At 43.8% G+C, this 576716-nt stretch overlaps 2 protein-coding genes and 4 long non-coding RNA genes across 25 annotated transcripts in view; 4 read left to right on the top strand and 2 right to left on the bottom strand.

The window, feature by feature from the left end:
- Window positions 1-127526: 127526 nt before the first annotated feature.
- LOC307214454 lies at window positions 127527-131809 on the top strand. Its single transcript, XR_013838108.1, has 3 exons — window positions 127527-129272; window positions 129356-130237; window positions 131614-131809. It is a non-coding gene; the product is annotated as an uncharacterized lncRNA (long non-coding RNA).
- A 74637-nt stretch (window positions 131810-206446) lies between these two features.
- LOC307212444 lies at window positions 206447-210015 on the bottom strand. The gene is made up of 2 exons (XR_013836997.1): window positions 209564-210015; window positions 206447-206793 (listed from the first exon to the last, which is right to left on the bottom strand). It is a non-coding gene; the product is annotated as an uncharacterized lncRNA (long non-coding RNA).
- Window positions 210016-214692: 4677 nt separating this feature from the next.
- On the top strand, window positions 214693-243919 carry LOC307212426. The gene is made up of 2 exons (XR_013836990.1): window positions 214693-215187; window positions 243523-243919. It is a non-coding gene; the product is annotated as an uncharacterized lncRNA (long non-coding RNA).
- On the bottom strand, window positions 235466-562772 carry TNS1 (tensin 1). Of its 20 annotated transcripts, none has more exons than XM_079968266.1 (35): window positions 562632-562772; window positions 459670-459784; window positions 436959-436996; window positions 365342-365380; window positions 356517-356558; window positions 337802-337851; window positions 335234-335405; window positions 334415-334465; window positions 332924-333046; window positions 329715-329779; window positions 328413-328496; window positions 327403-327515; window positions 325080-325140; window positions 323694-323769; window positions 322169-322298; window positions 320529-320594; window positions 319534-319650; window positions 288685-290421; window positions 283813-283899; window positions 282517-282558; window positions 275100-275299; window positions 274061-274199; window positions 266492-266584; window positions 263399-263434; window positions 257887-258082; window positions 254852-255729; window positions 254395-254481; window positions 250741-250872; window positions 249687-249779; window positions 249032-249109; window positions 247819-247890; window positions 246357-246525; window positions 245876-245944; window positions 244187-244219; window positions 235466-242147 (listed from the first exon to the last, which is right to left on the bottom strand). In XM_079968266.1, exons 1-35 carry the CDS (start codon window positions 562755-562757, stop codon window positions 242003-242005), a joined length of 5754 nt encoding a protein of 1917 aa, XP_079824392.1. In that variant the 5' UTR covers window positions 562758-562772; the 3' UTR covers window positions 235466-242002. The 20 variants fall into 20 exon arrangements, with proteins under 20 accessions (XP_079824392.1, XP_079824409.1, XP_079824403.1 ...); XM_079968283.1 differs by having other exon boundaries at window positions 274124-274199; XM_079968277.1 differs by having other exon boundaries at window positions 335234-335402.
- LOC307211535 lies at window positions 544240-560630 on the top strand. Its single transcript, XR_013836513.1, has 3 exons — window positions 544240-544438; window positions 549082-549236; window positions 560402-560630. It is a non-coding gene; the product is annotated as an uncharacterized lncRNA (long non-coding RNA).
- Window positions 562773-576624: 13852 nt separating the features above from the next.
- RUFY4 (RUN and FYVE domain containing 4) overlaps window positions 576625-576716 on the top strand; it is an 18753-nt gene continuing 18661 nt past the window's right edge. Inside the window, exon 1 of the mRNA XM_079968654.1 lies at window positions 576625-576716. This exon is cut by the window's right edge and continues 85 nt beyond it. The gene's annotated coding sequence lies outside the window, so the exon portion shown is untranslated.

Below are 576716 nucleotides of genomic sequence, written 5' to 3'. Positions count from 1 at the left end.
ATTACACACCACTGAAGGTTCTTCTCCATTTGATGGATGCTGCATATATTTACCCTGCAATAGTCTGCCCTGCTTCTGTGATCAACGTCTAGCATTATTCTTTAAAAGTGAAATAAAACAAAGAGTGTTGAACAAATTGTTCCATTTCATAAATGAGCACATTTTCATTTTTTGGTCCCACTATCATCCCTGGTCAGACAAGTTTTTCACCTTTTGGAAACACTACAAAAATATATAATTAGAATGTTTGAACAGGGATAATAGTGGGTAGAGACAATAAAAACAAAAAACTTATGCATACCATAAACAATGGTGGCTCCATCACATTACTTTTATTTGGATTAAAAAGAACACACACACACACACACACACACACACTATTGCAGCACTCACATCCAGCAAGGGAAGTTGTGGATTTGCAACAGGCTGAACATTCACATCTGCATGTCATTATGGGGTTTATCTAATCCATGGTGAACTGGCTAGATACATCTTTAGATACAGATGGAGATGTGTGCATTCCCATATGGAGCTCACTAGTTGCTATGTGTGCCTACTTATGTGCAATTAGAGATGAATCCAGAGACATTTCTCCTGTCCCTGGTCTAATATTCTCATTTCGGATGTTGTATCAGCATGCTAAACATTACTTTTACAAATATTTAAATATTGTAAATTGCACAAGGCACAGAATGCTATGATAAACAGATTTATTCTGTCACAAGCTCCTGTGGACTAGAGCCCACAGACTGAGTTACACAATGTGCTATTCTCAGTAGGCAGATTATGTACAGTACATACACAGTTGGGGATAGAGAGGTGAAATTGTAAACAGCAAGGTGAACAGAGCTGCTCCCTGCAGTCATCGAATCAGAGATTATCAGAAAATGTTGGGTGATAATAACAGGGAAGGGGGAGAAGGAGGAGAAGGAGAAGACGATATCCAGGACCAAATTTAATAAGGAAGAGGATTTGAAGATGATCCATGGGTCATTTGTCTTTGGGAAAGGGAAGAGAGCAAATCAAGCAGTGAAGCAGATTTGGGAAGGGAGATGGGAAGTAGATGGGAAGGGAGATGGGAGGGAGATGGAGGGAGATGGGAAGGGAGATGGGAGTTGTAAAAGGCTGAGGAGTGGAGTTTTGCATATTGCCAAGAAAGAGGAAGCATGATCCCAGCTGCCTAACATAACTACCACTAAATAAGGACTTGCCTCAGTTATTCATGATGAAGTTGCCTACTGAGGTAACTTGTTTTGTCTTGTGTAACTTCATGTGCAGAGCAGACCATTATTTTTGACCTTTGCTCCTTTCCCTTTTTGCATAGCCAAAGAAATTTAGAGAGGCTGAAAAGGGCTCAGTAGAACTCCAAATACTTTCCTCTACTGCTACTTTCCCCATAATTTTTATTTCGCATTGTTCCAATGACGAGATGACTTCATTAGACTTGCATCCTAGCCTTCACATGATATATCCAGGTGTTGCTCATATGTTTCCACTAGAGCCCCAGAAAGATCACGTTCTTGCATTCGGAACTGAACTCTCTGTTCTTTTCCATGGCTCTTTATTGGGGTGCCTTAGAACCGGAGACGACCTGCAAAATGTCACAACTTGAGTACTTGGAGTGAGTAGCCAAAATCATATCCAGTTGAAGATTTGCAAACCCTTTTGACACTTCACAGCAGGAGGAATGAATGCAAAATATGTGTGCATCTGGCAGCAGTGGCCCACTGGGACATTAATCTTCCCTTGAACAACACAGCAGAGTTGTTGTGCTATCATTAGTCCCAGAGTAAAGGGGGAGTAGGGACCTACCAATAAATGGAAACCCCCCTAGAGTCTTTATCTCAGAGTAAGGCTGGAGGGTCCTTGCCTCTTCATCCAGAGTTCAGGACCAATCTCATCATACAGACTCTCCCGGCAATATAAAGCTTAATTCTCTCAAGATTATAGGTCTCCTGATGTTTTCCCTATGTCCCCTCTAACTACCTCAATCTCCACCTTGACTCTGACCACTATTGGCTCACCATTGGGTGCTGACAACCTAGAGCCTCCTTGTTCCATCCAATATTGCACCCTCCTTACAATTCTTGGTCTTCAGTTGGGGAGCTGTCCAGGCTGCTCCTCCTCCTGCTTATGGGCAGCCCCTCTGCCACTCCACTCAGAATTATTGCTTTCTTCTCTTTCTGCAGGCTGACTTAGTAATGGTGAAGAAGATAGACAGCCCTACACAGTTCTGCTTCTGGCCCACTCATGTTTACATCCAGTAGAGCCAGCTGTGGTGCAGCTCAGAGGTCGGTGACAGCCTCTCATCTGACCACTCACACTTACAATGTACTGGGATGGTGCTACAACAGAATCATTGTGGGAAATGTGTGGGTCGGAATGTAATTCTCATTCTGAATTCTGTAAGGCAATTCTTGGCTCAAAGAACATACCTAAATGCATTTTTAAAATGCATGTTTTAAGATAATAAATACATTTAGAAATGCACTTTATGTGAAAAAAAAATGTGCTCAAAATGCTTTTTTAAATGTACTTTTCATGTAGATTCTAATGCTTTAAAAAGATTTGGATTAACGCAAAATAGAATGGATTTACGAACTCTTGTTGTTGTTTATATCTTGCCTTTTACTGAGAACTGGGACTCAAGCAGCTTACAAAATTAAAACAACATGAACAAAACACAGTTAAAAAGTAATTAAACTATAAAATAATGAAATCAATTTAAAAACAAATCTATTAAAATGCAGAAAGTAAACAAAACCCCCACCACATTATTAAATGAATTTCTACATGCAAAGTCACAACAACTGGAAAGAGATCCATCTGCTCGTGCTTACTTGGTCTGATATTGCTAGGATTTCCGTAGCCTAATATTGACCTTAAGAAGAGGCAGCGGATAAACCCTCATTGTTTTCAACAAGATGATTGGTACCTAAAGTCTATTCAGCTAAGCTTCAGACATCAGACTCACCGCAGAACTGTACCATGGTTCCAGGAGGAAGTGGAGAGCTTCACACCCTCTCTCAATATTTACTAGCTCTTTGGGGAAATTTTTATTTTTTAAAAAAATGCATGAACCTCTCCATCTATGATTCATTGCTTACTTTGTTACGGTTGTAGGCAGGTATTCATTAAAGATGAAAGTAAACCAGAAACATCTTTAATTCCGCCCCACGATCTCCTTTACTTTCTGAATCATCTATGTAAAGTATGTAGTTCATGACCCTCCTCCAAAGCAGCCTAGTCAGTCAAGTATGCGTTTTAAATAATTCTCTAAATAGCTATGTAATAATCATACTATTTTGTGGCCACTTCCAATATTTATCCTTTTTAAACAAATGTTTATTTAAGTTATTAGATTTTCCATGACAAAGAATTATTAAAAGGTTAGAAAATCAAAACCAACAATAATAAAATGTGGGGACTTACACCACAGCAATAGACAAGAAAATATGTAAGTACTCCGGACTTATCATTTATCTTTCTGAAGTTTGCAAACCCAACGGCAGCATTTCATTCCTTCCCCTCAAAAAAGGAATTGAAAAGTTAAACCTACTAAGGCTATGCTTGTATACCCACATACCTGGAAATAAGAACCAGTCCACTTGGTGTAACTTCCTCCTCAGAAGACGCTGTAGTAAAGGGGTTCAAAATGTGAACATTTTAATCATTACATTAATTTAAATTGCGTAAATCAAATGTATTGCTAAAATGCCCAGTGCTCTGTTTACTCGGGGTGTCCAGGACGCCACTGCAGACAGGCTTTCTTGATTTATTGTTTTATAAATAATTTGAAAGCAATACAGAAATATGTGGAATTAATCAGACAGAGGTTTTCTTAGGAAAATCATCTTAATGACTATTTATTTTCTTACAAGCTATTTCCTCCTCTTTTCCCACCACTGATATGCAGATGCAAAGTATGTTCTGACAATGTGCTGGGGACATATTGCAGCTTGAATCACAAAGGGAGAGCTTTATGAAATCCACAAACTGCAAAACCTGACCCGCTCCCCCCGCCCTATTTTAGCCAAATTATGGACCTCCATAAGCCTCCAGAAATAGAGGCTAAGAGGTCATCACCAAAGCTAGGGGGGAAGCCCCTCCTAATTCAAGCACTACAACCTGTCCAACATTCCACAGATGAAAATAGGGACATTTCACACTCCCTTACAAATAGTGGTTGTTGTTTTTTTAGAAAAAGAGGTGCCATTACTCACCATGAAGTTGTTATAGTAAGTGCCACACCTTTTAACAACAACAAAAATAGGTTCCAGTACTGCACACCCTCAGGTACCCTTGAAAAAAGCACTGGCCACAACTGACCATTCTTGACACCCCTTTTTGTGTGTGCCCCCCCCCCCCGCAGATCATTTCCCTTTGGAAAGGGTGAGTGCTACTACCATTACACCCAGGCCAAATTTAGGTTTGATGAGGCCCTAAACTACTGAAGGTAATGGAGCCCTTTATCTGTCCAGCTGTCCATTGTCAACAACAAATTGCCACTGTCTTTTGTGTTGAATATATGCTATATGGTAATTTATGGACCTAATAGGTATCTAAAGCCATTTGCACATAACAAAATATGTATTTTATCAAAGTAATTGTTGAACTGAAATACAATCAAGAAGTATATTAATAGCAAAATATAATTAAGAAGAAGTATATTAATAGTGAAGTAATTATTAAGCTCTAGCTTAAAATGATTTTTTATTCATAACAAACTTAATAATGCAAACACATTGGCATTTGGCGATAACAAAAGTTCCTTTAGAAACACAATTTGCAAAGACTCATAATCTAGTCTCTAGAAACTTGCTATAACATGAAATCATAATTGTAGGTTTTAATTTATTTGTTTTTTATCTTATGTTTTGGAAAGGTACATCCAGTTTTTTCCCCCCTTAAATTTTTTGGGGGCCCCAAGAGAGTGGGGCCCTAAGCTATAGCTTGTTTAGCTGATACATAAATCTGGCACTGACTACTACACCAATTGGACACAACACATACACCACCACCCTGAGAAAACCCCTTAATCATGATTTGATTTGATTCTTTATTTAATAATAACAATTTATTATGTATTATTATGTATTATGTATTTATTATGTATTATGTATTATGTATTATGTATTATGTATTATGTATTATGTATTATGTATTTATTATTTATTATTTATTATTTATTATTTATGCCCCAGCCACTCTGGGCGGCTTCCAACCAAATATTAAAATACAATCAAAGATCCTTGTGCTCCACTTCGTCTTTCTTCCTGTCCTGGGTGGCCCTGCCCTCTGCCTGCCCCTCAGAGGCAGGGCACCATGCAGGGCTGGGCCACAGCAGTGGCAGCCTCTCTTTCTCTTCACCCACTCTCTAGCAGCCACTCTGAGCTGCCTGAAGGTGGAAGCTTGCAGCAGCAACCATGGAGAGGCCATGGAGAGGCAACAGGATGCTCCTTCACTGCTACTGTTGCTGTTCAGGACAAGCGCCGTCTCATTCTTTTCCATACGTTCAGCGGCGGCAGCACTGGAGGGGGAAACAGGGACATTCCAGGATCAAATCAGAAGCTGGGGTGCCATTCATAATTCCAGAACTGTCCCTGGAAAATTGGGACACTTGGAGGGTATGGCACTGCTGACTTCTGCTGGGGAAAGTGCTCACAAGCTGTGAGCAGTGCAAGATGAGAGTTGCACAGACTCATGAGTGAAAGCAGGTCCCGTTTCTGTGAAACCAAAAACAAATCAGCTTTGACATATCATCGGAACTGATTCTCAGAAAATCATTTGTCCTCGTCATCGTGAGAACAGGAAATGTTTGAGCCAGCCCATAGCTATCATTTTCTAAGCAACCTTGCACAATTTTCTGATGTCCTGGCCTGAACTCTAGAACAGACTACACAAACTAATTGTTACTCAAGCTTGGCCCCATTGTCCTTACTCGCTGAAAATATGGAAGTCTCTTGAACTTTCTTCTGTTTATTTTTGGACTTGTCATTGCCTTTGGAAGACTCGATCCCCTGAGTCCCTTCCATCCTCCTGAATGTTCCTTATCTGCAGTCCTCAATTTAAATTTGTATGGTGTACATGTGTGTCTGTGTCTCTGTGTTAGGGTTGCCATATTTCTAGAAGTAAAATTCAGGACACAAAAGTTTTTGAGCTTTTTTGGTGAAATCAAACTCAAAGTTGTTTTCAGGAAAAACAAAGTACTTACTTTTACTTCACCAAACCTTTATTAGGCATTACAAAATAAGGCCAACATGAAACATCCATATATAAAAGATTAAAATATATACGAAACAGCCATGTAAAATATGTAATAACAAGGATTATCATTAGACTTTCTTCCTGCTGAAGTGCCATTCACCACTCTAAGAGATACTGCTGTTGTTGAAAAACAAAGTTGTTGAGCTTCTATTAGGCAATCGACCTCAAAATCTCAGACATTTTGCCGATTTCCCAAAATTCCCCCCAGACGCTATTTTTGCTGGTTATATCCTGAATGCATGGCAACCCTAATGTGTGTGTTTTCAAATAATTTACAGATATCTCTCACACTGCACCACTGTGTCCTTGAAGAATCTCTTCTCTGCTCCTGCTCCTCCTTTTGAGCAATTATCCATTTGTGTAAGCATTGTTATTCACTTAAGACTTTGGAAACCAATTGGGGAAAAGTATGAAAAAGAAAACTTGACTGAAAACAAGAACAACAACAACAAAAACAACAGATGCAATGAAGTTATTATGCAGAGGAAACTAAAACCTTCAGAATCGTCCAACCAAAGGCAAGCATTTCTAAATACATTTAGTCCTCCCACTGAAATCAATAAGATTTAACCAGGCTTAAACTCTGTCTGGATATGGTCTTAAATAAAGAATGGGAAATAACTGCCCAGGCAGCAGAAGTGTTGAGAAAGATCAGGAGTAATTAAATCAGGGTGCAGGAATGGGGATCCTATGGTTCTCCATATATTGTTGGACTACAACCCCCATTAGCCTCAACAATCAAGGAAGACCACAGGTTCCCTACTTTGGAAGCAACTGACTCCAGATTACAGACAAATTCATTATATTGTCTCAGCTTCAGCAATGAGAAAAATATCCACTCAGTGAGTAGCAGAAGCAATTTATTTGTTCATTCAAGGTATTCAAATTACATACGTCTTGCCTCTTGCCCCAGCTGCACTGCACATTTATAACATCAGCAAACTATTTTAAACAGTCATGGTTCCTCCCTCCAAAGAATCCTGGGAACTGTAGTTTGTTAAGGGTTCTGAGAGCTGTTAGGAGACCCTTACTACCCTTCACAGAGTGACAATTCTTTGGCCGCAATAAGAGATTTAACCTTGTCTTTGCAACCATGAAGGCTAGAGACTAAATTGTGAGGTTCTCAAGATTCCAACAAGTTTTCAGTGACTTCCACGGGTTCTACAAAAGCCCTTGGGAGGCTGTATGTTATCCGCCCTTGCTATTGTCCTTTTTTTGGACTCAAGGGAAGGGGTGTGGTTCTTGAGCCCAGGAAATTTCATGGATGAGATATGAACATTTGCGGAGGAGTTCCTGGATATGGATTATCCTACAAAACCCTGGGGAGAGGTTTTCAGCATCTCCAGAATTTATGGAAAGTTGTTGTCATGACTCATTTACAAAACAGAAAGTTTGCTGGGGGCCATGCAACTCCAATTTCAATATGTAACAGTGAAAATTAAGTCAACTACAGGACAAATAGTCCTTATTTTCTTTATCTTTATTCTCATGGCAACAAGAAAGTGGATCTGAGGTGAAACATCTGTTTTGATTTGGGTGAACATTATTTATCTGTCTCTTGCCTCTTTCCCCTTGTCTGTTAACTTGTCATTTATTTGGAGTAAAGGCCTTCATCAGATTGTGTTGTGTTGTACCGCTTGCTGTTCCACCTACCTTTCTTCATAAAATGGAGACTGGTGTGAGGCTATTCACCTTGTTAAAGACTGTGTCCTCTTAATGCACCAACTTTCATTCAAGAATGAATATTTTCCTTCTATCGTTTGTGACAGACATGAAGTTAGTCTCATAAAATTTTGGAAAACCTATTTGGATTTTTTTTTTGGGGGGGAGAGGAACCCTGCTTAATCCTGCTTGCAGATATTTTCAACCTGATGCTCTAGATGTTGCTGGACTCCAACTCTCATCATCCCTGACCATTGGCCATGCTGGCTGGGGCCAATGGGACTTGGAGTCCAACACCAGGAGCAGGGCCAGTTTTAGATAAGGCAAAGGCCTGGCCATGGTAGTCATCCTCTTTTATACCTGCTGGGATTGACAAGGCATCTGACCCTCACCTGACTCTCATAACTCTCCTGGCAGATGATTTGGTCTGCAGCCACAGTGTGGAAATAAAGGATGAGATTGCTCACCAGATACCAGGCACTCTACTATTCAAATTAGGCCCCAGTGTTTTTGTTACAATCCCTTTCTCAATTAAGTAATCAATTTTAATCTAGAATTTAAATTCTCAAAACTTTCTTATTTGTTAATTTGAGCAAGTAAACTACTGCTCTCACTTCATTACAAAGAGTATTTCTACCTGCAACACACTTGAGCAAACCTGCTCCTCTTCCTTTCACACATATTTTGTTGCCATTTGCAACTGTAGCTGTCTCTGATGAGATATCATTTAACTCTTTGTGGCAATAATTAGCATCTGCACAGCAGGGGGTGTTTAGTCAACAGTGCAAAGGCTGAGCTGAAGCATTCCCTGCTGGTTACCTGCTTTCAGCAATAGGGGTCGCTGTTTGGTAGTACCCAGTTGGTTAGCTGTCAGATTCTAGAGCTCCCTATTGGTGGCTCTTAGGTAATTCAAAAAATATAGAATCCATTCATAAAACACAGTGTTCATTCATAAAGCACTAACATAAATCGCCATTGCTATATATTGGGTGTATATTTCAGTGGTTGAATGTACAGGTTTATGGTCATGCTGTAGTGTAGTGCTTATGCGACTGTAAATAAAAGGTGGCTGGGCTCATTGTCTCGGGGTTTGGGGAGGGAAGAGGTAACAAAACTGATTTCCAATAAATGCCCCCCCCCTTTATTTCCATAGCAAGTCCTTGAGTCTGTACTCTGGAATAGTGACTCCAGGGACCTAGAAGGTGCAGGGCTTGTCAGTCCAGCCCCTGCCCAGTCTCATCAAGGCTGACTTTAAGGCAATTTGGCCAAATTGGGCCTTGTATGCCACTCCTATACTTAGCCTATACATAAATCCGGCACTGACCAGGAGGGTCACAAGTTCCCCACCCCTATGTGGACTTTGCATTGGCAGAACAGACAACTAGAACTGTTGATCAGCTTCTTGGGAGCACAGAATGCTGCCTCATCCAGAGTCAGAGTGTTAGACCCACCTAGCTACTGAGAAGTTACTTTCCAGGGTTGCAGACAGGAGTCTCTCCCAGCCCTACCAGGAGGGGCCAGGAATTGAACTTGGGGCTTTCTTCATGCAAAGCAGATGCTATACCGCTGAGCCTCCTTTTATAAGGGCTGCACAGACGGTGGAGCCAACTCCTGACCCAGGGGAAGATTCAGTGCAGCATTCCAGGGGAAGATTCAGTGTAGGTTCAGTAGACCGTTCCATCAGCTCAAGCATTTCTTCTTGCCCAACATACTTGAAAGAAAACCCAGGCTGATTGTATGGCTCCCTTAGCAGAGAAAAGACAAGTAAGAGGAGACATGATGGAAGTATAAAATTATGCATAGCATGGAGAAAGTATAACACTATAACTTGTGGATATCCAATGAAGTTGAACATTGGAAGATTTAGGACAGAGAAAATAAAGTTCTTCTTAAGGAAGCTCCTACAAGAGACAGCGATGGCCACCAACCTAGATGGCTTTAAAAGAGGATTAGGGAAATTCATGGAAAGGGCTATCAGTGGCTACTTGCTGTAATTGCTCTGCCCTGTCTTCACAGCTGGAAGCAGCAATGCTTCTGAATACCAGTTGCTGGAAACCACAGGAGGGAAGAGAATTCTTGTGTTTGAATTGAATTCTGCTTGTGGCTTTCCATCAGGCATCTGGTTGACCACTGTAAGAACAGGATGCTGGACTAGTTGGGTCCTTGGCTAATTACCTGGTTTAGAATACAGAGATTGCACACTCAAAATGCATACTTGAGTTCCAGACTCTGTCCATTCCCTATCTTCCCTAGTGCTTGCCTCTCCTATGCCCATCTGCTTTCCCACTTACTTGGATGTTGCTCCAGCAATGATGGCAACAGCAGAGAGAGCAGGAGCTAGGGGGGCCCTCTCCATCCTGCTCCCTCTGCCTCGCTCACTTCTCCTGTCTTTCACTGATGCTTGGGGTGATGCAGGGTGGGGGAGGGAGAAAAAAAGGTTGAAGGAGGAAAGACAGAGAGGCCTCCCTCCCTCCCTGCTGCCTTTGCCACAACAGCTGTAGCCACCACTACTGGAGTTCAGCAGCCATAACCACCAGGGGAGAGAGTTTGGGGGTTCATAGTCTGGTAAAGGTAAAGGGACCCCTGACCATTAGGTCCAGTCGTGGCCGACTCGGGTTGCGGCACTCATCTCGCTTTCTTGGCCGAGGGAGCCGGCATACAGCTTCCGGGTCATGTGGCCAGCATGACTAAGCCGCTTCTGGCGAACCAGAGCAGCGCACGGAAACACCGTTTACCTTCCCGCCGGAACGGTACCTATTTATCTACTTGCACTTTGACGTGCTTTCAATCTGCTAGGTGGGCAGGAGCAGGGACCAAGCAACGGGAGCTCACCCTGTCGTGGGGATTCGAACCGCCAACCTTCTGATCGGCAAGCCCTAGGCTCTGTGGTTTAACCCACAGTGCCGCCCGCGTCCCTCATGGTCTGGTACCATCTGGCAATTATGAATACATTTATAAATCTCAAGAAAAGGAGGGGGGCTTTGAGTTGTCTCCACTGTCACTCATAATTGCTGGACCCAATCTGAATTGAGCTTGGGGAAAGCAGTTTCCCTCTTCTTTTATCATGTACAGAAAATGGATTGGCAGAGGGGCTTTTCAGTGAGAAAGAATGAACCGAGTAAGGAACTAAATCCCCTAGAGTCAGGCTTACTGAAGTTTTGGTGGAGCTTGAAAGCCTATGCCTAAGAACCTTTAAGTACATAAGAGCAGTGTTCTGTATGATAATCGGAAGGTTTAAAAGGGGTGACAGTTTCAAAGTAACAAAGACTAAGCACCCAGAGCACAGAAAGGCTTAACACCTGTCTCTGAACCCACACAATAGTATCTGGATCAGGACCACCATTTCACACTTCACTTTAAAAATATCTTCAGAGAAACATATTTGGTATGATGTTGACATTTAGCTTGATATGCCCCATGATGACATTTGGCTTTGAGGTGTTGGATGACAAGCTTTCTAGAGCCCTTTGGGAATGAAGGAAGTGTCTCCGAATAAGGATTTGATTAAGATTTAATATAAAAAATTATTGTACATTAACTAAGTACTACATGGTGATTGAAACCACATTTGAGGAGACTTAATGGTTACATAACAACATTGACATGAACCTCTTATGTAGCCACAGGGCCACGGAAAACGTGTTCCTAATCATTAATTGGCATTATTCTATTAAGCTCCTATTAGAGAAGTTGTCAAGTTTATTTAGGATACATATTACATCATCAATCAGAATCAGAAAGCTCAGAACCAGAGTGCACTAGCCCCCACTGCAAGCTGTTAGTGTGGCCCAGCTTTGACATTCAGAGCCAGATGGCTTTCTCAGAACCTGATCTGGGCAGATCTTGGACATACTTAAGTAATGATATTAAGGAATTTTGGGTGTGGAGGTGGGCTGAAATGACCCTCTCCCAATTCAGATATAGCAAAGCTTTTAATAATCTAATCCAAAGTTTTTCATACCACATCACAACCTAGAAACCTCATTGGGTATACCCAACTGATTTCAGTACTCATTGTCCAGCTCCCAAAGCCTGCATCCCATGTGTGATTTCTACCCCTGCTGGGATACCACAGAGCTACTCCATGTGCTGCTTTGTATTCAGCCTTATCCCATAGCATATAGGGAAGTACATCCATGTTCTTCTCACATGGGAGGTATAGAGACCCACATTTTGTTGAACTATGACTATATGACATATAAAATCCACCAACTTCTCTTGAGTAAAGTTAGTAGTCATGGGTTAAGAGGCTGGGTCTTTTTTTCAAATCCATAACTGGTAAAACCAAAGAAAGTAGGAGTAAATTGGCTGCTCTGACAGATCCCCATAAGATCTGAATTAGAACTGGTGCTATTTGACATGTTGATAAATTATCTGGAATTAAAGAGAAGTAATGAAGTGGCTGTATTTGTAGATGCCATAGTTGACACAGTAAGTTGATTAGGAAGAGTTCCCAAACCAGGTGGCTGGGCTACAATGTGGTTCAGTGTAAGGAACGGGGAGAAAATATTCTTACTCCATACACATACGCACTGATGGAGTCTGAAGTGACAATGACCAATCAGAATAGTGATATTAGGGTCCTGATGGAGAGTACAGTGAAAACAGCAACTCAGTGTGCAGCAGTTGTGGAAAAAAGTCAATTCCACATTAGGGAAATGGAGTGAAGCTAAAAGTGGGTGAATTGTTACTGCTTTTATGCAAATCAGTGGTGTAGCCACATTTGGAATAGTGTGCACAGTTCTGGTTGCCCTATCCAAGTACAGCCGAGAAAGGAACAGAAAAAGGTGCTCAAGGTTTGGAGCATCTTCCCTATGAGGAAATGCTAAAGCATCTGCAGTGTTTTCATGTAGAAAAAGAAGTGACAGAGAGGTTTATATCATTATGCATGAAGTGAAGTAAGAAGATGCTTTCTTCTCATAATGCTTGAACTCAAGCTAACCTGACGCAGTTGGCTGATAGGAGCTTCCAGACAGATAAAATAAAGTACTTCTCGCTGCCAATAGATGTAGTGATGGCTACTAGCTTAGATGCATTTAAAGAAAGATGGTGGCTATTGATGGCAGATGAGTCTATATCAGACATGTTCAACCGGTCGACCACGATCGTCAGGTAGATCCCCAGGTGATCGCGGTCGTTCGCGGGATCCTTCTCAATTGTGTGACTAAAAAAACCGTGGGATGAATGTATCTGCCCATCGCCCCCCTCGCTCATCCCCTCTATCTCATCAATTTGGCTTTCTTTGGCGTATTCTAGTAGCGATGGTGAATTCAATGATTGTTTTTAGTTCTGCATGCATTTGTTATCGGCTGATTTAGAGGTGAGCAATTTATGCTATTTCCCCTTAACCCTCTCCCCAAAAAGCACAACAACTCTGATCATTTTGGTGTGAGGTGAGGATATTTATAGCAAGAGTCATAAAAAAGAAATTGTTATTTAGGGGAATTGAATTTAATTCTAAATTATATTCCGGAAACATGGGAGATTACAAGGGGTAAAAAAATATGGATGTACCGTGCCATATTAGAAGCAAAAAAACTTGTTTTGATGAATTGGAATAGCCGCAAAAAGATTCCATTGAGCACATGGATTGATAATATGGACAGACTAGCTACATACGAATGAATTGCATGTCGACACAAATTAAGAATGGATAAATATGAAGAAACTTGGAAGGAATATTTAAGCAATAAGGCGGACAGTGGTGGGAAGTAGGGGGAGGAGAGGTGGGGAAATATCGTTAAAAAGGTGAAGTAATAGGTATATCAGTATTCAAATCTGAATTGTCGAATTGTGTTATTAGTGTTATTATGGTTTTTGTTGTATGTGTCTTTTGCGGTTGTTGTTTGCATTGAAAAAATGATTTAATTTTTTTTTTTAAAAAAAAACACAACTCTGATCAATCCTCAATGACAATGGGTAGATCACTGCCAGTTTTATATATATATATATACTGGGAGTAGATTACAGTCTCTTGGGAGTTGGACGGGCCTGGTCTATATCAGTGTCGACTCTAGGGGTCCTTCAAGTACTGTGGCAGTATGCTGAGGAGCAACAGCAGTAGGATGTGGTTGTGGGCTTCTCAAAAGCATCTGGTTGTCTACTGTAGGAAACAGGATGCTGACCAAGATGGATTTTTGAACTGATCCAACTGGGCTCTCCTTAAGTTCTTATGTATAGTGATACTGTAGGCCATTCATATTGTATTTTCTCCCACTTTAGTCATGTGGAAAATCCACAGGAGAAATTCCATCATCATCACTTCTGTTTAGCCGGTCTCTACCATGGAAAAATCCAGTGGCTGTTCTGTTTCATGTGTGCTTCCATGATGCCCTCCTTTCTCAATTGTTTGATGTATTTTCATTTTTGGATGCTTTTCCACATGTGTTTTCACTTGTGGTTTACTGTTCATCATATATATTAGGGATGCATATGACATTGTCTCTGGATTTTGCTATTTTTTATTACCTGATCTTGTTTCTGGAGCAGTGCTGCTGTATTACCAATCTGCCATTCTTCCTTTTTTCCATTTATGAACCTTGCTTAGACTGCTGTACGTGCACACTTGTCTATAGTACTCAGCTCCCTTTTTCAACAGGTTACCAATGCACAACAGAGAACACATGCACTGATTAAATAACAGAGCAAAAATGTTTTTTTTGAGATGCAATTGTGTAATCATGTCATGGGTTAAAGCCTCAGCGCCTAGGGCTTGCCGATCGAAAGGTCAGCGGTTCGAATCCCTGCGGCGGGGTGCGCTCCCGCTGCTCGGTCCCAGCGCCTGCCAACCTAGCAGTTCGAAAGCACCTCCGGGTGCAAGTAGATAAATAGGGACCGCTTACCAGCGGGAAGGTAAACGGCGTTTCCGTGTGCGGCTCTGGCTCTGGCTCTGGCTCTGGCTCTGGCCAGAGCAGCGATGTCACACTAGCCACGTGACCCGGAAGTGTCTCCGGACAGCGCTGGCCCCTGGCCTCTTAAGTGAGATGGGCGTACAACCCCAGAGTCTGTCAAGACTGGCCCGTACGGGCAGGGGTACCTTTACCTTTACCTTTACCTAATCATGTCAATATTCCCTTTTTGCTTTGATATGATTAACATGCCTATGCACTGATGTCATCAGTACCATGTATGAAAAGAGACATAGACTGAAAACTGTGATAAATGGCACATGCCCCTGTTCTGAAATTCCCCAAGTTAAGCCATAAGAGCAGGCAAAGTGGACTGCAGGCATGGCAAGCCTACAGAAAAACAGCAAAATGAAATGGAGAAATCCACTCAGATTTGCCCAGGGTAAGACTTCAATGCAATACTCTGTTGCCTTTGCTTCATAAATTGTTGTCTTCCTAGTCTATAGAGGAACTGAAAGAAATGAAGCACTTGATAAGATGGCCTGAGTGCAATGGTAGAAAACTTCTCCATATTCTGTTAGTGACCAAATATGACTATAGTGTCCATTTGAAGGCCTATCCCTTCAGCCCTAACAAGCATGACCAATGGCAACATCTGGAGGGCCAGAGTTTCCCCACACCTGCTTTATATGTACAAATTATTATTTTCAATTGTCTTTCTGGCCTGTATTGAGCAGCTTGAGAATCTCTTCAAAAAGCAACCATGTGTTTAAAGTATCATATTCTCTTTCCTTCATTTCAAAGAAGAGAGGCGCTCATAGCTGCAAGATTATTCTGCTTATTTCCAAAGCTTGTGAAAAGTTTTGTTGTACCATTTGCTTCTTCAGTTTCATGTCGGGCCCAACTCCTTCCAGGTTCATAGGAATTTGGCTTTTAAAGCAGCAAACATGGTTTTTATTTAAGCTATAGCTTTGTAGAGCAGGACTAAAGGGTAATGCTGGGGAGAACCCATTTGGGACAAGGATTCAAGGACTGGGTTGCTGCAAGAAGATGGCTTAGGAAAGGGCAAGAAGAAGAACAATGCCTGGTATATTCCAAAAATGTGTCAAAAGTTTCCCCAGTCAACAAATTGTTTTTCAAATCACGTGGATGTTTACCATGGTTTCTCTTGTTTTCCAGTTCATAAAGAAATGATGTCAGAGATATATTGCCAAATCTTTTCCCATAGGTATGAGAAATAGAATTCAATTTAAAGGGGAAAGAGCATTGCAACATTTGGAATCCATGATATAAGGGCTTAAAGAAGACTTTTGCCATTACTTGTGAGGAGCAGATTCTAGTATGTGGGTTCTGCTTTCTCCTACGCTCAACAGTTTCTCACAACAGCTGTGTTCTCATGCATGGAAAGGCTTAAAAATCTGTATGGCCTTTGTGCTCCTCTAGTCCCCTTCTTCCCCAGCAATTGGAGGAGACACAAACAAGCACTTCTCTGTCTTTCTCTACACTGTAAACCACAGATAGAGTACCTCCAGATGTTGTTCAACTTTAGTTTCCATCAGTCCCAGCCAGTATGGTCAATGGTCAATGATGGTATTGTTGGACTCCAACTTCCATCAGCCCCAGCCAGCATTCCCAATGGTCAGGGATGATGGGTGACTCCAAGAACTTCAGAGTCTAAGAACTTCTGGAAGACAACAGGTTCCCCATCCCTGCTGTATTTGAAATATTCATTTGTTTGCAGGGTAGTGCTTTCCAAGGACTGTTTAAAGATAAGAAGGGTGAGCAGCAGGAGCCTTGAAGTTGTCCCTCAATAACAGTTAGTACCTGGACAGCTGACTAAGCAGGCAAACACTTAACCTGGGGCACCATCTCCACCACTATGGTGAGATATGTTGCATTTCAGTACATTTCAGTGATTATTTCTGGACTTGCATCTATAAATCAAGATTAGCATTTGCCAATACTATGCAAGTATGTACTCACTTTCATTTGCCTTCTTTTTTCTGGTGATGCTTTCCCTTTGGGGGGGGGCAATGCATAAATGGCGACACTACATTGATCTGGCAGAGCATAAGACAACATCTTATGGCTTTTTGATTCCTCATATCTTTAAGTAATATGTGCTAACTTTCTCTTGCCCAGCACTCCTTTGAGCTAAAAAAACTTCTTCCTTACCCCACTTAACACCATATGCCACTATTTGTGTTAACCAAGGGAATAGGGTGGGAATGATCAGATTGGTAAAAGATGCATGATTGCAATCAAATGCTGTTTGACCTGTACAGCAGAGCATAATTAGTTTCCTATAAACTACCAGAGGCAGATGAAGAGGTGGAGGAGAGTGATGGTGGTCACTGTGGTTAGGAATCTCAGCCTCTTAAATGAAACAAAATATCTATCAGCTGAAGGCCAGTTCTCAGTTGGAAACAAAACTTGATTTGAACACTGCAGGAATGTACCACGTCCTAAATGGGAGACAGGAAACTTCAGGGCCATCTGCAGAAAAGAAAAAAGAATAATTTTGTAAAGAATGTGCAGTTTAGGTTTAAAGACTATTCTGGCTGGTGCCTGCTGGATTTTGGGATATCATAACAAAATAGATTAGAGACACTGCAGAATTTTCTGGCTGGAGCCAAAACCTGTGCTTTTATTTGGCCATGAGACTGCCTGAAACGTTTGAGCTAAAAAACCAGTGCAAAATGGCAGACATGCAAATGCTAATAGTCACTGAAGTACTGTGCAAAAGCAAAAAGAATTGTAAACAACAGCATTCAACAAAATTTCCTGTGGACTTGATAAAAGCAAAACATAACTGTATACCATAAATCAAACTGAGCAGTGCACAAAACCAAAACAAAAATAAAGAGTCAAGTTCTAGGAAAACTAGGGAAGACAGATATATTTTAAAGAGGCACTTAAAAGTCATTATTCTCTCCACCACATGAATTACCCAAAGAAGGATATTCCAGAAGTACTATCACTGAGAAGGCTCACTTGTCACCAAATGACAATCTGCTGGTCTTTCATATGTATATTCTATACATATGAACTTCCAACATGTTCAGGGGTTTTGGTGAGCATGACGAATCAAGACAGTGTTACATTGGCCAACCTGTTATATTTGTTTGATCCTTCCTTCTACCAACTTGCTGCATGTCCATTTTACCTGTTTTGTTCACCCATCATTTTCAGATCCGGTATGCAGCATTTTAAAAATTAGATATGCTGTTAAATCACAATGCTGCACAATGTAGACAGGCAAAGTGCTATTGAGGCTTCTCGGGGCTTCTGTTTCTTTAATTAGAAGCTTCCTGCTCTGGAAAGAATAGCTTTCTTCACCTCTAATTGCTTGCTGTTCACAAGGTCTATGGCATTGTTGATCAATTGCTGACAAATTGCCACATAATTAATCAGCTCTTATTTCCTTACTTTCACTGCTGGCTTAATTTAAACCATTTTCTCCTCATTTTTAAAGTGAAATATGGAACTATTTCCTAGTGAAAGAAAGCAAAGAAAAAATAGCCACAACAACAAAAAACCAATTAGAGTTCTCCTTCCCACCACCAGGCAATAGAAATGGACTAATTAAGGGGCAGTTTTTCAGCAATGTCAGAGACATGTTGAACAAGAAGCAATTAAGAGGCAGAAACTACAAGGAAGAGGCTTCTAATAAAAGTTTGAAGCACTTTCTTCTTAGTAACCCTTACAGAAGGACCTAGGCAGGGAAGGTAAATGCAATATAATTTCTTCTTCTTCTTCTTCTTCTTCTTCTTCTTCTTCTTCTTCTTCTTCTTCTTCTTCTTCTTCTCCTCCTCCTCCTCCTCCTCCTCCTCCTCCTCCTCCTCCTCCTCTTTTCATTTCTATACCACTTCATATTTTAAAGAAAAATCTCAAAGTGGTTTACAGCACATCAAAACATCAACAAAACATAAATAAAAAAATCTGAAGAAAGTCAAATATATATAGTCAAAGCAACATAATTAACTAAAATAATTTTTAAAAACTAAAATATTATCCCAAAGATTCCAAAATAAAACATTACAAAGGAGGTCAACTACAGAATACACGCTCCACAAACAAAGTTAACAAGCAATTTAGACATTTTTTTATTTAAAAAAAATGCTAAGTGAAGTCAAATATAAAAAGCACATTTAAAACAGCATAACTAACAAGAGAATAAAACATCATCATAAGCATGACACGCTGTTTGGCAGGCACCAAAAGATAGGGTAAAAGAATCCAATACAGTGGTACCTCGTGTTACAGACACTTCAGGTTACAGACTCCACTAACCCAGAAATAGTACCTCAGGTTAAGAACTTTGCTTCAGGATGAGAACAGAAATCGCGCAGCAGCGGCATGGCAGCAGCAGGAGGCCCCATTAGCTTCAGGTCCATTAGTGGTGCTTCAGGTTAAGAACAGTTTCAGGTTAAGAACGGACCTCTGGAACGAATTAAGTATGTAACCAGAGGTACCACTGTAGTTAGGGTTTGTTGTCATGTGATGTTCTTCTGGTCTCATCATATGTTACTATGTTACATACCATATGGAACCACTATTTTAATTCCACTTCCAACTGAACTAAGCAATTCCTGAGCAGCACTAAAAGAACCAAGAACAGAAGCAAGTGATGCCATCTTTGCCATCGACCAGTCCACAATCGGTGAGTGACTTGTGTGGAACTTCCTTTTACTTGAATTGCTGGTTGGTGAGGTGGTCCCAGGATTTTGGCCATTCAATAACCATGGCCCAATGGGAAAATTTATGGAAGATCAATTGGAAATTCACAAACTGTTACACGATTAGAGAGAACTTTCAAAAAATGCAACATCGATGGTATCTAACACCATGGAAACTTTCAAAAATGTATAAAAATGTGTCAAGTAATTGTTGGAGATGTGAAGACTCAGGTACATTCTACCATGTGTGGTGGACATGTAGGAAAATACAGGTATTCTGGGAGAGTATACATGCAGAACTGCAAAAAATGTTAAAAATCTCTTTCAATAAAAAACCAGAGGCCTGCCTCCTGGGAATAACAGATTTGGATATTCCATAAAAGAGGAAGGGTATCTTTTTATATGCGACGGCGGCAGCAAGAGTTTTGATCGCAGCAAAATGGAAGAGTAATGAAATCCCCTCTATACAAGATTGGATCCAAAAGCTGACAGAATATGCCGAATTAGATGGTTTATCAGAAAAGATAAAGAATAAATCAAAACAGGAATTTGTTTCTAAATGGGAGGTTTTCAAAGAATATCTGAAAAACAAATATAGTAGTTTAAATTCTGTTGCAGCATTCGAGGAACTTCAGTAATAGCTGCTAGGTAGATAGAAGAAATTAGATTTATTGAGAATAAGTTTAATTATGAAAAAAAAATGTGTATTGGCAGTAAGTAATATGAATTTGAAATATGGAATAGATGGGAAGTTGGGTCTTTAGTGTTAAGACCAATAGATGTTTTATTGTTTGCCAAGAAAATTATGTGGCTATGGTTATTTTTGTAATTTGTGTGTAATTTGGTATTTGTGTTTTTTTTGTGTGTGTTTTTTTTCTTGTTGTATAAATAAATAAATAAATTATTAAAAAATAAAAAAATAAAAAGAATTGCTGGTTGATCACTGCTGTAGAGGTCCTCAGAATCATGGGAGCTGTTGTGCATGTGTGTGTTTTCATTTGAGGTTATTAACCCCTGGGACAGCTCATGTTATCTCCTTTTCAGAAGTTCTGTATTATGGTTAACTTAGCACATGGCAGGCAGGGACATGAGGGTCAGTTTTAGGGGAGGGGTAGCTCACTGTTTTCATAGTCCTCTTTGACAGTTGTGGGGGACATTTGGTCCACCAGAGGTTCCTGAGCTACAACTCTCATCATCTTTGATCACTGGCCACGCTTGCTGGAGCTGATGGGAAATGTAGTACAGCAACATTTGGAGCACCAAAGGCTCCCCATATGCACTCTATGAACTGGAGAGCAATCTTCTGAAATGTGGGGCCTCCTGTACTTATGGAGATCCTTGCACATTTGAGAACCCTCAATAGAGTTCCAAAATGTGTGGAAGCCACCACAGATACCGGAGTCTCCTTACTCTAGACAACCACCCACCAATGTATGGAGGGCTACTGGAACAGCCACTGGGGGAGTGAAGTTGGTGTGTTCATCCCTGCAGTGTTAAGTGAACCCGAATACAGAATGCCTGAGGAGGGCTCCACCCTTGCAACTTTATGAGGCATCTGAAATGCCACCTCGTCCCTTCTTTGTTGGGCACCAGCAGATTAGACGTCTTTTGAATGGCAAATTTGGAAGTAGTTTTCCCATTGTCTCTCAGCATCTTTGAGCTATACCAACCCAAATGCTAGCAGAGATTATTTATATTGGAAAACGGGTCCCGGAAGCCAGACAAAAACAGAGACAAAGAAAGAGAGAGTGAAAACCTTGCTGCAAATGATAACATTGAGGGGAGTATAGGATGATGACAGGGTTGCTGTGGGAGGAGGAAGGGATAAATATACAGAGAAACAATGTATAAAGTAATGCATGGGAACTATTAGGTGGGCCTTAAGAAAAGTGGCATTGTGGTCCCCCATTCTGTTTATCTTCAGAGATAAACATCTAGGGGGGAAGCAGGAGAGACTCCGTGGATAAAACCTTGGGAAGGGTTTTCTTTTGGGTTGCTTTAATTCCCCTAGTTTCAGGTTTTTTAATAAATAAATAAAATAAAGGGAAGGTCCTAGACAATGTTTAAAGAAACTGCTAGTCTTTGAAATGTGGAAAAAGCCAAGCCTGTATATAAGATGTGTGAATTTCAGAGAAAGCCCTAGTGTTTTCCTGCACACTTGTCTCATAGTCACCTCTGCCCTCCCTGAAAATAGAGAAGAGTGTGTCCATCCAATTCTCTATGCAGGACTCCTTTAAAATTCCCCAGGGCTCCAGCAAATGGTGCTATTCACTTATTATGTTACAGAGAAGCCGTGACCCTCTTCCTAATTGTGGGGTTATTTAAACAGCAATAGCCTGATTGAGATGATGAACTGAATTATGAAACTCTATACAGTGTGGCAGATTACACCAGCACCATCTCTGCTTTTCTGTTCATGGTAATCTGTCCTTATTATCACCAACAAACTTTGTAGCTAAAAGGACATTGAAAAAAGGGCATTTAAGATGGGATACTTATATGTGTATATATGTGTGTGTATATATGTGTACACACACACACATTTGTGTGTGTGTGTGTGTGTACATACCACTCTTCCCAAGCTAGCATCCTTTAAATGTTTTGGAGTCATCCCTGATCATTGACCATACTTACTGGGGTTGATAGAAACTGGAGCAGCAATACTGGGGTGGGGGCACCACACAACTCAGCCACCTCTAAATTATTTTAAATTAAGAAAGAGAAAGATCACATTTTCCACTGCCCTCATGGGAGATTAAGTCCCCTGGACCTATTTGTTTGCAGTTTGGCAAGCTGAGTCTAGTCTGGAGATGGTCCAATGCCTGCAAATTTCATGTGCTTTGGCCAAAAGTGTGAAAAGTTGTGACAATTTTTAGGTTCCTGATTATAGTGAATGGGGATGCACAGAGATTTGTTAAACATAGTGGCTCATGAGCTGAATTACAGACAGAAGTGGGGAGCATACAGAGCAACTCGAACATAGATGTGATTTTTTTAAATAAAAAAAAACCCAAACAGATACAAGACATGCTCTTAGTAAACACATATTTGCCAGGTTACAGACTTGCAACTCTATATTGCAGGAGTATTTGATTTTCAACTTAAAAAAACACACATTTGTTTGCTTTTGGAGATTATTGTGATAATTTGTCCTTGTTTTGGTGTTTTGTGCCTTGGATTGAGTCTTGCATCAAAAAAATAAATAATGCGCAGTATACAATGAATAATGTATGGAAGTGAGAGCTGGACCATAAAGAAGGCTGATCACCGAAGAATTGATGCTTTTGTATTATGGTGCTGGAGGAGACTATTGAGAGTCCCATGGACTGCAAGAAGATCAAACATATCCATTCTTAAGGAAATCAGCCCTGAGTGCTCACTGGAAGGACAGATCATGAAGCTGAGGCTCCAGTACTTTGGCCACCTCATGAGAAGAGAAGACTCCCTGGAAAAGACCCTGATGTTGGGAAAGATTGAGGGCACAAGGAGAAGGGGACGACAGAGGACGAGATGGTTGGACAGTGTTCTCGAAGCTACAAACATGAGTCTGACCAAACTGCGGGAGGCAGTAGAAGACAGGAGTGCCTGGCGTGCTCTGGCCCATGGGGTCACGAAGAGTCAGACACGACTAAACGACTAAACAACAACAATATAATGAATAATTGAAATCATTAGCTTAGTGGACCAGGGGAATGCTGTGGGTGTAGTGTATTCTGATTTCAGTAAGGCTTTTGACAAAGTTCCCCATGTTATTCTTGTGGAGAAGCAGGTACAATGTGGCTGGTTGACTGACAGAGCCCAAATGGTGTTCACTAGTAGTTCCTCATCATCCTGGAAAAAAGTGACAAGCAGGGTGCCACAGATGTTCAGATCTGTCAGGTTTGGTTTCTCTAATTTTTTGACCTTTACTTCAGTTTGGTTATTTACAGTGGTGCCCCGCAAGACGAATGCCTCGCAAGACGGAAAACCCGCTAGACGAAAGGGTTTTCCGTTTTGGAGGTGCTTCACAAAATGAATTTCCTATGGGAAAATGTCTTGCAAGTTCCTGCGGGTTTTTTTCCCTCCCCCCCTTTTTCTAAGCCGCTAAGTCACTTATCTGCTTATCCGATAAGCCGATAAGCCGCTAAAAGCCGCTAAAAGCCGCTAATAGTGCTAATAGCGCTAATCCGCTAAGCCCTCAATGGGCTTGCTTCGCAAGACGAAAAACCCGCTAGACGAAGAGACTTGCGGAGCGGATTCTTTTCGTCTTGCGAGGCACCACTGTATTATTAATTGCCTTCCACAGATCATCTCAAGGCAATGTACAAAAATCAATAAAAACAATTAAAATCATTTAAAATAATAATGTAAAATTAAAAACCACATGAAGTGTACAAATGCCAATGGAAGAGACCTATTTATCCAGTTGGGAAAGCTTGATGGAACAGCAATGTCTTTTGTTGTTTCCAGAAAGGGCAGATAGTGGTCACTTGTCATTTCTCAATAGGAAAGCTGTTCCACAGAACAGGGGCAGCCACACTAAAAGCTCTGTTCTACGCTGCTTTGGAGCAAGCTTCTGATTGGAAGCTCTGCTCTGAAGGAAAAGCTCTGTTGCAGTTACCTACTGGATATAGAAAGGATAAAGCCGTCTCTCAAGTAACCTGGTCCTGAGATAGATAGGACCTGATATGCTAACACCAACATATTAAATTGGGCCCAGTAACAGACTGGAAGTCAGTGCAAATCCCACAAGAAATGTGTTTTATGCTGGCAGTAGTTAGCCTATGCAAGCAACTTAGTCAAGGTCTCTGCACCAACTGCAGCCTCTGGACCAGCCTCAAGGGTAGCCCCACAAAGAGTGCACTGCAGTAATCCAACCATGGTTACAAATGAATTGACACTTCCTCTCCATATCAATTTGACTTTTTTTCTTTAAGACGTTCATACAAAATTTCTTATGAATTTTCATGCATATAAGCAGGTTTAATGCAATTTTGCAGAATATACGTTCAATTTCCCAAACATAATGTAGTTTTTGTACACAATTTTAATTAATATATACATTTTTGTGCACATTCTTTTGTTAGAGACCTGCATTTCAAAAAGTGGGGAAGTTTGAATTTTGAAGGATAGCTGTGTTTCAGTTTACTTATTCATTCAGGGAGGGAGACTTAGGTCAGTTCACATTAAAATGTGAACTGAACAAATCTCTCCCTCATCACAGGATGGGGTCTCATGACCTTCCATCTAATATTGTTTTCATCTAGTTCCAGCAGCCTTTGAACACAGCACTGAAAACCAAAAGGGTGTCTTAACATCAGATAAGCATTTGAAGAAGAGTCCCAGAGGTTGTGAGGGTGGGGTGGCTAAATCCAGCTTTGGTGAATGGCAAAGCACAGAGAGATTCTAAGTTGAGTTAGAATCCTGAAACAGAGGATTCTAAGAAGAGACTTTATTCTCTTATTTTATGTGTCAGACACATTGAGTTCCTGTCAGGTAAAAGGGTGGGATATGCGTTAACAAGAAGAAGAAGAGGAAGAAGAAGAAGAAGAAGAAGAAGAAGAAGAAGAAGAAGAAGAAGAAGAAGAAAGAAGAAGAAGACATATCCAAGTGGAGGAAACCAAGTACAGTGGTACATCAGGTTAAGAACTTAATTCGTTCTGGAGGTCCATTCTTAACCTGAAATTGTTCTTAACCTGAGGTACCATTTTAGCTAATGGGGCCTCCCGCTGCCGCTACACCACTGCCGCACAATTTCTGTTCAAAGTTCTTAACCCGAGATACTATTTCTGGGTTAGCGGAGTCTGTAACCAGAAGCGTATGTAACCCGAGGTACCACTGTAATGTGATGTTCTAATGCCAGCACATGCCTTGATGGGGCACACTATAACGTTGACTTTCCTTTAGCAGAGGCCAGCTCTATGCTAAGTATGTTTTAGAAGGAGAGGTTTTTTAAAAAACAAACAACAACAAAAGTTAAAATAACTTCTGTAGAATGTTGAATTCAATGATGGCCTTGAACCGATGGTTGAATTTATTTATTTATTATTAGATGCTCTACTCCTAAAAAAAAAATAACTCAAAGCTATTTACAAACACAACAGAAATATTATTAACCAATTACAATAAATACAACGGTAAGGACTGTCTTGTATGGACTGATGGTCAGACTCCCTGCAGCTTACCTTGTAATCAGCTGACCCTCACCCCACGCTCTGAACATTCTCCAGGGGAAAAATGGTTTGGGGGAAATGATGAACCACAAGAGGGCTGGTCAATTTTTGCCCTTTCCTCCCTTATGTTCACTCCAGAAGAGCAAAATGCCATTCAGGAGATGGTCAGAATTTGCCAGTCTTTGAACCAAGTAAGAATAAATAAAACTGAAGGCGGTGCAGCCTTGCTTCTGAATGAATGATCATTTAATAAGTCCCAAATCAGGAATGTGCAATTACAAATTAAGAACTCCTAAATATAAAATTGATCTAGAGAGAGTGATGAGGGAGATAGTAAGTGCACTGAGAAAGCCTCTCTTATCCTGCATTGTAGCAACTCTTTCAATGATTCCATCATGACTGTGAAGTAAAAGGAGTCTTCCCTAGTATTTAGTCATTCTGTAGGCTGTAAACTTTGGAACACCACTCCATGTTAGATTTTGAAGGATTATACTTTGGGCTGGCCCTTATAACTTTAAGGATATGGTATGTGGTATTTGGGCATTTCTCTATTGCCACTTAGTATTCCAAAGGCTTGCTTTTAGTTGTTATAATGAAGCTATTGTGTGTGTGTGTGTGTGTGTGTGTGTGTCCCATCCCCCCATACAATTTCATGACTAACCATGTGTAAAATGGAAGGAATCTGTGTAGCCTATCTTCATCCAACTGGACATGAATGTCAACTGGCTCCCTTTGCTCACTTTCATCTGGCATGAGGCTGCTTTCTGTTTTCTTTTAAATGTCAGAAAATGTTAGAGAGACTAGTCAAATCTGCAATAGATTTCCTGGACCTCTAGGGGCAAATACTTCACAACAGAATTTTATTTTGCTCTGTTAATGAGACAGTGTTTGCATTACTTAAAATAAAATAAGTTTTAAAATACTCCTAATGATGACTAGAGTTTGGAAAGTATTTCCACGTTCTCAGCAATGAAAGAAACTCCCAAATTAAATCTTTGAAAGCTAGGGAACGGGAAGTGAGAAATACACAACTTTCAACTTAAAACTGTAAGCAGAACCATGTGCCTGCCCTCATCCTTGAGGGTGAATGACTATCCTCTGTTATTCAGTGGTGTCTCATCCAGCATCCATCCTTCAAATAGTTAGCTGTCTAAGACTGGACTTCCATCAGCTCCAATACCATCACACCTCTGTGAGGTACCAGCAGCCCCATAGGTGCCAGTTCCAGAGGACCAAGGCACTTTGGGCCTCCTCAATGTTTTTTGTGTTTTTTTAAGGGGACTGCCCCCATTGTCAAAGCCGAATGTGGAGCAACATAAAGACATTGCACAACTTTGCATCCAACATCATACCAAGGCCCCTCAGTGTTCTTCAGAAGATGGTCTCTCTGAATAGCCCCATCTTGGGGGTACAATGCTATCAAATAAATCTGGAAAAGCTTCCATGTGGTCTATAGGGGGAAAATGTTTGCCACTTTCTTGCATTGCAAGGGATTGAACTAGATGACCCTCAGAATCTCTTCCAACTTCATTATTCGATGATTTAGAATCATAGATTTAGAATGATGATTTAGAATCTATCTGCAGGGAGCTGGAAGAAGCCAGACATGCTTTCAAGCTGCCTGGCAATACCCAGTGCTATTTTTCTAGGAGAAAAAAGATGAATTTTGTTGTTGGACTTTAATTCTCATCAGCCTCAGCCAGCATGGACAGTGGTCAGGAATGATGGGAGCTGTATTTCAGCAATGTCAGAAAGGCTAAATGTTTACCATCTCTAGACCAGAGACATCATATTCTTGTGGTGGCTCCAGGAAATCATAAGAAAAAAGAGGGAAAGGTTTGTATGCTATTGATTAAGAAATTAGCCAGAAGATGGTTTCTAACTATGAGAGGAAGGAAGTGTTGGAAGGGACAAGAAATGTTGTTTTCCAAAGAACTGTGTCTTTTTGCTTTTAAATCTATGCTGAAATATGTGGAATGGTGAATTTTAATCTGGTGCTGCAGTAGCAGCTTGTGAGGGTCTGGAAGTGATTGCTGCCCCTCCTCTGAGAAATCAGAATAGACATAATTGGAGATGGCTGATCTGGGTAAAAGAACATGTGCTCAAGAGCTAAGAACATTCAGCTAACAATATTTAGCTGGAAAATGGTGGTGAAATGAGGTGAGCCAAGTGGCTATTGCTTTCACTTTGCTGATAAGAAGGAATTTTCTTCTGTGTTCATTTACTGCCAATCCTGAGTTTGTTTGTTTTTACCTTCTCTTGTAGTCTATAGCAATGACAACTGATTTGCAACATCTGGCTTTAATTTGACTCATTGTCACGTCACAGGAAATCTGTGGCCCTCCAGATGTTGTTGGACTCCCTCTTACATCATCACAGTCTATCGGCCATGCTGGTTGAGATGGATGGGAATTGGAGTCCAACTGCATCTGGAAAGCTACAGAGTCCCCAGCATTGTCTTCTAGATGTGTCTGATATGCTTTACCCTATGAACCACTTTTCTCTCCCCATGCTACCCTATAATGAGGGCAGTAAAGGCTAATCTATTAATTGTATGGGGCATATGATGTAGGTTCACTATGCATGCAGCTGGTCTACTACCTTTAGTTTCTTTACAGATCAACAATTATACATTTTCATGCCTTCTATCAAACATGGAAGCTTGGTTGTTCACTGGGGCAAGGTATCACCAATATGTTATGTCACTGTTGACAGAATTGCACTGGCTGTCAATTAGCTACTAAGCTAAGGTCAAGGTCCTGGTTTGGGTGCATAAAGCCCTATACAGCTTTGGACCAAGATAGCAACAACAAAAAAATCTCATCATATATATGATCATTGGCATCTGCAGGTGAGTGCCTACTGCAGGTACCATCTTATCAGGAGGTCTGTTCCACTTAATGTAGGAATCAGGCATTTGGCATTGCTGCACCTACCCTCTGACATTTCGTCCCCTTGAAATTCAAATAGGCACTGTCTCTGTTGTCCTTTTGGTGCTAACCAAACACCTTCCTTTTTTGACTAGCCTTTGAAACAGAGATCTTTCCCAATCTGTTTTTTTGTATTTGGAATTGTTTTAAACACTTTTTAATTGTTTTATCACTTGCTGTTTGCCACCCTGTGGTCCTTTGGGAAGAAGGGCAGGATAGAAATTTAATAAAATAAATAAATACAATTAATTTCAACTTGGAATCTTTCCTTGTGAAGCAAAAGCAGGGCTGAATTTATATAGGGATTCTTATATGTGAGATGGCTACCAAATGAGCCCATTCTACATACTGTTTTTTAATGATCACCGAGCAAGCATAATGTTTTGTGGGTTAGTTGCAACTATGCCAAAACAGCCATTGTAGTCACAATCAGCACATTGCTTATGTGCAGAGTTCATTGGGCACAGCAGAACTGCTAACCACTGCCCTTTAAAGGAAGTTCCTTTGGGACTGGGCTGTGCACGTGTTTATGCATATTAGCAGAGAATTAAACGCTGTACTTTAAGAGGATGAAATCAAGGAAGGCTGTGTGCCATGTAAAGTTAAAAGGAAAGAAACTCCTGCAAAGGAGTTGGATGACCAGATTTTGAAACATTGTTTGAGTAAGATGGATGGATTGGTCTTGCAGGTCTTGAGCAGAGGCCAGGAATAATCTGTTCAAAGCAGAGAGGCTCCTTTGATCTTGCCATCCTCCTCATCCTTGTCACTCTGAACCACCAAGGAATATAATCTTCCAGCACAACACAGGGAAAAAGAAAATGTGCTTCAGAGGGCAGGGAGGAAAAAGGTGGCGGGAGCCAGCGAAACAGAATCTGACAACAAACACCGCTGGGCAGAATGACACTGAGCCTGCTGGTGTGCCAGTGGAAGAGTTTGTGAGTACTTTTTTCTAAGACTCTGTTTGTTCTTTTGTTACTTGTGCATGGTAAGTGGATCCATGACATGTCCAAAGCAAAGTTCCTTGAGCCTTTGGGGGAAAGCTCAGGGCGTTTTCTTTTCTCCAGATCTTTCCTGTGTCTGTGTGCTTTCCATCCACTTGTATGTGTGTGCTAGGTTAGATTCAGTTCCAACATAACAGCAGAAACTTGATTTAATTTTTAGCATAAGAAAACCCCTACCATGTCACATCAATAGTCCATCTGCAGTTCTCCCATGCTCAGTGCTGGATTTACATATAAGCTAAACAAGCTATAGTTTAGGGCCCAACTCTCTTGGGGGCCCCAAAAAAAATTAAAGGAAAAAACTGGATGTACATTTCCAAAATATAAGATAAATAAAAATAAAAATAAAACCTACATCCACCAACAGTATTTTGTGTTGTGTAGGCTCCTGTGATGTAAGTAACGGGCCCCGCCTGCTATATAAAGGGCCCCATTACCTTCATTAGCTTAGGGCCTCATCAAACCTAAATCCAGCCCTGCCCATGCCCAATAGTGCCCAACCAGATATCTCTGGCAAGTATACAAAAAGAGAACATGGAGTTATACTCACAGGGCAACATGTACATTCAAATGTACACATCAACAGTTTCTTGAAGATAAAAGTAATAAGTGACACACCAACAAAGCCAACTGGAGATGTATTTGTATGATCAAAAGTTTCCCAAATTTATTCAGAATACAGAATTATAGACCTGGAAGAGGCTCCATGGGCCAGGACAGACCCTGTCAGTACCAGGAATCCTACGAAAGAACATTTGTAGTTGTTTAAAAACTGCCTGCCATCACCAGTAGTGAAAGGCTCCCATACTGTACATAGAGAACCATCCTTTAGATACCATCCAGTTAGTCCTCCAGGCATAGTATCATAGAGCTGAAAGGTCTTTTTAAACTATCTTTGCCCAGTCTCTCACTGACCAGCTTCTGCTTGAATACCTTTGACAAAGGAGTGTCTGTTGCACTAGGCAATTAGTTCCATTGTCCAACTACTTACCATCAAGATGTTTCTCCTAAACTTCATCTTGTAGCATGAACTAGTTATATCACCAGTGGCAGCAGAGAACAATATTTTGCCTTCTCTATCGGATAGAGATTCATGTAATTAAAATGTGATATTACAACTCTGTTTAGTCTTCTCTTCTCCAGGCTAAACATACCCATTTCTATCGACTTTCGTCAAAGGACTTGCTTTCCATATCAGTGGCCATCTTGGTTGCCTTCCTCTGCACGCACTATAATTTGCCTGCAATCTTCTTGCAGTGCAACACAACTTGGGACAGGAGGTCTGACTAGCACAGAATCAGGTTGGAATGATTACTTCCTGTGACTTGGAAAATATAGTGCTATGGATGCAACTATAAATAAATGTACCTTTTTTTTACTGCTACACTACATTAAGGGCTCATGTTTAGCTTGTGATCAATTACAATCCTGAGATCTTTTTAAAAGATTCTACTGCCAAGCCAGGTATCACCCATTCAATATCTATGCATTCAATATCCACCCCCAACTCCAAATAAAATGCAATTTATTTTTGTTGAGTTTCATTTTGTTTTCTGTCAAGGTCCTTTTGAATTTCATTCCTGTCTTCCGAGGTGCTAGCTAACCCTCCCACTTTTGTGCCATCTGTAGATTAGTTCCCACCACCCTTTTACCTAAATCATTGATAAAAAATATTGAATGCTACTGGGCCTGAAGTACAGTGGTACCTCAGGTTACATACGCTTCAGGTTACAAATGCTTCAGGTTATAGACTCCGCTAACCCACAAATAGTACCACGGGTTAAGAACTTTGCTTCAGGATGAGAACAGAAGTCGTGTGGTGGCGGCTAGCAGTGGGAGGCCCCATTAGCTAAAGTGGTGCTTCAGGTTAAGAACGGACCTCCAGAACGAATTAAGTACGTAACCAGAGGTATCACTGTAGAGTCGTACTCAAAATTTCTCCAGATGGTTAATTACATCTAGTCAAATGAAATTGACCGGGTGGGCCTATGAGGTTATTAATGCCTTCTTGAGAGAGGGAGCAGTCAAGTTTTTGTTAGGGGAGGGGTTACTCCTTAAGAAATCCCATAAGTTTTTATAGGATTACAGCCTTAACTGATCAATGTTTTGTCTGGGTGCTATGCTCATTAATCTCAGTGGGGCTAATCTGTGTAAAACCTAGTTCAATACCATCCTCAGTTTTAATCTGCCGCTTTTTTGTTTTATTATGTTAAATTGGTTTTATGTTGTACAATACCATGAAATCTATTATATGGAAGGTTGTTGAGATGTTCAAAGGCCTTATTGCTTCTCGGCCTTTTGGCTAAGATCAAGTGTAGTGTGGAGATGTTCAAAGGCCTTGGCCTCTGCATATAACTTAGTTACTTAGCTGGTCCTTTGAGCTTGTAGCACACAACAATAACGAACCAAATGCCATTTAGTAAAGAATGAAAAAAATAATTGGTCTAACTGTAACATAAACTAATCTAACTGAGTCTTCTCTGCAACATCTATCCTAACCATCAGCCTTTCCCTGTGTCTAATCTCACTTCTTGTCTCAGCTGTTCTGACACTGTAAAGGTAAAGGTAAAGGTACCCCTGCCCATACGGGCTAGTCTTGACAGACTCTGGGGTTGTGCGCCCATCTCACTCAAGAGGCCAGGGGCCAGCGCTGTCCGGAGACACTTCCGGGTCACGTGGCCAGCGTGACATCGCTGCTCTGGCGAGCCAGAGCCGCACACGGAAACGCCGTTTACCTTCCCGCTGGTAAGCGGTCCCTATTTATCTACTTACACCCGGAGGTGCTTTCGAACTGCTAGGTTGGCAGGCGCTGGGACTGAGCAGCGGGAGCGCACCCCGCCGCAGGGATTCGAACCGCCGACCTTTCGATCGGCAAGTCCTAGGCGCTGAGGCTTTAACCCACAGCACCACCTGCGTCCCTAAATGCCTTTCTCAGAAGATGCTCTCCACCTGTCACTCACTCTGACTCCACCCACCATTCTATCACGCTCTCCTGCTGTCAGTTATCATTCTACTCATTAATTTGTTGCTTATATTTGTTGGAAGCTGTCCAGATGGGCAACTCAGTCAGCTGGGTGGGGTATTATTATCATTATCATTATCATTATCATTATCATTATCATTATTGCTATTATCATTATTGCTATTGTTATTAAAATAACAGGTTCAGAACCCTGATCCACTTCTGGCATGTAGGTTGGCAGGGATTTAACCCATTGCTTCCCAATGTGGGCCTGAACCAGATTGCCCCCCCCATTTGCATCAAATGAAAAGATTCCATTGGCACAAATAGAAGCTTTTCTTTCTATGCAAATAGCAGGTGTGGGGGAGCCTGATGTAGATAGGACTGCAGCCCCACCCAACTCCCAATGCCGGAATTCCATTCTGTTGTGGAGGTCCCACACCTACTATTTACTTTTTTTAAAAAAAAAATACTATTGATGCAGTTCTTAATTGTATAAATGGCATCTTGTCTAATTTCTTTTCCCTGTTAGCCTTTGATGGCTCCCCCATGAAATCCTGAGAGTTGTCACTCCCTTAACTGCTATGGATTCACTGATTCACTAATCCTACGCCCAACTTCTCCTCCCTGAACTAAGATTCCCATGTTTCCCTGGGAAGAAGGAATGATTGTTAAATCAGTTTAAGTCTGTGCGTCCATAGCTAATGCCGAATCTCTACTGTTATTCAAAATAGCACTAGAGGTTATTTCCCAGAAGAAGAAACAAGTCTGATGTTGAGTGCTGATGCTGGGGAAAGGAATGGATCTGTTCTTTGCATCTGGACCTCCCATGTATCACTTTTTGGCCGATGTTACCTTCTGTATGAAAGTGAGCCTTTAAGCATTTGTTGAGGAAAATATATTTTTTCCCTAAGGTAACATTCATGATTCAGGAGATGAGACCACTAGCCTTGGGAATTCCAAACTTTTTCAAGCTGCTCTCTATAGTCACCTGTGGCTCCCTGGTAGGGATGTGGGAGAAATTAGTTTCAGTTGACATTTAAAGGCAACCTTACTTAATTTTCACTGCCTGAAACAAAATGCGAACATAGCTATCCATAATTAGCACTTCTCTGAATTTTGCAATGCAGTTCTCCAGCCAAGTACAAAAGCACATTTACTTATCTAACCCTTGGTTCAGCACTCAAGGCCAGGTTGGGTGTCTGGGGGGATATTCTTATTAAATGTTAAGTTCTGGCTCAAGCCCCCACCAGGAAACCTGGGACTCCAGTTTGAATGTCTGAGTAGCAGCCTTCCCACAATACATGTCCACTCCTAGGGTATGTGCAAGCAACAATATTTATTCAACTATAGAGATCAACAACATAGGGAGCAGTACACAAATATATTTTATTTTCTCCCTAGGTCCAGCTATGCCAGTGGAGAGGGATGCAACCAGAATTTGAGAGCAGAGCCTTAAAGAATTCCAACCAGCAGGTGGCAGCAGAGGGGCTGCAGCAGGAACTGGGGGGGGGTGTTGCAAGAGGGAACACCAGTAGGTGTCAGTGGAGAGGCTTCTGTGGCTCTGCAGCTCCAAGCCAATAGGATTTGCTGATAGCTCTGAGGTTCCCCTCCTAAATGGATTTCAGCAATAGTGATTTCAGCCCATAGTTATTCAGCCAGTGAGGCTTAGTAATCCCTGAGCTGAATCATTCTGCAGGAAACCCATTCAGCCCTTCAATCTCCTCTCCTTCACAAATGGAAAGTCTTTTTTCTTTCTCCCTGACCAGATTGGTGACTTCTGCTCCTGAGAGGCCATTTATGGATGAAGTGAACCAGCATCAGCCTCTTAACTGAGGGTAGGGGGAGCTAGCTGACAAGGAGTCACAAGTGACCCAAGCACCCATTTATTTGTTAACTTAATCCAGTGAAACATAGCATGCAGTTATATTCAACATGCAACTGATTGTGGCTTGCTGGGTTTGGACACTAGTTTTTCTCTTAGCTTTCTGTATCCACCACTTGGTGGAGTGTATTCTTTTCTCTACAGATTTACACTAGGCAAAATGTTTACCAAAATGCATATATTGATGCAAACATACAAAAACACATTATATAGGGGGGAAATTGCATGCAAAAAAAAAGGTATATTAGGAGAGATTTGCACAAAAATGCTGATGGATTCTCATAAGGACTTCTCTGAAAATGAAGACTAAAGACAAAATGTGGTGAACTGAACTGAAGACTGGAAAAACGAGAAACCGAGAGAAACCTAAATTGACACCTTTGTTTTTCCCTACTCCTTATTTTAGCAATTTGGAATGCTAATCCCAAGTAAAGGTAAAGGTAAAGGTACCCCTGCCCGTACGGGCCAGTCTTGACAGACTCTGGGGTTGTGCGCCCATCTCACTTAAGAGGCCAGGGGCCAGCGCTGTCCGGAGACACTTCCGGGTCACGTGGCCAGCGTGACATCGCTGCTCTGGCCAGAGCCAGAGCCGCACACGGAAACGCCGTTTACCTTCCCGCTGGTAAGCGGTCCCTATTTATCTACTTGCACCCGGAGGTGCTTTCGAACTGCTAGGTTGGCAGGCGCTGGGACCGAGCAGCGGGAGCGCACCCCGCCGCAGGGATTCGAACCGCCGACCTTTCGATCGGCAAGTCCTAGGCGCTGAGGCTTTAACCCACAGCGCCACCTGCGTCCCTAATCCCAAGTAAGACCTTCCTTATTCTTGAAGGATGTCATTGGGTCTGGATGAATCCCCTCTGTTCCATTCCTTTGCTGTTCCAAAAGTTCTTTTTGGGTCATGTGACATTCCTCCATTCTCATTTGACAAGTACAGGCGTTCCCAAACCCAGTGGACCACCAATGGTCTGTGAGCTTCATTCAGGTGGCCCATGGTGTGTTGATGGATTTGTGCTTGAAGATGGGAGATGGCACATCCATTGTTTAAAATATTCATATTAATTTTGAAGTGGGCTCAGTAGAATACAAGCAGCCATTGCAGTCCCTTCAGAACTGGTGTTACATGTTCAACACGTGGCAGCATTGGGGAGACTCACCTTATATTCATTCATTCATTCATTCAAATTATTTACAGTGGTACCTCAGGTTAAGTACTTAATTCGTTCCGGAGGTCCGTTCTTAACATGAAACTGTTCTTAACCTGAAGCACCACTTTAGCTAATGGGGCCTCCTGCTGCTGCTGCGCCGCCGGAGGACGATTTCTGTTCTCATCCTGAAGCAAAGTTCTTAACCTGAAGCATTATTTCTGGGTTAGTGGAGTCTGTAACCTGAAGCATATGTAACCTGAGGTACCAGTGTATAACCAGCTGTTCATCATGGTGCTTCAGCTCTGGAGTGCTCTCCCCTCAGAGATATGGCTAGTGCTTACTCTTTGGACCAGGAGTGGCCAGTGGGGAGGCAGGGACATAAGAACATAAGAGGCGCCTGCTGGATCAGGCCAATCACCCATCTAGTCCAGCATATGCCTGTGTGGGAGCCTGCAAGCAGGATTTGAGCCCAAGAGCACTCTCCCCTCCTGTGGTTCTCCAGGAACATTCAGAAACATTACTAAATCCTGACAAGATGGAAGCACGGATGGAGGGGGGTTCCTGGATGCAGGAATTGGACAGGCAACCTGTACTGAATAGGAGAACAGATTTGGTGTTTGGCAGTTCAAGGAGACTATTGTTACGCACTCTGTGTGGGGCTGCACTAGAAGAAGACACTTTGGCAACTGCAGCTAGTGCAGAATGCAGCCACCAGAATGCATCAGTGAAGCTACATCTAAAGATGTAAATAGAATCTTTTAAGGCAATGTCTGGTTCTGAGCAAAGTCTGCACTTTATTAAAATTACACACCTACATACAACATGCGGAATCTAGACCATTGTTTTATTACTAGATCTGAAGGGTCCCTTGGTGGATATGGATGTCTTTTTGTATCATTTAGTCACTAGCTGCCTGACTGGTCTGTCCTCTGAACCAAATATCAGTACCTGAGCCAAATTAGTACCGTGAGCTGATTGTTGCACTAATTGTGATGTAATTTCTGTACAGTTATATTTGGCGAAGAAAGGGAGTTCTAATCAGATTTAATCAGAAGCATCCCACTATGAAAGGAAGTTTGCTGCTAATGCCGTTGTTTTAGGTAATATTTGTAAGATCCTCTGCCAAACAATAAATGATTGCTTTGCAGAGTTTTGTCAAGAAATGGAATTATCTGTACTGTTATGTGTTCATAATCATGCTAATAGGTTTATAGCACAATTTTTACCCCTTGTAGCCTGGATTTAGAATGCCTCCCTACCCCGCCATGCACAAACTAAGCCTTCTTCCCTGTCTAAGAGCTATACTAGGAAACTCTAGTTTCTTTTACAGAGGTGTGGTACAAATGCTGAATTTCAGTTAAGTGCTACCCAATTTACATAACATTTAAACATTTAATAAACATATTGCATTGTATTTTCCCCCCTTTTCATCATTTGATAGCTCAGATGGTAGAGCATGAGATTCCCTGCATTGTAGGGGGGTTGGACTCGATGATCCTAATGGTCCCTTTCAACTCTACAATACTGTGATTCTATAATTTGGGTATTTCTTGTCCCCAACGTCCTCTTCCTTTCCCCTAAAAAATCTTTGCAATGTACAGGGACATAACATTTCAGTGTAGTATTCCAATAATATTTCAACAATGCTGCATTGCAGGCAGAAAATCATCCATTTGTTTCTAATCATCACTCCCCTGTTAATACATCTGTGGGTCATATTACCCCTTTTTGCCAATGCGCCGCAATGGGAGCTCATAACCTCTAATGTAAAAAGACCCCCTTGACCACATCTGGAATAACGGGTCAATTGCAGACCATGACACTGACTTGGAGGCATTGTATGACAAAGCAATCAGTTGTCTTCTTTTCAGATACCACGCAAATATACATGCTTTGTGCCAAGTGCTGCAACTCACAAATTTCTTGAGCTGTGCTGAATATTCACATGTGCGAACATTCAGGGTAAAATCAGAGGGGGGGAATGCCCCCCCAATCTTCTTATTCATATTTTTATGCCTTTTTATTGCCTTTCTTGACAACTATTTGACAACCACCAGGGCCATTTTAAAAACTTATTTCTTGTGTCGATGACATGAACCTTAGCCAGTTAGGGATCATGTGGTCATCATTAAGATGCCAAACCTCTGGATAATCAATCAAGTCTGGCTACATAGCAAATGAAGACAATCAGAATGAATGGGAACAGGAAGGAATGCATCCCTGTTGCTGGGACAATTGAGCATACATGTTGTGTATTGATGTACTGCACTTTCGCAGTCTCGTTGTCCAAGTGTATTGTAGCAAAACAAAGCACTGGCCTTTAAGTTAAACTCCTAAAGTTTGTTTGTATCAAATAATGAACAGTAGCAGACAGGGGGTAAGGTGGCGGGCTCACCTGACCTCCCAACAGCTGAATCACTGCTGCTTACCAGGAAGTAGAGGGACAAAGTGGCAGGAAGGTTGGCATAGAGGTTGGCACGGTGCAAATGCACAGGTAGGAGTGTCAGGTTGGTTCTAGCAGTGCATTTGCACTGCAGCAAACTACCTGCCACCTTACCATTCCCCTGTCCTTCCTAGTAAGCAGCAGTGGCTCAGCTGTTGGGAGGTCAGGTGAGTGCTGCTACCCCACCACTAAAATACTGAAAATAACATATACTCTTATTGACAGTAATCTCATTGACTTTGTGCTGCTTTAGCTAGAGGCCCATAGGAACTCCAAAAAGGCACCAGCTGCCCACCCCTTTCTCCAAAACAAGGTTTTAGTCAGGAAAACAGTCTTCAAGCATTTTAGCATTTTTAAAAAAAAATCCAAGAGTGCAGTAGCAGAGTATTGCATCATACCATATAAAAAACCAATAAGCAATAAATAATAAGAAAAGGAAATGGCAACACACCAATATAATCCATGATATCCATGTTTTCTGAGCTGGTGTGGATGGTGAATATTGATCATCTAGGTCCAAAGCTAATGGTTGACATCCATCTGTCTCAGAAAACAATGGAGAAGTGCACCTTTGGGGGAGAAGTCAAATTGTTGGAAGGTTACCATGTCTGCTATGGCTGATACGGGAGAGACATGTTTTGTAACAGCTGTGGCAAGTGAAGGTGTCTGCTTGTACTGCTGTAGATACACCATGGCATTTCTTCTCCTAGTGGCCATTCCTCCTCTGGTCACTGTTATGGATGCACAACCTGTCTGTCTCCAGGCACAGCAGTCTTCTGCTAGGGATTCCCACACAGTGGGGTTAATGTTGCCAACCTTCATGTCCTTTTTTGCCCAGTGCAAAAGTTCATTCCACTTGTCAAGGGACACTTTAAGCTCCAAGCAAGCATTGAAGCAGGCAGACAGTGGTGGGTCAGCCCTCTATTGACCCAGGGGCTGTCCAGCTTAAGGTGGGCATTACCTGACCAATGAGACACAGTGATCTCTCCCACCAACAAGGGCAACCCATAGCTAGTACCTTACGCCAATCAGGTTGAGCTTATAACTAGTAGCTGTCAATTCCTGCATTGTTTTTTGCTGCATTTGCAGCACCAAAGTGACCTCTTCAGGGCATAAGCCTGGGCAATGTGCATGGAGGTCCTGAGCTGCCCAGATGACAAGACCTCCCTCTTGGCCTTGCTGATGTGCCCCAAAGGAAAGCAGAGCAATATGTTGGGCACCAGCTTGGCTGCAGGAGTTGCCAGGAGGAGGCATACAAAGTGCCATCCAGCTGCCTTAGGGACTCCACTCTGGATTTGTCTAGGGTTTACTCCTTACTTAGCCCTTTGTTCTCCTGAAGATGTGCACACGAGGCAGTCCTAAGCATCATAAATAAAATCCCACATATATATATATATATATATATATATATATATATATATATATGTCACATAAATAAAACCACTGCAAATAGAACATGAACATGGAGTTAGAGGCAAGGCTGATCTCAGCCAAGAGGAGCATCTCAGTTTATTGCATAATGGAAAGCTATGGAAATAAATCACGCTATAGATATGGATAATGGACAGAAACCTTTCCTCCCTTGGACCTGGCAGCTTTGACCCAGCTGTTTTCAAAAGGTACCACCCACCAGTGAGCCAGCAAGCAGTGGTGGGGTTGATACTAAATTAGAAGTCATTTCCCTTCAAGCTCCCTAATTAACTGCATGATTGTCTTTTGGCAGATATCTCAGAATGTGTTGTTGGAACAAGCTAATCTTTATTTTCATGCATAAAAGAATAGAACATAAATTTTTGACATGGGAGATTAAAGGAATCCCTTTGTTGACATCTGCCTTTTCTTTCTTTCCTTTTCTCTCTTTCTTTCTTCTTCGCCTGCTCTTTTATGAATTTGCTAACGACATTATTTTACATGCATTTCCATCAACACCCCACCCATTTCATGGATACTACAGCCAAGCTTTGCAATTGAAATAAACCAAGCAGATGACTATGCAAAGTAGTAAGTGGTAGTCTGATACAATCAGGATTGAGCGGAGCAGGGGGTAGGATGAAAGGCTGTCAGAATACAGTCCTCTCTTGGAAAGGCTGTCACATCCCAGCTCAGTTTGAAGATAAAGAACCCTGTGAAGAGAGAGCAGGGCCTTGAAGTTGCCCATTAACATTTAGCACCTGGGCAGCAGACTGAGGAAGCCCATAAGTCACCTGGCGACAGTCTTCCTCAGTATGGTTAGGTGTATTGCATTTTAATTCTGGCAGATCTTTCTACACATATGAATCAACCTATGCAGAGCTATTTTTGGTGGCTATTTAATTTTTGTGATACATAAGTGTCCGTCATATTTTTAGAAGGGGGAGGAGAGTGTTGCTGTGAAGCAAGCAAGCAAAGAAACAAACAAACAAACTTGTAACCTATTCCCAGGGCCCACCCAGAATGACTTTCAGATCATTTTGAAGGCTTAAAGAAGAAGGAAAGCTATTGTTCCCATTAATTGATCCAAGCTGAGTGCATTGTGCAGAAAAAGCTGGGCAGCAGCATATGGAAAAATGCTGTTCTATATATTCCTAACCTGCAGAAGTCAAATGTCAGCTGCAAATTAACTGATCAGGAAGCAGGAATTCATGCAGGCCTGTGTCAGTGGTGAGTGTCGGCAAGATGATGAGTGGCATCCAGCTGAGATGAGCTTAACACAGGCTTTTGCCAGGCTAGTGCAATGCAGGGATTTCTTCCCAGATCACCTGCTAAAACCATCTTTTATGAAACATGTGTCCTGCTTGGCCCCAGAAACTCTGCTGTGGAAGCACAAAGGTATTTCTAACACTGAAGCATTCTGCAGGTCTTCCCAGCGCTATAGGATAGCTGAAGTCAAAATTTCTAAGCAGGTGTGGTTAATCTTCAGGACCTAATGCAGTGGTGGCCAAACTTGGCCCTCCAGCTGTTTTGGGACTACAATTCCCAACATCCCTGGCCAGTAGTCCTGTTAGCTAGGGATGATGGGAGTTGTAGTCCAAAAACAGCAGGAGGTCCAAGTTTGGCCACCACTGTCACAGGCCTGTTTCCAGCCTCTCTGGGATACAGACCATTTCCTTCCCCACTAGAAGATGCTTGATCCAGATGTTCATCATGGTGCTGGTATGCCAATGATCAGGATAGAGGTAATTCCCTCACCCTTCTCACCAGGGTGATGATGACACTGCAGTGGGCAGAGAGGTCATTCCATGGCACCATACCAGACTTTCCTGCCACACTATCTTGCCTAAGATAGGGAATGTTGCTTGGTGGTGGAAACTTGGTGGTAAAGAAGCATAGATGGAGTTTCTGGAGTCCTGTGGTGGAATCTAGGAATTCTTTCCAGGGATCAGGGAATGTAAAATTTGATATGCCCTGTTGTAGGAAACCCCATCTATTCCCCAGTAGCACCCCTCCTTAGGATATTAGGTTTTCATTTAAAAAAAACAAAAGACAGACAGTGCCACAGGACTCAAGGGATATTTGATACTGTAATCCACTAAATTCGCTAGTTTGTAACCAATGCCAGAGCATGGGCCAGCTGTCCATTAATAAATTCAGGCTCAAAAACAGAAACCTTCTTAGAGGACTGATCTTCTTGAAGAGATGCTCTAGAACAGCTATAGGAGGGAGGAGCCTCTTTGCTCTTACTACGGAATGGAAATGGAGGCTTGGGGTGGGTTTGAAGCAGTTGCTGTTTCCACTTCCACCCAATTTCAGAGATATTCTGTAAGGCAAACAAACAAAAACATTTGATTCAGCTAAAGCTCTGTGTGAATATTCCCTACTCTTGTTAAAAGAGAAGGGGTTAGACTACACACCGGGTCAGCTCCAGATTTAAGGGAGCCCTAGGCAAAGGGCCATCTGATGGGCCCCCTCCTCCACCACTTCTCCTGGGGGTGGGGAAACAGTGCTGTGAGTAGCACAGAGCTTCTGGTTCCTGATGCCACTCTAGAGCACTGAGTGGAATTAAAATGGCCACAAGACCATGCTGACCAGAGTACCAGAACAAATATTAACTAGGGGCCCAGGAGAGGCATTCATGATGAGTCCCATCAGGGAAAAAGGTGGGGTATAAATATAGAAAACAATGAAGAAGAAATGGAGGCCCTGACAGCTGTCCAATGATGTCAAGTGCTGATACTGGCCCTATCTATACACATATATAGCTAGTGTGTGTGTGTGTGTGTGTGAGAGAGAGAGAGAGAGAGAGAGAGAGAGTATTCCTTCTTTTAAAAAATAGGATAGTCCTTTAGATTCCCCCCCCCCCTTTTATGACAGTTTTAATGCAGGCGTTTGTTTATATATTGTAAATCACTTTGAGCAATAAATTTAATAAATAATAAACATTGTTCTATTGATTCTGTGCCACCGCCACTGCTACAATGGCTGCAGGCTTTAAAAGAGGCATTTTACAGTGATATGTGGAGTGTTAAATTTTAGAGACTAAGGTCTTCCTCTCACTTCTAGTTGTCCCAAGATTTCTAGGCATAGGTCTGAGAGGTTTTCCTTTAGTCCTGCTGCATTCCCCAGGAAAACCCATGGTTTACTGCTAAATTGGAACAAACATCAATAGGGTTTCCTGCAGATTGACATTTGTTCCAATTCAGTTTCCCTGGCTTTGTTTGAGTGAAGCCACTTGCTGAGGCCTGAAGTGTAGGAACAGGGTTGCCTCCTCTAAAGCAGCAGTTCAGAAACAGAAAGGAGTTTACAAGGGTTTCGTGTGCATGCTCAAAATGACTTAGTACAGATTAGATACCCTTAACTTTATTTAACTACCAACGTAGCAGTCTCCTTGCATGCTGTGGGGGTGGGGGTGAAGACTGCAATTCTAATTTTTGTGATTGTATTTGAATTAGAGTAGAGGCTCTCACATTCTACTCTAGTTGCCCCAATATCACTGGTGGTCTGCAGAACAGATGATAGTATATCTGCGCTAGGCCCTGCACTGGATTTGTATGTTTGTTTTCTTATTGGTGATGGGAATGGAGGCTGTTTTGACCCAGGCCAGATTATCAAACAGGCTAACAAGACCCTGGTCAAAGGCCCATTACTTTCATAATACGGTACTGGTGCTGTCTACTAATTTCCTCCTAAAGTGAAGCAGTTAAAGGGGCCCTTCTCAGCAGTCTAGCCTAGAGCCTGTGATTTTCCTAATACAACGCTGGTTTTGATGATGATGCCAGCCCAGAAGAAGGAAAATAGTGATTAAAGCAGGAGTTACACCTGTGCTTTGATTTGCAGAAACAAAAAAAAAGTGTTTTAAGTGGTTTGCCGCTGAGCCCCCCAGCAATTTCCAGTGTCTGTAGAAGAAGAGTTATTAGAACTGCCGAACTAGGGGATTGCATTTACTCCATATTAATTAAAGAGCATACGCTCCAAGTGTCTCTGTTTTCTAGGGACAGTCCTGGAATTACAAAAGCCCTCCCAGCTTCTGATTTGAGCCCGGAATGTCCCTATTTCCCTCACAAGTGCCATTGCTGCCAAGCTTGCGGAGGAGGGTGAGCCAGTGCTTGTTCTGAGTAGCAGTGGTGGCAGCAGCGGCAACAGCTGCAATGGGGCATCCTGTTGCCTCTCCATGGCCTCTCCATGGCTGCCACTGCCCAGCCCTGCATTATGCTCCAGCTCTGAGGGGCAGGCAGAGGATAGAGCAGCCTGGGGTAGGAAGAAAGGGGGAGAGGAGAGGAGTACAAGGAGTCTTGATTTTTTTTTAAAAAAAAAGCTTTGTTCATCCATGTCTAATCTTGCCCGTTTCTAAAATTGATTTATTGGTGTGTGTGTCTGTATTTTATAAATCTACCAAATATCAAAATATAATACAATTGGTATTAAGGGGTTTTCTCAGGACGGTGGAGAATGTGTTTACTGTGTCCTGTTGGTGTAGTGTTGGTGGAAATGGTCTGTGGGGGGGGGGGGCACAAAAAATAGGAGGTCAAGGAGGCCAGTTGTGAGGGAGTGAGAAACGTCCCCACTTGTATCTGAGGAATGTTGGAGGGTATGAAAGAGGAGCAAACAGGTATGCCACACTGGGCCTGGAAACAGATCTCAGTGCCAGAAAAACTGTACATGTAAAGTAGACTGAGAGGAGGAGGCTGCCTCAGAGCATGTGCAGAGTGAAGTGAGCAGCCACAACCAACTCTCAAAGACACCTGAGATTAGGAACCAGGGCTTACAGTTGTGGATATGAATGACAGACAAGCTTTGGTTCCAGCAGCTCTGCTTGTAGAAAATAAGTGCTGTCTGACCATGTCTTACTCCTGACCTCTGAATGAACTACAGCACCAAAAACTCAGACAAACCCCAGCAGCTGCACATTTTCTCTACTGACTCTTTCGTAGCCAATCATTTAATGATCTATCCATCCAATGCAAGTATCAGCCAGGAGTGTGCAAAATACTGTTTCTTTGTTCTGACTTTAAGAGGATTTGGACTTCATTATCATTGGACTTTATTGTTTTGGGGTTTAAAAAATAATAATGAGGGGAGGGGCAGAAGGAATGATCACAGAGTTGGAGACATTTTCTAGTGCAACAGAAAATATATTTGGTGCCCCTGATCTTTCCCTTATTTGCAGGGAAGCAAGCATCCATTCTTCTGGATCCCTTAAGTGTTTTGACTGCAAGATGGGAGGTGCCACAATTAAACTGTGATTATGTGACTCACCATAATTATATCTTGCTGAAAGATAATTTATTGAAGCATGAATCATTCTGCCCCATGAAAAACCCACTTGCTCAAGCGTCATCACTAGAAACACCAGCCCTAGTGGCTTTGTGGTGTTCCAGGAGAGGCCAGTGCATGAAGCAAAGCGCTTGATGTCCTTTTAAACACTGGAGGAATTTTGCATTCTTCTCATAACTTTATAAAGAGGTGAGATTAAATAAAATGCCATTGCTGGAAAGTCCTTTCTGGTGCCTCAAGATCTCTGCAGCTGACCCAACAGCAGTGACCAAACACCTGGCCTTTATACTCAGTAATTCCAGCACTTTTTTTCTGGGGGTACTCAGGACTACACAGTATTGACACAGTACTGAGCACTGGTTAAAAATGTGGCAATTACTGTAACAAGTTCATAGTGAGTATTCACACCTTTTTTTTCTAGAAGAAAAGCATTGGGTGTTTCCAATATTTATAAGCCACTTTTCACCATAGATTATCACAAAGCTGGTCATACAAGACTCAATAAAACAATCCGCTCAACTGAAGTAATGTATTATGTAAAACAAACAAAAGCCACAGGTAAAAAACTTAAGTTCCATAAATGTGTGGGTTCCATGTTGGAGGGGAGTGGGAATAAGCCACACTGAACATAATAGGACTTCTGAGGAGTGTGTGCAAGCCCCCATAAGTGTGGTGGCAGAGGAGGTGGCCACAGCAGTAGCCAGTTCTGCCATCAGAGGCAGCTGCCTCATTTCATCTCATGTGCCTCAGGAGCTTTAAAGGTAACATCTAAAGAATGCTATTGAGACCTTAGTGGCAGTGGAAGACAGGAGTGCCTGGCGTGCTCTGGTCCATGGGGTCACGAAGAGTCAGACACGACTAAACGACTAAACAAACAAAACATTTAGACCTCTGCCATTTGTTCCTCCTCCCATTGCAACAGAGTTGAAGCTACCACCATGTATACTGAGGGCAGCAATTCATTGGGTTTGCATTTCTTTGCTTCACTGGCATTTTAGTTGTCTCAGTCACTAATGTACAGTTTATTCCAGGGGTAGGCAACCTAAGGCCTGGGGGCCGGATCTGGCCCAATCGCCTTCTCAATCCAGCCTGTGGACGGTCTGGGAATCAGCATGTTGCCCCCCACAAGGTCTGAGGGAGGGTGGACTGGCCCACAGCTGAAAAAGGTTGCTGACCCCTGGTTTATTCTCTTCAAACAAATCTGGGCAAATTGCAAAAAGCATTTGTGCTTTTTAAAAGAAACACATGAGTTTCACCATGCTTGGAACACATACAAAATCCAATGCTTTTGTCACCTTGAGAAGGTGCGTCCATCTGGGAAAGCTGATTTAAATTGCACCATGCAAAGTTTCTTTACATGCAATGTGCACATAAGTCTCTTCTAGGTCACTGCAAACCACAAAGGAGGAGAGAAAGCACTCTGAGGAAATGTTTCAGTGGAAGGTGAAGAGTGGGGACTAGAAACTCATATCAGTTCTAAAGGAGAACCTTCTCTAACAAATCCATGCCAGGATTTCCACCATGCTGGCAAGACAGAGGTGCAACAATAAGAACTCTGATCAGCTAGAGGCAGCCAATAAACTTGTTCCCTATCTATCCCCTCACATGACATTGGAGCTTACTATATTAATTGTAAGCTCTCCACTGCCTGCGGGGACATCACATTCTCTGGTCTGTTTTATGGCTAGACTGACACTTGGCAAGTCACATGAGTTGGCAAAGTCACATGACTATTATGAGCTCATAAATAATATTCAGCAAGCTGCAGCAACAGACAGGGAATGAAGTTTTCGCAGACAGGAGAGGCAGGCTGTAAATTTCAGGCAGAGGCTAAGAAATATCTTCTCTTTGTTCCTTTCTTTTTGCCTAGGCTGGATGTAGCAGAACCAGGCAACTCCCTCAATGGGGAAAAAAATTAAGAAACCGCACACAGGCTCTTTCTACAACACACACATGCCACTTGTCCACTGTAGCTGATGCCCTGTTTCAGATATTTTCAGTATTCATGCATGTAGACAACCACGCTACCCCTTAAGTAAAATTGCTTATTTATATCATGCTGCAACAGACACAAAGTGGTAAAAATCTGTGTTAGAATGAGGAGTAGAATACCAGTCTCTACAGCAGGTGTGGAGAATCTTTGATGAAGGTCAGTATAAAATAAATAAATAAATGACATTCTTTATGTGTAGCCTTTTCAACTTACATGAGGAAGAGCAAGTATTTTCAGAAACTTGGGGGAGGGGGGACAATCCCTATATACCCTCCCCCTGAAACATTCCATACATATACAATGTCAATGATACAGTCAAATATTAAGCAGGTCTGTATGGTAGTTTTGAGCTGATTATCCCAGTTAACTGTCTTGTACTCTGCATCTTAACAAGCTGTCCTAGAATGAGCTATGGGTAGCTGGTGGCAAGGGGACAAAATGGACCTTTGCAGTGTACTGTATTGAATAAACATGTAGCATATGATTTCATAATTGCCTTCGGTCTTTGTATTCCTTAGTGCCCGAAGATGCTTCACTGGTTTCTTCATAATAGTTCCGTAGTGTGTCCCACCATGCTGCTAGAATTGAGCTAGAAGTTCTTTTCCAATAATACTGTGCTAAATAGCTGCAGTCATAAAAAACCCTCCAATATTAGTAGATCTTTGTGGTCATCTATAAACAGATGCCTCCTAGTATAGTGTTGAGACTAATATTGGTACTTATAGAGCTAATTCTAACTGGAGTAGTATTAGGGTTGAAGTAGCAGCCACTCCCCTGCTTTCCAGGGGCTTCCTGGAAATTTGTTTGCTTGAGGGGAAGGCAGAAGAGGAGAAGACCAGGTGAATGAGTAACAGATTCTGGAAAGGTTGCTAGTGACTTCAGGCAACTCAGTTGTTTTACTGTTTTGTCTTTAATGAAGCCATTAAGGCGTGTTAGTGTTTGAAACCGTAAGCTTTGTTAAATGCTAGAAACGCAGGAAGAATGTGCAGTAAGTATGGATAAAATAACGTAATAAGATAATGTAAACACTAAATGGTAGTAGTGATGGATGCCAATGGAAAATTCAGGGGCCCAAGCGATGATTATGAGATTAGGAGGCATGAGTGCTACATGTACTCATGTTCCACTGATAAGGTGAGAGGGCATTTGTGGGAAGGGGGGGAGGAAGGCAGCAGGTGGCAGGGAGGGCTGAGGGCTCCTTCATGGAAGACTTCTTGATTAATGCAGGAGCCATCTTTGAACTGGTGCCTTTACCACATTACTAGGACGCTTTGGCCAAAGCCCCTGAAAAGTGAGAACCATTCCATTGCAGACACTGTATCCCCCCTCCACCTTCTTTCAGGCAAAGCTTGGGTTGCTCTGTAGATAAACCTTTCCTCAAATGCACAGGTCCTGCCAGTCATAACTCACCAGTTGTTAATCATCTTTAACATCCTCGGCTATAATTCTGACACCTCCTGCTTGGGTTACTTCAGCTTGATTCATGCTCAGAGGAGCTGTCACTTTCAGATGAGCCATGGATTCCTCTCTTTCAGCTTCATATAACTCTTCCAAACAAGGAGCTTGAGCTGTGAGTGGCCAGCTAGACTCATGCCTGCAAGCTTGAAGGTATCAAGAGAGACAGGTCCCCAGACGAATCATTTAATACAGTGGTACCTCAGGTTAAGTACTTAATTCATTCCAGAGGTCTGTACTTAACCTGAAACTGTTCTTAACCTGAAGCACCACTTTAGCTAATCCTGCTGCTGCCGCGCCACCAGAGCATGATTTCTGTTCTCATCCTGAAGCAAAGTTCTTAACCTGAAGCACTATTTCTGGGTTAGCGGAGTCTGTAACCTGAAGCGTATGTAACCCGAGGTACCACTGTAATGGTTAAGAAGTATAAACATGGATCGGGGGGGGGGGGCTTCAGAAGGAGAGCAAGAGTAAAGGCTGTTTACTTTCTGCAAATCTGAATGCAAAGAAATTGACTCCTCAGAAAGAAGAAAGGGTTTTCATGCCATACAGTGGTACCTCGGGTTACAGACTCTTCAGGTAATAATAATAATAATAATAATAATAATAATAATAACAACAACAACAACAACAACAACAACAACAACAACATTTATTTATATCCCGCCCTCCCCAGCCGAAGCCGGGCTCAGGGCGGCTAACAACAATAAAACAGTACAAAAGTACAGCACAAACAACTCTCTAAAATCATTCATTATAAAATTAATTAAATTCAAGCCACTGGCCACCATTGGGCCAGAGCTCCACGAAGATTGCCAAGGGAGGGAGTCAGGCTGTGCCCTGGCCAAAGGCCTGGCGGAACAGCTCTGTCTTGCAGGCCCTGTGAAAAGATGTCAAGTCCCGCAGTCTCTTGTGACAGAGTGTTCCACCAGGTCAGAGCCACAGTCGAAAAAGCCCTGGCTCTAGTTGAGGCCAGCCTAACTTCTTTGTGGCCTGGGACCTTCAAGATGTTTTTATTTGAAGACCGTAAGTTTCTCTGTGGGGCATACCAGGAGAGGCGGTCCTATAGGTACGAGGGTCCTAGGCCGTATAGGGCTTTAAAGGTTAAAACCAGCACCTTAAACCTGATCCTGTACTCCACCGGGAGCCAGTGCAGCTGGTATAGCACCGGGTGAATGTGATCTCGCAGCGAAGACCCCGTAAGGAGTCTCGCTGCAGCATTCTGCACCCGCTGGAGTTTCTGGGTCAGTCTCAAGGGCAGCCCCACGTAGAGCGAGTTACAATAATCCAGTCTGGAGGTGACCGTCACATGGATCACAGTGGCTAGGTCAGGGCGAGAGAGGTAAGGAGCCAACTGCTTAGCTTGGCGGAGATGGGAAAATGCCACCTTTGTTATAGCTGCAATCTGCACCTCCATGGAAAGGGAGGTGCCGAAGATTACACCCAAACTCTTAATGGACGGTGCTGGCACTAATTGTGCCCCCGCAAGAGATGGGAGTTGCCCCCCCCCAATCCCATATCATCCCGTCCCAGCCATAGGACCTCTGTCTTCGAAGGATTTAGCTTCAACCGGCTCCCACGTAACCATCCAGACACAGCTTCCAGACATCTGGTCAGTGTGTCTGGGGCCGAGTCAGGATGGCCATCCATCAACAGATAGAGTTGGGTGTCATCGGCATACTGATGGCAACCCAGCCCAAAACTCCAGACAAGCTGGGCAAGGGGGCGCATAAAGATGTTGAAAAGCATCGGGGAGAGTATCGCACCCTGAGGTACTCCACACACCAAGGAGTGGCGCGATGACAATTCCCCCCCAAGCGCCACCCTCTGTCCCCGACCAGAGAGAAACGAGCGCAGCCATTGAAGGACTGTGCCCTGGATCCCCACGTCGGCAAGGCGGTGGTCCAGAAGTTCGTGATCGACCATGTTGAAAGCTGCTGACAGATCTAGAAGAATCAGCAGTCCCGACCCACCTCGATCCAGCTGTCTACGAAGATCATCTTGTAGGGCAACCAGAGCCGTCTCGGTCCCATGACCAGCGTGGAAGCCGGACTGGAATGGATCCAGAGCCTATGTTTCATCCAGAAACCCACCAAGCTGTTCAGCAACCGCTCTCTCAATCACCTTACCCAGGAACGGAAGATTCAAAAGTGGGCGGTAATTGGATAGATCTAAGGGATCTAATGATGTTTTCTTTAAGAGCGGGCGCACCACTGCCTCCTTCAGTTCCCCTGGGAATGTCCCCGTGCCAAGGGACAAATTAATGATATCCCCCAGGAGGGCCCGCACCTCGTCTGGACATGCTCTAATCAGAGGACAGGTGTTGGGCTTTCCAGCTCGGAGGAGTCTGTCCACATTGGCTGGGGATATCCGGTCGAAGTGGTCCAATACTGGACCCGAGGACAGTCGAGGGGCCTCCAGTTCCTTTATTGTATCCAAATTGGCAGGGAGGTCATGGCGGAGCAACAAGACCTTCTCCGCAAAAAAGCTCGCAAATGCCTCACAGCTGTGTGTCAAATTCTTATTTAATTTTGGCTGTCCCTCAAGGGACGTTAAAGACATGATTATACTAAATAATTGCGCCGGGCGAGAGCTAGCGGATGCAATGGAGGCCGAGAAGTAAGACTTCTTAGCAGCCTTCACCGCCATCTCATAGGTTTTCATAAAAGCCCTATAAGATGAAATCGCCCTTATGCGATTTCAGGTTGCGCGCCACTCCGAACCTTCTAGGTTTCAGCACACACACATGTGCAGAAACACTAAATCGCTCTTTGCACATGCACAGAAGCGCTGAGTCATGACCTGTGCGTGCACAGACGTGGCGCTGCGGGTTGCGAACACTGCAGGTTGTGAACGTGCCTCCTGCACAGATCACGTTCGCAACCCAAGGTTCCACTGTATGTTGCACTTTTATTTGGCATTCCCAGTTATGAACTTCTGCCTATACAGCTTTTTATTCCTCCTTGTTTTTTCTTGCCAGATGGTGCTAAATTTCGCAAGCAGGAGCACCCAGGGTGGTGAGGTCGTGCTGTGGCACAGTGTCTCCTTGTCTCCTTCTACTTATCAGGACAGTGCAGGTGTGGAGCAGAGTAGCGACAACATTAGGGCTATGTGGGCGCACTGAGTACCAGACTCGCTTTGCCAAAGTGCCAATGCAACCCTCTACATTAACTATAAACTCTCAGCTGCCTGCAGGGACATCACTTTCTCTGTTTGTTTTATGGCTAGATTGACATTTGGCAAGTCACACGAGTTGGCAAAGTCACATGACTATTATGAGCTCATAAATAATATTCAGCAAGCTGCAGCAACAGAATGAAGTTTTCGTAGACAGGAGAGGCAAGCTGTAAATTTCAGGCAGAAGCTAAGAAATATCTTCTGTTTGATCCCTTCTTTTTGCCTAGGCTGGATGTAGCAGAACCAGGTAGTTCCCTTGATGGGAAAGGTTATTAAACCAGACACAGGCTGTTTCAACAACACACATGCATATGCCGCTTGTCATTTGTAACTTGTGGGAGGATGTGCAGCCAAGATCACAAATGTGTGATTGCTAGACAGTTACAGAGACAATGGCACAATGGTTTCAGAACCTATATAGTTGGGACTCTATGATGTCATACCCCTAAACCTGGTCATGGGGGGAAAGACAAATGGTTAATCGCTACCTCTTACTTCCTGTCACTCACCCTCTTTTTCCTACCTGTGATGGGGGGAAACGTATCTTCACTCTCCTCCAGAGAGCAATCTCTTTATTGAAGTGGAATATGGGCATTTGTAACATTTAATTATTATCGCCTACCTGGTTTGCATTACTGTATGTGTTGAGCCCTGGCAAAACTTTGATGTGACTAAACCTTGTATTTTTCTTGTTTACTGAACAGTTTGGGAGTGATTACTTTGTTAATAGGGAAACATAAAACAGGGAGAAGATCACCAAAGTTTGCCTAAAGCATCATTGGATATCATAATTGTTCTAGAAGGTTATGCAACCTTGTCCGAATAGCTTCTAGAGATAAAACGCACATAGATGGTGATTTTAACCCTGCTGAAATAGAGATTTGCATTCTCACACAAGTGAGAAAAAGGAAGGCTAATTACTAAATAAAATATCCTCTCCTACTTATCTAAATCCATCTAACAAAGGTTATGGTGCCCAAAAGGGACAATTGCCTGTTATTTTCTTGTGGACGTTGGTGAATTTTTCTCAAGAGAGTTTCTCCCGCCAGGGACATATTTTTCTTGACTACTTCCTGGAAACATCATGGCTGACTTCTTATTCTTAGAACCACTTATGTTTTGAGTTCTTGGCCACTATATGACACTTTGGTTCAATTGTTATAGAAAAACTCCTGATTCCTTTGGCAGAACAGTGAAATAAATGGCAAGAGGCAATCTATTTTGGAATTACTTTATTTTTGAGGCAAATTTACAAATTTTGTTTTGCTTTTTGGTTATAAGTGTTGCAATATTTCAGAATTTTTTAATTTTTCCTGAATTTTAATTTTTTTGAGGAATTTCCCCCAATTTTGTGAAAATGGTTAGCTAATTACATGCAGTGGAGCAGAAGATGGAGGGCAAAGTTTGATAAGCTTGGAATTATGGACTGCATTAAGAAAGATAAACCCAGTGAAGGTGAAGCTGCACAGTTGTGCGTAGAACAAACCAAGGAAGTTGTATCTAATATTGTGAATAATCTGACAGATGCCGAGATGATTCACACCAAGGAAGGGCAAACAACTACTCAAGTGCTCAATAGTTTGGAAAAGTCGGTTAAATGCAAGAGTAAACATTCATATCTCACCATCATAAGAGATTAATTTTATTTGAAATTGAATCTAATAAAGATTGCAATGATCATGTGTCAGAATTTCTAACTATTATTGAAAAGTTAGAAGTGTCAGAGTACACAATGAATTAGGATCAGAAAGTCTGTTATTTCCTGGGGTCCCTATGATGTAAGTTTGAACTGTTTATTACATGCATGGATGACCATACAAACATACTCCTTGATTATGTGATTGGACATTTAAGACTGGAATGTGTAGAGAGACAAGAGCAATCTACAGTCAAGAGTTCAAGACATAATGATGAGGCAGGCTATGCGTCCCAATCAAAAGTGGGAGCCAAGGCTCAACATAGAAAAGTTATTTGCTTTAATTGCAACAAGGAGAAACATGCGGCAAAGTTTCGTAGAGCCCCCAAAACACAGACATCTTCTGAGAACAAACAACCAAACTAGAAAAAACAGCAAAGAGAGCATTTTTTTTTTTGGCAACAGATGAATCTTACTGCAGCCAGTAGTGCTGAGAAATCAAACACATGGTTGTTTGATTCAGATTGTTTGTTTCAAGTGAGTTTTGATAAAGATTTATTTGGTGGCATTAGTAATATTGAGCCCTCTGTAAATGACAACATTCAAATTGCATATGGCAAAACCATGAGAATATGTGGTGATGGTTCAGGAACCTTAAAGGGCAAAGTAAGCAATGAACTGAGAGAGAACCATGTAAAGGATGTTTTGTATGTTCCACAACTGATCTACAATATGCTTAGCATGTTCATTTTGGACAGAAGAGTTTTAGGCATACAGTTTAGGAATGGAAAGTGTCAAGTGATCCAAGAGGGGGAAATGTATGTAGAAGCAAATGATGTATATGAGACTAATCTTTCAGAACCCCAGAGTGCATGTGTGGCCCAATTCTGCCAGATGGATGACACAGACACAGAAGGCTTGGCCATGGAGACCTCAAAACCATTATGGATCTACAACACAAGGAACTTGCAAGAGGAGTAAATGTAACTCAAGAAGCATCAATCACAGAAATGTGTGTGAACTGAAATACCAAGAAAAGTGTTAAACTTTTTCCCTGCACAGAGCAGGGAAGCATCAGAGTACTTGATGTTGTTCACACTGATATACCATCCACTGAATATTCCCTCACTAGGGAAAAATAATTACATTCTATTTTTTTTTTACATGATTTCTCAAGATATCTTCTTTAAGAGAGAAGTGAAATCTTGCCATTGTGAGTAGTAAGTTCCAGAAGAGACCCAAAATTCTCATGAGTGGCAATGATGGTGTACTCAATGGTAAGAACCCTTACACCCCACAACAGAACTCAGTTGCAAAGAGGATGTTTAGCTCTCTAATGCAAATGACAAGATGCATGCTAAGTGATGCAAATCTTCCCAAACACATGTAGGGAGACACAGTACACACTGCACTGTACCTCCAAAACAGACTGCCTACACACACACCTTTTGAACTTTGGCATGGGAGAACACCAAATTTGTCTCACATACAAGTATTTGGCAGCATTGCCTATGCCTATGTGCCCAAAGAGAAGAGGCACAAACTGGATTCCAGAGTAGAACCAGGAGTTACGGTAGGATATGCTTCTAGAGGCAAAGGATACAGAATTTTAGACCCAAAGATGGGAGCGGTCAGACCAAGACAGGCAGTTCATTTTTATGAACAATGAGAAGTTGCTAAGAGTGGAACTGCAATAGATCTTTCTGAGCAGAGGAAAAATCACTCGGGCTCTTCCGAGAACAGATATATGCCAATCCAGATCTGTTTCCTACCGTCACAGCATGATAGTATCCAAACCTATCTTCAGTGAATACATCCTTCCATGGTTTTGGAGAGGAGGTGGGTTTGCATCCTGCTCTCCTTATCTATCTTCTAGCATTTTACTCTTCTGGTGCAAAGTTCATGGAAACTGGGTCTCTCCAGATATGCTGGCTGAAGGCTTCCAAATGACAGCTTGAAACAATGATAGCCAATGAAATATAAGCCACATTTTATCCATTTAGACAAAAGCCACTGAAGTAAAGTCCATGGGCATGATGGGAGAGTTTAACAGAAATAACTCCATTCAGCAGTGGAAAACAAACCTTTGGAAGTTTGAATGCCTTGGCATTGGCAATCTGTGGGGAGAGCTGTATCATGTATCGCTCCAAGCTCCACTGTGACATCCTTTCTCTCTCAACACCTGGGGCCTGGTGACCCACTTACAAAGTTCATGCTACCTGCTGGTGGGTCATGACCTACCACTTGGGAATTCCCTGCATGACTGCCTTATAACAATGAAACAGTCTTCGTCCCCTGTTGGCCTGTCACTTCTAATAGCTCCCAGGTGCACCAGCCAGCACTCTTCCAAAGCAGATGGGCTGTGCAGTTAAAAGCCAATTTTTGCAAGGTACCTAGCGCCATTGAGGGTAGGGTTTTAACAGAATCCAGCTGTAACCCTCCAGGGTGAAACACACCTGCACAGTGTATCATTACACATGGCCACATGGTACATTTGCAATGGCCGTCACCATGAGAAAACTAACTTGGCCCCCAGTTCATATGGTTATTGTTGTTTGTGTGCAGAAGGACTGAAACCTGGCTCAAGAGACGCAGGGAGAAATCCAGAAGCAAGGTGCATTTAATTCAGCAGTATAGATGCAAAACTTGGAGGTGGAAAGTGTGTTTGGGTTTATTACATTGCAGCATTCATTTCCTGTGAGAAATAATTAGATTTGCACTTTGCTGGCCTCTCCAATGAACTGTAAAGGGTCCTGAGTCTCTTTATTTGCCATGGGCTAATTGGGGATTTTGCAGCTTTTAGGTCTGTCACCCACTGAAATAAATCTTAGCCCATTAATCACATTGGTTATGACTGATTCATTGGTTCATCAGATTTGTATAACTTTGCATGTACCTTCTAAAGCAATTGTTTTGAAGGCCTGGGGTGGGGAGCATGTTCCCTTAATTTATTTCCACTGGTGCATGCATATGTTGCAAGTTTCAGATGGCATCTTGTTTAGGGCGGCATGTGTCTTGCTTTACAGAGGACAGCCCTCTGTTTGAAAGTGCCCTCTGTTTGAAAGGTTGTCTGGTCCAAATCTGGTTTAAAGAAACCTGAGAAGCAGGGGACAGGAGTGGCTGCTGAACTTGCCTATCAACTGTTAGCCCCTGGCCAGCAGACTGAGCAGGCAGGCAAACAGTTCACTCGCTCACAATTTCTCCCTGTCTCTGGTGAATTTCTATTCCAATTATAGTAATTATTTCTGAATTTGCATTTATGCATGCAGATTAGCACGTGCATTTTTTATGCAAATGTCCATCACCTTTTGCCATTCCTCTAGTTAAATGAAAGAGTTTCAATCCGGTAACCTGACCTACTGATCAAAGTGATTCAGCTAGGTAAATTTCCGACCTGTCTTAATTGTCTTATAAGGAACCGTGAATATTATGAAGCACACAATTAGCATTTCTCTTCTCCCTCACTCCCCTGCCGTTCCTTCTACATTCCTTCTACATTCTTGATAAGTTACAGCAGAAAAGCAAACAAAACAGTTTGCCAAATACTCTGAGCACGTGCAATTTCATATTTTAAACTCACTGAGATCACAGTGCATCAGGACTACAGGAATGAAATTTGCTTCTGTTTCCCTGATGCTTATACACATTTACTACATTTTTTGTAGAAACGTGTGGTATATTTTAAAAGTAAAAGTAAAATAAAATGACCATCAATAACCATATACATGCTCAGCTAGCTTTCCTGACTAACCCTAACCCCCCCCCCAAAAAAAAGGATTCTGCTGTGACCAGTTTAATCTCTGGTGGGCCTAGATATGTTCATGCTTGCTCAGGTTTTGATGTGAGGCCTGTTTGGTGTTGCACCTCTTGCCTGCCACTTTCTTTGGGGTGGGGGTAGGGGTAGGCTGTGGGACTCTGGACTTTGGTCCTAACTGCCATTCTGATTGATCCACCAGACTCTCTCTTGTCCCCAAGCATGTGCTTGAAGGTTTAAGTAAACAGAAGAAACTTCATAGCACAATTGCAGCTGTTTCCGCTCTATGCCCAGAAAGTACACCTTCCACCCTTGTTATAAATTATGTAGCTAAGAGCATCAGAATTCTGTTAGTAGATGAGACCAAAGCTTCATCTTGACTCATGCTCTCTCTCCATTGGTGGACATTGGCCCTGCTAGATTGTGGACTTAATCATCTTGTGGGAAGGGGTGCTCCCAGTCCCTTTCCTCCTTCCTGGGAACTGGTTAACAGCTGCCAAACAAACCAGGATAAGGTTCATAAAACAACTTTGAACCTAGACTTTATACTCTGGCTTATTTTGGAAGTCATTAACCATAGCTTTGTTCCTGCTTCATATGTAATGGGAACCTATGGTTAATGGAAGCTGCCTGGGTTTATACACACACACACACACACACACATGAAGGAAGGAAAGTGGCTGTGTGCAGGTGTGCAAAGCTAGTGCCTGTCTTGACTCATGAAAGCACTTTTTGATAATCTGAACATGGCCAATCAGCTCCACATTCCCCATCTACTATAGATCATTTGCATGTCTCCCTCATGCATGTCTCCATCATGAGCAAAATATTCTGGGTTTGAGGTTCTCAATTGTATGAGAACAAGAGTCCAGGGGGTGCAGCATTCAAGCCTTGTTCTTCTACCTAAACTGTGAATGCAACATCCTCTTTTAGCTTCTAAAAGGCAGTCATATCTTCCATTCCTAGCAAGCAAATCCTAGCAATTGATAAATCATGCACAATGCAACCTATGTTTATGTATGCTGGGTGGGGGGAGGGATCACATGGTTATTTCAGGGCATGTCTGATGCAACTCTGAACCATTACAAACCACTTCCACAGCATACCTCACAAAGGTAAAATTGCAATCAGAATAAAAACCCCTCACTTTCCATCTCCCAGTATTTGGGCTGGGAAGCAAGGTCATGTAAAGATGTGAAAAGAAGAACCACCTTATAGCATGTATGTTTGGTTTCCATGAAAAAACTGTTTGCTGCTAGAATTCCAAGCATCCTATTTGATATACACCTTGCTTGGGAGCTTGAGTGTCTTGCTTTTCCTCTTCCTCAACCAATCCCCTCTTCTTCACAGGCCCTCTAAGGAAGGCATTGGTAATGAAGAAATGAAAAATAAGGAAGCCTGCGCTGAAATACCTTCTAAGCAATCAAAGCACAGAGTGTAGGGAGGAAGCAGAGAGAGCACTGTAGAAAGCAATGACAACTGTCTGCGAACATTGCATGCTGGAACAGAGTATGGAAAAACATGCCCAGCCTAGCAGGTTGTGAGCCCCCAAGCTTAGGGAAGGTCAGGACTGCTTAATTAAAGGAGAGAAGGAGCTCTCTCTTCAGTGAGAAAGCAAAAAGCACTTAGAGGCAATTGAGGATGCATGGCAACCTCTGACACAAGTCTTAATGTTACCTCTGTTTGTAGACCTGATTAAGGCATCACCCATGGCTACTGTGTAGGTGTCAAAAGTCCATATTATGCATAACAGGGCATGCCAGGGTGATGGGGTGTGGATTAAACTTATTCTAGAGGGGTATAACTTACAAAGTCTAGGGAGGCTCATCTGAAAAGCACCCAAGGACTTTCATGTGGATCTCAAGGGAGGTAGATCTCACTCTAATGGGTTTTTCTGAGTTTCCATAGAAATTCTGTAGAAACTTCTCAACTGCTCTGCCCAGGGAGGTGCCCTCCCCCAAAAAAATACTCTTTTCAAAATTCATCAACAACTCTGCTCTCAAGGATTTAATGCAAGACAGATGGTGAATGTAATTTTTCAGATTAAGGCAAAGATTTAAATCAGGGAATGTGGGATATTTCTTTCTTTTGCTAGAGGGCTGCATTCCTTGGGGTAAGTTATATGAGGCCATGTGTCAATAGTGGGCAGGGCTCCCCATTTCATTTATTTCAGACATTTATATACAGCTTAAATATTCACATTTCTAAGTGGGGTGCATGAAAACAACACACAGAAAACAGAACTATAACACAATAAAACTTTATTATGATATCAAATACTACCTTACAATTCTCTCTTTCTAACACTCTCTTCCCTGCTCCAATCCCCCCCCCCTTGCTACTTGCATGAAATTAGCCCAAATGCTCTATGCTACCCTCTGGGTGTAGATTCCCACCTCTCATTGAAATTATGACAGAAGATCTTGGAGTGTCCCTGAATGCAAAGTTCAGAGATCTCCTTCGATGCCTCATTGGCTGGAATTGGCACTGTTCTCCAAGTGTGAATTCTTGAGAATTAAAAAAAGGGGGGAGGATTCAACTAATGAGCCCCTTCAGCAGATGTCCTGCACAAGTGCTTACACTTGTGCAACTGGACATTTTCCCCTTGCCTTCCCCGCCACACCCTCTCATGCTCCCTAAATTGGTTCTGGGTGTGTCAGGAGGGAAAAGCACATGGGGCAGGAGGGGGGGGGGTATTCTGTCCGACAAGCCAAAATGCTGCCCTGAACAGAACAATAATTTTAGAGCCCTTGGCCAAGGTGTTTGCAGGGGCTACCTATACAAACCATTTTTTCATAGTGTTTGTTTCTTTTGGGTTTGTTTCTATACCCCTGTGGGTAGATGCAACTTCATTAAAACAAAACAAAAAACTGTTGTTCCCCAGGGCTTAGAACAAGGGTGCACATTGACAGCACAATAGATTTAGTGTGCATTTGGGAAGGCTTGGCCATGTTGTTTATAACTCTGGGGTGCTCAAAGTTTGTGGCAGAGAAATATTACTAAAGCGAAATGCCCACAGAAAGTGCTTACTCAACAGGTTTTAAGCAAAATTGAAACACAGTCCCGAGAGAGGTACTGTGGCCAGGTACAGTTGCATGGGCTTTGGACAACCCACAAATCAAAAGACCTAATTCAATGGCTCGTGACAAAGAGAATGACAGGGGAGTGTTGGGGAAATTCCCTGCAATAGGTTAGGAACTCAAATCCTCAGAAATGAATCAGCACTGCCACCATTCAAAGCTGGAAAAGAGCATGCACTGCAGTCTTGTACTAACCTGCCCAAAGTAGATGTATGAGCTAGCAATCAGGGGAGGCATAAGAAGATCAAGCTTAAGAACTACAAAGACATTTGCACATGCTTTGAGCTTTGTTTCAGGGCAACTTTCTAATTTGACGGCAAGAAGAAATACATTCCTTCCCCATGCTGGTATCCTCAGGTCCAAACCAGATAAAACATCAAATGTGTCTGCATTTCACTTGCCTGCTTTTTCCTTTAAAAGCAACATCCACCAAGGTCCCAATCAGGGTTAGTACAGCAACACTGGTATTTAAAACACACACACACACACACACACACACACACACACAACTATTTCAATTTATTACTTCCACATAGTTTGTTTCTGCCTCGCCCACTTCTTCAGTATTTATTTTTTTAAAAAAAAAGCAACAAAAGAAAAGAAAACCCCAAAGATCAGGGTGAGAGATTCAAAAATGGTTCAGCAACTATACAAAGCAACACTTGTGGGGAGGAAGGGAATCACAAAGCTAATTTGGCAACAAGTTTGGCACTGGATGACTTGGCAAGAGAACACGTGCAGGTTCTTATTCCGCTTTTTGATAGGTACTGTGCAGATCACATTGCCCATTGTCAGAGCTAAAATCAACTTTCCATCCTTCACTTCTTGGACTAACGAGGTCTCCTTCCCATCCCATTTCTGCACATGAATGAGTTTCCCTCCATCTATTGTCACAAGGGACTTGACAGGTCTGTCATCTGCGGTTGTCTCATCAAATTATTCTTCTATGGTAAATTTGATCTCTGTGCTCTGCATCTTGAGGGTGACCTTGTTGATGTCAACCTCAATAATGGTGGTGGGTTTGGTCAGGTTTACCATCTGCCTTGTGGCAAAGCCCACGCTGATAGCTTTCATGTAATTGTTGAAATTTCAGCAGCCGGTCAGGTTCTGGATGCTTGCAAAAGCCTCAGCCTTGGTGAGCCTTGCCAGGAATGTTTATACAGCGAGGAGAGAGGCTTTCACACAGCGTGCATCTGTACCCACCTCTCCTACTTCCAAACACACCCTAAATCCATTTTGGGGTTTCCCCAACCCTCCAGAGCAGATTTGGGGAGGGTGTGCAGAGGGGGCGAAGAAGGGGGGAAAGTCCCATTGTGCAAGCATAAATCCTCTCACACTGATGGGATGTTTACTTATACTGCACTGGATGCAAGCCACACATTTTTTGTGAGATGCAAGAACTCCAGGGAAGCCCTTCCCCAACCTTGTATCTTTTGAACTTAACAAAAGAAGCGCAATTGGTAGATTCCCCACCATTTCATATCCAAATGGAGGTTTAATTATTGAAAGCAAACATTTATATATAATTCACAAGAATTTTTTTGGTCTTTAGAAAAGATTTCAGGAAGCAATTTCTGCGTCAATGTGGGGCACATTGTTGTTTTTTAAGGACACGTGGATGTTTTGAGAGAGGGAAGGGTACATTTCCATTTTGAAAGTAATTATATCGATAGTTTTGAAAATCCATTCCAAAACAATAAAGCTAACCCATCCTTGGCAGGAACGATATGGAACCACCACATCTGCAAAAATTATGACTTTCTCTTTCAGCCTTTACTGCAAGCCACCACAGCATGAAATGTGTTTTTTTTTTCCCTGTCTTAAAACTGTGTTTCTTTGTAGCATGGTTTCAATTCAAACTGTGATTTTATAGTTCCTATCTCAGCAGCGTTGCTGTAAAACTATCATCATGTGAGTGCAAACTGGTTGATGAAATTTTACCACAGACAAAAATATCCTAGATACAACAGTATCCATTGCAAGTTAACGGGTTAAAAATAGAATTTATGGGAATAACTGTGTAGTGGCCATGAATGGTCACATTGCAAGATGGGCTTCAAGGTCAGTGAAATGATGTTTGATGTGCCGGCTATGTTCCATTACCTGCTGTAAAGTTTGGAATATATATATCTCCAGGGCTTGGGTGTCCCAGTGTGGTTCTAATCTGCAACCAATCTAATCTGCTTTTGCATCTTTTCTATCAAATCATCACAAACACATCTAACTCGATTTTGCGCTTTGCAAATCATTGGCATATGTGGCATTGCAAGCTAAACCTTAGTGTATGTTAACTGTGGGTTTCTTCAAGCCCAGCAAAAATGCTCTCCTTGCCCTGTAGCTCAGTTGGGTTGTAATTCAGTATGGGAGGGCTCCATAAACACTGGCAGGAACAGGCTGCTTTTGCCCTCGGTTTAAATGGTCTGAGCTGAAATGAGGAACGGTTTTCATAAACAATATTGTCCATGTCAAATGGTGTGCCCCTTTGATGAATTTGGGGGAATCGCCATGGAAAGGGATCAAAGTTTGTTTACTCAGAAAGTGTAAGAATAGACTCTGTTTTCCTCTGTGATGTCATCACATTCTTCATTGGCTAGGATCACTTCAGATCAGTTTGTTCTCGGGGATATCAGCAACTAAACAAGTCTGAATTATTGCCTGGGGTCATGTAAGAGAAAGAAGCTGTAACTGACAGGGCAGCGGGGAGTAGTACTACATCAACAATAGCAGAGAATGCAATCCTTGCCAACCTGTTGCAAAAGTGAAATTCCATCCCACAAGTGAAATCCCTTATATTTATTACAAGAGTTTGATATTTGAATGTGCAAGCCAATAAAAATTTGGATGATTTTAACATTCTGTACAGAAGCTGCTGCCTAATGTCACATTTATTTCATGATGTTGGAAAGAACCACAAGGTAGACACAATGTTTGTACAGCATTTCCGACAGCATTCGACCTTACCACTTCATACACATCTTAGAAGAGTCCTACAAATATTATTTCCTTTCATCCCGTCACCCGTACATTGTGTTGCACTGAACTTCCTAAGGAAACCCGTTTTGAATTTTGCTGGTCCAGAATTAGGAAACTGATTTCCTCTGGAATTTTAAAATCCACCAGATTGTGCAAATATATTACTGCATTTTTGTGAAATAGGGATACCACACAGCAAGACACTACTCATTTCAGCTGAGCCAATGTGAATCCCAGAACAAGGAATGGAGTGTCTTGTAGAACTCCTGTGGATTAAAATTCACAGACTGCACCTATTTAGGAATCGAAAGCACACAAGAAGAATCCTGCTATGACCAAAGGACTATCCAATCCAGCATTCAGTTTCTGACAGTGGCCAATCAGATGCATCTAGGAAGCTCACAAAGAAGACATGGGTGCAATAGCCCGCTCCCACTGTTGCTCTCTAGTAAATGGTATTCAGAGGCATGTTGTTGTTTAGTCGTTTAGTCGTGTCCAACTCTTCGTGATCCCATGGACCAGAGCACGCCAGGCACTTCTGTCTTCCACTGCCTCCCGCAGTTTGGTCAAACTCATGATGGTAGCTTCGAGAACACTATCCAGCCATCTCGCCCTCTGTCGTCCCCTTCTCCTTGTGCCCTCCATCTTTCCCAACATCAGGGTCTTTTCCAGGGAGTTTTCTCTTCTCATGAGGTGGCCAAAGTATTGGAGCCTCAGCTTCACGATCTGTCCTTCTAGTGAGCACTCAGGGCTGATTTCCTTAAGAATGGAGAGGTTTGTTCTTCTTGCAGTCCATGGGACTCTCAAGAGTCTCCTCCAGCACCATAATTCAAAAGCATCAATTCTTCGGCGATCAGCCTTCTTTATGGTCCAGCTTTCACTTCCATACATCACTACTGGGAAAACCATAGCTTTTACTATACGGACCTTTGTTGGCAAGGTGATGTCTCAATTCAGAGGCATACGAACTGGGCTTACAAATCCATTTTTGGAAGCAGTTCTGCTTAGTGCTAAGAGTAGCTTGGCCATCTGAGATGTTACGGCTTGCTACTGTTAAACCAATAACTGGATAGCTCAGTTGGTAGAACATGTGAGTCTTAATATTGGGGTCGTGACTTAAAGCGAAAGATTGTTGCATTTCAGGGGGTTAAACTAGATGACCCTCATGGTCCCTTCCAACTCTACAATTCTATTAAATCAGGAGAAGGGGGAGGCAGCATACAAGGCCACAACTTGTTCCCAACTGTCTGTTTTCCCAAACCAAGGTTTGGAGTGATATCCACTGTCATCATTGCTGTTTGGAAGCAATTAAAATGTCCTGATTTCTTACAGGATGTATTGGCAGTGAAATTTTACAAAGAACTTTGGTGTGGTCAGCTTTTGGAGTGACTCTGTAGTGTAGCCAGTAATGCGTCTCCAAAAGGGATGACAGAAAGGACACAAATCTGCATAAAATGTGCATGTGGTAACATATATGAATAGATGCACATTTAAATATAATTACTGTGATTTAAATAGAAATACAATGCATCTCACCACAAAGGGGAGGATGCCTGTTCCATCTGCCAGCCAGGTGTTACTAACTCTTGATGGACAATTTCAAGGCTCCTGCTCTTTCTTTTTATGATTTATTATCGTTAGATCAGACTTGGACTGGGCATTCCTCAAACAGAGAACACCTTCTCATAGAGGACTATCCTCTGCACAGTAGAACGCATGAGCACCTTAAGCTCTATGCACATGTATCGTTCCAATGATCTTTTCCATCTCTTTATGGGGCATGTTCAAGTCAGCAAACAATGTAACAACATTTAAACTATACAGCATGCATAGTGGACAAGATGCCTCTCCCCCACCACTCCATTCCAGTTCTAAGCCCCATAAATTAGGCTCCAGGATTGTTGATGCAACTCTGGGGGGCAGTGCCTGTCTGTTTATTGTGTCCATGACTTTGGCTTTGGAAAGGCAATGTCACCGACTGATCTCTCAGTGCCAAAACCCAACTAGGAAAAATGCCCCAGATGCTTGGGCTTACAGCATTACTACTATTCTAAAGCTCTTTTGCGTGTTTCATAACTCAGTGAGGACATCATGTCCCCTTTCCTTTCTCCTTCTCACAATTATAAAGTCATTATTGGTGCACAGAGGAGCTTATTCAGCCTCACTACACTTATATATTATCTCCACAGTCAATGACACGCACACGCTCTCTCTGCCTCTCTCTCACACAACAAATGCTGGGGCTTAGCCTTATAATCATTGTGGGGTAAGGTCATTGCACTGGAGTTTATTCTGAGCTGACAGCAGGGGAACCGCCTGCAGTGAGGAGCACAACACGGTAGGAAGCCCCTTGGGTTAATATTGTTCCCTAGTTAAGCTGGCGTTAAGCCCCTGACACTTAGCTGTGAGAAGGGGAATAGCAGGGGACCGCAAATGGATGGGAGTGATGACATAGAAATGGACCCATCCAAAATTTGGAAGCAATCCGGATGTATTAGGAACGCAAGAAAGTTGATTTAAAAAATTATCATGCTGAGAATGTCCACTAATTCTCGGGTGTTATTCAGCAGATGGGACCAGAGCTGGTCAAATCATACAGAAGCTTACACAGCAGTCACGGAATGCAAGAAATGAAGAATGAGAAGCCTGCCCCCCGCCCTGCACTTCCCCGCCACCAGGTCTCTGTTGGGGCAGGATTTGCTCCTGAGATGGTAATCTCTCCTGCTTCACATATCAATTGTTGGTATTATTCCCAGCAGAAAAGAAGATAGAAGCTTCTAAAACCTGAATACAGGGCTTTTTTTAAAATAAAAAAAAAGTTTTATCATGCTGCATTATTGCAGATGTAAAAATGGTACAAACCTCACATATGAAACAGAGAAGCCTGGATTTAAGGGCCTGTAAAGTTCAGTGTTGGGTGTACACCTAGGGATCTTCCATTTGGTCTTCCCTGAGCCATCAACCCAGCAAAGCAGGTGAGGGACTAGGGATGGCATGAGATTTTATTCATATTTTATTCAGTTCACATTCAAAGAAAAACCTACCCAATTCATCCTTTCCAGAAAACCCCCACAAAACCCCCACAAACTTGAAACTTGACCATCCTTTGAAATTCACACTTCTCTGAATTTTGCAAAGGTATTCTCTAGCCAAGTAATGTGTACAAACTACGCTAGGGTAAAATGTACATTCTGTTGACTTTTCATGAGCTTATTAAAAAGAGAGAGATGCAAACTGATGTGGGCATGTGTCAGAGCTGCCCAAGGTCCCAGCTCACAAAGGACCAACGCCAGTTCTTACTATATACAAAAGTCTTTATTAAGGTTCAGTTTCCATTTCAAAGCCGCGGCGTGCAGCTCTACGTCTCAATCCTAGACCGCTGAAGCGCCATCTGAATCTCCTCCCCCTCGACACCAGTTCAAGACCCTAGCCTTGCTCCACCTCCTCCTCTGCTCCTTTCTCCTCTGGGTCCTTCTGCCCTCTGGGGTGTCGCCCTTTCTGGACTCTTCTGATGCTGATTCCCCGGATTCTTCCCCCTGCTTCCGGCGTGCTTTAGGACCTGGCTCCCAATCCGACCTCCCTGCTGTCCCGCGCTCCTGTACATTTGAACTTGGCGCACGCGCCCAGCCGGCAACCTTCCTCCTGACCGTTACACTGCTCCTGTCACTGCTTCCCCCTTCGGGGGGGTTGGCTGAGTCTGACTTCCCCTCCGTTCCCTCACTCAGCGATAGGGGCGTGGTCAGCCCTGCCTCATCTTCTCTCCCCACTGGAGGGGAAGCCGGCCCTGACACATGGGACTCTTCCCCCCCGCTACGCCCTGGTGGAGAAGCTGGTCCCGATCTCCAGCTGCTGCTTTGGGAGTCGCCGCTGGCCCCTTGCTTCTGGTGCGTCCTTCCCGGGACCCCCTTGCCCTGGCCATCGGTGCTCCCTTCTGGGAGTCTTCCGAATCGCTGGAGAAGCTCATGGAATCTCTCGGCCCACTGTCATACTCCCCTACGCTGCCCTCGGATTGTTCCCCTTCGCTCTCCGCTCTCTCTCTCCCCTGTGCCTCTGCTCCTGAACCCCTGACAGCATGTAAGTAAAAATAAAGGTAAATGACCCCTGGATGGTTAAATCCAGTCAAAGGCGACTATGGGGTGCGGTGCTCATCTCGTTTCAGGCTGAGGGAGCCGGCGTTTGTCTACAGACAGCTTTCCGGGTCATGTGGCCAGCATGACTAAACTGCTTTTGGTGCAACAGAACACCGTGATGGAAGCCACAGCACATGGAAATGCTGTTTACCTTCCTGCCACAGTAGTGCCTATTTATCCACTTGCACTGGTCTGGTATTTAACCCTCAAAATTATAATTACTTTGTGTGCTTGTGATTAAATCTGGGGTGGGAAACCTCACCACACACACACCAGGGGCCCTTAAATCTTCAAAGGTAGCCCCACGTAGAGCACATTGCAGTAGTCCAAGTGAGAAATAACCAGGGCAAGCCTCACTCTGGTGAGACAGTCTGCAGACAAGTAGGGTCTCAGCTTGCATACCAGATGGAGCCGGTAAACAGCTGCCCAATTGACCTGCACCTCCATGGACTGCTGTAAGTCCGAAATGACTCCCAGGCTGCACACCCAGTCTTTCAGGAGCATGGTTACCCCATTTAGGACCAGGGAGTCCCCCACACCCACCCACACCCTTTCCCCCAAGAACAGTAGAACAGTACTTCTGTCTTGTCAGGATTCAATCTCAATCTGTTAGCTGCCATCCATCTGCCAACCACATCCAGACACTCACACAGGACCTTCACTGCTCTCACAGGTTCTGATTTGAAGGAGTGGTAGAGCTATGATTCTGTTATACCAAAAACTTCCTGTGGGCCCCCTCAGGGCCCCCACAAGGCCTTTCATTACAGATAAAATAAAAACTGACCACTTTTACACTTTGGCCATACATACTTTGACATGTATGCCCACACTGGCAACCTGGGCATGGGTCATTGCCACCTCAGCTTGAAAAACAATAGCCACCCTGGTGTAGGCACAACTTTTAACTTCTGTCACAAGGGACAAGCTACTGATACTCTGATTTTTCTTCTTCCCTACAGCTGGTAACATGACCACTGCCTTGTAATGAGGAAGCAAACCTGTGCAAGGAGGAGAAAGGGACAACCACAATCTCCATCTCTGAAGACTTCCAGATGAGTACATCACAGCTGAGGTCTCAGGTTGGCAGAAACCCTATTGTGTTGCTTTATTTGCACAATAGTTAATCCAGCCTTAACAGTCTCTGGAGATTCTTGAGTGTACTCCAAGTTCCACCATCACCCTTCCAAGTTGAATGTTTCAAGTGTGGCCTTCCCTTCAGAAGGCATACAAGTATTGTGTGGTTGAAAACACATACCACTTTTAAAACAAAAACAAAATAAAAATCTAGCTAGGGAGGTACTGCAGTTGGAAAATATCCCTGATTTACAGCTTGGTGCTAGTGCAAATGCTATAAATGCTGTAAATCCTCAAAGGGGGCCACCTGAAACCAGGGTAATGATACTTTTAAGAATAACACAGCATTATGAAACACTCTTGACAGGTCTAGCTCCACCTGCCTTAAATCACCTTTAATGGCTTTGTTTTTTTTTTAATATTTATTAAGGTTTTTTAAATACAAAATGCAGAAATAATAAACAATATAACATGTATCATAACATATTTTCAAAGCTTCTTTGGACTCCCTCACGTCTCCCGCTCCCACTTACATCATTATAAACTTTTACCAGCAATTTATCATCTTGTTTACATTCTTAAATCCCGTTCATTTAATTTAGTCTAATAGTTCTCCCAAAGGTTTATGTTTCCCTCCATCACACTTGTCATCCAGATTACATCTATTTTAGTGGTGCTCAATTATTTATAGTCTGGCATCCTTCTTAACATTCAACCAAATTACAATATTTTTGTAAATAAATTCTAAATTTATTCCAGTCTTCTTCAACCCTTTCCTCTCCTGGGTCTCGGATTCTGCCGGTCATCTCAGCCAGTTCCATATAGTCTATCAGTTGCATCTGCCATTCTTCCAGTGTGGGTAGATCTCGAGTTTTCCAATGCTTGGCGATGAGTATCCTTGCTGCTGTTGTTGCATACAGGAAAAAAGTTCTGTCCTTCTTTATCACCCTCTGGCCGACAATACCCAGGAGAAAAGCTTCTGGTTTCTTAGGGAAAGTATACTTAAATACCTTTTTCAACTCATTATATATCATTTCCCAGAAGGCCTTCACTCTAGGGCACGTCCACCAGAGGTGAAAGAATGTTCCTTCATTCCCTTTACATTTCCAGCATTTGTTATCAGACAAATGGTATATTTTGGCAAGTTTAACTGGGGTCATGTACCATCTATATATCATTTTCATTACATTTTCCTTCAAAGCATTACATGCAGTGAAGTTCAACCCAGTGGTCCACAACCTTTCCCAGTCCTCAAACATGATATTGTACCCAATGTCCTGTGCCCACTTTATCATAGCCGATTTAACCATTTCATCTTGTGTATTCCATTTTAACAGCAAGTTATACATTCTTGAAAGTACCTTAGTCTTAGGTTCTAACAGTTCTGATTCAAATTTCGATTTCTCCACCTGGAACCCTAACTTTTTGTCATTTTTGAAAACTTCTTTAATCTGAGCGTAATGTAGCCAGTCTCGCACTTTATCCTTCATTTTCTCCAAACTCTGCAATTTCCAATTGTCTCCATCTTTTTCTAAAATTTCCCAATATTTTGGCCATTTGGCCTCCATATTGGGTCTTTTTCGGGCCTTAGCTTCCAGAGGTGATAGCCACCTTGGAGTTTTATTTTCCAATAAGTCTTTATATTTTGTCCAGACATTAAACACTGCTTTTCAGACAATATGGTTTTTAAAGGCCTTATTGATTTTAACCTTATCATACCATAAGTATGCATGCCAACCAAAAGCATTGTTAAAACCTTCCAAATCCAATACATCAGTGTCTTCGAGAAGTAGCCAGTCTTTTAGCCAGCAGAAAGCTGCGGCCTCATAGTACAACTTTAAGTCCGGCAGGGTGAAGCCCCCTCTCTCTTTCGCATCAGTTAATATCTTAAACTTAATTCTGGGCTTTTTGCCCTGCCAGACAAATTTAGAGATATCTCTCTGCCACTTCCGGAAGCACTCCGTCTTGTCCACAATCTGTAGTGTTTGAAACAAAAACAACATTTTTGGCAATACATTCATCTTGATAGCAGCAATTCGGCCTAGCAAAGAAAGTTTCAATTTTGTCCAACTATCTAAGTCTCTCTTAATTTCTGACCAACATTTTTCATAATTATCCTTAAATAGACTCAGATTTTTTGCTGTTATGTTTACCCCTAGGTACTTTACTTTTTTAACCACATTTAATTCTGTCTCTCTCTGAAACCATTCCGACTCTGTAACTGTCAAATTTTTTCCCAATACCTTGGTTTTCTGTTTGTTTAGTTTGAATCCCGCCACCCGACCAAAGTCTTGAATCAATTGTAATACTCTTTTCGTACTAGATTCTGGCTCCTGCAGGGTCAAAACTAGGTCATCTGCAAAAGCTTTAAGTTTATATTGTTTCGCTCCGACCTGAATTCCTTCCACCAACCTGTCCCCTCTAATCATATTCAGGAGCACTTCCAGAACCGAAATGAATAGCAAAGGGGAAATAGGGCAGCCTTGTCGTGTTCCTTTTTCAATTTTAAACTCTTCTGTAACCACATTGTTAACTATCAGTTTAGCCTTTTGTTCTGAATATATTGCATCAATCCCATTCTCACCTTTAATGGCTTTGAGCTGCATCTTAGCCCCGACTCAGATTAAGCCCACTGTCACGTTTCTGCTGAGACAACCTTGCTGCACCTGAATGCATCATGCAGGAGAAGCCTGGGCCTCAGAGAGTTCAGGAGAATTAGTGTTTCCATCATTAGCCAGCCAGGGACATTTGTGGCATCCATTGCTCTTCCACTGTCTCCAAGGGCAGAAAATAAAACTTTTTTGTTATTATTATGCCTCTTGAAAAGTCACATAACCATGCCATTTCCCTTCCCTAATAAACCGCAGCAGGCATGAAGTGAGGGCTGGCCAGTCCATGAGGCAGACTCAGGCAGCTGCCTCAGGCAGCAGAATCCAAGGAGTCCCTCTGCAGTCACATGCCTGCTGTGAGCCAAAGAAGCAAGAAGCGGCTGCATTGGGCTCCGGTGAAATCTCACAAGACTCCTGCGAGATTTTGCGGAGGCCTCTGCATGATTTCACAGGGCTCTTGTGAGATCTTGCTGGATTCTCACGAGCTCTCACCAGAAGCCACATTCACACATCACCAGTAAGCGAGGCCTCAGTGGGGTAGGCAAGGGAGGGCAGGCAGCATCTTCCTGTTTTGCCTCAGGTAGTGAAATGAGCTGGCCTGCCCCTGTGCGGTCATTTGCTTTTCAGAAGCTGAAGACATCTTTGGGGAGAGCAGGACGCCTAGAACAATTCTGACACCTGCTTGCATCTGTTGGTTCACATCTCAAGGTACAGACTGAAATTTTGGATATGAGGCCCATCTGACTCCATTCACCAGGGCTAACTGGGTGCACTGAGGTGAAATATTTCTGTACTGAGGGGATTGGAAGTAATTGTCCTCCAATCCCTCTCTGCTTACTTCCAGATTCTAAAGAACAGACCATAGCTTAGTGATACAGAACATGCTTTACATACCAAAGGTTTCAGATTCAATCTCAAAAACCCTGAAGAACTACTGCCAGTCAGCATAGCCAGTCAGCATTTGATATAAGTTAGTTTCTGATGTTCTTAAGGAGTCCGTGAACTCCCATCTCTTTGAGGGTTGATTTGGTGTTTCAGCGGCTGGGTTGGAGCCATGGAGCAAGAAACATAAAGCAGGAAAGCCAAGCCACCTTTTTGTTTTGCATTTTTGTTCTTTAAATGCAGGAAACGAAAACACGTTCATTCCTTGATTTAGGAAGGCTTACTGTCATCACCTCCAGACAGGCAGTATTTTGCGGGAGGGTTTCGAGAGCATACTGGAAATTTAGATTTGCACAATTGAAGTGGATGAGAGCGCTTGGTCACATCAGAACCATTTTTTTAATAAAAAACAAGCCTGGATTTTGAGAAGTTTGGAAAGTCATAGGAAAATGCACTGAAAAGTGTGGGGTGAATGAATGATCAACAGGAAGATGTATAGACTGCAAGCAAATCAGGATGGATGCTCATTGTCATATGATCTCCCTGCAAACAAATCAGAAGGAGTGCTCAATACAGGCCAAGCATTACCTCCATGTAAGCTTTGTGCAAGCAAATCAGCATGACTGGTTGATAAACAACATCTGGAGGAGATGTGTGACAAAATGGGAGCCCTGGGTTGAATAGATCTCCATCCTAAGCCGCCACCAGCTTCCCTTGCAGCAGGGTCAAATTAAATGATGCAAGAAGTAGTTGTTGCATTCATAAATTTCCTACCAGACTAGTCCCTTCTCAGTTCTTTCACACTTTGTTCCAGACAAGCTCAACTCTGACCCTTTGTCCCTGTGCTTTCTACCATGCAGCAGCCTATGCCTCGAATGTCCTGCCCTCTGCATTTATCAGGTCATTTCCCACTCTCTCTTTAAGCTCCTCCTCAAATCAAACTCTTTAATGGGGCTAATTTTACCACTAGACAGAGCGAGATGACTTGGCCATGGCACTGCGTATTTAAATACAAACACTCTTGTACAGATAAAAAAGGAACATCGCAGATAAATGCAGAAACAGAACAGGGCAGACTTATGAACGAACACAGGCAAATCTGAGATGGACCAGAAATAGATTGATTCACACATCACCATAAAATCCCCACACCACAATTCTCAAGCAAGACTGCAAAAACATACATGTGTCACTGTGCAACTTTAGAGCTCATTTAGAGCTCAGAAAAGAGAGTTTGCAGGTGCCATAAAGCTGGAAACAAGCACCCAAAGGCTAAGGAATAGAGCAGGATAGGGTGACAGACTGGAAATAGCAAGAGGCGTTAGGCGGGAAAACAGACATTATATAAGGTGCAATTCACTGGATGGAGTTTTATCACAACAGGTAGACAGAAAGATCCATGACTGGTTATCTGTGATAGGAAGTGGCTACTGTAATCCACTAAGAATATCCATATTTATTATAGCATTTGTTTGTACCTCAGAAAAAGGAAAGAGCTGTATCTGGTGAAAAACCTTGTTAGTATTTGCTTTTATTTTGTGATTCTAAAGCCACAAAACCATCCCTCTCTGCACATCTCTGCAGGTTCCAGTGCAGATCTTGCAAAGAAAAATGCATACAAGTTGTTTTGTTTCCACCAATAGTTAGTCCAGTTTTCCCAGATTTCGCTAAATCCAGATACTGGAGCCACACATATTAAGTAACACCAGGTCAGAGGTAACTTGAGCTAACAGGCAGTGTGATGGTTTAAGCGTGAGCTGCTGAGCTGTTAAAACAGAATATTTAAAACAGAGTACTGGTATGTGAAGCTGCCTGTTATCAGCAAGAAATCTCAGCAGTTGGGCAGGACTCAGTGTTCTGATGGCACAAAATCTTTTTTTTAATGTGTTCTTCATTCATCATTCCCCATGCTTCAGTCATTTTTGGAAAGAGGGTTATTTAGCAAGAACAGCAATGGAAAGCATGTGGTGGAAATAAAATGTTTTATCCATCTGACCTAGGTGGATGGAGATTGGCACGTGCTTGAGGATGACAAATAAACTTATTCTGCTATCCCCCCCCCCATTTTTTGAACAGTGGATATATTTTTGATGGGGTGCTGTAACACACACATATAGTACTTTCCTTTCTTGGGATGATACTTCTAAAACCTAGTGACATATATTGTCTATTAGCTCAGAAAGTTTTTTAAAAGAAAACCACCACAAACATCATTTCAGTATTTCTCTTTTAGCCCTATTTAACCTAGTAATGTACTGCCTCATCCTCTACTGAGAGAGCAGAAGAATCTGAATGCAATCCGTTACAGCACTGGCTTAAATGGACCTGTGTCATGCCTAGTCCTGATCTGGTAGCAGACACAGAGTTCTCTGAGGATAAACCAATGCCTATATGACCACTCCTTTGCCACGCTCTGTGACTACCTAGCAGCCCCACCCTCCATCATTGGCTGGGGCCATGCCCTCACTATTTGTCTGCCAAGGACATGGTGAAAATTGCTACAGCAATCAATGCTTGACAAATAGTTTTTTGGGGTGAGCTTCATTCAGACGTTTTCCTTCTTTAAATAATAGACATGCATTGCTCTGCCAAATGATTGGCCAACCAACCCAGCTTGTTATTCATTTTTAATGCTACTGAAAAACGTCAGAGAAAAATGCAGGGAAAGGAACTGGGCCCATGTGGCTGCTCCATGCTTTATCCATTATTCTCCTCTCCTGACAATCACAGGTTTAGGGACATCTTTAGAATCTGGCTGCACCCCTTTTGAAAAGCATTGATTAGCCAAGGAATGTGGGGAAGTATTTTTTTTCTGATCTAAGACAGGGGTCAAGCTGTCCTTCCAGCTGCCATGGGGAATCGATTTCCCAGATGTCAAGATTTATTACTTCAGAAACTTAATGGTTTGCTACTATGCAAGTCTAGCGATGACACCCTTCTTGGTTGTTTGATTCCATTTCCAGGAAATTAGTGCTATGAGCAAGTGGCCTCTCAAAATTCTTTGCCTTATTTGTGGGCAGAGAAACAGGATAGGAGAATTTTTCCAGCAGTTTCTCAGGGGTGAGACATGTCTTTAGCAGTAGCACAGCTCCTTCCCTCCTTTCTTTTTCAGCTCGCAGCAGTTGTGTTAGCAGCCTGGCTACCATTTTGCATCTTCCACTTGGCATTATTTTGGAGCACTGTGGAGGAATGATGGCCACTACAAAAAAAAAATGTTAGCGAGTACTCAGAAGATATCTGCAAATATCTTTGTTTTCTTAGGAGGTGCGAGAAGAATTATCCAATAAATTGTAATACTGGATGTTTTGATGTAATATTTCCAATATGTGTTTAGGGGAAAGGATTCACATGTAAGTCCATACTGGGTATTAAAATGGACAGGCAAGCATCCAACTAATATTTTAAAATGTATGGGGCTGCAATAGTACCCCCTCTATCCTGAACTGTGGAGGGTTTTGGATTGGGCAGTGGTGTAGCTTGGCTTGCTTCTGCTAGATCCACAACTAGTCTCATAGCTGATGCCAGCCAGCATCAGACCCATGGCAATGCTAACCTAGATCTGTCTCTAGCCCCAGCTTCTGTCACTGCTGCCATGAATGCAGCAGTGGCCCCAACTCTCTGCAAAGCACCAGTGGCAGCAGTGGTGACTTCAGATTGCTCTGCCACACTGGTCAATAAATACACAGAATAGAATGACCTTTGCTTAAAAAAAAAAATATTGAATGGTTTTATGTTTCAAAAAACAATACAGCCATACTACCACAAAATATAATTAAGAAATAAAAATTATATACATCAATATTTAGTTTGTTATTTGTTATTTACCGTCTTATTTCCTCCCAAACATTGCATACAACAACAACACATATGTGCAGACACCCACACACCCACACCCACACAGAAATAGAATGACCTTTGCTATTAATTTAGGTTTTTAAGTATTTGGTCTGATTTGGAATTTTGTTTTCAATGTTTAGACGTTGGCCGTGAATTTGATGTATGTGTTCTGTTTTGTTAGGAATTTCTAAAAGTAAAGAAAAGCCCTCCCCACAAAAAAGAATGTCTCTGACAAATTTTGGTTCAGCTTTATGGGGGCACGGGAATCATCAGTCATGTTGGCATGGGCAAGATACACTTCCCAAACACTCACAGGGCTAAGTTTGATTGTTTTGTTGAGATGCCCATGGGCAAAGGGAGCTGAATGCAGAAGAGAGCCCTAGCAGTTCCATTGGATGCTGGGGGCTTCCCTGCCTTCTGAAACACTCCCATCTCCTTGGACTGAAAACACACATACACACAACATGAACCAGCAGGGAAGACTCTTATCTCTACAAGGCCTTAGGTTGTTCTGCATTATTATCACACTATAGAGCAAGCTCTCTAATCACTTTGCAATTACACTGGGATGGGTGGGGAGCTCCGTGTCTCTCACTAGGAGCTCGCGGCTTGGAGTTTTGCTCAGATTTCATTATACGCGAGTGGGACAGTGCCAAGGCCTGAGCCCACAGTGACATCTGCCTTAGAAAATGCTACAGTTTTCACGGGATCCTTTTGTGGCAAGATAATGACCCTTTGAAGTGGAAAGAGATGTTTACAAAATCCACATCATTCCAACGGGATAAGTTGCCTCATTTGCAAGTATGAACAGAACAAGTTGGCCAGTCCAATGTAGTTTCTGATTGCTGGGGCTGGGGTTGGAGATGGGGAAAGCTTTAGAGCCCTGCCAAAAGCAATATTCTAGTTATCCACAAATCATGGCTAAGACTTTGTACAGCCCCTGCTATGGAGTGAGGAGGCAGAGCAAGAGCAGGAGTCGTTTCATTTGCCCAGACCATGCACCCACACTGTAGGTCTCTGCTGCTGTGTCTTCTTGAGAGAAATCTTTACAGAGACCTAAAGACCTTGTAGCCATTGCTCCAAAAGTCTTTGTAAGTCTGGTGCCTAGACTCCAGCTCCCATCATCCCTATTCATAAACCATGCTGTGTGGGGCTGGAGTGGAACATTTAGAGCAGGCCTAGGGAAACTCGGCCCTCCAGATGTTTTGGGACTACAACTCCCATCATCCCTAGCTGATAGGACCAGTAGTCAGGGATGATGGGAATTGTAGTCCCAAAACATCTGGAAGGCCGTGTTTGCCTATGCCTGATTTAGAGGACAGTATGTTGGGAAAGGCTGCTAATGGAAGCAGATCTCTTGGGAGCTGTTTCTATGAAGGCTCCTCCCAGAGTTGCACTTTAGTTCCTCATCTGTAAAATGGGAATAACAAGGGCCGGTTTACCATATAAGGTCGTTGTAAGGAAAAACAAGATTAAGAGTATAAAAAATGCATGAGAAATAAATAATATGTAAATTTATTCCATTGCAAATGACACCTATTTTGTTTGCAAATCTGTAAACATGAGTCTGATTTACTCATTTTTCATTATTTGACAATCTCCAGTTTTCTAAAGAATTTATCTGGTGCCTATTGGAGTGTCAAACCAATAATAACTTATGCTAAAGCTGATCATAAAGTTCTGCTTCACCCAAGGACCCCACTCCTTTGACCTGAAGCAAGGTGGACAAGATGAGCTCAGTTACAAGTCAGTGTGGAAGCTGTCCGTTGCAAGTCTGTGGGTTTGCTTTTTTTCTTTACCTGTTTCACATTCCCAAATATTGGCAACATTTTTTTCACTTTCAACAACAACAACAATCCTGTCCAGCCATATACCAGTATATGTAATCTGACCAAAACTCCATATCAAAGCCACACATTTAATTCAAACCTTGAACACTGACAATAAATTCAGATTAATCAAGATTATGAGACTAAAATCCCCAATTTACTTTTTCTTTGGATCTGAATTTAAACATGGAAGCAACTGGACTATCTGACTGCACAGTATACTTACTCACAAGTGTGTTTCATTGAAATCTTTCTAAGTAAACATACACAGGGCTTGGGCTATAACTAGGGTGAAATGTTTAAAACAGAAAGTTTAACCTAGTATAGAAAAGTTTAAGAGCCCCTGCTCTGGCCAGAGGCATTTAGCCACAAATCCATCACACCCACCCCTTCTGTACCATTTTCTTTTTCATTTACCTGCCAAGTTTGGAGTTTCTTACAAGACAGGAGGGTGTAGCACCCCATTTACCAATTAGTGGCCATAAGCATTCATTAGGAGGTTTGTCACTGGAACCAGCAGCTGTTTCAGCAAAGCCAGGTTCACTGACTGCTCCACATGAATGGTTTGTTTACAGCTCTGTATGTGACACTCTATCATGGACTTCAAAGGAATGGACCAGATAAGGAACCCAAGATTAGCTGGGGCGCCCAGACCTTTGTGGGGGGAAAGAAACTGAAAGCCAAAGTAAGCAAGTGGAGCTTTCAGATGAGGCCCACTAGAGGGATGGAGTTAGGCTGCAATGGCAGGACATGAAGCAGAGAAGTGGGCTATAGTGGGGCCATATTGTTAATATTGCTAAAGAATTGATGCTTTTGAATTATGGTGCTGGAGGAGACTCTTGAGAGTCCCATGGACTGCAAGAAGATCAAACCTCTCCATTCTTAAGGAAATCAGCCCTGAGTGCTCACTGGAAGGACAGATCATGAAGCTGAGGCTCCAATACTTTGGCCACCTCATGAGAAGAGAAGACTCCCTGGAAAAGACCCTGATGTTGGGAAAGATTGAGGGCACAAGGAGAAGGAGACGACAGCAGACAAGATGGTTGGACAGTGTTCTCGAAGCTAGTAACATGAGTTTGACCAAACTGCGGGAGACAGTGGAAGACAGAAGTGCCTGGCGTGCTCTGGTCCATGGGGTCACGAAGAGTTGGACACGACTAAACGACTAAACAACAACAACAACATTGCTAATCCATAGATAGAAAATGAGGGTTTGGAGAGTACTTGTTAGTGGATTTCCCCCTTTTTTCTGGAAAGAGATAGCCACAAACCAGAAACCATTAAGATAATTTGGTGGAGAGTGTGTGATTTAAGTGCTGTTGGGTAGTGATTAAATAACTGAGCAAAGGATGGGGAGGAGATATTGTGAGGGATGTTGTGGAGCAGCGTCCTTAGATCTGATTGCCATATGAATATATGAAAAGAGGGTAGTGTAACCAAGGGGGTAGGTGTGACCCAGGACTCAAAGGAGTTCAGTGGCCATTTGCTCTTGGGGGATTATTGTAACCTCGGCTTCATCCGCTGACATGCTGTGTCCTCCAACAAGCTAGTTGGCTTGACCTCCTCATCCCACGGTCAAACCCAGCTTGAAACCCCAGGCAGGAAGTTCAGAGCGAACAATCCAGATTCTGATCTCTCTGGATAAATAAAGGACATAAGAAGCCTTGGCAACGAAAGCTGGATTCGACAAGGAAATGATATGTGGGTGCGGCAGGAGACTGCCGATAAGGGAACAAGGCAACCTTAGAGAGAGCTAGCAGGTAAAGCCCTTGCATCCAATCTTACCCCTACTCTGACTCTCAGTAGAAGAGTTTTTACTTGAGGTTAACCTAGAAGAAAACTCCTTACTGGTGGAAATACCTGGCCTACAAAGGTGCAATTGAACCCTGGGCAGGCAGTGAAGACACATTTATTCCAGTCAGTGTTTTGCTAGCTTGACCTTTTTTGACGTTTTGTTGTTTTCTTACTCTTTAATTGCAGGGTTGTATTTATGATTGTTGTGGTTTGGAAAGTTAGGATTAAAAAGTGTGTGTGAGAGAGAGTTAGGGTGCTAACTTCTGATGAGAAGCTTCAAGCCCCTTGCTGCTCTCCCTTCTAAGAGTTCTTCAACTTTAAACAAGACTTGGACTGGACAGCCCTTTAAACAGAGCCTAGCAGAGAAAAGATTAGATAACTCTCTCTCTTTCTCTCTCTCCATTCAAAATGCCCTCCTGCTGAGGTTGCTTTTCTGGATAGCCTGGTGCTGCTATTGTGTTTACATTCAGAAAAATTGGCATAATTCATGTCTGATGCAACTATCAGGGTTCAGCCTTGCCCAGACCTCAAACTTGAGTTCTCCTCTGATATGGAGTGGACCTTCCACAGATATCCATACTGCCAATGATCCTGAGGAGCCACTGGACTTGTGCATCTGCCCCAGGGCTGGAGGTCCCCACACTGGGTTCCTGGCTGGCTCTCAGAACCACCCCTCCATCATCCAGGGCCCAAGGAACAGAAAAGATAGCAAGACAGGAGAAATGAGGCTGCTGTTTAAGTGCCTAGCTAGCTACTTGGAAGGAGGAGGGAAAGTGCATGGAAACATTCACCAAGATTGGGACCTGACATCTGAGGAGGGGTGGAGACTGCAAGTCCTATCTGAGCTGGCACTCTGGGCTATTTTGTTGCAGAAACTGCAGCTTTTAACCCAGCTCAAACCTGCCTGAGTAAGTCAAGTGAGCAAAAGCACAAAAGAGGTGGTCCCACATTAGCCTTTTTCTCTCCGATTACCATCTGGTGTTCAGACATTTTTTTACAAAGCATTATTTCCCAAATTATTTTGTTTCCAAATTGCAGGATTTTATTTCTTCCTGTTGATCCCAGCTAGAGGAATTAGTGAGGAATTTCCCCTCAGATAACTTCTCTGTGAATTGCCCCTTGTCAGTGAATGTGTGTGTGTGGGGGGGGGGGTTATTTATCATTTCTCTCTCTTTTCTTTTTTTAAAAAAGGAAAATAGCTGCTTCACTCTTTTTAAAAGAAAAAAAGGTAACTAAATGCTCACCCACTCTTACAGGAAATGAATGTGACATGGGACAATTCACAGAAAAGCTAGTCTGCTCACTAACCCCCAAAATGTGATTAATAAGAATCTATAAAACCAGCTGATCCTGCAAGCGATATTTGAATTTTCCAGGGTCTTTTGTTGAATGGAACTTAACTTTTGATGATCTTGGACATGGAGAGAAAAAACCTAGATAAAATGGTCTTATATTAAATGTTGTGTGGAATCTCTATTTCAATTCCATTCGCTCTAATTGTGGGAAAGCAACACCATAGCAGCATTAATGGACCCTATCATGGAAGCATCTGAAGATGACTCAGAAAACACTGGAATGCAACAGGCTGGCAACAACATCGTCTGGTTTCTCTATAAAAACTGAGTGCATGAATGCTTCCCATTTCAGAATAAACTTCTAGAATCTGGCTGAGACACAAGCCCAAAGCTCACCTCAGCGTACAGAGCAGAGGACTTTGACTACCATCATCTATGACCATTGGCCATTCTGGCTGGGGCTAATGGGAGTCCAATAACATCTGGAAAGTCTGACATTGGCTACCACTGGCACAGAGTGATAGGTTCTTTGCATCCTGGCTGAAAAATGCAAACAACAGTTTCCACAGCACCAGAAACATTACTGTTAAACAGTTCCTCCACATGCCTGCACATCAACAGTTCGTACGCCTAGAATGTGTACTCAAAAATGTAAAAACAGAGATTCAGGCAATATGGTAAGAATAGCTGCATTTATCTTCCTTGAGGTTTACTTTGGAATAGCAAACTGGACCAAATCTCTTTAAGTTGTTGGGGTTGTTGTTGTTTTTTACCCATGCTTCATATTCTTATACACATGGCTTTTTTACCTTGTGATTAAAAGTGAATTTCAAGAGCTGGCATGCACCACTCCAGTATTTATCAGCACTTTCTACATGCCTTGAAGATTTATGGATTTAAATAGCATCTTTGAAGACAGCTAAAGCAGGTTAATTATGGAATGACTTGGGCAATAAAGCTATTTTTAACAGCTCATTTCTTTCGAATTACCCTGCTGTGGAAAACCCCCACTGCATGATTAGCTAAACCTCTCCACCAAGGATGAATTTTGCATAGCTCAATGATTTTACAGCTCACTCATCATTTCCACCCTTCCTTATACAGGTGAACAAGTGCTGCAGTGAAAAAAAGCTTCCTTTATGGAGTGTTTGTAATCTAATAATCCTTAATCTGACACCATTTCAAGTATTCAGGACTGGCGGAAGCCTTGCTAGTCTCTGAACACTTGCTCTGCAATCAGATCTGCACTCCCTGTGTCCTGAGGTGGTTTTCAGGGCAATAGGGTGGCCACATACGTATCATAAAAAAAAGATTTGCATAAAATTTGTCTATGCTGATTTCTAAGTATAGATGCAAATGTATAAATAATTACTTAAAAATTAGGTAGAAGTACATCACACCACAGCAGGGAAGATTATGACCAGGTGGTTTCTGTGCTTGCTCAGTGAGTGCTAACTACCAGCAGGCAACTTTAAGGTCTTCACTCTCCATTCTTAGGGTTCTTTATCTTTGTACCAGACTTGATTGAAAAGGCCTTCAAGCACAGTGCTTTCCTCTGAAAAGGTTGACACTTGGCCTACCCCAAGGAGGCATTTCTCTGTGACCATGAGAACAGGAGAAGAAACTGGTACACTGCACTGGTTGCAATAGCCTCAAGAATCATGGCTTAGTGTGATAACCTTTATATGTGGATATGCCATTGTTAGTTCATATGGGTGGATGAAGGACGAAAGGAGGAGGCCTGAAAGGAGCAGGGACCCAAACCAATTGCTTCCTTTCACAATATTAAACAATATTGAAACTGGACCCAAAGATGAACCCAATTGTCTCCATCCAACTGGGGAGGTCATTTTGGTGTATATTCTCAAGGTAGGAAAGACTGAAGTTCTCCATGTTCAAGGAAGGAAGGAAAGAAGGAAATGTGGCAGAAACTTCAGTCCAACTCTCATTTGAACACATGCATGTCAGGGGGCAGTGCTTGTTGCCTCCCACCACAAGTATGTGCAGTGTATGAGCCCTCTTGTCTCATATACCTTATCACAGAAAGCATTTGATGTGTGGGGCTCCATGTAGTGACAAGCCTCCAAGTGACTGTAGTGGCTGGAAGTTCCACCAGCTTCCAAGTGTTCCTTCCAACTGCTGTTCTTAGACATCATTGCTCATCTGCTCGCTCACTTATCCTCTCCCACCTGGCTGCTTCTTGGACTCAGAGCAGCAAAGTAGTGAACAGTGAGTTCCTTGTTCTTCTCTGCTGCTGCAAAATCAAAGAAGAAGGCAGGCACTGCTAGAGGAAGAATGAATGAGTGGCTGTGTGGTGACAGTGCTCGGACAAAGTTGAAAGAGGACTTTGCACAGGTGACCATACAGCTGCTACAGTCATCCATGAATTTTTCCAGTCTCTGAAGCCTCATTCACCATCTTCGATGTGACCTGGGGCATCCTGATTTGTTTAAAGTCAATGGAAAGATTCAGTGAGGTCTGGGTTTTATGGACCAATTTGGCAAATAAATATGGTTCAGTGCCTTTGGAAAGAAGTTCAGAAAAAAATATTTAAGCTCTGTCATCACTCATTTCATTTTAGAGTAACCATTTGGATATTTCTGGCAATGTTTGGGCCCATTGTGCAATTGTTCATTTGTTTTGCTTAAGCTAAATGGAGATGGTTTTAAGTAATTTAGCTTCAATCATATACTCTGCTACCTCAGAGTATGCCCCACTAAACTCAATGGGATTTACTTCTTAGTGGGCAAGAACAGGAGTGGGGAGAATAAACAATATCAAAGTGAAAATGGCAACACAATGCAGATTATAATCACAAATGTGCGCACACATTTTTTTCTAAGCCAATTTTTCGTGAACAGGGTTAAAAGGCTACTCAAAAGTATGTCCAGATGCCCTAGTATATTTATTGTTTAGAAAAGAAGAAGTGACCAGATTTGATTATATATGCAGGCCTGGGGAAAGTTATTGTTTCCTCCATAACTTGACTGATCATAGAACAGAATTATCCAATAAACATAAGGAGAGAACTGAATTCTCATCCCTGGATGGCTTTGAGATAGACAAAGTCTGTCTAGGTAAAGGTAAAGGGACCCCTGACCATTAGGTCCAGTCATGGCTGATTCTGGGTTTGCGGCGCTCATCTCGCTTTATTGGCCGAGGGAGCCGGCGTGCAACTTCCAGGTCATGTGGCCAGCATGACTAAGCCACTTCTGGCAAACCAGAGCAGTGCACAGAAATACCATTTACCTTTCCGCCAGAGCAGTGCCTATTTATCTACTTGCACTTTGACGTGCTTTCGAACTGCTAGGTTGGCAGGAGCAGGGACTGAGCAATGGGAGCTCACCCCGTCGTGGGGATTTGAACCGCCAACCTTCTGATCGGCCAGTCCTAGGCTCTGTGGTTTAACCCACAGCGCCACACGCTTCCCAATCCACCCGCATCCCGTGCATCAAAGTGAGGGGTCTTTCGTTTTAGATAATATTGCAAGCTTTTTAAGATAATTGGACCAGAATCCACTTAACAACATTAAGACCAATTGACTTAGTGTACTTATGTCTGTTTTGTATTGTTTGCAAGAGTGAAATCTGGTCTAGAACTTAAAATGTGATACATAACCACAGATATGTTCCTTGATGCTCCAGGAATTGAATTCAGAGGCTGCATACACACCATACATTAAAAACATTATTTCCCTAAAGAATGCTGGGAAGTGTAGTTTACCCCTTCCAGAGCTACAATTCCTGCCCCCTTTTGACAAACTACGGTTCCCAGCATTCTTTGGGGGGAAGCCATGTGCTTTAAATATATGTTGTGTACGCAGCGAGAGAGCTAGGAGTTACAGCATAAATACCACCCACAAAGAGAACAATATTTGTCAATCCACATTCAGTAAAGCATGCTCACTTGCTCCTTATATGATCAGTTTCATTTCATTTAAAGCTTTAATCAAAAAAATCCAAAATGACTTGCAGAGGCATGAGAAAATGTTAAATATTCTCATTTTCTATATAAGAATGTTCTGTATTAAATACTTTAATGAGTGCTAGCTGAGATGTTAGAAATGAGCGATGCCAATCACCCATCTGGGACCAATATTTCACCATCACTGACGTTCAGTAGCGACTGTACCCTGCACTAAGCCTTTGGAACAGGACAAACTGTAAATCCAAATAAATATATAGCTAATAATTTAATTGCTCTTGTGTGGGTGGAGTGAACAATTTTCATTCAAAGCCTCTGGCTGTTTGTACCATTCACGTGTGGGAGTGTGTGTGTGTCGAATCTTATACTTGTCATCCAAATCTGATGTGGCTGTCTGTATACCTGTAAATGGAAGATATGATCTGTTACAGCTCCTTTTAAGTCATTTGCCTTCTCAAGCAACACATTCCCCATATGCTTCATTTGTTCTAAGTAAGGAAAGCACCTTTCAGACATCTACAAAATAAATTACAGAATCAAAGGATCCATTCAATTCAGCCAGCCAATCGGATGAAGTCCAGTGGCTGTGCCTCAGATGACCTCTGAGACAAGGCCTTCCTTCCTTGAGCAAATCTGCTGTCTTCCAAATTTCCACTTTTCTTTCACATCATCTGTGGGTCCCATTAAACTCCTGCATGTATGCTACATACCTTTGTATATTGAAAGTAAAATATGCACAGGGCCCAAAGATTGCAGCATTCAATCTAGTGACTGACTCCCCCCGACCCCCGGGAGTTAGATCAAAGAAAGTCTCATCTCTCCTCTATTTGAACTTTCATTCACCTTTCATGTGCTGCACTTGCTATAAATCTAAGTAATTTAATGAATAATTACAAAAATAATTAAATTGCAGGTTCCCTGTCACATGGTATCAATGATCATGGCAACACAGTCTAATTATGTTCACAATCTTTTAGAAATATTATTTTTCTAACCTGAGATGACTTCAGCGTTTAACTCATTATTATTTCATTAAAATATGTATCCCACACATTTAATTTAAAGAGCTCGTGGCCTAATAATAATATTAATAATTTGTACCCCGCCCATCTGATTGGGCTGCCCCAGACACTCTGGGCAGCTTCCAGCATATATAAAAACACAGTAAAACATTAAACCTTAAAAAGCTTCCCTATACAGGGCTGCCTTCAGATACATTACAGAAAATATAATGCAAACTTATATAAAGCATAACATTTAAGTAACTCTAAAACTAAAATAGAGCAACCAACAGCTCGACTGAGCCGGCATTTCTGAAAAGAATTTTTTCTGAGGAAGTTTCTGAGATTTTTTTATGTTGCTCAATTTCCCCATCCATCTTGCAAGTTTTTCTCTCAATCTTTCCTTACATTTGTGTGTGTGTGCAGGCCACCAGTCTCTGTCTTTGTCTCTTTCTCTCTCTCATGTGTAGGACCATTCCAGATTGGAGACACTGTAGAAGATGCAAAATGGAGCCCAGGCTGCCATTTTTCAACAAGAGCAAAGCAGAACAGAACCTTAGGTGGGGGAAAGAAGCTGTACTACAGTCATTAGAAGTGGTGGACCTCACACCCCACTCTTTGTTGAAGAGTTTCTTCTCCTCCAGGGAAAATTTGATGAAATATTTCCCCAATTCATCTGCCCATCAATAGGATTAAGAAGTTTAAGAAGCCACTTGCATGCAACTCTAGCCTCGCCTGCTCAAAGACTGAGAAATTCTGAGGTTGTTTACGCCTTATGTGAGGGTCATCTTTTGGGGAAACTTTGGTCTGCATAATGTTTCGATAACTCCCAGGGATTATCATGCTACTTTATTGTTTCCTGGGTAAAGAAAGTGCCCTGCCTAACATATGGTCCATATTCTTGACCAGCCAGCTTCACTAGGCTCACTGTGCTTTGTAACTGACTGTGCTGTGCTAGGTGGGAGTTCTAATATGGACTAACCTTGCATTATTCTCTGTTTTATGTTTCTTTTGACATGCTTTAACATCTATGCCATTTCCAAACTCAGGATCTCTGTGGGTACAGTGGTACCTTGGTTTACGAACTTAATCTGTTCCGGAAGTCCGTTCTTAAACCAAAGCGTTCTTAAACCAAGGTGTGCTTTCCCATAGCAGCGGGGGACCCAATTTACAAATGGAACACACTCAGCAGGAAGCGAAACATGTTCTGCTTCCATGGCAAAGTTCACAAACCGAAACACCTACTTCCAGGTTTGCAGTGTTCTTAATCCAAGTTGTTCATAAACTAATCTGTTCTTAAACCAAGGTACCACTGTATATCGTTTTAGGGACTTACAGTTACTTTGGAGATATGAGTGAGATGACGAAATAATGAAGCACCAAAAATTTTGAGGAGCAAAATGAAAAGGGGAATAATTGTGTCAATCTGAAGAAAAGGACATAGGAACTCAAGAGCATGTATTTTAATGATATGGACATGATCTTTGAGGTTTTTTGTAGCCACTGCTTGTCACAGCTGTGGCTTTGGTTTATTGAAATGAGCTGCCTGTAGTTATTTGCAGAACTGCTGTGCTGCAATGGAATGCTCACAAACATTCTAACAACAATGTATCATTCTATGTCTGTCTCTTAATATTTTGGAGATGCTGGCAAGTAATTTCTCTTGGTTGACAAATCTATTTGTCTCTTTTCAAGCAACTTTTCATGCCCACATTATACTAATTGTACATCATTAGATTAAACAGAAAATCTGCTTCAAAGTCACCCCGTTTTTTAAATTTAAACAACTGTATCTGAATCCAAATAGCAGCAAACCTCTAAGGTCACACCCACACCATGCATGTAAAGCACTCTTATGCCATGTTAACACCCCTGGCTGCCCTCTCCCCAAAGATGCCAGGAACTATAGTTTGTTAAGGGAGATGTGAGTTGTTAAGAGACTTGTAACAAACTACATGGCTCTTAAAGTAGAATAAGAATGCCTTAAATGTATTGTGTGGATGTGACCCTAGTATTAGTTGCTAAGCAGCAACAATGGGGAATAGTTATTGGCTTCCTCTCATGCCTGTAGGCTTCCCAGGTGCATCTGGTTGGCTTCTGTGGCAAATGGAACATTGATGTACTCTTGATCTGATTCAACAAAACTATTGTTCGGTCCTTATGTCCTTAGGAGGTTGTGATAAAGGAAGGTTCTGCAGACTTGGATGAAGGTTTATTTGACATAGCTGTGTGGAGCGAGTGTCACTGAAGCCAATAAAAGTTCAACATATAAAAATGTTTGTGTGAATTTAGTGACTCCCTCGTCTCTTTCTTAGTAGCAGAAACATGAATCATTGTACAGAGAGGTAGTTGGGCTGTTAGGATGGAAACTCACTCAGATATTATTATTCTCCTGTCCTGATTGGATTTTGACATGAGAGAGAGAGAGAGAGAGAGAGAGAGAGAGAGAGAGAGCGCTTCTCTGCTTTGCTCCATAAAGGGCAGAGCAATTACTCTTACCCATTTGTCTGGATGGCAACTCATATTATATGTCTTGTTTCATAACTTTACATTGGGTGTAGGAATGTGTCTCGAAACATACAGCTCTTTTCCTGGGGCAAACTTGGCAGCTATACCTGTTGCTATAAGGGGGAAATATGCAGCAGCCTTCAATGTGTATGTTTTTCCTTCAAACTTTCTGGCCTGGTAAATGGCTCACAGCCACAACACCTTTAGGTTCCAAAACACATGCACATACACACTTCAGTTAGATTTAGACTATGGAAGATAGGAGGAACTATTAGTCTATTTGGCTAAAGAGTGGGTAAAAATGCTATTATTGTTATAGCTTATGTAGAAATATGGCAATCATGGAACTACCTAGCTGTTGCCCCATATGTGGCAAGGCACTGGTTACATGGCTTTTCTCTTGTGGAAACTCTGCAGATTCCAAATAGCTGGGAGAAGGATGGGACTTGTTTAATTTATCCGATCAATAAGGACTGTGAAAGGGGAGACAGAGAGCCTGTCTCCTTCCTCTATTCCAACAGTTGCTCTATATCAAAGCATAATTACATATCAGGGCTAGCCTTCAAAGTACCACTACCCATTTATGTTGGGAGCAAGTCTTTCTAACCCTTCCTCTTTACTGTCATTCAAAAAGATTTCTTCCAGATCTTCAGGGCTGCTTTGTTTCTAACAAATGTTCAAGTGCTAGAACATCCCCTATTAGCACATCTGTCCTACTAAGCTGTCTTGACTCCTTCCCTTTTCTGTCCTTGTAAATTTGCACAGGCAACTCCAGCCAGAAACACACTGGTGTGATGGGTCACCCACCCAGGCATCACAAACCCAACTTCTGCTAATTAACTGCCCGCGTTTGGATTGTATATTGGACTACAGTATCAAGATTAGTCAAATCATATGAAAGGAGAAAGTAACCCTAATGAAACACAGAGGCAGCTGTTTTTCATTTGATACATTGACACTGCAAGCTTTTCAGCATGGAGAAGTTGGAAGAAATGTGGCCTGGGATAATCCATATTATTTTAAGCATTTTGGGAGGGGGAGGGCCATAGCTTTGCATGTAGAATGTCTAATCCACAGCATCTCTAGGTAGGGAGAGGAATGCCCCCACCCAAAACCCTGGAGAGCTCCTGCTGGTCTGTGTAGATGGACCAAGTTTCTGACTCAGTGTAACACAGGTTCCTATGTTCCTAACAACACAGATAATAAAAATAATAAAGTACCAGTGTTTCAAGAGTGTAAATGTGCCTGACGTAGAAATTGTTAAGAGAAGGGAAATAATCAGTGGTGGGCTCAAGGCAGCTGGAGGACCTACAACACAAAACAGAATCAAATATAGAGTGGGGGGATGCTCTCATTTTTTCGCCGCAGCCTCTTTTTAAAAAGCATCAGCACCAACTGAGTCATTTGGAACTAGCCAGAACAAAGCAGCTGAGGGAACAGCTCTAGCAAGATCCAAAAGAAGATGGGACATGATGATTGAAGATGAGCTAAGAAGCCTTTTAGCCTTTTCCATCTGGAAGTTCTTTGATTCTGCACAGGGCTTTTAATAATCGTCTTTATAGGCCTTTGCATAAAAGAGCTATGGCAGAAGATAATAGGACACTGGAGCGTCCACATCCTGGGCGGTGCGTCAGACCTTCGACAAACGGAATGTGCTGGAAAGAACAAAGAGGTCAATTGTAAGTCTTGGAGAAGATTAAATGTTTGAAGTCGCTGCTGGCAAACTGGCTGGGGACCCTGGTAGCTGGGTAACTACAGATGAATTCATGCATCCAGACTCCTAGTATATCAGTTACCCCGTAGTTACATGCAGGTCTTGCTCACTTAACACAACACATTATGTGGAAATCTTTCGTCAGGAAAGCATCTGCATAATGAGTCAATGATTTCCATTATTTCCTATGGAATTATATCCAATGCAGGATTTGTCTGTTCTCATTCCCCACCCTCTCTCCATGGTTTCTTCCTAAAATGCAGCAATCAGCAAATGAGAGAGAAAGGGGGGGACCAGATTTGTTCAATCTCTTCTGCTCCCTGATTTGTCCTGCTCTCTTATACTGCTCTCTTATACATTCAATCTCCCTCCCCCCTTACTCTCTGTGGTTTCTGCCTGAAAATGGCTTCCGCACAAACAAATAAGGAAGTAAGGAAGCTGGCTATTTGGATAAATGAGTCTGTGTAGTATACAGTGAGGTTTGACCATAATTCTTTGCATGTGGATGTGAATTTTCAGATAGCGAGTGTGCAGATAGTACAACCTGGATGTACTCAGCCTTGCAGAGATTGACTTTCTATTGTCAGTTATCAGATTATCTCCCAGGTCTAAGCTACCATGTGCAGCAGATGAATCTGGCAGAATCTGAAGTGGTGGCATATACTGTATTTCTTCAGTCTGCAAAAAAGAGGATGCCATTTTTTAATGATACCCAAACTCCCTGCAGATGATATTTTAAACCAAACAGATCAGAGGAAATGTTTGTAGCCCAGCCCACTGAAAAACTCAGTTTTCTATTTGCCTATAGTTGCATTTTCTTTGTTTGTTTTACAGAAGGGAGCATTCAAAATTGTGCAAATTGATCTTCAGTTTTTGCTATTGATTATAATTTTGTAATATATCTCTTATAACTTAAATCTTTTGAAATCACACACACTTGCTGTCTGACATGGCACTGTCCATTCTACATCTGAGCTCTGCTTCCTTGCTCATTACCACCTCATTCTACTGTTGAGAGGCAATGCCCCTTCCGATCTTCAGGAGGAGGGGGGGTTGTGGGATCACGACCCCGCCCACACTCTGCGAGGCTGGCGTCAGCCTCGCAGGAGACAGGGATTCACCCAATTAGCATACCCTGTGGCACCAGCCAATTGGCTGGCGGCAGGGGCGGGCCTTCCTAGGGCCACTTAAGGTCAGGGCAGCCCCTGGCTCGCCCTCTTTCTTCCCTGGAGACGACGCACCCATGCATACGGTTTGACAAGGAAATGCTTTATCGCTGGGATGGCGTGCATCTATCTGATGCTGGCAATGATATTTGGTTGGCAGATATTTTTCAAGGCGTTAGGGATTGGTTACAGGTCTGAGGGTATTGGCGGCGAGCCGGCTTGCGGCTCGGTGGCGGTAGGCATTGGCCGGGGTATTATCATGCAGATGAGGTTGGGGGGGAGGAACGCCATCACCTCCCCCAATGCTTGAAGGGTAGTTCGTTAAAGGACTCCGAGGGGCGACGCCTCGTCCGAAACCTACGGAGGCTAGGGCCTAAAGCGCGCCCCCGAGCGGTAACCCCTCGGGGAGCGCCTAGGGATATGCATCTCGGGTGGCTCCCCCTGTTGGTGTTTAACCCTTCCCGGTCAGACCGGATAGTCGGTTAGGGCCAATGCCTAAAGCCAATACCCTTCTTTCCTGTAATCAATAAAGTTGTGGCCATTTTCGCCCATTAACCTAAAACTCTGTGTCCGTTGTCTTCATTTATTCCACCTGTGGGGGGGAGGGAATAGCCACACAATGCCCCTTCCGATCTTCAGGAGGAGGGGGGGTTGTGGGATCACGACCCCGCCCACACTCTGCGAGGCTGGCGTCAGCCTCGCAGGAGACAGGGATTCACCCAATTAGCATACCCTGTGGCACCAGCCAATTGGCTGGCGGCAGGGCGGGCCTTCCTAGGGCCACTTAAGGTCAGGGCAGCCCCTGGCTCGCCCTCTTTCTTCCCTGGAGACGACGCAGTTTCCCACCCACCCGCCCTTTAGGTTTTGCCACTGACATTGCTATGGGCTTCGGCTGGTCGCCGCAAGGGGCCTGGTAGGAGTTTTTCCATTTGGCTAATTGGCTGGTTTTGTGAGCCACTTGGTTTTTTTCGCCTACCTCGTAGCAAATCGTCACAACTCCCTCGGTTTTGGCGGTAGGCATTGGCCGGGGTATTATCATGCAGATGAGGTTGGGGGGGAGGAACGCCATCACCTCCCCCAATGCTTGAAGGGTAGTTCGTTAAAGGACTCCGAGGGGCGACGCCTCGTCCGAAACCTACGGAGGCTAGGGCCTAAAGCGCGCCCCCGAGCGGTAACCCCTCGGGGAGCGCCTAGGGATATGCATCTCGGGTGGCTCCCCCTGTTGGTGTTTAACCCTTCCCGGTCAGACCGGATAGTCGGTTAGGGCCAATGCCTAAAGCCAATACCCTTCTTTCCTGTAATCAATAAAGTTGTGGCCATTTTCGCCCATTAACCTAAAACTCTGTGTCCGTTGTCTTCATTTATTCCACCTGTGGGGGGGAGGGAATAGCCACACAACTAAAAAATGCTTGAGGTGGTAAGAGCCAACAATCTTCCGTGACTCAACAAAAAGAATTGGATGAGATGTGCATCTTGACATATCAGATAAAAATCGAAATACCCTCCCCTGAATGTAGCAAAAAGGGAGAGAGATTCCTAGGATGAACAGGCAATAGATGAATCTCCTTCAGATCCAATCTCTGGATCTCCGTGTTTATATTTTCCGGGACAGAGGCCAAAACCCATCAGCAAGTATATAACATCCTGAATACCAAAAGGACTACAATAACAAATGACATTGCATATCATCTGCACATTAAGTCAGATGCAATGGACCAAATTCTGTGGAATTACACCAGGGGATTCAGATCTTGCTCTACCTTCTGCCAAGCATTCTTTCAGAAGTACAGTCCTTCGCTTGCAGTGCTGTGACTAAAGTCAAACAAACAACAATCCCAGTGGACTTTGATCGTGTTTCCCCAGTTCTTGGACAATTTACTTCTTCTCTCTGTTTAATCTAAGTGAGATAGTCATATTGCTCGGCCCTGACTTTTCCAAGTTAACGGGTGGGTCTTCCAGCCTCCTGACAATAAAATGCCTTCCAAATGTTTATCACATCAAATAACATCTTTCCCAACCTCTTAACACTGGAAGCACTCCAACCTTCCATTCAGATGATGAGCTGTAACATGCATCCTTTCTCTTTCTTTCCTTTTCCTGTAGTCACATTTTTCGAGATTTCACATTTGTAAAGTGCATTTTAAGGAACAGACATACAGGGGGACATGGAAGGCATGTACATAGAACATATCATGTTATTTTGACAGTGCTGCATACAGGGAACTAGCAAACTGCCCAACATTCGATTCCATGCAAGCTGCATGCCTACTTGGAGGAGCGAGTCTTTCATATTTGCACCTGGTGAATAATGAGCCACAGCCATGGTTTGTTCTTGTGTTTACAGCTTGTGGCTTGTGCAGCAGAGAGAGAAAATGAGCCTGAGTTTGGACAATACTCTATGCCAAACCATCACTTCGCTCATGATAGTGCTGCAGCCAGAGGACCAGGAAAAGGGTGCAAAGGATATGATTTCCATTCTGGGAACCCTCATGCTCACCTGTTCTTGCTAAGCCATGGCTTGGTTTAGCATTACATGTGAACTAGTCTAGCAAATGGTGCAATCCCCATCACAGCTTGCTCCTACCATAGTAATGCCTGCATTTCCCTTGCTAATTACCGTACTTAGTTTAATTTTAGATCATGCTCATATGTAAACCACTGCCTCCCATCAACAGGAGGTGGAGGAGGAGGATCACAAGGAGGAAGATCACTAGAGGCTGCATCTCTGCAAACTATGTTTCCTAACTACTTGGATGCAGATGTTAGAATTCCTGCTCCATGATTGCAGTCATGGGAGGGAGACAACATGCCAGTCGGGCATGTGTCTCTGCCAGAGTCCTACTTGAGAGTAGGACGAGCTCCTGACAGTGAAGTCAAGACCCCATTCCAATAGCGACTCTGGTGGAAAACAGCTGGAGTTAGATGCAGCTGCAAGGAATGACCTTGAAAGTGCTTCAGATTCTATAAAAGGAGCTCTGGATAAAGGGACAGGAGGAGTGCCAAAGGGACAAGCTGGAATCTCTGTCAAGCCAAAAGCAAAACTCTCAGAGGAAGAACCTGAGTGCTCCTTGTGGGAAGAAAAGCACCACCCTGGAAGCAGTAAGCAAGGGATAAGGAAGAAAGCTTCATTCAGATGACCCGTACACCTCACTATTTGCCTACCTAGAATAGTGGGAAGGTCCTGGAAGGGAACCACAAGAGGGTTTTTCCCTTCTTTGCACCTGCCCCAGGAAAATGCTGAGGCAGAGGTACCAGGAAAGGAACAGCCTTGCTTGAACAAGTAAAGTAAGGATTTTGCTTACTGTTGGCAGGAGAGCTCTTGAGTGGGATCATTGCCATGAACTGGGGTAACTGGAGTGTGCTGTAATACCAAATGCCTAATAAAAGCCATTGAGTATGTCTGTGTCCATTTGTATAAACAAAGAGGGCAGTGGGAATGGAAGCAGGTCCCTCTGGGGTGTGGAAGGATGGAAGAGGTAATGCTGGTCACTTTGGGAGCAGTCACCATGTTTCTATAAAAAGCCAAGAGAGTCCTGAGGAAACCACAAGAGGGGAGAGTGCTGTTGCATTCATGCTCTGCTCATTGGTTTCTCACAGGTTGGTCACTGTGAGAACAGGATGCTGAACTACACGGGCCACTGGCCTGATCCAGTAGGCTCTTCTTGTACCCCCCCAAAAACCCCCACTTCTTGTCATTAGGTCACTTTTCTTTGGCTGTTCCCATTGGCTTTCATCCCGTCATACTCCCCTGTCTGCTGCCAATAGGGTGGTCCATTGCCTGGCTGTGTGCCCCATCCTTTCTCCCCCAGCTCCCACGTCACTGCAGGGGCAAAGATGCCAGGTGCAGCAGCGATGAAGTGTGGCAACTGGGTGTTCCATTGACCAGCTGTGCCCTTGATAGAAATAAAAAGGAAGAGGGATAGGGCAGCGGTCTGCATGCAGAACAAGGATAAATCAGTGCCTGTTTGTGTAACCTAGAGATGCAATTGTCCTTGGAAAAGGAACTTAGTGCAGAGAGAACTTAGTATTACTCTTGATCATGCAGCCCCACCATGTGATGTTAATATAAGGTGTATCCAAGCCTTTCTTCTTGCAAAACAACAGAAAGAAGCAAGAATGCTCCCAAAGGTGGATGCAGCTCAGCAAGTCTTCCCATTACCTTTATTTAGGCAGGTTTCATATGCCGGCAACGTTCTGATGACAGCCTGTTTATGCAGCCCCCGGGGGTAAATATAAGAGAGTTGGGTTCTCTCTCTCCCTCTCTCCGGTTCATTTGTCTTCTTTTGCTTGCTTCACTGTTGATAGCTTCAGACCACACAGTGGCAGCCTGCGTGGGCTGGCTGTAAACACCACGTCCAAGAGAGTTCTGGTGAGTCGGAAGGGTCCTTGAATGGCTCCCAGAGGAGCACAGCTGTGCGCGAACAGGAAGGGGAGAGCTTCCCTGCACCTCTTTCGATTTCGACAACTTGACCACTGTATAAATCAACATCCAGCAACGACTCTGCAGCACCTTCCAAGGCAAAGCAGTGCGAGGAAATTGTTAAGGGGTCAGTCCTCATTAATATCTAAAGTTTCCTCCATTGGGGCACCGGTAATAAGGCAGGCAGTGGAAAACTTTATGAACGTTTCTCTCTGCTACAGATAGACCAGAGCAGATGCACTCCTATCAAATGTAACCTTTCTATTGTGCCAAAAGCAATAGCAATGGAGGGATATTCAAGTAGCTTTGTTTTCAGAAAGGGCAAAGGTGATGTCCACTTAGTCATTGTCAGCCTACACAGGGAAGAGAGCCACAAAGAATGTTTTAATAAAATATTATTGGCCTGTCCCTGGGAGAGTTGTGCAACGGTTGCCAAAGGAGATGCTGTGTTAATAGGGCTGACTGGATGTATCAACAGAACACTCTACTTTGCCCAAGGGATTTTCCCGTATCAGGCAAGCCGCAATATCAGGCAAGCCACAATCTCTGCACTCCTTTCCTGGGAGCCACCACTTGCTATTTAATGTATCTTCTCTGGAATAAATCACTGGAGGCTAACGCTCCAGGAGCTTAGATGGATCCCACCAGCAGAGGTTGGCTGTGGTCATTCTTCTGCAGCTCCTACATTACCACATTACACACAAGACAAACCTTTGAGGTTATCATGTTTTACAAATGGAAAGCTAAGTAAAGGTAGACTAAATTGTTGGTGTGAGACAAGTGATTACAGTACATTTATAGTGAAAGGACCTTGCCCCTCCCCAAGGATGAAAGGAGCATAATTTACTGTTTCCTTGAACTGCATTTTCTGTTCCGTTTGAACTGAAAACATTGGAAACATTTAGCTCTCTCTGGATTTTTTAAGACAAACTTTGCATTGATGCTTCAGTATTACATCAGTCATGTTTCACAAATATCCTGGAAACAGCTTACTGGATTCATTTCAAAGCTTGCTTTCATCCTTCTGATATTCCAGAAATCACAAATGAGAGGAAAAGCAAGGCACTAAATATTTGCGCTCTAGCTCCCCCCCCCCCCCCCCGAGATAGCATGTTTGGAAATGCATGTATATTCTGGAAACATACTGCCTCATTTATTTATTTTTTAAAAAAGTGAAAAATTGCATCTTACTGCCTTTGAGCTTGGAAATAAAATAGTGGCTCTAGATTTTCTCCATGAAAAGCAGGATGCAGATACATGTTTGCAGCCCGACCACCATTTTGTATTCTCCCCGCTGCCTTAGAGGTGTGGGGAGAGGTAGAAATGATGCCTGCCATACTCGGATAAAATTATGTGAAGTGGTTAGGTGGGGCTGGCTTAGGAAAATGAAAAATCTCTGGATTTTTCTCAGAAATAAATATTGCCAGGGAAATTTCAGTTTGGTTCTTGCATGAAGACATGTTGTGGCAGAACCTGATTCCAAACGTCTATCACAGTCATGAAGGGTTAAATAAAACAGGCACTTCTAGTGCATTATTTCTAGCATGTGCTCAGTCCCATGCTGCCAGGGCTATGCATGGAGCCAGCTGTGTGCATGCCAGAAGGATCCTTTGTGTATTGAGTTTTAGCAAGCAGTGTCCAATGCTCAAAAAATTCACTCAGAGAGCAGTGTGCTAAAGGCAAACTCATAGAGCTTTGTACATGCTCCTCAGCCTACATGCGGCACAGGCAGCTGTACTATGGCCTTTAAGTAGGCAGCTAAATTCCTTGGAAAGCTGAGCTAGACTAGTGAGGTGATGGTGTGGCTACTTGAAGATGTTTACCAAGTGCGGTTGAATTGCAATGCCAGCTTTCTGGCAGCTGGTTTGCTGCTGCTTACTGGGTGAGAGAGGAGGGAGGTGGCCAAGAGGTCAGTCTGGGCACATTGGTAGAACCAATCCAGTGCTCCCACTGGTACACTCCCACTGCACTGACCTCTCCAGTGCCTCATCCCTCCCTCTCTTTCTCCTGGTAAGCAGCTGCAATGCCAGAAAGCTGGTATTGTGCCTCCACCCCACCCAATGAACCACTTCTGGTGGCTGCTGTGTTGGACTAGGGAGGTGCAGCTTCTACCCTGTTGTCATTAGGCTGTTTGCTAGTCTCTCAACCAACCTATCTCACAAGGTCGTTGCATGTATTATAAAGGAGAAATGTCGTGTACAGTGCCCTGAATACATTAGAGGAAGATGGTGATGATCGTAGGGCAACAGACAAGGGAGGCCAAGGTAGGTGGAGCCATAGTCAGTGACAGGTAGAGCTGGAAAATTCATGTTTTGCCCCCATCCTCCGTTTCTCTGCTGAGTTCTACAAAGGCAACACTGAACCTCAGGAGGAGGAAGCTGACAAGGAAGTACCACCCCCTAGACTGGATGTAGGTAGGGAGGCAGGCAGTTGGAAACCAGACTGGGCTTGGTGGGGCAGTTCCCCATTTGCCTTAATGGACCAACCTCCACTGACTATGAGAAACAAATCTAAACATTGCCTAGATCAAAACCTTAAAAGAGGGATAGTGATCCTGTGGCCCTCCAGATATTGTTGGACTACAACTCCCATCAGTCCCAGACAGTATGCCCAGAAATGGTGGACCATTACGAAATATGCCAACCCTCAGGACATGGTCTGAGTCTGGTTTCTTTTCTTTCTTTTCTTTCTTTTCTTTCTTTTCTTTCTTTTCCTTCTTTTCTTTCTTTTCTTTCTTTTCTGTCTTTTCTTTCTTTTCTTTCTTTTCTTTCTTTTCTTTCTTTTCTTTCTTTTCTTTCTTTTCTTTCTTTTCTTTCGGCTGCCTATCTTGTTCCACAATCAATACTGCTGATCTGCCATTGTAACGGTGGTAGCTTAGTGCTTCATTCATTGCATCACTTAATATTCTTGGCCAAGGTGGTCAGATGCAAAAGAAGATCCAGAGGCCAACAAACTATTTTAGCAGGGGGGCAGTCCACTGTCCCTCTGACCTGGTGAGGGGCCAGACTATTTTTTTTTTGGGGGGGGGAATGAACAAATTCCTATGCCCCACAAATAACCCAGAGATGCATTTTAAATAAAAGCACACATTCTACTCATGTAAAAACACACTGATTCCTGGACCATCCACGGGCCGGATTTTGAAGGCGACTGGGCCTGATCTGGCCCCCGGGCCTTAGTTTGCCTACCCATGCATAGACCATGGATGGAGGACCTCTTTCAGAGTGAAAGCCACCATTTGGGGGGGATACCCTGCTGGGGGCCACATGCCAGTGGTCAGTAGGGACAGTGGCAGAAGTGGGCAGAGTAACCAATTTTACCTTTTTAGAGTAAGATAGCTTCCTCATCCTTTGCCACCCTGGTCTATCCTCCACCCAAAGAAACAAGGAGCATGATCAGAATTTAAGGACGTGTTCAGGCCTGGCAAAAACATTAAAAGAGGGTGCAAGTCAGAGCTGGCAAGGAGTGTGGATCATGAGGGTCCGTGGCCTGGAGAGAGTTCCAAGGGCTGGACAGAGAGGACTGGAGGGACACATTTGGCCCCCCAGGCCTGAGGTTCCCCAGCCATGTATTGAAAGATCTTTAGTGGGTACAACAAAGAGAACTTCTTTAACAGTTTCATATTGCCATGCCTATGAAGGAAGATAAACCACACCTGCCAAAATTCCTTCTTCTGCGCAATTATTAAAGGTGCAGGAGTCTTGACCTCTGCTGTATCTTGGGCACCCTATTTTTGACCTTACTGATGAGATCAGTGGTTCTAAAAATAATATACCAATAAGTACGTAAGACTTCAGTTTCATAACACACATTAGGTAACACACACACACACACCCTGGCAGAAAAGAAAGAGAATATGTCATCAGGAAAGTGGAGCATTGTTATTTTTTTATAAGAAGCAATGATTTACCACTCACACATAAATAATCCTGCCCTCTGCAAAGGCAGGTTTTGTTCTGCTGCTATTTGCAGCAGGCAAGAGTCAGGGAAAGAATGAGTTGTTCAAAGCCAAACCGCATTCCACCCTTTGTTCTACCCAGATGATCCAAAATTCATATTTGTTGGTGTTTTTCAAACTGTTTCAGAGTCTTTCTCAGCCTCAAGATATGAGGGGTGTGTGTGTGTGTGTGTGTGTGTGTGTTTGTGTGTGTGTAACATTATTTCCAGAAATAGCAAAATCCTTGAAGGTGTTTTTTTAAAAAAACTTTCTACCTTTTTAAAAACTTTCTGCAAGTGCTGTCTGCATGGGCTTGTTTGCTCAAGAGTCCCAGAGCATCTGCTATGGAACCTTTGTCTCTAGCAAATTACACAAGGGCTTGCTTGAGGGTTCACCCAGAAGTGGAAAATTTGCAGTCTTTGGCAAATGAAGGTATTAAAATTATTTCTGAGAAAGCTGGACTCCCATGGATGCTGTTTAAGTTGGGGGGGGTTGGAGGGGAGGTGGAAAATGACATTTTCCTTGGGTGTTTTTGTTGTTGTTGTTAATGGTAGCATTGTTTTATAACTTATTACAGCACTGGAAGCTTTCACCATTGTCTTTTTAAACTAGGTGTATATTGCAGGATATCAGTTTAGCTAAAGCAATTTCCAAAGTGATAAACTGTAGGCAGGAGCAAGGTGTGCCCATGCAAACAGGCTGCTGAGTACAGTGGAACCTCGGGTTGCAGACGTAATCCGTGACGGAGGCATGTCTACAACCCGCAGCGTTCGCATTCTCAAGCGCCGTGTCTGCGCTGGCAAGATTCGACGCTTCTGTGCAGGCGCAAAGAGCGATTTAGCGCTTCTCCGCATGTGTGAGTGGCGAAACCTGGAAGTAACCCGTTCCGGTACTTACAGGTTTCCCGCTGTCTGTAACCCAAAAACACACAACCTGAAGCATGAGGTACGACTGTACTACTGCCTCAGAAAGAGTCTTACATTTGGCACTGAATTCAAATTCAGGACCTAATGCAAGGTGTACTTAGGATGCTCCGATGAAACTCCACTCAGCTGATCCACCGATTTGCTCTGATAGGGATCTTGCAAGTGGAACCAACTTAAATCCAGCACCAAATCAGTTACATATCCCTGTGGACTGGAAACAACAACAAAAACTAATACAAATCATATTCACTGGATTGATTTCCATTTTGGACATGGGACAAATAAGTGAACACCAGCAATTTCCATACCCAGTGGCATTATATGACATCCCTATTCACCACAATAAAAAGGACACTAAAAGTGCACAATACATCTCATGTAAAACCTGCAGAATGGTGTTCTGTGATAATGCAGGCCTCATCCTGAAGCCAGGCAGAGTGAAAACATGCTGCCTGCAGAAAGGAAAAAAATAAATAGATAAATTGGTAGCCAGCAGCAGCCAGAGCACCAGGGAATGCAATGGCTTCAGGTCAGCTTGCTCACCTGTTGGCGCCTTGCTCTACTCCCAACCTACAAAATGGCAGACATCATGGCTGTCTCTTATACTAAGGCTGAGAAGCGACACATCTCTGAATGTGAGCTGCTGGGGAGTTACAGCAAGAGAGAGCTATTGGACCAGACAGTATGTGGCCCAATTCAGCAATGCCCTTCTTAGCTTCTTTATTTTAGCAGGAAATCCCGCAAACGGGTGTCAGGCATCATGATTCAGGGCTGGATCAGGCCTGCCTCACATTTTATATAAAGGGAAGCTTCCCACACAATCTGTTTCTGTGAACCTGAGGCACTTCACTCTTGCAGTTAATCACATTATGATATGGTTTTTTTTGTTTGTTTGTTGTTTGGTCTTTCTCCCTTTTAATTGCTCACCCAGCTGTGTATTGCTTTATAACGTATCCCTTCAGGGGAACCTCCCCAGCTGCAAGATGAACTGTCATGGCAGTTTTCAGAGTTGCCAGCTTTTATAATCTTGTCATGAGCCTCAACATGTCTGAAGGTTTGTTTGGGGTTTTTTGTCTCCCCCCCCCCTTCTTAAAACTCCTTGGAGAATGAATATTTGCCTTCTCCAACTTCTCCGAAGGGAAGATTATATGGGGGTGGGGAGTAGGTGAGTTCAGCAATAACTGATCTAAGAGCCACAGACATAGTCAATCTAAATTGTGCTATGATTATTAATCTGAGCTCATGATGTTGACATGGATCCAGCAGATTGGTTGAGATGTACATGGGATAAGTAAAAATACTGAACCCGAGGGCCTACAAAAAGGCTTCTAAGTAGCATGACTTGCAGTGTTGCCTTATAGCAGCTGTTACCCCATATCCGAGGAAGTGTGCTGTACAGTGGTGCCCCGCAAGACGAATGCCTTGCAAGATGAAAAACTCGCTAGACGAAAGAGTTTTTCGGTTTTTTAGGTGCTTCGCAAGACGAATTTCCCTATGGGCTTGAGTTCTTGCGAGTTTGTTTCCTTTTTCTTAAAGCCGCTAAGCCGTTAATAGCCGCTAAGCCGTTAATAGCCGCTAAGCCGCTAAGCCGCTAATAGCCGCTAAGCCGCTAATAGCCGTGCTTCCCAAGACGAAAAAACCGCAAGACGAAGAGACTCGCGGAACGGATTAATTTCGTCTTGCGAGGCACCACTGTATCCTGGGCCAGTTCTGCTGCCATCAGGTGATGGCAACAGGTCCAACCGAGAAGAGCTCTTTGCTTGCCAGCCTGAGAACTGGCTCTTCCAATGGGAATTTTCCAGCACCACCATCTTCAGCCCAGTGTGGTGGACAGTGTGTAGAGGCAGCGGGGTGTAGTGTTGGACTAGGACCTGGGAGGCAATTGACTCAGCTAGATTGGTACAGAAAATAGTGTTTTATATGTGTTGTACAGGCGAACTAACACTGTGACACCAGATGGCGCTGTGGAGTCCTGTCTTTCCCTACCAGTTTTTGCTGTATGAGTTTGTAACTCATACGTAACTGAATCGCTTTTTAGACGTCCCTAGATCCAGTCCAGGGTTCAAATCTCCACTCGGCCATGAAGTTCTCTGGGTGAACATGGGCCAGTCACCTGTTCGTAGCCCAGTCTACTTCACAAGGCTGTTGTGAATATAAAATGGGGAGGGGAAGAAGTGTGCGTGCAGCCTTGAGCTCCTTGAAGGAAAGGTGGGATATAAATGCAATTAGTAGTAGCAGTAAATTAGATCACAGCCTGAGTGTTTAAATTTTATTCCATAGGCCACTTCAGAATCCCTGGATGGGAAATAGTCTAGAATTGATCTAACAAAACAAATAAATGACTGCTTGTTTTATTTATATTATTATATTATATTGGTCTGTTTTATAAAGATTGGCCGCACCTTCTCGCTGCTCTCTTTTAAAGTTTGTCTTTGTCCTGGTACACTCAGTGCCCCAATGTGGAACTCAAAGACAAAGAGAGCTTCTTTTCCATATCCTGACAAGAGTCACAGACACCTTATTATTTTCTCCTCCATCCCCCAACTTTGCTTTAAATCCCAACTTGCAGTCCCTTGAGGTTTACTTAATCGTGAATGGATGTTAGAAATCTCTGATTGGTTTTGCTGGGAGCTTGGTTTTTTGCCAACGCTGTGGAATCAAGTGAAAATTACCTTATTTGGCATTTATGGCCTATTTTCCCTTCCTTCCAGGCTGTCCCCCAACCCTCTCCCCGCTTTCCCCTTGATGTGATCATTAAGCACCACCTATAAGGTAGAGATACTCTTATTAAGCCTTCAGAGCCCGTCCTCGCCCCTCGGTTTACCTTAAAAAGATTGGGAAAGAATGCTTTAAAAGAGGGAAGCTGGGGTCCATTTATTAAACTCCTCCAAGCAGTGTTATGATGCTCTTTAACCTTTCACTGCAGATGTATAACATTGCCAAGCCATCAACCTGGAAATGTTGAGCTTTGTGTGTACATTAACGCATGGACAGATAAATACCAGATCCTTAGGAGAAATGTCTGTGTCAGCATTTCTTTTCTCTTTCATTTAACATTCGCTACTAATACTAGCTCGTTTAACGCTTTCACTCCTGTACCAGTCACTCATTTCTGCTCTTCGTGTGTGCTAATCTTCTGGAACACAAATCATTGTGCTACTTTCAAGCCATGCCAAAGCCAGTGCAGCCATTAGGCAGGGTGAGGTCACCGCCTCAGGTGGCAGAAGCCCCAAGGCAGTGCCCTCACAGGATCCCTGCCTGCCCCACTGCCTGCCCCACCAGTGGAAAAGTGGCACCAGCATAGGTGCTGACTTCGAGTGAGAACTCGCTGAAATAGCATGAGATCTCCCCCCAAATCAGCAAGATCTCACTCAAAATTCACACTGATGCCAGTGCCACTTCTCTGCCTCTGGTGGAGGTGGCTATAGAGAAAGGTGGCACTTCCCGTTTTGTCTCAAGCAGCAAAACAGGACGCAATGCCCTGGGCCATGTTCAAAGAATACAGGGATCTTTTAGAGCAGTGGTTCTCAACCTGTGAGTCCCCAGATGTTGTTGGACTACAACTCCCATCATCCCTGAGCTCTGGCCTTGCTAGCTAGGGGTGATGGGAGTTGTAGTTCAACAACATCTGGGGACCCACAGGTTGAGAAAGGCAGCTTTAGAAGGAAGTGGTCCCACTTGGATGGCTTTAGGGGAATAGAAATATTTGCAGAGGTTAAGGCAGCCAGTGGCTGCCAGCCATGATGGCTTTGCTCTACCTTCCGTTTTGGAGGTTGTATGCCCCTGAATATCAGTTTCTGGGAATTGCAGGTGGGGAAAGTGCTTTAGTGCCCATGATCTGCTTGTAAAAAAGGTAAAAGGGTAAAGGGCCTCTGGATGGTTAAATCCAGTCAAAGGAGGCTATGGGGTTGCGGCGCTCATCTCAGGCTGAGGGAGCCGGTGTTTGTCCACAGACAACTTTCCAGGTCATGTGGCCAGCATGACTAAACCGCTTCTGACAGAAGAGAACACCGTGACAGAAGCTGGAGTGCACAGAAACACTGTTTACCTTTCCGCCACAGTGGTACCTATTTATCTACTTGCACTCATGTGCTTTCGAACTGCTAAGTTGGCAGAAGCTGGGACAGAGCAACAGGAGCTCACTCCATCGCAGGGATTCGAACCGCCAACCTTTTGATCGGCAAGCCCAAGAGGCTAAATGGTTTAGTCCACAGCACCACCCGTGCAAGCAAGCAAGGCTGCTTGTAGCTTTACATGGGCATCTGGTTGCCCCCTGTGACAACACAGTGCTGGACTAGATGAATCTTTGACTTAATCCAATAGTGTTCTTCTAAACCTCCTAAGTTCTTTGATTTCGTGCAAGGGCACCCTACCCACTCCTCTTCCATACCACTTTCCTATTCTGTGGTTGTGCTTGCCAGAAAAGGCACACAACCCACTATTCACTACAACTATCAAAAAAGCCATGTATTTCAGACCTATCAAGTCTGACGGGCAAGTGAGGAAGAGGGATGTGTTTGGAATGGAGCAGTGGTGGAAGAGAAGGAGGCGGTGGCAAGGCATCGTTCCTTTCCTCCAGAATTTCTTCCTCTTCTGGTTTTGGTTTCTGAGTAGCCTTGGAAACATCATATCCCCCTCACCTCACCACTGTCCTTTAACTTCTTTCAGAACAACAGCAGGGATGGGAAATCTGCCTCTTGAGATGTTGCTGGACTCTCAGTTCCCATCATGGCCAATAAATAGGGTGATGATGGAAACTGTAGGGCTGCAATATCCAGAGGACCACAAGTTCTCCATTACTGCTCTGTGGTGTCCCTTACAGTGCTGTCTAGAACAGCCAGTGTCAGGGGAAGTGGGGAAGGGGGCAGGTTTTGTCTCCCCCACAACCTTTTCTACAAGTACAACGCTCTCCTTTTCTCTTTATGAATCAGTGTCAGGTCCTCCTTTATGTGAGGAGAAGTAAAGGACCATCCCGAGTTCTGCTTTTTGTCCAGGCTAGAATGTGACATTTAACACCAAAAGAGAGGAACAAAATGTTGGAAAGCAGCATTAGTATATAGAGAGATAACGTTATTTTGTTTTCTTTTTGTCATATATATCTTTATTTCATTTTGTTCCATAAGGGGAGGAAACAGTTTCAGACCTCAAAAAAAGTCCCACAGCACAAGAAAAACAATTAAACAAAAACAATACAATACAAAAGTAAACAAAGTGGTGGAGCTAAAGATATTTAGCAGCACATTCAATATGGGAGGAAGCACCTCAAAGCTAAAATCGTAAAATGTGCAAATATTATATGAGAGATACCAAGAATCACGAATGATCACTGTCCTGAAAAAAGTATCTCCAAAAGCTGTACTGTGAGATTGGAGGTCAAATGTTCCCTTCCGATCTCAATCTTTTCCAAAAGGCAATAATATACTTAGGTCTGCTTTTTCTGTGTATGCAAGGGACATTAATTAATTAACCAGGACATCTGCTTAATTGAGACATTTCCTGTAGCAGCAAGGAGAGAGGGGGTACAAATTAACTCTAATAATATTTAATGGCTGCTTAAATGGATCACCTGGAAGTGATTATCTGTGACATGAACACAGCTGTCTGGTCTTTGTGCCTTCCATTTGTCTTTGAATTCATGTAAGTAGAAAAGAGGTCTATAAAGGATGTTAAATGATGTTTTTTTTAAAAAAAAAAAAAAGTACATATGCCTATGTAACTTAGTGGAGGACGCCTGCTCTGCATGCAAAAGGCGCCACTTTCACTCCCTGTCATTTCCACATAGGACTGGGAGAGACCCACATCTGAAATCCTGAAGAGCTTCTGCCATTCAGTGTAGACAGAGCTAATTGGACCCCTAGTCTGAAGTGCAAGGCAGTTTCTCCTATCCAAGAGGTGCCTACAAAGCAAAGAAGATTCCTCATTCAGTGGTACCATGGGTTAAGTACTTAATTCATTCCGGAGGTCCGTTCTTAACCTGAAACTGTTCTTAACCTGAAGCACCACTTTAGCTAATGGGGCCTCCTGCTGCTGCCGCGCCACCGGAGCACAATTTCTGTTCTCATCCTGAAGCAAAGTTCTTAACCTGAAGCACTATTTCTGGGTTAGTGGAGTCTGTAACCTGAAGCATATGTAAGCTGAGGTACTACTGTACTGTTCTGGGCCCTTTCTTATGTGGGTGTGTTTCTTCTGGCTTCCATAAGTTAGTGGTAGGAACTCCTCATTGCCCCATTACTTGCAACCCACTGTCAATTTCATGTGTGTGTGTGTGTGTGTGTGTGTGTGTGTGTGATTTTTAAAAAATGCCCTCATTCGCTTTATGAGGAATGTAAGAACAAAGCAATTTAAAACAATAAGGAGCTCTTGGAGGATATGGTGTAAAAGAACACTGTGCCCGAAAAAGCACTTTTGGGGGGGCTTCAATCTCATGGAGGTGGGGATTTGGGTCCATTTCAGGCAGAAAAATGTCTTGGGACAGTGCTGGGTCCACTTCTCCTTGCAATTTAAAATTAATTTTAAAAGTATTTTTTCTCTCTGGAGCAATTATCCTTCTCTGAGGAGTTGGTGTGGCTCTCATGCCCGTTCCTGAGCCACTAACGATGCCAGGTGTACAATAATTGGCCAGACATGCATGGCCTGTTGTATCTTGTTGCTTAATTATCCCGATCACCTCCTTTCAGCTGTCTTCTAGTGTACATCATCTGATGATGACACTCTTTTTTATTTCATTTATTTTTTTCCCCACAGAGACCTCAGGCAACTCCCTCTTCACCCTGCTATATGAAGCATAGGATTAGGCTGAGGACAGCTCCAAGCACTGGTGCAAAGGGAATGCATCTTCCCCTTGCTTCTGAGCTTTCCCCATGGCACAAGAAACTTTTGATGAGTCAAGGAAAGGGATGCAGAAGATGAAGGGACAGTTCTGTGGCCCACGTTGGAGTTGGCCTAACATTCCTTACTGTGTGAGGTCTTGTTTGATCAGAAGGTTTAGCAAGAGGATTCTGCCGGGGGTGGGGTAGTAGTGGGAGGAAGCTCTTTAGATCTGCCCTGTTTGTCTGCCCAAAAATGCCACAGAAGCTTTTGCAGTGTGTGCCTGATTCTGACACATCACCCCTCTAACAGTGAAGTCATTTGGTGAGTGCTGATAGGGCTGGAATCATAATGGGGCCCCTGAGAAACAAGAGGGAGGTATCAGTGTATTTGGGACAACCACAACTACAAACTTGAGTTTTGCAAAAGTTTTAAAAAAAAAAAATCCCAAAGAGCCAAAAGCAAAAAAGCCAGTCCATTGAGCATTGAGCATGCTTAGGAGACACGAAATGTAGAATGACATTTGGAAAAGGAAAATGGAACATTCAGTGGGGCAGGTGAAAACTGGTTGCCTTGCTTGGCTGGCTGGCACTTTAAACAGGAGCACATCTTTTCAGAAGACAGATACAGCCAAACCTCAGTTCCTTAACGCCTCCGTTATCATACGTTTCGGCTCCCAAACATCGAAAACCCAGAAAATCGGATGCGGCTTCTGCTTGAGTGCAAGAAGCTCTTGCAACCAATCAGAAGCCATGCCTCAGTTGTCTAATGTTTCAGAAGATGAATGGTCTTCTGGAATGTTTGAGAACCGAGGTTTGACTTGTAGACTGCAATATTTTGTCGCAAGTCCCCTTTGGTCCCAATGAAAGGAAGCCTAGGAAGTAGGAGCAACACCCTTTATAACAGGGGCGGGAAACCTTTTCACTCTTTATCTGGCCCTACCCATGGGCCAAATTTGACAGGTGGGTAGGAAAACCTCCCTGTCAATTGCATGGCATTAAAACACCGCATGATCGAGAGTAAAGTTGTCCTGCATACCTGTCAAAATCCCTTCTGCATTTTTTTCTGGGAACAGGCGTGCGCCAAAGGCAGAATTGAATCCTACTCTCAGTGTCATCTAATTGACAGATGGGAAATGGCTGTGTGGGTGAAATTGGACTCCCTGGCAGAACAAGAAGTGTGTGTGTGTGTACAGCAGAAACAATCTAACCTCAGTTTGCAAAACACTTTCATGGCATTTTAAGACTTTGCAGACGGGGCCTTCCATTATGCTGGAAAGAAAGAAAAACAATTGATTCTTTTTCTGTTCTAGAATTATTGCATGCTGCCCTTCTCTTATCCTCTTCCACACTGGATGTTGTAATTAATTTTCATTTTGCTTAACATCTGGATAGTCCTGGTTTGAGCTTTGCTGATTACTGCGAGTCACCTTGATTAGATATGGGGGAAAGCAGGATAGAGGGATACCCAGCATCAATAAAAAGTACAACAAATTATGTTGAAAAAATTGCAATTTAAAAGCCTGGGGGAAAGGACCTCATCTGGCACCCAAAAGACCACAAAGATTGTGTCAGGCAAGCTTCTCTGAGGACAGCATCCCACAACTGGCATTCGACCACCAAAAAGGCCCTTTTCTCATGGGCTGACTTCTCCTAGTGAAGGGCCTCTGAAGATTATGTTAATCAACCCTGGGAATGGAATGGACTGTAAGGCAGTGCAGTGCATTGTATAGTCAAAATAAATGGTGAGGAAGCAAGTGCCTAACCTTCCTCATGGCAGACAAACACTTGGAGCTATGTTGGCAGCCTCTGAAATAAGATGGGAGCTGGGCAGGGCTTCTATACCCACTGCTATAAAAATCTTTAGTCAGGCCTTTTGCCGAACATAAAAGTTTCTCTCAGTAATTCCCTTCACCTACCCCAGTGTCTTGTGGTCGAACTAATAGCAACCTACAGCTAGAATCAGTTGAGGAACAGCTTTTTGTGGATTTCATTTGCACTTAGTATGTCTGTGGTTTGAATATTTTTCTTATTTCAGGAGGAAAAGGTAGCAGAAATACTAGCTTTCCAAGCTGCCAAAGGTTTGTTTCTCTTTGTTGACCTTCTGTTAGGTTTGGAAGCTTATTAGAGCAAGACAGTCAAAACACAGACAGGAAACAACGTGCAATGTTGTCCAACTAGAGTATTGATTACCTCCCTGTGATTTTCATGTTAAAGAGACATTGTCAGATCAAATTCAGTCCAAACTCTGGATTTTTCTTTCCTTTTTAAATAAAATAAAATAATGACCCTTGGTTTAATGGGTATATTTCTGTTCCTCCTTCCTTCATTACAAAATTTCCAAAGCAAACATTCCAAGGTCGCTTTGGAGATTCAACCAGACTTGGGTTCTCTCATAATATTTAACATGCTTTTGTGGGATCTGAAAACAGCCTACCAAACCTGATATTCTTTGCAAAAGAAAGAAAGAAAGAAAGAAAGAAAGAAAGAAAGAAAGAAGAAACCAATGATATATCTTCTGCAATGTCAATTGCAGAAAATTGTATTTTTCATTGCTGGGGGAACACCTGTACTACTCACTGGCCCAGAATGCTCCAGGACATCACTGGGGGATTTTGCAGCAAATTCATTCATTTCTGTAACTCCCATTCATTTTTATTTCCCCTTGCTTCCACAGGGAGACCCAGGTAGTCATACTTATCGCAAAGTATTGGAAGACACAAGATTTACCCACTCTGGAAGAATGGCAGATGAAGGTGATAGACTATATGGGACTAGCAGAAATGACTGGCAGAATCCCTGGAAGACCAGGGAAAAGAGTCGGCGTAAGAAGACTGGAAGAAATTTAAAGACTATCTGCAGAAATACTACAAAATTAATGAATGTTAGAATGATGTTGGACAGAAATTAAGTGGTTACCAGCTGTAATGTAAAGGTTGAGCAATAAGTTATAATAAGTTATAAATAAGTTACAATAAGGATTTGTTGAGTTAAGAATTCGAATTTGAATACAAAAGGGGGAGGTGAGAGGAGGTCTGGAAAACAAGTTAATGGAAATAAGTAATGGAAATGATATTTGTTTTAACTGTTTTTTAATTTTGTATTTTTGTATTTTTGTTACTTTTTGTGTATTTTTGTATTTTTGTTACTTTTTGTTACTTTTTGTTTTTTGTTTTTTGTATTAATTTGGAAACTCTAATATATATATAAAAAAGGGAGACCCAGGTAGTCTTCTGTTTCTGAATGGACGATTTCCAATCAGTTACAAAACAAATGCCACTATAAAGAATGAGTAACACAATGAATGACATTTTAAACAATTAAAACAAATGGAGTCCAGAAATTCAACAAGCAATAAATAAATAAATTCTCGCACATATCTAGTATGTAATATACTCATTCTATGGAGTAATGGATGATGCATCAAACTTTGCCCATTATCTATCGTGTGCATTATAAGGAGCTAAAAAGAAATGAATATTCCATTACACTAGAGGGCCCTGAGAACATTGGGCTTTGTTTTCCCCTTTTCATCTGAACTCAGTGTATACACATGCCAGAAAAAAAGATGCAAAGGTTTTTCATATATAGCAACTTAAAGCTTTGCAGATTTTGAAATGGTGTGGGCATTCTGTTTACAAGCTAATGGCAACTGGTGAGAAAGAATTGGGTGCTGCTCCTGAATCACAACGTGCCCACAACTTCATTGATCTGTATAGACATTATCCAATCTATCATCAGTTCAGCAAAGATGAGGGGGCAGAGAGAGAAGGCCATCTTTCAAGCACTGCCTGTCCCCATATAAATCCACCCAGACTCCGTGTTCATCATCGGAGGCCCTTATTTGTGTGCCTCCTCCATGTGAGGTCCAGAAGGTGGCAACATGAGAACGGGCCTTCTCTGCAGTGGCTCTCCATTTGTGGAATGTTCTCCCCAGAGAGGTTCACCTGGTGCCTTCATTATATATATTTTAGGTACCAGGCGAAAATGTTCCTGGCTGATTAATATTCTAGAGCCTTTTAAATGTGTTTGTGAAGGAGATGGGGGTTATTGTTTGGTTGTTTCTGATTTCACCATTTATTTGTGCTTTTACCTTGTATTTTTACCTTGTGAACTGCCCTGAAGGGCAGTATATTAATCTAATAAATAAAATGGAATAAAATCTTTCTTCTCCCTATCTAGCTGAGGTAGTGGTCTGGCTTGCTGTGCTTCTTTAAGCAATTTGATTGTGCTTGCTCCTTCCATCTGTAGCAGAACCCTTCCTTTGGACATACAGTTAAATGAGGCACAGGCCCTTTCTCCAGTAGCTGCTGAATTAGTTGGTCCTTACTCTGCCCCATGATGCCAATAGCTACAGTGGAAACTTCCCGCACGAATGTGTTGAGACCAGTTGTGTGGGAATGTGAGGGGAGCCATGGCCCTGGGCCCAGAATTTTGAGGGGGTACAACCTGGCACCCCCACAACAGGCTCCCTCACCAAGGCCATGTGGCTGCTGCCTTCCAGAGTCACAACTCCACATCTCTTTTGCAATGTTTAGCTTCATTCTCGTTTTGGCTAATTTCAGCAACATCAGAATTTTGTGAGATTCCAAACCCACATTTGTTCTTGTGAGATCTTTGCACCCAAATCCCCCATCATAGCAGCTACTGTTCATATACTGATTGATTATTGCTTGATTAATTCAATCACAAAACCAATGTAAGGCCATATTTTCAATATCAGAGGAAGACTAACCTTTTTAAATCATCATCATCATCATCATCATCATCATCATCCACCCAGGGCCTGGACAAAAGGATGGTGTGAAGTTGTTTTTCTGAACTTTGTAAACTGTTGGATAAGATGGGAACAGGTGACCTAGGGGTGAATGTTTCATATCCTATTACCAGTCTCTGGAGCCGCAGAGTCCCCACTGAGGAAGTTTTCCATTTAAATTCTCCCCATCCACCCCACCAGGACTTCCTCCTCCTCCTCTCTCTAGTTCATGTTCCGTGTGACTAGAAATTGGAACCATTAAAAAGGGAAGCTCTGAATGAAAAAAGAGGAGCCAGAGTTTATTTTGTTTTCTCTGAGAGAAGATCCGGTCACTGACCATCCTTAGAAAACTGACTCCAAAGTTTCCTTTAGAGAGTTCCAAGTTGGAAGGGGCTCTCTTGTGCTGCGCTATGCTCAGATGAGAGAGGAAGGCTTGTTAATGGTTTCAAGCACCATGACACTATATCTAAGGCACTACATCGACATCTAAGAGTGGATCTATAGTTGGGCCAAGCCGAGACATTCTCTTGCTTTGGAGCAGATCACAACAGGTGACATTTCAGCAACATTGGGGGGGAAAGAGAATGCTCTCATTCAGTTCATGCTTACATTGCGATGAATGAATTTTGCAGAGAGCCACTTGAGCCCAAGCTGAATTGCACACTTAATTCTGGGAGGAAGCTAGAAATAATTATCAGTTTCTTGTCAGTTTCTGGCTGGGATCATATGTCAAAGACATAAGATGTATATCAACATCAAACGCCAAATAGATATGGGCCCAAAATTTGTGAATTTCAGGTATGCCTGAAGCCGCTAAGGGAACTATTTTCCCAACAACTCTTTCCAGAGAGGAAACGCTGGAAATAAGAATAGCTGGTTGGGGATTCTGCATCCATATTACATTATGTTTTAGTATGGGTCAAATGATACTGCAATCTTAACATCCCCCTTCAATATTGCCACAAGGTGACCTATCCCACTGTTGGCAGTCCATTGCTCCAAGGTGAGCTGCCTTCTCTGTAGGAAGGTCATTGTGAGTGTACCAGGTCAGGGACAGGAGTTTGTCTTCATCATGATCGACATTGACAATACAAGTATATTCAAAGGTAGGTTTATGGTTTTTGTTGACTGTTCTGTAAAATGCTACATGTCAGAGGATCGGCCATTTGGCCTGTCATTCTGTGAGCATGGATTTAACCCTAGAAATACATAGGGTCCAATGATCTCACTATTCTATTTGAAAGCTCCACATTAGGGATTGGGGAACTGTGGACCTCCAGGTGTTGTCCAGCTCCCATCATCCTTGACAATTAGAACATCTGGGAGGCCACAGGATCCTTAACCCCATCCTATATTCACCTTGCTTCCTGAAGTCTTTGTAGCTAAAGTTTTCTTAGCAAGAAAGGAGCGAAAGAAACCAGTTTGAACGGGCTTTGTTTTTGTGAGGCAATAGTAAGAGGTTAGCAATGTATAAGTGATATGTTATCTAATAAATCCCTGTAAAGGCATGTAGCTTCAAGAAGTTACTGCTTTCGTGCTTTAGTTATTATCTTTTCAAAAAATCTATCGTTGCTATTATTTCAGCTTTGAGAACATGCAGGCAGTGTGCCATGAGCCATAAAACCACCACCTCCAATGCGTTAATTTTTGATGGGGAACGATTTAAAAAAAAAAAAAAAAAACCAAGAGGAAGATTGTAGCATTTGACTGCTATCCAGAAGGCCCTGAATAGAGCTTGGCATTTGGCATCCATTAATTAAGCGGCAAGAGAAGCATCTTAAAAATTGCAGAGGGATAATAGAAACAAGGCTGGGGTAGGAGTGGTAACAGGGAGGAGGCAGTACGTTAACATAAAAAGAGGCCTGCTAGATCAGGCGAAAGGCTCCATCTAACGCAGCATCCTGCTCTCACAGTGGCCAAACAGATGACTATGGGAAGCCCACAAGCAGGAACTGAGGCAACAGCCAGTGGTTCTCAGCAATTGGCATTTAGAGGCACACTGCTTCTGACCATAGACTGAAGAAAGCACACCAAATATCCGGGTCGTAGCAGAGGTCTACAATGAGCTTACTAGGAGTTTTGATTTGTTATGCTCTTCCATGGTGAGCTTTTGGGATAAGTAAGTTCCAAGTCACAGTTGGCATCCCTAAGGAGCTGCAGGGGAGGTGTGATTCCATTCCTGATTTCCCCCCTGGCTTTTTGTATATATTTTGAATGCCCACTTATTTGCTATCCAACCAGTACCATGTGAGAGGCTACATGCCTTTCCACTTTGTCTTAATTGACGGTTAATTGCATCTTAAGTGCTGTAAAATCCTTATGTTTGGCACATATGAAAAAATTATTTTGCTTCATTTGGAAACTAAAGCTAATGATGGGCGGATGCCACTCAGCTCACCCTCAAACTCCATTAAAGCAATTTTTGTTTTCATTTAACTTTCCTGGAGAAAACTTGAAATGCCCTCATACTACTTTAATTCCAGTGCAGGCCCCCACCCTCTCTGCCTTATGTGTACCATTCAGCATCATAACTTCAGGATGTATCAAGATCACTTAATGTTGATTAGCTTAGCTACAAAATAGTATACCAAGGAGGTTTAGGAATCTACATTATGTGTATGTGGCATATGGCTGTCTAATATAGAGGGGTTGTAGCCAATTATTTTTTACTCAGAGTAAACCCAGGGGAATTAACAGACTTTTGTTAGTCATGGCCTTAATTTTAATGGGTCCACTCTGAATCTGATATACTTTGAAGATTTCAGGGCATTTATTTTGGTGAATTCAAGATTCTAGCCCTTATGATAGTGGGGAATAAAACCTGAAACTCAGGGCCAGTTTCTGCTAAAAACAGCCCAGAAAACAGATGTATTCAGATATTGTTCAGGAAGGCCAAACGCCTTTGCTCATCTGCCAAACTTCTTTGCTCATCAGCCATTTAGGGAAGGCTGTCAATGTTCCTTCCAGACCACATGTGATCATTTCTTAGGAACAACTAAAAGGCTTCTTACTATGAGGTATGAAAAGTAAGCAGAACTCTTGTCCTTAAAACACATTGCCACTTCCTTTACCCCAACCAGTGCTTTTTTCTGGGAGTACTCAAGGTACACAGTACCTGCACCTCTTCTTTCTTTCTTTTTATCTAGAAGAAAAGCACTGACCCCATCCCTTTCAATTTGCTCTTTAATGTTCTGATGAGCAGGTCTTTGAAGCAGGTCTCCTGCTTCCCAATATGGAACTCCTGGCTTCCTTGCATGGCCCTGTTCCATCTTCTCCAGCTGCTGCTCCCCTTACAGCATCCACATTTGTCCTTTCTCAAGACCCCTTGAATCCCAAGTTTCCTTCTCCACGCCACAGTTAGATCCAAGGCAGAACAGCGACTGCAGAACACTGAAGATTTCACCCAGTAGAGGGGAGTGTCTCACATATGGTGCATGCAAGTTAGCTAATTAAATCATCTGAGCAGCTTTAGGCACTGCCTCGCCAGGTGGAAACAGCATTTTGCCACCCCTTCCTTTAACACCATTACCTTTTCATCTCCATCAGAAGTGCTCAGGGCAAAATACCCCAGCTGTGCAGCAATTTAAATGAATGGAGGACCAACAAGGAACCTAACCGGCTTAGGCAATTCCAAGCAGCGTATCCATCTGGACCTTGGAGATTTCCTGCTCGTCTTCAAGCCATGACTGCATCAAATTCCCAGCTTCAACTGATCAAAAATCCCTTTGCAATCCTCTTTAATCATTGTTTTTCTACTTTCCAGACAAGCATGGCAATTCTTCTCTTGGCCAGGAGTAGGTTCTTCAGCACAAACCTATTGGGACTATCAGTTATCTGAGAGATCCATTGTAAGTTACCTTCCCTAAAGGGTAGAGGCAATGCCATTTGCTAGCAGCTCACCCAGCTCTTTACCATTTGGCTCTCCGAATGTTCTTGGGCCATAGTTACCACAGACCCCCAGTCAGTAAGGTCAATGTTCAGGGCTAGGAAGAGTTGTGGTCCAGCAACATCTGGAGGGCCACAGGTTTTCCATCCCCTATGCTTGCTAGCTTCTCCAGCCCATTTTCTAGATTATATTGCCTCTGAATTTATCCACTTAGGGAATTCAGGCTGGGATCTGCTGTTCTGTCAAATTGGCATATTGTTACTAATATGTTGTCAGTATTGCCAAAACGACGATGCTTTCGTCACATCTGCTGAACACTCATCCAGGAAGCTTTCAGTGTTTTTAACATTTTTTTTTCTCATCAAAGCAACAAGCATTCTGGATTTTTTGCCGCATATTTATTCCCATAATAGTTAACCTCTTCATGCCAAACCAGTCCTGCAATCTCATCTATTTGTGTGATTGTGAACATTTCTTGCCTAATGTTTGTGGGTTCCATTGCACTTCATAGACCAGGCTTCCTCAACCTTGGCCCTCCAGATGTTTTTGGCCTACAACTGCCATGATCCCTAGCTAGCAGGACCAGTGGTCAGGGATGATGGGAACTGTAGTCTCAAAATGTCTGGAGGGCCGAGGTTGAGGACGCTTGTCATAGACCAAAAAAAGTGGATGTTCAAGAACAGTTAAGCATTTACATAACTTTAACACTATCGAGTCTATGATGCATTATGACTTAAAGTAAAACACATGTGAAACATCATCTGGGGTTGAATAATTAAGAAGCCTACATGGAACCAGATGGAGGATCCACTGCTTAGTGCTAGGACAACCCCAATTTGAAAAGAATTTCTCCTCTGTTTTTTGCTCTTTGGTTCAACTCTAACTCTGATTTCTGGTCACTAACCATTTATTGTTCCTCTCTTTCTCATGCAAGAATTGGGGAAAGCACACTTAGCAGGCCCAGATCTTTCTGGCTCCTTCCCAGCTTGTGAGAAGTTGATTCTCCTGGAATCTTTGGATGAACTGTGGTGTTCTAGATAGTTGTATTATACATGTGTGACCTTATTATAACCCAGACCAATCCTATCTTAAAATCAAATCCCTTACACCTTAGTTCTTATTTTATCTGCTGTTATTTGTTTGTATCTTCCCTGAGTGTTTGTTTTAGTTTGTTAGTTTGTTAGTTATTAGATATAGTTATTAGATAGGTCACTTTGATTCACCCCACCCCACTCTGACCCTTGTTGTGTTTGATTTAAATTCAGTATTAAATATTTGTAGGTCTGTGTGTCTCTGATCAATCTTTTCTGCCTTTAGTGGTATAGTTGCGCGTGAGCATTATGTTAGTGTACACTTTCAAATTTCAGTGAAATATTGCCCACTCCAGCAAGGATGGAACAAGATCAGTTCTCCCCCATCCTGAATCATGGGATACGTCTTTCTGAGATTTGAGTCTTCATCACCTTCAGAAGGGGCTAGTATACCTGAAAATTCCATCCATTTCTGCCAAAATAAAACCTTTTTTACATACTCCTTATATTCAATGGGGGAAGTATTTGAAGTTTTTGGAAACTGCAGCACAGCTTCATCTCACATCTGAAGTGAAGCGAGTCTTGTCCAAAGTGGCCTAAAGTGAAACAGACCCATATCTGAAGCACTGAAGTAAGTGCCAAAGTGACCTTTCCTATGCACATTTTTAGTACAATTGCACTGATTTCCGTTTGTACACCAGCAACGGGCCATGAGATAATGGATCTTTTGCCCAATACACTGTTCTTTGTGTGCCTGTTTCTCCTTTTCTGAGAAATAAATACTAGGTCAATCTTAATTCTATTAGTAATTTCTCGGTTGTTTTTCATTGCAATTGCTTGTCCTAGGGGAAGGGACTGGAGACAACATTATTTTTAGCTCCTAACAAAACAATCAATTAATTTCCAGCCCTCTGAAACTCCTATTGATCTCAGACTTTGTAATTTTTTAATCCTTTCTTTTTCTCTTTGTGCTCTGGATGAATACATCATAGGGCCAAAGTCGAGGCATGTTCAAGGTATATTTCTAGAAAGGTGATTATCCTATTTAAAATTTCATTCTGTTACTGAATAGTAATTACATGTCTTCTACCAACAGTCCTTTGAAGTGTTTTCCAAAATTGTACGCAAGCCACAATACGTCAGCATCATGCAAGGAAGCAAGAAAAGAAGAATGTGGGATGGAATCCAGTCTTTTGCCATTCCTGTGTCTACCTTGACTTCTCCCACAAGGAATGAAATATTGAAGGGAAACATCCACATTGTTATTCTTTAAAAAATCACATATACCTGAGAAACGTAGGAAGTTGCCTTGTCAGACCTTTGGTTGATCTAACTCAATATTGCCTGCTCTGACTGGCAGTGACTTTCCAGGGTTTCAGACTGCAGACATTCCCAGCCCTACACAGAGATGCCTGGGATTGAACCTGGGACCTTCTGCATGCAGAGCACATGTCCTTCCACTGAGCTACCGACCTTCCCGAACATTGATAAGCCTGATAGTTGAGATTTGTTTGGACTGCAACCAATACTTGAATCCACAGAGGTTGTTTTTTACTCAGCACTGAAGACAAAACATGGTTGCTTATTGTGTCACAGTTATACCCCAAATGCTTCTTATTTCTTCCTGGACACACCCTATTGTATCACACAGAAACTCAGGACAACACTAAAGAGGGCGCAAGTGTGGACACTGCAGTTAATTTGAAAATCAATATAGCCTCTTCCCCTAATTCAAATTGTTAGAACTGAATAGTAGGAAGTTACTGCTGACAGTAGGAAGTAAATGGCCTCGGTCCAGTATACCTGAAGGAGCGTCTCCACCCCCATCGTTCCGCCCGGACACTGAGGTCCAGCGCTGAGGGCCTTCTGGTGGGTCCCTCACTGTGAGAAGTGAGGTTACAGGAAACTAGGCAGAGGGCCTTATCGGCAGTGGCATCTACCCTGTGGAACGCTCTCCACCAGATGTCAGATAAAAACAACTACCAGACTTTTAGAAGACATCTGAAGGCAGCCCTGTTTAGGGAAGCTTTTAATGTTTGATGCATTACTGTATTTTAATATTTTGTTGGAAGCTGCCCAGAGTGGCTGGGGAAACCCAGCCAGATGGGCGGGGTATAAATAATAAATTATTATCATTATCATTATCCATCATTATTATCATCATTATTATGACACGTAGTGCAGCAGCCACACACAAACATAACATAAAGCACCTGCCGTTTTAACCAACAATGCTTCCAAATTGTAAGGGAAAGTGATATTTATAGAGACAGTAGAAGCTATAACTCCCATCTGACTTCACTCCCCAGGTCGAGAGCTTCCTGGTTCTTTGATTGACAGCAATGTAGGCACTGCCCCACCAAACTAATTCTGTTCTCAGTCCCCCTCCTCACACACCTGCCTCCCTTCCTACTTGCAACCAGCCCCCCACCCCTGGGGGGCACTGCCTTTCTGCTTCTTCCAGCTTAGTCTCAGCATTCTCCTTGTAGAACTCAGCCAGAAGGAGGATGGAGAGTAAACACAGAGAGTTGGCTCTCCAAGTCATGAACTGTGGCCCCACCTACCGTTGGGCTCCCTGCCTCCTTCCCCACCAGCCCCAATGGACACCAGCCACCAATGGCTGAGAGGAGGTGAGACTGGAATGTACCACTAGGGATTTCAGGTAAAGGGATACACTGCTTTTGAATTAGCAATCAATAGTGGCTTTCCTCATTTCTGTAGTCCAAACTGGTACAAACCGTTCTGCTATCTCATTCTGCCCCATGTGAAATTGCTTCCTGCTTGTAGAAAAACAGCATATCAGAGAAAAGGTTCTAATTCAGCATTTTGCCTGCTTTACTGGTTTCACTGACTGCTCTCCTTCTCCTTTTTCTTGTCACGGATTACACCCTGAGAGAGGACACATGACCAGGCAGCAACAGCAGAAAATGAAGAGAAGCACAATGAGTGAAGCTTTGGGGCTTGGTGGTGTAGGCCCCCTTCTGGTGTAGGGGCAGGTTCCCTACAAAGCTGACTCCCAATGCCAGCCCTACCAACACATCTCCTGAACATAGTGCTCTGTGCATCTTTTGGACTCCAAGGCCCATCATCTCTGATGGAAGCAGTAGTTCAAGACATCTTTAGGCACCACACTGAAGAAGGCTAGTATATCATGCCACAAAAAGTCCACTGTGGCAAGATAGCCTCCATTTGGAAATTATATACATATGAAACAACCAAGTATTTAAAAGGAAAATGCCATTACATGTGGCTTAAGAGTTGAGCAAAGGGGAAAGAAATGTTATACAGCCGTACCTTCGAAGTCAAATGGAATCTGTTCCAGAAGTCTGTTCGACTTCTAAACATTCAGAAACGAAACCGTGGTTTCTGATTGGCTGCAGGAACCTCCTGCAGCCAATTGGAAGCTGCGGAAGCTGTGCCGGAAGTTCGGCTTCTGAAAATCGTTCAAAAACTGGAACACTCACTTCGAGTTTCGATTGTACAGAAGCCGATTTGTTCAGGAGCCAAGGCATTTGAGATCCAAGGTACAGCTAACCATATATAATCATATACCGGTATACACTTTCCTGGGAGTAACTTCCACTTAGTTCAATGGTATTTCCTTCTGAGTAGACATGTATAGGATTGTACTGCATGTTAGTGCTTTGTATCTGTCATTTATTTTCAATCTGTACTTTTGTTCAATATGGGGGTAGAATCCATTTTCAAAAAGGACACCTGAAATTGGTTTCTTCATCAACAACAGAGAGAAAGATTAAAGTGGACATTCTAAGTACATATTATTAATCACTGCCCAAATGTATATTAACCAATAACGTTCCTTTTACCTGGAACAATAATTAGGTTAGGGAGAAATAACAAATTGACTCAGGAGCTGGGACGCATCCAGGACTGCCCCTGCAGGAGATCAGGACGATGTGGGGATGTGCGAAGCTGGAATATGAAATAACATGTGGTCAGACCTGTCCCAGGCTTGTGCAATTGTTGCCAAGATGAAGTGAAATCATTATTTTTATTTATTACACTTGTATCCAGGATGGAAGGATTTAAATCAAGGCCATTTTAATCCCTGATTTAAATAACAAAGTGGGGGGAAAGTCTGGTTTAAATCCTTAATTTATGTCATCATCATTACCCCCATTTTGAAATATATTTCCTGGACAAGCTTTCAAACTAACTGGTTGCTGTGATTAATAATTAAAGCAAATTGTTTTGCAGCTCGGCGAAGCCTTTGTACAACCTAGGAACATGATCCAAAGCCTTCGCCCAGGCAGCCCTTGAGTCCTTTTGTACTGTAGAATTGCATCTGCTTGGAGAAAAGCTGTGCTCTCAGTGGGACTTACTTCCTGGTCAATGTGCGCCATAATAGGCTGTAAGTGCCCAGAGCTTTCCAGAGGGGAGTACAAGCAGCAGGGCCAAATCAAATCATAGCACCACAGAGTTGTAGAGTTGGAAGGGACCCCGCAGAGCATCTATTCCAACTCCTCACAATGTAGGAATCTCAACACACACAGTCCCATAGTATTTCTTCATGAGATAGGAAGTAAATGTCTCAACTATTTGTCGCCAGGCCAGGCCAGTTGGGCACAGGGCACCATTGGAAATATGGTGACTATCTGGCATGCTATCCAGAAGGAAGTGCTTTAGCAAGAGGACCACTTTAATGGGAATGCAAAAGGGGAGAGGTTCAGCTTGCTGTGGTGGCTCCATTTAGGACAAATGTGTCACATGGGGGCTGGGTTTGCATGGAAGAATTTGGATCAGAAAGAATTTTAACAAGGATTATCCACATACACAGGTAGGGAAACCGTGTTCTGCAAGTCTGAGCTTTGTCTGCCCCATAAATTCTTCTGGCATTCTCTCTCCCTCTCTCTTTTGGTATGTATATCTCTGTATGCAGATATGTAGGTAGGTAGATTAATAGATACACAGATACACACAGATGCATGCACATACTGTGTGTGACGCACCATGCACGTATACTGTATATAATATATTTTTTAAAATGCTATCAAGATGCAATCACAGAACATATGTATGTTGTACTTGTTTTAGGAATGTAATTCTATTATTGATTTTATGCTGCCCAGTGTCATTACCATTCATATAGGGACACGGGGGGAGCTGTGGTATAAACCACTGAGCCTCTTGGGCTTGCCGATCAGAAGGTCAGCAGTTTGAATTCCTGCAATGGAGTGAACTCCCATTGCTCTGTCCCAGCTCCTGCCAACCTTGCAGTTTGAAAGCATGCCAGTGAAAGTAGATAAATAGGTACCACTGCGGCAGGAAGGTAAATGGCGTTTCTGTGCACTCTGGTTTCCGTCACGGTGTCCCGTTGCGCCAGAAGCGGTTTAGTCATGCTGGCCACATGACCTGGAAAGCTGTTTGTGGACAAACACCAGCTCCCTCGGCCTGAAAGCGAGATGAGCGCTGTAACCCCATTGTCCCCTTTGACTGGACTTAACTGTCCAGGGGCCCTTTACCATTCATATATTGAACACCTGAGTGGTATTACCACATATCTTACCACATTGCCATTCTAAGAGATTGAGGGAGGTGTTCTTGCTGAGTTCCAGCACCTCTTTTTCTAGACAAATTACACTGAGTCATAATCTACCCATACACACTTACTATGTATACATTTGTTTTCCCACCCGTTAGGTTCACCTGTTGGAGAGGCCATTAGGATTCCCCTGTGCTCTGTGGAAGGCTTGCGAAGTGCTGAAAGTCAACAAGCTTTTTCTGTTTCAGGGTCTGGGAGGCTGCTGCCTTTGGGCTGCCTTTCCATTTTAAGTGCATTGATTCCCTTCCAAGGTCAGCTTCAGATATTCAATTATTGCATCTTGAGTAATATAAAACATGTATTACGTGCATGAGCATGAGCATGAGCACACATGCATCACACACACACTTACTTCCAGTGGCTATTAAAACAAAATCCTTTGAGTCTGTGGCAGCGGCAGGAGCAGCTACAAGCAGCACCTCCTGTTACAGGGGATCTCGTTTCATGGGCCAAAGCAAGAAGTCACGAACAGTTCAGTAATTCAGAAATAATCTCCTCCGTAAAGAAGAGACCCTGCACTGGCTCCCCTGGGGGTTTCCCCTTTCCTGGCCCAAACAGCTGTGTTGGTATTTAGACATAGGATACCAGCTCAGCTTCAAGTTCCAGCACAGCCTCGACTCACATCCTGCAGGCTTTAAAGTTCCCAGATGGTCTGCACAGGACTCAGCCAGCCAGCAAGTGCTTCTATCTGGTGTATAATGCTTTGGAATGCATGTGTGTCAGGGGGAAAGTTGGAAGAAAAAGGAGGAGGAGGAGGAGGAGGAGGAGGAGATTATTCCCAGGACATTTCCTTTCTCATCTCTTCCCTACTCTCAGACAGAAACAATCCTATCCTTGACCTGAGTAGTTAGTTGCCTTACATAGTAAAGGACCCACCAATTTGCCCCAGGATGCACCTGAGCGCAACCACATGGTCCACTAGAAGGGATCAAAGCTACAGGTTGCCCAAGCTGCCAGAAAGCCACAAGGTAGATGCTGGAAACGGTTCCTGTCTTGGCTTCTCTCCATGCCCATCCAGCTGCTTTTGGACATGTAGTCCTGGGCCTGTCCATTCAACATGCACAATATCACTCCCAATTAGGAATGGGGAGAAATTCTATTTGGTTGGCATCTGAATGTCATTCTAACCTGAAATATACTCGGAGTCGAGAGTGGATTTCATGCTCTTTATTCAGCTCATAGTGGTGAGGAGGAATGGAAGTTCCCCCTGAATGTCTGCTTTATATACATTATTTACACAATGGGCCCCACGTGATTGGCTAATTCCGGGATTCTCCTGTGGGCTGCGGATTCATTTCCACCTGGAGCTGGATTGGGTGGCTCCTGTGGACCAATCAGACTGCTGCATTCTGAATCCTATTGTTCTAGGACCAATCAGACTACTGCATTTTGGATCCTATTCAACTCAGTACATATAATAACCCATTTATAATAACCCATTTGCACCTCCCAAAACAAAATACAAACCAAAATGCACCTATCCTTCAAAAGTCACATTTCTCCAAATTTCTCAATGCAGTTCTCCACCCTCCACCCCCCAAAAAGATGGGGAAAGTAGGCATAAATAATTCATATATTAGTGAAGATATCGTACAGAAATGCACTATATGACAAAAAGTGTCTTGCAAAAATAAGGCAAGATTGCTTGCAAAAATGGGTATGTTCAGAGAAATGTGGCACTAAAATGCTGATGAATTTCCATGAGGACTTTTCAGCTGCTGTCTTGAAAATGGATCCAGCCCACATTGCCATTTCATGTTCAGTATCATGCCAGTAAATCTACCTCCAGTTCTCTTAATGTTCACTTTAATGACTGTAATAAAGATTTGGATTGGACTGGACTGGAAAGTCCACTTTTCAGATTGACAGCTTCAACCTCCAGTCAGAATACTGCCTTTCATCACTATTCTGTTCGTGTCCTACATTCGTCATTTGCTTTTTCAACTGATCATTTGGGGGGGGGGTCTTTGAAGCCCAGAAAGGTGTCAAAGTTGCAATACATGACAATCTTGTTCTACCTATCTGTTGTCCCCAAACACTCAGCATTGGGGGGATAATATCCCCTGGAGATGTTCCATCTCTTTTCCTTGGAAAATACCACGCTGACTTAAACAGTCCTGGAAAAAGCAAATGAGAGACCAAGGCAAATGCATGACATTGAAGGTTCAGAAATGCCAAGTTCAGTAGCATGCATAAAAACCATCTTAACCTTCCAGGTCATGAGATCAGCAGCTGGAAGTGGAAAATCACCACCAATAAATTGTAATGGAGTGGAGTGATGAATGCTACTTAGAACGAGTGGATTTCAGAAGAGTATCAGCAGCTGCTTAAAAGGCAAGGCAGCACTGAAGAGAAAATGCCCATGTATTTACTGTCAGGATACTCTGAATGCACAACTGTCCGTCTCTTTTTTCTATTAAACTTCAGTCTGTCTCCATTTTTCTCCTCCTAGTGATGTTGCGGGATGAGGGGGGATCATATTGGAATAATCAGCAGAATAAAGAGATGAGGAACCTGGGATTTTGATGGACACAAGTGGAGCTCAGTGAGAAAGATATCACCCCAAAACAGGCCTCCAAAACTTGCAACTGATCCATCAAGCTGAGCGTAGCCCACCAACTGCCTATGATGATCCACAGTAAGGACTTAACATACCTCCTGTTTTCTGTCTGCTTGGAACTCAGAAAACAACGGGAGTTGTCCTGTAGGACACAGGAGCTGGGCTGCATTAAGCTTCATGGGTCACAAGCTGGGCAGCTGATGGTTGCAGCTGCTTTTATATACTGCCCTTCCTCCCATTTGAGCCTGAGGCTGCTAACATCCATCCCAATATGCATAAAACAATAATTAAAATAAGCATGAACAACAGGATGCAATGTAGCAGACATTAGAGAGTATACAGGTCAACTCCAGCTATGTACCAAAAACCCAAAGATATAAGTATATTTAGAGTTGTTGCCTGGATGATAACATGGTGGAGGATGGGGATGGGCAGCCAAATCTCCACAGGGAGGGAATTATTTGTGTTACTCAGAAGTCACCTAATGCTGTTATCTGATGATGGGTCTGCAGGTAGGAACAGAACCACAGCAACATAGTGCTTCCAACTCAAAACCCACAGAGTCATTCCTGAAGGATAAAATCTTCAATAGGTTCAAAAACGATGGAGAGATCAAGGAGAATCTAGAGGGCAGCACTTGCCAGCCCTAACCATCTCCCAATGAAGGTCATCAATCAGGATGTCCAAGGATGTTCCTGTACCATACTCAGGAATGTCCTGCTGATGGATCACCTTTCCCACCACGATGTGAGGTAAGGAGGAAAACCAGAAATGCAGAAGGTGGGAGACAGCAATGGGTCCACCTTTAAGTTCTTGTGGCACTCTCAGCAAACACAGGGGAGGGGTTTTGCTCAGAAAACCATTCATCACCTTTCTGTGGGAAGGGTCATAACCCAATGGTAGAGCCTCTGCTTTGCATGTAAGTTCAGTCTCTGGCATCTCTACGTAGGACTGTCCCCCAATTTGACACCCTGTATGACCACTGTTAGACAATGTGGACAATACCAGAAATGGTATGAGGCTGCATCCTACAGTCTTGTGTTTCTTTTGTTGACCAGAGATCCTGTGATTGGTAGTTTCGGTTTCTCCTGGCTGAATAAATCCAGATGAATTAAAACCACAAGTCCCAGAATTCATGGTAGTACCAAAGGTTTCTGAGCAAACTCGGGAGATCTCCCTTTTGTGGTGGGGAAAGCCAGGATGAAATTGTTATTCAACAGGGGTGAAAGGAGCTTGGGTAAGTCCAAAAGCCGCTGCAGGGAAATAACTAATTGGGAGACTAACAAAAATGTCACAAAATAGGGAGGGCGCTTTTGATCTCCTTAAGTGATGCTGAGTAGACAGCTGTGTGAGAAAACGTCTGATATTCCATGCTGTAATCCAGTTCATCTCCAGCTTCAGTCACACGAGATTGTCAGTATAACGAAGAAACACACGGTAAAGATTGAAAACAGATTGTATGACCCCATGGGTCTTTTTGAACTATATGAAATTCTTCATGACCTGTAGTCAACTTTGGGGGTCAAATTCTTTAGCAGTGTTTGTGGGTCTTTCCGTTTTGCAGTCATTTGTTGCTGCTACTTGTGAAGAAGAAGAAGAAGAAGAAGAAGAAGAAGAAGAAGAAGAAGAGTAGTAGTAGTAGTAGTTTGGATTTGATATCCCGCCTTTCACTCCCCTTCAGGAGTCTCAAAGCAGCTAACATTCTCTTTTCCCTTCCTCCCCCACAACAAACACTCTGTGAGGTGAGTGGGGCTGAGAGACTTCAAAGAAGTGTGACTGGCCCAAGGTCACCCAGCAGCTGCATGTTAAGGAGCGGAGACGCGAACCCGGTTCCCCAGATTACGAGACTACCGCTCTTAACCACTACACCACACTGGCTCTCGCCAGTGACAGTAGTAAGAGGAGCATTCTTTATTTTCCAGTGGCAATTCTCTTTTTCCCAAACTACCTGTAGTCACAGCAGCATCATTCAAGGTTGATGGACAGGTGCTTCATTCCTTCTCGGGGGCGCCTAGTTAGTGACTGTGGCAAACAAATATGCTGCACTAGTTGACTCTTTTGTCTGACCAAGTCTGTTCTTCTTATATTCTTAGGCTCCTTAGAGCAAAGTTCCTGGTGCAGAAGCTCTTAGGATGAGCAGTTCCATGGTTGAGAACCACATGAGGGCCCATACTCCAGCAGAGGAACAATCTAAAAGAGCCACCAGGACCTGCTGCTGTGAGGATTTAGACTTGCTGGGGAAACTCAGGTCAATGGAGGCTGCCTTGATCATTGGCCCTCCAAAATAGTGGATAAGAGCATTGCACAATCTGCATATTGATAACTTTGTGAACAATCTTAAGGACAGAAAAAGAATTGTTTTAAGTCAGCAGTGGGGAAACTTTGGCCCTCTGGATGTTGCTGAACTGCAACTCCCACCAGCAAGGGCTGCTGGGAGTTGTAGTTCTGCAACATCTGGAGGGTCAAACAGTCTCCACATCTGTTTTAAGTTGATAAGAGATCAATTACTGTGTCTCACCCTTAGGGCACATCCACACCATACGTTTAAAGTCCTCTTACACCAATTTAACAGCCATGAATTCTTCTGAAGAAGCATGGGAAGGATAATTTGTTAAGGGTGCTGGGAATAGGTCTCCTAACTCCCAGCACCTATAGCAAACCACAGTTCCCATGATTATTTGAGGGAAGCAACGTCAGTTTAAAGTGGTATGATACTGCTTTAAATGTATAGTGTGGATGTGACCATCATCAAATTTCAAGCAACAGCCTGTAAGCTTAATGTCTGTGAGCACCAAGAGAAAAGGAAATGGGGAGAAAAGGGAGAAGGAACTGTTTTCTTTTTTTCTTTTTTCCTTCTTCCTTTCATCTTTGCCCACCAGTAAATAAAGGGGATAAGTGGAGGGTTGACTCAAGCACTTCACTTCCCCAAGACCCTCCCTTTCTCCTGCTTTCATCTGCAACCACCAAAACCCAAATGCAAGACACATGATCTGGGACAAAGGGAATCTATGATTCCCCAACGGCCTGCAAGTCAGCAGGGCAGGCTGCCCTTGCTTCAAAGCCATTGAGCTGTGAATGTCTTTAACATGTGACACTGCTTAAATTCTAAATGTTCCAGAATTTTGGCCTCTAGGCCATCATGAAACGTCAAAATGAACAACAGCATCTGGAGCTAGGGACTGGGAAAGTGGGGCAGGGCTCACTTTTCATGCCGCCCTAATTACTTTCGAAATGCGTCCTGTCGAAATCAAGTCGAATAAGGGAGGATAGAAAGAACTGGGTATGTTCACCTGGAAGAAAAGAGGATTAAGGGGAGACATAAGAGTGGCTATTCCAGATGTGAAGGGCTGGCCGGGTGGAAGATGGAATAAAACTTGTCCGCTGTTGGTCCAAGGGGGCAGGACTGCAGCCAAATGAGTGGAAATAGCAGGGAAGCAGATTTTGGGCATCTGAATTTATTAGGCATCTGCTGTTGTTTTTCAATGCTGCTGCTTGAATTGTTGCTGTTTTTGTCAAATGTTTGGTATTTTAGGCTGCATAAGGCAGTCCTATGCCTGCTTACATGAGAAGAAGCCCCATTGGAATCATCAGGACTTACATTTGAGAAATCAAGTATAGACTCAGGCTGGAGAAGTCTCCAACAATCATGTTAAGGCTTTTGACAAAGGAAACACTGTCGGGAAAGGTTTATCCAACATTGCTCATGAGTTGTATTGATGTTCCTTTCTCCATGAATTGATTGTATTTACTATTGTACCATATTGCATTCAGCCTCCTTATATAACAGTCATATTCACTTCCAGATGAACTATTTCTGTAACAGCTATCTCCATACCGTGAAAGTGAGTTTTCAAAAACAATGGTATGAGCTCTAGATGTTGTGGTTTGTACTGAACAAATTCTACATGAAATCATTTTTCCTATGGTTCCATATATTTCTAATATATCATCCCCACACTCTCTTTTCTGGTGGAGAATCTGAATTCTTAAACTTTCCTCTGTAGGGGAAGCATTCTGAGCCTTGATGTCCATCTCTATACCCACTTGAATAGCTGATGTCTTTATGAAGCATCTGCTCTTATTAAGCCCCAGAACAACAATTCATAAAAATCTAGCTTCAATTTTTTTATGTGGATGGATATTTCAGCTTGCATTGTACATAATTATTTCTTATGCCAAATAAAAGTGAAAAACTGCATGTTTTGACAGTTTCACCATCTTTCACACTGATTACAATATTGATTTTCCTGAGATGATTTGGGTATCCCCATCTTTGGCAACAAAAACTAATCTGCTGTAAATAATTGCAGTTTGTCGGGCCAAGCTGATGAAATATCTTAATGGGAAGAAATGTGAATGGGTGCGACATTTCTGAGTGCTGGAGATCCAGTGAATTGAAAAATGAGTTACGCCTGATGGGTTTAGTGGAGTTCCTGTTGAGCAATTATATTCCATAAGGGTCCTTCATTGTACAATGTGCTATCAATTTTCACTTTATACAGTAGAGGGGATAATGGCTTCAGGTGCAGACTATGAGTTGGTTAGGTTCTCTCTCTTTTCGGCTGGGGAATAGAACAGTGATTGTTTAACATCTGACTTTTCTCACATAGTTCTCACATTTAGATTTAGTGCTGCATTTTGCATGCATCATAGACATGATCTGGGTTTTCATTCTCAATGACAGGAACGTAGCTTATCTCTAAAAACTAACAACCCATGGATACTAAAGAGCTGTCGTCAAATGGAACATACTTTTTGAAACCCTCCACAGGCCATTTTTAGGTATTACGATTCTGCAGAACTCTAAACTATTCCGCAGATGTATGTTTGTAAGAAGACTGCCTCTTTCCAAAAAAAGCCCAAGTTGCATACTCAATGCAGCATGCAGAATGGTTTAAAAGTAATAACAATAATAATAATTTTTATTTATACCCCGCCCTCCCCAGCCAAGGCCGGGCTCAGGGTGGCTAACAAGCAATAATAAAAACAAGTTGAATGATGGTTAATTGTGTGCTTTCACATTATCCCACATTCTACAAGTTAAAACAAATCTAAAATATAAAAGTGTGGTTGAATTCTAATTACATCAGTCACGGGGAAATAAAAAGAAGAAAGCATTTTAATTTCTTTTGTTTGGCCCACTTTAATGCACACACAAAGTTGGCCTAATCTACTGACATAACACACAGTTTGCCGACATCATGTGTGGAGGCTCCACTGGAATGGACATTTTATTGCTGTATTTCATGAAAGATGACATGTTGGTGCCAAACCAATCACTTGGTATGCCTTTCAAATCTTTTCCCATCCAGAAGGGCCCTGGATGGGTGCAGCAGTGGATGCCATGGTGTTGCTGCATCACTGCCCCCCATCTGACTGAGTTGCTGCAAGCATACTGGCATGGAGAAGAGTTAGGGGTGTGGCAGCAGTAGGGGTCTACACTTCAGCAACTCAGTTGAATGGAGGTCAGGTGAGCCGTGCAGCCCTGCCCTGCCCCACCACCTCTTCCTCAATACTGGAGGGAACGATCCCATCTATTTCATGGTTGGTGTGGCCTTGCTGAAGCAGTAGATAAAATTAAGACATTATAAAGTACACCAGTACTATACAATGGTAGCCTGCTACTCAAAAGGGGAAGATTAGTCAATCTTTGGTAGAAAATCCATGAATTCCTTTAGCCATGGCCTTGTCCAGTCTACTCACAGCTTGCCACAATATAGTTTGCACTGTGGAAAGACCATCTAGTTATGGGTCCAACATAACCTGGTCCTGTATTTCTGTCTGGATCCTTTCCATTCAGCCTAGTAAGGCAGAATCCAGTATGACTCCAGCTATGAAGGCTTTCCTGCTGCCGAAGGTAATGTATTTTATATGTTAGGGAAATGTCAATATGACTGTTTTAGTTTGCTAGCAAAATGCACTCTATTTATGTAATGTTTTCAATATATTTCTTACTACATCTGTCTTTTGCCTGTATATTGACTTGACTGTTTTTATGAGCCTCTTTGAGCATATTTGGAAAACTGTCAAATAAATAACCTTGATGATAACAATGATGAAATCTCCATCAAATTTCTAATATCCTCCCTTCCTATTCCACCTGTTGCCCCACTTTCTCCTCCCACCCCACAAAATGCCGTGTCATAGCTAGAACCTGAGGATCATCTAAAGATGGGCTTGGAAATGTTGTTGCATGTCACACCCTGCAAAGGCAAGTTTGCACTCACCAGTCCATAGCAACTGCAACAATTGCCCAGCCATAATTACTGGTCATGACAATCTCTTGACAGTCTAGTGACACTCACAACAACAGCATCTCACTCCTTTGTTTTACATTTTATTACATTTCCACCCTGTGGTGAGACATGCCTTCGCATCCACATTTTTCAAACAGAGGGCTGTTGAAAAGTGTCATTGAAATCAAAGATTGTGGGGCTATTTTGATTTGCTAATGAAACTTTTGTTTCTCCTTTCAAAAAACAAATGAGGGACATTGGAACATTTGGACTCAATCTGAGCTGTTCATCCGTCAACTGTAAGATTGCCGCTGAGCCCAATATATACTTGGAACTGGCTCCTCTGAATGAAACGAAGGAATGTGTCACTTTCCCTATTAGTAAGAAATGAAGTCCTCAAAGACGACCTGCATGGATAAATGATATGTGCAGCAGATGTTAAAACAGAGGGAGTGGGTAGAAACAAGCTGGCTCGCGCAAAACAAAACAAAAACACAACACAAAAATTAAAAACCTGTTTCTCTTTGACATTTTGCTCAGCTGCCTCCCAAATCTTCTAGGAAAAACATTTTTTTCTAATTTTGTTATTCTGGACTAATCTTAACTTGCTTTTATCTAAAATTATGTTCATTTTTAACATCTGCACATATTTTGGAAACTCTCGAATGCTGTTGCTTGGGGAAACTGAAATCACATTGAAAAACTCTTTGCAAGGCAGTGAAGAAGGAGCTTCTAAGGATCCTGAGTAGGGAGGATTTAATCCTCTGAAATAGAGGCAAACTGGCATGCTAATAAGGCAAACAGAGAAGGCATGGGATGGGGGAAAGGCACCCCAGAATAAGAGGATTATATGCCTAGAGGATGTCTGCGGTGGAATGGCTGTAGGGCTGGTCACTCTTAAAACGATGAAATAACTTTCCATCTTTGATTGCTTTATTCTGCTTCGGAGCCTTCAAATACACAGCTGACTTTATCCTCCCCCCATTTCCCTTTCCAGTGATGTCCACCCCATGGCAAATATTATGGGCTATGAATGATTCAACCTGCATTAATTCAGTGCAAAAGCAAGAGCTGCGAGTCAAACATACATTTCAAGTTGCTAGCCCTGGTTGTTTGAGTAATGCATTTCAAAATGTGTACATAATTATCTGCAAAATTAATTGTTGATAAAATAAAAGTTCTCTGCCCCTGCATGGCTTTCTTGAGTTTGATTTGTGGCTCCCAGACATTTAGAGTGTTTTTCAACTAAACAATTGTGTCGATGGAACAACTGTCTTTCTCCGCTCTAACTTGTATCCCTACATTTCCTAAATATTACTGCCATTCTTCATACTGCCAAAATCATCTCTCACACCCTACCCCCCAAAAAAATCCCCACCAAATGTTCAAAAACCATGTTGAATCAGAAGAAACAAAATGAACTACTGATTTGCATCCTTCAGGTTGGAGAGCAAGTAAAAGAGGGCTTTCTTGGTCCAGGTTAACATGTGATTTAATAAGGACTGGTACCTTGGAACACAGACTTCAGTTTCTTGCTCAGCACTTCGATTCTTGCCCAGCTCTACTATCCATGGGCTTGCATCCAGAGGCATGTACTAAGCCCTCTGTCTCAGTGAGCCAAACTCCCAAGCTGAAAAGCCCACACACATGGAATTTGTGAAACCAGCACTAAGGATTTCATGTCAAACTGACTCTTTTGCTTCCTTGTTTTCATCTCTGGATTGAAGCAGGCAATGTATGGTGGCCTGGGGGAAAGTCTGTAATAAGGAACGCTGCAGTTTTCAGATAAAATGCAATATAGTTAGATCTATTTGGAGCAGATCCTTTAGGGAAGCTCATCACCAATCTAGCCTCCAAAGAAGCTTTTGCAGCCCATTCATCAAATTCAGAATTGCTTCTGGTACAGGAACGGTTGAGGAGGGGGAGGAATTGGGCTGTATTTCATCAGTGGTATGCCTCCTGCTGGTTCATATAGGCCCTGACTGGTGCTTGACTCTCTTGACCATTGATGCTGAGCCTGGAAGCACTCATAAAGGTCACTCATGCTCCCAGAATCTTATTGACTAAAAATATATATGAAAAGATAGAGTAGCCAAGGAATGAGGAGAAGGCTTCAGACACTTCCTGCCTAAGGGGCTATTTGCTGGAACGTTCTGCCAAGAAATGCATTGGGGGAAGCAGATGTTAGTGTCCAAGTGCAGATGTGAGCATCCAAGATCAAGGCCAAGATACAGACGTTTAAAAACTTGGCCAAACACCGGACAACAGATCAGCTTCTGGAACATTTGATCAAAGATTTCAGTCCTCAAAACACATGCCCTTTAGTACTCTCCTTGAAGTGCCTTTGTAGGCTGCGGGGTTTTTATCCGACTGTTCCAGAATAAATTGGTTGAGGATTGTAGCCAAAGGCATTTAAACAATGTGGCTTTGAAAGCAAACACACAGTTAATTATGTAATGGGGGCGGGGTCTGATTCTCAGATAAGAAGTAATCAGTCTAACTGCCTTTTGTTAACTTGTTTCCATAAGGAATTGTGTGCAGGGTGGTGGTAGATTGTAACTCTAGGTGCTTGTATGGATTTTAAAAAGTACTACTGTGCATATAGTTTTTTACAGTATGTAGAGAAAAGCAGTGATGAATTATTACTTGGAGCCAGGATGTGGACTATGGACTGGTCTGGACCTCTAAGAATTAAGCTTTTTCCATCCTGTATTGTGGTATAAATATCATACTTGATCCAAGACGTCTACACTCTTAATCCATCCACCCCTTGGGCAATATGAATTCTTTCATATTTCTCAGTGCATACAGTTTGGAGGCCACATAATTGTTCAGATCTATTGAGCCTCAGAACTATGCAGTGTGAGTTTAATAAAATGGCACTGGGCTGTCTGTCGTTGTGGTTTGAAGTGGAACCTCGCTATCTAACAGTGAGGAAATGAAGCATTAAGGAGGAAATCCAGGCACTGCGGTGAATGTGTGAAAGACATCACTCAGGGAAGTGGCTCGTCTAGCAGACAGGAGGGATGTGTGCAAAGACATGAAGGAAAATAATTGAAAGCAAATCTAGGCTTTTAAATATCAGAACAGAGGAAGAGCCTGCTGGATCGGGCTGGTCACCCATGAAGTCCAGCATCATGTTCACACAGTGGCCAACCAGATGCCTGTGGGAAGGAAGCAAGCAGGACTCTGCCTTCCTGATTCTCGGCAACTGCTGAAAGGAATAGTGCCTCTGACAGTGCAGGTGGGACAGGGTCATTACGGTTAGTAGCCCTGCTACCCTTGTATTCCATGAATTTATCTAATCCCCTTTTAAAGCCTTCAAGTTGGTGACCATCACTACCTCCTGTAGGTTCCATAGTTTAGCTATGCACTGTGTGAGTTCCATAGTTTAGCTATGCACTGTGTGAAGAAGTGCTTACTTTTATCTGTGCTTAATCTTCCCTCATCCAGCTTCATTGGTTGTCCATGAGTTCTACTGATAGAAGAAAGGGAGGAAAAAACTTTTCTCTATCCACTTCCTTCATGCCATGAAAAATTTTATAAGCTTCTGCCATGTTGCCTCCTAGGGATCACCCACATTTACCTTTTGCCTTGTGCTTTCTATGCGCAGATCTGCAGTTTAAAGCTTTGTGTCAGAGCACACATTTTCTGCTCCACTGCTTTCCTCAGGAAAAATCTGCTCTTTAATGCTGAATTGGAACAAAGAGTGTAACCGCAAAGTACAGTGGTACCTCGGAACTTGTATGGCTCCGTTCTCAAACGTTCTGGCTCCTGAACAGCAAAAACCCAGAAGTAAGTGCTCCGGTTTTTGAATGTTCCTCAGAACGTGAACATCTGATGCGCCTTCTGCTGTACAAAAACCTAGCTGTCGGCCAATCGGAAGCTGTGCCTTGGAACTTGAATGTTTTGGAAGTCGAACGGTCTTCTGGAATGGATTACATTTGAGTTCCTCTGGCAAAACGTTTCATGCCAGTAGGACATTATTGCAAAAAGAGAATGCAAAAGCAAATTGCTGGCAACTCTGTTGATGGAATCTGTTGTGAAGAAGAAGAAGAGTTTGGATTTGATATCCCGCCTTTCACTCCCTTTAAGGAGTCTCAAAGCGGCTAACATTCTCCTTTCCCTTCCTCCCCCACAACAAACACTCTGTGAGGTGAGTGGGGCTGAGAGACTTCAAAGAAGTGTGACTGGCCCAAGGTCACCCAGCAGCTGCATGTGGAGGAGCGGAGACGCGAACCCGGTTCCCCAGATTAGGAGACTACCACTCTTAACCACTACACCACAGCTGTTCTGCTAGTTTCCACTACCACAACTGTTGCACTGGATTCCTTCGCTGCATGGTATTAAAACTCACCCAAGAGATCTTGTACTAGCAGACAGAGAGTTCTGGATACAGATGCTGAACATTTCTTTCCTCCCCTGCCTCCAGAGGGTGCTCCAGAGATGTGCAACATCATAAATGCAATTATTAAATTGACGGAAATGTTTTGCCACAGCTACTACAACTACTATGCAGGAGCCAAATGCCTTGGTGAAGAAAAATGTCTTCAGTTCCTGTCGAAATAGCAATAATGCTGAAGCAGGCTTCCCTGGGGAGAGAGGAAAAGGCCCTTTCCCAGGTCACCACAAACTGGTCCACACCCGCTGACAACCCAATGAACAAGGCATTCCTGCATGTCTTAAAACACACGTACTGTGAACAAAGCTGGTCATCGATTTATTATTAACGTTTATTACTACTATTGTTACTATAATTTATTACCTGCTCTTCATCCTAAAGTCCTAAGATGGGTTACAACAATTAAAACACAATATTTGAAACATCTTGAAACATCTTACAATAACTGAAATAAGGCGGATCCTGAAAATTTACATCTCAGGTGTCAAAAGCCAAAGTAAATAGATGTGTCTTCAGCATTCACCAAAAACTGTAGAATGATGATTTCAGATGCACTTGTGTGGGGAGCAATTTCCACAACCAAGGGGCTGCCACAGAGAATTTCCTCTCCTGAGATATTGCACCTTTCACCCTAAGGTCACAGATTTGGTTTCAAGATCAGATAGTGCAATGAAATACAATCAGTAAACACACAATTAAATTACTGAAACATTTATGCCTAGTATCAACAATCTCCATCATATTATATTTAATCTCTGGTGCACATTATAATTATAATTAACATCTGCTTCTACTGCCTGAAGGCCCAGTGAAATAAAAATGTATTCAGCTGTTGTCAGAATGGATTCAGCATGGGAACCTGCCTGGTTTTGGGGTCGGGTGGTGGTGGGCTCATGCCGGGACTATGCATACCAGGAATTCAATCTTTGAAACTTGTGACATGAATTGATCTATACTTTGGTCACATTCACATCTTCCATGATACATCACCACTACGATACCACTTTAAAAAGCCATGGCTTCCCCCAAAGAATTATGGGAGCTCTACTTTGTTAAGAGTGCTGAGAGTTAAGAGACCCCTATTCCCCACACAGAGCTAGTTGCCAGGTTATTGGTGAAGACGGCAATATCCCAAGTGAGACAGGAATGGAAGAAATTCATTCAGCTTGGAGTTCACAGTGTTTGGGGGAACAACTTTTCAGCAGTAATTCACTATCTTATTCCTTGTAGGCATGCAACAAACACTTCACAATATTGACACTATAGGTTGCTACTTCAACACTTGGTCTGCTAAACCTTAACAAAAACTCTGGGACAGAGTTATGGGGTTTGAGCTAGGAGTAGTGGTGTGAACTGAGCCTGGATCCTAGGTGAGCCTTCCCAGTACCAATTCAGGCACACAGAACAGGAAGGTGATCAATGTCTCTGAGGTGGTGGTCCCTGCCTGTTTGAAGGAGGCAGTGGTAAAACCACTCCTTAAGAAACCTTCCATCGATTCAGAAAACCTAACTAACTACCGGCCAGTTGCTAATCTCCCTAACCTGAGCAAGGTGCTGAAGTGAGTGGTCACAGACCAGATCCAGGCGCTTTTGGAAGAAACTGATTTTCTGGATCCATTTCAATAGGGGTTTAAGCCCGGTTTGGGCACAGAAACTGCTTTGGTCACCCTGTATGATGACCTCTGTCAAGAGAGAGATAAGGGAAACATGTCCCTGTTAATTCATCAGCTTTCGATACCATCAACCATGGTATCCTTCCGGAGTGACTGTCCAAACTAGGGGTGGGTGGCACCGCTTTGCAGTGGTTCCAGTCCTACTTGGATGGTCGTTCCCAGAGGGTGTTGCTTGGGGAATGCTTTTCAGCCCTGTGGAACCTTCAATGTGGGGTTCCACAGGCTTCAATCCTATCCCCTATGCTGTTTAACATCTACATGAAAGTACTGGGTGGGGTTATCTGGAGGTTTGGAGTATGTTGTCAGCAGTATGCTGATGACACTCAGCTCTCTTTCTCCTTTACATCTGCAGGTGAGGCAGTGGATGTGCTGGACTTCCACTGCCTCAGTAATGGACTGAGTGAGAGCCAACAAACTGAAACTCCATCCAGATAAGACTGAGGCACTGTTAGTGGGTGACCAGATGGGTGGGAGATCACCTCCTCTTGATGGGGTTACCCTTCCTTTGAAGGAGCAGGTTCATAGCTTGGGGGTATTCCTGGATCCTTTGCTGTTGCTCAAGGCTCAGGTGGCCTCAGTGGTCTGGAGTGCCTTCCTTCAACTTCGGCTGGTGACCTAGCTACACCCCTATCTTGACAGGGATAGCCTAACTACTGTTGTCTAACTAACTCTGGTAACCTCAAGATTAGATTACTGCAATGTATTATATGTAGGGCTGCCTCTGAAGACAGTTCAGAAACTTCAGCTAGTGCAGAATTCAGTGGCCAGATTGCTCACAAGATTGCTCTCAAGACAGTTTGAACATACTACACCGATCCTGGTCCAACTGCACTGGCTATCAATTAGTTTCCGGGCCCAATTCAAAGTGGTGGTTTTGACCTATTAAGGCTTCAGTGTCTCAGGACCAACCTCAAGGACTGCCTCTTTCCATATGAACCTATCCAGACTCTGAGATCATCTACTGAGGCTTTTCTTCATGTGTCTCCTCCTTGAGAGGTCCAGAGGGTGGCAACACAAGAATGGGCCTTCTCTGCAGTTGCTCCCTTTAGGCACAATAAAAAAATCCTATGCCCTTTAAAATGTTTTTCTGGGGGAGTGTTAGTGAGTTGTTTTTATTTTGATTATGTATTTTGTGGTTTGCCTTGGTTGGTCTCCAACTGCCCCATTCAAGATTTAACCACGCAATGGGATGCAGTTGCTCTTAACCTAGACCTGGTTCTAAACCTGGTCCTGTCAGTAACCTTCAAAGAAAATGTGACCATGACTGACTTTCCTAACGATCAATTAGCCTGGAAGTGTGGGACCTCATGTTTCAAGCTAAATATGGTCCTCCAATGCTCTCTTTCTGCCCCTTGAGTCTTCCTCTTCAGTGTCCATGCTTCACAATTCACAATCCCCTTTGAGTAAGGGTTGTTTTTGTCCCCAAGGCCCTAAAATTATGTAACGCCAAAATGTTGGCACAGCTCCTTTATGGATCCTTTTTGGGCCCACCATCCTCTTCTTTCACTCCCCTCAAGAGAGTCCAATCTACGGTAAATTTCTCAGAGTCCTTTTACAAGTCCCCAAATGTGTTTCAAATGCATGGGTCAGATTAGAAACGGGGATGATGAGAATCGAGGCTCATATTAGCTTAACATCAATCTATAAGTGGTTGACACTGAAATTGTCCCCCAAGGTATAGCTCCATTGATTCTTTGTGATTGGTTCCAGTCTGGCTGGCAGATAGCAGTTCTGAACTCTCTGCAGAAATTGGGCCTTGCTCCTCAAGCCATCCTAAATTTGGGATTGGATCAAGCAAGATCCGTGGTCAGGCAAATAATTATGGACATAGAGAGACAACAGGACTGCTTGAGGTCCCCTGATTACATAATTGAAGAACATGATAGATATGTTGCTGTCCCGCAGCATACCTCCATTTCCTCATATCCAGAAATGCAAGAAGGGCCTTTAGTCTTGCCAGAAGTTCAGCTCTGCCCTCGCCAGTTCTGAAAGGATCTTTTGGAAAAGTCCCGTACACTCAGAGACTTTGCACCTGCCCATTAGGGGAAATAGGAAGCCCTGAACACTTATTTTTTAGATATCCTTTTTACGATGAGGCACGTAGAGATACCATCGACCCCCATCTGGTGAGGCTTGCTGACCCTCCAGACAAGACTAAACTCAATTTTCTCCTCTTAGACAGAAATCACAAGATGACCCAGATGGTCGCCAGATTCTGCGCACAGCTTTGTAGACGTAGAACACCCCCTGGAACAAATAGATCGCTAGGAAAACTGCCGTAGCCTGCCTCCTGGGTGTCCCAGGGGCAATCTGTATATTAGTTTAACCTTAGGTCTTTTTGTGTTCATGTGACTATTTTAATTTTAATCTATAAGCTGTTATTATATATTGTTTAAAATGTCTATTTCACTCTTGTGAAAGTAGTCTCAGCTGTGCTTCTTGAACTGGTCTTTGACCATAATAATAAATTATTATTATTATTAATCCTTTGTGAGTGTTTTTGGCTGCCTAGAATGTGTCCTTGAACTACATCTCTTGCTTGTCTGGATGGAGATGGAGAGTTGCTTGGAGGCATGGGCCTAACCAGGGGGTGCAGGTGGGCAGCTGTTCCCCCAATCAAGTAAGTAAATAATAAATAAATAAATAAATAAATAAATAGACAGACAGATATACTTAACTAACTGACCAATTGTGTTGCAAATAACTCAGTTCTGCCCCCCCCCCAATAATGCCTGCCCCCCTAAAAGAAATCCTGGCTATGCCCATGCTTGGAGGAGGTTAGAAGCCCCTCTGGAATGTCGCCTACTGCACAACTGCTGCTCCATCAACTTTTGCCTCTGACCCCACCTACCACTGGCATGTGGACCCCATAAATTTGCTTATGTTGGAATGTGGCCCTCTCACACAAAATGGTTCCCTATTCTTAGGCTAACCAACTCATTAACAAGTTAACCATCCCTGGTGGGACTAAGTAGGATAGCAATGTTGTATCCTATACAAATTAGCTTTAATGTCACAATTGATTTCACAAGTGAGCTGATACCTCTAGTGTAAATGGGGTCATTATTATTCCTTAGATGCTGAAGTTAGTGTACATAAATACTGAACTGTTACAATTGATTATTTTGCCAAACAATGGGAGCTGAAAAGGCAAGAATCCGCAATGAAATTAAGCTATAGCCCACATTCACATCTCTAAGACATGATGCACACTATCAATGCTGTGGAGTGGTGAGGATTACTGTATGGGATTACTATTTGATTGGGTTTGTTGTGCATCAAAAGTGCAGATCATCAAATCTGCCTTTGGGAAATTTGTGATGTGATTTTAGGAAGAGCTGCAACGTCTCTATTCAGAGCTAGTATAGTATTTGCTTACCAACATAATAGCACTTGGGACTTTTTCATTTAGAGAAAAGGGAAGAGGTGACGTGATATAAGTTTATAAAATTATGCATGGCATGAAGAAAGTGGGTAAAGGAAAGTTTCCTTCCCTCTGTTTTAACACTAAAACTAAGGGACATCTGGGGAAGCCGAATGTTGGAAGATTCAAGACAGACAAAAGAAAGTGCTTCTTCTCGCAGCATATGGCTAAATGTTGGAACTTATTCCTGCAGGAGGCTGTGGTTGCCACCAACTTGGGTGGCTTTAAAAGAGGATAAGACAATGAGATGGATGATAAGCCTATAAATAACTACTAGTCATGGTGGCCAGAGGCAGTATGCTTCCGAAGGCCAGTTGCTGGATACTGCTGGATACTGAGTGGAGAGTGCTCTTCTGCTCAGGTCATTCTTGAGGATGTCTTAGAGGTATCTAGTTGGCCACTGTAAGAGTGGGATGCTGGACTAGATGGGCTAATAATAATAATAATAATAATAATAATAATAATTTATTTGTACCCCGCCCATCTGGCTGGGTTTCCCCAGTCACTCTGGGCGGTTTCCATAGAAACCAAAAATACATGGCCTGATCCAATATGTTTTTCTTATGTTACTATGTTTTTAATAACAGTATATCAAGGGTGGGGACTCTGTGGCCTTCCAGTTGTGGTTGGATTACCACTCCCATCATCCCTGGACCCTGACCATTAAGTATGCTAGCTGGGACTGATAGATGTTGGAGTCCAGGGACATCTAGAGTAGGCATGGAGAGAGAGAGAAAATACTCAGTTCACATTTTTATGAGCTGAAACTACCTAGCTCACACTTCCAGGACCAATATGCAAGCTGAAACACAGCCAGCCTTCAAAATGTTGTGGAGCTGGTTTGCAAGGAAATAAAAATGTCTGCCCATTTACACTAACAACAACCTTCTGAGCATCACGTACTAGGGGCTAGAGGCAAAAGTAGGCAGAGCAACAAATGTGAATTTTACTTTTCACACACTTGCACACTGCTTCTATCCTCTATCCAAGACAAGTCAGATATGTTATAAGAGTTCAATGACACATGCCAGTCAGGCAAAAATGCTTGGAGTGCAATGCAGAGCTGGAGATGGGTGTGGTCTTGGAAGAGAGGGACACATTTGTCCCTAGGCCTGTGCTTCTTACACTCCTTCTTTCCACAATGGAAATCTTGCATTAAATTTCCGGAGGCTCTGTTCCTTTTTAAAATACCCCACTTGTCTGCATTATCTCTTCAAATATCCTTTCCCTCCCCCCACCTCCAGGCCTTCAGCAATCCCCCTTTCAGCTTGTAGAGCAATGGATCATGCAAAGGTCTGAGTATAAATTTTGCTCCTTGCAGACAGAGCAAGGAAATGCTTGAGTCTTCCCAGGGAGTGGTGATTTTTCCTCAGGGCATCTTTTCCCATGATGCAAAATTGAATTTGTTCAAAATTTCCAACCATGGAAGCAAGAAGATTTCCCAACTGAAAACATGAGAAGCTTTCCATGAAATGCCAGATTGTGTGATACGAACCATCAACAGCCCTCCCTCTAGCCACAGCTGCTTCCATTTAGTCATAGTGCAAGTGAAGAGACAGTCAAATAGCTCACATTCACTGGAACATCATCTCTCACAATAGCACGTGTTTACTGAAGCTGGAGCTACATCAAACCCCTGTGTATTGCATGGAAAGCAATTACCCACTGGAAAATGGTGGTGGCATGAAAGAACCTGCGGATAGCTCTTGTCCTTCACAGAGTTGATATGGGTTGCCACTGAGGACTCAAGCCACCATGCTGCTGCTGCTCTGGTTGTTATTGTTCAGAATTGGCTCAGAATATTCAAAAGCAGCAAGAGAATAAAATCCTCTGCCAAGATAGACTTTTGCATGGTATATCAACACGGTTATGACCAGGACTGAGTCAAAACAGATTCCCAACTTCACAAGCAATTAAAAGGGCACTCCATTTCCAGCACTTTTGGAGGAGAGCCAGCAAACATCTCCACCAAGGAGGTGTCAGCAGCAGTGGCAATAGTAGCCTTGCTCCCCTTCTCCCCCAATTTGTCTGGGTACCAGGTAGCTGGCCTGGCAGCAGCTGTGGTTACAATGGCAGTGACACTCCTCTTCCTTCTCTGCCTCTTTCTCCATCTTAGAGCTCTTTGAGAGTGTCAACAAGCTTATAGATAAAAGGTGATCCAGTTGACACCTCACTAAAGATTCCTCAGTAAGCTTAGTAATCATAAAATAAGGGTTGAGGTTCTCTTGTGGATCAAGAATTGATTAAGCAGCAGGAAGTAAAGAGTAGGAACAAATGGGAAGTTCTTCAGATGAAGTCATGTAGAAAGTGGAGTCCCATAAGATCAAAGTTGGGACCTGTACTTCTTAACTTGCTCATAGGGTGGACAGTGAGGTAGCCAATTTTACTACTGATACTAAACTATTTAGGGTGGCTGAAACAAAAAGGGATTGTGAAGAGCTCAAAGACAATCCCTCCAAACTGAGTGAATGGACAAGAAAATGGCAAATGCAATTCAGTGCAAATAAATATAAACGTGATGCATACTGGGGCAAAAAATATGTGAATTTCACATATATGCTCATGGGGTCTGATATCGGGCTTTAAAGAAATGTGTATTGGTAGACGTTTATAAAACCATGCATCGTATAGAGTGGATAGATAGAAGTTTGTTCCTCTCATAGAACTCATGGGCATCTGAATTCAGGATAGACAGAACAAAGTCCTTCTTCGTGCAGGAGATTATGGAACTCGCTCCTGTAGGAGGCAGTAATGACCACTAACTTGCATGTTTTTAAGTGGTATGATACTGCTTTAGATGTATAGTGCAGATGGGGCCATAGAAATCTAATTTAGGTGTCATGTGTGATTATCATGTGTTGTGAAGTTTAGAAGGCACATGTTAAGAAGCTGCAGCAGCCAATCATTGACTCTCAGATGGGGGAAATCTATGTGTGGTGGACTGCAGGACATAGCATTGTCCTGTGCAACTACCTGCACATTTTTTCCCTTTTTGCATTTTTTCATGCATTGGGTTTTTTCCCCTCTGTGTAGGCAATATGTAACATGTGAAGCATCCTTCTGAAGATAGTATAATCCATCATTGCCTTCCAGCACCAATAGCCAGATCTTCCCCTTCCTTCTTCTCTCCAAGCCTTAGTCTAATGGTCTAGCAGAAAGGTTCCATACGGAACAGTTTCCCAAGATGTTCAGAGAAGCATTAGATAGCCCAGTAAAGGAACACCCTGTGAAGCAATTACGTATGCTTATGTCAAGCCAGAAGCAGCTGGATGGTGACTTTATGAATGGCACATAAATAACTCAGTGCTGGTGACAGAAACAGACTCCAGAGGGGTCCTGCATTATCTCTCAAGCGAATCTCTCACAGTTACAGGGACATACTAATTTGGAGGACGTATGTTCAGTACAACTATGAGATGCGAAACAGATTCGGCTTGGGACCAGCTGGTAGCCAGGCAAAACATAATTGCAATGTTCTGAAGTTCTTGAGGTTTCAGTCAGAATATGACTATAGCAAATTCTACAGGCACATTGACATGCTGGAAATGTTTTTAAAAAGTGACCCACTAGAATTGTGTCAAAAAATTATCCTCTTTTATTTTTCATTCTAATCACTCCCCATCAACAAATGGGAAAAGAAATTGTATTCAAATATTATCAAAGGGGAGAGAAAAAATCAGAAAAATTATCAAGGGTGTGAGGAATTGCAGGATTTGCATTGCACTTAGCTAACTTCCAAGGTGTCTTTGTGAGTGCAAGGTTGTTGTTTCTTAGTGTGCAGCTGGACACCACATATCAATCTGGGGAGAAATGTGCAGTTAGAAAGCTAATAAATAGGGGAAATTAGATGCAGTAGATCATGCATAGGCAAACTAAGGCCCGGGGGCCAGATCCGGCTCAATCATCTTCTAAATCTGGCCTGCGGACGGTCTGGGAATCAGTGTGTTTTTACATGAGTAGAATGTGTGCTTTTATTTAAAATGCATCTCTGGGTTATTTGTGGGGCATATGAATTTGTTGATCCCCCCCCAAAAAAAAAATATAGTCTGACCTCCCACATGGTCTGAGGGACAGTGGACCGGCCCCCTGCTGAAAATGTTTGCTGACCCCTGCATTAGATGCACATGTTTATTGAGCACTTACATGGCAAGCAATGTCAGGAACAGCATGCACATGAATTACCGTATTTTTCACTCTATAAGACGCACCAGACCACAAGAGGCACCTAGTTTTTGGAGGAGGAAAACAAGAGGAAAAAAAATATTCTGAATCCCAGAAGCCAGAACAGCAAGAGGGATCGCTGCACAGTGATAGCTGTGATAGCTGCGCAGCTATCTGGGGTAGCTGTGCAGCCTGCATTCGCTCCATAAGACGCACACACATTTCCCCTTACTTTTTAGGAGGGGAAAAGTGAGTCTTATAAAGCAAAAAATGCGGTATATAAGGGACGAATGTGCTTGCTTTCCATACCCCCTCCCCACCTTAAACTGCCCAAACCATATTAAGAAACCTTCTTCTTTTGGGCTAGAACCTCCTCTTCTGTACCTTTAAGTCTTCTTCCCCCACAAAAATCTGCTTGGAAATTTGCCTTTAAATAGTATTTTTTTTTAAAAAAAAAATGCATGTTCTCTCACAATATCCATCTCTGAATGTATCTTCTCTCATTGCTAAGCTACTTTCATGCTGTTAAACTGCTGATAGTTGAAACATTCAAAATCCAGTGACTGTTACCATCTGGTTCAAGAGGTGCAAAAATGGCTGGTGCACTTTGGAATCTGCAAGTATTGTATTCTTTAAGCCACCCTCCCTCTAATATAAAACCATTAAATCCTTTATTGTGTATTCTGTTGTGTGCTGAAGAGGAGGAGGAGGAGGAGGAGGAGGAGGAGGAGGAATCTTTTCTTAGCTTACTATCTTCCTAGGTCCCATAGCATTAGGTCCTTTATAGATATCTGGGGCTCAGGTCAAAAAAGCATTTCCCCTGTTGTTGAGCTCCTAGCAGTCACTGAACCAAGCTAGTATTAATTCAGCAGAGAGAAACATGTGAGGAGAAAGGGGAGCAGAGCTTCTCTTTGGAAATTCTGATTCCGAGGAACCTCCTAGGAAATGCTCAGCAGGAAACATAATCTCACCTTGGAGGCAAAAGGGAAGGAACTGAGAGAACAAGCTGCAAAGGCCCCGAGCGCTGATGCTGGAAGATCACAGCAGCCCATGAACACGGAGGACAGCTAAGAGGCGAATGCCCAGGAGAAAGAGAGGCAAGGAACAAGGGTGTTAATGAAGAAAGCAGCAAAGAAAATATGAAATGAAATGTTAAGAGTCGGGGGGGGTGTCATTCAGCCCTTTGCTTGGCAGGACAAAAAGTATTTCACCAGAGTCTCGAGTTGCAGCTGCACAGAGCAGGTGCAAGGCAGACAAGAGCCTGCACTGAAGCCGAAGGCAGGAAGGAAATTGAATTTTCCCAAGTTCCCAAACAGAGAGAGAGAGGCAGAGCGAGAGAGAGAAGAGATTGGCTGGGAAGCAAAAGGAGAGCTAGGCAGTGTCATTTTCTGCTTCAAGTACTTGATGGGCAGATGAAAGATGGATTGCCTCCTGGGCCTGTGGGATTTGTCATCTGTCAAAGGAGAAAGAAATAAGTTAAACAAAATCACACACACCCTTTTCTAATGCCCATGGGTCACAGTGTCTTGTGGGGCATGCAGTGAGCTAGAATGTTCCTCACTGATTTCTTGAGCTACTGCTAATGCATATCTCTCTCTCTCTCTCTCTCTCTCTCTCTCTCTCTCTCTCTCATCTGGAGGAGGATCCAAACTGCTGGAAATGGAACAGCAGAGAAGAGAAATATGACTATCTGAAAATGGTAGCAACATAAGATGGAGGGGAATTTTCTCCCTGGTGCATTTTAGTAAAAAAAAATGACATGTCTGGCTAAATCAGTGGTGGGGAACCTGTGGCACTCCATGTGCTCCTGAACCACAGCTCACACCATCCCAGAGCATCAGCCATGCTGCCTGGGTCTAATGGGAAGATATGGAGTCCAGCAACATTTGGAGGGCCACAGGCTTAAGGAACATTAGACTTTTCCCCCTGTACACTCTATGTCTGGAGATTAGCCATGAAACTGAATTTCCCACCGAGGTTAATTTTATATAAAACTTTCCACAAATGGCATCTTCAAATTCATCCTATTCACCAGCAGAGAAATTGTGGAGGACCCATACACAAAAATTTGTCCATGGTAAGGAGAAATATTCCAACAGTTTATGGCAGTGCCACAGGTAGGTAATTTTAAGACATTGGACTTAATGGGTTTATCAGGGTAGGGTGGGTTTTCTTTAAACAGTTTATATGTATTGCTTCAGCTGTGAAATACACAATGAGCTTTTCACTACCACCACTATTTTCATATTTTACAACTGTCACTAACAGTTAGAGTAAACAACAAGAATAATTTTGGCAACTATGATAATGAAGGAAATTAAAACTAAGATTTATTCAGAGTAGATCCATTTAAATTTATGACTGAGTCACCTAGGTTCATTAATTTACTCAGATCTACTCTGAGTAAAATTGAAATTAAGATTCATGACTAAGGGTCTGTCTGAACTTACAATTTAAAGTGTGGCCCTTGCTGTTTGAGTCAACATTTTAAGACTACTAACCACCCAGTTTATTTTTTAAATGAAAATGTCATATAAACTGGCATCCTACCATGTTTTTAGCTATGTCTATTTTAGCTGTACTAGATGACCCATGTGATCCCTTCCAAAATGCTATGATTCTTTGAGCGGAACAGGTGGAATATAAATATAATAATTTTAAAAAACTGTGTTTCTGCAACCATAGACATAGATTTTCTAATGGAAAACCTGGCTGCTTCAAGAGTGGTGATTATGAGCAGGGCTTAAGCCAAACTTCCTTCCCCAGCTTTGGACATTATCCCTTCACCTTTTTCATTCCATTCCCATTCAATGCAATGGAAGCCATTGCATCAATGGGTCCAGAATAAATATGTTCATGGGCAAAAAAGCAAGGAGGGTTGAAAGAGTCTCACCCCATGGATTGTCCCTGTGAGGGCTTCTGCCCTTAGATGTTGTTCGCTTCCAGCCTGGAATTCTTTAAGAACCAGATAAGAATGTATGGGTCTGCATAGCTTGCCCCTCAGACTCCCCCCCCCCCAAGTTTGGATCAAGAGAACTTTATTGGAATCTGTAATGGCTGCCGTTCAAGGCTGAAGGAGAGACAGAATGAATTTGGGATTGTTGCTGGGTGAATATTGTATTATACAAATACTGTGTCTAGCTAGATTCTTCTTCTTTTCTTTTTTTCTTTTACTAATCAGCAAAATGACCTAATAAGTTCTTCTAACTAAAAAGCCTTTAAAAGTGCTTGCTTGCGTCTCAGATGTTAGAAATCGCCCATTCCTTCCTTCCTCTCCCCGCAGATAATAATTTCCTTTCTAAACCCCAAACCCTATCTGTGGGAATTAGGGTGGTCTCAGCCCTATGTTTGCCAAGATAGCAGGGGAGCAACTGCAAGGGAGGATCAGTGGGCGTGGGTGTGCTTAAGAGGACAGCTGTGCTATAGATGTGGTTCCCAATGCATTTTGATAAAACTCCTTAGCAAGGGAAATATTTCATGCTTCTTGGTGAAAAGTGCTTGGGATAACTTTTCTACTATTGCTCATCCAGCTTTCCAGGGTGGAACATTTTCAAGGGTCATACACCCTCTCCTTTCTCCCCTCCAAGAGTCTCCACCCCCCATATTAGCATGATGAGGGTTAGGAGCCCTGGATCTCTCTTCAGCTCCCTCGACCATCCAGCTTTTCAAAGACTGCTCTTTGCTATTTTCCATTGATATTCATCATTTCATTCTTGCATTTAGCAGGCCTTCTAATACAGTGGTACCTCGGGTTACAAACACCTTGGGTTACAGACTCCACTAACCCAGAAGTAGTACCTCGGGTTAAGAACTTTACCTCAGGTTGAGAACAGAAATTGCGCACGGGTGGCACGACGGCAGCAGGAGGCCCCATTAGCTAAAGTGGTACCTCAGGTTAAGAACGGTTTCAGGTTAAGAACCGACCTCCTATGAATTAAGTTTGTAACCAGGGGTACCACTGTACTGGGTTTCCTTACACTTTAGTAGGCAGAATGTAGTAAAAGAAATAATAATGAAGTCCAATTTAAAACAAAGGTTTGCAGTGCAAACCACCCATCACCCACCGGCGGGTCTTTTTGGACCACATCCACAGCCCTGGTGTTCATGACAGCCAGAGTGGAGGGTGAGAGGGCAATGAAATCACTCTGTCAGAAAGGAGCTGGTGTAATGGTCAGGTCGGGATTTGCAACACAATGAGCAAGAGTCACTTCTGCTGTAAATGAGACTGGTTCAGGATTCAGTGTGTCTCCACCTCTCTGGAACAACCCAGTTGGGGCTTTTCACTGGCTATCACAAGCAAGTGTCTCACCAACAGCACTCCCGGGAGGAATGCAATGCCAATGGGAGGCCAGTTTATTCCAATGTGGAAGGATATTGCCATCCAATCCAACCCCTGCCCTCAGCCAACCTAATACAAAGTGGGTTGGCTTGCTCTGGAAGTTGTGACTGTGTTCAATCCGTTTCAGTGGGTCTAAGTCATAACTAATGCTTGTGGGATTGTGTCCCATGAGTTTAACTATTTATTATTAAACTTATCCATTGCACATCATTTTAGTATTTCATCTTTTTATAAAGCTGCCTATGTGGAGATCTCAGAATGCCAATGTGAACAAAATAGAGACAGAATTCTTAGGCAACTCTGAGGTAATTTGCTCAGGCTTTCCCCTTCTCACAAGACTGGACCCTTTCTTATGTGTTTCAATACTCCGGTTTTCTGTTTTATCCATTTTTATATGATTCTTTGTGTTTTTGTATTGCTGTTTTATTCAGTTTGGGTTGTGTTTTTGTTCTTGTTTTGATGATACTTTGTTTAGACAGTATACCATATTCAGTATAGAGATTTCTGAAATAATAAGTGGCAAATAAATGCAAAGGAACAAACAAACAAACAAACAAACAAACAGATACCCTGTTGCCCTCTGGGATTTTGATTCCTTAGAAGTCTAAATGGCTTAAACCCAACCATTTCAATTTACTTGAGTTGCAGAATAGCCTGTCTATCACTAAGTGTGATGAGGTTGGTAAATGTCACTTGAAAGCTATTCTTATTATCTTGTCTCTTGGTTACTATGCTTCAACTGTGGGATGATTCAGAAAGATATCCTGTCTTTCCTCTCAGGAGATAAGAGCCCCAGTACTGAGGCTTCTTTATATCCATCCTGCCTTTTAATGGAACAAGTAATCTGTTATAATATTACCCAATTTCTCTGAGTGAAGTAAATCAGAGCAAAATCAAATAGGCGATGTTAAGCAAATCTCTGTTCTTCTTAGGCGTCAAATATTTATTTCTGAATTAGAATTTTCTGAAGCTGTACTATTTGCAATTAAACAAGGCAGCTTTGAAGGATCAAGCCAATACAAATGATGGTCAGTGTGAATATAAGGGCTCTGCTGCAGAAGCCTGAAGTGGATGAAGTGACCAGGTGCAGTAATCCATCATTTGATCCCATTCCCTATTGTTCTCTGGCACAATTCAAGGTGCCAGTTTTGACCTACCACATTTTTAATGCTCTAATGTTTTACATACCAAAGAGATTGCCTCTACCCTTCATATAGAAAAGAAGACATTTAAAATTGACCTCATCTGTGTGCCAAGTTTGAAAAGCAATGATACATGGACAGGTTTTTGGTAGTAGCACAACTGTGGGATACACTTCCTGAAGCAACTTGATGAAACCTCAGCATTTTCAGAAGCATTAAAAGTGCTGGAAGCATAATCCAGTCACAGTTAAGCATCTTACCACTGATTTCAGTGAGAAAGATGGAAAAAATGGTTAACTTTGGTGTAATCCCACCCTTTAAGTGGAGGCTAAGATTTAGCAGTCATGTATAAGTTAGTACAGAGTCTGGGTTTGTGCAGTTGTATTCTTAGAGACTCTGAGCTTTAACTGGGTTGATAACCATTGTGGTTTTCTGGAGTTCTTTTGTTCTCAGACTCTATGAGCGTGAGGGTGGAAATGAAGCTCCTCACTAGCTACAGGCTAATGGAGACTATAAAGAGGCAGACATCTGCTTCTAGGTCTGTTGGAATTCATATTTTGTAAGATGCTGAGCCTGTGCCTTGGACTGGCATATGTCTTGTGGAACTGTTTGGATGTATCAATGGATGTTTCTGTTCTGTTTTAAAGAAAGTTCTGCAAGTAAAGTTTTAATTAAACTCATGGGCCTCGACAATGTTTTATTTCTAAAAAAAGAGTCAGTTTTCATGCATCCAGCAGCTTCAAATCACACAATATTAATACCTGCAATAGGCTGTCTGCTTGCAAAGTATCCCATTCAGAGATGGCAAAGGAGTTTTGTTCACAGAGACTTCATGATGTAGGCTTGAGAGGTATGTTCATGTCAGTAGTTACTTAAACATACAGCACAATTGCTTTGATTTTATTTACTTATTAAAATAATAACAATATACAGTATACCAGATTTATAGTCAGTAAGTTTGCAATCTCAGCGATGGCATCCCATAAAGGCTTCTATGGTTACAAGGGTTACAAGACAATGTTCCCTTTTTTCCCTTTCTCTGCGTCCCCAAGTAATCCCCTCATGACAGTGTCTGAGGAGAAAATAGCAAATAGTAATAGGAGTTCTGGAATGGACCATAGCTCAGGCAGGCACACATAATTTGTTTCATCTACCCTCTGATAATTTCCTATAATTCAACAGGGTTAGAATTCTGGAATATTTATATATTTTAAAAGAACACGAAAAGGCTATTCTCCACCATTTATTGTCTTGAGGAACATGAAGGGGTGTAAGGGGTGTAACTGAAGTTATGGAACCTTTCTCAATTCAGGCACAACCTGCCATTAATATGGAAAAGAAAACCCCACACCCGCTCTCTAACAACAGTGGCATGGGATGAAAGGTGCAGACAATCAGCTTTAAATTCACTCTTTAAAACATCAGATAAAGAACCAACTAGACATTCTAAGTGCTGAAAGGCACTCAATTCAGCTTTGTGGGATATTTATATGTCTTCCTGTTAATCATTCTTTCATCCAACACTTTTCAGCAATTGCCCTGTCAGTTCCCTAGCTGCAAAATGTCCATTTAAAAGGGGGGGGCAACAGCGTGTTTTAATTCACCTTAATTGAACACACCTTCCCACAAAATGGTGACAGTCTAGAGGCTCCCACAGTTGGTTCAACAGCATGAAGAAACGTAGTGTAGGGGGCGGGGGGGCTGACTGCTTTTCAATCAAAGTTCAATCTACCTCAGAGAAAATCCAATCCCAACACACACACACACACACACACACACACACACACATGCAGAAACACACAGACGGAAAACCATGTGTACTCCTGGTCTGTTGAGTCACCTAGTCTAAGAGAAAAATTATACATTAGGAATGGAAACGGTCCTAACAATTCTGATCTAACTATGGTGTTACTGGATACTAAACCAGCAGCTATATTCTATGACTCCAAGCAACGCCTGCTTTCTTCAGCTGCATATGGGGGAAGCTACTTATGGGAACCCTGTGGTGTGCCTAGAATTGTTAGATGATGTACAAACAGGGATCAGCATTATTTCCATCTACATCGTCTATGCACATCTCCTAGTGTAGTGTGTAATTTATGCTTAAATCAGATTTTAAGCTTGGCCACCCCAGACATTTGGCTTTCAGCCCACATCCAGCTCAAATTCTCTCCACTGGGCAAGTGATATTCCCCACAAATTGCACGCTAGATTCTGCCCTTGAGCTGCTGTTTGCAATAGCAGGCGGTATAGCTCTTCTGAGAGGGCTCAACATTCCCATCCTAGGGCATCTAAACAGCTGGGCTTCGTCACTCTGCCTTTGCCAAGCTAAGAAGTCTCCATGCCACATTTGCCACACTAAGTAGGTCCCCGGCATTCAAAATACTTTCTGAGCTTCACAAAATTTCACAGCTGGCTCTTGTCCTTGGCTGTCTCTCTCAGCTGGCATAAGAGCTGGGAGAGAGACATCTGGATCCGTCCACTGCCTGTATAAGAATTTAGCACTCTTCTCTGTATGGTAATAAAGAGAGAATTATTGGCCCCTCCCTAGTCATTTATTTAATCACGCATTTATCTCATTGATCCTTGAAACGGTCCCAAAAGACTGCTCTGGACTGTTGCTCATTTAGAAATGGAAAGGCGAGGCTGAGAGACAGTCCTTTGCCCAAGTCCACATCCAACTCTGCACACACCAGATAACATTGTGTTGCCACGTCAACAGGAGAAACACATGTTTGGGTCTTCAACCAAGAGTCATGGTGCGTCATGGAAAATGAAATCTCTTAATGAAAAGAATTAGTGATGAGATAGGAGCCAAAGTTAGAGTAGGAGGGTGAGCAACAGCAGTGGCCAGGGAGAGGAGGCAACAGCTTACCAGGAAGCAGAGTTGAAGCAGTGGGGATCTCAGTATTGCACAGGTGTAGCAGTAGAAACATGGGATTGCCTCTGTCTGTGTACCAGCACAGCACCAACATCTCAGCCTCATTGCCCATTGCCCTCCTGGTAAGCTGTAGTGATGCTGCTGCTGGAACATCAGGTTCAGGGTGGCTGGCTGCTATTTGTGAGCAAGGAAAACTAGCCTGGCTGTAGCACTGAAGTATTACACACAGGGCTAAAGCGTGGAGCCTCCCTTAAGGGTTCAGTTTGCATGGACAGGCAGAGTCCCCCCAATCCCAGGCAACCCCCAAGCAGAATAATGACTCAAGACAACGTGCTATGGGATTAAAATTGGCCACAATTTTTAAAGTTTCAGATGTAGGGAGACCTTGGCTCAGGCATTGGGCGTTTATCCTTCCCAGTCCCCAGCCGGGGATCTGGGAGACTTCAGGGTTATCCAGAATGTGTGGGGAATGGGCTGGCTCTGGAGAACATATGTTCAAGCAGAGAGCCCACCCCCCGTTTCACCTCCGTTGAAGGGGTGAGCAATGACAACCTCTCAGCGTATGGCCCATGCCTCCCCTCAAGACTCCTTTAGCAGAGAACCCTGGGATCACTGCGACAAGGGGGGCATGGGTCACTGCTTCACCCCTCCCCCCCCATTTAGGAAGATAGACTAAAGGATTCCGCCCAAGGCCTGAAACCACCAAAGTTGTGACGTTTTGCTACGGGAAAGGCAAAATCTGCCAATGCAAGAAAAATCCTTTCTGGCCCTTCAACAGCAACCATGACGTAGTAGCGCCTGTGTACCTGTGGAGAAGAGGTTAACCTGCAAAAGAAGACTTAACTGAGGGAGGGGAGGGCAGGAGAAGCTCTGGAGCCAACTGCCACTTCGCAGGTAAGATTCACCTTCTGTTGTGTGGGCAGGACGGTCCCTCTCCTTACCTGGCCAATCCCCTGGCAACACCTCCCCAGGCGGGATTGAGCGATTGGCAGAGGTAGGCGGAGACCTCCAGGTATCTAGCCTGGGGAGGGCAAAACCAGCCTGTACTACCGGGAGATGCACTGTGATCCGGGGGGGCTGCACACAATGACGCAAAAGGTGCCCCCATTTGATGTGGGGAGCGGTCATTACTGCTCTACCAAAAGTTTATACAGCACACACACATACCTGCAACATTTACAACCATTCCCCATCAATTAAAGAGAAAAGAAACTACATTCAAAAATTATCAAAGAGAGAAGAAAATGTTGGTGATATTTTGATGGGCTTGATGCTACATTCACCTTACTTTTTGATTGTGTGAGAGGGTTTGTGAGTGTCTTTCAGTCTTCAAATCATCTATGTTGTGATCTACTCTCTACAGTCTCCTCAGGTGCTCTTGCTTCTGAAAACCACACGACATTCTCAGCTGGACTTCCTTGCATGCATGGGAAGCTGAAGATGCTGTCTGCCATGCTCCTGACAGCCATTCATTAGGCGTGTGGTGTGTTTTTTTAAGTGACTTCTTTCTTTCGTTTACAGCAATCCTTAGGGGAAGATTCTTTTTAAAGGTAACAAGAAGAATACTTCACCTTTGTCCGCCTTGCAAGGATAATGCAAGCTTGACCCCTCATTTGCTGGATTGTAAGAAAAATTCTAAAGTACACCACAAATGAGGCAGAAAATCTTTTGCCAAAAAATACTTTCAAGAAATTAGAGGACTGGTTTCAGCTCAGCTCTGGTTAGGTTGCATGAATTAGGTTGCATGAGTTAGGTTGCATGCCTAGAAATGTATCTACACAGTCAAGTTGAGCACAATTGTGTGTGAAGTATAAAAGGAGTTCTGGATGCACAATCTGAGCGGAGGTTCCTAACTTCAACGGATAGTCACGAGTGTTAATGTGTTGGCCAAGTGCTTCAATTAGGAAGAAGCAAGGAGGGAGGCATGTGCTTATGCTAGAGACTCTCACATAGCAAGCAAGAGTCACTCCCATTGTAAATGCTATGGGGTGGAATTAGCCCTGGTTCTCTAAGCCACACTTTAGTTCACTTTCTAGACAGAAGGAAGATTTCTAGAATCATGTTATTGGGGTTCACAAAACAGCAGTGAGGTCAAGGTCTTGGGCAACTTCCAGCTAGTGCAAACTGTGCCTGTATTAAAATCTGAATTCTTACCTCAGGTATTGTCCCTCTTTCTGATTTGTGCATAGTTTTCGATAGCAGAACACTATCTCACTTACGTGGGGAGTCAAGGTCCTAATATTAATGCATTTGAGAACTAATATCTATGCCTTCAAATGCCCACATTTATGCAAATGCCCACCTTGGCTTCCAGGGAAATTGCCTCCTTTATTAGCTTAATCCAAATACTGACTTTGCATGCCCCCCATGGAAAATATTTGAGGTTATACAAATATTATTTTTATTACTAGCTCCACAATTCTATGGTTCTATACTGATTTAATAATCACCTGTTAAACCAGTCTCAAGGTGAAATACACATAAGTAAAACACAAAGACAAAGGCATATCAGGCCTGTGTGATTAGTATATTAATATCCCATTGCACTGTTAACCTTTTTAGGTGAGAAATTGTCAAGTGTTTCCCCTGCAACCAGGAGACCTCCCTTGCAAGCCTTTTCCTTATTAAGAGTGCAAAACATCTGAAAGGCTGAAAGCCAGTCGCTCCTCTGCTGGGGCTTTTACAGATTTCACTGCGCCGTGTCCAACCTTTGCTTTCCCAAAGCTGGGCCGTTCTGATTAATGAGCTGTCGTCCCAGGTAAATGAGGTTCTCAGAGGTACCGGGGCTGTCCTAACTACTGCTGCTTCTCATTGAGAATAGCTTCAGGTTGCTCTGCACCATTAAGCGCAAAACTCACAGGGGTCTTAATTTATCATGTGGGAGCTGGAGATAATTACTTTTCAGGCATCGATGAGGCTGATACACTCTGAGAGCGGATGTACAGGCTGAGGGGAACGCAGAGCTCAGGTTGCATTTACGTTCCGTTGAAAACCAGGGCATAAAGCTACGTTCAGGAGAAGCAACGGAGAGTCAAGTAGGGGACGGGGAGCGCCCACTGCAGGGTGACTGACATCTTAATCTCATAGTCCAGACTCTGCTCTCCCCAGGTGGGTGACCCAACAGCTGAATCTATTGAGCTTGCTGTCAGTAAAGTCAGCAGTGATTTTAAGGAATAGAGTTGCTCTGGGTAGCCTGAGCTGTTTCACCTTGCAACAAAACATATGGCTCAAGTATCACCGACTGTAGAGAGATTCGCTCAAGGACAGATCACTCTCCTTTCTGTGGTCTGAGGAGGCTGGAATTTGTGCATTATATATATATATATATATATATAACATGCATCCACACATGTGAGAGTGAGGTATTTTCGAGGGCTGAGGTACAGTTCTCAACCAAACGTTTTCATTTTAAAGAGGGAATTCAAGGAGGGCTGAAATGCTCTCCAAAGTTTCCCAAATGCCTACTTACCTCGCTCTGGTTCAGAGCATCTTTGTATCACTTACTGCTGTAGAACTTCTTTTTTTTTTTACCCAACAAGCAAATGAACTGTCACATAAGGCAATCAGGTTTCGCTATGCGACAGTGTTACTGGTGGGAAAGAAAGCTAATTTGAGGTACGCTCTTGCTACAAATTCACCTTATTTGCCTTCAGTGAGGACATCACCCAACCAAGAAAGAGGGTGCTGCAGCACCCAGTCAAGGCTGGGAGCCTGCTCAGTATGGAACACTTTCCCCACTGTTGACTCCCAAGTGCCAGACACTGGCCAGCAAAGCCTGTTGCACCGAGCAGCGTCTTTTCAATGCAGTACAGCCATAATTCCATTGCCCCTTTCTGAGCACACACATACCATAACAGTAGGGAGGTGCTTCTGCAGATCACAAAGAAGGTTGAGAAGTTGGGGTCATTTGGGGGTCAATGCTAGTTTTTCCAGGTCGGTATATATAGTTGTTTTCGTACTCAACAGCTATTCTCCATTGCCAGTATATGGAACATCAATGCAGGGACAATTAGAAACAAAGAACCAGGAAATTCTGGGTGGTAATGAAGTCACTCACATCTGGCTTATGGGAATTTAAAATGCTCAGCTCAAATACTAGGAAAGCATTGGGGGCCACTAGGGGGCGTATCAGAAGATGGCTGACAATAACATCTCTCCGACCCACACGAGGTAATTTGGAGGCTATGATGGGAGTACTTAGCCTCCCTACCCCCCCCCCAGGATGGTGGGGGGGACTGCCCTTGCCTGCTGTGCCCTATACCACCCCCGAATTTGTGGGGATGGGGGCACTAGGCACAAAGCCGTCCTGTGGGATTCCGACACTCCTGGACGCCATCCCTGATCAGCGCCACTAGCTGCAAGAACTTCAAAAGAAACAATTTGGATGAAGGAATGCACATATCTCAAGGAAGGAGGGGGAGTAAAGACTACTAACAGAAGAAATCTCTGATAAAACAAGACAAGAATAAAACATGAGAAGATACGCCAAGATACGGTATAGCAAATGACTGATGGGGGAGGGGGAAAACTTTCCTTTCTTTCCTTATGTGATTAAACAAGAATCCCCTCCCCTCACGAGTCAGAATTGTTGTTTTAAGGACTTAAGCTGTGGATTTAAGGCTGTGTGGAGATAAACTTTCAAACCAAAGCATGTTTTAAGAAGAGCGTGGAATGTATAAGAGCTTTGGAATGACGCAGTTAAAAATGCTGTCACCATATTGGGAAGTTCTGTCGGAGGACTTAAGTCTGAGAGGAGAAATAGAGAAATAGAGCTGTTTTTATATTGTGGGTGAAACTCCTCAGTGGGACTTAAGAATGACAGTTCTGTAATTAATGCTGGAAAGAGTGCTGTTATCTATGAAGGTGATGATATATGGAAACCATCTCGATTTGAGGATTGGAAGAACGGAAAATTCACACAGGATTATTATTGGTGTTTATCGGCTTAAGGAGACTATCAGAAGAGATCATAAAGAAAAAAGAGAAAATATATGAACAAGATGTGATGTGGAAACAGCAAGATAAGACTGGATAGAATTATGAACTCTGTTTGGGCTGATTTGGATTGATTTGGGCATTAACGCAGTAGCAAGAAGATGATCAGAATCCCCCTTCGGATCTTGAAATATGGGTCCCCCCAACAAAATTTAAAATTCGGCTTTGTAATTCAGAATTTCTGTGATGTGATTTAATTTGATTTGATTGGCCGGTTAATAAAAATTATTTTTTAAAAAAACAAATGCTAGGAAAGCATTATAACCCCTGAATTCTTCTCTAGCTCAGATTTTAATTTGAGCCAGAGGGGAACTCAACTCCTTGGTGTTCCTTACAACTCTAGAGTTGTATGAGTGATTCATACTGAATTTCATAGGAACAGAGTGGGTGGGTGGGTGGCAGCTCTGTAAGCACAAGCAGCACCATGCACAAAATGTTGCTTGCCGTCCGTCACTGCTTCACCATCTCTCCCCACTCCTTTGAAATCCCTCCAAGTTGGAAAAGCAACTTGTGACTTGGCCAGGGACACCTTTGAAGGAAGAAAAGGGCTAGAAACTGATGTGTGTGCACCTTGGAGCCCAGTCCAGGTTACATTTGCCCAACAACGCTGGTGAAAATAAGCAAGAGAAGGAGTCGTTTGGCAGTCCATTCTGCTCCACAAACAGTGGAGACACTTGAGGCTTCAATTCTTCCTGTTGTGATATCAGCTGCCCCCAGCAACCAGTTTTCCAGAAAACAGAAAATACACAATACACTCTTTGTATAAATAATGTGCTCTGACATAAATGGGAAGCTTGGCTGAAATGTGTTCCAACTTAGCCATGGGAGAAAATCCCAAGAACACCCTAACAACACTGGTCAATATTTCATTGGCAAAACATTTAGAAAGGCTTCCTTTTTTCCATGTTACAGGTTGACAAATCTGTTCCTCATAAATGGTTTAATTCTGGAGGAAGCAGATTGCATTTTTATGGGATTGAAGCAAATTTATTTCTAACAATATTTAATACATAATACTTCAAAGAAAACCTGGGGGTTAAAGATCAGAGTGACTGCAACCACATTCTGAGATATAAAGTTGGAGCAAGGCAATATATAAATGGATCAAGTCTGTGCATTACTTGCCATGCATTTTATTCACATAATCCAATGTGGGCCAAAATTCTAAAGCCTGGGACTTTCATATTAAAACTGTAATGTTTATTCATGCCCCATCATTCCCACAAAGATCCCCAAGTGGCAGATATTCTTTGACAATCCCCAGTGCAGGTACCAGCCAGGGCTGATCTACTTATTTTTTGCAGATTAAGTTATAAGAGGTACCTTTAGGCTATTCCATAGCCTTTGCACATTGCTAGCTTTAAGCCTGCTGTCATAGCCTTTTCAGTGTAGTCTTTGAGCAAACGGGGACATCAGTAAGAATTCTGTCTGAAATTAATAAAACAAGAGAAAGTCAGCAGATTGATCAGTGAAATTCTTTTTGCTGCTGAGGAAATCTAGCCTTGCTTACTGCTTTTACTCTCCTTGGCTGAAATTGATTTGTTTTGTTTTATTTTTTCAAAATAGGAAGAGATTGCCCAGGATGAAAGCAACAAAATATCAAAAGATGAAAAATGTAAAGCAGGCAAATTTATTTTGGAAATTAGTCATAGAGAAGGAATTGACTTCAAAAGCCATCTATTCCAACCCCTGCCAATACAGGAACCCTGCCACCACTGACAGGTAGTTATCAAGAACCTGCTTCAAAACCTATAATGGAGAACCCATCACTTTCTGAGACAGTCTTTCCCATTGTTGAACTCCTCATACCATCAGGAAACGTATAATCTAAATCTGTTTTCTTGTCATTTGAGTCCATTGGTTCATTAACCACTCTCTGGAGCAACAGAAAATAAAGGTGCTCCGTAATCAATATGGCAGGCCTTTGACTATTTAAAGATGGCTTCTGCTTCTGCTCACCCAACTCTTTCTGCCTTTCTTCCTAGGGCTTGGTCCCCAGGCCCTTCTCTATCTTGGTCACCATCCACCAGATATGTTTCAGTTTGTCGACATCTTCCTTGAAATTGAGATGCCCAAAATTGGGCATAGTATTCTAAGTGAGATCTAAACAAGGGGGGGGGGAGTGATGCCAATTACACCAGGAGTGAAATTCTATCTCGTCCAGCAGCTTCTTGTTTATAACAGTGGCCAGTCAGATGCCTTGGGGAGCTGACAAGCAGGTCATGAAGTTGTATGTTCCCAGTACCTGGTGTGCTGTCTCTAGATGGATAGGTGAATATGGCTAACAGACATCTTCAACAGCCTATCTCTTTCACAAAATCATCAGAGCTAATGACTACCATGACAAGTTGAGCTTTGAGGCTCTCTAATTAAAGAAAAAGTGTAAACTTATCCCATTATATCTCAAAAGTACAGAGTAGGTCTCATGCCAAACTAAAATACCTCCTTATAACAGAAGGCAGTACTGTGTTTTTGTTTTGTTTTTGTTTCATTGTGTATTTTATGTTTTCATTTTGTAGTTTTAAGTTGTGAACCACGGTGATCTTCGAATGAAGGCTGATATACAAATTTCATCCATTCACTCATTCATTAAGTATTAATAATAGTAGTATTTTGAAAAACGTGAGTTGGAAATCAACTGCAGACCACATACAGATGCACACATGATACATTATTGTTTTTTATTTTTATTTTTATTACTAGCTTTATAGGTCAAAACCAGCAATTTGAATTTGGGTTGGAAACTAATTGGTAGTCAATGCAATCAGGTCAGGATTGGTGTTATATGCTCAAATAGCCTGGCCCAAGAGAGGAGCTTGGTCACTGAATTCTGCACTGGCTGAAGTCTCTGGGATCCCTAACACTAAAATCTAAGGAAAAGAAGATCTGCTTCTGAAAGACACAAAGGTTTGGACTTGGGTGAATGGCCATCCATGGGAGAAAATTCCACCTAGAGAGTAATCACCAAATATGCTACTGTGTCTTTTTATGGCGTGGTCTTTTTGCAAAGATGCTTCAAGCAGAATGGAGTTGCTCTCCATAGAACTCAGAATTTGTGACAAGGCACAGTGGAGGTGGGAATCTTTCCATTTTGCACCTCACAGAAGATGCCTAAAGAGATCCAGGACCATGTTTAAATCTTTGTTATCCTTGACAAGGCTTATAATTGGGTGCCTTAATTGGCTTAGACTTGCATGGTAGAACAGAAGAAATCACAATGCAGAAAACCCTGACTGCTCTTGAGAACTGGAAATAATTTTAAAACAGTTTTAAAACAGGAAAGCAGGAGTAAGATTGCAAGTGAGACCATATTTGCTGTGCTAGGCAAGCCACTGAATTCTAGCTCAGGATGCAACATGTTTAGCCCCTGCTTTCATTTTGCTGAATCAAGAAATAATAGAACCTCACATTCCTCGGCAACAAGTAATGGCAGAGACAACAACTGACAACAGATCTGCAAGTGATATAGTGAGATTATGAAGCCTACAAGTCCATTAGGGGCAACTTTAAGAGAGGGAGCATCACAGCAAAGCACGAAGGACAGGAAAAATAGAGCTTGTGGAGAAAGCAACAACACAACAGCCCAATGGTTTAAAAACCCAGCTCAAGGGGAAACATTACTACAAGCACTGCTCACTAGTCTGAGTTACTGGCCCTCAGCTGTCAAAGCTCAAGTTTACACCTGATGTCATGTGCATGCCCCTTCTTGTACCTGGATGGATCTACTGAATTGCTCCACTTCAGAACTAAATGGCCCCAAACAGAGGTGGATTTAGGTTCAGTCACACTGGGTGCTGAACCTTAGGGGTGCTGCCAAGGTCCACACAACTATTATTTAGAATGGAACACGAGAGGTGGTGATTGCCAAATTTTGGCGTCTCACAGGACACCACTGAAATTCAGGATCCCAAAGTCTGCCACTGCCAAAAAATAGAAGCTGAAGACACATTATGAAGCATCCCAGCTTGGGGCACAACTAGTTGGGGTCAGTCCAGCTAGTTCTAAGAAGACTTTTGCTTCTTGTGCTTTTTGGCCCCAGTTGTATATGTTCATACTTCTTACTTACATAAAACTCAGGCCAAATGTCAGCAGCCAACATGGAAGGACACATGCTGGAATCCAGCAGAGCCCACTGGTACTTGAAGCCACTGCTGCAGATGAAGCAGCTTGGTTTAATGGTGGCCACAGCAAGAGGAGCTGCAGGCCTGCTCTAAGCATGGGTGTAGTGGTAGTTCTGCCTTATTGATGATGCCAAGACACACACACAAATGTATGCACATCAGGGTAAGCTAGAGTCAGTGCAGTCAAGGCTGGGTCACCCTTCCAGTCCTCACTAGGCAGCAATTACTGGGTGCAGACTGCAGTACTGAGCAGAGTTCCCAGTCTGTGCAGAACTCCTGGCTGATTCAAATTGTGGCCAACACTCCATTGTTGTTGTCGTTTAGTCATTTAGTCGTGTCCGACTCTTCTTGACCCCATGGACCAGAGCACGCCAGGCACTCCTGTCTTCCGTTGCCTTCCGCAGTTTGGTCAAACTCATGTTACTAGCTTCGAGAACACTGTCCAACCATCTCGTCCTCTGTCGTCCCCTTCTTCTTGTCCCCTCCATCTTTCCCAACATCAGAGTCTTTTTTAGGGAGTCTTTTCTTCTCATGAGGTGGCCAAAGTATTGGAGCCTCAGCTTCAGGACCTGTCCTTCCAGTGAGCACTCTGGGCTGATTTCCTTAAGGATGGATAGGTTTGATCTTCTTGCAGTCCATGGGACTCTCAAGAGTCTCCTCCAGCACCATAATTCAAAAGCATCAATTCTTCAGTGATCAGCCTTCTTTATGGTCCAGCTCTCACTTCCATACATCACTACTGGGAAAACCATAGCTTTAACTATATGGACCTTTGTTGGCAAGGTGATGTCTCTGCTTTTTAAGATGCTGTCTGGGTTTGTCATTGCTTTTCTCCCAAGAAGCAGACCTCTTTTAATTTTGTGGCTGCTGTCACCATCTGCAGTGATCATGGAGCCCAAGCAGGTAAAATCTCTCACTGCCTCCATTTCTTCCCCTTCTATTTGCCAGGAGGTGATGGGACCCGTAGCCATGATCTTAGTTGTTTGATGTTGACTCCATTGGCCACATTCAACAGGTGGGTTGGGCTTTCTCCTCTGTCACTCAATGAATCACATGCCGCCAGGTGAATCCAGCCAAAGCAGCATAGCTTGAATCCTGTGCCAAATTTTAACAGTGCTGAACACCAAGCCATGCTTGCAAAGGCTTGGGAGCCTTGGAGTGCATCAGCTGTTCCTTTAGCAATTTGACTTGCATTCAGTGCAATTTGCATTTGGTGCCAAATCCGAGCTATGCTGCTTTCAGCAATCATCCAATTCACTCAGGAGCTCTGATCAGGAGGTCCTACAGTATGTGGATCCAACCCTGGCAGCATCATTTGTGCTTGATGCCAAAGGTTTCTGGTTGTTTCTTTGCAAACACAGCTTTACCTGTCCTTACATCTGACATCATACAACATCAGGTGAGTGAAAGATTGACATGACCTGGGAAAATGGCATGGTGGGCCAGCAAGCTTTATTCAGCCCTCAGGCCAGAAGTCCCCACCAAAGGCAAGATAAAAGGTAAAGGTAAAGGTACCCCTGCCCGTACGGGCCAGTCTTGACAGACTCTGGGGTTGTGCGCCCATCTCACTTAAGAAGCCAGGGGCCAGCGCTGTCCGGAGACACTTCCGGGTCACGTGGCCAGCGTGACATCGCTGCTCTGGCCAGAGCCAGAGCCGCACACGGAAACGCCGTTTACCTTCCCGCTGGTAAGCGGTCCCTATTTATCTACTTGCACCCGGAGGTGCTTTCGAACTGCTAGGTTGGCAGGCGCTGGGACCGAGCAGCGGGAGCGCACCCCGCTGCAGGGATTCGAACCGCCGACCTTTCGATCGGCAAGCCCTAGGCGCTGAGGCTTTAACCCACAGCGCCACCTGCGTCCCCCAAAAAGGCAAGATATGGCATGTTTAATATTACAAAACAACTTTCAATAAGTGAAAAAGGTGTTCTATTCCCCACACTCTAAATAGAAGATGTTTTAAAATCATCTCCACATACGTTACATCTGGCTTTCTAAAATAAAACAATAATAAAATCACCCAGTTTCATTTTGACATCTGTGCAAGTGAAACCTATTTTGTTCCTGGCTATGTTGATGGGAGAGTTCCAACACTGATATCCAAACACATATCAATGGGCTGCAGCTTCAAGTCTTTCTCTGGCAGTTGCAAGATGGCCCTTTCCCAAAGGGAAGTATTCTGGGCCACCTATGTAACTTTCATTCTTAACCGGTCAGCATTTTTAATCTGATCTGCTCATCACAGCATTTCATCTGTTTTAGATTGTAGTTGATTTTAACTAGTGGAGACCATGTTTCTGTGGCCTTTAAAGAGGTGACTTTAAACTCAGCTCTGCTTCTGCTGGAACCCATAAAATATGAAGCAGGATTGCAGCTATGCCCACCAATTTTGGGCATTCAGCTCCATTCACAGTTGGAAACAGTCTTTTGCAAGTGAGCCCAACAGAGATTTGAACCCAGAACCTTCTGGAAAATCATCAGATGTCCTAACAAGGGACAGGCAAATCTGTCCATTTTAGTTTCTCAATCTTAAGATCAATTATTCACATTTTTACATCAGTTTGTCATTTAAAAAAACCTCATGAAATTTCATCTGCATTTTAGTACAAATTTCTCCTAACATACATATTATAAGCAATTTTGCCTATTATACACATTTCTGCAAAGCACCCCCCCAAAAAAAAAATTAATATGTTCATAATGCAATGCATTTTATATATTATTTTAACCAATATATGCCTTTTCATGGACATCTTATCTGAGTGTGTACATTTGTGTACACTGGAGAAGTGGACTGCAAAATTTGCAGACGTGCCAGTTCCAAAGGATGACTGTGTTTCAGTCCATGTATTGCTTTGGAAAGTGCAAATTAGTTAGATTCACCTTTAAATGTGAACTTAATTGAATTTCCCCACCCCGCCCCACCCCTAGTCCTAACCAGCTGGCAGCCACCCCTCCCAACTGGCTTTGTTGCCAAGACCAGACTATATTGCAAGTTTCATCGCTTGCCGCCTGTCCTTCAACTGCTGCATAAAAGTTATAGCTGGAAAGCCTGTGCCTCTGGTAAGGGAGGGAAGAGAATTATTGTTTTCAAAAGGGTTTCAACGTGTTCCCCCTTTCTTTTTAATCCTTGCCATATGAATGGCAATCAGGCAGAAACGAGCCTATTTCAGCAGAAAGGTGAGTGAACAGCATTGCGGGTGTGTCCCAATTAGTCCCACAGCCTGTGACTAAACAGGCCTTCAGGCTATGTTTATGTCTTCTTGCCTGCTTTTTGTATCTTGATTCTCTACCTCCTCCCCTAAAAACCATTCAGCCCTGACATCTCACTCTCCCAAAGAGTATGTGATTCCCTCCTTCATCTCAAAGCTGGCCATCCCATCATCCCGTAATCAAAGCTGACAGCAAGTAGACTTTTTCTTTCTCCCTCTCCTCTCCTCTTCCTTACTCCCTCCCCCTCTCTCTTCCCTTTCTCTGCAGATTACACCACACACCCAAACACACACACCACGCTGAATCCTGCACGCTTCTTGCCGGTGGCCATAATCAACTGTTGACTGACATTCATCCACAGCATTAACATATATTGTATTTCCAGGCTGTGAGGTTGGTAGCTAAAGGAGATAAATTAAAACTGAGTAATACTCTTCCAAGAACCACAAAGTTTAAGATGAGCTGTACATTTTGGGACTAATACATAGGTGTATGCTTTTCAATATGGATATTGTCCATGGAGCATCCTTTGTGGTCAGTCAGTGTTCAAGCACCTAACGCCTATTTTTCTGTCTTCAGACACTATTGGAATCTAGAATCTAGAAAAAAATGGATGTCAGTAGTGGATTCTTGAGTCATTTCCTCCACAGGTTTTTCTTTAGACCCTGAAAAAAGTCTGGAAAGTCCTGGAAAGCCCCCTCCCAGAATGTGATTAGCCTTGATGGGGAAACTGAGGAAATAGCAGGAGCTGACAGGCTTGTACGATGTTGCAGACTGTGCATTGGCATGGACACCCAGAAGGTGAAACCAGGAAAGCCTTACTCAAAGGCGACAGGAGTGCCTGCCTGGTTGCTTTCCCAAGAAGCAATGGCTGGGCTACTCTCAGGGAAATAAGATGCAATAGGTGTCTACTCCCTAGCAAGGAAATAATGGTGGGATGGCTTCTCATAGGGAAGGAAACAGGAAGTGGGTGTGGCTTGAAAGATGCTGAAAAAAGGCAGCACAATGGAGAGTTGGGGTGGGAAACATTCTGTCTGTAAGTCAGCACTGGCCTACCACTGGTGACATCAGATGATGAGCAAGAGGATGATGTTCAGTTCTGCCTTGGCTGACCAAACAGGCAGGATCAGGATCAGGGGCATGGCGGAATGGTGTGTTTCAATTGCACACAATTTCATGCAAGCATGCAATGACCTGGAATGCAACCATATCCAAATCAGGGGTTGCCCAGAACATTTTTTTTTTTAATTGTAACTGTTTTACTGATTTCTTAATGATTCTATATGATTTATGATATATTTGTGATGTTCTATTATGGCGGCATGTCGGTGGCGCTGTAGTCTAAACCACTGAGCCTAGGGCTTGCGGATAGGTACCACTCCAGCGGGAAGGTAAACAGCGTTTCTGTGCGCTGCTCTGGTTTCACCAGAAGTGGCTTAGTCATGCTGGCCACATGACCCAGAAAAACTGTCTGAGGACAAATGCTGGCCCCCTAGGCCAGTAAAGCGAGATGAGTGCCACAACCCCAGAGTTGTTCGTGACTGACTTAACTGTCATTAGTCCTTTACCTTTTGATTATGTTCTATTACGTTATTGTAAATTATTGTTTGTAAGTCGCTCTGTGATTCATTTGAATGAAAAGCAGCATAGAAATATAATCAATGAAAAATCAAAACAAACTGGACTTTTAGTGCGGCAGCATATTCCCTTTGGAATTTGTATACAATGACCGGGCAAGCCTCTACAGTATTCACATTTAGGCACTTCCTTTAAAACTCACCTTTTAAGCTAGGGCTTCCCTAGTCTAACAATATCTGGAAGGCCACAAGTTTACCATCCTTGAATTAAAAAAATAACAAATTATTTGACCAGCCAGCCTGCCCTGTATTATCTATTCTGACTGACAGCAGCTTTCCAGGTTTTAGAGAGGGGTCTTTAATGTCACCTGTTATCAAACACTACCAGAGATTGAACAGGGGACCTTCTGCATGTAAAATGCTTGCCCTACCTGAGCAATGGTCCCTCTAGCACATAGATTTGATGTGTTGAGAAGGCTATAGAGAAAGCTACTGAGACACAGAAATTTATCTGAGTTCCATGTGGCTGTCTCTTTCTGTGGCTTACCACTTACCGCATATAAGATGGAGTAGAGGTGGCTAACAGCTCCAGTCGTACCTTGGTTCTTGAACAGAATCCGTTCCGGAAGTCTGTTCGACTTCTAAAAATGTTCTAAAACCAAGGCACAGCTTCCAATTGACTGCGGGAGCTTCCTGCACTCAACGAGAAGCCGCAGAAGCCGCGTCGGATGTTCAGCTTTCAAAAAACGTTCACAAACCGGAGCACTCACTTCCAGGTTCAAGTCACAAGGCAGAACCAAGGTATGACTGCACTTTGAAGAAGAAAACATGAGCCAGAAAAGAGATGAATGGTTGGAGTTTAGTAGCCAAATGCATAAGGAAGAAATTAGAATTTCAGGACAGGGAATATATTTCATGTATTTATAGAGTTAAACAAGTTTTTTTTTTAATCACAGAGAGGAATGTGGGGTGTTTATTAAACATTTTAGTATCTAAGAAAAGGAATGGTAAATAATTTGTCCTTTTAATAATCTACTCACAAATTATTTATCTGTGTATAGTATGAATGCACCCCAATCTCCAAGCAGCAAGAAACTGCAGACGTTCCAGTGCTATACCTCGGGCTTGGTTTCCTTGGAACCCTTTGATGTCTTTAGGATATATGATTTTATATACAACCTGAGCATAGGATGGAGAGGCTCACAGCATTAACACACCAGCAGATCTTGCCTCCCCATTTGGTTTCCAGGGAAGGCCCAAACTCAGAACAGAGTAGACATGTTTCCATCTCCCCAGCTTCCAGCATCATCAGCAAAAATCACCCACACAATGTGCTTGCTCTCTCTCTCTCTCTCTCTCTCTCTCTCTCTCTCTCTCTCTCTCACACACACACACACACACACACGGCCTGTTATTCTCTATCCTAGAATAATAGAATACAACATAGCACACAAAAATACAATCTAAGACTAATAGATTGTATTTTTGTATGCTATTTTGTATGCTATTATTATGACATCTTTGTACAGTCTATTAAATACAAACATTAACACTAAAATTAGTCTTTAGCTAGGTTTGGGGATCTTTTCCAAACCTTTGATCCTGTGTACGTAAGGGTTAGAATCTATGAGAGAAAAACCCACTGAACCAGTCAGGCTTGGTGTTTTGTTGTTGTTGTTTTTTGCTAAGGATATGGCCTTGGCTAGCCAATTAAGTATTGTCATTTACATGTCCTAAGCGGTTGCCATAGAGACAAACGGGTGAGCCTTTTCCCACTCATCTGGCTGGATGCCATGCCATTATGACATCCTTGTACAGTCTGTTAAATACAAACATTAACACATGTTGTGTATAATATTTAACAATGAAGTAATTTACAAAAAAAGAAAGAAAGAAAGAAAGAGGAGGAGAGATGAGAACCTGCTGCATTGCATTCTCTATACAGTTGGTGTTTATCTCAAAAGGAGAGAGAGAGAGAGAGAGAGAGAGAGAGAGAGAGAGATTCCCAAATATCTGCCAGGCCAATGTTTATATGTCTTATGTATCTTATAAACCTATAGGCTTGTTGCTGTCCTGCCATCTTTGTCACTGTCCTGCTATTACTGTCCTTCCTCAGCTGTTATTAGGTGGATCTGGAAATGGAAAGATGGCATGGCAAATCTGTAACCAATACAAATCAGTACCCAGCTCAGTTTAGATGGACCAATGAAGGACAGCAAAGGAAGAGGCAGTATGTGGTGAAGAAAACCAGTTCCTAAACATCCAAATGAACATGGCCAGTAGTTCACATGTACATTGTGTACTCTTCCCATGTGCTTCGTTGTACATTATGTACACACTCCATTTTTTCCTCCCTTACAGCCCCCATGCCTTCCAGCAAGCTGAGTAATCTATATTTCTGATAAGCAGAGTGTGTGATTTTTATCTTGATAGTCTTCTCTTTGAAATAAGAAATCCTGTGCAACCCTTAAGGTTTCCGTGTTTCATTTGATCTTCTCAAATCTAAGAAACCCTTTCTTTTTCTACTATGTGAAAAAAGCACCCGCAAAATGTGTACTACAGATAAAATCCTCCCTTCAGGACTGAGCAATTTAAGAAGAGCAATTGCATCACTGCTGTAATTTTAAAAATCTGATTTTCCTCTGGAGTTTGAAACAAAAGTTCTAAGTAAAGTTTGAATGAGGTGTGTCGGCGGTCTTGGAAATCAGAGACAATTTGTTTTTCAGATGTAAAGTAAAAGGTTTATATATATATAATGGTAACTGCTTCAGAATGTGACCAGTTATTGTTTATTCTCCAGTATTTTTGTAAATTCAATAACTACACTAAAACTGCAATTCTAACTCCTTACTTGGCAGTAAGCCCACTGAATTTAATAGGGCTTGCTCCTGAGTAGGCATGGTTAGGCTTGCACTACAATGCATTAACTATTCACAAATATTTGGAAAATATTGAAAGTATTGAAATATGTTCTTGTAAGTCCAAGCAGTAGATACCTAAGGTATCTAAGCCTATACACATTTACCTCAGAATAATTCCCATTCAACTCAGTCAGGTTTACTGCAGAGTAGAATTCCCTGCAAATTTGCATCAGATTTCCTTGCTATGCTGCTAGTACTACAACTACTATAATTGCTAATTTACATTTTAAATTGTTGTTCATTCATCATAAATTGGCAGTTGATCAGCTAGATATCAAGGGAAGAATATGAGCCTAAATGTTTGTAGCATATATGCCAAAGATGCCATCATAAAGTAAGATATGCAGCCCAAGCCTGTGCATATTTCTATTCAGAAGTAAGCCACGAGGCTTATACTGCACAGGATTGCAGCCTTAGTGGGGTGGCCTAATAATTAGATGCTAGTACAAGAAGTTCAGAATCACGTGGTAAATTACTGAAGTCCCTTTTCTTCTGCCAGGCCTATAGGTAATGACCGCTCCCCACATCAAATGGGGGGGTGCCTTTTCCCCCCGGATCCCAGTGTGGCTCCTGGTAGTACAGGCTGGCTTTGTCCTCCCTGGGCTGGATACCTGGAGGTCTCCGCCTACCTCAGCCATTCACCCAATCCCTCCTGGGGAGGCGTTGCTGGGGGATCAGACAGGTAGGGGAAGGGACCGCCCTGCCCACACAACAGAAGGTGAACCTTACCTGCAAAGCATCAGTTGGCTCCAGAGCTTCTCCCACCCTGCCCTCCCTCAGTTAAGCCTCCTTTTGCAGGTTAACCTTTTCTCCATAGGTACGCAGGTGCTGCTACGTCATGGTCACTGTTGAAGGTCTGGAAAGGAATTTTCCTGCATTGGCAGGTTTTGGTTTCCCCATAGCAAAACACCGCAACTTTGGCAGTTTCAGGCCTTGGGCGGAGTCCTTTAGTCTATCTTCCCTGAATTGGGGGGGGGGGGCATGAAGTGGTGACTCACGCCCCCCTTGCGGTGGTGATCCCAGGGTTCCCCGTTATTCTCAGGTGTTATTGGACTACAACTCCCAGCATAACTGACAAAGAATTTCCTATTTAGTTTTTCACCAGTTTTAGGCCATGAGTGGCTGTCCTGTAGCATGAGTGCTATATACAAGCGGCACAGAGCAAGGTTTTTTTTAAAAAAAAAATTGGCACACATAACTTCAGACTTCATGGCTCTATTCCAGCCTAATAAATTCGAGCGGGGGTTCGTCTTCTGTTGTCCCTTTAAAAACTGGAATCTCATTGATTAGCTGCTTGGCGAGAAAGGGGAAGTGTTGGGGGAGATTAATGGAAGCTCCCCCTCTCCTCCTGAACAGCTGATCATCAAAATTTCAGGTTTGAAAGACAGGTTAATCCATACATGTACACACAACTCCAGCTATTGTAGAAGGGGAGAGAGGGGAGGTTGGGGGCGGTTGGTTTGAATGATATATTTGAGACCCCTCCAAGCCTGTGGTTTCATAGCTGTAAGATGAAAGAATGCAGTAAAAGAAACTGCTGAAATGGTCAAACCAGTCTTTAAGTTAATGACCATGGCTGAGACTGGTAAGCATCCTTTTTACATGTTTAAAGAGTTGGTACAGATGTGTTGCCATAACAACAACTAGCTAGTAGTGCTTCCCAAGCCATGGCTTTGAGGACCTCCCTCTAAACCTAATGGGGAAGCAAGATCTGTTGGGATGTTAATGCTGTGAGCCCTTCCATCTTATGCAAACTTTATCAAAAAGACACCTCTGTCTCCTAGCAGCCTTCATTCCCAGGAAACCGAAACTGAGGCAAGCTGTAGCAACCTGAAGTCTCACATCACCCAGAGATTTGGGGGCGCGTAACAATATATGTGTCCCAGCTGCTCGAGACACACTTTTTTATAACAGCAAACACTAAGCTGTGCTAGGGCAGCTGCATAAGGTATGGAGTGGCTCTGCATTCAGGTTTCTTGAGGCTTTTTACAGCTGTTTTAGCATCTCTAAACAATTTCATATTAGTGTATTATCAGGATTGTTTCTCCTCATCTGAAATTTCTGTAGTAAAAATCCATCTATTTTGGCAATACTTGGGATTATTTGTCATTGGTTTTGTTGTTGTTGCAGTTTCCAAATCAAATTACTTTATTTCTGAATGCAGCTTGTTGACTCTTTCAAGTGTTGGAGCTGGTTCACACATTTTTCTCATCAGAATCTAATCTGGCAGTTCTTTCGGAAGCCTATATCTAACTGCACCAACCATGTTAATTAATGTGCTTCAAATGTTAATATTGAAATGCGCTGGCATGCTCAAATATGAAGCACACAAGCATATAGCATTTCAAATTTCAATCTTGCTCCATTTTTCTTTTGGATCAATTTGTTTCTAGGGAGATTAGAAATTAAATGGTAAAAGCAAGTATTATAATAAATAATAATAATCTAAATGTACAAGACTCCAGCATTCGTTCCTTTCAGATCAACAGAGAAAGATGCAGAGCTCCTGTTGGTTGGCATCTTTAGCATCACAATTGCAGGTTTTTCTCACCTCTCCTTCTGGAGGAAAATCATGAGAGCAGGGATAGGGAATCTATGACCTTTCTGATGTTGTTGGACTCCAACTCCCATCAGCCCCAACCTGCATAGCCAATGGTCAGGAGTTCTGGGAGCTGGAGTCCAACAACAACTGGAGGGCCATAGGATTCCTATCCCTGGCCTAGTGGAACCTGGGCGGCTTCACCACTTGCCAGAGGGCAGACCCTGCATCCCAACATAACTCTAAATTTTGTATTCTTTTGTGGATTTTTATTGTAAGCTGGAGGATAATCATAGCTGAAAACTGGGATACAAATATAAGAAATACGTAAACAGGAATGTCTCACCAGAGAAGTGCCATTTGATCAATTCACACAGCACGCAGCAGATGTGTTTGCCAAATGTTTGCATGGTGAGCACCATAGCTTCTGAAAGGAAGGCATGTATCAGTGGACATTTAATGAATATCTGCTAAATATCCCCACGTGGTTGCAGGCAAACAACTTCTCTTCACATTTTGTGGACCTTGCCAGGTGGCACAAAGTGGACGCATAGTACAATATTGCATGAAGTGTGAAGGAGGAAGGCACAGAGATCAGAGGTAATGTTCCCAGATCCTTCCCTTAAAGGACTTCAAGGCACCAGACTGAAGCCTGAGACTCTGGTGAAATGCTGTCAGTGTAGACAGAACTGGACTAGATCAACTAATGGTGGGTCTCTGAGAAAGGAATCAGCACACATCCATCAGAGTCAGATTTTCAGCTCTTGAGAGAAATATGCTTGCTTCATTTCATTTTTAAGCATTCTGGGGAAAGTTTCTTGTTCTTATTCAAAGCATTTGCAAAGCAGGATGACAGAAACTAGAACAGGTAAGCCAGAGTGGCCTCTTTCTTCTCTTTACTGTGGAGCAACAGCACACTCTGGAGGTTCCTCTTGAAAGTCCAAGGTACTTGTTATTCATCCTTAGTCTCTCAAAATTATCTTCCCCACTGGTGAGACTACCATTTCAATTTCAATGATAGTCATTCTTTCTAAGCTTTATGCAGATCTCTGTCTTCTTTTGTTCTTTTTGGGTGGCATGTGATTGAGCAGGTGACAGTGTCCAGGAAGGCAGGACAGGGCAGCCATTGCTTTCTACACTGAGTTGATCAGGGTTCAACATAGCACAAATTTATGCAGTAGGCTTTCATGGCAGAAATGTCATGGGCTGTATTTTGCTATTCTCTCAATTTCTAATGGTGCCTTTACATGCAATCTATTCTTCTGTGATCCACCCTGTCTGTCTATCCATCTGTCTATCATCTTTTCTTCCTTTTCTGCAACAATATTCCCCCCACCCCAGAGACAGGACCTTCCACATGACAGGAACAGTGACGATGTGTTAATTCGGAACATGTTTGCTGCCCTTCCAGAAATGCTCCCTGTCGCCTTCCTTCTGATGTTCCCAAGCTAGAACTTCCTGTGGTCTCCTTGTCGGATTGCGTCAATAGCACTGCATCACATTAGCCACATGGCTGACAAATGCGGCAAGCATCGCATGACCGCAGGACTGCAGGGATCTGAGCAGAAGACATTGTGCTCTGTGAAAAACTTGCTGAACTTGGGGGAACCATTCACTCCAGTAATAAAGATGCTATAACATTCCAGATGGTAGACCTTAGTTCCTTGTGGTATCAAACCATTGCAATGAAATGGCACTCCTATGCAACTGTGCAGGACAAGCCCAGTGGATGAGGAACTCTACACGTATTATTGCTTGGTCTTATGTTCAGCTCCATCAACAATTGTAGCACATCATTCATTAATCCTTTTTTCAACTGCAATTCCAAGAAAAACCAGCCATTTAAAAACACATGTGCAATGCTCCATCCCAGGCTTCCTCAAACTCAGCCCTCCAGATGTTTTGAGGCTACAATTCCCATCATCTCTGACCTCTGGTCCTGCTAGCTAGGGATCATGGGAGTTGTAGGCCAAAAACATCTGGAGGGCCGAGTTTGGGGAAGCCTGCTCCATCCAAAAGGCATTTCTTGGCTCTAGCATGGCGCAACCATCTTGACCAGAAGTAAACATGCCAGAAGTCAGAAGGGAGGGATGTAGACTTTAGCAGATGTCTATCCACATACCATCCAAGGTACAGGAGGACCATGGAAGACTGAACCAGTAGGATGATGGCAATGGGAGCAATTGCAAAAGGCAGCCAAGGCTCTGAGTGCATCCAAGGGGACCAACCACATACTACATCATGTTGACGGGAATATACCATTGGGAGAGGAGCACACATTACACCTGCACTGAGGGATCTTCACTGGCTGTCAGTATGCTACCAGGCCAGGTTTAAAGTTTAACAACTTGGGACCCGGGTACCTGAGAGATCACTTTCCCTTTATGTACCAGCACCATCACTCCAGCTGTCAGCATCTTGAGGTGCCATGTGCTGTAAGGTCTCTGCTGTGGTGACACGGAGCAGAGCTTTGAGTGCACTATCTCTAGTATTGTGGAACATCCTTTGGTGGATAATAGACAGGGCTGACCTTCTGGGGATTTTGGCACCTATTGAAGAAAATTTTTATTCCATCAAATCTCCCAGAAAGATTATTCTGGCCTGGTAATTTTGATAGGTTCCCCCCTTTGGTTAGTAACATATTGTATTGTGTTGATATATTTAATTGTGATGACTTTGAGGATCTCTTTGCATATATAGCTATAAATTAATTCTAAATAAAGAATAGTTCCAGGTATCTCGTATGCCAAGGCCACAGCTGTATCGAAAGAAAGCACTTCACATCACAGCACTATGGAATTCATTCCCACAAAAAAACAGTGATGGCCATCAACTTGGCTTTAAAGAGTGATTAGACAGGTTCACTGATGAGAATGCTCTTGATGCCTGTGTTCTACCTCGACTGTTAGAGACAGCATGTCTCTGAATACCATTTACCAGGAATCACAGAGGGGCACTCTTATGCTCACATCCTGCTTTTGGCTTCGATAGGCAACTGGTTCACCACTAGTAGCACCTTAAAGACCAACTAAGTTAGTTCTTGGTATGAGCTTTCGTGTGCATGCACACTTCTTCAGAAGTGTGCATGCACACGAAAGCTCATACCAAGAACTAACTTAGTTGGTCTTTAAGGTGCTACTGGAAGGAATTTTTTTTGTTTTGACTATGGCAGACCAACACGGCTACCTATCTGTAACTGGTTCACCACTGTGAGAACAGGATGCTGGATTAGGTGGGTCTTTGGCCTAATCCAGCAGGGCTCTTCTTATGCTCTTATATGTCCTATGAGCATCCTAGGAGTCAGACATAAGATGCTGCCTTTCTGGAGGGCTCTATCTTCTCACATCATTTCATGACATTGATGATATTTGCAGCAGGAAAAGCAAGGAGAAGAAAGCAAGAAGAAGCACCAACTGCCCATACACTGTTAGGCCAGGTTCAAAGTTCTTGCCTTAATTAATAAGGTCTCTTAGATGCTTGGGTAGAGGATACTTTAAGAACTACCTGATTCCTTATATCCTGGCCTGATCACTGAGATTCTCAGGGGAATCATTGTTAGTGGTCCCCCATGGCTCAGATGTATGGCTCAGATCTACCAGGAGCCACATTGTGGGCCCAATTTTGTGGAATTCCTTCCCAGCTGAGATCAGACAGCCACCCTGATTAATGTTCAGCACCTACTGAATACTTTTTATTATTATTATTCCAGCATGCATTTAAAGCAGGCTTCCTCAACCTCGGCCCTCCAGATGTTTTTGGCCTACAACTCCCATGATCCCTAGCTAGCAATTCCAGTGGTCAGGGATGATGGGAATTGTAGTCTCAAAACATCTGGAGGGCTGAGTTTGTGGAAGCCTGATTTAAAGGGATCTCTGAACATATATTTACATTTTAAACTGTTTTTATCTGTATTGCATGTATTGAGCTTGATGGACACCCCTTAGAAACCATTATAATCAAGCAGTATATAAATTGTTTAAAAATAAAAAAGGCATGGGCATTTACTACATGGAAATGGCCTTGTAAGCCATTGCACATGCTTTATATGCAGCACCAATAATTAAAAGCAGTATTAAAGCAATACAGAGTTGAACAGAATGGAATGTTGGCATGGAAAGTGATGTCATGTAGAACAGAACATTAAAATTATTTAAGTGCAGGCACTTGTTCTTTCTTACATGCACATCAATCTGCGCCCTTCAGTGAAAAAGAACTGAGAAGTCTTCATGATCAAAAACTCCAGATGCATATCAGAGAGCAACAAGAAGCTTTAAATAAGGGTAACAAGCTATAAAATCTATAGTCATAGGGAATACTAGGTGTGGGTGGGTGTTTGAATTAAGAAAATAGAATTCTGATGTTTTTTGCAAAGTAATTCAAGTTTGGAGAATTTTCTAGAGAATCACCCTCTCCGATTAATTAGGACTGCCATGCTATGTAATGACCAAAGGCCAATGCAAGAATGTAAATTTTCTTCTCAAGGGACTCATTTGCTGAAGGAATTATCTATTTCCTCCTGGATTTTTGCAAAAGCCGCAGAAGACGCAGACTTGCGTGCCTTCAGCCCAAGGCCTTGAGAATGGGCTGAGGGAGGTGGGACACTCTGCGCTAGTGTCCACTTGGGCAGGCAAACCCTGTAATTTAAGGTCAATGCCGGTGCCATTTGGAGAGGAGCTCACATTTCCTTAACTGCAAACAGCAAGCTCAGAGTGTAATTACAGGATTAAAGGCGTGTTTTGGAGTCAAAACGCATGATTTTGAAGCAAAGGTTACACTTTCAGTCTGCTTTCTAAGGCACATTCAGCCTGGTTTAACCCTGTTGGTGCTGTCAAAGGAGATATTTCATACGCTTTCCAGTAAGTGTATCAGGAGCAATGTTCATTTACAGTGTAATAAGTGATATCAAAGGACAGGCAAGCATTTATCTCACAGACACACACAGTGTCATTAGATGAACATGAGCAGGGAGCTGTGATGGGTTATGGCACCCTGGCATGTGTCTACTGTTAGCTTGCTGTACACTATCCTGCATTCCACTTACAAAAGCTGTGAATGTAAGGCAAACACCCTTGCCACAGAAAGTGTGAAGCAGACAACTGCCCCTTTGCTGGAAATAAGGCTTGTCATTTTAAGGCAGGTCTGTCCAACTTGTGACTTACCAAGCTGACTGCGGTGCCTATTGCCATATATAATGATCGATTTGATGACCTCCATATTTGTAGTCCCAGGCAAGCAGGAAAACCAGGTGTTTATAGAGCCACTATTGGCCCTCATGTTGTCTTCAGGGCCACCAGAAGGTCCCATGCAACCTTGATGCAGTGCCTTGGATTTAGGATCCACAGCATCTAGGTTGCATGGGGCCTTCTGGTGACCTTGAAGATGACTTGGGGGGGGGGGTAAATACTTTGGGAGATAAGTCCCCATGTGCAGAACACTACTCGGGAGCTAGCCATCTCTACCCAAAGAGCTGTCCAAGGAAACTTGAAGGCAACCACTGTTTGAAGAGCTGTCCGTTCCATCCTAAGAATGGAGAGGAGTCTTCAAGTGGCCATCAACAGTGACTACAACAGCTTACTGACCACAGTGTTCCCCACTATCATGAAATATTTATATTTAAATGACAGCAGTTCTTTCTAAAATTGAGGATATATTCGGATATGCATATTTTATGGTTATCTGTGTCTTCTTTTGTCCTTTTTTGCTTACTGATGCATTGCCTCTATCTTGCTGAAGCATAAGCAGCCCCCCTAGATATTCCTGCTGGTGGGAGGAGAGGTGATTTGCACCAATTAGCCTTCCTCCTTGCAGCCTCCCGTGCCCCTGGAAATCTGGTCTAGATTGTTGAGAACCCTCTGGAACACTGTGGGAGATGGTGCTGGCATCGTTGGGTGGAATATTCCAGAAGGTCCAGTCAGGAAGTCCACAGACTGTGTTAAGTTATGAGATGAGTACAGAGAGCATGGCTGATTAAAAGTCTAGCCTTGCCCATCGTGATCTTGCTTCACTCATTCAAGTGGAAAATGTGAAAAGGGATTTGTTGTGCATTCCTTTAAACCTCCCCTCACTCAGATCAGACAGACAAGCACACATCTGCCTAGTCAGCACTTTTAAGTAGGAGACCTAAAGAGACATGAAATATACCTGCAACAAAAGGCCAGGGGAAACAAGATTTCAGGTTCTGCCATGTCTGGGCAGAAACAGCAGTAATGGGTTTAACCTCTTGATTGATTCTCTGATAAAGTTGTGCCTCACACTGATAGCTGGAGGGGGAAAGCTGAGTTGTCCTCGTCTTCCTCGGAGCTTCTGTGATTTCAACAGCTTCAAGATAGGCAGACATTAAGTAAGCAAAGTTTTCCCCATCTAAGGAATCTGGTTTCCCTCCCACCCCCCCTCTTCTTGGGTAACTGTTCAAAGGCACAAGAGACCTGTTAGATCAGGCTTCCTCAACCTTGGCCCTCCAGATGTTTTGTGACTACAATTCCTATCATCCCTGACCACTGGTCCTGCTAGCTAGGGATCATGGAAGTTGTAGGCCAAAAACACCTGGAGGGCTGAGGTTGAGGAAGCCTGTGTTAGATGGTCATCCAGTTATTTGAGAAGATCTTCCTATCGGCTTCCAAATGCAGCCCAAATATTCCGGATAACCTCACCGGAGTGGCTGGCATCACCTCGGTGAGTTCCCTTGGCTACAACAGTATGCCTCACACTTGGGCAGGTGTTCCATACAAACTGAAGCACATGTCTTTCCTATAGCAAGTAACTGGTGCAAAAAACGGAGGAGAGGGGTAAAACACTGAGCCACCGATCTGTTATGGTTATTTTAAATATAAAACCTATCTCCTTTGCATCTTGAGGTAGCTTATACAATATTAATGAGGAAACAGAATCGGGTACGCAACAGGGGTGGGGGAGAAATTCAATTCAGTTTACATTTCAGGGCAACTATACATAATTCACATTTTCCAACATAATATGAACATGGCCACCTTTTGAAATCCGCGTTTCTCTGAATTTTGCAAGGCAAAATTGCTTCTGTCAAGCAATGTGTGCTGAAATGCATATATTGGGGTACAGTGTGCCTGGAATGACAAGTAGCAGTGAAAATAACCCATAACTGCATTATGTTAGGGGAAATTGCTTTGCAAAAATGAACAAACTTGCATATAAGAATTGGTATATTGGGAGAAATTTGCACTAATTTGCTAATGAATTTTCATGAGGACTTTCTTTACACCAGGCATGGCCAAACTTGGCCCTCCAGCTTTTTGGGGGCTACAATTCCCATCATCCCTGACCACTGGTCCTGTTAGCTAGGAATGATGGGAGTTGTAGTCCCAAAAAAGCTGGAGGGCCAAGTTTGGCCATACCTGCTACACACACACACACACACACACACACACACACACACACGGCAATGTGGAGAACTGAATTTAAGATAGGGAAAATGAGAAAGTGAGTGTAAGTGAAACTGACTGATTCCTAGTACACACTGTTTAGTAAACAAAACAAAAATTATATTCTACCCCAAGGCAGCCTTGGCACCCAGATGGATCCTGGATGTAACCCTGGTGGTGCTTCCTGACCTCAGACATCCATGCTATATGTACACAGCAGGGGTGGGGCTTGCAGAACCAGGTCTTGCCAGGGGCAAGGCCAAAGATATGGCCCTATAACCTTTTGTTCACATGATAACCTTTCACACAAGTAACCCACAAAGGAGGCTCAAGTCGCTAATGCACAGAAAGCTGCTGCTCCGGAGTTGGTATTTAGAAAATAGGAAATGCTAAGTTCTCTTCACCAGACATGGCTCAGAACTCCCTGAGATCATTCTTTGGAGATGTGCATTTCCTGCTTTTAAAAGGGATCGTTTAAAAGTGGGAGCGCAGAAGGAAAGGTGCTTGGAGCACTCCAGAGAGAAATGTGCCTTTTTGATGGGCTGTCAATATATTTATATATGTAAACAAGCAAAATAAATGCACTACATTTTTCTTACACCATGATGTGGAGTGTCTTCTGTTTAATAACATTGTGACATTGTAGACAACAAGTGTTAAGACCTTTAACGCATGAAAACCGCATGTGTTCTGCCAGTGGGCATAGCATCAGAGGACTGCATTGTCCATAATATGTCAGGAAGGATTTCTAAGCAATAGCTACATGGCAATAGCTTATATTACCATGCCAAAGAAAGCTGCAGTCTCATCAATGGAAGTTTTCAAAGTCCATTTGCATCAACGTGGATGTCGGAGAAAGGCGTTTTGCCAATAAGCCGGTTTTGAGATGTGCTAGATTGATTTCTGAACAGCTATAGTAAAGTTGCTTTTGTATCAGTGTAGAGTGGCTAATTATGCAATGCTGCCTGTCCCACATAGAGAGAGAAATGCATCAGCAGAAAAAAGATAGGATGCAACTTGGATATACTAGTTTATACTGTATATATAGGTTCAACCTTAGGAATAAAAATGCAGTATATCTCACCATCATGAGGAAGATTGTAACCAGGTGATCCATATGCCTGCTCAGTCCGCTGCAAAGGTGCTAAATGTTGATGGACAAGTTCCAAGCCCCTCCTGCTTCTTAGGGTTTATTATATTTAACCCAGACTTGGACTGGACAGCCCTTCAGATGGATGACTCCTTCAAATAGAGGGCTGTCCTCAGCAAGTAAGACATGCCACTGCTAAACCTCCTGTATACATAAAAGTCAGATCTGACCATTCAATTCCCACCCCCACCCCCCATATCCTGTTCTGCAGTAAGTGGCTACGAAACAGAACCCAAAAGGCATTTAGGCACAGTGTTGATTCTCAATGGCTTAGCTCACTAGGAGTGGCCCCACCTTAGTGGTGTCCCCAGTGATATCTCTTCATTTTCTCCAACACAAATGAATGGCTGCGATTTGATACTATAGCTCTATAATAGCACCACCAAGTGCAATTGGGTGGCTCAGATTTCACTGACAGGTTTCCTGCAGGATGGTGCATTTGGACCCTGGACCTGAGGTTTCCCACCATTTCCCATCCTGATAACAGGCCTTTTTTCGCACACTCATCATTTATAGTCCATTTTTTAGTATTCTTGGGCTGCAAACATATATACACTTACTTGAAAGTAAGCCTTGCTGAATTTTATGGGACACTTCTCAGTAGACATGCATAGACTCTGAGCACTGTGTATGGTTCTTTTGTTCCTTCATCCCCCAAGCAGCCCTGTGGAATCTATTTACACATTTAATAATTTCATTGGGAAGAATTCAATGTAGTGCTATGGCAATCGCTCCATTAGCACAAGCATTTCAGCTTGTCAGGTGGAACAATCCCCCTGTCTTTCTCCTCCCACATGCTGTTCTGGGATTTCCCCAAACTTCCCAAAGCCATTTTAGGAGGCATGGAGTGGCTGGCATGGGGGAAAGAAAGGGTGGAAGTCCCCCATTGCACTAGCAGAATCTGGCTCAATATATTCATTAGATCTTCTTCAACTGTGGATCTCAGAGCAGCTTACAGATAAAGCCAAGATAATGCACTAAAAAGATATCTCAAATGATAAATCACAGCAAGCTGCTTAAAAGCCCAGCATCAACTTGTTTTACTTTATGAATGGCATTTTTGTGCTGCCCGATAACAAAGTCCTCTGGATGGCTTACAAAGCCAATAAAATATGACAATTCAAATAAAAAACAACTACCCAAAATATAAAATGCAGCACAAATATTGAGCAGCAAAGGTTATCATTGATAGCAGCAGGCTGCTCTATAGTACAAGATTTTAAAAACAAACTTTCAAGGGGAAAACCATGAAAGGGGTGGTCAAATAAATATATGTCTAGTCTATGCAGAGCCACAATGGCCATAGTCTAAAACAGTGTAATGCAGGCTAATGACCCATTTACGTTAATGGGACTTCAAAGCACATAGGATTTCACTGGTTCTAGGCAAAATTACAGGTTATCATTGGTGTACATTGTGAAGACCTTTGGCTATATACAATAAATTGATTGGTTGATTGATTGATTGACACACTGGTTCTCTGTAAAAATGTCCCAAGTTCCCTGAGAGCTAGGTCTATGCAGAATGTGATTTTCCTTTGTCCTACAGAACCCTTCTCACATGCTTGTCACTTCAGTGGCAAAAGTAGTAAGTCATCAAGCATAATATTTAAGACATTGTGCTTTCAATTCGTCCTGTGCAAAGTAGGTGTCTGGATTGCACCCTAAGAAAATATGTGAGGCAGAAGATTTCAGACTTCCAGGCAAGTCATTAAAGCAGAAGATGTAGGAGTGGGAAGCATCACTTCCCCCAGATTTGCCAAGTTTGTGTTGCTCTGTGGCAGTGTCGGGAGGCATCGTTGCAAGTTGTTTCCACCACCGGTGAACTTCAGGCAGACCTTTCCATTCCTCAGCAAAGGAGAATTTAATTTGAATTTGGAATTGCAACACTGACAGGAAACAGCTTATAATTTGCAGAAGTGTTTATAATTTCACAGAAAAACAATGTATGTCCAAGTCTTTGTATCTTTTAAGATTCCTTTCAGCAAGCCATGCTTCCTTACCTTGGGACAATGAAGCTTCTGTGTACATTTTTTAATTCTTTTTCTCCTCACCTCCAGCACACACTTTTGAGCTTCGTCATCTCTGCCTTGGAAAAAATCATGGCCACTTTGCTGCTTCCCAGGTCCTGCTGCTGCCATGCTACCAAGAACTAAGGCTTGGTTTGCTTTAGTATTGCATGTGAACAAAACCAATGTCTCTTAATAATGTGTAAAAACCAGAGTCAGAAAATCAAGAAAAATCAGAAAGTCTGAATTGAAACGGCATAAAATTCAAAGTCACCCATCACGAAAAGGGGTCAAGATGGTCTGGGGAAAGCCCCAATAAACATTTTTGGAAGCCATTTGCATGAGCTTGCATGTGTTCCAGAACAATCCTTGAGGTCTGGAATGTGTCCAGCCAAGTGCCACCAATACCACAGAAACCTAGAGACACACCAAGCAGTCATAAACCACAGGCATCAGCTGTGGTAACAGGAATGTTTTCTGTATCTATTTTAAGTGTTCAAATTGAGGAGAAGGCAAAACTGGGAGTTAGCTGAGGGGATGGGCAACTTGGTGGAGGGGAGCAGAACCTGATTCAGACACAGCCTTGCCTCATGGCATCTTTGAGAAGTTAGTCTATTGCAACTTGTGCCAAGTGTTTTGGGACATATTGATACAAAGAAATTCAGGACTACTGGTGGGCTGGTGGGGGCAGTAGCACACACACACCATGCCATATACTGAGATTTTTCTTTTTAAAATAAAGTTTTCATTGAGTTTCCATAGCATTACAATCAGTAACAAACAAAACATAACTATCAACAAACATCACTGGTCTCCCAAGAAGAAAATAAAGGACTACATACATACAATAAATTCCACATACATCACTATGTTGAGTGAAGATATCCCCTCCATAGTGTTGAATGAGTCAATGGTTTATTGACATAACTTATGAATGGCAACTATGTAGCATGAAAGGGGTCGTGTTTAGCCCACCTTTGGATTACTCTTCCATGTTATGTAAGATGATGAGATAGCTCTATATCCTGGGATTTTACTCTGAAATGCCCGTCAAAGATAGGCAAAATGGGGCATTAAAGTCATGGAGTCAAATGGAAAATTGGTTTTTCCCTTGTGAACTCTCTGTCTGGGGAGTTGGCTACCAATTACACAAGGGATAATTGTCACAGAGAAGATTGTCACAGAGAATCAAGTCAAGCAGAAAGGTCTCTGGCTGCTAATAATAATAATAATAATAATTTATTATTTATACCCCGCCCATCTGGCTGGGCCTCCCCAGCCACTCTGGGCGGCTTCCATAGAAAGCAAAAATACAATAAAATATCACACGTTAAAAACTTCCCTGAACAGGGCTACTGAATGATCTGCTCCATCTCTAAACTGGGACGAAAAAGGTAGAAGCTAGGGACTTTGCGATGCTTGGACTTAGGAGTCCTGCACTCCTAATTTATGACTGAATACCACAAGACTGCCTCATAGTGGCAGTGGGAAGATCAGAGGTGGGTTTTTGCATCTTCCCTCCCTTCTATGAAGCTCCAGAAATGGAGCCCAGAGGTTCATGGGGGATGTAGTTCTCCCAAAGGAAATTGCAGTTACATCGATCTTTGAGACAGCTATATCCACTTGACCTACCATGTTCAATTGATAGACATGCTGCTAATCTCTTTCATCTCTCCACTGCCTCTGCATGTGGTGGTGGTAGAGGAAGAGGAGGCCCTGGCTGCGGCAGGATGAAAGGAATAGGTTAGAGCTTCATGAAAGGTGAGAAGAATAGGTTAGAGCTTCATGAAAAGTGAGAATGGACCAAAACCTTCCCAACTACTTGCTGCTTGGCAGGTGTCGGGCAAATTGATTTGGACCCCAGATCAAGGTTGGGTCAGCCCCAGAGCATCCAAGTGCTAGATTGGGGGGGGGGGCTGTGCACACCCACAATTGCTACCTCCAAAATCAGAGGCAGCATGCCACTGTATACTGAGCAAAAAAGTGTAGATAAATCGGTACAACTGTGGCGGGAAGGTAAACAGTGTTTCCATGCACTCTGGCACTCATCACATTATCCCATTGCATCAGAAGCTATTTAGTCATGCTGGCCACATGATCCAGAAGGCTGTCTACAGACAAACACCAGCTCCCTAAGCCTGAAGCGAGATGAGTGCTGCACCCCATGGTCGCAGTAGGTACAATCCAGACGAACACACATCACCTCCCTGTGTTCATTCTTTCTGATACACTGTCTGACCAGGGCTAAAGCAGCAGGGGATCCAATGCAGAAATACGGCAAGGAAGTTCAGCACTGCCAGTCACACAATTCTAATCAAAACATGCACGAGTTCACAGTAGTCCTTTTTTTTAAAAAAAAAAGGCATATCCCATCCCAGAAATTGCACGGTTCAGTTTGACCAATTGATTTCAGAGCTACTGTGGGTAAAAAATAAAATGAAAAAACACACACAAAAAGACCAGGAAGGAAGGAAACAAGACCAGAATCCAGAGATCCATGTACACTATTTCCACAATGTTCTTAAAACTGGAACTCTAAAAGATGACCTGGGAACATAAACACAGACCTTCTTCTATTACAACAGAGACATTTTCAAACCATCAGGAGCTGTGTCAGTTGAGCTTAATCCTTCATATATATCCTCCCCCCTGGGAAATGAATGCAGCATGGCCTTGTGGTTAAGAAAGAAATGAACTCTGGAAAGTCCAGCCTGGGGATCTGGGATGTTTGAGGTCATCCACTTGGCTTGTTGCTGCCTGCATCTTGGTGAGCGGCCAAGCAAAAGGAAGGGCTGTTTCCCCTAAAATGATTTTGTGGGATCAGTAAATTTATCAAAATACTCTCAAAGCCATTTTAATGACAAAATGTGGGAACCTATCCTCCACCAAACCTTGGCTTTTCCATCCTAAAGTAGCCTATTGGTCCAGCTCGTCTGTTATCCTTCCTGTGGCTGCAGCCAATTCCTCATGCCTTGGAGGAAGACAGTAAGCCTCTATAAAGCACCTGGCCAATTCTACAGCACTGCAGAACAGCGGTGGAAAGACAGAGAGGGAGGGAGGGGGGAAACAGCTCTTTCCTGGCCCCTGCAATGATCTTAGCATGCTAAAGCAAGTGTTCTGGTTACTGTGCTCGGCTGCAAGTGGTAGTGATCAAACCTCCATTAACCTACCCTTGATATTTAAATTCACTCTGCAAGTTCAAGAGGTTTGTTGTCCATTTGCAATGAACAGCTTGCCTTTCATTTTATTTATTCCTTCCCCCACCGTTTAATGTGAAAGCCAGTTTCCAACTTTGGCCACACCTCTCCAGAGGGACCTCTTGTACAGGAAAGAGGCAGCCATGGGCTCCATTCAGTCACTAAGAGCAGGTGATCTCCGATATTTGAGGAGACATGGGGCAGGAAGAGACTATGGCTTTAAACCAACTGGAGATGTGAAGTCCCATTCAGAGTTGCCTAACTGCCTGATATTCCCTGCATGGTAAAGTGGCACCATCTTACTTAGATGCCCACCAGCTCCTCTTCTTCACATTGGTTTGCACAGCTTCCAGGTGAGCAAGCCAGCAAAAGTCTCCTTTACACTAGGCTGATTCTAGGCTTCACAGAGAGGATTCCCCTGTATACACAGACTCTGTTTAATTCACCCTGTCCAAGCAACAGATCTGAACTTGTTTACATTGTGCAGTGGGACACAGTAAGTCACAGGATGCGAGTCCAGAACATTATTTGTTGGTCAAACAGACAGCGTGTCAAATGCAAATAAAAGCAGGTGGGGGCTAGGAAATTGATTGGAATCATAAAGGGACACATACAGGAAACCTCTTAAGTCTAAATCAGCCATTCCACCTTGTCACATCTGTAAGCAGTATAAATAGAAGAATTTCAGAGGATTGTGAATGCATAGGTAACTCTGTGCAATAAGTTGCTTTGTAAGTAATTTCACACGTGATTCAGCAGTTCCAGAAGAATTATTCTTTCACCTGTCCAGAAAAAAAAAATCCATTACAGTGGTACCTCGGGTTACAAACGCTTCAGGTTACAGACGCTTTAGGTTACAGACTCCGCTAACCCAGAAATAGTACCTCGAGTTAAAAACTTTGCTTCAGGATGAGAACAGAAATCGTGCGGCGGCAGCGCGGTGGCAGTGGGAGGCCCCATTAGCTAAAGTGGTGCTTCAGGTTAAGAACAGTTTCAGTTTAAGAAGAGACCTCCATAATGAATTAAGTTCTTAACCTGAGGTACCACTGTATTGTATATCAGTTCTGAAACTCCATGGAATATGCCAGGCATTGAGGACCTTTGTTGATCCACAGTTTATCTTTTCAATGGTATCCTTTTCCATTCCAGTTTTGGCGTACTAATTGGCTATAGAAGAAAGGGTGGTGACTGGATGTCATATATAATTTCTTTGACATGGAAAGGATATAAAGGGGGAGTTGGAAAGTTCTGTAGCAGTTAGGATTGGCCAGCAGTAGCAAGCCACTAGTAATTCCAAAGGGAAGTTTGGGTGCATTTTTGATTAGAATCAGCTGGAACTGAGCATGATAAAAATGTAACTTGCTCCTAATACTAATTTTCTTTGACTCATACTTGTGGAAACCAAACATACAGGGATTTGTTTGACTGGAAAAAGATGAAGGAAATGCCCAGGTATTTAAACCAGGATGCACCCATGTTGGTTGAGTTTCATGGGTACATTGGTAGAACCTTGCTCTCTTTCAGTCCACGGGCTGACTTGCCAAAGTCATCAGTACAAGCTGTGACTATTCCTAAATGCTCCATGCAACTTGCCTGCTCTCTATAAGGACATATTGTTCTAGCTATTACATATTACAGAGATTGCCTGCAGAACATGGGTAAAGTTTAAATAGAAGATTTTGTGTTTAAGGGCTGCTCCATGTGTTACGTTTTTATCGTGTACCCATATTGTACACATCAAAACCACAGAATTAATATTTAAAAAGATGCAGTTTGGAACACATGTACAGTATGATACATGCTTCAGGGAACTTCCAATTATCTGCAGCTCCTTGCACTCATAGGTAAAGTTTGTTTTCCTTTCATAATGTGTGAAGAACCCAGCACAGGTCATTTTGTGAAGTAGATTAATGGCCAAGTTTCAAATTTAGGAACCATGTCTGATCTTGCAAAGTCTTAGACTCATAAACTTGGCTTCCTTTGCTCTGTTCTGTCTGTTTTGATGTTTTTATTGTTATATATACTGTCCTTTCATGCTGTCATTTCCTCCTATATACATAAAAACCAAAAAATACAGCAGACAAGAGAGTGAGGAAGCAGCACTGGTGGCAGGCGTTTAACAAAGGAGGAGAGGTGCTTACAGAGCAGGATGCTAGCACAGTGTGAAGACTGTTGGAGTAAAGGAAATATATTTCCTTCTCTTGAGTTTGTAGTGAGTGCATGTGTTGCTTTGAACCACGTGAGTGCATTGTTTGTCCAGCAATCTAGCTAGCACTCCTTTGTAAGCCTCTTTGTCTAAGTTAACCCCACCCCTAAAAGCCAAGCCATTTTGTTTGCTCTTCTCTCCAGACTAAATGCTTTCTACTCTCCATGAATAAAGCCTTTAAACTCCAGAAACTCTAATTATTCTAATCTAATTCATCCAAGCTGCAAGATCTGCTAACCAGGTCCTGCCTTATTAAATGTGGCTGCAGGAGTAATGACACTTCACAGCACTGTGAACTGAGCTCTGTGAAGCATCTCCCGCCTCCTTTAAAAAAGGATGGAGGTTGTGGTGAGCTGTGAGGGGATAGATGAGGTGTGAGAGAGATGTAAAGGGAAGAGGCTTGGTCAACTGTAGGGGGAAGCTGATTAACAAAGGGGTAAGTGGCATTGGTGAGTGGAGCCCCTAGTATAGTAATATTTCTTTAGCTGTCATTTAAAAAGGAACCATTGCCCCTGACACCCACATTTCTTCAGAGCAGAACCCTCAAGTCAGATTTCCAGCTAAAGGCATGAGGATTGCAGACCCACCTGGCCTTCTTAATTTCTGTTCTGATCAAAGTAGATAATTCAAAGACCTCTAACCAATTCCAAATGAACTGTCCTTAAATCAAGGACAGAGAGGCAGAGTCCCCATATCAGCTATATATGATGACCTTTAGGATATTACAACAAGCGCATTATCAGATTTAAACTTCTCTTGAGAAAAGGATGTGAATATTTATATAAAGGAAAAGAACTGGAATACACTTTGGAATTCTAAACCTTACAAATTAGGATCTGTACATGTGAGAAGATGTTCCTTAAAAATTCTATACCGATGACATCGTACACCTATTCAACTATCACATATACTTCCAACAAATCATTGTATACTGCTATTATTTTAGTTTTGTTGCTTTCAAAGTGTTTTCGAGTACTGTATACTATTGATGCACGTATTATGTTGTACACTGTCCTGTGTTTGTCAAGAGGAAGGGCAGTATATAAATAAAAACAAACAAACAAACAAGCAGCATCAGCATCTCCTTGGCCTTTGTGAGAACAGAATGCTGCACTAGATGAACTTTTGGTCTGATCCTGGAGGGCTTTTCAAACATTCTTACATATAAAATTAAAGTAAAACACAGATGAAGAACAAGGTTAGATGCTTTTTTTTCAGTATTACTCAGATAGCAAGAGGATCTTAAGTAGGCATGGACACTGGGGAGAAAGTAGCACTGAATAAAATATAATCACTCACACAGTTTACAACAATTTTCATTTGCCTCATTTGTCTTTCACCTCTGGCTTCTGCTGCTGCATTGTGGCAGGATTACCAATACAGATTTTACACTGCCTGTGTTTGCAGCTGTTGTCTCACTCTTTGCAGCTGCAGGAATTATGCTTCTCTCCTGTCTTTGGTTTCCTCCACATCTTTCCAGTGGATTGAATTCTGCCAACCATTTCTTCGGCCCATGAGAACATCTGCTGGTCGGGGGTGGGGCACGGCATGGGATGGGCTCACTGTCCCTTCCTAGTGTGCCTGGTCAAAGAAACTACTCAGAAGATTCCAGCAGATGGTTTTAACTAAGAGTTGTGAGGGGTTGTTTTTTTAAGTGTTAACTAGCCAACAAGTAAGCTCAAACATCAGGTTTGTTTGCTTGTCTTTTCTTTCCTGTGACACAGCTGAGCTCGGAAACATTATGGTCAAAGGGTGTGGACTGGACTTCTCTGGAGCAGAGGAAATGAACTTATTCTGGAACCCAAAAGAACAATCCTCTGCACTGTGACAATCTCTGAAAAAAGCCTTAAATTGGGATTGCTGAAATAACTTGCTTGGAATGGAAAGTATTGCAATACCATCTAAGGTCAAAAGGCCACCAATGCTCTTGTAGTAATTCCAGCCTGTGGCGCAAGGAAGACACATAGCTGGCCCTGCCATTAGGGCAAGCATGGCAGGTGCTGTGGAGCAGTGTTTTGGCTCTTCTTTCTAAGCCCCAAGGCCATTCCCCTCTGCTAGAGGATGGTGTTGTGTATGTTGCATGACCTATTCTAGATCCCATAAGCTGCTGCCTTAATATGAAGTAAAGGAGGCTATCCTATCATCACTGCTGAAGCCAGTCCAGTTTGGCCTGGAATGAGATGTCATCTTGTCGATTGCCTTAGACAGCAAGATATCTTGGACTGGCCCTGTGAAAGCATTCTCTTTCTTCATCTTGGGCCTGCACAACTTGTGACTCACAAAGCCAAACACAGGCTTCCTCTTTGTTGAGGCAAGAGGGACCTGTGCAGCTGTGGTTTTTTAATGGATGCAGCCTTTTTATCTCTCTAGAACGACATAGCTCTATTTGACTAAAAGGGGAGAATTAAAGAAACTATACCTGCTATCCACTCTTTGCAGAGGGCCTCCTCATAAGATTTCATAGGTGCAGTGGTAAAAGCAACCCAGGGATTGTGGGAGTTTGGTAACCCTCCCTGATCCTTGTCTGCATTTGACATCCTTGGGTGGTCAAGAAAAGTCTTAGAGGGGCTTTGGAGATATAGGGCTGGCTGAGTGAAAGGGAGTAAGCTGGGAATTGTTCTCTGATTTGAATTAAAACCTAAACCAGAGCAGAATTTGGAGGATGTGCACTGCTGGGTTCTTCTTTGGTGTTAGCATTACGAGCCCCCTAAGGAATCTCCAGGCCTGATTCAACAAACTTCATTGGCATCTGTAGTGGGCACTGAACTCAGAGCTGGCTTTGTCAATAGGCAAACTGAAGCAATTGCTTGTGGCACCGGGCACAAGGGCTGGCAGACTTGGTCTTCACAGCCCCCCCCCCACACACACACATATTTGCCTTTTCAGCTCTCCCACCCACACCCAAATTTTATATTGATCTTCAGAGCCATCCCTTGCCCTCTTTCTTTTCCCTGTTAATCACTCTTCTGCCCCACTTACTCACACACACACCCTCAGATCAATTCATTTGTTACTGCTAAAATGGCAGCAGCCCAAGCCAGACCTCTGCTGTCTGCTCCTCTGTCTCACACTGAGAAGAAGAGAAGAAAAAGAGTTTGGATTTGATATCCCGCTTTATCACTACCCGAAGAAGTCTCAAAGCGGCTAACATTCTCCTTTCCCTTCCTCCCCTACAACAAGCACTCTGTGAGGTGAGTGGGGCTGAGAGACTTCAGAGAAGCGTGACTAGCCCAAGGTCACCCAGCAGCTGCATGTGGAGGAGCAGAGACGCGAACCTAGTTCCCCAGATTACGAATCTACCACTCTTAACCACTACACCCCACTGGGTCAGATGTACATACCACAGGGCCAGATGTTCTTCAGAGTAGATGTTCTTCTGGGTAAGGAGATTGCCTACACTGTCAGGGCTTTGCCTCACCATGCTTAGAAATTCTCCTTGAAATTTAATGGGGTTTTTTTAAAGGGTCTTCTAGCTCCTTTCATGCTGGCTACCTACCCTCCAACATTTCTCCGATGAAAATGGGGATGTCCCATTCCATAATGATCATTTTACGACTTCCGGTCGGCGCCAGCGTTTAATGGCGGTCCGAGCCTCGAGCTCCGAGGCAGGACTGCTTCGCTAGTTCGGGTCTTACCCGCTACGGCAAGCGGGGGACCCCTAAAATCACAGGCGCGGAGCCTGTGAACAAAGGAGATTCGGTGGGCACCTTTTGCGCCCCCCGGCACTGTGAAGGAGCCTTTTTAATGGCTTCTGAGCGGCATCGGGGTAAGCGCGGTGCTGAGAGTCGTTACCCAGCTAGCGGAGTGAAGCCGCGTCGCCATGAACGGAGAGCGCCGATTCCTTCCTGCAATTGGAATTTGACCACAGCACCCGTGAGTAAGACTGAAAAAGTAACGGGACATTAAATAAGAAATTTGGCTGAAAACGGGAAAGGCATAAATTAAGGAAGTCTGCCTTCCCGGAGCTGCATGAGAGACAAAGCAACGAAAACCAAGCTGCATTTGAAGGGAACTTTTCTATTTTTTCTAAGCTGTCAAACTGACATCGGACTTAAACTTCCCCCCCCCCCCCGATAGGCAGGAGAAGGGGGGAAGGGATCGGGACATTGTTACCTGCTGGAAAACTACTGGAAAATTAAGACCTTCCATTGCCAAACCCCCCCAGGTCGGGCTGCCCAAATAAGACACCGGGGATGTGAACTGTCAAACTTTGCAAAGTGGGGGTTTGTTTGTAACAAAGTTACTGGACCTTAGCTTTACCCTGTTGCATTTTGGCTACATAGAAGATAGAGACGTTACGGTTTGGATATTGGAAACTACTGGCTACTGTTATACTTCCTTGCTTCTTTGTTTTTCTTTCTCCTTGCCATTTGGATACAATTGAATGCTCCCTCTAGAGGGTTTTAAGTGAAATTGTTGCACTTGGAAAAGTAACAGTGGGATTTTCCACTTGGAAATCAACTCTGTGAAAACGACCTTGAGGATATGAGTGCCCCTACAGAAGAGATAATAACAAGGCAGAAAGCAAAACAATCCCACAAGAAAAGGGGCTCTATATCAGGAACTGTACCAGCTGCACAGGAAAAAACACCAGCTTCTATGGATCCTATGACTCAGGCACTACTTAAAATAAATCAATCCCTGGAAGCACTGACAAAGCTATCGACAGAGAATTCTAAAAAATTAACAGAGTTGACAACAAGACTGGATGTGAATACAGCTAGTGTAAAATCTAACACAGATTCTATAAATAGATTAATCCAGGAGAATTCAGAAACACGAAAGATTGCAGAAAGTGCAAAAACAACGGCTGAAGAGACAAGGGAAAAGTTTGGGCCTATTATTAAAAAAGTGAATGAGCATGATGCAGCCCTCTCCTTATTGGAACTTCAGCGGAAAGAGAAGAATCTAAAATTTAGATTGGTTCCTGAAGGGGAAGGGGACAACCTTGTGCAATTCCTTACAGAGAACATTGTAGCTTTTTGGCAAGAGGAATGGGATGAAGATGATGAATTTGAGATAACAACAGCCTTTCGACTGGGCAGAAGGCAGGATAAAAAACCAAGGGATTGTCTAATTACATTGAGATCAAAAGAAGAAAGAGATAAAATATTGAACTTGCACTATCAAAAGGCACTGGTGATCCAAAACTGTCAAATACAGATTTTTAAGGACATTCCCAAATACATTTTAGAGGTGAGAACATATTATAAAAGCCTAGCAGATCTGCTGAAGAAAAATACCATACCATTCAGATGGGAGTTCCCACAAGGATTGTCCTTTAACTTTAAAGGAAGAAAGATCAAAATAAAAACAATTCAGGACAAAGAACAATTTCTGGAGAGATACCTGGAGGATTTGCAGAAAGGAACTGTAGAGGAGAAAGAACCACCTGATATAGCAAATCTATCATTTGGACTTTTACCACCACCATCGGAGGAAGAACAGAAGCTTGGAGCAGTTGGAGGAACAGCTACTTAAATACAAAATGTCTCTGCAACTCCTTAGTTGGAATTGTAACGGCTTGAACCTCCCTCGGAAAAGACGACAAGTTTTTCACATTTTGAAGAGAGAACAATTAGATATAATATGTTTGCAAGAAACCCATATTGCCAGGATACATAGGAAATTACTGATAAATAAGAGACTTGGTCAAGAATTTATCTCATCAGACAAAGTAAAGAAAAGAGGTGTGGTGATCTATGCAAAGGAAAAATTGGCTCCAAAATTGATATTTAAAGATGAACAAGGAAGATACCTGGCAATTGAAATACAAATTCAAGGAGAAAAGATTTTGATTGTTGGAGTATATGCCCCAAATGAGGGGAAGGCCGAATTCTTTAGGAAGTTGCATGAGACATTAGTTGACTTTTTAGACTATAAAATCCTAATGATGGGAGATATGAATGGAGTTGTCTCAACAAACATGGATAAAGCACAGAGACAAGTGATTTCAAAAGAAGGGAGACTACCAAAGATCTTTTTCGAAATGACTGAAACAATGGACTTGATTGATATTTGGAGAACAAGGAATCCTCTAGAGAGAGAGGGAACTTTCTTCTCTGAAGCAAAAATGACATGGACAAGAATAGACCAAATTTGGATTTCTAGCAGTCTGGCGTCAAGAACAAAAAAAGTAGAAATATGTCCAAAAACGTGCTCCGACCATAATGCGGTGAAGATGGAGATGAAACTAACAACAACTGGATCCTTTAGATGGAGAATGAATGACACCCTATTTAAGGATGAAGAGATCCACAAGAAGGCCCTTAAAACATTAAAAGATTACTTTGAGATCAACAGGAAAACAGATGTGGAAAAAAGAATAATTTGGGACGCAAGCAAAGCCGTGATGCGAGGTTTCCTAATTCAACAAAATTCTATAAAGAGGAAACAACAAAATGAGAAGAAGGAAAAAATTTTAGGAAAAATAAAAGAAGGAGAGAAGAAGCTGAGGTCCAAACCAAAGTCCCATGAGATTTTGAGAGAAATAAAGTTTTATCAGATGCAGTACATGGAGCTCATGAACCAACAAATAGAATGGAAGATAAAGCAAATGAGACAAAGAACTTTTGAATCAGCGGATAAATGTGGGAAACTTCTGTCATGGCAACTGAAAAAAAGGCAGAAAATGAACACTGTAACAAGTCTAGAAATGGATGGAAAAATTATCCACAAACCCAATGAGATAAACAATTGTTTTCAAAGTTTTTTTAAGAAACTGTATGCACAAGGGCCAATCAATGAACAAGAAATAGAAGAATTCATCAGAAAATACGGTCTACCAAAAATTCCAGAACAAAGTAAAAGGATCTTAAATGAGGAAATAACAGAACAAGAAATAGAGGGTGCCATCCAAAATATGAAATTGGGAAAATCACCAGGACCAGACGGCCTGACGGCCAAATACTACAAAATGCTGAAAGAATGGCTGATACAACCATTGAAGGAAGTTTGCAATGAAATTTTGAAGGGGAAAAAGGCACCTGAATCGTGGAAAGAGGCTTTCATCTCACTTATACCGAAAACAGAGACTGAGAAGAACCAGGTCAAAAACTACCGCCCTATATCTTTACTCAATGTGGATTACAAAATTTTTGCAGACATTTTGGCAAAAAGATTGAAAAGAGTGTTGATAGAAGAGATTCACAAGGACCAAACAGGCTTTCTCCCAGGTAGACATATGTCAGACAATGTGAGGAACATTATAGACATTTTGGAGTTGCTAGATGTTGACATTAACAGGAAAGCAGTTCTGATTTTTGTGGACGCGGAGAAAGCCTTTGACAATATCTGTTGGACTTTTATGAAAAAGAATCTCCAAGGGATGGGGGTAGGCCAAGGTTTTGAAAACGGTATAGGTGCAATATATTCCCAACAAAAGGCCAAGTTAATTGTAAACAATGTGGTAACAGAAGAAATACCCATAGAAAAAGGTACACGGCAGGGATGCCCAATATCCCCTTTGCTTTTTATATCAGTCCTGGAGGTTTTGTTAAACATGATTAGAAAGGACCAGTTGGTTAAAGGAGTTCAGGTCGGAGTTAGACATTACAAATTAAGAGCATTTGCAGATGACCTAGTATTGACCTTGCAACAGCCAGACACTAGTACTAAAAGAGTATTAGAACTAATTGAAATATTTGGTCGAGTAGCAGGTTTTAAATTGAATAAACAAAAAACGAAAGTGTTGGAAAAAAATTTAACAATGGAAGAAAGAGAGAGTTTTCAGAATGAAACAGGCTTGGAAATAACAAAAAGGGTAAAATACCTGGGGTTAAACTTAACATCCAAGAATGTGAACTTATTCAAGGATAATTATGAAAAATGTTGGTCAGAAGTTAAAAAGGATCTGGAAATATGGTCAAGGTTGAAACTTTCCTTGTTAGGCCGAATTGCTACTATTAAGATGAATGTATTGCCTAGAATGCTGTTTTTATTCCAGACGTTGCAGATTGTGGACAAGATGGACTGTTTCAAGAAGTGGCAGAAAGACATATCAAAATTTGTCTGGCAGGGCAAAAAGCCCAGAATTAAATTTAAGATTTTAACTGATGCAAAGGATAGAGGGGGGTTTGCCCTGCCGGACTTAAGACTTTATTATGAATCAGCAGCTTTCTGCTGGTTGAAACACTGGCTACTTCTTGAGAACACTGACATTTTGGATCTGGAAGGGTACGACAATAGTTTTGGTTGGCATGCATACTTATGGTACGACAAGGTAAAGGTGTATAAAAGCTTTAAAAACCATATTGTAAGGAAAGCATTGTATAACGTTTGGATCAGATACAAAGATTTGTTGGAAAGTAAAACCCCTAGGTGGGTGTCACCAATGGAAGCTAGGGAAGTAAAAAAGCTTAATATGGATTCTAAATGGCCAAAATATCATGAGATTTTAGAATACGATGGCGAAAGGGTGAAACTTCAGAGTTATGAGAAATTAAAGCCTAAGGTTCGAGATTGGTTGCATTACCATCAGATAAATGAGACGTTTAAACAGGACAGGAAAATAGGATTTCAGAAAGAGAAGTCAAAACTAGAAACAGAATTGTTGGAACCCAATACTAAGAACTTATCAAAAATGTATAACTTGCTGTTAAAATGGAATACACAGGATGAAATGGTGAAATCAGCTATGATTAAATGGGCACAAGATATCGGTCATGATATTATGTTTGCTGACTGGGAACAGTTATGGACCACCGGTATTAAATTTACTGCATGTAATGCCTTAAAAGAAAATATTATGAAAATGATCTACCGGTGGTACATGACCCCAGTCAAGCTTGCAAAAATATATCATTTGCCTAATAATAAGTGTTGGAAATGTAATGAGACTGAAGGCACTTTTTACCACCTTTGGTGGACCTGCCCAAAGGTTAAAGCTTTCTGGGAAATGATCTATAATGAAATTAAGAAGGTCCTTAAGTGGACTTTTCCTAAGAAACCAGAGGCTTTCCTCTTGGGCATGGTGGGCCAAGTGGTGTCAAGGAAGGATAGGATTTTCTTTATGTATGCCACTACAGCAGCAAGAATTCTACTGGCAAAGTATTGGAAGACGCAAGAACTACCTACTCTGGAAGAATGGCAAACAAAGGTGATTGACTTTATGGGACTGGCCGAGATGACGGGCAGAATCCGGGACCAGGGGAAAGAGACAGTGGAAGAGGACTGGAAGAAATTCAAAATATATCTTAAAAATAATTGCAAAATTGAGGAATGTTAAGATGTCAGGGGGTAAGGAGTAAAGAATTGCAGCAGTAAACAAAAAAACTTAAGAAATTTTTATGAAAGGGAATTAAGACAATGGACCTAAGGGTTGCTAAAGACTTATTAAACAAGGATGCAGGGATGGGGAGGTATGGGGAAGTCAAAGAAAGAAGGGTATGAACTGATGAGCTTTAAGCTATACTGTTCTATACTGTTTTTATTATTTGTGTGGAAAATTAATAAAAATTATTATAAAAAAAAAAAAACATAATGATCATTTTACTATTTATACCCAAAACAACTTGCTGGGTTGCTGCAACCACTCTGGGAAGCTTCTAACATATATAAAAACATTAAACATAAAAAACCTTCCCTATACAGGATTGCCTTCAGACAGCTCAGGGGTTAGATAACTCCATACCCTCCAACATTTCTCCAATGAAAACAGGGACATCCTGAGGAAAAGTGGGACATTCTGGGATCAAATCAGAAACTGGGATGGCTTCTTTAAATCAGGGACATCCCTGGAAAATAGGGACACTTGGAGGGTCTGTGGCTAGGGATGATGGAGTTGTAATCCAAAACATCTGGAGGGCACCAGGTTGGTAAAGGCTGCTCTGAAACAATGAGTCTGTCTCCTGTGGAGCAGAATCTTCTGCATCACAGCCCTTTTCTTAGCAGTGTGACATTTAGTTTACAGGAAAGTCACATGAAGCCAAGCTGGGGGTGTGTGGTGGCTGGGAGCATCAGTACGTCATTCCCCAGCTAGCTATTCCCACATCCCTTGTCTCACTAACAAGTGGGAAAGTATTTTTATTCACAGCTGTTTAGAAAGTGAATGGGTATGTATAAACAACGGTTGATATTTCTCCATTGCAGCCATCATGTCCTCTACGTAGCATTCTCCAAAAATCTGTGGCGGAAATCAAGACCAGATCTCATCTGAAGTTTACCAGAATCTTTGGCAGGGGAAAAACATGAGGGGGGGGACTAAGTAAAAATAAACCCCAATGTAAAGTGCAGTGAGTCCCTAGTTGAGACTTAAGAAGAATTGTAAGAAATACTTTTAGACTTTAGCATGCTCAGGGTAGGGGACAGTTCTTAATATAATATAAATTCCATAGGATTGGCTTTCTAATACGGACTCCTATTTTGTTAGGATCCCGAGGATATGTGTCTTACTTATTACCATCATTACCATAATTATTAGAAATATTGTGTGGCTGGTAAATTTATAGTCCTTTTGACTATATAAATATACAGAAAATATAGGAATGGCTGCTCGAAAGGTTAGCTGCCAGTGAACAAAATATATTCATTTTTTATAGCTCCTTTCTCTTTGGGGCCTCTTAGCCCTATTTGACTATATTTTTCTGTTCATTTTCCTATTTATTTCCACTGCCTGTACTTTGCAGAAAGAATGGTGCTGTGTGTTTTTTTTAATGCACCAAAGAGTTTCACAATACGTTGTTTGATCTCAAAACAGCTCTGAGACCTAGATGCCCATCATTCCCATTTTAGAGACAAAGAACCAATCAGAGGGATGAGAATTCACCTGTGGCACACTCATAATAGGGATGGATAAATCAGTCCATTTCAGTTTCTCTCCATTTCTCATTTTTCCAGTTTTAAGCTGCATGTTTCCACATCACATTGTAAATTCGTTCTTTTTTTCTTTTTTTAAAAAAAAAGTCCTCATGGAAATCCACCAGCATTTTAAGGCAAATTTCAGCTAATTTTGTATGCAATTTTGCCTAAGCGTACACATTTTTGCAGGTCAGTTTTCCTAAGTGTGACATGTTTCTGTCTATTAGTTTTGCTAATATCTGCATTTTTATCCACATTTCTACTGTAGCATATTTATTTTTGCTCATATTATTTAGCTGGAAGACTGTACTGCAAAAATTTGGACAAAGTGTGAATTTTCAAAGATGGCTGCATTTCAGCTTGTGCGTTGTTTTGAAAAGTGTGGATTAGGTAGGTTTGCCTTTAAATGTGAACGGAATTAAATTTCTTCCCCATCCCGATCTTACAAGGAGGTGGTGCAAGTGTTCCCCCACCCTCTTTTACCATAAAAACAACAACAACATGCCCCTTCAAGCAACACAAGGCTCTCTTTGCTGCTTCCTGCTAGCTGTGCTTTGCGGTACTTCTGGGTTTCGGCAGTCTGCAACCCAAAAAAAACGCAACCTGAAGTGGCTGTAACCGGAGGTATGACTGTATTTCACAAACTGCAGTCAATGGGATATTTTCTCCACAGCTTCCCACCAGCTGCATGGCTTGGTGGGACTCAGTAAGGTAAGTGCCACTGCCATTTCAGAAAGTTTGGTGCATTTACCCACATCACCACCATCCAAAGAGCAGTCCCAAACCAGTCCCTGTTTTTTGTAGTGGAGGAATATTTTTAGGTGTGGTATTGACCCAGCTTTAAATGCAATGACTTTTAGGAACTTGCCTATAAAATGTTTGCAACTCTAGTAGGGTTAAACCACAGAGCCTAAGACTTGCCGATCAGAAGGTCAGCGGTTCAAATCCCCACAACGGGGTGAGCTCCCGTTGCTCAGTCCCTGCTCCTGCTAACCTAGCAGTTCCTGGCAGGAAGGTAAACGGTTTTTCCGTGCGCTGCTCTGGTTCGCCAGAAGTGGCTTAGTCATGCTGGCCACATGACCCGGAAGCTGTACGCCGGCTCCCTCGGCCAATAAAGCAAGATGAGCGCTGCAACCCCAGAGTCGGCCACAACTGGACCTAATGGTCAGGGGTCCCTTTACCTTTACCTTTAACCAAGAGGTTGGCAAAATGGTTATTGCTGCTTATATAAAAAAATTGTGTAGGAAACTAGGCTGGCTCTGGACAACATCATTCTAATGCTTACTTTAGACACACACCTTATTTCCATCCTTTGCCCACAGATTCAGGAGACAATGAACTCTATTGCTCCGCCTTGTCTGAAAGGAGATGTCCCCTTCAACACTGAAAGTGTGTTCCATGGGAAGATAAGCAAGGGACAGGATGTGAAGAATTATTGGGGGGGGGATTAAATGTTGGCGGGGTTTCAGAAAGCAAATGCACACATGGCTCAGCCCAGGCCTGTGAGAGAAAAATATACAGCTGCTGGCACTGAACAGAAAGGAAGCCAAAAGACACGTTTCTTCTCTACAGATTTCATTTGGTAAAAGGTACTAGTGGCAGTGAAACCCTGACGTCTACTCTTCTGGACATCTCATAGTGTTGTTGTTTTCCTGAAAAAGAAAACTATACAAACTCTATATTACTTAATAAATACAGCTTAGACTGGAATGCTGTTAAAGCAGCTTTTAGAATAAAATTGACCATCTGTTGCCCATTAGACAATTGTCTGTTCCTGCTGCATTCTTATAAAATCCTTTTGGCAAGTGAGCGCCACATGTGCTTTATCTTCCAGTGTGGCCGTCTAAAAAGGGAATGACCCCAATTTAGGATTTTATAGAGGTTGGAGGCTTGCTTTTTATTTTCCCAACTGGCCACTGCAGCAGCACGTGTAGCAGAGTGTCTATTGTTACTTCCAGAACAAACTAGCTCACTGCTTTCTTGCCCCAGCTGAGATTAACTCACCTATCTGTTTCCCCTGGTTGTATATTTGGAATAGATTTGGTATTTTAGGTTGGAACGACATGCTTCTGCTCTGGAAAGTTGGGTTGAAAGGGGTCAGAGCAACAGGTAGGCAGGGGGGCTGAACTTTCCCCAGGGGTTCCAAGGTTCTCTTGGGAAAGGTCATAGCTCAGTGGCAGAACATTTGTTTTGCATCAAGTTCAATCTCCAGCACCTCAAGGCAGTGGCGTAGCGTGGGTTATCAGCACCCGGGGCAAGGCAAGTAATTTGCGCCCCCTAACCCATGAATTTGCGCCCCCTAACCCGTGGATTTGCGCCCCCTAACCGTGGATTTCCCTAACCCCCAGATGTTGCGCCCGGTGCGGCCGGCCCCCCCTGCACCCCCCATGCTACGCCACTGCCTCAAGGTATCTGAAGAACTCTCTGAACAGTTGCTGTCAGTCAGTGTACACAATACTGAACTAGATGGACTGATTCAGTATAAGGCAGCATCCTATGTTCTGGATACATCTTTGAGAGGGAAAACATACCTATGGAAACCTCAACTGATGTGAATGATGTAGTGGATGCTCTGCAGTGGGGAACTGGCAGAAGGCAGGAACAAGAGATTTTGAAATGCCCATTTCTTGAGAAGCAGCTTGAAGCAAATTTGCACCTAGGAATCTGCTCTCGTGCATGTTTGCCCCACCATTAGGACAAAAAGAAATGCATATGTTTGTGAAAATAGCATACAAGAATGCATTATTTCAGGGAAAATCGCTTATATTATTTTAGGGGGAAATGTTTATATTAGGCAAAATTGCTGGCACAGATATGTATATTAGAACAGATGTACATTTAAGATGCTTATATTTTTTGTGATGACTTTTTTAAAAATAATATTTATTAAATTTTTAACAGAAAAGAGTTACAAAATAATAACACACAAAAAAAGAAAAATGCAAAAATACAAAAACCAAAAATTTAACATAAAAATAAAAAATAAAAACTAAAGATCCCTCTTTTATAATGTCTTACATTCTTTTACTTATTTTCATGACTTCCTCACACCTCCCTTTTTTGTATTCCATTTAAAAATTTATTCAGCAAATTCAGAACCTCATATTTTACCCTTAGTTATTTATCTTCACATATTCTAACTTCAAATTTTCATCTGATATCAATCCCTTCTTGCATATTCTTATTTTACCTTATTACTAGAACCGCCTCATTTTATTTCAACGTCATTAACATTCAATAATTTTACAGTGTTTCTGTAAATAGATTTTAAATTTCTTCCAATCTTCTTCCACCGACTTTTTTTTTTTAAGGTCACTAACCATTTATACAGAAATATTAAAAACTGATTTTAAGATTGGAAAAATGGGAAAGTGAGATCCATCCCCACTACAGGAACAAGAGAATGTCCTAGTCATATACTCACAAGTCAATGTGCTCTAAGCACCCCAGCTTTCTCCTTGAGTGGGTGAGTGGTTTAAATGAATGAAGAGATGCACCTCCTTCTCTTGTCCTGCTAATAATCTGTTTGACAGGGGCAAAAAGGAGATTCAGTTAGTGTTTCACTGCTTTCAAGGCCTTTGGTCCCTAATTCACTACAGATAGACTTTTTTGTTATGTTATTGTATTTCTAAATTGTGAAATAATATTTGCATTGGTGTTTGGGAACTCAACCAATCCATAGTTTTGGAAATGCTTTTTGGCCACAGATAGGAATTTTACAACTCAAGCCCATCCTTGAAGAGCTGTGTTTCCTTTTCATCAAGCCAAGAGCAAAATGAGCTGAAGTCTGAGAACCAGGAAGAGAAAGCAGTCACAAGAGCTGAAGAAGAATACAGTTGACCGACGAAAACAGGAATAAGGATGCCTATTCATTCATGCACAGATGACACCAGATCAAGAAAGGCAGGGAGGCAGCAATTATTGTGATGGAGAGAGTGTGAGGTGACATCACCGGCCAAAAGCAAAAGCCAAAAACATGGACATGGAAGGGTGGTGGAGGTCTGCACAGTGATTTTGAAGGTGTGTGCATCCAGAACACAAGAAATCAGAGCAGTCCACAGGCAGCCACAACTTCATCTCATGCTAGCTATCCAAGCCACATGGCAGCTGCCTCTGCTGGCCCAGCACAAGCAATGCAGTCATGTTTTATGTACCACAAATAACATGGCCTTTTCTTTCCTTTTCTTTTCTTCAGATTCCACCTTAACCCTGCAGTTCCCTTCACCAGCAAGTTGCTTTCTATTCTGCTCCAAAGGGTCCCTCCAACCCCCCTGGAGCAGATTTAGGGATACACAGGAGGCTGCAGAGTTATCAGCAAAAATTATCTTTCCCACCCCCCTTTCCACTCAGGGGAACCTTTGCTGAATCAAAGAGGCTTCTGTCAGTGAGCAGGGCTGTTGGGTCTTGGCTTGACCTTCAGCAGTGGGCATAGATCTGCTGTGCCCAATCTTGTGCACTCTAGATGTTTTGGACTACAGCTCCCATAGTTTCTGACTACTGGCTACACTGGCTGGGGCTGATGGGAGTTGTCGCCCAAGAACATCTAGAGGTCATATTTGCTATGCTGGATTTAAAGCTCCAATTTGTCTTTCTTGTTTCCCATACTCTGTGCATTTGTGTAGAGACAACTGAAGCCGGGAGTCATTCCCTCCAGCTATTTTCTTCTTGTAGTTTCTTGCCCTTTAGCAGGTTTTTGGAGCACCACCTCATTTTCCTGTGCATTAATGAAGCTATTATTCCCAGTATCAGGTGTTCTTCTATCATCTGTAATGTTGTCTCGCTCCCCCCTGGATCTACTTTAAAGCTCTCCTAATCAAGTTTGTGAGACTCTTAGCAAATGCATTCTTGCCAGCCAAAAGATTTTGCATGAATTACTATTGCTGTTATATTGTTTTAGGCCTGTGTAGTTTATGTACATGACTGTTCCATGTCCCTGACTCAATGTTTTGAGTTCCTCCAACCAATGGTGTAGCTCTAAGAGGGGCCCTGGTGATGGGAAAGTTTGTTGTTATTTGTGGCTAACTGTGACATGGATATAGACATTTATAATGTTGCCCCCTACATGTTCCTCTTCTACAAACAAAATACAAAAAAAATGAAGGGATGCTTCTAAAGAAGAAGATCTCTGCCCTCACCCCCTGCCCAATACTAGTCAGACAGGAGATAGCATCATATGTATATGCAGAGTTATTATTATTATTATTATTATTATTATTATTATAAAAATTGCATTAAAGAATCTTGGAAGTAGAGTGCTAAGTGACATCTGGCAGTAAGCATAGTGGAACACATCTTGACTTATCAGCACCATTTTTCAGTGTACTTTTTAAAGCTCATCTTTTAATTTTTGCTAGGACCGTTAAAAAATATACAGTGGCACCTTGGGTTCCATACGCTTCAGGTTACATACACTTCAGGTTACAGACTCTGCTGACACAGAAATATTACCTCAGGTTAAGAACTTTAGTTCAGGATGAGAACAGAAATTGTGCTCCAGCGGCGCGGCAGCAGCAGGAGGCCCCATTAGCTAAAGTGGTGCTTCAGGTTAAGAACAGTTTCAGGTTAAGAACGGACCTCCGGAATGAATTAAGTACTTAACCTGAGGTACCACTGTATACTGAAGTACCTATGCAACAGCTCTTGAATAAAAAGGCATGTGAGCACAAATCTAAATGCTGGTTTTAAAAACATCTCGTATCACTCAGTGACATCTTAGCAGCATGGTGTTTGGCTTTGTTTTTGCCGAGCTTTTAATTACTGCCAACATCATTTTTAGTATTTCATTTTAAAATGGTTCTCACAGTAATAATGTACTATAGAGTGTTTCAGTGTAACTTAAAGAACTGGTTTAAAAAATTGATTTAAAAAGAATTAGAAACAGCATGCTGAGAAGTGTCCCTTTTCAACGTACACAACTACAGGTATATCACGTCAACTAGTGTAGATAGTACATAGCTGGGTGTACACGGGTAAGATGAGCCCTGCTGGATCAACCCAGGAGCCTATCTAGTCCAGCACTTGTCATCACAGTGGACAATCCAATGTCCATGAGAAGCACACAACTGCTATATTTCCCCTCTAAAATTGGTGGAGAGTCCATTGCAATTTTGTTCCTCTGCTAACATACCTGCAATGACCAAATCCTAGCACCAACCAACCTATAAGCCCCCACAATTCTTACTGTGCCACAGGCTTCCTTTGCCTTCTATTATGACACGTTAACATGATTCTTCTTCTATAATTTATTCCTAGTATTTTATGTTTTCTAAGCCCTGCAGTGGAATAATTAACTACTACCAGTAGAGTTGCAACTCCAGCAGTAATACCCACAGGGTGAGCTTGCTTTGTGGATCAGCACCTTTGCTGCTAGGGCAGTGCCAGTGATTGGAACCATCTTGCCTTGGATCTGGCCACAAAAAAACACTCCCCCCCCTCCACCCAACCCAAGGCAGGCCTGTAAAGAACAAGGCTTTCAACATCCCCCATCCAAATATAGGTTGCTCTGATCCCCCTTCCCTACCACAGCCTTGGGGAGGATAATCATGTGGTGAGAGGACATCTGGGGACTGCAGGCGTACACAGACATCCATCCCCCTGCTTGTCACGTACAACAAACTTACAGCAACTGTACATTCTGGGGCGGCAGTGGGTTCCTCCACTATTTCTTCCTTTCCCTCTCCCTTTCTCTCAAGTTTTCAATAGTCACAGAACTTCCCAGTACTAACGCCATCACGAAACTCAGTCATAATACCACATCATGGAGAGTGAAGTCCTCCTCTGGCTCCCTTCTTTCGGAGACATGTGGAATCGTGTGGTCACCAAATCATCACTGTCGGGGCTGGTGTGAAGATTATTGTTTTTTCCAGGCAACCCTCCCTTCATCTCTTAGATTCTAATAAAGGAACAGCAGCAGCACTTAGGGTTGATTTCAGGCTCTTTCTTCCACACATTGTGCTGCGGCTAAATTCACGGCTCAGTTGGCCTACCAGAGAGAGAAACTCCAGGGCCGGGTGGTGACTGCTTCATCTTAAATTGTGCAAAAGGGCTACATTTTTCACATGCAGTGTTTTACGTGTCCTCTTCCCAACCTCTCTCCCCCCGCCCTTGTGCTTCCACTCCATCCATCCAGTCTCAATGTCTGGGCAGATGTTACTGTTTGCATTAAGAAGCAAAGAACTCAGGGCTACAGCTGGGCTGCAACCATCTGGACTTGGAATGGAGGAGGGAAATGGGGAGCATTTGGAACCAGGGTTTCCATTTCAGCATGTGCTTAAAAACAGTAGCAGCTGCTTCCCACCACAGCCTTGACAAGCGCCTCTGCTCACATACATCTAAGCATGTTTCACTGGAACCCAAAGTGGGAGAGTGGATTTTTCTCACCTGCTTCAAAGGATAGATGCTACAGAGCCACTGAAGAAACAAGCCTGTATGTCCCAAATAGTGCTTTGCCAAAAATTTCTTCTGCCTTCCCCCACTCTCCACCATCTTCCATCAATTAATGAGAAAAGTAATTGCATTTGAAAAATATCAAAGGGGAGGGGGGATTTGGTGAAATTCTTATGGGTTGGGTGCAGAGTGTTTATTGTGCTTATCTTACTCTGAAGTGGACAAGGGATTTTGTGCAAGACTCCTGGAGTTCCAGGCTTACCCAGGGTTTGATTTCCTCGGAATGAGGGACAGCGGAGACTGTGGTATCTTCTGGATATATGGTTTATTTACACATATATACAACCTGAGTCTACAATGGAGGGGTTCACGATATTAAAACCCCCAAAAGGCATTGCTTCTCCCATAGCCACAGTCTTGGATTCAAACACAAATCAAGCATGTCTCTCCCTTTCAGGGTTCTGCTTGCAGCCCTTAGTGGAGAACAGACACCTCCACTATGGTTTTTCTAACTACCAGCCAGTTGGTCAGCGTTTTTCAGCTTTCCAAAGGTGCACTGCTTCCTGAAAACTCCACAATATCCTCAGCTAGATTTCCTGTCAGTTGGTAAGAAGAGGAGCCTGCATATCATGTACCTGAGTGCTGTCAGGTTGTGCTATTTTTAAAAAAGAAGCATATTTTTTTTTTTATTTTAAAGCAAATCAGTGCAGAAAGGTAAAAGAAAGAATTTCCCTTATAAACAAAATCAGTGAGCACGCCCTTGGAGTTTTTTCAGAACAGAAAGCACCCACTGGGGAAGCAGCAGAAAGCTGGAAAGATTCATAAAGAAAAGAAAAGCGCATATAGAAACCTGGGCCATCTCATAACAATAAGGTATGTGCAACCAGTGTTAGAAACTGAGATATGAAAGCTATGAAATAAATGGAACCTTAAACCTAGGTTATGGGCACTGCAACGGAGTGTCTAGGCGTGTGTTTTTTTATAAAAGAATACAAAGCTGAAAATGAATGAACTGCAGCTAAAATCTTATGTGCATTTTGCACATGGTCTAGTCCTGTCTGAAGACTGCAAAAAGCAAAGCCATGCTTCCCCTGTCTGCCCCCCCTAATATTCTTAAGAGGGTACCTTCTCCAGTCTTCAGAGAGTGGCTGGAAGTGGGGAGGCAGAAAAAAGGTCCTCCTTTCCTTCCGGCAGTGACAGTTTTAATTTGAAATCTTAGGCACAATACTGTGCCCAGAGCTCAGAAACGGCTTGCATTAATGAAATTTCCTGTCGCAAAAAATTGCTTAGAACAATGGGAGTTTCAAATGCTATGTACAACCCAGCACTCACTAAAACTATAAATAAATTATAAAACATCCTATGAGTGAGGCAGAAAAGTGGAAGCCTCTTTTGCAAAGGAAGAACACTTTCAAGAAACCAAGGGACTAATTTCAGCACAGCACTAGTCCAAATGTAACATGAGGATGTAAGTCAAATGGATCTGTGCACAGTATAGGATGTGATGCTGTCTCAGCTGTAACTTGGACCCAAGTAGCAGAAATGCCTTGATGCTCCCACCAGGCTTGATGCTCCAAGACCGGGGGCAGGGGGTAAAATAAAATTAGCCTTTTGTGAGAAGAGCCTGGACTTCTCCTAACAACTACTTATGGCTTTCCATGGAAGACAATCTCAGATTTGGCTCCACATGGTGAGAATGGTCCAGACTGTGCCCAGAAATGTCTAGCAAACTTAACAGAATAGATGTTATGGGAGATACTTGTCTACCCCAATCCACATTTTCCCCATGCATTTTTCCTGTAACATATAAAGAAAGAAATGTGTGGCCTCCATGTCATTGTGCTCAGTGAACTCAGTGAACCAGAGTGGGAGTGGAGACATGTTGAGCAAGATGTTGTCAAAGCATGAATCACTTTCACTAGAGGTAACTGCAAGTTCCTTTTGGGAAGATGAGAATTGGCAGTAGCCATACATTCCCAGTAATGTTTAGGGTGAAATCCAGCAGAACCAGAGAAAGGAGGCCTAACCCTCAAGACTTCTAGGTCTTTTGCCCAGCTGCTCCCCACTCTTGAATTCCTAAGACTTTGAACTTAGTGTCATTGCTCACAATGGAGTCACTACCTCTGACTACATGTGGCAGCTTCCCTATAGCTCTGTGAAAAACTCTCCTGGTATCTTCTAGGGATGGGAAAATCTGCCACTTTTGGTTTCTCTCAGTCTCTTATTTTTCCAATCTTAAATTCAGTTCTCCACATTTCCGCATCAATTTGCAAAATTGTTTTTGAAGTTGTCATGAAAATTCATCAGTATTTTAGTGTAAATTTCTCCTAATAAGCACAGTTTAATGCAACATTTTTTGCATGTTGTTTCCATCAATATATGCATTATTGCACACATTCCAGTAGTATATTCAGCTTTGTACACATTGTTTGGCTGGAGAGCTACATCACAAAATTTGTAGAAGTGAGAAATTTGAAGGATGGCTGTATTTCAGTACAAATATTGATTTGGGAAGTTCATATTAGACAGATTTGCCTTTAAATGTGCACTGAATTAAACTCTCCCCTCTGTCCTTAGTGTCTTCTGGGATATTGTTTCATGGACAGATGTCCATGAAACATCCATTGCAAACTGCCACCATTTATTTGCCAACATAAATGGTGCCACTAGGATACCAGACAGTAATTGGTGTGATGTCTGAAAACAGCTGTTACATTAAATCTTTGATGCCTTCCATCATCAAGGAGCAGACTATGAGAAATGGCCTCCTTCTAGGTGGCAAGAAGACCTAATTCCTTTCTTGGTCCAACAGGAACAGGGAAGGAGAAGGAGAAGGAGAGAAAGAGAGAGACTCACTCAGCTGCTAAATTTGCCATCAGCAGCTAGCGAAAAGTTGGCTTGGCTGATTGCCCTGACAGAAATTGATGGGAGTCATGTGGCAGGCAGCACGGGAAGGAGCAATCCAATGCAAGGATTTATTATTATTATTATTGCTCAAGTTTGCAGTTGCTTGTGGTGTGCTATGCCAAGTGGGCTGTGGAAGCGCAAATGAAATAAAACCAAATTGAGGCACTGCGTTAAAGAGAGAGAGAGAGAAGATCCATATACTTATAAGCATATGGAGGTACTGGGGGCACGCCAGATGGTTCACCACTAATTGGGAAAGGCCTGGGTACCCTCTTATTGTGGCCATTAGAAGTAACCTCATGGTTATGAGGAGGGAACAAAGGATTAGAATGGAAGACACTCATCTGTGGATCAGAAAAGGCTTTGAGACCCTCAGGGTAATTTTAGCAGGCTGCAGTGGGTGACTGGATTCATGTGGCACAGAAAAGGACAGGCAGGGAATGGAAAGTGGATGGCACTCTCCCAAGTGCCGCCCACAAAAGCAGCTCTCTGTGACAAAAGGGGAACCACTACCTTACCTAGGCATGAATTCAAGTCTCTGGCTCACTCATATATTTTCCTGATCTGACTCTGGAGCTTGTCCTCAATTTCCTTTCTGTAGAATGGGAGTGTCAGTGATCTACCACGAAAATAAATGGGGAAGCAGTTATCCTTCAATACATTTACTTTAGGAATCGTCAGTATTAGTAGTTTTTAAAGTACGATATCACACAACCTTTCTTTGATTGCTTTTGGGCTTCTGCAGCTTAACTTGAGCTCCTGAGCTATGAGAAAAGGTTTTATGGGGAAACTGGCAACAATCCAGAACTATTGGATTCTGGCAGCTCCCTCACTGAGAGAAGTGAAGTTACAGGGAACCAGGCAGAGGGGCTTCTCGGTGGTGGTGCCCGCCCTGTGGAATGCCCTCCCATCAGATGTCAAGGAAATAAACAACTATCTGACTTTTAGAAGACATCTGAAGGCAGCCCTGTTTAGGAAAATTTTTAATGTTTGATGTTTTATTCTGTTTAATATCTGTTGGGAGCCTCCCAGAGGGGCTGGGGAAACCCAGCCAGATGGGCAGGGTATAAATAATAAAGTATTATTATTATTATTATTATTATTATTATTATTATTATTATTTGCACATTCCCAAGGAGGGGTCTATTAGTCATGTACTGTGATATGGAAATCTCTTTCAAACTGTCAGTACTGGGTGGCAATACATAAGGCAGCCTATTTTGGTAGGAAAGCATCAACTATAGGCATCAAAATTCTGCATAGAGTGACCATATGCCCTCCTTTGCAAGGGATAGTCCTCTATTTGAAGGAGTCCTGTTTTAATTTGTTTGTTCTCTATAGGGCGAAATTGTCTACTTGGTTTTAAAGAAGAGCACAGATATGATGGGTATACAGTATTGGAAACCTGGGGGAATGGAGAGAAATGATTGGATGAAGTCACCTGTAAATATAAACTTTATAAGAAAAACAGGCTCTTTGATCCAGCAGCAGCTTCTTTCAATAGGAAAAGTGAAAAGTTCCAGTTCTACTTTCTCTTAGGAGGTTTCTTTTTTTATAGAAAAGACAAGGAAAGGTGCACAAGACTTCAGGGTTCAGCACAGATGGGTGAGCAACAGCCATATTAACTGCTAACTAGGGACCTAGGTGCACCACGGAGCCAAGAAGGCAAGACTCCAGTGTCCTGACTCATTGTACCAGTAGCAGCTACAACTGCGCAATGGGTTACCTGTTAGTATGGCCTGAAGCTGTTTTCCCAAGAATGTTTCCAGAACTTAGTTCTTTTGATAGATACAGCTTTTGGGGGTATCCCCTCCCTGTTTAAAGGCAAATGGCTTTGAATGTCTTGGTACATGTTTCCCTAAGAAAACATATTTCTTTTTACATTATGGCATCTGCTTTTTCAGATCCTATAAGCACTCTCATTGTTCTCTCTAGGTAAGTGCACAAGCCTCCTTCCTTATTGGCATTGAGCCACTAAACAGGCTGTTTTCGACATGTTCCTTTTGATATCTCTCAATATGATTTTATACTATTGTTTTGTTAGCTGCCTGGGAGACTTTAAATCAGAAAGCGGGTGATAATTTTTTAAATTAATACATAAATGCATGTCCAAAGCTTTTATAACAGGGTTATTCCTTATAACAATCACAAAATGATTGATTTTTTAAATTATACAGCAAGGGTACAATGAAATATTAAATTCCCATTGATCATGACTTTTGCCAAAGGCGAATGACGTTTATTCAGAGTTGTGTTTTGGGTTTTTTATGAACTTGGCAGCCCAAGGCTAAACATATTTTTTTAGAAGTCAGTTTGCTCAGAACTGTAGCCCAAAACTCATGGAACATTTCAGTGTGCCGAGAACAAACATAAGAGCAAAAGGGGTGGGTGGAATATGGTGCAGTGGCTTTGGGTCTGAGCCCAAAGAGTGGGAGAGATGAGAGACTGTCCCCCTGTCCTTCTGTAGAAACTGGAAGTTGGTTATGGTTGTTTTGAAAGCTGTGGTCCTAACAAGAATCAATTGAAAGCAACTCCCACAAGAAATCAATGGAGCTTGTTACAACATCCAAGTGAGGAGCCTGAAAATCTAAAATCCTGTCTCAGTATGTGAGCAAAGGGATGAGGAAAATGCTTCCTGGCCTGGGATCCACTCTGCTGGCAACAGCCTTCATGTGACTGGAGCAGCCGGCCGGATCACTGCACAGAGTGATGAAAGAGTCCCAGTCCAACCACCACCCCCCCTCCCAAAGGGAGCTTCAGATTACACTTCTGGTTGCATGAAGCCCATGGCTTCTTGCCAATGACCAAGTAGCTTTCAGAGCCCTGATGGATGACGGCATCCGCCACCTGAGCCAATTTCCACTGGCAGCGCCACAGACCCAGCTTTCATCACCCATCAAGACATCTGTTGGTGTCCACTGGGGGCTCCAGGTCTCTGTTACAGTAGGGGATATTTTTACAGCTGAGTGGTAGGACTGGGATAGGTGAGAGAGGAAGGTTGAAGCAAAAGCTCAAGAAACTTTGCTCAGGAGGAAGGGAGGTAAGATACCCCCCACAACTTCATGGAAACTTGGGAGCCAATAATGAAAACGCTGACAGATGAGATCACTTCATTAGTATGCATTTTACCCATAATGCCTTTCTGCACCCACCCACAGGTACTAGGATGTAAAGTACAGTGGTACCTCAGGTTAATAACTTAATTCATTCTGGAGGTCCGTTCTTAACCTGAAACTGTTCTTAACCTGAGGTACCACTTTAGCTAATGAGGCCTTCTGTTGCCGCCGGGCCGCTGCCATGCGATTTCTGTTCTTATCCTGAAGCAAAGTTCTTAACCCTAGGTACTATTTCTGGGTTAGCAGAGTCTGTAACCTGAAGCGTCTGTAACCCGAGGTACCACTGTACCATGGGCCTAATCCACCCACAGTCAAGGACTTTCAAGCTCTTATTTTTTTCACGAGAGTGTTAAATACCTTTGGCACTCGATACTGAGGCTGCCTTGGTGGCTACTAGTGCTTTGCTCCAGCTAGTTCACTAGTTCTAGACCCTTTGAGCAAAGATGACTTGGCTATGGTATTGCATGCTGTGGTAACTGGATTATTGCAATGCTCTCTGTGTGCCTTGAGGATGACTCAGCAACTTCAATTGGTCAAAAATGCAATGCCCAGATTACAGGCTGGGGTTTCAATTAGGACTCCTATAACCCCTGTTTTAATACAACTGCATCATTTGTCAGCTGATTTCCTTGCTCAGCTGAAGGTGCTGATGCTAGTGGTTAAAGCTCTAAATTACTTAGACACTAAATATCTGAATGACTGTTTTCTTCTCGGATGTTAAGATTAGGAGAGTAGTTTGCGAGGTTGGCTTGGGAGAGGGCAGGCTGTGGCTGTAGATTGTTTTTAAACTGTTTTAAGGCTGTTTTTTTAATATTGCTGCAACCTACCCTGTGACCTGCTGGTGAAGGGCAGGTAATAAATCGGATGGTGATGATTATAATTTTTTAAAAAAAATATGTCATTGACAGTGCAATCCCATACATTTCTACCCTTTGAGTTCAATGAGACTTACTCCAAGGTAGGTAGATATAAGATTGCAGGCTAAGTCTCCATTAATGAGACTTCAGAGTGCTTAGCTTTATGTGGGTCATGCCATTTCTTTCTGGCTTACGTATAAGAAAGACATGATTCTCAGTTAACCTCTCACCTCCTACTAAATTGTTCAGCAGAAATAAAGAAATCTGAGGAGCTACTGATGACATCTGTTGTAACATAGATGTCTGAATCTTGTCTCCTGGCTATTTGAAACTGGGCAGCCTAATCTGCAAAATCGATCTGCTTTAAGACCTTGGGAGTGGGGCTTTGATTTAACACAGGTGCCTGCATGGCAACCACCATGTTTGCTTTGAAAAGGTCCTCTTGTTTTTAGTGAGACTCACTTCTGACTAAACGGAATTTGGTGCAACCTGAAAATCTCAGTCATGAGCTAGTAAAACAACTAAGTACATCAGCTAGTGGAGACAACTAATATGAGCAGAGCAAGGGACCAAGTAGGGGAGCAGAAAGAATCATGTTTTTTATTCAACCTGGTGCAGGCCAGGTTGCATGGGTCAGGTCCTTTAAATTTACTCTACACACCACCACTAACTCATCTGATGAGTTGTTCTTTAAAAATCCCCCCCCCCATGTAAACTGACCCAGACCCTGAAATCATCATTGGAGGCCTTTTTTCATGCACCTCCTCTGCAAGAGCTCCAGAGGGTGGCAACACAAGGCCTTTTCTGTGGTGGCTGCCTGCTTGTGAAAAGCTCTCCCCAGGGAGGCTTGCCTGGTGCCTTTATTACACTTCTTTAGGCATTGGGCAAAAACATTTATCTGGATAATTCAGTTGGTAAATCAAGAAACTCTTAATCTCAGGGTTGTGGGTTCAAGCCCTATGTTGGCCAAAAGATTCCTACATTGTAAGTGGTTGGACAAGATGACCATTGTGGTCCCTTCCAACGTTACAATCCTGTGGTTCTATCATTATAGGGCTGCCATTCATCTGGAATTTCCCGGACATAGCCAGCAATTAACCATCTGGCAACCCATGTCGGCAGTGTCATTTTTGGCGATTTCCCTTAAAAACAACTCAAAAACTTTTTTGCAAAAACCTAGAAAAAACTCAACAACTTTTCCGTCTGAATTGAAATATGGCAACCCTATAAAATTCTTCCAGGCCTGTAGCTAATTAAACGTTCTATGGCCTTTTAAACTGTGGGTGGGTGGGGTTATTGTCTGTGTTTATTATGGTATCTATTTTTGTGTTTTTAAATTGTAATCCGCCCTGTGAACTTCAAGTGAAGGGCAGTATAGAAATTAAATTTTTAAAAAATAAAGTAAAAGCTGGATATAGAAAGTTATTATATTGTTTGCTTTCAGTAACAATCTTTGGTTATTTTGCCTTTCATAACATGTGCCTAAAGCTCTATTTCTAATGCAAATCCTAATCCTGCCTACTCTACCCACTGCTCCTCAGTATCCACACCAGCCACTCTTCTCCTTCTCCCTCCCTCTACCATTTTCCTTCACGCACACCTGTTCTAACTGTCACACTTCACCCTCAGCCAATCAGCACCTGCTACATACCAACATTCTATGCCCCTGCCCACCACACTCACTTTAACTCCTATCTTTCAAATATCTCCCTCCATAACATTTTACCATATGTCTCTTAATATGCAAACCTACGCAAGTCAGTTACATTAACAAACGCCACAGTGTTCCCTACGGGGAAATGCAGCCTAGGGGTTTTTTTTGGGGGGGGGTTCTCTACAGCACTTTTATGGTGCACTCCTTCGTAGTATCAAACTGAAGAAAGTTGCTGTATAAATATTTTTAATGATAAACAAGTACTCAAATTAATCCCTGCTGAGGTGGAGCCACAATTAGTGGGGTCTGAGGAGATGATGATGATGCATCCTCAGCTGTGGGCATGAGACACCTGTGTTACCATGGCAACTGAGTGGGCCTTTCCCTCTTCCCCAACAGGACACAGCAAGCAACAGCTGTGATGTCCACCATTGCCCAGACTCATTCCTGGTGGAGAAGGTGAGCTGGCAGATGGACACAGGCAGGCGGTCCTCTGGCTGCGGAGCGATAACAAGGCAAGTTCAATTGCGGAGCGGGAGCATGGCTGGTGCCTAGCGGGGGACCTAGGCCTAGGGGAAGGTGGCAGAAATTGGTGGGGGGACGATAGTGGAGTGTGCATTCGGAAGCTAGCGGATGCCCTAAGGCAGAAGAAGCAGGTGGTTGTTTGTGGGTGTAAGCTGGTTGAAATTAATCTTCAGAAGCCGGTTGACAAACCCCAGTGGATATTGAGGGGGGGGGGTTGAGTGAAGGTGTCCATTGGGGTTCTTAATGGATGTCTCCTGGAGTATGCTTGAATGGGGAGTTTTGAATGTGAGGCTTTGAATGTGATCAAGGTGAATGGTCTGTGTATGTGCATGAATGTGATGTGTAAAAGGAAACTGGTGAATAGATGAAACACACAAAGGGCTTAAGTGCAAGCCACCTAATACTTAAAAAAAAACCCACTAGATATTCAAAAGTACATCTACCTTTTTTCTGCGAAGAAAAAGAATGGAAAGTCAAATACTTGAGTTTATGGTGCAATCTCCCCCCACCCCCATATCAGTACACATGAAGGGTGGACTGTAAATATTTTCAATAATAAATAAATAAATAAATAACTGCTGAGGTTCCCCTTATATTGTAAGGTCTAGAGAAGCTGTGCTAATGCCTTTCCAGCTGTTGACATTAACTGCTACCTACTGCCTCTGTTGTTGCAAAAGGACATGGCAACTGAGGAGAAAGAGGCAGTTATTACTGGGAAGGGAGAATCCAAGGAGAAGGAGGCTGAAGGGAAGCTGAGGAAGGGGCACCTGGTGGCACAGAAGGCAGATCAGGGTTGGTTCTTTCCTGTTTTCTTGAGTTGCCAACTTTTTCATCTCATGGGGCTTCTGTGCTTGTCTCACCTACATAGATGTAAAAAAAAACACCAAATTGATTTCGTCCCTATGAATCCCCTCCCCAAATCCAAAATAAACTTAAGATCCCTAGGGTCTAACTTTATTGCCCTATGGAAGGGCAATAACTTGCATTACTGCACAACAAAAGCGGAACACCCTACCCCCAATGTTTGTGGTATGAAAAGGTACAGGATTTCATCAGGAAATTAAGGGACATTCACTGATTGGAAACAAAGCAGTATGTCAAGCCCCAAAACATCTGCAGCTGCAAACAGTATTGAAGGCAGGATCACTTATAATGCCCCCCTGCCCAACCCCCGGATACCATTATGAGCGTAAATCATCATGAAGGCACAAGGGAAACAACATCTGAGGGGGCCTTGTACCTAGTTTTTACTCAGTACTTGTTCTGATTTGTTTATGGGACATTTATACGACAAGGAGCATTCATCTCCATTCAATTTGCTTGCAGCATGTTTTGGCATTTTCCTGTTAGCATTCAGTCACCCTACAGTTTTCAATTTGTTCCCCATCATTTTCCAAGTGGCTGAAACGTCAATTCATTTTTTTACAGTACAGGCGGTGAGCATTTTGTGAGAGTCCAATTGATGTGAAACCGCCGATGCGCCGGTCCTTTTGGACCCAGAATAGGGGTGGGGCAGGGTGGAATGGGTGGGGCAAGTTTATGTGCACTCCACCAACATGGGGGGGGGTAAGAAAGGAACCGCCATTCAAAATGGTCACTTCCTGTAGATAGTTGCCCTGTAGAAAGGACAAAAGAGCCCTTTAATCCACTTTATGTAAATCTGAAGTTTCTGTGTGTGCTTGAATCTTTCCCACAAAATAGTCAGAGCTTGGAGGAACTCTAAATGTTAAATACCAGTTCAGAGGTGGGGAGAGTGTTGTTATGAATATTTCAACATGCAAGGATTTAGGCTTTCCTTGTCAACTGAAACCTCTGTAAAAATCTCCCTCTCCAGTATAGCAATTAGTCTAAGGAGGAAAGTGCAGTTATGCTATCACTTAGTGCTATTCATGTTTATTTGGGTACATTTCAAATATCTATTTATCCCAGTCATTGCAAAGCCCTTTCTTCTCCATGACCCTTTCTTGTGACTTGTTGTTTTTTAAAAAACTTTTTAAAATCTGTGCAGAAATCTACCTATTCATCATTTCCCACTGAGACTTTTTGTTTCCACTCTTGTCTTTCCCACTAACCTTGAAAAACCTTCAGCTGTTTTGCAGTTTTACAGACCTCAACCCTATTTTCATTTTTACATTTCCTTTGGACAAACCCAGGAAAAAAAGCAACTGGGGGCAGCACACAAGTGGTCTGTGCTCAAGTATGCCATTGCATTTAGTAATGTAGTGCATTGGACTAGGAGACAGGTGGCCCAAGTTGAAATATCCACTCAGCCATGAAACTTACTTGGCCAATCTCTGCCCAACCTACCTCACAGAGTTGTTGTGAAGATAAAAGGGGAAACCACCATGCTCATTGCCTTGAGATCCTTGAGGAGTAAGGAATAATACAGCAATATTGGCTATATCAATATCGTTAAAGCAGCACAACAATTCAATAAAAGGACAAATTTCTGTATAGTACACACTCCATGCTTTCTGTGGACAAAGCAGTGGGTAATAAAATGTTAGCTAAAATGGTGAGGGGGATTTTGTAGTTACTGAACTGCTGGGCTGATCATAGTGTAGGGATCCTAAATACCTACAGCATTGCTTTATTAATCCATGAATGTTTTGTTTGATTCATAGGATGCTTCGATTGCTTGAAAATATATACTTTGGCAAAGTACGGTAACTTTACTCAAGTTTTTAGAAGGTCATGGGGTAGATGGAACATGAAAGTAGAACTTGACATTTGTAGGCAAGGGAAAGGGAAGTTCTCTTGACATGCTTGGATAACTCTTGTGGTTAGCATTAGTCCATTTTGGAGCAATGTTTGGATATGCTTGGATGTGGATGATTAGGATATTTAGAAATCTAAAACTGGAACATTTGGAAACTGGTACATTTGTGAAGTTGAACACATATATGCAAAATTCTGTATACTGTCACAGTTCACGTGAAACCAGCTAGGGAGGATGTGAAAGGTCAAGGTGAGTGAGTGATATTTAGCGATTACCTATGATGGATAGAGGGAACCCTAGGCCAATTGCATAATCAACATTTATTTGTTGCCCTATTTACCTTGGCTATGGGAGGGAAAAGTGAGATGAAAGGAGTGGAGAACAGCTGGGAGGAGGTTGTGTTCATCAAACACTAACCAGGCTGAAAGCGTCCATCTCAGGATGCAAATGTTGTTTATTCTAGTGTAAATGCATATGCCTGAATGGCTTGGAACATGCTGTGACTTTTTTGTAAAAATTCTGCAAAAAATAAAAGCTAGCTGTTTTTAGTTTCTCAATTTCTAGAGGTAACCAAACACCACTTTCTCAGGAAATCTTGAATCTGCCCTGTGAATTTTGATCGATGGATGCGTTTACAGGAAATTGGCAACAGTAAAATCCAAAATTTTGTCCTTCAATGGAACAATGATCATTTCCTGTAGGAATTTTGGGCAATGCCTGTGAGCGCAGACCGCAGAGATTTCCAACTCATGTTGTTATTTCTTTTTAAGTTGTTGATATAGCAATGATTGGCACAAGCCCTGCTCCAGAACTCCCAGTCATGCATTCATAAAGGCATGGAGGGGAGAAGCAGGGCCATGCTTGCTGGCCCAGCTCCCAGTATTGTGTCTTCACTAGCTCCACCTTCTCAAGCCCCCATACATTCAGCAGAAATGATAAAGCATGGAGACTATCCCATTAGGTTGCCCCCTGAACTCATGGAGGTCAGGAGGGCACACCTTTGTCCCTCTTATTGATGCTACGAGCACACATGTGCATTATTCATTAACCCTTTTCAACATTTCATACGCAGTTGCCATTTCTGACAGCAGCAATACTGCCACAATGAGCTACACATTTCATAGCCAAACCTCATGTTGAACTCAGTGAACTGATCCCCAGACCAGAGATCCAAGGAGGATCCAATGGAAATGTTTGTATTTATTTATTTTTGCTGGCCTTCTCCACGTTGTCAGTAGAGTTTTCCAGAAAAAAACAGAATGGGTGCCCAGAAATCCAACACAAAGTGCCTCCTCCCAGCCTCTGTTTACAAAATTATAAGCATTCCCCCCTTCCCATTACAATAATATTCTTCATCTTCTATCTGAGTCAGTGCATGGAAAAAATGATTTCACAGTGCAAACATTTCTGATGAATCAATACGGAGAAAGTAAACCCATGCAAATGAAAAATACTGGGATTTGGGGGGTAAATCACCCTTGAAGTAGAAGCATCCAGCATTTGAGCTTTAAGAACAAGCAAATCATCCCTAGCTATTTCCAGATGGAAGGGAAAGGATATATTTTCCAGACGCCGTTTTGCATGTTGCACCTATACTTAAAGCAGTTTGGGGTTTTGCCCATGCCGTAGGAGAATCGTAACTTGAAATGAGGAACACATATTGCCCAAATTGCAAACAAATGGATGGATTCAGAGAGGAAAAACTCCGCCCAAAATTGACCAGAGTTGAAATAAAAGTAGGAGGTCAGAATTAGGAGCCAGGCAGGCCACTGTGCAAATTAGTTAAGTCTTTGCAGTAGGACTGAGGTGGTTGAGATTCACTAAGGTCAGTGGCAGTGAAATGGCTCTAAATCCAAGTATTCCAGTTTAAACCATTTGTGGGTTGGGATGAGGCCAGCTGCTAGTAATTGCTCCAAATCTGGGAAATTATTTGCATTCATTGCTTCTGAGCGTCTCTGCACGAAGAAGATGGAAGACAGATCACTTTTTTTGCAGTGATGTACATTAACTGTATCACTGTGACTTTCCCATGGTAGCGGTGTCCCTCTCTTGCCTTCTGACTCCATCGCTCTGTGTGATGTTTCTGCCACCCGCTTACAATTGAACTTAAATAGAAATGCATGTGTGTTACATTTGAAATGGCAGCAGTGGGTAAATCCATGATAGCAATGGATAAGAAACTTCTGTGGAAGTGCATTACAGAACTCTGATAGTATTTTAACAGGACCTAAACCACTCTATGGTCTTTATAGGTCTCCAAAATGCCAGCTGTTGTTCCTCAACATGTCCACCTAGTAGTGCTATCTTGTGCAATGTGCAATAAGTGTTTCAGAGACTGACACAGCCTAATGGAGCTAATACTGAAGGATTTAATTCTCCAGATATGGGGAATGTTTGACACTCCAGAAGTTGCTGAACTACAATTCCCATCAGCCCCAGCATGCATGGCCAATGACCAGGGATAATTAGAATTGTAGTCCAGTAACATCTGGAAGGCAAAATGTTCCCCCACATGTAGGATGAAGGAAAAGAGGGAGTTTGATGCACCTGAGTAGTAAAAGGAGAGGCAGAGCAGTAGTGCTTACCTGACCTCCTGTTAGCCACATCACTGCTGTGTACCAGGACAGAGAATGAGGTCGCAGGAAGGTTGGCATGATGCAAACAGGCAGGAGCATTGGATTGACTCTACTCGTGTGTATGCACCATGCCAAGCTTGCTTCTCTCCTCTCTGTCCTTGTATGTAGCAGCAATGTGACCAATGGGAGGTCAAGTAAGTGGTGACACACTATTCCACCAAATGCCAATGACCTAACCAGCACAAGGCATCAAGATGGTTTGGTGTGCTTTGCATAAAACAAACACAAATTCATTTCATCCAAATTCTACACCAAGGAGCATTCAGTTCTTCAATCTGTATATATTATGCAGAACAAGCTGAAGTGCACATTTTGCTTATTTTATACAATTCATTTGGTCTTTGGTGCTGCTCTGTCTCACAGGAGACAGCTAGTCTGTTGCTATTGAAATCTCATAGGTGGCAGATTTGTGCCTGAGTTGTGCCACTTCAGGCAAAGTGGGAGCTTACAAAGCTAAAAGCTCCTACATTCCAAAAACAAAAACAAAACAAATGAACTTCATTTAGAAAACTAGCATACCAGAGAGAAGGCTAGAATCCTTCACTTTGACATCTGATTTACTGTGTTCCCAGACATTTTCTATGAGAGACCATTCAGTCATGTGAGCTTCCATCCACAGTGCTACAACCCAGACACAAATTTTCCATTCAGTTTCACCTCACTCTGTGAGGAGAACTAGGTCTATGTTTTCATGTATATGCAGGGGAACTTTGTCTCTGCCCTAATCTTACCACATGCAAAGAGAGAGGTTTAACAGCTTACCTGTACTGCACAGTCGCACCTTGGTTTTTGAACAATTTAGTTCTTGAACATTTTGGCTACTGAATGCCGCAATCCCAGAAGTGACTGTTCCGGTTTGTGAACTATTTTTGGAAGCCGAACGTCCGTCATGGCTTCCAATTGGCTGCAGGAGCTTTCTGCAGCCAATCAGAAGCCGCTCTTTGGTTTCTGAACATTTTGGAAGGTGAACTGACTTCCGGAACGGATTCCGTTCAACATCCAAGGTATGACTGTACCTTGGCAATTGTATACTGGCAATTGTGTTCACCAGCTAGGGAACAGCTAAACTATTGCATATCCAGAGGTGTGCTAAATATGGAATAGAGGCTGGGCTTTTAGTATTGCAGCGCCAGCCTTCTGGCATCTGTTACCAACTGAAATTAGAGAAGTGCCCGGTATCTTGTTATTTAAGCAGCTACTTTTGTTAAAGGAGGCTTTCCCAATCATTTTATGGATTAATAACGATTACAAGGGTATGCATGGTTTTTATTACTTTGATTTTATTGGTTTACTTTTGCATCTTGTTGTTATGTATACTGCCTCAGTAGCTTTTGGTTGTGAAGCTGTTTATAAATTAGCAAACAAATAAATAAAATATGCCTTGGCCATAGCATTGGTGTTTACTGACAATCTGTGTGAACCAGTCTCTCTCCCTCTTAGCTAGGGATGAGGAAGAAATCTGAGTCAGTTTGCATTAAAAGACAAACTTTTTGAAACAATAAGAGGACCAAAACACAGGCATCCTTCAAAATTCGCAATTTGCACATCCCCAAATTTTGCAATGCAGTTCTCCCACTAAGTAGTATGTGTGAAAAATGCACACGCTAGGATAAAGTGTACATTAAAAATGTATATATTAGTGAAAATAACCTAGAAATGTGCATTATATTAGGGACAATTGCTTTACAAATATTTGCATATTAGACAACAGTAGATTAAAAATGTGTGCATTAGGAGAAATCCATACTAAAATGATTATGAATTTTCATGACCAATTGATATGCTAATGTAGAGCTCTGAATTTAAGTTTGGAAAAATGAGGAACTGAGATGAAAACGAAATTACAGATTTGTCTATCCTTACCCCTGAGCACTTAACTTCTGTCATATCCTAGATTGAAGAATTGGCACAAAAGGATGGTTTGAAAGCCCCTGTCACACAGTTCCACAACAAGGACATCCCTGCCTTGATGGGTGACTGCTTAGAAATTAAATGTAAACAGGTTTGGGAGGGGAAAGGTTAGCAGGAGAGAATAGCACAAGTGTAGTTAATAAACTGCAGCCGCTAGCATGCCTACACTTAACCACCCACCCTGAATATTGTGGAAAAGGGAATCCTTTCCAACGGCTGGCTGTTTTTTTCCACCCAAAGAGGCAGCCTGCTCTCCTGCCCCTTTCCCCTTTGCTCTTCAAAGACCATCTATCTTGTCAAAGGAGTTGAACTATAAAAGGAATAGCACCAACCCTGGAAAGCTGGCCCAGAGCCTGGAGAGAAAAAGCTGTTTGAAAGGAAGTAGCCGACTGGCATCCACACACTGACATACCACTCAGTCCATTCTCCAGCAAAGCTATTTGCAGTTGGTCCTTTATCCCCCACCCCCCCAACTACTTCTTCATTTGCAGGGGGTGACTAACCCCTAGCGGCAAAACCCCATAAACAAGTGGAAAGGAGCCTGGAATCATGTAGCTGTTACCAATCAAAACAGCCACAAGAAAGTAATTGAGAGGAGAAAGGAACAAGGGACAGCTTCCCCAGTGATGCTGTCAGGGTAGGATTTTGGGGCAGTGGAATGAGCAGTAGGGGCCCCAAACACAGCAAGTCTGGCTTAACACATTTAGAAGTACAGTATGTGAAGTCATATGCATTATCACCTAAAGACCCAAGGCTATTCAGTTTAGTGTATGTAAGGCTACATCTGCACCATACATTTAAAGTATGGTGAGGGGAGAGACTTCATCAGGCAAGGCCTCTTTCCACCTGCCTTGCCCCACCCTCCAGTCTCTGCTTCTTATTTTGTATTTTATTATGTTGTGCACTGTGGTTTGCTATTGTTTTATTGATTGGAGTTTAGAAATTACTTATTGTAATTGTTGAGTGGATTTCTGTTTAATTTTGAAATGCTGATATTTAATATTATTCTATATGATTTTAATGAATGTTGAATGTTATTTTATTTGCATATTGTATATTGTATTATGCATATTGTCTTATTTATATGATGTTAGCCGCTCTGAGCCTGGCTTTGGCTGGGGAGAGCGGGATACAAATAAAATTTATTATTATTATTATTATATTAAAGCAGTATCATACCACTTCAACAGCCATGGCTGCCCCCCCCCCAAACCAGGCATTCTGTGAACTGTAGTTAAGGATGCTGAGAGTTGTGAGGAGACCCCTGTTCCCGTCACAGAGCTACAATTCCTAGTGTTTCCTGGAAAGAGAGAAGGGGGTCTCCTCATAACTGTCAGCACCCTTCACAAACTACACTTCCCAGGATTGTTTGAGGAACATCATGACTGTAAAAGTTTCATAACAATTCTTTAAAAGTATGGTGCAGATGTGGCACCACTAAAAGAACCCATCTAGCAAAGCTCTCCAATTCATCCTTTCTTAGAGCAAGTCAGGGAATGAGCTGGTGGAGGCAGCAGAAGCAGAGGGGAGGTTAAGACAGTGTGGTGGTGGTGGTGAGGAGGACAGTGTGATTTTCCATAGGCCTTGCATCCCCCTGGTACAGTCCTGATGAGGGATTAATTACTATCCAGCACTATGCGCTCTATGATTACTCTAATACAGTAACGGCCACGAAAGTCATTCCAGGGGCTGGGTTTATTTACTTTCTTCTCCATAGGAGGAAACCTCTGCCTGCCTGCTCCCATGCCAGTGAAAGCATGTCTAAAGACAAAACCAATTGCTGCATCTAGCTGGGGGGCTAACATATGGATTTAGCTGTCGCTGGGTGGCAGGGTGGAGTGAAACCATGCTAAAGTGGTCAGCTTGGTTTTTGTGTGTTTCTAAGAGACAAAGGCATCGCTTTGTGAAACCCTGCACTTGGGAGTGGGGAAGTCTGAGATTTAAAGACTTTTAAAAGATACTTAAAAGAAAGAACAAGCCCTATGGAGAAATTCAAGGATTCTGGGCAGAAATCATTTCCATGAAAGAGAGACTCCAGCCACCACCGCCTTCCCAGTCTTTTCAGCAGACAAGGCAAATGGAACTGTGAGATTAGTACTACAGGGCTGAAGTTAGGCAGACGTTAGGCAGGGGCCTGCTAGTAGATCTCTGGATTATTTGCAAGAGATCTGCAAGGGTTTCTCTTGTCTCCCAGTTACTTGAATAAAACCAAAACCCCTTTTACCAACTACATTGGGCTGCTGAAATGAAGAAAGCTAACCAGGAGTGGACTGTGAGCTCTAGTAACTTCTGGTACACCCTGTACTCAGTATTTTGGACCTGGCTCTGGTTGGTAAATCTTGAGGTTCTAGCAAAAAACAAAACATATCCAACAAGCCTGAGGTCTGCCCACTCTGCTCTACGAATCAAACGTAACCATGTTTATTTTCCATTTGACCAAATCTCCCTGAATTTACTTATTAATACGTACTCATCTGGGTTATGAATTCCTGTGTGGTTACTGAGTGAGTGGGAAATGGATGTGAACCAATTAATTTTCATGGAGTTCTGTCTCTGCAGAAGTAGCACTGTCCTTTTCTAATTCTCATTCAACAAAGTGATCTGTACCTTGGACTAGCCAGTCACTTCTGTTCTTCCCCAGGGATTAAACTGGATTGACCTGCTGTTTTGCAAGGAATAGAGTCAGCCTTGCAAAAACTTTAAAAAGCAGTTGGGGGCTAAGCACAGACTGGGGAGAGATCACCCAGAAGGTTGCTCAAGGCAGTTTGATGTGCTATAAGCCTAACCTGTGTCCCTTCCAAGCAACCTCTTTATTGAGCATTCATCCTGCTTGGCTTGCACAGAGTTTATGCTGAGACTAGATTATATCCTGTCTTTACTGAGCATGCATTCTGATTTATTTGAGGGGCAGTTGTATGACAATTAGCATTTGTTCTGCATTCATCCTCATTTGCTTGTGCGATGTTCATATGTCTTCCTTTTAGTCATTTGTTCATCTTTCGCTTTTCAATGTGTTGCCCCACCACCGTCCAAACTGAAAAAAATCTTTTTTCTTTTTAAAGTGGATTTGTTGCACTAGGGCAGGGGTCGGCAACCTTTTTCAGCCATGGGCCGGTCCACCGTCCCTCAGAGCATGTGGTGGGCCGGACTATATTTTTTTTTTGGGGGGGGGGAATGAATGAATTCCTATGCCCCGCAAATAACCCAGAGATGCATTTTAAATAAAAGGACACATTCTACTCATGTAAAAACATGCTGATTCCCAGACCATCTGCAGGCTGGATTGAAAAGGCAATTGGGCTGCATCTGGTCCCTGGGCCTTCCACTTTGACTGTGGAAACCTAAAGATCTGGTAAGCAGGATCATGTAAATCTGTCCTGATACCATCATGATCATAAGTTATTATGAATACATAATAAAAAAGGGTCACTGGTGTGGCCCTTGGTCCGACAGAAAGCTAACATGGTCCATAATCCACCTCAAACACTTTGATTAATGCTTATGAGAGTCATTCGAGAGACATGTGGGGTTTAGAAGTCCAACCTAAACAGGGAACACACCACAGATGAGTGAGATAAGAAGAAGAAATAAAGGGACTCAGAACAGATGTATGACTGGTAAACCAAAAAGTTTGAACTAATTGAGTATTAGCCCTGACTAAGGGCATTGCTTATCTAGAATAGGAAAAGAAAGGAAGGTAGGAAGTACCCAATATGTAAAATGGCATTTCTCTCTTTGTAGAACTATACAAGTACTGTGCTGCCATCTAACGGGCAGGACAGGAAAACCATATTTTCTGTACCACTGTGGCTTCCTATTTTAATATGCTGTAGAAAGACTTACCACTGGTGAGAGCTTTTTCTCAGCCGGAACTCACTGGAACCAGTTCTAGAACCTCTCAGGTGGGTGTCATGAATAAGGGATGTGTTCATGGTGAGCCTCTTTTTGTAGAAAAATAGCATTGCTAGTGACTTTAAAACAGCTAGCTATTTACATATGTGCCTGGTGTGAAAGGTGCCAAATTCATGAGATGGCAGTGCCCACCCACCCCACCCCTGGATAGAGAGGCCTTTGGACAGGTCATGTGTACAGTGATGGAGACACATCTTGAAAGCAGCATATCCCCATGTGCTGTATTCTCATAAGGCCCAAGTCACACTCATCCCTGCTATCTCAGCTGTACAAGGATGAATGAATCCGCCTTATATATCCTACTGAAGGGCACCTGCAGGCTCTTCATGGAACTCTTTGCTGTGCAGAATTCTGCAGCTTGCTGGAGAGGTATATTACTCCCATTGGGTGGGCTACTCTGGATTCCTATTTTATTTCTGATCAATTCATAGTGTTTTCAAACCACAAATGGGCTGCTTTGAGCCCCATATATCTTAGGGTGTGTTGTCTCCCTTGTGTGCACCCTTATAAAGAAAGGTGGGGTAGAAATATAATAATTGGTGCCCTTGCAGAATAAATCCTGCATTGGTGCCAGTGGGGGATTTCCTTTTGGTGAAAATACCAGTTTATTAGGAAGGCTTTCCCTCAGGATCAGTGCTGGGGAGTAAGGGGTTAACTCCTCTCATATCTGCTTCAGTCCTAATAAGTAATATTCTCTTTCCACTTAGTTTTAATGTATCTATATGGGGTGGGTGGGTTGGTTGGTTGTCTGTCTGTCTGTCTGTCTGTCTGTCTGTCTGTCACTTTGGGTTGTTTGGAAGTTTCTTTGGGTTGCCTGGGGCACGATAAAACAGCTATCAAATTTAATAAATAATAATTGTCAACCCACTTTGGCCATGCCCTGTTTGCATTTTCAAACAATAACAACCCTGCACATTAAATGCAAAGATGCATCAAGTCTAGTTTGGCCCTAAATCCCTCCCAGTCTAGCTGAATCTAGAGAGGTTGGGGGATGACAGGATCCTGAGAACTTCTCAGGTGGAGGGGTAACTGGGCTGGGCATGGCCTCAAAAGGGTTCATGTAATTGACTACCTTGGGCATCAAGTGCCACCATTCCACTTCTCCCCACCAAAAACATTCCATTGGGTGTGGAGACTCCCCACCACACCCTTGTTGATTATTACCGTCCCTGCCTACACGCCATGAACTTCATTTACAAAAAAACAAGGGTGTGCTTCTTCTCTAGCTTTTATTGCATTAAATGGAAAACAGCTAGCTAATCCCCAGTGCATTTTCAAAATAAACCCATCTTCCTGTTTCTTATTTTTCTTCCTTCCCCCCGTTTGCTCAATCCATTATATAGTTCTAGTCATCTCACAATTTGCCCATCCTTTCCTTTCCTGTTCTCCTTCCAGCATGTCCACCCCTTTCTAATGCCATATCATTCTTTCCGTTGTCACCTTCTTTGGCAGAATATTTTGCAGAAATTGTTGCCCACCTCCCTACTGTAGGCCAGCTCCCTACACATAGTTCCAAAGAATGAAACAATTTAGATAATTCTTAGAGCATGAAGTACTACCTGAGACTATGTCTCAACTGGCCAGGCTCAACAGCAGTTAGCTTCCCTGAAAGCAATCAAGACAAAGACCAAGATATTATGATCCAATTCATATAAAAATGCTCCCTTATCTAAGAAGAACCTCTTTGATGTAGTAGAGTACAGAAGCTTAGCCCTACAATGGATCTCAAACTGCATTTGAGGAAATAAGCTGCTTTCACCAAAGTTATTGAAATTGGCAGGATGGCAAGAGGAAAGCTCAGCTTTAGCTCACGGGGGGTTGGGGAATGAGAATAGGTGAGAATTTGTTTCAATCTACCGTATATTCAGAAACGAAGGGCACCATAGTCAGGTAAAAATAATCTACCCAGTTTTTGTAGTTAAGATGGCTACAAATGCTCTACATAATTCAGATATATACATATTTCTGTCACAATGAAGCAAGATTGCCACTAGTGTTATTCCACTGTATTTATGGTGGTTGGGTTTTGTATATGGGGCATAAGAGATACCCAGAGCATTAGTCAGTGATGTAGTAAAGCAAAAATGCTTTGAAGGAATGTTGCAAAACCCAGAAGAGAGCATTGCAGTGTCACTAAAACACATGTGCTGACCTGGGGCAGTTTGTGTTCTCAGAAAGTCCTTTGCACTAGGCTGCAAAGGCTGCACCTTCCTCAATGGAAAGTATTTCCATGTAAGATAGATTCCTGTTTCTTCATGAAACATAGAATATGCGTGATAGATGGAGCTAAAACAATGGGAGGGAGTTCAGTTAAAGAAGACTATGTTTTCATTCCAAATATTTGGTTTTGTGCCCACACTTTTTAATCCCTAACTATGGAAAGTAATACTTTCAGGAAGGCTACCATCCTCAACATTGGAGACTGAATTTCAGTTTTGGAAACAACAGAGAATTTCCTCCAGCACAACCCAGTCACGGAAAGGCATTGCAGTTCTTCCTTCAAATTGAATGAAAGAATAACAAGAGTAACTAGGCACTAATTAATTAGGCATTGTCTTCCCCCCTGTCCCCCAAAAAGTATCTGTTGCAAAGGAATTAAGGGATGCAGAAGTAAGCCTGTGGAGATGTCGGGAATCACAGGGTTTATTTGACATAGTTGGATAAATCAGCCATTGCTAGTTAATGTACTGTTACACCTTAGGATCCATGAAGAAATTGATAAGTTAACATTCTGAAGCAAACTCACCTGATTTACAGCTCCCAGATTAAGTATGCAGATTGGAACATGGAATCCACGCTTAATTCCATAAGGTGGTGTTAGGGTATATTTTCATTAACAAACAAACAAACAGAAAACTGCCACTTGGAACCTCACACACACAGTGTAAATGGGGCTGAAAGTGTCCCAGTGTTCCAGACATGGGCATTTACTGGGGAGTGGGGGTGGGCAAAGGAGGCAGTGCCTTCCCCCAATGAAGCGTAATACCCAGATTCCCAGCTTTTGTTATTTTTTTCTTTATGTTAAAGTTCAGATAAACACCTTTGTATTAGCCTATAGTTTAGGCATCCAACTTTGATAAAATTAAGATGTTAAGCAAATGTACAGTCACTATCCTTATTATTTGTGTATGAGAAACCAGATTGCTCCCCACTTTCAGTGTTCTCCTTGTTGCTACCCCCACAAAAAAATCCAGTAGACTCCCAAGCACTTTGTACAAAAGCGAGTGGGAGGACAGTATGGGTGAAACTTGTCCAAATGATTCCAACAACTTTAGAAGGTGGTGACTTTTCCTGTTTGGGGTGTGCACTGAAGAAAAGATTCAGTTCAAGCCCAGATTTGACTCTTTAGAAAATGGGCTGGCTAAGCTTGAGCAGCTTCAGAATTTACCAGCTTCAGCTTGGGTTCAAATAAGACACTTGCTTCAGAAAATCCCTTGATTTAGAACTGTTGAAGTGACCCAATCAAACATTGAGGATGATAATGGTTAATGTTTGGAATTTCACTCAAAGGACTCCTATTGAAAATAGATCTGCCAACTTTGGTTTTCTCTGTTTCTCATTTTTCCAATATTAAATTCAGTTCTCCATATTTCTGCAGCAATTTGCTTAAAAAAAAAAAACTCATGAAAAGGATTGAGCAGTTTAATGTGAATTTCTCCTAATAAACACATTTATGTTTGAAGTTTTGACGCATATACCACATCTTTGCAAGCAATTCCCCCCTAATATAATGCAATGTAAACATTGGTTGGTGACCTGCATTGCAAAATTCAGAGAAGTGTGAATTTTGAAGTAGGGCTGTGTTTCAGTTCTCCTATTGTTTTAGAAAGAGCAAATTTAATAGACCCACCTTTAAATGAAAACTGAGTTGAATTTCTTCCCTGTCTGTAGCTCCAGTCCTCCCTGCCAACATGTCCAGGTCCCAAAGGGGGAAAGTTTGGGATCTAGGACAGGGTAGCAGGTAGCAGCTTCAACAGCTGTTGTTTCATTGATAAGAGGGGAACACTTAAGGTGCTTGCAGCTTATTGGCACTATCCCAACAGGGGCTTCGTGGGTTGAAACACAATTCTCATCAGCCCCAACTGAAGCTGCAAGCATTGTTCTCCAAACCTCAGCCTTCACTTTTCTGTACATTGTTGTACAGTCATACCTTGTTTTGCGACTGGGGTCCATTCTGGAGCCCCAGTCGCTAGCCGAAAAGGATGCAGGGCAAAGTGCTGTGCGCACGCATGAGGAGCACTTTGTGCTTCTGTGCATGCGCAAGCGGCAAACCCAGAAGTAACCCATTCTGTTACTTCCAGGTTTGCCGCGGACGTTTGCTGGAATGGACGCTAGACGAGGTGGACGTTTGCAGAGGTATTACTGTATTTCATTAACATGTATTCATTTATGCCCCAAACTAATTTGAAGTAGTCCCAGTAACCAAGCTGATGTACTGTGTATGCAGTCCTGGCAGTTAAGTATGAGTATGTAGGATGGGCAGCAGAACTAGGCTGCAGTAAATTAACAGATACTTTGATGTGCAGTAGGACTCGCAACCACCTACCCACTCCCCAAAAAAAGGATGGAAAAGAAATCCTCCATCTTCAGAGAGGGTGGAGTCATATGGCATGAATGACCCAGAGCAGTCAAAATGCAAAGTACAAATGCCTGCAATTTCTATGCAAAACAAGCTGTTGGGCAGCAATATAAACCAGAAGCCCGGGAGGAATGTTGAAAAGGAAATAAGGCATTTGCTCCCTAGCAAAAACATTGCATTTTTTTACTGGTTTAGCAAAGAGACATCTCCTTAGATTTATGATATATATTCTCTCTCTCTCTCTCTCTCTCTCTCTCTCTCTCTCTCTCTCTCTTTCTGGCAGTCAAATCACACTGGACATATGGGCCCACCCATGTCCATGTTAATGCTTAATGTCAGAGATATTTGAGGGAAATCAGACTTCCTAGCTTGCTGTGGTCCACTGGCTAATTCTCTGACATGTTGAGATTGTGAAGTGGTTGTACATGAAAGCTCTGAGCCAGTAAAATCATGGCTGAAATTTTGCCTCACCTATACAGCCATGAGTTTGTGGTAAGCCAGTGATCTCTGATACAGAGGCCATGATCATATTGATCTTCATAGAATCATAGAATCATAGAGTTGGAAGAGACCACAAGGGCCATCGAGTCCAACCCCCTGCCAAGCAGGAAACACCATCAGAGCACTCCTGACCTATGGTTGTCAAGCCTCTGCTTAAAGACCTCCAAAGAAGGAGACTCCACCACACTCCTTGGCAGCAAATTCCTTAAAGGGCAATTGTGAAGATTACAGAGAAAGCAAGAAAGTTAAACCCTTGAAAAAGAATAGAGGCCTGGAGTTGAAGGTGTTTGTTTTGTTCTTTCTGTGTCACTTCATTGCACTTGTAACTCACCCAGAAAAAGAACAGACACACATTTTGTTTGGGTATTCTGAGGCTGCATACACAATACGCATTTAAAGTACATTTTAAAGGACATCCTCCCCACTCCAAAAGAAAAAAGAAAAAGAATCCTGGGAATCCATACAATCCAAAGAATCCATACAGTGTTGATAGAGGATCTCTGTTGCTTACAAACAAGATTTCCCTAAAATATATCTTTTTATTCTCAAGTTATTGTAACAAATGCATGAACTGCGAGAGGGATCATTAACAGAGCATTTAAAGGTCTGAAGAGAAGCTGTAAAACTTGATCTCGGAAGAGCTGGCACCTAGGAGTGGTGCCTAAAGTGTCTGGTTGGCATTTGATATAAAAATTAATGTTACTTGTTTTAGGACCCACTTTCTTTCCTAGGAAGAAAAGACAGCCAGGAACTTTGATTTGATTAGTCTCAGAATATGAACAAATATATGGCAGAAGTGGGGAACCTGAGGCCCTCTGGATGTCATTGGACTCCAGCTCCCATGGGTCCAAGCCATCATGGCCAATTGTTAGGGCTGATGGGAGCTGTAGTTCTGTAACATCCAGAGGGCTCAGGTTCTCCATCTGATTTATGGAAATGGTCACATTAGAAAATAACCCTTAGGCATGACATACACAACTGTCTGCAATTGGGAAACAGAATATCCTGCATTTCTCTCCACTGTGCCCCAGTGCTCCATAGCTTGTGATTCACCTTACCCTACACTCTGATATCATACCCTCCAACATCCCGCAGAGGAAAATCAGGATGCACGTCTTTCAGGGCCATGCTCTCAGAGTCAGGTGACTCATACAAGAGCATGCCCCACCCCCAATAGAGCATCTTTTTAGGCTGTGCTCTTATGGGAGTCAAAACAGGAGATCCCAGGATCCAATCAGAAGCCAGAGTGGCTTCTGTAATTCTGGCATGTCTCGCTCAAAGTGGGACAATTGACAAGTATGTGATATTATTGTGCTGTATATTTCCCATGCTTCACTTTGTTGGTTGTTGACGATGTCAGGGATTGTGTAGCAGGAGGAGGATGGCAGAATATAGGATAAGCTGAAGAACATGCTGTAGAGGGGAAGAGCCTCACAGATTGTTTGCCATTATTGGCACAGTCCCATGTTTCCTGTTGCCTGTAATTTTGCCTTTTCCCAGGCTGAACAGAAATTACAATTTGTAATCTTGCTGAATATCATGGTTTAACATGACTGAAGATCTTGGGCTTTGTGTGTTGTTCCAAAGAGTACTTGGCAAGAGTTTGTTGATGGTAAACATTTATTGCGTTATGTGCTTCACATACTAAGTAATTTATTATTAAGTCACTGATAACAGCAAACAACTGAAAAGTATGTCTGTCAGTCATCTGGTTGCAGATGTCACTCAAAAATACCTACGTTCCAAAGCACCTTGTCTGTGTTAGAAAGAAAGATGGAAAGAGAATTGATATGGTGGACATGAAAGGAGAAGTGCTTACCCAGTACATTAAGCTCCTTCAGATGAGTTTTTTATTTGCCATTCCAATTTGCTTCCACAAAGTGTGCACAATGGTGGTAATATCTGGTCTTTGCAGTGCATTCATTCTTTTTTGTTCATGGGGCAGATGCTTGCAGGGTGTTTGTATGTCTTTCCTTAGTTAGTTGTTCAGCCCACACATATCAATGCATTTCCCCATCACTTCCCAAATTGAAAAGGTCCATTTTTTATTTTTCAAAAGTCGATTTGTTGTGCTTTAATCCACTTCAATTGTGCAAAACTAAAGTCCTTGCATGTACCTGAACCCCTCTTGCAAAATACGGACACCCTGGAGGCACTCAGATATTGTTTTAAAAAGAAAGATCCCATTTTCTAAAGAACAGAGCATAAGAATCCCACCCACTCAACCCGTGGCAAAGAGTTCATTTGATGTAATATATCTAGCATGGCACAAGTGAGAGTGACTTCCCCACTTTCTGCCCCAGTGTTACTTTCCAGTGTGACAAAACAGGAAAAATAAAGCAGATTCTATGTTCCTATACAGATTTTTATCAGCTCCCCCTCTCATTCCATCTTGTCCCCAGCTCCTATTTCTTCCTCATCTCTTCACCCTTTCCTTCATCTAACTTTCCTCTTAGACCCCTTGTTCTTTTCTCTGCTACTTCCTAGGGATTTTCCTACTTGGATTTCCACTATTGCTTCTCACCAAGACCACTCCACCCCCTTTTTGTAAGGGTCTTTGTGCAGCTTTACTCTGGCAACTTTACATTCCTTTCACAGCAATGGCACTGCTTTTTCAAATATTGAGAAAGCGTCCTCTCAACAGTATTTATAATGTATGTGACTGTTCTGTGACATAACAGCAACTTAACCAGTAGCAGCAGGAAGGTGATTACAGTAAAAGACTGCCAGTTATTAGCCTATGATAACCAGATAGATGCCAGGCATGTGGGTGGTGCTGTGGTCTAAACCACTGAGCTTCTTGGGCTTGCCAATCAGAAGGTCGGCAGTTCGAATCCATGCAACGGGGTGAGCGCTCATTGCTCAGTCCTAGCAGTTTGAAAGCATGCCAAAAAAAGTGCAAGTAGATAAATAGGTACCGCTCCGGTGGGAAGGTAAACGGCGCTTCCGTACGCTGCTCTGGTTTCACCAGAAGCGGCTTAGTCATGCTGGCCACATGACCCAGAAAAACTGTCTGCGGACAAACGTTTGCTCCCTCGGCCTGTAATGCAAGATGAGCGCCACAACCCCAGAGTCGTCTGCAACTAGACTTAACTGTCAGGGGTCCTTTACCTTTATAATCATATAGATAGATAGATTCCCCCATTTCTGTATCATAAAGGTAAAGGTAAAGGTACCCCTGCCCGTACGGGCCAGTCTTGACAGACTCTGGGGTTGTGCGCCCATCTCACTTAAGAGGCCAGGGGCCAGCGCTGTCCAGAGACACTTCCGGGTCACGTGGCCAGCGTGACATCGCTGCTCTGGCCAGAGCCAGAGCCGCACACGGAAACGCCGTTTACCTTCCCGCTGGTAAGCGGTCCCTATTTATCTACTTGCACCCGGAGGTGCTTTCGAACTGCTAGGTTGGCAGGCGCTGGGACCGAGCAGCGGGAGCGCACCCCGCCGCAGGGATTCGAACCGCCGACCTTTCGATCAGCAAGCCCTAGGCGCTGAGGCTTTAACCCACAGCGCCACCTGCGTCCCGTCTGTATCATACTCAATGCCTAATGTGGTGCAACCTTCTTTATGCATTTGCATGCATTGGGAATTCTAGAAAAACCACTGCAGGGCGAAGAAAAGGATTCTGTGGACACAGTGACCCTTGTGTCTTCCCAAACAAGTACATGCAAGGTGCTCCACTAGAAAGCCCTTCCTGCTCTCTGGCCCAACTTTTTGTTGCAGAGGCTGGGCTGCTGTAGAAGAGGTCCACATTTACATAAACATATGCTTAGGTGATAATGAGTGGAAACTGCTACTGGTCGTTGTGCAGTCATTTCAGTTTTTCTTCAAAATTCTCCATGGGTTTTTTTGGCAAAAGGGACAAGCAAGAATAGCTACATTCACCTCAAATTTCTCTTTGGGTGAAATTCAGGAGCAACTCTAGGGACCCTTTTCTATTATTCTTTTGCAGCGTGCAAACTCTTCGGTGTGAGAGTGCAAGGGAGCAGGAGTGAATACAGCCACCATCATGATTTCCCTGTGCAAAAAGTAGAGAGTCTTTATTCCTTTGCTCCCTTAAAGTTTTGAGATACAATTCCAGCAATCCAGACACCAAGCTGGGCATTTTCAAGCAACAGTATATTTCATATAATTGATTTTGTTTAAAATCTTATCATTTATAAAGCCATACAAGGAACTGCAATGAGTCAAGATAGCTGTACAAAGGGAAAGGAAAGCTTAGTTGTGCATGGTCCATTCACACGTGAACCATGGGTGATGCAGAGGCGTCTCTTAGAGAACTGACAAAAGGTATGGGCACAAAGATACAAAATATAAAGGATAATTCTGTCTGTATAAATACATTAAAAGGGAGTTAATTCTGGCATGTGGCTTGTTTCCCTTCCCAATTACTCCTCTTTGTGTAGGCATTTGCATGTTTGGTGTGTACTTTAAAAATGGGAGGGGATGCAAGAAGAAACAAAAAGTTGCTTTAAAAGGTCATTAATACTGATAAAGGGTGCTGTAACAACATTAACCATGGTAGTCATAAAACAGCAAATAGTCTGAACTGCAATTTTAAAGTCTGGATCTCCCTGCTTTTAGCGGCTGCAACCCTATAACCATTGTCTATAAGCTCTATTGTCTTCAGTGGAATTGACTTCTGCATAGAACTGCCCTCTTAACTTGAGAGTAGATGTCACTGACTTGAATGGGATGTACTTCCTAGTAAACACTGTTAGATTTGGACCATTTGGCTTTAAATCTGAAACTGATTTTGGAGCTATGCCACTCATCTCCTGTAGACCTACTTAAAAAAATGGGAACTGACTACTGGAGATCAATGGGTGTGCTCCAGAGTTGAGTAATTTTATGCTGCTCTTTTGAAAAAGTACCTACTTGCAACAGAAACCAGCATCCCAATCCTAAACCCATCACTTGTAGGACCACATGATTGTAATGGGGCACTTCCAAGGAACATGGTTAGGAGTAAAATGTCTTCTTTTTGTGGGGCTCAATATTCCGGTGTTGTTTTAGGAGTCTGTTGCTTTTATTAATAACCCTATACATGCTGCTTTTCTTTAGCCCCAAATTCAGGTATATATTGGATGGCATTGGCTAATGATTTATTTGGAGAACCACAGGAGCTTTGTGGCTATGCTGCCAGGTTGCCATTAATGGGCACTGGGTGAATGAGGGGCCATGTTGAACAAGGGTTTGTTTGTTTTTAATGTGGGTGAGAATGCTGATGAAAATGCTGTACAAACACTATGATGACAAATTATGGAACAACTTCTAAAAATGGGTGGAAGCTTTATAAGGGGGCTGCAATAGGAGATGTTAGTCTTCATTGCCTTAGTATGACAGAAGCTATTATGTCCATGTATAAACCTGGGAGTTTATTCCTCACAAAGTGATGGTTTTATCCCTTTTAATTTTTAACTGAACTTCTTGGCTTAATCAGAACAGACTCAACTTGAATAACGTGTTCTGAGTTATCCACAAACAGATTAATAAATTGATGGTTGCCAGAATATAGTAATATATTGGGCCTGTGGCCTTTAAATGTTTCTCCAATACACCCAGTTCCAATTACTGAGTACAGGCCATTGGTTTCTTTGGGGTATTGGTCTAGTATGGTCCTTATGACTCTGGCCTTATGACTTTCTTATACTACAAGAAAGATTTAGCAAAACTACAATGCCCCATGTAGAGTAGCAGTGCAGCCGTTTGCCATAATGCAGAGATATATTAGGTCATTAATCCTCACAGCTATATTGAGCTGGATGTCAAATAATATTTGTTGCTGCAAAATATTAAACATCTTTGTCCATTGTATGTCAGCTACATAGAGACAAAAAGAGACAGTACTGTCTCTAATGCTGTTTACTTTAAATTTCTTTCACAGGCATTGGGAAGGGATTACTTATTTAAAAATGATTACTTATTTGAAGTTGTATTTAAAGCAAGCAACTGCAGGAGCTTTAGGGATAAATTTGGGATTTTTATAACATTTAAGGAACTGGACATGAGGGTATATGAATGGCTTTGCTCCTGTTCTCTTCTACATCTTACTTTGGCTGTTTCACTGCTCAGTAACCTTCCTCAAATCTCAAGTTATATATCAAATTAGTTATCACCACCCAGCTGGTGGAAGGGTGATTTAATTTTCACAAATTTGCTAGAGAAAAACATAATGAACAAAAGTCACTAGTAAACATGATTTTAAAACAAAGAAAGAAAAACTAAAGAGTGGAAAAGAGGCACATTCAAGAAATGTACAGCCAACAGGAAGAGGAAAGTGCATTTCAGACAGGTATCTTTGGCAAGATTATGCAGTTCTTTTTGTACGGAGGAGGGTGTTTGTGTGCATGTGTATAAAATATAACACCTTCTATTGAAAGGGTAGAGTTATTACTACATTGCATACACTGGGGGGGGGATACATTAGACATCAGTCCCAGGCATTGGAAATGAGTTGGTGAGTTTCAGATGGAATTATCTTCTCTTGTGCTCTTTAAAAGACATTCAATAAATGGCACAAGTTTTTTTCGGGGATTGCAGCAGCTCCTCCAGCACTTGGAGTTTGGCAGAAAGCAACTAAACCAGTTTAGAACAGGGACTCGCTCTCTCCAGTGCCACAAACAGCCTCCTTAAGCCTATGAAGAAACTGTGGCTGAGGCAAATTAACACCAACAACCAACCCAAGGATGACTCACCTAGTGAGCAGCTCACTTACATCCTGGGCAATTGGCTGGGTGCGGGGAGATCAATGGATAAAGAACATGGCAGACGCAAATAGCCCCACAAGGCAGAGAAGGAGACAATCTGTTGCCTCTGAAGTTGTGACAGTGTTTCGAAAATTGGTTGCCTTCTCCTCCTCACATATGCCAGGATGTTCCTTCCTGGGTTGGCACTGGCAGTCCATAAAAATGGACCAGAGGTTTCCATCGAGATTGGTCTCCTTTTGATCCCTGCTCTATGGTTCTTAGCACAAATGAAGAGGCACACTGCAAATTGAGGGAAAGGAAGGAAGGGCAGATAAAAATCATACTCCACTAACCCAATCAAGATATACACAGAAATTATTGGGTCTGGGGGAACTCTCATTTCTTCTAGCAACTTCTTGTGCCTCTTTGTGCTCTTTTTCACAAGCACTTGGTTAGCTCCGGATTGAGAGCCACCCTGGAGGAGCTGGGGACCTGATCTATGGAAAAACTGTGGTTGATAAATACAACAGTTACTCCTAAAATGCAGCTTTTGTCTTGAATGCAAGCTGGAAAAGCAACAAGTTACATAATGTGATTAGCCCTGCCTTTTAAAATAAAGCCATAGTCAACAAGTATGGCCCAAACACATAGGGATCTTTAAACTTTCCATCTTCAGCTAGTGAGTTAGTAAAGGAGCAGTGAGCAGGTCATGGCTGGAAGCAGGTATTCTGACATGCGTGTGCTCGCCATGATGATATATATGTGACCACAGAAGCCTTATATCAAGGTCACTTCCTTTGAATGGCAAAACAATAATGAACCATAAAGTTTCAATACCGCTCTCTGTGGCACGACAACAAATGATGAAGGGGAAGGGTGAGATTGCAAATTTTAATTTTTTGAAAGCAGTGAAAAAATGAAGTCTGAAAAATAGAGACTTTCAAAAAATATATATATTTATAATATTTATATATATATCTATAGACACAGTGTTTCTCTAATTGGTTAATGGCAGGGTGAGACAGTTGCAGGTGAGGGAGGGGGAATCATCTTGCTTGAATTTTGCAGAAGGAGGAAATATTTGTAACCTAGAAGAGAATAAGCTATCGCAGTCTCTGGCATCCCATCTGGATGCAGGTGGGGCAGAGCCTGGACGATGACACCAATAACTGATGCTCCCACTCCATCCAAGGAACCATCTCAACAACAGTCCTTGGATGCAAAACTCATGCTTTATACAGTATCCAGAAATAAGTCTCTCTTCACACACTTTCACACATACGCACACCTCTAACCTTTGCGTCACTCAGCAACGAAGTACAAAATTTATACATGCTCACTTGCTCATTTCTAAAAATGAGGAGGTGGGGATGAGAAAGGCTGTATTGTTGCACCGCCCTGTGGCATGATATCAAAATACATTGCTCTTATGGGGCTGGGGTGGAGAGGGATGGACATCTTTTGAAATCTTGCCCATGTCAATAATACTAACCAAATAAGCACTTTGTACTAAGTTATACATACAAGAGTCTATAACATGGACAGGGAGGAGGGGGGAATGTAGGAAGATGAAAATATCAGAGGAGGTAAAAGATAGATAAAAGCAATATGGCAAAAATAAATACTTTTTGTGTAAATTTCACTTTAAATTTTTTTGATTAGCTTACATTATTTCGTCAGTATATTTCATACATACATACATACATACATATATATATTATATCAAGGCAATGAGAGAGCCACACTCTCTAGGGGAATTTAGGTGACTGCATGACTTGGAGTTTGTATTTTGACTTTTTAGTGAATGTTGCATGGCTTCATGCTGAAGTGCTTCATCAACACACAGCCTGTCCCTAAAGATCTTCCCCTACTAATTCAGGAACCCAGATGGCATTTTAGGGGAACAGACTTTTCATCCATTGTTTTAAATGGGAGGTCTCAGCCCAGCCCAACCCACACTGTGTGTTATGAGTCCTGTTGCGTGTTATCAACAGAGGAGGGTGTGAAGGGCTTACTTCCCACATGCTCCTTATCTGTTGATTCAAGTTGTTGTCATGCATGCTAGTCTCTTCATAAGTCTTTAACCAATCCCCGTTGGACCAGCTGACACAGCAAGCCAAAAGTGACTTGCTTTCAGCAGGGCCTTGACTCTAGTCTAAGTAGAGGTTGAAGAATTCACAATAAACCCATAGGATTTGACACATGGGAACATCTCTTTGTCCATTCAGCACAAGTGTTCATGTCTGGGATTTGCCAGTGCAGATGATGTGAGAACCCTACACAACAGAAGGATACTTCCACAACAAAGCAGACGTCTCCTGACAAGTCAACCTTTCCTTGACAAAGATACCCAGAGCCATTAGTTAATAGGCAGCACTTCTGCAGGCCCCCCATTAGGAGTGGCAGAAGTCATGCTAGTAAAAAGACTAATTTGTGATGTTGGCAGAAAAATACATAGTTCCTCCATGGCTGCTGCTACATTACTACCTCATTCACTGTGAAAATCGATATGTAGCGGCTCTGCACAAAAAAGATTTGCAAGGTAGAAACTGCCTCCCTTTCCACAACAAATGTCAGTTGAGGACAACACTGCCAAGTGTCAAGTAGTGTGTCGATGCAAGATCTGATGCCTCCAGAAGCAAACACAAAGCCTGAAGAGGCAAAATAATGAATTTTGCTACATATTAATTGTTGCGCTCAAATGGATACAGATTAATCAACTATGGCTGTGCTTAAGCCAAAGCTCACACCAAGTTGGCTCTCCTTACATCATTATTCCTAGTGGCTTCAAAACAAGATCCCCCTCTTCCCATTACTGGATCATTCATCTTGCCTTCACGCAATTGAATAATTTCCATGCAAGATACAAAATGACGTGCATGCCTACCGAGAAGGGGTAAGCCTGGACAGGAAAGGAATGGCATTCCCAAACTGCTGGTATTTAATTTTTTTTAGGGGCAAGGGGATCATGGGACAGATTCCCTGTTCAAATGACCAACCATGGGTCTCATTGCATAGAAACCAGAAGATATAATTATGATGTGGCTAGCATGCTCCTTAAACTTAGCTAGGGGAATACTCCCTGCAACTCTGGTATACAAATTATGTGTGCACATGCACTGTGCACATGTATGAGGTGTGGACTTCCTGCCACTGTAGTAGATCAGGCGCTACTGCTCATGAGGCTTCTCCAGCTGGAGTAATGGAGGCCAATGTTCCTAGAGGAGGAGGAGGAGAATGCAGGGGTCAACCGTTCTGAATAACCATCACATCATTCAGCAAAGTCATGATCTTAACACTGCAGATTTCCACAGATATGTATTGTAACAGGTGCACACTACAGGCACACGCACACACACTCCATACATTCAGCAGTTGAAGAGTTGGGAGCAATTACTTTCAGAAATGGGTACCAATGATTGCTTGTTCGGCATGTCTCTCAATGTGATTCCTGCAGCTCACGTGTTCATGATTTTTTAAAAGTTTGCCTTATTTTCTAAACAAGCAACTACTATATAGTCCTACCCCACAAAGGTAAATAAGATCCGTGCTTTGGCCTGTGGGGCTGAATTCTCTGATTTCATGCTGATCCAAAAAGCCAAAATTGTCTCCACCTCTTGAACTTGGCAGGGAAAGGCGACGATGTCGGTTCCTTGGTTTCTACTATGTACGTACGTTTGCTTGGTTTGGGCTTTTCAGCAATTCAGACCTTCCCCCACTCTCCCTCTCTCCCCCCGCCCCCTAAAATTGGTTCACTTCCCTCTTTTGCAACGCACTTCCTCGCACTCCTCCTCGGAACAACTCCAAGTCCTTCTTCAAAATTCAAGGGCAAGAAGCCCCCTTCAGGGGGAAGGCATCGGTTCATCTCTTCTGAGAGGAGCCGAGCATGACCCTGGAGACAAAGTTGACAATGGCGGCAGCTGGTTGGTCGGGGTCCAGCTCAGCAAAGAGGTGGCAGACGTTGTCTGTTGTACTGCCTTGTTTCCTGGCCACAAAGCCAAAGAGTCTGCAGAGATGACAAAGAAAAGAATGGGAGGCGAGGGAGAGAGAGAAAGGTGTAAGCTAGGGCAGACATGAATAACCACAGCTATTTGTGGAGCAGAGATTGCATACTAGTGTTATCAGATAAGCTATATAAATATTCAATCTTCTACCAGTGGAACTTGAGACATGTATCACATGGAATTGGAGGTGGGGAGGTGTGGCCTTTGGAGAAAGGATGTGGATTTCAATTGGTGTAGCTCCATTATCTCAGTAAGAACAAGATGTTTTGGGTTTGTTTGTTTGTTTGTTTTCAATTTTAACTTTCAAACGGAAAGTTATAAATACTAGATGAAACAAATTGGAACAAAATGTGATCCTCCTCCTGTCATTTCTAATTAGAGAAAGAAAAATCCAGACAGCTGGAGATTCTAATAAAAACACCCCTTGCTACAGACAGTACCTAAAATTAGTGGGGCCCATAAGCCCCCGGAGCTCGCTCCAAGCTACTCAGCTAGAGGCAGTATCAGGAGGAGAACGGAAAACACGACCAGAGAGAGGAAGTAGCTCAAATTGGTCACACAGATTGGCTTTTAATAGGATTTTTCTCTCCTAGTAGAAATAAAAGGATCGTATTCAATAAATCTCTCATTATGTATGGGCTAGTATCACATCTATAGTACAAAACTCTCCATTGTTTATTGGAACAAATTATTACTCTGATTGCATTTTTCTACTGCATTTTTTAGTCCTTTTTCTTTTGCTAAACAAAATGGCAAAACTTGGGAGGTTAGAAAAAAAAAAAGTTTTTGCATTGAGTTTGGGATGGCAAGAGTCTTTTTCAGACTCTTGTTCAGTCTCCTGCCCTCCACCCCCTTTGGGATCAGGGGAAATGTGACCTCAACATGAAGTACTGAACTCTCCAGTGTGAGTTTAGATAAGCTAGACACAGGCAACAGTCCCTAAGTGAGTTGGACATTGGTAGGATAGACTGCCATCACTGCTTGTGGTTACAGACTGCCATATGCTGAGGAACATTAAACTGAGGAACTGAAGTCAGGGTTGTTTCTGTGGTACCAGTTGATGGAGCCATTCATGCAATGCTAAGCATGGTTTTGACAGCACTGATAACAGATTGAAAGCAAATCTGTCTGAATCAAGGGTCACTCCCCACTCCCTGAAACAGATGGATGCACCAACTGAGTGGGAAATGGACATGTGCAGATGTATGCAGCCTGCTGCTGCGTATAACTTTTCAACCAGGTCTGGGGTTTTTTTTGGGGGGGGGGGGGATACAACCAGACATTCTCAAATATTATTTAAACACGTTCTCTGTTTCATTTTTAAAGTAACAATTTCCCAGTGTAAATGAAGTGGAAGTTTGTATTTCATTTCCTTAGGTAAACACTTGAAAAAATCCACAGAACGTCAAGACTTCTTTCGCAACAAAGAATTCAACCAAGATGGTTTCTCTCAAGATTTCCTCAGAGACTTTAAGAACCTTGTGCTACGTTCCCTGATGGTTGTCTGGAGAAGTCAAAGATGACTTGGTATGGCAGTGGCACACCCCTCCTTTGGGAATCAAGGGCCATGTGGGCTGGTTTGTATTATCTGTGCTATTTTTGTGGCTAAGAATGGGCTTTGCTGTTTATTCAGAAATGTAGCGGGCATGTCTATAATGACATGTGGAAACTGGAGTCGTGACACTTCATGGGAACGATGGGGAAACTCAACACTTGCATAACATAAAAGCCAAGTTGGCCCCTTTGCCTAAAATAAAAACATTTTCTGGAAACAGATTTGGCCTATTACATCTCTCTTGGTCTGATGACTTTTGCTTTAAAGCCTTTTGGACCTCAATGTTAGGACCAATATGGAAGTTCAGACCAACTCTCCATCTGATCACTCCTCTCAGTTATGTGAACCACTTTGATCCAAGATAAATTAGGCCAAAGAACCATTCATACATGTCTGTAAGCTTTGGAGAATCTAGCCACTATCAGAAGGGCCTCTGTCCTTTGTAATGGTCTAACACTAAACCTGAAGTTGAAAAACAAGACTTACTTTGCAGCACCACCACTGTCTGACTTAGTCCACCTGAGGAGATAAGAACAGCCTTTGGTTAATTTTCACCAGGGCAGGAATCCACAATAATACTAAGGTCGAACCTGTACAGTGGAGTAATTAAAGTGGGGTATGGGGGTAGGGAAGACTGGTAAAGTAACACTTTGACTGAATTGGTGGCTAATCACTTGACCCCTTTCTTCCCTGTTTAAAGTAACAAATAAGTACAGCCAAGAAAGGGGCGTGGGCTCCATCTACCTCCTACTATTATGAGAAACCCCTCTTCCTTATCCCCTTCTTCTGAGAAACGGTCTGTTGCCAGAATATATTAAGATCTTCAAAAGTGTTGAAATTATGAGCTGTTGGGAAAATGTCTCTGAAATACAAGCTGCTCCAGTGCCTCCAGTGCTGCTCCAGTGCCTCCACTATTGAACAGCTTTCATAAACAACAATGGGCTATGGTGTGATTTTTGCAGGCCCTTCTAGTCAGTCTTCTGGAATCTCATGTCAAAATATTTATGCCAATCCAAGCCCCTGAAACTAGCAGGGATATGATATAGCTAAATGGTACAGCATCTGCTTCAGATGCAAAAGATCCCAAGTCCAATCCCTGGCATCCCAGGTAGGGATGGGAATGTCCCCTGTCTGAAGCCCTGGATAGCAGTTGCCAGTCAGCATAGACAATCCTGGCCTAGTTGGACCAATAGTTGGACTCGGTATAAAGCAGCTTTCTGTGTTCCCATGATGCTTCCCTACTGTCTAAAGCAAATGGTTCACCAAAGTTCAGTTTGTCACCTTTGCTCCTCCCGTAGTTCCTTATAAAGGATAATCAAGTGTGTGAGGCACCTAGAAATCTCACCTACTATTGACAATTTCCTGTGTTTTGGAAATTAAGGAAGTCCACCTTGCTGCAGTGTCACAGAAGAACAGAAGTTTAATTGCATAGATTTCTGCTCTCAGTGAGTACAGCACGAGACTCTTACTCTCAGGGTCATGGGTTTAAAAGATTCCTGCCTTGCAGGGGGTTGGACTGGATGACCCTCATGGTCCCTTCCAACTCTACAATTATAGAATTCTATGTGGAAAATGGAGTCTGCAAGAACTTTGGATTTTCTGAGAAGCAAAGGGAATGAAGGGTTCTGCCATCTCCTATATTTCGCTTTGTTCAGCTATGGTTTAGTGCTCCTTAAATAGGTTCTTTGTCTGATATAAATTAGGAGTTCCTTTATGGATATGATCCTGTTCTGTGAAACTGCCTGTTCCTTAAGATATGCAAACCAGGCACTGTTCAAGGTACAGTCACATGCAGAGGTGACAGGGCTTTTTTCTTTTTCTTTAGTGATACTCAGCTGGTGCCTATCCTGTTAGATTTTCAGAGCCAGGCTCTTGAACTTTAATGGCTGGTGTATTTTACTCTTGCCTTCTCTGGTTTATTGCTCTTTTCACTGTTTATTTTTATTTTTTTAAAATACTGCCCAAATGTTGAGTTTTAGCTGCTTCTTATTAGGCACCTTGCAAGCTTACACTGGAAAGCAACAGTAAAAGTCTTTAAATAAATAAATAACCCGGGATAGAAAACAGAAAGTCATTTTCCCCACCCCATCTTTGCTATGATATATCTGCCTATAAGTACTTTTTTGATTTGAGTCTCTTTAATCACAATAAAACGAAAACCCTGCTGCCACTTACTTTCTCTCCTGTGGGTCCACATCACAGAAGGTGACACTGATGATGGGGTAATGTCGTCTGAAGAACAGCCTGAAACAGAAATATGAACATGAGTAAGTGACATAGTTAAAAGAAATGATAGTGGATGAATGCTTCTGGGCCCATCCATACAAATGGCCAAACAACCCCAAGGTAATCAGTACCATCCTATTACATGAGCTCTGCACCAGTCATTTGCAAGGCTAATGGAACACTGGCCAGCAGGGATGTATTAAATGCAAAAATATCCTGAGCTTTACTTGATGCCTACTAGCCAATTATGACAAAACAGAAGTTTGAAATGGGGTATTATACCAGTGCCACTGCCGAGGGCCTTATTTATGAAGCAGAGAGTAACTTGGGGAACTTCTCACTAACACAACCAGATAATGGGTGTGAAAAAACAGTCTTCATTTCGAAGCCCACAGATCATTCTGAGTCCCAGACCATATTTGGCTCTTACTTCCTCTGGTTGTCTGTTAAGGTGATTCCTTGCGTTGAGACTTTGAAGTGGACAATAGTAGCAGATGGTGGGGTGTCAGCGGCCAGCGTCTCCGTGATAGCTTTGGCAATGGCCTGTGGCCCTGTTAATGATTCCATCTCCACCGAGTTGATAAAGAGCACATTGCAGGCTGGAGGGGGGAAAAACAGTGGCACACGCATTCAGTGGGATGGCACAATGCAGGATACACAAAGGCTAAAGCAGGCTCGATCCTGCTGCCGCCTGGACTATAATGAGGATAACTTGTCTTTGCAGTCTATTTGCTGCCTGCTCATAAGAGCTTTCCCCAATGACTGTGGACTATGCTAGGGAATGTGGATCTGTATATGACTGACTTTTTGCAAGAAGTCAAACAAGTTTACCATTTCAGTAATCGGAGAGCCTAGAGTCTGTTGCTCCCAATGGCAGAAATCACAATCAAAAGTTGAGAAGTGATTAAGCTACATCAATATGAAGTATAATTCCCCCAATTTACTCCAGCAATCCCCCCATTGGCCACTTTCAAATGCCATGGACCAATTGTTCAACTACAACCTTCGCTGATGACTGGCAAATTGCTGGCTGTGGCTGGTGGGAACTGAAGTTTGACAAGATCTGGAGACCCATGGTTTAGCCAAGCCTACCATGAACCCTTCCATTGCCTACAATCTTTATTCCAGTTCCTTATCTTGCTGGGACCACTGTAATCTTGGAAAGAAATAAGCTAGTCAGAGCTTTTCTCCTGATGGCTAATTTCCACGCAAGGCTTCCACTGGTCAAAATGAGCCGATAATATCAACATTGTGTGTGCTAACACAATCTTCTAATAACACTAGGGACAATTGCTTTGTTTTCATAAGATAACAACAACAAAACAAAAACAGGAAGATTATAGAAAGCTGAGTTTAGTTTTGCCCAGCCAACTGACAGCCAGTCATAGATGCTTGCTAGTATCACTGTGATAGTGTGCGAAGAACTTGACTGATAGTTAAAGCTGGTAAGAAAAACGCAGCAAAACTTTTAAACTAAAATTTCAAAAGCAAATTTTAAAATTTTAAATTAAATATTTTAAAAGTACAGTGAAATTACAATAGCACACTACAAGACCTTAAAACATTATGCAATTATGAATGCTTACAGTGTACCTGCAATGCTCAGGCAAAAACGTTATCAGTTTTGCACTGCTCCAGGTACAAGGAACCGCAGGGCTTTAAATGTATGATGAAGGAACAAAAGGGCCATGTATGTGTGTACAGAGCTTGCTCTGAGTACTACCAAGTTAAGTAGAAAGAATATTTTAAAACATTTTCATGCAGTGCTGCTCAGTAAATTCCAGAGACTATACAACGGGGCTTTATTCCCAGACAAGGTTGGGGAGGTTTCATTTCGGTAAAAGGCTTCTAAACTGGTTGAAATATTTCCCCTTTCTATCCAAGCTACTCACCTGCTCCCTGTTTGAGCAAGTCTGTTGCTGAGTTGCTTGATGTGGTTGTCTCTTTTGTTTCATCCATGGGATCTTCAAAAAACAAAAAAAAGAAGGGAAGTTTTTGGCCATCAGCAAGAGCTCTTTCTAAGTCCACATGCTCAAGTTCATTTAACACATTCATGTTACCTTGCTGTACCCACAACTGGTGTCACAAGGGGTACAGGTTGACTTCCCCTTAACAATTCTAGCAATACATTTTTATGTATGGAGAAAAGATTCTCTCTCATCTTCATATTTTTGTAAACAGAACCAGCAGGAGGTAGCCATTAAAAGTCAACTAAATTAAAGCAGGAAGGATTATCTTGAATTCATGAAAAATGAACATACAGTCAGTGCCTTTTACATAGTTTGTCCCTCTGCATGATTCCCAGAGGACAATCACACACCCACAGAGATAGAGAAATACAGTGTTGCTGCTCGCTAATCTCACTGCTACCTAAATTGCTTTCAGTGAAACATGTTGGCGACAGAATTTGTTATGTTTATGCAAGGTCCTTATGATTCCTTATCCTTTATAAAACTGAACATTCTCTTTTCTCCTGTTCCCTCAGTATAAGCCTAGGGATGGGGGAGGAATCTTGGATTTCAAAGTGGACTCACCTGATTTGATCTGTATCACATCATGAGTCCACTTTAAAATCTGCAATATGGCAGATTTCTTTATTAGATAGACCGAGGTTTCCAGTGCTGCTTCCGCCCCCTCCCAATTTTAAAAATCCTTTCCCAAAGCTCCAGAGAGTCTTCCAGCCACACACAGTACGAGAAACTACTGTGCAGTGTGTTCTTGCCATTACACACTTTTGAATAGATATGGGGAACAAGTCCCACAGGGAGCAACTGAACTTGAGGCTATTCCATTGCTCTCAGGGGAGATTTTACAGCAAAAGCATGGCTGCCCCCAAGTAAACACTTATATTTATTAAATATAAGCATTCTCCTGCACCCTTCGTGTAAGTTGTGCATTTATGACTCCTGTAATCGTCTGATTCAAGGCTCCTGTCTTCAGACATACAGTATTTCAACCCTAAAACAAAAAAGTGACTCTTCTTTTGAGAGCTTTTGAACACACACACACACACACACACTCCTGATGAATAAACGGTGGTGTTCTCTCCATGTACTCTGCTCCTGATGCCCACAAGTGCTTTCCACACTATGTACACGTCTTTACCTCGATCGGGAATGACCAGCTTGCAGGGCAAGGCCAGAGGCATGATGGAGTGCTGGTACACGAGAGCTGACAAGCAACCTGGGCAAGAGAACAGGGAAATATGACAAAAGTTAAAGATACCCGATGGTGCAATTTTGGTGGCACTCAGTTTCTGCTGCTACATTCTGCTACATGTGACACTATGTTTATCCTCAGTGATTTCTATACAATGCACCAAATGAATTGGATACTTAGCTGTCTAAATATCTGAATGTCCAGGGTCAAATTCTGAAACCTGTTGCTCAGATTACTTTTGATTCTAAGACACATGCTCTCTCTATATATATAATTTGCAAAAGCTTAATGTATATAATAAAAAATTAATCAAGACAGCACAATAAGTTATTATTAAGAAACATATATCAATAAAATTATCATTATGCATCTTGGTTTCTGTTATATCCATTTCTCCCTAGTGCCAGAAGTCCTCGAAATATATATAATATTGTTGTTTTTTCACCACAGCCTCCACAAGAGGGCAGAATTGGGCAGAACATTTATCTTCAATAAAACACAAGAGAGTGGGATGGGACCAGGCAGTTCTATTTATGAAAAGCAGAGGGCAGGAAAGGTTTATACAAAGTATTTCTAATTCATTTTTAAAGTAGGCACTTACCAAAATTTGGTTCATTGGGGCATCCTTTTAGTTTCACACCTTTAGGGCTGGTTTCTATCAGGAAGTGCCTAACCAGCTCATTGGTGAGATCTCCTGTTGGGACAAATCAGGATTTCATTGCAAGTTCTGAAAGCATCTTTTAAGCCATAACACTCTGATTTAGTTTATGGTGGGCCATAAACTCATACCATGCTGCCCTTCAATGGCAAGCAAAAGGAAATTATAACAATTTACCTTCTCAGTTATAGTGACTTCCTTTACTCCATGCTACATGCTAGAACTCCTGCCAACCTAGCAGTTCAAAAGCACGTCAAAGTGCAAGTAGATAAATAGGTACCGCTCCGGCGGGAAGGTAAACAGCGTTTCCGTGCACTGCTTTGGTTCGCCAGAAGTGGCTTAGTCATGCTGGCCACATGACCCGGAAGCTGTATGCCGGCTCCCTCAGCCAATAAAGCGAGATGAGCGCCGCAACCCCAGAGTCGGCCACGACAGGACCTAATGGTCAGGGGTCCCTTTACCTTTTTACATGCTAGAAATGGTCATATATGAATGAAGCAATGAAAGCAGGTTATCGGCATCACTATTTATGGCAGAAGAAACTCAAGGCCCTGACTTCACACCAAATTTTTGTTGTTATCGCCACAAGATGGCATAGCTGTGTGCAATCTGGAGTAAGAATGTGTTTTCTAATGAACTAATCATATCAGTCACGCCCTGATTTCCCATGCCGCAGCTCAGTTCCTATTTAGAAAAGCTCCTGATAGGATACAAAAATCTCAATCTCTGTTTCCTCACAAGACAAAACATTTGGAGCCTAGTCTGAAAACAGGGGCTTGCTATTAGCATAAGCCACAAACACTAAAAGTATGAAATATCATACCTGGCACAGAATTTGGCATCCAGGCATTCCCTTGGCAGGGGTATAACCGCCCAAATATATCCCATTTTCAGATGAACAGATACTGTCAGGGTTGAGAGTGATCTGCATTTTATGTGTTCCATTAGGGCTACGGGGGAGAGGGGAGGCATTACTAAAAGTGAAAGAAGGGGATACCTTTCTTGCTCTGTTGCAAAATACCAGGAGGCGGAGAAGCAACTTTCATGGCCAATCCATAGGCTCCTCGGAAGGAGTGGCTGTCTCGAATGATAAAAGCCCCAGGTTCCTTGTCTTTCAGCAGTGCAATGGCTGAGAAAGAAGAACATATCCCATGTATGTAAATGGATCCAAGCAGTATAGGGCACTTACATTAATGTACATCAATGTACATTAAATGTATAAGAAAAGGCTCTGAGGCCCAATTCACACAACTAGTCCTAGCATTTCCCACCAAGTATCCTCTCCATTGTAGCTACAGTACCAGGAATTTGCCCATCACAGCAGCAATAACGATTTTCTAATTTACTTGTATACTTGAAGGCAAATATCCTTCTAAGATTTGATTAAGGCAAAAGTAAAACTGCAGGAGGAACAAGAAAGTCCTTGCCCCAGAGAATCTGATCTGAAACAGGGCCAGCCTCCATTCAGTAACAGTCACTTTACCCTTGCAAGGGGAGACATGAAGGAAATGAGGGGACGTGTTCTTGGATTAAGGATGGATCTGCAGAGCTGGGCTGCCAAGTGCCTCAGCTGTTGAATGGGTGAGAGGAATTGCTGTTGACAGAAACATAAACAAAGTCTTTTAAAGGGGTCGCTCACAATTATCTGAGAGGTAGCTTATCAGCATTGGCTGGGGACAGAGGCACCTCATTCATCATTATAACATGGCTCATGGCCAAAATCACAACCAACATGCTTGCAAGATCTCTAAGCCTCAACACCTTGACTACCCCAATATAGCATATACTTATTTGCACATCTTTGCATGTAAACATAAGCCACCATAGGATGGAATTGTTCTAAAAACCACTTCTATTATTTTCTTCTTAAAAATGTAAATTCAATACTGCACAGTACTAGTGAAGTCATTAACTCTCTGTCAGTGGGTGCCTCTCTTTTTTCAGTCCCTGTGACTCAGTAGTACATGCATGTCCACATGTCAACAGAGGGATCCAAAGTGTGCACTTGTCACGTCTGTTGCAGACTCCCCTATTACACGTGTCAATAGTGGACCTGAACCATCTATTTTAGGAGGTGAGAAATTGCACAGAGGTGAGGATGAATTGTTAATCTGTGCTGGGCAAGAAACCGTACACTTCTGAAGCTGAAGGGATAGCACAAGCACCAGAAGGCTCTACATTTCAAGGCACTCTAAGTGGGGAAATGTCTTGCTCCAATTTCACATTACTGCTGGATCTTTCTACAGATCACTTTGCATTTCTCTTCCCACAGCCAGTGGCCAAGGTTAAAATCCACTTAGGCCTAAATGTTGCAATGCCAAGTACAGGTTTGCTGCCAAAAAGCCCCCGATCCTGTGCTCAGATTACTGAAATATGTGGTGTGGCTTCATTGCATTGTGTTTACCCTCATCCATGCTCTATATCATCAGCTGCTAATGGGAGAGAGCAGGGGAATGAACAGTGGGTTGTATTCAACTAAGTTTTACTCAAAGTAGACCGTTGCATTAGTAGTCCCTAGTCATGTTCATTAATTTCAGTGGGTCTACTTTGAGTAGAACTAGCAGCTGATATAACCGAGTATGATGACATCAAACTATATGTAAACATTTCGGTGAAAGAGGGGCACTGTTTTCAGTGGCAAGCATTTGTTTGATATCACATCTAGCTTCTCCCTTATAGAACCAGCAGTTAGAGACTTCTAAGCAATGTCCATCTGCACTGATCACTCTTCAGTTGTCATTCGCTGAATTTCTAGAATAAATGTGATCTGTGAAAAAATTGAAGCTGTAATGTGGCACAGCAGATGAAACACACAGAGCCCAGCCTCTGAGGACCAAACTACACCTTACATTACTCACAACTTTTTATAAAATATGCTTAAGCTGGCCACTCTTATTTTGAAGCAAAAGCAGCCATTCAGGGCCCCACTACCTTCCTATCCAGCTTGCCATTACAGTGGTACCTTGGGTTACATATGCTTCAGGTTACATATGCTTCAGGTTACAGACTCTGCTAATCCAGAAATAGTACCTCGGGTTAAGAACTTTGCTTCAGGATGAGAACAGAAATCACGCGGCTGCAGCACAACGGCAGCAGGAGGCCCCATTAGCTACAGTGGTGCTTCAGGTTAAGAACGGACCTCCGGAACGAATTAAGTACTTAACCCGAGGTACCACTGTACTACAATTGTTTAAACAAGGAGTGTGTTCTTGTTGTGGAGTGGATATTACCAAGAAAATTGTGAGAAACATTTGGGCAAGCATCTGCTGGGGATACAGGCTATCCTGCCTTAGGATAAGGGTTAAGCTAGAAAGAAAGATCCACTCCACTTTTAGGCTAAAAAGAGTCAGTTTTATTATTCAGTCTAATTTAGTTGTTTGGGTCTTATGAAAGTCTCAGAGTCAACTCCTACTTCCCTTGAGATTAGAGAAGTTTTCCACTGTTTGGATTTAATTTAGGGGAGAGAAAGGAACACAACTAAACTTTCCATTGCTGAGTATAGGAAACAGGTAACATCTAATAGCTTTGGAAATGCCCATCACCACTTAAAATAGCCATCAGACTACAACTGGCCACTGGGTGAATCAAAGCAGTGATGTACGGGTGAAAGGATATAGCCTTCAAAGGATTAAGCTACTTAATTGCACTTTATTTTTAATACTGTCAAACTGGCTAGGGTTCAGAGGAGAGAAACAAAGAAGGCTAGGTTTTTGGAATACCAGTTCTATGAGGGAATGGTTGAAGGGACCAGGACTGTTTAGACTAAAGTTGTAAAGGTTTCTGAGGGGCAGTGAGGCAAGTCAAGCTATTTTTTCCCCCAAATATACATCTTAAAAAGCATCTATAAAGAGAATGTGTGTTCTAACAGGTTGAAGGCAAGAGGAATACTTGGTTACGTTGGCACACGATAATTGTACCATCCACCAGAGTCTAGGAGCTTGATAAGGACCAAATCTGGAATCTGTATCCAAGTTCCTCCTGCCACCGATGCCAATGATTCCATATATAAACAGCCTAACTTTTCCTGTGGCAAGCTCTCTCATCTTGAGATAGTCTGGTCATCTGTATCATTTTGCCAAGTGGCAATGGGAATGTTATCATACTAGGTGCAGATGTGCTGTAAAAATAGCCAATGTTAACTACCCATGGCTAGCGCAGAATCACTGTGGTTAGCAATAGGATTCCAAGAGGACGTACTTTAAGTTCTATCATAATGGAGGCCCCTGGAGGAGGAAAAATGTTCTGGAAGTGTTTGATTTGTCCTTGCAGCTTTTGCAGTTTCTTTGAATGCCAAGGACCAAAGCAATGGCTCCTCCACACTTCAGCTTGTAGTTGGCTGCTTTTCCCTGGGGAAGACCTGCTCTTTATCACAGAATTGGAGCAAACAGCAATTGGGTTTTCCACTGATTGACATTTGTTCCAATTCAGTAGTAAAGAGTGAGTTTTCCTGGGGAAAGCAGAAGAGCAAATGGAAAACTTCTCAGACCTGTTCACAGAAAGCACAGGACAAGCAAAAAAACCTCTCAGATCTGTCCTTTCTAGGCATGGGACAAGCAGAGTGTGGACGAGCCCCAAGTCACTCAAATGTTGAGCGTATGACTGCCAAGTGTTGTCCGCCGAGCCACTCTGTTCTGCTAGGGCAGAGACCTACCTTGCTCCCTGGAGATCTCTGGTTTGTACCAGTACTTGGAGGTATCCTGAACAAACTTCACGTTAGCTCTGGTCTCAGGGCTGCTGTCTAAGAGACAAAGAAGGAATGAAAATGGGAGAACTCAAGGAAAGGAAGTTTTATGGGGTCTCATCAAGATAAGACAATTTTATTCCAAACAGATTACTTGTGTTCAACCAAATGATGCCAAATATGGAGTATCACAAGCAAAAAAATGAGGAGAGCCTTGCACTCCAGGGTAGTGGTGCCTACATGACACACTGCAAAAAAATCAGGATGCTGATCATTTCAGGACAATCCTTGATGATGATCAGATTCTCATCTATCAAGTACTGATTAGCAGGGTATAATAGGAAGACTAAAGACCCAGAAATGCCCCCTCCCCAATTCCCATGATGCCCACTACTCAAGTGAGAAGCAGCAAGAACGGAGATTTTACCTGGCATTGAGAACTTGGAGAAATCAGGCAGAGTATGATGGAAGGCCATGCCACTCCCACTGCTGGGACTGGACATGCCACTGGAGATGGGTGAAGAGGTCTTGCCATTCACTGTGGCGTAGTTAGGCAGGCTGTTTGACCGATCCCCTGATGACATCCTTCTCTTTTCAGGGAGCAGTGGTTGGGTTGGGGTGGGGCTTCCCTGCCGGTACACTGCTGAGTCAGGGGACGAGGAATGTGGGCTACTGACTCCATGGTAGTAGGCCGGGGAGACAGGAAAAGATGGGGTAGAGGGAGCCTGATAACCTGAGGCACTGCTTTGGCGGGACAGCGTTGGGCGCTTCTCCTCTGGAGCTGAGTATCCATATATGATATGCCGATCTAAGTTGGGACTTCCAGAGACCATGGATGTGCTGCCTCCCATTATGGGCTGCTGCCGAGTTAGGCTTGGACTCCCAGGCGATGCAACGAGGTTGCCGTATGGAGCCATTACATGCCTGCTCATGCTCGGGCTTCCTGGAACGGCTCCCATGTTAGCATTGACAGCTCTTCGCCCAAATCCTGGGCTAGGGGGGGTGTTGGTGGCTACCGTTCTGTGGAGGGAGTGGGGGCTTCCAGGCATGACATGGACCGCAACTGCATTGGCTTGGGGTTGAGGCCTTGGGTGGCTATCTTGTTGAGTGCTGGCTCGGCCATCAGGGAAGTCGGCACTCATATAGGCTGGAAGGCCCTGAGTTGATGTAGAGGTGTTTTGGTAGCTGCTGTTCGCCGACGGCCCCTGAGAAAGGTTGGTGGATTGGAAGCTGGACTCAGCTGATGGCTGGGATGAAATGGCTACGCTGCCATTGTTCTCTGATGGGTAGCTACCTATAGAGAACCTGGGGGAAGCAATGGGAGAGAGCAGAATCCGTTATTAACCTATTCCTGTAAGACATGATATAGAGCTGGAGATAACAGGACTCTTAAGACTCAAGCACAGGAAGAACCCACCTTGTTCAAACATCTTATCCAAAATTCTTGATTCTCCTAATTCCCCATGATCTCTTTATGAAGCTCTAAGTCACAGTGACCTTAAACAAACTAGCTGCCATATTCAGACTTTGATGTCCACTCAGATAAATGACTGCATTTATTTGCTCACAAGAATGTTCACATTCTTGAAACAAACTTTGAGTGGACTTGGGTCATTTCCGAATAGGCTGTCATTTTTGCTTCATCTTGTAAGTTCACAGTTTGCAACCCATTATGTGATTCTATGCATGCAAAACATTCCGGAGGGGAAAATATTTCACAGGAAGCTGAGAATGTGACCTTTCTGTATGGACAAATGTTAATATGTGTATGTCAGCATGCTGTCCCCTCATCCCAAAAAAGCCAGTACTTACAACCTCTGTCCACAATCCTACTAAGAAAACAACAGCACTGTATTTAATAATAGAAACAGAGAAAGCCGTTTATACCAAGACAGGCTATTGGCTCATCTAGCTCAGAACTGATTTCATTTGCTAGCTGTGGAACTCCAGGATTTCAGACAAGAGGTATTCCCAGCCCTACCTGGAAATGCTGGGGATTGAACCTGAGACCTTCTGCAGGCAAAGTAGTTGCTCTACCAATGAGTGATGACACTGTTTAGTGCAGTCCATGGCAAGCTTGTCCTTTGTAAGCTAGATCATTCAATGCATAGAATACAGTAAAGGGAAATGTGTTTTTTCTGAGGAAAAATGACTGTAAAGAGAGTAAGGTAACATACATATTCTGTGTGCATTGGTTTATTGTGGCATGAACTGTCATAAACAAGAGCACCTAGCATAGTAGAAAACATGAAAGTCTGGCCTGCAACCTGATAAAATAAATAAAACTATTTGGAGAGGCTACAGGTCAGCAATAGAGCTCATGTTTTGAATGCAGAAGGTTCCTGGTTCAATTCCCAGCACCTCCAAGTAGGATTGGAAAATACCTCTGTGCTTTGAGCCAGTCAGTCCAGACAGTGATGAGCAGCAAGAACCAATGATCTGACTCAATACAGTGGCTTTTCCAGATGTGATAAGAATTCGAAATTCGGTTGCATTTCTGAAAATTTGATTAATATACCAATGGGCACCTCTTCTGTGATCACCTTCCTAAAAGGAATGGCCCGTCCACCCCACAAGAAACACTGGTGTCATACTCTATTTATCTTAGCTTTCTTTATTCCATCCACAATAAATTCTTCCAAGTTCACTTATATACCAGGTCAACAAATGACTATTGAGATAAACATCTCACCTATGCGTACAGAAACATCTTACCATCCACACATAAGTATACAAAGCTGTATATCTACACTGGGGGTGGGAAACCTTTTTCAAGTCAAGAGCCACATTCCCTCATGGATAACCACGGGGAGGGGGCCTTTTAAAGGCACTTTCATACATTCAGGCTTCTTGTATTTTGCCAACAAAGATCATAGCCTCTTATCTCCTCCCAGCCTGGCTCTATTCTGCCTGAGGTGGCAAGAAGCAATTATCATGGTGAACAACCATGTGATAAGTCCAGTGATGTGACTTAAGGAAGTGGAAGAACCATCATAAAGTGCCTATCCCCTATGATGGAGAAAACTGAAGTGGGGGAGTTTCTTTATTACAGTATACCTCTGCCTCTGGGCCCAATATAAACTCTGGCCACTAGCATGTGGCCCTCAACAGATCACTCTTGAGGTAATCTGGCCCTCAATAGGAAAAAAGATTGCCCATCCCTGCTCAAATCCATGAGTGATACAAGAAAGGGTAGAAGAACCTATAATGAGTGAACATGAAATCTCCCTGCAGCACAAATGCTTTCCTGATCAGTTGACACCAAAAGTATGAGCTGGAATGGCCCTGTGTCTTCTATTTGGGGAAAGCAGCCTCCCAAGATCATGCATCAAAGAGTCTATATATGTAAGCAAAAGGGCTGCAGTCCTATTGCTAGCTGTCACAGTGAAGTCCTGCATAGTTCAGCAGCATCTGCCATCATCAGCCTGTTGAGAATGGTAAACTACAGCTGTCTTTCCTTACCCATCCATGCTGTGCATTGGACTGCTGGCAGCGACAGGGCTTGGTGAAACGAAGGAGTTGGGGAAAGATCCATTCCTCACTGGTGTCTCAGTGTTATAGGCCTGCGGAGCCAGGGGTGCCTGGGGCTTCCCAACAGAACTGCCGCTGCCACCACTTGCTGCTGTACGGGCCACAGATTCCACATAGCTCCGGGGCTCTGAAATGAGGTGGAAAGAGAGAAGATGATGACTGAGGTGCCTCAAGGTGTGGGGCTTTTACAACCAATATTTCCAATTAGCATAATTTATTTTGAATATGTATACATTGTTTTGTATTGTAAGATAAACTCAAAGCAGGTTACAACTAAGCTCATAAAACACATACATCATGCTAGTAGCAGTCCAAATTACTAAAATCAAAGTTACGCACCATCTTGGTCCCTAGAGCAAATCAGAGTAATTTCTCCCCCTCCTGAAAACCAGAGAATGGAAGGGCCATTGGGGCCTTCTGCTTCATGATCTTACAATGCAAGGGCTGGATTCACATGGCCAAACTCCCCTGTGCACAATGCTATTGTTGAGAGAATATAACAGATGACCTGAACCATGCTGAGATAGAACTGCAGGATCTGTGTTAGTATAGAGGCTTGATAAAAGTACAGAACCTCCAAAATCACCGACATGTAGAGTTGCTGTGGCTGACCTGTGGGCACATCTTCCATGTCATTACAATATTGCACACAATAGCTGGTTAGGATGTACTGCATACAAAAGAATGTCACTGCGTACACTTGGTCTTAAGTAAATATCAATAATCTCTGACAGACTTCAGCTTTTCTCCTTCCTCATCCACCACCACCTTCTTAGATGTAAACCATGTAGGGCAACTTCCTCTGGGAACTTACATAATGAGGGATAGGGTGGAAATCATCCTGGATTTTTAATTACAGCCTCTTACTATACAATTTAGAAGCATTTCCTCTTGTCCTACCCACAATGACCTATATATATAGCATTTGTGAATGGGCATCTACTTCAATCTGCTCTTTCTTCTTAATGCTGAACACTGGGTTCCATCAGCTTCTTTACACACAACAACTGAGTTCCATATCCTTTAGTAACAACATTCCTCTCTTCTTGTGTGAGGCTAAAACTGGTGAGAGGGCCCCCTCCAGATTGGTGTTTTATTGTAGGTGCATTCTGCAGTATGTTGGTGGTTTTATTCTGCTTTAGTTTCTTCTGCAATACTTCCCCAATGTCAACACATTATTGCTGTCTGGAGGAGCTATAGTGCAACAAAAGACGGACAAAAACCAACCAGAACATTTGTGGCATAAAATGTTAAGAGATTTCAGCAGCAAGTTGCAGGATGTGCACTGATTAGAAATGAAACTGCGATCACTCCAAAATTTTGCAGTTGCAAATAGTATTATTACCTGCCTTTCACCAGCAGATCGCATGGCAGGTTTTAACAAGTTGAAAGCATGATTGTGTGTGACTGCCCCCAATAGCATCATGAACACAGATCATTATGAATGTGTAATAAAAAGGCTCCTATTATTATTATTATTATTATTATTATTATTATTATTACCCTTCAACGGAGGATCACAGGAAGGTTTACAATATAAAAACACAAACTATATACGATAGCAGCAAACAATACCCCCGCCACCCCCGGTTTAAAAGGCTATATTATCACCTTCACTTTCAAATCCATGTAGCCTCAGGGAATAGAAATGCTGGTTCTACCCTTTCCTGTCAAAACATTCACTTTCCTTCCAACAGGTTGTCAAACACCTTAATGCATGAAATATGTCCCAAGATACACCAGAGGGGAAACTAGGAACAAAGTTGCAGCCGCTCCACAGTTGGGCAAGGTATACAAGGTAATTAATTAGGCAATCTTCTTCTGAGCCTTGTAATTGGTGGAGTAAAATGTATGTAAACAGGACTTTGAGATTACTTTTAACCCTTCTAATCTGGAAAACAGATAAACATGGGCCAGGTTTTATGAAGATGGAAGTTGGATTTCTAAACTGGCCAGACAAATCCGGTGGCGAAGCCCTATCTGTTGTGTCCAAAGGAGTGTTTGCCAGTTAACCAAGCCCACCAAGGCAGGAAAGAATGGAATGGAATGATGATAAAGAAGGCTGGTCTGCCCTCTTCATACTGAACATTCCACAAGGCAAAAGCCCAGAACAACAATCTTGACCGAACCAAGAGAGGCCATGGACATTTGGCTGTCTTGGTACTGGGCTGAACTGCAGCCTCAAAAGACTTGCAAAACATATAATAGGCTGTTTTGCTACTTAAAGTGATTTCATCTGTTATAGATAACACACTTCATGCACTCCTCCCTAACTAAAAATGGCATGGCTCTGTATCCACAAGTTAACTTGCAGAAGGCTAATGGGAAGCTCCCTGAAAAAGCCAAGAATTTCTGTTAAATTGTGGGGGATCTCTTCCCCCCAAACCAGGAATAAAGGACTGTAAAATTGTTGTATCTCATGTCTTTGTCTCCCTTTGTGAATATTTTTTCCTTCTGCTGTATAATGCATCCCTCTCTGTTGCTATAGTCTTGCTCACACTTCATAAAAGCCTGCGCATATGCTAAATTCTCAAGCCCAGCTGTGTGCAAATTATCTGAGTGATATTGAAAAATTAGCATTAACAAACCATTTGTAAATGCTAAACCTAGGAGAGAATGGAACTCTTGTATGACATGCAAGAATCACTTGGTAAAGTTCCAAGTCCTGTGCCATATCAAACAAAATCTAATAATATCCTCTCTGTATTTATGTGAAGCAAGAAAACATTTCGTTCTGCTGTAGGAAATAAACAGGGAGAGTCTCAAGAGACACTCCTATGAGGCTGGGGGACATGAAACAACCATTTTGACGTCACAAGTTACAATCTCCTATAGCCCATATTTCCAGATCCCCCCCCCCCACATCTTGCTAGCACTATGTTACAAGAGTCTAAGAACCAAAAGAAGCAGTGGTAGATTAAAGAACATGACGACTCTATGCAGACTTAACATACATTATTTAATGTATGGGAGCCATTACCAAGAAATCCCTGCTAATGATAGCTGCACCAAAGATCTCATCAACTGGTAGCACCATGAGCAGAGCGCCCACCCACCCATCACCCACCACCATTGCAGCAGTTCTCAAAGCACAGGTTGGTTTTATCGAGGGATGCATTCCTTGTTTGTATGATGCATATGGGGGGAAAACAAAATCTTCAATAAACTGTATATTAAAATAATAATTGCCTCAATATAAGTAGAGGGTATTTAAAAAAAATCTGAAACTGGTTTAATGCATAAACTGAAAAGTGTGATCTTAGGCTGTGTGCTTTTAGACTAACAGATTAGACTAACAAGAAGAGTGTACTGGGGAAGTAACAGCAGCCCTCCCAAACGCAATCTGAACTGTGCAAAACTACACATAACAAACAATTCCAAAGGTGAGGTGATACTACAGAGACTACTAGGGGTGGGGATGGGGATGAGCTTGCACTGACCAGCAGTGCAAACTGAATATTGCCTAACCAGCAAGGACTGGTAGTCCCTATAAACATCTTGCTCAAGTTTCATCTCTATTCTACCTAGAAAAAGCTGTACATCCTGTTCAGATAATGTTTTGGATTCCAATTGGGTTTGTTTGAGATATCTAAACATGTAGCAGCCCTCCAAAAGGCTATGGTTCACACCAGCTGGGTTCTGTCCCAAGCAGCATTTTAAACTTGTGAACCCTTTCCTTGGCTTTCTGCTTATTTTCACTCCCTAAAGGTCAGTAGTAGCACATATTTTGGGAAGTACTGGGAATGCAGGACCTCTGCACAGTTATGGAGCAGTGCCTAAATGCTTATTGGGGTAGCAGGAGACAAGTATCTGGGGGTAGAGATGAGGAACATCCAGATGTTGCTGGACTCCAGCTCCCATCAACCCCAGTCAGTGTGGCCAGTGGGTCAGGGATGGTGGGAGTTGGAGTCCAACAACATCTGGGGGTTACATATTCTCCAGTCCTACTTTAGGGGCAAACGGCACACAAAGTTGAGTTGTGGTACAGTGCTTACATTCCTGTTTTAATTTATTTCTACAAAATGGGGCTGCAGAAGACTCATATTAAAGAAGGGGGCCTTTCAGTTTAACCATTTCCAGTTTACTCATGACTTTTGGAAAGCAGGTGGGGAAAATTTTCAACATATAACTATCGGAGATCAAAGGGTTAAGAAAAACCACTCTCCCCCACACCTTACATGTGTTTTCTGCTGAGACTGCAGAATTTACAGCTTCATATGGTGCTTAAAATCTCAGGGATTCAGTTTCATGAATACTTTAGTTCTCACTTTGCAGCAATAGATTGTTGTTGCTAGTAGCTGCTGTTGCTACAAATAGGGATTAGGCAGAAAGGAAACGAGATCACTAATTTGCTTGTGATTCAACAAAATGCTGCCTAAAAAATGCTGCCTGCAAGGATGTGACATACACCTGAAGCTCATACCTTCTCATACCTTCAAAAAGTTATTTTGAGGTTCAAACCCAACTCTGGGATATGGTGAGGTGCAAAATTTAACAAACAGACAAATGAAGAGCACTAAATATTATTCCAGCATCAGCCCAGTCACTTCTGTATCAGAAGGAAAGAAGGAGAAAGGGAAGAAAGGAGAGTAGGAAAGGGATCCTCTGTGGCACCAAGTAATGTAGTATGTAAGTATGACTAGAAGGAGCAAAATGCCATTGCAAAATTCAGACTTTACCTTTGTGGCAAATGTATACCTCTGGTCCCATGTCAACCTGAAAATGCCTAGTACCACCTGCCAGGTGATAGTAGCATGAAGAGCAACCATGTAATTGTGTCTATGCCTCAAGGTTCCTGTTTTCATATGCCCACAGATTAGCCTGAGACTTTATTTATCTGGATTTTGTTCCCATGCTGGACAGATAACGTTTCTATCAGGCATCCAGCTGCAGTCCTATGCAGTTACTTGGAAAGATGTCCCCTTGAACTCAACAGGGATTACGTCTATGTATACTTGCATAGGAATGCACTGCTCCTCTCACATGATATTCAGAAATGATACTCAGAATCTTAATTCACCAAGATTGATGTAATCTCCAAAAATGCCACCTCTACCACCAGTAAATGACAAAATAATGACACTTATAAATAGTTTGGCAGAAGTGGCTCAGGAAATCTGCTTTTTTTTCAAGATATTCTAAAGGAGAAATGTCTTTGTATTAACACACTTGTATCAAGGAAGCTGGAGCTATTATTATTAGAAAAGTAATCAACTCCTTGCTAATGTCTTTGATCTCATTTATTTGCAATTTCCATGTACAGCAGCTCTTGGGCAATCTGTGGTGAAGCAAAATTCTGCGAGGGAAATGTTTTGGTCTTCAACTCTTCTGACTACACACAAGCCCAGCAGCTTCCTTGTGGCCACTGGGACTAACAGTGGCCTGCTGGCATATTGTTGTTTGCCAAATAGTTCATATAAAATGAAAGCAATTCCCTCCTTACCTTCATCAGATTCAACTACTGTCTCCCCATCTAGTTCTGAGGGGCAAGCATGAAAGAAATAAGTGTTTGGGAAGCAAAAGATGGACAATGGCATGGTAATGAAAATGGAGAGAAGGAGGAGACATACAAAGAGAGAGAGAGAGAGAGAGAGAGAGAGAGAGAGATTAGCAGGATTTCTTATGTTAAGCAACTGTGAATATCAGAAGAGGTTGTTTCTGGTCTAAATCATGACCAATGTGAACCACCATAAACACCACAAATCTACGTTTAAGGTTCCCGAATGCCTGAAAAACATTATTAGGAACTGGCCTTTTTAAAAAGGAACTTTGTAACACTCTTCAACCAACTCAGAGACCTAGCACTTAGCCCGGGAGTCAGAAGAAAATGAAAAGAAAGAGCCTATTTAGTCTCTAAGATGGCACATTTCTAGATTTTTACACTATACCCCCTTTCAACCAGGTGTTCATATTCTGCAGATAAAAGCAATAAATGTTTAGAGACATTTGGGAAACCAACAAGCATAACCACACAAGATTTGGCTTTGAAAGAGGATTAGTCAAATTCATGGAGAAGGCTATCAATGAGAAGGCAATCCAACCTTCCCAGCTGGAGGCAGTAACGCTTCAGAATACCAGCTCTTGGAAACCATGGGCGGGGATAGTGCTCTTGTGCTCACGTTCTGCTCCGTGGTTTCCAAGCACGTATCTGGTTGGCCACTATGAGAACAGGATGCTGGACTAGATGAGCCATTGATTTGATCCAGCAGGTTATTATTAAGATCTTGCTAGAGCAAGAGACCCTGTTGCTTAAATCACAGAGAATACATACAAGGAGAGGTGGAAGTGAGATGACACCAAGTGTTATTCCACACATTCCAGTTTCTTTATCACATACAGCCCAATCTTTTGGAGAAGTGAGTATATTGTGCAAGACCTCCTAATTAACTATAATAGCACATCCTGAATTTATGGGCATGTGAGTGAATCCTGACTGGGGGGGGAGCAACAATATCACCTCATGGGGGAGAGCACTTGTTTAAAAACGTTCCGATGCCAAGGATCTCTCTACACATGGAACATTTATGAGTCAAACGGAAGGCTTCTAGCCTAGAGTCCCCACCTCCACCCCATGCAAGCTCTGAGATGCAACATTCACGAAAACAACTGTCCAATCTGCTCCAATGAATGCCTCCTCAAACTGGACATGTGCAAAGCCTGATAGCTTCCCATTATGCAATACACTGATCGTGGTCTCTAGTATTAACTACAAGCCTCTTACTCTGCAGTTGTTGTTCTTAAAAGGACTGATATGTTCAATAGCCTTCTACGGCATGAAGTACTGTCCATAAAGTGGCTGATTATACTGATGGATGGATAATCTTGAAAAAATGCATTTCAGGCTTGCTTAGGACTCAGTTTCTACTTTTCCTAATCAGCTTCAGCTTGAGCCAGGTTAGCAAGTTCATGCTTGTGAAAAAATCTGTAGCAGGCAGCTCACATGCTTATGTAAACCTCTGCAAATATTGACTCTGCACCTGAATATTCGGTTTAGACTGTAAACTGTCATTATTGGGGCTCACTCCCTTCCCTTCTGCTGTGGGATTTTATCTCACATCTCCTAGTTTGCTTCTTGATTGCAATCACTATCATTCCTGTGACAGTTTGTCATAATATGTTTATTATTCTTACCCTTCAGGAATCCCAGTTCAGTTTACATGGCTGCCCCACCCCAGCAGGCAGCTCCTCTATCCAGCCACTGGCAAGTGTAAAACTTACTCAATTTTGAAAATGTAGAAGCATTCTGGGGCCTTAACATTTTATGTTAAAGAGTGGGATGACATATATTCCACTGGAGAAATTTAAACTCAGCAGCATATTTCAAAATAAATTTTAAAAAATGTCCAGTAGCACCTTAGAGACCAACTAAGAGACCAACGCTAAGGTGCTACTGGACATTTTTTTTAATTTTATATTTTTTAATTTTGACTGCATCAGACCAACATGACTACCTACCTGAATCCAGCATATTTCAGTTACTGCAACAAGCACTCAAAATCTGTGTAATTTAAAAGACTGTAACAACACTGAATATTATATGCAGAGTCACACTGAATAATCCTACAATTTATAATCTGCATGTAAGTGTAAATCCCAGATATGGAAATTTGAGAGATGCCATTCCTTTTAAAATTAAATATATGTGCCTCAAATCTGCAAGGAAGAGTTACATATGGAAGACTGCATTTGTCTCTTCATCTGTATCCCCAATGAAATACTTATTTGAGCTACAGTGAATGATCTGTTTGTGTCTTTTGAAGCATATAGGGATGTGGTTCCCTATCCAGACACCACTAGTTATTACATGCAATTAGTTGCAGATTATTTGAGTTGGATAAGGGCCATAGAAGATTCACACTTGATTGAATTTGTACAGAAAAACTGGAGCCAGACTTTCAGACTCAGTGCAAACTGCAGAATGTGCCTCCAAAATTTGAGCCTTATGGTTGAAATCCAACTTCTGCGACATTTGGAATCCAAGATAGACAAAAAGAAGAAGTTCAAATCAGATTTGTACTTTTTTTCAAATCTGCCTCAGCTCTGTAAATAAGATTTATCTCTCCTTGTCATCCATAATTAAAAATGATGAATGAAAATGAACAGGAGGCTCATTACACAAGCAACTTAAGGCTGCACATTAAAAATACAAAATTGGCAAGAGCAGAACTGAGGAAAGGAAGCACTTTTCTAGAGCACAGAAAATGATGCTGGCTGATGGAAATCACCACCTTAAGGCAATATCAAGGTCTGGGCTTGGTAAGATTTGGAAAGTGATTGTGAGAACAGCAATGCCATTTGCTAAAATAACTGATGCAGTGTAACTGAAGGAATAAAATATATGCTTATACTCCAGAGATAAAATCTATTTTAAAGTCTGTGTGCAGTGGGTATGTTTAAAACTACTTAATACAAACTTCATGGGCCTTCTATCTTGGCAACAGGACAGTGGGCTGTACAAAAGACTTATCATAATATCAAATGATGCTGCTATTCTCCATAGCACCAGTCTCTCCATCACTATACTACTCTTACTTACCTCCTGTTTGCTGCAACAAGATCTCTGCTGGGTTGTGAGGTTTCAGGCCCAGTGCTGAAAGCGGAGTTTTAGCCAGTCCTGGTGGAGAGCGCACTGTTGTCAAAAATACAGAGAGCGAAAGAAATGCATCAACAAAACAGAACATAAAAGGGTGGATTAAATGTAAAGGAGAAGAAATCCAGGCATTTCCAGGTTTGTTTTTAAATACCAGTTTATAGCTAAACAGGGTTGAAACTGAATCCTAGCTATATACATGTATGGTTGGAAATACTCAGGGTGATTGGTGTGCTGAAACCACAGGAATGTAGCTGCCAGTAGCAGGCCCCCCGTCTCAGACAGCTTCTCTGTTGAGAAGAGACAAAGATTGCCCTCTCTTCAGTAGTGTGTGATTTCTTAAGGCAAGTGGAGCAGTGGATCTATAAAATGGAAGGCTGAGGCACTTAGGGCTCCATTCAGGCTTGCACTTGTCCCATGCCTAGAAAAGCATGGGTCTGAGCATTTCCCCCCTTGCCTCACCACTTTCCCATAGAAAACCCATTCTTTAGTGAAAAATCAGAGGAAACGTCAGTCCAGAGAAAACCTGGTTGATGTTTGCTCTGATTCAGTGGCAAAGACTGGATTTCCTCAGGGGAAAGCTTGGCAAGCTCTTCCAACAATGTTAACTCTCAAAGGTTTGCATGTAGCTGAGAGGACTCTTCTACACTATCCCGAAACAGGACCACCTGCTAGAGCAGGCATAGGCAAACTCGGCCCTCCAGATGTTTTGGGACTACAACTCCCATCATCCCTAGCTAACAGGACCAGTGGTCAGGGATGATGGGAGTTGTAGTCCCAAAACATCTGGAGGACCGAGTTTGCCTGTGCCTGTGCTGTAGCTACAGCAACTCTACAGCCAACTCTAACACCTTGCTTTGTGTTTGCACCAAACTACTAAACTCAGCACAACTAGTCAAAGACATTCGTTATCTCTCAAGTTATTAATGTTCCCAGCATTGACTACAGCTAATAGGTGTGTGGCAAGCAAGGTTGGCTGAAGTTGTTTTAAGTAGCTTTTGTGGACAACTTACTTCACACTGATAATGTTTTCAGCAGGTCAGATCCATATTTCAAGAAAATCATGCCCCCAGCTTCTCCAGCTTAAATCTTGGCCTGACATTTAGCCTATTAAGTTCGCACCAGTAGCAAGGATATAACTACAGATGTGTATTCAGATGCTGTACTGAGCCTGTGATGAAGCAGCAACCAGTCATAGTCCCACTGGCAAGGAATTAGGTGCTTATGTTACATAGCAGGACTGGAGGACTGGTAACTGTCTCTGGAATGCATCTGATAATTTCACAGGACCGTGATCTTTCTGCCTCTTTTCTTCTTTGTGGAACATCCCTTAGAAAATATCTACAGGGATGTCATATCCACATTTCCATCTCCCTCTTTTCTTCAATAAATCATCACCATCCTTCCCATTTATGGCTTTTTGTGAGAGTATAGGATTAGTGCAGAAACTGAAACATAGCAACTTCCCATTTTCTCTTTACAAGCCCAAGAGAACAACCCAATAGAGAGAACCTTGGTAGCAAATGACCACAGCATCCCCATCCCATTACCAGGATGTTTGAAGAACAGCAATAAATGAATAGATAATGTATGTCATCTTATGTCAGAGTTTTTGCCACAAGGTAGAGATGGCATCTGCAAAGATCATGATCATGAGACAAGAAGGATTCAAAACATTGCATACGAATGGCATTGTATATCACAAATAACATACACCATATATGTAGATGCCTATATGTATAACTTGTATATCAACAAAGCATTTAAATGAAGGCATCCACATATATCTCATTTTATATCTACCCAATCAAAAAGGAGAACAACATTTAGGACAGCCATGCATATATACACTTAATATATATATATGTATACAGCAAGCAGCAATGGATGTAAATGTATACGTGAGATGTGTTCCAAACAGCAAGTCTCACAAAAACTCCAATGTGGGTTTTTCTCCTCTTTCAGTGTACTGCTATCATAGGGAGTGATATCATATTTCGCCAGCTCCAAACAATTCAGGCTTTCTAACTTGAAACTCAAGTTCTCTTGCACAGTGGGCGTACACAGACAAATGAAGTACTATATTGTCCATTAAGGAAAAATTCAACACATTCTCCATTACTTGCATTGCAATCCTCTGATTTACAGCTTCAGATGGGCACCCTTGCCAGGGACACAGCAGGAGGAGGGAGGGAGGGAGGCAGGAGCATTAAAGGAAAGCCAGTTACCAAGAGTATATATTTCATCATGGATTAGCTAGGCTGGCTAGGATTAATGGCTCAGTACCAATGAGTGACTGGGAAACAAGCAACTCCAAAAGCAGCTAGTCCATATCTGGAATATCATATAGCTCAGTGCTCAACCTGCATCCTCAAGAGCCTGTACAGCAGGCTCTTGTGGGCTTTGCTGATAGCACCTCAAGTGCCTTGTTCAGCTTGCTAGCAAAGATGACAGGCATTGTTACCAAATCTGTTCACATAGTGGATCTGTAACTGTTCTGTAGGAGAAAGCTATAGAGTCACATGCTTGACTACAGTATAGAGATACCTTCAGCCCTCTTAGAATATGTAGAAGATAGAGTCTGTGGAAGGCTTTTGAAATGTTATTCTGGCTCAACAGAACCAGAATTAATGTGCAACTCACAGCATGTCTGTACATGTGAAACAAGAGTCAGTCACGATGAAGGCTATAATCCCATGCACATTTATTTGGGAGTAAATCCTACTGAAATCACTATGAATTACTTCTGAGTGAATATGTATGGGATTGAGCTGTGTGCTCCCATGAAATCAATGGGATGGCATTTAGTCATGGTTAAATTGTGTTAATTGCTCTTGTATTATGCAACTAAAAGTACAAAAATGTCCCTGGCAGTGGTCTCCCAAGACACTTCCTGCACTGACAGTGAGGTGCTTCCCAAGCAGATTATATTTAGCCAAGACAGCATTGTGAAGATTGGAAGTACTCTTCATCTAACCCTTGAAACAAGCACATTGAGGATGTGGCCTTTAAATATTAACATCAATGAATGAGGCTCAGCTGAAACTTGGAGGATTCCATTTTACCTATTCTTTGGGGACCTATATTAAGCTACTTCTTGCTGTTATTGCTCAGAATCTGATTGATTCACCTTAGTTTTCCATAAACATATCTGTCACAATTCACTCTGCATTGGAAAGAAGGCTGGTGTGGATGTAGCTTTAAAGGTCCTGCTAAAAAATCTATGCATGATAACTGATAGTAGATATTAATAACTGGGGTGCTAATAAGTGGGAGTACCAGTTCTGTTCTGAAATAAGAGCCAGCCTCTTCTGGAAGCAACAGTGATGCTTCCAGTTTGGAATCAGAATGTTCTGAAAATTTTGGGTCTGCTACTTTTGAGATTTTTGCTATTTCCCAGCTGCTCACTGGTCCATTGCTGTTGGTATGCACTTAGCCATGTTAGCACTGCCAGATGAAATATTGGCAGAACTGTTCAAAGCTAAATTAATTACATTTAAAAACCCACCACCAAGTTATCAAAGGGTTAGTCATTCAGAGGCATGCTTGACTAGAAAAGTAAGGAAGACAGAGCATGCAAGAGGAAGTTAAAGACCAGGTTTTCACCCATGGCCTCAGAAGCTGAGCTACCACAGAAATCTCAAGACATCTGTGGATTAAGGCCTGGGCATACAACAACAGTAACCACGGCATAAACAGACCAGATGTGCCAGGTTTAACAGTCTGGGCTCATTTTACACAATGATACTTCTAATATTTTGTTTGTGCTTCATAATTACAATTGTACCTTGGAAGTCAAACAGAATCCATTCCAGAAGTCCGTTCGATTTCCAAAACATTCAGAAACCCAAGCGCGACTTCTGATTGGCTTCAGGAAACTCCTGCAGCCAATCAGAAGCCATGTAAACCATGTTGGACGTTTGGGTTCCAAAGAATATTTGCAAACCAGAACACTCACTTCCTGGTTTGCAGAGTTCGGGAGCCAAAACATCTGAGTACCAAGGTGTTTGGAATCCAAGGTGCGATTGTACAAGCTACTATCACACTGCAGCTTGGTTGCGTGTGGCATAACTCCTTTGGAACTTCCCTGTCAGATGGGTGGAACACCTGTCAGTTGAGACCAAGTTAACTACTGACTCAGCTAAATGGTATACTGCACAGTGTCTCTGGATTGGCCTGGTGCAACTTTGAATGTGTTCTATCAAAGAGAAACAACAATATTAAATACATATTATCTAAATACATAAACTATTTGAATGTAACATAATGTCAGGTGTGAAGCAGGAAAGGATGTGGCTACAAAGGAAAAATCAGGAGCATTCAGTGAACTTCTGGTTCTTCCTTTGCAAGGGTTTTTTTTGTTTTGGTTTGGTTTTTTGCTGACAGCACAGATCAGCTGCAAACAGCTTTCGATTGGTTACAAATGGACGGCAAAGGGTCTCACTGTAACTCTGAAGACACACTCTCAGTCCCCATTAGCCCCTTCAAACTCTGACAGATCTAAACACACACATACCTACATTGAAACACACATAAATTTGCAGCTAGATTTACCTCTTCCACTGAAGAGCTACAGACCAAAGAGTACATGCACCTCTTTGGCCTTTGGTTCCCTTAGCTTTGGATTAAAAAGGCACATTTGCACCTATTAGTGCAATGGAATCCCTGCCGGTGTGGGCTTTTGCTATTGTCCTCAATTTCCATTTCTTTCTTAAAATGGCGAAGACTACATTAAAAAAGAAAAAGAAAAAAAGAGAAGCAAATCTACATGTTGTTCACTTTCATTTGAGAACTGAAGGAGTAACAGGTGTGCAACGCAGCAAATGCCCTAAAGCTGTATCTTTGTAGAATGGAAACCACTCATTCCTCATTTGGTGTGGGTGTGTGCACATATGTACACACCTATGGAATAAGTTGTGGCCTCTGCAGCATATGCACTCTATGTATGAAATGTATACCCTGTCCTTCCTTACAAAACTGCCCAGAAGGGAGTGGGAGCTATCATTCGTTAAATTTGTATCTGAACTTTCTACCCAATACCAGGGTTGGGGACTTCTTTCAGTCCAGGGACTGCATTCCCTTCTAACTGCTTAGAGGGAAAGGGGCATATGCCAGGGGTGGGCCAAAGCTATATACACAAATACATACCCCATTCACAGTGATCTACATATGCATGCCCCATTCATACCCATCTGCTTATCCCCACACTATTCCCATTCACACACCTGCACCTCCATTCATACGCATACCCCTCCACGATTCACACGTATCCATACATCCAGGTCACATTTCCTTTTGGGAAGCTGAGAAATGAGCTTCCTTTTTCTCAGCAAAGAAATGCAGCAAGCTGCTAGTGGAAGCAGTGGGACTCTGCAGCCATTGCATCTCTTCCCTCATTGCTCCATTGTTCCTCATGATCAGCGTTTTTGGGAGGGGAGTGGGATAGGAGAGATTAGAGAAGACAAGGTTTGAACCTCCCTGCAACCTCCCACCTCCTTTGCTACCACTCAGCTGACTGGCAGAAACAGCTGAGCAATGGGAGAAATGTGGCTGCACAGGAGAGGTCAGCAGGGCAGATGGAGAGGCCAAGGGGCTGCATCCAGCCCATAGGTCCTGCTTTAAATGGCACAAATCAGTTTTGAAAGATTTTGTGCACTGCAGTATCTGGTCCCAATTTACAACCATCAGTTTCTGTCAGCGCAAACAGAAGGCAGAATGAATTTGCTAAGGGCCTTGAATGCTGGGCGCTTGGGATGGAAGAACAGTGGACCTTTCCATGCGAAAGAGCTGACGCATCCCTCCATCTGTTCTGCATAAGCCCATGTCCTGTTGTGGAGGTATTTCAAGGGTGTCTTTAGGGCTTGGGTTAATTTTTATTTCCTCCCACCTGCAGAAAACAGCTGCCTCTCTCTCCCTCTCCCATAGAGAGAGGAAGCCACGTAAAAATTGCCTAAAGTAGGATCTGTGTGCCAAAAACCTAAACTTTAAATACTTCTCCTTTGGGACATCCCACAGCTCAGCTCAGGTGTTAGGCATAACCAGGACTGTTTGCCTTTTCTAACCCATCAACTCTGGCAGATTTGCGGTATTGTCTTTCTGTCTAGAAAAGCAGTTAATAGTTCTGAAACTGACTGACACATGTGATCGGCAGGTTTATAGGTACAGTAAGTGATTCTGCTCCCCCTTAAAAAAAATACTTAAAAAAAAAAATCCCTGGAACATTACACTGGTCAGAGTATCCCTGAATGATCAGACCAAAGGGATTTCTCCAGCTTATGCACCAGGGCTTGCAGATATGTTTTTAATTGTCAGGCAGGGAAATGTAATTACTAATTTAAGTCCATAATCCTGCCAGATGCTTCACAGGATGGGGAATTCTTCATTCATAATAACAAGGACCTGAACTTATGTACCATCTAGAATTTATGAACTGGGAATCTTCACAGTGTGGTATAAAATTCCCTCAGCAGGGAAGCAAATTTGCCTATGTAAGTGCTTTCATAGAGGTTCATAAATCATGTCATTGTTATAAGTGCATTACATAACTCATATACATAACTACTAAGTGTTGCTGATGGATATGGGGAAACTACTGTCAGGACCATGTGACATTCTTGTTAATCCAACTTTGTGTATTTGTCCATGCTATGGAGAGCAAGGCAAATTTAACTTTTTCCCCTTGGCATCTAGGAAGGTAGATACTGTGTACCAAAAACATTGGATGGTTTCTCTAAAATAGGCCTGCACAAAGGATGACCTACATAGCCAAATAAACCCACCAGGCATATGCTGTGGTTTAACAAGCCACACCCAACTCCAATCCTGCAATCGCTGGTTGACAGCAAGAACACAAGTATTATCAAGCCCCAAGTAGGCTGCCCTACACGGCTAGAGGGCTTCACTAAGCTTAGCAGGCCGTAAGTTGTGCAGTTCTGCTATCTTAACTGCAGAACTTTTATACAATAATAACAGAGCCTTGTGGCATCTTCAAAATCAGCAAACAGTCTTCAAGGAGTTGCAAGGCTCTTTACTGTTTTTTGCTGTAACTAGCTAGCACAGCCAACACTTTGGAAATTTATGAACAATTGTGAACCTCCTTGTCTGGTGGACAATGAGAAGGAGAGTGTAGAAGACAGCACAGGGCTCTGCTGCTATGGTTTATGCTGACATTCAGAAATTGTGGCTCCTCTTCACCACTTGCTGGTAGCTAATGACTCTAACCATAATCGATCCCCCCCAAGAGTTGCAAAACTTTGCTGTTGTGATGATAATTATCATGGACGAATGCATACTTATTGGTGACACTGTGAGAAATTTACAGCAAGCAGAGATGAAAGGTGATGGGGGAAGAAGTCAAGACTGGGAGACAGATAGAAACAAGAAAGTGAAGGGGTGATTAAAATGGTGGTGGGTGTTGGGAAGCTGAGAACGGTTTGACCGACTGCCTCTTAAGTCTGGCTTTGCCCAAGCCACCCACCAATGCCCCCCTCTCCCATCCCCTGCCATGGAACTTACGTAGGTTACTGTAAGGGGTTTGTGGTGAGACAGGGAAGGCAGGGGTTGGGGGAGAGGTCTCACCACCACTGGAAGGTGGACTGCTTGGAGAGGTCCCCTGCATCTCTTCAAAGGCCTCTTTGTAACTGTGGAGATGGGGCTGTAAAAGAAGGAAAGCAGAATAAGTTATCAAAATTCAGGACCTTCCTGACCTCTCCCCCACAAATTGGGGCAGGAGAAATGCCTGCCTTCTCTTTGCCAGATGCTCCCGCCTGGTCTGGTTGCAATTTTAAACTGCTTGCTCCTATGCTTCCTTTTCTTGCCTTTATGACCCTTTCTCCTGCTCCTAATTTCAGAAAGCACTCTGCTTCTGTAGTTGGCTTCCATTCCCCATACTGTCAGAAACAGCTCCTACAGATGACCCGTTAACTGTGCATTCATAATAATTTGCTTTACTGAGTATTCATTCTGATTCATTTGCATCTTCCTGTCAGTCATTGATCCCACATTTTCAGTGCACTTCCCTGTCACTTTCCTAATTGCAAAAGTCCATTCCCAAAATTAAAAAGTGGATTTGTGGCACTAGTGCAACAGAGGACTTTCATCCACTTTGATTACACAAGTCTAAATTTCCAGCATGCACTTGAATCTGTCCCGGAATATAGTGACAGTCCAGAGGCTTCCAGCAAGTGGCCAGAATAGGAGGGACTGATGGTGGCTCTTCCCAGTTTCAGCAACACAGGTTGCAACTGGTATTCCATCATGTTGGACATGAGAACAACCATGGACATTTCTGAGTCCCAAACCATTGCAACCTCTTCCAAAACTGAAGAAGCAATTTCTACCCAAGGAATACTTAGGGAGGCCTACCCATGCATGTGCCATTTACTTAATCCATTCTACTGCCAAACTAAATTCATTGCCCTTCCCAACCCTGGCCCTTCCCTACCTACTATCAAGCGCTGGGGTCAAAGAGACATATATCCCCTCTGTGTTTCCATGCATGCAAGCAGCAAGGTCAGAAGGGAAAACAGTGTTTTAATAAGAAAAAGAAAAGCACCTCCTTGGGCCTTCCTCCAGGGTTGGCTGCGATGGTGCTGACCACCTCCGGTGAGACACAGTGAACTGGAGAACGAACTGTGGGGCTTCGTGGTGAACTAGGATCCTGGGGACTGTTCTCATACTGGCCTTCACTGGTGGTACGTCTCCGTACAGGGGCTTCGGCTTCTTCTGGTGACTTCTCCCTTGGCGACTGTACTCCTGAAAGTTCAATTGCACTGTGAGAAAAGTGGCGTTCCAAGCACAGGAAGAGCTTCAATACATTTAGAAAGTCTTTATGAGCCAATATTCAGATCTTTGGGCTGTGTCTTGGCTTTGGAAAGAAACTGAATCAATTAATCAGGAGAGGGGAAATGGGCAAATCCATCACTTTCCACCAGCGGATTATAGTGAAAACCAAACCAAACCCAACAAGCACAACTCAAAATTGTGACAACCCGGTTCATACATTTAAAAATCCCTGCATAATGAAGCAGCTGCATTGGAGAAAGCATAGAGTTCATGCTGAAGCCAAAAATCCCCAAGATACCCTGTTCATTTCCTTCCTCTCCTCCTGAGCTGGGCTTCTGGAGGATAAGACGTTGGTGTGGATGCCCTGCATCATATTTTACTTCTCTTACCTGGCTGTAATAGGTGTGTGCATGTGATCTGTGTGTAGGATTTATTAACATGAACCAAAGCACTGATTTACGTAGGGAGTACTTAGAGCAGGCAAGCTTAACAGCCTGATTACTTTTTTCCTTCCATTCACCCAATATTACATATTCTTAGGCAACTTAAGACTTCTCCACCACAGTAATATATTCCCCTCCTTGTCTTCAGGCCTTCCTCCTTCTCCCTGCTCCAACATTTCCATACAATGACCCAGGAAGCAGTTGGCAGGAGAAGGCAGATACAGGTCAAGAGAAAAGCCAGCTCAAGGAATTGGAAGGGATCCTCGTATACAATCCTTTCCACGCCACACTGAGCCAGAAGCTGGGTGTGTGTGCTGGGGGGGGGGAATAGGTCCAGGAGACTAAAGCAGCTGAGCAAAGCCACACACTGAAGGGGAAAGGAAGGGGGAGAAAACCCAAGGCCACGGGCTAACGTGGTCCAGAAAAGAGATCGAAGGCTGCTTCAACTTTCAGAGTCAATCTAAGGCAACAGAGAGGAAAGTTCAAGTCTCTGAAGATATATGCTTTTTGTGTGGTGCAGTGGTTAGAGTGCTGGGCTAGAACCTGAGAGACCAGGGTTCAAATCTCCACTTAGCCATGAGGCTTGGTGGGTGAGTGGCAGTTTCTTAGCCTAACCTACCTCACAGGGTTGTTGTAAATTAGGAGGAGAACCATGTATGCTACCCTGAGCTCCTGGGAAGAAAGGTAGGGTATAAATGTAACAATAAATTATAATTTAATTGGCTCTTATTCCCCCTAACAGTATACGCTCCCTGGATTAATTATGGGAAAATGTTGATTGATGTGGGTGCTGATAAATTTCTCTTAGTGGTCTGGGGGGGGGGTGCATACACACACAGAGACACACACACCAATCCCTAGTCTATTAAACTTGTTTATGAACGTGATGCTGCCAAAAATTGGAACGGAGGGTTCAGAGAGCAAACTTCCCTAATTTGGAACTTCTGAATTAATCGCAAACATTTCCACACTTTGGGCTTGGCTTACAATGAGCTTTGCTCTGGCTGCCACCACCATAGGCCTCTCCCCTTTCCTGCTGAAACTTACTTGTTAGCAGCAGCATAGAGAAGACTTGCTACTGCAGCCATTATTGGGCCCTGGAGCACAGCAGCAGCATTGTGGGTGCCAAGACACCTGGGAAATGTAGCTCCGTTACTGAGAAGCCCAAGCAAAGCTCAGGTAATTGTTGCTGCAACCTTTTAAAGTCTATTCAAGGTTGCTGCAGTGGTTACTGCAACGGGGGGGGGGGGGGCTCGTTGGGAGATCTTCAGGCTTCATTGAGTTCCCAGTGATTAGGGATGGGCGAATCTGTCAATTTTGCTTCCTCTCAGTTTCTCATTTATCCAGGCTTGATATCACGTTCTCCACCTTTCCATGCCAGTTTGTGATTATTACTATTATTTAAGTCCTCATGCAGATTCATCAGCACTTTAGGGTGGATTTCTCCTCTTACACACTTTTTTGTTTTGTAAAGCGATTGATCCTGAAATTATGCATTCTGTATGTTATTTTCCACTAATATATGCACTTATATGCACACTTTGCATTGGTATGTGCATTTTTGTACACATTACTTGGCAGGAGAAGCACACTGCAAAATTCAGAGAAGTGCAGATTTCAAAAGACGGTTGTGTTTCGCTTTGTGCATTGTTTTGAAAATTGTGAACTGAATCAAATTTCTTTCCCATCCCTACCAATGACATCACTGGGAGTGCAAGAAGACTCAGAACTGTGACTGGGCTATAGCTAAGAATGAGCTCAGCTTGGGCCTGTTCTAATCAAATCCAAATTAGTTTGTTTTATGTGAGCCTGCTCCAAACTGAGATTGAAGTCTGTGGTACAGATAAACACCTTAAGATGTCTAGCGGTGCAGATGTGCCCTGATGTCAACCTGAGTCTCTGATTTCAACCGATGCATAACAGTGAAATCCTGAAAGTCATCTGCAGCAATGGATTTTGTTAACATGAAAACTTTGTAGCTGGGAACAGCACCTGCAACATTTCAAATTGTGCCCTGCAGCTGTGAAACGAAACAGCAGTGCCAGGGAACAGAGGCAGTCACAGCAAGCAAGAGACACCAAACTCTCATCAGTTGTGAAGCTGTGTTTGTTGCAGTGCCTGGACTTCTTTCTTTCTTCTTTTCCTTAAAGAAACCTGCCAGAGGGAGGGGTCTCATTCACTAAATGGGGTAAGCTCGCTCCACCTCATTTACTTAAGATTTGCAGATGTAAGCTTCATGTCAGCACATTCAAACCCCAACTGGGGAAAAGAGCCCACTTATTTTATATAAGCAGCAACGAATGAATTCCCTCCTTCCTGCACCCACCTCACAAACACATTTGAATGATTTAAAAAAAATAAAATTTTAAGGCACTGGTCCCGGGGAGATGTCCTTAAAAAGTTTCTAAAACTCATGGGGCTTTGGGGCTGCTTTTGAGTCCCTTGGCTAATCTGGATCTCTCCCTGATTAGTAACAGCTATGCCATTTTCTCAGCTGCAGAGAGTCTTGCTTTTCACACAGCTGAAAGAAAAGGGAAGTTTCTTTTCTTTTTTCTTTAAAGGAGGGAAAGAACAGGAATGCACAGATTTTGGGCAGCATTCTGAGATTCCCAAAACAGAAACCCACTTGGGAGGAGAAAGAGGAGGAAGCCAGAATCCATGGCAACAGAAGCAACCACAATACAACATCCGGAACTAAGGGAAATCCATTGATGAAAGGAGCAGTGAGCTCAAGCAGCACCACACACAAAACTCTTTAAAGTAAAGCAGCAGCATTTTGTGTGTGTGTAAAAACAGGGACAAGCGGTGCTAAGGCTGAACTAACAAGTCCAGCGACTGCATAGCTCACTGGCCCCCAAGCATTCCAAAAGACTCCCCCCCAAGATAGGAAGTGAATGGCTGCACAGACAGACAAGGCTCTAGCAGCCCACCATTTTGATTTTAACAATTGCTAAGCCCAGGACAGTAGCGGCAGGGAGCTAAGCCACCCCTTTGGGGGTGCAGGACCAATGAGAGAAGCAAGGTTAATAGGCTAAGGGAACTTGGCTCATCCTCTTGCTACAGTGATGCTCTCATTGGGCCTATGACCATGAGGCTGGCCTCTGCCTGGAAAAGCTCATTGTCACTCTCACCCTGGGGTTAGTACTTTAAAAAAAATATGGTGGGCAGTTTAAGCCTTAGAGTAATTGGCTGGTGCAGCACCACTTTGTAGCATGTGCCAGCCAACAACTTTGTCCTCATCTGCCTCCTACCTATCCAGCCACTCAGGGAGGGAGAAATGTATGGCTGCCACCAAGGCAACCATGATAGCAAAAGTAAAAGAAGTCAAGGTAGAGCACCAGGGAGGGAGAAAGGTAGAGTGCCCAGAGCCCCCCCCCACCTCAAACCAGGTAGTGCCTCTAAGGGAGACAAATCCCTTTCTGCAAGGACTGTTACCTGTCTGGTTTTAAACCCCAAAATATTTCAGTCATTTTTCAAGTTAAGCTTCAGCAGTTAAGTTTCAAGATCATCCTCATTTCAGTGAACTAATATATGCAAAGTGTGTATATTATCCCTCCCTGCAGCCTTGTCACTGGAGAGGCACAAGATTTCTCCTATAGAATTGCAGAAGTGGAAGGGATCCAGTGAGCAGCATCTGGATCTAGATCTATCAGGCCTCTGGGAGTGGAAGTGGGTGGTTCCAGTTATCGCCACACTGCGTTGTCTTCCTTGAACTTCCTTGAATGTTTGAAGCTGGGGATAATGCATTTTCGGGGATAATACCCCCTTCTGTTCATACTCCCATCCTTTGGCATCAACAAGCAGGAGATGCATGGAAGTTGGCTTCCTTTCTAAAACCCTTAATCCCTATTGAATCATACTTTCTTGCAGTTGCTGGCATAAGCCTGAAGGCCAACACAAGCCCTTTGCAACTTTTAAGTTTTATCCCGAACACAATGAGCACAACATACAAGCAAGATGCCAGCTGTTGGTACCAGGAGACCTTGAGGAAAGGCACGAGTCTGTTCGCTGAGAAGCGAAAGGAGCATGGCACACAGGAAGGGGAAGGAGGGGAAGAGAGCAAGAAAGCAACAGCCTTGCTGGATGCTTGAGTGGGAAAGTCATTGGGAAGCAGTGAGATACGGGCAAAGGTCAGTGCCAATTGCAATGTGGGCAAAACTCAGACTGATACTGCTAATGTGCGCAGAGAAAGAAGCCATTGCCCTCTGATTCAAGGCATTCCATATAACTCCCACACCCAGAGAATGGCTGCCATAGTTCCCTCTGTATTGCTGCTGCATGCACATTTCAAACGTCTTCCGCCCTAGGCTTCAAAACCTTTGCACCAAACTTTAGAAACCCTCCACTTCTTCTGGCCTTTTTATTATATGCCTTATTTCCTTCTTCTCTTTAAAGCAGACAGAGGGAGGGGAGGAAGAAGGAGACCAGTGTTTTCAGAGCCAAGAGTGGTGACACCTTGGCTCAGGGTGACCAGGCTCCCTGGAATGGCTGAGGAGCAAGAAAAGCTGGGCACTAGCAACAGCACTGCTCAACAAAATTATCTCTCTGGCACTGTCCTCCTCCTGTGCTATATTTACTAGCAAAACTCTAAGCTGAGAAGATACAGAGTGTCCCTTCCCTAGAGTGAGGCTACCATCTTCTGTAACCTGCAGCCAAGTTCTTCAGCCACACAGGGGAGGATTAGTTCCTTCCCAGCATTAATGGAATCCAGCAACAAGCAAGTGCCATCATGAAACTTTGGATGACAGGACAGCTTCAAGGTGACTCATCAAGATGGCACTGGAAAACCCTTCCTACCGGGGCCAAGCTAGGCATGCCAGCACTGTTTACCTACCTGCACTGTTCACCTACAACTCTAGGGAGAAAGGATCTATTATTCATATGAAGTGGAGGGGAGGGGAGCTGAACCATCTCCCCTCTTCTGTGTCTCTGCCTCACAGTGTTTTCCCACTTGATGTACTACACTCAGGTCTGACACTAGAATTAAACTGGGCAGGTGGAACATTACTGAAAGCAATAGACCCTAGCTCAGCAGGTAAAAGATGTGCTTTGCATGCAGAAGATTCCAGACTCAATCCAAGGCATATCCATTTTAAAAAGGATAAGGTTGGGAGTTATGGGAACGGCTCCTTCAGTCCCTGGATAGCTGCTGCCACTCAGACTAGCCTTCCAGGTATTGTTGGACAACAGCTCCCATCGGCTCCAGCCAGCATGGCAAAAGGTCAGGAATGACTGGGGTTGCAGTCCAACAACATCTGAGCAGCATACACTCACATATGCATTTATAGACATGTAAATGTAAGTAAATTCATAGCTTTGCTATTTGAATGCATGGCAAGTTCCTTCTGATGCTTAATTAAGCATTCTGGGTAAACTGCACACTATTACACCCAGTGGCCCGGGGAAAACCATACCTTACTTTCTTTTTACCATTCAACTGCAAAGAAAGCATAGTCAGTTGATGCACTATAGTACATAAGAACAGCACTGCTACATTAGCCAAGGGTCCATCTAACTGATTGTTTGCAATAGGAGTCAGGCAGGTGCTTTTGGGAAGCCAGCAGGCAGGACATGAAGGTAGCAGCTCTCCCCTACTCTTGGTTCCCCAACAACTGGTATTCAGCCGTAGGCTGCCTCTAGACATTTCCAGGTAGCTGTACCATGGCTAATAACAATGACTGAGTGAATCTTATGTTATATTACTTGACTCTGCAAGGATTCAGACAGCCTATTTTATTTTTCAATTTGTATCTTTCCTTTTGTGTGGGCAATACTTGTATCAAAACTTCCTCTGGCATTTTGGAGGAGATGCCAAAGGAATATTCCAACAGCAACTCCTCCACTCTCAAACTGAAAGATTATTCACAAGAAATGAGAACACAGAGGTTTAATTCACAAGCCCACTGTTCTGAACATAGGAAACATTCTTTCATTAAAATAGTTTAGAGTCTGGTTTCTTATTAATAGATTAACATCCAGAGGAACTTTATAGCCTAAGTTCAGAGATAGCAATCTTGGCCTGGTAAACCATTGTTTATTGGCTTGAGAATGAGCTGCATGGCCTCACACTCCACAGTTTCCCGTGATATCTTCAGTTTAACATCTGCACACAAAACTGGTTCTTATGTCACAGAAAAGTGACAAGCCAGGGTAGAAGCACTAAAGTTGGGTGCATGAGGACAGAAGAAGGGAGGAGAGAAGGGAGTGTAAGAACACACAGCTTGCTCTCAATGAAATAAACCATGGTTTATCAGAATAGACTTCTGGAATGTCATCTGGGCCTATTACAAGGACAGCCCAGAGCATGTCTCTAGGAACTCCCCAACAATATTATTAAGTTCTCTCATTTAAACTAAACAAATAAATACCTCTTTCAACTTTACGTTCCTGTAGGAACATTATATAAAGCAAGTGAGCATGAGGATCCTACGCAACCCCAAAGCAGTGATTGTGTGCACAGGAGCCCATCCTTCTAGTCTGCTGCTCTCTTTTGAATGTGACATTCCATTAGAATTTGGGCATTGTATGCATAGACCACAGGTCACCGTTTCAAGTGGGGACTATAAGCCAGAGTGACAGGATATCAAGCATACACCATGCTGCTGCATTAATCCTGAAGCAGTGTGAGCACAAGAGGCAATGTCTATGGGATATTTTCTTGGGGGCCAGGGTGGAGGGTGGCAAAAGGCAGTGACCAAGTCAACTAAAGCACTGTGAAATTTAACAGGAGTACAAATTCCAAACCTGTAGGGAGAGAGGTGGGTGGATTCAGAAGAGCCAAGTATCCTGTATTGGGGCAAATGAAACACATAGAATAATAATAAAAAACAGCATCTTCTGTTGGAATGGCAACCCATCCTTTTTTTGCAGGGGTATAGAGATGTCACACATCTGCAATGATTTCAGAAGTAGTCCTAAGGCCACTGTGGAAATGGCTATTAACTCTGATATACTGAGGGTACCTGCACCAATGAAAGAGATCAGAAAACAAAACAAAACAAGCACCCAGGAGCCCTTGCTGAATATGAGGTTCCAGTGAAAACTCGTCTCTCCTCTTCTGGCTCCAAGACCTCATGTTCCATAAATACCAAACATGCAAGAGAGATGCTTTGGAACAACCACGTGTTTGAAATCCATCAAGAGGCTCCTTTCTCCAGAGCAACCTGCTGAGTAAGATTCCAAGAATTTACACACACACACATTTCACCCCTTCTGCTAGCCATGCTAGAAGCCCCTCTCCTGGTTCCAGTCAATATTGCCAGCCACAGCAGAAAGATCTGAAGTAAAACACCCCAGCGATGCCTGTACAACACACATAGCCCCTAAATAAACCTTGGTGTGCTGGCCAAGCACTACAGTGAGTGATCATCCCATTCCTGGATTCTGGCCTTCCTTTCTGCCCCAACTTCCACCCATGCAAAAACCTCCCCTTGATGTTATGGAGACACCTGACATAGCACCAACAACAAAGCAGCGGTGAGTGTGGTGGCCACTGAGATAAACAAGCCCACTCCCCCAATCCTTTTGCAAGTGACTTCTGGTTATACCACAGATGAGCACCACACGTAGCAAATGAATCCACACACTGCAAGGGAAAAGGAGGAGGAAGCACAACCAATGATTAAAAGATAAATATATAAGGAGCTTTTGGAGTTAGAGCAAGGCTGTAGAGTCCAAACCTGACAGGCCCCAAAACCAGGTCAGATCCTTCCCAGAATTCCCAACAGACACATTTTTTATCCACTGGGAATGCACAGCTATCACATGTGAGGAAAGGACCTGGCAGTATTGGAGGTAATCTCTAATGTGGGTGGGAAGCAGGAAATCACGTTTTCTTGCCTTTCCGCACACAAATTAGGAGACAACCTTACTCTGGCACCATTTTGTTTTTTTCTGGTGCCATTTTGGAATGGACTCTCAACAGCCACCCCAGCTCTCTGTCCTGGTGTCCATGCAACAGCAAGGGAAACAGCAACCATGCAGGAGATCCACGGCAGGGGAGGCTGAAGAGAAAGGAGGAGAAGCAGCAACAGAACAAACCAGAAAAGGAGAAGGATCGCTGTCGGTGAAGAGGAGGATGGGGGCTTTTCATGCTCTTCCGGATGTCCCGGAGTTTGGCGTTGTACTCTGACAGGGGGAGACGGAGGTAGGGTGGGTAGGAATAGAGCAGCAGGAGAAGGTCAACCAAGGATGAAACAAAATCCATCACGGAGAGTGAGAAAGAGAGTGTGTAGTCAGAGACAGAACAAACATCACAAACAGACAAAGGAGAAAGGGGAGGGAAAATACAAGAAAAAATATTAGTTGGAAATACACCCCAGGCTTGAATACAATGTGATCTGGGGTGAAGCTGGGTCAACATCAGAATACGAGATACCATTGAACCAAGTCAATTACCAGCCTCTTCATGAGATCTTGGGTGAAGAGGTTGACCTCAGGAGTATGTTTTGTGGGGTAATAAATCCCATGTAGTTCCCTGGCTTTCTTTGGATTCAAGAGGAGCTAGAAAATCATATGAGAATCATATCTACCCTGAATACTGTTTCTAGAATTCAGTTATCAGTCGGGAAACTGGAGGAAACATTCCTTCATCTAATGTGCAGAATCAGCAGGATAATGACTGTAGAAATTGAAATATTGCAAGTATGTGGGGTGCACTGGCAGAACCACTCCTGCCCTCCTACCGATGCACCTGCACAGCACCAGGGCACAGATGTAGCTGGCAGCCCTGGAACACCCCTGTCTTGCCGCTTGGACAGGGATTTCCAAGAGTGGGTAAACAAAACACACAAACGGTAATGAAAAACTTGTGGAGGCATCTCTGACTCAGCTGGCTCATGCTAATTGTTTCAGAGCTTCCATTTCAGGTCCCTGAGTCTCTGTGCCAGGCAGGATTTGCAGCAGTTGAGGGTGGTGGTGGTGATGGTGGTGAGCTTTCCCTGGGAAGGGTGCCCTCCTAGAGGCCTTTTGCCTTAATCATTACAGGCTACTCCCACCCTGCTGCATAGGAAATCTGAGTTCTCATGATAGCGAGAACCAGGGAGGATGATGATCTGTGAAATTCCACACATACTCGCCTTGGAACAAACAGGCAATTTATAGTAGCATGCATTGTAAATAACATGCTGGCCCCTGAGCTCTCTCTCTCAACCCCTCTCTCACAGCTTGTTCTAGCCAGTTCTATTCCCTCCCCTCCCCTCCTCCTCTCTCTCTCTAGCACCATCCAGATCTCTTGCTTCACTCCATGTTCTGTGATTATGGGACACTTATTACTGTGAACCTAGAGTGCAGGCTCATGCTTCCACAGCAGCTATTCTTTCCCCAGGATCTCAGGACATAGTGTCCCTTGGGATTATACACTGGTCCATGTGCAGCTCAGGTAGAAGGTTGCCACAGTATAACAACACTCGGAAAGGCTGCCATGTCCCCCCAAATCAGGAACAGGTGATTTGGAAAACGCCACTGTAAGTAGGAAATTCTGCACCAGTTTCCTCCCATGGTTCTGATTCACATATGCCCATCCACCATACCTTTTCTCTCCCTACCAGAGTGTTGCTATGTAGTAATGCAATGGGGTAAAAATCTAGTCCTCTTCCATCTGCATCAGCATCTCCACGTGATGGAAGTGTGTGGGTGCATGCATGGCCATGGGGGAGGGAGGCAGCTCAGTGCTGGTGTAAATGGCAAATGCAGTGGCTTGTGAACTTCCCAGAAGCATTTGGATGACCACTGTGGGAAGCAGGATGCTGATCTAGATGGGCCATTCATTGGTATGACCCAGCAGGGCTCCGAGGTTCAACTCACACACTGCTGTGTGTTGTTACTGCTTTACCGCTGGTTGAGCCCAGCTGCCCCCTGCCTTTGCAACGCAAAGTAACATGGACATCAAATCAAACACTGATTCATCCGTCTGCTTTGTGCTCCCCTCTGCACTTAAAGTGGTCTTCCTGTTTTCTCATATTACTTGTAAAGCACTAGGTGTAAATTTTAGAAACAAATAAGTAAAGAGGGAATCAATTTTGCACAATGCTGAAAAGCAAGTTTGGCGAGGATGGGAAACATGATGTCACCAACTTCCAGAAAACCAGAGGTGTTAACAGCTAGCTTCTGCTATGGACACAAAGAACTCATTTCCCCTGAGCCCAGTCTGGAAAAGAAAATTGTACATCTAAAGAAAATGTGGTGAGTGCATTTCTATAGCAGGTTTGCTCCTCACGCTATGTGTACCTCTTTATACACCCTAAGATGCCACAGTGACTCAGCCTCCAGCTTGGTTTCCCATCCTCCAGCCCTACTTATCCCAGAACCAAGCCATTTCCCTTTGGCCAAATGCTTTTAATGCCTGTGGTCCAGGAGCTGAACTGGACAGAACCCAGCAGCTGAGCCTGGCATTGCAGGCTGGATTATGTCCAGGACATTTCTGAGGAGCTCTGCAATTAAAAACTTTTATGTGTAATTACAATCCCAGGAGCTGCCAGGGCTGAGGCTGCATACCGGATACAAGACATCACAGGAGTCCTTAAGCAACACTGTATGTTGTTTTTATCAAGAAGCCCAAATGCCTCAGTCCCAAAGACTGATCATTTTGCAAAGTGTGCCCCCTCTCCCATCACTGCCCATAATTCGTGCTTGGGCAACCCGGTCTACAGTGTGCCCTGTGGAGAATTAGTGAGGATGCCCAAGGGAATTACATGGAGGAAAGACTCCATTCTGGGACAACCAGTTAGAACCCATTAAAAAAGAGACTCAGCTGTACACATCAGAAGAGCCTGAAAGTTCCCAAGACAAAGGCATGTGTGTATGTGCGCTCTTCATACTTATACACAGCATGAGGTAAAATCTAGAATCTCAGCTTAAAAAGAAAAAATATGTCTATGATTATTATGATTATTTTCAAATAACAAGCTTCTATCCCTCAGGGTCTTAGAGAAAGGTTTCTCCCCAAAAGCCAAGCAATGTCTGCTTGAAGGGATGGGTCAAACAGATGTTACAGGGGAGCTCCATGCTTGGAGCTGCTGCTACCCTTTTTCTTTCTGAAAAAGTGACCAGAGGGGAATGGAGGGCTGATCTGGATTTGGCTTACTAAGTACTGAGAGGAAAACCCGCAGGTTTAAAAAGCCTGTATATTTTCCTCTCGGAGGATTAAAACAACTTTGGGGGAGGGCTAATTTGGATTGGGGATGTGGAGAAGGCAAAGGGTTAAACTGCCTCATTTTCCCCATGGCATCATCTCAATTTAAATTGCCCCCTTCCCTTTGTTGACTTTTTCCAAAATATTAAGGTGTTAGGAGCTCCAAGCATGAAGCTCCTATATCAATCATGTCTACTGGGCCCCTTGGCCCAAAGAATGATGATTGGGTGTCCCACCTATGCCTCCCCATGTGGCTTCCAGGACTAATTCCACTTGCTCCGCCCTCTTCATTCCATGCCTTCCCCTCATTTCTTGCCTTTTATTATTGTCCGAGCCCCTACAAAATGCCCTGAATCTTGCAAAAGCCATACACAGAAGGAACTGTATGAATCCCACCCATTTAAGCAAAAGTGCATAATTTGTTCTGAGTAAATTTCAGCTCCCTTGGTGCCGAGAACACAGAGTCCTGTCCAAGACTGCCAGAGCACTGGGCTTCAGGGGAAGGGCATGAAAGAAGCGCCAAAGGCTATGGAATATTACCCTTTTGTGGGTGTGGTGGACATTTCCTTCCTGACTCAACATCTCGCAGCAGAATCATTAAAGGCTCTTGTGCCGCTCATTCAGTGAGCATAAAATCAAGTCAGAGCCCTGCCTTGTTTACAGCCATCTCCCCAGCAGTTGCTGAGCAATTCATTCCTAAGTTCCAACCCTGCCATGCATGTTGCATCCCATGCCTTAATGCCAAATACCAGTAACTTACAAATCAGGCATGATGGCTTTCATCTGTTCCAAGCTGTAGGTTTGCAGTTAGCTCTGCAGAAACCTGGCATTAGCCACCAGGACTCGGGGAGACGCATCTAAATCTAGACAAGTGCATTCAATTGCCCCAGAGCAACAATCATTCTCTTGCAGAGGATGAAGGGAAGCCTCCCTGCACCTTCTGAAGGAACAGGGAGAGAGGCTGAGATCTAGGGCTGTCACTTGAGGCACAAATTGCCCTGGCAGCTAGGAGTGCCTTTTACCAGCTTCGGTTGGTAAGACAACTACGGCCGCTACTGGACCAAGACAGCCACTTTGATCCTGGCATTGGTAGCCTCAAGACTGGATTATTGCAATGGGCCTCCATGTGACCCCTCCTCTCTTGAGACAAAACTGCCCCAAGCCAATCAGCGTGGGCATGACACACTTTATATAAGGACTATATTGCACACTAGACTTCCACTAACAAATACTTTGTGTCTAAGGCTATGTGCACACTATATATTTAAAGCACATTCTTTCCCCCCAAAGATTTCTGGGTACCAGTTTACCCCTCACAGTAGGGTAAATGCTTCTTGTTAAATAATCTGGAATGGGGTGTAGCAGTTGCACTAAAGAGTTGCACTTCCTAGCAACTCTTAACCACCTTCAGTCCACAGAATTATTTGAGGGAAAGAATGTGCTTTAAAGGTATAACATGCCTTAGTATGGCATGTTTACCCCCCAAAAACCCCACCCACCCCTTGCATAGATAGATGCTACAGCATTTGCATGTTGTTTGCAAGTGTGGTTGCGAGAGCCCTCCTACCAGGCATTTCCCCAACACACCACCCCCAGGACTGCTGTGGGAACAGTTCAGTTTATCCATTCTATTTTGGACTAAGCCACATGAAACAATCCAGGGCCCTGGAGCAGCATTCTTCTCCTACCAGCCCTAAAAGATTATGTGGGGGTGGGGGACTTCTGAGCCCTAAGGATAAAAACCCCTGACTCATAAGAAAACAGAGAATAAGGCTTCCTACCTGCTACCCTGTGGGCCACCAGACCTTCAAGATGCAAAGGCTCTTCCTCTGTGGGGCGAGAAGGTTCCTCACTGTTCTCCACATTCTTTATTGGTACCTGGGCTTGAACTGTCATCCCAGGGGATGGGGGTGAGGTCAGCAGGGGATGCTGAGCTTCCATGAGCTTATATGCCATTGCATGAGGCCTGGGAGATGTGGGAGGGCTTCCTGTAGCCTGGCCATAGCTCCTGGCTTGCTGGTTCGGATAGCCATAGGACAAATAAGCCTCCTGGTCATCCTGCGCGGGGTACTCTGGCTCTGCAGCATTGTGGAGCAATAGCTTTGTGGGATGAGCTTTAGGCGCCTGCTGGTCAGGCAGCTGGGACACAGAGATGCCCATGGAGTTGTGGGAAGGGCTTCCTGGAATAGGGCCAAAAGGATTGGTAGACTTTGGCTGCACCACTTGAGGACCAGTCACAGGCTGGGCAGATACTGAGAGAGCCACCGGGCGTGGTTTATCTTCTCTGGAAGACACCGGGACACTCTGGGACTTGTGCATCATGGAGACAGAAGGGTCCAGGTCAAGCATGAGCATGTTGAGGGCCTCAATGGACTGCTCTATTTCCTTCTGGGAGGCCACCCTGGGGAATTCAGGGATGCTGATGCTTTGAGGGGGTGCTGCTTGGGAAGGGCTGGGCTGAGGGCTTGCACTGGAAACACTGGGACTTTGGCTGTCTCGGGCACCATCCTGTTGGCGGGAAGGTGGTCTGCTGCCTCCACTTTGCTGCTGCCAAGAGTTAAGTCCCCTCTGGACAGCTTCCCGGCTACTCGTGCTCCGGGCTGGTGCCTGGGGCAGCTGGGGGCTCTCAGCAGTCGCTGTGGGGAAGGACTGCGAGCGGTATATGCCATTTGGATCATAGCCGTAAGGGTACTGCTGGCTGGCAGTTGGCGGTTGGGGTTGCAACCAGCCAGGAGTGGGGAAGCCATGCTGGTAGTAGTCGGCCAAATTCTCCTGGGCAGACACTGAAGGACGGATGTGCCCATACGGGTCCTGGGGGTGACGTCCCATCATGCTCCGCAAGGTGTTCTGGTTGTTGTAGGGGTAGCCTCCATTGATCACTGTCTCTGAATCATGCAGCTTGTCTATGCCGTTGAAGTTGGATGACCCATTGGGCAAGGAGTTGAGGCTCTCCATCCGAGGGGCCTCGTGGTAGCCCATGTCACTGGTGTTGGTGGTGCCATCAAATGACGAGAGAGTGCCTAGGCTCCCCACGCTGTGCCCATCCTGGTTGGGCAACTCGTCATCCAAAATGTCTGTTTCCCTCTCGGCCACCAAGCTGGCAGCTTCCCCGTTGACATGCACCTGAGCTGGAACGATGTGGCGGCCTGAGGTGGTGGAAGAAACCACTGCTCCCCCTCTGGGGTTGTGGTTATGCATGGCGGCCTCGTTCTCCAAGCCAAAGCCGCTGAGCAAGCTGTCAAGCTCCCGCTTCTCCTCTGGGGTTAGTATAGGGTTGCTTCCTCCGCTGCTGCCGGGGACTGTGGGCACTGCCTGCTCGTCAGTCTTGTCTGTCTTGGTGGAGGCGGTGGAGTTGCCTGAATCACTACTAACAGAGAGTGTGTGCTCAATGTGGTTGGGGGCAGCCGAGAGCGTGATGCGGTTGGTGTTGACGGTGCCGGTGCTGCCGTGAAGCGAGTCTTTCTTCTTCACCTTGGCATATAGGCTGCCATCCAGAGGCCCTTGGGTGTGACCAACCTCTGCATGGAGGAAGAGAGAAGGGAGACAGGAAAATCAATAGCTGTTATGCTGCAAAAGCTTATGTGTTCCAGTTAAGACATAAACAATACCTGGGCTGGTCGTCTGCATTTAGCTACAATGAGAAGGGACACTGCGACCCTGCCAACCAGCTGCCAAGCATTATCACATCCTGTGCCCTCCAGGCCTCTGAAGACAAGAGACGCCAGCGTGTCTCTCTGATGGTAGCACAGCCCCTGCCATGTTCTGCTCCCACAGGACCTAATCGCAGCCAGAGAAGTGCTGGCAGCTACTGGAGTAAAACACATTTGCTGGCTATTTTCTTCTCGACTTGCTATTACAAAACACAGCATGTTTTGTAGCAAATGTACCTGTATTGATCCCAGGACACATGAAACCTCTTTAGCAAGAGGAAAGCAAGTTGAGAATGGTTGGGACACCATGAAAAGGCAGAGACCAGAAGATCCTCTAGTCAAGTCTGCACAAGTTGTGACCCACCGAGACAAAGGACTTCAATAATCCTATTTTTGCTGCATGACCAGGGGGGGGGGGGCTTTTAGGCACAGGCAGGCCCCAATATGCAGCTGATGGGTTGTGTTAGGTTTGGTGAGTCACCTATTTTACAGCCCTGATGTTGTATAACCCTGATGTAGCACCAAGGCTGGATCCTCCAACCAAAGGCTCAGAGCATGCAACCTTCTCATAAGAGGGAAGCCAACCACCAGCTTCCATTCTATAAGTTTGGAATTTTACCATAAAAGCAAAAGTAGCCAAAGTGTGTGTGCTCAGAGGAACATGGAAATTCATCTGGCATTTAACCTTAATTCAAGCAACAATGCTTTTTTAAACAGCAAAACAACAAAAACAACAACCTGATTCCACCAACTAAAAAAAGCATTGTGTTCACTTTACAGTCCAAAATAAAACAAATGGTCTTGATGGGGATAAAAAGAGCTCTCCCGCTAATGTTTCATTCTGCTTTTGATAATGATGTTTTGAAGGCCAGAGCCAAATTAAAATGGAGGGGGCACTTCTCACTAACACTTTAATCTATAATCGGCACCTCTTCTCCTTTCAGTGATGAGAGAGGGAGCTGGAAAGGGAGGGAAAGTGTTTGTAGTGTCGGAGGTGCAGGAATTTACCTTCCTCTTCATACCCATTTAAGTGGTTGCCATGTTCTGCCTTCCCCACCACAAATGCCCATTAAGAGTGAGGGTCATGCAATGCTGGAAGCACTGCCTTCTCTCTCAATTCAGTTGGAATTAGGCAAGCCTGGTTGGCTATATGGCATTGTGACATCATGGCACTCACTAATAGTGGTGCTTGACAGGATGGGGTCACTTCAGAAAAGAGAACCTAACTAAATAAAATAAAATAAAATTATATCAAACTAGTGAAAAGAAACATGGCTATGAATAGCACTGGGAATGCTTTTAAGAAATGTGTGTGTTTGTGGAGGAGAGCATTTTACACTTTTGCTCACCATAAGACTGTTTTGTATAAACCACTTGGAGGTTTCTCACATTAAACGATATATAAATCATGTTAAATGGATGGATGAATGAATAAACAAACAAACAAACGGAAGGTCCATCTAATTTTCACTAGCATCACGGGCACTAAGGAATTGTATAGACAGATCTAGAGATGAACCTTATGCTGCAGGTGGTTTGCAAGGTAAGGCAGCAATGTTTTGAGGAGATATTTGATATCCTCAGTCATGGGATTATGCAGCAACAGGCTTTCCCCACCTTCGTTCAGCAATCTATTATAGTCTTAATAGTCTATTATACTATTATAGTCAAAACACTGGTGACAGTTCATGTGGGCACAGAGGACCCAACTACTCTGCCTCAGCTGCACTGTCTGCACTATATGCCCTAAAAGGGACCCCTGACCATTAGGTCCAGTCGTGGTCGACTCTGGGTTTGTGGCACTCATCTCGCTTTACTGGCTGAGGGAGCCGGCGTACAGCTTCCGGGTCATGTGGCCAGCATGACTAAGCCACTTCTGGCGAACCAGAGCAGTGCACGGAAACGCCGTTTACCTTCCCACCAGAGCGGTACCTATTTATCTACTTGCACTTTGACGTGCTTTCGAACTGCTAGGTTGGCAGGAGCAGGGACCGAGCAACGGGAGCTCACCCCGTTGCGGGGATTCAAACTGCTGACCTTCTGATCAGCAAGTCCTAGGCTCTGTGGTTTAGCCCACAGCGCCACCCGCATCCCTTATATGCCCTAATAGTGACCATTAAAGTCCTCCTGAAACATCTGGGACCAAGTAAATCAAAGGAGCACCTGTGGGCTATACTGTAACCTGTCAAGGATTTGAGATCAGCCACCACAGCTCTGTTCATGTGCCCACCAGGAAGGGAGGTCAGGCTGGCTGGTACAGCAGATGAGACCTTTTCTGAGGCAGCCCCAGAACTATGGATTATTCTCCCTCCCACCCCCAGATAAATGATGAGCCCTCCACCTGGGTTCTTAAAAAGGTCTTTGTTCAGGACTGCTTTTAAAAAGGTGATTTTATAGATGGCAAACTTCAATTTATAGTCTTACATTAAAATAGTTGGCTGTGATCTATTGATCTACAGTACTTTTACTGCTGTTATCATGACTGTGATTATGCTGTTTATTTGTTTTTAATCATTTTAAGAAGCCATGACTTAAAACCATGGCATCTAATACATTATTACGTAACAACAACAACAACAATTTTTATTATACTCTTGTGCTTATGTAGTCATCAATGGAAAACTATGTGGTCTCATTAGATCATACATAACTTTCTCTTTGCAGCTGAGGTTTCAGGACTGCTCCATGTAGGGATTTTAAGCATGCATGAAGTGGGCTCATGAAACATAATTTTTTTTTTTAATGGCAATGTTTAATTGCACAGAAAACAAAGCAATTTGGGATATAGGATTGTTTCAACATGAGTTCCAGCTCATACTGGAGGATCCTTTCTTTCTCACGCAGAAACGTTCTGCCTTTTTCTTAGGTCTCCTGTGAGGTTTCCTGGAACTGGCTGCACCACAATATGGAATGCTTTCATTTAGGGGGGAAAAGTGACTTCTATCTGGCAATAAGCCAAGGATTGACTTCAGGAACGGAAGATGGCCTAATGGAAGAGTGTGAAGTCATAGGGCTCCTATCTGCAAACAGCAAGCACTTCCGTAACTGCTTCGAAGTTCTAACCTGCCAACTGGAAGCCCAATTTCTTTCCTACAGAACATTACCTAAGCACAAGCACAAACACACAGAAGCAGCAGGCACAAAATGAAAATAGGTTTAGACCAACCATCACACAAGGCAGACAACCAAGTAAAGTTGTGTTGTCTTCACTGAGAGCATGCCCTACTTCACTCCCCTCTTTCTTAGGTACTAAAGCTGTAGAATACTTCAAAAAGAGAGAAGAGAATACCAAACTTGGGTGTTTATAGGGGTGTGTGGGTGGGTGTAGCATAACAGTGCATGTGGACACACACAAATATTCAGCAAACGGGAACAGACATGGACTCAGAATAACCACCATCACCGATTGCATATAATATACTACTCAAAAGCAACAATCACACTTTTTATATGTGTATACACAGAGTAACCATCAAGAAATACACACAGAGACAGTAGTGCTTAACCAGTATATGCCCAGAGAAGCAGCAGCACACAATGTACATTCTTTCATACACCAGCAATTATGGAGCAGTGGTACAGATACACATTCAGCACCATTCCAAAATTTATTTAAAGTAACTCTTTTCCAGAGAACGCAGACATATGTATTCACAAAGCTGCAGCCATAAAATATACTAGCTTACCACCCAGTGTTTTCTATGTATCCAGCTGACCCAAGCCTATCAAATAATTTCTGGCCCCTTTAGAGAAGCAGCTCTCCACACATAGCTTCTCTAAACTGACCTTTTCCCACAACGGTTATTTGTAGCCCAGGTTGCCCATCGGCTGGCATGCCTCCCACTTCGCTTTAAAAAGGATGGGACGAAGCTCTAACATTCTTCCCAAGGGCTGGGCAACCACACACATAGCCCTCAAATCAACTGGTGAACTTTGTGGGGAAGCCACAAAGTAATACTGGAGGAGAAAGTTCACTCCACTCCCCACTTTTCTTGAAGGAACACCAGCTCTCCAGATCTCTAACCACCTCCCTCAGCTAGTTTGTGTGGAGAAAGATGGAACTGTGGCCATGGGTGAATGTGTCCAGGTCTCTTCTTGTTGCTGCTGTATTAAGCACATGGAGCAGGTGGCACTAATAGGAAACAGAGGAACAAAAGAAAAAGGGGGGGGGGGACACATGTATCTTTATTTGGTCAATGGGACCAGCATCCGCCTATTGGTGCCAGTAGAACCCTCTCAAAGTTATCCTTCTGCCAAGCTCAAGTGATTATTTTTAAATTGCAAACACAGCCAGAAAACATCCCAGAATGCACCCTGAGTGTCATCCTATTTGAAAGGCCCACGGTAACATTAGTAGGGGACACAGAGGAAAGAGACTCATCCCTTTCCCCTGCAATGCCATTTTCAGAGGGGAAAGAGCACATTAAGAGGATCTGTTTATTTACCATTCACCCTGATCTGCTTGCACGGAGCTTACCCAGCCGTTAGACAATGTCTGGTCTTTATTCAGCACTTGTTCCAATGTGCTACAGTATATGGCAATGAGCATTCAACCCGATTTACATGTGTTCATGCATTTTTCAATGCATTTCTCCATCACTTTCCAAATCACAAAAAAGTTTGGAGTTTTTTTCTTTTCCCTTTTTAGTGGATTTGCTATGCAAGGGTGACAGAAGCCTGTAATCCACTTTACTGTGCAAACCTAAAGTTCCGGCAGACACTTGAATCCCTCTCACAAAATACGGAAGATGGTATTCAGTTAAGTTTTCCTCAAAGTCAACTCACTGAAATTAATTAGCACCACTAAGTTATGTTTATTAATACCAACTGGTCTACTTTGAGTAGAACTTAGTCAACCACCATCCTGCCAGTCTGAACATGCCACAGGCCACTTAGCAAAAGAAGGGTGGGGTGTCCAGGGTGCCTCGGTTCCATAGGGCTTACATTGTTGTGTACCCCCAATGTTGAAGATGAAAATGGGTCTAACAATATTTGTGGCAAGCAAGAAGTTCACATCAAGGTATGACAGATCAGGGCCAAGTCAGATGCAATTCGACATCTATGATCAGGAGTGCCCACCATTTTGTTGTTTTATATAACAGCAGCAGCTGCGGGAAACTGTTGGGGCTGTTTATTCTACTTAACAAAACGCAATGGACCGCTTGATCAAAAGAAAAAGAAAAACACCTTAGCAGTTTACATAAAATACTATAAAGTGTTTTATCAAAAGTTACACATAAAATCAACAAAATTTGGGTTGTCTGTGTTTCTCCTTAAAGCTGGCGTTATGGTACAGAAACGATGTGCAGCTAAAGTCTGCTTTCACATTGGCATTTTCAGACCTAATCCAGAGGGGCTACTGGACCACGCAGAGGTGGTGACCCTCTATATGTATCGAGCAATGGGGGCCCAGCCACATAAAAACCTCTGGCACCCTCTTCCTTCCCTAGAGGCAACTACTAACCCAGCATGAAGGCCATTGCGTGTTCTCTCTCCTCCCCCCCGCCCCGCTGTCTTTCTGCACAGGCTGCTCTCACAGGTAAACAGCTGCAGCAGAAGTCATGGGTTTTATCTCCAAAGTTCATGCTTTTTGAGCCTCCTGAATATAAGGTTTTGCTTCCAATAGGCAAAAACCAGTCAGCAGACTTGTGAGACTGCAATGAAATGAAAGATCCAGGCAGGTGAACAACTGCAGTGCTCCTCACTGCCTCTGTTTGCTATCTGTGTGAGCTCTTCCAAGAGAGATCAGCATTACCGCTGGCACCCTATTATGATGGAGAATCACCAAATGTGCCACAAACAGGAATCCACAGGTCAAACCACCCTCATATGCCCTCTGTCAATAGATTTATTTTAACATTTTGTTTGTCTCTCTCTCCTGCACGCACTCAGTGATTGTTTCCAGCTAACACAAGGGCCAATTCCCCAGAAGCTAAATAACAACAAAAACCTGTTGCGATGCCCAGCTTACTAGTAACAGGTGCCCCTCTTGTCCATCTCCTCTGTTACGGTAATGAGTGCCAGCAGAGCTATTCAGTCAAGTGACATGAAGGGAGGAGGAAGAACACCCATTTGTTTATTGACCCAGCTGCCAGAGCTGTCAGAGGCATTTGATACTGTGATGGTATGAAAGAGGGAAGAAGTAGCTGGAGCTATCTGTATTGATTCAGATGTAAGAACGGGGATCTCAACACCAGGAGAAAACAAGCCCTTTCCCCTCCAGATCTCACCCCCGCTCTCTGCTTCACTGATGGATATTGACCAGCCTAGCCAGGTGGGCATATACCACACCCAGCCTTTGAAGCCGCACTTGTTTCACCAAAATTGAAAATAATATACCGGTATAGTCAAGCAGTTTTCTGTCTCCCTGCATCCTTGGCCACATATCTTGCACCCCTCACCCCACATACAAAAAGGAACAAGTCCATGTCCTGATAGACAAAAGATATAAAAAGAAGCAGCAGTAAGAAAGGCAGTGGTGCCAATTGGCACAGAGTCCAGCTTTCTGGAAATGAAAATGAAATGAAAGTCAATTCCAAATATACTTTTTGCAAGCCTGGGTGGCGTCAGCTGCATCCCTGCGTAAAAATACGAATGAGAAGGAATCGTTTACATGTCAGAGTAAACAACAACCCCTAAGACAAGAGAGTACAAAATCAAATATTCAGCTTTGGGTAGGCTGGGATTGGGGAGGCTGGATTTATTCTTCAGAGTTCAGTTCCTATTCCCGGAGGACTGCAGTTAGCACTGGGTTCAGTTTTCAACCCGTGCTCAGTATGTAGTAGTACCCTGAGAGGTACGTTTGGTATGATTCAGCACGCCAGCCCCCACTGACCCCAGAGAGTACAGATTTGCACCCAGAAACCTCTAGGTAAAGCTTTTGTATCCTGTCACCCTTGTGCCATCCCAAGAAACTGTGTGACAAGTCTTAACACATGGCATATGACGAAAACACCTTGAGTGGGCATGCTGTGAAGATTAACTCACACAAGTTCATTCAAGTTAATACTACAAGGCTTCTATTTGTGTATGTTGCAAAAAAAACAACAACCCAATGATAATTCTAATCAGAAAGTGGCTTGCCCTCGGCAGATTTCCAGTTTGCTTGCAGTTAGAGTGGCCTGCACAAGATGCTTTCTTTGTAGGTAGGCGAAGACCCTGAGGGGGCAAGGCTATGCCGCAGTTCCACCAGAAGAGCTGTGTGCACTCTGTACTCTGAATCTCAGTGCCAGCCTAGCTTCTGCTATGAGGCTGCTGCGATACCAAGAAACTGCTCCTTGTCTCCCAGCACCATCATCCCAGGTGGGAAGGACGGAACACTCTGAGCACAGATCATCCCAGGAGAAAAACTGAACCCCAAGACAGGGAAGGTAAACTCACCGCACAGGAAAGCCTCTCAGCAGCTGGAGAGAAACTGGGCTTGGCTATTTATTCTTCAGAGCTGAAGTTTGCAGCGGCTGCTCCTGGAAGACCCTGCTGGAGCACACTGCCTTTCCATCTGTCAGGCATCCCCGGGAGTGAGGTTTATTTTCCCCCTGGCTTGTAGGAAGCGAGTGGGATAAAACCCTGTCTGTAATTTCAGCCAGTCAGATCCCGAGGGCTCCACTTATCATCCCGTAGTTATGTGATTTCAGAAATGACATCACAGAAGAGGCTGAGTGACCGGAGCATGGAAGAAGGAGGGCTGCTGGGAGCTCCCAGCCACTGAAATGCTCAACACAAGTCACTGAGAGGCACAGAGAGTTGGGGAGTGGGGGGGGGGAGCAGGAGGGAGGGAAAGAGGTGGGGAAAGAGGCAGAATGACAGAAGGGAGTGGAAAAAGAGTGCAGCTGGAGGGAGAGAGGGAGAGAGAAAAAGAGACAGTTCTGCCCAAAGGGGAGGAGACTAGGGACACAGCCAGATCATTCCTTTCCATTCCATACTCGCCAAAACTTTTCTTTTTCTTCCAGAGGGACCTCACACAACCACAGCAGCATTTTTCCAGCTGCTGAACAATGAAGACATAGAAAGGCATAATTCCTCTACTCACCCCCCCCCCCCGCCCCAGCAGCCTTAGTTTTAAATAAGGGCAGACGGCATTTAAAGAACACCGTTTGGGTCAAGTCCACACCTTTAGCTGTGTTGAAACTAATGGACTGATGGGTTTAGACCATCAGAAAACTAAATATCAAGTTGGGAATGTAATTGATCCTTCACACTTCTCGACACCAGCACTGTCTCACTGCTTCCCTGCTTCTCTTATAAGCTCCCAGAGTATTCTTTCTCCTCACCCCAGTTCCTGGGGATTGGAGGTGCCAGCCTTCTCCCAACCGCCTTGCAACCTACATCGGAAAAGATGTCTTAGCTTGAAGCCAAGCCCTCATCATTCACCATGGTGGGCAGAGCAGAATCTGTCATCTTCGGATGAAGGGCAGTATATAAATTTAATACATCACCATTGTTGTCATCATCATGTAGCTTAGTGGGGCTTTAAAACATTTTTTTCTCCAAGACTGTTCAGAGGCTGAAGCTTTAATAGTACTGTTGCACACTGAGTGATATAGTCATTTGATGCTCCTGCTGTATTCACAGTCAGATGCAGGAAAGGGAGATCTCTAGAGTGTGCACATTCTCCCCCCCCCCCCAAAAAAAAACCACCCAAGAACAATTCCAGCCAAATACACTCTTATTACTCAGCTGACTTGCAACTGAAGGGAATCTTGGAAGTGAAAAAGAGCATCTTTATTTTGTTTTGTTTTGTTTTTCATATCCTTGTTCTAACAAGAAAAAAACATGCCTCCTTTCTTTTCAGAGGAAGGTAGATGATGTCATTCACCACTTTGGTGATGAATGGACAGTGCCAGGGTCTGCCCCTGAGAGGTGGAGCCAGCTTGCAGAATGCAACTCTAAGTACATTTTAAGCTCTCCTGAGTGTTGGCAACTGCAAAGGAAAGGTGACATTATAAGGCCCTTTGCTAAGTGGTCAAGGATCTGCTTTGCTTGCAGAAGGTCCCAGGTTCAATCCCCAGTATCTCCAAGTAGGACTGGGAGGTAGGTCTGAAATCTGAGAGAGTGACTACTAGTCAGTGTAGACAAGCCTGAGCTAGATGGATCAGAGGTCTTCTTATGTTCCCCACATCTGCCAGGGCAGGCTCCTCAGGGGAGTGTTGTTGGTCATTGGCTGAGGCCCCAAGATTGGGGAAGGGCCCGTCAAACACCAGTGTCATTCTCACTCTGCACAGAAGAATGCCTGCTTCCTACTTTTATCGATTTGCCTTTCACAGTTCTGTGAGTCAGGGCTGTTCAGGATGATACTTGTTGCGAGTCCACTGGGTTGGCATAGGCAAAGTACCAGTGCACCAAAATCGCTTAAAACTAAAACCCCACAATGGGAATGACACCTTCTTTGAAGTGCTCTACTAGTGTTTTTCAGGATGACGCCTGGAGCACAACTGCAGAGCTTCTAGAATGGAAGGTGGGGAGGTTTTCTAACAATGACCCATGGTGGTGGGGCACGTGGGGTACATATTTAGAAGACATAAAAATTCAGGGGGCATGGTCCAGCCTGAGCAGATATGGAAAGATGTATTGTCCAAGGCTTAACTCCAAAGTTGGAAGGTATTTTCAGAGGAGGTGGTGTTGCTCCCACATCATATCACACAATGCACAGGGCCGGCACAATACATTTTGGCACCTGAGACAAACCACAAAATGCCTCCCCACCCGCCAGGGAAGAAAGGGTGAGTGAAGACCTACATGAAAAACAAGGGGGAGAGGTAAAGATCTACAATGGGGACAAGGGGGGAATGCAGTAGCAGTGGGCAATGCATTCCTTGGAGGCCAGATCTGTTGTTCCTGCAGATCCTGCTGCCTGAGGCAGCCGCCTCACCTTGCCTCATGGGTGGGCCAGCCCTGCAATGCACCATATCTCAGAGCCGGGCTGTCCCTATTTCACAGCAAAGGCTTCTGCACTGCGGCAGTCAAGAAGACTTCCCGCCAGCTCCTAGTCCTGCACCTTGAAAACTCAGACCACAGTAGAGGCTGTCCATGCCAACAAGAGGGGGAGGGAGCAGAGAAGGTAGATTCCTCTTGCTTTAGTCAGCTGTTGAAAGGCAAGGAGACGGCCTCCATCATCTCCCTACAGGCAAGAGCGAGGGGGGGAAGGAGGGGAGAGAGAGTGAAGGAGCCAGACACAACGGTGAAAGCAAAAGCCTTATGTCTGCTGATGGGAGTTTCATGTGGGTTGTCGATAGCTTTAGCAGTTCAGGCAGACAGAAGGCACAACTCAATGTGAAAGGCGGTCAGTCACTCACCTCCACCAGCTTTTCTGTGGTTTGAAAGTGTATTGACTATTGTGGTCTTTTCACTCTTGAGTTCATCCTTCTTTAGGCTGGGCTTGAGACCAATACCACCCTTCTCATTTTAATGTTCCTGGGGTTGGGGGTGGGGGCAATGGGCTGTGCTCCTAATGACACATATGCCCACTGGGGTGGCAAATCAAAGGACAGCATCCATAGTACCCCACAGGACCCAGGTTGCCTTCAAAAAGGCCCTTATATTATTTTATTAAACAAAAGTCACAGAAATTGACAGGATCAATAAGAGCTGCAGACAATTAAAAAGCAGAAAATGGGACAGAAGCACAATAGATAAGTTTCCCAAAGGAGAACTCTTTGTCAAGTCTGCTTAGGTGAGCTGAAGGAGAGAAGTCTAAGGCAAAAAGTTTTCAGTAAGAATCTGCGCCCTCCAGATGTTGTTGAACTACAACTCCCACTGTCCCTGGCTATTGGTCATGCTAGTTGGAACTGGGAGTCCAACCACATCTGAAAGGCACCACACTGGTTGTTCCCTGCATTAAACATTCTCTTGAGGAAATGTTCCCTTCAAATGGGCAGTGTCGAACGCACAATTTATCCCTCCTCTTCGGCCACGAGGCAAACTCATATGCACAGCTGTATGCCTGGCAGCTTGCATCCTCTGTATTTCACATGCGCTCACCACCACGGCACTATCTGCTTTTCTCATTTCTGAGTTGTAGAAGGGGATATTTTCATTCCCATGCTCCCAGCAACACTTCAATATTTGCCAACCCATCTGCTTCCCCCAGATGGATGAGAAGATTCCCCTAGTCATATGCGCCAAATTAGGTCAGACTGTCATCAAGTGCAGGCGCAGCAGCCACAGACTAAATGTAAAATTAAAGCCTACTCTGAAAAAGGAAAATGGCTGCCATTTAGTAAACAGGACGGAGACTCTGGGCACATAAGCCCAGTGGCATTGCTCAGGCTCACAAACTGTGCAGGTGCTAAGATGATCCCTGGACTGATCACTAAGGGGAAAACAAGGTGATACGCTCCACACCATGCTGTTACCGAAACCTATGAGGTCCATGCACAGGATAAATCCTATTTTGCTATTTCTGTTGCACACTGATCCTTTGAACTCAAGGTCATCACAAGAGCTCAGCTCCACTGTTATAACTATTAGGATAAGCTTTGCAAGAGGTCAGCTGCTAAACAGCTAAGATCAAAATCTATACAACACTGAAACAAACATATAAAGAAACATCCATCAACTCATTTTTAACAAGCAGCACTATGGAATCTCAAAAAACAAAGATATGTACCAAGCATTTGTTTTTCTTAGACAAAGAGTTTGAATGACTTGTGACCTCAGTCCTAACCAAAAGATCTTGAGGTTCCAAGTGCAAATTAAATATTTAAAGTTTTGAAAAGAACATTTCCTAAGAGTTTTCAGAAAAGAAAAGGTTCTAAATAATGTATTTTCCCTGGCTTGAGATTTAAACAACAGCAACAACAGTATCAAAAGATAGACATGGAAGGTGATGGACTATGGATTTGGGCAAATGAGTCACTGTTCAAACAGAGAAAGAACTTTGCGTTCAACAAACACGACAGAAAGATGCTAATGAGATACTGAGCCTATTTTCTGCCAACTTCACACCATTTCTTTCTCCTTTTATTAGTAGTATAAAATGAGAAATCATAATTCCATACAAAAATGATTCTTCCACATCCCTCTCCCACTCCTGTATCCTTCTAGTTACAGCTGAACCCCTGAGAGTAGCTGAGCAATGGGACAAGCTACAGAAGAGAATTCAGAACACACACCTTCAGGACTATGAAGTACTGGAATCAAGCCCACAATTCCCACCACATATTTGTGAAGTTTTTGTTTGGGAACATCCCAAGAACAAAATGAGTGTTGTGGGCATGAAAGAAGAGGCACTCAGAAGATGAAAAGAGAGAGAAGAGTCAGTGGGGGAGGCAAGATGGGAACATATAGGGCCTCTTAAGACCTTTTTGAGCTGAGCTGCCCTGAGATCAGCACCAGGATGGATTTCTGCTCATTTGTTTCAAAGTATATGTCAGCGGGTGGCATTGTGGTCTAAACCACTGAGCCGCTTGGGCTTGCCAATCAAAAGGTCGGCGGTTCAAATCCCTGCGATGGGGTGAGCTCTCATTGCTCAGTCCCAACTCCTGCCAACCTAGCAGTTCGAAAGCACACCAAAAAGTGCAAGTAGATTAAGTAGGTACCGCTCTGGTGGGAAGGTAAACGGCGTTTCTGTGCGCTGCTCCGGTGTCAGTGTTCTGTTGCACCAGAAGTGGCTTAGTCATGCTGGCCACATGACCCAGAAAAAGTGTCTGCAGAGCGTACAAACTCTGTTCCTCGGCCTGTAAAGCGAGATGAGGGCTGCAACCCCAGAGTCGTTTGCGACTTGACTTAACTGTCAGGGGTCCCTTTATCTTAAATGTTTGTCAGCAGTATTAGGCAGGTGGGGAAGCCAAAGGTAAAGGCCTTGCAGTTGTTGAGTGGGGCGTGGGTGAAAAAGTAGTCATCCCAACAGCTCTTAGTCCTTTCAAAGGGCTTCAGGAAACCATTGACAGCAGGGGTGTGAGGGACCTTTGGGCCTCCAGATGTTGCTGAACTACAACTCCCATCAGCCCCAGCAAGCATGGCCAGGAATGGTGGGAGTTGTAGTTCAGCAACAACTGGTGAGTCAAAGGTTCCTTATGCCTGATTTAGAGAATCAGGAGAGCCACTTCCCTGTCATTGAAAGCAACTCACAGGATGATATGAAAGAAGAACATATTGAGGAAAATGGAGCTGTACTTCAAAAAAATCCACATTGTGTTAATTTCACAGCAGGAACTGTTTACGAAGGTAGAGAATGCCACTTCATTCGCCCTCTTTAAAGCTTCATTTGAATGTAGAAAATAAATACCATCTTTGGCTGTATTAAATAGTACATTCTCTTTGTTTGTTCTGTAGATCCATGCCCAGCAGATCTACGGCCCAAACCAAATGCTAGGAAGTACTGCTGTTCTATATTTGCAATATTTCAAGAAAGTGACATGTGAAAATGAGTAGCAAGTACAATTCTCTATCATCCCCCCACCAAAACTGCCCCTTAAATACTACAGGCACATCAGGATCTCATCACTTTCCCAAGATGGCCAGCCATCACAACAACACAGGGTGGCCACAAATACACAGACGGAAGTGGCTGCCAGGGACAGTCTGTTGATATTCAACTTCACATCCTTCCCACACAAATGCCCCCTGATCATTTCTCTTTCTCAGTATCCCAGGATGATTTAGGAACCCACAGTAGCTTGGTTACATTCACTGCCGCTCTTCTCCGACCCTAAATGCTATTTATGAGGCAGCCACAAAACCCTGGACAAACAGGATAAATATGGTGCCTTACAGATACAGTCCCTTAAATAAACTCACTCTGGGAGATCTATTTCTATTGGCCCTGCATGGTTAGGCCCAGATTTATTTACTGTCTCTGTAGCAGAAGAGACTGAGATGAATTTTCAAGTCCATAGAGCTTATTAAATTAAGGATAGTTTGGGAATTAATGTGTTAGGGGGTTCTTACCAGGGACTTAGCCTGGCCATCAGCAAATACATGCTGTACCCACATTTTATCCTTCTGTCGCAAAATAATTAGGGGCCAGTTTCTAATATACTATTCTCAAGCAAGATGGTCAGATGGGAGTGATAACTCATTTCCAGGGAGTGCTGGGTTATACTGGTCATTGTGTTTCGTATTGATCTGGCTTTGGGCCTTGTTTTGATCTCTATTGTGGAGGAAGTGTGAATCTGTTGACTTCCTTGGACTGCTCTGCTGCTTTTTGTACCATGAGCCATGGTATCCTTCTGGGTCACCTTGCCAAGTTGGGAGCTGGTGTGATCTCAGTTTGTTGGTTCTCCTCTTACCTGTCGCATTCCTTCTCTGTCGCATTCTTTTGTACATGTTGTTAGCCTACCTGAAGGTTCCACTAGGCTATGCTTAGCAGGATATATATTTAATAATAAATAAATAAATAAAGTGATATATCAAGTTAGTGACCACTTGATGGGACAGTGAGCAGAAGAAGAGGAAGAGGAGTTTGGATTTGATATCCCACCTTTCACTCCCCTTAAGGAGTCTCAAAGTGGCTAACAATCTCCTTTCCCTTCCTCCCTCACAACAAACACTCTGTGATGTGAGTGAGGCTGAGAGACTACAGAGAGGTGTGACTAGCCCAAGGTCACCCAGCAGCTGCATGTGGAGGAGTGGGGAAGCAGACCCGGTTCACCAGATTACGAGTCCACCACTCTTAACCATTACACCAAGTTGGCTCCAGTTAGGCAGCAGTTAGTGTGTGGAAGATTTGTGGTGCATTCTAAATAACTAAAATTGATATACCCAGTGTGGCTTATTTATGGCAGGCATGACACAGCCTGTATCTCAGACCCTAACACACACACCCCCCCCAACAAACAGCAAGAAAATATATCCTATACACTTCTGCAGAACCAATTTTTTCTGATGGTCCTTGGAAAATGTCTACTAAAAAAAGTATAAAAAACAAATAAGGCATTTTCAGCTCCTTCGCTTTATCTCTGAAATTTAAATCTTGGTGAAAGTCAACAACTTTCAAAAGGTCCATAATCATTTCTTATAATATCTATATATTAATCTGGATTACTTCTCTAAATTTATTGCTCAAAGTAAACATATTAAATGATGCTACATTTTAGAGCTGAACAATAGATTTAATGAATGTTTCATTCTGTCTTTCCAATTTTCGTTAATTTCAATCTGTGTTCTTGCAGATGGATTCTTGCAAAGCATATCCTAATAATTGTACTGATGGATTGATGGATTCACAAGACAGCATCATAGAAAGATCAACTGAGCAAATTGCTCCAACAAGGCTGGAAGTGAACAGAGGCCTTGTGAGTCTGTCCATCCCATGCACACCTCCTAAGCTCCACCTGCTTCCCTGAAGAGTGTGAATCCTTAATGGGTCACCCACTAGGCCTGCAGACTAGCACTTTTTCTTTCTGTAGCCTCCTGCTGGGCAGGTACAGTGTAGTGGGAGGCATTTGATTCAGGGCATGGAAGAAGATGCTCACTAGAGTCCAGGCTTGGCTTCTACCAGCTGTTGACCATTAACCACAAGTTCGGTGTCGAGATCCAGGTCCAGTTATCAGCTGGTGGAACAGCAGCCCTAGCTTACCCTCCTCTGGGTCTGAGCTCAAGGCTGGGGCCATGACAGTAGTTGCACTGGATGGGAGCTCTTGCAGCAAGCTTGGATTTAATCTGTTACAAACAAAGTCTTGCCCAAAAGGTATAGATATGATGAATGTTAAACATGGAGGGCAAGAGACACAAGATGATCCTGGGAATATGAGTAGGGTGCAAACATGGGGTGTTGTGACAGGTTTCTGCCTGATGGAGGGAACTTAACCCACAGAGGGTGCTTGGAGTTTAGGCATGCCCTGATCCACACTGTGACACAAAGGTGACAGGAATATCTGAAATCCTGCCTAAAACCAATATTTATAGCCCTGTGGGTATTAACAAGCCAGAGAGACAAGACACTTGTGCCGCAAGCAGCTGCTGCGAGCCTTTTCCGCGCCACAACCCGCAGTGACCTCACTGGCAAACTAGATATATCCCGCCCCCCTTTACTGCTCTGCTCCCTGGTGTGAAGGCAGATGATTTACAAGGGCTCCAAGCACTCAACTCCGTGAATTAAAAAATGATACCAAAGATGGGGAGGGACCGACGTAGTGGGCTGTAAATAACAATATGGACTTAGTGGGGAAAGCATGGCAAACATCTGAAGGCAGAGAGCCTCGTGTAACATATACATGCACTGACGACAACAGGCAGCTACTGTATTAGTTTATAGCACAAGCATGTGTACAGCAACCAACATATACACACACAGATACACGGATCAAACATGCTTTCCAAAATACACGAAAGGGGCTATTTTTAACTCATCCTGAAGAGCCCTGGAAGATTTAGAATTCTACACTATAAATGCCTCTGAGTTCTCCAGCCACATCTCTGAAAATTATACACCGAAGAAAAAAATGTATGCTTCATTTTAATTACATTTTCCCCAAGTTATCCTATTTATTCTGGGAATGTCTATACATACCTCGGGTTACATACGCTTCAGGTTACATATGCTTCAGGTTACAGACTCCGCTAACCCAGAAATATTACCTCGGGTTAAGAATTTTGCTTCAGGATGAGAACAGAAATCGTGCTCCGGCGGCGTGGCGGCAGCAGGAGGCCCCATTAACTAAAGTGCTTCAGGTTAAGAACAGTTTCAGGTTAAGAACGGACCTCTGGAGCGAATTAAGTACTTAACCCGAGGTACCACTGTATTTGTGTAAACTTCCTGATCCTTTTGAATCAAGAGATTTAGTGCAGATCGTGTTCCAACAGAGCATCATTTACCATCCTGGTGTTTGGGGCTATAACTCCCATCAGGCTCAGCCAGCATGGCAAATGAATATTTGGTACTTTTAAGATCTTCAGTTAGGGTGGTCCAACATGCATGCAGCTCTCAAGGCCTTGGGAAGGAAGTGTGAGGGCTGGGCTGCGTGTGTCAAATTTTAGCTTTGCTGCCCACACCCTGTGCAACAAGGCAGTGCGAGGTCTATGAGTTCCATTTAAAAGCACTCTTGTGGCCCGTATGAAAAGTTGGACTGCCCTCCTTAGATGAAGTGTTCTCTGGAGGTCATCTCCCCTTTACTCAAGGAACCGAGAACGAAGACCAAAAATGTGATTAGGATTCCCCAAACCCCTGATTCCTGAAACCAATTAACTGGGAAAGAAAACTAGCTGTGCAAATTCTAGGCAGGGAACCTTGTCTCCTGATCACCTACCTTGCAGTTTAATCAGCATTAAGTATCCCCCTTGCAAACCACAATGCCTTCCCTCACTGTTGGGCAATTCTACTCTCTTCTGCTTTTGGCCAGTCCTCGGAATTCTCCCAGGCATTTGACAGTTGTTTGAATCTACTGTTTACAATTTTATCCAGTCCTTCCTCCAAGGAAATCTCTGCCTCCTGTTTTACCTTCTCAGCAACCTTATCAGGTAGGTCATGCTGGAAGATAACAACCAGCCCAAAATCACTCAGCGAGCTTCAAGGCTGAGTGGGGATTTGAACCTGTGCCACCCCAGTTCTAGTCTGACACACCATCCACTACACTGTGCTAGTTCTCCAGTGAATGGCAGAACTAATGAAACTGTAATTCAGAGAAAGAAAGCAGAACTAATTAAACCAAGGCATGCCCTTACAAACAGCAAATTTCAAAATCCAAAGTGATTTTCCATGAGGTGGCAGGCCTGAATTATGAAGGTGGTGTTGTTGTTGTTCCTACTATTATTCTTAGCTATTTGAGCTTCACTGCGTGCAACAGACGGTTGGAGATAAATGCATGCTAAAGAGTTGCCGGGAATCCCGCCGTGCGCAGAACCAAATGGATTTACCCTCACCCTCATTTTACTTTATGATCCCGGCACAGAAAAACAATTACCTTCTACACACAAACGCAGCAAGAAGCTGTGCTGCTGCCTGCCTCACAACAAGCTCTCCTGGTAGGAACGTCTGCTGGCACCAGGCCACAGGGTAATTAGAGTGCAGCAGGAGTGATTGCTTCTGGCAGCCTGTCGCAGGGATAGCGGAGATACATCCTTCATGCTGCTAATCCAGCATTTCAGAGAAACAGGGGCGGGGGCTCTGGCATCCCTGCCAAATGGCTGCACCTGCAGAAAGCTTTGCATTCCTCTTAGGAAGACCCTTTGGGGATTGCAGTTCACCATCCCGCCAATTATACCTTTTCTCCTCACTGAATTTGCTGTCCTAATGACCACTTAGAGTCACTTTAAAGCAAACTGAAAACACATTCGGAAGAAGAAGAAGAAGAAGAAGAAGAAGAAGAAGAAGAAGAAGAAGAAGAAGAAGATGCTATTGGACCTGTTGATCAAGATGGTATTGGACTGAAGTTTGAATACAAACCGGATAACTTATTTTTCAGTGTAAATCCCTCCCACTGTAAAGGGAGTTCCATTTCGGTTTTATTATGCCATAAGCTTTTGTAGACTTAAGTGTAGATGTACACTCTAGCTTATGCCGCAAAAAACAACAACAGATACTCTTGGCACCCTGTGACAAAACACTCTGTTGATTTGCTACCACAGGATAAAATAGCTAAATGCCTGGAGTTTAAATGAAGCATTAACCATCACTAGCCTTTAGGATGGGGATAGATTACAGATAACTAAGTGACAAAAAGTAAATAGAACATGTGGGGAGGTAGTTCCATTAGCACAAAGTTTTCTGGCTGCACAATGGAACTTCCTTTCCACTATCTGCAGCCCCCAGTCTGCTCGGGGTATAGGTGGGTGTCCCCCAACCATCTGGAGCAGACTTGGGGAGGACCAGGGGGCATGGGGAAGAAAGGAAGAAGTTTGGTTGCAAAAATATAAATCCTAGCATTAACAGAGCTACTTGGTTGGATGCCTCCCCCAGTCCCTGGTAGCATTTGCATATGAAGGCTATGGTAGTTTGTGGTTAAACCAAAACCTGGACATAAACCAGAGGGAACCAGTGTGCTGCCCTCCAGATATTGCTGGACTCCAACTCCCATCAGCACCAGCTATCATTGCAAAGGTCAAGAATGATGGGAGTTACAATCTAGAAACATCTGGGGGCTCCACATTGTCTATCCCTGCCATCAACATTTGATGGAAAGAGAGTTCTACTGTGTGTTTTTATAATAATAATAAATGTGATTACTCTTGTGAGTTAGGCAATGTTTAGATAACTCTTTCACAGTGGGCTCTGCAATATAATATTCTGTGCACCAATTTAATCTTAAGTATTTATGTGCCACAGAGCTCTTCTTAGTATACTAGAGCAAATTAACATGGCTGGCCCCTTGGAATCTGTGATTAAGTATTGCAACTTCTTGGTAGACCCCTTGTGAAATGTGAACTCTGCCCTGGAGAATAACTTTTACAGATGCTTAGCAGCACTAGGCTGTGCTGAGATTTTGCAGAGCACATACCGCTGTACTGGGAACCATCTTCTCAGTGCAGAGGATGAATAAAAGGGCACTTTTCTGGACAAGTGCCAGCCTCTGTTCTATGCAGCTACAATGCAATTGCACTGGCTCTTTCTTAGGCTGGTATGGTGTGTATGTATGCATGTTTCTTGTAGTGCTCCCAAACCCCACCACCATCTTTCAGACTCCTAGTTGGACATCGTATCCCAGTTATGCTATTGCCAGGCCAAAGGGACTCTTAATGAAGCACTTGAGCAGAATGTGACCCCTCTCCCCCAACTCTGAATCCCATCTCATCTAGGAAGCACTGAGGCAGGAATTCAAGGGGGTGGAGACAAAGCTCTGGCCAAACAATGTAGCATCTGTAACAGAGAGTCTATCTTTGGAAAAGTCATTGGCATTGCCCCATCCATGTGACCAGCCTCAGCTTGGCCCAAATGCATTTGCAAGGGTACTGAAGCAATTTGCCAGTGGCAGAGTGGACCAAGATATTTGGCTCAGCTGAAAGAAAACAAAGCAGTGACTTACACTTAAAGGCGACACATTTCCGAAAGGATACAAACTCTAAACACAAGCCATGAGTTCTCATTGGTGGCAAGATCTAATATCTCCATTTGCTTGATTTTCACTTGCAAAATCTTGAGATTTTGCCACAAATTTCATACGAGTTTTATGTACCTGAATATTAGAAGTGGTATCCACTGCTAAAATTCTCCTTTTTTACATACCAGCTTTCATTTTAGGAATAAAAGATGAAAGAATATCTCCTCTCTCATAGTATTAAAGACAGACTTGAACTGGGGGAATCCCTTCATGCAGTGAGTTCTGCTATTGGCTGGTTTCTCTGCTGATATGTTAGTCACTGTCTTTGGGGGCTAAATAACTCATAGTAAAGATGACTGAGGCACAAATGATGGGATCAGTAATAGAGCACATATTTTGCATGCAAAAAGACCCAGGTTTAATCATCTCTAGCAATCATAGAATCATAGAGTTGGAAGAGACCACAAGGGCCATCGAGTCCAACCCCCTGCCAAGCAGGAAACACCATCAGAGCACTCCTGACATATGGTTGTAAAGCCTCTGCTTAAAGACCTCCAAAGAAGGAGACTCCACCACACTCCTTGGCAGCAAATTCCACTGTTGAACAGCTCTTACTGTCAGGAAGTTCTTCCTAATGTTTAGGTGGAATCTTCTTTCTTGTAGTTTGGATCCATTGCTCCGTGTCTGCTTCTCTGGAGCAGCAGAAAACAACCTTTCTCCCTCCTCTATGTGACATCCTTTTATATATTTGAACATGGCTATCATATCACCCCTTAACCTCCTCTTCTCCAGGCTAAACATGCCCAGCTCCCTTAGCCGTTCCTCATAAGGCATCGTTTCCTGGCCTTTGACCATTTTGGTTGCCCTCCTCTGGACACGTTCCAGTTTCTCAGTGTCCTTCTTGAACTGTGGTGCCCAGAACTGGACACAGTACTCCAGGTGAGGTCTGACCAGAGCAGAATACAGTGGCACTATTACTTCCCTTGATCTAGATGCTATACTCCTATTGATGCAGCCCAGAATTGCATTGGCTTTTTTAGCTGCCGCGTCACACTGTTGGCTCATGTCAAGTTTGTGCTTCAACCAAGACTCCTAGATCCTTTTCACATGTACTGCTCTCAAGCCAGGTGTCACCCATCTTGTATTTGTGCCTCTCATTTTTTTTGCCCAAGTGCAATACTTTACATTTCTCCCTGTTAAAATTCATCTTGTTTGTTTTGGCCCAGTTCTCTAATCTGTCAAGGTTGTTTTGAAGTGTGATCCTGTCCTCTGGGGTGTTAGCCACCCCTCCCAGTTTGGTGTCATCTGCAAATTTGATCAGAATGCCCTTGAGTCCATCATCCAAGTCGTTGATAAAGATGTTGAATAAGACCGGGCCCAAGACAGAACCCTTGGAGTCAACCAAGGAGGAAGCCACAGGTGCAGAGTTGGATCCCAGGGAAGGACCAGGTAGGTTGTCAGAGCAGGTACCCACCCTTGTGTCATCAGATGCTTCCGACCAGCCCCCTTCCATGCAGGAACCATCCTCCTGCCCAGGAGTCTGCACTCGCAGAGAAGGTGCCAAATGATGGTATAAAGAGACTGCTCAATTGCTAGCCTCTTGAAGGAGTGCCCATTTGCTCGCCCAGTCCAAAGATGCCTCTTGCTTGCTGCACTAAAGTGGTACCTGCTCTACTCTTTAAAAAGGGCAGGGGGTGGCTCGTTTGTTGGATCAACGTAAAATCATAAAATTGTAGAGTTGAGAGGGATCCAGAGGGTCATCTAGTCCAACCCTCCCAATCTTCTCTTGCTTAGCCATGCATACCACCTGCTATGCCATTGAACCCATGCCACGGCAGAAACCGTAAGTCAAGGTCTTCATCCAGCAAGTGGCAGGACAGGCAGCCAGCCTGGTGGGGGGTGGTGATGAGGGAGTAAACTTTAGATGTGCTCACATGACCATCCAAGATCAACAGCTCAGCCATTTCAACTGTGTAGCTGGCTCCTTACCTACTACATCTGTTAATCCAGTTAATAAAAGATCAAATCCAGACTGCGACACAACATCCCCAGCTACTTTACAAAAGAAGGAAGCTGCTCTAGCAACCAACTGGCATACTTTTCTTGTGGCAGGCAAGAAGGGAATTAGAGTCTTTTTCTTATTTATCTACCCCCCCACCCCCTTGAAAAGGAAGATCTTGCACATCACTGAGAACTGAACCATCATTGTCTGGAGAAACCTCCCATCCCTCTCTGTCTGTGTCTCTCGTGTTAGCATTCTGGCGATGAAGCTACCATCTGTCCCGCCTTGCTCTGACATCCTCAACTTCATGCCAGCTTCTCCTGACCACTAGGCACACACTTATTATTGCTGTGCCAGAAACTCTGCATGCAGCTCCATCGCCAAATATGGCAAGAAAAACTGTAAATAAGGAATATTCTGCCTTCGTTCCAGTCCCACCCACCTACCGCTCTGTGCTGGCAATGGTTTTTTCCCTTCTTTCTGACAAAAACTCCAGCTAGACAGAATTCCCAAAGGGTTTGGTTGTGTGTTCCTCAACACCCCCCCCTTAAATTAACAGGATGCATGCAAATACATTGCACACCTGGCCCTTTGTCACTCTGCTACAACAGCTGATAAAAGCAGACTGAACAAATATCTGCCTACATCCCAGCTTGTATCTCTATATATCCTGGAGTACTTCAGACATTACTTAATAAATGGGCAACAGGAAGCAGTAGTAGATTTGCACTTCCTGCTCTTTGTGCTTGCTTGTAGTGTATGAAGAGAAAACTTGACCATTTCTCTCATCCTATCCCTCTCACCTCCCATGTTACGGAAAAAGGAGATGTTGAGAACAGGGAGGGAAGTCCCAGATGGAAAGAAAGTAAGCAAAGTAAAATAAAGTAAAGTACTGAGACTTTCGGTAACCCAAGCACAAACTTGCATGGGCATCTGCTCATGGAATTGACCTGGGGAATTACAAGTATCACAACTGATGATTTAAAATTTGTTTATTTCAATATTTATACCCTGCCACTTTGCACCAAAGCACATCTGGGCAGCCTACAGCCAGATAACAAAAACATATTGCAGCAAGAACAACCAAATACTTTGGAGGATGGGGGCTTTGAGGGAGATTACCTGAAGTGAAATTTCCTGCAACCGGAAAGCGCTTCTATCCCTAGGCAGAAATTAATGGTCATTGTTCTCCTGCCACTGACCTCTTCAGCCAAAAGTGGTGAGCAGATCATCATGCAGTTAGTTTCTGCAGGGTTATGTACAGGTGAGTCACCTCATGCCCATGGGACAAACCCAGCCCTTTGGGCCTCTCTATTTAACCCTCAGAACTCTGCCCATCTGCCCCCCCTTTTCCCAGGCCACACCCCTCACTGGCTTCGCATCCTCCTTGAGTATTTTGGCCTGGCTGGAATGTGTCCTTGACACCTCTCACTGGTCTGGATGGAGCTTAGAGAGGGTTGTGTGAGTGTGAGTAGAAATTAACCTAATGTACAAAAATAAAATTCACATTCTTTCTTCTGCCCACTTTTTTCTCTGGCTTTGCCCACCCCTGGCATGTGGCCCTTGAAAGGCTGCCCATAAGGGAATGTGGCTCTCTGGCTGAACAGGGTTCCTCACTCCTGTTCTGACAGGTACAATTCTATCCTGCCTACTCTAAAGTGCAACCTGAATCTATGCACTGTTAGCTTCCCTAACAATGATACTGCTATGGCAATGCTAGCCTAGATCTAAGGTAGATGGGTATAGGCTTACTGCAGAGAGGAAATCCTGTTCTCTCCTTTCAATTTTTTTCAAAATGAAGAACTTCTTGAGGTATGAAGTAGAAGTTCTCCAGCTGTGAGAAAAAGGGGAGTGGGGGAGGAGAGAGGAGCAAGAACAATTCTGAATACCAAACCCAACTGGAAGATGAGCCAAGCCTTCCTGAACAGATTTTTGGCTCAATTCACCTGAGTATGTTCCATGTGGCTGCCACGCAGGGACTTTGGCCAACAATGAAAGGCTCAGCATTAGCAAATGCAATCCCAGTTCCCTCCTTCCACTTTCTGAAACTACAGGATGCGTGACAAGCAGGGGGAAGCCATAAATACCAAAGATGAAGCAAGGACTCCTTTGAGATTTTCACAACCCATCCATTATCATTAATGTTTCCTTGCACATGGGATGAAGTGCTTTGAATGCTAATGACTCCAGAAATGGAAACCTTTGCTACCCTTACAAGGAAATGGAATGGGGTTCTACATGGAAGATGGGCAGTGAAGCTTAGGAACATTCCAGGGTGATATTGTGGGGACTGTGCAGCACAGATGCATATAATAGGCCTTGCTGTTTCTCCATGCCTGAAAATTTATATTGCACATCCATTAGTTGGAGACAGTGCATTAGTTGGAGACAATTCTGCAAATGGGCTGGCATTTTCCAAAGGCTGGGAACAGTTTCTATTAATACTTGGGTCCCTACATAGATAGATTATCCCCAAAACAACCTATCCTTGTTCTGCCCAATGAAATATTTGATTGCATGTGAACATTCCGTTTTCAGTTAAACTGCATCTAAAAAACTATTTAAGCACAAAAGCTGTAAGTAGTCAGAGCTCTGCTAAACACTTTTCACATTTCTACAAAATCAAACAGACAAAGGAGGTTGAGGGGCTCTGCTTCCATCATGGATAATACAACTCAGTGCCTACACAGTATGGAGAGGAAGGGACTGTCAGGAAGAGGTGGGAGTTTGAGAAGGAGAGATCTGATGCAGCAGTTCTTGCTTTACAGTTAAGAGGCAGAAGTCAGAACTGTCTGTGTCCATCTCAACAGCTATCCTAAGCTACCAGGCTATGAAGCATAATCCTCAGCATTTATCACCCTTATCACTTGAGACTTTATAAAGGGGTGTGGTCCCTGTGGCCCTTCAGATGTTGTTGGACTCCAGATATTATCACCAGCTCCAACCAGCCTGGCTAAGAGTCAGGAATGATGGAAGGTGGAGTCTGGCAATATCTGAAAGGCCACAGGTTTCCTCTACCCCTGGCCTAAATCTCCAGGCTCATAGTGTACCATGAAGTCTAGATAAAGCAGGTCAAAAAGGGTTCTACAATAAGGAACTTTTCAGCGATATGCAACTAGTTGGTTCAAGTAAGGAAGACAGACTACTAAAGTACAAAGCAAAACAAAACATACCAACATTTACCCCCTTGATATGGAATTGGATAGTGGGGGGATTGGCTAGGCATTGTCAATGCCAACACAATTGCTAGTGGGCTCAAGGGGTTCCTTTGTTATACGCATTGAGTTCCCATCATCTCAGCACAGAATGGTGATCCACAACCACAGTGGATCATGTGGATCAGATGCCCCTTCTGACATTCACTGGGGATATGCATGCAAGAGCTCTGTGAGAAAAGAATATCTGTCTATGATATTATTTTCCAGGAGAAAATATTTTCATCTCCTCAGCACCATTCTTAAACCTGAATGGGAGGGTGAGCAACATACACACTCCCAATAAAAAATAGTAACTCCAAGCATAAACAGATAATTTTAGGATTCAATAAATTACATCCGGGGCCAAACAGACCACAGAGGCCAATATAAATCACTACATTTCCCAAAGTTGATCCAATTTTCTGCTTGGCTGGTAATTGTGGTGATTTTACAACATTCCTCAAAACTCTTCCCTCCACCCCACAATAAACTGGCACATGCAAAAGAAGCTACAGAGTCTCTGATTCTCTGGAACAGCATCCAACGGGTATCCTTATATACTGAAAATATTCAGGCCATAGAATCATCCACCTTATTCATCACTCAATAAAATTAATGACAATAGGCTTTTGCTGGGTGAGATAAGCAGAAGCCAAACATTGCTGGTTTTAAAGTCACATGCAGCATTGTTCCCATTCTGCTGCAGTTCATCTTCCACCAAAGACTACATTTTTCATCTTGCTGCCCACTGTGGCAAAATCACATTATTTACACAATTAATTACATAAGTTACATTGCCATTACTGTATGTTATTGCACTCCATTCATTTCAATGCAAGGGGGGATCAATGCAAATGGAGGGGAAGTAATCAATAATATATCATTTGAGGAAAGAAAGCAACAGCAGCAGCAAATACCAGTTGCACTCTCTGGATTGTTTTCTGTTCTGAACATGGGATGGATAAACAAACCTCAGCCATTTCTGCTTCTCTTTCCTTCTTCGTCAGAATTCTCCAACAGCCCTGTCCACCCCACCCCTGTGCACACAACAAGGTCTCATCTCTGCTGCTTAGTTATACACAATGAACACTCAACCCTATTTTTTTCCTCAGAGATGATAAGCAAAGAACAACAACTCTCCACAGTTCTGGTGGGTAGGGACTTATTTCTGCCCATCCAAATGTAAATGCCAAATCACTGTCTTCTGAGAAACTAGTCACGATCGCAGCCCGTTCTAGGAGCAGCATGGGTGAGCTCAAGCTGAACTACCCAGTATGCCCACCATGTGTTCAAGTTTGTGAGCCCATTTGCCCAGCTTTCTCTCTCAGGCAGGAATCCAGACGTTTCTCCATAGCCAGCAAGGATGGGAGGGAAGCCATGCCATTCCAGCCAGCTCATCAGTAGCTGCAGCACTCGCTCTCACTCTCAGGCAGCTGAAGCATCCTGTCTCTATGGAACCTATCACTAACCTATCACTCAGCCTGAGGACTTGGGTGAGAGACTCCGCAGACATCAGTCGGGCACTTCGCAAACATCCATGCCATCTGTTTCTTGGGCAGGGCCTGCTTACTGCACGTGACCTTCAGGCCATCCAGAAAATGCATCTGTTCCCACCTCTCCCCATTCCTCTTCGTACACTGGCTCTGAGGCAGGCTGCCCATGACAATCTGTGCTAGGCATGTGGGCAAGGATAGGAGTGACCATGACTTAGCAACTGGGGCGGAGGAAACCCAAGGCAAAATAAAACACCGTTGCCAAGTTTGTCGAGTGACCTCAGTGGAAACTGGCCCTAGGAAAAGGAACCCACCCTTTTGGTGTCATCATGGGATTCATCTGGAAAAGGAGCAAGCGGCAGATGATCTCAAGCCAATTTAATTCAGTTGGATGCAGAGGTCAAGGCAAATGTCTGCCTGACTAAAAGAAGCATTTACAGTGGCTACTTGCATTAGCAATTGCTTCCTTATAAATCAAACCAATTTTTGCCCACTAAGGGGAAATTCCAGACGCGACACTAAAAGCACTTTCTGAGCCGCGTATTGTGAGTGCTGCTAATGTGTAACAGGAAGCAAAAGAGGGAAAATGTAGGCTTTGCTTTCATATCACAAGCCACTTTTAAACAAAACCGATTTATGCATCACCATGTGAAAATGTTGCATACATTGGTTCACACTGCTGTAACTAACACTTGGTTTTCAATAGGGCTGCAGGAAAAAGCCTCCTCCCCTTTTTACCTGTTCTGCCACAGTCTTGCTGTACAGCTTTGGGTAGTTATGGTCAGAACAGTGGTTTATTCAACCCATTGTCCTGTTCCCAAAGTGTGTTTTAGAGTAATTCTCCCCCTCCCCACCCCTCAAAAGCACATACAATACAGCCATTCACCCAAAGCCATTCATTCCCAAGCATCTAACAGACTGAGATTTAGGGAGATCCTGAGCATGAAGTTGGCAGTCCACTGATCATCTTTGTTGAGCAGCTATTGCCATTTCAGAAAGTATTTAATCCTTATGGAGCTTTACTTACACTGCCACTATTGGAATCATTCCATACCAGAGAGCTGCACAAAACAAAGTTTCTAAAAAAGACAGCCTAATGTATCAACTTCTGTGTCATATGCTCAGCAGTGGAATATCCCGCTGCCTACCCTGTTTCAAAAAGTCCCTGACATACATTTTTGCAGCTACCTAAACGCAATGTTGTAGTATGTTGCCCATCTGTATACTTGTTAACTCTTCCCCATCCCTTTTGTGTCATTCCACAACCAGTCGACCAACCCCACACAGACACTCCCCCTTTCAGACTAGTAAGTAGGAAGGCTACCATCCAGTTCTGGCATCTAAGTGAAGAAACTGTGCTCCTTCAAAAGTGTGGTCACAATATGGGAGAGGGCTTGAAGTGGAAACTGCACAGACATTATAACATCGAGGTTTGGTTTTCAAGAACTCCCATTCAAAGACTGAAAGCAGAAATGCTTTGGGATAAGAATACTAGAAGGGGGGGGGGTGGAATGCCAATTAGACCCTGTGTAAGGATTGTGATCCCCTGCTTGACTCAGACCTTGTTTTAAACAAAGAGCATGAAAGCTAGCTCTTGTTGCACTAGCATCTCCCGTTCCTTCCCTCTCAGTATTGATTTGTTTCCCTTGTCTCTCCCTCAGTCCCTGTTCCAGTGCCAGATCTGGACTGTAAGCTCCTTGGAGCAGAGGCCTGCTTCTTGCTTCTGTTTTTTAAAATAACATGTGGATTCAGTAGCAGCTAGTGCTTCCTAGCACTGCACATTGCTGCTGCTTACCAAGAGGCAGAAGGACGAGGCAATAGGGAGCTTAGCATGGTGCAGGTGAAGCATCAAGTGGGCTCCACCACTGCTCCTGCTCTGTGCCACGTTCCCCACTGCCTTGCCACTCCACCTCAATGTAAGGGGCAGTGGCATTGGGAAGCCAGAAGAGCAACATAGCCCCACCTGAACTGATTGTGCTGCATAAATGCTAGTGAACCATGAAGTCTTTTTCTGATAAGTTTCCAGAGTTCCCCTTTTTTGCATGAAAAGTCTCAAGAAGCACTTCACAGATGCATACAATCATGTGCATTGTCCTAAAATGTTATTTGAAAATAGTGGAGGAATGCTGATGGGAGCTATACATATCACTATCTGAAGGGCACCAAAGGAAGCACATCCATCAATTTAAGACTTGGATCACAACGCTGAAGTGTAAGATGATGCTAGGCTTTATCTCATGCCCTCCAGAAAGTTTATCCCTAGTAATAGGCCAAAAAAATGCTTGCTTTCACTGAGCTGGCATTTACCAGGTGGCACACAAGCACGTCAGTACCCGTGAGCTAGGGTGTGTACAATGGGAGTCTGAGGCACCTACCCTCCATGCTGTCTTCACGACGCATGTTGAAGTTTTCATAGGAGTCCCGGCGGATGAGCGGGTCAGAGGTGTTGTAGTCCACTGAGACGCTGGGGCCATTCTCGAGATGCTCCATGCCTGCAGAGGAAGGACAGCACAGTTTCAGCAACAGAGCTGGCCGACACCTTCCAGTGAATGCCCAGTCACAGAAGAAGCCAGCAATGTGGTAAGGAAAAGATAAGAAGAAGGGAAGAGACAGAGGGAGCAAGACAAAGGGGAAACAGAACCTGTAGAAGACAGATGATGCAAGGAAAACCCAGAACTGTGTCACAGTTAGGAATCAAAGGGTAGAGAGAGGGGAGCAGCACAAGGTTAGAGGCTGCAGGTGGGGTGGGCACCTATGGAAGAGCCTGAGGACAAGCATGGCTGTAGCTCAGTGGCAGAACATCTGATCCACATGCAGAAAATCCCAAATTTAATCCCCAGCATCTCCAGGCAGGGCTGGGGAAAACCTCAGTCTGGAGAGCTACTGTACTCCAGGTGTGGACAATACTAAGCTAGACAAACTAATGGTCTGACTGAGTATAAGACCAAGTGAACTGCCACTCAAGCAAGGACCTAAGATGGATCTGGAAGATTTTATTTCCAGAAGAGTCCACTGCAGACATTTGGGAATGCCATGGATGAAGCCTCAATGAACTAGGCAGGCATGAAAGGGGAAAGAAGGTGTCGGCTTGTAAGGAAAAGCAGGACCAGGTGGCTCAACTGGATCAGCAGCTGGCTCTTAGTTATGATGGTGCTGGTGAACTGAAGCACCCTCTGCCCACCAGCAGCAGTGACAAAGGTAAAGGGGAAGTCCCAACGCAAGGTTACCTGCCCTATCAGCAAAGAATGGCCAAGCTGTGAAGGAATCAGGCTGAGAGCTCCATACACAGATCTGTAGGGCCTGGCAATGGGGAGGAAGCAGAGAATGGGAGCAGTAGGTACCAGAGGTTGGTGATTAGAAAACACAGTACCTTGAATCTTCTCAGGTCCATAGGAGAACACAAACTCCACCTTCCCATACTCTGGAAACCGCTCGTCTGCAATGAACAAGAAGACCAAAGGATATTCAGGTATATCTAGCTGTCTATACTGACTGAGGACATATAAACTGGGGCAATACCATGACTGCTAGGGAAGCTGAATTCAGTGGGGATCTGTTAGGGATATGCCAACAGGGATTGTTGCTTCACTGTCTAGATACCCTGGGGTCTCACACGAACAAGTTGCCCATCCTCATGGCTATGACTACTATGAATAATCTGTGTTTTTCTCAGTTCATCTAGCTACATTCCTTCAAAGGACAGTTCACCATGAGACAATATCTGCACAGCTTTGGCTCTAATGAGGGTGTGCTATGACATTTCTTCCCATCCCCTGCACCTCTTGGTGAAGACCACTCTTATCACAGCCAACAACTGTCTCACACACCACCGGGCAGCTCACCCTCTTGAAACGTGCATTGGCACTATACGAATAAAGCACAATGAAGTCTCCTCTTTTCTAGTGGAGCCAAGGTGATGGCTTTTGGATGGAAGTAAGACTGAAGAGGAATTGTTCTTGGAATGGCTGGCAGCCATGGAGGAGCCACTCACATGACCCTCTCAAGCACTGGTCCCTGCCTACCACACTGGCAGGACAATCAGAATGAGGACAGGAGGTCAATTCATCTGTCTGGTATTTCAATTGGCCTGTAAAGCCTGGGGGGGGCAGAATCTTTTTTATGCACTTCCAAACTGATTCTTGCACTACTTTGGGTAATGTCATGATGGTCAATAGAAGCGTAGTCCAGCAAATCAAAATCAAGGAAGAGATAATAATGTAAGTGAACAGAATGCCAAGTTCCAGAGAAGGTTAATAGTTACAGTCACCAACAGATCCTTCAATCTACCTGTGGCCCAACAAACTAAATGATTTGATCCTAACATAAACCAAAAATAACAGCTTGGGTCCAGTTCACTTGAAAGATTGATTTGCCCCACATGTGCCTATGTGAGTGCTTCAAACTGCAGAGTTTCCACTTTTACAAGTGCCATATAACGTTTGTTTCACATCTGTTGGGAGTTAGTCTTTCAGCATGGCAGCATCTATCCTTTGGAACTCTCTGCTGTTAACATCTGGCAGGAAAATTTGTTTACTCTTTTAGGCACTTGCTCATACTTTTTAATTTAGTTAAACAAGCCTATCTAGATTTTAGTATTTGCTTTTAAGTTTTCCCTGATTTTATCTGTGCCCATTGGCAATTGTTCCATGCGGTTTTATGTACATTGCATTTTTTAAAAAGTGGTATATAAATTTTATAAATAAACAGCATATTCCTTTACACTCTTAAGTGCCACAGTGAGGGGAACTACAGGAAAGCTGCATTACATGAAAGGGGGCACCACTCTCCAAACAAAAAACACACAAAACAACAACATTCTTATACTCATTGCAGGCTTTTAAGCAAGGGTTGGGTGGCCACCTGTCATGCATGCTTTAGTTGAGATTCCTGCATTACAGGGGGTTGGATTAGATGACCCTCAGGGTCCCTTCCAATGCTACAGTTCTATGATTCGATCCTCTGCTTACTAAGCCAGCTTCCCTTCATTCCCATTTATACAATTGTTCTTACCTTTAAAGGCATCATCCAGGTCCTCCTTATTGAAGACAATGGCCAGGTCATGAATGGCACAGGTGTGGAATTGCACTCGGAAGATCACATCTCGAGTTGGGCTAAGGAACTCTTTGTGATAGCATTTCAACTGTCAGCGGGTGACGAGCAGTGAAGAGAAGGGAAAGGAAGAGTCATAAGCTTGGGGACCTGCCAGAAAACAAACAATTCTCTCCACCCCACACCAACTGCACAGTATCCCAGAGTAAACAGATTGTGGCCTGCAGACTGTGCATGTCTCCAGCATCCTATTCTGGCATCTCCAAAACTGAACCACCTACTAATGCTGCATGTAGGGGTGGATGAATCTGTCCATGTCAGTTCCAAATTTTCTCAACCTTATGCAGTTTGCCCCATTTTTCCATCAATTTGAGAACAAAAAAATCTTCACAAATTCTGCATGCAAAATTGTGTGCATTTTTGTGTGCATCTCTCCCAGTATATGCATGTTTGTATGCACATTTTCCTAATACACACATTTTTATGCAAGCAATTTCCCCTACTACAGGCATAGGCAAACTCGGCCCTCCAGATGTTTTGAGACTACAACTCCCATCAACCCTAGCTAACAGGACCAGTGGTCAGGAATGATGGGAGCTGTAGTCCCAAAACATCTGGAGAGCCGAGTTTGCCTACGCCTGCCCTACTATAATGTTTTGTATGTTATTTTCACTGATATATGCATAGTGGTGTAGTTTTTGGTTGGAGGAATTGTATCATAAAATTTGGAGAAATGCAAATTTCAAAGGACAGTTGTGTTTCATTTTGCTAAGGCTGTGTACACACTATATAAGGTAAAAAAAAGGTAAAGCACCCCTGGACGGTTAAGTCCAGTCAAAGGTGACTATGGGGTTGCGGCACTCATCTTGCTTTCAGGCCAAGGGAGCCAGCGTTTGTCCACAGACAGTTTTCCGGGTCATATAGCCAGCATGACTAAACCGCCTCTGGCACACAGAGTACTGTGACGAGTGCCAAAGTGCACAAAAATGCCATTTACCTTCCTGCCGCAGTGGTACCTATTTATCTACTTGCACTGGCATGCTTTTGAACTGCTAGGTTGGCAGGAGCTGGGAAACAGCAACGGGAGCTCACCCCATCATGGGGATTCAAACTGTCGACCTTCCGATCAGCAAGCCCAAGAGGCTCAGTGGTTTAGACCACAGCGCCACCCATGTCCCCACACTATATACCATATATTCAAAGCACATGCACGCACAAAGAATTATGGGAACTGGAGTTTGATAAAGATGCTGGAACTTGTAGCTCTGTGAGTAGTAAACGACAGTTCCTAGGTTTCTTTGGTGAAGAGAGGAATGTGCTTTAAATGTATGGTGTGTATGCAGCCTCATTGGTTCAGGAAGCATGAACTGAAATGTGAACAGAACTAACTTCTCTCTCATTCCTTGCTAACTGAGTGAGCCGAAGCCCCACAATGGCAGAAAATGGACCAAAGCAAACAAACGACCCAACTATGTTTTACTCTTACCAAGATATCTCCCTTTAAGAGTAGTCCAGGCTCTATAGTGATGCAGATGCTGGTCTGACTGTCCCCCTGCACGTTGCTACAAAGAAGAAGAAATAAGTTAAGCATAGACAGCTGGGATGCTGTTCCCTAAAGTTGGGTCTACATAGGAGCCTCATCTACTCGGGGCAGATCTAAACAGGAAATTGGGACAGAAGAACAGAGGAGAGCCAACTAGTGTGAGTTTGGGGCTGCCTTGGTTGGCTACAGTTCCTTTGCCACTCACACTTATCATTCCTGTCTTATTTGGAGAGATTAGAACAGGGGATCGGCACTATGAACACGTCAGTTATGCAAGACAACCTATATAGCAATCAGCAAAGACATGGTTGAGGACCTTCCGTGATAAAATTGCTGATGAGAAAGCTTGTATGCCAGATGATCTTCACAAAATCTTGTCCCAAAATTTAACATGGCTTGTTTGCACAATCCTAACCTCCTTTACTGAATCTACTCAGCACTTCCACTTCTGAAGTTTCTTAATATGGAAGCTGCTACCCCATAAACAGGTACTAATCCTTCCCTACACTGCTGCATGTGTCTAGACAAATGTTTGCAGAACTCTTTCAGCTCATTCAATGCTGCTGCTGCTGCTGCTCTGCAACCAGAGATTCAGTCAGTACAAGAATCAACCAAAGTTTTCGCAGGTCAAAAATCAGTCAGGACAAATTTTAATGGGTGAGGTTGAAACTGGATGACACACTTGTTGATTTGAAAACAAAAAAGAAGGTACTGAAGACTGCCTTTCTTTCCATCTCAAATTTCCTTTTGAATAAAACACATCTAAAGTTTTAGTGTAGATTTATTAAATATGCACTTTTATATTTAAATGATTTAATATAAGTAAGCCCTCAGTTAAAACTCATCTAGGTAGCCATGTTTTTTTTAAATTAAGACCTGTAGCTGTTTCATAGAACAACAATTTGCCACCTTCCTTGGGAGAAAAGTTATACTGAGCTGAAAACAGCTTAACCCTGTAGACATACCAAAGGCTGCTTAGTAGATGATGTTTTTCCCACATGGAGGAAAAATTAAGTGTCACATGCAGAGAGTCTTAAATGCTGCTCTCATGGGTGATAGTATGTCTGTAATATCTTCTCCTCCCCTTTCCTATGCCTATGAAGTTCAGTAGGTCTTTGGGGAAGGGACTGTCTCCCTCCTTTATGGTGTTCTTGGCAGGTTCCTGGCAAGGCAGATTAGAGCAAAGCACAAATGATGTGCAATGAGAGCCCTCCCAGATCCCACCTCTGCCCAAGATTCAGAGTCCCCACCCCATTGGTCTGAAAGGAACAGAGGGGAAATGAGTGCTGGGAATCAAAAAAAAAGTGCCAACTCCAGGGCAATATTTACTAGATTCCAGATGTGTAGACAGGCTGCATAGCTTGGTATATCTTGAGGAAGGGCCGGCAGCCTAAGAAACATAAATCAGAGAAAGGGAGAAAAAGACCTTCATTAGTCAGGGAGATTAGTTGGAGAAGGGAAAACAAACAGCAAGAGGCCAAGACAAACAGTCTCGCCTGGAGGAGAGCTTTCCAGTGACCCTGCAGCCAACAAGACCTGGTCTGTGACACTGACAGATGCCCTGGAAAAGAACACGGCACAAACAGCAGGCTCTTCCTTTATTTGGAGGCATAAGGGGTTCAGGTATCTGAACTAACTTCCCCTGCCCAGGTCACTCTATTGCAAAGGTGTGCTGTGTGCCTAAAGCCCAGAGGACAGAAAACCAAAAGAACTAGTGCAGCTTTCTGTCAGACAGCCAAATTCAGATAAATAATACACCCAATCTGTAGGCCCAGCACATTCACATTAGGGGGGGGGGTGTCAAAGTTATCAAAGAGTGCTGGGTGTAGATCCAGACGGCTGAAGGCTGGGCCTTGGTGTCACAGAATGGATCACGCCACTCTTGTGATGATTTACGACTGTTGCAGCAAAACCAAAGAAGAGTCTTGTGGTACCATGTGTGTATCAGTTCCTATGCTAAAGAATAAATGGACACAAATCTGGCATCCGAAACAGCAATATAACCCAGTACAGTAACATTTCAATCTGCCAGGACACTCTGCAACTCATCTTAAAGTGGGAGTACTTGAAAAACAAGCGGCTCCAACATGAAACTGCCTGACATCATCATCATCATCCTTTTACTCTTTCTCCCTAAGGATATCAGTGGTGGGCAATAAAAACAGTAAAACAATATAAACAAGCAACAGCCAGGGGGGTGGGGGGAAGTTCAGCGCAGTCAAAGTAACTAGGAGAAACCAGAAATTGTAATAATAATTACACAATAAGAAAATATAACCATGTTGGCTCATGGGGAAAAGCCCAAAATCCTTATTAGAGGAATACCTTAATAGGCCAACCAAATTGCCACAAAATTCCAGGTGCAACCTAAAACCTGTATAGCAGCTAACAAAGCCTCATTTGAACTTCCAATACAGCCTCCCACATTCTGCTTTAAGACTGTGATCAGATATATTCTCTTCTCTATCCCCACTCTGTTTACCATGAGCTGATGAATAGATCTGGATAAGTCAGAAGCTTGCATACTGTTTTGAGGCATTCTAGTTGGCCTAACAAAGGTATTAGACTGATATGGATTTTGGAAGTTCAGCTCCGTTCATTTGGATCTGAATAGAGTTGATGTTTTCCTTCCCCTCTACAGATGTTAATTAGCGTGTCTCTGTCAAGTGGATTGTTTTATCACCTAAAACTGCTGTTGTAAAGAGTAGCTGTGCTGATCTTGCAGGCATTCTAGCTCTAACTGAATTGTCACTATCTGCACTGTTTTCTATTCCAATTCCTTCTGATCTCACTGCTTACAATCCCTCCCCCATATGCATATACATACCTGCCAAGTAAATGTTACATTTCAAGCATCTGATGCATAGGTTCTAGTTCATACAAGTTCATATCATAATAAAAATTAAGGTGACACAAAACTGTTGTTCCACTGCTGTGCAGTGTCTTAGGGTCATGGTACACAAGTAGAGGGAACACTGGAAATTACATAGCAGGGTTGTTCTTATGCTCTTATCAAACATCCTGAGCTGGAATTGAATAACTGCAAGAACATTCGGCCCAAGGATGTTAAAATGGATTTTACTGCAAGTAGGTGGATGAATCTGAGCTGACTTGGAACATGTGAGAACATCTGCTCCAATTCCATGTGATAAAACCAACAGAAGCTGCCAAAATAAGATGCTGAAAGCAAGAGCAATCGGTTAAAGGAAGACAGTTGTGGCTGTGACTGGCCCTATTGTGTTGCAGTATAAGGTGGTAAAACAAACTGCACAACTTCAGGTAGACATGTAGGACACCACTTCTGAATCCTCCTCCAGATAAAAAAGGAAGAAAAAGAAATCCGTGCAAACAGAAAACTAGCATGTCAAGGAGAATGGTTCCTAATGTGCCCTTTCCTTGATTTGGCTTTCTGCTTGCAAGAAATTTGCAATGGAGAAGTACATTAAAAAAACATGATCTGACCCTGCATTCTACAATGGCACAGTCTGTTCTATCTACTGAATATTCTGTCACTTTGTTCTTCTGTATCTGTCAGTCCGTAGTGAGAATTACAAATTATGGGATTCCTCATCAACTAACTGACATTGTTATTTTTCAGCCTCACGACAGCTATGTTTGCATGATGTTGGCTGGGTTGGAAAAGGCCAGTTACCTCCTTGAGACTCAAAGTTGGGAATGCCATGCATGATGACATGATGCAAGAAGAGGGGCTTGTTGTTCATTTTGATGGTGCCGGACAGCAGACCACTGAAGTAGTGGACATACCTAGGGAAGAAACCACAAGAGTAGTCAGGAGGTGAGTTGGAGCCTCTTAAAAGACTAATGCTTCAATAAAGAAAAGTTGCCCTCTGTAAACAGTGTGAAACTATTCTCTCATAGTGCTTTATACTAAGGTTTCAGCCACAAGTCTCTAAAGCTGCTTGTTTTTTAAATGTGCTTCATGATTTTCTTAAGATATCTCAGAAGCTGGCATGAAAGATTTTTGCTCAGCAGAACTTGTCTGGAATTAGTGTGTTGCCTTCCCTGGCTTTAGGCACTATAGGGCCTGTTTTTGAATAATCTGCCTGACAGGTGTTGGCACAAGTTTGGTTCTTTTTAGCCTTAATATTCTGGAGTACCAACCAGATTTACATTTGGTTTCAAATCTTGCTAGTGCAGTTCTGGGCTTGGTTCTGATTTATTTCAGGGGTCTACAGCAGAACGACTCATTCCCTGTTCCTTTATTTGCAGGCAACTGTTTTCAGACATGAAAAATGTATTTATATTATGTAATGCAAAGTTCATATTTTGATCATACTTTGATGCTGGAACGCCCTTTAAAAAGGAGAGCTTATGCTGAGATGTCGGTAGTGGCTACAAGACAGAGGAACATTTGCCCATTAAAAACCAAAGACTCATCATGACTGGCTCCAGCACCACCTAGTGAAACTGACTGAAAATACACTGCAGGCCCAATAGGTATCTTACTTTCAGAAATTCAACACTAAACAGAGTGTTTTTTTGCAACATGAGAAACATCCTGAGCTTTGATATCTACCCTATGATAGCCATAAAGACACCCATTCTGAATGTCTCACAACGAAAGCAGTCTTTTCCATGAAGCTCACAGCCCACACTCAATAGAAGGCGGAAAACCCTCACCAGCCTGCCCTCCAGACTAACCTCTTCTGCGATGGCTGCCCCACCGGGATCACCTTGTCCTCATAGAACCTCTTCATGGCAAACCGGTCCAGAGCTTGGTCTGCACTGTGGAATAAAGAAAAGCGTTTGGCACAGACATATTCCATGGGAAAGGGGGGAAAGTTTGTAGCTGAGCTGGAATAAAAGAGAGGCCCCAAGTAAGAAGAGGTTTCTTCTTTCTTCCCCAATAATTGATATAGGGAATTTCAATAGGGATTTCAGGCTGCAGTCCCAGGTCAGCTAACATGCTGTCCTCCATTTATGGCTGGAGTCCTTTGACCCTTGCCTATTGGCCATGCTGAGTGGGGCTGATGGGAGCTGCAGCCCAATAACATCAAGAGGGCACAACATTGCCTATACACACCCAACTGGGAACAAATCCAATTGAATTCAGTGGGGGTTCTGAATAGACACGCATGGCATGGGTTATCATGCTGCCAAATGTTTTGTTTCAAATGAAAAATGATGACATTTCTAGGCATCCTATCAATAAGTTAATTGACTGCATTGGCCAATTGACTGTATTGATGCAATAAGTCAATTGAAGTACTGATGCAACAAGCCAATCCTCAGTAGAGCAATGCATATATCACAGATTTATGTTTCTTTCTCTAGTATAGTACATATATAATACTGTCACTTACTGGAGATTCTGCCTCAACTTGTAGAACAGGAAATGTGTTATCAGCCTAACTATAACAAACTTTTTTTCTTTTTACTGACCCCTCTGGGACCAAAAAAATTGTGACCCAGAAGATCAAAGCTTCTGCACCCCAACTCAGTGGCCCTAGTGCATGTTCTCATCCCTCTTTGTTGGCCTTGTCCTCCAGTCACTCTCTCTGGCCACCTCCCTTCAAGCTCATTCCCTGGAGAATTGGCCAGCAGGAAGCTTCATTGGGGCCCTTCGTTCCCATATAAACCAAACAGAAAGCCTTTCTCCAGAAGCCAAAGCGCTGTGGGAAACTTCTCCCACTCACAGAAGAATGGCCAGACAAGAGCTATTTCCCATTAGGTATTTTGTGTTCTATAGAACAGTTCTATAATCACCACCAGCTTTGAAGTGGCACAAGAGCACGATTGGAGTGCATGTATTAGGATGGGTGATCTGGGACTTTGCTTCAGGAAAGTACATTCCAAGGTCGTTTTCTGGACTGCTATGATCAAAACAGACATGCTAAAGTTGCAGAGACTCCAGAATAGCCTGTTCCTTCTTCCACTTTATGTCTCACCACTAAAACTACGGTCTTCACCACCCTCTTGTAACACAGCATGAGGCTCTCTTACCTGGCTGAAATGTTGCTGTAGTGCATGTAGGCAGCAATAACTACTCCTGTCCGGCCTCTGTTCCCCTGCAGAAGACATAAGCAAAACAAGTGGTTTAGAGTGACCAGTAAGAAAGTCTTGTAAAAGAGAAAGCAGCTATCCATCTCCACTAAAAAGTCTGATCTCTCCAAAGTGAATAGAACAACAATATCCCATCCATGTCGGTTTTGCCTATGTACACTTATTTCCAATCACTCTGCATTCTTTTTATTTAAAAAGTCACACAAAAAGGTGCATTTAAATACCTATTTTAAAAATGTGTTTTCTCTCAAAGTGCACATTTGCAAATGTAACTTGCTACATTTTTGCACCAAGAACTCTTGTCAGAACATTCAGGAAACATGAAAGGCTGTGGGCAATTAAGTTCCAATCTACATGTTGGTCCGGAAGGTCCAAATCAGGTCAATTCATATCGGCATTTGCAAAGGTTTAATTTCTCAAGCATTCCATGGAACAATGTCCTACTGATATGTCCAGGCTTTTGAGAGGAGCAGGCTCCATTCAGACCAGGCAGCCTATTACTGGAAATTAAAAGAATCAAAGGTTATGTTGGCTGGCAGGGAGAAACCGGCTGGTTGATTCCGCTTCACTCTCGATTACTCCTTACAAAGCATTTTCCACCAGGAAGGAAAGGCCAGTCAATAGGTGTCGCTGTTCCCTTTGACACCAATTGACCTGTGGGGAATCTAAGAGGCCGTTAGAGAGCTCTGATTTTGCAGCATCCTCTCATAAACCCAATCTCCACGTTGTGAAGAAAAGGCTTTTCAGAGGAAACTGGTGCACCCACTGTCATACCTCAAAGCACAAACTGCTCAAGTCTAACCAGGGAGCTATTTTAAAATGAGAAAGCTGCTGTAGTACAGTGAATAATGGAGATCTGTGCATACCTATCCACTTCACCCTGAAACCATTGGGTATTATGTTTATTATTTCTATCTATAGTCCAGTCTTCCTCCCAAAGGAGCCCAGGGACACCCCACCCAATCCAGCCCTTGCACTGCCTTCCCAAAGCCAGGTAAGGGAAATGCCAGGCTTTGGAAGGAGGTGCAAGGCTCTGGCAGGGTCCCAAAGTCCTCCCACCTCCTTTCCAAAGGTGGGAAACACTAACTAGGCTTTGGGAAGGAGGAGTGGACTCTAGGACCCTATCAGAGCCCTCACGCCTCTTTCCCAAAACCCAGCAGCTCTCTGGAAGGCAGCACAAGGGTCAAATATTGCTGAGGGCCCTTGGGCCATGCATTGGACCACCCTGACCTGGAGGGTACAACATAAGCTAGCTGTGCTTCAAACAATTCTCTCTCTCAATTCAACTCCAGTGCTGGAAGCTTGAACAGTGAAGAAATGGAGGGCAAGGAAGTACATTGGGGAGAAGTTAGCACCAACATCTATGTACTCTGTTTCAATTTTTAAAATGGGCGTCACCCTAATCCTGCTCCATAAGCAAGCTGGGCAGATTCACAAATAAGCATGGCTGCCCTGTTGCATCTAGTATGACTCTGAATCTGTTGTCAGGGTCTATTTTGTTTTATCTGTTGTACTTAAAACTGCACGCAGAGTTTGTTCTAATCAATCCAAAGCAGGTTACAGCATAAAAACATAAAACACAATTCAATACAATACAGCAAAAACATAAAAAGGGACCAAAACTCAGAAATAAGCATTGAAATAAAAACTGAAGTGGCGGATAAATTGCATTGAACACCCAAATGGCCTGGGGGAAACAATAACCTTGCTGGATTGATTTGGCTTTAAGATCCTGGTTAATAAGTTGGCATTAAGCCATATTTCCCCATTTTGGACATGATGTGAAACTGCAATGTAAACTGACCAGGATCAAGGGATCAATGGCTTAATTATGGTTTTTAAACCCAGGAAAATCACATCTGAAAAGGCCATCAGAGTTGGATGTCATCAGCATACTCATGGCACCTCATTCCAAAAATCTCAAGCAATCTCTCCAAAGGGGTTCCATGCAGATTTCAGAACAAAGGACTACACCACCAACAGCAGAAATCCAAAGGCAGTAGGAAACCCCAAACTATAATCTAAAAGGTATTTGATTAATCTTCCACAGTTATCTGATGCATATCAAATCCATATGCATTTTCATCACAGAAGTCTAGTGATCTATAAAGATATGCTCCCTTCTCCTTTCACAACTTGCTAAATACCTAATCCCCATCCAACTCCCATCTTTACTCCCATACTATCCTCCCAATACTTTTATACCCGTTATACTTTCTGATTCCCATTACAGGCATAGAAGAAAACTGCTTCCTTTTTCCACTGCTTGCATTTCTGACTGAAGTTTAATGATCTGAACAAAATAGCAAGAGTCCTTTTATAAGCAACAACACTCTCCATCCTCATACATAAGCAATGAAAGGGATAAAATGTCCAAATATAACAACAATGCAAATATGATCATTAATGCAATACCAGCAGCGTCAGGGTTGGTCCTACCATTAGGCAGAGAAAGACAGATGATGAGGGCAGGGAGGCACTGGAGGAGAGATCTGTGTGCCATGGAGAAATAAAATTCAATTGCCAGTCCAGCCATGTGTGTTGGTCATAGGCTTGCTAAAGGGAAGGTGGACTTTCTTTCCCATCTGCTACTAGGTCAGGTAGCACTAATGTACAAAACCCCTGCAAATGTTAGGCAATGGATACCTGAAGGCTTGCTTGACCCTGTGTGTCCTAAGCCAATCACTGAGATGATCTGGGGGAGCATATTAATGGTCTCCCATAGACCAGAAGCACAAATTATGGCAATGAGGACTCATGCCTTCCATGTAATAGGCCCAATTCTAGGGAATTCCTTCCCATTAGAAATCAGGTGGGCACCATCCCTGGTAAGTTTCAGATACCAGGTTCAAATGGTGTTGTTGTTGGTGTTGTTGTTGTTATTTACTGAATTTATATACCGCCCTATACCTGGAGGTCTCAGGGTGGGTCACAGAACAAAATCAGAATATAAAACCACAAAGTATATAATCAAAATAAAAACAACAACCAAATAACCCCCGCACACACACCCCAAAACACACACACACATAGAAGTAAAAAACAAATGGCTGTCATTCACACAGCCACCTATCCTGTCCTTTCCAACTAAGCAGAGGAGGGAACCACATAGAAACTCTGCAGGGAAAACTCCTTTGCTTCTCTCTCACCTTATTATGCAGAACCACCACATTGTGAGGATCAGCATTGAGCCATGTATCCATGGCCTTGCAGATGCTGCATATCTTCTCCAGGGCAGGTGTGTGCAAGTCAGGCCATCCGAAATCCAGCACCTGTGGAAGAAGGAGAGCAGAGGTTTCCAAGCAAGAGGAAGACAAAGAAGAAAGGAAAGTGTTAAAGAAGATGAAGATTCCTCCCTCGGTACACTTTTGGTTAGATGTTGCTATTGAACAAAGGTATCCCAGTTTTCCCTGGAAAAGACCCTGATGTTGGGAAAGATTGAGGGCACAAGGAGAAGGGGACGACAGAGGACGAGATGGTTGGACAGTGTTCTCGAAGCTACAAACATGAGTTTGACCAAACTGCGGGAGGCAGTGGAAGACAGGAGTGTCTGGCGTGCACTGGTCCATGGGGTCACGAAGAGTCAGACACGACTAAACGACTAAACAACAACAACAAATCCCAGTTTTGAAGGCCATAAAGCAGGATGAGGCTAGCTCAATTCAGGCACAAGATTCTGAGGCAGCATGAAAGGACAACAAATTCCCCTAGTACTTCATGGCATAATCCACTTTACAGAGTTTTGAGCCTGTGTTTATATGGAAAGTTGGGGAGCTCTGAGCACATTCCTTAAGAACATCTCAAGAGCTTCCAGCAAAACTTTGCAAAGGCCATATTTTGCATACAGAACTGCCAATGCTAACAACCTGCATTGAGGAATAATTGGCCATCCTACAGTATGGATCTGTATGCCTCTGCCAGGAGCTCACAAGGCAAGCCACTATTATCTCAGCCTCAGCTTCTACCCTGCTCTGAAACAGAGAGATAATAATATTGACCTACTGTACAGGGTTGTTCTAAAGATTGCATAGATGAAGTACTTTGAACACCATCGAAAGCTTATATACAGTAAATGCTAGCTTGCATTCATATCCCAATTTCCAATACTTTTATCTCATCTTTTTGCTTTGCTGTGATTTCTGACCAGTGAAGCTAGAGCCTTTGCTTGCAGAAAGAAACCACTTCCTATCTCTGTCCCAGAAATTTAAAGGAGATTGGTATTTTGCCCGTGGCTCCCTCCCTGACTACAACTTGCCAACCTAGCAATATCAACCTGCTGCCACTGTCCTTTGATACACGTGGTGGCAAACCTACAACATTAGCTGTTGTAGAGCAGAGAGGCAGACAAAGTATTTCAGCCATGTGCCTGGCCTTGGATGGATGAACAGCTTCTTTGGCAACCAAAGACAGCAGCAGCATGGTTGGATTAGTGGACAAAACAAACATGCAGAGAAGTACACATACAAAAGGCTTAAGGAGCAGCACATTAGAGGGAACTCCAAAAAGCAGAACAGGAACAACTTGGGCAGTCCCCTCTGCCCGAGTATCATAGAGTTTTCTTCCCCAGCCTGTCATAGATATCTCTCTTTCACCCTTTCCACCAAAAAAACATTATTTATCAATAAGCATCTCCATCTTACCTTGGAATGGAGCTTGCTGATGTCATGCCTCTTCTCTGACAGGTTAAAAAGCTAGTGGATAGGAAAGAAATAAACCATGTTAAAAGAGATGGTTGATGAGGTGAAGGCCTGTGGGCAACAATATAATAGAAAACTGAATGGGAGCATCAACTACAGGATTCCAAGGCTATGACATGTTTCTCCCCCACCACCACAAACAACCACATGTGCATGTGCTTCCTCTTCCTGGAATTGCAAGCATGAGTTGTACACTTCTTCTTCTTCTTCTTCTTCTTATTATTATTATTATTATTATTAATTTTCAGTATTAGCTCCATGTACTGCTTAGGCACCCATATATTTTCTGCAATTTACTGGAAGGGAAAATGAAATGGATTTGTGAATGAGGTGGGCTTTCAGGATTTTGAAGCAGCCAGCATTACGTTAACAATAAAAATGAGTGGCATTCAACTAAGGTTTGCTCAGAGTAAACCCATTGGCATTAATGAACATAACTAAGTCTTCTTTGAGTAAATCCTAGTTGAATACCACCCAGTGGACAGAATCAGCAGCGTTGTCTATGGCGAATGGGGTTTAGAGATGTTGTGACGCAAAACCACAATGAAATTTTTAAAAGTAGAAATCAGTAAAGAAGGGCTTCATCAATGACCAGGAAAATGAGTTAGGTCTAGACCAATTACAAAAGAAAGTCTAGACTTCTTTAATATGGTGCATTTGTGGGAAATAGAATATAGCTAATGATGTCAGAATTCAATGCTCACAGAATGCAGTTGCTCTCAGCATTTTTCTGAAGACAGTAAAATATCCCACACTTATTACCAGGTAACTGTCCCCATGCTTGGATTTCAGCATCTGTGCCACCTCCTTCAGGTTGCTAGAGAAGGTCTGCTCCTCCGACAAACTTGCAAAGTTGACAGCAATGATCCGTTCTGTGACATACACCAGGTCTAGTTCACAAGTATCCTCCATGGCCTGGTTTAGGCTCAAGCTCCTAGGGCAAAGAGAAGCAACTAAACCGTCAATGGCAGAGAGGAAAGAACAAAGGTATAAAGACAGGAAAGTCTGTCTGTGTAATCTTCCCCTAGCACTGTTTGTGCATGTATGTGTGTGTATATATTCATCATTTTACTTTACTTGCACTTGTCTGTTGTGCAGCCAAGTTTCAACACGGCAAGGGGAGTCCAAGAAATCCCAAGTGAGCAGGTGGAGCAAGCAACCATTGCTGCTGCTGTTGCTGCCACCAGCACCTGGGGTGAGGACAGAATTGAAAAATATTCCACCAGGCTAGTGGAGCAAGCAAATCAAGTAATATGGAGCAGGACTTTTAGCATGGCTGCCTGTTCTGTGGAATAGCATTCCTGTTGAGGTACAATAGGTGCTCACTATCTTCCCTTTCCAGAAACCATTGGATACATTTTTTCCCCAGCAGGCTTTCCCAAAATGGGTCTTTGGCATGAGTATCTATTCTGTATTGTGTTAGTTTTATTTTAAATGTACCAGCTGTTTCCTCCCGGTTTTTGTTTATTTCACATCATCATGACACAATTGGGTGGAGGGTGATTAATAAACTATTATTATTAGCAGTAATAAATACACAAACTTGTTTCACTTTGCTTCTGCAGACAACTTTAGAGGACATTCACAGGGTGTTTCAAGTGGGCTTCTGAACATTTTTTAAAGTGCAGTTGTTCCATGGAGATTTTAATTAAATCATCATGTGTGCTTATGAACACTTATCAGGAGTAAGGCAATACTGTGGCTGCAAGGAAGAGAGAGACCATTCTCAACATTCTCTTTGAGCTTTTCTTTCACTGCAATACTGCACAGCAGAATATGGTTCCATCGTGCAGGATGACCGGTGCAAAATGCGGAGAATGAAATCTGGGGATACTCAGAAACTGTAGCAGCCAGGGAAACTGCTGTGGGAATAATTCCAACGAAGGAATACAGCACCATAAAGAAGTATTGTTGCATAATGTCTATAAGTGCATGTGTGTTTGGAGAAGGGGAAATATTTAAGCCAAACACTGGATGTCAGCACTGACACCATGTAACGCAAGCATAGGGCCACAAGGAAACACATTTTTCAGCTTTTAACAAGCATCCTGAATTAAGAAACCCTTTGTCCAAAAATGTTTGTGGATTCATGGGGAAGTAGAACAAAAACAAGCGCTGCCCTATTGTGCAGGATGTTAATATGCACCCTGAAAATAGTGTTCTGGCAATAACGTAAATAGGGAACAAAAATTGTCATTGCACCCTATTCAAGAGTAAGCCAGTAAGTGCTCTTTCTAAGAAGAAGCATGGGTGCATATGAAAAGGCTCCCTCCAGCATCAGAGGCAACATACTAGCTACTGGGAGAAAATAGCAGAAGAGAGTGACTACCCTTTTTGGCTCCCAAGAGACATGCTGTTGACCACTATAGGAAACATGATGCTGAACTAGATAGGCCTTTGGCCTGATATCTTAGTGCTCTTATTATATTCTTAAGGTTACCCCTTTCAGTTCCAGTTACTCCTTTCAGCTACTCCTTGCCTTTCAGCTGGGAGCCATGCACAACATATCCTAAATCTCTGTGCCTTTAAATGAGAGCAAAGCAGTATAACAGCAGATCTGAACACATGAACTAACATGTCAAATAACTATCTGGGGAAAACCTTACCCTTGTTTTGTTTTGTTTTTTAAAAAAAGTGTATTAGCTTTCGCAGATAAATATCTTGAACATGTGCTATCAATTTTAAGCAAGGCAGATATATCCATGGAAATAATGGAGGCAGTTTTGCATGTCCCTAATTATGGGACGCAGGTGGTGCTGTGGATTAAAGCCTCAGCGCCTAGGGCTTGCCGATCGAAAGGTCGGCGGTTCGAATCCCTGCGGCGGGGTGCGCTCCCGCTGCTCGGTCCCAGCGCCTGCCAACCTAGCAGTTTGAAAGCACCTCCGGGTGCAAGTAGATAAATAGGGACCGCTTACCAGCGGGAAGGTAAACGGCGTTTCCGTGTGCGGCTCTGGCTCGCCAGAGCAGCGATGTCACGCTGGCCACGTGACCCAGAAGTGTCTCCGGACAGCGCTGGCCCCTGGCCTCTTAAGTGAGATGGGCGCACAACCCCAGAGTCTGTCAAGACTGGCCCGTACGGGCAGGGGTACCTTTACCTTTACCTTAATTATGAAGAGAGCAGTGGAAGAACACAAGAAGAGCCCTGCTGGATCAGGCCAAAGGTCCATTTAGTCCGGCATCCTGTTCTCACACTGGCCAAGCAGATACCTGTGGGAAACCTGCAAGCGGAACCTGAACACAGCTGCGCTCACCCCACTTGTGATTCTTGGTGTTTTGAGTTTCACAAGAAAGACTCTCCATGAAGTACTCTCATCAAACACTGAGCCTTACCTTGAGGGTTTACGTCGTGCCTGGATAATTTTGGGTGACTTTGCAAACACCTAATAAAACGAGAGTGACAAAAGGGTGAGAAAACATGTTACTGCAGTACTTGCTTCATTGTAGAGTGACACGTTCAGCGGGAACAGAAGTAACTGGTCTCCATCTGCCTAGCTTCTAACCTGCCTAGCCTGACCTGGAAAATATCACTTTAAGGTGGCCCGATCAAAGATATTTTCTGCTCCCCCCCCCCCAAATATCCCTGTTCTAGATATTTCATAGAAGCTCATTCTGGAACATCTGCATTTAAGGTTCTGGAGTTTCAGTTAGACTGCAACCTCCTTCTTTCCCCACTTCTCGGGTATTTGAATAGCCTTCAGTACTGCAACCTGCAATTCATCAAATGTTTACTTCACTGAACATCACCAATGGAGCAAATTAAGGATCTTTTTTCCATTTTACAGCTCAGCAAATGAAATCCAGAGCATGCCCCTCAAAAAAATGAGGTGGGGCGTGGATTTTGCAAGCAAAATACACAAGTTAAAATAATCTTTTTTTTTACAGTCACTTTCCAATATTGCTCCATGGAAGGAAAAGGGTACATCAGATTCATGCCCAAAGAATACTTACAGGTGGCCCAACCTGACCTGGAAGTGAGCTCTGAGCTAAAATGTATTTAGATGTCAAAGACTGATTCCATGAATTCCAGGGCTCCAAGTTAATGGCACAAGCATCCAAAGTGGGGGTGGCACAATTGATAGATTGTCCCTCACACCCAGTATGATGGAAGCCAAGGAACTGTATAATCCTTTACAAGGTTGCAAATGTTCCCTATGTCTCCATCCACAACATTCTTTAAAAATCAGCATATGAAATATCCCATATCCTAATGGCACTGTTACAGGTGCCACATAATACTTGCTCTGCACTTGAAAGAAATAAACCTTTCAGTGGTTTATTATGTGTTTTATATCTCTTGACTTTACCAACCAATGACACAATCCTCTTGCCATAGGAGGGAGCTCTGTGATTGCTCCTGTCACAATCAAGGGCTGTTTAGGACAGAAACATCCATATGACTCTGCAGAAGCCCAAGGCGAGATATGTCTCTTCCATTAAAGCTCAAACTAACAGAAAGCCTCATGCTCTTTTCCTCTGCAGAGACTCTGCCCCTCCACCAAAAAGAAGGAAAGAAAGATGGAGCGAGGAAGTCTATGCATATTGGACAGAGGAGGATAAAAACCACCTAACCCTTTTCCCTCTGATAATTTTCAAGCTCAGAATCATTCTTGCCCAGTTGTTTTCTTTGGTTTTTTTACCCATGGTTTTTACCTATAGTGGAAAAGGTGCCCAGGCATTTTTAAAGGGGCTACCATTTGAGACTTTAGCTGTGTTGTTGTTGTTGTTGTTGTTGTTGTTGTTGTTGTTGTTGTTGTGTGACAGCTGATATATTGGTTTTCTGATAGCTTATGTTTTGCTTTTATTGAATGTGAAAATTATTTCTAATTGTTGCTGTTGTGCGCTATCCTGGGATCTGTTTCAATGAAGGCTTTTTTAAAAAAGTGGCATAGGCATGGGTATAGCTAAGTAAATAAAAATACTTAACTAGCTGACCAATTGTGTGGCAGATAGCTCAACACTAACCCCCCCCCCCATATAAATCCTGGCTATGCCCATGGATATGAGGACCCTGTTTGTCTTCCTTCACAGGTGAAAAAGCAGACTGCTTCACTTCCAGTGTTACACATCCCAGGCTGATTTTGCTTCTTCTACTTTAGCAGAGGAAAAGGAGCACAGAGCACCACACAATGCCTTGACTGAGCCTGCTGTAGTCTGAATTCCTTGGTCCTACTAGCAGAGATAATTGGCTAATTAGCAGCCGGGGGTTTACAAATACATCAGGGATCAAGGCCCTAACAAGGATCATTAGGAGACTATTTATCAAGCTGGACAGAACAAAAGCCACCAGGGATTGAAGAGGAGGAGAACTGCAGGAAGTAATTTAAAGGCTGTGTTGAGTTTCATTTTCTCGAAAGTCAGTCAAGATAATAGCAGCAGCTTGGAAGGCTGGTGGACTAGATATCAATGCAAGGCCAGTTTTACTGCACAAGCACATAGGCTGCAATCACTACCATGAAGATACTGAAGAGCCCTTTTCCAGTCAAGGTATTTGCTCCGATTCAATGACAGTAAATTTCCTCAGGACGGAATCTGCTAGCCTTCATCACATCTGTTCAGTTAAGACGGGTCAGGGCTTCTGTCCATCACTAAAGGTAGGAAAAGCTATGGAGTGCTAGGATCACCTATAATTTATCTGTGGTGTCAAGGGAATATCTGCTAGGCAGGTTTTCAGGCACTGTCTTGTCACAGCTATGTCAGTGTTGTGGCAGGACAAACTGTTCCAGGACTGAATATTCCCATGTTCAGAAGACATAATTTAAATGTTCCCAAGGTTAGATCAAGGCCATGGGGATGGTTTTAGTACATGCACTGCATTGTGGCCGGCACAATCAGCACCATGGACAACTGTGGGGTGTGTATGAGGAAAAGTGTTCACCGCACGTTTAATGCACATCAGTTCTGTGCAAGCTGTGAATGGCTCCATTCACTCCACTATCACTTGAAACTAGTAATTTAGATCTCAGTGTTGCCAAGTGTAGCATTCCAGAAGATGAATCACAACCACTCCTTTTAACGAATGACCTGCCAGTTAACCGGCTTCTATTAGATGGAGATTTGGCTTAGTTTTGGACAATACATTAGGGTTTAGTTCACCTTCTATATACACACACTGGGTTGCTCTAACAACTGGGGAGCCCCAAAGGTATGTTCTCCATTTGGCACATGTGGCTATTTTCCCCAAACCACACCCACCTTCCCCACACCTGGCCTTATATGTGACATCAGGTGTGGTGCAGGCAGAGGCACAGCTGGGGGGGGCAGATCCCAGCAGAAAGCAGGACTGAACTCCCTGCCCATCAGCTGATGCATGGGGAAGTTTTCCTCTGCCTGAATCCTCCACAGAGCAGATTTGTATCCCCTGCCCATCAGATGATGCACAGGGGCCCAAAAGGGTCCCCAACTCAGACCAATTGTACAATAGCCACTGTTTCTTCATGTGTAAGATGCTGCACACTACAGAGAAATCTTCTGTGTTCACAAACAGGGCATGCAGTCTTGATAAACCTTTTTAATCAAGGGGTTCATTAATTGGAGAGGGGCTAGAAGGTGCAGATAGATTATAAAATGCAGGCTTTGCCCTAACGTAAGAGATGGCTTACGTTACGTTAGATGGATAACTTCTTTTGCAGCGTCAGATTTTGGAAAAGTGAGAGTAGAGCACACTAACCTTCACCACGGTACGACTGATATATTGCTCTAAGATGATATCCTAACTAAACACTTTTCCAAGATTTTTCCAGGATATTTAAAAGCCACAATCTCAAAGCACTCAGAATAACTGGAAAGACTAGTTTGGTCCGTGCGTACACGCGCGCGCACACACACACATGCACTGAATAATCCATGCAAAGGACAACCATATAAATCTGGCCTGTTTAGCTCAGTGTTACATGCAAGTGAGAGCAAAGTCTTGCCGGAGCATGCTACAAAACTTTGGATGCAGGGAATTTAACAGCCCCATTATAACCATATTGGAGCAGCCCAGCAGTAAGGTTTACAGAGCTGAAAACATCACACTAAGAAAAAGGTCTTCCCCAAGCCATTAGAACTGAACTCTGGCTCGCCTTGGCTTGGGCCTTGATGGAACAGAACACCAGGAGGAAATGTGTGAGTTGTATGAGCAGGAAGCTTCTATTTGTGCACCATTCCCATGGCCTCAAAAATTCCATATGTGCTTGATTTGTTTGGTGACTTTGTGACCTCATCTGAAACACTATGTGGGGGTTCTAATTAAAGAAAGATCTGACTGAGAGGAAAATATACATTCGCGGGACTTCCGGAGGCGGCGCCATCGGTAATGGCGGATACCCTCTGAAACGGAGGGGGAAGCTCCGCAGAAATCGGGTCCACCGCTACAGCGAAGCGGAGGACCCTCAAAAAACCCGCAGGCGGGTGAAGCCTGGGGCCGTGGGGCTCAGCGGGCACGCTTTGCGCCCCCCCGAACTGTCAAAGGAGCCCTGAAAAGAGCTCCGGAGCGGAGCGGGGGTGTAGCGCTGTGCTGGAGCCGATCGCTACTTCTGCGGAGTGAAGCTGCATAGCAGTTACCGGAGAGCGCTGGCCTTTTTCCTGTGAAACATCGGATTAAAACAGCTATCCGTGAGTAAGAATTTGGAATTTGGAAAAATCAAAGTTAAGACCAAGTATTGGACTTTGATTTTGAATTTGAATTTGAACTTGAAACTAGAAACTTGAACTTGAAATTTGAACTTGAAACTAGAAACTTTGATCGGGACTTTGAACTTGAATTTAAATTCGGACCTGAAATCGGCAAAGTGCAAACAGGAAGTCCGCTTTGCCGATCCTGTAAATAGAATAAAAGCAAGGGACAAGGGAACTTTGAACCATTGACTTGTTTTATATAAAGAGCTAAATTTCACTGTCAGAGCAAAAGAACCCCCCCCCCCCAAGTAGGGAAGGGGGGGACAGAAAATCCACCACTTTACTTCTGACACTGATCTGCCGGTCTGTCTTAAATAATTGCAAGGCTACTGTGAAAGCACTGTTTATGGACATTGTAACTTTTGCTGCTGAATGTTTAGAAGGACTGGTAACAACCAAGGGAGCCTCCAAATTTATAACTTTTTTACCCTTTTACTCTTGCAACAAATTGGAAAGATAACTGGGGAGCTGATGAAGTTATTGTTTAACAATCATTGATGAAACAACCTGGTACTCTGCTCCCCTAGAGGAACTTTGTGTTATAGCTGGGGATTTTCCACTGCAGCTGCTATTGTTTATAGCTAAGAAGGAAGCTCGGGAATTGTGTGAGTGACCTTGATTCCTAGAGGCAAGCAATGGAAGAGAAACAACCAGACAAGTTACAGCCTCCAGATAAAGTATCAACAAGAGCAAAAATTAAACAACAGCAGCAGCTGCAGGCACAGCAGCAACTCCTGCATAGAAGAACATCATCAGCAGGACTCTCTGCCCCACAAGCCACAGAAAGGGAAGAATCAAAAGGAACAGGATCGGATTCTGCAACATTAGACAAGATTTTATCGGCTCTGCAAAATTTGACAGCTAAGATTGACCAAAATACTTCAACTATTAAGGACCTGGGGCAAAAAGTAAATGATTTGGGGACGAATGTGAATTCTAACACCCAGGCGATCGACAGACTGGTGCAGGAGTCTAAGGAGACAAAGAAGACAGCGGAGGAAGCCAAAGAGAGGGTATTGGCAGTAGAACAAAAGATACCACCAATAAATAAAAAATTGGATGAATACAAGGTACAATTCTCTTTGATTGAACTTAAAGAGAAACAGACCAACTTGAGAATCAGATCGGTCCCAGAAACAGAAGAAGGAGACTTGATAGAACTGTTGACATCGGAATTTGAGGAGTGCTGGGACCTGGATCCAGAGAAAGAAGAATTTAAGATAGTGAGTGCTTTTCGATTGGGAAGGGTTAAGAGGAAAAATAGGCCGAGAGACTGCTTGATTGCCCTAAGGACAAAAGAGGAAAGAGATAAAATACTGAGTTTACACTACCAGAAAGCACTCGATATCCAAGGGGTGAGAATTGAGATTTTTAAAGATATCCCGAAATACCTGCTTGACCTTAGAACCAATTACGGAGACTTGGTGGACCTGCTAAAAAGAAACGGAATTTTGTTCAGGTGGGAATTCCCACAAGGCCTCTCGTTCACATTTAAAGGAAAGAAAATTAAGATAAGATCAGAGGAAGATAAAGAGAGTTTTCTGAGAAATTTTGGAGAAGAATTACAAAGAGAGGCCAGAACAAAAGACTCGGAAATATTAGGACTGGGACCACCTGACTTAGGAAGAACTCCCTTGGGACTGGACCAACGGAAAGAGATACCGCCGACAAACCAAGAGCAACTTCTAGGAGCAACCGGTGGAACATCAGAATAACAACAACATGTCTCTGCAGATGTTAACTTGGAATGTTCGAGGTTTGAACTCCCCCAGTAAAAGGAAGAGGATTTTTCATATTCTGAAAAAGGAACAATTGGACCTAATTTGCCTACAAGAAACACATATAACAAGACTCCAAAGGAAACTATTGATAAATAAAAAGTTAGGCCAAGACTTTATTTCATCAGACAAAGTTAAAAAAAGAGGAGTTGTGATCTACGCAAAAGAGAAATTATCACCAAAGTTCCTCCTTAAAGATGAACATGGACGATTTGTCGCAATTGAAATACAATTCCAAGGAGAGAAATTAGTAATAATTGGAGTCTACGCACCTAACGAGGGGAAATCAGAGTTTTATAAGAAACTGCATGAGACGTTAATGGACTTTATAGATCGAAATATCATTTTGATGGGAGATATGAACGGCGTTGTCTCGACATATATGGATAAATCTGAAAGACAAGTAGTCACAAAAGATGGAAGACTACCAAAGACCTTTTTTGAATTGACAGACAATATGGACTTGATTGATATTTGGAGAACTAAAAATCCCCTAGGTAGAGAGGGGACCTTCTTCTCTGAAGCCAATTTGACCTGGACTAGAATAGACCAAATTTGGATTACAAGAGGGATGGCACCCAAGATTCGAAAGGTGGAAATCTGCCCCAAAATCTGCTCCGACCATAACCCAGTGAAGATGGATATGAAACTAACACCCACTGGTTCCTTTAGATGGAGAATGAATGACACCTTGTTTAGAGACTCTGAAATTGTGAAAAAGGCCCAAAAAACATTAAAAGACTACTTTGAGATAAATTTGAAGACTACCGTGGAGAAAAGAGTAATCTGGGATGCAAGTAAAGCTGTAATGAGGGGGTTTTTGATCCAGCAAAATGCTATAAAGAGGAAACTTCAAGAGGAGAAGAAAGAAAAGATTTTAGAGAAAATTAGAGAAGGCGAGAAGAGATTAAGGACTAAACCTAAATCACAGGACATTCTACGAGAAATTAAATTACATCAGGCACAATATTTGAAAATGGTTAACCAGGATATAGAATGGAAAATTAAACAAATGAGACAAAAAACCTTCGAATCGGCCAATAAGTGTGGAAAGCTGCTAGCTTGGCAGCTGAAGAAAAGACAGAAATTAAATACTGTTACCAATCTTGAAGTAAATGGACGAAATATACAAAACCCACGGGAGATTCAAGACTGCTTCCAGAGATACTTTAAACAACTGTATTCACAAGGGCCACAGAATGAGATCAAAATCGAGAAATTTTTGGAAACAAATGGATTACAAAAAATTTCTCAAGAGAATAAATTAATACTGAATGACAAAATTTCTGAACAGGAGGTGGAAGGTGCCATCAAGAACCTGCAACTAGGCAAGTCTCCAGGCCCGGATGGGCTAACCTCCAAATACTACAAAGACATGAAAGATTACTTAATTCAACCTCTAATGGAGGTTGGCAATGAAATTATGGAAGGGAAAAGAGCGCCGGAGTCGTGGAAAGAAGCTTATATCACGCTTATACCGAAAAATGAGATAGAAAAGACACAACTAAAGAACTACCGCCCCATATCCCTACTTAATGTGGATTATAAAATTTTTGCTGATATTTTAGCTAGAAGATTGAAAAAAGTTTTAGCAACAATGATTCATAAAGACCAAGCTGGCTTTCTCCCAGGCAGACAATTGTCAAATAACACGAGAAACTTAATTGACATCTTAGAAAAGCTACAAGTTAATATAAATACAAAAGCTGTTTTAATATTTATTGATGCGGAGAAAGCCTTTGACAATATTTCTTGGAGCTTTATGAGGAAAAATTTGCAAGGGATGGGGGTTGGAGAAAGGTTTGGAAACGGTATAGGCGCGATTTACTCAGAACAGAAGGCGAAATTAATAGTGAATAATGCAGTTACGGAAGAAGTTAAGATAGAGAAAGGGACACGACAAGGCTGCCCAATTTCCCCTTTGCTTTTTATTTCAGTCCTGGAGGTCTTGCTGAATATGATTAGAAGGGACCAACAGATTCAGGGTATACAGGTCGGAGTTAAACACTATAAACTTAAAGCCTATGCAGATGACCTAGTACTGACGTTACAGGAGCCAATCCCTAGTTCTAAAAGAGCACTGGAAATAATACAAGAATTTGGTCGGGTGGCAGGTTTTAAATTGAATAAATCAAAAACTATGGTTTTAGAAAAAAAATTGACAGCAGTAGAGAAGGAAAGGTTTCAGGAAGAAACAGGTTTAATATTGGTGAAAAAAGTGAAATATCTAGGGGTGAACTTGACTTCGAAGAATGTAAATTTATTTAAAGATAATTACGAGAAGTGTTGGTCAGAAGTGAAAAAAGATCTTGAAATTTGGACAAATTTGAAACTTTCCTTACTGGGTAGAATTGCTGTTATCAAAATGAATGTATTGCCAAGAATGTTGTTTTTGTTTCAGACGCTACAAATCATTGACAAAATGGACTGTTTTGAGAAGTGGCAAAAAGAAATCTCTAGATTTGTCTGGCAGGGCAAAAAGCCCAGAATAAAATACAAAATTCTTACTGACGCAAAGGAAAGAGGGGGGTTTGCCCTGCCGGACTTTAAGTTATATTATGAAGCAGCAGCTTTTTGCTGGTTGAAGGATTGGCTACTTCTTGAAAACACGGATATTTTGGATTTGGAAGGATATGATAACGTTTTTGGGTGGCATGCATACTTGTGGTACGGTAAGGCTAAAGTGTACAAGACATTTAAAAACCATATTGTCAGGAAAGCATTGTTTAATGTCTGGATGAAATACAAAGATTTATTGGAAAATAAAACCCCTAGGTGGCTCTCACCTATGGAAGCAAAGGCCTTAAAAAAGCTTAATATGGAATCTAATTGGCCAAAATACTGGGAAATTCTGGAGCAGGAGGGAGATAAAGTGAAACTGCAAAGCTATGAGAAACTTAAGGATAAGGTGCGAGACTGGTTACATTATTTTCAAATAAGAGAGGCCTATCACTCGGACAGGAAAATTGGTTTCCAGGTGGAAAAATCAAAGCTGGAAATAGAATTGTTAGAACCCAATGCTAAGATATTGTCGAGAATGTATAACCTGCTGTTGAAGTGGAATACTGAGGATGAAACGGTAAAATCTGCTATGATAAAATGGGCACAAGACGTTGGTCATAACATTATGTTTGTTGACTGGGAACAGTTGTGGACCACCGGTATGAAATTCACGGCATGTAATGCCTTAAGAGAGAATATTATGAAAATGATATATAGGTGGTACATGACCCCAGTCAAACTTGCAAAAATCTACCATTTGCCCGATAATAAATGTTGGAAATGTAAAGATACTGAGGGGACATTCTTTCACCTTTGGTGGACGTGCCCAAGGATTAAGGCTTTCTGGGAGATGATATATAATGAACTGAAAAAGGTATTTAAGTATACTTTCCTGAAGAAACCAGAGGCCTTTCTTCTGGGCATGGTCGGCCAATTGGTGTCAAAGAAGGACAGAACTTTCTTTATGTACGCTACAGCAGCAGCAAGAATACTCATCGCAAAGTATTGGAAGACACAAGATCTACCCACTCTGGAAGAATGGCAGATGCAAGTAATAGACTATATGGAACTGGCTGAAATGACCGGCAGAATTCGAGATCAAGGAGAAGAACAGGTGGAAGAGGATTGGAAGAAGTTTAAAGCCTATTTACAAAAACACTGTAAAATCTTTGAATGTTGAGGACATTGAAAAAGAAAAGAAGGGGTTCTAGTGACTGAGTTAATTAAGAGCACAAAGGGAGGGATTAAGAGTCAAAATGAACAAAATTGAGCTTGCTGAACTAATTATTACATAGAATACAAGATCGGGAGGCGGGTGGAAGCAAGGAAAATAAGGTTTTGAAGGTTATAATTGGAAAGTGAGTTTATTTTTATGTCAAAATTTCCTTTTTCTTTTTTCTTTTTTCGTCTTATTTTTTGTTTATGTTGTTTTCTTTTCTTTTTTGTATAATGTTTGTGAAAATTTTTCTTTTGTAATGTTTGTGAAAATATGCTTTTTTTGTTCTTTTTGTGGAAAATGTAATAAAAATTATTTTTTAAAAAAAAAGGAAAATATACATTCGCACCTTGTTTGTTTTGGTTAAAAGCATTTGTTAAAAGTTTTAGTGACTAAAACTCTCGTCCCAAGGTGGCTCCACACTCCCATGCCCAAACTTACATGGTGAGTTTGCAGAGCTCAGATCTAATCACCTACTTCTAAAACAGCTGCTGAATTATAGGGTCCCAGTAATGAAAATGCCAAGTGAGGGAACAAGGACAAAGCCGCATGCTGAACCTAAAGACGGTCATTATGGGTTTGTCTTTGACTACATGTGTTATACCAGAGAGGTGGGGAAGTTCTGGCCTGTGGGCCATATTTGGCACAGCAAAGGTCCTATTTTGGCCTGCAAGGCCATTTTCCTTGGCTGTTAGGTGTGCCCACCTGCATCACACCTAATGTCATATCTAATGTCTGGTATGGGGCATGTACAGATTCATCTGCATCAGCTCTTCACTGAAGTTCCCCATTCGGAACATGACTGCATGGCTGATCCCCACAGAAAACAGGGTTGAAGCTCCCGCCCCTTCAACTGATGGGCAGTGAGTTCAAGCCTGCTCAATTCGCTTCGCAGCTGAGTTCCCAATGGAGAACTTGATCACACAGCTAATCCCCACAGAAAGCAGTTTTGCCCCCCTATTCTTGGTGATTGGGAAGCGCTAAGTACAGAGCTTGCAAAGCACTTTGCACAGTGATACCCAAACACTCAACAGCTAGCTCAGGCATAGGCAAACTCAGCCCTCCAGATGTTTTGGGACTACAATTCCCATCATCCCTGACCACTGGTCCTGTTAGCTAGGGATGATGGGAGATGTAGTCTCAAAACATCTGGAGGGCCGAGTTTGCCTATTCCTGAGCTAGCTGTTGTTTGGAAAGTGCTTTGAAAGCCCTTATGCTCAATTTTCCCAAGTGCCAAGCAAAGGGTTGGCCAAGCTTCGTGTGCTGTGGTACCCATGTGGCCAACAACAAGCTGGTTGTCAGGTGCTTTGGAAGTGCTGTGCATGGGATTTGACAGGTAGGCATGGCAAAAACAAACAAACCTGCCCATGGTGTCAATGGTGTCCCACCCATCTGTCAAAGTGGATCTGTGGAGCATAGAAGCAGATAAGGATCTGGCCCACAAAGCAAAAATGGTGACCCACCGCTAATGCAGCTGACACACTCCTTAAACAATTCAGATCTATAACATCCAGTGAGAAATTTAAATGAAGACAATTTTAGAAGGCAGTCAGAAGTCACCCATCCTCTCTCCCACATGCACTCCTACAAAATTATCCTTCATACATATGCAGATGCAGAGGGGGAACCATTTCCCCTCATACACATTCACACAGAGAGACATAAGCGTGCTCTGTCACACAGAGAGACACACAAAACTACCACACGCAATAAAATACACATACACATTAGCAAACTCCCTCTAATGCACATACACATTTAAACCACCTGTCCCATGCAGGAAAATTTTACACACACACACACACCACATACACAACCTAACTAGACTAGGAATTGAATCTTACTTCAACACTGGTAAAAGGACAGTGTCCTTTACCACAGCTGAAGTGGCAGGCTAGTGTAAGAGGTGCACGTTAGCCCACATAGCACTGACAGTTCTGCCCGCCAACAGCTTACCATCACTTTCCCTTTCCCCTCCTCAGTATCTGCTGCCTGAGGTAGGGCAGTTCTGTTTATATCTCAGGAGGGAAGGGATGTACTTTTGCTTTGAGTGGGGGGGGGGGAGTCCCCTGCTTTGGCACATCTAGAAAGCACATCTAGGTTACTGTGCAGCCTCCTCTCAGCCAAGCAGATTCATGCAGGCAGGGTGGCATGCAGGTATCATCACACATTAATGGCTTGGCTTCAAGTGGCTGCACATGCCATTTGTAGGCACTAAAATGTCTCCAGGAAGTGCTAGTCGGTGTACCTCTTAAAGCTGATAAGCTGCCATTGTCTGTACCTGCCTTAATGGCAAAACACACACACACACACACACACACACACACACAACTTGTCCTCGCCTCAGCTCCCATTTATTACAACTGGTTAACTCTGAAACCTTATTCCTTTATATGCACACAGTGGATTTTCAACAAGAGAGAAGTCCAAGCAACATACCTGAATGCTGGATATAACTGCCAAAAGAATATTTTTAAGGTATTACTTGGCAGTGTGCCTCACACAGGCATTAAATCAAAAGTTTTAAGCTGAATAAGTTGGCCATTTTCCATCAGATCCCTATGAAATTCAGTTACAGACTACACCACAAAACAAGCAGATTGTCTGTGTTAAATAAATTTCATACAGATTAGAAAAACCATTCTGATTATATGAGGTATAGGATATTCAGACTTTAAAGCGATAATAAAACCTTGAAACACCATATTTCCCCCCCTTTTGGTGTCATCCGTAGACACGAGAACAAATTACTCCTGGCTCACTGAGCCAGCTGGCTGTGATGAAGGGAGAAAACAAGCTGCACACAGAGCCAGATCTGGATTTCCTTCCATCAAAGCAGCACTCCATGAGGCTGCTCAAAAGAGATGTGCGCTAGAACCCTGTGCATGCAGTAACTGTAGTTGTTGTTGTTCATAATACTCCTATAAAGATCTGATCCAAAGATTCCATCCTGCCCAGAAAGAACAGAGCTCAAGGCAAATCCCTATTTGGAGATGTTTAACTAATTCCCACCCTTTTCCTATGTGCAAATCCAATTACAAGGCTTGGCATCTCCACCACAGCACGCACACACCCCTCCAACCCTAAACAAAGGCTTACCTTCGGGAGAGTAGCAGTTTTGCTAATCCATTTCCAGGGCATGGTGCCCACTCTTTCTTAAATCTCTCTCCAGAGCAATCCCTCTCTCCTCCTCAGAGACTCAATCCAAGGAAGTCCACAATAATAAAGGGACGGTGTTTGATTAAAGAGCAGCACAAGCCTGGCACGCAGTGGGCACCATGTTTGGCATGGTCAGTCTCACACTGCCGCTGGGTCCCTGTGGCTCACGATGCAACACACTAACCACAAACAGCTCTCCTGTTGTTGTTACTGCTGGTGGAAATGGAGCCCCACCCCTTCCTGAAACACTCTCCCCAACACACACCCACACCACGAGGAAGAGTCAGGCAGATATCAGCTGATAGGAATAACAGCTTCCAGGCAAATTAAATGCTCAGAAAGCACCCTATCCAGAATTCAGGACCAGGCGGAATGGTGAAAGTGACAAATGATCCTTTTTAAAGGCTGGCACCCCACTTATTCTAGAGTGTTGCCCTCAATATCACCACCTTCTTTACTGTTCGACACAGACCTTGCTTCTGTTTCTATGCCAGCCTGTTGCAGCAAAAGCAACCAAGAGCCACAAGGCTTAGTAACCAAGGTCGCTGCTGCAGAATATGAGCCTGACAGCTGGATTCATAGAAATAGAGAGTTAAAAAATGGAAATGGGGTTTTTTTCTCATCTGGATTAATGATGTAGAAATATTCAAAACATGCAGGTTCTTAACAGGTCATCATGTATGAGTGTTCCTCGGAACCCCAAGAAAATTTGTCAGGGGTGCTTCAACAAGGATCAATCCTGGCAGGCAGGATTTCCTTAAAAGTAGTTTGCACATTGCTGCTACCAATCATCCCTAATGCATGCTGCTGCTGGAGAGTGCTAGGTGGGTTTTGGAGAGCATTTTGAGTCTACACAAGGCTGCAGTGAGGCCTAACGAGTCCTGGCCAGTGGCCTCTGAGGTGTATAGGAGGAATTCATTGTCACCCTCTACTTATCATTCCATCAGCGCAAACATTTCTGCTTCCCAGGCAGAACAACCTGCCCTCTCCTCTCTTCATGTGATGTTCTTGGGAGGTCTTCTGACCCTTTAGAGAGAGGGGGCACAGGGAGATTGTGTGGAGAGGAGAGGGGGATGCCCTGTTGCACTAGCAGTAGCTTCTGTTAGCATTCTGGGTTAGTTGGATCCCGGGCCATATGCCCTACAACTTGCTCCCTGAATCTTTTACAGCCCACAGGCATTCTCAGGCTGATATGCAATGCCTCTTGCCCCACAAGCGAGCATGGGAAGACTCTCCTGAAACTAGAAAGTTTGAAAATTGCTTGTTGTATGCCACCCTTCCCCCTGTTTCCACTAATGCAGTCGTACAAGGAAAGCTGGGAAAGAAAATGGGGAAAAGGCATATTATGGTTCCAATAGTACTTGACTTCTGATGCTTCCAGTTCCTGCACCTGTAATTCTTCCATCAGTAATGGGGAACCTGTGACCCTCCAGATGTTGCTGAACTACAGCTTCCACCATCCCTGGGCCATGGGCTGTGCTGGTTGGGGCTGTTGGAAGTCCAGCTATATCTGGAGGGCCACAGATTCTCCACCTCTACTCTAAATGAACGCACATATCTAGATCATGGCTACTTCTCAAACATCAAGTTTCATACAATTGTTATGTTGCTTTCGTCCATGCAGCAGCACTTTTTTTTTAATCATAAGTAACTACAGAAGAATTACAAGAATGTATAAACTCAACCTTAGGCAAATTTAACTGACAGCAGGCATTGGGGGTGAGGAGAGAGAGAGAGCAAGAGAGAGAGAGCGTCCACACCATTCTGCCTCCATCAGATGGTAGGGTTGATACAAGCAGGAACTTGGTCTTTTCTGTTGTGATTTTTTGGGGAAATCAAGTTTTAGAAACCATAAAACTGTTTCTATTCTGCACAGGAACTGCGAGGTGCTGTTATTTTACCTGGATACCCCCAGCATTATGTTGCTCTTGGTTTGTTATTTATTTGATTGTTGTGCTGAATTGGTTCTGGGGTTGTTGTTTTTAAAAAAAGTTCATGTATTGACGAAGCTTTCTAGCTGAACTTGAGGCCATTTAAGCAGTAAATTTAACTCATTCCCTAGTGAAGTTAATTCCTTTCCACTTATAAAAGTTCCCTGTGCCCTTTTTGGGGTGATCTCCCCACTCCTCCAACCAGCCTCATGTGTCCATGTCATTCAGGGCAATATTGAATCTCTTAGGAAATACTTTTCAAGATTGGGTGAGGGGGGTTGCAGAAAGGAGGAGGAAAATGGAAGTTTCCTTGCATCACCCCTACGATGTGACACTTCCTATGACCCAAGCCACTTTTATTGCAGGTGATTATTGGTAGTAGCCAGGAAATTGTCCTTCAGGAGGAACTTTTGTCCAGCACCACTGATTTTCTCAGTGAGGAATACCCCAAAAGCTTTCTGGGTATATAGTCTGAAACTCACTGTATAACAATGTGTAGGAAGAAGAAGAAGAAGAAGAAGAAGAAGAAGAAGAAGAAGAAGAAGAAGTAGTTTGGTGGGTAATAAAATAAATAAATAAAGGTGAAGTTAAAGGTAATTGACCCCTGACTTAAGTCCAGTCGCGAACGACTCTGGGGTTGCGGCACTCATCTTGCTTTACTGGCCAAGGGAGCTGGCGTTTGTTCGCAGACAGCTTCTGGGTCATGTGACCAGAATGCCTAAGCTGCTTCTGGCGAACCAGAGCAGTGCACGGAAATGCCATTTACCAGAGCGGTACCTATTTATCTGCTTGCACTCTGACATGCTTTTGAATTGCTAGGTTGGCAGGAGCAGGGACAGAGCAACAGGAGCTCACCCCATGCCAGGGATTCAAACCGGCGACCTTCTGATTGGCAAGCCCTAGGCTCTGTGGTTTAGACCACAGCGCCACCCGCGTCCCTAAAATAAATAAATAAATACATCCCCCATATTCCACTGATGGCCCACCAAAGGGAACAAAATTAAGTACTGCATTACGACAGTTTGAGAATCCTCGAAGACATCATTGTCTCTTCCAAGAGACCACTGATAAGCAAAGAGTGTCATGGTAACGAATAGGTGCTCAGCTACAGGGAGGGGCCTCCATCAGTGTTTAAAGGCTATGCATGTAATGGAAAAAAGGGACAGTGCCAGAAGAATCTTGTTTTCCTAAGTACACAGAAGCCTTGTTCAGTTCAAATCCACATGATTTGATTTCAGCTTTCCTAATTATTAAGAATTTTGACTGGATGGCCAAGGAGGGAGCAACCCATCTCATGATGCCAGGTCACCTCCACTTTCCCCAGGCAATGCGGATTGAAGGTCCTGAGGTGCCAAGGCAACCACAAGGGATTGGCTGGATCTATCTGGAGGGGCATCCAATGCCACCCCCTCATAAGGAAGGACAAAGCTAATGCAAGATTGGCTTGAACACACATTCCATCTAGCCTAGTATTCCCGGCATCTTTTGCTAGATGCTTTAGGTGGGTGTCCGAGCCAAAAAGGGAGGGGAAGAAAATCCTCTTTGGAAAACAAACAGGGAAGACCCAGGAAGAGTCTCTTCATACCTCTGTGTTTGTACAAAAGCCATTCAGCTTGGGGCAAGAGGTTTTGCATACATCCTAAAATAATAACAGTTTTGTTTCCAGAAATTCCTTGAATCTCATAAAACTTCCATCCTATCAGAGCAGATGTCATATTTCTAAAGATTATCCATTTCTCTTTTCATGTTTCAAAACATCTGAAGTAGAGGATCACAGATTGCAATGTCTAAATCTGGTGATTAGGAGAAGGGTTTCTTGCAATTTAACTAATCACAGAAGTAGTCTGTGCAACCTTTTGTGACTCCCTACTTCAGACACTGCAGCTCATAAACAAGTAGACCACCCATGAGGACAGTTATTTACAGGGGTTTAGCAAACTGGCTAACTTCAAAAAATACCAGTTTCCCCTCACTTTTTGATACTGGGTCCTTTAGGGTTGATCTGTTTCAATTGTACTGTATGTAGACAGAAGACTACTGGCACATTGGAATTCCAAACAGAACAAATGGAAAAGGACACAAGCACACACAAAGCACAGGGGAAAGGGACAAAAAAAATAAGCAAATTATTCTGATAGCAATGCAATAAAATTACCCTAATGAGTTTCAAACTGAGTTTCTCTTCGTCAGAGCAGACATCTCACAACTGCACAACTGCACACAGAACAAGTCCCCACCTTCTTAAAAACTACAAACAGAACTCATTTATCCTCAATGCTTCAGAACATGACTTTTATTTTGGGGATTTGCAAGGAAGTTTTTATTTGGCATTCCTCAACTGCCTTTTAAAAAACAGCACTGTGTGAGATAAAAAGAAAAGCTGTTTTCTGACATTTCTCAAAGTTGTTTATTTCCCCCAGAAGTTTTATTTTGTCTTTCTTTATTTGTTATTATTATTATTGTACAGGATATGTTACCATCATCTTTTCAGTATCTCTCTTTCAGCAGATGTTTCTGCACCCTTTAGATGCCGGCTTGCTACTGTTCTCTTTTTTTCTTCTTTTTTTAAAAAAATAATATTTATTAAGAGTTTAAAGATTACAAAAGAACGGCTCGCTACTGTTCTCAATCCCTGAACATACCTGCTAGTTAGCAATCAATGGTTTTCCAGGTGTGAGGTGGGGCTTACTATGGAGGCGCAAGCAGCTGACAAGAGAAACTCAAGCTCCTCCCAGCTTACGCATAACACCAAGTCAAGCCATGGCTTAAGAATGCATAAGTGTGGGGGGTCCTGGAGAGGTGAGTGCAACCGTTTTGCTTCTCCTCTGGTCCTCCTTCTGCAGCTGCACTGGTGTTAGCTAAGCCATGGTTTGGCTTAACATGTCGACTGAACTCAGACTTGCAATTTGTCTTGCTCTGGACAAATCACAAGTCATAGCCAAGGCCTGTTCTTGGTTTACAGCTCATACTTTGTCTGGAGTGAGGCAAACCATTAATCCAGGTTCAGATGGCATCCTGAGACAAACCATGGCTTAGCTCACAGCAATGCAGCAGGAGGAGGACTGCAGGAAGAGCAAAACAACAATGACTGCCTCTTCAGAAGCCCACACGCTCACACGTTCACTCCAAGTCCTAGTTTGGCTTAGCATCATATGCAAACAGAGTCAGCATGCCTCTTGACGAATCATGATCCATCACAGCATCATCCATCAATCACTGCAGTTTAGGAAGCTGTGCACCTCATGCTGCATTTGAGCATACTGAATTGGTCTCATTATTCATTTGCAACATATAAATATCAAAACTCAACATCCTGAGTTCAAAACATGCCTGCCCTTTGGAAATGTAGCTTATATTGGTTTTAAACAAGGCCATGTTACTTTAATGTAGAATTAAGCACAGGGGATGCTAGAGCGGTTTTTGAACATGACTCACTATGCCACAGTTCATTTTCTGAATCCATTTCGTAAATCGTGCCACGTGTAACTGTTTAGTAATTGTTCTTATGAATGTGATACTTGACTATAAGACTGCTTGAATTATGTTTACAAACCTGAGCAAGCCTCTGCTTGAAATCAGATGAAATACAGTTGCTAAATAGCTAAGAGACATACAAGGAAGCCCGAATAGGAAAGGTTGTGGGAACCTGAGATTTGCAGGGAGATCAAGGACAGGAGGATTAAGAAGCTGCAGAGAAGTAAATGGGAAGACACATGACAGGGAGCAGAACCACTGCACACAAGGGACATTCCCCCTCCTAAATGTTCTTGGCTGCAGCAGAGGAAAATCATATCACTTACCGGGGTTTCTAAGTGCTTCGCAGGACTTTCCTCAGTGGATGGCTGTATAGGGGAGAGAGATAGAGAAAGCATGAAGGCTTAGCATAAGTTCAAAGTTCCCCCACTTATTTATAGTACTAAGCTGCACATTCCCAGGCAATGTTCAAAAATTCTACTTCCTTCTCAAAACTGAGGGAAAAGATTCAAGAGGTCCCTGGAAGGTGGGCCAGACTTCTCAGTTTGAGACAAAGTTGAATTTTAATGGGAAGAGAGGAAGTTAATGTTTAGTGCGCAACAATTCACTTGGAAAACCATTTTAAAATTGTTATTAACCAGAGAGATCTACATCGCTATGCTAATCGTAAATAAGCATTTTGTCACCGTTCTGATTCTGCGTTTTCTTGTAGCCCAGGGCCTGGCTCAAGACATTTTGCTGCCTGAGGCAAAAGGCAAGGTGGCAAACACACACCACAATTCCACCTACAGAAAATAACTGGACTAACAGTTGAATCTTACATTCAACACTGGCAAAGGGACAGTGCACCTAGAGGCCGCTGGCTCACTTAGGGGGCACTGGGGGAATCTGCATGACATGCACATCTCTGCCCACCAATACCTTACTCCCAGTATCTGCTGCCTGAGGTGGTTGCCTCCCTCTGCCTAACGGTGGAGCTGGCCCTTTATAGACTATTCTCAGTCAGCTCCCTTTCCTCCTTCAATGCACCACAGTACTCTTTCTTCTCTCTCAGCACAACCATGTCTCCCTTCAGTGTTAAACCTTGCTCCTATACAGCTGCAAATAAAACGTTTTAAGTGCAATATACAATGTGACACTAGACAGCGATAGTGAGCTTTATGGAAAATTCAATGTATTGTTAAAAACGCTTTTGGAAAAAAGCATATCCCAAATGTTTTTTATATGTGTGTAGACCTCTGCCCACTTATTTCATGTTTCCCCCCTCCCTACCCTCCAACATCTCGCACCCTATCTATTTCTATAGCCTCAACCTCACATTTTTCTGCACCTTCATATGTATCACCTAGAAGGGTCATAGCCCTTTTAAAAGTCACAGGGAAAATCCACATTTTTATTTGCAAATATTAATGTTTCATATTGCAAATGAAGGCATTGCGGAAGAGGGTTGCCAAAAGAAAAATCTGGGAGTAATAGCTGATGCCAGTTCGCTGAATCACAGTGTTTGGCCAAACAGTCTTGAGTTTTCCCCTACAACCTGCCAATTTTTCTAGGTTACTTACAAGTAGTAAGCTCTGTTCTTGAGGGCTGAGTGATTACCATGAGGGCTTTTTCAATTATGGAGCTCATTCTGCATAATTCCACCTCTAGGCAAATCATCTGGGTGGGTTCCCTTCAGACTCTTAGAAGAGGATTTAGAACCATCTAGTTTTAAGATCATTTAGAGATGGCTAAGTGAACCATTTTATTTTATTTTTATTCCTTGAAATTTTATTTGATTCTCTTTGTAATTTGACATCTTTTTTACTATAAAAGTTGGCAATAACAGCTGGCTTTTTAATGCACTTTTTAGTTTTGTTTTAATGTTAATAATCTAAATGGATTTGATTGTGAACCATCTTGAGGACCTTATTGTGCCAAAGTCAGCATACAAATTGAATAAATGGGCAAATTAATAAATTTATCCTTCTGCTCTTTCCCAAAAAAAAAAAAAGCCTCTGTAGGAAAAACACATTTGCCTTGGTTCCTTGCACAGAACGATGTTAAATGTTCCAGACATAATTCAATTAGCAACCTGAGCTTTGATCACGCAGAAAGGCAAGGGAGTCCAGTTCATCTCCTGAATCAGCTGTAAAAGCTGGTGCTTCCCCCTCTCCCCTCTCCCCTCACCCCATCTCCTTCTGAATTTATGTAAACAGAAGCAGCAAAGCTCACTGCCACTGGAGGTAGATGTGTCTCTGCAAGCCAGCCGTCATGAAACACCATCCATGCCTAAGGCGGTTTGGATGCATACAAGAGACCCCTGTTTTCTGTGGTTTATGTGTTGTTCTTCCAGAGTACTAGTTAAGATGCTTTGCTGTAAATATTAAAAATAAGACCTCTAGCATATTAGTCATGGCAGCAGTTCAAGGCAGCACTCAGTATCTCAAAGTATCATACGCCATGTACTAATTACACATATTTTTAAAGATATCGCTCATAGCTTTTTGATTGAAAAGTTGTTTTGAAGGAGTTCAGGGTTTCCTCCTTAGCTGAACATATATCTTCTTTGGCAAAATCTCCTGATCTGCGTGCATTGTTCACATTTCTGAAGAGTATTTTAGCTTACATCTGCAAGAATGAATCAGACTGGCAATATGATTCATGACTGTCCTCTGTATAATTGAAGTCTTTCTCTTACAAGGAGCAGACCTAATTCAGAGAAGAGGAACATCCCATGCCTACACGCTGCACAATTTGACCCAACATTGCCATCTCCCATCTCTGTGTAACCAAGGCACTTCTGTACAAATGAGAAACAGACAAGAAGCACAGCCGCATGGCAGGCTGGGAAGGGAAGGGAACATCCATCTCAGAAGAGGAAGTACATTTGCTAAAGGCAACGTGCTTCCTGAGCAACGTGGATTCTGCATGGCTGTTGTTTTAAGGGAAGACATTTCCTTCACCTAGCTTGGGAAGTCTTCGCTGGCAAGAAGAAGTTATAAATCTTCCCCACTGGCAACTCCTTGTGCCTACCAGCCAAGGAACTCGGAGCATGCCACATTCTAAATCTGCACAATGGTGCCATTGTGGAGAGTCCTTGGGTTCCTGGCAAATGTACAGGTCTCTTAGGCAGCCCTTCAGGAGAAGGCTGGCTCCTAGCACACCGCACAGCTTCCTTGACAAACCCACAATAACGGTCCCAAGGAGACCAGAACATGTGCCTTCCACAGATAAACTTCCCTGGCCAGCCTAGGAAGCTCTCTCGGGGACCTATGTATGCTGTGTTTACCATCCAAATATGCCAGTGTGTGCACAGAGATTAATCTGTGTACGGAGATAATAAGCAGCAGACCACTTGTGAAAAGAAGCTTGCAAAGCAGCTGGCAGCAAAGGAGCACAGAAGCAGATAGTCAAAATGCTCTGTTTTGACGGGGGGGGGGGCTAGATTTGAGGAGAGGCATGTCTATGGCTTGGCAGGGCTCTGTGCAGGTACCTGCATGAGGCCACCTCTAACTGCTGCCTTGGCTTGCTGCCAGTGCAGACGGGGTGCAACGCTGAATAGCCCAAGAAGATAGGGCTCTGTATGCCAGCAAGCCAGTTACCCAAGCAAGTTGCTTTTGGCAAAGGATCACAGGGCATTTGAAGGGCTCCAGACCTTGGTATGCCAGCCAAAGAACAGAGGCGTGCATATCAAGAGTTACCAAATTGGAACAATAACGGGAATCGGGAGCAGAGTTTGGTCTAACCCTGCCATTTGTAATTCCAGCCAGGGATCATGAGACAGCTGTGTTGTGCTTTATCCCTAGCATCTGATAATCAAAGATATACTGCCTCTGAACACAGATGCTCTGTTCAACTGCTGGAGCTAAGACAAGAGCCGTTTATCATTAGGCACAGCTTGTGACTTTCCAGAGGAATGTGGGCAGCTACTGCTGGAGACAGGAATCCACAAGTTTTGCCCACCCGTGGCAGTCAATGAAATGTTGTGCTCCTCTCCAAAGGGGCAGGGTCTCCGAAGGGGCAGGTGTAGGAATAAGTCCCCACTCTCTCTTTTTCCAGCTCCAAGCTGGAGAGGGTGATGGAGGCTTATCCCAGTTACAGGGAACTTACAAGAGGTGTTCTATACATGTCCATGGCCAAATATGATGAGCCCAGTCCTCTTGCCTAGTCAGACCTGGGGCTGAGGGCTTGTCCCTGTTGTGCTCAGCTTCAAAGGTCCTCTGAGCGCCTAAGAAGCCCACTCTCCATCCCAGCTAAGAGACTGGTGGGGGACTGGGAGCTTGTCCCTGTCACACTGAGCTTTATGCTTGACAGAGGTAGGGGAAGGAGGAATACTCACCATGGGAACCATGACAAGATAATTTGTGGAATTTGATGGGATTATACCGTGGTGAAGATGGCTGTTTTTATAGTGCACCCCTCTTGGACCTACATACATACAGGAGCCCCTGTTTCAGCAATTCTGTATACTAAAACACCGTTAGAATTATGGATGTTAAGAAAATAAAAAGAGGCCTGCTGGATCAGGCCAATGGCCCATCGAGTCCAGCATCCTGTTCATAGCTGTCAACGTTTCCTTTTTTTAAAGGGAAATTCCCTTATTCCGAATAGGATTCCTCGCAAGAAAATGGAAAAGTTGACAGCTATGATCCTGTTCTCACAGTGGCCAACCAGATGCTTATGGGAAATCCACAAGTAAGAACTGAGCAAAACCTCCTGCCCTGTGGTTTCCAGCAACTGGTATCTGATAACATTGCTGAAATCCACCCATCCTTGGCTCAAAATACAAACCCTGCAGACATACAATGCTTGCCTTAAATACAAAATGAGAATTACAGACTGGGCTCTTTTCATGTGAGCTAAAGCAGAACTCCTCCCTTGCTTGCTCCCATTCCCACTTTGCTGCTGCAGCTGCTCTGGTGACAGACAACAAGAAAGGATCTCAGGTGAAAGGGACTCTGGGAAATATAGTTGGTGCTGTTGGGAAAAGTGCATTTCCTAGGATCCCCGGTGCTCAGGAAGCTGTAATAGTAATGTTCATTGTGTGGGAGCACTAGGTTGTGTGTGTGACTCACATGACACTGGCAAAGAAGCGACAGATGTTCCACAAGAAAAGGAGGCCAAGTGGGGCAGCAGTTATGGGGCATTTGGAAACTGGGGCAGGGGGAAGACAATAGGTTTTTCTTCAAGTTCTACACTGCTCCTTGTTACTGCCACCCCCAATCTTGTCACAGCTTTTGTAGAGAACAAGAAACATCTATGAAAAGGAGGGCAGGGCCTCCTTCCCATGATACTTGCTTATGTCAGCACAGATGGAACATGCTGACTGTTTTTGCACAGAGAGCTTCTTTCGGAATTCCTTGCTCCTCTTTCATGGCAACTTAGGGCTTTGCAAAGCTTTGATCCAGAGTGCCCTGCTGCCTGTCTCCTTAACAGCTTCTGACTTACCATTAAGAGATTTCCAGGGGAAAGGAAGAAACAAAAATAAAGATTTGGGCAATGACGACAAAGCCCAAGAACCATCTGCTGGAGCAATTTGTGTTGTGCTGGGAAGGCAATGCCAAGCGCTCTGAGACACAGAGACTGCATACCGTCAGCCATGTCTGGCAGTAGGAGGACCATTCCAAGAATGGGAAAGGGCACAGGAGAAGCGACAACTCTGTGCGCCTATTGGAGATGTGGACAAATCTTTCAGCTTGCATTTGGTGAGATACTGTGAGTTTGCAATGGAACCAGATGCCTGACGTCACCCAAAGGATAAAATACTTACCGGTACATGGCACAAGACGGCAGCAATGCAAGTTAAGAGGTATGGCTAAGGCCAATTATGAAGCCTCTACACTGGGGCTCTGAAAAGGTTGCATAAGTGTATCTGCATCTAACCTACATTTTCCCAGGTCCTCAGTCTATGTACAGACTGTGCATTCTGCATGACTTTCTTCAGTTAAAGAATATGGGGACCTGATGCAAGAAATAGTACCTTAATTCCGACAAGCACTCCTACTTTAGTGCTAAATTGAAGTTGTCACACCAATCATCCCTCAATCCCTCATTATTTTCCTTACTTCAAAGAAGCCTGATTTTTTGTTTTTGTAAGCAGGTTTGTTGCACAAGAGCGCCAAATCCACTTTAATTGTCTATGCCGAATCTGGAAGCACTGCCGGATTTATTCTTCCTGAGCCAAGTGCATACCACCCCTGCAGCTACCAAATTCGTAGCCTACCACCACTGTGATTTCCAGTTTCCCCATTTGGTGAAACTGTCCCTGCCACTAAAGGGTGTGCTTCTGTTTTAAATGTGAGCACCAAAAAAAGAATTGCATTCCTGGAATGGAAAATGTTAGCCTCTGCAATCCCAAGTAAGAAGAGTAGGAAGATTCCTTTTTGCCTTCAGATTTCTTTTAAAAATATGGAAGAGAGGTCCTGTTTGCAAGCAGACTTATTGCACAGCTGCTAAGGGGCAGCCCCCAAGCAAGCCTCCTCCTCCCTCCCACCACCCACCTCCCTGGGTGAGCCAAGGACACGGTTTCCAAAGCTAAACTCTGATTTATTCAGATTTGGCAGAGCCATGCTGGGGCCCACAATGTGATTGGAGCAGCATGTGGGTGGTTTCAATATGCAAGAGTTACAAACCAATTTGGAGCTTTCACTAAGCCAACCCCACCCTTCCAGACATGGGAGGGATGGACTCTGCCAGAAGAATCTACCCTTGCAGGCTGGACACTTTTCCACATGAAAAACAACACAAACTCCCCAAAAATGAAAGGAGAATCATGTTGAAGTGATGATAAATCAGGCCAATGCTGGAATGTATCATATAAATGATGTTGAGGGCAGCTTTTCAATACAGCAATTCTTTTGTTTGCTTCTGGAGCTCTGATGCACACACAAGGCCAGGGACATTGTTAGCTGGTGCCCTGGGGAATCTGAGACTTGGGGCTTTTACACCATGCCCTGGGTCTTTTGACCCTTTCCCTTGTGGTCTGTTTAACAAACAAACAAAATGCTTACAGGGTAACTAGATGCACTGCTGAGTTCAGTTTTGATGAGACCCTCAGCATCAGCAATCTTTATTTGCTCAGATGCATCTATATCAAGTAGCATGTGCAAATTAGTGTGCCATGGGCCTGTGCCTTGAGTCCTATCCATACCCAATAATGTCTCTCTGCAAGGTTTATTCCCATGACATGGCAATGGACCATTAAGGAGGAATGCTGCCAGGCTGCTCCACTATTTCAAGAGGCAGCAAAATATTTCTATAGGTGGGGTGGGAACCACCTCGTCAGTGGTATTAAGCCACCTCCTGAAAAGCATTAGAATTCAGCAAGACCACCCCTCTGAAAGACACCAACAAGCTATTTATGTGGGGACAAATGGTCCTACCAAAGTGTGTGTGTGTATGGGTGCAGAGCTGAGCATTTGGTACAGTCTACCATGTGGGTGGTGCTGTGGTCTAAACCTAGGGCTTGCCAATCAGAAGGTCAGCGGTTTGAATCCCCGCGACGGGGTGAGCTCCCGTTGCTCGGTCCCTGCTCCTGCCAACCTAGCAGTTCGAAAGCACATCAAAGTGCAAGTAGATAAATAGGTACCGCTCCGATGGGAAGGTAAATGACGTTTCCATGCGCTGCTCTGGTTCACCAGAAGTGGCTTAGTCATGCTGGCCACATGACCCGGAAGCTGTACGCCAGCTCCCTCGGCCAGTAAAGCGAGATGAGCGCCGCAACCCCAGAGTCGGCCACGATTGGCCCTAATGGTCAGGGGTCCCTTTACCTTTACCTTACCACTATGTTGCCTATCCAAGAAGTTAATAGTGAAAGCTTGCAATTCTGAAATGTAGGGAGACCTGTGATAGGGCCTTCTCAGTAGTGATACCACTATTTGGGATGCCTTTCCTAGAGATGATCACCTGACCCTGACCCCGATGTCTTTTTATCACCCATTGAAGACGTTTCAGATTTTCTGTTTTAGATTTATGTTTTAACCTGAACAACAAGCAACCGTTTTGGATGTAACTATCTCGCCTTCCTATACCATGAGTCAGGAAAGAGATTAGGGCCCACACACTCCCCCATTCACCTTTCTCCCCTTTAACACACTGGCTTTGGCACTGCAATCCTGGCCAGCTTAAACCACTATTCCCAATCGTGTACAAAACAGGGAACTTTGGCTTAACATCAATTTACTAACCAGAATCGTAAACCACGGCTTGATCCTGATTTAAGTTCCTGTTGGTTAGTAAACCAACATTAAATGGCAGTTCCCCATTTTGGTTCCATCAGGGTGTTCCCTTTTAAACAGAGCAGGACTGAAGTGCAGAATCTAGTGCACTAAGACAGGAGTGGAGAGAGGGGAGCACATGCTGCTCTAAGCCTCCTCCTGGGCATCCTTAACCATTGTTTAGAAATCTGAGAGCACCCACTATCTCTGTTTTAAATTTTGAGGGGGTTTTTTTCTTTTTTGTCCCTCTTCTGTTTTATGTTTCATTGCAGTTTTTTTATTGTACTTTAAAAATTTTGTTAGCTGCTCTGAGAGTCCCTGGAGAGTGAGATACATATGCTGAGCACACACACCCCGGACACCCCCCTGCAAAATCCCATTTACAAATAAAGGCTTTCATAGTGTACAGAAATGGATCAAAAGATTTTCTTGTTAGCCTATCTAAAAGAGATTCTGCATTTGGGTGTTTAAAGGATAAGGAGACAGTATTTACCCTGATGGTCGCAACAAAGAATGTACAGTAAACAGAGACTAGAGGATGTTTCATGATTACAAGGATGATTTGACAGTCTTTATGGCACTAATTTGAGAACAATGCAATATGCTTGCTTGCGCTGTCTATTCCCACCCCTTTATCTGTTTGTCATACATTTTTAAAACATCCAAAAAATCAATTTAAAACAAATAACATAAAATACATTAACCATGTGCATGTGTGACAGAGGGGGAGTGGTAGAGCTGTCCCTCTTATATATTTTGAACTTCACCTCACTTCACCTTACTTAGGGCACATTTTACAGAGCTGAAGCACATCAACTCATTGTAAATTTGCAGACCCTCCAATTGCCCATCCTTCTGCAGTCCATGTGCAAATAAATGCCTTTGGTGCCTGAGGCAGCAGCAGAGAGGGCAGAAAGCAACAGCCAAAGGAGGAGAAGAAACAGGTCACTTACCAGCTCATGATTGCCAGCAGGCATGCAAGGCGTGGCAGCCTAAAGGGCAGAACACAAAAGAGAGCAGTGTTAGAATCCTTGCACTTGCAATGTAAAGAGAAAAGAGAAGAGAAAGGAAAAGACAGCATTATGAGCATTATCTATACAATGTAACCACCTCTGTCCCACCATCAAAGAGTAGTCCCACCAATACTGAGCGGCTCCACCTGTGCTGGGAAACTGCTCACTTCCTACTAACTAACCAAGGATTTAGCCAGATCTCTGAGTAGTTGCTTGGGACAAGGTCCAAAATATACAGAAACTTCAAGACCCTACCATAAGAACCCATATAAATCTGCATCGAGGACAACTGCCCAGGAGTGAAAATTCTTACTGAAGATGCAGCCTAGGAAGGATGCACATGCTCTGGACTATTCCAAGCTGTCACTGAGAGAAGATGAGGAGGATGACCAAGACCTGCCAGGTGGATGGTTTTTGCATTATGAAGCAAAATGTGACTGGCAGGGCACAGGATTACATGAAGGAGGGGTACTGTACTTCTGAATCTCCTTTTAAACTTGCTTTTGGTTTGCTTTGTGGGGGGGGGGGAGATGCTTGCCAAAGGATGAACCAATTGCAGCTGAAGAATGAATGTACTCCTGCACAAGTCAACAAAGAAACCCTGGTTAAAAAGGGTCCAGAATCAGAGAGACAGGGACAAATGTCATCTGAAGTTAATTTCCCTCAAGTTTGCTAAGACCTGCACAGTCAGTGTCTCTGAACAGCAGAATGCTCTCTTTCTTGAGTTCCTCCTCCTAGCTAAGTGCCAACTCTTTTTCTACCCCACCTCCAAAAAAAAAAAACAAAAAAAAACCCTGTGAGAACAAGTAAACTTTAGGCACCAGGTGAAATATTTAATACTTTTTGGTGCTGGCTCCACCATATCTGTAATCCCATCCCCTGGGATCAGGCTGCCACTCCTCCATCAAACCTCCTCTTGGGTTGCTTTTTAAATGGACCACAGAGAATCATTTGTTCTCTCTAGCCATTTCTGAATGATTTTATGCTGTCTGAAGCTAAATTTCACAGTATATTGCTATGCATTTTGTAGTGCTGCTTTTTTAATTACTGTGCTGTCAGTTTATGAAGACTTGGAGCTGAAAAGAAGGGTGTGTGTCTAAAATGAATTAATTAGATAATATTCAGCCTGCCTATTTTCCACATTTGCACATTGCTGCCACCTACAAATGACCACATCTTGAGTCAGCATTGAGATTGCAGCTGCACAAGTTCACAACTGAAGTATTTTATGGCAAGGATGGGTGGGGGGGGGCAAAATCTGTGGACCTTCAGATGCTGCTGGACTCCCAGCTCCCATCAGCCCTATCCAGCATGGTCAATAGCCAGGGACCATGGCAGCAGCTGTAGTCTAGTAACATTTGGAGGGCCACAGATTCCTGATCTCTGCTTTATAGGATCGATTCAGCCTGCTTCTGCAAAAGGCAACTTCAATGGGGAGAAATCCAGGTTGAAATCCCAAATTTGGAATTAAAATACAAAACTGATTTCCTCACTAGGTTTCTGTACATATACACTGTGGGGCATTAGTTAAGAACTGTTTTACATCATGGATCAATGTAGTAATACAAATGTTGCCGGATGAACATTTAAGAAGAGGCTACTGCAGACGTGCCATCTCTCTTCCATGTGGAGTTCAGTCCACAGAACTGTTCTGGGAAAAATGGGAGGAGGAACCAAGCACACCCTTCGTTCTGAAGAGGCAGTCTCTCTTACAACCATGGGCAAGCATTAAAATAACAGAGAACAGGAAATCAAGAATGGGTAGATAATGGAACAGTCACACTGGATCCCACCAGTCCTGAAAATGTGGGTAGCAGCTTTTCTTACTGACCACAAACACCAAGTAGCCTAAATTGTGGAGCATAAGGGTGGTCTGCTTTTAAATAAAATGTGTTTGTTATCCAGATGTTCCATGTAACACCTCAAAGCTAGTGAATGAGCCTGACATGAGCCATATCATCTTTCAGGTTACTTTGGGAATATTGAGATTTAAAATACTTTACTTTTAAATGGGGGTTTCTTTATTTGCCTTCTCAGTTTTGAAGCAATTGATCATGCCCCTACCCTATTCCTGGATAACCATTAACTTTGAGTTTGATGTGGGGGGGGGGACCAACATGGGACTCCAGAATCTTCATTATTACCATAATTACCATTAAAATTACCATTATCATAGCCTCATTATTGTTCTTATTCTCATTAGCAGTGTTTTAGTGTACAAAATGCTTCACACTTCTTACCACATTTCTCCCTCACAACAATCCTGCACTGTGGACTAATAACAGTGACTTTCCCATGGCCATAAACTAAGTGAGCAGAAGATTCACATTCTAACCAGACCCTTTGATTCACTGTGCCATGCAGGGCCTCTTTTTTCTGAGGGGGAGGGAGAAACAACTGCTTGTAAAAGCCATCATAAAAATCAAGAAAGTTGGCCACAGCCAGAAGAACTTCATATCCACTTAATTAAACCCCCATGTTACGGAATATTTGTAGAAGAAAAAAAGGGGATGGGGGAAGAGTTTTTCCACAGATGCCAAGTAAACACCCAGTCCAGCCAAGCTACAGTTCCAATCATTTCCAGAGGCGATTGCATTTGGCCTTTCGGCCTTTGTGAGTTGTTCTTTGTGCCAACTCTTTCTTGTATTCTTTTCTTGTAGGGGAGAGAGGAATAGCTCAGTCAGTAAGCCAGGTTCATGGGTTCAAGCTGCATGTTGGGCAACAGATTCCTACATTGCAGAGGCCTGGGCTAGATGGCCTTCGTGGTCCCTTCCAACTCCACAATTTTATGATTCTATGAACCCTTGCAAACAGAGGGGACTAGTGACAATATTGACTTCCAAACAGCAGAGGGCATCAACAGATTGGAACTGCGAGAGCCCACAGGAGCCTGTCACATTCATCAATATTTTCCAGGCTGTGCCCTCCATCCTCACAGAAACAAGCAGGTTCATTTTCTGGATAAGAGGCAATTAGAATCAAACACTCTTGACATACACAGTACAGTCCGGCAAGCAAATATTCTTTGAACATTTCAGCAGGCAGCACACTAACTTGGCTGATTTGGCAGTAAGCTGCTAGACTGGATTTGAGTTGGATCCAGTCTGTTTCTGAGTATTAAAATTATTCTCCCCACATTGCCCCCACTATACATGGTTGTTCTCTCTTCCAGAGTAACTGTCCCATGTCCTAAGCTTTCCAAGACACACTGTAAGGTCTTCTCAGCAGGAAGTCTCTTCCAGAATTTCCAGCGAATTGCACTGTTGACCCAACCTATAATTTGCAGGAAAAAAACTAGTGGCTAAGAACTATTTTTGGCTGAGCAATGTGAGTCCCTGGCAACCAATGTGATGATGTTTCACTCTTTGTCCTGTAATGCAATCACTTTTTAAAGTAACCAACAAAAGGATTCCTAAATGGTGGGGGGTGCTCTCTAGGACCTTCCTGAGCAGAATCCTCGGTGCAATTTTCTTGAAAGCAGAGCAAAGCTGGAAAATCAAAGCTGTGTTTCTTGAAATTGGGTCCATAGGAATGCAGTAGCCAGGAAGGATGCCAAGGAACACACGCAGTTAACCATTTCAGCTGCACCTTGTTATCTACTGCTTGGCTGCATTGAAAGCACAACCCAGAGCAGAGAGGTTACTGTCACAGAAAACGAAGTCTGCATGATCGCCCTGTTATAGACAGGGAAGATGCATGCAAGACGGCAGATGCAGAAGTGTAAATATCTGATTAGGTAATAAGAAATAAGTGACTTTACTTAAATCTCTGCCTTCAGTTCATAGCCATCTCTCCATTGACAGCACAACTTTACACCAACCATACTTGGCACAAAGAGTTTCTCTCCTATTGATTTCAATTGCAGGGGGGTATCCTGAAAAAATAGCTATTTCCAAGTCAATGACTGCTGTGCACACATTCCCATGACAGACCGCAGGATATGTTGTGATTCAGGGGTCACCCACATGGCACTCATAGATGCACATGTACTTGAAGATGCTTTCCTTGGTGCCTGTAGGGTCCCCTCTCTGAAATTCAGCTTGAAAGAAGCATTCTGCGGTAGCCAATTGTTGTTGGTCTGTGCTTGGTTGTGGGGAATGTGGTCCCACTACAGTTTTTGCAGTTTTTGCAGTTTGCAAGTGTGCCCAGGGGCCCAAAAAACATCAGAGACATCTAAGGTAGCTCAACTCAGGTCAATCCACAACTACAGCACACCACCACTAGGATATAAGCCACACCCAGGGAGACCATTGCAGAGTCCTATTGTGCATCCTGCTTCATGGATATTGTTGTCCACCTGTTCATTACTTTCCCTGTTCATCTCTCTTTGCTCTCAAGCAGGCACAAGATCAATCCTACATCCTGTCCTGTGCTAACCAAGAGAGAGGACCACCCCATGACCAGAAGCTGCAACCAGGATGCTACTGCCTGGTTCCTTCATTACTTGTTCAAGGCAGGCGCTTGTATGTCTCTCCAGTCATGGAGAAACGTTCCGAACCAGCAATCTGCATTGAGGGATCACAAAAACTGCCCAGTGTATTCTGCACAACTATGCAAGGGACCATTTGTGGGTGGATCATGTCCTCAGTGGTGAACCACCACTGCATTATTGACACAGCAAAAGCATGTCTGGGCAGCTAACGTGAATAAGTGGATGATGCCTCTGGAATACCACACGGTTCCCTTTGGCCACAAGAGAAATCTGAGGTCTGGAAGCAGCCGGTGAAACAAAGCACGAAGCAGAACAGCAAAACTATAATAGAGGTTTCCTACTTTGCTGGATAAGCAGAGCTTCCTGGCCTCAGTGCAGCGACGTTAGAGATGCTGTTCGTAGCCAGTTAGACAATAATTAGCCAACAGCACTGAAAACACATTACAAAGAATGTTCCCCTCTCGTTCTGATGCTTCAAAACTATTTGCTGCACCCCACCCCCACCCCCCACAAAAAAATGCCTCAGTCAATTCACCAAGTGACCAAACAAAGCTCATAAGAAAATGTTTGCTCTCTCCTTTTGCATGTCGCGCCCTGCCCGTCAGATGCACATTCCTGCATTATCATCCTACCAACAGCGGAGAAGAGGTTTTTTTGCACTCCTAATTATTTGATCTGTCTTCCCACCCAAGGGCTCCCTTCAGCATTACTGTTCCCCAGCCAGCACTGAACACATTCCAGGGACTATGTTTGTGTTCTCTCCTCTGTTTTGTTATGGGCTGAGTGGTTGTGGCTTTATATATATATATATATATTCTAATGGAGAAATGCTACCATAAAAGGACCTTCTCCTAGCCTTCAGGGCTGGCCCTGATCCACAAAGCGCAAGGAATGTTCTGCTTCGGCCCACTTGTGAGTTACAAGCAGGGAGAGATTTTGGCTCAAGGAAGATATTATGTTTACACAGCATCTCCAGGCAATTGCACAGAGAGGACCAATATTTCAGAAGCACCCTCTTGAGCTCCTGTAGCACACCTGCAGCAACCTCATTCATCAGTTCAAAGGGTTGCCTTCTTCAACCACACAATGATTTGTTCCATCAAACTGTGGGCTAGCCATGCGGGGGTGCAAGTCTGATCAGCAACAGGTTCAGGACAGACAAAACAAAATACTTCTTCACATGATGCATAATTAATGTTTGGAATTCAGTAGCTCAAGATGTGCCTTAAATGGCTTTTTTTAAAAATAGATTTAATGAATTCATGGAAGATAAATCTATGAACTGTGTTTAGCCATGAAAGCAAAATAGAATCTTCATGTTCAGAGTCAGTGTATTGCTGAGCCAGACTGGTCCTATCATTAGGCAAAGTGAGACAGCCTCCTCATGCTGCAGGTGCTGGGTAGTGGTGGTAAGGTGTTGGAGGATTGGGGCAGTGCCATATAGCCAGCCCTGCACCCCTATCATCAGTGTTCAAGATTCAAATGACAGCCTGGTAGTTTTCTGAAGAGGGAAATTGAAGGTGCAGGTGGAGCTACACCTCCTTTGCCCCAGACAGCAAAATGTATTGCATAGGCTTGGAATGAATACAAACAACAGTGCATGGCTGTCATCATCATACCCTGCTTGTGATTTTCCAGGGGCTTCTGGAATGGTTAGATGGACCTTGGCCTGTTCAAGATTTAAGAAGGGCTCAAATCTGATCAGTTTAGAGCAGGGGTAGACAACCTAAGGCCCAGGGGCCAGATACAGCCCAATCGCCTTCTCAGTCTGGCCCGTGGATGGTCCGGGAATCAGCGTGTTTTTACATGAGCAGAATGTGTCCTTTTATTTAAAATGAATCTGTGGGTTATTTATGGGGCCTGCCTGGTGTTTTTACATGAGTAGAATGTGTCCTTATATTTAAATGTATCTCTGGGTTATTTGTGGGGCATAGGAATTCGTTCATTTATTTATTTTTTCAAAATATAGTCCGGCCCACCACATGGTCTGAGGGACGGTGGACCGGCCCATGGCTGAAAAAGGTTGCTGATCCCTGGTTTAGGGAAATAAAATACAGTGCACAGTGAGACAATCTCTTTTGTTGTGCACCATGGAGAACTTACTAAGTTCTGCAGTGTTACTAAGTTCTGCTCTATAGAACCCTATATAAGGGATAATGCTACTCTTAAATAAGGAGCATCCCTTTTTATATGCAAAGGATATCTGTTAACGATACCACCAAATCAATCCTAGAGGTAAATTCCATTGAAATATAAATTGAGACTTGGGCCTGAAAGGGAGAGGGGGTGAGTAGGAACCCAATTCATCCGGACAGTTTTTTGTAATATAATTTTTTAAACATACACACACATACACACAATAGCAGCTCATGTGCAAACCACGTGCACAGACACAAGGAAAGCTTGTCATTTGTCCACAGGGAATGTGGTATATGCATGCAATAAGTGCCATTTAAGGGCTTTGCTTCCCCAGCCTTAGACTGAAATCTCTTATTAACAAGGAACTTCAGCCCTGAAGATTCCACAAGGAATAATTAGAATTAAAAGGATTTGATTGTTGTTGTTTTTTAAAGCACTCATTGTACCTTTGCCTGTTTGTTTGCCACTTCTATGTTTTCTGCTTCACTGACTGTAGATTAAGAACACATTTGTTTTGTGTTTTTGCGCATTTAGGGTTCAGCAAGCTCTTGATGGCACTTGCGGTTGGCACACAAATGTCACGTATGCCATGGAAGTGGAAAATAAAACTCTGCTCAGATGTTCATCAAGGGTGGAAAGTCAACACTGTCAAAATGAATTGATGAGATGTGAACAGAGGATGGTGCTAGACAAGAATCCAAAAGCACAAGGATAAATCCCAAATACCTATCTATCTGCTCACTCCATGGCAAGAAAATAAACTAAAATATTACAGTGAAGCTCCCCAAAGGGATTCTTCCTCCATGGAATGCCTACTATTACACTACAAAACAGAACAGTCATAGTTCAATAGCACAGGTCCATCACTGTATGGCTTCCCCCAATGATATTCCCTCTCATTCAGAAGGGAATTTTAACACTCCGCAACAAAGAACAAGGGGCAACAATGGAGACTCACTGAAAATGCACAGATGACATACCAGTCAACGTAACTGTAGTCAAAAGTGCATGCAAAACAAACATGTATTTATTTATTTTTTGCCTAACATCTAACAAGTGACATCTACATACACTCCCCACCTCCAATACCATATTGTCCCTACAGTGGCGTAGCGTGGGGGGTGCAAGGGGGGCCGGCCACACCGGGCGCAACATCTGGGGGTTAGGGAAATCCACGGGTTAGGGGGCGCAAATCCACGGGTTAGGGGGCGCAAATCCATGGGTTAGGGGGCGCAAATTACTTGCCTTGCCCCGGGTGCTGATAACCCACGCTACGCCACTGTGTCCCTAACTGGATACCAATTATTCAGCATCTCTAGTTTACAGAAGTCAGTCCAGCAGTAATGGACTTTATTATTTATGACTTTGGTAATTACTATTTAAGACCTATGAATCCCAAATGAAGGCAGGAGAGGAGAGACCAAGACCAGGGAGCTTTTAAAGAGACCATCAATGGACCCAAGAGAACTATTGAGGCTGTTTAAGAACTATGAGTGGTAATCAACTAAATTTTACTCAAAGTAGGCCCAGTAGAAGTAATGAGCATAGCTTTGTTAGCCCCCCCCAATTACTTTCAATGGGTCTACTCTGAGTAAATTTTTTGTAGAATACTACCCTGTGTGTCTTGAGGGAAGGCAGAAGTGCAGAAGCAGCTTGTGCTAATGGCTCCCTGCGGGACATCAGTTTGTCTGAAAGAACTCAGTTGTTTTAGATTTTGCAGTATTTGTTTGCAGTATTTTACACCTGCTTTGGGTGCCTTGACAGCAATGTATTATATAAATACAATGGTACCTCGGGTTAAGAACTAAATTCGTTCCAGAGGTCCATTCTTAACCTGAAGCACCACTTTAGCTAATGGGGCCTCCCGCTGCCACCGCACTGCCGCTACAAGATTTCTGTTCTCATCCTGAAGCAAAGTTCTTAACCCAAGGTAATATTTCTGGGTTAGCGGAGTCTGTGACCTGAAGCATCTGTAACCTGAAGCATCTGTAACTCGAAGTACACTGTATAATAAATAGATTACTCCAAGTACCCTATTGCTATTTCCTTCTGCAGATATTACTGGTAGCGCACTGAAGATAACTTCATTAGAAAATACTGAATATTTAGCATTCTTACAATAATGGGTCCAGCCTATGGGATAAGTACCATTCCCTGCTTGTGATTCCACAATAAATAATACAAGGTAAAATCACTACTGGAATTATGCCTTCAAGATCTTTGGAAGCTAAATTCGCAAAAAGGTTGTCTAAATCTAATGTTTGTTAATGTCATGCACGCTCACCTAAGTACTATGACCCCTGGCACCACATGGCAAGCAAGCTCCCCTGAGGCCTCTACCAGTCTGTCTCCATCCAATAAGGATCATGGAGCCTCTTTTTGTGCTTAAGGAGGAGACCACAGGTTGCTAACATGGACATCTCTGTTCTGACCACTTCAATGAAGGAACTGACTGCTGGCCACTGAGGGGAAGGGCACTCACTTTGATCATGACTGCCCCTTAGCCATCTGCTGTGTTTTTCTGTGTTTCCCTATCTTAGTAATGGCCCCAGAAATCTTCAAATAAAAGCTCCCCGTAATCTGCACTTCACCAAAGCTCTCCGGTGTCTGCGGCACTTCTGATTGTTGGCCCAGCATGAAAGCCACTGCGCACATGGAATCCATCAGCCTGCAAGCCAGACACAGAGCAGTGTTGATAGCACACCAGGCTCATGTTCCAGGACTGAATTTATGCAGCAGGAGAAGTGATGGAAAGATTGGCACATGCAATCCAAGCTCAAATAATGAAGTAGGTACATTGAGTGGCACCAGATATTTGGGGGAAGGGATTGTGTAACACAACACAAATATTCTGCCCTGGACAGGAGCGCTTGTTCCACAGCAGAGGTAGGTTGTGAATTTCAGATATTTTAAAGTCAGAATGCTCACAAAGATCATCTGGACTAATGTCTCATCTAGCATTATCCAGTATTTCTTGCTGCTGTAGGCAAAACAGCAGTTCTTTTCCACTTATATGCACAATATTTCTGCCCTGCTTTATTTAGTGGATACATTTATGCCAGATTATCTTCTGCCTTTGAGAGTGGGGCAGAGTTTGGATGCTCCCAGATGGAGATGTACTGTGGAATTTTTTCACACCATTTGCATGATGTCATCCTCATCAAAATGAATATATAAGAGCATCCACACCCACCACTGATGTGGATGCTTGTTACTGCATTTTTAATTTTTTGGTGGGTGGCTATGTAGTGATGCTTTGGTGGGTGGTTCCTACTGCCACAACTCTTATGAGTGCTTGCTCCTCCCATATGCACACCCTAGCCATTTTGTTCTAGCAGCCCAAATGATAAGAGCATGCCTGCTTCCATATGCCGATTACCGTATGCTGAAACACCTCTGAATTTCAACAACTCTGGAGGAACTGTTCCCTCAAGATCTCAACATGTGTGGGGAAATACTTTGGAGAGTGCAGTTGCAGTATGTGCACTGGGATTTTTAAAATAAAATAAAAAATACAGAGGACTTGTGCAAGACCTGTTTATCTGAATTTTGGTGTCATTAGGTATCCAGTCACTTTCATGTCTGGAATGTAGAAATTGAGCAGTACAACCTGCTCAAAAGGAATAGAACAAACAGGAAGGGAGGAGAAGTCACATTATATGTAAAGAATATGTACACTTGTGAAAAGATCAGTGACTTGGAGCGTGGAAGCCAGATTGAGAACAAATGAGTAAAAATTGTAGGGGAGAGAAACAACAGTGACCTGTTTGCTCTCAGAGTCGTTCATGCTTCCTATGGGGATTTTATCTATATGGCACTGATCTGGTGGAATGCTCTGCCACAAGAGACTAGGGCCCTGCGGGACTTGACATCTTTCCGCAGGGCCTGAAAGACAGAGCTGTTCCACCAGGCCTTTGGCCAAGGCACAGTCTGCCCCCACCTTCTGTAATCCTCATAGAACTCTAGCCCAATGGTTGCCATTAATTTGACTCTGAATTGATTTTAGAATGAATTGACTTTAGAATGTATTTCAATTAATTGATTGTGATTTTATGTAAACTGTGTTATTTTTAGTGTTGTTAGCTGCTCTGAGCCCGGCTTCAGCTGGGGAGGGCAGGATATAAATAAATTATTATTATTATTATTATTATTATTATTATTATTATTATTATTTATATCTATATGCCCAGAATGGGGAAAGGTAGCAGAGGTTGGGGGAGTAGTGACTGAGAGGAGGGACCAAGAAACATAGCATGGAAGCTGAGTGTTCAGAAGCTACACACAATCAAACACTCTGACTCTAGGAGCACAACACCACTACCTACCCCACACTCTCCTAGCACCTTATAAAGCCTTGAAAACGTTCTCTCTTGCAGTGGGGCGGGGGTGCAGTGCTGATGGAAAGCAGGCTGCATGTGGCTCCAAGCACATCCCCTGCCAAAGTGCCGGGCAGAGGCAGAGCACCACGGTGCTGAGATATCGTGCTATAACTCATCTGGTTTGGAAGCTCTGCCCATTCTCATCCATCAAGCTTCCCGTAACTCTTACCCTCCTTTGCTCCATGCCATTCCTGGAAAGCCAATCTCAGCTCTGCTCCATTTGTTCTTGACTGCTGATTCCTTCCCTTATATAGATTTTTTTTTTTCCTTTAGTGCTGGGAGGGGAAGGAAAGAAATGCACGGGAAATAATGTTCCCGTGCGGAGGAGGTCACTGGATGATGCCATCACCTGACTATTTGAAGTTGTTCAGCTGGGAATGCTTTGGGAGTGAACACGCAGCTGGATGAGGGCATGGTAACTGCTGCTTGTTTGTTTGCTGAGATGTGCTCCGTGTGGAGCCAACAGGCATGTGATTCCAAGCCCTGTGCGCAGCGTTAGTGAAATCTGGCATCCACGTTTTCCAACGGGTATTGGCAGCAGTGGAAAGGAAGGCTGTGAAAACAAGGTCCTGGAAAGCCTGCCTTTGAGTCCAGTGTGTAAAAAGAACACACCCAAGTGAAAATCGTGAGCGTTTGCTTTGGGGTGCCCAACTTCTGGTATGCATGAAGACAGACATGGGTCCCACTGAGATCTCTCTCTTTCCGTCTCATACATACACAAACATGCACGCCCCAAAGATCAAACCTAAGCCATGTTTAGCCCAATAGCTTTGTTTTCCACAGCGACTATCAAGATGGTTGAAATTGCTGTATGTTCCATATAACCACAAACTAGCTAGGTGGGCAAGTGACTGAGTTACAATGGCTTGTTGCGTATTCATCTTCCTTATAAACTACAATTTTATGCATTTTGGGGGTTTTGAGGGTGAATAAGGATTGCTAACGTATCACTGAATGCAATGAATATTACGTGTGAATGTTAAGTCTTTTAATCGTATTTATTTCAATGAGACTTGGGAATGTGTTATCTAAATATTCAGTAGCTAAAGCTTGCAGTTTCAGAGGAGACAAAAGTTTTCTCAGCAAGAAAGTGGGTGGATCAGGAGACCAACAAGAGAACATGTTCATCTAAATACAAAGAAAGGTGTTGCTGATTATTACTAGTGTTTCTAGAAATGTGCCTTTGCTTCTGCTTCAGTCAGAACTCAGCGAAAGAAGTAGAACAGCCTTGAGCAATGGCCAACTGAGTTATACAGGCAGATTCCTTCATGATGGATGAGGACTGGGAGTGTGGGCAGATGAGTGGGAGCTGTTTTATATGACCACTGCCCATAGTTCCCTCCTCTACTTCAAGAAACTCCTCTGCTTTGAGCACTGCTGGCAGACATCCCAGCACCTTCAAGTCACAGTGGATTGTCAGTCCTGTTTCTGACAGAAATGCAACTCTTCCCTATGGGTTTTCCCCCTACCAAATGTTTTAAATGTTCCTCCTGGAATGTCATGTGACCATAACAGACTAGAAGCTTAGACCATTTGGGACTAGAGTAGGATAAAGTTAGACCAATCGGGAGGGGAGTGGGATAGTGATATTCAGGGGAAATTCCTCTCTACAGGAAATGCTCCAAGTTATGAATGGCTCCTGAAGATAGTGGTATGTTCCCCCACAGTCCTTTTGTTTAGACCAGGCTTCCTCAAACTCAGCCCTCCAAATGTTTTTGGCCTACAACTCTCATGATCCCTAGCTAGCAGGACCAGTGGTCAGGGATGATGGGAATTGTAGTCTCAAAACATCTGGAGGGCTGAGTTTGAGGAAGCCTGGTTTAGACCTCTCTGACAATTCTGCTGCAGCCAATCCATCTTTTTACTCACATCAAGCCTCTTTGGCCTCTTCCTATTGCTTCCATGGCGCCTCTTCAACACACTTCCCTTCTCTCTCTCCCGATCAGCCACTTTTTCACTTAGCCTTAATCAACAGCTTTACTACAATTTTTAACAGTGTGGATCAGGGATATGGAAAGAAAATGATGGATGGGCCTAACTAGACAAAAAGTGAAACACATGGCAGCATCTGACATGTTTCTGTGAGTCATTTATTTATTTAAATAGAAGCACTGGGGAGGCAATTGGTGCACTTGTGTGCACCAATGTATTTTTTAAACACTTTCCCCCATGCCACAATCCTGATAACAATCCGCCCCACAAAATCATAATAATAATAATAATAATACTGTTCTGGGGTGCTTCAAGTGGCAGAACATGGAGAATGTTTGAAGGACTCACAAGAAACAAAACAAGCCAGAATCTCCGAGCACGAGGGAAAGGGGAGGGTTTTGCTTTCTGCAGATTTTTGATTTTAAAAGAGAGGGAAAAAGGAGTTTCCCACTGGCAAATGTTATGGAAAACTGCCCCAGATGTTGCTCAGTGGTTGGTCCTTCAACCCAGTGAATTTCCTCAGGCTTCGCTTGCTTTCCCAGAGAAGAAGTCGAAGTCGGAGACATGGCCAGCTCTGCACAGTCTCCTCCCTAGCTAGAAACTCTGGGAAACGCTGAAAAGCCACCACTGGGGAAAGTAAAAAGAAGGGGACAGCAAGGGCACTGCCCCCTCCAAGTAAGCAATCTGATGAATTCCTCTGAGTTTAACTAATACAATTTCCCTTCAAATTTCTGTATGCCCAGGTTCTCCATCTCTAGACAGACAATTTTCTGTCTGCCATGTCAGTTCTGCCTGCTTAAAAATTCAGGTAGCTGACTGGGTCAGCTGCAAAACATACTGTCCTGATGAGAGAGGGAAAACACGCAGAAGCTATCTTTGGGGAATGTGGATGTTAAGACCTACCATTGCAACACCTGAACATTCCCTCAAAAATAAATGTTCAGGGAGCATTTTTCCATTGAGAAAAAAATGCTGGTCTTCCTGAGCAACATTACAATCAGGAATGAGTGAACTCTCCATAGCTCTGCCTAATCTTTTTGGGATTGCCACCTACAGCTCTAATGCGGTCCAACATCTCCAATGCACATGCAAGAGCTTCTGTCAGCACAATTATTTCTATACAATGAATGTTCTCCTCAGGCTCTGGGGAGGGTCTCCTTGCAAGCCAGGAGGACTCTCCAGGGTGCTCACAATATACACGCTTTAGGTTACACGTGTGGAGTCCTGGAATGCAACCTCTGTGTAAATTAGGAGTTGCCTGTACTATCTGAGCATATCACACCAATGTTTGACCAACCACACTGGCTTCCAATGTGTGAGCCTTATGCAGCTCAGGACCCCAGTACCTCACAGCACATCTCCACCTGAAGGAGCCTGTCCCCCAAACACTTGATTGCTGTTATCTTATTGCTACTGTTAGGGAATATTGTTTAGCTGATTAATTTTATGGTGGCCATGTTTATTCATCTGGGAGGGGTTTTGATTAACAAACTGAGAATTATTTATACAACTACTTGTAGTTGATTGCTGCTATTATGTTTTTAAATTGTATAGGTCCTTTTTGCATTTGACTTGCATCATTTGTTTGATTGCAAGTCACACTGGTGTTTTGTACAGAGTGATTGATAAGTGACATAAACCATTACCATCTCCTCCTCGCCTCAGACTGTGTATGTAATGCGCCTGCTATGTCCGGGTGCATTTACTCTACAATTATGAACCATCAGTTTTATTTTGGGGCCAGCCAGATAATTTTATGAGGACGTCAGATTAAATGGCAAAACATATTCCTGAGCATCCAAACCACTGTATGCAGAAGAAAGTGACCTTCACCATAGAAGTTGCCCATTCCTACTTTAGATCACAGTCAACTTTTTAGTTTAAAAAATAACCCTAAACTATGGACTATCAATTATTTAAATCCCAAAAGAGAAGAGGCAATCAGATACTGTTACATTTAATGTGGATCTCTCTATACAACAAGCAAATCAAGCATGAGTTCCTCAGGAATGAAGCATCATTTGGGCACTTTCTAAAACCAGCTCTCTTCTTAACAAATTTGAGCTGGACAGTCCAACTGGCCAGAAGATAGTTCAGCTGTTCTTTCCTAACATCCTAAGAGCTGAACTAACAGAACTCCAAGCATGCAGAGCTGCTTAACATAAGGAAGTGATCTGCCACAGAGACCAAATCCATCTTCCCTTAGCACCTCTCACTAAATTATCCAAATGCACCCAGTATATATGTGCACCTTCACCATATTTTGAGCAGCCAACTGATTCACACTCAACAAAAGTACACCAGTGAAGCTGAGATAAAAGGTGCAATATTCACTCAACATTAATTAAATTTGGAAAATGTAGGATTTAAAGAGTGAGAATTCCTTTCCCCAGCTGACTTCTGTAGCCAGTTACTAGAACACTTAGCACATCATGTTGAAAATCAGTGATATTTCTCCCTCTGCACTGCACTGGGAAGATGGCTCTAAATATTGTGTTATATTTTTATATTCAATAGGGTATTTTGAACCCTGAGGTGCGATAAATACTGTTGAGTCATCACCTGTATGGATAACCCTAATTTACAAGGGGAAAGCATTAAGATTGGTGTTGTTTGCAGGTAGCATCATGTGGGCTACTGAAATTAAATGGGAAAGCAAACAGCTGCAAACAGGTAGCAAACCCCAATGTAGACAAGCCCTGAAAGTCCTAGCAGCATCTGTTATATATTTGTGTGTGTGAATTGTAGCTAGGCCCTTTATCTTAGAGAAAGGAAATGGCAAGTTAAGGCAACACAGTGCCTTTCAGGAATCCCTGAATGTCAGTGAGTGGAAGATACTTTGCATGAAAGTATCTCCCAGGCAGATGGGAACCGCCTTTACAGCTTTCCTTCCTGACACACAAAATGCAGCCATTGCGTCTTTTCCCCAGTCTCTGAACATAAAATTACAGCCCCACCCATGCCTTAAGCCAACACATTATTTGAACTTGAAGAAAATGAATAAAATATGCAAGAGAATAGGATTTATTTTTTTTAAAAAAAATCATGTAATATAATCCCTGCAACAACATTCTGCTCCAAGCGCTATTGGGGAAGAGTGGGGTGCAAGTCCCTGTTAGTGAACAACAAATCCATATTCTGAAGTCTCCTCTGATTGTTGATCAACAAGTTATATGTTTTGGATTACAAACTCAGATGACTAAGTCAAGGGAGCAGTACCCTGTGCTCAGCTACAGGATGGGTGTGGTGTGGAAGTCAGTCAATCCATAAATATGTTGCCATAACTCATTAATTCACTCCCATCTCTTCCAAAAACATACAGTGGTACCTTGGTTCTCAAATGCTTTGGTACTCAAATGTCTTGGTTCCCAAACGCTGAAAACCTGGAAGTAAGAGTTATGTTTTTCGAACGTTTTTCGGAAGCCAAACATCTGATGCGGCTGTCAGCTATTGTTTCTGGAGCGTCTGCACCAATCAGAAGCTTCACCTTGGTTTTCAAACATTTCAGAAGTCAAACAGACTTCTGGAATGGATTAAGTTTGGCACTTTTGTTTTTGCTATTTATTTTGCGTTTTTGTTTTTGAGGCTTTTTTGGTTAATTTGTTTTTGTGACTGTGTGGAACCCATTTCAGCTACTGATTGATTGTTTGATTGATTGATTGATTGATTGACTGACTGAATGTGTGACTGCAGAAATGGATAAAAGCCACCCATACTAACAATGACTATCATCAGTGCAAGTAAGAATTTTATTTTATTTTATCATCTACAATACTGTCTTATTTATTTTATAGTACAGTGCATTGATTATTGCTTTCATTTTATGGTCTCGTTAGATAGTAAAATTCATGTTAAATTGCTGTTTTAGGGGTTGTTTTTAAAAGTCTGGAACGGATTAATCCATTTTGCATTACTTTCTATGGGTAAAGGTGCCTTGGTTTTGGAACACTTTGGTTTCGGAACAGACTTCCGGAACAGATTAAGTTTGAGAACCAAGGTACTACTGCATTAGCCACTTCATGAAAAATTCCTGACTCGTGCTATGTGCTAAAGTTAGGATATGCATTGGCAAAAACTTATTGCCACTGTGCTGCTTTAAAAACTGCAAGCAGTATTTTCATGTACTTATTATATTTGCTTCTTGCATTTCCCCACAAGGAGGTCAGGTAGCCGCCATTTCAGCCTTACAACCTTGTGAAAGAGGGCAAGGCTGAAGGAAAGAAAATTGCCTGAAGCCACCCAGTGAACTTCATAGCTGATCAAGGTCTTGGACCCAGGTTTCCCATTCTCTGTAACCTGTAAGCGTATGTCTGTAACCTGAAGCGTATGTAACCTGAAGCGTATGTAACCCAAGGTACCACTGTAAATGATATTCCTGAATTGTTGAAGCTAAACAAGTCTCAGTCCAATCAGTGTCTAAATAGGTATTGCCTTGTAATCCAGGAAAGTTTCTTGCCAGAAGAACAGGGTATAAGTGCAATAAGCAAAATATTTTCTCCCTCGTATTCAGGGGGTGGAGTGCAAAAAAAAAAAAGTCTCAAAGGGCAGCATACCTTCAAAGCTGGCTTATTATTTCCTTATAGGTCAAGATGCTTTGGTTCAACAAGAATCCAAAAAGGGCACAAATGGAGAATGTTTTTATATGCTATTATGTTACATGCACAAAGCTGGAAGCCACATACATTTCGCATGTAAGCCTTTCTACGCATTTTACTGCAGCAGACTCTAGGAATCCCATTGCTACGGCATCCTTATGTTCAGTGGATGAAGGTTTAGATGATTCCAGCGCTGGGATTGGGGAAGCCACACATCCAAACAGTGGAAGCTGCTACAGCTGCCTACAAACGTAGCAATCAGGAAGAATGGGTGGTTTCCCATTGAGATAAAGAAAGAGGTTAGAGGAATCAAATTCTGAGCACACTCCAACAGCAAGTGCACAAATACAATATCAGTTGAAATATGCCTTGTTATTAGTTTTGAATGGAGTAAGAGTTTCAGAGTAAGAATGACTGGGAAATGGCAATCTGTAACACGGAGGAGCAAATCAAGAACAAGTGGGTTTTGGGTACCCAACCTCAACATTTGTCCCCACCCTGGAAAATGTGAAAATAAGGGACAGCTTCATCCCCACTTTCACTTTACATACACACACACACACACACAGAGAGAGAGAGAGAGAGAGAGAGAGAGAGAGAGGTGAAAGCTTGAAATATTCAAATGTTTGACCCACCCTTAGCCCAAACTGAAAGTTCCTGTTGGCTTTCCACAGATATCCCCTTTACACAGATATCCCCAACATTTGTCTGCACAACAGCTGTCCAATGTTCCATCAGCAGGATGCCACAATCTCTCACACTAAATTCCTTTGCAAAAGCCCGATGATCTGCCTGTATCTTATTTATTTTTTTCATACATGATACATTTTCTTACAGCCTCGGATAATCTTCTGTTTATATAACACAAGTACGGGATGTTTCTTTTGCATTAATTTTTTTTCCATTCACAGACACAAGTTTACTTGGCTGTTTTCCCCACGAAAACAGAGCCTGTACCTTTCACCGCGATCCCAAGTCCTCAAATGCTCAAACGCTTGAATTCGTGGTCCCCGCTCAGATGTACAGGAGAGAAGGAATGGAACACTAAAAGTGGATCCTCAAGAAAAGAAGGAAAGAGGATACACGATACCCTGGGGATCAGGAAAGGAGGCTCATCATCCACAGGAAAACACTTAGGGGTTTCCTTGTATGTCTTTGTTACCTATGAGTCTCAAATCTGCTCTGTTGTCTGGCTCATGGACCTTTTTCATACCCAGCTCAGGGTTAGTAGTCTGAGACATGGATGGTTTGGCTTGAGTCACAGGGTGAGTCAAAGGCTTGGGATCTCCAGAGGTTCCCCAATCCCTGCCAGTTCTTAGACACACCACATCCCCAGATGATACACTGGATGGAACAATTAAAGCAATATGCTAGGAAGATGAGAACTGCTAGGCTCACAGTTTATCCAGCCCAAAGTTATCAGGAGCTATTGCTGACCAACAAGCTTGGAAGAGTCATCCTTTCTCTTACACACTTAGACCTCTTCACCAAGTATCAGTACTTTCTTATGTCTCATGATGTCATTCCAGGAGTGTAGGGTGGTGGCGACTGTCAGCTAAACTTCTGTCATAAAGAGCTACACAGCTGCTGCCACCACCACCACAAGCAGCAGCAAAACGATATGTCTAAAGCCGTATCAAAATATCCTGCCCAACTTTATTTAGCAGGGTGGGAGGAAACTAAAGATATGAGGGGTAAGAAAACCTTTATGAGGTGGTTGAGGTTCCCACCCCCCTTCCGCTAATCTTTCCCATAGCAGCAAAATACTTTGCGGTATCTCCGCATCCTCCGGCCTGCCCATTCTTTCTGAAATGCCCCTGGGAGGATTCTAGGAAGTGCAGCCAGCTGGGAGGCTTCAGAGATGTCAGAGTGCCTCGCATGAAGATAAGACGATACACATTTTTAAGCAAAAAAATGTTCAAAGAGGGGAAAGCGCCTTTGGCTGCTTTGTAAAGTAAAGGTATGCACCAATCACCAAAATCCCTGAACTTGTCAAAATCTAGGACGCCTGACAATCTTTTTTTAATGAATAGTAATATGCCTTTGGTTGATACGGTATATGACAGAACAACAGAAAAATGGGCCACACATTTTGTAGGGGTGATTTTCTTTTTCACAAAAGGGGTGGCCATCCAAACTTTGTTGAACTGCAGCTCCCATCATCCCTGACTGTTGGCCATGCGGACAGGGGTTGAGAAGAGCTGGAGTCCAACCACATCTGGAAAGACACAGGTTCTCCATCACTGCTTTAAAAATGGGTGGTGGCAGTGGGAACAAAGCCACTGCCGCCACAGCAAACAGCCTATTGAAACAATTTTGCACATCCTAACCCCCATAAAAAGGGGGTAACTGGTAGCAAAGCATGGTATTGGAAAACCAAGTGAGGAACCCCAGCACACCCACACTGACCCACTGGCCGCTATTGCTTGAATTTCTTTCCCAAAGACTTAGGCCTATTATCATATGTGTCTGTCATCCACAGAGGGGAGACAGGTTTCAAGTGGTATTGTGTACAAGAAAAACAAACCAAAAGGAACAAACCAAAGATAATAAGGTTTTGTTGACTGCTGTAGAAAGCATCAAAATTTTAAAATTTCATGCAGTTCTTTCAATAGATGAAAAGGAAGCACTTTCAAGCACAAAAAGATAGGTGGTGGGGGTGTATGAAAGTGTCTACTGGAACACAAACCCTCTTTGCAATGAAAATACTTTTTAAAAAACTATTTTTATCCTAGCATTCTCTGTATTGTTGTGAAATGTTTATCCAATTGCATTCTGCCCACTGAAGAGTTCGGAGAACATCTGGAAGCTTGCATGCGGCTCCAACAACCTAAGTTGGTCCAAGCAGAAAGGCAATTTTGCCTGCTTTGTACGTTAAGAACAGAAGACCACCTCTGCTGGATTGAACCAAAGTCCAGTGTTTTCACCAAGATGCTGCCAGGAAGCCCACAAGCAAAATATGACCACAGCAGCACTCTCCCATGCTTCAGACCAAGAGATTAAGCACTGTCTACTGAATGCTTTATTAACTTAAAGTTGCCTGAGGACACTCGCCCACACAGAGAGCATCTGCCGAAAACCTGGGTCTGCCCTTGCCAGACATGCTCAGCAGCTTTATTTTGGTGGTAGCCATACAGTACTCAAACATATTTAGATTCAACTTGACCTGATTGTGACCTCTGGAAGCTGGATTCTTTCCAGGTTAGGTTCCTACGTGCTGGTGGGGAATATGTTTCTGCTGGAGGAAAGTGAGTGGGCTCATCTGAACTTAGACCTTAGTGGGGAGACATGGAGGATGATGTTTAATGCAATGTCAACAGCAGTTTGGCTACAGAAAGCTTTGATTCTTTGGTTACAGTGCTTCTGGTCTTTGCATTTAAACACAAGCTCTTTGCACCTGTGGGAGAGAAGCCATGCTGATCAGAGTTAACACAGCACAACATCTAGGCTGTGTACACACTCCCATTTACTCTGCATATGCAGTGCGCTCCCACTTCTGGTTTGGGAAGCAGTATATGCACAACCTTAGTTGCAATCCATATTGTAATCCTTATCTATCCTGTCATTTCTTATGAAAACATGCATTTTGATGCATTTTCTCACCAACCAGAACAACCTAGCTGTGTTTTCAGCCAGCAATATTAGTCATAGTCACAAGGTTGAACTATCTGCATGCTCAAATGAGAGATAAAAAATAGTGTGTGTAGGCAGTTGGAGCACGCAACAGCAGATCGAAATCTCAGGACCATCACAGGACCATGAGACTCCCCAGCTGCAGTACAAGATCATTAGTTTTCTGCACACTGTGATAAGCCCACAATCTGGTGCCCAGCAATGACAGAAGAGGGGATGACCTGATTCTTGTGTGTTTTAAAAAACTGATAAGGAGTAACCACAAAAAATTATTATTAGCCTAGAGACAGAACTTATCAAGAATTTTGGCAGTGGAATGCAAGCCCTAACATTTTATTCTAATTGAGAACAAATGACTTTACCTGAAAACCAACAGAAAAAGAGAAACTATTTTTCATTTCATCCACAATCACTATTAAGAAAAGGCCAGACATTGCTTCCACATTTGCCCTTTCTCTGGTTTCCATCTTTTGTTCAATCACTTTTTAAAAATGAGGAATCCATACAATGCCATTATTAAATCATTACATGCCTGGGGGGGGGGCGGAGGTTTGCGGCAATTTTTTATTTTTATTTATTTATTTTGCTATCAAATAAAATGACAGCAACAACTATTTGAACTTTTAAGGGATACCGTTCATTTAAATTGAAAGCCTCCTGTTTGTGGGTTTAGCTTATTTTATTGCTTCCTTGGTCAGCACCATTGAAGGATTAATGTTGAATTGCCAGTTATTGAGCCAATTATTAGACCTCTGTACAGCAGTTTCTGACCAAACTGCGGGAGGCAGTGGAAGACAGGAGTGCCTGGCGTGCTCTGGTCCATGGGGTCACAAAGAGTCAGACACGACTAAACAACAACAGCAGCAGCAGTTATTTCTTTACTCCTTCCTCCATCTTTTCTTCCCATTGCAGAGAACAGTGTTGTTTTGCTACCAAGGAGGCGGGGGCGGGGGGGAGAAAGAGATTTAAAAGAATGGGTAGTATTCAACAAAGTATTGTTCAGAGTAGTCCCGTTGAAATTAATGGACCTAAATTAGTCGTGTTCATTAATCTCAATGGGTCTGCTCTGAGTAAATCTTAGTTGAATACCACCCAATGTAAAGAAATGAATAGTGTATACAAATCAAGAAGTCAGGTGACAAAAGGGGGCAATTCAGCACTAGATCCCATGCCACATTGACCAGGGTAGCAATAAAACAGCTGAACCTGCAAACAGGAATCTTTCAATTGACATTGCAAAGAACCTTTACTGACTGGAGCTTACTTGTGAGTAGATATTACAAGAGGATCGTATACATGGAGAGGGGAATGGCTAGTTAAATTAGTACTGAATTAATTAAGCACTCCATGGAAGCACTGTTTTTAATTGCACTTCCAGCTAATTCTGGAAAGGCGTTGCCTCTGCAGCAACAAAGGGCTCCAGAGGGGAAGCAACCAGAGCTGCAAAGATTGATGGAGCCATGTGGATTTCAAAGAATTCTGACTGAGGTCCCAGGAAGCCTGAGGGTCCTTGGAAGATTATCGGATCAACCATGGTAACTGTGCTTCCCTGAGAAAGGTCACGTCCGCACCATACACTTTAATGCACTTCCCACAAAGAGTCTTTGGGACTGTAGTTTCACTTTGGCAGAGATACAATTCCCAGGACTCTTAACAAACTACAGTTCCCAAGATTCTTGAGGGGAAGTTGCACGCTTTCAATGTGAATAAAGGCTATTTGCCCACCATTTCTTATCCATGGCAATGTGAGGTTCAAGAGGCCTTAGCCAGTGACCTCAATGAAAGGGATCCTTGATGCAAGGGACCCTTCAGCTACTACAAGAAAGTGAGCTTTACTGAGAGACGCTGAAGTGACGACTTTAATGTGGAGATGAATGCCTTCAAGGAACAAGGAGTATTAGTAAAAGGCTGGATTATGCATATTCCTCTTGCTTCCATAGGTGCTATGAAGCACAGAACATGCATTCCAAACCAGAATCCTACTCCCTAGGAATCTTCCCATCTACATTTTTTCCCCAAAAAAGGGAATTTTCTAGCTTTTATAATGTTGCAAGAAAGTCTGAAACTATGCAAAGGCTATGAAATCAAAATGAGCCATGGAATGGGCTTCTGGTGACAAAGGAGTGGGATGTTCTGTTCTTGGAACAGCTCTCCTGTTCCTCACCTTGGCATCTAAACCTTGACCTCCAGGGCTTACTATTTCCCACCCCAATCCATTTCCATCCCCTTTCTTTGGTTTTTTATTGCACCCGATTTTTGACCATATATTCCAACAAGAAATACCCAATGAAAAAAGGAAGAACAAGCAAGGCAAATTTGTGAGAGGTAGATCAATGCCAGGTAGATGCAACTGCCAAATCTATTAACTCATCTAGAACACTCTCTCTCTCTCTCTCTCTCACACACACACACACACACACACAAGCACCTATGACCTGGACTCTCTTCATGATTTCCATGACCCACCAGCTGCAGGTCAATAATGCAATCAGCTAAGAGTTATAGCTACAGTAATAACATCTATACTGTCAAAGCCTAATGCTCTGTTAGTAAACCCAGCAATAGACTACCAGTGATGCATTGTATTGTGGAACTGTAAATCCACTGCATTCCTTATGCCTTATTTAAGAAATACAAGCAAGCTCAATGATGCCGCTGGCATCTGCGATCATACTTGATCATACTTCTATCTGATCTCTCCCACCTTCTTTCCCAAGTATTCAGTTCCTATCTGGCTCTAACTTGTCCTGCTATGGAATCTCAACTCCCTTCTGGTCAGCTGCAGCTTTATTTATTTAAAAGCCAGGATGACTGATAAAATATCAGTAGGGCTTGAAACACTGTAATCTGAACTTAAGAAATACCATTACAAATGGCATCAGGAAGTTGCATATTTATAGCCTGGTGTTTGTTCCAGATCAGATTTGAAGAGATTACAAGGAAAAGCAAAAATGTCTCCATTTTTTTTCTTCCCTTCTTGCATTTTTATTCTTACTAATCTGCCAGGGCAGCCTCACTTACTAGTCCACCCTCCTGGATCTAAGGTTAAGCAAAGGGTCTTTCTGGCTCACATCTTTATTACCAGGATGAGAAATTCTGCCTGGCTGACAATTCTGCCCACAATGCAGCAGAACTCTTCATTCAGGTCTGCTTTTCCCTCATCACCACGGCCAGGACTCTGTTGATTCAGATGAGATTATGAAGATCTGTGATTTGTTCTCCCATCCTTTCGAATGTTTACAAAAAAAAAAAAACAGGAGAAGGGATTTGGTTCAAGTCCATGGCATGCACACACACACGTGCGCGCACACACACACACACACATGAAATCTTGAGCCACATTCACTGCACAGTTAAGCTGAGGTGTCTACATGTTAGACAGCCATTGTGCATACATGGATGACAGAACATGTACAGGTGACAGCTTCATGGACAGGAGTTTGGGGGTTTGCAGGGGCAGAGAAAGCATTGAGTCTTGAGGGGGAAAGGTGGGGTATAAATATATATATAATACCAATACCAAACAAGTAATGTGCATTGAATGACCCTCTGGTGTGTACAACAGTGTGCAATTGCAACTTGAAACACAGTGGAAGGTGGCTAATGTGTGCATAGCCTGCATTGCCAATGGGGAAAAACCCTTCCTCAAAATTACTTGCTCATGTAGGAAAAAATATAGGAGGGCACTTCCAAACTGTCACTATATATTCAGGTAGGGTTCAAACACATACTGGCAAATTCAGGCTATGCACTTATAGCTGAAACTCTGACACTTCTCTAAAAGATTGGACACTTTGCAAAATTGGAAGATGACAGTAAAATGCATTTGTTTGATGTAGCATCACTTGACCTCCCTGTAAACAAATTAGAATGAATATTCAATAAATAGCTAACTTCGTCTAATCTCCCTGCAAACAAATCAGGTTGAATGCTCAATAATAAACAGGTGACCTGGAAGCAACCTCACCTGCGTCAGGAGGTGCTGCTATTGTCAGAACCACCCCTCCTTCTCTAGTCTCTAAAAACAAACCAAGAGCTATAAATCCTGACCAGCAGCTGCCAGGGTTTTTGCCTTGGCACTTGTAGAATGGGGGCTAGGATAACAAACCTCTTGAATACTTCCTAAAAACCTTCATTGTTGTGCCCTTTTGAGCGAGACATGGCAAGTGGCAGCTTCCTACTTACTGTTGTTTGCACAAGGAGAGGATTTTCATTTGCAGCTGGGCCTTTCTGTTTGCTGCTGTTGGCTCCCAGGCCTAAAAAGGCAAAGTTTACAAAGCTCCTCTTTGGGACTCATAGAGGGTGACGCTGAAAATTGGCTGGAAACCACCAGCTTCGAAGTCGGCAGAAGATCTCCTGACCCCAAACCTGCTGTTCCGCCCTGACTTTTTGCCTGACTCCACTCCTCCACAGAACCCTGCCCCACATAATCCCATGTTTACGCACATGGCACTCCAAAAGAATCCTGGCAGCTGCAGTTCTCTCCCCCCCCCCCCCCACACACACAATAACTACAATTCCCAGTACCCTGAACTAACTACAGTTCCCAGGATGCTCTGGGGAAGTCGTGTGCTTTAAATGAGCTTCAGATGTTTCATGTGGATCTGCCTTTTCCTTCACATTTAGGAACAAGGGGGTCTGAGCATGACTTGCATGGGAGCTCACTTGCCTGCCTTTGCACACATATGCTTATTTATGCAAAATCCAAATGGACTTACTGACATTTATACACATATTTAGGCTTAAAAGCTGACCTAGCCATAAAACCTGGGGCAGTTCACATAAATATTTACATAGGGAGGGCGGGGGTGGGGAAGAGAACAGCTTCTCTCCTACATTCATTTCCTGCCCCTTCAAGTGATTTCCCAGGCAGACATAGTGACATCAACTTTTAACAGCAACTGTAGTTGTTCCCTTCAAGTAAACCTAGCTACATAAACACTATATTCTTTCACCCAAAGAATTCTGGGCACTATAGTGTACCCCTCACCAAGTTATAATTCCCAGCAAGCCTTAACAAAGTACAGCTACTAATATGGGTACAGTACAGGTGGACAAGTGGTCTAGTAAATATTTTGATACACTCATTACTTTTATAGACTTTTTTGAAAGGCTGCTAAGAACTATGGTATGTACACACTTATATTTCAACAGATCAGAAGACTGTGTGTTTTCCAGAGGTCAATAGAAAGCTAAATCCAAATTGCACCTTTTTCCAGAATTTCAAATCTCAACATATGCTAGCAAAGCAGTTAATGTCCCTCTCACCCAAAAGGCTATTTTTTACCAGTCAGCTAGCTGTGAATACTAACTGGTACACATGATAAGAAAGCAGGTAATGCTCTAAAAAGCAGCTACACGGTGGGGGTTATGGGAAGCTCTCTACCTGGCAAACTAATTCTAAAATGCACATGTGCACCCATGAGTTTTTACTTTTTGAAGAAAATGTGAGAGAGAAGACAAAGTCACCTGTAGATTTCTGCCTGCTTAGTATGCTAATCAAATTCCCTTTGCGCCAACTCTCCCAGCTAAACTCATCTAGATTTTGCTATGTCTGCCTATCTAGATAAATGATTTACCAGCTTTGATTTTTTTTTTCCCTGGCAGCAGCTCCCAGCTGACATCTGAGGGTAGTGGGGGGTCTAATCTACAAACACCTGCCTTACCTTATGGGTTTCACTTCCTGGCCTTCATCCTATTTTCCAAGCTGAGGCATTGACCCCCAGTAACCAAGGTCTTGCTCAGGATGAGGGTGGGAAACCCAAATTGACTTCATCCACTTATTCCAGGCCAGCACACAGCCTGAGGGAATCCTACTTATGTCTGCAGCAAAGACAGGTTTTACCTGTCACACACACTCAGAGCCAAATCCCAGACTAGAATTGGCCACAGCGGTGAGGAAAAGGCCAGTGCAAAGTTTGATGCCTTTGACCTGTCATTTACCCTTCCACTAGGTTTTATCTGTTACTTTTCAGATGAACAAAAGTCTCCTGTCTCTGGCCTTAGGCTTGAACAAAAATAGCTGCTTCCCAGCTGGCTGTTTTAGCGCATTCATGTTTAGCATTCATGCTACATTGTTTCAACAAATGTTAAGCTAATCTACTGCATTCACCTTGAGCAGCCTCCACCAGGGTGCTTTTTCCAGACATCTTGAGTTCCCATGTTACGGAGCTGATCTACAAACACCTCCAGCCATGTGTTGCACACACCTACCTGCCACATTCTCATCCCACTAAATGCATCTGATAAACAAGTATGTAGCTGCCAATGGAAATTCACATAACAATAAATCAGCTGGCCCTAACATTACTCCAGACATGGCTACCCTCATGGAATTTTCCAGGGACTGGCACCCTGACCCCCAGTGAGTGCTTGTCAATAATCCCAAGTATAATGCAAATTAGTCACATTGCCTACAGCACACTTCTCCTTCACACCATTGCTTAAGCCCTTCCTTTGCTGCCATAACTTGTTACCCTTGGCTTTCTCTCCTTCCTTCCCTCTGCTTTCTTCTCCATTGAAAGCTTCTTGGGGCAGAGACCTGTCTTTTGTGTTCATGATGCACCAAACCATGTACACTGATAGCACTGCATAAATCAGAAGAATAATATTGTGCTTCCTCCAATTGTCCTTTATATCCTCTAGCACTTTTGTAATGCTGGGAGTCCTTCAGTGAGTGAGCTGTGATCTGCTTTCAAATGTTTGAACCAACAGCTATCAGCACACTGGACTCCCGACTTTGTTCCTGGAACTCCTTGGTGCTGGCATTCACAAAACATATGTAACAACCAAGCATGTCCATGCTACGATTTAAAAAATAAAATTGCACCATGAAGTGCTGCTTTTGCAACAAACAGAAATGTTGCCAAGAACCCCATCCAAGAAAGCAGGAGCCTGTAGCCAACTTTCTGATGTTGCCAGACCCAACAGCTCAGCGGCAGTGTACGCCCATGGTCTCCTCCTCCCTTTCTAGCCTGGGACGATTTCTTGGATCTATACAGCCTAATGGGAACCCAGGCAGGGAGTCATGGTCAATCCACCCAAACGCCGTTCAATGACTCAGCACAGCCTTGCCAAGCAGTCTCAGTAGTGCCAACCAGCGTGCCTGTTAGCCATCTGGTTCTCACCCTGGGCGTGCAAACACAAACAAACAGTGCACTCCCAGACAGGGCCAGGCTAATGGAATGCATGTACACATCCCTGATCATATTAATATAGTTCCCCTCCATGGCACCAGGCCTGATGCACATGTTCAAAAGTGTTCAAAACACTGTGTCATGCGAGAGGCTTCACATGCTAGGCACCTTGAAGCCCCAATAACCCCCACTTCTGCAACACAGTCTGGACCTGGCATAGTGGAAAATTAAAGAACTCATCTCCTACCCCAGCAAATTTGAGATGGCAGAGGATTCCTTCTTACTCGGCAGCTCTAGGAACTGATATCCCTGCTCTGTCCCCATCCCAATTATTTACCACATCTGCCTCAAGAGAGGTATACCTATAGCCTTTTTATGCTTATGCAGAAGTCCCAGTATTGACAGGTCAACAAAATTATTCAACAACACACTGGAGAGGCACAATGCAGACAAGAGTGTCTGGAGCGGCTAACGGGAAGAATGGGATGACCCAGGGATAGCCAAGTGAAGTGTATCCAAACAAGCAGGAAATAATAAAAAACACTTCCCAAAGAGTTCATCCAGTACCAAGAAGTCTCAGTGTGTCTTCCACAATTAGAAATGTTACACTGAGACAGCTTTTGTTGAAAATGAAGGTGCCAGGTAATGGCTGAAAAGGGTCATGCACCACCTGGATTGCCCAAACCATGAGAGTTTCCTTGACAGTGTCAGCTGCCAAAAGGAGTGTGATGCTGCCACACAGCAACATTTCCACAAGTCTCCATGTGGTGAGTACTGGCTATTTGTGTGTTTGAAGTACACAACTGGAGAGCTGAAAAGAGCCAGTGTGGTGCACTGACTAGACCAAAGTGTAGGTCTTGATCTGGAGGGACCCATGCTCACCTCCACAACTAGCCATGAACCTCTCTAGGTGATATTGAGCCAATCACCATTTCTTAACCTAACCCTCCCTGAAGGGTTTTTGTGTGGTAAAATAGGGGAAAGCCCCATGTATTGCCATCCTGAGCTCCTTAGAGAAAGGACGGGAGAAAGCCATCTCTACAGTGGGAGAGAATCCATTTACACTCCCAGCAAGAGAAAAACAGAACCTATGGATACCCATAGAGATTAGAGTGTGAAGCAGCAAAAGAGCTGGAAGGCACAAACATTGTATGTTGAAAGGGAAATGCATACATTTAGCAAACAAACAGCTTCCTTGCAGATATAGATATCTATGTATGATTTCCCAGAGTGCATCTGGGTGGGCAGAGAGGCATTACGGGCTCCGATACTACTTAGTTATTGGCATCTGCTTAGTTACACTTGGCAGTATGTAAGCACAGCGCTGCCTGCAAAACTCACTTCAACCTCAGACCAAAAGTAATTTGCTTTTATTAGATCTCAACTAAGATATTGCAAGAACCAGCAGGCCTGGGAAAGGAGGTCTGTCTCCAGAGGCAAATACCACTGGCCTGTCTCAAACAGCTTTAAATGCCAGGCCACCCCCATGTAGAAGACAGCAGCCAGTTGCATGGTTTACACCTGGTGGGAAAAGAACCAAGGGGACCAAAAAATAAAGAAAGCAGTCTTAGAGTTCATATTTTCCAGCTTTGAGCGGGAACTAGGATGGAATTGATTAGGCTTAGGCTCAAGTAAAGAATATAGAAGTAAGATAAGGTAATTGTTTTCTACTATGTGAAAGAGAACGGAGATCACTTGTTTTCTGCAGATGCTGAGGATAGCATAAGGGGGAACCGCTTCTCATTTTAATAAGGTGCAATTCAGGCTTTATGCAACACTCAGAAATGTCTGCAAACATGGATATGTCCCTCACTGAAGCTACTGTTTGATCTGAACACAGGCCTTGGATTTATGCACAATAAATTGCCAATGTCTTGGGGGAGAAGAAAGTGAGAAGGATGTCTAAGGCCAAGAGGGGCAGGAGCAAAGAAAGAGACTTAGAACCACAAGGGGGGGGGGCAAGAAGTTGCAATGTTTAGCTCTTTGACTTCAGAGCCTTCATCAGTGCAAGCAGTCAGAAGAATTCACTCTTTTTCTTCTACAGTTTTGTAAGGACTAGAAATTATTACCTTCCATTATATGCACCAGAGTTTTCTAAAGGAGGAGGTGGAGGAGGACATGCGGAGAGGGCTTATAGTCTCATTAAACCAAATAATGTTTCAGATTGCTGATTCTTCACTGTTATACAGGTACACATGCCCATGATTACATTTTAACAGATGCATTTAAATGATAGTGAAAACGCTTAAAGTGCAGACCCAAACTGCTCCCTGCTGTTAATGGCTGGGAGGAAGAGGACTGTGTGTAACTGCATCCCCAAATAGCCCCCATCAGTGCAGAAGAGTGCCATCATTTGCCCTGGGTGAATGGAGGGCTCCACCACAGCAGAGACTCCAGTTTCGCCCACACAGACTGAAAACCACTACTCATGATTCTCCCACCAGTAATAGTAATCAAAAATCCCCCATACAAGGTATTTCAGGAGAGGGGTGCCAGTGGATTTGGATCTGGTTGATCCACAGTCCTCCAAATCCCCCTAAAGAGCTGATTCTCGGGGTCCTCTGCTTTGCCACCCTGGATCTGGCATAGTGGGAAATTAAAGAACTCACCCCCTACACCAGCAAGTTTGAGATGGCAGAGGATTAAAGAGATTCCTTCTTGCTCGGCAGTTCTAGGAACTGATATCCCTGCTCTGTCCCCATCCCAATTATTCACCATCTATCTCAAGAGAGTAGAGTGCCTTCTAATACTTATGGCCCTTTTTATGCTTGTGCAGAAGTCCCAGTGTTGACATGTCAACAAAAGTATTCAGCAAAACACTGGAGAAATACACAATGAAGACAACAGTGGCTAGAGCAGCTAATGGGAAACATGGGATGGTCCAAAGAGATAGCCAAGTGAAGTCAGTCCAAACAAGCAGAAAATAAACACACTTCCCAAAGAGTTCATCCAGCCCCAGGAAGTCTCATTAATGTTACACCCTTCCACAAAACAATGCCCCAAGCACACTGATTTAATTGCCAAGGCAGATTTATTGTAAAGAACTCTAGCCCTTTGTTAAGTGTTTTGCTGAAGCTTTCTCCCCTCAACTCACCCTAGAAATACGGTGAAGTCCAAACATGGGTTAAAACCACATAGCTGTCTCACAGCATTCCTCCTATGCAGGACGATTGGCTTCATGAACACATCTACAATGATTTGGGGGAAAGGTGCTGGTGGCACTGTGGTCTAAACCACTGAGTTTCTTGGGCTTGCTGATTGGAAGGTCGGCAGTTCGAATCTGAGTGATGGGGTGATCTCCCATTGCTCTGTCCCAGCTTCTGCCAACCTAGCATTTCAAAAGCATACCAAGGCAAATAGATAAATAGGTACCGCTGCAGTGGAACAGTAAACAGCGTTTCTGTGCGCTCTGGCAATCGTCACGGTCCTCCGTGTGCCAGTAGTGATTTAATCATGACCCAGAAAGCTGTGGACAAACACCGGCTCCCTCGGCCTGAAAAGGGAAATGAGCACCATACCCCATAGTTGCCTTTGACTAGACTTAACCGTCCAGGGTTCCTTTACCTTTCCCTTACACAGGTCCTGTCTTTTCAACTATAGCTTCATTTCTCAATTACTATATGTGCACTGGTAAGCTAACGTGCATGGGTTTGGGGGGGGTTGCCTAAATGTGGGTACCCAGTCACCTGCAAACAGTGCTTGTTTGGACAATATGATGGAAGATTTGTCTTCACTGGAGAAGCAAATCTAAAATCTAAAAAAAATAGTGATCTGAGAATGAGACACACAAGAGGGGGACTGGCCACCTGTTTTCAACACAGACGTGAACTGTTATCGTGGCTCTCCCCAACACAACTTCCTTCTCCATCTGCCTCACCTTGCTGCCACTGCAGGCAGAGTTTTTTTTTAAAAAAAAAATAAGTTTAACAAAAATATAAAACCTTGCAAAAGAAATTCCATACATAATTGTCTCTTTATTCAGCCTTTCTCAACCTATGGGTCCCCAGATGTTGTTGAACTACAACTCCCATCACCCCTAGCTAGCAAGGCCAGAGCTCAGGGATGATGGGAGTTGTAGCCCAACAACATCTGGGGACCCAAAGGTTGAGAACAGAGGGTGCACATCTCCACCCAGCACCTGACTAAATCTGAATTGGGGCCATAATACAAAGCAAATGTCAATCAAATGTTGAAGGATGTGGTATACTGAACTCTGTTGCTGAACGCACAGGAATCACACCAAGCAAAGCTTGACATGTTGCTTGACATTAAAGCAAAATAAACCACATAGATCAGAACTTAAAAGCCCATCTATCTCAGAAGGATTTTAGTGTGCTTACCCTTTTCTGAAATGTGCCCATTGTTTGACTGTAATTGAACTTTTTTCCACATAATGTTTGGTGCTCTTGTGTTTATCATCGTGCCTGGGCTCAGAGGTTGTAGCCACTGATGTTGATTTAGTGGATAAACATTGAACATCTCACCACATACCTGCATACCAGCCTGTATTAGTGAGTCCTTCTGCCTGAGAAAAATGACCCCTTGGCTAACCTCTGTTGGGTGAGGGATTCCTCCCCCTGCAACCTAGAATGCTCTCCAATATGCCCAAGATTCATGTCACAACATGCAGTTACTCTAAGCTTTTCTCTCTCTAACATGTACTCTGCACAGACTGCCTGGAGCTTGTTGATTTCTGTAGCCTCCGGCCGGTCATGAGAAGCTTCCGACAGTGGCCTTTGTTTTGCTTTTTTTGTAGGATGACGCATCCACTTCCAGGCTTGCAAAGGCTGTTTCCTTTTTCAAAGAACAGATCGCGGACCAAGCCTAAATCCATCTGTGCTGAAAGCTCTGCTCAGAGTGTGAAATCAAGCCAGACATACCATCGCGTTAGCCTAGCTTTCTCTTGGACTGTCAAGCCTCTCTTGATAAGTCTCTTAAGAAAAATCAGAGCATCTGGGGTACAGCACGGATACATGCCATGCTGAGGAAATGGAGAAGAATTCTGGATTTCTGCAACTTGGGTTCTTGAATTTCATGCCACCAAACTATGTGGGCATTCATTAACCAGAAGAACAATTACTGCAGGACCTGACATCGAAGACAGAAAGAGACGGTGCCAGCCATGGACACCCCAGTCTGGAAAACGGTCAGAATTATCCCATCTCTTTCCTAACAAAACCCTCACAGAGTGTAGACATTGGTGTTAAAGGCTGGAGTTACTGCTCTCTGGATAGAAGGTGGATTGGGAGAGCTTTACAAAAATATTGCAAATATATATTGGATAGTGGATCCCTGCAGCTTAGTTAATGAAGAGCTTCAGTTAAGATTTAAAGCGAGGAACACAAACCAGAGCTGAAATTATGAGCAAGTTTGAATCCATGTGCTTTGAGGAATTCTTCAGTAAAAATCTGGACCTGCTGCTGACTCTGACTTTCAGCTGTGACAACTTTAGCTCCTTACAATTGCTACTAAAAATCAAAGTTAATGTTACCTGCAGTTCATGTGACACACTGATTCTACCACTGACACTTACTAAATATATGAACATGCTACCAAAAAAAGATTCCACAATCGCGCATAATGAGCAATCAATGACAAGGATCACTTCTGCTCTGATGGTAAAGTTAATCAGACTTGGCAAGTGATGTGTGTACATGTCTCTATGCTGGGGATTTAGGAAAGTGGTCAAATCTGAATTTTGCTTTACACATCTCCTTCCGATATAAAATAACTTCACCCTTTTGAAATCTAACTTTGGCACTTTCTTCTGATTGCTGCCTGCAAACGCCTTCCAATCCTTCCAATTATTTGCCCCATAGTCCTTACCAAGCTGATGAGCCAAGAGGTGGAGGGGGCAGAGTTTATGTGCAGGCACCCACCTTCAGCTTTGCATTCTCCTCCTCACTTTCACAGTGCTGAATCCAAAACTGTCCCATCAAACCTGCCTGCTACAGTATATTCTTTTATGCCAGCTAACAGTGGTGCTATCAGGGTTATGGGTGCAGAATGACAGACCATCTCCTTTACATACCGAAGGAAAGATACGCCTGTCCCAATAAAAAGGAGAGAACACAGAAGCACACTGAACTGAAAATAGATTACTATGGGAACAGAAGAACGGTACAGCACATAATCCTTCAACAGCATATTCCTAACTTTCTTCAGATGTTTAATGCTTTCCCCAAATGCCCAGCTGTTTTTTTTTTAGCTGTCACCATTTTGCAACTCATTTTATAATCCCGGTATACTTCTAGCCCCTAGAATTTTTGTGATTAAACTAAATTCATTTCTTCACTCACTTTCAAGCAGTTCTTCTGATTTCCCACAGACACTTCTCCCAACTTCCCTATTAAATCAGGGGAGGGGGAGAAAAAAGACAGATAAATAGTACCTGGTTCATTACGCTTCCAAAATCCATCTCGCTGTGCTGTTCTATCTCAAATTGCACCTCCAAGATGGTTACTACATCCAAGGGACAGGAAACTCTTGGCCTCACCTTAGTGAGCTTCTCCTTCTGCCATAGTGAAGCAAGAAGCAGCAATTGTTTGTGCAAAAGTTAGCCAGTGCAGATGCTGTTAGTCAAAGCTGGCAGAGAGGAGGAAGAAGTTACACAGTATTCTGTTGAAGATGGAGAGGAGCCAAGGTCTTGATTTCAGACATCGGTGAAAGGGGAGGCAGACCTGCTTGTCTGGGGCTTTCTGGGGTGGTGAGCTTGGGAGAGCAGGGTGTGCAGTGTGATTAAGCAGAGAGGAAAAAGCTTTCAGACTCGAAAGGGATTTTCCTTCCCAATCTCCACCTTATTAGCACAGCCTCTCTTCCCCCCCCCACCCCACCCGTCAATGCATCACTGTCCAAGTACAACATCACACACGCCCAAAAACAACACCACTAGCTGTGCGGGGCTCTTTTTCCCTCCTTCGGCTTTAAAGGGCATGGCATTCATAAGCTAGCCCATATGAAGAATCAGAGTGGGAGTCCAAGGGGCAGGGAGAGAATGGATTGTTTCTTGGAGGGGAGGGTGAAATAAAACATTGCAAATTCCTTATGCAAACGGGCTGCCCATCTGAGTCTTATCAGCCTGTCCAGACACACAGCTGGAAAATGGGGCATGTCTGCCATGCCATTCTTAATGGAGAGCAGAGTTGAGCAGAGGTGTCCTGGGGGCTTTCTCAGGAAAGCTATACCTCATGCTCCATCTTCGAAAATAACCTCTCCACAGAACTCATGCTGGCCTGGCCCACAAGCGCAGCTCACTAAGGTGGGCATGAGGGGGCAGAGTTCTGAGGTGAGAGAATCGATTGCACTACTTTCAGTGTTGGCTTGCTCCCTTTGGGAGTTGTAGGGCAAAAGGCAGGGAGACCAACAGCAGGTGGCGCCAGAGCCAATTCATTCTAGTTTTGACCCCATCCTACCACCTTCCAAGTTCTACAAAGACAACCATGAGGCTAAGGAGGAAGGAGCTGACAGCCAGTGCCATGCTCTGGACTGGTTGTAGGTAAGAAATCAGGCAGGTGGGGGGTCACTGAGGGCAGACTGAGGTTGGTGAGGCAGTGCTCCATTGTCCCTAGTGGGTCAGCCTCCACTGACCACTTTAGACTGCAAGTGGGAGGATCACATTTGTTAATGCCCACCTGTGCTTAAAGATTTCTTGCAAGAAGAAAACCAACAATGCAGGAAATGGGTTGAGCTATAATTTTTATCCCTGATAAACTATTTTTTTCCCTACAGGGATTTTAATATGGGGAAACATTTTTAACTAAAGGACTCCCAGACTTACACTCTGGGGTGGCACTACTATCTCAGGATCCGGCCGCTTCAGGCTGCTGCATCTGTAGACAACCCAAAGACACTCCATATAATTAGTCCAGACAGCCCAACGTCTTTGCAAGTGTGAGCTGTTCTCGGATAACATAGGAACAGAGTCAGACCGCTAGTCCATCAACTCAATATTGTCTACATTGGCTGGAAGTAGCTCTCCAGAGTTTCAAACAAGGAATTTTCCCAAGCCAGAGGTTGAACCAGGAATCTTCTGCATGCAAAGTGGATTCTCTCCCACTGAGTTCCTGCCCTTCCCCCAGACAAATCAATTTCTACAGAATGCTAGAGAGCAGTCACTTCCAAAATTCTGAAGTCCCACAGAATGCAATTGCTCTTACACACACGGAATACTGTGTCATAAATTGTGTTCAGCATAGAGCCCTGCTTCCATTAATCCTTTTACAACCAGCACAAGGAGGCTCAAGGAATGTTTAGACAAGACACTCACCATTTCCCAGTTTTGTTTACCTAGCTGTCCATGTCAGATCATACACAGAAGATGAGGGACAGGCCATGATGCGCCCCGCCTTAACCCGTAATTACTGGGTAAGGTTTTGGCTATTCCCTGACAATGTGAAGAACAGCAATTGAGAATGTGTGCAGAGTAAGGCCAAGTCTAAGGCTGCAGTCCTATACTCACTTACTATTATTGAATCCAATGGAACTTTTCTTAATAGCTATGCACAGAATTGTGCTGTAAGGCTGAAAAAGAGGAATACAAAAACTGCATTTCTCTGACTCAAGGACATAAACTTACATGTTACATGCAAACTTCACCAGCCCTTTTTTTTATTCCAGATTTATTTATTTCTATCTATTTTTATTTCCATCTTTCTTCCAAGGAGCTTGAGGAAGCAAACAAAATTATCCCCTTCTCGTTTCATCCTCGCAACAGCCCTGTGAGGTTGGTCAGGCTGAGAGACAGTGGCTGGCCCAGGGTCACCCTTTGAGCTTCGTGCTGAGTGGGGATTTGAACCCTGGTCTCCCAAGCTGCTTCTCCACCCACCCTCAATATTCTAGCAGTTGCAGGGGGGGGACTTGTGGCCCTCCAGCTCCCATCAGCCCAGCCATGGTCAATGGTTAGAGATTATGGGTGTTACAGTCCAGTAACAACTAGAGGACCACACACAACCTTGGCTGACAAGGGTACGCACCTATATTTGTAGCCCTGTGGAATGGAAGGGAATCAGTTGGAGAGGGGTGTTTTTGGACAGGAAAATGCCCAACAGGGAGATGAAAGATGTGCTCAGAATAGACAGACTTGTGCACAAAGGCTGCATTTTACTTCTGATTCTGTGGGAGTATCGAGACCAACGACGTTTGTAAGAGAAATTTCTGGACCAGGCTCCACAGTGCCTATTAAGCAAGTATGAAATACCCACAGCCCTGCCCTTCTATTAGCCCATCCTTTCTCTCCTGATTACCCCCCCCCTTGCAGAATCCCACAAGAGACACAGAGGAACTGACATTTTACATTCACTTACTCATGGCAGATGCTAGCATTCACCAGGTACAATTGCAACATCAACAAAATCCAGGCAGCGGGAAGGTTCCACTGAGCTCCTTTTAAACTGCCCAAACATTTGGGCAGCTGGACAGTTCCTTTAAGGGCAGTTCTTTGGAAGACAGCACAGGAACTGGTCCCTCCCTTACTTCTGGGATTAATTCTTCTCTCAGCCTTTTTAAAAATTTCCATCAGCTCAAGGGGAGTCGCATTGCATGCATTATGATCCCCCCGCTCACACACCTCCCTGGCCAGAAGCCTATACCTCCCAAAACACAGTCGGCCCTTGATGAGTCAAGCTTTCCGGGTGCCTCCCCCTCTTCCCATCCCTACGCTGCAACTTTATTGCACATCTGGATCCAGTTGTGGCTTGCACATTAGGGGCATTTGTCTCGGAGATGGCTGCTTCTAAAAAGCTGGAGCCGCCAAATGTCTCAAACAAAAGAAGAAAGAGAAGGGAACGTTTTAAAACCAAGTTAAGTCTGAAGGGATTTGCTGCCGTTCCCGGACTCGACCGTGTGAGCTTGCCGAAGATGGAAGCTTGGAAGGGGAGCCTGAACAATGCTGTGACCCTGCAGAGTGCCTGGCCACCACGGAATACTTTAGAGAATGAGAGGTGACATACCAGGATAAGCTCTTGGGAATGGAGAAAGCCAGAAAGTCTCAAGCGGTGTCCTTCCAAGACACTAATCGCCAAATGAATGGATATCCACAGGTCCTTCCCTTGTCGCCTGCTCTTCCACAGTTCTCCCTGCCTGCGCTCAGGCTGCTTCAGCTGTGCCCACCCCTTCCCTGCTTTTGCACAGAAGTGTGGCTGAACTGAAAGATGGTGCCTGTACTCTTCATGAATTGATTTCTTCAGTATGCAAAGTGTCCACCTGACTGCTGGCAATGGGAACTATCTATATTATTTATACGATGTATGGACTGATGTTTGAAATCTTCCACTGTAGAGAGCAGTGCATTTCCTTTTTGGAAGACCTGCTGGATGGGTACTACACTTCCCCTCACATCATTGGCCAGAGAAGGCCATTGAATAGTGACTAACCTATCCAGCTGCAATCAACCAGCACCTAGATGTATCTCCTCATTTTGCTACCTCTCTTGGACCACAAAAGCAGGGATGGGGAGAGTATCAAAGCAGGGCACAGTACACAGTTTCCAAAAAAGGACTGTGGTTCCTCCAGACTGTCACTATTATGCAGGAGGGATACAAGCACATATTAGAACCGTAGGTTTCTGCAGTTAAACTGGATTAAAGGGCTTTGTTGCCCCAGCCCAACGAATCCACTTTTAAAAAAGAATCAGATTTTTTTGCCATTTACAAAGTTATAGGGAAATGCATCGAAAAGTCTGGGGTGTCTGAATAACAGGAAGACGTATAAACACCCCACTAGCAAATCAGAATGAATGCTCAATAAAGATTGGATATAATCTAACATCCAGACAGGCATTGTGCAAGCAAATTAGGTGCTCAGTAAACAAGGCATCTGGAAAGGCGATGCTCAATGCTTGATGAGTCAATCTTTGACCTGGTTTTTTTCCTCTCCTCCCCCCTCCTTAGTGCCTCGCCCTCCTGTGGGCATCTGAGCAGACATCCTCATATCTTCTGGAGCTCTTTCCTTCCCCTTGCTCACACACAGTGCTATTTTTCTTGAAAAAGAGGTGCTGAAAGTCAACATGAGCGCCTCCCTTGTTCTCTTATAATGGCAATGGCACCCACCTGATTGGTGCCAGAACTGAGCTCTGGCAAGTTCCAGCTGGGGGGGAAAGCCCTGCTCACACAGCTGATAATATCCAAGATCTTGTTGTTGTTTCTTCTTGTTGTTCTGTTAATGAACTTATTAGATCACCATTTATTTATCTTATTCCTCAATATTCAATATTCTCCTTCGCATTCCTCCTCTGTCTCATGTTGTCATTTGACCATCGGTCATGTGATCCCAAGAACTTCTGTTTATCTCTATCGGCTTTCATCTGCTTCCTTCGCACACTCTGCAACATCATCACTTACCTCTGTACTTCCTTTCTCGCTTGTCTGCTTTGCTCTGTTGTGTTGATCATGCTTTCTTTTTCTTCTGTCATCCTGTTTACTCCAAATGTTCATTATCTCTACCCTTCATTCTGCTGAAGGTCTATGGTGTAAAGATCATTCTTCTCCTGAATACTTTCATTGCAGTTTTATGTTTTCTTCAGCTCTGTCCTCGGCTAAGCAATTAAAATTTTCTTCTCATATACATTTCTCATCCCCTACTCTTTCCTTTTTGTAAATTTTACTTCTTCACCCTGCCACCCATGCTCTTCTTTCTTTTGTCCACTAGCTTTTAGTGAATTTTCTTTGGACAAGACTTTTTTCTATCTGCCCTTCATTCTGAACATCTTCTGCATTGCTTTTTTTCTGCCATTTCTTTCATATCATTAAGATGCTGATTCCTTTGCTTCTTTTTCTCTAACTTATCTGATTTGTTTCCATTTAAATCCATGCTAATACTAATCCTCTTGACCAAGTTCCCATGTAAAATTCTATTACCCTTTTGAACTTTCCTTCTAGGTTCTATTCTACATTTGCCATGTTTCTGTCTTCCGGTTCTTCCTTTAATTCTGCCCTTGCAGGCCTTTTTATTTTATTTTTTAAGTCTTTTCTTCCTTTGTTCTTATCTTATCTTATTGATAATCTTATTCTGTGGTTTACTTAGGAATAGACATGCCTAGGGTTGTTTTGCTACTTTCCTCTCTTTCACTTTCTCTTATAGATCCTTTTCAATCTGGTTTTGCTCTTTTCTGACGCATATTGCCAATTGCGTATCTCCTTTCAGCAAAATCTAAGAGTTAATATTCTGCACATCTAGTGCTGGGCTCATCTCCAATACAGTCTCTAATTCAGACAACCATTCATTTCTCCTTTCTATCTTACATTTTTCAGGCATTGTTTTCTCATGATTTTAATAACAACTTTCTCATCGCTCTTTTAAGGAGTTTTATAATTATTCGTTTTTTACAGTTTTTTCCCTTTACAGGAGTTCTTGAGAGATCAGTATTAGGCCCCCTTCTTTTTACATTATATATTCATTTTGTGTTCAACACCACCTTAAGAATGATGACCTACAACTTTTGTTACTTTAATTTTTCAGCTCATCTCTTGCCCTAATCTTCTATTCTGGCCTACTCTGCCATCTCTCATATAATGAATGGCTATTTTCTCCAACTTAATTGTGCTAAAACAGACCTTCTGGGTTTGGGTTTGATTTAATTTTCCAGTCTTGTACTTTTTTACATATTTGTCTTTTCCTCTTTTCTCTACATGTTTTTCCATAAATCCTTCATCTTACATGACCAAAGATGCTGCTCTCTGTCCACTGCTTGTATCTCCTTTCCCATACCATTGAGTTGCTATCCATCTGATACATGACTCCTCCCTCCATTTTTACATTTAAGAGGTTCATTTTGTTGGCCATTTGCAGTTTAGTAGCGCTGCAGAGAGCTTGCTGGGGAGACCAAGCATTAAAAAGGGACTCAAAAAGTACTTAAACAAGGTTTTAATAAGAAAAACAAAAACTCCATTTACACTAAATACATCAACAACAAACCAGACTCAACCACCAACCCATCCCCCAGGGTAATGGGAGAGCTAGGTGCTGCTCCTTATATGTTGTTGTTGTTTAGTCGTGTCCGACTCTTCGTGACCCCATGGACCAGAGCACGCCAGGCACTTCTGTCCTCCACTGCCTCCCGCAGTTTGATCAAACTCATGCTGGTAGCTTCAAGAACACCATCCAACCATCTCATCCTCTGTCGTCCCCATTCTCCTTGTGCCCTCCATCTTTCCCAACATCAGGGTCTTTTCCATGGAGTCTTCTCTTCTCATGAGATGGCCAAAGTATTGGAGCCTCAGCTTCACAATCTGTCCTTCCAGTGAGCACTCAGGGCTGATTTCCTTCAGAATGGATACGTTTGATCTTCTTGCAGTCCATGGGACTCTCAATAGTCTCCTCCAGCACCATAATTCAAAAGCATCAATTCTTCGGCGATCAGCCTTCTTTATGGTCCAGCTCTCACTTCCATACATCACTACTGGGGAAAACCGTAGCTTTTACTATACGGACCTTTGTTGGCAAGGTGATGTCTCTACTTTTTAAGATGCTGTCTAGGCTCCTTATATACTACACCCAATTGCTGACACAGCTTAATCAATACAACTCAGCAGCACCTGCTATGTTTCACAGCTGTAAAGCTGAGTCTCGTTATTTTGCTCTGGCCCTTGCTCTGGCCCCTTAAAGACATACACATTGGGTGGAACAATGATGAACCTTTACATTTAAAGAAACAATTCAACACATTTAGATATGTTCAGTTTACCAAAACTCCCAATAATTCACCTGAATTTTGCAAATACCCCGCCTTCCCACCTAACCTATTTTCCATGCACTTAATAAATACATACCCGATACATCATTTGGAAATACATCTGTTCCCTAGATGTGTCTAGATGTGTCAAACAGTTTTCTGGATTGCAAAGAATGGTCAGATGCAGGGATGGCTGATTCCTCTTGCCTGGGTGGGACTGATTTTATTTTGCTCTAAGCAAAAGTAATATTTATATATTTAAAGCATTTGTACCTTGCCCCTCTTCAGCTATAAACACAAGCTGTGCCAGCAGGGATCAGAGAAAGCTTACAATGAACTTCCAACAGCATTCAATATGGGTCAACGTTCCTCCCGCCATTTTTTTTACAGCTCTTAAATTTAGGTTTCTCATTTGCTTCTTTGTCATTCAAGGTGTTTTCCTATCCAGAGCTACAACTGGCAGATAGTGAGATGTGCAGGTAACCAATGTGGTTCCCTCCGATCAGCTCTGAACAGCTATGATCGGCCCCATCCAACATGGCCCAATAGTCAGGGATGCTGGGAGTTGTAGTCCAACAACATCTGGAGGGAACCAGATTGGCCACTCCTGGTGTGACAGAAAAAACATAAACGCTTTCCTCCAAGACTGGATTTTACTTTTTCCGTATCTGCCTATTCTAAGCTCTGATTTCTGACTAGATCAAGGTTCATGAACCAACTGAGACCTTTCAGATGGTTCGCAATTCTCGTCTGTGTTGCAATAGCCCTGTGAAAGTTACCAAGTTAAGGCTTCTAGTTTAGATAGCCACAGACAGGCAGAGCCTGCTGACTCAGACTGCATCCCTCTGACTCATTCTGCCAGTTGGCAAAAGAGTTGAAAGAAAGTTTAGTGGAGCTGCTGCTGAAAGTACACAGCAAAGGAATGATACAATTTGCAACCACTGTAAATGTCAACCCAAAAGCCGTGCAAAGCCATACAAGGGTATTGCCAACTGAAATGAAAACGCAGCCATGTACTTCCATCTCAGAGTGGCTTTTTACAAGCACTCTTCATCCTACACATGAAAAGGATGGCAACACCAAAGGGCATTATGAACTTATCCCTTTTTAAAAAAAATGTGGCACAGAATTTATTTATCCTGCAACAGAATGGTGTACATCTGAAGCATGTGGTAGAAGCTCATGTGCTCTTTATGGATTAAGTTCTCTACTAATTATTATACAGTGACTCTCTAATTATACTATGGAAATTGCAATAAAAGTTCATTTAAACAGAAACCAGTTGTACACAGCCATGCCACAATAAACCTAAAGTGGAAGTTGCTGCTCTGGGTCTGGATCACTGATCAGAGCAAGACTACCTTACTTTGAGATTGTGTGCTAGATTTCTGACCAGCTCCATAAGTAACAAATCTGGGAATTCTGGGGCAATCCTGTGTGAAGGCTGAACAACATAGGAAATGAAACAAAGTGTACGGGTGTGGCCAGGGTCAACCATTCATTCCATAATTATCTTCACACCATTGAAGGTATCTTATTAAATAGGGGGGGGGGGAGAAACACCCAAACACTTTCAGCTTTAATATTTCATAGTTCAATGACATGTAACTACAAATATATAAGAACATCAGAAGAGCATGCTGGATCAGGCCAAAGGCCCGTCTAATCCATCACCCTGTTCTCAGTGGCTCACCAGATGTTCATGGGACACTGGCAAGCTGTATTTGAGCACAAGAGCACTCTTCCCTCCTGTGGCTTCCAGAAATTTTTGTGACTACATATGTGTGTGTGCTGCTGCTGATGTTAGACTTCAGGATTTTATTGAAGGTTATGCTTCTGCGCCCAAATAGAGTGGTACCTTGGGTTACAGACGCTTCAGGTTATAGACGCTTCAGGTTACAGACTCCACTAACCCAGAAATAGTACCTCACGTTAAGAACTTTGCTTCAGGATGAGAACAGAAATCGTGCGGTGCGGCAGCAGCAGGAGGCCCCATTAGCTAAAGTGGTGCTTCAGGTTAAGAACAGTTTCAGGACCTCCAGAACGAATTAAGTTCTTAACCCGAGGTACCACTGTAACTGCCTTATATGAACGTAGGTATGCTAGATAAATCAATCCATTCCTGAACAGAGCAGCTGCTACAGCATATTGCTCATTACGCATTCCATCAGATCTAAGCTGAACCCTTACTATCCTGAAACTAATGGACAGCAGTCAGGCCAACTGGCATACAGGACCAGCAAGATAATGCACACCCTGGATCAGCTGACAAAGGCACTACGTAATCCATCAGAGTCACTTGTCAAATTCATCTTGAGATGACACTACTGATTAGAAACCTACTGTCATCCACCCCTCAACCCACCCCCAAACCCTTTCCTTACAATGAAAGCTATTCCCATTTGCTACATCCCACAATGCTTCCCAGTTTTAGACAGGTGCTGCTTCACTCTCTGGAGCTGCTGCCTGGAGATGTCTTGCATGATGTTCTGGAGCTGCTGCCTGGAGATGTCTTGCATGAAGTGATGCTAGCATTACTTCCATGTGCCTTGCCGCTGATGAAGTGAGCAAAAAGGAAGTGAGTGTCCAGGGACAAGCACACACTCCATTTTTCCAAGCAGCGACAACATTCCTGAAATTCCAACAGCTTCTTTCCAGGCTCTGTCAACTGCATTTCATTGGGGAAACATTAAAAATTTATAGCTAAAAAAAAAAAAAAAAAAAGCACGCAGAAATCCTGGGAAATATTGAGTACAAAAGATTTCCACTGAAAAATGATGTGATGCATTGCTTGAGCCCCAAACAATACAAACACAGCACAACAACAAAGCCCCAAATTCATGAACAAAAAAGGTAATTTTCAGGAACACTATCATTCCCACATGCATAGATACAGCTGGGTTTTGTTAGCAATGTTTGATAGTAACTCTGTAGGGAATGATTTGTGCAGAGAAAATGCACAAAGTGATGCAACTAAGGGACGAGTTCAAGTAACATCTGCACTTCTCCATGAGCAGAGTTATGCTAAGTATGTATTTGCTTAATTTGCATTATACATGCAGGCTACAGAATCCCCATACATTTTAAACTTTTAGCACTGGCTACACCCACTTGATATACATGTCTTGAGGGCCAGTGGCTAGATGGCACCTCAGTCTCCTCTTGTGCAACCTGCAATCTTGTTGGAATCTTGAGAATGCTAACTTCATTAAAAATTATGTGAGAGGCAGACAAAAATGCAAATACAAAATTAGCTCAATCTTTCCATGGCTTCCTAAGGGCATATCAACACACGGCATTTTGTCAGGGCTTGAACGAGTTGACTAAGTACACCTCATCACCACAAAACCTGCAGGTGAACACAGACAGAGCAGGAACCAAAGGCGCTGCTTATATATAGTGAAATACTGGAGGAAATCTCCACACCATGTGGCACCTCCACCCCTTATTTTTCCTATTTTTATCCTAGATCCCCTCCAAACAACCTTTTTATTGTGCATCCATCATAATCTCTACTCATGACGGCATGAGAACCATTATATGCAGTACTGCTTTCCATATTGTTTGAGCCTGAAAATGTTTTGGGGCAGACGTACTGCTCCATTTCCAATCAATCCCATAATTTGCTGCTGAAATCCCGTAACATTTTATGCTACAAATCCTTGGGGTGGTGGTCCACATATATTACATATAGCAAAGGTGTAATGACTACTGTTGGGGAAGCATCACAGAACAACTAATAAACTGAGATGATGTGTGGACAGCCCAGTGTAAATTCAGCACTAATGCACCATTATTGCATCAATGGCAAAGTGCTGAATACTCCTGCAAAAAAACACAAGTCTGGAGAGGCTCCTAGTGTAGTATTCAGCTAATCATCCCATCAGCACAAGGATTTACACTTGAGCAATGGAACTCCCCACCCACCCACTAAATCTGTTCTAGGGGTTCCCCCAACCCTCCAGAGCAGATCTGGGGAAGATGCAGGGCACACACACACACACACACACACACACATACACACACACACAGTGAAGAGAGGGGGGAAGTTCTGTTGCACAAGCATAAATCACTACGCTGAAGGAATGTGCGTGCTGGATACTGCCCCTAATGCCAAATTAGCTTTGTGTGAAACTCTTTGTGGGAGATGCTCTAAACTCATTCTGGCCAAAGGGAGGACAATCCAGGCAGCTGGAAGATCTTGAAGAGGAACACGTTTCAACTCATTAAGCTGATACTGGGCATGTTTTGATACTGGCAAGAGGGAAAGGAAGATCTCCCCATGTCATGCTAGGGAATAGAAGCACAATTGCTTTTCTTCTTCCTTTCATGAGCAGCGACTGTAGCCCCAAGCTGCTAAAGGCAGGTGTTCCAAAGTTGCCCTCATAGCTGGAAAGCAATGACACATCCCAGAAGCATCTCTCCCTAGCCTCGTAGGAGGAAAGCATCGCCTCTGATCCAGACAGTGTGACACAAAACCTACTTCCTGTTCCCAGCCATTTCTCAAGAACCAAGCCAAATATTATGTCTACAGAGTGAGTGGGTGGCAAGAGAATAACTAGAGTTAGAGGTGGGGCTTTTCTGAAAAGTTGTAGCAAGAGCAGGAGACTGGGGGGCAGCAAGCTGGATTCCCATAAACTGTCAAATGGAGACAGCCTCTCTGACTACTCCAGCTTCCAGATGGAAGAGGCCTTGCATAGCTCTCAGCGGGGGAAGGGAAGGGAAAAAAGAGTTACTCGTGGTCTATGTGGAAAAGTCCTGGGTTGGAGAGGCAGTGACAGCCACCAACTTGGAATGGGTTTAAAAGAGGATTTGACAAATTCATGAAGAACAAGGTTACCATTTGCCATGACGGTTGTGTTCTACCTCCATTGACTGAGGAACTGTGCTGGGAATTCAAGTTACTGGGAATCACAGGGCAGGGGAGTGCTATTGTGCTCAGGTTTTGTTTTCTGGCTTCCCATGAACATCTGGTTGGCCCCTGTGAGAACAGAGCAGTTACTGAAGCGGTTCTACTGCTCCCCAGAAGGAATCCCTCTGCAGCAGAAGCATGCCTATTCACCCAACATTCCTGAGTGCAGTGAATTGTTAAAATCTCTAGACCAGATGGTGAAGAATAGGGGGTTTCCACTCTTGCTCCTGGTGGAAGAAGCCCTGGCTACTTCATGCAGGAAACAAAGAAACCCAGTGGAGGAAAAATTCTATAGGGTAAAGCTACCACTGAGAGATGTCACAAGGCCTGAGAATTTAGGCAAGGACCTGAGGATGGAGTCATTTATAGCACTTCTTTGCATGCCCAGGTACCATGCTGCCCACTGCCCTGCAGGCCACCACTGACCAAAGATCACTTGTGACAACCTTATATGGTTCAAATCAGGCCAAAACTTTATTGATGACAAATTCAAGAGGTTTGGTAAAGGCATTGGATTACAACCGATATCAACCAGCCTGACTGCTCCTGGGGAGTGGACCTGCATGGAGTCAGGCCCACCCCCTACCCCAGAGTGAGCCTGCCCTGAGCCTGCCTGCCATTGACCCAATTTGGCAGGCTGGCTAAATCTAAACTATCCAACTGGAGGCAGAGCTCAGGAGTCATTGCTGCAGCTGCTATGGCAGCTGGCAAAGCCGCCCACTGCTTAAGGTAAGTGGTATTGTTAAAGCAACTAATGCGATGTTGGGAAATTATTAGGCCCCTTTCCCCATCACCAGGTGAAGTATATCCCAACCACACTTTTGTGTAAATCTAATACAGGACTTTCTTGGCTGCCAGTACTACTGATGCCATATTTTGCCTGTGCAAAATAGAGAGGAGAAAGGTGTATCTTTGCTACAGTTGGAAGTGGGAGGTATGCCTTCAAGTCTTCAAAACCTGGGTAAATATGCATCCCAATGAGTGGAAGAGAGTTTTGCCACCAGAAAAAAAATTAATTAAAAATCAAACTGGTTGTAGGAACCCTGCGGAGACAAAGTGCAGAGATAAACAGTGTGCCTGCCATCTACTTGCTGTTCTTAATGTGAGCTGCCACAAGATGAAGGTGTTCTAAGTAAGTTTCCAAAGCAGAGCGGGGTGGGGGGGGACAGGCTCCAGCCTTGCTCTCTGAGTTAAAAGATAGAACATTCCCTGGATACCTTGCTGTATTTAAAAAAACACACACACACATGTTTTGGATTCCCAAGAACAAGAGAGCGGGTGTGTCTGTGCTGGAAGGTGATAGAAAGGCAGCACAAATACTCTTAATACCATCAAGTTAAGAAGAGGCATAGATACAGGCCACGCCAAGAGGAAAACCCTAAGTTGCTCCTCACTCTCCTCCTGCTCTCGGGTTTGCCCAGGTTTGCCCAGATCCCCTGAGCAACTGTCCTGAGAACACAATGTTCAGGCTGAACCAAGTCTTGGCTCCCAGACTCCTCTGGCTGCTCTCCAACAGCCTGTTTAATAATGTACACATGGCCATTAACTTAGATTTCTGAAGAAGGGAAAAACACCACACTAGTTTGCAATAACAAGTTGCTTGTGGCTCAGTAACCTAACAGACTGCGCAGGGCAGATACTCTGTCACTGCAAATGGACAGAGTGAAGTGTAAGATAGGGATCCGAGCATAACAGTTAAAAGTGGAATACTAGGATCCATAGTATTTGTAGGGAACACTAAAATATCTACTGTCCCCTCAAGGATCACAACATTCTCAACAAAACATAAGTAATAGATTGTAAGTACAGTAGACGCTCGGGTTGCGAACATGATCCATGTGGGATGCACGTTCGCAACCCTCAGTGTTCGCATGCGCAGGTTGTGATTTGGCGCTTCTGCGCATGTGCAACTGCCAAAACCCAGAAGTAACCTGTTCTGGTACTTCTGGGTTCCGGCAGTCCGCAACCCAAAAAAACACAACCTGAAGCGGACGCAACATGAGGTATGACTGTAAAATGCAGTGGCTGGGTTAGCATATCACGATAAACCATGATTTGTTAAAATAGGAATGAACCTTGGCAAGCCTAGGGCCTGTGAACTTTCTCCACATTGGTCTTCCAGCACAGCTGCAAAAAAAAGTTTGGAAGAAATTGTTTCTGGGTTTTTTCATTAACTCACAGCTTCTTGTTTTATTCGAACCTGGCAGACCATGGTTAGTTTCTCTGGTATGTTTAAAACAAGCTAATTTAAAAACATTGCTTATGAAACTTGCTTGTTTCAACAAACCATAGCAAGGATTAAGCACAGTTTGACATAAAGGTAAAGTACAATTAATGAAGCTTCCAATCTCCTTCTCATGTCCATGCTAGAGGACAGGTGAATGCGCAAGTCCTGTTCATCTAGGCTCCTTCTCATCATGATAGTCTGGATGCAATCAGTGAAGGAGAGGTATAGAATGGGGAAACAGCATGGCTACACACAGAGAAAACGTTTGTATAAAGTGTAGGGGTGTCATGAGGAGTCAAATACACAAGTACCCATTGCTACTACCTCAACCATCTTCCCTATTCCTTGCCCTCCTAGGGACCTGTGAAACCTACCCAAGGAAAGAAGGAAGAAGTGGCAATTGCAGGTGCTCAGAGCAGGATGTCTTATTATGCCAAGAAGGGGGCTGGGACTGCACATCCCAGAGTCCCCAGCAGGAATATGATGCTATTCACATTAATTTCCACTAACAAAGGGCCTCAAAATTTTCCAGTGCTATATTAGCACATTGTCTGTATGTTGATCCTGCAAGCTAAAAAAAGAGCACTGGCAACCTTGAGCTTTCTGTTTCAAGGAAGAGCTGTTTCTGAATGACTCCAGGTCATTTAATATTTATTTTTTTCCATTTTTCCCTTGCAGCAGTTTACATAAGTGGCCGCTCTTGGCTATCAATAGATATTACATAACCAGGATGGGATCTTGCCACAATGCTTACAAGTCAGTTACTATTGTTCTTCGTCTTCTTGCTGTGGTGCTAAAATTTATATTGTTTTCTTTCTTATAGGTTTGGTTGTTATTTATTGCGCTACAATAATTATTTCTGTCTGCTACTTTATTTTTATTTTTTTACTTTTTCCACCTAGAGTCTGACTTATATGAGGCAACTGAGGCAAGGATTTTTTCTGTATATGACCAAAGCCTGCCATGCAACTGTTGTACAATATAGATAAGCGGACTTGTCCCTTCCAAAACAGAAGTTACCGTATTTTTCGCTCTATAAGACACACCCACCCATAAGACACACCTAGTTTTTAGCGGAGGAAAACAAGAAACAAGAAAGCAACGCAAAGCCTCTTGAGCGAAGAGGCAGGAGTGCTCCGGCTGCGCTCAAGAGGCTTTGCGTGGCCATCCCTGAAGCCAGAAGAGCAAGAGGGATCGCTGCGCACCAATCCCTCTTGCTCTTCTGGCTTCAGCGATAGCTGCGCAGCCAGCATTTGCTCCATAAGACGCACACACATTTCCCCTTACTTTTTAGGAGGGGGAAAGTGCGTCTTATAGAGCAAAAAATACAGTAATAACTGCACAATAAATTAGATCCTATAGTCAGGTCCTATAGTTAGGAACAGTGTATTTTTTACACATAAATTCTGTGGAAGACACCCCTCAAGCAGATTGGCTGAGCTGCAGTGGCGGCACAGAAGTCTCAGACGCACTTCATAGAACGAAGCTATCAGAATGGTGGTGGGTGGGTGTGTTTTGCCTCCCACCCCCAATACAGTTTCAGCCCACCCTTTCCCCAAGGAGCTCATAACTGGTCCATGTGATGCCACTCTTAATGTTATCCTCACAACAACCTTTTGAGGTAGGCTAGGCTGAGAGATACTGACTGATCCACGATCACCTGGTGAGCTTCATGGCTGAGTTGGAACCTGAAATTGATCTCCCTGGTCCTAGTACAAAACTCTTAACGTCTAACTAGCCCATGTAGTGTCTTCCATATATTGTTGAAACATAACTGCCATCAGTCCCAGTCAGCATGCTCAACTGTCATGATAGCTATCTACACAACCAATACAGAACACTGACTTCCTTAGATAAAGACAGACGGTTGGACTGCAAGTTATATAGATGCAATGATAGGAAAAAGAACCACTAGATTCTTTGTTGTATATGTTGTCCTTTGTTTGAATTTGTGGCCTGGTACAGTATACGTAAAATTGGAGGAGATGGGGAAGAAGAAAAATGTGTTTGCACTTTGGATTCAGAGCAAGCCAACACCCTTCATAGTTCTTCATTACATGAGCCATGAAAACAGAATGCATTTGTTTCACTGACCTTTGCAAATCCTCAGACACGTGAGCATCCCTGATGGTCCCAGAAGGGGAATGCATGGGGCAGAGTTCGCCTCTTCCCATGCTCTTTCCACCCTGGAATCTGGGAAGAAACAAATCTCTAGTGGCAGAGGGATGCAGACCAATGCAAGAAGCATCTTCAACCTCCTCTTAAATGCTCATTCGAGCTTCTCTCTCCCCCTCCCCCTCCCTCTGGTCCCTGAAGCTAAACATCCAGGAGGAAAGCCACACAGGGTGGAGCAGGAAAACTTTTGAAACAAATTGCTGCTGTTGAATTCTCACTTCCAGGTTAATAGATTAGACATTAAACATTGGCTTCTGGAGCCATGTGTTCAGGAGGAAGAGAACCGTCTCACAAACCCAGATTTGTATTACAGCACCAAAACTAACAGCAGCAGCTTATTTACCGGAACGGTGCCTATGAATTACTAAGAAAGATGAACCAAACACAGTGTGAGTTTGTATAGGTGCCACCATCACAGCCAACCATGCTCTAAAGCTAAATGACCACTAGAGGACTTAAACCAGCATATAGCCCAGCAATCACAAGAGCCTCTCCATTTTTTGGAGCAAAGGACAGTGCCTACATAGAACTTTAGCTGACCAAAATTGCACCAGCAGAATCACCCCCAGCCAATAAAAGCATACACACTTCCTTCGCATTATCTGTTTCAAAAGGAAGGAATTGTGCAGTTAGTAAATCCAACTTTAGTGTGATCAGATGAAAGAGTGCCACCTACTGATGCAGATCCTAACAGAGAATAGCTGATCTTGATTTAAACTGGGGACAGATTGAAGCTCTTGCTGGCTTGTTGGCTTGCTTGGAAATAAAAGTCTGTAAGAGGTAATTTGGAAGCAAATTTTTATAGGTTTGGTGGGGGTTGTTATGTTATTTACATCAAACAATGTCCTTTCGATGAGGTCAAACTCCCGTTTCAAGCTCCCGTTGAAAAAAGTGCAACCAGTTAATCATACTGATCAATCAGTGAAATCTTGCAACCCTGCACATCTGCAGCAGGGTGTGTGTGACAGCACTGGCCATGCACTCTGTACAAAAACCAGCTGTCATTTCCCCAGTCGGGAAACTATATATTTCTCGCTGCTTTGTAGCATTAAAACAACAGACTGGAAAGCTGCCAGATGCGTGGGCAGCTCTTAGTGTCTGAAGTGGCAGGGCATTCCACCATGATCCCCTCCCTTTAAAAAAAAAATCAATTTTCCTTCTAGCTACAGAGCTGAATTTTCCTTGGTTGTATAATCTCCTGGCCAAATGTACTTTGTTTGAGGGCACACTATGGAAGTCTTTTTTCATGGTATATTTGTCAGAGACTGAGCAATAGACCATGCCCTGCAGTGCTGGAAATTCCTCTCTCTTTTTGCCCTGCCCCCTGCATCTCTGCCTGTTGCAGCCCAAGGGTCAGAGCTCCAAAGTTTTTTGCAGCTGGAGGGCTGGGTAGGAATAAAAGCAGCCGAGGAAGGGAAGATTTCACTCAAAAGCCACAGGCAGCCTCATGAGCTGATTTCTCACAGGAATATAGGAAGTTGCTTTATACTGAGTCAGGCTATTTACCCATCAAGGCCAATAATGTCAGCACTGACTTGGCAGCATCTCTCCAGGCTTTCAGACAGGATATACATCCATAAATAATTTTATTTGTATGCCGCCTTTCCATAGTTAAAACCATGCTCAAGGCAGTTTACAACACACACAAAAAATACATTCCTTTTGTGTGTGTTTTTACCAATGTGCAAGAGCAAATCCAGCCATCAAATCCCACAAAAAATAACTGTGGTGAGTTCATATGTACAGCCCCCATCACCAATTTTTCTTTTTGGCAGTGTTTTATGAATGCACATATTCATATGAGGGAGGAAGAGAAGGAGGAATTGAACTGTTGGGCCTATCAAAATGCATATCTTTCAGCTCTTGAGTTAATTGTAGAAATTTCTCCTACAACAAAATTCAGGGAAAGTGGAACACACACATGGCAAAGACAACCCACAGAACAATAAAGTAAGAGGGGAAGGTGTGGAATCCTGTGCAATTTTAGCTTGGAGGCTTTCAGAAACTTTAATCCTCATTCCTTCTGTGTTTGCTTACTGTAAGAGGGAGCAATGCATTCAGAAACACAGTTCAGAAATGCAACATTTCTGTACCTCTATAAAACATTCATCCTAATGATAAGTATACACAGGAACGTATTCCTAGAAAAGTAGGGGATTGTAACACAATTTACAGGATGAGGGATACTCCCTCTGCAGGCCCATAAATTAGACCACATTCCTCAAGCCCAAGGGTTCTGCACATTTTAAGAGGGCTATAGGAGGAACAATATTCCCTCTGTTGGGTCACGCTCTGCCTGTGTGTTTATGCAGCTGAGGGTCTGCTCCATTACCTGTTTATACTAGCATTTGCCTAGTGATCTCTCTATCCCCACCCTTCTGCCCCTTAATCCTTCTCATTGCCAAGGTTCTGCTCAGCCATAATCCCCCCACCCTTGTAGTTTCAGATGGATCAAGTGTGCTAATCCTTAACTCAACATACACATTCACTTTAGTGGGCTTCAAAGGCACCTTTTACTTTGGCACCCCAGGGGTGATGACATCACACCAAGGAATTGCTGATCTACTCCATTAAGCATGGCAGTATTTACAAGGTCATGAGATACTCATCTCCGTATCTCAGTAGCGGCCTCTTTAAAAACTATATATGTACTACTTGTATATGAGGCAACAGGGAGTTCCGGTGAGAAGCAAACTGAAGAGCACACAGTCTCCACTTGCTGATTTTACTAAGCAAACCCATTCAAGGAACTATCAGTGATTTAGGACCTCTCAGCCCAGTCACTTTATAGCACAATAAATACACAGATTATTAGCCTGTACAAACTCCTCAATGGAGCGCAGGGGTAGGTAACGTAGTGCCTTCCTGATGTTGTTGGACTCCAACTCCCATCAGCCTCTGCCAGCTTTGCCAATGGTCAGGGATGATAGTACTTGTAGTCCAACAACATCTAAAAGCACTCTTCTGGCTACCCCACTGTAGAGCTTTAGTTGTAGCATTCTCATCTCTTTCCAGCACAAACAGTATTGAAAGCAGGTTCTCATGTGACTGCCCCAGCAGCATCATGAGAACAAATCACCATGAATATGCTATAAAAACAGGATGTATCGAAGGGTTACTTCAGCAACAGACAACCCCCAAAAGACACAAACAACAGGGACCTGAAGCAAACCCAGATGCCAACTGCCTCACAACTATTTTGAGAGCTAGTAACATCAGTCAGAACATCAAGGATTCGTTCACCTGCTCATCTACCAACACAATATGTGTACCATCCGTCAGCAATGCTCTTCTGCATTCAGTCTCTATGAAAGGATAAATGGACCCAAATCTGACATCAGAAAGGACATGTGGAAACCAGTGGGAGAACATTTCAACCTCCCAGGGCATTCCACTGCTGGCCTTAAAGTTGTCATTCTTTAACAAAGGAACTTTAAAAGGGTCACATCAGCATGAAACTGCTGAATTGCAACTTATCAGGACATTCAGTTCTGCCTGAATAGAGGCGATGGTTGCCTATCTCAATAAATACTTTAATTAGCGATTCTAGGATGCTTGTATTGCCATCAATTACTGCTGCTGCAAATGGTCACTCAGATCAAGTCATGTTTTAAGCCAGGCAAGTGCTTATTTCTCTTACATTTAAGCTTCATGTAATTGTCAGAGAATAATTTTTCCCATTTAATTTTCATCTGATCTTACTATATAGTTTATTACCTCTGTACCCATGCATATACATATCCTTTCCAGCTGAGGACAACATCTGATGGAGCCCATGAGTGCTTATGCCAAAATACATGTGTTAGCCTTTAATATGCCATGAGACTTGTTTCTTGTTGCAACAGACTAACATGGCTGCTCCTCTGGAAATGTGGCCTCTGGAAAAAGAAGCCTTGAATGGCACTGTTGTTCTAGTGAGAGGTCTCTTTATAAGTCTGATGTTCTGGGGCCCTTATTGCTTGCATGATAACCTTTGCCGGTAAGTAACTGGCTCCTAGATGCAGCCTAACTGTGAAGGAGACAGGGTTCTGAGGAAAAGCTGAGATAAAATTACTACCCATTACATTTCCATCCCACACTTCCTCCAAAGTGATTAGAGTGACAGACAAGGCTCTTTCCCTCCCTATTTTATCCTCACAACAACCCTGTGAGGTAGGTTAACCTGAGAGACAGGGATAAACCAGTGTCATTGCATAGCAAGAGTAAGGATTTAAGCTCCAGTCTCCCCAGTTCTTGACCAGCACTGTATCTATTTGACTCTATCTAGAACTTGCAAATTAAGATGTTACAAGCAACTTCTGGGATTCTTCAGAAGAAGCAAACAATCCAGATTGTTATTTTTAATTTTGGGAAGAGCTTTTTTCTATGGGGATCTCAATGCAATTTACTGAGACATCTAGTGGCTGAATGACACACTGCAGAGAAATGGAGACAATGCAATCCGACACTTCAGCTTGCAATCACTCCTGCTTCTTGTTTCAGAAATTGCCTCCATGGAGAAAAGAGGCAGGCAGGGCAACCAACATCCTGGTAGTTTGGGCACAATCTTGAGGACTGTTAATTCAATCATTTGCTGTGCCACTTCAGCTGATGAAGTGGGCACTGGCCCATAAAAGCTTATGTCAAAATGAACTTCTTATTCTTTTAAGATGCCACAATACTTTCTGGTCATACCACAGTGTCAGCTTCCTGCAGCCCAATTTCTCCTTGCTCTGGCTATCTCTTCTGCTCAGATTATAAATTCATCTTGATAGAAAGCCTTGCCACACGGCTCTGTTGTTTCACAGTCTCTTGAGCAAGAGGAATAATATCTGCAGAACCTCAGATCAAATAATGTTTCAAATCAACAAGTCTATGACTCCTACAGTCATAGACTCTTAATCCCAAAAAGTGAACGTGGTCACAGGCCAACTCCAAAGGAAGTAGAATAACCAAGCCCAATTCTCCATGGCACTATCTCTCATGCAGCTTTAGAAAGAAACACAAACTGAGACTGTTGTTGTTTAGTCGTTTAGTCGTGTCCGACTCTTCATGACCCCATGGGCCAGAGCACGCCAGGCACTCCTGTCTTCCACTGCCTCCCACAGTTTGGTCAGAAAACTGAGACTAGTGGGGAGAAAATATACTAGTAGGGAGAAAATAGAAGATGTGAACCTATGTGAACCTCCTTTTTGTAATGCAGAGATTGCATAATATTGTTTGCTAATATATTCAGCATTTTCTTTACAAGAGACCCTTCTCCCTAATCTGACCAACTATCTCTCCCCTTGATTCTTCTTGCCTGCACAGATGGTGTACAGATATGCTGCATGCATCTTGGAAAGGTGTTATGATCTTTTAACTCCATCATGCAAATAAGACAGATGCATCTTGAAAATGGCTATCACCTTTGTCTCCTCCATCTCTGACTGCAGCCAACTCCAAGAATGTATATCATCTACTGTACAACTATTCCTAGCTCAAGCTTGGAAAGTGGTAGACTCCTGTATGGCACTGGCGAGAGTTTTTATGAGTATTGGGTTTTACAGACAAGTCCATTGGACCCATGAAACAAGAGCCTCCTGTCCAAATAGTCAATTTAACAAGGGCCAATGGCTGCTCACCTGTAGGGTTGCCATATTTCAACAGGACACCCCTTTTTTGTTGAGCTTTTTTTCAGGAAACCACCAGAATTGTTGAGTTTTTACAAAAATGTCCCATCCCCCCCAATGTAAATTCCACCCTAGTCACCAGAACCCGTGCCATAGCTTTTTGGAAGCAGAGGAAGAAAGGGGATAAACAAAATTTTGAACAACTCCAGGAAGGGATTTCCCTGCAAAGCCAGTGATTCCAGAAGCCACAGGCTTTCGCCAGCACAAGAGGCTAAGTTCCTATAGGCGACAGTTCTTCTGCATCCCCCCCCCCAATCCATTCCAACTAGTTGATGCTGGGGGCTGCTTTTTTGGATAAAGAGACCTAAAAGGGGGCTGCTTTTTATGGCCAACCTCATGACGTTTAAAGCATAACACTGACCAGATGTCAGCAATTTTAGCAATCGAGTGCCAAATAAGTTTGGAGCCAATTCAAGGAAACAGTTTCCCCCCTGGGGGATGTCGGGTGGGGGAGAGAGAGAGCATGCTCCACATCCCCATGACCAGGAATGCAGGGAAGGAGAAATTCCAAAATGTTGAGGTAAGAGCTTATTAGTAGCACAGACCAACTTCATGGGCAGCCCTGCGGTGCTATTGTAAGCAGCCAGCAACCTCCTGCCCCCCCCACACCAGGGTTCTTGATATAGCAACCCAGGGCAAGGGGCTCCTAAGGATGCATCTGTGTAAGACATGAGAAAGACCTGCCCACCTTGGCACTGCACGGCTGAAGTACTGCAATCCCCATGCCCACATCCCCACGTTTGCAAGGCACCGATGAATGCAGAAGTAGCTTCTGAGGAGGTAAATACAGGCCACAATCCTAAAACCGCTTTTTAAAATAACTCAGCAGTGGTCCTACGGGTACACAAAGTTACCATTCCTGAATATATGAATTTCAGACTGAAAAATATATATATAATACTGAGGATTTTGTTATTCTTGTTGTTATTACTAATTCAATTGATATCCTCTCCTTCCTCCCCACAGAGCTCAAGGCAGCAAAGTTCTGTGATTAATACAGGGGTGGAGAACCTGTGGCATTCAAGATATGCCTGGACTCCAAATCCCATAAGTCCCCTCCAGCATGGCCCATGGGCAGGAATGGTGGGACCTAGAGTACAGCAACACCAGGAGCACCACAGGTCCCCTCGTCTCTGGATTAACGGTATCTGAAAACATGAGCTGCTTAGAGTGCCTGAGCTCCTGCTTAAACCAGCTTGTTCCCAGCTTGCAAGTTTTGCTGTCCCTGGGTAGAGACAGAACAGAGGGAGCAGGTGAAGGCTCTACACTTCTTCAGCAGCTACCAGGCAAATGCTCAGTACAGTGGTACCTCGGTTTAAGAACAGCCCTGTTTATGAACTGTTCAGTATACAAACTCTGCAAAACCAGAAGTAGTGTTCCGGTTTACGAACTTTACCTCGGTCTATGAACGGAATCCGAACAGTGGAAGGGCACCGGTGGCAGGAGGCCTCATTAGGGAAAGCACGCCTCGGTTTAAGAACGGTTTCGGTTTAAGAACGGACTTCTGGAACAGATTAAGTTCATAAACCGAGGTACCACTGTACAAGGAAGCAGAAACAGGAAAGGTGGAGCTAAGGAATTAAAGTGCTTCCTGCGTTATTCCTTCGAGAGGCAGATTGGCTGCTTTTCGTGAATGCACATGAAATATAGTTTTGTGAAAAGTAGGCGAAATGAACATGGCAACTAAATAGATAAATCTGAGCAAAGCACAGAGCTGCTGTGCTCCCCACTCCTCCCTGCTCCATCATCTCTCCTCCTCGCACCAATGGAGTGGGGGTGGGGAGTGTGGCAGAGTTTAGTTTCACTTTTAAAGCATCCCTGCTTAGCTTTCTTTTCGAACCAGAGATTCTAAGTTTAAAGCAAACAGCAGTCAGCCAAGTTGACATTTCTTTGTTGATGAATGAATCACTTCCCACGAGGCATCCCAAAGAGATTTATAGTACAATGAAAATATGTATGGAACAATTGCAAGTATACAGTGAAAACCTTTTAACACTCTTATGGAACTCACTGTTGCTTTAAATCAGGATAGTTCGTTTGAATGCAACCATAACCTAGCCCTAAACTGTAACCCTTTAGAAGTGAAACTAAATTCCTCCTTTTCGGCCATGTGGGTGGAGCACAGGTGACTGGCAGCACGCAAGTCTGACATTTCAATTAGGATCATCCGCTAAACCACTGTTTTGAGTTAGAGGCAAATGTGGCCAGTGCATCTTTTCCTAACAAGTGGAAGTATGAGCATAAGTATTTATATCAGCTTGCTTTCAAAATGGTAGTATTTCTAGGGCAACGGTTATAATATTGGCCCAAGGTCTGGTTGCAGGTCTTGAACCTCTGTCCTCTAAACAACATGAACTCAAATTGCACAAAATGTAACTGGGAAATCCTGCTGTGCAGACACAGCCTAGATGTCTGCATTGGCTATGAATGCAAAATTGGGTGGTCCCTTTCTCACGCGAAAGGTCTTTGCCGTGCATAACTATATGAGTCTGAATCCAAAATCCATGGCTACCCCTTTGCCGAAGTGTACAGCCGGATTTATAGGTAGGGTGCTACCCATTAAACGGAAAGTTGCGAAACACAGCTAGAGCAAATACAGAAACCCTTAAAAACAAAGAGCAAACAAAACACATCAGCATTTAACCGACTCCAGTCATGTGACAAGCACCACACTAGAAGCACTGAAAGGGGCACTAGTTTAAACAGACGAAAGGTGACTTTGGCAGTTAAAGCACATGTCCCTGAAAGGACACCAGCCTCCAAAGGCCTGAATCCAATTCCAACTGTGCCATAAACTCCCAGAGTGACCTTGGGCATATCCTTGTGCCTTTCTAGGGGCCTCCATTCCTGCCTTAATCTTTACTTTCATTAAACACAGCCAGACCCTTTAACCTTTCCTCACACATCACATATACCCATTAATACCCCCCTAATTCATTCCTGTTAATAAATTCACTTCCTCCTCTGCCCACATTTCTTACCCACAATCCACAGTTCTCAGGCTCCCAGAAACAGAGGGGAAAGAATCAGAATCTATTTTTATTTTAATTTATTAAAGACGGGCTGAGTTGGGAAGGAAATGTAAATAATGGATGTGATTTATTCAGAGTTCACAACCAGGAACAACAGGCTGAGGGGGAAGTGTTCTGTCAGACATTTCCTACTGATGGTATCAAGTATGGACAGCATGATGGATTTTAGGGTTGCCATACGTCTGGAATTTCCCAGACATGCCCAGAACACTGCAGTTGGAAGTAGTGTCCATGTGAGGAGACATGTTTTGTTGCAGCTGAGGCAGAAGGCGGCATCTGGTTGCACCTTTGTAATATTTTCTTTAAATTGTTTGTTGCCGCTTCTGTTTTCTGTACACCACCTAGATATATTTTTAAATATATTAAGCAGTACACAAATTAAAGAATCAAAATTATCAAATCAATCCTGTCCCTCACACCTGGCAGCAGGCATTACATCAGGCTACAGGGAAGAGAAAATGGGAAGCAACTTTTGGCTAATTCTTTCCAGTTTTCATTGCAGCTGTTTGTTGAAGGAACTTTGTTTTTCAGATCAGGTGCCTCTGTTGTTGTTTTTCCTTCTCCTCAGTCCCTCTTCCTTTTGTGTTGTGGCTTTTAGATTCTAAATCTGAGAGTAAGGACTGTCTTACTGATCTTTGTAAGCCACTGTGAGAGCTTTTGGGGGGGGGCTGAAGGATGAAGACTGCTATAAATCAATCAAAGTTTCAGGTTCTCCAGTCCCAATCTAAAAGACTTTGAAAGTAAGCACTAGTACCTCACACTGTGCCCAGAAACTGACTAAAGGTAAAGGTAAAGGTACCCCTGCCCGTACGGGCCAGTCTTGACAGACTCTGGGGTTGTGCACCCATCTCACTTAAGAGGCCAGGGGCCAGCGCTGTCCGGAGACACTTCCGGGTCACGTGGCCAGCGTGACATCGCTGCTCTGGCGAGCCAGAGCCGCACACGGAAACGCCGTTTACCTTCCCGCTGGTAAGCGGTCCCTATGTATCTACTTGCACCCGGAGGTGCTTTCGAACTGCTAGGTTGGCAGGCGCTGGGACCGAGCAGCGGGAGTGCACCCTGCCGCAGGGATTCGAACCGCTGACCTTTCGATCGGCAAGTCCTAGGCGCTGAGGCTTTAACCCACAGCGCCACCTGCGTCCCTTAGAAACTGACTAAGCCCTAGCAAAATGTCGTTCTACTTTGCTTGGTCCCAGTTAGAAGCTGAGCAAGTGTCATGATATTACATAATGCCCACACATCTATTGCTTTCTTTTGCACATCACCTGCATTGTATATTTTGTTGGCTGTGTCACATGGAAACTTATAACCAAAAGAAGTTTTCACTATACCAAAACAAAGAGTATGGTTGATAAAATATGCACTCAGGGCTATGATCCTAAGCCACTTATGTGGAAGTGCATTCCACTGAAATCGATGCAACTTATTTCAGCATAATATCTTCTAAGACTGGGGTGGTAGGTATAAATCAAAGCATGAATAATGGATAGATGATGAAAACCTAACACAGCAATTGACATAAAAATGCATTAAGTTAATGGACTGTTTGGGCCTGGAGGCGTTCAGTGAGGTTTGCCTTAATTGAAGTGTTTTCCTTTCCTTTTTTTCCTTTTTGTTAAATTAGCTTTGGTTCACAGCCCTACCTAAAGTACCTGTATGTGAGGATTTGACTTGGGGGGGGGGGGTACAGCATAAGTTACAGTCACCAGAGATGCTTTAAAAATGGCTTTACCATGGTGTGTCAGCCCCATTCTGGCTTTACCGCCACTTGATGGCACCAATCTAAACGATTAGTGCTTGCAGACATTATGGCAGCAACAAGCGCAACTTGCCACACAACTCATTTTGGGTGATAGTTCTATGGCAACCACAAGGTATGCTCTGAGTCTGGTAGATATATTCCAAGATCCATACATTCTACCTATCTGTGAGTGGTCAGCTCCTAAATTATGCCTGCTCTCATCAACCCCTATGGATCAAAACCCCTTCAGAATTTTATGTATATACCTATTAAAGCCTGTGTTGAAAAAAGCAAAGCTTGCTTACACAGGATTTGTCTGATGCAGTCAACTTAAGGAAATGATTTATATGGAATAGAATTTTGCATTGTTCTGTCACCACCTATGGACATGGCTGGGCTAGGGTTGTATTCCAGGTCATCCAGAAGGTAACACCAGCACATTTGGTTTCTTATGCCTTAGTTGTGAACCAACTGTGCTAGCCACAGTGTTAAAAGAAAAACATGCTGGGAAACTCCCTTGCTGAACAACAACTTGCACCTAAGGCTGTCAAGGGCTTCCAACCCTGTTTCTGAATAGCAGTTGCTGGAGATCATGAGCAGGAGAAGGCTGCTGTGTTCATGCCCTGCATTGGACTTCCTGTAGGCATCTGGTCAGTCACTGTAAAACAGAGTGCTGCACTAGCTGGGCCCTTGGTACAATCCAGTAGGGCTCTTATGTTCACTGAGGTTTCCTACATAGTATCACAAAGGCAACCCAGTAGCTCATGAAAAAGATAAACTGCTAAATCAAATCCAAGATCTTTGCAAGATCTTTACCTCTTCAGCTAATTAATCAAAGGTGGTAGAGGCATACAACACTTCATATAGTTCACAAATGTTTATTTTGTTACCACCTCTGGGCAAACAGTTTTCCGGGGATTTGGGCATAATGCAAAAACATGCCAAGCCTGTTTGCCAGGGCTGAGAGCAGGGATGCATCATGAGAAGTGATCCCTCTGTCGAAGGACCTTACCTCTCTGAAAAAGATGTTATTTGTCCCTACCTAAAATAAGAAGGATGAGTTCTGTAAGAGGCCAACAATCATGTCCAAAGAGTTATTTACAAAAATTGCACAAAACCACTAGCTATTCATAAAACACGGTATGAAAGTGTCCATATAATTTAAGAATGTGGATGGAAAACATGCAAATGTTAGAAAATCGAATATAACATTATTGACTTTACTTCCCCCATGGGGCAGGTTTATGTGTCAAAGAAAGGAATTTTAATCTGTATCTTGCATTTGCTGTTGACATATGTGAAATAATCACTTAAGGGAGTCTGTGAAGAAAGAAGAATTTGTAAAAGTAGCAAAGGCCTAGCAGCCTAAAATACCTAGCTACAAATCAGACACTTCATAGTCAACATTTCCCCCGCATGAAATATACCATGTTTGTTGGAAAATGCATAACTTACCAGTGCATAAAGGACACAAGGCTTTATTTTGTCAGTTATGCAGTTGTTTCGGACACACTCCAATTCCAGGTCTCCAAAAACTACACACACAATAAAAATATATTGTACTGTGTTTACTACTGCACACACCTATCAGAGTACTAGACATCCATGAAGCAAAAATTGCATGTGTATACAGACCCGAAGAAAAGAATCAGTGGCCTTGCTAATATGATACATTTGCATTGGATAACAGATGGATTTGTGATTTTAGAGGAGACGTTTTATTTTTTAACCAACACTTAGACTTGGCAAGACTAAAATTTGGGTAATTTGTTAAACAACAACCAAAAGTTTAGAAAGGAAGCAAAAGTTTGCATGCATGTGTGATGGAGAGAGAGAAGGAGAGAAGCCAGAACATCCTTATTAACTTTCCTGCCAAAGTTCCTCAGCATGTACACATTTCCATCTTCCAAATGCTGACACTTCCAGCACATTATCTGCTCACAGGCTTGCAGAGCTAAAACTGTGTTTTTGAGATCATTGCCAACTTTGCATTATGCAACTTATGCAACAGTTCCACCTTCAAATTCACAGCTGATAATGCTGAGAGGAACAATGGCAATATATACAGCGGAGATAACACTACCTGTGACTTCTAAAGCCCAAGCCCAAGATGAATGCTTAAATGGGAACAAAACTGTGCTTACCTCAGCTTCCTTAAGCATAATGCCAGGCTGTGTATACACCATACCTTTAAAGCACAATACATCCCCCCCCAAGGAATCCTGGTAAATGTTGCTTAACCCTCACAGTGCTACAATTTCCAGCACCCTTAACAAATTACAGCTCCTTGGATTCTTTGTGGAAAGTGATGTTTTTAAATGTGCTTTAAACCTGCCTTTAATGTATGGTGCATACAATGCCCTCATGTCCCAAAGAAACATTCCTTGCTGCCTCATGAAGCATACTTTTCAAGTCTTGCACATCATGTGTGACCTGCAACAAAATGGTGCTGTTGTTGGGAGTTCAAGCCAGTCAGCTACACCTTCTTCCAAGATCCTAGAAGATGAAAGGCTAACATACTCTGCTGCCCTTGGTCTTCCATTTTTTCCTCCAGTCCACATTCTATGGTTCCAGGAAATTACTGATCCTGGAGTGGGGGTAGAAATCCTCTTTGGGATTTTAAAAATGTTCTGTACTTCAACATACCACAGGGATCACGTAAACATACTGATAGCTCCCTCTTCTTTCTCACTGGCCCACATTTTGACTACATAACTGTCAGCACTCAATCACTCAAGTTCACTGTTAGTGAGAAGGACAGTGATGATGATGCTTCCTACCTGCACCCGCTGGACGGTTCATTATATTTTTGTGTCAAAAGAAAAAGAGAGAAAGGTGAAACAGGAGATTGAAATATCTGTGTCATATTGGAAGCTTCTTTCTTGTGCCAAATAGTGGGGGGTAGGGGACACTTCCATTGCGCAGGAGCACCAGGGTTAAGTTCCCATGGATCATGGTATCAAACTTGATTGGGCAGCCCAACATCATATATAGGATCATATATATATGAACCAACAACAAGGCACTGGTTTTAGCAGTAAAAAGACCTCTGCCATTGGAGCACAATCCAGTATGTGACGTGGTTTCAGATACAGAGGGCAATATCCTTCACATGCAAAGAGCCACACAGCGTGGCTCCTGCCTCCAATCTAGAGCTCTAATTCACAGAGCACCTGCACCAACAGACACAGCATTAACTTCAACAGAAGGAACAACTCTATGCCCACCTTTCTTCATAAGCACAGGGCTGCCTACTCTTCAAGCAACAGGGGCGGGCCATGTTTGTGGGACAGTTTAGTGTGCATGCTGAACTTCATGCTGCACACACTCAAATAACAGCTCACCAATCCGCCATATATCCTTGGCTTGTTTCAGCAAGTCTCCCCACTCCAGGTGAAGATGCAAAGGCTACCCTGGAGCAGCAGAGCTTTGTCATCTTTCCTAACTCTTGCATGTGGAATACAACTGTTTTATCTATTTATACAGCTATCGTGATGCCTTTGGGAGCTGGGTAGATGTCGTACCTAACAGAGCTGTACTCTTTAAATGCTTTCATATTTCTTTCCACTCATCTGATAAATCGTTTTTGAAAAAAACGTTCTCCTTGTAAAACACTGTGTGATGTTTCTCCAGTCTAAAGCACCAAACCTAGATGTTGCTTGTCTTTATGACAACAGTATTTGCTCACAGACATATATGCACCTAATATGTGACTAGTGGGGTGCCACAGGGTTCTGTCTTGGGCCCGGTCCTATTCAACATCTTTATCAACGACCTGGATGATGGACTCAAGGGCATCCTGATCAAATTTGCAGATGACACCAAACTGGGAGGGGTGGCTAACACCCCAGAGGACAGGATCACACTTCAAAACAACCTTGACAGATTAGAGAACTGGACCAAAACAAACAAGATGAATTTTAACAGGGAGAAATGTAAAGTACTGCACTTGGGCAAAAAAAATGAGAGGCACAAATACAAGATGGGTGACACCTGGCTTGAGAGCAGTACATGTGAAAAGGATCTAGGAGTCTTGGTTGACCACAAACTTGACAACAGTGTGACACGGCAGCTAAAAAAGCCAATGCAATTCTGGGCTGCATCAATAGGAGTATAGCATCTAGATCAAGGGAAGTAATAGTGCCACTGTATTCTGCTCTGGTCAGACCTCACCTGGAGTACTGTGTCCAGTTCTGGGCACCACAGTTCAAGAAGGACACTGAGAAACTGGAACGTGTCCAGAGGAGGGCAACCAAAATGGTCAAAGGCCTGGAAACGATGCCTTATGAGGAACGGCTAAGGGAGCTGGGCATGTTTAGCCTGGAGAAGAGGAGGTTAAGGGGTGATATGATAGCCATGTTCAAATATATAAAAGGATGTCACATAGAGGAGGGAGAAAGGTTGATTTCTGCTGCTCCAGAGAAGCGGACACGGAGCAATGGTTCCAAGCTACAAGAAAGAAGATTCCACCTAAACATTAGGAAGAACTTCCTGACAGTAAGAGCTGTTCGAAAGTGGAATTTGCTGCCAAGGAGTGTGGTGGAGTCTCCTTCTTTGGAGGTCTTTAAACAGAGGCTTGACAACCATATGTCAGGAGTGCTCTGATGGTGTTTCCTGCTTGGCAGGGGGTTGGACTCGATGCCCCTTGTGGTCTCTTCCAACTCTATGATTCTATGATTCTATGTGCTGTATGCCAAGTCATATATCACCTGACCCCGGCCTTACCTCCGCACACAGCGGCATTCTGTCCTGTTTGCTGCCTGTAATTCTGTCACTTTAAAAAAATATACAGCACAGCTAACCAATTCAAAAACATCAGAGACTGCCCTGGGCATCAACATGGAGGGCCTAATAGAGTTTTTGAGCACAAAAATACAATACTAATCACTTTGCTATGATGTGGTGTTTTATTTGTTTTGTTACGACAAAACTTAAAATAATGAGTTTTTCAAGATGTTTTGTTGTTCATTCTATTTGTGCTGTTTATTCAAATGACTGAAATATTTAGTGCATTACACCTTTGAGTTAATCTTTGTGTGAGTGTATATAATAAAAAATACAGGAACTTTACAATTCTAATGAGACTGTACAATCATAAATGGATTTTTCACATACATGGACTCATTCCCCATAGGACCAGTGCTTTGTTTGTGATGGTACTCAATGATAAGGAGTAATCATCAGCTTTTTTTGCCTTTTCCTTTTTTGCTGCCTATGGCATCCATTTTGCACTGGCACTCATGGCACTTTTATCAAGATATGAGCACCAGAACATCATTTTTCACCACCACCAACCTCAATAAAGGCACTGCATATGACTATCACTTTGCTATGTATTACTGACTTGCACTTTCATCAGAGAGAAAAGGGTCAGCGATTCAGTGCATTACCTCTGCTGAGAATGCCCTCTTGACTAAAAGTTGCCTGAGCCAATGACTTTGCCTTGGAAGGTTCTGGGGTGATGGGGTGACCATCAGCACTGAGAAGGGATAAGGCATTGTCAGGGAACTTGGGTCATATGAATGGAGTCTGGGGAGAATGCAATATGTGCGAGACTTTTATGAGCCAATTGGAATTGGTAAAAATACAACTGCAATTCAATCTAAAACCCAATGTCTCTGGCATGAAATCTAAGTTAGCAGTTGATTTACTGATGAAATAAAACAGGCATTTCTGCATCACAGTTCAAATTCTGGTTTTGATGTCCTTAAACTAATACGCAAAATGGGACTTGTAGCCCTATGAATATTTACATGACGGCCACATATGATTTGTTTGACTCTGGTTAAGTTGTAATAAACTTTTAAAACTGAACTATGCCACATCAAGTTACAGATAGGTAGCCGTGTTGGTCTGCCATAGTCAAGACAAAATTAAAAAAAATTCCTTCCAGTAGCACCTTAAAGACCAACTAAGTTAGTTCTAGGTATGAGCTTTCGTGTGCATGCACACTTCTTCAGATACACTGAAACAGAAGTCACCAGACCCTTCTATATAGTGAGAAGGTGGGGAGGGGTATTACTCAGAAGGGTGATGGGAATGGCTGATAGGCAGATAGCTGTGATGAGCCTGTTGACGACTCTTAATGACTGCAATAGGTCTTACAGGAAAAAGCAAGGGGTGAGAAGGTGAAAAATGGCTTTGTCATGTATAATGAGTTAAGAATCCAATGTCTTTGTTCAGACCAGGTCTCTCCATGGTTTTAAGTTTGGTAATGAGTTGCAATTCAGCAGCTTCTCTTTCCAGTCTTTCTTATCTCATTATACATGACAAAGCCATTTTTCACCTTCTCACCCCTTGCTTTTTCCTGTAAGACCTATTGCAGTCGTTAAGAGTCGTCAACAGGCTCATCACAGCTATCTGCCTATCAGCCATTCCCACCACCCTTCTGAGTAATACCCCTCCCCAGAGTTGCAATTCAGCAGCTTCTCTTTCCAGTCTTTCTTATCTCATTATACATGACAAAGCCATTTTTCACCTTCTCACCCCTTGCTTTTTCCTGTAAGACCTATTGCAGTCGTTAAGAGTCGTCAACAGGCTCATCACAGCTATCTGCCTATCAGCCATTCCCACCACCCTTCTGAGTAATACCCCTCCCCACCTTCTCACTATATAGAAGGGTCTGGTGACTTCTGTTTCAGTGTATCTGAAGAAGTGTGCATGCACACGAAAGCTCATACCTAGAACTAACTTAGTTGGTCTTTAAGGTGCTACTGGAAGGAATTTTTTTTTATTTTGTCTTGACTATGCCACATCAAAACTGAGATGAGGACCATTTTGCATAACTGGGTCATGCAACACTCACTGCATTATAAAGCCTCTTAGGGGCAAGTCAATGGCCCATCTAGTTCAATACAGCAACCCATCAGAAGCCTATGAGAAACCCACAAGAACCTGAGCACAATGGCACTCTTACCACCTTTGATTCCCAGAAACTGGTACTGAGAAGCATACTGCCTCCGACAATGGAAGTAGGGGATAGCCATCATGACTAGTAGACACTGCTAGCTTTATCCTCCATTAATTTCTCTAATCATCTTTTAAAGCCACCCAAGTTGGTGGCTATCACTACCTCTTGTGGGAGTCAAACAAAACTATTTAAAAAAATATTAACCTTTCCTCACAGGGGAGCTGCTCCACACCCTTAATCAATGTGCCTGTCCTTTACTGAACCTTGCTTCTTTCTCCCTGAGCTAAGTTTGTGACCCTTGACTGGCTGGATCCTGCCACTGGATCCTTATCTCCACTTTCACTAATGTCATCTCCAGACCAGCAGTTCGGTTCATTGTGGCCATACTCCATCCTGGTCCAACACACCACTGGCTTCTTTGGAGAATATGATTGTACTTTTAATTTCATGCTTCTCATTTGGGATCTGTTCTCATTCCCACCTTCAAACACCTTGAGAGAAAGATTCAGCAAGTCTTTCTCTTTCTCCATAATTCCATCTCCACCTACTTATATAGCTTACAAAGTAGGAGAGGAATAAAGACCCAGACCATCTTCACAAGGCATCCCATTCAACAGGAATAATCCCTCAAGGGTCCTCCCCTTTGCAGCCCTGAATTAGTGCCGATATACGTGTTACTGTTCCTGTACATCAGATGTGTATAGCCCAACAGACTTATTAGACCAGGCTTCCTCAAACTCAGCCATCCAGATGTTTTTTACCTACAACTCCCATGATCCCTAGCTAGCAGGACCAATGGTCGGGGATGATGGGAACTGTAGTCTCAAAACATCTGGAGAGCAGAGTTTGAGGAAGCCTGCATTACAGTCTAAAGAAAACAGAAAAAAAATCAAAAGGCCACGGCAAGGAGGCAATTCTTTCAGAACAGAACAGGAGGAACATTTATTAAAAAGAAGATGAAGAATGGTGAATGGTGACAGTCAGAGCCTTTGCGCTGACCACGGTAGATCAAAGAATCATTGAATTGCAGGGCTGGTACCCTGATCATTTAGTCCAGCACTCTGCTGAATGCAAGTTATGCAATGCAGAATGCAACTGCAGCATCCTAAGCAGAAGACTGTCCAGCCTCTACTTAAATACCTCCAGGTGTAAAGGCTAAGACAGATACTGAAGCATATCTGAATGGCAGAACCTAGAAATGAGACTGAGGGCACAATATTATAAACTGGTACATTGCATGCAGCAGCACATCATCCCCTCCTTCCCTGTCTCTGAATTCCATGCCATGTTGGCACGTGAATTTTGGCCTATGTGCATAGGCAAAAAAAGGGGGGGGATACAGTCCAATTCCCAGATAAAATCCAAGAACTAGCTATGTGAATTTGCACTGAGTGTGGGCCATAATTTGGACACAGGGGGTGGCATGCCAGCTGGAGGAGTTGACTGGCATATTTGTGTCCTTTCCACACAAATGGTCAGGTTCAAACAGTCCCAGAATGTTGTCCAGTTGTCCACTCTTAGGACAATGTGGCAAACGGGCCCTTGCACAGCAATGAGTGTGCCAGGAAGGGAACAGTCCGTCAGAGGAACAGGTGGAAGAACCACGGCTGCCACTACCTCCTAATCAACCATGCAAAAATCCCTAGTAGGGGTGTGCTACCTGGAACTTCATGCATCACCACTGGCACAAGTTCCACTGAAGCGATGGTAGCATTGGGGTAATGAAGAAGGAAATGCAGTGCTATGTCCATCTACCTTCAACAAAGATCTGCCCTGTTCAGATCTGTCTGAACAAAATAAGCAAGCACCCAGCCCAAATGAAAGTGGTTGCCAATGGTAGGCTGGGCTAATGGACGACTTAAGGGAGAAGAAGTTATGTCTGTGCCAGCAGCATTTCTTCTGGTGGTGCATTACTGCCCCATTCTGTCACCACCATCTTGCCTTAAGCTTAGACTGTTGTCCCCCTGTGAAGAGCAGCATGAGAACTTCAGTTTCTCTTTACTTTGTGGAGGTCACTGATATTATCCATGGACCGCTGAGCCTAGGTCTGCCTGGCTTCTAAGAACCAATGCAATCCAACAGAGACAGAGGGGTGGGCTGATTTTCCAATCTAAGCCCCACTTTAGACCCAGATTCACTAGGCAGCCCTGAGCAAGTCACTATCCGGTGGCCTGTAAGCCCAGTCTGTTAAATGGGAATAATACAGCAAGGATGGCATGAGGCGCAGCACCACAATAAGAGCGATAAAACATTTCTTAACATCAAGAGCCAAACTGAATGGATCTTATTAAAGCACAGAGCATGAAAAGAGAGAGATTCTTTTGTAGCTCAACTCAACTGCCCCAGGCATCCTTGACTGCTTCAAAGGGCATACGACCTCCTAAAGTGAGTTAGCAAGGACAGAATAATACTCAGGTGGTTGCATTTATTTTATAGCCTTGCCCGTGGATGAGGAAAGATCGTTCACCTTGAGAGCTTTAGCAAACCTTTCCTGCTAATATAGCAGCCTCCTCTGGGGAAAGAAAAAAAGAAGGAGGGGAAGAAAGAAAGGGGGAAAAATGAGGCAGACCGCCATAACGCTGGCCCGGGAAGAATTTTTTCAAAAGACTTATTGCAAAAAAACAAAACAAAAACATTAAACATTAAACATTGCAGATCAAGGTAGGTCCCCTCCTCTCCTTGCAAGCAATTCAGGGCAGAGGTTCACCCCGAGAGTTTGCAATAAGAACTTCCAGACCTGGTGGGAACCTGGCAAATTTCACCTTGAGGAACAATCACAGCATTTTCTTTTTCAAAAAAGATAAACAAAGTACAGAAGCAGGAGGGCGAGAGAAAGAGAAAGAGAAAGAAGGAGAGGGAAAAGGAGAGCAACAGAAGTTCCCTGTTCCTCATCCAAATGACTTTTCAAAGAAGATTCACATCAGACAGAAGGAAAAGGTAGCACAAACCGCAATGTTGTTGTAAGACAATGAGAGTAGGAACAAGGCGCTCTCTTACCTTGGCTTCACATTTCTTGTGACAGGAGAGCTTGCAACCTGTACGGGAAACAGAAAAGGAGCGGGGAGGGGAGGGGAGGGGTGGAAGAAGAGAGAAATGAAAAACAAGAAATCTTACGTTTCAAACCGAAACATTCAAGAAACTGGGGAAGAAAAGGGGCCTCACCCAGGGAAAAAACGGAAGCAAGGCAAGAAAGAACAGATGAGCAAATCCCCCCTCCAAAAAAAAAAAAAAAAAAAAAGAGGGAGGGAGGGGAAATCACCAAAAAAAACTCCACCCAACCCTAGACTGTGCTACAAAAGGAGCCGCTTCCAGGCTTTCTGAACAACTCCTGTGAGAAGGGGGAGAAAGGCTACACACCACACGCAGGAGGGAGGGAAGGCAGAGGGAGGGGGGAAGTAACCCTCTCCGCACGCTGGCACCTAGCCAAAGATAGCCCAGGCTGCACAGGTACGCGCCAGCCCGCTCCGACAGCTCCAGTCCTGGGGATAATACTAAGCACATTGTTTGGGAGCTGCCTGCCAGCCCACTGCGCTGTCAGAGGCTGCCCTGAGGCTGTGCATTTTTTTCCTATTTCCACCCCTCCTTTCGTGACTAAACTTCACACACACACACACCCCACACACAAATGGGCCGAGCCCTCCCTCTTTTGGGGAGTCATGTTTCTAAGTCGTTAACTCCAGCAAGAATGTTGAAAATGTACAGGCTATGCTCCCCTCCTTAGGAGGCAGCATCACTTTACGGTTGTATGGATTTGGAACAGGACCAGGAAAAGAAAAGAAGGGGGGATTGTTCCTCCCTCCTCCCACTGTCCCAAAAAAAAAACAGCTTAGGAAACAAAAGGATGAGCGTTCTTGGCCTAATTTTCTCATCTCACCTTGCTTTGCTTTGTTCAAATGCTTGTTGCAAAAGCTCACTGGACAGCAAGGCAGCAAAGTCATTATTTTATTATATTGGCTGTTCAGACATAAGAGCCCATTTTGTTCCTATTTTGCAGAAGAAGAACTGAGGACATGGAAGTAGGATTGCTCCAGGCCAACCACTAAAGTCCTAGTCTGCTCAACTAACCAATAAGACAAACCAATTCACAAGGAACAAACCAATTCACAAGGAATGTTACATTTGAAAGTACTGTACCATGATTCCGCAAAGGGCCTCTCATCCCACTCTGCTTTTGAACTGTGGCTTCTTTGGCATCCGCATCTAATGTGGAGCTCACTGCCCTCTGCAGCCAACCCCAGCAGTCTCCACTCAGGTAAGACCAGCAACAAGTGAAAGAGGAAGACTATGGACTCATTCATGCTGTTACTTAATATGGATAGCAAGCTTCCTGTGGCTCCATTCATTCTCTGCTGTCCATATAACATTCTCCCTCAAAATCACTGCTTCCAACACTTCCCCCTCCCACAATCCAGATTTCCTCATACCCTCACCTTTTCAGAATATCCCTGGTGTAAGAAAATCTAGATTGACAGAGGGGAAAGCGTGGAAAGGCAGTAATTTGGAGGAGAACGTAACATGGACAATGGACGCTTAAAGGAGCTATGGGAAGCTTACTATCCACATTGAACACAAGCATGGAGAAGCCCCTTGTTCCAAAGGCTGCTCTAGTTGGCATCATGATAACAAGCTCTTCCCAATCAACTCACATCATAAAATGAGCAGAAAGGTGAATACTTTATTATGCCTCCTATCCCTTCTAATAAGAGCTGTGGTTGAGAGTTGAAGCTGAACATATTTTAACTAGAAATCTGCCACCACTGCTTAGCTGTGCAGACATGGGCAGGCTTTGCAGCCAGGTAAGGATTCCAAACACTGCCACCTCTGGTCCAAGTCCAGCTTTCTATCTCCTACAAGAGGTGTGGGCAACCTGGTGCCCTCCAGATGTTGCTGAACCTCAGAGCCCACTATCCCAAACCCCTGGCAATACTGGCTAGGGATATAGACCGCTGTCTTATACTGCTTTGGCCCACTGGGTCCATCGAGTTCAGTAGCGTCTGTTCTGATTGGCAGCAGCTTTCCAGGATTTCAGGCATAAGTATCCCACCTAAAGATGTGGGGGAATGAACCTGGGACCTTCTGCATGTTAGGCAAACAGTCTGTCCCTGAGTTGCATCCCTTCCACATGGGCTCAATGGAAACAGGAGTTCAAAAGTATATTGAGAGCCACCATCATCCCCCAGTCCAGCCCTACAAAACACCAGCTCATCTTAGCCGAAAGGCTAGGAGAATGTAATAACAAACTTCACCTAGATGATAAAGGTAAAGGTAAGGGGACCCCTGACCATTAGGTCCAGTCGTGGACGACTCTGGGGTTGCTCATCTCGCTTTACAGGCTGAGGGAGCCGGCGTTTGTCTGCAGACAGTTTTTCCGGGTCATGTGGCCAGCGTGACTAAGCCGCTTCTGGCAAACCAGAGCAGCGCACGGAAACACCATTTACCTTCCCACCGGAGCGGTACTCATTTATCTACTTGCACTTTGACGTGCTTTCAAACTGCTAGGTGGGCAGGAGCAGGGACCGAGCAACGGGAGCTCACCCCGTCGAGGGGATTCGGACCACCAACCTTCTGATCGGCAAGCCCTAGGGCTCTGTGTGATCAAAATCCTCACAAGCTTGAGGATGAAGTGAAGATGGGGAGGGACTGGGGGGGAGATTATTTTTTTCATGCTTAAACTGCCTTGAGGCTTTAAAAAATGTTTTATGTTAAAAAAGAAAAGCCCAAGATAGAGCAAAGCCAGATGCATTGCTTTTGCTCCTCTCTAAGGTTTTGAAGTTGTATGAGCATAGAGCAGTTACAGAAAGCGCTGCAAGGAGACTGTGTGCATTTCAAAGTACCTTCTATAAAACATTCCATGTGGGACGGGGAGCATGGTGGACTCCTGAACAATAAATGCATACATGGAATGTCATGGGAATGCCTTAATTCCACAAGCACATGTTCTCCCTGCCTCCCTAACCCAGCACACTGGTAGAGATCTTGAGCTCCTGATAAAAATCACTTCCCAGTGCCATCCAATTTTGTCTGGGAAAGAGAGCTCCCAACCCAACTTGCAAGGCCAGTTTAGTACCATGCATGGAGGCGCATTAGCCCCTACATAGCAATGCTCTGTGTATGCTCCCATGTCACAAGGACAAACAGAAAAGGCACAGAATGTGATACTGAGTGCAGGCTTCAGAGTGCTTTAAAGAAATCCCAGATTTCATTTTACATAGCTGCTCTTAGAAATGTGTGACCAATGCCTGCTGGAATGGTGGCTGAATAAGATTTCTAGGGGGTGGGCATGAGACATCAGAAGCTTCAATAACTGCTTCTTCCTCCTCATTATTAACAAAATCAAATTCTGCAAAAAAAAGGGGTAGAGCCTGAAAATTATGCAAAATAAAGAGAAGTAATGCACGCTTGTACTACTTGGGGTTTGTTCACACTGGAGTTCACCATCTGTTTGCAGCTCTTTGCATTTCCATGTAAATGCCCCAGTAATTTCAGGTTTACCCAATATGGGTAAATTGCAGGAAATCAGATTTGTTCAAACTGCTCCATTTGGGGTTGCAGGTTATTTGTTTTGGTGCTTTGGGGTGGGTGAATCAATTGTCACTTTCTGCTGTTCCCCTTTTCATGTCCACTACTTCTTCAATGCTTTCACTTCATAACTGGTATGCTCCTGAATAGAGGTTCTTTTTTTTTCCAATCCCTCTGATTTGCACAAAAACAGAAAACTGCACAAGCAAACCACATTAAAAAAATTATGTACCAGATATCCTGGGCAGCAATCTGAAAAGTCGGTGCTGAGAATGTACAATTGCTTTCATTTCTTTTTTTCAACAGAAAGGCGTGAAAGGAGCATAGCCATATATCAGATTTGCACAAAAACCAAATGCTGCACAAGCAAATCTACAAGTGCCTGGCTGTGTGCTTTTGCACAATTCTGGGGCAGGGAAACATTAAAAGGAATGACTTTTATGAGCAAGAAGGACTGAAGCTGTTCCTCCTATACAAATTCAAATACGTGCAGATGTGGTCTATTCTGGTCTAAACCGAATGGAGGGAAAGTGGATAAACAGCTAAAAATGCCCAAAGGTGGACAAGCCTAACCATAAATTATTTAGGTTGTAGAATTCAGTATTTCTTGGCACACAATCTGAATTGTCTGGGTGCATAATTTATTTTATTCCATATTGAACATACACGGTGCTGTCCAAGTGATAAATTTAGTGGAGGCAAATAACAGCTTGCTTTCACACCAGCCCCTTTTCTTTCAAATTTGCATCATTCATTCACTCATTCATTGATATTACAAAGAATTGAAACAACATCACTGCCAAACTGTTGCAATCCAATACTTCTCCTGTTGTTCTTCCATCCTTCTTTGGTTCATAGCACTTTTTTAAAAAAAATGCAGTACATTTCCTATCCATCAGGAAGTGGCAAAGCTTTATTACAGCAGCTAAGAGGAGCTATTGTGGGTGGAGATGTACCAACATTTCCTGGTTGCACTGCCTTCCATGAGTGCCAGGCTACTCTTTTATTTTATTTATTTATTTGCTAAATCTGTATCCCAGCTTTCTGCCAAATGGTGCTCAAAGCAGCTATGGGTCCTGCAGTGTGGTTCCTCCCACCATTGCTTTAAAAGGTAAATGCTGAAATCAAAATAATTTTTAAAAATTCCTTTGACGCATTCCGTCACACTTTTTAATATAACGTTTTCTTTTCCTATCAGTGCACAACAGCACAAGCATGTTTAATATAAAGAGGAGGAGGAGGAAGTGAAGAAGTGAAGAAAGAGAAGGAAGAGAGGCAGCCAGCCAACCGTTGCCGCCACTGGGGAAGAATAACTGCATCAACAGAACTGGACTCCTTACCCCACTTGAGATCAAGCACTGGAGAGACTGTCCAAACTTGCTACAGTCAAAACAACAGAGGGCAAAGGAACCCCAAGGCAAGCAGAGGAGACAGGGAATGGAACACACACACAGGGAGAGAGGGCTCACCCACATTTGTCCCATGTTTTCTTCTGCTTGTTCCTGCTTTCTAGACATGGGTCCAAAGGGTTTCCAAAGGGTTTTTCTTTCATCCTGCCACTTTCCCCAGGAAAACCCACTGTTTACTACTGAATCGGAACAAACACCAATTTGCAGAAAACCCAGTTCAGGTTTGTCAACAGCGATCCACCAGTAAACAATGGGTTTTCCCAGGGAAAGTGGTGCTGCAAAAGAAAAAAACCTATCAGAACTGTGCCTAGAAAGCACAGCACAAGCGGTAGCAGGGACAAGCCCACAATTACCAAAGGAAAGGGCCAGCCAGGAATGGAATGCACCCGACTACTGTCCTGGTACAAAGAACATGCCAATAACCACACCACGCTTGCCTTATACTCTAGGAAATGTCCGGCTGAAGCAAACAGAGCTTCCTTCTGATTAAACATACCCAGGATCTTGCTTTAAGGCCTAAGTCAGCCATACTCATCCTCTTCTGCCTTCGCTGTGGGAACAGTCTCAGTGAAGACAGCAAAGGGGAATATGTTGCGCTAGATTATGTGCCGTGCGGTACCATCGTTTGTATATTATTTGTAGCTTACTGCCGAAGAACCATAGTATGGCTTGCAAACCAACAGTGACCATCTGCTGGCCAGGTGTAGTTACAGGGCCACCAGTTGCTGGACCAGTCATAGGAATCTGGAGTAGGGAGGCAAGGGAATGCCTGCCTCCCCTGGATGAACCAAAAAAGTAAGGCCTCAGCTGCACTATAGATTTAAAGCAGTTTCATGGCTTCCTCCCGAGAATGCTGGGCCAGTGCTGAAGTTACGTATAAGCTAAACAAGCTATAGCTTAGGGCCCCACTCTCTTGGGGGCGCCCCAAAAAAATTTAAAGGGAAAAAATTGTATTTCACTATTAATATACTTCTTAATTGTATTTCAGTTCAATAATTACTTTGATAAAATACATATTTTGTTATGTGCAAATGGCTTTAGATACCTATTAGGTCCATCAATTACCATATAGCATACATTCAACACAAAAAACAGTTATAATTTGTTGTTGACAGAGGACAGCTGGACATATAAAGGGCCCCATTACCTTCAGTAGCTTAGGGCCTCATCAAACCTAAACCCGGCCCTGCTGGGAACTGTAGTTTGTTAAGAGTGCTGAAAGTTGTTAGAGTTGTAGAATTGGAAGGGCCAAGAGGGTCATCTAGTTCAACGCACTGTGACGCAGGAATCTTTTGCCCAATGGGGCTCGAACCCACAACCATGAGATTAAGAGCCTCATTCTCTACCAAATGAGCTATCATTGTTAGGAGACCCCTATTCCCTTCACAGAGCTAAAATCCCCAGAACTCCCTGCGAAGAAGGGTTGATTGTAGCACCGTGAGGGGAAGTGAATGAAGTCGTAGCAATGACTGGAATTTATGAAGCCAGTCTAGACAATTAAATAAAGAGAAGGGTAGAAAACGACACAACTATTGTCTGGAGAAAGAACCTCTTGGTCCATTTATCACAGGGGCAAGCGGGACTGTAGCTGAGAGCATGATTTAAGCCAGTCTTGCAAAGTAACTGTTATATCCATTTTGCTGGGAGTTCTGTATGGCATTCCAGCAGCACAGTCCAGTGCTGTTTGTTATCCTGACATGTTGGGTTTTTGTTTTGCTTTTTAAGGAGAAATGCATGGAATTGTGAAGTTGATTGCAGCAGCAGTGCAATGAATTAAGGGCGGATGGGTGAATAAAATCAGGGAAAGAATGGAGTATTTCATTTGCAGATGGAAGGATATATCAAGATTATTTGGAAACTTACTGTAAACACATTTAAAAAGTTAACAATAAAAGATTAAATTCAGCAGTAAGAAATATTGAGATATTGGGCCTTCTTGGTAGTGGCACTCACCCTGTGGAACACCCTCCCATCAGATGTCAAGGAAGTAAGTACGTATCCTATTTTTAAAAGACATCTGAAGGCAGCCCTGTTTAGGGACGTTTTTAATATTTAATGCTGTATTGTTTTTAACACTCAATTGGGAGCCGTCCAGAGTGGCTGGGGAAACTCAGCCAGATGGGCGGGGTATAAATAACATTTTTTTATTATTAAATTTTTATTATAAAACTGACAAAAAATAAGATATGGGGGAAATTTGAATATTTAGTGGAAAAGAAATTAACAAAATCAACCATGGCAGAGGTGGGAGTCAATACCAATTCTGCATTTTGTATTTGAAGTATTGTTATTCTTTCAAAATGAATAATTTTTTAAAAGAGAAGAAGGACATCATCAAAACACGAAGTGTGCCCAATGAATGAGAGGTCTACCAATGGAGAAACCATGGAGAGGGAGAGCTGGCTAAGAGTTACTCAAAGGCCAGGTCTACTAAGCCTCACCACTCAGGCACCAGATATACCAAAAATGGAAGATCTGTTACCTGGTTATATGTATAGATACTTGATGTGCTCTCCCACCCACCCATCTTCACCACATGTACACCCAACATGCCCGAATACTACCCCTTTCTGTTTACAGGAAAAACAAATAACACTGGGCAACAATTTTTTACTTTTTGAATGTTGTCTAGATTTCTACAACTGATTTAGGGTATTTTTGCACTGCTGAATCAGAAAATGGCATCCGTTTCTCTCCATCAGGTCAGGTTTTTGAGCTATGTTGATTTGAAAAAAATCAGATCTTGTGACAAAATCGATTACATTTTTGTGGCATTATCAGCTGATTTTTGTCAACACATATCATCCTAAATATGTTTTCAAGAGAAAAAAATGTTTTTCCAACAACATATATTGATTACCTGATAGAAACATCGATTACTGTAAACTGAATGGTGGGCATTGATAAAGGTAAATACACGTAAATTGCATGTTGCTTCACCATTTTTCAAACTTCAGGGCTTGAACTTCCGTTTCTTGGAACTCCTGGAATGCTCAGTGGCAGGGAGGTCTCTCTTCAGAGTCCAACAGTAGTCAGCCATCATGACTGCATCCCAGTGACCCTGATACCTGGTCTCCATTTCTTTCATGTCCTGATGGAATCTCTCCCCCTGCTCGTCACTCATTAAACCCAGGTTCTCAGGAAACCGGTCCATATGTGAAAATAGGTAGTGCATCTTGACGCTCATGTTGCAGCCCAGGTTTCTGAAAGCAGTCAGCGTGTTGTTGACAAGTTCTGCGTAGTTTCTGGCCTTATTGTTGCCGAGAAAGTTCTTCACTACCAGAACAAATGCCTTCCACGCTTCCAGTTCCACTTCGTTCATTGAGTTTCCGAACTCTGGATCTCTGATGAGCTGACGGATCTAAGGACCATCAAAGATGCCAGCTTTCAGAGACTTCCGGTTGGCGCCAGCGCTAATGGCGGCTCTTTCTCTGATCTCCGGAGAAGGGGCTGCGCCACGAGTTCGGGTCTGACCGCTATGGCAAAGCGGGGACCCCTAAAATCACAGGCGCGGAAGCCTGTGAACAAGGAGACTCGGTGGGCACTTTTTGCGCCCCCCTTTACTGCAAAAGAGCCTTTTTAAAGGCTCCGGAGGAGCATCGGGGGTGCGCGGAGCTGGGAGTCGCTACCCAGCCCGTGGAGTGAAGCCGCATCGCCATTGACGGAGAGCGCCGATTCCTTCCTGAAATTTGGACTGAAAAGCAGTCACTATCCTTGTCCAGAGCCTTGGTGAACTGCTTGATTAAGCCGAGCTTGATGTGCAGCGGTGTGAAGAGTATTCTGTTTCTGTCCACCAGAGGGTCGTTGATGATGTTCCTTTCTTTGCAAGGCACCAATTCCTCCCGCACAGGCCAGTCCTTCTTTGTGTAATGCTGAACACGGTCCCTACTATCCCACATGCACAGAAAACATGGGTACTTGGTGAAGCCAGACTGTTGTCCCAACAAAAAGTTCACCATCTTCAGGTCAACACAAATAAACCACTTATGCTGATCATAACCAATTTTCTCCAGCACATACTTCACTGCTTTATAGTTCTCTTTCAGTGTAGTCAAGTGAGCCAGGGGTATAGAGGCAAACTGGTTGCCGTTGTGTAGCAGAACACATTTCAGTGATTGCTTGCTGCTGTCAGTGAACAGTCTCCAATCTTTGAGTTCATACTGTGGCACTCCAAGCTTGAGCAGAAGCTGCGCAATATCTGCACAGTACACCAAGTCCTTCTCTTCCGAGAAAAAACGGAGGTACTCTTGATGCCTGTTGCGGAAGAAGCTGATGCGAGCACTGTCAGAGAGGAGTTTTTTCCCCTTCAATCTGGATGCCAACAGTTCGGCAGAGTCCTTTGACAAGCTGAGGTCGCAAACTAGATCATTCAACTCCTTTTGGGAAAATGGATGTGGAGCATCATCTTCAAGAACCACTTCTTCTTTTTCATGTCTTTCAACACTGGAGGCATCTTCATCACTAATGTCAGGAAGGAAGTTCTCCAAAGATAGGTACTGGAATTTCATCACAATGAGCTACAGGATGACGTGCTGATTGAAGATTAGGATACTTGAGGCTGCTCCAGTTCTTTCTGTTGATCCCAGTCACATCAACAGTGCAGAAGTAGCAGTCAGTGACATGGTTTGTTGGCTCCCTCCAAACCATGGGAATTCCAAAGTTCAGACTCCTCTTGCCATTGGTCCACCCACGTAGAGTCTCGGTGCATGCCTTGCACAACATGTGTGGCGCCCAAGCTTTATCCTGGTCACCAAGTTTAATACCCAAATAAGCATGGTAAGCAACTTTATGCTTTGCCGCACCAATTTATGGAAGATTTTGAGGTTTAATGACTTCAAACTGATCCCTTTTCAACATAATCACCCAGAACTATCGGACCTGAATACTTCTTGTCATTAAAATAATCATTTCCAATCAAAACAATTATTCGACATGGCATTTTACCCCCACCAACTTCTTCTAAAATGCTCCACACAAGCATACATGTGAACAAAAATGTAAAAAAGACATGTGGCCATAGCTCAAAAACTTGACCTGATTGAGCAAAACCAATGTGATTTTTGGATTCAGCGCATCAGATTCGTCCTAAATCAACTGAAAAAATGCAGACAACAAATTTGTTGTTGACCAGTGTAATCAATTAGTCCTGTTTCCATGGAGCTCAGAAATAACAGGACAAACAACAAACATGATATAGCATCTTGTGATTTTGCATGATTTTGAGGGTTTAGTTCCTAATTTTTCTCTGACAAAGAAGCAGCCCTGCATCTCCACCCAACTGTGGCCTGGTAACTAACAACATACACAAGCACAATTTTTCAGATTTTTGTGGCTGAGTTACTTAGACAATATACAAGTGACATATCATCATTTGGCCCATGGTGAATTTCCTGGGTGGCCTTCATTGCTAATCAAGATGTTCACCCTCACAGTGGGGGAAGGTATGCATTTAAGGTTTATTGCTCTGTTAATATTTAATGTGTCACTAGCTGATCTCGAGCTCCATTGGATGAGCACTTAGCAAAGAGGAGATTCTAATGCACATAACTACATCCAGCACAAACTTTGCCTTCGCTAAAAAGATCTTGCGGTGTATGTACACCAATCTGGCTATAGAGCATTTCAAAGCACATTGTGAACATTTTCTCATAAATCCATATAATGGTCCTATAAGGTACTCCAGAACTGTTGTTCTTACTTTGAAGGTAGGTGTCTGCGTGTGTTGGGGCTTTAAAGGGGAAAAGAGATTTCCCTAAAGCCATCTCCCTGCACAGCTGAGGGGAGACTTGAGTTTACAGCAGTAGTACTAGACCAGCCATTTAAAAAAATAAATCAAAATATAGCTTCATCTTTGGTAAAGAGGCTGTTGTTTATTCATGGTACAGATGATAAGAAAGGGGACGCTTGGTTCTCTACACTATTCCTAATAAATCTTGTGGCTATGTACAGTTTAAAAAGACTCTCTTGCTGTGTAATTCTTTCCGGGGAATATGGTTTAATACGGAGGCACTGACTTTTATTATAATGGGAATGAATATAGCTGGGTGTCAAGTCGAACTAGCACCTACTTTAACCCGGATTAAGTGCTGCACACCAGCACAGAATTCACTCTAGATGGGGGCGTGGCCCTGTCGAGGAGCAACATTTCCAGATTTATGCACTGCAAAGTCCCACTCCATTCCCCTTTCCTCCCCAGCCCACCCCTGTGAAGCCCAAAACTTTGGTATATTGCCAGCAAAGCCTTGGGTTGGGTCAAGTTCAATCACCCCAGAGCGGTTTACATTGGCGGCTGCAGCCCTTGCCAGAAACAGCATCTGTTACTTTGATACACAAGACAGCCATTGTTCTTAGCAAGGAAAGGTTACAGGAGCAGGGGATTGCTATACAGGATATGTTACCTTTGCATTTTTAGGCCAAGATTTGAACAGTAGAGAAAACCTGGCCTAGCAGTGAGCAGAAGAGGAGCAGGAGCCAGGGCACTTGGACTCTCCTCAGCCCTCTCTGTCCTTCTCTTAAAAAATATATATATAAAAGAGAGAGACTTGGGACAAGAATGCAGCCAAGTCCAGACTTGTTAACTGTACTTTTCTGGGAAGTGGGCTATCAGTATCTGGGCTGATCTACCCCTCCCAACAGTTTTTGAATCTTATCCATGAAACTCTCTTTGTTCTGCTTAGCCTTATCTAAAGTGGATTTAGTTTGTTCTGCAATGCCTCCCCAATGTTACCACATTATTGCTATAGCACAACAACAATAAACCAGAACAATTATGTGATATGCACTGACTGAAAATGAAGCAGTGTGATCGCCCCATGCGGAATAAAAGGGACACCTGGAGGGACTCAAAAGAAACAAGATTTGCAGCAGGTAGCAAAAGTGACAAGAGGGAAGACTCCCAAGGAAGTGAGCCTATGCTGGCAGCCTTAGCTCTGTTGTTCAGAAGAACTCACTGCTGCTTAACGTCCAAGTCCAATTTAAAGTGCCGACTCTGACCTTTAAAACCCTAAATGATTAGGGGTCAAGTTACTTGCATCCATATGAGTCTGCCCATCTTGCAGGTGCACCACTGGGTACCATCAGGCTTGAGGGAATGCAGGAAAGGGAAGGACCTTTTCAGCAGTGATCCCTCACCTATGGAACTCCTTCTCCCAGGAGTTATGTTTGGCTCCTTTCCAGTTTTATTTTAGGTAGGCCTTAAATATATATTTTTTTTCAATCCACCTTTGGTTAGGTAGCCAGTAGGGTTTAAAACCTGGTTTTATTATTGCTATTGGAATGGTATCTGATATTAGAGGCTGTCATGTTACCACATATGCTGTTTTTGCTTTGTGCTGCTCTGTTGGTTTTTAAATTTTGTTACATTTTTTTATTGAAAGTGGGTTTGAAAGGACCTTGGTCCTGAAAAGGGGCCCCACAGTCACTCAAATGAAGAAGATATATAAAAATTTAAAACAATATCAGATATCTTTTGACAGCTTTGTTTTCAACAAAAATGTATGGACGCAATCCAAACATATGTAAATATTAAAATATCTCTTCCAGGGTTCTTGCCTTTGCTTGCAAAATGAGTCAAAGGGTGGGGGACTTCAGGGTCAGGACACTGAATGTGACAGCCAGCAAATGATTCCAGAGCAATACATAGTCACCCAAATGTCATATCTTGACCATAGCATGCATACTTAATCTTGAAAAGCTGAACAGGCCTAGAAAGGGGCACTTCAGTTCCCTGCTCTGTATGCAATCTCTCTGTGTATAGGTTCCTATATGAACTATCTAGTTATCCTGAACCTTCCTACCAACCTTTTCAGCTGATCGGAAGTGGACAGAAGCCGGTGGATTCCAGTCAATTCCTCTCTCTCTCTCTCTCTCTCTCTCTCTCTCTCTCACTCACACACACACACACACACACCTATCCCCACAAGAATTGAGGAATTTTCACTGAATTCCTTTGTAAAGGCTTATAGCCAAGCCCCCAGCATTCAATTTTTCTTAAATACCTCAGTTGTCAACACAGCCAACTTAATATTTCCAAGTTTCATGACAGAGTAATATGACCATCATGACTAGAATTATGCAAACCATCAAGCTTCTTTCTTCTTCTGGACTGTTATGGTCTTCAGGCCTGCATAATTCAAAGGAGGTTTTTTTGTTTGTTTTTTGAGAGGCATGTTAATAGGTGTATAATTCTGTTTTGATTAATCAATAGGTGCATAATGGCCAGTTGCAACTAGAAATGAACAGGAAGGTTAAAAACCCAAAGCTATTTAGTTTTAACATTTTTATACGGTCTTTCTGAAATATGTCACCCAAGGCAATCTACAAATATGCCAAAACCAAATGACACCAAGACAGCCCACCAGCCAAGCAGCATGCAGGATCTCAGGGCTACTCATAAAGCTGTAACACAATGCACTGTGGGGACAATGAAGCCCAGAGCCTGTGCTGTAGTTTCTGCTGGTGCTGGTGCTGTGCACCAACCTAAAAAGTGCAGCAGTGCTGAAGGGTTACATGCACTACATCACTCAGGGTAGTATGGAGGTGGATCTGCCAAGCACATCATTGTGTGCCTGCCTATAGAACATCTGGCTGCTAACAGCTGCTGCAAGACCAGCAGTTATTCATCGCAAGAAGATTGCCGTTACACAGTTGCATGCAAACTACTCCAACTCAAAAAGATCAGGTTGGAAAAAAGGTGCTTAATTGAGTGAGGGCTCAGTGAATGATATCTGGGAAAATAAAAATAAGACACCTTAGTGCTGTGTTTGATCATATCTGGATTTTCCAACTGCAAGCAGTAGGGTTGATTTTATGACTGCCATTATTAAGCATTTGCTACTATTTCTACTGCTTTGTTTTTACTGCAATTAATTATAAGTTTGCAGATTTAATTGTTGTTGCTGTATGCATTATTGGGCACCCGAGTATCCCTAGTGGTTGAAGGTGCAGGATATACATTATGCAAGCAAACAAATACAGTTGTGTCAAGTGCTGGCTTATGAACTAGATGACTTTTGGGTCCTTTCCAGCCATACAATTTAGTGGAGCATGGCAATGGCATGATAATGACTGGAACTGTGTTATGATAAGATGCAACCATGGCACCACTTCTAGCCTGGCACACACTAGCATGCAGTGTTTGGGTGGCCACTTAAAATGGCACTGCATTGTGGGTGGGGGCAGAGAGCTGTTCCATATGTCCTGTTTTTCATGTACCACTGTTCATCCTGAGAATCTGGCTATTATCTCCAGATTCTCCTAACTTTGGTTAGGAGCAGGAGGAGGGAACAGACTCCATTTAGCAGATGCCAGTGGCACTGCAGAAAGAGTCAGATAAAGGCTATCCTGTTTCCACTGCAACATTATAGCTTCTCTCTTTCTCCAAGCTACCCAAGAGCCACTCTCAAAGGGAAGCACATTGAAAGGTTCAGAGAACCCAAATCGCTGAAGAACTGCCAAGAGGTACGGTAATCCAAATTCCCATTGGTGCCAAGTCCTTAAAGCCAGAGGAGAAGCAGCTCCGTTCCTCTTGAATTCATTTATTCTTGTTTAATTTTAATTGTTTTTCTACAGCATTTTTAGCTGGCATAAAGCTTTACCATTCTTATCTGGAAATGGACAGTAATGGCCTCCTGGGAGTAGAGAAAAGCACTCTGGAATTACAAGCATCTGAGAACTTCTCCAGAAACACTTGTATTTGTTAATATTTTACCCAAATTAAGCTCTCATTTCTGATACAGTCCAGTCGCTTGTAATGCAACTAATGACCAAGAAATGTTTGCAAATAAAACCAGCAGCTATTAGCTCTCCAGCAGAACAGGAAGCAGCAAGTGCTGTTTCGGGTCATATGAGATGCTGACGCATAAATAGGCAAGTTACAGGAAATCAGTGTTGTTTAGCAGGCAAAATACTGGGTTTCAGCTTTTAGAAGAATTCAGTTCCTATATCCATGTTCCTAATTTAATCGCTGCACCATCAAGTGATGACTAGCAAGTCTCAGTGAGTCAGCTCACATCCAAGACCGCAAATGGAACTTCCAAACTACCTCAAACTATCTCAAGACACTCATCTTTTAAAAACCATGGGATCCATTTATACATTCACCCACATGCTGAGAAATATGAGTGATGCACGCTCATGTATGAGCCAATCCTCGGTGGGACAAGTCATTGCCCTTCAGCTTCCCCCTTTGTTAAATGTGAGCTCAGGTAACATTGCAAGCAAAGGTGGAGGGTAAGCAACATTAAAGGTTGTCACACACTTTGCGCAAACCAAACCAAACCAAAAAGTGGCACAGCACAGAGAAAAAGATGGGAAGGGCAACACTTGTGCCTAGCTTCAGTAAACAATGGCTTATAAAGTCGAAAACATACGCATATACACAAATATAATAGGACTTATGAGCAATCCAGTTATTTAAAAGTGAGGCAGACTAGCCACCCTCGCCATCAGTGTTTTCAGATTGGTTGCTTCTGGAGAGTTATCAAAAGCTGGAGAAGACAACCTCTTTAAGTTTTGTGTGCCTGCTTCTGGAGCTTTCTCTTAAACTTCCAGCTGCTTGACTAAGATGGACTTCTCCTGAAAGCTCCCATCATCTTCCACCTCCTCCTCCTCCTCCTCTCCCAACTTCCGCCACCTTCTCTGCCCCTCTGGAGCAGCAGAACTGTCAGAGGCTTTATTTATCTCAGGCAGTAAAGGCTTCCTAGTGCTCATCCTCAGAAAAGAAGCACCAACAGAAGCTCACAAAGTAGCAAGTGGGGACCCCTGGTGGAGCCCACTTATGCTCTCCCAAATATTTCTAATTTAATGGATGTGCCACTGAAATTTTGGTTTGCAGAACGAGCCAAACTACATGTACGTGCACGCATGCATGGTAAGAAGATACAATTTCAGCTAGACTTTCTGCAGCAAACATGCCATTAGGTTAAAACATTGAAGTGCCTTCTTTGGGGCTTCCTGTTTAGATGCAAGAGGGGCTGTGGCTGCTCCCTTCCACACTGCAGCCAGGGTAGGACGTGCAAGCGCCATGCAATGGAGGGAGAGAAGCCTGAATCAGCCCAGATTTCCAAGCAAAGACTGGTGGCTTAATCAGCCCTCAGGCATTCTCTGCTGCTGCGCTTGTTTCCTGCCTGAGGGAACACAGGAAGCGGGCATTGTTGAAGTCTCAATAAGCATTTCCTCCTTGTCTGAGACATCGGAAAGAGAACTGTGCACCTGACCAGGTCCGATAAAAAGAACTTGGCTGAACATATGAACACAACTCGCTGCCCAGTGACTTCCACCTGATCTGTATCAACTGTGTCAGACTGACAGCGTGAGCTGCTGGGGTCTGCAGTGGGCCATCCCATTCCTTCCGGCACATGTGCGCTCTTCTGAGTCACATGCAAGACGGGAAGGTAATGACCTCCCATTCCTGCAGTAACCTCCTGCTCAACTTTACTCATCCATGTTATTTGTGCAGAAGAATCCTTCCCCTCCCAGAGACCATCATTCTACCAGCGACAAAACCCATTCTGGCTGAGAGTGCAGGAGTTTCTAAACTTACAGAGCAGTGCACTACGCAAATATGAAACAATCAGAGCTACCTTTAGCTAAAACTGTAACTTGTGATGGTTTGAATGAATGCCTCCAAATTTTTTCCTCTTTTCCACCTTAGACTCTGGTTATTTTTTTAAGAGTTACTAAACTGAAATGCACGGCTTGCTCTGCCCTCCACAGAGACCACCGAGGGGCAGTTCACACAACCATCCTGTGTTCAAAACATGGACAAGATGTGGAAGTGATTCATTACAAAGTGGCAGCCATGATTTTGCATGCTATCACTCAACTCACTTTCAAAAGGTTTGGAGAGGGTGCAAAGTGAAAGGCTATGCGATGATGAACCACTCACAAGCTGAATGCAGCATGAATGTTTTGAGCCCTAAACTATATATAAAACAGTAAAATAAATAAACAAGTTAAAACTATAAAAAGCAGACTCTTCTGCTAAAGCCAAAGGGTTGCAGGGCCTCAGCCATGAGTCAATTCTTATCCCACCTAACGTTTTAAGTTATGTGTTATGTGCAGGAATGTAACAAAAAGCGGGAGGGCAAGCAGAGGCCTTCCAACAGAGGAGGGAACTGTTCCATCCTAAGCAGGTGGGCTATTTCCCTAAACATTTTCTCCCAAACCTTTATAATAATAAACCCCAGGTGCCCATCTCAGCTCTTTCCAAGCTTGCAGGAAAAGCTCTCCTTCTCTTACTGGGTGAAAGGAAGCTTTTTATTTTTCAAAATGGACCTGGGTTGGGGTTTTGACAGAGCCAGAGATAGGGCTTTGGTGTTAAGGAGTCGTGCCTCCAATATGAAACATGGACTGCAGCTGTGAGCCGAGATACTTTGCATTTTGTGTCTTTTCACGCATGGAGCAAAAACAGAGAGGCTAAGAGAATACATTTAGCTGGAAAGCTCTCTTTGTGGGGCGCACACGGATCCTGATTTAGGCTAAAAATCAGTCAAGAGCAGATTTCAAAGGCGCCAGAAGGGGGGGAAGGGGGGAGAAGAATTGTGTGCTGTCAGTGTTCACTCAATTAGCATTTCAAACATGGCAGCAACATCCTAAGCAAATATAATTAAAGTGTGCTCTGGAAGGGATGTTTATTTTAAGGGGCTACTAAATACGATGGCATATATGTGCATGTGTGTGTGTGTGTGTGTGTGTGTGTGTGTATTTGATGAAACACAGTAGGTCAATTCACATCCCAGCTCTTTCCTAGAAAGTGCTGCCAGATCTTTAACATTCATTGCTTCTATTTTAAATGTGTGTGATATGTTCCAACTTGTATAGCTAGCCTGGACTGTATGAAGCCCAGATGAAGGCTAGGGGGTATCACATACTTGTTCTTGAAAGAGTGTTAAAAACAGAAGCAGCAAATGTTAAAAGAGCTGTAGTGAATTATTAAGAGTGGGAATTAGCCTATGACAGGGATGGGAAACCCCAGGTTCTAGAGGCAGATATGGCCCTTTGAACTCTCCCCAAGCCACATCTCTAGCAGGTCTTGCTTCCTGCCCAAAATGTTCTGCCTGACTAGAATGTGTCCCTGAAATTTTATAATGTCTCTTGTTTTCCTGGATGGAGGACAGAAAGGGATATGTGAGAGAAAACAGCTTATTATACAAAGGAAGGAGTGTGTGGAGTGTTAGGGGCGGGATAGTACCTCTGGTGGGGGACACAGTGTGTTCCTTCTGGGGTAGTTTGTCCACCTTTGGTCCCCCACCCTGTGACTCCTAGAAGCTATCAGCATGTGACAGCAGCCACACCCCAGGAAGTGTCTTCAACTGGCTGGCTAAACCAAGTGAAGAAGAAGAGTTTGGATTTGATATCCCGCTTTATCACTACCCAAAGGAGTCTCAAAGCGGCAAACATTCTCCTTTCCCTTCCTCCCCCACAACAAACACTCTGTAAGGTGAGTGGGGCTGAGAGACTTCAGAGAAGTGTGACTAGCCCAAGGTCACCCAGCAGCTGCATGTGGAGGAGCAGGGAAGCGAACCCAGTTCCCCAGATTACGAGTCTACCGCTCTTAACCACATGCTCTCAGGTGAGCATGGCCAATGGGTCTTAAACCTTCGGTGAGTTAGGGACTTCCCCTGCATGTGAAAACAGGCTCTGGCAGATTGAGCAGATGAGACCAATAGAGGGTCCAACAGTCAAGAAGGCAATTTCTGTATGTGCTGTAGAGGGAAGTGAGGAGTGAGGGGCAGGTGGGGCTTGTCAACCTAGGAAGGTAGCTCATCTAGGAGAAGGGAAACTCTAATCCTTAACCTCCGCTGCATTGCAACTATACACATTTGTGAGAAGGGCTTGAAGAGTAATCTCCAAGGAAAAATCCGTACCAGCTGCCTTGCAGGACATCTTCAGTAGGAGAAAAGGATAAGGATAAAACGTGGTCCCTTCCACCTCTACAATGCTATGAATCTATAAAAGCTGCAGTGGAGCCCCCAAGGTGCCTTGTATGCCCCCTTCCAGCAACTGCTGCAGCCAAGCTGGTGTCAAATGTACTACTCTGCTTTTTTTGGAGCACATCAACAAGTTAAGAGAGCTGTCTTGTTGTCTGTACACCCTGGGAAGGTCACTCAGGTGCTGCTAATGCAGCAAAAACAACATAGGAGGCAGCAGCTACAAGTTACCAGTCTCTGCAGCCACAGCGGGCACTGTGATTCTCCAGCAGTTTGACTTTGTCCCCATTGTCTTACAAGGCAGACAGATGCCGACAAAAATACAAAGCTAAGAGTCACATTCATTGCCCCATCCACTTTTACCTCTAGCTCTGCTCACCACTGGCATCTGGCCCTCGGAAGGATACCCAGAAAGGAATGCAGCCCTCAGGCTGAAACGGGTTCCCCACACCTGACAAGCTGCATGCCACCCACCACTGGCCTATCTCATTCAGTGTGTTCTAGAACATAACAGTGAATTATCAGAGGCTAGAATGTTCAAAGTCTAAAAGTCATTTGCCAAAATCTCCATGTAGCCTACAAGCATAGAGTACTTTCCCAACTCAGCTACCTTTTCCCCCTTCCCAACAACCAACCAGGCAACCAGCATGTCCTGCCACTGCACTCCATCCTCTGATTCTTGCCACTCACCTGCCACCTTGAACTACACTGCTTCCTTCCCCAGCCCAACCCAAGTTCCCCTGTGACTACCTAAGTTTGAAATCCAAAGAGTCCACATCACTGCTACCGCAGCCAGCACTTCATCCTCTACTCCAGGGGTCATGGGAAAACTTGTTCTTCAGCAGTCCCCTAAGCATGTAAAGCCCACAAGGAGCTGCTTTTTGCAGCTCTGCTTCCATCGACAGTTGACACGCTCAAATGTTATGTTTGGCTCACAAGACTAAGAGTGGGTGCCCCCCTCTTGTACCATAAGGGCTGGTCCACATGTTAAAAGGAAGCAGAACAAGGGTGTGTCTTAAATTTATTTTCTGGGACTTGTGGATCTCATGCATTGCGCATGAGAGTCCCACTTTCTAAGTCCCACTTCCCAAGTCAAAGTGCAGGTGAGGAAGGAGCATGAATCACTCATGTTTCCTCTTTTGCCATCTTTTTTGCAATAGGTAACGTGGCTCTGAAGGAAATACCCTACCAGAAAACTGGGACTTTGCATGGGGATACCTTCACCACTCTCAAGGAACAGCCTGGAGTACAAACAGGCTACAAGTGCTTAAACCTGCAGCTACAGGAGTTGCCTGCAATAATTCTTTTTGGGGTCATGACTGCAGAATTCCAAAGCATGTTCTTCTATCTATTGGGTATGATAAAAGCTGAAGTCACTGCCAGCAGATGAGGACCTAATACCAAATCATTATAAATGCAACACTGAAACATGAAAATCTACTACTTACAAAGGCAACCCATCACATTTTTAAGTGCTTACCCTATTTACGAAGCCCATACTCCATGTCATACCAGTTCAGCAATTCCTGGGGTTCACATGCGTGGGCTAGCAAAGGGGTTAGGGATCTTTTCAGAATATGTTAGCACAGAGCACCTAGATTAGTAAATGCTTTGTGAATAGCAGTATTATAGTTAAATATATAGGTATCAGGGAAGCCCACATTTCTATACTTTTCGCTAAAGATTGCACCCCCCCCTTCAAAAGTGTCCAAGTCTGGTCTAGACATTACATCTACCACATGTTTAAGCCCACTGTGTGTTGTTTATGTTCATTTGTAATTCCTACCATGTGCAGCTAGCATGCTGGATCACTTCCACCTCAGAAACCCATTTCCCACATTCCGTGATTGCTGGGCATGGCAAAGTTTTCCTATGAGGTTCAGAAAGTTCATATGGGAGCAACATCATGGGAGGGGTGTTTCCAGGACTAAGGTGAAACTGTAAAGCTCCCTTGTTATTTTTGCTACTGGATGCTACATGTTGTTTAAGTAATCTGGTTATATTTATAGTACTGAAATGTGGAAGCGTTATATGTTATTGTATTTTTGTTTTGCTATGTTATTATGAAATTGTCACTATGGTATTGCTTTCTTATGTTATTATGAAATTGTTGCTGTTACTATTTTGCTATGTTATTATGGAATTGTTTTTATAGCGTTCATTTGAAATGCAACTCTGTTTCTTTGTTGCAGGCTGCTATGTGCAGAGGGTTTTTTTGTGGGAAAGCAGCAAACAAATAAAATGAAAGAATGAATAAATGAATGAACTGCTGAGTCTCATCATGTATCCGTCCATCAATTGGTGTAAGTGCCAAAGCACCTGAATGTCTGAAGATGATTCTGCACCCATTTTTCTATGGTTGTGGTTGTGCTATTCACAGACCTGAAAGCATATGGTCCCCCGGACTTTACTTTGCTTTCAGATTCCTAGCTGTGCCTTTCCAGTTAATTTGCCAATTACCAAAAGTGAATAATGCACCACATTCACACCATAGCCAAGCTTTCCTGGTAAGGAAATTGAATGGAGTGCTATGAAAGTCACCAACATACCCCTTCTGGCACCTTTCCTGCCACAACAGAATGCGGGTAATTAACTGCACCAAGCAATGGTTCCATTTCATTCACACAAAGCTACCATGGAACGAAAAGGTAGTAGATGCTAAGTGTGACATCCTGTGGCCAACTGCAAAACTACAGTCACTGAAATACTATTGAGAAGACCTAGGAAGCCTTGGAAACACCATGAAGCGTTATGGTAAAAAGCATTATCTGCATCATTTCACCTCTGCTCCCACCTCCCCACTGGCTTCAAAATGACCCACAGGGGCTACAAAATGACTATTTATTTCACAATCACCCCGTGTCAACTTACCACAGTATTGCCATATGGAGGCAGGACGCTACTAGTGTTTAGCCACATAGTGAATTTCAGAGTGCCTATGCTCTCCCATATATCATCTACGAGTGTCTGCTCTGTTACATGGTCAGATACTATAGACAGACAGAATGTGTAACGGATATGGTTACATGCACATGGTAGTAAGTTAGAAGCTCATCATTGATTGAGCAGTCATCTGTGGACATCTATTGGAGCTCTAGAACCTCCACATGGTCCCTCCTCCCCACACTTGTAAAATGGGGACATCACTGTTCCTTGCTATAGCTTAGAATTTATCTCTGTATCTCAGATTTATATCCCACCTTTTTCCCAGGAAGCAGGACCCAGATCTAGATGTGCTTCATTTCATCAAGCTGGCGGCCTCATGTGTGTTCACACTATACTCTTGAACACTGCTTCTTCATTTGGCTGAGGATGGCGAAGATTGTCCAGGGTGCTACATATTTTGGCCAGTACCATTATACAGGTGGGACGCAGGTGGCGCTGTGGGTTAAAGCCTCAGCGCCTAGGGCTTGCCGATCGAAAGGTCGGCGGTTCGAATCCCTGCTGCGGGGTCCGCTCCCGCTGCTCGGTCCCAGCGCCTGCCAACCTAGCAGTTCGAAAGCACCTCCGGGTGCAAGTAGATAAATAGGGACCGCTTACCAGCGGGAAGGTAAACGGCGTTTCCGTGTGCGGCTCTGGCTCTGGCTCTGGCTCTGGCCAGAGCAGCGATGTCACGCTGGCCACGTGACCCGGAAGTGTCTCCGGACAGCGCTGGCCCCTGGCCTCTTAAGTGAGATGGGCGCACAACCCCAGAGTCTGTCAAGACTGGCCCGTACGGGCAGGGGTACCTTTACCTTTACCTTTTTACCATTATACAGTTTGTCCACCAAACTGAATCAGCTCTCCTTCCCCACCCAACAAACGAGCTATATTTCACATTCCAACCTTTCCACGCCCAGCCTCACTCACCTCGACAGGTGCTACCCTCCCGGGTAATAGCCTGACGACATATCCCACATGGTTTCACTTTCTTGAAGCTCTTCACTTTGAAGGTGTGGGATGTGGATGCTTCAAGGTCCTCAGGCTGCAGGGAGGAAAGGAAAGAGCAACAGCGCTGTTAAAAGAAGTAAAAGTTCTCCATTTCGAAACCAGTGAATGGATTAAGAAATTACTAAGCAGAGTTTGTGGAGTCCCTGCTTTTATCACCAAGGAGAGCCCAACATGCCTCATCTAATGAGTGTTGTTACTCTTGCAGCACACTACCCAAGCAGTGCCAAAACCTCTCCAGAGAAAGTGAAGCGGTTCTGCCAAAATACTATTGAAAGATCTACAGTGGCTCCCAGTACGTTTCCGAGCACAATTCAAAGTGTTGGTGCTGATCTTTAAAGCCCTAAATGACCTTGGTCCTGTATACCTGAAGGAGCATCTCCACCCCCATCGTTCAACCCGGACATTGGAGTCCAGCGCTGAGGGCCTTCTGGCAGTTCCCTCACTGCGATAAGTGAGGTTACAGGGAACCAGGCAGAGGGCCTTCTTCGTAGTGGCGCCCACCCTGTAGAATGCCCTTCCATCAGATGTCAAAGAAATAAACAATTATGCAACATTTAGAAGACATCTGAAGGCAGCCCTGTTTAGGGAAGTTTTTTAATGACTGATGTTTTAATGTATTTTTAACCTTCTGTTGGAAGCCGCCCAGAGTGGCTTGGGAAACCCAGCGAAATGGGCAGGGTAGAAATAATAAACTTATTGTTATTGTTATTGTTATTACTATGCTACCTAAGCCCAGAAAGGGAGTGATGAAGACAATGTGGCAGCTCCTTGATAATAAAGGGAATTCTCCACACATCCAGGGACAAACTCCTTTTTGCCAGCCAGGAAATCCACAGAATTTAGAGAAACTGAATGACATGGGAGATCCAACAGCACGTCACACGTCTCATTTTGCACAAAGAAACACATGAAGGAAGCAAAGGACCCCAAGTTTGTAATGATAGTTTTTACCCTACGTGTGAGGCCCAATAAGCATTTTCATCCCCTAGCTACTGTATTGGCCCGAATATAAGCCACACTTTTTTTTTTCCAAATTCCGACCCGGAAAAGTTAAAGTGCGGCTTATATTCGCAGCCTTACAAAAACTGGCTTTTTGATCAGCTGTGAGGTGGTGCACTGTTGCGATAGCGGCGGTGTTGGAATTGGCAGAGCTTGGCTGCAGCACTCAGGACCACACAGGCTCCGGATGTGCCACAGAAGCCTATCAGCTGTGAGGTGGTGTTCCCCCAAGCTGAGCAGCGGCTGCTGCCCACGCAAGGTTTTTCCTACACGGCAGCGGTGTCCTATGCACTGCAATCTCCAATCAGCTGTGAGGTGGTTCCTTTACAGCTGGGCAGCAGGCGTCTTCCAGTTACTGTATTCGGCAGCGGACGATCACGTGGGCTTCAGTGGTGAATATGCTTGTTTGGGACAGGTGCTTGGGGGGTTTTTGGTTAAATGGTATTTTTTATTAAGTTTTCAACAAAAGTAACAAAATAAAAATAAAAAAGACAGTAACAAATGCAATAACATCCATAAACAAAGAAAATTATACATAAAGCAATATCAAATCTATAAAATGGGATTCTCCAAATCCCGTTACTTTCCCCCCCCCCCCCCGCCGGTTCCTTAGTTTTCTTTTTCAACTGTATATCATTTCTACTCCAAATTATTTTTCTACTTCAAAGGGAAGGGTGCTTGTTAATCCCTTTTTGATTCCCACCCCCAACCCTCCCTGGGCAAGCCGTGTGTGTGTGTGTGTGTGTGTGTGTGTGTGCGCGCGCACGCGTGTGCGTGTGTGTGTGTGTGTTCCCCATTGTGTGATTGCACTTCATTGGGCGAGTGCCTTTTGGAATTCTCCCCCCCCCCCCAAGTTTAAGGGAGCGGCTTATATTCGGGCCAATACGGTAGTATGCATTTTGCACTCTTGAGATCAATTTAAAAAACAAAAACAAATGACACTATGAATTTGTGTTTTATATCTGGGAGCGCAAAATGCGACATATGGAACAGCTCCAAGGTGCCAGCTGGTTTTGAAACATTATGCCATGTAATGTTTTGCTGCTCTTTGGTTTTATTGAAGGCTTTTAATTATCATGTCTTCTTATGGTTCGATGTACGCTGCTCTGGGTACTTCAGCTGAAAGGCTACTCATAAATATCATTCAAAAACAAATAAATGAGATCGTTTTTAAGGATTTCTAGGATCCAACATCAGCAAGCACCAGCTGATATATAATGCATATCCTTAAAGTGCAGCAAAATTGCTTCCCTGTGATTGGAGAGAAGCTTGGGTGGGGTGTGGTGGCTGATTCTCCACACGCCTCCCCCTTCACAAATAAAATGCAGGTGAGACTAATGCTAACATCAAAAGGGGCACACAAGTGTGGGGAGCCGATTGCTCCCTCCTACACACACACGCACGCACACACGCACACACACTGCTGCTCTCAGGCACTTTTCTCCCAGTCCAGCTTCAGCACTTGAAAAGAGGCACATTGGGGAGAGGAGCACTCAAAGCCACAAAGTGTGGAGAGGTATAGTAAGGGAAGGTTCAGCTCCCTTCACCCATTACGTGTCACATTTTATTGTGAAAAACCAGATACGCCCCCGTATGTGAATAAGAAAGGTACATAACAATGAACACGGATCTCCCTCCTGCATCAACTTTGGGCTCCTCCAGACAAGCTGTTCATTGAGCAATCATCCTGATTTGTTTCCACTTTGTCCTGTCTTTCTCAAGCATTTATTCTGTTTTTGCTTGCATGAAGTTTACACATCTCCCCATTTGTTGTTTATTCAACCCACACTTTCCAGTGCATTTGCCCATCGCTTTCCAAACTGCGAAATGTCCATTTTAAAAAAAAATGTGTGTTTGCTGCACTATTGCACAAACCTAAATTTCTCACATGTGCTTGAATTTCCACTGTAAAATACTGATCCCCTGGAGGCAGCGTTTGGTTCTTGGACCACATCTGCACCACATGTTTAAAGCACTATTATACCACTTTAGCAAATAATTATGGGAAGTGTAGTTTGTTAAGGATATGGAGAGTTGTTAAAGGGACCCCGGACCATTAGGTCTAGTCGTGACCGACTCTGAGGTTGCGGCACTCATCTCGCTTTACTGGCCGAGGGAGCCGGCGTACAGCTTCCGGATCATGTGGCCAGCATGACTAAGCCGCTTCTGGCGAACCAGAGCAGTGCACGGAAATGCCGTTTACCTTCCCGCCGGAGCAGTACCTATTTATCTACTTGCACTTTGGCATGCTTTTGAACTGCTAGGTTGGCAGGAGCAGGGACCGAGCAACGGGCGCTCACCCCATCGCGGGGATTCAAACTGCCAACCTTCTGATTGGCAAGTCCTAGGTTCTGTGGTTTAACCCACAGCGCCACCCATGTCCCATGAAGAGTTGTTAAGAGACACCTATTTCCTTCACCGGGATACAATCCCAAAAGTTCCCTGGGAACAGGGATTGATTGGTAAACCATTCAGGTATCTGTACCTCTGTTAAGGGAACAGGGGTTTCCTACAACTCTCAGTACCCTCAACAAACTACAGTTCCCAAGATTCTTTGGGGAAAGCAGTGACTGTTAAAGTAGCATTACAGTGCTTTAAATGTATAGTGCAGATGGGGCCTCAGACTAAGGATTATTATTTTAAAGGTTCATTTCTTCACTGCACCACTGGGTGCCAGTCTCCGTTGCTAATCCACCAGCAAAGCAAGTTCTGGGTCAGATGTTGCCTCAAACATCCTAGGGACAGCCACTGAAGGAATAACTTGCTAGCTTTTCTCGCAGACACTTAGGTTGCAGCAACATTCTACCTACTAGCAAGTGGGCTCTGAGTAAAAGCATCTGTCAGACAGCGAGCCATTTTAGTGAGATGCCTGGATATAATTAGAAGTAAAGCAATGCAGGGGGAAGGGGAAGAAGAGGGGGACATTCTCCTGTTAATTTCTCCAAGCTCAAATTAATTTGCCAACATTCACATTTATATTTTCCTAGCTTTTCCCACCATGATGCTACTTGAATGAAGGATTGGGTACAAACTGTACAGTGGTACCTTGGGTTAAGTACTTAATTCGTTCCAGAGGACCGTTCTTAACCTGAAACTGTTCTTAACCTGAAGCACCACTTTAGCTAATGGGGCCTCCTGCTGCTGCCGTGCCACCGGAGCACAATTTCTGTTCTCATCCTGAAGCAAAGTTCTTAACCCGAGGTACTATTTCTGGGTTAGCAGAATCTGTAACCTGAAGCGTATGTAACCCGAGGTACCACTGTATTTCATTTAGGGGGGTTGGGGGGGAGTATGTGTGAGTCACATTTTTAAGAAGAAGAAAAATGAAAGAGTAGATATTCAACATGCATATACAGTGGTACCTTGGGTTACATACGCTTCAGGTTACAGACTCCGCTAACCCAGAAATAGTACCTTGGGTTAAGAACTTTGCTTCAGGATGAGAACAGAAATCGTGCAGCAGTGGTGCAGTAGCAGCAGGAGGCCCCATTAGCTAAAGTGGTGCTTCAGGTTAAGAACAGTTTCAGGTTAAGAACAGACCTCCAGAACGAATTAAGGTCTTAACCTGAGGTACCACAGTAAATTTTGAAATGTTCTGAATTTTTGAAAAAAATTGAAAAATTCATCTGCGCAAAATTTCAACACTAGTTACAATGGCACATGATAAAGATGGGAAATCCCACTATGTGTATTAAGAGGAAAAGGGCACACAGACATCCCATCAGCTTTGTTCCTATTTGGATATCATCCCTTACTCCAGTGCAGCCTTCTGTGTGCACTGCAGACACATCTAGATGCACAATCCCATCTGCAAAACTACTGCATACATATCCCAGTTGTCCTACTGAACTGGTTAGGCACAACTTTTAATGTGAATAGTAGAGCCCATCTGCATCTAGGGGACACCTGTTATGTGTGACTGTGTGTTATGTGTGACTGTGTTATGTGTGACAGCCTGCAATGACTGGTGGACTGAGGCTCCTCTCAGCTACTCTCGATTCAGCCAAAGCATGAGACTTTGTTTTCATACTTGAGAGACAAAAGCAAACTAATTGTAGAGCTGGGTGGGCCTGAGTGTAAAGACCATGTTGGCTCAAAGAGACCAGCCCTTGCTTCCACAACAGAACACAAAGTTCCTTCTTTCCTCCTAACCACAGGTTTCCAAATGATGCTGTGGACGAGCTACCACAAATGGAAAACAAATGTAGCCAAGGGTATATCTGGGTAAGTACCGTAAATTTAGCTCCATAACACGCAGATTTTTCCTCCTAGAAGGTAAGGGGAAATGTCTGTGCGTGTTATGGAGCGAATGCCTACAGATGGCGGGGGAATCTGCTGCAGTTGTGAGCAGTCCGTGGCTCGCTGTGAAACAGCAAAGCGGGTGTAAGCAGCTCCTGTCAGCGAGCCGAGCTGGGGAGGAGGGAGAGAAGCAGAGCGGGCTTGGCTGCTTTAAAACAACCCCATCCTCTATGTTCCTCTCTCCTCCCCACTGAGCTGCTAAGTAGCAGCAAAGCTTTTCAGCCAACCTAGCCGGGAGGAGGGAGAGAAGCAGAGCTTTAAAACAACCCCGTGCTCTCTGTCCCTGCCTGCAGTTTTTTGCTGTCCGATTTTGGATTAGCCACTGTGTGTGTGTGTGCTTGAGCTATCGTTCTCCTCCTCCTGCTTCCCGTTCACTCTCCCTGCGCCCCTGCGCTCTCCCTCCGACTTTAGAATTGACACTCTGTGTGTCTGTGTGTGAGAGAGAGAGGGCTCCTTCTCCTCCTCCTGCTTCCCGTTCACTCTCCCTGCCCTCTCCCTCCCTGCCCTCTGCCTCTGACTTTAGAATTGACACTCTGTGTGTCTGTGTGTGTGTGAGAGAGGGCTCCTTCTCCTCCTCCTGCTTCCCGTTCACTCTCCCTGCCCTCTGCCTCCGACTTTAGAATTGACACTCTGTGTGTCTGTGTGTGTGAGAGAGAGAGGGCTCCTTCTCCTCCTCCTGCTTCCCGTTCACTCTCCCTGCCCTCTCCCTCCCTGCCCTCTGCCTCCGACTTTAGAATTGACACTCTGTGTGTCTGTGTGTGTGAGAGAGAGGGCTCCTTCTCCTCCTCCTGCTTCCCGTTCACTCCCCCAGCGCCCCTGCGACTTCCAGCGCCCTGCGACTTTAGGGCCAGTTCTCTCTCTGCGTGTGTGTGTGTTTTGACCTCACTGCGCTTGTTGGGGGAGAGTGTTGGTCGCAATTTTTCTTGATTTGTCTCAGAGTGGTTACTATCATGGTTTCCTTGCCAGGCAGAGCCTGCTTGTTCTAAAGGAGCAAAGCCGGAGAGGAGCCTCTCCTGCATTATTAGCAGCATCCTTTTCCACCCACCCCACGCGTGCTCCTTGTCCCTTGAGTTCTTTTCCTTCCCTCCCCACTTAAAATGTGGTTACAAAGCATGGATCCACACGGATCCTCAGGATTTTTGCACTAGGTCACCCCAAATTCACCATCAGGTCACATAGCATAGCCATGGCTACAGCCTGCACCAAAAAGCACACGCACCCACTGTTTCATGGGGCCGCAATGGCGCAAAAACGTGGTTACAAAGCATGGATCCACATGGATCCTCAGGATTTTTGCATTGGGCTACCCCAAACTCACCGTCAGATCACATGTCTGTGGCCACAGCATGAACCACAAAAATCATACATCCACTGTTTCGTTTAGAATATTTTTTTCTTGTTTTCCTCCTCTAAAAACTATGTGCGTGTTATGGTCAGGTGCGTGTTATAGAGCGAAAAATACGGTATATGCTAAAGGAATTGTTAGTAAAATTTACTTTTTTTGTCTTGTCAGAAAAGACTTCAATACATGCATCTCGGATGCTAAAAGATCTGACTCACAGTCTCAGCCAGGCAGAACCTCCCTGGTAGTGTTGCCTAATGTGGAGTTTCACAGGCACACCAAAATATAATTTCACAGCATCTGTACCATGATCCTTTAGGAGCCAAGTGTTGCAAATGGCTATAGCTCAGTGGCAGAGCATCCTGCTTTGCACACAGAAAGAGCCAAGATTCAATCTGCAGCATCTTTGGACAGGGCTGTGACAGGACCCCCTGAAATCCCAGAGACCTGTTGCCCATGGGTGTAGCCAAGGGGGACCCCCCCCTCAGATCATTGTAAAACAATAGAAATACTTAACTAACTGACCAATCATGTCAGTTCTGCCCCACCTAACAAAAACCCTGGCTACGCCCATGCTGCTGCCTGTCAGTGTGGGCAGTAAGGAGGTAGCTGAACCACAGTCCTGGCTCTGAATAATTTCAAGATGAAGGGGTATGTTGGTCTCACCACACCCACACCAAATCCCACCACTCACAAGTCATTTACTTCTTGTCTCCTCCCCACAAGAGGCCATGGGTAGCCATTTTAATTTTCTCCCTGATATAGAGATGGAGAGCCTGCCTCCTTCTCAGGCTCCAAGGTTATGGAAGGAAGAGGGGCCGTCATGCTGAGGCAGCATCCTTCTGTGATGGGATGGAAAGGAAATCAATCCCCAGTTCCCTCCGTCTCCCACCCTCAAGGGAATTGGGAACACCTGAGGTAAAACTATTAGGGCACCAGCTGTCTCCTTCCAGTGTCCTCTCCTACCTTCCTCCAGCTTCAGAAGGCTGAGCTGCCCTCTGCTTGGCAGCAAACCCTTTTAACGTCCAGCAATCCAACGCTACGTACTCATTTCCTCCTTTGACAGACTTGGACCATTCTTGGGTGAACATTCCCGGGGCCCTTTGGAAAGTTGATGGACGAATGCTGGTTGATTCAATTCCACAGAGAGCAAGAACCTCAGTGATGGAATGCATCACCCTGCGCAGAGAAGTTATAGCTCATCCTTCCCCAACCTGCTGCCTTCTAGATGCTTTGGAATGCAAATCCCATCATCCCTAACATCACCCACGCTAGTTTGGGCTGCAGCTGCCCAAATGAAAGGTTGGGGAATGGTGCTCTAGTTAAGTTTTTAAACCCCATCAATATTTATTCTTCGGGAAATACTTCTAGTCTGCAAAACATTTTGGAGTCTTGGCTGTGTCTAATCTCACAATGCCACAATTGGAGTGGCAAAGCCGGGATGGAGAGAAAAATACTGCTCTGTCCAAAGGCAACATAATGAATCTATGGCAGAGGTGAGTTTCTAGACCATGGGTAGGCAAACTAAGGCCCGGGGGCCGGATCTGGCCCAATCACCTGCTAAATCCGGCCCGCGGACAGCCTGGGAATCAGTGTGTTTTTACATGAGTAGAATGTGTGCTTTTATTTAAAATGCATCTCTGGGTTATTTGTGGGACATAGGAATTTGTTCATCCCCCCCAATATATATATATATATATAGTCTGGCCCCTGACAAGGGCTGAGGGACAGTGGACCAGCACCCTGCTGAAAAAGTTTGCTGACCCCTGTTCTAGACCAAAGTCCAGCTTCATTCATTGAACTGCACTAAATCTCATCATCCCACACTTGCTTAGCTCCCTGGACTACCAGAACAGAAGGGAACCGCTAACACTCTTCCTCTTTCAAGTACCCCCTCAAGCAATCCTTTCCCCAGTGTACCAACCCAGAGAACTCTGCACATCAAAAGTTCTTCTGATGCCAGACTGCTTTGACTGTCACACACCCAAGCTCATTCGCCATACAGGCCAAGTTACAAATTTTTGTAGGCTCCTACAAAATTGCATATTTATGGTAGCATCCTCCCTGTGCCATGGTAATTTATGTCGGTGATTTCAGAGTTCTTAACCTGGACTTCTCCCACAATCGATAATTTTGAAGTGAATCACCACTTCACTCTGGAGGCACTTCTTTGGAAGCGCAGAAGAAATACATCCTTTTAAACTGCTTTTTGATCATCCTGAGTATGTGAACACAAAGGGAAGAGGCTTAAATTGCATTAAATATGTTCATTTCATCTAGTGCTTTGATTATGCTAAGTGATAAAGTCAAACTACACACCAATTTTCTCTGCATCGTTCAAGCTTTAATAAAACCTCAAGGGGTGGGGGAGGTTGTGCACCCAACACTTTCCACTATCAGTGCTAAATCTTAGTCCAAACCTCCCTGCTAAAAGAAAGTTACTTGATCATGAGTTCCCTCCACTCAGATGACCTCTGTTCCTTCCTTCCCCAACCAACTCTCACTCTCAGCCTCAAGGGAGAGTTGAGTGGGGGAGGGATGGCTGTTTATTTAATTTGCACATGAAGAATGAAGTATTGTCAGCCTGATAAACTCTATGTCTGGATACCAGACTGCAGATACATTCCCCCTTTCAGAAGTGTCTCTCTCTCCCTCCCTCCCTCCCTCCCTCTCTCACAACACTGCTGCTTCCACCAGATGCTGCCACTACTCTGTATTACTATTACCACTTCTGCTGATGCTATTTTAGTGTTTAATGTGTTGTAGTTTTTTTTTACGAAAAACTATTCAGAAACACCCAGCACTGAACAAAGAGCTACAGCATGGGACTTGCATAGGGTTAGAAGGCTAAAACTTGGAGACTGGAGTCATAGGTTTAAAACCAACAAGGAAGCAGCAGAGGAAGCAGCCACAACTTTTGCTGAAATGCTCCAGGCCTTTTCATCTGCCCCCTCACCTCACCCTACTGAAGCATTGCAAGACGCCTGGTATGTTGCACAGCAAGCAGGGGAAGGGTAGAGAGAATGGGCAAAAGGACCAGGTAGGTACCAGTGGGACCATGAAGGCTGGTCTATCAGGACAAATCAAGTACTGCCCCACTAATCTCAGTCTGTCCAAGCAAGCTCCCACTTGCCTACCTTCTTACATATGACCAGTCCAGGAAGTGGCACAATCAGCTTCCTCCTCCTCAGTCTCTTGTAGAACTCAACAGAGGATGGAGACTAAACTAGAATTAGTCATCTCTGTTTGTCCTTAGCTCTAGCTCCACCTACTTTTGGTCCTCCTGCCTTCCTCTCCACTAAACCCAATGGGATTCCTAATGGGCACAAGCTCTAATATATAGAGTGATCTCATTAAGCACTGGGGGGAAGGAACATTGAATGAGAAAGGGCACAGGTAATGAGCCATAAGCAGGAATCACAGTATATATTTTTTTTCTGCCAGAGAGTGGCTGGGAGGTCATGTGGTGTCTCTGGGCAATCAGAAAGCACAACCACGTGACTGAGCTGTCCCTCATAAGGAAAGATGGAGACATTTCATATGAAATTGAACTTTTACTTAATTCAGTTACCTGTGGAAGATGTTTTCTGGAGTCTGCCTTAGTATTGCTTTCCTTGAGTTACATAGTAACTGAACAGGGTGTCTACTTGCATTAGATATAGGGAAGGTTCTGGGGACTTAATTCAGATTATGCCCTTGCATTAACTGGAAGCTCAGTGTGCACATCTGATATTGACAGGAAATTTTCCATGCAGCAACTACGGGGGTGAGGGCATTTGGCTGGAACCACTAGGACTTCCCCGATAAAAGACTTAGCTTGAACTACTGTATCCTTCTCTGATTCCTTGCAATAACACCAGGCTCACTGATCAGAACAAAACCAAAATAAGCACCTAACTCCAGGCCACATGCAAAGTGTCAGCTGCACTGAGCTTCTCAGAAGCAGGGACCATCATGTCATGTTTTATAACATCCCACTAGAAGCAGCTACTGTGGAGGACCATGCACAACATAACAATGTTGCATCAAAGGCTTATGTGAAGTCACACATTATGAGGAAATAGGGGAGAACATGACTTTCAGCAGCTATCTCATGGCTGCTGTCATATGTAGCTTGGCCCAGAACTAAAAGTGATAGGCATCTTGTTTTCAAGGATGCCTTATTTTAGAAGGGCTGCTTCTCCAGAGCCTGTGGGAGCGTAGGAATAGCAGTGGTGATTCCCAGAGGCAGCCCTTCCAGATTGCCTAGTCTAGCCATCAGCAGCGGGACAATGAAGCAATTCCATTTGCTAAATTTGGCCAGAGAGCAGCCGGTCAGCAGGCAGAAACAGTGCAGCCTTTCTTTCCTCTGTTCAGAACTAATCACAAGTGGCCATAAGCAACGTCTCTCCCATTGAGAGATGGGCAGGTCAGCCTATCACCAGCCTGTGTCAGTTTTGCATGCTTTCAATCATAGCTCACTCCTGTTTTCCATCTCTTTTGAAAAACACAGCAAAAAAAAGTTAAATTGCACCCATTTCCCGCTAAAATACGCGTTTTTGTATGCATTGTTCTTCAAGGCACACATTTGTATATGCATTTTCTTGTGCTTTTTTTGGTTTTTTTAGCTGAGAACTGCACCACAAAATCCAAAGACCAAGTGCAGATACTATAACTTAGCCCTGAGATGGTGGAGATTAGACCAATTTGCTTAAAAATGTGGACCAAACAGAACTCTCTGGCATTCCTATACTTCAAGAATCCAAAACCTCTCAATATACCCTATGACAGTTCCTCATCCAAAGTCATTGCAACTCCATAAAGAAGTTGTGGGGAGGAGACTTAATTTCTGCTCCCCTGTGAGGAAAGGTTAATATTTTTAATAATAATGATAACGATAAAAGATTAGATCTGGAAGCACTGCTGGGAATGACAAAAGAAAACAAGGAAGATAAGATTATGTTGCTGCATTATCAGTCAGCAGACAGTCAAACTGACTGGAGTCTGACCCCATACATAAAGGATGGAAGAGGCACTGTTTGTGTGTTGTTTTCTTATGCCACAAACCTGGATGTTTTATGATACAGGTCCCATGAGAGTCCGGCCTACAGGCTTCCCACCCCCCAGCCCTCTAAATGGCTTTGGGGCCTTTTATATTTGATGGTCCCCATGGAGAAATTAGGGCACTGTTGCTGAGTTAAAGACAATCAGGCCAGTCTGCTCCCCCTCCCCTGCCCGCCTCATCGCTCCACACCTCATGCCTTAACGATACCCAGCTGTTTGCACAAGCTGGGCTGGCAAGGAAGTTCCCAGACCTTGACCCTCAACCTCCTCGGTTCATGTTGGCTCCAAAGGGGCTGTGGCAGAAAAAAGCCCCCTCTCTTTCCCCAATTCCCTCCCCTCCCCCTGCCAGGCGAAGGGGGGAGGCAGCAACTCATGAGCCAGGTCACATGAGCCTCATGGGGTTGCAAGGGGGCAGCCGGTGGCAAATGAAGGATTCAGAGATACATAGGGGAGGGGAGATTAAACTTGGACTTTTTCCCAAATATGAAGTTGTCAGTGTAAAACTAAATCTCCCCTCTTCCATGGTGACTCAAGACCTAATTAGATTAGCATCTTTGTTGAGCGGCACTCAGGCACTCAATGAGGCCACTGCATGGCTCTTGAGAGGAAACAGCGCAGCTGCTTCAGACAAGGGGATGTTTTGCTTGGGGATGCAAACATTATTTAGGGTGTCACGAACACTTCATCATCTGCATTCCCCCCCGCCCCAACCCCCACTTTTAGAAAATAAAATAAAATAACCCCCCTCAAGAAAACCCTCATCTACTGTCGTTTCTTAATGTGTCTCAGAATTACAGATACAGTCACAAAAATGTGAATTGAAATTGTGCGCGTGTGCAAAAATGTATAAATAAATATAGACATATAAAGAGAGAAAGGCCTGTATTGAGTCGTCAAGCGAGCTAAGCAGAGGTTTTAAAGCACTGTCATCGTGAGCCTCCCTAAGTCAAGAAAAGAATCCTCAGCAAATGGAAACAAGGCCTTAGCGGACCACTCGCCTGACAGCATTCTCCCTCAGAACAGAAATGGCTGAAAACCCCACACAGACACACACCCCACACATACTCACACAGACACAGCACTGCTAAGAAAGAAGGCATGAGAAAGAAAAAGACAGAGGAAAAAGATGCTCTGTACTCTGTCCCAACACTAAATTTCACACGCACACAGCCTTCTGGGTGGGATGGGAGTAAGAGGTACATCTGGAACTTTGCCTTTTGGCCACATAATGACAAATGCTGGGTGCGATGAAGGGATCCCTCAACTCCCAAACAGTCTCAGTCCCCACATCCATAAGGACTATGGAAGCTGCTCTCAGTCAGATGATGGGAGAGGGTAGATATTCTAAAATGGATGCTGTCTACCTGAGAAACCTGGGCGATTCTTCCACCTTGACTTTGAAAGGGACCAAAAGGTAATCTAATTCATTGTCATGCAAGAAAGATAGAGCTGTGCAGTAATGACCTGATCCAGCACTTTACCTGAGTGCTCTAATTCCCAAGAAGGATTGTGACTTAAGTGAATTCATTCTATATAATGATATACTGTAATGGAAGATGGCCAGGGTAATGTTCAGACAAAATTAGTTAAACTACTGAGGTATAGCATGAGCCTTAAAAAGGATGAGAGCTATTCAGTTTAAGAGAAGCTTAGAGTGGGAAAAGGAGCTGGTTGCAGTCTAGATGTGCTACATGACAAACAAATGTGCAAAAGTGGATGTCATTAAGCCCCATCATTGTATTTGCCTTTAATGCTGCAGTTTCTCTGCCAACAAAATGGGTTAAAGGACCATGTTCCAGCTCCTCCACTACTGGATAAAGCACTGTTAGCTAAATGAAAATCTTCATGGGTACTGTGAGCCTAGGATAAAGACTCATCCTATAACCGGAGAGTTTAGTGCTGCAGATAGGATACCTAGTGTGGTGGAATCCTCCTCGCAAAGACACACACAGAAAAAGATTCAGATAAGGGTTGGACCACTTACCAGAACACATCTCTGAACCCTTCCCAAGAAGGACAAGACCAATCCCCTTTTCTTCTTCCCTCAGTGGGGCAGAGAAGTGCCCACAGGCCTCTCTCCAGCTTGCCGATGCTGTGCTATTTTATTCCAGGTCAGCCACTCCCAAGATCTGCCCAAAACCATGGACTTTGCACTGCTTTAGTATAAACAACAGGATTGCAATCAGACAGCTTAGAGGCCCAACAAGACTGGGAACCTAGCAGTTATCCTGAGATTACCCAGAGACATGCTATTTTCCCCTGACAAGAAAAGGGTGGAGATCCACCATGCTGTTTGCAGTATCCAAGCTCTCCCCTCAGAATCCCACAGCTTCCTTTTAGGAACCAGGGGCCATTCAAAGGGGACACTGAGAATAGGTTTAGCTGGAGCACACAGGCCAAAGACTTTAGACACAAGGAAAGGACTAGAACTGAGATTTAGAGCTGACTCTTCACTGGAAACCTAAACTGCAGGAAAGATTCCAACACAAATATTTGAGAAACCAAAGCTGGGCTGGGGGGTTGAGGGGGAGAGTATATATTGGCTACACATCCACACTGCGTCCAGCTGCAGACAAAGTTCCTGGCAACCACATTTACGGATTCAATCACCGCTTGGTGATTTAACCCTGTTTTATAGCTACACAGAGAGTTCAAAGCCAGAGGGAGTTATCAGAAGGAGAAGTCACAGGAAAAAAATATGAACCCAAATGAAATCCTGATTGTGAACACACACACACATGCTACAATGCAATGTAAGATTAAGGCCCTTCCCAAACAACACCCCTGTCCCCTCTAATTGCTTCTTATTGTGGGCATTAAAACAGCACATCATCCAATACTAGTGAGACTATATCCCAGTCTGGAAGTTGTGTGGATAGCTGGATAATACTTGGAAAGGAATTTCACTGGGGGAAGGAAATGCACCTCAGTGCTGAAGAGCCTGAGTGGAATTAATATAAAGGGGGGAAGGGACAGAAGAAAGGAATACAAGGTCATTCATTTATAACAGTTTTAAATGGTATGGAAGGCAGAAGAGGTACCTATGCTGCTGCCACAATTATTACATCACACTCCGCACATCCACAATCTGGACAGCCACAATTTCCATGATAGGTGGAACTCCCAGGGAGCAAGCAGTAACTGGTTTGCTACTGAGAATGCAATTCCTTGTGCAAAATGTGATTCCTGGGAATGGATGCACTAAGTGGGAAGACTGCCATCTGCATCCTGTGCCAGGAATGGAGAAATGCCTCTGCATTCCCTGTGCAAAACCAACACTGTCTTGAAAACCTCTGAAAAGATATTCCACCCTGGATAGCAACATCGGGAAGGTAGCCCTTAGAAAAGGCCCTCTTGTCTCCCAGATATGCCCATTTCCCCCAGGGCATTTTGTTCCCATACAGAGCAGAGAAGGACGCACACAGTACACAGCTGCACAAATCTTGGGAGGACAGTCAAATGTGAGTTGCTTTCTAATCAGAATCTCAGGCAAAAAGAGGAGGAGGGGACCCCAGTGTATGTGTGCCCTTGTCCTCCTCAGACCCCTTTGCTTCCAAGTCAAGGCAAAACAATCCCTGAGACCCCAAAGCAAGTCTGCATTCCCGCATTCCACCATCACCCCACCTCACGGCAATGATAGGCAATGGGGGTGGGTGGAGGGAGGAGGGATTAGCCTGTTTTGTTTCCAGACCGTTTCCTCTGTTCCTCCAGAGTTGGCCCCAGACATCACATTACATCAGAGCAAATAAAGATAGAGACTGCTCCTTTCAGGCTAAGTTGGAGGGGGGGACGGGTGAGTCGAGAGAAACCAGATTGAGCACTTGCATGCAAGTTTCCCTCCACCACCACTCCCCACATCTGTAACCTCAGAATGGGGAAAATGGGGTACAAATGTGCTCAATCAGGGAAGTTTAATAGGGTACAGGAAGAGGAACATATGATGTTGCTTTATATCAGCTGAGACCACTGGTGCTTCCAGCTCAGCTTTGTCTAGACCAGGCATCCCCAAACTTGGCCCTCCAGCTGTTTTGGGACTACAACTCCCATCATCCCTAGCTACCAGGACCAGTGGTCAGGGATGTTGGGACTTGTAGTCCCTAAACAGCTGGAGGGCAGAGTTTGGGGAATGCCTGGTCTAGACTGACTGCCAGTGGCTCTCCAGGGTTTCAGACAAGGAACATTCCCAGCCCTACTGTGAGATGCTGGGGATTTAACCCAGGACCTTTTGGGTGCAAAGCAGATTCTCTAACCACTGAGCTTTGGCTCTTCCCATAGGTGGGAGCAAAGTGCTGTTAGCACCTCTGGCATTGCACTGTTTTGTCACAAGGCTCTTCACCCAACTGCAGTCAGCAGTCAAGCAATCAGAGGGGGAACCCTCTTGCAAGGCCACCAACACGGTACATCACAGAGGTTGCGTGCAGTACAGGCAAGGACCTTTTCCCCCAAACTGCCAAAAGGGAAAGAGCAAACATGGTGAATTGAATGCCATCAACTAGAGAAGCAGCCGAAGGCAGGAGGGGCAAGAGGCCTTCTCCAGTGACCTGTATGATTCAATCAGGAAAAGATCCTAGGGGAGAACATATTCTGAACTGTCTGTCTTCCCTCTTTCTATCCACAGAAACATTAAAAGGAAGGAGAATTCCAATTTAAATATTTGCATACAAGCTAGCACTAGAAGATTTTTCTTCAAAACTTTCCATCCCATCCCAACTTATTTATATAGTCTAGCCCAGTGGCGTAGCATGGGGGGTGCAGGGGGGGCCAGCCGCACCGGGCGCAACATCTGGGGGTTAGGGTTAGGGGGCGCAAATCCATGGGTTAGGGGGCGCAAATTACTTGCCTTGCCCCGGGTGCTGACAACCCACGCTACACCACTGGTCTAGCCAATCAATAAGAACACAGAAGAGGACTTTGCTGCTCTGCTGTATAAGTTTGATAACATGACTGCAGTCCAAACCAGAGGTTCAGACCAAATATGCACAGTCAATTTGATCCCCCACAATGGTTCAATTTGAATACATTTGCAGCAGCTGATCATGATAATGCATCCCTATGTGCTACTATGCTTTTAAAATTATAAGAAAGAAAGAAAGAAAGAAAGAAAGAAAGAAAGAAAGAAAGAAAGGGAGGGAGGAAGAAACTTGGTAGGGGAGCAGCTATCGGTGGCATTTTAAAATCTAGCTAAAAACTGTTTCCATCTCAGCCAGTTGTTGTAAGAACTGAAACTTGGAGAACTGGTATCTGAGCTTGCTTTTGTCCTCCTCTTTCCCCAGCCCTGTACTCCTTGCCTGTCGTAGCTTTTAGATTTTAAGCCTGTGAGAAAGGACTGTGTTACTATCTTCATAAGCCACTCTGGGAACCTTCTCGGCAAAGTGCAGGGGTGGCAATAAAATGCTGTAAATCACAAAATAAATAGTATGAATAAATAAATGTGGAAGTATAAAAACTGTTGCTTCACCTCTAAACAATGGTCCCTGGGCCACCATGAAATCTAGCCATGCACCCCATTGCCAGTCACATGCTATCATTGTAAGAAACAATGTAGGACACATCACATAATGATAATGATGATTTTTTTTTGTTTATACCCCGCCCATCTGGCTGGGTTTCCCCACCCACTCTGGGTAGCTAAAACCATAATAAAAAGCATCAATCCTTAAACACTTCTCTAAATAGGGCTGCCTTCAGATGTCTTCTAGAAGTCAGATAGTTGTTTATTTCCTTGACATCTGAAGGGAGGGCGTTCCACAAGGAGGGTGCCACTACCAAGAAGGTTCTCTGTAACCTCACTTCTCACAGTGAGTAAACCAGCAGAAGATCCTCAGAGGAGGACCTCAGTGTCTGGGCTGAGCAATGGGGGTGGAGACGCTCATTCAGGTATTTTGAGGTCATTTAGGGCTTTAAAGGTCAGCACCAACAATTTGAATCGATGCTCAGAAACGTACTGGGAACCAATGAAGATCTCTCAGGACTGGCGTTATATGGTCCCGGTGGCCGCTCCCAGTCACCAGCCTAGCTGCCGCATTCTGGATTAGTTGTAATTTCTGAGTCACCTTCAAAGGTAGCCCCACATAGAGCACACTGCAGTAGTCCAAGCGGGAGATAACCAGGGCATGCACCCTGGCGAGACAATCCGTAGGCAGGTAGGGTCTCAGCCTGTGTACCAGATGCAGCTGGTAAACAGCTGCCCTGGATACATAATTGACCCACGCTTCCATGGAGAGCTGTGAGTCCAAAATGACTCCCAGGCTGCGAACTCGGTCTTTCAGGGGCACGGTTACCCCATTTAGGACTAGGGAGTGCCCCACACCCACCCGCCCCCTGTCCCCCAAGAACAGTACTTCTGTCTTGTCAGGATTCAACCTCAATCTGTTAGCCGCCATCCATCTGTCAACCACATCCAGACACTCACACAGGACTTTCACTGCCCTCACTGGTTCTGATTTGAAGGAGAGATAGTGCTGGGTATCATCTGCATACTGGTGGACATCCAGCCCAACCCCCCCGATGATCTCTCCCACCGGCCTCATATAGATGTTAAAAAGCATGGGGGAGAGGATGGAGCCCCGAGGCACTCAACAAGTGAGAGCCATGGGGTCCAAACACTCTTCCTCCAACACCACTTTCTGGACACGGACCAGGAGGAAGGAGCAGAACCACTGCATCAGTGCCCCCAGCTCCCAACTCCTCTAGATGGTCCATTAGCTTTGGCATCCTGAAAAACATATGACAACCCATCCAGACAACCAACACTATTTTTCCCCTCTCCTTTCCCTCATGCTTGAAGAGGGAAGTGTGGAAATGTAAAAGTAAATCAATCCTTATGTGTCGTTTTCCAAAAATGGAAGACTTCATGTGGCATCCACTCAATGTCTCTATATATACTTTTAAACATCAATAGTGTACAATGATGCTGCCATACCAGAGCTTTCCAAGTCAGTTTTAAACCAGACCTCCTCCTCCTCCTTTTTTGGTGTACCCTCAATGTCAGCAGATATCTAATTTGTATCTCTTAAAACAAATTAGCAAATTAGATATTGCTGGGAATAGACACTGAGCAGCAATAGCTGCTTGTATCTTGTAACATCTAGCCAGACCCTCACTTTTCTTCTTCCCGAGTTCAGAGAGCAGGGTTGAGAATGCAATGTGAGGTTACAGAGGGTGAAATGCAGATGCGAAACATCAGAAGTGGGAAGAGGGAGGGGAGGAAGAAAATATCTTCAAGGAATTGCATCATTTTGCTGAATATATCAAGCAGGTGAAACTTGGGGTGACAGAGAGAACACATCCATCCTTGAGACAGTATTATGTTGAAGTTGCTGGGTAACTGGGAGGGGAAAATGAGTTTAAGGTAAACATTTATAAAGAAAATACAACATTTTGATTGCAGGTCAATGGTTCTCTCATACGATATATATATACATAAACACACCGCTATAAATCCTTAATCTGCCAAACAGGTTTCTACAAAGTCTTCCACAGTGGCATATTAAAAACATATTACAATCCTATGGAAAATAAATAAAACAAAGTAAACACAAAATTGAGATTTTTTGTTGTTTTTATTTATTTTTGCAGAATTGCAAAAATATGGCCCCGATGAAGACTCTGTTGAAATACATTTGGCATATTAAAGATTTATAGCAGTTTATTTATATGGGGGGATTGATTGAACTGCAATTTTTAAAAAATGAACTCTCTATACTTTTTCACCTTCACTCCACCCCCACCCCCCCACCCCACCCCCACCCCCCCGTTATCTGGTTCTTGTTAAGGACAGTATTAATCCCGGTTTGTTTTTACATTGAAGTTACTGAGACTTTAGCTGAGCTGGAGGGAAAGTAGGGCAACAAAGCTAAATTGGTGGCATCCAAAGGGTTAGCAGGCAGGGGTTCAGAAAATACCCTAAGAATATTTGTGCAGGATGGGAAGAGCAATGAAACCTCCTTCAGACGGTCTGAGGGACATGTGTGTATGGTACCCAAGCACCTGGGAGAAACTGCCACACTACCAACATCATTCAAAACAACCTCTGCCAACCTTGTGTCCACAGCTCACATCAGCCCCAGGATGGCAGAGACTGATCTGAAAGATGGAAGAAACCCACATTTTTACAATCAGCGGGAGCCATAGGGAATGTTGCTCACGGCATCGCCTGCCTCAGATGGCCTGGCAAGCAATTGTAACTGGAAGCTTCCCTCTCATCTAACACTTATCCTCATCCCTATGTCCTCATGCCACATGCCTGGAAAGTCACTAAGTCGCCCCTCAGAGAAAGTGACAGGAGCCCATGGGGCTCTTTGACATCCCCCACCCCACCCCACACACTCAATATCCAAAGCATCTTCTCCAGCACTTTAGCCTGTTGACCTTGTCAATTATTCCCTTGGCCTCGTGACCTCCAGCCCCTAGGGAAAAGGTATCTAAGCCAAAGAGCTTTCCATGGGGAAATTCAATCACAAAAGTAGGAATGGAGGGGGGGGATATAACTGCTACAGCCTTAAACAGGCCCATCCAAAATTGTTCCAAGTCTCAGGTTGGGTACAGGCCTGGGCTTGAGTGCTGACAAGCAGCGCCAGAATATCGTAAGTGAAAAACAACAAAATTCTTGGAGAGGAGGATTAGCTAAGAGCTCAGCCATACTTTTGTTTACCCCACCGCTTTCCCCCTGGAAAACCAGCAACTTAGCACTGAATTAGAGCAAATGGCACCTGTGTTTTCTGCAGATGGCCATTTGCTCCAATTTAGCACTTAAGAGTGGGTTTTCCAGGGGGAAGAGGCAGGACAAAGGCAAAACCACTTGGGCCCATGCCTGGAAAGTGCGGGACAAGTGGAAAACTGCTTGGACCTGTGCTTTCTAGGCATGGGACCAGCGGAAGTGTGGACAAGACCTCAGTGCAGACAGAGGCACAACAAAGCTACTTCCTGACCCATGGCTAATAAGATGAACTCCAATCCATCCAGCAAACTGATATATAACTGACCAGGCAAGTCCTACATTAACAGAGCAAGGGCCACAGCTCAGTGGTAGAGCACATGCTTTGAATGCAGAAGGTCCAAGGTCCAATCATTTGCATCTCCAGGTAGGACTGGGAGAGATCCTTCTTTGAAACCCTGAAGAGCCACAATCAATCGGTGTGGACAACATGGGCCTAAATGAACCAGTGATCTGATAAGTGAACCTTTGAAGTAAAGGCAGTCCTGTTGTTAGTGCATGGAGGACAAAAGGATACTAGTGTCCATGCAGCATAAAGACAATGCAGTGTTAGGGCAATCCTCCAAAGGCCTAGACTTCGCCCTAAGGCCCATCATAGAGAGGTATCATTGCAATTTGGTAGTAGAACCCATAAGGCACATATAGGTAAAGGTCAAGGTACTCCTGCCCGTACGGGCCAGTAGTGTCCGACTCTAGGGTTGCGCGCTCATCTCACTTAAGAGGCCAGGAGCCAGCGCTGTCTGAAGACACTTCTGGGTCACGTGGCCAGCGTGACAAAGCTGCAGCTGCAGCACCAGTGCCGCACACGGAAACGCCGTTTACCTTCCCGCTACAAAGCGGTACCTATTTATCTACTTGCACTTAGGGGTGCTTTCGAACTGCTAGGTGGGCAGGAGCTGGGACCGAAAGACAGGAGCTCACCCCGCCGCGGGGATTCAAAACGCCGACCTTATGATCAGCAAGTCCTAGGCACTGAGGTTTTACCCACAGCGCCACCCACGTCCCCAAGGCACATATAGTAGCCCATTATTTGCCAACTGTTGCTGGTTTTACCACTGGGATGTGTGGTGCTACAAAGCATAGCCTGAACCAAGTACCCACAGCATCACACTTGTATAAAGTAAACTCAACCTGCAGGCGTTTTTTCTGAATGAAACCCACTATCATCTTAGGCAAAGAGGCATCTGCAAAAGCAAGACCCAAACCGGGTGAAAATAAGTCCTTCATTACCACAAGACCAAGAGCTGGGACCTTAAATTGTGCTCCCCGCACCCAATACAACTGTTAAGGAGGAAGGTACCACATAAGGTCACCATCCCCACCTGCAAATAGAAGACATGACCCTTGTCACCAGTTGTGGTCAGAATGAAAGATGCTTTCTCCACTGTAGCAGATGACATGGTGGGGTGGAGGCACTTACCTGACCTCCCAGCAGGCAAGTCGCTGCTGCTTATGGGGGGAGGTGAGACTGATGGAATGAGGTCATCACAGTACAAATGTACCTGCTGAGCCAATCTGGCACCCCTAATAGTGCATCTGGCTTATTTCACCCCCTCTGCCACCTTGCCCCTTCCAGTAAGCAGCAATGACTGACTTACCAAGAGATCAGGTAAGCCCCATTATGCCATCTGCTACGGCTTCTCTAATGCTGCCCTATGTGGCTGACACTGGGGAAAGAAACAGTTTCACTTTCTTATGCCTTTGATTTCCCCCATAGTCTTGTTATAAAGTTGCTCAACGGTTTGCTTTTCATTCCGTCGCAATAAACAAACAACCTTCTTGAACCCTCATTTAACTCTCCCTTCCCTTTATCCCAATGCAGTTCTCCCCTTGAGCCACACCCTCCCCTCCATCTGCCACACTCACATAACATGTTTTTACTGCAGGGCTCCCCAATCAAGAGCTCAACTGCTGCCTTTTAAATTGCTGTCTAATTAAGAGTGATTATTCTCATTAAGTTTACAGGCCACGGGTGCCACTGAAAGGCAAGAGAGGTTTACTAAAGCACAAGGACTGTGTCCTCCCTGAGCTACATGAATAGGAAATCAATCTTGCCTGGGGCTAACCACGGGGACAAGAACTAGTTTGTTCATTTATTAAGAAAATTTATACCCCAAACCTATCAGCTTTGCACTCAGCGGCAGCTGAGTTTACTTGCTGAATCAAAGAGTCCTCATATGTGCTGTTAGTAAGAGAATGAACTTAGGGCATGGACTTTGAAATCCATGTGTTCTGCCTTCTCTGAGAGCCAGGAACTATATTGGAGGAAAGACCTTACTGGTGCTGCAGAGTAAACCATCAACAGTCAGGACAGATGATTATTTTAACCTTGAACACAAATTCCAACAGTAACACAATCTTCCCCATGTTTACTTAGCAGTAAGCTCCAGTGTGTTGAAGTGGGGGAAGGATTGCATCCCCAGGCCCATTTGACTTTTGTCAAGCTGTTTAATATTTTGAGGGATAGCAGAATGAGGCCCAGCCAGCATGAACCAGAGCAGTAATAATGATCCACAAAGTTCAGTACCTGCCTCTAACTGCGGCCAATACTGGACAGATCAGAGAAGTGCTCCCTTGTTTGTTGCCTTAGTGCAAAAAGTCTAGTGAAGTCCTGAGCACCAACATTTCACTCCAGAAATCTTTTGCTTTCTAATCCTCCCAAAATTTGATTAGTAGTGTTTTAATATTTCCCCATTTCCCACCAAAATCACACCACTGATTGCAGCTTGGAAATGAAGTACCCTGCTCATTAAAATGTCTTGAAAAACTCAAATCTAACCACTGTCAAAAGACACAGGATTGAATGGCCTACTGCCCGAACCAAACATGGCTGCTCTTGTGTTCTTTTCCCAAGTTGCACTGCACTTACCACAGCACTCTAGGAGAAGAACTCTAATCCAGTTCTTTCTTTACCATTTCCCATGCAAGTTTGGGAGGAGGCCATGGTTGCCAGGCAACCTTAGCTGCCTGCCTAGCACACAAGGAATCCATATGAAGAACTGTAAGCATCTAACTTTTTTTTTGAAAGCAGACAAATAAAGCCAGGGCTGTAGCCATAGCCAATTTTTTAACTGAATAACTATGTTTCAGGGTTGAAGGACAGCAAAAGAGCTTTGACAAGACTGAACACATACAATGAGGTGATATTGCTCAAATCATTCACCTGCACACACATCAATCCAAGCTAATTTCTGTCTCCCAGAGGAAATGATGAACACATCTGATAGTAATGGGAAATAATAATTGGTGGCGCAGGGAAGCAGGCAACCCAAGGATATTGAGAGTTGCTAACTTAGGACTTGCAGATATTTTCTGTTTATATGAAGTAGTAGCCATTTACATTGCTTCACTTTAGAGGTAATTAAAGTTAAAATTATGGAAAAGAGCTCCAATATTATGAAATGCTCAGCGTAGCTAATGCCGCAGAAGACAGAATTGGGATTCAAGATGAACTTGACAGATTGGATAACTGGGCCCAAACTAACAGAATGAATTTCAATAGGGACAAATGTAAGGTTCTGCACTTAGGCAGGAAGAACCAGATGCACAAATATAGGATGGGGGTCATCTGGCTTACTAGCAGTACATGTGAAAAGCATCTATGGGTCTTGGTGGACCACAAGCTTAACATGAGTCAACAGTGTGATGCAGCAGCAAAAAAAGCTAATGCTATTCTAGGCTGCATCAACAGAAGGACAGTGTCCAGATCAAGGGAAGTAATAGTACCACTCTATTATGCCTTATAGAGACCACACCAGAAATACTGTGTCCACAATTAAAGAAGGATATTGGCAAGCTGGAATGTGTGCAGAGGCGGGTAACCAAGACGATCAAGGGTCTGGAAACCAAACCTTATGAAGAACGGCTGAGGGAGCTGGGTATGTTTAACCTGGAAATTCTATTCTATTCTATAGTATTTTATTGTTATAGTGGTGCTTTAGTGGCTGTTTTCCCCACGTTCACAAGTTGTTATTTATGTGTCATTTTTACCTGTATGGGCCTATGGCCGTAAATAAAATTACAATACAATAACCTGGAAAAGAGGAGACTGAGCAGAAATATGATAGCCGTCTTCAAATATCTAAAGGGTTGTCCTATGGAAGATGGAGCAAGCTTGTTTTCTCCTGCTCTGCATATTCAATTTATTCAAGTTCCGAGCAAGGAGATTCCAACCAAACTTTCTGACAGAAAGAGCTGTTTGATAGTGGAACAAACTCCCTCAGGAGGTTGTGGACTCTCCTTCCTTGGAGGTTTTTAAGCCGAGATTGGATGGCCATCTGTCATGGGATGCTTTAGTTGAGAGTCCCGCATTGAAAGGGGGTTGGACTAGATGACCCTCAGGACCCCTTCCAACTCTACACTTCTATGATTCTAAGCTGCCTAACTGCACAGTCCTCTAGCTTGTATCTGAAGGCAGTTTCATGTACTAGCTTTTCTTACACAGCCATAACCTTCCCAAAGAAAAGACATGGATAGTCAATTGCCCTTTTATCCAAGGATACCCAGAGGATTGAATATCTGACATCCAGTCAATGTTCCAAGAGAATAAAACCATTTGAGCACATATACACACCCTTTCCATACTTTGTAATATTCAGTTTCCTATCAGGAAAGTACTGTATCTCCATGAAGGGAAAATTAACCTATGGTTAATTTGCAATTATGCATGGAACGCGTGAAATTGTTTGTTTTGTTAAATTTATAAAGTTCAAACCAAGGAAATTTAAATAAAATCAGGAATGTTTAATCTGCAGTTTACTTCACCAAGAAAAAGGTTTTGCACATCTTGCCACCTAGTTGGTAGAATATAACGGTTTTCATTTAAAGAGGGCATTTATATAGGAGCATATGACAGAACCTTTGGTCAAAGCCTTAACATGCCTTTTGAACTGCAAAATTATATACATTTGGTTATATACCAACTGTTTAACATGGGTGGGGAGCCTGAGGTCCAAAGGGCAAATGCAGCCATCAAGACTTCCTCCGTCTGGCTGTAGCAGCCAGCAAGGAGGGGCACTGCCACACAAATGACCTCCCAGCAGCAGAGTAGCTGCCACTTAGAAGAAGGGTTGAAGGGGCAGGGGCCCTGGTACTGCTCCCACACAGTGCCAACATCCCCACCACCTCACTTGCCCTTACTTCTCCTAGTAAGCAGTAGTGCTTCTGTTGCCTGGAAGTCAGATGCACAGTGGCAGACCATTACTAGTCACTACTGCTCTCTGGTCCCCATGCCTCTTACCAGGTCACACTCTCCCCAAAGCCGCACCCCCTTTTCCCAGGTGACACCCCTCACCTGTCCTGCTCCAAACCTTACTCTGGTTCATTTGTCTGCCTAGAATGTCTCCCATCAACTCTTGCTTGCCTGAATGGAGGATGGAGAGTTGTGGGCACATGTCAATAGCTGTAGAAATCTCCCACTTTAGTTGGGCTTGCTGTGTTGTGAAACAACACCTTTAATGCAGTGTTTGATTTTGGGTTGCAGATTTATTGACATAGAGCCTTCCTTGTAGATGGCACAGTATAAAGAACTGGTATGATGGGCCCCTTTCCTAAAAGGATTACAATCTAAAACAGACACAGAGAATTATGGAGGCATAATTAGGCAGAAGAATATGTAACCACCCTGTTTTGCTATCTATAAAAAAGGATCAAATATTTTAAGTCTAATCAGTTTCTTTTCCTAATTCAGATTTTGTTGCAAACTACATTTTTAAACAAAAGACAATTAATGTAATTGAGCTTTTCAAATTGCACAAATCCTTTTTTATTTTAAAAAATCTGATATTTTAAACATAATTGAATTTCCATCCTTTTATTTTCTTTCATTGCATAAAGCTGGCACAATTTCTGATTCCAGCTGCTACAAATATGACTGGCACCTTGGAATTACAAATAGTTTCCAGATTTCCAAAGTAACCCTATTAAAATGTCAATGATTATCATTCATGATTCTTAATCAGAAAGGGGTGCTATAAATGCTTAGTGTCTAGACTTGAACTAATATGTAATCACTTGGTAGCATCCCCCCACCCCCCCACCCCAAAAAAGCTGGCTCTGGTCTTTAACCTCCCTCTATTGTTGCTTTTGGAAAAGCAGGCAAGCTCCTGGGAACTCCTATGTTCTTCTCCCAAAAACATCAGCTTCCAACAGGCTGGAAGTGATCAACAGAGACTGGAGTTCCCGGTTAGTACCCCATGCTGTTAAAACATTTCCTCAAAAGCATCTGGAACTGGCCATTATCAGAGAAAGGATGCTAGGCGCAATGAACTCTCTGACCTGGCAAAAGCTACTCCTCCCCTGTTCTTGTCCAGGATGATAAATCACAACACGTGTCACCCCCCCCCCATCATTTAAATCATTGCAATAAAATCCTCCTACAGCAAAAAAATAAAAAAGGAAAAGATAAAACTCCGCATGAACACGTTGTGATCTTACATCACTGGAGAGCTTCGTTAGCTCATTAAGCAGCCAGCAATCAGGAAGCAGAGGGAAGCACGGTATGAAAACATACACAAACACACTTCTTATGTTGTGGAGGCCACACTCTGCTTCCATTTAAATGCTTCCCTGCATTGTTTTTCATCTCTGGTACTGGGGCGGGGGGGGGGCGTGGAATCCAACAAGCTCATGAACCCTATGGCTGGACCTGCTGATCAGAAGGTTGGCAGTTCGAATCCCCACGATGGGGTGAGCTCCCCTTGCTCTGTCCCATCTCCTGCCAACTTAGCAATTCGAAAGCACGCCAGCGAAAGTAGATAAATAGGTACCACTGTGGTGGGAAGGTAAATGGTGTTTCCGTGTGCTCTGGTTTCCGCCATGGTGTTCCGTTGCACCAGAAGCAGTTTAGTCCTGCTGGCCACATCCTCATCATCCTCATCATCATAAATTTTATTTATACCCCGCCCTCCCCAGCCAAGACCGGGCTTAGGGCGGCTAACAGCCAATAATAAAAACAAGCTGATTGAAATACAACTTAAAAAACAAGATTAAAATACAACATTAAAACAATTAAAACATTAAAATGCAGCCTCATCACAGGAAGAAAAAGGAAAAAAGAAGGGGGGGGAGGGAGTCAAACTGATTCTAAGCCAAAGCCCAGGCAGAACAACTCTGTCTTACAAGCCCTGAGGAAAGAAATCAGATCCCGCAAGGCCCTGGTCTCATGAGACAGAGTGTTCCACCAGGCCGGAGCCAGTGTTGAAAAGGCCCTGGCTCTGGTTGAGGCTAATCTAACTTCCTTAGGGCCCAGGACCTCTAGGGTGTTGCTATTTATGGACCTTAAGGTCCTCTGTGAAATGACCCGGAAAGCTGTCTGCAGACAAACGCTGGCTCCCTTGGCCTGATATGAGATGAGTACCACAACCCCATAGTCGCCTTTGACTGGTCTGAACCATCCAGGGGTCCTTTACATTTACCTTTTTACGTATTCTTTGAATACAGGATTCAGCTTCCTCTGTACACATGCAAGGAGACTAAGCAAACCATCAAAGGAGTAAGGAACTTTCCCCATGAGTCCAAGGGGACTTTGGGCCTGTAAGTCTCATGAAGGCTGAAACTGTTTAGGCCTCTTGTTCATATATTCAGATTACTCTCCATTTTGACTCTAACTGGGAATAGATGGGACAGTGGGGAAAGGCTCCTGCGCAAGACAGATCATGGGCCAATTCATGCACAGAGTGCCCTTGACTCAGTGCCCATATTTCAAATGGTTTTCAGGAACTGGAGGGTTCAGAAATTAAAAAAATACATTCCTGACTACTCACAACGCCAGTCAATACAGCAAAGAGATGGCTCATCTACATTTGCATGCATCACATGCCTAGAGAGCATGGCTCCAATCAGTTTTCCCCTTGCCCAACTCGTTTCTCAGGGAAAACTCACTCTTTAGTGCTAGATTGGCGCAAATGCCAGTCCAGAGAAAACCTGAATTGCTGTTTGCTCTGATTTAACACTAAGGAGCAGTTTTCCTCAAGGGAGAAAGCAGTGGGACAATGGGATGTGTGGCTAAGCATAGCTTGTAGGAAATGCTTTTGTGAATCGGCACTCGTGAGTCTATCCCTCTGCTTGCTTCTGTTTCTTTAGGGAGACATCTAAAACTGAACAAAAAGTCTGCCACTGTTTCTCCATGGCTTACCACCTCGCTTTGCAAAGATCAGCAAGAATAGCTCACATCTTTATTACTGTGGAGTAACTAATATGAGGTAGTGTTGGAAACAGACCCCAACAACACTGGCTCTTCCACCCAGATTTGAGAGCCTGCTGATCCATCGCCACTCTCTCCCCCTGAAAGGCCACTTCAGAACCCAGGCCAATTTTGGCAGTTGCAGAGTCCCCCCACTCCCACTTCTTCTTGGCTTCATTCTGTCCTCCAACTACCCACCACCTCCCCCCCCCCACGCCTTTGGGACCACCCAAAGCATCGCTATGGCAACAAAGCGATGTCACAAACAGCGGGTTGTAACTGTAGGGACCAGGCAGACAGGCTCCGCTCTGGAGAAGCAGAGTTCTCTTTTCATGCAAATGTTTGTCCGATTAGTTATGTCCCAAAGCCCATTCCCACCCCCCTCCCAGGCTGAGCAGCTACGGAGCAAATCCTGCCTTGTTATAAATGGGTCTCAGGGTGGCCTTCCAAGTCACTGTGCCCAACTGTATCAGGATCTGGGAAGGAAGCACAAATAATGCTCTTTAAAAACACAATTATTTTTGGCATCTCTGGTTTCCTGCCTGTGGAAGCACCTAACCTCTGGTATTTTCCCAATGGCTGCTTCTCTCCCATAACAGTGGTACCTCGGGTTACAGACACTTCAGGTTACAGATGCTTCAGGTTACAGACTCCGCTAAACCAGAAATAGTACCTCGGGTTAAGAACTTTGCTTCAGGATGAGAACAGAAATCACACAGCGGCAGTGGGAGGCCCATTACCTAAAGTGGTACCTCAGGTTAAGAACAGTTTCAAGAACAGACCTACAGAACAAATTAAGTTCTTAACCCGAGGTACCACTGTAAATCAGAAATCTTGCTTATTCTCACACAAGCCACGTGCAGCAGGTTACCTGACCTACAGGACATGGAAAAGAAATAGGTGGCCGGAGATTATCCTAGCTTCGACACTCACTCGTGTACTGCAGGTCACATGCACGTCTCCAATATGATCCTTCATGACGCCTGGAAGGGGCTTAGAACAGCCAGATCCACTTCTAGATATTGGTGCGACCGTCATGCGTCCCAAGATGCAACTGCAAAACACCTTTCTAGCCTAGTGGGTGGTCTCCAATATGTCATGCTCAGGTTTCCACAGTTCCAAATACCCATCCACTATCTGCATTAATAGATCGCCTCCAAATGACCATAGAGGCTCTCTCAGTGAGCACAGTTCGTTTTGCCCTCCCTTTCGCTGCAAAACCGGTAAAGAAAGGGGCGAGCGATCTGGTTCTCACAAGCGCCGGGAAAACAGTGAAAAGTCAATTTCCCCCTCACGTGAAAACTAATGGCATTTTAAACAGGGGAGAAAGGAAGAAAATGCTTCTAAGCCCGACATCCCCGGCTTCCCTGCAGTGTTCTCCAGTGGCGCAGTGAGCCGGATAGCTGGACATCTGCTTCCCAGCAAGCATCAAAGGCTTTCCTTGCAAAGTCACATCCAGATGGAATCCTTTAGGAGGGCTTTCCTCTCCTTTTCCCAACCCTCGTCTCCCTTTCCAATCCCTGAGAGGCAGTCTTTGAAATCCATCCATCAACTGGCATTAACACATGGATGCACACATGCACGCACGCACACACACACACACACACACGAACAAACAAACAAACACAAAGCTCTCCCACGACATCCCCTCCTTCCTCCTCTACAGTTGCCCTGTTTGGAAATGCGGTCAAAAGTGGAAGGAAACACTCCAGCCCAGTAACTGCAACCCGTCGACCAGAAGCCCGGCTTCGCTTTTCAACACAACCAAAAGCAAGCAACTTGGGAGTAAGGCGGGGGAGGAAAATGATGCTGCAGGATGTCGTCGAAAGACATCTACGTACCCAAAGCATGCAAGACAGGCAAACCCAGGTCATCCTGTCACCAGATCGGCCCTTTGGGAGACTCAATGAAACCGACAGCATAACAGCATCAGCTCAGCACATCCTCCGCGCAGCCAAGGGGTAGGAGGACTAGGCAGAGGCAAGGAGAAAGCGCGAGGCTTTCCAGCCAACAGCAACGTATAGGCATGTGCCTCTCTGCCGCTGCTGCCTCTTCGCCTTCCCTTGCCTGGTGTCACCGTGGATTCCTCTCCTTGCTTCTTCTTGGGTCAGCTCCTTCACCTCCAAAGGAAAGGGGGAGGGGCGGTGCCTCTGGAGAAACCCTCTCTTTATGGCTGCAGACCCCTCCCCTCCAGGCCCCTCCTCGATGGGCAGCTGCATAACTTTGCCGCGCTTTTATATAGTTTAATGGTTGAAAGGCTGCCGAGTTTCAGCTGCAGCCCCATCCCCACAAGAGAAGCAAAGGGAGGAGGAGGAGGAGGAGGAGGGGGGAAGGAGAAATGAAACACACGGCTATGCTCCTCCGGGGGAAGCTGGGGCTGGCTAAGCACGAAAGGACACTGAAGTCGTGTTCAGGAGAGTCTAGCAGATTTAGACCCACAACCCATGAGCAATAAAATCCTTATTGTGGGAAGCCTGTCTCCGAATCAGCGGCAGGCTATCTGAGCATTAAATATGACCAAATCAATCTCCAGGACTGAATTCTTCTGGGTGGCAGTGGGAGTGTCACACCATCTCTAAATACGAACAGCACCTAGCATCATTTTAGTGTTAAATGAAGACTAACTTGTAGCAGCAGATATTCATGCCAGAGACTTTGATTGTTTACTCTTTTAAGTCATGGAATTTGGTTTCTGGCCAGTCGCTATTTATGCCAAAATTTGGCATTTGAGTTAAGTTCCACTGCAAAAGCAACCAATTTGCCATGAATTCACTTGTAGGGCTTGGGTTTGGGGGATGAAAAGAGGTCTGGATCTTTTGGCTGCATTTCTTTTAACTTCTTTTAACTTAACAAGCACAATCGTTGCAGTCTAAATATCAACATCAGATATCTGAATTAGGATTTTGATAATTGTTTTTTTATGACAGAAATCATTATGGCGAAGTTTGCTTTTTGAAGTCAGGGATTAGCATAGCCCTATGCTATGTGGAAATGCAAAAAGGAAGAAAGTGCTTGAAAAAGAGATAAATACATATTCTCTTAATTGGTTTTGGAAGCTTGCCAAATGCATTCTGCTTCTGGAAAATAAGGTGTGTGCATTAACTTTCCTGCATTTTTTGCAAGCACCTTAAGACAGGTGGACACATTCCTGCTTCCCGCCCCCCTCAAAAAGCAAGTCTAATTGGCTCTTGGTTTCAGCCTTAGATATCTCTTAATTCCAATTCCTGCCATACACAATACCCAACATAAAGAAACAGCCGTCAAACCACATTGCCCCAGGTTAATGTGCCTCTAGGCCCTAGGCCAGAGGCTTTCAACCTTTTTGAGTCCACAGCTCCATTAACCAACTACATTCTTTCTGCGGCACCCCTATGGGGATCAGGATCCCAGTTATGTCACCTCTTGCCTGCAGAGCAGTCTCTCACTCTTTTTTGAACACTCTCCCTTGTGGAGTGTTCCCCCAGCCTCCTTTCCTCTCCACTCTCCTTGTGAGTCCTCCAGGCAGCCGCTGCCACTGCCGTTGCCATTGCCCCTGGTCTCTGAGCTGCCTACCCACCCCCCACCATCCCAAAGAGAGATTCCTCCTGGAAGCACCATTCACCTATGGAGCTTATAGTCAGAGCTGCTACAATAAACACCTGTGCAAGGCTTGGAGAGGCAGAGATGTGAGAGAGCATCAGAGGAGGGAGGGAAGGAAAAGGGGACAGAGGTTAGTGTTGCCCACGGCACCCTTAACCATCATTCAAGGCACCCCAAGGTGCCACGGCACACTGGCTGAAATCCACTGCCTCAATATGCAGCAGAGAGAACTCCTTCCATTCACAGTCCACTTCCTAAAACTAGACAGCAGCATGAGACTGAAAGAATATAACCTTGCTACAAATAGGTGAGTTTGCACAACAGAGACACACACAAACCAAGGACAACTAGCTGGTGGAAGAAGAAGAAGCCGCCTTAATTTGGCAAATCTGGAGCAGCTGAATTGACCACATGGGTCCTCCTCATTCTCCTACTAGCTCAGTGCTGACTGTTCTTTTTTCTTGGGCTTCCTTGAGCCTGCTGCCTTGGCATTGCCGGGTCCTGCCAATTGAGATCCTTTATTAAAAACAGCTTGGGCCTGGAAGTGTGTTTCCCCCTGAACGGCCATGCTTACATTTGGTTCATATTTCCTTCCAGCAACACACAGAATTCGGTTCACGTTTGATTTCCAGATTAGACAAGCCTTGGAAACGCAGCAGGGGGTGGACCAGTGATTGGCAGCTTTGAAAGAAAGGAGTAAATGTGGGGGAGAAAAGAGAAAAGCTTTGAGAGAGAGAAAGGGACAAAGACTTAGGTGGGTTGGTTGATGCGCTGTACAATCTTAACTAAGCTAAAAGACCTAGACCTATGAGCCCTGAAATTGATATGGGGAGGGTCTGTAGCTCACTGGCAGGACACATTATTTGCATCCAAAAGGTCCCAGATTCAATCACCACCATCTCCAGTTTAAAAAGGATCTCAGGTTAGCAGGGCTGCAGAGGAAAATGTCTGAGTCCTTGAGAGCTGCTGTCAGTCAGAGTAGACCATACTGAGCTAGATAAACTAATGATCTGGCTCCGTATAAGGCAGTTTTATATGTCCAATTATTGGCCAATAAATGCAGCCTTGAAAATATGCCTACAGACATTCCTAGCCTGCCTGTCTATATATACCTACACCTGTGGCAAATGGGCAGCCCAAAGGCAGGGAGGGGACTTTCAGTTTACAAAAACTTCTTTGCTTGGGCACCTGAAGGAACAACTTGCTGTCCTAAGTGAACAGTCTGGAGACGAAGTCTAAAACTACAGGACACTGATATCACTGTCTCTTTGGGATCCATTTGAATTTCCTACAGCCCACATCAAGCAGATGGTTGCATGAGGGAGCTCCTTGCAGAATGCTGCCCAGTAAGTCATTCACCTATGCCAGTGGTTCTCAAAGGGTGTGGTGCACCACACTGGTGAGCCAGGAGAGGATGGCAATTGTAGCAGGAAGATTCAAGGACAATCATAGAAACATTTAAACATTTCAGAGTAGTATAGTATACTAACAAAACAAAACAAATATTATTTACATAATATGGGTACAGTACATATCTTTTCAAAATGAGAGCATCAAGTATGTGGGAATGATTAATGTTCATAACTGCACTGATTTATAGTTTCTGGGTGTCCCATGATCATATTATAAAGTAGTTGTGTTCTGTGTTGTTTCTTTTTGTTTTCCAATGTATTTCTTATCAATTAAAAAAAATGTTGTGGTGAAAGCAAATTTTTATTCTGAAAGTAGGGCCCAGAGAAACAAGTTTGAGAACCACAAGCCTATGCCATCAGTTGCCTCTGGCCCAATGGCTTTGGCCTCTGGCTACTGCAGAATTGACATTGGCTTAGGTCTGACATGGCCATTCAACATTCATCTTCATCTGATAGAACCAAACCCACAACTGGGTCATGTCCCAATGTAATGTGGCTCGTATATCAGCAGCACCATTTCCTTCCTCTGGTAGTATTGCTTTTTAATGGGGATAACGAGATTAGGGAGGGTTGAAGGAGGAAAGTGAAGTGGGGGGGGGGACAGGGAGAAAATGAGAAAGATAGTTGGCTTGCAAACAAGATGGTCCCAAGCCTTGGGCTGGGACAAAATGGTGAGCCCCCGACAACAATGAAGTAAAGTACCACTATAAACAACTCACTAGAGCTTACCACATCAGGACAAAGCCCAATAGGCCCAGTTTATCCCTGGGTTTATCCCTGGGTTTGGGACGCAGGTGGCGCTGTGGGTTAAAGCCTCAGCGCCTAGGGCTTGCCGATCGAAAGGTCGGCGGTTCGAATCCCTGCGGCGGGGTGCGCTCCCGCTGCTCGGTCCCAGCGCCTGCCAACCTAGCAGTTCGAAAGCACCTCCGGGTGCAAGTAGATAAATAGGGACCGCTTACCAGCGGGAAGGTAAACGGTGTTTCCGTGTGCGGCTCTGGCTCTGGCCAGAGCAGCGATGTCACGCTGGCCACGTGACCCGGAAGTGTCTCCGGACAGCGCTGGCCCCTGGCCTCTTAAGTGAGATGGGCGCACAACCCCAGAGTCTGTCAAGACTGGCCCGTACGGGCAGGGGTACCTTTACCTTTACCTTTATCCCTGGGTTTAAGAATTTCTTCCAGAATATGTCAGAATTCCTGTGCACCAAGGGAGCAAGCTCAACTTACAGTTCAATGCATAAATGCTGCCACACACAAAAAATGGCAGCCACACAGTTAGTTCTCCATCTCCTTCCAGAACATTCTAAAAGAATTTACCTATCTCAGTGTCACTGCCATCACATACTTCCCCCCAGCCCTGTTGTCAGCAGCCAATGATGTGAACTGTGGTGGTAAGAAAACTCAGAAATGTCATGCCATGGGTTAAGTTCTACTAGACATTATGAACCAAGAGCTAAACACTTATATGATCAAAGCACAGCTACCACTGGACAGGCCTATGGACATTTTCCATGCTGTTGATTTCTCCAGGTACAGGACTCTAAAGGAACTTAAGGCAGCATCGAAGACATCTCAAACATTTAATCCATTTAACAAGAGATTATACTTTTGCCATGTATGTCTCAGGTTCTGTTGTGCTACTGACACAAAACAGGAAGTCCACACTAGAGATAGTTAGGGTACATATCTATCAATATAGGTTACATCCACACCATCTATTTAAATTGTTGTTGTTGTTGTTAAAGCACTATGACACCACTTTAAACAGCCATGACTTCCTCCAGAGAATTCTGGGAGCTATAGTTTGTTTAAAGGTGCTGAGAGTTTTTAGGAGACCCCTATTCCCCCGCACAGAGCTATGATTCCCACAGTTCCTATGAAGAGGGATTGGTTGTTAAAAGGCACACTGGAAACTGTAGCTCTGAAATGGGAATAGGGGTCTCAGGACCATTAACAAACTACAGCTCCTCGAATTCTTTGGGGGAAGCCATGACTGCTTAAAGTGCTACTGTAATGCTTTAAATGGATGGGGTGAATGTAGCCATAATCACACAACTGGGATTCCCACAGAGTTGCAGCATGAAAATCCTGGGTGCCTACAGGGCCATCTCTTAAAATAAAGTACATCTGGCGCTTCTGTTAATTAGTTCATTTATACAGTTGCCCCACTCTTTCTCACAACATTTTCAAGACCAGGTTAGGGCATGAGACATGTCGTGCCAGAGTCCGCTCCATTTGCTGTGCTGCCTGACGCAATGAGACCTTCCAACAAAACCAGAGGCGGCAGCAGGCCTGGAGAATGAGGGACCTCACTCGCCAAGCCCTGTCTGGGAAACCACAACAATGCCGCCTTTTATCCAGTACCACAGCAGGGGAGAGAGGAACCACCACAGCTCTGCCTTTCCTTTCCCTCTGCTCCTTCCCTAACCCCAGCCACGCCAAGCCCCAGCATGGAGATATCAGTCAATGAAATGGCTTTGCAGATTCTGGTGGATAAAACCCAGATTTTGGCATCTTTAGGGAATTTAATGGTCTGTCATCCAAATTAAAGAAATCTTAGTCAATTAATTGCAGGGGTTTCATTTGTTTAATTGACTAATCAATTGTTTGGGTTGAATATGCCATTGTTATCATCCTGGCATCAAGTTGGGGCTTAATTCGTTTGCCCAGGCTTTCCAAGTTTTGTAAGCTGATTAGGGCTTAATCTGCTCTGTTGTTTTCGGCTGCTTTATTTGTTTCATGGTGCATTTCAGTATGTATCATTATTATTTCATTATTTGATTTAGTTGTTTTACTCTGTGTTCTGTATATTGTCCTGCTATCTGTACTGACGAATGTCAGATTCTACACTTGTTTAATAGAACAAATTAGATACTTATTTTTTATTTGTTTAGCGGTGAAAATTCTCAATCATTTTATAATCAAAAGAAGTTAAACTGATTTCTAAAATAGTAATAAAGTACAATACAATATAGTAATAATAAAATAAAATCAATGTGAGTAAACAGTGAAACCACTAAAATTTGTGTGCTGCTCTGGTTTGCCCAAGCAGCTTAGCCACAGGACCCGGAAGCTGTACTCCAGCTCCCTCGGCCAATAAAGCAAGATGAGCGCCGTAACCCCAGAGTCGGTCATGACTGGACCTAACGGTCAGGGGTCCCTTTACCTTTACTATATTGTGTATTTATTTTTTTTCATTGAACACTCTTTCTGTATATTTTCTTTAAATAAAAAAATCTGTATGCCTTATCTACAATTATGAAATGTATCAGCGCCTTCTTTCTATCTTTTTGTTCTCTTCTCCTTTTCTCACCTTTCTTGTCCTTTCCCCTCTTTTTCTTCTCTTTTGCTCTCCTCCCATTATCTTAAATACATGCTGTATCTTTTTCGATAGACACATAGGCGTAACCAAGGGTGGACAGGGGGCAGCTCCCCCCCACCCCAATCAAGTAAAACAATAGAAATACTTAACTAACTGACCAATCACATCAGTTCTGCCTCCCCTAACAAAAATCCTGGCTACAGCAATGACCTTACATTACTTTTACTTTTTGATGACCTGTTGTCATCTATGTCTTTTCTTACTATATTTTTTTTAAAAAATGTGTTTTTTTAAAGAAGGAAACATAAAAATCCTGAAGCAAACATATTTTGATGTTCTTTTGGTGGAGACATAAATGTGTGGGAGCAGACATGTCATAGAAGCATTTGCTTCTGTTTGACGGGGAAGAAGAAATATCTCTTCTAATACTGTGTTTCTATTTTAATTTTTAAAAAAATCAAAACAAAATCTGCTGTCCACTTAACTGGGATACCTTATCAATCCATCAAGAGTGATTTTTTTATTAACTCTAACTGGTTAAATATTGGAACTCCAACCTATGGGCACCGGGAGCATACCTAGACTCACAAAAGGCATATATATCCCAGCATGCCCAGTGCAAAATGACTTTGGAAAGTTAAGGAAAATTCCCTTTAAACCAGCCTTTGCCTGATTGGGACTGATAAGAGTTACAGGCCAAAGCATCTGGAAGGCACCAGATGGGTGAAAGCTGCCTTAAGCAGGGCTACTCTGTAAGTAAGAAAGGCACCCTGGAGAAGTCAGCAGCCCATTCAAGGTACGTGAGGTTCCCAGGTCCTCTCAAGAAAGAGAAGGTGGTGTTTCGATATCCCTCTACATGTGTGTTTTGAAGAATGCATGGCAAAAGAGGAGAAAGGGCAAGGGAAACCAAATAAAAGCACTTTTTGTGTATTCTCTCCCACCTATATCAATGTCCCTTTAAGTCATTCCGAAAATGAAAGCTGGTAAAACAAGATTCAATATTTTGCATTTTGCATCCAAGGCGCTTATCACTGCCAAGTTTTAGAGCTAAACAGTAGGTTTCATTCAGCTCTGTTCAGAAGTTCTGATTGTAATTGACTTGCAGCTGACATCTTGGCAAGCTTATCCTGCTAATTAACTTGCAAGGGAGCTCTAGTCTTGGGTAGCACTTGCAACTCAGCTCATGAAAAGGGCACTTGCTGTGCTCTTCCTAATTGCCAGTAGCATCATCAACTCAGATGGGACTGGAGAACCTGCTTATCATTGCACTTAGGTGAAAACAACTATTTGCATATTTCTGATCCATTATAGCACCCAACTGCACCCAGCCTAGATTTCTAGTTAGAGATGGCAACCCTAGGGTAGGTTCCTGCTGTCATAAAGGAGCCATTTTTATTGACGCCATCCCTAAAGGAAGTTCTTGCTAAGGAAAATGGAGGCATGCTTCAGATTTCCTCCATGCAAAATGTACACGTTCTAAACATATGGCCAAACATATGACTGAATTATTATCCTTGGATTATCTTTCTCTTTTCCTAGATAGTTTCCCCACAACCTGTCCAAAATGCAACTGTAGTAGATCTGTCCTGAACAGGATCAGAAAGTTACACTAGATATCCAAGGTCCTCAAGCTTGTTCTGTGTCAGAATTTCCTAGAATTCAAAGTATCCCCAACAGATGCCTCACAGGCTATGCACACACCACACATTTTAAGCATATTTAAAGCACATTACTAGCCAACAAGGAATCCTAGGAACTTAAGTTTGTTATGGGTGCTGGGAACTAGAACTATGTGAGGCATAAACTACAGTTCCCAAGATTCTTTGGAGAAGTCAGATGCGTTAAATGCTTGCTGTGGACGCAGCCACAGTCCCACTCAATGATTTTGAGAGAGTCCACAAAGTCTCTAACAGAGTCACAATTCAGTGTGATCACATTGCATTGATATGCCTTTGTCTTGGGGAATGGGAAAATGCAGAGAAAATCTTGATTTAGAGCCTCGAAACAAACAGTGCTGGAGGCCATAAGGTGGATCCTGAGGGCTCTCTCCCATCCACTTTTTTTTTTGGTGTTTTTTTTTTGTTCCCTGCCTCCCTCTCAGTTTACAGCTGTGCTATCAAAGAGCCAGCTCATTAAAGCCCTTTATCACCTCATAAGTGCTTTTACTGCTGTTTCCCCTCCTCTTAAAAAAAAAAACTTTACAAAGTGATAGTTGTAGCCAATGCAGTTCATTGCCCAGCTGATCTCATTACATGATGGGACAGCCTCCTCCCACATCCCTGCCCCAAAGCACAGGGGAGACAAGAAATAAGGCCACAGGCAACAGATGCCAAACTGGAGACTTGAAGACCGTGCCAATATCTTGGGAAGAGGACACAAATGCTGTGCCTCCCCAGTAGCCTGTTCATTCCCTTCATCTCCTATCTTCTTTTGCATGCTGCCTTATAACAGAGTCGTACAGCTCAGTCGGTAGAGCATTAGACTCTCAATCTCAGGGTCGTGGGTTTGAGTCCCACTTTGGGTGAAAGATTCCTGAATTGCAGGGGTTTGGACTAGATGACCCTCCGTTGTCCCTTCCAACTCCACAAATTGGTGATTCTGTGTTTTGCCCATGTTGCAGATAGGGGAATGCAGTCCGAGATATATCAGCTTCCTTAAAACCACAGCATCTCATCTCCTACACTAGGGATGGAGAACCTTTCTCAGTATGACAGAGCCACATTCCCTCATGGGCGACCTTTCAGGGACCACATGCCAGTGCTGGCCAGGACCAGAAGCAAAGGTGGGTGGAGCAACAGGTAAGACTCTTGACAGTCCAAGTCAGAGGTTTCTACATGCACCCATGTTCCACACAAATCTCTCCTTCTTCCCTCCAGGCGAGTAAGAGACATTGTCACAGTTCAAAGGCACATTCCAGACAGGCAAAAGGTGGGCATGGAGAAGGACTGTTGAGTGGCATAGCCTGGGGTTAGGAATGTAGACTGGGAAGTGGAGAAGGACTGGGAAGACTCCTAAGGGCCAGGTAGAGAGGTCCGGAGGGCAATATTCAGCCGCTGGGCCCAAGGTTCCCCACCCATGTCTTAAACCAACATACAATGCAAATGCAGAAAGGTCAAAATAAAGAGTGCAAATGGTGGGTGGGTGCAAATGAGAAGCAAGTGTTGCATGCAAGCAGCAAACAGAAGAAAAAACTATGGCAATATATGCCAAGAACAAAATAGAACTGCTTGAGGGAGATGGGAGGCAATGCATACAACAGGCCGTCAAGAATGCACTTTCCATCACTCCCAGTATCAGAAAAGCTGGTATTACACCTATTGGTTTCCTGCTTCTACCAAAGGCCTGCAGAACAAGGCTTCCCATTCATCTGCAAGTACAGAAGGAAGGAGGATTCGGTGCCACATCCAGAGACTCCAAAATAAACTAGTGCTGGTCCCACCCAACTCTTTGGCTGCAAGATATTTGTTTTTAAAATAACATATTTAAGATTGGATAATTGCAATTTTACGATGGATTAACTATCAGAATTTTCATAACACAATTGGGCATTGATAGAACATTAAATCACTTGAAGGTGGGGAAGACTTACTGTCTAAAACCCTGACAGTCTCATGCAACAAACCCACTTTTTGCTGTAAGGGAAGCAAGGGGGTGCACTGAAAATTGTGGGGTAACACTTGCTTTGATGCAACATCATCTACTCTCTCCACAAATAAATTGGGCTGAATGATAATTCATTAGCAAACACTGTCTATTCTCTACGCAAACAAATCAGGCTGAACGCTCAATAAATAGATCACCTGGAAGTGGCCACAGAGGTACCAAAATATCTAGGGCAGTAACTAAGAGCAGCGATGGTCAATTGGTATCCGTATGGACCAGACCAGACCTGGCCCCCAAAGTAACTTCACATAACCCCAGTGGTTATTCTATTCTATAGAATAGAAACTTGAAAGTATGGCAGGAAAAAAAGTGCTCAAGTTATTGCATCAAGAACTCATGTGCAAAGACGAACAACTACTGTCCATCTGCCTCTTGAAAAGATTGTGCAGGAAGCACATTAGCTACTTCCTAGCTCTGCCACACCCCACACCCCCCATCATGATCTACAATCCAAGTGCATGTGTTCCACTGCTGTGGAGCTCTTACTACTAGTGCCAACTTTTAGAACCTGACCATCCACAAAGAGCTGAGATTGTATGTCGAAATACCCATTACCAGACTATTGCCTGAAGAATAGTGCAGTTCCCAAGAAACTGGCCATCCTCCAGCTTACAATGAACAAAGGAAAATATTGAATAAATTACAGAGCACTCAGAACCAGATGAAATTCAAAATGGCAGCTGAAATCAGGCTCACAAGACACTGGAACTGCTGGGTGGAATTCTTCCTACAACTTTTGCATGAGCTCCAAGAGAAGAGTAGCATGCAAACATAATAAACAAATGTGAAAGGAGTCCCCCTCCCCCTCACCACCACCCCATTCTCTCTTGAGAGATACTCCAGCCCTATAAGGAGGGAGATGAATACACTCAGGCAACATTTCATCAAAGGGGCAGGAGGATGAAATTTTCAGGCCTATTTGGCTCAACACATAAATGTATCATCTTTAAAAAAAAAAAATTAAAGAGGTCCATCCTGCTCCCCAACCCAGATCCTTTAAGAAGACCCTAATGGGAGACTTCATTACACTCTGGGCATCAAAAGGAGCTGATCCATCCAACAAGACCCCCTTGCTGGGCCAAGAGGCTATTTGGACCCCTCATCAATCAGCACTAGCTCACTAATTACCTTTAATGACAGCCCAGGTGTCCTGTTGTAAGGGCCAAGGAGCCAGCTAGACCACTTCGTAGCTCCCGCCTGCTCTATAAATCTTAGCCCCGGCGCATTCACCAGCATAATGGATCCAGGCTGCCCTTTGGTGCTCTTCTGAGGGGAAGGGTCAAGAGGCAGGGGGGTGAGGGTGCAGTTCATTAGCATGATTTAGGGAATCATTAAGAGGTGTAATGGGGAGAACTGCAGATTAGCCATTATTGCATTCCCCCTCCGCCAGGAATGACTCGGGCCACCTAGCAACCAAGAGGCTGGCGGGGGCGGGGGGGGGGGGGGAGAAACTGGAGACACAGGCAATCCCAATTCGCAGTTGCATCAGGCACTCCACTTTTCACCCCTTCTTGCGCAAACTGGCTGTGCATGCGTGTGCTTCCTCATTTCGCCATGTCTCAAAATAGCATGGGGAGCAGCATTTGGGGGACACCCTCTTCCCTCAGATTAGTAATCTGTCCCGATGTAAAGGGAGACCATGCAGTCATTGCAAGGGAAGTCCTCCAGCTTAGTTTATCTGCAGCTGCTGTAGAAGAGGAGTGAAAGAACGTTTTGCAGCTCAAAGGTCACATTTCCCTCTGAGGGTCCCTTGCTGGTGGGGGGGCTGGGCCAAAAGCAAGAATGGGTAGAACAACAAATGCCTTTCCCTTTCTGCAGGCATTCCCATACCATTTCTAGGCAAGCAAGGGGCATTCTGGGCATTCATGTTCCAGCCAGACAAAAAAATATTCAAGGTGCATAGCAGGACCAGTGAGGGATGTGGCCTGGGAAGAGTTCTGAGGGCGAGAACGAAAGGCCAGGAGGGTCTGAGGCTCCCCATCCCTGTTGTAGCATGTTCCCTGTGAGATGGGTTGTTAACATCAGTCCCAAAAAGGGTTTATTTGCCTTTAAGAGTCACATAACCATAACCAAAGAGTCCACCAGGTTTGGCTTACAATACCCCCACAACATTTGCAGACGGAGAAAAATGATCCATGCCAATCTCATTCTAAGGGGGGTGGGAGTCTCTTCGGGATCCTGGCCAGTCTTTCCCAACCTGATGCTTTCAAGCTGTTTTGGACTGCAAGTCCCATAATCCCTGAAAATTGGCCACCCTGGGCTGGAGCTGATGGGAGTTGTGGTCCAAAACGTTTTGAGGGCACCAGGTTGGGGGAATCTGGTCAAACCTAGACCAAGGGACAAGCATTACAAGGGCTCTGAGCCATCTCTGCGCAAAGGAAACTAAAATGCTACCCTATTAATTATGCAAATTAAATTTGAATGTGTATTTACTTAGCCTAGATTATTCTGCCTCTAGAGGCCTAACTAGATGTTACAGAGGACGCATGGCTGACACCAAGCTACATCTCCCTGGTAAAATCTAGCAGAAGAAACAAGCAATGTGTGGAGATTTCCCCTGTTTCGGTCTTTTTCAGTAGGTCCGCTCCACCCTGTTCCACTCCATCTGCCGGCTGGTTAAAACTTAGAGAACTTCTAAAATTAATTAAAAATTGATTTTGCAATTGGTGCATTAGTTTGCTGCAGTTTTCAGGTTGCATCTTCCATTCCCCACCCCCACTTACATAGCTACAATGCGCACCTGAGCAATTTGCATGACGGTTTAAATCACAAGCACTTAAGAGAATCCTAGTGAGACTCCTGAAAACTGCATGTATACAGCACAGTGATCTGAACAAAAGTCTGAAAACCAAAAACCTGAAGGATGGCAGATTGCTCAGGTGTTGCTACAGCTCCAGGAACTAGTTCAGGTGATGCAGAATCCCAAAATCCCAGCCTTGCCCCACTCACTGCAACTAGCTACTAATGAATTGCAGCTAGAAAATGCTGTCCACAGTGAAGTCTTTCTTTAAAAACAAAGCAAAACATGTATATTGCTGAGAAGATGTGTGGGAGAAAGGAAAGTCAGCAGCAGCCATTCAGCCCCCATTAACAGCTAGCTAGGCCCTAAGATTAAGGTGTGTGTGTTTTTAAGTATGGGTTAAACCACAGAGCCTAGGGCTTGCCGTTCAGAAGGTCGGCGGTTTGAATCCCTGCAACAGGGTGAGCTCCCGTTGCTCGGTCCCTGCTCCTGCCAATCTAGCAGTTCGAAAGCACATCAAAGTGCAAGTAGATAAATAGGTACCACTCCGGCAGGAAGGTAAACGGTGTTTCCGTGCGCTGCTCTGGTTCGCCAGAAGCGGCTTAGTTATGCTGGCCACATGACCTGGAAGCTGTACACTGGCTCCCTCAGCCAATAAAGCTAGAAGAGCTCCGCGACCCCAGAGTCATCTGCGACTGGACCTAATGGTCAGGGGTCCCTTTACCCTTTACCTTTAAGTACAGGGAAGAACACAGAAAGCTGAATCAGACCACTGGTCCCTTAGTCCACTTAGCTTAGTATTTATCTACACTGACCGGCAGTGTGGCTCTCCAGGATTTCATTCTCTCAGGGGAGGTGGGAGGTGTCCCAGGCATACCTGGGGGAAATTGGGTTCCGTTTTGCTTTTCATCCCAGGGAAAGAAAGGAAATTTGAGAGCAGGGTGGAATTGAAATATAAGCATGGTTAACTTTCTAAGACTTTCTACTTTAAGAACATAAAATGCACTCACAGTGTATTGGCACACAAAATTATAGTGTTTAATATGTTTATAAAACTTAAACATATAACTACTTTTATGTACCATTCAGACTATAATTTAGCTTTACTGAAATTTTTACTCTACACATCCAGTGACTGAGATGAAGCAACATGCCACTGCAACCAAAAATATCTAAACGTACCTTACATTTTATCAATTTTAGCAAGGGAGAGGGTAAAATAATAGTTGAAAATAGAAAGTATCAACCTTCGAAAACAAAATGAAGTTTTCACCAGTCAGACTCAGAAACAGTATTCCGCTCATAATGGATAATGCTAATAAGCCTGCAACAGGGGCAAACTAGGTGACATTTTAAATACTTGTTTTTATGTAACTGTCATGGTGGGGTGGGAAGACTCATGATTGGGATTACATCACACACAAAAGTTTTGTTTAACCCTTTTCCCTATATGAGAATCCCATCACACACACACACACCACTTTTCTATTCTTTTTTCTCTTCTCCTAGGTCTTTACGTCTAGAGTAGGAGCCAGATACCACCAGCCAAGATTAGGAGTCCCATCTCCTGACTCTTTGAATTTTATTTATGAACTTGCAGTTGACTCATCCAAACAATATTCCTTTTTTTATATAACAGAGGCGTGCCTAGGCTCCCATGCACCTGTGGCAAGGAGCTGTATCGTTGCCACCACCACCTCCCCCCCCCCACCTCCAGTCCCTTGCACTCTTGGCAAGGAGATGTTGGGCACCCAGAACACTGGAGGAGCAACCTGGGGAGGGCTAAGGGCAAGCAGCCTCCTAGCCACTCCAAGCCAGAGTAGAGAGGCATGATTTCTGCAGCCCCCCGCCCTGCGTCCTTGGCAGAGGCCAACCCAGCCAACCCATAGCTACACCCATGTTTTCTAAGTGACCATAAGAACTAAAAACACAACTTCTTTAAATACAAAATCAAATATCTTCTGGCTGCCAAACTCTACTGCAGATTGCGTAGTAATGCAGTAAAACCTCAACCATAACAAAAGCCCATTCTGCTTATGGAATACTTCTGCTCCATTTTCACTATCTATGTGTCCTGCAGTCTTAAGGCAGAAACTGAGAATGGCATGGCCAATACTGCCTTTGACCAGTATACCTGAAGGAGCGTCTCCATCCCCATCATTCTACCTGGACACTGAGGTCCAGCACCGAGGGCCTTCTGGCGGTTCCCTCACTGCAAGAAGCCAAGTTACAGGGAACCACACCGAGGGCCTTCTCAGTAGTGGCACCCGCCCTGTGGAACACCCTCCCACAAGATGTCAAAAAGAACAACAACTACCAGACTTTTAGAAGACATCTGAAGGCAGCCCTGTTTAGGGAAGCTTTTAATGTTTGATGGACTACTGTATTTTAATATTTTGTTGGAAGCCGCCCAGAGTAGTAGTAGTAGTATATTGTCTAAGAGCTATTGATATTCATCCATTGATTTGCCTAGTTTTTGTCAGCAATCACAACCCTATATTAATGGTACGCTGTGTTAAGCAACGGTCCATGTAAAAGTTTTTGACCGCTATATTTCACCAAGGTTTAATTTGAAAGGGTAAACAAAATGTGCTCTACCTATTTCTTCCAAAGAGCAAGTACCAAACTGGGAAGAGGAGACCTCCACATATGCTTATCTGAGTCCCCTGGCAAAAAAGAAAGGATTCAAATTTAACAGATCAGTTTTGTGAACTGAGAAGTCCTGGCCTTTTAATACAGATCACCAACTGGTGGACCTGAGGCTACTCCTCACCCTCCAACAGATGGGTATCATCTGGCCCACTAGCTGCCAACCCAGAGGCAGAGGGGTACTGCTGATGGACAGGCAGCAAGTCTGTTTTAGGGGGTGATATTGGGGAAACTTCTTGCTGAAATGGACCTCCAATAAAATTCCTTCCTGACTAGAATCCTGGGGCATTCCACACTCCTGATCATTTCTGTCCTCCTCTTCTTCTGTGTCCTTCCAACCCACTGTGTCCTTTTCCAGAGGAGGCAACTGGAACTGTGCACAACATTCAACAGAGAACCACTGCTATTAATATTGCTCTATAGGTACCGCTCCGGCGGGAAGGTAAACAGTGTTTCCATGCGCTGCTCTGGTTCGCCAGAAGCGGCTTAGTTATGCTGGCCACATGACCCGGAAGCTGTACACCGGCTCCCTTGGCCAGTGAAGCAAGATGAGCGCCGCAACCCCAGAGTCGTCTGCAACTGGATCTAACGGTCAGGGGTCCCTTTACTTTTATCTGCAGAGAGGCTCTGAGATGCCCCCACTATACCCCATTATTCTCTTTCCTAATTATCCCTAAAATTCTGTTTTACATTTTTGACAGCAGCAAAGTATCTCTGCAGTGTTTTGTTTTGTCCCCCCCCCCCCGTCTATGCAGTCCACAGAAATTCCAAGGTCTCTCCTCGCAGCTCCACCCTGATGCAGGCTTGCTTCAGGAGAGACAAAACTGACCACAACACCCTGCTAAGACCTGCCATTTCCTTGCTCCTCCTCCCGCTTACCAAGAGGCTGGTTCACTGTGCTCGCCACCTAACTAACACCTTTTGACTCTTCCATCTCCTGATAATCTTACCTTGGTATCTGTCAGGGAACTGCCACCAGTGCCGGAGGGAGAGAGCAAAATCCAGAGGGATTCCAGAGAGCGTCGTGGGATTGGGAGAGGCAGCCCATCTTCTGGGGAAGAGAATCAGCGTAGCACCAGTGGAGAAGGGGGGCAGATGGGGGAAGCGGCGAGGAGGTCCCATGACTCCTTGCCGGGGACCAGCAGGGAGAGTAGAGGTCCTCCGCTGCCTACACCCTCCTTGCGCAGAAGGCTTTCGCGCAAAGAGAGTAGGAGGAGACTAGGCGTCAAAGAGCTTCTTTGCTGGAAGAAGTTTAAGAAACGCCCACTGATGGATTCTGCCAGCGATTGAGACAGCCACAGGTGAGTGGCTGTCCAGACAGAAAAGGTTCACTCAGGCAATACACCCAGGTGTTTGAACCGGCTTATGCACGAGCAACCCCTGGAACCATCACAGTATCCTTGCCTGGGGATTGGCCTCCTTCTCTGTGAGGCCTTGATATGAGGTAGAATGGAAGAGGCAGGATTTTTGAAGGCTTCTGCTTGGCTTTCCCACACGTCATTATGAAGCAACTCCCCTTTGAGGAAAGCTTACAGCATTTGGGGCTTCTAAGTTTAGAGAAAAAGTAGGTCAAGAGACAAAATGGAGTGAGATGTCCCCCCCCCCCCGCCGACCCCATAACACTAAAACATAGGGAGATCCAATGCAGCCAAATGTTGGAAGATAGAAAAGAAAGTACACCACAAAGTTAAACTATCAATTTTGCACCCACAAGAGTAGGGCTGTGCGATATCTGGTTTTCAACATTGTGATAAAACAGCAGCTAGACATCACAATACAGTGGTACCTCGGGTTAAGTACTTAATTCGTTCCGGAGGTCCGTTCTTAATCTGAAACTGTTCTTAACCTGAAGCACCACTTAAGCTAATGGGGCCTCCTGCTGCTGCTGCTGCCGCGCCACAGCCACGCGATTTCTGTTCTCATCCTGAAGCAAAGTTCTTAACCCAAGGTACTATTTCTGGGTTAGCGGAGTCTGTAACCTGAAGCGTATGTAACCTGAAGCATATGTAACCCAAGGTACCACTGTATACTGATGTATCACAATGTCTGAAATAAGGGTGGAGCTATGTAGAGGCATTGGCTGGCTTCATGGTTTTTCCCACATTGTGATTTTTGCACAACACACACACACACACACACACATCATGATTTGTGATATATTGCCAGATCAAAAATTATGAAATCGTTATCACGATATGGACTTCAAAACAGTTTTCGATGATATATCAATATATTTCCCAGCCCTACACACAAGAGGAAGTGATGGCCACCAATTTGGATGGCTTTAAAAGAGGGATTAGGCAAATTCATGGAGCAAAAGACTATGAGTGGCGAACAAGCCATGATGGCCATGGTCTACCTCCATTGTCAGAGGCCTTATGCCTCTGAATAGCAATTGCTGGGAAATACAAATGGGGAGAGTGCTGCTGCACTTGGGTTCTGTTTGTGGGCTTCCCATAGGCATCTGGTTAGCCACTAGGATGCTGGACCAAATGGGCCACTGATGTGATACAGCAGGGCTCTTCTGTTCTTATTATGGGGCTCGTGTAAGAGACATTCCGGTTGGACTTAGGTGCACCCAAGTGACACAAGCACACGGAAGCCCAACTGCACTGAAACAGTGAACTCTCGGGCATGGCTGAAGAAGATGGAGGCAATACAAGGACCAAGCACCTGTGTTTGTAACTCTAAGAACTGTTACAGAAATAAACAAGATCATACATTGCCATTAGCCATTAAGATTTCAGAGCTGAGTTTATTTCCCAATGCTGCTGAATGTCCACCTGTCCCTACCCCCACTTTCTTTCTTAGTTCTTTGATCTTCTAGAGCCCAACCCTTCATCCCTTTTGAAAATGAAATAAACCAGAGTAAATCAATGTCTGCCTTAACAAAGAGCATTCCTCTCCACCCCACATCTTATTTAATCAGAAGAAAAGTGAGACCAGGAGAAATGGCAGATAGCATCTCGGGAAAACTATTAAGCTGCCAATAGTCAAAAGATTAATGTCCGGCCTTTTTCTTTTCTTTCTTTTTTTAAAAAGGCTTGCTAAGATCTCATTTAGTGGGAAAATACATCTCCCAGTCCAACAGCCACAGAGACACACAGTTTCCTGCCTTAATTAAAAGGTTTGAGTATGGCGGGGGGGGGGGGGCAGTGGCAGGAGAGAGGAAAACAGAAGGAAAGTGACATGATGCTTTCACAAGAGGCTGATGGTCTAGGAAGGCCCAGCATGTTGCCCATGAGGCCAGACAATGGCTAGTCACCATGAGTCCTTGCCACCTTCGACATAATGTCCGGAATGGCAGGCTCTTCTGCTTGGAGCCACTTCCAAGAGTATATGGTTAATTATACCCTCTTATGTCGAGAATGGATAGTCTCTCATTTGTAGTAATTTTCTCTTCAGGTTTTATGAGCATAAAGTGGTAATTCACAGGGTACGACTACTGAATATTCATGAACATCAATATCCTGTAGCTTCCTTATAACTGAACATGTTGCCATAAATGTGAGAAATGTTATTTAATACCACAAGAGACCTTGCCTATGAATCCAGTGGATCCATGGCAGAATAGAGAGTGCTTCAAACATACGCACACTGAACTACATTCTAGAATAGTGCACAGATATCTTACAGCAAGAAAACCTCAGTTCTATCCTCAAAACCAGCAGGTTCTCCATGGCCCAAGAAACCAAATCCAATGCTGATTTCCAGACCCCCGGCTTGCCAATAACCCTCTCCCTTCCCCATCCGGTGCCTTATTCTTACACTGTGTCTCATTACCGCAAGTCATCTATAAAAATATTATTCCCGTCTCTTGGCCTCTTCCACTCAGATGGTGACCATCCAGGTTGCTTTAATTTACTCTCCACCCCATACTTTTTTCCACTAGAGCTCAGTAATTTATACCATACACCTCCCGCCGTCTTGCAGAGCCAGCCCATAAAGTAGGCCTCCTCACAGGCAGCTGGCATGAAAGCTGCTCTGCAGAGAAAACTTGCCCTGCACAGGATTTCTGGGATGTCCCCCAATGTTTTACATCTTTGGGCAATTACACAGATATATATACACCCACATGCTATTCCCCAGCAAGGGGCGGGGGGTTGGTGGGGGTTTTTAAAAAGCTTTTGCCGAGAGCTGGACAAGATTTCTTCCAGATGAATCCAAGACATTAATGAGCATGAGTCAGAAACAGGAATTCCAGATACTAACATATTTCACCTTCATGCTTTTCATACAAGTGACCCGTGCAACAGGAATTTCCATCCTGTCTCCCCGCTCTCCCAAACAATGGCCCAGTTTGAATGATCATATATCAGCTTAACAAGCTGAGATTTGAGCCAGCTTTTTGCCTACACAGCACTTTTGAACAAGCCATAAGGTCTCTGATTAACCACAGTTTCCCATTTTGTCCAAGCCAGGAAACTATGGTTGCTTCCAGGCAATCTGTTTATTGAGCATTCAGCCTGATTTGTTCCTGGGGGAGGTTAGATGATGTTGTATCAAAGCAAGCCTTATCCCACATTTACCCCTCACTTCCTTTATCGGAAAAAGTCAAAACTTTTGAGGAAGCAGGTTCTTTCCACAAGAGCTTCAAACCAGCTTTAATAGTGCAGCCTGAATTGGCCAGGATGAAAATCTGGAAGTGTCCTAAGGATACAGCTTCAGAATAAAGCAGGATATTGAACAACAGTTTAAAGCAGCTTTAATATCTTGGGTTGTTTCAAGACTAGTAGCCACAGGTTCATGGTTCAAGCAAAACAAGAACTTACGATAAATTAGAGATTCCTTATACAAAGCAACTGGTTGCATGGGCAAAAGGCTTGTTCATATATTAGCTTCTTATTGAGATGAGATATAATCCACCCATAAACCCCATCTCCAACTCTTTGAAAGATTCCATCAAAGGTGTCTCCCCAAAAAATTACACATCACATGGGAAGGCAGGCGAACAAATGTCAGTGTACTGGAAGAAGCAAAGATCACCAGTGTCGAAGCAATGATTCTTCAACATCAGGTTTGTTGGACTGGTCTTGTTGTTTGGATGCCTGATTAGCATCTTCCAAAGCAACTACTGAATTCCCAGCTTAAGAATGGAAAGTGAAATATTGGTGGACAACAAAAGAGGTTTAAAGACACTCTCAAGGCAAATCTTTAAAAATGCAGTATACCGGTAAGCACTGATAACTGGGAAACACTGACCTACGAGCACTCCAATTGGAGAACAGCCTTTACCAAAGGCGTCGTGGACTTTGAAGAAGCACGAACTCAAGGCGAAAAAGAGAAATGGGCTAAGAGGAAGGCACGTTTGGCAAACCCTCACCTCAATCATCTCCTGCCTGGAAACCTATGTCCCCAATGTGGAAAGGTGTGTGGATCCAGAATTGGCCTCCACAGTCACAGACTCACAGTTAAGACCGGGTACATGGAAGACAATTTTACTCGGCTACAAGTGATCACCAAAGAAGAGGAGTAGATATCATTGTCCAAACACAGCCACTGTGTCTGCAAAGAATTGTTGTTATTTAAAAGCATTTAAGTGCTCTGAGACAGGGATACGAAGGTTTTTTCGCCCACTCTAATCCAGCAAGCCTTTTAACACAAAATTCCGTTAACCAGGAAAAGTAAAAATCCCCCTGTGTCATGCACATGTGTCACGTCTGCTACATACTGGTTGGTTTTCCATTGTGCATAAGTGGAAGAATTTTTACCAGCTGATCCTTCCCTGTATTAGCCAACAGCAAACCTACAGCCATACATTGAAAGAGGCAATCCTTCTACACAAGAGAGCTGTTAAAAGTCGTGATCTGGACATCTGGCATAGTCTAGACTGACCTCAAGAATTACTCATCAAAAAAAGCTGGAGAGGTTTTTGCATACATTAAGCATTCCTTCACACAAAACACAGCACAATCACACTAATGTACAAAGGATGGACATAGGAAGCTGCCTCTTTGTCCATCTAGCAGTTTTGTCTACTCCAAGGTAACCAGAAAAGGTCTTTCCCATCATCTACTGCCTATATCTTAGGGTTTTTCTTCATAGCTCTTCAGATGTTTTAAGACAGCTATCATGTATCCCCATAACCTTCTCTTCTTCCAGCTAAACATACTCAGCTTTTTGGACCATTCCACTTGAAGTCCAGACCCCCTTCTCATGTCCAGGTCACCCTTCTCTAGGAACATTCTAGCTTATTAATCTCATTCTTAAAATGTGGAGCCCAAAATGGAGCATAGTAGTTCAGATGGGCCCAGCCAGTATAGAACCACAATGGTTATGGTTCTGTCTCTAGTGTGAGAGGCAGTATGCCTCTGAATAGCAGTTGCTGTCTTCTCATGGGCATCTGGTTGGCCACTGTGAGAATTGGATGCTGGGCTAAAAGGTTCACGGGCCTGATCCAGCTCTCCCTATATCCTAATGTTAACTATAGCTCTGCTTGTGTGAAAGAGGTAAGTCAGGAAAAGTGACTGCTGGGACAGCTCAGCCAGTAGAGCATGACACTCTTAACTTCAAGGTTGTGGGTTCAAGCCCCGCGTTGGGCAAAAGATTGCAGGGGGTGGACTAGAAGACCCTCGGGGTTCCTTCCAACTCTACAGCTGTATGTTTCTAAGTGCACTAACCTTCTGTGTCGAATTTCATCTTGTTGGCTTCAGTCTAGCATTCCAGCCTATCTGTGTGACAGGCAGAAATCCAGCAGGTGATACTTTCCACATCACTGTACCACCATGCCTAGAAAAACTGCACTCACTGTGTTTCTATCTCTCATGCAACTGTTTAAAGCACGTCAGCACTGCTAAGATGGGTGAGGGGAGTAACAGCCTCGCCTGGAGTGAGGCCGATAGGCTTGCAACCTACATATGAAAATGGGTAGAAAAAAACAGAGCTAATTCAACGAAGGTGCTCCCCAGGAGGAGAAGCCTGCACACCTGCATGGGGCTTGACAGAGCTGAGCCAAATTGCTTTCCCAGCCCTCACACTGCTCTTGACAGCTGCAGCTGTTTCTGAGCAATCTTGGTTATTTCTCAAACACAACCACATGGGCCTCTGTTAATATTTTACACTTCCCATTGTGTGGGAAGAGAGCTACAGTTTTGCACATTTATTTGCCTTCCAGTTTCTAGCTAGGAATTCACATGAGAATGAAGGGGTGACCAAATGAAAAGGGGCAGACCAACTCTTGGGCTTCCGGTTGATGATGATGATGATGGGGCTGCATCTCTGTTGGCTCACCTTGACCACTCAGTGGCATCTGACACTATGACGGGAGTATATTGTGCGCCATTTGCACTAGCTAACTGCAAGCTTCTGGCTCCAATTTAAGGTACGTGATCTAGGCTTTAAAGTCCTTCGATATACCTCTGGATATGTACTTAATTCATTCTGGAGGTCCGTTCTTAACCTGAAACTGTTCTTAACCTGAAGCACCACTTTAGCTAATGGGGCCTCCTGCTGCCACCGCGCTGCCAGAGCACGATTTCTGTTCTCATCCTGAAGCAAAGTTTTTAGCCCAAGGTACTATTTCTGGGTTAGCGGAGTCTGTAACCTGAAGCGTATGTAACCTGAAGCATATGTAACCCGAGGTACCACTGTAACTTTGAGAGCTTCTCTCTCCCTATCAGCAAACTCACCTTTTAAGAGCTTCACAGAGCCTGCCTCAAAGTACTCTCTTTTCATTAAGTTAGATTGTCAATACTTAAGGGGCAGGGCTTTCTCAGTGGTTGCCCCAATTTCATGGGAAGATCTCTGCCCAAGTTGACCAATGCTCTTCCCTCCTGGCCTTCAGACACATTTGTTAAGGGCTTTAGTCAGAGAGAGGAGTGTGCTTTGGTTTTAGAGGTGCTGCTGTTTTTAAGTTTTAATGTTCCCATGTTTGGTGTTTACTTGTGTCCATCGTATTGTTTAGTATTTGAAACTGAGGCTGTGAGCCAGCTTGAGCACCTCTGATAAAGCAAGAAATAAATGTTCTAAACAATCACAATCATATTTAAACCAGAATTTCTGCATAATTCTCTACATAAACAATAAAAACGATCAATCTGGGGTTTATCAATCCATTTACTAATCAAGTGTACTTAAAAGACGTAGTTAGGTGACTCAAGCATCCCTAAAGCTGCAATCTTCACCCCACTTACCTAGGAGTAAACCTTACTGAATTCACTGGAACTTCCTTCCAATTAGACTTGATTAGGATTGCTGCCTAAGTCTGGATCCAACCCATTGTTTCCAATGAAATTATTATTTTAGTAGGATACATGTGCGACTCTAAATTCCAGCTCTACATACACATACATACACACACACACACACACACACACACACACACTCCTTGGCAGCAGCTTAAGATTCAGAAAGTGCTTCCAGACTCACTGTTTTGGGGTGAGATTCACTCACATACGAGCAAATTCAGGTTGTGTGTTTACAATTAATTGGGAGGTCTTGCACAACAAACCTGCTTCCTCAAAAGGTTGGACTTTTTGCAGAAGGCAAAGTGAAAGCAAAATGCAGTGGAAAGCATGGGTTAACATTTATTTTGAGGCATCCTCATCTAGTCTCCCCACAAACAAATTAGAAAGAATGTTCATTAAATAACTAACATCCTCTAATCTCCCTGCCAACAAATCAGAATGGATGCTCAATAAACAAGCTGTCTGGAACTGCCTGGAGGCAAGTGCAAAAGACATACTGTTAAAATTAAAGAACCAAAGATGTGCTCACAGAACTGGACTGAGCTCACAGTCATTTTATACAGAAGGTCCACTCCTAGTTAGATTTTTTCGTTTCAGGAGTCTGTGACTTGCTGTTGTGATCATTAAACAACTGGAAATCAGCAACCCTCGCTGATCTACTGTAAATCACCCAGATATCTACCAGCAAATCCCAATCTCCTTTCTGCCCACTCCTGATGCAGACTGCTCTGGAGCACATCAACCCACGGTTTTCTCAGTGCAAACATGACTTGGGTTTTTATTCATGTCTCAGAATCAAGTTTTCCCTGGCAAAGATTTTGTTTTTCTTCTTTTCTTCACAGCAGAGTTACACACAGTTATTCTACCAGTTTGCCTCCTTCTCACCCACTCCACATTTGCACGTCATGGTTTAGGCAAAAACCATGGCTTGCTGCGCATTAATTTAAATAGCCTTACATGAATAAGCCAGTCATGTCTCCATTACTCCACTCCATACATGCTGAGAAGAAACAAACCATGATCACTGGCTTAGTGTTCTGTCCCAACTAGGAATCATGGCTTGTTTTACTGAAATAAACTGTAAACCAGGAACAAACCATTGGTTAAACATCTTGGTTGGTTTGGAGCAAAGCAAATCACAGTCCCTGCTTCGGACATAACCAGGATTTGGGCCTGGCATTTCTCCCCAGTACAAGCAGGGAGCAGTGAAATGGATGTGATCGCCTCATACCAAGATTTATGGCTTACAATGATGTGCAAATGTGGCCGCTGAGTAGATCACCTAGTAGCATTCCTTTACAGCCTAAGCTATGTTTCATTTCCAGCTGGAGTTTGCATGGAGGAGGTCCCAGGTTCACTCCTTAGAATCTCCTGTCATGGGAGGATTTGGGGGGGCAAGCTTTTTGTTAGGGGTGGCAGAACCTCAGTTAGCTATGTATTTTTATTGATTTAGGGGGGCAGCTGCCCCCCTTGGGTACACCCATGTCTCCAGTTAAAAGGATCAGATAGCAGGTAAAGGGAAGGGCCCTTTACCTGAGTTCCTGGGGTGTTTCTGCCAGGCAGAAGAGGTAATACTGGACTAGACTGACCCAATGGTCTGACTTGGTATAAAGTCTATACCAATATAAGTTCCTACGCTTCCTACAGCTCTGAAGCTTTGAAAATAGTAGTGGTAATGGCATAGAGTGGCCATGTGTCCTAACTTACAGAGGACAGTCCTCTATTTGAGGGGTTCATATACAATTAAATTATTAAGGACTCCCACTAGTGCAACAGGGCTTTCCACCCCATGTGCCTCTTGCACCTCCCCCAAATCTACTCTAGGGTGTCAGGAGAACCCCCAGAACAAGGCCACGAAATTGTTCCATCTGGCAAGCAATTGCTTGCTTGCACAATGTTGAATTCCACAATAAGAATCGTACGAAGGGAGATCAGGGCTCTGAAGTTGCCCATCAACATTTAGCTTCTGGACAGCAGACTGAGAAGGTCACCATATTTGATGCTGAGATGCATTACATTTCTATTTAAGTTATAGTGCTCATTTCTATATTTGCATCTGGACAAATAATTTACATTCACACCTGTCCTCTTTTGGCCTCTTTTTTTTTGGGGGGGGTAATTTATAAATAGCCACAGCTGGCATTTCCCAAATGGCCCAAACTGAATTTTTTCCACCAATCCTGACCCTCCACACAGAAATAAGCAGCAACTACAATGGAACAGACAGAGAAAAATCTCCCGGGCTCTGTTATTGGAGAACAGCCCAAGCACTGGGCATGGGCCTCCAAATGGCAAGGGGGGAGAGGCAGGGTTCCATGCAGAGCTGCCTCTTCTCCATGCAGCCAGGTCTGATTCTGGGCTGTGAAGAAACCAGGGCTAATGAGAGCACATGGAATCCATGTGGAAGGTCCTGAGAACTGCAGTGGTCATTTCCTGTCCTTGGCATTCCTTCATTGGAAATGAAGCAGATGTGGAAGCAGGAGGTAATTAACTGCTGAGACTGCAATGGGACCTGGCTTCAGAAAGAGGTGAAAGTGGTCATGAAAGGCTTGATGTTCTCAGAGACATGGAGGTAACTATTCATATGTGTGTGGAAGAGACTACTCCCCAGGCTTACCTAGTTTGGGCTAAAGCTGAAAGCATCATTCAGTTATCCAGCATGATTAATGGAGGAATGCATATATTAAAAAATAATAATCATGAGGAATTCATTTGATCTGTGGAAGGTCTCAGTCCAGATGTCCTTATATCAGACTACATACACATTTGAGAGACGAGCAGGGCATTTCAAAATTGTTTTCTAATCACATCCTAGCTCAAACTCAAAGACACTTGCATGTAATATGGTGTAACTAAAAACTGCACACATGTGGCAAAATAAAGTAGGATTTGCATCCCAGCCTGCAATGCAATTCAAATAAACACTTTCCATGTGCATCTGGAGCCAAAAGGCACATGCAGAAGTTAGGTGTCCACATCCACCATTCAAGCAGTAGGATCCTTTTCTGATTTGTGAGTAGAGACCAGCTTCTATGCTGACAAGCTTCCTTGTGATGAACATAGGAAGAGCCTGTTGGATCAGGCCAATGGCCCCATCTAGATCGGCATTCTGTTCTCACAGTGGCCAGCCAGATGCCTGCAAGCTGGACGCGAGCACAACAGCACTCTGCCCACCTGAAATTCTCAGCAACTGGTATCCAGAGAAATAATGCAGGACAGTGGAGGTAGAACATAGCCAGCATGGCTAGTAGCCATTGATAGCCTTGTTCTCCATGAATTTGTCTAATCCTCTTTTAAAGTCACCCATGTCAGGGCCCATCACTGCCTCCTATGTTGGACCAAGATGCCTGCTATTGTTTTTTTTGAAAATGGAAGCCCACTCTTTTGTAAGATCTTTAATCTCCCTGATTGTTTGTTCTTAGGATCAAATACTTAAAAGGGACCCAAACAGCTGCCTAATCCAATCTCTTCCCACAGGGCACAATCACCTGCATGCATCAGCCCGCCACACACCAGACCATGGGTAGGTAAACTAAGGCCCGGGGGCCGGATCCTGCCCAATCGCCTTCTAAATCCGGCCCGCAGTTGGTCCAGGAATCAGTGTGTTTTTACATGAGTAGAATGTGTCCTTTTCTTTATAATGCATCTCTGGGTTATTTGTGGGGCATAGGAATTCATTCTTCTTCTTTTCTTCAAATATAATCCGGCCCCTCACAAGGTCTGAAGGACAGTGGACCAGGCCCCTGCTGAAAAAGTTTGCTGACCCCTGCACCAGACCAATTCCTAGCCATGGTGTGCCACAATTAGGAGGCAGATACGTACACTACATAGCAACACCCTCCAAGCAAAAAATTCTCAGGTGACTCAAGAAAGTGAGCCAAGTCACATATTACAGACAAAGGCAGAAGAGGGAACCAAGGCAAAGGAAAGCTAAGCGAATTTCCCAAAATCAAATGCACAATGGAGCAGTGTTATCTAGCCAACAAACAGTAACTGCTTCACACCACCGCCCCCCTGGCTAACATACTTTTTCCCCCTAGTTGTTGGGGTGGCCAGGCAGGTCACTTGCTGATCTGTTTGCTTTGTCTGCCGCATGTATGACTTTCGTCATCCAGCAGTAAGAAGAATGGTTTCGTCATCATACTGCTCAGGTTTCAAGGTGTAAGCAGGCAGCCTTGGGCTCCAGGGGGAATATCTCACCCTCTTAGGTCACCATGTGTGTGATGCCCTTTACCTCTTGCTAGGACACCAGAGATCACGACCTTCGAGAAAAAAGTAGGAATGGGACTCAGGGGTGAAGGGGGTGGAAGTGGGGGCAGGAAATGCAGAGTGAGAGGGAAAACTTCTGCAGCTCTGCTCCGCTTGAAGCAGAACTGTTCAGGAGCAGACAGCCCTACACTGCTGTAGAGAAGCCACTGGACAAAATCTCGTGAGGCCATCTATGTGCTGCTGGGAGACAGGCAGGCAGTGTCACTTATGCAAATCCACTCTGCTCTGATTCTTAATTAAAAGCCAATAAAAGTGACAAGGTAAACATTGTCCCTCCCCTTCCCCCTCCCCACCCTGCATACATTTCTTTGCCACCCCCTCAAGGAGATTGCAGGCACGCAGCCAAATGAGTGCCCAATTATCGACTCTCAGGCGCATGGGGATCACATAAAGCAAAGATACCTGTTCCAAGCAGGATGCCTAAGCCAAGTTCTGATGCTAATCCCCCTTGGCAGCAGATTCACAAAGGAAAACAAAACCAAATGGCTTCAGGGACAGTAGCTGAAAGTGCTTGGGAGGAGGGAATATGTGTCAAAATCAAAGGGGCTAGGCATGAGCAAATGGGCCACAGCTTGGTTCAAACCCTCGCCCAACACAGGGCTGGCCCAAGACAATCTAGCACCTGAGGCGAACTACAAGATGGCGCCCCCCAACCTCCACCAGGGAAGAAGGGGTGAGTGAAGATCTACGTCAGGAACAAGGGGAAAATAAAGATCTACATCGGGAACAAGGGTAGGAATAAAACAGCAGCACCTCCTCTTCACCAAGAGGCCACTACAGTGGTACCCTGGTTTGCAACCGCTTTGGATTACAACCATTTTGGATTATAACCATGTCAAACCCGGAAGTGTGTGTCCCTTTTTTTGGATCACAACCCATTTTATTTTTTTTATTGCAAACAATTTTGGGGGGGAGGTCCCATTGGCAAAAGTGCGCCTTGGGTTACAACCTGTTTTGGTTTACAACCGGACCTCCGGAACAGATTATGGTTGTAAACCAAGGTACCACTGTATAGAGAAGCCCTGACAGAAGACTTGCAAGGCGTAACAAAACTTGGGTGTGCCAAGCCCATTTTCTCCTCTTTGTGCTGTGAAGACAACCATGCTAAGGACCAATGATGTCCCTACCACTTTCCATTCTGGGTTTGTTCCCATCAGTTACATCTAGCACCACTACCTGTGTGCCAGCATGCTGGGTGCACATCACCTCAGTGAAAGTTTTGCTGCATTTGTTCCTCCATAATGCGGTCTTAGATAATGCTGTCTGCAATTAGCGCATGCAAGAGAAGCATTGCAGTTGCTAAGCTGACAAATCCAAACTCCTTGCAAGAGCTCATATCTCCTGCAGGGAAATTTACACACCTTGTCAAAACAACCTTTTCACATTTCTTGGGACTTGTACAAACAGGCATAATATCAGTCATGGTGGGAATTATTTGGGCCCCTCCAGACATCATTTTTATTATGCATTCATGATTCATGCTCGTGATGGCATCAGGGCAGTTACACACGATCCTGCTTTCTATACTGTTTGACCTGCAAAAGTTTCCAGGTGGACAAACTGCTTTGTTTCCAATCAGTATATGTTCCATAAGTTCCTGCTGAAAGCTTTTATCTGCATTTATTCCATAAAAGTTCTGGTTTATTATCATTTTATCTCACTTTTGCTGCACTACAGTACAAGACTGCACTCATCCCCCTCGGCAGAAGGAAATAATGTGATAACATTGGGGAAGCATTGCAGAACAACTCACAAAATGGAATGCCCAATATGAACCCACCACTAATTAACTATTAATGGGGTAATGACATGTTGCAAAATACACCCACCAAAAAACAACAACCACCAACACCAGTCTAGAGATGCACTCACATTCAACGAAACTCCTCCCTTGTATCAAGCTCAGGGAAAGCCAATTCTGCCAGCTTCCAGCAGAAATAGACTGTGCACAGTCCCTACTGGTTTGTATCTATTCTGTCACAGATCATATTGTCATCTCTTCCCACAGCAGTTTTTAACTTCTCTCTCTCTAAGATTTTTTAAAAAAACAAATAAGCTAATAAATAAATGTTCAGTTGAACAAGGGTATACCTTGCATTGGGCCATCTCTGGGCTTGATGGGGCCTTCAGCAAAGTGTTCTCCACTGGAAACCCCTAAACACTCACACTCACACACACACACACACACAGAACAAATGCTCCAAGGTGTGTCTGAGAGAGTCTCCATTTTAATTTCCTACAATGCCAAAAAAGCAATGCTATGTTGGTTGGATTGTGGAGAATTTTAAGAGTGGCTCCCCTAACCCCAGCCTTCAAGGATTTATTGTAGCACAAGGAGGGGGGAATTAAGGTGTCAGCAGTAGGTCCTGTTCAGATGCTCAGACTCTGTCAGCTCTGTGCTGACAACAGCCCTGATGCTGCACGTTTAAAAGAATGAGGAGGTGGACAGTCTGCACGATGTACATGAGGAAGAACAATAGCAGTCTGTCATTTGCAGTGAAAAGGCAGGGAGGAACTGCCGGGGGGGGGGGGGGACGTGGAATATGTGGTTTTCCAGGTACATTTGTATGTGCCCTTAAAAACAAGAGCCACTTCACACAACGCCCTCAGAAGCCATGCATCTTCCAAAGCAAGTGCATTTGACACTGAGCTGCAGCCAGCAGAGAGTTCCTGCAATCCATATCAAATCTCTGTGTTTTTAAATGCTACAGATAATGTGTGTGTGTTGGGGGGGAGAACCCACTTGAATCTACTGTGATAGGGTACAGTCATACACACCTCTGTAAAGGTGCTCTGCTTATCTCTGGTCAGCGGAGGACACGCTGATGCCGGAATGCACTCATTTCACCAGGGACGTTGCTGATGTAGCAAAACCCAATTCCTCCTGAGTTATGTGAAATCACACAGGCAATATGAACAGTCAAATGGAGAAAGGAGGGAGGAGGGAATGGCACAGACTGGCACAATCAAGGGTGCTCCACCATCATCACCACTCCTGTCTCAGAGGGGCTGGCATGATGGCTGCATCTTGGTATAAATACCCACATTGCTTGCTTTGCTGCAAAGAGTGCATTGCAGGAGCACTTCTATGCATGAAAATCAGGACAGTGGAAATTATCCCAAAACATTTTGAGCAACAGATACCCTAAATTGGGAGTAACCTCTGTAGCCAAAGGGCTTTTATTCTGGTGAGATCATCTAAGATACCTTCCACAACAGACCACACCCTCTGGGTGTTGTTGGGTTACAGCTCCCAGCACCTCTGATTGTCAGCCATGCTGGCTGGGGCTGACGGGAGTTGGAATCTCAATAACATCTGGAGTGCACCAGGTTGGGGAAGACTGATCAAAAGTGACAGAAAGAGCTTTTAAGCAAGTTGCTGCCCATTAAGATAAGCTTGTAAAGGTGAGCTCACATCACATCTGTACAGATCACAATAAACTTTTAAATGCACTCTTCATCTGAAATACCTTAAGTTTTCACTTTTTGACACACACTTGGCGTCCTTGCAGACTTGTTGCTATTTTGGGGTGGGATTCAGTCAAATACCGGCAAATTCAGGATGCATAATCTCAGTTTATTTGGCACCCCTGCACAACAAATCCCACCCTCCCAAATCAGACTTTTGGTAATAAGGAAAGTGATGGGAAAATGCACTGGAAACCATGGGTCAAGGCTTGCTTTGATGCCACATCATTTAACCTCCCCACAATGATGTCAGGATGAATGCTAATTAAATAGCCAGCGTCATCTAGCCTCCAAACAAATCAGGCTGAATGCTCAATAAACAGGTCATCCGGAAGCAACCTTTGAAATGCAACCCAAATGAAAGCATATATTAAAATATGTGACCTATTTTTCTTCTCTTTCTTTTTGCTACAAGGCAAAAGGTCACTGGGGTTAGTGAAACAAGGAAAGGGATTTTTTAGGTCAAGTTCCATCTCCTTATCGTCCTACACTCTGGATTTTCCCTACACATTCATTTGGTCAATTTCTGTGCCAGTTATTTGCAGGCTGGGAAGCTGTGAGTGATAAATGCACTCCCCAGCGCATGTGAATGCAGTGCACATAAACATTAAAAGCAACAACAGCAGCAAGACCTGTGCTCATAGCCAGTGCATACCTGTGAGACTGAAGGAGTCACCTAAGCTTGCAATCCCATGCATCACTGGGGCAGAAATATACCCACTGTGTGCCCTGTTGTGCAGCATCACAAACAATAGCTTGAGAAGGGGGATCTGAAGCAGAGGAGTGACGGGGTGCTTAATGCTTTCCCCATCCACAACTTCTCTCCATATCGTCCTCTTCCCAAAAGCTGTCCCTCTCACTCACCCACCCTGGTTCCAAATATAAGGGCACCCAATCCTGCCCACAGCCAAGGCATGCCTGTGAGATGGGAAGGCATTCAGGCAGAGAAACCATGGGTGATGACAGGGTTAAGCACCCACCACAGTATAGCTTTCCCCCTCCAAAGGCCTGCGTTATACATTTTTGGATGCAAGATTGTGGCCTGTAGGCTTTTCTCCCCATACAGACATAGAATGCAAAAGGTTGGATAATATGTTACCAACAATTGCACTGTCTAACTACTGTTTCTTTGTTTCGTGAGCTGTCCTTATTGCCTAAAGAGTGGGATATAAATCATATGAATGAATGAATGAATGAATGAATGAATGAATGAATGAATGAATGAAAACCTAGTTAGCTTCTTCTTCTAGGGAACAATTCTACCACAACTATAGCCAGCAGCTTTCCAGGTCGGCAATACTCTTACAGTGGTGTCTCTGGAACACCAAAGGGGGAAAGCGACTCGAGAGGAAGATGTAGTGGAAGGGAAAGGGATTAAGCACCCCCTCCTACCTTGTTACTTTTCCATTCCAAATCCCACACTGAAGCTGGTTTCTACACACAAGTTCTTAAATCAGTTCTTACTTCATTCACATTTGTAGCCACCTTCAGCCATGTGACAGCAAGTCCAAGACTGGCCACAATGCTCATTCACATCACAACTGCCCCTCCTCTCTTCCTTCTCCCACATGTTCAACATCCAGGCTTTATTAACACAGAAGCTCCCAGGGGTCTACTGAAGCTTCACATTGGAAAAACATTCAGCACAACTTCCTCTGGTGGCCCCTGCGCTGCAGATAACAAGGAGCCAAAATTGCCTCCCTTGCTCCCAGTTTTGGCTCAGGCCTGCTCTAAGGAATGTGATGCTTCTGTGCCACTCAGGGCGAGAGCTTGGATGGGATGGAGAGTTGGAGGCGGGTGAAAGATCTTAAATTGCTCAAAAGCCACTGAGTGAGTCTGTTGACACAGAGTGGGGCCCTCTTTGTGTGAGAGACAGAGGGGGAGTGAGTGGGCTCCCATAAGTGAAAAATAGGGTGGGGATTCTTGCTAAGACCAATGGTTGTTTAATCTGTTTGAATGTCTTGTGTTTGTTTTTTACCCAGGTATTTGGTTAAACTGGAATGCTTACAATCTTTGTCATAGTTTTTCACATCTACCTCATGGCGGAACGGCAAATTTGTTGTTTATCTGACCTGTTGATATGATTTTGTAATCTGCGAATACTATTGTTTTTTCTCTGTTTATTTTTATTACTTTGTTTCCCCACTCTGGGGTTGGAAAAAAATTCAGTGAAGAGCAGGTTATAAATACTGTCAACAAATGATAAAATAAATCAATTATGCAAGCCAAATCCCTTGAGTTATGCCAGGGGAGCCTGAGGCATCAGAGACCTGCAGTCCGCCACCAAGAATTTAGTGGACATTCACTGTTCCCCCAAACAGGGGTATGGGAGGGGAAACCTGGTGCCTGCCAGCTATCATTAGACAACAACAACCAGCCCTGGCCAGCATGGCCAATGGTCAGGGCTGATGGGGGCTGCAGTTCAGCAGTATCTGGAAGGTCACAGGTTCCCTACCCTTGCCCCAGAATAATTGGATGAAAACAACTCCTGAGCCCCCTGCAACACAAGTGTCACTGCACTGCACAGCACCCCCTTCAGGGCCTCAGAAGCAGAACAAGCACAAAGGGCTCTGGGGTGGAGAGAGAAGGCATGAGCTAAATGCCCTGGCCCCTCACTGCTGTCTGCTAGCAAGCCTGTGTGGTCCCACTGCACTGGAACCAATTTGGCCTATGCTATACACCCTACAGCTAAGCAATTTGCTCAAAGCACTTCTTGCACCAAAGACAACAGCTGCCTTCTCTCTCTCCCCTCCCCAATCCACTCCCCATCTCCGGAGGCATTGCTTTGGCTGCAGCAGAAGCCCAGGAAAGCTACTGCAGCGTGGTGGTGAGGATGGCAGAAGCTTCTCAGCAGCAGCAGCAATACAACTTGGCCCCTAAACTCCCTGCTAAGCAAGCAGAGAGGGGAGAGCTAATCATCATGACAAAAGAGGCAGCGCAGGGAAGCTGGGCTGCAAAGTGCCCGTGGTGCAAGGCAACAGCTTCACTCAGTCGGAACAAGCCACTTTGCTAAAGGACCCTGCAAGGGCAAAGGGAAGAAGAAAAGCCCGTTGCCTCCTTCGCCTCTTCCTGCTGCTGCTGCTGGGGACTCCTGCCACACAGCACTGCTCTGTGAAGGAAACTGCAGCTACCACTGGGTCTCAGACCACTGGGATTGAAAAGGGGGGTGCTCTCTCTTTAGCATTCTGCCCTCCTAGTTCCTCCCACCTCCAGCTCTGATGGTGCACCTCAATTTGGGCTGGATAACCTGAGCTTTTAGAGCTCCTTACAGGCCATTCAGACCAGTATCCTGTTTCCACCGGTGGACAGATATGGCTGCTTATACCAGCATGAAGATTAAACTCTCCATTCCCCCTTTCCCACTCCAACCTACACTGCTCACTCTAATTGTGGGTCCCACGTGCTCTTTCCCTTCTCCCAGCATCTTACGGCACTATCCTAACATCTGCTTTCTCCTATTGAAGTCAATGGGGCTTACTCCCAGTTGAGGGTTTTGATTGCATTTGGTGCTATAATTGCTGATCCCTAGAATACACAGATGATAGCTATGATGCAGGAGGGATAGCTTTCCCCGGCTCATTTTAAAATTTTAAAATACCACAAGCAGGAGGGATTAAAAGTTATATGGTACATCATCAGAGATGGCATGGGCACTAGCCAGTAGGTATTTATGACACTCATTCAACCATTTTCTCTGCACAGCATTCATCAATACAAGAGGAACATTAGTTAAGAAACAAAATACTGTTGTCTTGGTTGTTGGAAAAGTGTGATTCTTCAGCAACAAATGTGATTGCTGTAAGAAATATACTGTGATCCCCCAGAATAAACGAGAAATGCCTGCATGTTTATTGCAGTCAATGGCCTTTCGCAAGCATGGTTTTGTGTATTGTGTGCACTGCATTGTAAGTAAGGAATCCGGTATTCCACATAAAAATTTGTCTCTTACGAAACTCAGGTTTCATTACAAATAAAGTTTCTGGGCCTTAGGACTGCAATGATAGACTTGAAAGTACATTGGCAAACTGTCAGGAAGCTGAGAGCCAGTGCTGCTGCAACTATGGTTCCCACAATACTGGCTACTGATACTTCAGCTGAGGTTGACTGCATGCTTAGTCCACACAGCAAACTCCTCTCTCCTGCTTTAGCCTTTGTTAAGGAACTGGTCATCACTGACATTAACCCTGGTTAAGGTGAACCTCTCTCTCTTTTTAATGAGAACTTGAAACCAGGGTCTGAATCTGATTAACAAACTTGTTTAAAAGGAAACCATAGTGGCCTTAACCCTGGTTACCATGGGAGTGGGGAGAACTGACATATTCTGTAACTGTGGTTATGACAAAAGAATGTAATTTGGTTTTTTTGGGGGGGGGGGACCTGCTGGAGAGGAACAAATAACCACACAGCTTTCTCTTGGTCTCTTAACTGTGAGCAGGAGCTAGCAAGATATCTGCACATCCTGAGAGAGGACTAAGCAGGATTTTAAATTGTTGAAGGTGAAGGCTTCGTGTGTGTTTTTTCCTTTTTATGAGCACAAATTATGCAAAATAAGCAAATACATGCACATCTGCTCAATTTATTCAATTCACAGAATTCAGATCTTCACAGGCCAGAATATGGGTTTCACTGGTGCAGAACTTTCATCTTATTTTAGTTTACTGCAGAGTATGGACAGCCCTAGTAACAGATTCATGATGCCATGTTCCCCTGTTGTGTTTCACATCTACCGTCTTGGCAAAGCTTCCTCCCCCTCCCTCCACCCACAAGAATATCCCTAATCCTTCCTGGCTCCTGCACACTCAGCATGGGAGCCTTGAAACATTGGGGTGCGGAAGAGACATAGGGGTCACCAGTGCTGGGAAGGTATCTTCCTCTAGCCTCAATACCAGGAACTGCAGTCATTTGGGGCAACACACAGAGCAAGCTTCAGATGGCTGCAAAGGCAAGCCAATTCCACTTCAAAATGTTCAGGGCCCAAAACATCCTTAAGGCTCATCCAAATGCACACCCAAACTTCACCAGAAACCCTTCCCAGGAGAGCTTCTTCAGAAGATGCCAGGCCAACGACTCCCTTCCCCCTCAGCTCAAAGACAGCAGAGTGGGTTGCAAATCTGCTCCATGAGGAACTTGTGAGCTGGAGGGTCCTAAAGGGTGCTGCTGGTCACCCATGCTGCTTTCCCATTGCCCTGGTGATGACATGACTGAGAAACCAGGAAGAACATTTTAAAAAATCAAGGGAGGGGGAGAAGGAAGGAAAAGAGGCCGGGAGAAAAAAATAGTTTAGAAGAACTTGGTCTTATTTTACTTTATTATTGCATTCCACAGAGCTTGAGGAAGGGGGAAGCATTCCAAAGGAATTCTCCCCCCCCTGCATCATTTCCCCAGGACAGACACACTTCTGACATTCCATCACTGACTGTTCTCCAGATAGACAGATCCTTTACTTGTACCACGGTCACCATGCTCTCCTTCAAGATATATGGTGAGATTTTACAAAGAGAAAAGAAAAGCCTGGCTTCTTACAGATGCAGAAACCAGCATCTGTCTCTGGGATACCCAAGTAACAAGTGGTATGTTGCTGTGATGTGTCACCCCCTGCTGGCTCAGGGAGGACACAAGTCACTTCGCAGGGCAGGTCTGAAGCAGAATCACTGCAGGGCCCTATACTGTATATGCCTACATTTGATTTGAGTGTGGTCTTTAGTGTGCAGTTTAATACTGGACAACAGCCACCTGGAACCTGCTTTGCAATCCTGCCTACCTCCCCCCACCTGTTATATATATCTGGGTAGCTTTCACCAGCAGCAGCCCTTTTGTTCAGAACCTTCCCAACAATGCAGCAGCAGCAGCAAACTGATGGCAGCTCCAGACAGCATCATCTCTCCTGGTCCCCTGCTGGTGACATTCCCAAAGGGAGCCAGGAAAGAAAGAGCCTGGGAAGCAATCAGGCAATAGGATAAGTGAGGTGTGTGGAGAGGGTGAGACAGGCCCTTGGAGCAGCCAGCAGAAGCATCTCTCTGACTGTATAACCAATGTGCAAATCAGGCAGGAGAAGATTGGTCAGTAGCCCCCCACCCCCCACCCCCAGCACTTAGACTGTGTGCCTTCTGCACCTGGCTCCTTCTGGGCAATGGAATCGCTGAATTCAGGAGCAAGTTGCCTTTCCCCCCATTTCTGCTGTAGGAACCTGTGTAAATTTGTCAGGAGCCAAAGAGAGGTGCATTATGTTGGTGAACTGGTGGGTGTGCAGAGATCCAAGTGCATGGTAGAGAGTGCGTGTGTGCTAAAGGGTATATAAGCCTTAAGTGGCTTGAGACGTGCGTGAGCAGTGCTCCATGTTACAGCGACTATGTCCCGCTCTCAGCAGCTGATGAGCACGAGGGCGCTTCTGCAGTCTGCGAGCCAGCGAACATGTCACGGTTGTGTGCGTGTGCATGCATCCAAGGGAGAGTTGGGCAGAGCACGGTCGGGCAGCGGTTGCAGAGGACTTGGTGGCCGCGAGGCAAGCACGCCTGGTGGGCAGACGACTAAGCCTGTGCAGAAGGGGGGGGGGCGGTGAACTGAAGAATCAAGGCACGAGCCAGTTTTTTGCAGCGCACGCGGGGAAAGGACCGGGGAAAACTCGACTGGGGAGGGGGATCCGATGTGCCTTCATGATCGCGCTGCTGCGGGTGGCGTGGGGGGCTCTTCTCGCCAGTTAACTCGGAACTCCCTCACACTACGCAGCTTTTTCGAGGTGACGCCGCCATCTCTACCCCCACCCCCAGCCAATGCAGCCCCGCTTACCTCCCGGTGCAGGCAGAATCGCAGGGGCAGGAAGCACGAGAAGAAGTATTTTCCCCAGCGGATCAGGGAAGCGAAGCACCAGCTCAGGCGCGTCATCGTTGCTGCTGCTGCTGCCGGGCGAGGGATCCCGCTTCGCCCCGAAGTGGGAATCCCCGTTCACACTCCAGCCCCCACCCGGAGGCGACCGAGGAGCGGGATGGGGAGTGAGGGGGGTGTCCTTCCCAGCCGGAGGAAAATGGAGAGGGGAGAGAGGGACGCGGGCAGGCGAGCGACAGCCGGGGTTGGTGCAGGCGCGTCGCGTCCCCCTTGCTTCGTCGATCGCAGCCTCTGCAGAGCCCTGCGCGCCGCGGCGCCGGCGGCGGGAGGCAAAAAGAGGGGCGAGGACCCTGCGGGGCGGCGGTGCCGGCCGGATGGATTCCCCTCGCAGCACTGACCCGCCGCACGCGGCTTCCCGACCTGCTGAGCGCTGGCGGCGGTGGCGGCGACACCGCCCCCCTCCTCCTCTCCCTCCTCCTTCTCACCTCCCGCCCCCCCCCCCCCGCGCCCGCCAGCTCGCGCGCCTCTCCGGCAGCCGCAAACGGTAGCGCGGACTCTCCAACCCCGCAGTGCGCGTAGGGGCGCAGGGCGACGCGGCGCTGCCTCGATCAGCTTCCTCCAAGCCGCCGGGGAGCGCTCCGAGTTCGGGCCGCGCGCTGCTGGGGGGTGGCGACGGGGGGGAGGGCGGAGACGCACGTGCCGCAGCCGCGACCCGAACCTGCCCAAGCGGACCGCGAAGGACAGCGCTGCCCTGGCCTGGCCTGCGTCGAGGGCTGGCCAGCGGTCCCTCCCCCTCCCCGCGGCGTTAACCCTAATCGATCCTGCGAGTCGCTCAGCCTTCACCTCTTGCTCCCAAACGATAATCGACGCCTCCCCCTTCGCCGTGGGAGCCTCAACGACGGAGGGATTTTTAAGGGAGGGGAACACCAGCCCTGGGTCTCGCTCCCATCCCCAAATGTTCTGCTCGTGGATGATTAAAGCGCAGCGTCTTCCCTCTCTTCTCCCCCCCCCCCCCGCGCATCAAACATCTCCATCGATGGCTGATCGACACCCCCGCCCCCTTAGTAATGCGCCCCTCTTCGATGGGTACGTGATTTCCTTCTCCTGACCTCCCCAGTTCGTTGCCACAATCCGGTCTCTAGGTTTGCCATGCTTAATTAACCAGTTAGCAACATATCACTCTGAAGAGCTGCGTAAATGACACTCGTGATCCTGTATCAATTAGAAGTAAGTGGGATCTGTGCATACACATAGATGCACGCGTTTAGCCTTGATGTCTGAGGAGCGTCGTTGAGGGGCGCTAGGAAAGGGAGGGGGAACGGCTTGTCAGTTCAACCCGTCGAGTCCTGGCTTTGAGGGCCATCAGAGTTGGAGGCGTGTGCGTGAAGAGGCAAGGACGCAGGAGCAGGTGGAACTCTGCAAAGTCAGTGGTGTAAGGCTTTAAAAAAAATATGAAGTAAAATGTGGGACATCTCAGTTGAGAAATTTGGAGGAGAGGGCCAATAAGAGTGGCTGCCTTGCTAAAGCTGCACACTTACGCCAAGGCTGCAGGCTCAAGGCAGTGTGCAAATGCACACATGCAACCAGGGTACATCAAAGCAGGCTGCATCAACACAAAGCATGCTCTGTGGCAACAGTGCTATAGAAGGGTATAGCAGAACAGGAATGCAGGGACTCTGCACCCAACATTGTTCCTTCCTTCTCCTGGGTCCCACCCAGATGGGCAGGGATCCACAAAAGTTGAGAGTCAGCAGCACACACTGGATCCACATTGGATATCTGAAAATGGCTTAAAGCCTCAAACTACACAAGGATGTTGCAGGTTATCACACTGGTCATCACAAGGAGATTTCAAGCAACTTGTTGCTAATGCAGGCACAGATGCAGCCTGCTCCCTATTGGCTACATCCAGTTCTTTTTTCAAGAACCACGCTGCCTCATTCTGAACCAATAATGTATCTGAATTTTCAATGAACCACCAAACGGGCTGTATAAGCTTTCAGCCCAGCATTCCTCATGCACTCATGCTCTAACCAAGGATGAGAAACAATGCTGGCTTTTGGGCACATGTTGATTTGCTGCTGGCTGGAAGCTTATCTGAATCCAACTGGCTCACTGGCTCACAGTTTGGAAGCATCCCAAAAAGGAGGTCCCTGCTAATCTCAGTTGGTTCTGAGGCACGTCTGGGCAGCAGACAAGCCATGCAGACAAGAAATAGATGGTGAGGGGGAAGAGTTGGGGAAAAGAGAGATAAGGCTACAGAAGAAAGGCACAGACTCGGTAGTGCAGGTAAGTGATGAGAGAATGTGATTGGATTCAGTGATCATACATGGGTCCCCTTTTGGACAGTACTGTCACTTACATCAAAATGTGGCAAGTCAGTCCTGTTGCATTTGGGAGCCCCTCCTGCTCTTTCTGCCAAGTGAGGCCCTGGACTTCTGCCCCCAAATCCTGCCCTGGCAGCATCACAGGGCACAGACTCAATTAAGAGGACCTGATGTCATCAAATACTTGCTGTGATGGTGTTTGGCACAAAAACCAGGGCACCTCAGCAGGAATAGGACATGCATCAGTTAGGATGTACCGTTCCAGAAAAAAAGAGCTATTTTGCACCATGATGGACAAGGTCAGTGATAGCCCGTGACAAGGTTCCTTCAGTAGATGCTAATTTAAGTCTTCACTGCCAACAAAGGAAAATATGGCATGGATTTGACCAAAGACACAGAAGTAAAACAACAACAACCACCTCAGTTAAATGTAGGCCAAGTCCCAACTGTGTCCCCTCAACAAGAAAAGGGGACTTGTGTTCTGCCAATGTATTTGCCGAGACCAAAACTACCAGATTCAGTAGATTTGCCTCTTGATCCTAACCCACATTCCAAACAGCCCTCCAGTTGGAAGCCATATAACCTATCAAGACTAAACTTCTGTCAGCAGGATTCCCAAAAGTCAAGTTGCTTTTAAGAGTCACCCAGTCATCCTTTAAAATTAAACTAATGTTGGATGCCATAAAAATGTTGGCTGATGAAACATAGGAAGCTTCCTTATATGGTTTCAAACAATTGGTCCATCTGCACTGTCTGGCAATGGCCCTCTCAAGTTTTATGCAGGAGTATTTCCCAACCTATTCAAAAATGCCAGGTATCAAACCTGGGATGCTGTACATGAAAAGCAGATGCTCTACCAGGACCGCAATACCTCAAGGACCGCCTCTTTCCATAAGAACCTACCTGGACCCTGAGATCATCTTCTGAGGCCCTTCTTCATGTGTCTCCTTGAGAGATCTGGAGGGTGGCAACATGAGAATGGGCCTTCTCTGCAGTGGCTCCCTGTCTGTGGAATGCTCTCCCCAGGGAAGTTCGCCTGGTGCCTTCATTATACCTTTAGGTGCCAGGAAAAAACATTCCTTTTTAACCAGGCCTTTGGTTGATTTAATTGACATCCTATGCCTTTTTAAAATGTGGGGTTGGGGGGGTTACTGGGTTGTTGCTTTTATTTTGATTATGTATTTTGTGGTTTTATACTTTGATTTTCTTCTGTGAACCACCCTGAGACCTCCAGGTATAGGGCAGTATATAAATTTATTATTATTATTATTATTATTATTATTATTATTATTATTATTTCACTGTAATGATCTCTAGGTCCCAGGCAGCATGCTGCAATACTGGCTTATAAACCTAATGCCTATTAACAGCAGTGCAAGTTGAACTGTTGGTTCACAGCTGCAAGTTAACCTTGCAGCAAAACACAGGACTGACAGACTCTGCTGGTTAGTAGGGAAAGAGAACTGTGAGGAATTCACCAGTGTACAGTCCTTGGAAGCACCAGTCTCCTACCAGTCACAGAAGAATGGATGGGACAACAGGCAAAAGATAGGACCCACCAAGCTTTGCTAACTGGACTGTTCCAGAGGACAGTCAACAAGTGTTAATGCCAACTTGTCTAAGAAGAGTCTACTGGGTTACACCAGTGCCCCATCTAGTCCAGCATCCTGTTCTCACAATGGCCAACCACATGCCTATGGGAAACCTGCAAGCAAGGAACCTGTTTATTGGGTTCAAAACAAACTTGGTTGAATGGACTACTAGTTTTATTCACCATGGCCTTGTATTTTTTGTTTTAGACCAAGTGTACTGGTAATGTATGGGACGCAGGTGGCGCTGTGGGTTAAAACCTCAGCGCCTAGGGCTTGCCGATCGAAAGGTCGGCGGTTCGAATCCCTGCGGCGGGGTGCGCTCCCGCTGCTCGGTCCCAGCGCCTGCCAACCTAGCAGTTCGAAAGCACCTCCGGGTGCAAGTAGATAAATAGGGACCGCTTACCAGCGGGAAGGTAAAAACGGCGTTTCCGTGTGCGGCTCTGGCTCGCCAGAGCAGCGATGTCACGCAGGCCACGTGACCCGGAAGTGTCTCCGGACAGCGCTGGCCCCTGGCCTCTTAAGTGAGATGGGCGCACAACCCCAGAGTCTGTCAAGACTGGCCCGTACGGGCAGGGGTACCTTTACCTTTACCTTTACTGGTAATGTGGGCATAGATTAGATGACATTTTGGAATTTTGTTCCTGTTTTTCTCTTGTCTCAGGAATCTCCATGTTGCATGACCACCAAAAGCTGCATCTGAGTTTGTATATAAAACTGCATTCCCCAGTAGTCTTTTTTTCCCCCTGACCTAGCTTGTCTCATGCAAATTGCCCATTTCCTGTCTGGTCACGTCCCTTGTTGTACAAAGGCCTGCTTGGTTTACTGTTTCTTCCTGGCCAAAGAAAACAATAGTCTAATTACTGGACTGTTTCTTCTCACTTAATAGTTCATAGCTTTCCCCATATGTGAGCCCTGGCAGACCTACTCTGCTGACGTTATGTATGCCATTGCCTTAGGTCATTCTGTGATACCTACCTAAATGTGAAAAGTAAGATCTGTCTCTTAGAAATTAACAACACAATCCTATAAGGGCTACTCAGAATTAACCCCCATTGAGTTCAAATGGGCTTAATCCCAGGTAAGTGATGATAGGATTGTAGTCTAAGTTTGAAAATTACTTGATCCTGGCAATCTCAGTTAAGAAAGATTAGGATTGGCTGGTTCAGTTGTGATGTCACTTAGTTGTTTTAAGTGCAAGGAGTTGTTTTAAAATAGGAATCATTTCCGAAAGAGTAGCTGTGTTAATCTGTTGCAGTAAAAACTACTGAGAGTCTCATGGCCCCTTAAAGTGGTAGAACCTGTGGTCTTCCAGATGTTGGACTCCAAATCCCACCTGCCCTATATGAAGGCTGCTCTTGCCAATTTGGAGGAAGAGCAGGTGTAAAAGCATTCAGTTACGAGTGGGAAGGATCGCCTCCCAGCAACCTAGCAGAGAATGGGGTGCATTTCTTGCCTGAAACTATTTTCCTAACCGCTCTGGGCCAGGGTGTAGAGACACAATTTTTGCACTCCTCTGGGCCTGCGCCTTTGCCAGGAGCCAACCTACCCAACCCCTAAGTGTGTCCCTGCCTGTCCTGAACCATGGAGTACCTGGCGGCAAGTCCCACTGGAGTGCACAATCCCACAGCAGTGGCTAGCAAACACTCCAGCAGGCCAACAACTCCTTTGCAGCCAATCTGGAGGTCAGGGCACCTGGAAGTCAGTCCCACACAGGCATAGCCCCAAAGAGCTCCCTGGACCATCCAAGCCATGGTCCAACCAACGTTGGAAGCTAAGCAGACACAGCAGCTCAGCTCTGCTTCCCTGTAACCCTCACCTGTTCTGAGTCTACTCCAGCTGAGGAATCACCAGAGCTAGTGAGCCCCACCTGGGCAGCTAATGAGCTGGGCTGTGGGCCCTTGCCTGCCTCAGCCTCCTACAGCATACCTCCCGCTGCTCCTTACACCTCAGAGCCTGCCATGTTTGGGAAGACAGGAGCCCCTCTGGCTCTGGTGATGAGTCCTGCTGCTCTGGTTCCTGTGCACTGACCTCCATCCCCTCACCACCCTCCATCACCCCATGAGTACTTTCTACACCAACCTCTCCTTCTCCATCCCCAGCCTGCCCCGGTGTGCCCCAGTCATGGCTATACCCCTCACCAGGATCCTCTTCCTCCTCCCTGCCGTCCTGCCAGTTCATGACACTGGCCAATCAGAATGCAGTTAGGCTAAGGGCAGCAGGTTACCCCTCCCGCTCCTGCTTAAAGGTAGGCTTGCAACTGCCCATTGCATTTTGCACTTGCAGATGCTTAGCATTTGTGTAGCACTTTAGAGAGTTCAATTTATTTTGTGTGCATTATCTCAGTCATCGCCTTACAACAGCTTTGCAAGATAGGTCAGCAATATTATTGCCATCTCCCACCTTGAGGATGCTGGGTGAGTGGGCTGAATGAATATTGGCCGCTTTGGGCAGGTTCAACATAGAGATGAGGAGCAGACTAGGGGATTTACATCTAGTCTAATGTCCTCTCCTCACAGTGGCCAACTAGATGCCTATGGGAAGCCTGCAACCAGGACTGAAGCACAACAGCAGTCTCCCCACTTGTGCTCCCCAGCAACTAGTATTCAGATGCATACTGCTTCTGACGTGACCATCATGGCTAGTAACTATTGATAGCCTTAATAATCCACTGATAGCCTTAATAATTTACTAGTTCACTGTTCAGCCTCTTAGCCACTGTGTTCCACCAGATGTATTCAGCACAGCATAACAACAAAGGATAGGGCAGCTCTCATAAAGGAGCTCCTGGGCTAGGCCAGCCTCAAGTCTAATTCTCTCTTGTCAAGAGCCCATTTCTTGCAGATGAACAAAGACAGGGGTCCACGTTTGGATAATTCATTTGTATGGCCCATATAAGACTCACACACTGCTCGCATCCCTTAAGCAATTCAGTGCTAGGTGTTAAGCTGAGCTGTTGCGATCAGCTCTACTGATTACATTGCCAGGGAATGCAAGCACAGCACAAAAACCCGCAGGCCACCTACTGGCACAGAGAGGAGCTTTGGCGCTGCACTGCTACTGGGTCTGACCTGGATCTTTCCCTCCAAGCCAAAGTGTGCAGAATACTAAGCTTCTGTCTGCAGACATCCATGACCTCTGCCTGCAGCAGCAGGCATTGACCTGCTCAGGTTTTTTATCAGGGTGGAATGGCATCTTATAGGAATCAGTATAGGCCTGTTCCCCAAAATAGCAACTCAGTATCCAGTTCCTCCCTTCCCTCTTTAACATGTAGTAAAGCTATACCCACTTCCTGCCTCATTACAATGTGCCCTACCCTACATACTACAGAGCACAATGGATAAGTGTAGGCAGTGCAGCATTGGCATAATATGTCACACTGAGTCTTGTAGCCATTTTCTGAACTAACATTGGTTTCTGAACAATCTTCAAATGCAGCTCTGTATATAATGCATTGCAGTAGTCTAACCCAGAGGTTATTAGAGCATAGATAACTGAGGCCAGGTCAGGATATAATCAGGTATTCCTGTTTGTATTAGTTTCTTCTCACTACCATCTGCTAGATCACCTGGTCACAGTCTTCCCTGCTGTAGTGAGATGCATTGTATTTCAATTTAAATTATATAAATGATTTGCAAAATGGCATCTATATGTATTAATTAGCACCTGCAGATTTATGCAGATCTATGTCCTCTTTTGTCTTCTTTCTGTTTCTTTTTATGTGATTCATTTCCTCCTTTGGGGCGACGTGTTATTTCCTATTCCATAGCCACCTGAAGTCCAGTTGCACAATATGCCTTGCAACTACCACAATGCCTGAGTCCTAAGCTATCCTTCATGTTGGATTCAGCATTTGCTCCTCTTCTGAGTGTTGTATCTTGAACAGCTGCTCAAGTCAAAGCTCTAGTGGCACCAACTAGAAACATTCATGATGTTTCCAGTAAAGAAACTGGTCATTGGCTGCTGCCTAGAACACTTCAGTTTAGAAATGTGGTGAACTCCCAACATGCAGCAGCCTAAGAAGCTGAAGTGGAGCCACAATGCTCTCAAATGCCTCTTGTCATTCAGAGCAGGGTATCCTTATGATGGCCAATAGTGTCCAGAGGGCCCAGATTATGTTGAGGCTACCACGAATCCGAATGCTAGCCCATCCCTGCATCTTCTGAATGACCCTGCTACCAAAGACCTCATCACCATCACTCTCCTCACAGATGTTAAGTTGCCAAACCCCTCGCAGAGTGAGTGAGTGAATGAATGGTGAATAAAATCTGCCTGGGAACCAAACAAGAGGGAGGGAGGAAGAGAAACTACAGGCAGCCTGGTTTGAAACATGCCAGATGGCAGTCCAGCTTGACCTCAACACCAGGCAATGGACAACTTCACTTTCTGCATTCATTTCAATGCAACAACGTACACAGGTGACAAGCTTGCCTCTTATTTCCTTCAGAGAGGTGCCAGTTCTCCCTGACTATTTATTGCACCAATGCCTTTCCAGAACTATTAAACCAAGCGGGTTAAGAGGAGGTCCTGTTTCTTTCCCATCTGCTGCAGCCTGGTGCATTGGAACTAGGAACGCAGAAGCTGACATTGCTCTTGACAGAGTTGTGGCCTAGGCCTGGCCTCGCCTCAGGAACACTTGGCTAATTACTCTGCCAGGCACTTTAATCAGGGAATTGCCAGCAAGGCCTCACACAGCCCTTGCTCAAGAACCCCTCCCCCTCTTCTTCCAGCACTGGCCCATTTGCTTTATTGTCTCCAGAGAGCTCAGGCCCAACTAATTTAATTTTGCGCTCTGACCAAGGACGCACAGCCGTCCTCTGCCTTCAACTGGGAACGGGGAGGAGGGGAGCAGCTCCTTTAAGCTTTTCCCCACCCCCTGTGCATATGCATGAGGGGAACCATAGGCCGAGATCTCCCCTGCACCCACCAATAAGGGGGCTTAACACAGCTGCCAGGCCATTAAACCATCTTATTTAAAGATGTGTCCTGTTTCTGATGAGGAGAGAAGGAAGCAAGTCTGCAGTGCCCAGTGCCCATTGGGACTGGTAGAGTGGAAGACAGGGAGCCTGACAGTAGGGGGCAACATAACCAATGACAGGCAGAGCAAACTGATTCTAGTTTCGTCTCCTTTGTCTTCTCTACTGAGTTATATAAGGGCAGCACGGAGACTAAGGGAGAGGAAGCTGACAGGCAGGACTGCTTACTAGACTGGCTGTGAGAAAGAAAGCAGACAGGGAGGGTCCGGTTGAGGGCAGGTTGAGACTGATGGGTCATTGAGATTGAAGCAGCCTCCACTGGTAAGAGAAGCGTATCAAGGATGTAAGAGAACAAGGCCAGCTGCAGGACCAGTCCAATATGTTCTGCTGCCTGAGGAGGAACAGCTAATGGCACCCCTCTCCCCTGCTCAAGGCCATTAAGGTTGGCTGCGTTCTTCTGACACAGGTGACCATAAATCCCACAAGTGCCTCAGCAAATACAACAACAGTGAAATTAAATTGCTATCAATTTGCTGCCCTTTCACAAGACCCCAGACTCAACTGCTTGAGGCAGCCACCTCGCTGTGCTCTGGCCAGTGCCAGATTTTAGAGGGCCCTGGGCAATGTGCCCTTTGGCAAGCCCTCTGTTGGTAGGCTGTGGCAGACTTACCAGAATCAGTCAGCTGCCTCTCTAATAATGCCAAGCAGCTTGGCCCAAACACCATTTTAATTTCTTGCAGTGTCCTGGAGCTACACTACACTATGACAGAGACAGTCTGGGGAATTTGAGTTGTGCCTGTATTCACCTGGCTGGGGCTACCTGGCATGCCAGGTTGGGTGTTTAGGGTTTTTAATAAGAGGTCTCAGAGCAGGCACCAGTGGTGGGTCCCTTTTGTGGCCCTGGCAGCTACTAAGGGATGCCAGGTGCTGACGCTGACCCTGGCAAAGAGAGACAGGGCCAAATTAGAAGTAGCCATGCAGCTTGAAGACAGCCTACCATGTTCATGAGCCAAGTTGCCATGCATGGACCATTTTCACAGACCATATCCGATTTGCAGATTAGTGGTTCTTCCTCGCTGCCATAAGGGAGCTACTGCTAACCATGGTTGACAATACTAAGCCAGAAAGACAAATAATCTGACTTGGTAGAAGAGAGTGTTTTATGTTTCTAGCTTAGTCTCTGAAAAAAAAATGCATTGCCTGTTGTCCAATGGCACTGAGTGGCACTCACACAAATGCACACATGTGCACACATTTGTCTACACTGAGGGAATTCTTGGAGGGCCACCCCCAAGTGCCCCTGCCATTAGAGGTGGTGACTGAAAGAGAAGGTTGTCCTTGTTGCTGCAACTACATACTATATTTCTTTTCAGCACCAGGCAAATATTTCTCCCCCACCAGGCCTTTTAAACTCTGATGGCAATGGTTTTATGCTTCAAACATTTCTGCTCTTTTATTCTTTTATTTGTGTTAAGATGTTGTTGTCTAATCAGAATTCTGTCCCATTGAGTTTAATGGTACTTCCAGGTAAAAGTGTACAGGATTGTAGCCAAAGTCTCCCATAAGTAAGGAGACTTACACACTGGGCCTTTTTGGATGTAAATGCTAAACTATGGTTTAGCATTATATGCATCAACCTACACAGTCCTCAAGCTTGCACACCACACCCTCTGCCTCCTTCTCTGGCATGGGCACAAGGAGGAAACTGGAAGATTATGCTGTAAAACTAAACATAATTCCCTGTGACATCTGAACTCAGAGAAACTATGGTTAATTTAAACTAAGGGTGGGGGACCTGTGCTCTTCCATCATCTTTGGCCATTAGCTACGCTGGCTTTAGCTTGATGGGAGTTGAAGTGCCAACAACAACTGGAGGACCACAGGATCCCAATCCCTGGTTTAAACTATCTTCAAACAAGTCTGCATCAGTCCTTAGTTTATGAACCTAACATATTTGATAACCAGAGTTTAACCTAACCAGAGTTTCCCCAAGTTCAGATGTAACAGGAAACTTTAGACACTTCCACTTTTAAACTAAAGAAAGTGGGGGGAAGCAGACCTTGCAAGCCTGAGACTCATGAACGGTGGAGCCAAACTGGGCCAGTGTGCTTTTGATGTGCTTTTAAAATCATATACTTCCAAAAATGTAGAAATATGAATGAGACAAATAGGTCTTTGCAAAAACATGCACCACATTCTTTCCTGCATCATAGAAGAACATTACCGAGAGAGCTGCTACACATTCTATCCATACAGGGAGAGAGTTGTAGGGTTTGTTTGTTTTTTTGCCCCATTCCATTCCCCCCCCCCCAAAAAAAAAGTATCCTGATTTTCTACTGCATCTTCCTAGGGATAGTTGGATAACATGGATGCCTAAGAGAGCAGCGTGTCCCAATCATTCACTTTACAATATCATCACTGTCATTTGGGATCCCAGTCCTGACACAGCAGAAACCGTTTTGCAGATGAGGCTTCAGACAAGCTGTTGGCAATGATTCCAAAGTCTTTTTTTGACTGGGAGCCCAGCAATTTTGTTATTTAAGTAATTAACTCGCACAATGGTCTAAGAGAGCAAAGGCTTAATCATAAGGGAGGCCTGGGGAAGTGGCAGTGGTGCAGGGATCCGGTGGGGGGCGGGGGGAGAGAGAGAGAGAGAGAGCTAGACAACGCAGATTTCATATTTAGTCAAAGGATAGCAAAACAGATACCAGAGTCTGATTTGGTCACTGGAGGCTGATTCCTGTAATAACAACAACAACAAAAACCCAGCGTCCTCAAAATTGAATTTCAGGCTGGGGGAAATCCAATGTCACCACAAGACACACAAGCAAAGAAACTGAGCTCTGCAGCTAGGAAAGGAGAGGGATAACAGGAGTATTCAAAGAATGCCGAGAATTCTCAGGCCTGAATTCATAAAGCTGGCATCACCACATGCATTAGTTGATTCTGGACTAAGAGGCCTCTTCGTTTTGCAGTGGAGGGTTGAGGACAGAAGCTGCATCACTGGTGGATGACCAGCCAGGGCAGTAGCTCCCCTGAGCAGGGCTTTCACTACTGTATACTCTTGAGGCAAGAAAGCATCTCCTCACAAAGTATAGTACTAGGATGGTCCTCCTTTAGGGAAGGGTTGTAGCTCAGTGGTAGCACATCTGCAAACATCTACCTTCTTTTGTCCTTTTTACTTATGACAAATTTTTTCTCCCCACACCCCATGAGTGTTCAGTCTATATTGCACAGAGTATAGTTCCAGGACAGCAATCCTGTACATCATTAGCTGTGTGCAAGTCCCATTCATTCCCAGTAGGTCTTATTCACAGGCAGCTGTGTGAATGACTGGCGCCAGAGTCACCATTTCCTTTTTATTTTATTAAAAAACTCTTTTTACATTAAGGGCCTTCTTGCACAATCACTTTTATTGTACAAAAAGTAATTATTTCTCTCACACGCGCATGCATGGCTCACGGTCTGCACACTTCCTTTCAATGATAAGCATCTTTTACAGGGACTCTGCATTCTCTAGTCTTTTAGAAGTGCATTATTTTCTACCGAAGAAGGCAGAAGACTTCCTTCCTGAGTGGAATGTGGTCATGTGAATATTGTGAGCACCAGGAGACTTTTTGTGTGTGATGTGACTGATAATCAGCAGCACAACTCCTCAATATCTGTGGTCCTGTTTTATGTTTTGTTTTTAAATTAAATTAAAAATTTAATGTTGGTGTTTTTTCAGGCCATTGACTCTTTACCTGGGGAGTTATACACATCTGGACAGATTCAAGGATGGGCTGTGCCTGGTGACCAGATGCAAAGGACTCTTGATTGTTCCTCTAATATTCAGGTACAAGAAGGGATTTGAGCAGGAACATCATGCCATGTAGGGATGAGAAAAGCAACCCCATCTTCTGTTCAGCTCTTAAGGTTACAGGGGCCTTATGCTCCTTTGTATCCTATACCCATCCCTCAACCAGATTGGCCTTGGCTCTTGGAATGAGTACATCACACCTTGCAGGTAACTAAAGATGCATTTTGAATTGATGAAAGGGCACACACTCATCTCAAACTTCTCTACTATCTAAGCAACCACTAGAGGGCAACAGTAGCCCTCCCTAACTGTGCATGCTCATAGGTAGGTTCTTTCTCTCTCTGAGTCAAGTTCTTTCATTTAAGTGAAATAAGCAAAAAGAATAAGAACTTATACCTGCTTAACACTACTGTCATATTAAACACACACACACACACACACACACACACACTCAAAAGAGAATAATAGTAGTAATAGTAATAATAATAATAATAATAATACTGTAACAACAACAACCTCAACAACTTATTATTTATACCCTGCCCATCTGGCTGGGTTTCCCCAGCCACTCTGGGCGGCTTCCAACAAAATATTAAAATACAATAGTCCTTCAGATATTAAAAACTTCCCTAAACAAGGCTGCCTTCAGATGTCTTCTAAAAGTCTGGTAGTTGTTTTTTCCTAGGTCATCTGATGGGAGGGCGTTCCACAGGGTGGGCGCCACTACCAAGAAGGCCCCTTGCCTGGTTCCCTGTAACTTCGCTTTTCACAGTGAGGGAACTGCCAGAAGGCCCTCGGTGCTGGACCTCAGTGTACAAAAGTTCTGTCAAAGAAGCAACCCCATCTCTTTTGCCAGGTCCTTTGCTGAACCTTTTTTTTTAATGTTCACAGTGGCAACTCGTGACCACTGGGTCTGGTGGGGCAGGAGGCAGGGAGGCCAACAGTAGGTGGTGCCAGAGTCAGTGACAGGTAGAGCCAAAGCCAATGACAGGCAGAGCCAACACAGGACTCAGCTTGCAACCCCAGAGTCGGCCATGATTGGACCTAATGGTCAGAGGTCCCTTTACCTTTACTTTATACAGCTGCAAATAAAAAGTTTTAAATGTGTTGTAAAGTGCAATATACAAATGTGGCACTAGAAGGCGACAGTGAGCTATGCCAAATTCAATGTGTTTTTCAAAACGTTTTTTAAAAAAGCATTTTCACAGCGTTTTTTATATGTGTGTAGATTCCACCTAGGGACGTGGGTGGCGCTGTGGGTTAAACCACAGAGCCTAGGACTTGCCGATCAGAAGGTCGGAGGTTCGAATCCCCACGACGGGATGAGCTCCCGTTGCTTGGTCCCTGCTCCTGCCAACCTAGCAGTTCGAAAGCACGTCAAAGTGCAAGTAGATAAATAGGTACCGCTCCGGTGGGAAGGTAAACGGCATTTCCGTGCACTGCTCTGGTTCACCAGAAGTGGCTTAGTCATGCTGGCCACATGACCCGGAAGCTGTACGCCGGCTCCCTCGGCCAGTAAAGCGAGATGAGCGCCGCAACCCCAGAGTCGGCCACGACTGGTCCTAATGGTCAGGGGTCCCTTTACCTTTACCTAGATTCCACCTAAGTCTAGCACTGTCCCCCATCCTCCTCCCTGTTGGATTTGATAAGGGCTACACCAAGACTAAGGAGAATGAGGAAGTTGATAACCAGGACTACAAAAAAAAAAAAAACACCAGATGAATTTATTTTTATAGGCAACAACTGAGGCAAGAATACTATATGCACAAAAATGGCAAGATGTGGGGGCACCTACTAAAGAGGACTGGCAGCTGAAATTGATAGAATATTGATAGATAAGGATAAGACAGACTTTAAGGAAGAGTGGGAAACCTTCATGGATTACTTTAAAACCTTTGTAAACATGTTAAAACACAAGTAGGCTTTGAACAAGGACAGTGGTAAAATTGTACCTGAGAAAACTGTGGTGGAGATAAGGAATAGAATAACTACAATATGCAGCAATATTTGAAAATTCAGGAAAACCATGAAAGGGTGAAGGGAAATCCCAGTGTTAATTTACTGTTAATTGTGAAATGCTGCATTGATTTGTTGTTGTTGTTTTAAATTTATAAAAATAAAAAATAAAAAGATAACCAGGACTGGTTGCAGATAAGAAGGTAGCAGTTGGGGGGCGTGGCTGAGAGCAGGTTGAAGCTGATGGGGAAATGTCCCACTTGCCCAAATACAGCAGCCTCCACTGCTGTACAGGAGAAGGCACATAGATTATTGCAAACAGTCACACGGTGTTGCTATTAGTAAAGGTAAAGGGACCCCCTCACCATTAGGTCCAGTCGCAGACGACTCTGTGGTTGCACGCTCATCTCGCTTTGCTGGCCAAGGGAGCCGGCGTACAGCTCCCGGGTCATGTGGTGAACCAGAGCAGCGCACGGAAACGCCGTTTACCTTCCTGCTGGAGTGGTACCTATTTATCTACTTGCACTTTGATGTGCTTTCGAACTGCTAGGTTGGCAGGAGCAGGGACCGAGCAACGGGAGCTCATCCCATCACGGGGATTCGAACCTCCGACCTTCTGATCGGCAAGTCCTAGGCTCTGAGGTTTAACCCACAGCGCCACCCACGTCCCGTTGCTATTAGTGGAAATAAACAAAAAATCCATCTACGGTAGGTCAGGATACTGTCTTCATCAAATCCCTCTACCAAGGAGAAGAGGCAGGAGGTGCACGCTGCCCAGGTGAACAGTTTCCCAGCCACCAAGGTCCAACACATTTGCTGCCTGGTCCTGATTACAAGACACCAAGGTAGTTCATAACTGACTTTTTGAAGCTACAGAACTTTAGGTCTAGCCAGAGCTTTAGGCTGCATCCAAGACCACATATAAGTGGCTTAAAATTTGACAATCCTTATATGGTTGCATTTAAGGTGTCTCAGGTCTTCAGGACACTCAGTTTCTTAGCACTGGGCTTCCCTAGCCCTTCTGTGACATGGAAGTGGCTAAAGTCAATGGCAGGCAGAGATTGTGACAACTCCGTCTGTCCAGGTCCACTGTTACATCAGAGCATATCAGCCCAAAGAGCCAGGGCAGGCAGAGAGATTGGAGGTCCACAAGGTGATTGCAACTGTGAAGAGGTCAGAGGTCAAGGACAGGCATGCAGGACCACCAAGACTTGTGCTTTCTCTTATTTGTTACAATGAGATGTGCATATGATCCCACATGACCTGTGTGCACAAAATGTACTTGGATATTTCTCATGGCCCAGTCATACTGATTCTCTGGTGTCGGTTGATGTCCACTGTAGGAGACAGGACAGTGGGTGAGTTTTCTCATTGCTCTGTAACCCAGTCTGGCAGTAGCATGTTTCTTAACTCCACCGACCTTCTGACAAGAAGAAACCCTGTTTATTGACTGTGCTAATTTTCTCCCAGCTGCATTTTTTAAACAGTAAATGGGCAGCATGTTGTAGAAAGTGTTTTCAGCTAAAATGCTTACACCTACACATGTACAACACCTCGAGGGGTGTCAGAACTTGACTGTGATGTGGACTGTAAAGCCAGGGAATGTTGGCAGGAAAGACCAAAAAGGCTTTCCCAAAAGCATCATGTGGACTTTTATCTCTCTCTTAGAGACCTACCAGACAGCCCAGTTTGGGGAAGGGAGAAGCACTGGCTTTATCGGAGCCAAGGTGCTAATGACAGGGAACAGCAGGCCTTTTTCTACAAAGTGACAAGGCTTTCCACAGCTAAAACCTCTGAAGAAGTGTGCATGCACACGAAAGCTCATACCAAAAACTAACTTAGTTTGTCTTTAAGGTGCTACTGGAAGGAATTTTTTTATTTTGTTTTGACTATGGCAGACCAACATGGCTACCTATCTGTAACCTCCATTTTAGTGAGAGCCCACCAGTGTCCTGCCTCAGTTGAGAGAGCCCTGCCCATGTTTCATTCCTTTCAAGGTATGCTGGAACTCTCAGCATGGAGTTATGAGTTACAAGTACACCCCCCACCTTGGAGACTTGAAGTTTACATCTAAAGCAGGGGTGGGGAACCTCCCTTTATAGTTGGATTACCACTCCCATCGGCCCCATCCTGCACAGCCAACGGTCTGGGATGATAAGAGTCCAGCAACATCAGGTGAACCACATCTTAGCCATCCCACCTCTGAAGGCCTGATGACATCCTTGCCAAGTCTGCTATGTAGTAAGGTGGCATGACCTGCTTCAGGGGGCACAGTGGTGGCAGCGGCAGGGATACATGGAGGCAGGGATTGGCATTTAAGGCAGCAATCCTGTTCCATGGGAGTAAGCTCCATAGACTTATCTCTGAGTGGACATGCCTAGGGTTGTGCTGTGTTTGGTGCAACAAGATTTTTCAAAGTATTGCTTCTAAGGGGAAGGGGAACACACACACCCTTTGGCTAAATGCTTTGGGCCAAAAATGCCTGAGTTAATCTAATCCTCTCACTGCATCCACTCCCAGCTTGGGTCTGGGCTCTTCATAGGAGCACAATAGACAAAGGGCAAGGTGGCCCCTACCTGGGATGTTCACAGGGCCAGGGACTTGTTTGTTAAAACACACCCAAATACCTCAAGGTCAGGCTACTGATGACATGAGGAGACCTACTGAAATGAATAGACCTATTTTAGTTATCTTCATTCATTTCAGTGGGTCTGCTCATTTCAGTGAGTAAACAATACTTGAATACAAGCACACAAACACACACACACACACACACACACACACACACACATATTCATATGTGCAAAGTATTCAGATCCCTTCTTACCAGATGTTTTTTATTGCTGTATCCTACTGTAATTCATCATAGCAGAGTTAGCTGAAAAGTGCCCAACTTGCAATATAGCCATCCCCCCCCCTTTTTTTTTCCTCCAGAGACTTTAACAGCTGCTGGACAGGCAGACATTCAACAAGCAACTTTCCCTAGCCTTTAAATGGAGTGACAGGGAAATGCAACACCTGTTGAATGTCTTCCTGTTCCACCGCTATTAAAAGCATACAGCCTCTGTCAGCTGGGGGGAGGTGGGCAGTTACTGTGCCAAACCTAAGTCCAGTTGCCTACTCTTTCTCTCCCTACGCGTAACATCTTCACCAGATGCCATACAGTGGGTGTTCCTTATTCCAGGCATCAAAACGTTCCTAAAAGATGGGACATTTTAATCTTGCGATCCTAGTACCCTAGGAGAATTGCACTGGCATGGGAAGGGCGAATGAGGGAGGGAGTCACCTGCAAATAACGGGGCCGAGGTAGGCAGAGTTTAGCAGTGGGAACCGGACAGGGTCACCTCTAGGGCCTGGGAAAGGAAGAAAATGCCCGCCTCCCCAAACAGGCCTTCGATTCAGGCAGCCGCCCTCCATTCGAGCCAAAGGCTCCTCTGTGCTTCTCCCTTCCAAGTGCGATAGGCAGGCAAGAGGCCTTGTTTGTCTCTCTCTTGGATGGGGTCCAGCTGCGAGGGAGACATCAAAGAGGGACTGGGAACAAAACCCAAGGAAGGCACAGCCCTGGGAGTGGGGAGAGCTAGAGCTCCCGGGCGGCACATAAAGGAGTTTTGCAGAGGGCCCATCAGCAGGGGATTGTCTGTAAGCCCCCAAGAGAGCAATGCTTGGAGATAAGGGAGGGAAACGACAGCCAGCTACCTAATTGTGATTACAAGGGCCTTTTCAATGACACGATGAGTCACTTGGAAACATGGGACACAGCAAGGGCAATGTGGAAGGGGGCCATGTTGGCCCATAGGGAAACCAAGGTGGATCGGAGACAGCCTGGAGCTGAGAATTTAGTGGAAAAGGCCAAATGGAAAAAATGACGGAGGGAACCACTTTGCAAGCAGAAGAAGGGAAAGGAGAGCAGTCCCCAACTACAGATGCCATCCTTTTTCTTCGTCAAGACTCCTGTGTGTTAACAGCCAGAAATCCAGCAGGCGAAGTAACTTCTAGTTTTAGTGCCACTCAATAGTGCAGACCTCACCTCTTGAACTCCTGCCTGCCATAGTGCTGTTAAATTTCCAGGAGCTCCAGCAGGAAACAAGGCAGTGATTCTAACTGCAGTTTCTGAACAACAAATTGGCTGCTGAGCTTGAGGGCCTTTCCCTCGAAAGACTCCTCTGTGATTAAATTCCAACAATGCTAGACTGGATCCCAGGGGCATATCACTTTGAATTGATCCTAGCAATGTCCCGAGGGTGTGAATGTAACATATGTTTTAGCACGAGCGTTTTGCTGTTCAGCAACGTGTGGAAACAAAGGTTATATGTGTGTGTGCATGCATCTACTACTCCACGGGTATACAAGGTGGTGCCCTTCAGATGTTGTTGGTCTAATTTTCCCATCATCTCTCTCCATTGGCCATGCTGGCTGGGGCTGATGGGAGTTGCAGCCCAAGAACGTATAGAGGCTACTCCTGTGCTATCTATGTTGGCTGAACCAGGTAAATTTCTTCATTTCTATCTCGGGTGCATCCCAACCAAGATGTCATCATTACACGTGTTAAGACTCTTGCACAAATTATATCCTCTATTAATGCAGTAATTTTCAACCCACCATAACCAGCTTTTTCATCCCAAACGCAAATGAATTGAACTAGGAAAGTCACTGCAAGTCACTTTTGCTCCATGATCCATGCCCCATGGATACCAGAAAGGGAATAGTAAGTTTTAATATCAGAGGTTTCTAATTAGTTTATTTAGCAAAAAGAATTATACTGCTTTATTGTAAAACAAAACAAAACCTCTAAGTTGTTTGCAACAATATAAATTAGTTGCAACTTATAGTAGTAACACTTTGCACTTCAGGCTGCAATCCAGTACTGCATCCACTTACCTGGAAATAAGCCCCATTGAACACAATGAGATTTACTTCTGAGTAGATATATATAGGATTGCTTGGTTAGCATGTTCAAAGTGCTTCACATATACCTGGGGTGGGCAGACCTTAGGCTTGTAGGAGCCACTTTGGTTTCTTTACGGGAAGAAGAGGCTAGAACAAAAGTCATACACTTACAGTCAAAGTTGGTGACCTGATTTACATGTAAGGCTAAGTCAAACCATGTCTTAGCCCCACTGTGTAGTGCTGCAGCAAAAGCAGGACAGGGGGAGAAGCACAGCGGCTGTGATCTTCTCTCCAGGAACATGCATGTCTGTTTCTTCACGCTAAACCATGGTTTGGCTTAGTATTATGTGTGAACTGGGCCAGTGCCTTGCCCAAGGTCACCCAATGAGTTTCATGGCAGGTTGGGGATTTGAATCTGGGTCTCCACAGCCCAAGTCCTGTGCTGTTACCCAGGGATGTAGAACCTCCAGCCCGTGGGCAAAATCTGTCCCGCCAGTCCTCTCCATATGGCCCGAGAGGCCATTTCAGGCAACCCATGCACTCCTGCCATACATCAGGTGTGAGGCAGGTAAGGGCTGGGCTTAGCAGGCCCTGCGAAAGGCAGCCAAATCCTGCTACTAAAAAACACTGGCATTTATGAGACAATAAGCACTGTGCATAACTAGCTTCTGCTGCAAATTGGCAGAACTGGTCTTCCCTGAGTTTGATCCTAAATTTAAAAATTGTTCATTAATGAGTGCACTTCTACGGTGGATCAGGTGTTCAACATAACATAGGTTTGCATGTGGCCCTGAGAGGCTCGTTTTCACCCAAACTAGCCTTCCCTATCCCAAAGTAATTCTGGTTTTCAGAAAGGGACTAGACACCCACCTTCAAGTTTGTCCAGCCTGACTGAAAATCCAGCCAAAGATGACACAACAGAAACTGCTGGAGTGGATCCATTTTGTGTGCTTTTGAAAACCTTCCCTTTCTCTTAGTGCCTAATTGGAATCCGTCTCTTTTTTTCAATAACAAATCTGGCCCAGATTTTGGGAATGAAGCCCTTGGAAAACACAGTTAGGTTAGGTGTGACCTATGAGTCATTTGCAAAGATAATGGATCTCACTTTAGGATTTGTTTCCCCAGCCAAAACAGAATCCAGAACTTTTACAGCAAGCTCACCTACACTCATGATCCTGCAGCAGGATGCATTTGAGAAGAGATAACTCTCACTTTGGCTCCATGATCTGGTGCAACACCTTATTCCAGATGTCAAGATGACACAGGTGGGATCAGGTTTATTTTTATTTTTATTTTTAAAAAAAGAAGTATGAGATTTTAAAAGATGGCACACTAGTCTTCTTGGACTGGTGATATAGGAAAAAAGCAGCCTGGACAATCATCCATGATTTTACAGGCCCAGCTGCAATTTCATTCTTTAGGCCAGGTGCCAGAATTGGAGGATAGAAAAGTAGAACAAAATTCCAGCAGAAACTTGATTGCTTTGTATGGGGGTTCTTCTGACCACACTCTTTCAGCTTGCAAACACTGCTGCTCCTGAACTACCGTGTTCTGTAGTATTTAGGAGTGGTTTGAGGAACTGGGTGGAATCTGAGTTCACAGGGCTAGAGGTAGAGATCTAAACCTAATCCTGAGCGATTGCTTCTCTTGGGTAACTGAGGTAGCTGCACTGGCCTTGGACTGGACTGTTTTAAAATTGGGGAACCTGTGACAATTAGGAGTGGGGCCTAGGAGCTGAATTAATTTACCTATTCCTGCTTCGCTTTGTTGCTGGTGCCCACTGAGAGTCCAAGCCTGAAGAAAGATGAGAGTAAGGACTCACCAAGATATGTCACATGACGGTGCTTACTCATGATATAGCAGGGATGGGTGAGAGCACTGCAGTTTCCTTCTGTTCAGATTCTGGAGCGGAATATGGAATTCAAAGAGGATCCAGAGGGCTTTGGGGCACAAGCAAAATGATCCAAAATTGGCCCTCCAGTCCTAGAATTCTGAACGTTCTGGAATTCAGTGGCATTGCTATCACAAATAAATAGGGTCCAGGATACCTCTAGGCCCTTCTGTTCCAGCTCAACCATTGAGATCATCCAGAGGAGCGCTGCTAGTTGTCTCCTGTGTTACAGAGGCGCAGCTGGCCTCATCGAGGAGCCAAGCGCCAGTGTCACCTGTCCCATGCTGTGAAAGACTCTTCCAGGACAGACCCAGCAGGCATCCTCACTTGTGACTTTCAGGCACCCATGGAAGACTTTGTTGTGCCTAGAGGCCTGTGCAGCTTTGGATTAGCCAGTCTTTTTAATGATTAAGTTGCTCTGTTTTAAATGGTTTTTATATTTTATTGTATACCTGACCTGTTGTTGTAAACCACCCTGATATCTTATGTGAGGGCACATATCTTATGTGTAAATGTTTTTGAGAGAGAAAGAGAGAGAAAAAGAGAGAGAGAGAGAGAGAGAGAGAGAGAGAGAGAGAGAGAGAGATATGCAGCAGAAGATGGAAGGTGATGCTCACGCCAGCTACCAGCTCCATCAGGCAATTCCTACTCCTGAACAAGGCAAACTGGTCATTGTAAGAATAACTGTTTACAAATCTGTGCCTGACCCTGCCGGCGGGGCTTGCCTTGTCTCAGTTGACCGTACATAAGCCACTCTGGGAGCCTTTTTGGCTGAAGAGTGGTGTACAAAAGCAGTTGTGTCTACGGCCAGACATTTAAAGGGCCAGGTCTTCCCAAAAAGAATTCCGAGAACCCTTGTTAAAGGTGCTGGGAACTGTTGCTCTGTGAGATGTGGGGTAGCGTCTCTGTGGGAAAGTGACAAATGGATGCATGGCGGCAGGCTGCTGCACCCATCAAACCACAAGCAATTTTGCAGAGCGGAAACTCCAACGGGAAGTGAACAATCAGTTCCCACGACACAAAGCAGGAACCTCTTCCTCCTCCTTCTCCTCCTCCAGAAAGGAGATGGTCGTGGTCCCTTCATCACCTTGGGGAGAGAACACATGGCTTCATAGAGTTCCTTCATTAAAGAGACTTTCTCTTTAATTTAGCTTAATTAAATTTGATGAAAGAGTCTCTCTGTGGAAAGGGACAGCCTGGTCCCAGACACCATGGTTAGCCAGAGGGCCAGCAGCTCCTGAGAGCTTCTTTCCCCCTCCCTCCTTCCTTCCCTCCCTCCCTCCCAAAGAGAATTCAGCTAGAACAGCCATTTGGCCCTTGTCCACAAAGCACAGCAGGCGCCATTAGCCTGGCACCAGAGGATGAAGAGCTGCTACAGGGGTGTCTGTGCATCCTTCCTGCCCAGGAAGGCCAATATCACACACACATCATACATTTAAGGCACATTTAAAGTGCATCACTTCCCCCCAAAGAATCCCAGGAACTGTAGTTTCACCCCACAGAGCTATAATTCCCAGCACCCTTAACAAACTACAGTTCCCATGATTCTTTGGGACAGGTCATGTGCTTTAGAGATATGGTGTATATGCAGCCACAGTAGCAAGCTTCTCTTTGGCTTAATGCCCAAAGGGGCTGCCTATAGGGAAGGATGGTGGGTGTATTGGAACAACCTTTGTTAAAATTGTATTTCCTGGGGTGTTCCCCCCACCCCCACAACAGCCGCTGCCTTTAAAATAAAAATAAAATTGAAAATATGTGAGCTGCCCAGATCTTGCAGGATATAAATCAAAGAAGTAGAAAAGCAACCCAGGTCACAATGCACACGATAAATGTTTTAAGAGTATTTATTTATTCAGCCCAAGCTGGGATGAAAAGTCAAAAGATTTTCAATTTCCCAGGGAAATGGGATGGGAAAGGGAAAGTGATTAGTGTTGCCTGCAGTCAGACGGCCATCAGGAGGAGGAGGAGGAAGCGGCAGTGAGTTTGGGCTGTGAAATGCTGTGGACTTGGCCAGGAGCCAGCTCATAAGGGATTTGTCAATGACAGTTTATTTGAGATGAGCAAGGGGCAGAGATCATCTTGATCTGACATCATTTTTCATCATGGCCAATGCTCTCGGTGCAAGGAGGAAATGCTGGTTAGCAAAATAGCAGGTCAGAGCTTGAAACCTCAAAGGTCTGGCACAGAATCTGGAAGGAAACTGAGAGACCATCCCAGAGGGAGGAATGAAGTGGTTCCACTCCACCCAGCAGTCCTTGCACCAAGAGGCACTTCGTATAAAACAATCTTATATGCAAAACAGTCAGGATTGTACAATGTCATACTACCACCTGTCCCCTCTCCCTTTTAAAAGCATCCATTATTTTGAAAGGTTGCCCCATTTCCCAGAAGGTCAACATAGTCCTAGAGAGCACACCGAGTACCCTGTTTTTCTGTGGTTCAAATGGCCATAGAGCACAATGCTGTACTTAATTGTCCGCATCATGGCTACAAAATGGATCAAGAAATGTGGGTAATATATTGCATTTAATTGTTTTCTGTCTTTGTATGCTACATGTCCCACCTGTTCTCCAAGAAGCTCAAGGCACCATACATAGTTCCCTCCCCACACACAGTTTATCCGCTCAACAACCCTGTGAGGTAAGTTAGGCTGAGAGACAATGACCAGTTGGTGCTCTAACGACCACATCACACTGGGCATGAACGACATCACTTCCAGTAGGCTCTCTGATATATCTCCCACTGTAGGTTATATGCCATCACCCAGGCATCACCAGGAGAGCTTTAGAGTGAAGTCTTTTTCAGACTGGGATGACTTGATGCTGGGGGCAGGGGAGTGTCTTCAATTCAGATTGAAGTTTATTCTAGTTGAGTAGGTCATATAAGTGCTTCCCCACAAGTGAAGAGATGCAGCCAGCCCTGCAATCTTTCCTCCTGTGTTTGTATTGCAGGTGGCAATGCCATGTGCTGGATGCTCAGTGTTAATTGAACTGAACCACATGGCTCAAAGCTGCTTCCCCTCCTCTGCTCCTGTGTTGGAGGTTACTGACCAAAGAAAGCCCTGACATTTCCAGAAAGGGAGAGACGAAGTTAAAACAAAACAAAACAAAAAAGCCCACCCCATAGATGTTTATAGTACTCTCTTTCTAGGAAAAATAAGGAAGCGGTACCACTGACAGCTTTAAGCCACACATCATGCACACACCCTGTGCAGAAAAGTATGTTAGCTGAAGAATATCTATGCCCCCATACTGCTGAGTAAAGCAGGTTCCTCTGTGCATTGCCTGCTGCTGCACCCCAAATGCCTCCTATCCTCGGGGTGCTTGGTGCAGTTTCTCTGGCTGGAATTCAGCCCAGCCCACACCCCCAAAAAGTACATAGGTTGAGAACATTGTAGATGAGGTTAGACCAAAGTCACAAGATGAATGTGTGCAGGGCCAGGAGTTAACTCCAGAAAGCCGGTCCATTCTCAAACTCATTGCTTCCTATTTATTAATCTGCCAGCATAGCTGCCCTGTCATTCAGACCTCCCGATTTCTCTGTTCCTTTTCCACTGGGTTTCAAGCCTTTGTGTTGTGCTGACACAGGTTTATTTTATTACCCCTCCCCCATTTAATTCCATCTGTTTAAGAACGATAAGGGATAACAGAAGCCAATGGGAAAACCAAGAAAAGGAAAGAAAAGGGGGAGGACTCCTGGCTGCTTCTCAATAGGCTCCTTCTGTAAGGCATGCAGCAAAGCGGTTGCAGCTGCTGCACCACCAGAGCTCTGAGTTACACAAGGCTGCAGCGAAAGCGCCTGAGCCACTGCAGCTGGGGCCCTGCTGCAGTGCTGAACTGTGAGGGAGCAGGGGCGCTCATGCAGTAAGGCAGAGGCGACAGGGAATTAGTGCATGTGTACCAAGGAGCATGAGGGCCACTTTAACCGCAACAGATCTCTTGTATGGAGTGTCCTCTCTTGCACATGAAACTGCATGCGGATCATTTTGCTGAGTGACGATTGCACGTGTGTCCTGCTGGGAAAGAAGGTATGAAGTGTACTTGTGGACAGTAGAGAGACACTGTGGGCAGTCAGTGGCAACCACAGACATTTCCCCACAAAGTGAAAAGCTGGTATGGCAACTAAGCTGTCCTCACCGCACCACCTGCTTGGTAAAATGATGCACAGACACGAAAGCAAGGAAATGCTGCCCATAGCCACCACCAGACTGCAAAACCCACTGTCTCAAGCATCACTTGGAAGCATGAATGAAAAGTGTTGATTTGACACAGGCTGACAGTGACAGAGACTAGTTAGGTAGCAAGTTCCCTTTCTGGTTGAAATGACAGACCTTTTTCCTGATTGCAGATTTTCCTCTCCTTATCGCTTTGATGCACATTTAGCATTCTCCTGTCTAAATCAAAAAAGCTTTACAACATACTCAGGGGTTATTTATACGATTGTGATCACAATGTATTCTATATAGCATCAAAGAAAATGGAAGTGTGTGTGTGTGTGTGTGTGTGTGTGTGTGTGTGAGAGAGAGAGAGAGAGAGAGAGAGAGAGAGATCAGGATCGCAGAGGCAGGGTCTGTAAAAGTAGAGTTTTCTATATGTCAAGAGATTGAACTTCTAACCCCTGTCTACACTACAGCTTTATAATGGTTTTATAACACCTTAGCCCTCATGATTACCTTCAAAGATGATGTAGATGATGATGATGATTTTATATGCCACCCTATACTCACAGGTCTCACGGCAATTCATAGGATAAAATCACAACATAGTTTTATGAAGTGTTGAGAATTATATTAATCCCTAATCCTTCCCTTACTTAAAATTCTGGAGTTTACTGAAGTATGAATATTCTAAAGTGGCTGTCAGTAACTGCCATGTAATACAGATTGACACCATAAACAGACATTTTGCAGCATTTGTTAGAAGTATCTTTTGCCAATGACATCTGATGAAGAAGCTCCAACCATCTTGGCAACTGTCACGTGTGCCTTTGTAAACATGCTTTTTCTAGTGCAGCTTCACCCTCAGGCACACAGCCCATGCCTTATCTCTATGAAATGTTTTAAAAATACGATCCTATAAATATAATATACCTTGCACCCTTGAAGGGCATAATTCAATCATGGTATCACAAAGGACGTTGCTTCTTCCCAAGCTGGCCATCAACCCTTTTATATGTGGTATGAGGGGCTCAGAAGAATGGGGGGGGGGGCAAATGTAGCCTTGTTAGTTAGAGGACATGCCCATAGGACCATAGCTTTGACTCCAACTAGGGCTTTGTTTCGTTGCTATATAATATACGGCCATGGTAATTTGTGCCTTAGTGACAAACCTTTAAGCTACTCTCATGTGTTCTACATGCAGCTAGAGCAGGGGTCAGTAAACTTTTTCAACAGGGGGCCGCTCCACTGTCCCTCAGACCTTGTGGGGGGCTGGACTATATTTTGAAAAAAAAATATGAATGAATTCCTATGCCCCACAAATAACCCAGATAATAACTGTTTCTTTTATGCAGCTTTTTATTTTGTCTTGTTGAAGGTTGTTTTGTTTTTGTTTTGTTATTTGTTTTTATGAATTTGTTTTTAGCCACCTTGAATGCACATATATATAGGAAATGTGAGATAAAAATAGTCTCAAAGAAACAAGTACAATTTATTTAAATCATCAATCATTGCCCTTTTCTTTTCTTTTTAAAAAGTGAAATCAATTGAAAAAGAATTTGCAAAGTTGTTCTGAAGCGGAGGGGGGGTGATATCATAGGTATGAGCCAATCAGTGCTATTCATAGTGGGCTTCTTCAGCACACTCACTTAATCAGTATGTCCTAAGCTTGACCCTGGAGAGAAATGGTTCGCTATAATAGATCTCAGTCAGTGCACTTTCACAGCAGTCCTGCCACTTAATAATGCTATAACTCTGTATATATACTGTGTGGAGTTCTAGGGAAGGAATCTCTCTCTCTCTCTCCACACTATACCTGTAGAGCACACTCAAAGCACATTTGCTGTTGTTTAGTCGTTTAGTCGTGTCCGACTCTTCGTGACCCCATGGACCAGAGCACGCCAGGCACTCCTGTCTTCCACTGCTTCCCACAGTTTGGTCAAACTCATGCTGGTAGCTTTGAGAACACTGTCCAACCAACTCGTCCTCTGTCATCCCCTTCTCCTTGTGCCCTCCATCTTTCCCAACATCAGGGTCTTTTCCAGGGAGTCTTCTCTTCTCATGATGTGGCCGAAGTATTGGAGCCTCAGCTTCAGGATCTGTCCTTCCAGTGAGCACTCAGGGCTGATTTCCTTAAGAATGGATAGGTTTGATCTTCTTGCAGTCCATGGGACTCTCAAGAGTCTCCTCCAGCACCATAATTCAAAAGCATCAATTCTTCGGAGATCAGCCTTCTTTATGGTCCAGCTTTCACTTCCATACATCACTACTGGGAAAACCATAGCTTTTACTATATGGACCTTTGTTGGCAAGGTGATGTCTCTACTTTTTAAGATGCTGAAAGCACATATCCCCTCTCAAAGAATTCTGGGCACTGTTTGCCTGTTAACGGTTGCTGGAAATTGTAACTCTGTGAGGGGTAAACTACAGCGTCCAGAATTCTTTGTGCTTTAAAGGCACAGTGTGTGCACAGTTTATGTGTGTGTTTGTGTGTGAAGGGGAGAGAGATTGTTCTGCTTTATATAGATGTGTATTTAAACTTGAGTGGGCTTGGCCAAGCAGTTTTTTAAAAAGAACAACAACAGAATAGTTTTTCATCATGAAAGGGGTGGTTTTGATTTTGTTGTGGTTTTCAGGTCTGTTCAGGCAAAATAAGACAGTTGGCAATTGTGTTCAGGGCTGTACTCATGCACTGATCTTTTTGCTCTTGTGGAAAAGAAGCTAAAATGGTACCCCATGGGCTAAACCTGGAATGCTCTCCTCCTTGACAACCCTGAGAGAGGTGTATAGTACAAATAAATGCAAGAAAAAGACACACACACACACCACAAAACTATTTTTCTCTTTTGGAATGAAAAAGGCACAACAGTGTTTTGCATCTACACCACATTTTAGGGCAGAAGAGAAAGAAGTTCTGTCTGAAATGGGAATCTGAGCAGGTGGACTGACATAGCATTCTTTGGCCTGAAGGCTAAGATTCAAGGCACTTTGAAATGGAGCCATTTTACTGACCTTGGTTTCATTTTATCCCCCCACCTGGAAACAAGCCCTATTCTGCAAGTGCAGCACGGCCTTGAGTACCAAACAAGGGTATCCATTGAAGCTGGTAGGGCAGAAAGCAGGGAGGCCAACAGTAGGTGGTGCCAGATGATGGGCCGGTCCAGCTAATTCTAGTTTTGTTCCCATCTCCCACCCTGCTGGGTTCTAAAAGTGGCTGCACTGAGACTAAGGAAGAGGAAACTGACATCTGCCACCCGAGCTAGTTGTAAGTAAGAAGGCACTCAGGGTAGGGATTGGCTGAAAGCAGATTGAGGTTGGTGGGGCCCTGCTCTACAGTGGTACCTCGGGTTAAGAACTTAATTCATTCTGGAGGTCCGTTCTTAACCTGAAACTGTTCTTAACCTGAAGCACCACTTTAGCTAGTGGGGCCTCCTGCTGCCGCTGCACTGCCCTACACGATTTCTGTTCTCATCCTGAAGCAAAGTTCTTAACCCGAGGTAATATTTCTGGGTTAGCGGAGTCTGTAACCTGAAGCGTCTGTAACCCAAGGTACCACTGTATTTGCCTTAGCAGGCCAGCCCCCACTGTATCTGCAGACTCAATATATGTCTCTTCACCCGCTTCTCTTTCAACCTTTTCTAGAGCTCCTCTCCCATTAGTGAAAGGGGATCCTAATGATTTCCACGGCAACTGAACAGATGTCACAAACAAAAGATTATCTTCAGGCTGAGATTAATCAGAAGCCAGTGAAATTAATCTCATAACAAGCCAGAGACGCCTCCTGGAAAAAAATGTGGCAGACAGACAAGTTGGCATTCCCCGCTAGGATAACTATCTGGTGCATAATTTCTAAAATGAAAAGATAAGAGTTGGTGAGACTGAAGGTTGCTATGCTATCTGCCCTGGGGGCACGTGAGTCCTGAATTCTATTATTGTGTGGACAGGCTGTGGGTCCTGAGCGTTGTGTATGGACAAGAACCTCTCTTTCCCACAGACAACCCAAGACATTATGCTGCCTGACACGGAATAGCAAATCTCCCCATTCCCTGCTAAGGTGCCTAGTATCGAAGGCTGACTAAGGTAAAGGTAAAGGACCCATGGACAGTTATGTCCAGTCGAAGGTGACTATAGGGTGTGGTGCTCATCTTGCTTTCAGGCCGAGGAAGCCGGTGTTTGTCTCGGTCGTGCGGCCAGCATGACTAAACAGCTTCTGGCACAACGGAACACCGTGATGGAAACCAGAGCACACAGAAATGCCATTTACCTTTCCCCTGCAGCGGTAACTATGTATCTATTTGCACTGGTGTGCTTTCAAACTGCTAGGTTGGCAGGAGGTGGGATAGAGCAATGGGAGCTCACCCCTACGCGGTGATTCAAACCACTGGCCTTTTGATTGGCAAGCAAGCCCAATAGGCTTAGATGACAGCACCACCCGTGTCTTAGGCTGACTAAGTTATGTTGGCACATGAGTCAGGGAGCCCCACAAGCTCTCTTCCCCCCAGGAGGAAAAATATAACTAAAAACTTAATAATAATTAAAAAGTAACAACAATTTTAAAAATTAATAATAATTAAAAAGTAACAATTTCCTGACCTTTCATGACATCCCAGATCAGCTGCCTGGGACAGTGGAAGCCCTGGCCTTGTGCTCTGCATACACTCAGAGGTATTCTTGCTTTGCATATTCCATGGCTCAGCTATGATATTCAAATTAGTTTTGTATTGTTTTTAGTTTGGCACTAATAAATTAAGGTTATCACTTTCCAGTTCTGGTTTTTCCTGGGCCAGAATAAAAATTCAGAGTTGTTCCCGAGCTCAGCTGCTTTCGATAAGAATGAGACTTCTTATCAGTTAATGCTTTCAGCTGTAATGTAAATACCTTGGCTAATCGGACTGCACACAAAAGCTTCCTTATAATCTGAAAATAGGCTGTTCTGTGAGTAAAGAGTGGGGACTGCGCTGCAAAAGGATCTTGTCCCTCACATGAACTGAAGGCTCATTGGAACTGGAGCATTTGAAGCAACTGGGGGAGTTTCCATGTGGGCGACTTAACTCAGTTTGGGCTGTAAACACCACACAGGTCAGAAAGTGCTTCCAAACCTCTTGCTATTCCACATTAACCTCTTGCTATTCCACATTAACAGCATTCATCTGTGCCATGAGTAGTGAAAGATGCCCTGAGGCCAATGGGCCATACAAATGAATTACAACTCAGGAATTTAATGTAAATTATGTCCCAGGTTTAAAGAGGGTGATTTCTAATCAGCACATTTTCTGTAAGTTCCTGCTGAAATCCTGTAACTTTCCATACCACAAATGTCCTGGGCTGCTTTTTTCCCCTGCCCCACTCTTGTTGCGCTCTAGCGCGAGGGTGTCCCTTGAGATTTCAATAATGCAATCTCATTTGGCAACCATTGCAGGACAACTGCAGAATGATATTTGGATGCTGCACCCCATAGTCAAGTTTGACTGGACTTATCTGTTGAGGGGTCCTATACCTTACCCATTATAAATCCACCACTAATGCACTATTATTGCATCAATGTCAGGTTGCAGAATACACTCACAAAAACCCACTAGTCTAGAGGCTGTTGATATGAGGCGACAGTTAATAAAGCAGCTCTGGGGACCACAGCCTCCACAAAAATCACCTCTCAGAGGCTGCTACTTGCATCCATTGGAGAGCATCCATTGGAGCCAATAGACAGAGGCAAATAGTAACTTTCTCTGCCTGCTGCACAATCACTTCTCAGAAGCTGTTGTATCACCTGGTGAAAAACCCTGACCTTTCCCTTTATTAAAGCAATCCGTAGGAGAGGATTAAGAGGCAGCAGATTACATCAATAAATTTGCAGGTGGTCAAAGCCAGATGAATGCCACATCATGTTTGCTGTTGGAAATAAAAAATGGCCAAAGTGAAATGATATCAGAAGGAACTGAAAGGAGGAGCATATTTAGCTCCCTTGCAGTTTTTGCAAGTTAGCCCAGTTCTCTACAGTCCTCTGGAGAAGGGCCCAACAGCAGCAGTGAACATGGACTGGGCAGAGATAGCCCAATGCCATTTAGTGGAATGCAAACTGGTGCTGGCTACAGCATGAGGGAGTGCTCAAGAGGACAGAACCTAGGCACAATAGTGTTTCAGTGCAGTGCAAGCTTGTCTGTATGGGATGGCATGTTAGTTGGCAGGCTGAAGAAGAAGACATGAAGAGCAGATGCCTGCTCATCCCCCCCCCCCACTGGGCATATCTGAGAGGGCAACAGGCCAATGGCACACAGGCTTCCACCCACACACAGAGAGGCCTGCTTATTATATGGTGACAAGTGAAGTGATGAGTGCATAGGCGCATGTTTGCCTGCTAATGTCTCCTCTTTTGTTTTCCCCAGGTGATCTTGCTTTCTCCCTCTTAATAAGGGAGGACGACAAGACGGCAAAGGTTACCAGGAATACATGGCTTCCATTTCCCCCAAGCCAATGCCCTGTGGATGTTTGGGCTACAGCTCTCATCAGCTCCAGCCAACACAGCTGAAAAGCAGGAAATGTGTGTCTCCTTCCCCAAGCAAAAGAAAAGGCAACATCGTCTCCAAATAGCCTGGCCTCAGCTTAAGTATAGACCTTGGGGCTCCAAAAATAGAGAGCTGCTGCATGTTGGCTAAGCTGTTCTGGGCAATGCAGGTTTGCCAACACTATAGGTGTATGAGGCGTGACCACACTCTGGCATTGTGCTCATATTTAAAACTGAGAAGCATAAAACAGAGTCTAGGGTTGTGTTTTTCCTTTCTTTCTATTCTGGGCCCTTCCTTCTTTCCTTCCTTCCTCGTAAATGCAGGTTGCAGGGAGAAGAACAGTGGCTGCTACTCTCAATTTGAATGAGAATGAAACCGGCAGAGAATCATTCCTGGAAGACACCCATCCAAACTTTTGCCCTGAGATTGAATCGTTGTGTGCTAAAACATCTTTGATGGATACCTGTACAGCTTCTCCACAAAGACCTCCAAGCTATGATATGCCACAACTTCCTTAGGCAAGCTGAATGCTGCAATAGCTGGGACATTTCTCCAGATATTTAACTTCAATATACCTCTCTATGGTTTAATCCTGTTGTTCAGATCATCAACAAATAGGCCAAACAATTATTCCCCCCCCTTCTTTCTGACATGTTCCATGTTGTACCATGAACATCAGGATCAATCTCTCAGAAATGACTTAAATTTGATGGGGTGCCCCATCTTTCAGATGCCTAACCCAGCTACTGTAAGGTCCCCAGTCCTTTCATCTCACTACTAGTTTGCCCACTCTCATGCACCCAACATTCCCTTCAGACCTTCCCTCAAATTCACCCTCATCTCCCAGGACTTTATGTACTTCTTCAAACAGTGCATAGTTAAGTTATGGAATTCACTACCCTGAGATGTAGTGGTAGCCACAGATGTGGATAGCAGTAAAAGGAGATTAAGTAAGTTCATGGTGGATGAGACTTTCCGTCTCAATAGCTATATTACCTCTGATACAGCAGTTGCTGGGGATCAGTTGTGAGAGAGGGCTATTATGCTCATGTCTTGCTTGTGGACTTCCCTTTGGAAGCCATAGGTGGCCAAAGCTTGGCAACCATGAGAATGAAATACTGGGGGGGGGGGGGGGGATACACAAAGAAAATAAACACAAAAGTAGCAGATCCAAAGCCATGGTCTTTCAGCTATCAAAGGTAAATGGGAAAATAAAAGTCTTCAGTTGTCCAAAATTTCATAGGTTCCAAAAGGTCATGTGAGCTCTGAATTGGAGAACAGGACTGACAGCCTCAACCCTGAGCATTTCTTAATTGATTGCAGACCCCCAATAACACATTTCCTCCCCCCCCCCAGTGATGCCTCTTTTCTTCTGTTAAAAATCACAGGCTTCAGTCTCTTTCTCACCACACCACAGAAAATGAGGGCAAGTTCACATGATCAAGCTACACATAGCCAGCAGAAACCCTCCCTGCCTCTCCAACCAAGGCTGTGCTAAGCAGGTAGCAAGTAAGTTGCCCAAACAGCTGCGTGTGGCAGCACAGCACTGCTTAAACCGCACAAGCCACGTGTCAGTGGGCCCTTGTGACAAATCCTGAGGATGATCCACTTGACTGAGTTCGCTTCGACTGACCCACCTCTCCTTCCCTTTATCTCTGTTCCTTCCAGGGGCAGCTGGGGCCCATTGGGACTAGGAGGGCAGAGGCCAAGGAGCCCAACAAGAGCTGGGGGCCAAGCCAAGGCCAGGCAGAGCCAATAAAAGCCAGTCTCCTTCCTATCTGCCCTCTCTCTGCAACACACCTCCTGTGAATGAAGTTGACAGGCCTGGGCACCCTTTGGCACAAGCAGTTTGGGGTCTGGCCGGCAGTAGACTGAGTTGGATGGGACAGAGACCCCTTCACCCTAACGGGCCAGCTCCTGAAATGGCTGCCGTTGTCCCCTCAGAGTCCTGCACACCTGCCACCACCCAGCTCCTTCTAAACCCCCTTCCTTTCCCTGCTTCCCTTTTATTCCTCCCCCACCTTTAAAAAAAAAGTTTCTGACTCTTCTTAGCTGCCTCTCTCCCTTCACACCCCCCCCCTGACTTTCCCCTCAGGGACTCATTACTCACCCTTGGCAGCTGCTTCCTTTTCTGAGGCGCCGCCGCCGCCGCTGTCCCTCGGTGCCTCAGTGGCCCGGGCAGGGGAACGGGCCGAGGGCTCCCCTCACAGCACACCAGGCTCACGGTACATCCCATTCAACCCGGTTCCCGCGCAAAGCCTGCCAGGGGAAGGGGAGGGGACTGAGGCAGCGAAGAAGCCCCTGCGCTCCAGGCTTCGAGAGCTCCAGCTGCCCGGAGAAGGGGGCAGCTCAGGGCAACCCAAAGCTGCAGGTGCTTCGAGGGGAGAGTTGCCTGAGTGTGGAAAGGGCTGCCTGGCTCAACCCGCTGGGCTGCTGCTGCTGCTCCTCCTCCCCTTCTCCTCCCTGAGGTTGGGTCAAGGTACCTTCCCCCCCCCCCGCCCACCTCACGCGCGCGCGCTCGAACAAACTTCTCCCCACTTCTGCGCCTCTCTCCAAAAGGGACGCGGGAGGGGAGGATTCAAGGGCGAAGCCTCCCCCCCTCCACAAACACGCACCTCGCTTGGGGGGCGGAGGGAGGGAAAGCTCACCCGGCCCGAGGAATTTCTCAGAATCAGGTGGCACCCTGCCTAGAGAAAGGGGAGCGATTGGGGTGTGTGGGTGTCGCCTATGGAGGCAGACGGACCCATTTGCTAGCGCAGGGACGGTGTCCCAGAAAGAGGGGAGAGAGGAAGCTCAGGGAAAGCTGGCACAGGCACGCACACACGATCCTCTCTCCTCAGGAAAGAACAAAGAGGAAACTGTGCAGGGCTGTGAAAGAAAGAGAGCGAGGGAGAGGGAGGTGGCACAGTGGGGCAGGGCACCCTGACACTGGAGCGGGCACGTAGGAGAAGGAAGGGCGCAGGGGCAGGGGGAGAAAGAGCAGTAAACTCCCCCAAAGGCGCCCTGGCTGGCTCCCTCACAGCCTGTCACAGAGACCCACAGAACTGGCACCTACGTTATGCCTGCCTGCACAAGTTGCTTCCCATGGGATATATGCCCGTGCAGAGTGCCCATAATGTTGACTTCACGACCTTCATAGGAATGGGGATCCCTCTATGTACCGATTAGATTCGTGATGTACTGAGCTGCCGCTTCCTCTGGATGGAAACAGCTGTCCCTTCCTAGACTGAGCACAGGGCAGATGGCATTGTCCACCTCTTTGGAATCAGGAGCTGGGGAGCTTTTTCAGCCCTAGGGGCCACATTCCTCAGGGGCCACACACTAGGGTGTGTGGGGCCAAAGGCAAAAGAGGTGGGGCAATGGGTGCGGCTCTTACTTTTGCACTGTAGGCTAGGCTACATACCAGCAGCACAAAAGTCAGAGGTTTCTAGGCTCAGACTCCCATCTCTCCATCTTCTAGCTAGACAAGCAAGAGGTATTACCTTTGCTCAAGGAAGAACAAATTCCAGCTGGGCAAATGCATTTGAGGATGTGGAGCAGAGCCTGTGCAGGTGTGACCTGGGGAAAGTCCTGAGGGCCAGACAGAGAGGCATTTGGCCCCCAAACCTTAGGTTCCTTTCCCCTGTTGTAAAGCATAAAGCGCTATCATAGATGCAGTGTTGCTATGGTAGCTGATCTAGTCCCTTGGGCTCGGCAGGGACTACAATTTGGGGGCAGGCATGTGGGGATGGATGAACATATCAGACAAAAGTAGTTATATAAGTCCTCACGACACACTTTGGGGGAAATATATCTATAAATGTCAAACATATAGGATCGATTACAATAGAAAACTTACCCATGTTAGCAACAATCTTCTTTAAAACTTGGAGAGAGCTGCTTCACTTCTAAGAAAATGGCATGCAAGTTTTGTTACGTACAGTGAAACTTCATGGAAAACACAACTTAAGCCACCCTGTATGAAATTACTGCAGCACTCTAAACCATTTGCCCCGTGTGTGCACAGAAAAGAGTAGATTCAGCTGAGAGAGCACATGGATATCTGCACTGACTGCTGCATTGCATTTTAATTATTATTGTTGTATAATTATAAGATTATTGCATAATTTTAGAAGTTTGCGTAATCTTAGAAGGGGCGTGGCTGTGAGCAGGCATGGTTGCGACAATCATTTCTGCGTTTCTGAACTAACCACTGCTGCAAAGGATCCCAATAGCTAAAGGCTCTCATTCAAGACACCAAAGAGCTCTCACCAGCCAGTGGACCAACCCAATATAAGGTAGTCTTTCCTCCCACCATCCCTCCTTCCTTCCTTTTACATTTGCAAATAGCCAGGTTTAGGGTTGGGGGTTGGTTTTATTTCTATTACACTGTGTGAAACAGCACTGCTCCTTTAGAGAATTCCCCATAGTCTCCATGGTGAGAAATAACATAGGAAATAAAAAGAGACATGTTTACAAGCAGGCATAATTTCCGCTTGCGTGGGCGTGCAATTTCACAATTCTCACCAGAGATTTTGAAAAGGGATGCCTGTCCAGTTGTTGGTTGTGTCAAGCAAAGGGAAGAGACCTCTGCTTTTCTGAACACTGCCTGCTCCAGCTCTAACCTGTCCCGCCCACCACTCCCAAATAGGTCCCAAAACATAACTGGAAACAGCTGGGGCAGCCTGACCCTTATTTGTCTATGATTATAGTTCTGGTTCTACATTTTGCACTGGGAAAACAGGTGCCTCTTTAAAGAGGTTCTAATTCTCTCCCCGTAAAGTCCCTCACTACATCAGAACAGACATCAGGAGGGATACTGACCTGCTTTAAGCTTGTCCTTGAAATTATAGGCAAGTGTCTAAATATACTCACTACAAATTCTGTTTGTGATGAGGTAGCTGGGCCCACAAAAGGCCGGCGTGTTTACCATCAGTAAATGCTCTTGCAATTTGAAACAGCAGCCTTGGGCAGTGACCTAAACATACTTGAACCATACATCCCAGTTCCATCTCCGTATCTGCTAAAGTAAGATGGTCACTTATGAAGATAAAAGCCTCTAAAGAAAGTTAGTCTCAATGTGCCATTGAACACATTTCTTTCTCTCTGCGTTATGAAAGGCTAGCATGGCTCTTCCGTTGTTTACACTTGGAAGAGGCCATACATCCTGTCAGTTCAAGTGGATGCTTCCAGGTGGATTTATTTGGAAGTAAATCCACCTGGCTTAACACGTCACATTTGTCCCTTGTTGCGCCACACCCCTCATTGTTTCTCTTCTCATCTTTACACAGATATATTGAACAAATGCAAAAAGCATTACACAACAGGGGGTGGGGGGGGTGAAAAGCAGCAAAACAGGCTGGGTGTGGACCTAGTTCCCCCACCCCCACCCCGTGCAGTCTTTCTATTCTGCATTCATGGTGGTATCTGGCTGGGTATACTCAATCCTGCTTGCAAAAGTGTCTTTTTTTTTCTTTTTTTTATAAATATTTATTAGGATTTTTTTTTAATTACAATACAAATAAATAAAACACAATAGTACATATCATAACACATTTTCTTGTCATCTTTGGACTTCCTCACATCTCCCGCTCCTGCGTTCCTAATTAAAATTTAATCCAGCAATTTATCACCTTATTTCCATTCTTACTAACTAATTTCCCGATGTTATATCCCACAATTTCAATAAATTTGTTCAATACCTTAAAAAAATTAATTTAGCCTAGTCATTATCTAATTAAATAAAACTTATCTTCGTCATTCACCTCATCTGTTTTAATGGTGCCAAGTTATTCATAATCTAGCATCCTGCTTAAGATTCATACAATTTACAATATTTTTGCAAATAAGTCTTGAATTTCTTCCAATCTTCCTCTACCGTCTCCTCTCCCAGGTCTCGGCAAAAGTGTCTTTACCTGCAAAAGTTTTGGGGAGGGCATGCTGCTTTGCTTCCAGTTAGTACATACACCTTAACTTCCTGCTGAAATCCTCTTTTTATACCACAAATGTTCTGGTATACCTTTTGGTCTACTTCTGTTGCTCTATATAGCACAAGTGTGCCTATAAAGGCAGCAATAATACAATAATATTGGGAAGCATTGCAGAACAATTCATAAGGCAGAATGAGGTATGAACAGACAGTCCAGTATAAAGCCACTAGTAATACACTGCTATTGCATGAAGAACACACCCACAAAAAAACAACAAATGCACACACACACACAAAATACAAGCAAAACACCAGTTTGAAGGGGTACCTATTCTTAAATGAGAGAGGCTCGATTTTGGCATCTAATTACACAGGCATATGTCCCAGTGTAGGGCTTCACCAAACTCTTTCTTTCACCACATGGATGTTTATACCGCTCTTGGATTTCATGTGGGGTATGGCAGAGTGGGGAGGAATCTCCATCCTTAAGATCTAGTCATGGACATATGCCCACACTCTTTTGTCCTGTGCCCAGATCTCACTTGTTGCTAGGCAAATCCCAGGCAAATGTTGATTAGCTTTTAAAAATAAATCTCTGTTTGAAAATTACAACTGGAAGTTCAGGACCTGCAGTTCTTAGGAGTTATTTTTGGTGTAGCTGGAAGAACTGGAACTGAGGCAAGAGGACTGGGTCAGCAACAGCAGCGAAAAACAGATGAAAGTCTGGAAGAGGAACAAGATGGGATTGCAGCTGCGTAAGTCCATGATTGTCTTCTTTTTGGACTGTGTGTGGGGACAGAGTCTGTGACCCTGATCACTGACAAAGCAGAGGGGAAGATGACTGCTGCGTCACTCTCTCATGAGTGGAGAACAACTTGGAACTCAGCCTCTTTCAGGCTTCAGTCCTTCAAGTGCAGCTACTTCAAATATCACAGCATCTGCAACACAGACAGAGGAGTCCCCCACAGCTAGTGATAGCAATGATTAAAGCAGGCACTTCCCAGAGCCAAAGGCTCATAGCAGACCTGCATATCCTATGTAGGTAAATCATAGTGAAAGAAGTAGAACACGCAAAAGCACTCAGGCAAAATCTCACTATTTAGATCAGGGATGGGGAGCCTGCAGCTCTCCTGATATTACTGGGCCACAATTCCCATCATCCCTGGTTATCAGTCATGCTGACAGGGATGGATGAATGTTGGAGTCCAGAAGCACCTGGAGGCTTGCATGTCCCCCCCCTCCCCACTTCAGATAAAGACCTGTCAAATTTTTGATGAGGTTTTGAATGAATAGCAATGCATAAGATGATGTATATGGTCTCCAGCTCTTTCTGCAATAGCTTTGAATGGCAAAGTCTTACACCATCAGGAAGTATGTGTACTTCTTGGCCTTCACCTGGACTCAGCCCGATTACCTGAGCTACAAATACAAGGCTACTTGACGGCAGACTAGACCTGTTTTGTCAGTTTGTGCAGATGGGATGGAGTGCGCAGACAGGAGAGCAGGATACCAGGGGATCAAGGGGCAGGGCAGGGCTCAGAGCCTATGGACACAATCCCAACCTCCACTTCATGTGTATTGTGTAAGGATAGGACCTAAGTTGTTGCTTTGCTGACGTCTCCCCCAAGCTGTCCCAGGTGGAAATGAAAACTTCCAAATAAAACAATAAAGTCCTGATCCGCTGATCCAACCTTAATGGCCTTCAAATGTCAAGAGGCAAGAATGCAGCCAGGGGAGGGAGTTAGTCTAACTCAGACAGAGTCTGACCTCGTGCCTTCCCTCCCCAGCAGCGTTCACCATTACACCATCAATTTCCTTCATAGAGTGAAAGCCCAGGTCAGTCCCCTGCTTGGGGAGGGGGTTACATTCCTGCCATATCTCAATTAATTGAAATCAGGAGTTGACAGTCACCACAGGGCATGGGAATGGAGCTGGGGCGGTTGGGGTTTGCTGGAGAGATCCAACTCTCTGAATTCAAGTTGTGCCTAAGAGTGTGCATCTAGCATAACCGTGTGTGACAAAGGAACTTCACAATTCTCCTGAAGGTCTTGCATGGAACCAACAGGAGGTGCTGCAGTTCATGATCTTCTCCTAAATATTCGACACTCCACCACTACTTTTAGCTGGTGTGTGTTTCCCAATCCATGAGACTTGAGCCTGCTTGCCTCTCCCTCCTTGTGTGACTGTGCAGTACCATTCGAACAGAGAAGAAAGGGAGAGGGCAATGGCTGAGCAAAGCAGAGGCATGGTGAATATTACCCGCAAATTATATTAATCAGATGAGACAAGAAGGAGCACAGCTGGGACAATGAATCATAGGCAGCCTACACACTATACATTTAAAGCTGGAGCTGTAGTTTGCCCCTCACAGAACTACGCTTCCCAGAACCTGTAACAAACTACAGTTCCCAAAATTCTTTGGAGGGCAAGTCACATGCTTTAAATGTAGGGGATGTGTATGCAGCCATAGATGGATGGGATGGAATGTTCTGATTGCAGAGGGCATCTGGCCCACTCTCTGCCTGTGTAAGGAGCATTCAGAACTAAGCAAAGCTCTGGAAGTGTACACTGAGCTTGTTTTCTCTATGATCATGCAGATGGCCATGAATGCATGCATTTTCTATGTCTAGAAAAAAGGCATAATTCTACCTCTGCTTATGTTAACACACCTCTCTGTAAATCTCACCAGTGGGAAGCAATCACTTTGGGAAGAGCTATGCAAATCTCTCTTTTGACCTCCGCACCAGAAACTGTAAGATTTACAGAGGGAGCTCTTAGTCAGCACCCCCTTACTCATGTATATATTCTGCTACATTGTTGTGTGTGTGTGTGTGTGTGTGTGTGTACGCACACATGTGAATACACATTAGCATGAAAGAGAGAGATGATGTCAGAGTTACCATAGGAAACAAATTGCCTTGAAGAATGGTGAGCTTTCCTGAGATGCTCCCCTCCACACACACACACACATTTAAACATTAACAGGGACAGTTAATTAAATGCAATGTTCTCATCTGGAATTTATTACATCTGACTTTTCTCTGCACTAATCCTAACACTGGCAAGCTGTATACGTTTGTGCATTTGAAAGTGCCTGCACACATGTAAATCTGCATGAGTGTAAATCTGGGCATGATGTTTTTATAGATATCATCCATGCATTTCTGATTGGGAGGAGATTGAAGTTGATCAATAAGGGGCGATCCAAGCACTGGTCACTACTTTGGGGAAAATGCAGCTTGAAATCTACAAAACCTAATAATGGACAGATTGTTGCACTCAGACCTATAATCCGGTCCACCATGAAGCTCATTTGCTTGCTTTGGGCAAGTCACCATTTCCCATCCTACCTAATGGGATTGTTGACAAGAGATATGGAATAACCTTGTGGAACTTCGAGGGAGAAGTTTCCTGTTGCAGACTTTGTAAGCAGGAGACTAGAGTGTTCCTTAAAGAAACTTTCATTTGATCCGTGCCAACATGTACACTGGGACTGTGTCTTATGTGGTGTTCCCAAGAAATATGTCCCTCCTGTCCAACCACACAGAACAATTTGGTTCCTACTAATGATCCTATGATTGAAGGTGGGTTACATAGTTGAGAAATCATTTATAAGCCAAACTAGATCACTCTGTGCCAAAAAGATATGCAAAACTATTATTTTATTTTTATTTAGTGCCTTTACACCTTTCTTGTATCATGGAATTCAAGATGGCATACATGGGATTCCCAGGCAATTTTCATTCCAGGCACCGACCAAATCCAGATCTGTTTGGCTTTAGTAAGGTGGCTGCACCAGCTGCACCACCCTCAGAAAACAACAGTCAAAGGTATTGGTGTCCTGTTTACACACCCCGTAATGGTTCAGCTTCATTTTGAAGAATGAATTATTGGCATTAAGATTTTTATTGAAGTTTTTCATGCTACGGTAAGATATAGAAACCTAATGCAATTATAAAAAAAGGACAAACGCAGCCACATTTTCCTTTTCTCCTTTCCTTACTTACTCCCATTTTGCAGAATGAACTATTCATGACTCTTGAAGATGGACAACTTTAGGTAGTATGTTTGGTTGACATTGTTAAAGTACCATACTCCTAGAGAAGAGGTTGTGATTATATACCTATATGCAGGCAATTAAAAAGAAAGTGGATTTAGTTTCTTACACAAGCCAAGCTCCATAGAGAACTCGCACTAGCTTCAAGTTTCTAAAGGAGTAGATTAGGGGTCAGCAAACTTTTTCAGCAGGGGGCTGGTCCACTGTCCCTTAGGCCTTGTGGGGGGCCAGACTATATTTTGAAAAGAAAATGAACAAATTCCTATGCCCCACAAATAACCCAGAGATACATTTTAAATAAAAGCACACATTCTACTCATGTAAAAACACCAGGCAGGCCCCACAAATAACGCAGAGGTGCATTTTAAATAAAAGGACACATTCTACTCATGTAAAAACACACTGATTCCCGGACTATCCACGGGCCAGACTTAGAAGGTGATTGGGCCACATCTGGCCCTGGGCCTTAGTTTGCCTACCCATGGAGTAGATTTACCTCTGACTTGTGAGATTGGATCAGACGGTTTGAATCTAGAATCTCTGTCTCCCAGCCCTTCAGGCAGTTTGGTTTCAGCAACATTCCATAGCTGGACAGCTCCATATGGGAAAGCAGAACAGGGTATGCTCCATACATTTAAAGCACTCCTCCCACAAGAACCCTGGGAATTGTAGTTTGTTAAGGGTGCCGGGAATTTTAACTCTGTGAGGGGTAGACTACAGTTCCCAGGATTCTTTGCGGGGGACTTACTTTAAATGTATTGTGTCTGCGCTGCCCAAGTCTCAAACCAGAGTCTGATCCAAGACACACTCACAATATCTCCACTTTGTAGGTAAAATGGGGACAGGAGGAGGAGGAGACACAATTTCCCCAAGGAAAGTAGAAATCCTTGCAAGCTTCCCTTTAGCTGATGACTTCGCTCCCCTATATATGGTTGGTGTCTGTCCAATAAGACAGAATTACGTAAGGCAAAGTCCCTTGGTGGATTTTTAATTAAAACATTGAGCATTAAGGGAAATTGAAAAAGGCATCCTAATTCAGGGCTCTTTGGAGGACGGAAACAAGAAATCTCCCTATCTTAATTGGCAAGGAAGTTGCCCACCTGGCCAAACACAGAAAACGCTCCTTCCCCAAAGAAATAGAGTCATTCACCAGCCCAATATTGTATGCGACTGTCAGCCCCTTATCGGTCCATCATTGCACACATCGCAACCTATAATTCACAACACCACCTGGCCAATATAAAAAAGAATTGCAACGTTTAGAGGGTCCCTTTATTGCCAAGGAGAATGACCATCTGCTACAGAGGCCTGTGCTAACCATGCAATTAACAGTCCCAGAAATGAGGAGAGGGAACCAATGTGGGCATTTTGTAACAACAACAACAGCAACAACAACAACAACCACACCTTCCCTCCTGTCCTTTAAGCCTATTCTGCAATGTCATGTAGAAGGGCTGCAGCTCAATGATAGAGCAGAAGGGCATTGGCCCAATCCCTGGACTGCCTCCAAGTAAGACTAGGGAAGACCCCTACCTGACATCATGGAATCAGTATAGGCAATACTGAGCTGTATGGACCAATGGCCTGACTCAGTACAAGACAGCTTCCTATATGTGTGAGAGGAGAGTCCCATTATTTTCACCTTTTGTTCCGGCACCTCCTTCACTTTTTGTGGGCAGAGCCTGCCAGACCATTAAAAATGGATGGGCAATTGAAAGCCTTGTGTCAAGAGGCAATGTCATCTTTGATTGAGAAAGATACTAATGGCTACCCAGGTATCCTAGCTCAGAGGATCAATGCCTTTTAAGAAGCACTTGTCACTAATTAAATCATTCACAGTGTTTGCGTGAAAGGGAGGCAGGCATGTTATCAGTTGTTTAATTCTGTTACAGCTAACACTTTTTGGCAGTTCTAGGAGTCCTACAGTGCCTGCAGGCTGCATGCAGAGACTTGAAGCACTTGCTTTTGGCCTCCTGATGGCATGTGAGGAACTTGGACACAACCATCTTTCCTGCAGTAAATCTTCTCGTTCTCATCATTATGAAAAGTTTGAGTCTGAGATGGAGAAGGATCTTTCTCACCACCTTGCTTGCTGCCTAATACTTTTGTCCAGAGACCTTGACACAAGGTCATTGTGGGGGTGTTAGGGACTGGACCTTCTGCAACGAAAGTGTGTTCTCCATCTGCGCAGGGCCTGCCTGGAGAGCAGCCACATTCTTGCTGCAACACACAGAGTGAAGATACGGGGTATTTTAAGTGTTGCTCGTGCCAACCAGCAAACAAACAAACTTTCTTTTTGCCCCACAGCCCTGCCACATTGGCAACAGGAAGTCACTCCAGCAATGGGGTCTGCTGAGACTTGGAAATATTTGTCTGAAAGAAGGATTGGCACAAAAAAAACCATCTTAGTCTGGTCAATTATTAATAAGCATTCCAAGCTGCAGCCAGACTGGGCCGGAAGCACATTTATCGGGCAACAAACGCAACGTGGGAGTGTGGGGCTGGTAGATTCAGGGTTGCCACCTGCCCCCTTGGTACTGTAAAAGCACTGCTTCCCCCCTAGACAATCGCCTTCAAAGGCTCCCTGGGATGTTCAATGGAGCTCTTGTCTTGGCAAAATACCTCTGGCTTCGCAGCAATCAAGCACTGTCCCGTCTCTGATATGCGCTGGCAGCCTCTGCTGGGTGACACGTTTTCACTTGTCAAGGCACAAAGGGATTGTGCAATGAAGCCAGAGCAGTGGGAGTGTTTTAGGCACTGTCCTGCAAACAACCATTACACAAACACACTGGCCAAGTCGTAAAAGGCAACTTGGCTGCAGCAATGATTTGGGAGGCCAGGAGGGGAGCGATCTGTAGGCAGCAACCCAGCTATGTGGCGGGCCAGCCTGAAAGAGGAGTTACTTGCTAGTTTAGGAAAACAGGGAAGGCAGGCAAGGACCCACAGCCCAGGTGGGGCTCGCTAGCTCAGGGAAAAGGCATGTGATTCCTCAGCTGGAGTAGGCTCAGGACAGGTGAGGGTCACATGCCTCACCAAGCCCAGAAAGTATAAAAGAAAGCCAGCCTACTGGGCAAAGGCTAACATAGGTTGCTTCACCCATCTTTGTCCCTTACCCTGTTCAACAATGGCATATGATCCCTGGAAGTTGTCCAGAAGTGAAAGCAGCACTTGGTTCAAAAACAGGTTTTCCAACTGGATCAAGGTACCCAGGGAGTTTCCTGGCCAAATGGGATTGTATCCAGATCTCCTTAGTCCTAGTCTGATGCTCTAACCACATGGTCTCCAACACAGCACCCCCAGACACCCCCTTGGGTGCCCACAAAAACTAACTACCCTTCTCAAATTTTATTTTTGTTGTATTTGGGGGGTTGTCTGCTTGTTTGGTTTTTGTCTACGTTTTGTTTGTTTTGAGAAGTATAGGTGATTTGTCTGGATTTCCATGTGTGTTTCTGAATACCCTCAATTTTAATTTTAATTTTGTATTTTTTGGTGGCCACAACAGTTTCTTAGATTGCCAAATGGGCCCTGGGGCTCACTTGATCTTATTGTACTAAGTGGCATAATCACACTTCACCTCTGTAATATTTAAAATTCCCCTCTATTGAGGCCTGGACTTTTATCTTCTTTGTAAGAGGAGTCTAGCCAGAGGGGTTACCTCCCTCTTTTTCATTGGCTCTGAATTAAGCAGATTCCAGGCTTGTCTTTTTGAAAGATAAAAAAAGGTAAAGGTACCCCTGCCCGTACGGGCCAGTCTTGACAGACTCTGGGGTTGTGCGCCCATCTCACTTAAGAGGCCAGGGGCCAGCGCTGTCCGGAGACACTTCCGGGTCACGTGGCCAGCGTGACATCGCTGCTCTGGCCAGAGCCAGAGCCAGAGCCAGAGCCACACACGGAAACGCCGTTTACCTTCCCGCTGGTAAGCGGTCCCTATTTATCTACTTGCACCCGGAGGTGCTTTCGAACTGCTAGGTTGGCAGGCGCTGGGACCGAGCAGCGGGAGCGCACCCCGCCGCAGGGATTCGAACCTTTCAATCGGCAAGTCCTAGGCGCTGAGGCTTTAACCCACAGCGCCACCTGCGTCCCAATATCTTTTGAAAGATAGTCTTCTGTTTTTCCCCTCTATGCCCAGAAGATGGTGCTACCATACCATGCACAAATAACTCACTTTAATGTGCAGTACAAGCAATAAAGAAAGAGCCACTACAGATCAGGTCAACGGCACATCTAGTCCAGCATCCTATTCTCACAGTGTCCAACCCTGCCTACCTGCCAACCACTTTGCCAACCCCCTTCTTTTACACCTGGGCAACCCTTGCAGCTTACACAGACTTTCCTTCTCCTCCTCACAGCTCGTCCCAAACCACCCCCTTCCCTCACAACCTGCCCCTACCCTAGGCTGGCTGCCACTCACATTGTTTGCTTGCTCCTGTGCCTGCTAGTCTCTCGTCACACTGGAGTTGCTGCCACACAAATTGCAGCATGATGACAGCCTTGGAATGTTATAATATAGTCAGATAAGCTTTTTGTGGATGACAGTCCTCTTCATCGGATGTGTGAGCATGCTTGCATAGAGTCCGCTTTTATGCTCTGGCATGCTCTTTAAAAGGCAGCCTTTAAACAGCAACATTGTTAGGAGTTTAAGGTTTTAGGCCAGTATTAGGAAACCAGCTGCCCTTGAAATATTGTTGGTACTCCAACTCCTACCAACCTGAGCCAGCAGGGACAATAAAGAGGGATGATGGGAACTGTAGTTGACTGTGCTTTCCTCCTGGAGGAAACACTGGGGATACAGTGCTATCTTGCAGAGGACACTTTTCTGGATTGAAGAGTGCATGATTTATTGTGCCCCAAAGCATATCTTGGGATAGGCTTCCCCCAGTCCTCTGGGGTATTTTTGGTAAAATTCTTGGCAAATTTTGGTGTATATAGATGTGCTTGACCATGCCTTGTGCCCATAGGAAGCTCTGGACTTGGCAGAATTGAACACGATTACAAAGAGGAGTCTCTCTAGGATGTAGGTGTGTATGATCTGTAGCAGTCTGAAGTGTATTTTGGGATGGGAATTCCAGTTTTTACTTTTTTATTACAATGTCGCCACACATTCATGAGTGTTGCAGAAGCAGAATTTGGAATGAAGGGCTTGCTGGGCTTTGCTGGGCTTAAACATGAGCTTTCTAAAGGAAATCAAGTTATTGAGCTTTTCTTGGGAAATCATGAGTGAAAATACCACATAAATAGGAGATTGCAAGGGGCAGGCTTCTGCGGGAGAGGTGGGGCGCAGAACCTCAGATATTTGAGTACTTTCAATGCTTTTCAATGATAATTGGGGGGGGGCAGGGCCGGATTTAGGTTTGATGAGGCGCTAAGCTACTGAAGGTAACGGGGCCCTTTATATGTCCAGCTGTCCTTTGTCAACAACAAATTGTCGCCTTTTTGTGTTGAATATATGGTATATGGTAATTTATGGACCTAAAAGGTATCTAAAGCCATTTACACATAACAAAATATGTATATTATCAAAGTTCTAGATTCAAGTAGGTAGCTGTGTTGGTCTGACGCAGTCAATATATATATATATATATATATTGTCCAGTAGCACCTTAGAGGCCAACTAAGTTTGTTCTTGGTATAAGCTTTTGTGTGCATGCATGTATCTGAAGAAGTGTGCATGCACACGAAAGCATATACCAAGAACAAACTTAGTTGGTCTCTAAGGTGCTACTGGACATTTTTTTTAATTTTTTTATATATTTTATCAAAGTAGTTGTTGAACTGAAATACAATTAAGAAGAATTATCCAGTTTTTCTTTCCTTAATTTTTTTTGAGAGTGGGGCCCTAAGGTATAGCTTGTTAGCTTATATGTAAATCCGGACAGCTCCCACCCCATCACATGGCTACGCCCATGGCCTCGAAGTCGAGAGTCCCCCAGTCCTAGAGATATATGATGTGGGGGAACCCCAAAGCTGATTCTGGAGTTCAGTGTGACGTAATGAACTTTTCCTTCTTCTTTTTTTAGATTTGGAACAAATGAGGAATTGGGAACTAGTAACCAACTTCGGCATCGTCGAGAGCCTCAATTTTGTCAGCTCAGGCGCGCGCGCGCACACACACGGCTCTTTGACTTGGCCCTTCCTCTTAGGGGAAGCCTTGGTGGCTGCGCGCCCGCAGCGCCAATTGCGGAAAAGGCGCTGGTTGGAACGCCTTGCGCCAAGGTGGGCGTTGCTTCCTG

Source organism: Podarcis cretensis (assembly GCF_951804945.1).
Source record: "Podarcis cretensis genome assembly, chromosome: 1".
In the NCBI taxonomy this organism is placed as follows: Eukaryota; Metazoa; Chordata; class Lepidosauria; order Squamata; family Lacertidae; genus Podarcis; species Podarcis cretensis.
Note: the sequence above shows the minus strand (reverse complement) of the source record. Positions and strands in the feature narration are given on the sequence as shown.

Bases quoted from the DNA above. Each gene is read 5' to 3' on its own strand.
- TNS1 (XM_079968266.1), bottom strand. From the start codon at position 562,757: ATGGGATGTACCGTGAGCCTGGTGTGCTGTGAGGGGAGCCCTCGGCCC. The intron at 329,780-332,923 runs GTGAGAGAGAAG...TGTCTTCTGCAG, and splicing joins TGGTGGTTCTGCATAATAAG to GGGAACAGAGGCCGGACAGG. The intron at 290,422-319,533 runs GTAGGTGCCTCA...TCCTCCATGCAG, and splicing joins TCGTGAAGACAGCATGGAGG to AGGTTGGTCACACCCAAGGG.